Source organism: Neofelis nebulosa, chromosome 8, assembly GCF_028018385.1.
Source record: "Neofelis nebulosa isolate mNeoNeb1 chromosome 8, mNeoNeb1.pri, whole genome shotgun sequence".
Classification (NCBI taxonomy): domain Eukaryota; kingdom Metazoa; phylum Chordata; class Mammalia; order Carnivora; family Felidae; genus Neofelis; species Neofelis nebulosa.
In genome coordinates, this window is record NC_080789.1 from 88,610,875 (window position 1) to 89,187,590 (window position 576,716).

General features: G+C 36.9%; 2 protein-coding genes and 3 long non-coding RNA genes across 12 annotated transcripts; 2 read left to right on the forward strand and 3 right to left on the reverse strand.

The window, feature by feature from the left end:
* Positions 1–487: 487 nt before the first annotated feature.
* On the reverse strand, positions 488–75,294 carry SLCO1C1 (solute carrier organic anion transporter family member 1C1). 6 transcript variants are annotated; one of them, XM_058743492.1, is made up of 17 exons: positions 71,198–75,294; positions 70,960–71,109; positions 70,532–70,667; positions 65,907–66,076; positions 64,328–64,469; positions 52,863–52,995; positions 35,194–35,315; positions 31,701–31,847; positions 29,915–30,013; positions 27,679–27,924; positions 26,468–26,632; positions 18,330–18,525; positions 14,156–14,321; positions 11,125–11,309; positions 9,289–9,353; positions 5,724–5,841; positions 488–4,207 (listed from the first exon to the last, which is right to left on the reverse strand). In XM_058743492.1, the coding sequence occupies exons 4-17, from the start codon at positions 66,033–66,035 to the stop codon at positions 3,985–3,987; spliced, it is 2,136 nt and encodes a 711-aa protein (XP_058599475.1). In that variant the 5' UTR covers positions 66,036–66,076; positions 70,532–70,667; positions 70,960–71,109; positions 71,198–75,294; the 3' UTR covers positions 488–3,984. The 6 variants fall into 6 exon arrangements, with proteins under 6 accessions (XP_058599475.1, XP_058599476.1, XP_058599477.1 ...); XM_058743493.1 differs by lacking the exon at positions 70,960–71,109; XM_058743494.1 differs by lacking the exons at positions 70,960–71,109; positions 71,198–75,294 and adding an exon at positions 70,727–70,936 and having other exon boundaries at positions 70,532–70,603.
* On the forward strand, positions 16,074–79,554 carry LOC131519914 (uncharacterized). Its single transcript, XR_009265872.1, has 3 exons — positions 16,074–16,326; positions 64,735–64,810; positions 79,310–79,554. It is a non-coding gene; the product is annotated as an uncharacterized LOC131519914 (long non-coding RNA).
* A 42-nt stretch (positions 79,555–79,596) lies between these two features.
* PDE3A (phosphodiesterase 3A) lies at positions 79,597–405,124 on the reverse strand. 3 transcript variants are annotated; one of them, XM_058743489.1, is made up of 16 exons: positions 404,161–405,124; positions 212,060–212,110; positions 149,155–149,412; positions 147,551–147,705; positions 141,333–141,457; positions 125,542–125,761; positions 121,739–121,824; positions 118,539–118,693; positions 117,016–117,153; positions 109,685–109,796; positions 103,095–103,208; positions 102,763–102,962; positions 100,869–101,072; positions 99,505–99,660; positions 97,061–97,319; positions 79,597–86,963 (listed from the first exon to the last, which is right to left on the reverse strand). In XM_058743489.1, the coding sequence occupies exons 1-16, from the start codon at positions 405,118–405,120 to the stop codon at positions 86,722–86,724; spliced, it is 3,435 nt and encodes a 1,144-aa protein (XP_058599472.1). In that variant the 5' UTR covers positions 405,121–405,124; the 3' UTR covers positions 79,597–86,721. The 3 variants fall into 3 exon arrangements, with proteins under 3 accessions (XP_058599472.1, XP_058599474.1, XP_058599473.1); XM_058743491.1 differs by lacking the exon at positions 404,161–405,124 and adding an exon at positions 319,210–319,231; XM_058743490.1 differs by lacking the exon at positions 212,060–212,110.
* Positions 405,125–414,761: 9,637 nt separating this feature from the next.
* Positions 414,762–419,921, reverse strand: LOC131484040 (uncharacterized). The gene is made up of 3 exons (XR_009247985.1): positions 419,833–419,921; positions 418,423–418,500; positions 414,762–416,018 (listed from the first exon to the last, which is right to left on the reverse strand). It is a non-coding gene; the product is annotated as an uncharacterized LOC131484040 (long non-coding RNA).
* Positions 419,922–447,795: 27,874 nt separating this feature from the next.
* LOC131484041 (uncharacterized) lies at positions 447,796–461,666 on the forward strand. Its single transcript, XR_009247986.1, has 2 exons — positions 447,796–447,881; positions 461,412–461,666. It is a non-coding gene; the product is annotated as an uncharacterized LOC131484041 (long non-coding RNA).
* Positions 461,667–576,716: the final 115,050 nt, after the last annotated feature.

The window sequence follows — 576,716 nt, forward strand, 5'->3', positions numbered from 1 at the left end:
TTTCAAATGTAAAAGAAACAGATATTTCCTATGTTATAAAACCTGTTCCAGAACCTTAAAAACTAAATAGTTTACCACTTAACTTTACAAAACTGCATAAGCCTGATACCAGAAGCCGACATATAAGATAGCAAAAAAAAAAAAATAAATAAATAAATAAAAATAAATAAATAAAAGGAGGAGGATAAAATTGTATTTTTAATACATTGCATTGAAGAAAACTAGTTAGGCCCAAGACTTGTTAACAAAAAGTCGATTTAATACCAAATGAGTTTGAGTTACACATCCTCTTGAAGAGATCAGCAATGTACATCATCACATCTTAAAGGTTCTGCACTTGTGTGAGAATTATCATTAACAGCAAATTCTAAAATTTTTCAAACATATAACATTTTTTTACATCGTCATTATTAACACTTAAATATGTTAATGTACCTCTAATGCTTGATCATAGTTGGTCCTCAATAAATATGTTATTCTTTTTCTCTCTTTTTTCCTAATTGTGAGATTTTGTGTCTTCAACAGTAGATGGCATTGAGCTTAATCATAACCATTCAGGCTTTTCCTGATGGAATGGTTACAGAGCTGATTAAACATGTTGTCAAGTTAAAATAAAAATACAGGGAACAGAAAGGAGATAAAGAGAGTTTGGAGACATTGAGGGAAGGGAGGAAGCTCCAAGGTCTTCATTGCACAAAGTGGGGAAACATGATATGATTTATGTTTACTGAACAAGAAATGGAGGTATTGATGTGACATTCAAGGAACTCAGAATAGTGACCTCACTAGTACTAATTACAAGGAATGAGAGACATAACTCGTAATCTATCAGACAGTCAATAGACATTGCCCAAAGTTGGTAAGTCAAGAAAGTGGTACAAACATATTATTTAAAGATGTGGAAGTGACTATTTTGAAAAACCAACAACCCAAACTAATTAGAAGTAATTGCCTTTGAGGAACAAAAGTGAAGTTGGGGTGGAGGACTGTTACTCTTCATTTTAAATCCTTCTGTATTATTTGATTTTTTTTAAATGATGTGCCTGTTTTGGTATGTTAAAACTCTTCTAATGTAAATGTGTAGATGTACAAATTTTTTTTTAAAAGAGTTAGTGGAAGATGACAATTTAGGATATAGATTAATACAGGCATAATGTGACTGTTCAAAACTGCTATAACTCAATTTCAATCTTGGCTCAACCAACTACTAGGACTTGATGATTTTAAATAAGTCACTAAAACTCACTAAACCTCAGTTTTTTCCTCTAAAAATATCAGTAATTATAACTACCACATAATGTTATTTTGATATTTGAAATTGAGATAATGTGTCTAAAGCACTCAGCACACATATGGAGAGTGCTTAATATTATTATACTTAATAGTTATAAAGTAACTTAATAGTTGTTTTTAAAATTATTCTCGATTATATGCTGTAGTCAATGTATTTTTTCAATCTCCCTTTAAGTATGAGCATATAAATATGTAATATGTAAGTGGAGATTTCTTAAATGCTAATTGTCACAAAAATTCTTCTAGTTTTTAAGAATTTCAGAACATTTTTATTACCTGCTTTAGAGGCATCATGATGTATTGGAGGAACCCGGGATTAATTTGTCCCCCTCCACCTTGGGTAAGTCATTTAATCCAATTTAAGTCACTCCATTTATAAAATGGCATAGCTGGAGATTGACCTGTCTGAAAATTATAGAGAATCAGATGTTCATTTGAGGTGCTGGCCACTTCTAAAGGCTGGAGAATAAGAGAATAAAGTGACCCATTGAATATGGAGCAACTGTGAGATTCCCACATGTCAGTCAAGGCTTGACCTCCAAATGTCTGGCCCTAGGACTGAGGGAATTTATTTGACCTCTGAAATGAAGTTTGGTTTGTTAGAAAAAAAAAATAATCATGTGCTTTTTGAGGCATAAAAAGCCTGCTTATTTCTGTCAGATGAATTTACTCATCTAAAATAATCAGGGTTTCTCTTTGCAAATTCAATTCCCACTAAATCATACTAAATCATATGCCATATTTTTGAGTTTCATATACAGAATTCCACTTGTTGAATTAATGGCTATGTATAAAAATATGGTTCCTTTTCACTGACAGTACATTAACAAAAAAAGATCACTCAATCAACTTTCATGCCAACATTCATTTTTCAAGTTATCAAGAGTAAATTGGATAAGATTCTGTTTACAGATTTACTTGCAAAAAAATTATTTTTCATGATATTGCTACAAATGTTTAAAAAATAAAGAGGATGTGGGAGACAGGATGAAGAGCTTGAACTTTAATTATATCTCTACCGAGCAAATTCTTGACAAGTATACTCCCTCACCAACTTGGTAAATATTTATTGTGGGTAAGATTGATACTGAGATGACAAAAAAGAATTCCTGCTCTCACATTAGCACATCAGCAGCAGGTCTGATGTAGGCATGCTTGAAACAAAAAACCGTCTATTTTCATTTTCAAAAACAGTAAAATATGAGAAAATCTTGCATCACTAATTCAAATAAAATGACAAAATGAATATACACTTAAAGGAAATTTTCTCTTCTCTCCATCCTAAACTTTCCATCTCTTTTTTTTTCTATTCATACTTACAGGATTGGTATGTAATGGAAAAATGAAAAGACAGCAAACTATTTTGTTTGTACTATATTATCCTTCCATTGTTGAAGACTATTACCTTTTTGAGCTAGACCTTCTTGTTGGACACAGGCTCCAAGAAACTCCTCAAAAAACTTATTTTTGGGAGTTTCCTGATTGCACATTCTGTTTGTTGTATAGGCTGCTAATAATTGCAGTACAATTTCGAGATTCCACTGGGGCGGTCTCTACCTTAATTCTGCTTTTCTTGTGAGGCCCAAGCCCCTCTTATGCAGCTGTTGTGGAGACAGAAAAATATAGTACATAATAGAGCTGACGATTAAAGATGGTGGACCACTGAGCCTACTATATCTTCTCAGAGGAGCACCAGGAAGCCCGCAAAGAGGAAAGGGCTGCCCTGACTTATTCAGTTGTCCAGAAACAGAGAGCTATCTGGCAGGCCACAGCAGTGTCAGCAACCTGCCCAGAAACCATTAGGCCCTGTGATGAGTGCCAGTTAGAGCACCCAAGAACCACACCATCACTCAACCCCTCAGTCTGCATTCCTGTTATAACACCTACGGCTACTGTACTTTCAGAAATTCAACTTTCAAATATGTTTTAGGATAACGTCACGTGCATACGTGTGGAACAGCTTACATTCAAATTGGGACAGTATTGTGTTACCAATATTTTTAATCCACTAAATTTATAGAAGGACAATAAAGCATGTTAATATTAATTTTATTACTTTACCACCATGGTCACTTTAAGCATCACACACAATGCACATATAATGAATGGTAGAATAGGTAATAATCCAAAATTCTAATCCCCCAAGATTATTTGCCACTACACATTTCTGTATCAATTACTGTATTCCAAAAAAAAAAAAAAAAAAAAAAAGGAAGAGCTTAAAAATATCTTTCTCTACATGTTCTGACTCTATCCTAACATCTGCATTAAGGTCATATTTAAAGGAGGCCAAGATATAATTTAATTTTTTAACAGTATTCTCTCCCCCTTGACAAGTATCTCAGTTTAGAAATTACACACAGCCATTAGACTATTAGGACACTTGTTCTACTAGGAATACGGCTACTATATCAATGGGCACAAGGCAAAATTTAGCAGGACGAGTAAATAATATAAGTAATTTATATAAATAATATAATGAATTAAAAGGTTTAGATGAACTTTATTATCTACATTGTCTGTTATATGTTTCATTATATTTGTTATCAGATACGTCACCTAATACCTAGGGTCAAAATCCAAGACATCTTTTGAAAGGAGAAAAAAAATTACACTTTAAAACCCTTTAGATTGAAATCTATTTGCAGAATTTCCAGAAATTAGAAAACATGGCTTCAAGTCATAAGCTTTCTAAAGCTGTGTTTCCTTGCCTGGCCAGTAGTTGGGTTGTAGCAAATGATCACCTGTAGTACAGTTTTCCTTCCTGATTGTTGTAGACACCATTGTTCCTTCTCTCTTGGTTCTGAAGCTTCTATGTTTTGAAACACAATTTTTCTTTAAAGTGAAAAGTACTGCAATACTTAGGAAAATAGACACTGTGCCCAGCATCACAGTTAGTCCCAGATATATGTGTCTAAAAGAAGAGAGACGCTCAATCACAATTATTGCAACTATCCAACTTCAAAGTGTGAAAGGAAGGCAACGTTAATCAATAAATATCATGTCAATAAAACCGATCTACCAATGAAACCATCATGAGGATGATTTTCTTTAAGAATGCAGATTCAGTGGCTATAAAAGAGCTTTCTGTGAACATTGGGCAGACTACTGAAGACAGTGTACTAATATAAAGCCATCTCTTAGTGATGCCATAATTTTGGTTACTACTAATTACATAATCAGTTCCATCCTCTCTGTAAATTATTCCCTTAAACCAGGTGACCATATGCCTATTTGTCCAGAACAGTCCTAGCTTATGCTGGTGTTATCCCAGTGTACTTTTTAATAGTGCCCCTTTCACTCTCAAAAGTGTCCAGGTTGAATAATAAATTATGTGGTTACCCTACCCTTGAAACTTGCCCAGATGCACTTCTACAAAAAAAAAAAAAAAAAAAAAAAGAGCAATGTTAAGGGAGAATCAGAGCTCTTAGTAGAGCAGAATGAAGTTTGATTCACTTTCTTCAATAAGAAGACTTTAGTTCTTCATTCTATCATAAAACAGGACAGGTTAAATGATTTATTCTGGTCACCTTGTACACATACTCAGTCTCTGACTGAAATACATTGTCTTTACATTAAAGTGAATGCAGCCTTAGCAAATGTGAGCAAAGCACAAATTCTACTCACAGATCAAGTCCCTTTCAAACCAAAATAAATTTCTCACATAACATCAAAGCCTATTAAATCAAACAAACTTATTTAAGATGGTTGGCTCAATTCATATCCAGCTTCCAACTTACACAGTTCAGTACCAAGTTTATTTCTCCAGAAAATGCTCAGATTGTAAATCTAAAAAAAAAAAAAATCCTTCCTGCTTTTAAGCCATTGAAGCATTGCTTTAAGCAATAAGGGGACTAAGTGTTGGATGAACCGAACTGAATGATACCATAGTGAAAAAGCCATGCCCCTCAGCTCCATACACACTCATACACACAGAAAAAACCTTTTACTTTTATGCATCTCAAGTACTGGAATAATTGAACATCAGTTTGGCAATAAAAGCTAGATGGATTTAGAGCCAAATCCAACTCTTGCCCAGGGGGATTATATTTGACGTAAATGGGACAGTTTGGCTCAGTTTAAAAAAGAATAGAATTGAACCCAAAATGTGACCTAAATTTAAATGCTTCTGAGCTCCAGAGAATTACCCACTTGTGTGCATAAAGTTGCCAAATTCTATTGTATTCTGGAATCTTTTGTGCATTTTTAAAAAAATGATTACCCATTTAAGATGGGAGTCGAGATTAGGAATGGGGACAAACACAGGTCTAGCCAAGTGAATAATAAAATTATTCTATAAAATAGAACACACCTCTTAGTTACATTATCATTCTGCAGTGAAACTACATAAGGAATGTTTACTGCCAATTTCATTGGGCAAACCTGGGATGCTGTAGCAGTGAGATGCAGGAATGAGGATGATACGGTACCTGAAAGCATTTGAATCATATAATCTGCAGGATCCTCTACTTCCACATCTTTTAAATCCCCATTTGAGGCATGAAGTGTCAATCAAAATTCCAAAATACACGGGAGCTGGGATTCCTGCTGTGTGGAAAACAAATAATTGCTTCTAAAAATATACACACATCTTTGTAATGAATGAGTCTCTGGAACCAATTACTTTCAAACTAAAAATAATACTGCTTTGGAGGTAATAGGGTACCTATAGCAGACCGGGATATGCCACATCATCATCTTCCTCTGGCATAAAGGTTATTTTGAGAAACAGAAGGCACAGAAGAAGCCCTGAAGATAGAACGTGTTTCCTTTTGTAAGGGAAATTTACATTTATAAGAGAAATCTCCATTTGTAAGAGGGTCCCCCTCTCTGTACCAAGGAGAGAAGGATGATTCTTAATTCCAAGAGGCTTTTAGCAAAGGAGAAGGCGCACAGCTAAATCTCCATAACAAACCTAACCCCTGTGTACCTTACTTTTCCTGGTCATCTTCCCATTACTTAAGAATGGGTTGTACTATTTTATGCTTTTATCACCTTTCTATTGGGCTGAAAATACTGATTCTAATTATATTAACATCTCATTTGTTTTATCTAAAAATATGTAATAGTTCAACATAACAATACCAATGTTAATATTAAAGATAAGACTGCAAAATGTAGTGAGGCTATGTGGATTTGGTAATCATGTCCTTTTAAGTCTACATGTTTTTCTTTATGGTTATGCCCTCTTATATGATATACAGCTAGTTTCAGTTTGTTTGAAAAATGTCTGAGTTTCTTTCCATTGTTTTTTAATTATAGAAGACCTTTGCATAATTTCAAATTAAAACATAAATAAGAGTTACATTTACAAACTCTACTTTCCATCCTGTCCTCTCTTTTTCCCTTTCTTCCCTTACAGTCACCACCACCACCATCATCATCATGTTTTTAGTTTATACTTCCTTTGTTTCTTTTTTTAAATATTAGCAAATACATTTGCATATGCATATAATATTTCCACTTTTCCACACTTCTTACACCAAATGCATCATACAACGAACATTGTTCTACATTTTACTTCATTTCACTTAAGAGTCTATCCTGGGTATCCTTTGGTATATAGACTATTATGTCCCTCCAAAATTCAGATGTTGAAGCCCTAACATTAATATGACTGCACTTGGGGATAGAGTTATTAGGCAGATAATTAAGGTTAAATGAAGCCATAAGAGTAGGGACTTAATTCAGCAGGACTGGTGTTCTAATCAGAAGAGGAAAAGATACCAAAGCTCTCCCCCTCTTTCCATGTGTACACAGACTAAGATGCTTGTGAGGACACCGTGAGAAGGCAGCTGTCTATAAACCAGGAAAAGAGGTCTCAGAGATCTCACCAAAGACCAGGCCTGTGGGCACCTTCATTTTGGACTTCCCAGCCTTCAGAACCATAGGAAAATAAATTTCTGTTGTTTAAGTCCTTCGGTCTGTGGTATTCTGTCATGGCAGTTAGAACTGACTAATCTACTTGTTAACATTAGACAGATTTTTTCCCCATTCTTCCTCACAGCTCCATAGGATTCCATCATATGGGTTCACTATACTTTATTTAAATATCTCATATTGATGGACAATTAGACTGCAGTTTTGCTATTATACATAATGCCACAATGAGACATTCATAACCTTTGACTTATTTCATAGTTTTGCTAGCACATTTTTGGCATCAATGCCTACAAGTGGGATTGCTAGGTCAAAAGATAAATCTATATGTAATTTTGTTAGTTATTGCCACATAACCCTCCATTGAGTGTTGAGACCATTGAGAAATGGTACCATGTGCTCAAAAGTAATGTTTAAGTGTACCTATTTTCCCATACATTGCAAACAACATTTGGTAATTTGCAAGTCTGATAAGCAAAAAATATTATATCAGTGCAATTTCAATTTGTACTCTCCTTATTATGGGAGAGTTTGACATTTTTTTATATATGAGGCATTTACATTTTTTTCTATGAAATGGCTATTCATATCTTCTACCCATTTTTCAACTTGTGTGTTGGTCCTTTTGTTCTTAACACCTAGAGGCTCTCTTTATCACAGAGATTTTATAAATTTTTTGTTACATAAATTGCAAAAAAAATTGTTCCCAGTTTATCATTTGCCTTTTGACTTTGCTTATGATATTTTTGCCATTTTCAAGTACAGTAAAAACTTGGATTGAGAGCAACTTGTTCTGCGAGTGTTCTGCAAGATGAACAAACATTTGTAATAAATTTTAACTTGATAAATGAGCAATGTCTTGCAATCTGAGTAGTATGTGATGCCAAACATCACATGATCACAACTGAGCCAATGGTTCTTGAAATTCGCTTTGATATACAAATGCTTTGGATTACAAGCATGTTTCTGGAACGAATTATGCTCTCAAACCAAGGTTTTACTGGATATATTTTTATGAAGTCAATTTTATGAATCATTTCTTTTTTTATGCTTTATTTTTATTTATTTATTTTTTAAGTAGACTCCATGCCCAACATGGCGTTTGAACTCATGACCCTGAGATCAAGAGCCACATGCTCTACTGAGCCAGCCAATAGAAATCTTTTGCACAGTGTAGGTTACATTACATTTCCAAAGGGAGGTAGATATAGAAACCAATTCCAGCTAGGGACATACTTCAGGCTCGATAATCTGACATTTTCCAAGATAATCTTTGTTTTTATATCACAGAATTAAAGCCAGCCATGATGGCATCTTCATATTGCAGCCATACTGCATCTTCATATATACCCATTTCATATCAAATCTATTTATTTTCAGATTTTTTAAAGATCTGAGTTTATTTTTCTCTCTAGTATTTCTTTTCTGTTAAATTACAGAGGAATATTTATGATTGTTTCACTTTCTTCTTTAGAATATAAACTTTGTACAGATAGAAAATTTATCTGACTCATTAACTCTATTTTCTATGGACTTTAACTTAAATGCATATTGAAAAATCTTCTAGCTAGTAAAAAACATTCCAATTACATTTAGAAAATTGTCAACTCAAAGCCATACTGTTTTGATTGCATGAATGAACTGATATTTCTAACAAATGATACATCCTAGCATTGAGAGTAGCTCAAAAGAATTCCTTCAATTTTAATAACTGAAAAAAAATTATATTAAAGCTTCAGCCTTTCTTACTGATTCATATCTTCCTTTATTCTCAGAGGGCTTTTTTATAATGAGAATAAACTTTTTGACAATAGACCAATGCTGGAGGAGACAAGATTATTAAACAAAAATGTCACTAATTTCACAAAATCCCTTTATTATACCATGGGCAGAGCATTGGCTCTCAAGAAATATTTACAGAACAAAGGATGGGAGAGAATAAAGGAAGGAAGGAAGGAAGGAAGGAAGGAAGGAAGGAAGGAAGGAAGGAAAAACGATATGCATCTAACCACCTATATTATGTAGTTATGCATGATAATCCTATAAAAATACACAGAAAGGTATTCAAAATACATTTATCATGGCTATCATAATTAAAACATAAATTATACTTACCAAGAACTCTTATTGCCAAGGTGTAGATTCCCAGGGCAAAAGACTTAAGTTGTGGCTTAATGCACCTAAAAACAACAAAAGCACTATAAAAAAAATATAGTGAAGAACAATTCTGGTCTGAGAATTCTGGGGCAATGCTTTCTAAATCACGCTCCCATTTGAAAACACAATTATTCAGGTTCTCCTTAAGCCCTTTTGTGAAGAACATATTTGTGGATGTCAGGTTCTATTTTTTTATCTTTCCTAATCAATTTCCATAATATACCGTGGGAAATTAAAGATGTATATAATACTTTTGATTCATTTAATTTTAGAATAATATAATATTCATCCTTTAATATTATGACTTAGTTTAAAAATCACCTAATCCATCTCATAAGATTGGTTTCCAATAAATTTGATGTTTTATGTTTAATTTTATCAATATTTGTAATATTTTTAGGTTATTTTGATTAATTGTATAATAGTAATATTTGCAAGGCTAATTTCATAATAAAAAATTTATCACTGACAATACTAGTTATGAAACTAATATTTTAAAGTTTGAATTTATACACTTTTTTAACAGAGCTCTATGATAGGAGAATCAATAAAAAATATTCAAAAATAAATTATATTACAACAGATGAGAAGCCTATAGGGAAGTTGAATGAAGATATAAGCACAAGGAGAAGAAATATGTAAGATATTTACTGTAAAAGATTTTTTGTATAATTTAAAGTTAGATGATATTAGTTATCTAATCTTTTTTCTAGATTCTCACTGATTACATTTAAAAGAGTGATCTACATTGAAATCATCATATTTTTGGGGGTGCATGGGTGACTCAGTTGGTTAAGTGTCTAACTTCTGATTTGGGCAGAGGTCATGATCTATCGTTCATGAGATGGAGACCCTTATTGGGCTCTGTGCTGACAGCGTGAAGCCTGCTTGGGATTCTCTCCCTCTCTCTCTGACCCTCCCTCACTAGTGTTCTCTCTCAAAATAAGTATACTTTAAGATAAAATAAATAAAATAAAATCATTATATTTGTAAATGTAAATATTTATAATATACTGGAAATCAATGCTTAATTACTATTAAACTTATGATAAATTTTTAGATGTCCACTTAATGTGCAAAAGTGGTGCACAGTTTTAAAAATTATTTTAGTGTTTTATAAGCAAAAACCCTTGGGGTCATTAACATATACTCATGAATTAGAGAAAATTGATTAAAAAATCATGAACACCTCCCCCCCACACACACACAGATAATTCCAGTCAGAACAAGAAAAATAACCTTACAGATTAAAATAATAAATGTGAAACACTGTGGTATTAAATGAATCTTTAAAGTATTTTAAAATTTTATCACCAATAATTCAGTGAAACCATGTTTAATCTAAAACAGGTTTAGTTTAGGGGCACCTGGTTGGCTTCGTTGGTAAAGCATGCAACTCTTGATCTCAGGGTTGTAAGTTCGAGCCCCACAATTGGGTAAAGAGATTACTTAAAAATAAAATCTTAAACACACACACACACACTTAGTCTACACTGGTTAATATTACTGCCACCATTAGAAATAGCATACTGTTTTTAAGTGGCTACAGTGATGTAGGCACTGATATCACTGTGATCTGAAAAATTGATCTGAAAATTTTTAACTAGAAAAACTTCAACCATATATTTACATAAAAGCCCAAAGTGGGAAAAGGATAAAACTAGAACAAGGATGTGGGACAAGTTCCCTAAAAGAGCTATAAAGAATCATAATTCCATAGATCAGAATTTGAAATCAATCCTCTAGATGATTATAGTATTATATTAAAATTGGGGCAGGGAAATCAGTGTTCACCTTAGAAGCAATATGTATCCAGGTATGCCACCTAGGGATAAAGTATAGGATGTGATGACTGAAATTACAAGGAAATACAGAAACATTTTGGGACATCCATTATCTTTTTGACATCTGCCCATCACGCCTGAGGAATTTCCTGACTTTGAGGCTGCAATTCCCACACAGGTGCAGTTATAAAACATCTGTAACACAACAGAAAAGAGTCCCAATTATTGAGTTAACATTTGAATAAAGTTGAAGATAAGTATTCATTTTAAAAGACCTCACAGTATAATATATATATATTATATAAACAATAAGGTAAATATTCTTTTACTTCTTGGTGTTAGCGTGTATCAAGCAAAGTAAAATCTATATAGATAACTTTTTTTTTTTTATCCAAACAGAAGATGGTTGGTCTTCAAACTAGTGACATCACAGAACAATCTCTCAGTAAGTCCTAGTAAATCCAATCATGCCTTATCTCTTTCTCTGCCACTTCCAAGTCTAGGCCACCATTATTTCTTGTCTTGGTTATTGCAATGATCTCTTTACACTCAACTTACATCCACTCTTATCCAGCTATCATCTGTTACCCACATAGTAACCAAAGTGAGCCTTTAAAAATGGCAGTCACTATTTTCAGCTTTCCAATAGCTTCTTATCACACTTGTTGTATAAAATCCAATATCATAGTGGCTTACACACTATCATGGATTCTGCTCTAACCTCACTCTTCAATGATCTTCCCCCTCTTCCTCTGTTTCAGCCACACAAATGGGCTTCCACTGTGTCCTTGCAAACCCTCAACCATGGCAAGTTTACCCACGTCTCATAGCCTTGCTGTTTTCTCTGCTGGGAAGCTCTGCCAGATAGCTATAAGGTTGGCACACACACCTCAAGTCTCTGCTCATTAGAGAGGGCTTCCATGACTACCCATTCAAAAGACTATCCCCATCTCTCCATCCTTTATCCTATCTTTTCTTTATAGTGCTTATCACTACCCATTAGAATATTATATAATCATTTATTTTTAAATCATATACACCCACTAGAATGAAACCTCTGGCAGAAACTGTCTGCTTTCTCATCATGGTACATGTACACTGTACATGAGGACCTAAAACGGGTCCTCAGGCACTCAATAAAACTTTGTTAAATAAATGGGCACAATTTGAAGACAGGACTTTATAATGGTTACCAGGGGGAAAAAAACCTGAAAAAATAAACCTTAACTAAATCTTGGACATAGAGGCAATTTTTATAATCCCTATTAGTTTATTTTTGTAAATTTCATGTATAAATGTGTATATATTATGAGTTGTCACTTTTATCACAAAAGAGTTTGTGATGGGGAGCCTGGGTGGCTCAGTCGGTTGAGCGTCCAACTTCAGCTCAGGTCATGATCTCATAGTTCGTGGGTTCGAGCCCCATGATGGGCTCTGTGCTGACAGCTCAGAGCCTGGAGCCTGCTTCGGATTCTGTGTCTCCCTCTCTCTCTGCCCCTCCCCTGATCATTCTCTCTCTCTCTCCCTCTCTCTCTCTCAAAAAATAAACATTAAAAATTAAAAAACAAAAAACAAAAGAGTTTGTGAATTTTTAGATAAACAATGAAATAAAGTTGGCTTTTCCTTTTCAAGGAAGGGTAGCAACATTTAATTTTTTTTTTTTTTAATGCCAGGTAAAAGGACTCTGAACTTTGACTCTGCTTCATACAAGATATGTGAGTTTAGGCATCTCAGTGCCTCAGTTCTCACATATGGAAAAAAAAGTAAAGTAATACCCAATTACTTGAAGACCATGATATTTAAATCCATTTTTTAAAGCACCCCCCTTAGTTTCTGGCATGAATGCCTTCAATAAGTGGAAGTTCTAGTCAAGGAAAACTTCCAAGCAGTTTGGACAAAAAAGTAGTAGCTGAAAGACAAGAAGGAGGAGGAGGATGGAAAAGAGAGAAAGAGAAGAAAGAAAGAATGAAAGAAAGGAAGAAAAGGGAGAAAGGGGGAGGGAGGGAGAGAGAAAAAGAGAGAGAGAGGAAGGGAGGGAGGGAGAAAGGAGAGAGGAAAGGGAAGAGGAAGTAAAAAACCGCTCAGATTTCAGATGGATAAGTAGTCCTATTTACTGTTGCTAGAGGCCAATCCTTCATGTTCTGAATAAAATGTCAAAACAACAATAACAGAGAAAATCAACATGTTACTCTGTGTCTACAGATGTCTTTGCCTAAGCATTCTTATCTAGTTGATAAGCATATGCAAATAGACATGTGGGTTAATTTTCAGCCCTCCAGGACTGTCAAATACAGGCAGATTTCATCAGCACAAGTAGACAGCAGTCTGACCCCTAGCCATATATACAGAGAGTACATGTTTGTACTAAGGAAGAGTCTATGTTTGGGGCAGGAACATAAAGGTGTGATTGGAGAAAGAGTCTTAATGCTTTAAGTACTTAATATCCTTCACAACTGATTTCTTATATTTATTTCCAACCTCAACTCCCTCATCCATCTTATAGAACCCCTTCATTCAAGCCCCCTACTCTCTTCATTATTACACACATCAGCTTGATTTCTCAGGCAGAGTGTTTGGAATCATCAATCTCCTCAATTTGTGATCCCTGGATTTAGACCTCTTGGACTAGACTTTCTAACACTGACCTCTATTTGTCCTCTCCCTAAAACCTCCAAGGACCACTGGTTTTGAGGTCAGGAAACATGGATCCCAATGCAGACCTTATCATATGATCTTATGACTGAGACTTTCTCATTTGAGGCTAAGATTCCTCATAAGCAAAATGAGAGAACTAGCCTACATCATTGCAAGGCTCTTCCAACATGTCTCATGATTCTAATTCTTACCCTAATTCTTTCAACAACTCTAGTCCACCACCAATGGTGATGTTTCCTGTCTCCATACAAAAGAACAAGGGTAGAGTAAGAGCCAGGTCTGTTATAAGTGCAGTCTGCTGCTGGGTTTGTCCCTGAGCCCCTGCAGAGCTGTGTGGTTATGTATTGTCGCAGGCATCACAAGCACACACATTAGGGCTTTCTTACCATAGTTTGTCCATTCCTGGTGGAGGTCTGACAGCCAGCGAGACATGCCGATGCATATGTGATTCCATTGTCGCCACACACAGGTTCCCATTTTGTCTCTGAACATTTGCATCTTGAGTTGCAATCTGAAAAGAGAGCTCGTTCATGATAAGAGACAGGTTTGGTTCTGAAAAGAAATGTAACAGTATAAAATATTACCTCTTAAGCAGGCAGCACCCTAATATTTTCAAAAATCAATGTTCTTGAGTGATATAAATGGCACTGCCAACAGAGTTTGCCTTTTGGAAACACAACTGTCATCGGAAATGCCAGCTTCTGATGATTAGATGTGAGTCTACTTTTAAGCAGCTTTCTCTTGAAAGTTATCTTTAGAAGTTTACAACTTCACATAATATCCAGTTCTGGGTTTATGGTTTTTACTAAAATTGACAGCGTCTAGGACCTTCTAATATATTCCTATGCAAAGAGGTAGGAAGATGGCTAACAAGGCAGAAAAGAAATAAACTTTTAGAGTGATTTATGAGATTACTGAAATGCACTGCAAGTAGTGTATGCATGTACATGCGTGCATGTGTGTAAATTTCCTTCAGAATTGTTGTCTAGGCATCAGTAGAATGGACATTGCTGATGGTGTGGTGAAAGAAAAAAAAACAATCAAGCAGTCAACATTATTTCAACAGACCTTGGTTTGGAGAGCTACATATCCTATTTGCCTGTCTAATAAATGTATTGCCAGCTCATCTAACTTTTCTCTCTTTCTCTCTCTCATAATCTCCCACACTACGTAGCTTGTCCATATCTTAAGGCATTCTTTCTAACTCTCTTGCACATGCTTTTTCAATGACTTACCCATTCATTTGTTCATGTGTTCAAAAATTTTGTGGAAGCCTTCTAAGTGCTAGCTTGGGGAAGAGAGAAGAGAGTTACAAATATGAATGAGAATATATGCCCTTAAGGAGCTGGCTTTTTGTTTTAATCGCTCCCTTTACATAATTTTGATTGTCTTCTCTCTTTTCTCTCCCTGTCATTCTGTCTTACATTCCCCTTTTAACTCTCCCAGTATTCCTTCTCTTTCATATCTATTTCTTCCTCTCACCTGAATTACCTAACCCTTCTACTCTTATTCTCCTTGCTCTTTTCATATTCCTTTATTCTTCTGAGGGGGTACTTATGCAATGGTATTTCTCTTCTACCTGTACCTTATTCTTGGCACTCCATCATTCTTTGCTTTTTCTCTCTTGTTTTGAATTTATTTATTTGCTTATTCTCCTCTCATTTTTTCCCTGAAGTATTTGAGAGACTTGAAACCAAAACAACAACAACAAAAACCCCACATACACTATCATGTATACTGAGTGGGGGCAGGAACTGTTTGTTTCTATTAACTCCTGTATCTCTAGCACTAAGAACAATTTGGGATATCTTCTGTTAAGAAACCAGATTTCTGGTAAGTCGAAGTAAAATTCTATTCTATTTTGGAGGGGAAAAATCAGTCATTTTGGCCCCTCCTTCTAAGAGGTATTTCATATAATGATTGCAATTATAATTTCATAACTGATGGAATATTCCATCTGGTAGAACTCCTATGCATGTGGTTACCTCAAACATAAAAACGAAAGCCTCTGAGATGTCTTCGGACAGAATAAAAGGGTATAAGCAGGCTTCCTGAGAAATCTTGTAGGAATATTTCAACTATTCTCTTCCATAAGGCGCTAATCGTTAAATTAATTGAGACTGTTGGTAGTATCTAACAGTATAAATAAATGCCTTGAAAGCTTAGAATCAGGCCACTATGGATATTGTAGGACTAAGGTCTCAGAAGTCTGGTGCTGAAAGAGTTTTGGGGGAGATCTAGGTCAACTTCTCATTTGGTAGATCAGGAAAGTCAGGTCCAAAGTGGGCAAATTATTGGCTCAATTTCACAATGTTTATTAGTGACAAACTTCAAAATGAGAACTCTTCCAAGCCTCTGGATTCCAAATTCTGGTATAACATCAAACTTACTCTCAATATTACAGAAGAAAAGTTTCTTCCATTACCACATCTAAAGCTGTCTACAAGGTTCCTGTTGAGTGTCCAGAATTAAAACAGCCTTGTGGAACAAAGCAACTGAGGATAATCCCTGGGGAGCATGTTGTATCTTATAAGGCCAATCATGTTATCTACTAAACGTAAGTTACATTTATCATCTAGGACAATTTTGTAGTGGAAATTAGTTGCATATTTTACAAAGGATGTGCTTACAGTGTTGTTATTTAAAATTTTAAGATAAGTTTAATCAAATAAGTCAGAATGCTTATACTCGAATGAGATTTTTCTTTCAAAGTAGTCATGCTGGATGGAAGAGCTTTTTCATGGTATGCTGCCATTGCTTTTGGCAGCTTCCAATAGCAAAGCTACTTGTAAGGTTAAATCTTTGCCATTACTGAGAATATTCTGAAATATATGGAAAGCAATTGCAAAAGAGGAGTTTTATAATGTTTTAACAATGATAGCATTATTGCAATGTAGTTATTGTCTTTCAAGGTGACTGCTTTCAAGGGCTAGTACTCATGCAATGAATATATTATCTTTTCTTTGTTTAAAAATATTTAATCATTTATTTTGTGGGTATACTTTTAATTTGAACTTCAAAAGTTAGTGACTGTCTGTTTATGTGTTTGCTTCTGGCTTCAAGACAGCATGATGTGGTAGACAGAATATTATATGTTGATGAGATAATTGACCTTTCTAAACACACTTTCCTTTAAACGAGGATAACAAAACTTACCTCATAAAGATGCTCTGAGGATACAAGTGAGATAATGAAAGTTATGCTGTTTTGTAAATTGCTAAATACAAAGTACTTTACCACTGTCCATCTACCATTAGGATTATAGGGACAGTTAAAGATAACACAGAGCTTCTACTCTCTTTAGAATCTTCTTGCAATTCCTATTGACAATTAATGTCCTTAATCTACATTGCTGACTATTACTAAGTCAATGCTACACTCAGTTAAGTCTAACATTACTGCGGTAACTCCCAGGAGCAATGTTATATAAACTTGGCAGTCACTAATTTTCCTGGACATTTTAGATGGTGAAAAGTGTAGTTGATGTTCACTTAACAGCAGGAGAAACCAGGTTAATGAAGGTGCTGGAGACTGGAATATGGAAACAAGACAGATAGGTGAGCTTGGAAGGAGGTATAGGAAGAAAGCTAGAGAGCAAGCAGTAAATAAGAGGCACCTGAACTAGCAGAAGACAGAACATTAGATCAGCAGAGTTTTAGGCAGTCAGACAGTGCAGTCACAGTGACTTGGCACATAGTAGCGGCTTAATAACTTTTTTTAAAATAGAAAATGCATAGTTAGGTGGAAGAATGAAGAGAGCTACCTCTGGGAACTCTTGTTCAGAGGTAGAGTGATATCAAGGACTCTTGAAAGGAAAAGACAGAGTAGTTTCTTCAAGATCGAGCTTTGTATTAGGAGTGATAGACCCTGGAAACTAAGAAAATTAATCATCTACCTTACATAAGATGGCATAGGTTTGAGAGCATAATAAATATTCCCTTGACCAACTGCAAAGAGCTAAAGAGAGCTGTTGTGTGGGTTACCGGGCTGAGGAATAGCATTCTTTCCTGAAACTTCACATGATTTGAGTATAACAGAGAGAACAAAAAGTGTCACAGAGACCTTTCCAGTTATCCAAGTGTTCAAAGAAAAAAAAATTGTTTACAAATGGCGCATTGATTTTGTGCCAGGCAAGTACTAATCACTTCCGTGTATATTATCTTGCTTAAGGCTTACAAAATTTTATAAGGTAGCTATAATTCTTATTTAAAAATTTGAGACTTGATTAGATTAAATGATCTATACAATGTCACTTCACTAATAATGGGCAGAGGCAAAACTCAAGGACTGTATTTTCCACTATTAGGTTGCTTCTCTAAAGTAAGATGTAGATCTAGTATTTTTAATAATTTCTCTTAGACAACCAAATTCAAAGGAGATGACAGATTTTGGTGACAATAACAGTTTCCATGTCAAAGTACAGTCAGCTATTTCACAATAAAACAATAATTTCCTTCTCATAGTTAGGATGCTTAAAATCAAATTATCTTATTTTGAAATTCTATCAATAATTTGATTAAACAAGCCAATGTCCTCAGATAACTTAATGAGTGAACATACCCTTGGTAGGAAATAGTTAGTCCTGCCACATCAGAATTTTCACAGCCCAGTGCAAACAGGGAAAGGAATAGGAGGTACCCAAGAACAGATGATCCCAAGTAGAGTTTTGCAGCGCCATACAGACTGATTCTGAATTTTTTCATAACTATTCCCCCAGAGAATATTCCAAGGGCCACTGCAGGTATATTGATGAGCCCTGAGGAATAAAAAATATATATGTCATTTTGTGAATCTCTAAAAGAAATCTGAGTACACTGACATAAACTTTCTAAGGGATTATACAAAATTATAATACTTCCTGACAAATTATTAGACTAGTTGGTCAGTTTAAGTTATAGAAATATTCATTCACTATTGTCTATTGACATATCAAGAGATTTTGATGAATGTCTAGGTTATAGATTAAGGATAGCCCAACAGAGTCTCAGAGGTCTGCCTAAAACAGTGTCTAGCACAGAGTCCAAAATCAATAAACAATGAGTTAGTCAATGAGTCAATGTCTTTCTGGTCTAATCCCAGGATTGACATGTTCAATCAAGGGGCAACTGGGTGAAGTTAATGTTCTTTAAGGTTATGTGTAAAAGACTAATAGGCACGTGGAATTTAGGGAACAAAGAAACAGTGTTCGTTCTTTTTTCTGGCCCAAACAAAATTTATTTTTATTTATACTCTTGTCCACTTAGTTTGGTATCCTTAACAACCACCACAAAAAAACAACAATAACAATGTATTAATAGACTACTTTTATATTTATTATTTGCTTATGACGTACCAGCCACTCAGGTAAGCATCTGATATATCTCTCACATTTACCCTTTACCACAACTCTAGGTAGCTATATTGTTAATTTCACTTCAGACAGCAATTTACTTATGGTCATGGTTAGTAAGTGTTAAAACCAGATTTGACAAGATAGAATCTAATGTTAAATCCCCTGCTTTTAATCACTACGTTATACTGTCTCTCCTTCTAAGCATTTGGGAGACAGGATTCTTGATAAACAAATGTGCAGCCTCACTAGTAATCAAATAAATGTAATTTTAAAACAATACCAGGAAGAAGTCTAACAAAGTGGTTGAGAGCTTGGACTATGAAGACCTAACTGCCTGGGTTTAGATCTCAGCCACACATCTTAATAGTTGTGCAACTGCAGGTGATACTCTGAATTTCTATAAATCTGTCTCCTTACCTATAATATGGAGCAAATAGTGCTGAGGTGACTGAATAACATCGAAACTTCCTAGCACAATATATGGCACAAAAATATCATTCAATTAAGTTATTATTAGCATTTCAAGCTATCAGATTCACAAAGATGAAAATAATGGGATGGGTGGGTAGATTGGAACATGTCTGTATTAGAAAAGGTGGGGAAAGAGGCTCTTTGATGACTTGGTTGGATTTTTAAATTGGAACGGTAACATTAATATGGTCACATTAGAAATCAACACACCTCGAAGGGGGCATAATCACAAAATTAGTGAAATAAAAAAAAGAGGAGGTGATAGTTTTTGCTTTCTCAACTAAACTGAGGTTTGTGGCTATGAAAAGTGGCAGAGATGAATGTATATGAGGCCCCTAAAGAGCCAAACATCAACTAAGAGGAACCTGATTATTATTTATTTTAAAAAGAGAGAAGATAATGGGAGATAATATAACAAACTTGAGTTCTCATGACTCAAATTAAATGCTAATATTTTCTCCCAATTTTTCTGATTTTTAAATATGAAGATATATAAAACACATTCTTTCTCTGTTCCAGATTCCATCTTCCTTCTTAAGAACTAAGCACTGCCATGGATTTGATGTGTATCATTTAAGTCCCTATTTTTACACACACATATTCATAGTTCTTGACTTTGAATCACCCTCTCATAGATCCAAGACTTACAGAAAAAGGGCAGAGTCCACTCTCTCTTTCAATTCTATCCCTCCAAAAGTAGTTTATAAAAAAAAATATGTATCTTCTGCAGACGCCTGGGTAGCTCAGTCCGGTAACCATCCGACTTGATTTTGGCTCAGGTCATGATCTCACAGTGAGATTGAGCCCATGTTGGACTTCCCCTGCCAGTGCAGAGCCTACTTGGGATTCTCTCTCCTCTCTCTGCCTCTACCCCACCACTTGCATGTGCTCTGTCTCTCTAAAAGTAAATAAATAAACATTTTTTAAAAATATCATCTGAAAAATAGACTCTAAATTGAGACCTTCAGAGAACGTGCTTAGAATTTCATTTGTTTTGTAAGGTACCAATCAAACCTGGGACATAAGGCATCACAGCACAAAGGACACCCTTTGTTTTGTAGCTTCATGCTCTGTTGGTTTCCACTGACTTTTCCCCACCCTGATCTGGCGTAGAAGAGCCTGAGAACCAAAATGGGATTATGCTAATTGCATTGTTTCCACAGTACAGAATGTTAAATATCAGGGATATCCTCTCTTGACTGACCTCCTTTAAGAGGCTTGTGTTCTCTTAAAACTTCCAGAAAGTTTTATGTGTTCTCTTGCCTCCAGGCCTTTCTTAAAGAGATATCTGCTTCATCTGATACAATGTTCTTTCAAAACTCCACCCCAGTTCCCATATTTTTGTCTTTTAACACCTCCTTATCCTTTTGCTCTTGATTTAGGTATTGGCACCTTGTGCTAGAGAATTTTTTTCTAACTCCAAGATTAGGTTTGTTTTCCCAGAGTACTCTGGGCTTCTCCTCATTAGAGATTTATCACAGCATCCGCCAGCCATATGGTGCCTTTAGGGACGTATCTAGCATCAGGGTACTCAAGTTGATCATCAGAATCTCCTTTCCTCCCTCTGCCTGTGGCCCTTCTACTGAGTCTCACAGGCAGCAGTCTTGATCCTTATCACAATTACCTGTTAGCTTGCCTGGTTTGCACCCCTTCCCCTCCAATCTCACCTTCAAGGCAAGAACTGTGCTCACCATCATATACTGTGCTCCTTGTAATTTTCCTTAAAAAGGTGCTAAATGACAAACTTTAGTTAAGTTTATTCAAGTATAACATCTCTCCTGGAGTGTTTACTCTATTTTAAGATAATGGAATTTTAACATCATTCTGTTAAACAGTAGTAGTACATTTCAAACATACTGTCAGCTTGATTCTCCCTTTCAAATTCCGTAGGATCTGTAAGCTATCTATGCTGGGCCAAGTTGAGTGTACAGCAAATTTCCTGAACATTAAATGAAATGTGCTACTTGCCTCCCAAAGTTTCTTTACTTTGATTTCAGGCACTTTAAAGTCATTTAATGAGGTAGAAATTTCACTCTGATTTCTTCATTACACACTTTCTTCGCTATTCACACCATAAAATGTGTTGATCTTAAAACGTTTACCATCTAAATATTCCAAGTGGAAATATTAGTTGTAATTTACACTAACATCCACAATTTGTTTCAATTTTTTATGCATTTATCTTGAATTTCATATATTTACTCAAATAACAGGAAAGCTAGGAGAAATTTAAGAGCAAATTTGTTACTATTTCACTACACTCATTCACGTTGAAGACCTTGTTCTTTGTTACTGTCCCAAACAAGAGTTATTAGAGTTGTGTAAAATGCTTTAAGATGGTCAGCTACAGTTATAATATAAATTGGAAACTCTGATTCTCATACAAATATATGATAGGCTTAGCCATTAAGATGAATAGTAATGGGCTATAACAATAATAGTACTTTGGAATGTTTTAGAGCTTCTCTTCTGGTGAAGTAAAATTCTGTAATATGTAATGGACCTCATTATATTACTCTAATGTTAGAAGATATAAATATTAAGATTTCAATTTTACAGGGGGAAATACAAGGAAAAATTTACGGGACTTTTCACACACATATAGACAATTTAGTATAGATAAAGAAGCAAAATTAGCCATCTTTCTTGAGTATAATAAAAGTATTTTTTCCTCACAAAGTAAGATTATTTTCCATTATCTCACAGATTTTTAAAATAACTTGACCTACATATAGAACACATCTTAACACATATTTAATTTGCTATGCTAGCTTAGCCACATAAATTAATATTTTCTAGTATAAGCAACGTTCCCCAAATAATTATCATAAATTTTTCATATTTGTCTGTGTAACATCTCCAAGAACTGAGAATGATAATCACTGTTATCAATGATAGTCAATGTCGGGGCGCCTAGGTGGCTCAGTTGGTTAAGCGTCGGACTTCGGCTCAGGTCACGATCTCGAGGTTCGAGAGTTCGAGCCTCGCGTGGGGCTCTGGGCTGATGGCTCAGAGCCTGGAGCCTGCTTCCGATTCTGTGTCTCCCTCTCTCTCTGCCCCTCCCCCGTTCATGCTCTGTCTCTCCCTGTCTCAAAAATAAATAAAACGTTAAAAAAAAATTTAAAAAAAATGATAGTCAATGTCAATGCATCACGTCCACTAGAAACTGTCTGATTTAATTAAAAACTTTAAGAAATTAAGAAAAATGACTAATTGCAATCTGTGTAATAAGAAGGAAAACAAAACATAAGATCATTTTAATATAACTCAACAGTGATAGGAGAAGCTTAAAAAAATAAAAGGAGAAAAATTACACTATCTAAACTTTTTCCAGTGGAGACAGCAATGGGAAAAAAAAGTTACACATTTGAAAAAGCAACATTATTCTGTCATATACTTCCTAGTCTCTGAATTTGAAACATTTTTGTTGCCTATTTTTCTTTGATTTTCTTTGCAAAATTAAAGTAGTTAACCTGAGAAAATATTATTTCTAAATTTTAGAAATATGGCCAATATGTAAAAACATGTATAGCAAAAATAAATCGTCATTGTTACAACTGGCCTTTGAACACATAGGAAAATTTCTGCTTATTATTTCCTCCATGTCATGTCAAATGCCTACTCTGAGAGGAGAGGGGAAATGTGCTTTTTTTGTGCTTCTCCCTTACTTTATCACACAAAGGATCATTCCTTGTAGCCTCCCCACCCCCTCAAAAAATGAAAGAGAGAGAGAAATAGAAGAAGAGAAAGTGAAAAAACAATATTTACTGAATGACAGCTATGTACATTTACAATGTATTCTATATGTCTTATTTCATTGCTATTTTAAACTAATGATGCTTTTATTTTTACCATTCTACAGATAATCAAAGTAGGTGTTAAGGATGTCCACTAACTTACACACTGACCCTTAACTAATGTGAAACCAAAATGCACTCAGGAAAGAATCCTAGCTACAATGATTGAAATCATTAGACACTATTACTTATCTCTCACAAAAGTACTTGAATTAGCTGAAGACATGATGTGCTAGAAACTATGAGGAATCAGAATTTTAGGCAAACTTTGATTGATGAATCAAAACATTCTGATGATGAGTTTGGATCTCAGAGACCATCTGAGGGTACAGAGAAGGGTTATGGTTAAAAGAAATAAGTCACCCAGAATTTAAAATAGAATTATTAGATTTTTTTTGTCAGTTTTCCAAAAATAATTATGCCCAGAGAGGAAATATAACTCAGAAACTCAGGGGAAATAATTCTATTCCTGGCTGCATCATAATGTATGTATGCAGTTAGGCAGGACATTGAATCTCTCAAAATTTCAAGTTCTTTCATCTGTGCTAGTTTTTCACAAAAATAATTTTATAAGCAAAAAGTATTTATTACCTACCCAGTAGATTATGTGTAATTTTGTTTTCTATTATAAACACATTTCTCCAAAAAATGCTCTTAATTTTCCCTTATGAAATGTTTTTAAGTTGAAATAAACATGTATTTATGATTCTACTGACAGCAAAATCAAATACCCTCAAACTCTGCTATGCACATGCTGAATAATAATAAACAAACATACACTTAAAGATGTCACTTCATTACAAGTCATGGGGGAAAGATAGATTTTCCATTTGATATATCAACCTTGACCTTCTTTTTCACATTATACAAAAAAAAACAAAAAAAAAAACAAAACAAAACAAAAAAAAACAGACTACTGGTAGAAATATTAGCAAGGCATTTTCATGAAAACATATAGCACTAATGAGAAAGAAAAAGACTGGAAAGTAGACTTAACTAAAATTAAGAAGCTCACCATTAGGAGAGTGAAAAGAAGAACTGAAGTCTGTGAGAAAATATTTATAATACATATATTCAATAACTTGTATCACAATTTGTGAACCTATATCAGAAAAAAAGCACCCACCCCTACAAGTCTATAAGAAAAAACTGACAGCTCAAGAAAAATAGACAATTTGAACATACTTAACAAAAGAGAATGTTGAAATGACCAACAAGCCTGCAGAAAAAGTGCTCAACATCATTAGTTATTGGTGAAATGCAAATAAACTACAATAAGATATCACCACACCATATAAGAATGATCACAATGACAAAGACTGACAATACTAAGTGTGATACGGATGTGGAGCGACTGGAACACTCTTACACTACTAGCATGACGATAAATCTGCACAACCCTACTGAAACATTTTGGTTATATTTACTGGATCTAAACATGACCCAACAATTCTGCTCCAAGATACAACCAAGAAAAACGTATGTATACACCCACCAAAATATATATAGGATAGTCATGCAGTGTTATTTTTAATTGTCAACAGCAAAAAAAAAAAAAAAAAAAAAAAGACCCAAATGCCCACCAACCATCAAATGAATAAACTGTGGTATATTCATGTGATAGGATATGACACAGCAATGAAAAAGATCAAACTGCTATACACAACATGAATCTCATAGATTTCATTTCAGTCGAAATAAGCTAGATACAAAAGAGTGCGTAACATACTATTACATTTAAATAAAGTTCAAAAACAGGTAAGACTGATCTAGGATGGCAGAGTTCAGAATACTTACAAGCTTTAGGAAAGAGTACTCAGTAAAAGGAGGTTTGAGGGAGCCTCTGGGGTTCTGAAATGGGCTACATGTTCTAGTTTATGGTTACCATATAGATTTACATATAAACATTTATCCAGCTACACTACCCATTTAGGGCTACAGTGTTAAATGTTGCTTGTATGTTATATCTCAACAAACATAAAGGAAATTTTAAAAATCAAATAAAAAGAATGTCTCTTAAACTTTCATTTCTCTTCTTTTTAAAGTCAGTATAAAGCACTGATTGGCATGGAGGGGGGCAAAAAAACCTAAAGTGTTTCCTCAGATCAACAATTAAATAATACGATTAACTTAATTCAAACCAATTCATGTTGAAAGCAAAAGTTCACTGGCATAGCTTTAATATTTATAATTTAACAGAATAGTCTAAACAGAGTCAATTAAATTAGCATCTGGATTAAATTATCCAGGATGGTTACAGGACAATTACATATTCTGAAATGAGCTCAGAGCTCTCTTTCAGAGATAGATACATAGAACAATTCCTGAAATATTTATGAAGAAGAAATGTTTTTAAATTTTTAGAGTCTCCTACCATAAAGGAATATATCCAATGGAATAAAATATATTTATGCCTTGAAACAGTAGCATTAAGTAACATCTTCATAGGCTAAAGGAGCTAATCTAGGTTTTAAAAGTATCCACAATTACTTGGGGCAGGACCTTCTTGTATTTGTAGATTCTGTTTCTTCTTCATTCATTTCTTCATGCTTTTCTTTGCGCCTGAATAGCTTTCTTACTCTTGACTGACCTGCTGTACTAAAAACATGGCCCTTTTAAATAAGCTGAATGCTAGGACTCAGAAAAGTCCTTTAACTCTGAGCAAATACAAACTTTGTTTTGCAATGAGTACCTTTTAAACTGTCTGAATACTCACTTTTTAAAGTCCTAGAAACTGTTCAGGTAAAGTGGCCACTGTTATGAAGTTTTGGCTATACTTGAAAGACACATACCCAGTATCACAACCTCCTAATAAAATGCATGTTTGGTTTATATAATATTCTCAAGGTCACTCATCTACAGTTGTGAATAATTCTTGCTGAAAGGTTATACCACAGACTATCTAAATATTTTTTCCCCACTGGATCTTTTTCCATTCTGCTAAATTTTTATTCACTCACCTTTTTAACTTTGTATCTACAATGCCATAAATCACTTTCAGTCTAAATATGAGAATAGTGTTCTCTAAAATTGCTAACAGTTAACAAAGATGCAGCTGACAGTACCTACTGGCAAGCACGAAGGACAAGTGAGCATACCAATAACGAAGTTGGCCTTGGAGGCTGACTGCCCATACTGTTGCTCAATGTACTTGGGTTTATAGGTTACCATTCCAAATAAAGAGTTGAACTGAACAGTGCTTGCACACAAATATAACAAGTACAGTGGATTTCCAAAAATATTCTTTAGTGATGGAAGAAAATCTGTAAGACAAAAGTAACATGGAGAAATTAAAGTCAGTGTAACACCTGGCAGAAGACACAGCCTTGGCAACAGGGCATAGACGGCCGAGCCCCACTGTCACAGCGATCAGGAACACGTACAGTGTGGGGCACACACACACACTATGGGTTTTAAACACTGGCTCAAGTCAAGACTGAGATCTGTCAGGTTCACATCGAGACATAGGCACTCGCTTCTACAGGAATATAGTTTAGATTACAGTTAGAGGTATAAGTCAGATAGGAATAGATTCCTCTAACTGATATGGGTAAAAGGAAAGAGGGACGAGAATACTCCCTCACTCCAGAGCTGAAAGTCATTGGAAGGACATTAAGAACTTCAGTTTTCTGGTCCCTATTCTTCAAACTTGGGTCATAGTCACAGAGAAAGAAATATGCAAGTTACCTCCACTTAATTCAATGAACTTTAGTGTAAGAAATGAGCTTTGGCATTCCCCCTTCTTCCTATTACGCAGCCACATAGTTTGAAATGTGAAGATTTTCTGTAAATGTAAATATTGCTTGCTGGGCCCAATTGAGAAGAACCGATCTTCCTCATGGCCAGCCACACTTTTCCATGTGGAAGGAATTCATTCTAACATGTCTAGCCTTTTGCCCCACACCACACTCATTCCCTTGATCACTGCGGGGAAACGTGCACTGACACATGTTTGTCAAATGGCTGAATCTCATCTGTTAAAAAGCCACAAGCTCTGAAGATTCACTCTCTTCTGTCCACCCGGACTGATGTGAAGCAGCAAACCCAGATGGGGGCAACTGCAAGGTTTAACCTGAAGCAGTATAAGGGTGGGAATGTCAACAAGAAATATTACCAAAACTTTGGGTCATGTTCTTTAATCCACTCTCCAGTAATAAAGCTGACTTTGTAATCTTCAATTCTGCTTCCTGGACAGTTTCTCAATTTTTCTGAACAAATGATGGGGAGAGAGGGATATTATATATAGATCCCGTATAGAGTGTCAACGGAAAACTGAAAGGGCTTCAAAATCAAGCAGAATCTGGCTCACCTCTTGCCATTTCCATTATTTTTGACTTTTCTCCATGGGGTGTTTGGTAGTCTGTGCGATCATCCATAATAAACTTGGATTTCTCAGAGGAAGAATTGGAATCCTCTCTACTTCGGGGTCTAGGTAGACTCTTTGGTAAACACCAGAAAGGCACAGCTGCAAGAAGACTTACAATTCCTGCTATTAGATAACCCAGCCACCAGGCACCTACCCACTGAGGATCCTTGGGAGTAATGGTTATGTGATCTGAAAGAGAGAGGGGATAGCTAAATAGCATGTACAGCAAAGCTGGTGTGTTGAAATCAGCCTCTTTTTTAAAAAACAAAATCCTAGTGTTAGCTCTATCACATCATAAAATACCTAATAGTTCATGCAGGATAACTTTCTCGTCTGAACATTATCAGCATCTTGCTTTTTGAAGGGAACAAGGTGTTTCTGGGACATGATGCTTTTCTTCTTTTGTTCCTTAGATTTGAAATATAGATTCTAAATACTGCAAGAGTGGTCTCTACTCTGCCCTGAGTTTCTGCATAAGAACGCTTGGGCCCATGGCAGGAGGAAAGAAACATGTGAGGGAGAATTCTGAGGGCTCAAAATCTGCCAGCCACCCCACATCAGCACTACTTTCACCTGGCTCACAAATTGAATGTCTAAGATCTTACTAAAAAAAAGAGCTAAATCCTACACCTTCTGGTCAAAATCTGGTCTAAACCACTCAGAATGTTATTTATTAAATGATGGTTAATAATACTTCAGAGCTATTCAAGGTCCGAAGCAAGAATTGTATATGTAAATAAAATGTCAATATCTTAATCATTATAAAAACTTTATTTTTGACACCATTTTTTATTTGACTAGAAGCTAAGTATTGATGAATGAAATCAAGTGTTTTTTCTTTTCTATATAAAGAAACCATAAAGCATATAACTGGTCTACCTCCACTGTGCCCTATGAGAACAACAAAATAAACACATGTCCTTTGACAACTAGGCTCAATTGACACTACACCATACTTGGTAAAACATTCACACTAGTTCTCTGCATCTTCATTGCTTCCCCTGAACAATTTCCCTCTGTACCACTCATCACACCTATGCTTTCTTATCTGTACCAATTTCCATGACAGGATTTTAACGAACTCAAGGAATTCATCTACTATTTTGTTCAATATTTTGTGGTAGAACAGCACCTAAGATAGATATAAAACTAATAAGGTTAATGAATAAATGAATGAATAAATAAAAATTGTGGAATTTATCTTGAAGTTTATTTGATAAAAAAAGGAAAATTAGTGCAAGAGTTTTGCATTTAATTTTAAGACACAATGATTTCAAAAAGCAATTTCAGAATTTTTGAAAATGCAACTTACTTTCTTGCTTTTAACTGATTTCTTGAACTTCTTTAAAAAGAAAGAAAAATAAGGGTGCCTGGGTGGCTCAATCAGGTAAGCATCTGACTTTGGCTCAGGTCATGATCTTGCAGTCCGTGGGTTCAAGCCCTATGTCAGGCTCTGTGCTGACAAGTCAGAGCCTGGAGCCTGCTTCAGATTCTGTGTCTCCCTCTCTCTCTGCCCCTCCCCCACTTATACTCTGTCTCAATCTCTCTCTCACAAGTAAATGAACATTAAAAAAGTTTAAAAAAAATAAAGAAAAGTAATGCCCATTTCTAGGAGGTACATCTCATAAGGAAAGAAACAAATTAATACTTATTGAAAGATGAGTTCTGACATTTATTCCCTCCATAACTACTCTCCCAGGGGGTAAGGGAGTCCCACTCTATTATGCTTCCACCTGAAAATGATTTGTAAAGAATGAATTTTGGTTGCTGAAAGACTTTCAATTCTTGGTCTTCCTGGCAAGTCTACAAAATACATGATCAATCGATGTGACTGTCATGTTTATACACCTGAACCAACAAGAGCCAACGAGAAGCCACAGTTTTTAGTCTTAACTATGCTGGAATGTGTTTGAACTGGCAAACCAGGAGTGAAAAAGGATACATCTGAATAACAAACCATAGGTCGTCCAGTTCTAATCACTGCCTATTTTTCATATTTCATTTATTAATGTATGTGGTGATTATATCAACAACAAATTTTCAGTGGATTATTTTCATTCTAGGAAAGATTATAATCCTGTCATTTTATAAAAAGGGACTCTGATATTTTTTACACCACCTGCATTTAAAAAGTTGCAGTAACTAAGATAAATAAATAAACAAAAATAAACTTCCTTACCTAGGTTTACGAAGCCAATGTCAACATACAGTTTGGCACATAATGAGCCTAGCAGGAAGCCAAAGATTGGTCCTATAATTGCAACCGTCTGCACACACCCTGCACCAAAAAAAGGGGGGGGGCATTTCTCTGCTTTTGCAAATTAATACATTTTTAAACAAGAAATATGAGTGAAATCCAGTGAGTAGCTAAAAATATTTCATCAACTCTTCACTTAAGAGTGCTTAATTTGTCAATTTTTCAACCTTATTGAATCAGGAAGTAAGTCCTTCTCAGCTTTGGAAGAAGAACGAACACTTGGAAGGCATTAATTACTTCTTAGTAAAGAAGTGACACCAAGACTCTGAAGAAGTTAACTTCCCCCAAATGGAGCAAACTTTATTCGTTAGGATTAGATTTTCCCCGCTGATAAAAAATCAGAATTATACTATTTTGACAGTCTTTCAAAACTTTTTTGTGGCTGGTTAAGCATAAGACTCATTTTGACATTAAACTTGATTTCTTCCACCTTAGTGAAGAAGTGCATGTGTTCAGAGAGTCTGTGTGAGAGTAGTAACTATGCATATCCCAGGATGCAGCCAGCAAGTGGAGCTAGACCTGGGAGGGCAGGAAGGTGCTCTTTGGAGCAACCATGACCAGCCTAGGCAGCTGTAACAGGAAAGTGGAGCAGACTGTATAAATGACATCATTTCTGGTTACCAGAAACATAACTCTTCCTTGCAAAGTATCTACTATATGCCTTTCATTTTACCACAAAGCTTGATACACGCATATCCCTGACAATTAATTTAAATTGATAGGAGGAGTAAATGGCAGTTACAGATCCTTTTCAGAAGAGAAGACAAGGTGAACAGAGTGAGCAGGAAGGGGACACCTTGATACATGCCTGCATCTCTTGGCTTGCAATCTTTCCTCTAGTCTCCAGAGTCATTGCCTAGCAACTTCTACTCTAGTTTCTGATTTATGCTGGAGTTTTCCATTAGAGCAGGTAACCTGTTTTTAATTACAGCCTGCCAGACTGTAATCAGAGCCCTCTGGAGTTCTGTGTGCATAGCCAGCAAAGAACTATACTGTGGAGCTAGCCACAGCCCCTCCCAATGAATTTCAGTCTTGTCCTTCTGTCCCTTGAAGGCCAGGCCCTCAAAGATCAGAACCCAAAAAAAAACAAGACTGGTGTTTGAAATAGAGAAAAAATTAGTTTCTAAGACATAAGACGCACTCAGTCAATACTGCTTAGATGTATCTGGACTTGGAGTTTGCTTTTGCTATATTTTGTTTTGTGTGTGTGTGATTTTAGCTGTTGGTCTATCCAATGGGGCCTGTTCCAGACATGGGTTCGTGTCAGGCCTTGTTCTCATACTTTCTGTGTTTTTCTTTATCCATTCATACCTGCTACTGATATATATATACACACGTATAGATACACACACACACACACACACACACACACATATATATGCTTCAGTGGCACAGTTAACCCAATAAAAAGAACCTATGAAATCTGAAGTCCATGAAGATACTTGTACAAAGTCGTACATGATTGCAGTTGATCTTATAGTTATTTTCTTTTAATCTGACGTTCTTTCCCTAATGTGACAGGTCCTTCTAATGCAAGTTTCTTTATCATCCAAATCCTCAGTGTGGACCTCAGATATGTGTGAACCTCAATATAGGAACTGGATATGAAGTATCAAACTCTATTGCACACTCTATTCCACTCAGTTTGGAATAGAGTTGAAAAACCAGATATGCTGCTTCCCAAGAAGATGAATGGGGTAGGCATTACCAATATAGAAAGCAGAATTGTCTTCACTGGCAAAATCATCAAGGTAGGCAATGCCTAGAGGCTGAATAGGAGTTTCCCCAATTCCACGAAGAAGGTTCCCCAGGAAAACATAAATCCACATGGAAGAGCTGGCATCAATTTCACATTCTTGAAAGGAAAGCAAACAAGAGAAGTGAAATTAGATCAGTATCAAAGTTAAATACTTATTTTGCATTTCTACAAGCTGTCCTAAAATTGGATTAGGATGTAAAAATGAAATTTTCAACAGACTTAATTTGATAGGAGTCTAAGCAAGACTGGAAAATATTTTCTCCTCAATATTTTAGGCAATATAAATCCCCCAGAGGTTTTGATAAAAGGACTCTTTTGTTTCTTGTTTCTGATGCCTTGTTTCTCATTTTCTCTTCTCTTTTTATTTTATATTTATACTGCGTACTTTGAATTCCTATGCTCCAATAACATTCACTATCCTGTCTGGGAAAAAACACAAAATTTTGAACAAAGGCATTTCTCGCCTTAATCTTTAAACTTTTCTATTTTTCAACAGAAATCCCTTGTAATTTTATTGCTGACCAAGTTTTATCTGAAATTTAAATTTTTATATGGATGATACTTCAACTTTGGACAGCATTACAATCGTTTGTTAGTGAATAACCATTTTTAGGGATCAGGTTTAGGAAACAAAGTCACATAAAAATTTAAAACTCTATATACTTTAGTAGTATAACTATTCCAACAAAAAGAACCTTTTGGCAGTATTCTTAGACATTCAAAGCTAACTATTTTAAAATGCTTTTATAGAAGTCATGTCTTGATATAATCATGTAAAGCTGGAGAATTACCCCCACATCACAAGTGAAATATATTTTGAAGAGTTTGATCACTTTAATAAAAGTGATAATGTTATCTATCTCTGACAATCACCACTTGTGAGTGCTCCCTTTCTGCCAGGCACTGGGCTAAGTGGTTTGCAGGCATTTTTAAATTATTTCCTCCTAATAATCATATGAGGTAGGAGTTATTTATACTTATTAGTAGCCCTTAAGTAAAATTTGAAGGTAAAATATAGGTTGTTTGGAACTGGAATGAATCCTTTTGGGTAGATGAATCAGACTGCGTAACAGACAAGACTATTGTGTAGTCATGTTCCTTCTAATTCTGCCTCTTTTAGAAATGTAGCCAAGTGACCATGAATTTTTCACTTATATTTTCTAGATTTCCATTTCACTCCCCAAAATATAACAGGAATTCCTTTTCCAAAAAAATTGATTCTAATGTCAATTCTACCCCTGACATTTGTGTGATCCCAAGATCACACAAGGGTAGGGAAATCTTGTAGACAGGTGAAGATAGCTTAGATCTGTGTTTTCCAATATGGTAACTACACAACACATGTGGCTACTGAATAGTAAATTAATTAAAGTTACATAAAAGTAAAAATTCAGTCCTCAGTCACACTAGCTATATTACAGAAGTCAACAGCCACATACAGCTAGTGGCTGCTGTATTAGGCAGCATAGATATAGAACATTTCCACTGTTGCAGAGTTTTTTTGGACATCTCAGCTCTCCAGTGTAGTGGGAATGGGGGTTGTAGGTGGAGCATTTTTGACAAGAGTCCTATTATCACCCTACTATAATTTTTAGGATAAACTTTGTGTCCACTATATCTGACGTTTATACAGATCTATGACTTTAAGGGAGCAGGACCTCATTTAAAGCAAAGAAAAAGATTGTGGGCCTTATGCTGTATACCTGTCTAAAACCTGTCTCTACATTAAAAACATTTTTAAAGTTTATTTATTTATTTATTGATTGATTGATTGATTGAGAGAGAGAGAGAGAGAGGATGGAGAGGGAGGATCCCAAGCAGGCTCCGTGCTATCACTGCAAAGCCTAACCTGGGGCTTGATCCCATGACCATGAGATCATGACCTGAACGGAGATCAAGAGTTGGATGCTTAACTGACTGAGGTACCCAGGCGCCCCACATTAAAAAATTTTTAATTCCCACCTCTAGATGCTATGTTTCTCTTCTTAACACTAAAGGTTTAAATATTTCATGATTAGCTGTATTGCCATCTACATCCTATCTTTCCTGTCAAAAACAAAATATCCTCAATAACTGTACATTATGTGGAAGTGAAAGTCCAAACCTTCCTTTCACACTCTTCTCTTCTTCCAGGAGGCTTTTCTTCTTCTTTTCGTACAGCAGGATGGGGTACACTTGTTACATGTTCACATCTTCCCTACCTCCCTGCCTCATATTTCTATTAATCCTCTGGCCCTTCCCTTCATCCAGACCTCTGGAGTTCATTGCTCAGGAAAACAGACATCTCAGAAGAAAGCACTGATGACGATATTAGGGAAAAGAAAAGGTTTTATGGTAGAGATAAAAGATTTGCATGACTAGCAGGTATAGAAAAGAGGAGCTTCCACACTGCCTATACAGCAATCTGTAGGCTAGGAGCAGGGAGTGGGGTGGGAGTGGTGAGGAGGAAGCGTCGAGCATGTCAATGCTCAAGGGCAGTGGAGAGAGGGGATTTGAGCTCATCCCGGAGACATAGCAAACACCTGAGGGGAGATTTGTGTATTCCCTAGCAAGAAGAACCTGGGCCACCATGGTAGAGCCAGGGAGGTAGCAAAACCCAAAAGACAAGATGGCTACATATGTAGAACAGTGGGCTAAGCGTCCTGCTTTTGGCTCCTCAAAAGCTTTCTAAGAGATGATTTCCATGTTCCCAAGGGTGCTCACACAAAGCATTGCTATGCAATGTGCATCAGCCATATGGAATTCTAGACATCCTGACAAAATTCCTTGCATCCTGTGTTGTGTGGAAAACAATTATTCCCAAGTTTCCAAGATTGTCACATCTGCATCAGGAAGAGCTTCTGTGCTAAAAAAGGACATAAAGGTAGACATGGGATGGCCCTAAAGTGACATGTATGACCAAATATTGTGGCCAGAGGGATTTTAAATACCTAAGTTGACAAGGGACCAATAACACCAAGAGGCCCCTCCCACAACTTCCCCCTTTGCTATTATGTAAGCTCCCTAGAATATAAGCAACCCCTGGGGAAAAAGGTAAGGTTAGGGACAAATTGAATGAGATTCAATTTTTCCCATTCTGATGGAAAGGGGCTGAACACAGAAGTTAAATTGAGATCTGGGGAAGAATATATTTCTTTCATATCTGAACACTGGACTGAGATTAATATGTGCTAAACTAGTTTTATCCTAATTCATGGCCCACCTTGTTTGGAACCATGGGAAGATTTTCCCAGTTGCCAGCAATTAATGCTCTTTCCATATTTTCTTCAGATCTCATCATATACTGCTTTATATTCTAGGAATTTTTTATGGCACTATAGTATCTCAATTTAAGTAGTAAAGCTTTTAAGAGAAAAACATCACATAAATTTTTTGTCCATACTAAAGCAATATAAAGTCTTTATAAAAAGCTATCTTAGTCAAGTAAACAAAATCATCTTACCATCACTTCTTTTGGATTGTGATTTTTCCATAATTGAGATAGGTAGTTGATTGTCTGACTCCAGGAGACATGGAGAGATGCTCAGAGTGGAATTAGAGAAAGAATACTTTTCATATCTGTACCTGTAAAAAAGAATGTTTTCTTCACTATAGACTCATTTAACATCATACTAAAAATATTAAATGTACACTACATGACTTATTATGGAACCTGTTTGAGTTTGCAACTACCCTTGAGTCTGAATCCCCAAACCAAACCAGCATTTAACAGCAGATGTCCTGAAGAGATAACCAGAAAGTCTCATTTACAGGTATTACACCATATCTCAACCAGTTAGTGTAGTAAAAGAAAATAAAAGAATTATTCATAAGGGTTCATTTTAATGTAAAAATAATGACTATAAATCACCTATTCCCATGGTGAAAAAATATCTAATGTTTGATAAAATCATGACTATCTCCAAGTCAGAGGAAAAGCAATAATTTAAAAACTATGGTATTGCATGCTATATTTAGAGTTGTAAATTTAGTAGAACAACTGCATTGCTGATTCTAGAGAATCGATGATGATGTGTGGGGTTTTTTTTTAACTTTTTAAATTCCAGGGGTGTCTGGGTGGCTCAGTCGGTTGAGCGTCCAACTTTGGCTCAGGTCATGATCTCGTGGTTCATGAGTTCAAGCCCTGCGTCGGGCTCTGTGCTCACAGCTCAGAGCCTGGAGCGTGCTTCAGATTCTGTGTCCCCCTCTCTATCTGCCCCACCCCTGCTTGTGCTCTCTCTTTCAAAAATGAATAAACATAAAAAAATTTAAAAAAGCTTTTAAAATTCAAGTTAGTTAACATCTAGTGTAATATTAGTTATAGGTATACAATATAGTGACTCAACACTTCCATACAATACCTGATGCTTATCATGACAAGTGCACTCCCTAATCCCAATCACCTATTTAACTCATTCCCCTACCCACCTCCTTTCTTGTATCTATCAGTTTGTTCTTAATAGTTAAGAGTCTGTTTCTTGGCCTCTCTCTCTCTCTCTCCTCTTTTGCTCATCTGTTTTGCTTTTTAAATTCCATGTGAATGAAAGCATGTGGTATTTCTTTCTCTGAGTTATTTCACTTAGCATAATACTCTCTAGCTCCATCCATGTCATTGTAAATGGCAAGATTTCATTCTTTTTTTATGACTGAAAAATATTCCACCAAAAATATATGTCATATATATTATATAATATTATATAATAATAACATATGGCACTTATTCCTTATCCATCTGTCAACAGACACTTGGGCTGTTTCCTTAATTTGGCTATTATGGATAATGTTGTTATGAACATCAGGGTGCATGTATCCTTTTACATAAGTATTTTTGTATTCTTTGGGTAAATACCTAGTGGTGCAACTGCTGGATCATAAGGTAGTTCTCTTTTTAACTTTTTGAGGAAACTTCATACAGTTTTCCACAGTGGCTGCACTACTTTGCACTGCCACCAACAGTGCAAGAGGGTTCCCCTTTCTTCACATCCTTGCCAACACCTGTTGTTTCTTGGGTTGTTGATTTTAGCCATTGTGACAGGTGTGAGGTGATATCTCACTGTAGTTTTGATTTGCATTTCCCTGATAATAAGTGGTATTAAGCATCTTTTCATAAGACTATTGGTCATCCGGATGTCTTCTTTGGGAAAATGTCTCTTCATGTCTTTTTTATTGGATTTTTAAATTTTTAATTGGATTATTCATTTTGGAGTGTTGAGTTTTATAGGTTCTTTAGAGATTTTAGATACTAACCCTTTATCAGATATGCCATTTGCAAATATCTTTTTCCATCCTATAGGCTGCCTTTTAATTTTGTTGATTGGTTCCTTCACTGTGCAGAAGCTTTTTATTTTGCTGAAATATCAATAGTTTATTTTCGCTTTTGTTTCCCTTGCTTCAAGAGACATATCTTGAAACAAGTTGATACTTTTTAAAAAATGTCTATTTATTTTTGAGAGAGAGAGAGAGAGAGAGAGCAGGGGAGGGGCAGAGAGAGAAGGAGTCACAGAATCTGAAGCAGGCTACAGGCTTTGAGCTGTCAGCGCAGACCCCGATTCAGGGCTTGAACTCAGGAGAGGTGAGACAATGACCTGAGCCAAAGTCGGATGCTTACCTGACTGAGCCACCCAGGTGTCCCAGAACTTGGTACTTCTGATGCCAAATTGTTTACTGCTTGGGTTCTCCTCTAGGATTTTTCTGGTTTAAGGTCTCACATTTAGGTTTTTAATCCATTTTGACTTTTGGGTATGGTGTGAGAAAGTGGTCTGGTTTCTTTCTTTTGCATATTGCTGTACAGTTTTCCCAACACCATTTATTGAAGAGACTTTTTTTCCCATTGGATATTCTTTCCTTCTTTGTCAAAGATTGGTTGACCATATAGTTGTGGGTTCATTTATGGGTTTTCTATTCTGCTTCATTGACCTATGTGTCTGTTTTTGTGCTAGTTCCATACTGTCATAATTGCTACAGCTTTGTAATATAACATGAAGCCCAGAACTGTGATTCCTCCAGCTTTGCTTTGCTTTTTCAAGATGGTTTTCGATATTTGGAGTCTTTTGTGGTTCCACACAAATTTTAGGATTCTTTGTTCTAGATCTGTGAAAACTGCTGTTGGTATTTTGATAAAGATTGCATTAAATCTGCAGATTGTTTTGGGTAATATAGACATTCCAATCGATGAGCATGGAATGTCTATTTCTTTGTGTCATCTTCAATTTCTTTCCTGAGTTTTATAGTTTTTAGAGTACAGATCTCTTTGTTTAGGTTTATTCCTAGGTATCTTATTGGGTTTGATGTAGTTGTAAATGGGACTGATTCCTTAATTTCTCTTTCCGTTGCTTCTTCATTGGTGTATAGAAATGCAAAATATTTCTGTACATTGATTTTGTCTCCTGTGACTTTGGTGAATTTATCAGTTCTCACAGGTTTTTTTTTTGGTGGAGTCTTTCAGATTTTCTATATAGAGTATCATGTCACCAGCAGATAGTGAAAATTTGACTTCTTCCCTGCTGATTTGGATACCTTTTCTTTTTGTTGTCTGATTGCTGTGGCTAGGAGTTCCAGTATCATATTGAATAAAACTGGTGACAGAGGACATTCCTGTTTTGTTCCTGACCATAGAGGAAAAGCTCTTAGTTTTTTTCCCATTGAGGATATTAGCTGTGGGTTTTTCACATATGGCCTTTATTATGTTGAGGTTTGTTCCCTCCAAATCTACTTTGTTGAAAAAAAATTTTTATGAATAGATTTGTACTTTTTCAAATGCTTTTTTTGCATCTATTGTAATAATCATATGGCTCTTATCCTTCCTTTTATTAATGTGGTATATCACATTTATTGATTTATGAATATTGATTTATGAATATTGAACCACCTTTGACCCTACTTCATCGTGGTGAATGATTTTTTTAATGTATTGTTGGATTTGGTTTGCTAGTATTTTCTTGAGAACTTTTGTATCTATGTACATGAGGTATTGGCCTATAGTTCTCTTTATTAGTGGAGTCTTTATCTGGTTTTGGTATCAGGGTAATGTTGGTCTCATAGAGTGAATTTGGAAGTTTCCCTTCCTTTTCTGTTTTTTTGGAATAGTTTGAGAAGAATAGATATTAGCTCTTCTTTAAATGTTTGGTAGAACTCCCCTGTGAAGGCATCTGGACTTTTGTTTTGGGGGAGGTTTTTGATTACTGATTCAATATCTTTGCTGATTATAGGTCTATTCAAGTTTTCTATTTCTTCCGGTTTCAGTTTTGGTAGTTTATATGTTTCTAGGAATTTATCCATTTCTTCTAGGTTGTCCAATTTGTTGGCATATAGTTTTTCTAATATTCTCTTGTAATTGTTTATATTTCTATGGTGTTATTTGTTACTTATCCTCTCGCATTTGTGATTATTTATTTGGGATCTTTCTCTTTTCTTTTTGATAAGTCTGGCTAGAGGTTTATCAATTTTATTAATATTTTCAAAGAAACAGTTCCTGTTTTAATTGATCTGGTTCTATTGTTTGTTGTTTTGTTTTGTTTTTGTTTTTGTTTTTCTTTAGTTTCTGTATCATTTATTTCTGCTCTAATATTTATTTCCCTCCTTCTGATGGCTTTAGATTTCATTTGTTGTTCTTTTTTCTAGCTTTAGGTATAAGGTTAGGTTGTCGAGATTTTTCTTGCTTCTTGAAGTAGGTCTGTATCGCTATATACTTCCCTGTTAGAATAGCTTTTGCTGTGGGGTGCCTGGGTGGCTTAGTCGGTTAAGCATCTGACTTTGGCTCATGGCATGATTTCACATGTCATGATCTCACAGTTCATGAGTTTGAGTCCAGCTTCGGGTTCTGTGCAGACAGCTCAGAGCCTAGAGCCTGCTTCAGATTCTGTGTCTCCCTCACTCTCTGCTCCTTCCCCACTTGCACTCTGTTTCTCTCTCAAATATAAACAAACATTAAAAAAATAAAAAAAAAATGTTTTGCTGCATCCAAACGTTTTGGACCATCATGTTTTCATTTTCATTTTTTTCCATGTATTTTTAGTTCTTTTTTAGTTTCCTGGTTGACTCATTCATTGTTTACTAGCATGTCGTTTAACCTTCATCTATTTGTGGACTTTTCAAATTTTCTCTAGTGGTTGGCTTTTACTTTCATAGTGTTATGGTCAGAAAAGGTGCATGGTATGATTTTAATCCTTTGTACTTGTTGAGATCTGACTTGTGACCTAATATGAGATCTATTCTGGAGAATGTCCCAAGTGCACTTGAAAATAATGTGTATTCTGCTCTTTTAGGATGAGATGTTCTGAATATATCTAAGTCCATTTGGTTCAGCGTGTCATTCAAAGCCATTTTTTCCTTGTTGATTTTCTGCTTAGATGATCTGCCCATTGATGTAATTGGGGTGTTAAAGTTCCTTACTCTTATTGTATTATTATCCTTTAGTTCCTTTATTTTTGTTATTATTTATTTTATATATTTGAGTGTTCCAATGTTGGTTGCATAAATACTTAACAATTGTTAGATCTTGTTGGATTGTCACCTTTATTATGAGACAGTGCCCTTCTTTGTGTCTTGTTACAGTCTTTGTTTTAAAGTCCAGTTTGTCGGATATAAGTATTGCTACTCTGGCTTTTGACTTGTATGTCAAATCCATTTTCATGTTAAATGTTTCTCCATCCCCTCACTTTCAATCTGCAGCTGTCTTTAGGTCTAAAATGAGTCTCTTGTAGGCAGCACACAGATAGGTCTTGTGTTTTGCTTTTTTTTAATACATTCTGACACCCTATGTCTTTTATTGGTTAGTCCATTTATATTCAGAGTAATTATTGATAGATATGTATTTACTGCCATTTTATTATTTGTTTTGTCATTGTTTCTGCAGATTTTTCTGATCTTGTCTTTGTCACATTTGGTCTCTCCTTTGCATTCAAGGAGTCCCCTTTAATATTTCTTGCAGGGCTGGTTTAGTGGTCACAAACTCCTTTAGTTTTCGTTTGTCTGGGAAACTCTTTATCTCTCCTTCTATTCTGAATGATAACCTTGCTGAACAGAGTATTCTTGGTTGCAGTCTTCCCCATTCCAGCACTTTGAATATATCATGCTGCTCCCTTCTAGCTTGCCAAGTTTCTGTTGAGAAATTTGCAACTAGCCTTACGGGGTCTTCCTGTATAAGTTAAGGACTTATTTTGACTTTCTGCTTTTAGTTTCTTTATCACTGTATTTTGCAAATTTAATTACAATATGTCTGATTGTTGGCCTGCTTTTGTTGATTTTGTTGGGAGTTCTCTGTGCCTCCTAGATCTGGATGTCTGTTTCTTTCCCTAGATTTCAGCTATTATTTTCCTCAAATTTTCTGCACCCTTTTCTCTCTCTTCTTCTAGGACTCCTACAATATGAATGTTTTTACATTTGATGGAGCTACTGAGTTCCCTATATCTATTCTCATGTTCCATAATTCTTTCTCTCTTTTGTTTAGTCTCATTATTTTCCATTATTTTGCTTTCTAGGTCACTAATTCATTCTTCGGCTTCTTCCAGAATGCTGATTATTTCATCAAGCCTGTTTCCAATCTTGTTTATCGCACTCTTCATTTTGATTCTTTTTCAACTCTGTTATCTCTATAGTAAGGGTCTCACTGATTTCTTCTATTGTCATTCTCTATCAGGTGTGTTACTTAAAACTGTTTCACCTAGATCTCTGGCTATGGCCTTATCTTGTGCTCTCATTTGGGATAAATTCCTCCATCTTTGCATTTTGCCTAAGTCTCTGCCTTCTTCTCTGTGTTAGAAAAGCCAACTATGTCTCCTATGCCTGAAAGTAATGACTTTATGAAGAGGTCATGAAGTGTCCAGGGCCTGGTGCTTCAGGGGGTGTCTCAGGTATGTGCTGCATGCGCTTTGCTGTTTTGTTTTAGCTGATCTATCCTTCAGGACGGTTGTCCTCAGAGGCTTTTGTTGTCTGCTGCGGGCAGTGTTTGCTCCCTGGCCTGAATGTGGTGAGTTTTAATTAGATGTGCTTGGTTTGGTCATGAAATGAGACATGATACCACTTCCACCAGAGCCAAGGCCCTGGAGAACTCTGGTTGGGAGACATGGTATGGGCAGAGGTTTATGCTCATCTTCAGAGGATGGAGCCTGCTGCACTGGAACTGATGGAAGCTTGACAGAGAAGAGCAGTCCTGCCAGAGCACAGGGGTGTGGGGCTTGGTATAAGCAAGTTAGGAAGTTAGTGTTGGTAATGTGCTGCTTCCAGCAGATGGCTCTGTGCTTATGCTGAGGAACAGTGGGGAAGGGGAATGGTACCAGCTCCTTTGTTCCAAGAGGCATCTCTGTGAATGCAGTCTGTCTGGAATATGCTTCAAGATGACCCAGAAGAGCAAATAATCTCACCCCTGTGTGCTTCAGGTACTCTTCAGATTGCTGTATCCATGCTGTATGCCCCTGGCTTGTTTGTCTGCCTAATCTCCAGGAGCAGCACAGTGCCCTCTGGGCTCTATCCGCCAGGTCTGCTGATCTTTAAACTCTAAACTTTATGCCCCGCTGGTTGCAAGAACACATGAAGTTCAACCTCTCTTGTTTTCCAAGTCAGTAACTTTAGAGAAACTTTCTCCTTGTGCATTCCCCTGTGTGCTCTTCTCTCTCGTGCCCTTCTCTGTGACCACAGCACCCTCCCTTCTGCAGCACCTGTGACCTATTTCTCCCCTATACCAAATCTGCATTTCCTACCTTCTTCGATGTGGCCTCTTCTCTCCCGTTAGCTGTGGAGTTTGTTCTGTCAGTCTTCAAGTTGGTTTCTGGGGTATTTAGGAGGATCTGATAGTAGCTGTGTTCATGGGATGAGGTGAGCCTAGGGTCTGCCTATTTTGCTGCCATATTCCTCTCCCCTGATATAAGGGGATTTTGAACTGTTTATCTGGATGGTATCACTTTTCTCTAGAGTTTATTGTTAGGGCTCGAAGTTATTTCTAATGCCATTCTTTCCTCTGATGTATGGTTACAATGGCAGCTGGACTGAAGAGCGAAGGCTGAATGGAAACACTGTGATAATTCTATCTTCAGTTCCCCAGCCATGCTCCCTCTCAAATTATCCTTCATGAGACAATTTCTCTGTCCACTGCACTCCCCAAAAAGAGGTACCTGATAAAAGGACATCACAATATTATCTTTTTCTCAGTGTCATCATGGTTCTCTTTTTGTTCAGGTACCATATGACTAAAGACTAGGAATCAGAGTAATGTATTTATAATATTAGTAATAACAACCTACTCAGCCATGTAAGTAAAACATGTATTGAGGTATTAAAATATATAGACTGATAGATGGGTCACCTTTTATCAGTTTTGCATAATCTATACCTCTCTAGGTCCATGAACCTTACAGAAAAAGTAACAACATTTTTGTATGTATGTTAGTATTTAAGGAAAGAAGTTCAGAGTTGTTGTTACTTTTATCATATGGTTCTCTGGCCAAAATAGTTTAAAAACCACTTAATGAGGATAACTATTTGTCGATTCTCAGCTACCCAAGAGAACATTCAGCATTAAAATCATGATAAATATAATTTTCTTTCTTTAATAATTCCAGAGGTACTACGGGCTGTTATAGTGCCTTAGAGCTCTTAAAATTAATGTCAATCATGATTATGTAGAATTTTTAAAATTTTAAATTAGAGAGAGAGGGAAGATGGTGGCGTAGGAGGACACTGGGCTCACCGCGCGTCCTGCTGATCACTTAGATTCCACCTACACCTGCCTAAATAACCCAGAAAACCGCCAGAGGATTAGCAGAACGGAGTCTCCGGAGCCAAGCGCAGACTAGAGGCCCACGGAAGAGGGTAGGAAGGGCGGCCAGGCGGTGCGCGCTCCACGGACTGGCGGGAGGGAGCCGGGGGGCGGAGGGGCCGCTCGCCAGCCAAGCAGAGCCCCCGAGTCTGGCTGGCAAAAGCGGAGGGGCCTGACGGACTGTGTTCCAACAGCAAGTGCGACTTAGGGTCTGGTGGGTCATAAGTAAACAGCTCTGCTCAGAAAGTGGCAAGGCTGGAGGACAAAGGGGGGGAGAGCTGCTGAGCCCCGGGACCACAGAGCTCAGTTCGGTGGGGAACAAAGGCGGTCGCCAGCGCCATCTCCCCCGCCCATCCCCCAGCCAAAATCCCAAAGGGAACTAGTTCCTGCCAGGGAACTTGCTCGCTCCGCACAAACACCCAACTCTGTGCTTCTGCGGAGCCAAACCTCCGGCAGCAGATCTGACTCCCTCCCGCTGCCACAGGGCCCCTCCTGAAGTGGATCACCTAAGGAGAAGTGAGCTAAGCCTGCCCCTCCTGCCCCCATGCACCTTGCCTACCCACCCCTGCTAACATGCCAGATCCCCAGCACCACAAGCCTGGCAGTGTGCAAGTAGCCCAGATGGGCCACGCCACCCCACAGTGAATCCCGCCCCTAGGAGAGGGGAAGAGAAGGCACACACCAGTCTGACTATGGCCCCAGCGGTGGGCTGGGAGCAGACATCAGGTCAGACTGCGGCCCCGCCCACCAACTCCAGTTATACACCACAGCACTGGGGAAGTGCCCTGCAGGTCCTCACCACTCCAGGGACTATCCAAAATGACCAAACGGAAGAATTCCCCTCAGAAGAATCTCCAGGAAATAACAACAGCTAATGAACTGATCAAAGAGGATTTAAATAATCTAACAGAAAGTGAATTTAGAATAATAGTCATAAAATTAATCACTGGGCTTGAAAACAGTATAGAGGACAGCAGAGAATCTCTTGCTACAGAGATCAAGGGACTAAGAAACAGTCACGAGGAGCTGAAAAGCGCTTTAAACGAAATGCAAAACAAAATGGAAACGACGACAGCTCGGATTGAAGAGGCAGAGGAGAGAATAGGTGAACTAGAAGATAAAGTTATGGAAAAAGAGGAAGCTGAGAGAAAGAGAGATAAAAAAAATCCAGGAGTATGAGGGGAAAATTAGAGAACTAAGTGATACAGTAAAAAGAAATAATATACGCATAATTGGTATCCCAGAGGAGGAAGAGAGAGGGAAAGGTGCTGAAGGGGTACTTGAAGAAATAATAGCTGAGAACTTCCCTGAACTGGGGAAGGAAAAAAGCAGTGAAATCCAAGAGGCACAGAGAACTCCCTTCAGACGTAACTTGAATCGATCTTCTGCACGACATATCATAGTGAAACTGGCAAAATACAAGGATAAAGAGAAAATTCTGAAAGCAGCAAGGGATAAACGTGCCCTCACATATAAAGGGAGACCTATAAGACTCGTGACTGATCTCTCTTTTGAAACTTGGCAGGCCAGAAAGGATTGGCACGATATCTTCAGTGTGCTAAACAGAAAAAATATGCAGCCGAGAATCCTTTATCCAGCAAGTCTGTCATTTAGAATAGAAGGAGAGATAAAGGTCTTCCCAAACAAACAAAAACTGAAGGAATTTGTCACCACGAAACCAGCCCTACAAGAGATCCTAAGGGGGATCCTGTGAGACAAAGTACCAGAGACATCACTACAAGCATAAAACATACAGACATCACAATGACTCTAAACCCGTATCTTTCTATAATAACACTGAATGTAAATGGATTAAATGCACCAACCAAAAGACATAGGGTATCAGAATGGATAAAAAAACAAGACCCATCTATTTGCTGTCTACAAGAGACTCATTCTAGATCTGAGGACACCTTTAGATTGAGAGTGAGGGGATGGAGAACTATTTATCATGCTACTGGAAGCCAAAAGAAAGCTGGAGTAGCCATACTTATATCAGACAAACTAGACTTTAAATTAAAGGCTGTAACAAGAGATGAAGAAGGGCATTATATAATAATTACAAGGTCTATCCATCAGGAAGAGCTAACAATTATAAATGTCTATGCGCCAAATACCGGAGCCCCCAAATATATAAAACAATTACTCATAAACATAAGCGACCTTACTGATAAGAATGTGGTAATTGCAGGGGACTTTAACACCCCACTTACAGAAATGGATAGATCATCTAGACACATGGTCAATAAAGAAACAAAGGCCCTGAATGATACATTGGATCAGATGGACTTGACAGATATATTTAGAACTCTGCATCCCAAAGCAACAGAATATACTTTCTTCTCGAGTGCACATGGAACATTCTCCAAGATAGATCATATACTGGGTCACAAAACAGCCCTTCATAAGTTTACAAGAATTGAAATTATACCATGCATACTTTCAGACCACAATGCTATGAAGCTTGAAATCAACCACAGGAAAAAGTCTGGAAAACCTCCAAAAGCATGGAGGCAAAGAACATCCTACTAACGAATGAGTGGGTCAACCAGGCAATTAGAGAAGAAATTAAAAAATATATGGAAACAAACGAAAATGAAAATACAACAATCCAAATGCTTTGGGACGCAGCGAAGGCAGTCCTGAGAGGAAAATACATTGCAATCCAGGCCTATCTCAAGAAACAAGAAAAATCCCAAATACAAAATCTAACAGCACACCTAAAGGAAATAGAAGCAGAACAGCAAAGGCAGCCTAAACCCAGCAGAAGAAGAGAAATAATAAAGATCAGAGCAGAAATAAACAATATAGAATCTAAAAAAACGGTAGAGGAGATCAACGAAACCAAGAGTTGTTTTTTTGAAAAAATAAACAAAATTGACAAACCTCTAGCCAGGCTTCTCAAAAAGAAAAGGGAGATGACCCAAACAGATAAAATCATGAATGAAAATGGAATTATTACAACCAATCCCTCAGAGATACAAACAATTATCAGGGAATACTATGAAAAATTATATGCCAACAAATTGGACAAACTGGAAGAAATGGACAAATTCCTAAACACCCACACTCTTCCAAAACTCAATCAGGAGGAAATAGAAAGCTTGAACAGACCCATAACCAGCGAAGAAATTGAATCAGTTATCAAAACTCTCCCAACAAATAAGAGTCCAGGACCAGATGGCTTCCCAGGGGAGTTCTACCAGACGTTTAAAGCAGAGATAATACCTATCCTTCTCAAGCTATTCCAAGAAATAGAAAGGGAAGGAAAACTTCCAGACTCATTCTATGAAGCCAGTATTACTTTGATTCCTAAACCAGACAGAGACCCAGTAAAAAAAAGAGAACTACAAGCCAATATCCCTGATGAATATTGGATGCAAAAATTCTCAATAAGATACGAGCAAATGGAATTCAACGGCATATAAAAAGAATTATTCACCATGATCAAATGGGATTCATTCCTGGGATGCAGGGCTGGTTCAACATTCGCAAATCAATCAACGTGATACATCACATTAACAACAAAAAAGAGAAGAACCATATGATCCTGTCAATCGATGCAGAAAAGGCCTTTGACAAAATCTAGCACCCTTTCTTAATAAAAACCCTTGAGAAAGTCGGGATAGAAGGAACATACTTAAAGATCATAAAAGCCATTTATGAAAAGCCCACAGCTAACATCATCCTCAATGGGGAAAAACTGAGAGCTTTTTCCCTGAGATCAGAAACACGACAGGGATGCCCACTCTCACCGCTGTTGTTTAACATAGTGCTGGAAGTTCTAGCATCAGCAATCAGACAACAAAAGGAAATCAAAGGCATCAAAATTGGCAAAGATGAAGTCAAGCTTTCGCTTTTTGCAGATGACATGATATTATACATGGAAAATCTGACAGACTCCACCAAAAGTCTGCTAGAACTGATACATGAATTCAGCAAAGTTGCAGGATACAAAATCAATGTACAGAAATCCGTTGCATTCTTATACACTAACAATGAAGCAACAGAAAGACAAAGAAACTGATCCCATTCACAATTGCACCAAGAAGCATAAAATACCTAGGAATAAATCTAACCAAAGATGTAAAAGATCTGTATGCTGAAAACTATAGAAAGCTTATGAAGGTAATTGAAGAAGATATAAAGAAATGGAAAGACATTCCCTGCTCATGGATTGGAAGAATAAATATTGTCAAAATGTCAATACTACCCAAAGCTATCTACACATTCAACGCAATCCCAATCAAAATTGCACCAGCATTCTTCTCGAAACTAGAACAAACAATCCTAAAATTCATATGGAACCACAAAAGGCCCCGAATAGCCAAAGTAATTTTGAAGAAGAAGACCAAAGCAGGAGGCATCACAATCCCAGACTTTAGCCTCTACTACAAAGCTGTCATCATCAAGACAGCATGGTATTGGCACAAAAACAGACACATAGACCAATGGAATAGAATAGAAACCCCAGAACTAGACCCACAAACGTATGGCCAACTCATCTTTGACAAAGCAGGAAAGAACATCCAATGGAAAAAAGACAGTCTCTTTCACAAATGGTGCTGGGAGAACTGGACAGCAACATGCAGAAGGTTGAAACTAGACCACTTTCTCACACCATTCACAAAAATAAACTCAAAATGGATAAAGGACCTGAATGTGAGACAGGAAACCATCAAAACCCTAGAGGAGAAAGCAGGAAAAGACCTCTCTGACCTCAGCCGCAGCAATCTCTTACTCGGCACATCCCCAAAGGCAAGGGAATTAAAAGCAAAAATGAACTACTGGGACCTTATGAAGATAAAAAGCTTTTGCACAGCAAAGGAAACAACCAACAAAACTGAAAGGCAACCAACGGAATGGGAAAAGATATTTGCAAATGACATATCGGACAAAGGGCTAGTATCCAAAATCTATAAAGAGCTCACCAAACTCCACACCCAAAAAACAAATAACCCAGTGAAGAAATGGGCAGAAAACATGAATAGACACTTCTCTAAAGAAGACATCCGGATGGCCAACAGGCACATGAAAAGATGCTCAACGTCGCTCCTCATCAGGGAACTACAAATCAAAACCACACTCAGATATCACCTCATGCCAGTCCGAGTGGCCAAAATGAACAAATCAGGAGACTAGAGATGCTGGCGAGGATGTGGAGAAACGGGAACCCTCTTGCACTGTTGGTGGGAATGCAAATTGGTGCAGCCGCTCTGGAAAGCAGTGTGGAGGTTCCTCAGAAAATTAAAAATAGACCTACCCTATGACCCAGCAATAGCACTGCTAGGAATTTATCCAAGGGATACAGGAGTACTGATGCACAGGGGCACTTGTACCCCAATGTTTATAGCAGCACTCTCAACAATAGCCAAATTATGGCAAGAGCCTAAATGTCCATCAACTGATGAATGGATAAAGAAATTGTGGTTTATATACACAATAGAATACTACGTGGCAATGAGAAAGAATGAAATATGGCCTTTTGTAGCAACGTGGACGGAACTGGAGATTGTGATGCTAAGTGAAATAAGCCATACAGAGAAAGACAGATACCATATGGTTTCACTCTTATGTGGATCCTGAGAAACTTAACAGAAACCCATGGGGGAGAGGAAGAAAAAAAAAAAAAGAGGTTAGAGTGGGAGAGAGCCAAAGCATAAGAGACTTAAAAACTGAGAACAAACTGAGGGTTGATGGGGGGTGGGAGGGAGGGGAGGGTAGGTGATGGGTATTAAGGAGGGCACCTTTTGGGATGAGCACTGGGTGTTGTATGGAAACCAATTTGACAATAAATTTCATATATTAAAAAAAATAAAAAAAATTAAATTATTTGAGCTTTCCTAATTCATTCTGTCAAAATGAAACTGTTTAGCATAACAATTATTTAGATTTTGAATAAATGTAATTTATGCAAGTGTCTCCTTTGCCACTAATTACTAGATATGACACTCTAGAAAAATCAATTAACCTTTTCAAATTTCAATATTTTTGGTGGTAAAGTAGGGGTATCCATGTAGTCTGTACAATTTAGGTTCTGTTGGATAAGGAGACAGAGAAGTAATTTCACAGGGGACCAGTGGTTTAAATGCTTTTAAACCAGGGATATTAGTTCCTGACCTGGATTCAGACTCTGAAACAATCTTGATTCAGAGACATGAAGTTCTACAGTAGCCATCTAAATAGTCTTCCTACTCCCACATTTCCCTCACCAGAGTTATTTTTCCAAGCAGCAGTCTGCATGGCCCTTAAAAAATGTAAGTGAGATCATGCCATTCTGCTCAAAGCTCTCCACCAGCTTCCCATCTCATCCCAAGAAGCTGAAGTTGCAATTGTGTGCAACCTTACTATTCAAGGTGAAGTCTGCAGACCAACAGCATCAGCTGAATCTCAAACCCTATTGAAGAACTACTAAATCAGAATCTTTATTCTACCACGAGCTTCAGGTGACACAAATGTCCACCAAAGTTTGAGTAACAACCCTGACAGTCTCTGCTATTCCCCCTTACATTTTCCCCTTGCTTGTCCTACTTCAGCCACACAGGCCTCCCTGCTGTTTACCCACATGCCAGATTCCCTCCTGCTGCAGGAACTTTATATTCATTATTCAATCAGCACAGAATCTTTCTTCCCCAGGTGTCTGCATGGCTCTCTTCTTCATCTCTTTCAGTCTTTCCCAAGGGTCATCATATGGGTGAGCCATCCCCTCATAACCCTACTTTAAACTGCAACCCTTCCTCCCCACAACATACTCCTTATGTGTCTTCAGCAGGTTATTTTCCTATATAGCACTTAACATTATCTGGAATACTGTATCATTATTTATTTCTTTATTATCTGTCTCCTCCTCATAAGATCCAAGAGAACAGAGATTTTTTTGTCTCTACTCTATCTGCATTACCTAGAAAAACCACCAATATATATTTTTTAAATTCATGATTCAGGTGAGCTCACACACATAAAGCTAAACACAGTCTGTTCATGGTAGCCCCTCAATAATTGATATCCATTATCAGTGTTATGTTTTGCTGGAAATCAAAAGTATTTCTGCTAGGCAGAAGAGTACAGTGGTCTCTTGGAGATCAAAAATGACATTTGGACAATTGTCCAAATAATACTGTGAAAAGTTAAAAAGAAGTTATTATAATAACCCTTAGTAGATAGTAAACTTCATGGGTAAAAATTGTGCACATATATTTTTGTTTAATTTCATTTTGTTTTTTTCTCACTGAAGTAGCCCCATTACATGGCACAGTACCAGGCCAATGCAGACACTAAATAATAAATAAACAAATGTAACTTCAAACATACAAAAAAGTAGTGTCTAATGATTTGTCTTTGACCCTTTGGCAACCTTTGATAACCCTAGCCTGGCTGCCTGGCTGGTCTTTTTCTGATTTTCTTTTACTAGAAAAAAGAAAAATCTTTTACTAGAAAATTTTACTTCTTTAACTGGAAAACTTCAAATACTAGTAAAGTCAACATTCACTTGGCATCTAAAATTTGCAATTATGTAAGAACCTAGACAGTCATGTGTGAACTCCCTCTTTTGCTTGACTGCTAAACGATTGTACTCAAATTACTAAGATCCCTGTGGAAATGCTTTGTTGCTATTTACCACTTTTGTGATCTTGAGGTTTTGGCTTTTGATTAAGGGGAAACAGAATGTTTTATATTTGTCACTAACTTGAAGTGACAAAATTATTAATCTGAAGACAACCCATTACTTGTCTCTGGTTAAAACCAGGTGGCTTAATGATCTAAGAAGGTCTCATAACAATGCATAACAATAATGACACAGTTACTAGATATATGAGGAAACTTAGCAAGCATTTTACCTGTGTCATCTCATTTAATATTTGCAATATTATAAGCTAGTTATTATTTTTAATACTTATAATACCTATTTTTAATATGCATAAACTGAGGCCTGGAAAGCTTAAGTAACATGTCCAAGGTCATACAGAAAAGACCCACTGCAGAATGAGTTATGTCAAGAGTCATAGATTTATTTATCCTCTGCAACTACTTTCTAATTTTATGTTTTTAAGTAATGGAATTCTTACCCCCACCCCCACCACCTGGCAAACTGTTGCATGGGGGTTCAGTGACTAGAACAGATAGTAGTGTCACAGCTATTGATCAAGCAGGGATTAGGCAGAGTGAAGATCCATTTCCTCAGCCTTTTCCTTTGCTTACTGTTTTTCCATTGACTCCAAACGGCACCTTTGTAGAACCTCAGTGATCCAAGGAAAACTTCTGCCTCATGAAAAGGAGGCTGGATAGGTGTTCAAAGAGTTGGCAGAAGTTCTGAAAACACCGATCTCTCTCCAAGTAAAAATGAAGGGGCCAGGGAAACTATCCAAATAAGTACAAGAGATCCCACTCAGAGGATTCTGTGCACTATCTTTATAGATTGACCACAGAGGTAAAAATCTGACTATATTTATATAGTAACTTGGGAATCCAAGAAAACGTTTGTACTATATCATACCTAAGTCTGTATAGCTCTAAAATGTCATGATACAATGATCTAGAGTGAACAGTATCAAAGTATTATTTGATATATAATCTTAAAAAACTATTATCTTGCTTCAAAACCTCTAGGTAGTCACTTCTCTCAGTTGGCAATAGGTAACCATGGATAAGGAAGGCAACATAGATATGCATGAAGTCAGAATACTTGTTTTAGGATTCCAGTTCTATAATTACAGGACACCTAACCTTGAAAAAGTTGACTAAGTCATGATCATTAGTCCTAAACTAAAAAGACAAACTATGCTCTTCTACTTCACAGGTAAAAGTGAAATGATATAAAGATGGTGGAAAATCTTTGGAACTACTAAAGTTGTATGCAAGTACTAACAAACTTAGTAGCAAAAGTACCAAAAGCAGCCTTCAGGGTTAAAGGATACCGACAACCTATACCTACTGAAAAAGTTCTATGAGATAGTATTTGGACACTGAATAGCTATTTGAATTGATAAAATACCCTTAGTCAATGATCTGCCAGTCAAGTGACCCAGCATATTGTCAGAAGCATTCATTCATTACCCATTTGACATCTACCACAATACACTAATTTTTTACTTATTTTGTCTCCCCAGATAAATTTTTTGAATGAAGACATATAGTGAAATTTCCCTTTAGTTTTTGCTGACATCGATACATAGCTGTATATCAATTTTTTTACAGATTATTAAATTTTAAGCAAACTTGTAAGTATTCTGAATTTTTTCCCAGAGGCTATAACAAAAATAAAGTATAAATCATCATGCTTTAAGCCATGTGTGATTTTCTTAAATTTAAACAATTGTAATTATAAAAAGTGAGCAATACAGTTGGTTAAATCAAGAAAAAGATAATTGCTTTAGACTTACTGCTGCATGAAGAACTGAGGCATTGCAATGAGCAGTGTTCCAACTCCCATGATTAGGCACCCTGTTCCGATTATTTTTGGCCTGTGAAGTTTGGCTCCAAAGTAGCTAACAAATGTTATAACTAAGAGATTCCCTTCAGATAAAGAATAAAATGTGCATCAGTTAGATAAATTAGAAAAAGTCATCAGCATATTAAATGCATGAATGTCTATAGCCGTTCTGGCAATTCTTTGTTTTGACTAAACTGTCTCCCCACCATCCTTCCCATCCTTTTTCTCTTCTCTTTAATCTGAGATGACTGTTGAAATTGTCTCCATGCTCATTACTTCAATTATTTCATCCATTTATCAAAATACTTTAATTATCAACAAAACTACCTCATTGTCATCTACCCTGATTATTTGCCCTTTTAAAAGTGTTTTAACAGTAAATCAAATTGTAGAAGAGTTCCTTTAGGTGTTCTCTTAAGTTTTCCTCAATGATTTTGAAGTGAACCTTATTACTGTTTTTTCATTCATTAATATTTTTTATTAAAACTTGTCAGTTTCCCATTTGCTCTTAAAACATACATTACAAATTCTTGCTTCAGCAGATATTCCTTCTAAAAAAAGTATGATAAACACAACTGTACCTCACTTTATGAAATCAAATTATGAAATTCATATTAGTACAAAAAAGAATTTTTCTGCAAGTATAATTCATGCTTTTTGAAAATGTCTCTAGAGAAGCATATGATAAATTACTTTTAGTTGATGATGGTGATGAGTGATTAAATATGCTTTAGGGAAAACATCCTCATATTTTGCTGTACACAAAAACGCTGAAAGGTGGTGGTGACAGTAACAGAAACCTTAAAAATGTAGTATCTTGGAAGCTCCCAACAGATTCTGATTCTATGGATCTAGGGGTAGGTCAAGAAATATGCATTTTTAAAACTAGCTCATATGTGCTGATGGAGATGGTTCCTGAAATACGGTTTGATAAACATTGTTTAGAATCTTAGATTTCAAAAGGCTTAAAGTTTCAGTTCTTTGCATTTGGAATAGTCTTTAAAATCTTCACTGCTAGATAGAGTAAGAACTTAGCAATTCCCCAGCAATTGATTGTGATGGCTGATGGATAGTGCTGCTTTGAAGCTTTCTTCGATGTTTCCAATTTTCGAGCAAGACTGTGTTTGCTTACATCTGTAAGCAATCATCTAATTTACTACTGTTTGTTCACATTGCCAGCTTTAGTCAAGTGCAAAAAGAGTAGCAATTTTTATAGACTTGAGGACAATAATGACAGTGAGAAAATTAGCTTGCACAGTGGCTCTAGGTTTTATGGCTTCAGAAAGAATTAAACTTGTTTTAATTTTCACAGGGGAAAAAATATTGAGTATGAGATTTCTCATTCCGTATTTAAGCATTTAGTAGAAGAAACTTTGTATCATATTACATTGATAATTATGTCTATACTTTTGTTAATGTGTTACAGTGAATAAGACAAAGTAAAAGCTGACCTTCAGTTATAGGTAATGTATCCCTGCAACCAACATTACCTATTCTCCCCAACTCCCACACCACCAACACTTCACAATAAAGAACTCAGGTTTACAGACTGTTTCTGTGTTACATTAGTGAGTATGCCAAAGACTACATAATACCATTTTAGCATCTATAATATCTATAGTGTTTTTGCTTTCTTTACTTTGTATCCCTCTGAGTTCTCAGAAGATACACATAGAAAATAAATGGCAATAAGTAATCTCTAAAAAACTAAATTGGATATCAAAATTCTTTCACATTTACTATCACTAGCTTCTGAAAAAGACAACAGATCCAGAGTGTTTTAAAATGGTTTTACCAAGCTTTTAAGGAACAGATTCTCCCCACCTTCTCTTTCTTCATTTCTCTCAACACACACACACACACACACACACACACACACACACACACACACACACACACACAGTACTTAGATAACAGAAAAGAAAGCCATCCAACTCATAAGACTTATATACCCTTGAAACCAAAACTAGACAAGGACAATGAAAGAAAAGACCAAATGCAATTTGTTCCAGAAGTGCAAGGGTACCACCAAATAAGATATATATATATATATATATATATTTAGTCATTGTATTAAATTAAAGAAGGAGAAAAATTCCATGGTTATCCTAACAGATGTAGTAAATGCATCCAATATAATTAACCACTCATTTATGATAAGAAAAATATTTGAGCATATTAACTTTTAAAGTATATCTACCAGGCACACCTGGGTAGCTAAGTCGCTTAAGTGTTCACCTCTTGATTTTAGCTCAGGTCATGATCTCATGGTTTGCAAGATCAAGCCCCACGTAGGCCTCTGCACTGACAGTGTGGAGTCTGCTTGGAATTCTCTCTCTCTCTTTGTCCCTCCTTCACTCATGCTAATTGATTAAAGATTTAAAAAAAAAAATAAAGTGTATCTACCATATTACACTGCACACATATTATTTAATGAATTTATAAAAGCATTTTCATTAAGGTCACATATGAGAAAAGAATGCCCATTGTCACTACTTCTATTTAAGATAGTACTGAAGCCAAGGCAATAAGGCAAAAACAAACAACAGATCTAAGAATTGGAAAGAATAATATAAAACTGACTTCTGTCTCAGACAATATGATTGTCCATTCAGAAAACTCTACTATAGACATCTATAGACAATTAAAATGACACATATTTATACTATAAAGAATCCTGGGGCACCTGGGTGGTTTAGTTGGTTAAGTGTCTGACTCTTGGTTTCAGCTCAGGTTATGATCTCATAGTTGGTGAGTTGGTGCTGCTAAGCATATAACCTGCTTGGGATTCTCTCTCTCCCTCTCTCTCTCTACCCTTTCACTGGTTGCTCTCTTTCAAAATAAATAAATAAACTTAAAAAAAGGGAAAAAAAGAAAATCCTAAAGACTGCATAAAACAACTACTAGAAATAATAAATAAATGCAGTAAAGTAATAGGAAACAAAATAAATAACCAGAAATTGGTAGCATTTCTATACCATAATGACAAAAGAGAAGAAAAGAGAAATTTTAAAAACAACACCATTTACAACTGGACTAAAAAGAATAAAATATGTAAGAAAAAACTTAACCAAAGAGGCGAAAGAAGTATACTTCAAAAACCATAAAACACTGATGAAAGAAACTGAAGATGACAAGGATACCTGGGTGGCTCAATAGATTAAGTATCTGACCTTAGTTTTGGCTCAGGTCATGATCTGATGGTTCATGAGTTCAAGCCCCAAGCCGGGCTCTGTGCTGACAATTGCAGAGCCTGCTTGGGATTGTTTGTCTCCCTCTCTCTCTGTCTCTCCCCCACTCGTGGGCACGCTCTCTCTCAAAATAAACAAACATTTAAAACTGCTTTAAAAAAAACAAATTGAAGATGACAAAAACAAATGGAAAGATATTCCATGCTCATAGATGGAAAGAATGAATATCATTAAAATATTCATATTACCCAAAGCAATCTACAGACTCAATGCAATCCTTGTCAAAATACCAACACCATTTTTCACAAAACAAGAGAAAATAATACTAAAATTTGTATGGAGTCACAGAAGACTAGTGATCTTGAGAAAGAAGTACAAAACTGAATGTATCACAAAGTAGATTTCAAGATAACTACAAAACTGTAGCAATCAAAACAGCATGGTATTGGCACAAAAATAGACACAGAGATCAAAAGAACAGAGTAGACACCCCAGAAATAAACACAATTAAATGGTCAATTAATTCATAACAAAGGTAGCAGAAATATATAATGGGGAAGACAGTCTCTTCTATAAATGGTGTTGGAAAAACTGGACAGCCATATGTAAAAGAATGGAACTGAACCACTTTTTAATACCATACATCCAAATAAACTCAAAATGGATTAAAGACCTAAATTTGAGATCTGAAACAATAAAAGTCCTAGAAGAGAACACAGGTAGTAATTTCTCTGACATTGGCTGTAGCAAGAGTTTTCTAGATCTGTCTCCTCATGTAAAGGAAACAAAAACTAAAATAAACTATTGGAACTATATAAAAATAAAAAGTATTTACACAGGAAAGGGAACCATCAACAAAACAAAAGATAACCTGCTGAAGGGGAGAAAATATTTGCAAATGATATATCTGACAAGGGTTAATATCCAAAATACATAAAGAATTTATATAACTCAACACCAAAAAACAATCTGATTAAAATATGGGCAGAGGAGCTGAATAGACATTTTTCCAAAGAAGACACACAGATGGCCAACAGACACATGAAAAGATACTCAACATGAGTAATCATCAGGGAAATGTAAATCAAAACCACAATGAGATATCCCCTTACACCAGTTAGAATGGCAACTATCAAAATGACAAAAAATAACAAGTGTTGGCAAGGATGTGGAGAAAAAGAAAACCTTATGCACTGTTGGTGGGAAGGAAAATTGGTACAGCCATGGTGGAAAATAGTATGGGGGTTCCTCAAAAAATTAAAAACAAAAATACCACAAGAACAAATAATTTTACTGTTGTGTATTTACCCAAAGAAAATGAAAACCCTGATTAAAAAAGATGTATGCACCCTTACGTTTATTGTAGCAGTATTTACAATATCCAAGATATGGAAGCAACCCAGATGTCCATTCATAAATGAATGGATAAAGGAGGTGTGTACGTACACACACACACACACACACACATACACACACAGGAATATTATGCAGCCATATAAAGGACAAGACTGTGCCATTTAGGACAATATGGATGGACCTAGTAGGTATAATGGTAAGTGAAATAAGTCAGACTGAGAAAGAAAAATACCATATGATTCTACTCATAAGTGAAATCTTAAAAAATGAACAAAAAGCAGAATCAGACCTTTAAATACAAACTGATGGTTGCCAGAGGAGAAGGATGGTTGGGCAACATGGATGAAGGGAAGAGGGAGACACAGTCTTCTTGTTATGCAATGAGTAAGTCATGGGAATAAAAGGCACAGCCCAAGGAATACAGTCAATAATACTGCAGTAGTGATATAATGGAAGAGATGGTAGCCACACTTGTGGTGAACACAACATAAAGTATAAACATGCCAAATCACTAAGTTGTACACCTGAAACTAAGGTACTATTGTGTGTCAACTATAAATTTTTTAAAAAAAAATTAACATAAATTCAACAAGGTTTCTGCATAAATATTATATTAGATATTAACATTATTCTAATATTCCAGGAATTGCTAAATAGAAAATGTAACAGAAGACTGTTGTTGTAAAAGCAATGATTAGAGGGAACTTTAGAGCATTGAATGCATATATTAGAAAAGAAGAAAAATTTAAGGGCGCCTGGGTGGCTCAGTCGGTTAAGCGGCCGACTTTGGCTCAGGTCATGATCTCGCGGCCCGTGAGTTCGAGCCCCGCGTCGGGCTCTGTGCTGACCGCTCAGAGCCTGGAGCCTGTTTCACATTCTGTGTCTCCCTCTCTCTGACCCTCCCCCATTCATGCTCTGTCTCTCTCTGTCCCAAAAATAAATAAATGTTAAAAAAAATTTTTTTGAAAAGAAGAAAAATTTAAAACCAGTAATCTAAGTTTCCATCTAGAAAATTAGAAAAAGAAGAGCCAATTAAATCCAAATGAGGCAAAAGAAAAGACATAATAAAAATTACAGCAGAAATAAATGAAATTGAGCACAGAAACTCAGAAGAGAAAATCAACAAAACCAAAAGATGATTCTTTGAAAAGATCAACGAAATCAATAAGCCTCATGGGGCTCCTGGGTGGCTCAGTTGTTTGGGTGTCCAACTTCAGTTTGGGCCATGATCTTGCAGTTTGTGAGTTTGAACCCCACGTTGGGCTCTGTGCTGACAGCTCAGAGCCTGCTTGGGATTTTGTGTCTCCCTCTCTATCTCTGCCCCTCCCCACTTGTGCTCACTCATGCACTCTCTCTCTCTCTCTCAAAAAAAAAAAATAAACATTAAAAAATTGTTAATAAAATGTATTTTTTAAATAAAAATATAAACCTATAGTCATGCTCACCAAGAAGAAAAGAGAGAAGATTCTAATTACTAATACCAGAAATGAAAAGGGAGACACTACTACAAACTTCATGGACATTAAATAATAAAGGAGGGGCGCCTGGGTGGCTCAGTGGGTTAGCTTCCGACTTCAGCTCAGGTCATGATCTCAGGTTTTTGAGTTTGAGGCCCACAAAGGGGTCTGTGGTGACAGTTCGGAGCCTGAAACCTGCTTTGGATTCTGTGTCTCCCTCTCTCTCTGTCCCTCTACTGTTCACACTCTGTCTCTTTCAAAAAATAATGAACTTAAAAAAAATTTTTAAAGATAGTAAAGGAGTATTATGAACATTTCTATGCCTACAAATTTGATAACCTAAATAAAATAGACCTATTTCTTGAAGGACACAATCTGCCAAATTTCCCTAAGAAGAAATAGATAATATAAACAGGCCCGTATCTATTAAAGAAATTGAACCAATAATTAATGACCCTCTAAAACAGAAAGCACAGACTCCAAAAGATTCACTAGTGGATTTTACCCAGCACGTAATGAAGAAAGTATACCAATTTTCTATAATCTCTTTCAAAAGATATAAGTAGAGGGGAAATTTCCTAAGTCATTTCCATGAGGCCAACATTGCCCTAATACTAATATTTCTCATGAACACAGGTAGAAAATTCCTCAACAAAATATTAGCAAATATTAGCAAATCACATCCAACAATATACAGAATTATATACCATGACCAAGTGGGATTTTTCGCAGGTATGTAAGGCTAGTTAAACATTAGAAATTATATTAATATAATCTATCACATCAACAGGCTAAAGAAGAAAAATCACATGCTCGTATCAGTAGATGCAGAAAAGCACTTGACCAAAATCCAACAACGATTCGTGATAAAAATTCAATAAACATGGAAGAGACACAAACTTCCTCAATTTGACAAAGAATATCTACAAAAATATATAGCTAACATCATACTTAATGATGAAAAACTCAAAGCTTCCCACTAAGATCAGGTACAAAGCAAGAATGTCCCATCTCACTATTACTTTTCATTACTGTATTGGAGTCCTACTTAATACAACAGGACAAGGAAAAGAAGCAAGGGTACACAGACTTGGAAGGAAAAAATAAAAGTGTTTTCATTCCCAGAAGATATGATCATCTATGTAGAAAATCCAAAAGAACTGACAAAGGAACTTCTGAAACCAACAAATGATTATAGCAGGATTGCAAGCTACAAGGTTAATACACAAAAGTCAACTGCTTTTCTACATGCCAGCAATGAACTTGAAAAACCATTTACCTTATCATCCCCAAAATGAAATGCTTAGGTATAAATCTTAAACATGTATGAGATATATGTGAGAAAAACTAAAAAACTCTGATGAAAGAAATCAAAGAACTAAGAAAACAGAGAGGCATTCCATGTTCATGGATAGGAAGACTTGGTATTATCAAGATGCCAGTTCTACTCAACTTGATCTATTGATTCAATCTCAGTCAAAATCCCAGGAAATTATTTTGTGGATACTGACAAACTGACTTCTAAACTGACAACCTGGAGAGGCAAAAGACCCAGAATAGCCAACACAATATTGAAAAAGAACAAAGTTAAAGGATCAACACTACCAAACTTCAATATATACTATAGAGCCACATTAAACAAGACAGTGTAACAGTGGTGAACGGATAGACAAATAGATGGTGGAACAGAATACATAGACCAGAAACAGACCTACATAAATGTAGTTAACTGATCCTTAACAAAGGAGCAAATGTAGTATGAGAGAGCAAGAATAATCCTTCCAACAAATGGTGCTGGAACAACTGGACATCCACATGCAATAAAATGAATTTAGACACAAATCTCACACTCTTCATAAAAATAAAGTCTAAATATATGACAGACCTAAATGTAAAATGCAAAACTATAAAACTTCTAGAAGATAACTTAGGAGAAAAGCTAGATGACCTTAGGTTTAGTGATGACTTTTTAGATACAACATCAAAAGCATAATCTGTGACAAAAAAAAATGGATAAACTGGCCTTCATCAAAATTAAAAGTTTGCTCTGTGACAGATAATGAAAAGAGGATAAAAGGACAAGCCACAGACTGACAGAAGACATTTGCAAAAATCATATCAGATAAAGGACTGTTACCAAAAATATTCAAAGAACACTCAAAACTCAATAAAGCACAAACAGTGAGATTAAAAAATGGACCAAATAACAGACAGGTCACCAAAAAAGATTTACAGATAGCAAATAAACACATGAAAAGATGTTGAACGTCATATAAGAGAAATGCAAATTGAGGTGCCAATGATATAACACTATGCACTTATTAGAATGGCCAAAATCCAAAGTATAAAACGCTGGTGAGGGCATGGAGCAAAAGGAGCTCTTGTTCATTGCTGGTGAGAATGCAAAATGGCACAGAAGCTTTGGAAAACAATTGACAGTTTCTTACAACACTAAACATATTTTTCCCCATATGATCCAGCAATTATGCTCTTTGGTATTTACCCAAAGAAGGTGAAAACATGTGCACACAAAAACCTGCCCAGGGATGTTTATAGCAGCGTTATTCATAGTTGCCAATGCTTTGAAACAATCAAGATGTCCTTCAGTGGATGAATGGATAAATAAACCAAAGCCTGTCCAGAAAATGGATTATTATTCAGCACTAAAAAGAAATGAGCTATCCAGCTATGAAAATACTTGGTGGAACCCCAAATGCATATTACTAAGTGAAAGAAGCGAATTTGAAAAGGCTACATACTATATGACTCCAACTATATGACAATCTGGAAAAGGCAAAACTATGGAGACAGTAAAAAGATCAGTGGTTGCCAGAGGGTAGGGGAACATGATGAAAGAACAGGTAGAGCACAGGGATCTTTAGGGCAGGGAAAGTAGTTTGCATGGATATCTAGCATTTTATATCTATATATCTATATCTATCTATCTATATATCTATCTATCTATATAGATATAGATATAGATAGATATATAGATAGATATAGATATATATATACATAGATATATAGATAGATATAGATATATATATATATAGACAGATATAGAGATAGAGATATATAATGCTATATCTAGCATTATATATATATATATATATATATATATATATATATATTTTTTTTTTTTTTTTTTCAATCCCTTAGAATATACAACACAAAGAGTGAACCTTAATATGAACTATGGTCTCTGAATGATAATGTTATGGTAGGTCCATCAGTTGTAACAAATATACCACTCTGGTGGGGGATGTTTTCATGGAGGAGGCTTTGTATAGGTAGGCGTAGGGTATATATGAGGAATCTCTGTACCTGCCACTTAATTTTGCTGTGAATCCAAAACTACTCTAAAAAACAAAGTTTTTATAATGTCTACATGAAGTTGATTAAATACTAAAATATGGAAAGCAAAACTTTTAAATATTTATAAGAATATATGGGAAAACTTTTGAAAGAAAGAGTATCTGGAAATATTAGGAAGTGATAATATAGAAAACATTTTATTTTCTTGGCAACTCTGCTGTTGCTGGAGAAAGACTTTGGTTTGAAAAAATACTTTACTTGGGAAAAAAACTGAGTGCCTGGTGTGTGGACATTAGATAATAATGCCAACTGATGTCAAAGGATAAATGAGATTGTTCTGCAAAAAAGAAGAAATGGGAGCTAGAGACAAAGGTGATAGTGCATCCAGAATCCTGGAAGGAAGGAATGTGGAGAGAGGCAAGAGGAATAAATTAGGATTATGGTCAGGAAACCCACTTTTCTGAAAAACTGTGGATTGCAAACAACTGGAGAAAACCTAGTGATGTTTTGGAATAAAGGTTTGCAATGGAAGTGAGAGGATTTCAAAGCATTTTACTGTATCTAATTCAATAAACAGCTTCTATCCTTAGAATAGTCTGAAAGAATTAATATCAATTTATTCTCAGGGTCCTTTGTCACTTCCTGTGAAACGTTAGTACTCTGTATCAAATATAGGCTCTCTCAAGTTGCATTAGGACCTGGGGACTTAAGAAAAAGTTTGGACCATATTCTAAGTCTCTTCAGCTCTAAAATGTTTTTATACTATAATCAGGAGTGAGCAAGAAGTACCACTTGATATGTAATTTTCTATCTGTTCATTCCTTCTTCTTTTTGTGTGATTTGTTCTTTCAATTAGAACTAGTTGCCTCTTTATACTCATTTCTTCCTGTGATTATGTGTGTCATCCTTATCTTGACTCTCCATGGCCCTTCATTCAGTTTAGGGCTATAGACAGGACAGGCATCAAGTACTACATCAACTATCTAGGTCTATCTACAGAATTTACTCAAGGGAGTGATGTGATCAGATGTTTCAAACACTTGCTACAGAAAGTATGGCCCATTGAATAACAGCTTCATGTGATATGGGAGCCTGTTAGAAAGGCAGAGTCTTATTCCAATTTCTACAGACTCAGCATCAGCATTTTCACCAGGTTGCCCAGTTATTCGGATGTACATTAACATTTGATTAGTACTGACCTAAGCATTCCCATTTTTTTGGTAGGATGATGAAAGAAGGATTTGGGAAGAAAACCCTGAAGGTAAAAGGTTACCTTTTCATTCTTTTAATTAGTTTTGTGATATTCAGAGTAAGAACAGAAATATACAGGATGAACTAAAAAGGTCATTGTTGAAGAGTTGAAAAATACTTCCTCACATTTCTGTAAGTTCACATGAGCTGAAACTGGAGCCATTAGAGCTTTTACTACATAAAGTAAATATCTGAGTCCCAAGGTAGTAAGGACCCCAATTCTCTATTTTAACAAAGAATTACAGCCTTGTACCTTATCAATTCAGGAAGCTCTAGGTGGAATTATACTCTTTAAAGTACTTCCAACACAGTGACTAAAATCATTTGGTCTTTTCAAGTGCCAAGAGGAAGTCGATAGTCAAATGCTACCCAAAGACACATGAGAGTAGAAGTTTTCTTGCCTGCTTTGCTCTACTGTTCTCGTTAATAGGATTTTTTTCTAGGTCACTGGGCAGAAAACTTCTTTTATGGTTTCACTTCTTAAATCATTACAATAAAGATTTGTACAACCCATGTGAATTCTTCCAAATTTTGAATCACAGGGCTTTCAGGATATAGAACTCTTCTGTAAAGACAGTTCCTGAATATTTTTAACTCAAAATCCCAATAGCATCTCACCCTCTCCTCTAGGAAAGTCTCTCACTCTGATTGGAAACTCTGAATTGTGTGTCATATAATAGTGAACACCTGGCCTCCACTGTAACAGGTCCTAGTAAATTCTGTCTAAACATGAATTTACAGAGAGAGTCTGATCCTAGCAACAACAGAATGCAGTGAGGATGTCATTTAGTAACGCCTAGAAGACCTTGTACTTAAAAGTAAAGCCATGTATCTGCAATACCTACCAATTTCAAAACTACCATCAATAACTCCCACCAGTGAAGAGGGGATATCAAACCTTCTCTCTATCTGAGTGATGGTGCTCTTCAGATAGCCTTCTGCCAATGCTTTGGCAAAGTAAACGAAAGACAAGGCACCCAAAAATACCTGGAAAATATGACAAGTCACACTTAGTCTGACTCCAGCTTGACATACATGTGGAAACTTACTAAACAAACAGACAAACAAGAATGCAAACCAAGAACAATCTAACAAGCTTGTTATCACTGAAGATTTCTCTCAAGGATGGGTACAGGCTATCTTCAGCCTCAAGCTCATGCAGATTCCTAAAAATACAAATTCTGAAATATATTTCATTCAGAATGTATATTGAATTCTGCTTTTTCCCTTCTTTCCACCCCTTCCCCTCAAGGATACTTGAAGGAGTCTTGGCTTTGAAAAAAGATCCACTGTATGGTGAAGCAAAGAGTGGAAGGAACCATACATAGGTAAGAAAATAAAACAAGGATATAAAACAAACACTTAACATCTTATCAAGTCTAGTACTCATGACTGTTTCACAGTCATAGCAGGAACATAGCAGACCAAAAAAAGTACAGCTACTATCCTTGTGCTTGAGTTCATATTCAAGTTAAATTCATTCTCAAATGAATGTTTTTTTTAATAGCTGGCTTATGTATTTTGCCAGACCTGAGTCTGTGATGGAATATCCATAGAATAGATGAGCATTTGTATGAAAACACACACATATATTTGCTAAGCGAATGTTTGGTACAAAGAAAGAACAGGAACTTGGGAGTCACACTGAGCACCATTCAAAAAGCAACGCTATGGGCGCCTGGGTGGCTCAGTCGGTTAAGCGGCTGACTTCAGCTCAGGTCATGATCTCTCAGTCCGTGAGTTCAAGCCCCACGTCGGGCTCTGTGCTGACAGCTCAGAGCCTGGAGCCTGTTTCAGATTCTGTGTCTCCCTCTCTCTGACCCTCCCCTGTTCATGCTCTGTCTCTCCCTGTCTCAAAAATAAATAAAACGTTAAAAAAAATTTAAAAAATAAAAATAAAAAAAAATAAAAAGCAATGCTACCCTTTACTGTGCAGCAAGGAAAGTTTAAAATTTTCATTTACAAAATGGGAATAGATGGACATTTCATAGATTAAATGCTATCACTATACTTAGCATAATATCTGGTACATGGTAGAAATTGAATAAACATTAGTTTCTCCTCTCTCATTTCAGTTTAGGAGGGGCATTGAAATGGGGCCCGAAAGTAATATGCAGTAACAACCTACATGGTAGAGAGAGACTACTGCTTTCACTGCCTGATAAAGTGTGGTTTCAATAAGTTGCATCTAAGATCGCTTTTTAAAAAGGAAAAAAAAATTCTTGCTTCTAACTCATATGGAAAATATGTAACTGCATAGAAACATGAATTATAAAATTGTGTAGCAAACATCTGGATGGAGAGTCAAAAAATGGACTCCACCAAATAATTCTCCCCAACAACCCCCCCCCCCCCCTAATTCTTTGTTACTCTTTAGTTCACTACATAGGGTTATTTGTTGTTTACTGTTGAACTGCTTGTTACCTTCAGTTCACCACAGCACTGTTGTTTCTCCTTTGAGGAAGAATATTCTGTTGTTAAGGAAGGTTGCCCGACAGGTTGCATTGAACTTTTGCAGAATAACTGGATATTTTCTTTGGATGAAGTGTCCATTATGAAAATATTCCTTGACTCTGATCCTGTCAAGGTTGCTTCTGACAGTAAAAAAACAAAACAAAACAAAAATTCAAATCCACTGTTTATTAAATAATGTTTTTATTTCACAGATCACAATTCTGGAGACATAGTTTGATATAAGCTACCTTATTTTACCACAGTAAGTTGGCAAAATTTTTCAATTAAAATTGACCAGTATATTTGATTAACTAATCCAGCTATCAGGACTCTGTAGCCAACATTCTTTCTCAATCCCTCCAGCTTAAGCTTCATTATTGCAAAGAATAAATTTAAATGTTGTCTTTGGAATAAATAATGAGGCAGAATTTTGCAAACTTTGTGGTCTTGCCAGCTTAAACTAGAAGCAAGCAGGAAAGGAAGAGGAATTCAACCATTTGAATATTGATTCATTAAAATTAAGTCATTAAAGCCTTTTAATCTATTTTAACAGAATGGGTAGAAAAGACTGATGCCCCTTATAGGTCCCTGTAGCACACTGTTATTCCTATAGGTCTGCAGCATCCAAAGTAAGGTTTAAAATATGGCAAAAAAGAGAAGAGGACCAATTTATGTATCATTTTAGTTTGACACACAAGGAAGCAGCATGATTTGTGCCTCAGGCTTACATTTAATTCAGGCAAAAGTTACTTTAGTGCCTTAAAAAAAGATGGCCTCCCTTCCTATGTTTAATTTTCCATCCTCCTGTCCTTACCAAGCCCTGGACAGTTTCACATGCTCTGAACCTATTTTCTCCTATTCATATCCGTATTTACTTTTTTAGGATTCTGCATGGCTTAATAACTGCCTGAAAAAATAAATTAAGTGAAGAGATTGAAAAAACAAAATAACTTCTGGAGCACCCTAATGATGCATTTGTATGTTAATAGAAATCTTGCATGTTCTCATAAAACTAATTAAAGGAATAACATTAGGAGTAAAATTTAATGTACTTAGAAATTTAGGCTTATTCTGCCTACGAATATATTACCTTGACTTTATGTAATACTTATTCTGTGTTTCCTAAACCTCATCCTTCACAGTTTGAATTCATAGATAATTTCTCAAAACTGAAAAATCAAGAATTTATTTTGAAATATGGAATTAAATATCAAAAGTAAGACCTGAACAATTAAAACTGGAGGGGATTCCTCTAGGGAGTGAGATATGAGTTGAGAAGGTTAAAGCAAGGGCCTGTTTCTTTCTTTCTTTTTTTTTTAGTATTAGATTTTTAGATTATTTGATTTTTAGATTATTTGATATATAAATTTAACTTTTAAGAAATGGGCAAGGAAAATTGAGTGAAACAGAAAAAAAGTTAAAAACCAAAGAACTAAACAAAGAGCAGATAATACTAAGCAAGATCAAAAGACAAAGACCCATTGGGGTGCCTGGGTGGCTCAGTGGTTAAGCTAAGCATCCCACTTCAGCTCAGGTCATGATATGGCAGTTCTTGAATTCGAGCCCCATGTTGGGCTCTGTGTTGACAGCTCAGAGCCTGGAGCCTGCTTCAGATTCTGTGTCTCCCTGTCTCTCTGCCCCTCCCCTGCTCATGCTCTCTCTCTCAAAAATAAATAAAGATTAAAAAAAAAAGACAAAGACCCAAGAATACAGTATCAGTGAGCTCTAAACATAGATGTTTATAAGTATAAAACATAGAAATTATGCTCAATATATAGAAATAACTTCAAAGTCTTGACCAAATAGATAACTTTCTGGCAAATATTAATTACCTGTACTGATACAGCCGAGAAAAGAAAAATAGCCAAGGGAACCATTAACAAAAATACCCTGAAACTATCCTCTAAGCAAAAATACTAAGGACAGATCCCTTACACAAAAATATTAAGGAGTACTTTAGTAAGGGATACCCTTCAAAGAGAAAATATTAGGTAATTAAAACAGATGATAAAAATCTCATTCATTTAAAAATGTCAGAGTTATATTGAGCAAAATCTCATTTAGATAGCACAAGGGAAAAAAAAACACTTCAGGTGAAACTTAGAGATGCTAAAATTTTAAATAAAATACTAGTAAATCCAAATTAATTTATATTCTGTAATTAGGATCTAGTTTACAAATGTAACAATTCATATTAGGAATTTTATTTACCAAATCATTACATTAATGAATGTATACATTTATAATGTTACATGTTATAATGAATATCAAAACATCACATTGTACATCACAAATTTAGACAATTTTTGTCAGTCACATCTCAAGAAAGCTGAAAAAAATAAAAATAAAAAAATAAAAAAGTTTCAGTAGATGCCAAACACCAGGTGATAAAATTTAACATCCATTTCTGATTAAAAAAAAAAAAAACAACAACACAACTTCTAAGAAACTAAGGACATAGAGATTCTTCTTTACCATGTTCTGATACCCAAGGCCAACTTCTTATGTCCACTGAGTCACTGAAACTAGTTTTCCAGAACAATGTTGTGTCAGAACAATGAAAAAGGAGTCTGAGAAACATTGGGTTATGCAATGTTGCATAGGTTTCTCTGCTAAAAGACTACTGAGTACCTGTACCTTCATTAAATTGCTGGAGACACACTGCCAATAATAATAATAATAATAATAATAATAATAATAATAATAAAAGTCAAAACATCTAAATGACCTAAATGTCTAACAAATTATGGTCTATTTATGCAAGGTCTATTTATGCAATCTTTTGAAGCCTTTAGAAATTAGTGTAAAGAAGAAAATACAGCTATATAGAATATTTTTATTATAGAGCTGATTTTAAAACTTCATGGTATAAAACAATATACATAATACGCTATTTTACAACAGAAGCATACATTTTCACATGTGTATATGCATAGAAACGAAGTTTCAGAAAGTCTAGATATAAAGAAAAAGTTAACACATTATTTCTGGTTGGTGACACTGTAGGCAATGTTTTAAAAATGTTTTGTGTTTCATATTTCCTAATGTTTCTATAATGAACATACAAAAATATTTTAAACATTAAAGATGTAAAAATATCACCAAGCAAGAAATATATACCAGAAAAAATTTAAATTTAATTCAAATTGGCCCACTGTTTCAGAGCTTCAATATATTATTTCTGGCCAGTTATAATAAAGCCAATGGACCAGAACACATTCTTTAATAATTAAATATACTATCACTTGTAATAAATCTATCTTTAAAAGATTCAAAGGTTACATCTAGAATGCTAATGTTAAAGAGAAAAACAATCATGTTGCAAACAATATTAAAATCTTGAGACACCAAAACACACTGTCTTCTTATATTTGGGAGTGTTGACACAAAAATCACTCTAATCTAGAAGTAATGACAAAAATAAGAAAACTATAGTCATCTTAGCTGATGTTGTGTTAGGGCAAAATAGGATTCAGCTTAAAACACTGGCACTGGAAATTTTCACTGAAAATGTCATTTCATCTTGATGGCTAATTTGCATATCACCTCAAGAATAGTCTGTTTCAAAGATACCATGTTTATGAGTATTGAGCTCTTCATTCCCGTGTGAGAAGAAGAAGGAAAGCTCAAGGACATGAATGGAAAGATCCTCCAGATTTTCTCCCTCTCTCTATTCATTTGCAGTTGCAGCAGTAGAGCAAAGGCACACAACTATTTAGAAGGATTTGCATTTGGCAAATCCTTAATTGCTCTTCCACCACTTGAACAGATTCCTTCAGGAAAAGAGTTATGGCAAAGTTTTCATCCAACATCCTGGGTTGGAGTAGATCTTACTCTGGAGGCCAAAGAAAAAGAAGCCAATCGCTTTTCATTTTTTTCACTTAAAAAAAAAAAAAACACGACAGAATTCTCTGTTCATATGAGTTTGAAAATGAATCTTCTGGTCTTGAAAGAGCATAGATGGCCTGAAAGGGTGTAATTGGATCACACAGAAGCCCTGAAGCTCTGTGCCCTAATCCTGTGACACAGATTCCATCCATAGTCAAACTCCAAAGACTGCCAGAGAGAAAGTCAGAGAGCAACCCCCAACACCCTCTTTTAGTCTCATGAGGAAACCCTCTGGACTAGCTTGTCTTCTGGACACCAAATAATCTCATGGTACTTGCTAATACGAACTGTGAGTTAAGAAAGCTAAGCCCCCTAATGCAAGTAATTGTTTGTGTCAGATTCAGATTTAACAAGTACTATTTATGTGCCAGGTGAATTATATACTTTTGGCTGATCCTTAAAACAACTCAGCAGGGTTAGCATTAGAATTCCCATTTTATAGAAAATTATACAACTCAGAGCTGTTAAGTGACTTGTCAAGAACTACCCAACCAATAAGCATCAGAGTCAAAATTTGAACCCAGATCTGAGTTGATCTGACTTTAACCTGTGTCCTTTCCTATTTCTATTAACCTGACAAGGGCCCAATTTAATGGTGTGTATGGATAAGATACTTGTAGTGCAGAACTGAAGGGTTTATTAGCTGCTCTCCTATGAGAATCTGGTGTGATAGTCACAAAATACAAAAGCAGAGAACTAAATCTTACCTGGAGGTGGAGATCAAAGACAGCCAATTCCTCTCAACTTGCTCAGCAAGAGGCTGGACCCCACTCCACAGACTGAAAGAGGAAACTGGGGTGAATTCTACAGCAGCTCTGAGCAGTTCTGCCAGGTGGGGAGAGCCTGGATGGACACAGACAGAGCAAATTAGGGGAAAGAAAAGATGAAGGGCATGGTCTCACCCCTGGGCAATTTCGACTGTTTCCTCTTTCCTCCTGGCCTCTTTTCTCTGGCAGTCTGCAGAGAACAGGCCACGCTGGCAAAGCCACTGACGTGCATCTCAGCTCCCAGGGCACAGAGAGAGCTGAAGCTTTTGAGCCATTTCTTTGCAATTTGCTGCAAGTTTAAGGCCACACGTGATAAAGCTTTCTGTATGGGAGAGAGTGAAAAGAGAAAAGACCACTTGTGATCTTACTTGCTGATTCCCAGAAACAAAACTCTGCAGGGGGCAGAGGGGAAGGGAACAGAAGCAGGAGGAGGGGCGGAAGTCTGTAACAAAGATCCCTCCTTCTCCTTCCAAGAAGTTTTTAAGCCAGCTGCTCCTTGAGACATCATTGGGATACTTCTGTTTAAAAAAAAAAAAAGGCTCATAGGCTAAATCTCTGTGTGGTTTCTTTTCCCACTGGGATTCTAGAATCTTAGGGAACACATACCAGGTCAGGATCAAGGCTCTGCAGAGTTCTTTCTAGAAAGAGTTAATTCTCAGGCACAGGATCAGTTGCTCACATCCACAATTTATAAGGACCCAATAGAAAAAGAAAAAAACAAAACAACATTGGATTTTTCAGCATCCACTTGTTTATGCTATCTAAATTCTAAGGAGAGAGAACTCCTTGCACTGAAAAATTCTAAAATTACAATAAATTCTTTTTCCAAGAGTACCATTTTAGGAGGATTCTGAGCCATATTAGCTTGCATTTGGTTATGGTAATAAATGAATTTGCTACCGGTATTATCCAAGATCCATCATATTCTTAAATGGCTGTGACTCTGACCTGGTCACTAAACTTTACTCAATTTCAGCTTCTTCCTCTGTGAAGCAGAATTTTTATTCAAAATAAAATAGATTCATGGGGATCTCTTAAAGATTAAACTATATGAGCTATTCAGAAGTATATTCCAAGTAACAAAATGTTATAAATGACTGGAAAGTATCATCATTACATACACAATTTCAGTTCACACAATGGTAAGGATCATTAACCAAAAATCAAAGGTTATAAGCACATTTCACTACAAATGAAAAAAAAAAAAAGGATACAAATAAAGTGATAAATCTTACAATGAGGCAATGGTACATTCAGATTCTGAAAGACCAAATATTTTATTTTAGCAATCAAACTAGCTTTTGCTAGTGAGCAAGCATTGCAATAGGTCTTGTATTTTCAATGTGTTTAACAGTGTGGCCATTAGTGCATTCAAAGGGAAGCAGTGTTTACTATCCCAAAGTGCAAAGAGCCTACGTTTCCTCACCAACAAATGGAATTTTCCCGAGAGTGTAATTTGGTGTATCTTCAGCTTACTCAAGTTCACTCTCTAACATGATTCCTTTTCTGACCTCTTCAGTCCACAGTTAAAGTTACAGTTTTGAATGTACATACTACTTACTTTACACAATATTCAGCACTTCTCATATGTAGTCTTTCATTGGACTATATCCTACTTCCGTATTTTAGATCAGCAAACTTTTCCTGCAAAGGGTCAAATAGTAAATGTTTTAGGTTTTGCAGGCCATATAAACTTTACCATAACCACTCACCTCTGCTGCTGTGGTGTGAAATTAACCATAAATGAATGAGTTTTCTAGGGCTGCATTAACAAAGCCCCCACAAACTGGGGAGCTTAAAACTGCAGAACTTTATTATCTCAGTTTTGGAAGCTAAATGTCCAAAACTAAGGTGTCAGCAGAGCCATACTCCCACTGAAACCTAAAGAAGGGATTCTTCCTTCTCTTCTACCGTCAATGTTTGTTGACAATTGTTGGAATCGTAGATTCATTACTTTAATCTCTGCCTCTATTGTCTCATGACCGTTGTCTCTTATGTGTCTCTGTCTTCTCCTATTCTGAAAAGGACAGTCATAGTGAATGAGGACCCATTCCAGTGACCATCTTAACTTGATCACATCTGCAAAGACCCTATTTCCAAATAAGGTCACATTCACTGATACAGGGCATTAGGATTTCAACATATGTTTTTAGGGGGGAGGACACAACTTAACCCATATCATTCATATTGTCATTTCCCTCCTTACCTGAGTTGTTTCACATAACTGTTTTAATCACTCACTTGCACAGCGCATCACTTCCTTTGTCCATTGGTCAATTTGTTCTTCCTTGACAAACCACAGTTGGGTTAAATTCAAATTTCTCTCTACTCTGTATTTACACCCACACTGTTTTAAATAGTTGAAGAAAAACTCATTAACATGACATAAGGGCTTATCTTAAATTTATGACCACTGACCTCACTGGGTCTTAGAGGCATTGTTAAGCATAACTTTTAATAACCTAATCCCTTTCCCTTTCTTCCAAATGACTTCTCTCAAACCCTCAACATTTCTTTCCCAACTTTCATTATCAGCTGATGACCTTGCTTAGGGAACTCACTGATGAAATCAGGAGAGAAATATTGTACTCTTCCCCCACCACCTTTACTCTCCATCTGCATTTGTATTCATCTGATTTGTTTCCTCTTCTATTCCTATGGTTGTATGGTCCATGTTTCTAAGACCAAGCTTTCGTCTGTACTCCTTACCTAAAATTCCTCTTCTCCAATTCTTGTCCCACCAGCTCTGTTTTTCTTTTTTTTTTTTTTTTTTTTGCCTCCACAACTCTACCACAACTACTTTCATAAATAACATCAAAGGCCTTCAAATTAATAAATTCAGCAGTTTCTGGGCTTCATCTTCATTGAGCTATTAGCAGAATTGCATACCATTGATTGTGTCCTTCTCTTTAATCCATTCTCTTCACCCGGTTTTTATAACCCCACACTCTCTTTGTTTTCCTCCTGGCTAAGTGGTCATTTCCTGTTAATATTCATTGCCACAGCACTCCACAGTTCAGTCCTTAGAATATCTTCTTTGCCCTATCTACATATACTTCCAAATCACCTCATCCAGGCTCATGGCTTAAAATGTCATTTATAATTTAAGATGAACCAGGTTAAGAAAAACTTGGTAGTCCTATATTTGAACCAGGAGTTTTCAGTCTGAGTGATATATATCTTAGCTCTCTGCACTGAAAAGGTCTAAAACCAATGATCAACCAGTAGCAATAAGTGCAACCAGCACTGAATTGGGTCTATAAATGCTATAAAAAAGGAATCATGGCTTCTCAATATGTGATTACTACCAGGTCTGAGAATATAAGATGAGCCCAGAATATTTGTCATACAAAAAAGCAGGGAGGCCTTGAAGACTAGATTGTGCCCCAGTAACTCATGGGCGAATTTGAACAAGCTCCCACTAACCAACTGTAGGAAATTTTCATCATTAAGAAAAGTAACTGTAATGGTTGAAATATATAGAATGTTTAAATTCATGAATTCATAGCACTCCAAAAAAAGAACATGTTAAACTCTGGATGCTTCTAAGGAACCACTTCAATACATTTAAAACTGGTACTTAGGAGAAAAATTACATTTATCCTGTCTTTCCTAGTCATTAGAATCATTAAAATGTGAAGACATTTTTTTTCTCTATAGAAATATTCCAAATAATGAACAAAAAAAGGATGAAAGAACTAGAATACCATAATTTTCAAACCCCTAATGAATTAATGCATCTAGGTAATGGTCACCAACGATCAATAACAATACAAAAAAGAAGGAGCTATTTTAAATATCTCAATGGACTCTAGAAACTTGAAATATCAACTCTGAAATAGCACTCTTCCCTAGTCCAAAAAAATCTTACCAAACCTCAGTTTAGATCTAAATATCAGTTAAGAAATGCAGGGAAGAGAGGAGTGAATGCCTGGGTGGCTCAGTTGGTTAAGCCTCCGACTTTGGCTCAAGTCATGATCTCATGGTTCATGAGTTTGGGCCGTGCATCCGGCTTTCTGCTGTCAGCATACAGCCCACTTCAGATCTTCTGTCCCACACTCTCTCTACCCCTCCCCTGCTTGCGCTCTCTCAAAAATCAATAAATGTGTGGGGAAAAAAAGAAGAAATGCAAGGAAGAGAAGAACATGCTAAATGAAACTATAAAGGTGCAATCAGCAAAACCCAAAATGGAGACTCTCATTAAGACAAACAACTATTTTTTTTCCCAACCAAAAGTGCAAGAAAGAAAGGAAATGGGTCCAATTAATAAATGGACCATAGACCTTAAAAGACACCTCATCAAAGAGGATATAAAGATGGTAAATTAGTATATGAAAAGATGTTCCACATCATTAGTCCTCAGGGAAATGCAAGTTAAAGTGGCAGTAGGACACCAATACATGCCTATTAGAATGGTCAGATTCCAGAACACTGACAACACCAAATGCTGGTAAGGACTTAAAGCAACAGGGACTCTCACTCATTGCTGGTGGGAATATAAAATGGTACACACACTTTGGAAAACAGTTTAGTGGAATCTTACAAAACTAAACATATTCTTCCCATAAGATCCAGCAACCACACTTCTTGGTATTTACTCAAAGAGTTGAAAACTTACATCCACTCAAAAACCTGCAACACAGATATTTTTAACAGCTTTATTCATAAAGGCTAAAACTTGCAAGTAATCATTTTGTCCTTCAGCAGGTAAGTAAATAAATAAACTGTGGTCCATCCAGACAGTGGAATAGAATTCAGTACTAAAAAGAAATGAGCGGGGCGCCTGGGTGGCGCAGTCGGTTAAGCGTCCGACTTCAGCCAGGTCACGATCTCGCGGTCCGTGAGTTCGAGCCCCGCGTCAGGCTCTGGGCTGATGGCTCGGAGCCTGGAGCCTGTTTCTGATTCTGTGTCTCCCTCTCTCTGCCCCTCCCCGTTCATGCTCTGTCTCTCTCTGTCCCAAAAATAAATAAAAAACGTTGAAAAAAAAATTAAAAAAAAAAAATAAAATAAAAAGAAATGAGCTATCCAGCCATGAAAAGACATGGAGGAACTTTAAATGCTTATTTCTTTTTTTTTTTTTAAATTTTTTTTTTTCCAACGTTTTTTATTTATTTTTGGGACAGAGAGAGACAGAGCATGAACGGGGGAGGGGCAGAGAGAGAGGGAGACACAGAATCGGAAACAGGCTCCAGGCTCCGAGCCATCAGCCCAGAGCCCGACGCGGGGCTCGAACTCACGGACCGTGAGATCGTGACCTGGCTGAAGTCGGACGCTTAACCGACTGCGCCACCCAGGCGCCCCTAAATGCTTATTTCTAAGTGAGAGAAACCAACCTGAAAAGGCTACATACTGTATGATTCCAACTATATAACATTCTGGAAAAGATAAAAGTATGAAGATAGTGAAAGACCAGTGATGGGCAGAGGTTAGGGCTGGCGGTGATGAACAGGCAGAACACAGAGGATTTTTAAGGCAGTGAAAATACTCTGTATGATACCATAAGGACAGATACATGTAATTATACATTTGTCCAAGCCCTTATAATGTACAACACCAAGCGAATCCTAAGGTAAATAATGGACTTTGGGTGATTTATGATGTGTTCATAAATGGTCCATAAATGGTAAGTTCATTAATGGTAACAACTGTGCCACTCTGATAGTGAGACTGGTAATGGGGAAGGCTGAGTGTACAGGGGGCAGGGGTATATGGGAAATCTCTGTACCTTCCCCGAAGTTTCACTGTGGGCATGAGCTTCCATCATGTGGAATAACCATGTGGTTCATATGCCTTCTTTATTTTCACTGTGTTTCTCATCCTATTCATGATTTGTAGAAGACATAATTATAGCCCCCAAAGAAGTCCACCCCATCATCCCCAGAAAATTATAAATATGCTAAGTTACATGGCAAGAGATTTTTCAAATGTAATTAAAGATCTTAAAGCAGGGAGATCATCTTGGGTTATCTGGGCCCAATATCATAACATGAGCCCTTAAAAGGAGAGAACTTTCCTAGCTGGAGACAGAAGGATGCAGCAGAAGTCAGAAAGTCTCAAAGTGTAAGAAGGAATCAGGTGACATCACCAGTTTGAAGATGACAAGCGGTGAGAGAAGCAATGCCTACAGGAAGGAAGTTGCCTGAAGACCCTGAGAAAGGCTTTCAGACATCAGCTGGCAAGGAATGGGTGACCTCAGTCCTATACCACAAGGAACTGCATTCTGCCAACCACCTAAATGAGTTTAGAAGTGGATTCTAGAGACTTCAGAGAGGAGTCCGGGCTGGCAAACACTTTGGCAAACACTTGATTTCAGTCTTGTGAGAGACCAGAAAGAGAGTCCTGCCAAGTCCCTTTAGACTTCTGACTGGCCAAGCTCTGACCCAATAAGTCACCATTGTTGTGGTAATTGATTGTTGGTTTGAAGTCACCAAGTTTGTGGCAATTGATTATAGCACAAATAGAAAATGATTACATAATCATTAACTACTTTGTACTCTCTGAAGACCAGGACTTCTCTGAATTCACCTTTGGCATCTTATAGGGAAAAGACAGTCAAATTGACAGTAGAGTAAGCACAAAGTATGAACCAATATGTTCTCCCCATGCCCATCCAGCTCCAACTGGCCCCAATAGCCCAAAAGATCTCAGCCAGCATGGGCAGCCTGATAATTCTTCAAATCTGACAAATTTCACCAGAAGTGGACCTTGGGCTCCTTTATAAAGCCAGCAATGATGTCAGAAAGAATGATCAGGACCTGAAGTAGCTTCAGGATTAAATAAGCTTAAATCGATCCTAATAAGCAGAAGAGTTTCTAATTATTTAAGAACTGATTTTATTTCATTTTTCTTTTCATTGGTTGGGGTGTACCCATATCCCCTACCCGAGCTCCACCTCACATGGCTCAGCAGGCATAGGGGTGATCTGTAGAGCTGACCCAGGACACACTAAACTGATCTCCAAGGCAGTGGCTGTGGTCATCCCTTTGCCCTGGGCTGAATCTCAGGAGCCATTACAAGATACCTATCATCACTTCTCTTACCCAACCATGTAAATGAACATTTGCTTACCTACGAACAGTTTTGATAGCACCTAGTTGCAGGAAGGAGATGAAGGTTGGGACTGGAATTTCCAGATATTGCTTCCTTCCCACTGAGGACATCACTGTAAAAGGAAAGCCTTGGGAGAGGGATAAAGTTTACAACTCAAGAAGATACTGTCAATCTTCTGCCCTTTGTGCTGTCTGTGATTGGAAGTATGTATGTGTATACAAAAGAAAGAAAATATACGTATACAGTGTGTGTAAATACTCCACTGATAGTAACTTGCCTAAGACACAGAAATACAAATGATAGATGGTTAGTTCCTTTGGTGAGGGATAGTTTGGGGCCAAAGTGAAGAAAGCTACAAATATACCAAGTTTAGGAGCAGGGATTTTGCCTAACAGGGAATGAGGGAAATCTGTATGTGTAGCTTAAAGAATTAATTCCTTGAAAACTGTGGATAAAAATCACATTTGCTTTTTTTTTTGTCTGAAGTCTGTATGTTTGAGTTAGTTAAAACACTCTGAATGTTTTGAATCATTCAGTTTTCTTAAAAGCTTTCAAAGATGCAGAACAAAAATTATTCTGAGTCTGTACAACCAAATATCCCATGTATTAGGCATCAACAGACAATCCGTATAGGACAAATTGTAGTATTTATAGGATCAATGGCAGAGCTATTTTATAGAACTCTGCAGCTGAATGCCAGAAATCTAGGTATGTTGATTATGGTGTTAACTATTTGATTAGACAAAGAACACAGCTTAATTACAGAGAGATGAAACTAAGAATTCATCAGCAATAGGCAAGGAAATGTGATCATGGGGGAAAAAGCCCCCAGGAGTCCTTAGGAATTGTAGGAGTCCAGCAGATGTCTCACTATAGCATGTATAGCTGGGCACAAACCACTGCATTTGGATATGAGAGGGAAGGATGTCTTCAAAACTGGATGGAGGGCTTGGATTGTACAAATAACTACATCAAACATAATACCACAGAATTATATTTATATTATTATACATTATTTTCACATTGTAACATCCACATTGATCATCTGTGACACAATTCTAATAATTTTGAGTATATGTTTACTGTAATATATATATATATATATATATATATATAATCAAGAGGCACTTCCAATAATTCTGGCAAAAAAGGAGCATCAATATAGTGTCTATGCTAAAAAACAATAAAAATAAATACAAATTAATATTTTTTTCTGTACAATTTTATGTTTTACAAAATATTTATCAGCCATTAACTAAATCACTTAACAAATAATTTTGATAGGAAGATACGAAGTATTGCTACATGTATTAAGTGTGAGATACAGGTGTAAGGACAAGATTTACTTCAATTGCAAAATGATCCCTTAAGTCCAATGCTTCACTCTTGGGTTTCTAAAAGTTGATAAATTTGGAGAGTTGTTAATAAACACGTTCAGTTGAGAGTGGTAAGAACTACCTTGTTAAAAATTGCCATGTGCAAAAGACATTCCCTATACTGTTACTTTGGTTGCTACTTATTTGAAAATATTGCTTTTCAGGAATACTAAATTAAGTTAATGTAATACTCTGGTTTGCAAATACCCTACAAGGTCAAATATTTGGGACTTACTAATATAAACTTTCTAATGGCAGTTTTTTGTTTGTTTTTTTGTTTTTTTCTCCTGAGGAAAAGGAAGAAATAATGACTGATCAGAACAACTATTCCATCGGGAATCAGAAATCCATTTCAATACCAAAAACCAAATCAAATTAACCAAATCAGCCCGAACCAAAAATATTCTACATTCAAATTAAAGTTCTTTCAGTTGCATTATACAAATATCATGATAGAAAGCCAGGAAGAATTCTTACTCATTATTTTGCACTGAAAGTTTTGAATATTTTTAAAAGCACCGATTTTTCATTTTGTGATTTGCATGACCAAAATCTTTAGGAAGAAGTATCAAGGGGTGGGTGGGTTCAGTGATATTTATTTCCAGGGCTCATCAACTAACAAACTGTCCTTGTTGGAGCAAAAAATGGTATGCATACTTCTGTGAGAATATTTCAAGAAATGAATTGACACTCAAATGGAAAACAAAAACAAAAGCAAACCACCAGTTAAGCAAACACAGTATGGTAAAAATCCCATGCAGATATTTGACAGAATATTAAAAAATAGTGATTATATAAAAAAACTAATGAATAAATATACACTAAATGTCAAGCCAATAAACCCCACTAACAGGTAATATATAGGTAATTAGGATTATTATTTAAAGATAGCAACACTATCGTACTGGTTTATGCTTATAACTAGCTAAAACATAATATGTGATAGGAGTTTTTGAGCCATAAAAATAACCGTTAATTTTCGAAAGAAAGTTGACGGAAAATTCTAACCAACAAGTTATATACACAAAACATCTTTAAACAACTACTTTTAATTTTACATTAAATCATCTAAATATTTTGCTATTATATAGGGAGTAAAATTACTAGAATTAAAAGAAAAAAAAAGTCCTTCCCATCAAAAGGTACTCAAGCAGCAGTTTCTAAGTTCTAAGGGCTAATTCACATTCCAAAGCATGTGTACGTGCTGACTGTATAACGGAAGTCAGGGCTGAAATATGGATCCATTAAGTGTCTTTACTCAAGAGTAACTGATAACTAAATTGGTTTATCACAAAGATGGAGGGGTGTGCTGGCATGATCCTTCACATTTTATGTTGTGTTCACTCCTGATCCATAGTTTTTGTTTTTTGTTTTTTGTTTTTTTTTTCTGCTTTCTGGTACCATGGACTGCACAATGAAACTGGGTGTGGAGAGTTGTAACTTAGGTGAAGGGCATTCTTATTCCTTATTATGGCAGAGAATTTCTGATCACTTTTCCTTGACTATTTTGAGTTAGAGAAGTAAAACTGAAGAGAAGTCACACTTTTCTCCTATGAATTTGACTTTCTTTTTTTTTTTTTAAAGAGGAAAGGAAGAATTCCCTGCTAAAATTTGTTTCATTTGAAATAGGTATTTTACTGACACTGAAATTTTAGTTAAAGCAGTAAAGCTTTAACATGATTTTTAAAAATTTATGTTTCTGTTAATGAATTTCAAATTCAGACCTACCATTTGATCAGTCTTGGTAGATGAAGTAGTGGGTGTAGTTTATTGCCTGGTCAGTGCTTCATCTGTGAAAGTCAAGATTAATAAGATTTAATTATTTTTAGTAATGAAGATAACATATCTGGCTTTTTAACAGTGTTACAATTTACTAAAATATAATCTACATTAACAGACCATTTACTTTAAAACAATCTAATCCATGAAAAATTGCTGGATAATACATTCTTTTTTTTTTTCTGGACAAGTCTGAAAAACTCAGGCTATAATTTGTGCGTTTCATCTAATTAAATTATTGGTACTAAGTTTATTTTTATCTATTTCATGTATTTCTTGAACCTGCTATGAAACAATTTCCTCCCTGAGGCATGAGAGATATTAGAAAAATAATTAAATATTCTTTCCAGTTTTTTATGACACAATAGTAGTTGTAATTCTATCAATATATTTAGCGTCTCTCTACCATGAAAGGTCATTTTGTGAGTTTCGTTGTAATTGAATAACACACAAAAAAAAATTTAAACAGCTTTGTTTCAAAAACTATATCAAATTTAAATATTTTTGATAGTACTTACATACGATGACAATATTACTCTCTGAAGCATTTTTTTAATGGATTATTTGCATGCTTAAAGAACCTCTTCTTGATGTGAAGCAATGAGGAAACTTTTCTGAACAGGTACATGTTCACTACCTATCAAAAGAAGGGTTGACTTCTCTTCTGTTGAGGGAAGCAGAAATCCATGAATACCAATGCCTTTCAAGTAATCAACATTAGGAGAATATGGAGAAGAACCTGCTACCTTTAGATAGGAAATTTGGGCTCATTTTGCAACCTGAAGCACAGAGCAAAAGCTAATTTTGTTTTCCATCTCTATACAATTCCATATAATTTATAGTCTTACTGTACTAAAATAATTTACGGTGGATCAGTATTTTTGAATCTGCTCTGCAGATTCTCCATGTTAACATGGGGTTCCACCAAATAATAAAGCTTTAAGGTTTAGTCTTGGGTCTTTAAACATATTTAGCAGGACAATGCCTAATTATTTTTTGTCACCATTGCTAACCTGTTTGAATGATATGATAGTATGAACGTAAAGGTCACTCAGGTAAGGTAAAAGCACCATTAGGTAAGGTAAAGTTGCAGCATGGTAATAAATGAAATGTGTGAGGTGATACGCAAATTGCCATGGTATGCAATATAGACTGAAAAATCTGTTCTTCTCTGATCATGGATTATTAGTGCTAAACATTATAAATACCATGTAAACCTCAATTTAAGTTGCTGAATGCATTGTTTATAGTTTAAGTCAGTGCTTATATGCACTGAATATGCAATCAATCAAATATGCAATAAGAATTTGAGTATTTACTAGAGGAACAAACTGATATGAATACAGGTGGACCTAAAACTTGCATATTTTGCCCTGATTAGAGGTTCTAAGAGTAATTTAATTTTGGAATGCTCCTCGCTTAAAACGGCTAATTGGTCTCCTAATCTTATGGTGGAATTTTGTTGAACAGATTAGAAAAACAGACGAACAGTATCAGCAAATTCAGTTTCCGTTCATGGAAAAATCACAAGAGAAATGAATGACCTAGAACAATGATCATAAATTATTTTGCTGCTTGTTAGGAGTGAAGGTGAATGAAAAAAACTCAGTTTGGTTTCGAAGTATACAGATATTTTAGATCTCAATGGTCTGGAGGTAACCTATGAGCATTTGAAATTTTACTGATATTTTTCTTTCCACACACAGGAGCTGAGAATCCCTAGAATAAGGAGAATCTTGATTTACCCCAGGCTATGAAAGCTTACAAAAGTTGGTTTTACTGGAGGCTTCTGCCAGTTTGAAAAGACAGTTTATTTCCAAAGTGGCATATAAACCAGGAAAGGCATTAAGTGGGACTCAGGGTTAGGATGGAAGAAAGGACAGTAAGATCCTTACTGTGGTTTTCATTATTATTTTAGAAATATTTTAAAAGGTGAGGACAATGGAGATCCCCATACTGACAGCGAAGCACCAAAAATACCTCCCAAAGTAGGGTAGAAATGATTTTTTGATCAGCCACTTCTCATTGGTCAGGAATTGTTCATCACACAAATATCACTTATATAAAGCAGTCATTTCAAACTTTAGACTTTATTTACAATGATAATTTGCATATCTTTATTACTTAGAAAATAATTTATATTTTTCCACCATTTAAACAAAGAATAGGCCTGAGTCTCATGCCTGTTGCACAGCTTTTACCTTCAAAGAAAGTTCTCTGGGCACGTGACAGGGGACGTCGGGAAATCGCAAATCAAGAGAGGCAGGGGACATGAGGAAATCACAATACATACATGTAATATGAACAGTCTGCACATCGTACAATCCCTTTTCTTTAGTTTTACTGGGATTGCAATAATTAGGGGTTTGTTCTGGAAGTCGATCAAAACGGAACATATAGAATTGGTATTCTGTTTTTAGAAAATGAGTATTTTCTTAAACATGAGGACATTCCTTCACTTGCCAGATGAAGACTAGTATAGATCTATCCCTGTACAGTGCTACTATCTTCATCTACTGAGAGAAAACCAAATCTTATAGAAATGACAAATAAAATTTTATAGTTTAGAAAAAAGCTAAAGTGGTGTTCTCACCAAGGAAACGATATCCTAAAGGTTGGCTTAGTCGGATACCTGGAAAGGACATTATAATAGCATGCTGGAAACAACAGTGATGACACTCATAGTAATACCTGGTCTTTTCCTTAACAGAGAGCAACCCCTAGCATCAAGGTCACCAGCTCCGAGTTTTCCTCCCATTGGGTTTATGGCTGTCTGTACAATGATCCTTTTTCCTAAATGGGCTACAGATTCCTTCATTTGAAAGACCTGAGTTTACCTAAATGGCACCTATAAATAGGCTCATATAAAAACGTAGCAAATTGCAACAAACACACTGGCACCACAGGGAATAAGCTCTGGAGTTGGAAGTGAACACAGTAATACTGCTGTCACCGAGGAGGGGGAGAACATAGCCAGCAGAAAAAGTCTTTTTATGCCCCTAGTCATCTTTTGGGATGTACTGAATGTGTATGAAAGGGTCATCCTTGATCTCTATTTCTTTATTTCAATGGACTTTTAGCTGTAATATCCTGGCAATTGATTTTTGAAGAAAAAAAGGTGATCAATCTGCCTGGACTGATTAACACAATTTGGGAATGAAGAGGTTCTAAGTGCTTTGGCCACCATTATTTCAGGTACTCTAAAACAGAATAAACGCAACCGAGTCATTTGCTAAGACCTCTACTCTGGCAGCCAGACTGGCCAGCTTTGACGCAGCACCTGCCAATACACAGTTATAAACTCGTGACTGTTTTGCTGTCACATTACTTGCTCCACAACCTGTATTTGTGCTCACTTTCACCTGTGTTTTAGACACTTGTCATACGACATTTGTTGAATGGGGAAAGATTTGTTTTGTTAAGTAATTAGGTACAAGAGATAAACGAGCACATTTTTTCCCCCTCTTCTCTTATTTGCAAGGGAAGGAAAACAGTTAATGTCACTGGGAAAATGCATTTGACTCACAGTAATTTTTGCAAACACGAGACACAAAAGCATTACTAAGAAAATGGAAAACAACTCAGTAAATCCTGAATAGTGAAGACCTAGTGTTAACACAAAAATATGAAATTATTCTCATTTTTGAAGCAGAGTCTGCATCTACTTGATCCTTTTTCCTATTTTCCTACTTAATGGGAAATCTGCCCTGAAATTGTGTTTACTTTAGATTATGTTATGTTTGCCTTATTTGAAAAATGCCATAGGTTAATGTAAAATCACTGCTTTGGAAAGGAAGAATATTCATTTATGAGAAACAAAAGCATTTTTAATGTAAACACTCTTTGCTATGACTTCAGAGGAAAGAAAAATTAGAAATCACCATCAAGGTTAACTTAGAAGCTAAGATCGTTTCATTGATGAACAAGTTCTTCCGTACATAGTACTGAAGGAGGAATTATAACCAAAAAACATTCGCAAGAAATGGATACCAATTATAAAAATTCGGTATTTGTTATGCAAGTCTTTCTCTTTGGGAGACATGAACCCCAAAGTGACCTAAAAGTTCAAAGTTCCTAGGAAAAAACATTCTTTGTGGCATCTTCCTTTAATTGGCATAAAATAACTATCTGATTATCATTTAAATTAGAATAGGTAGATATGTGGCTGTCCTTAGACCTCCGTGCAAATGATTCATCACTCTTACTGGGCTTGGAGATAGATACAATGTATAAAAATGGTGATTAAAATATAACTTTATAAAAATGTTTCCCTTTTCCTTTTTTTAAAAAAAAGAGTTTACTATCTACAGAAACAAAAAAATCTTTATATTTACATCAAGATAACTATTCATGACAAATATAATAATATGAAATAAAATATTGAAAGTGAGTATCAACTTTTTAAATAAGGTTTGGCTCACAGCATAAACAAGTGTAGATGAACAAATAAAAAAAAAAGACTTTCAATAATAGGCCCAGTACCCAAAATTCCCTCTATAATTTTCCCTGCCAAAAGAAACATGACAATGGGCCAGATTGCAGACAGAAGCTACCTTACCCCACGGCACGTGGAACACCACAACAAGGTTGTTGTCAGTGGGACCTTCACCACCCAAAGCCAATCTTCAACAGTTGCCCAGAATCAGGCTTTCACTAAGTCAACAAACACCAAACCCTAGGTTGCAATTTTCCCCCTTCATCTCTCGCTATATGTCCCATAGTGGGTTTCTGTTTGCCCTTTTTTCTTCTTTTCTATCACACATTTTGCAGCATATTTAAGACATGGAAGGTCACCGTGAAGAGCAATTCCCCCAAGTCTCCTCTGGCAACTTTTCAGAATTCTAACCTAATTAAAAGATCGGACTTCAGCCCCTTCTTAGGTGTTTATGTATAAAGAATGCCATCCCCTTAAAAATAGTTGATTTGATCTTACATGAGTGACAGACATACTCACAGACAAACAGCTCCTATACATTCATTAGGCAAGCAGATTGGAAAATGCCTGTCTTCCAGGTTTAAGGCTGGCGATAGAGCGCCTCCAAGTGGTGCATTAGCATAGTACCAATCCCGTGGCCCTCTCACCAGCCTGTGAATACCCTCCCTCTTCAGAGGGCCCTGGACTGAAGCTAAATGGAGGAAGGCATTTGGAATGGCTGCCTCTCAGACACTCCAGAGTGAACTGCCTTCCGTTTGTTCAGATGTGCTGAGTCATCTGCTGCAGCTATTCTATGAATGACTAAAACCATAAAAATCTCTGTTGACATAAGCACATACATACACACAAGCATGCTCTCTCTCTCTCTCCTCTCTCTCTGTCACACACACACACACACACACACACACACACACACACACACACACACGATATTGGCAGGATGTAGAAGAATTCAAATAATGCTCTGGAACTTTCATCCGTCAGTACTAAGAGCAAAAGCTCCTTAGTTGGTAACTTACATTCACTGCACTATTTCCCTGCTAAGCCGCCCCATTTCCTCTGTGAATTGTTTTCCTTCTTTTTCCTTTATAACTTACTATATCACAGTGACCACTATATATCTTAATATGAATGTTACTAAAGTGTGGAGCCAGTAACCCTGGCTTTCAGTGTGCATGTGCGTGTATGTGTGTGAATATGTTTTACATGTATCTACGTGCGAGCTTATATACACACACACATATATACTTCTTCCTTAAAAAAATTCTTGGAAGCTGGTGTTGCAAATGTGAAAGCTTCTCCGAGCAAGAGTTTTTAACAATGTACCTCACTGTAAAAATAAACACATAAAATGCAAAGAATTCCCAAATGCAATAGCTGTTTGCCCATCTTCTTGTATTTCTACAGTGTTGTGTCTAAGTGTTGTGCTGGCTTGAAAAGAGTCTGTGACAAGTCACTCTGTTGGGAAACACAGCTCATTATATCCATCGTCACTGGTTTTGCTTCAGGGTTGGGATCTCCTCTCCTCTTGGCTTCCCTTTCTCTTCCTCTTCTTCCCTGATGGCCTGGATCTGTTCTGAGGAATGCTGTTGGGGTGACTGGTCCAGGGATTGACTCTCTATGCCCGCCAACCGCTGTTCCTCTTCAATGACTTTCTTCCACATCTTGTGGTTCTGCAGGAGGTGTTGAGTTATTTGGCAGTAGATTTTCCTCCTTTTGAAAGTTTTCTTTCCTGAGAAAACACCAAATTACTTATTTGTGTGCTGAGTACATGGTGGTTATTTTTTTCCACATCATTAATAGGAGCTAAAGTACCAAACAGATACATATACCACTTGATTTGCGTATCATCATAATGTTGCTTTCAAGAGTGGGGAAATAAGAGGGAGATGGCAACCATCATTAATATATCATGGTTACATCGAGACATACTGTGAACTGGATTTAATATCCAGTAATGCCCTATAAAAAGTTCTACTTAAGTTTTGGTATTATTCTCAATACAGTCAGATCCTCCAGATTTTTCACCTGGACTACTGGAAGAACTTCTTGTTAGGTCTTCCTTTACTTTGTCAGCTAATTCAACCCACAAAAGTCTATAAGATTGATTTCTTTTAGGATGGTTTGAATGTTATTGTTCTGCTTCACACGGACTAAAATATTAATTTCAAAGTCCTGTCAAAGTTCTCCCACAAGCTGGCACAAGCATGCTTTTGCAGTCTTCCATCTTCCGCAGCCTGGCTTCTGTCTCTACTTCCATATATACACTGAACTCTTCTACTGTCCAGCAGGTACTGGCCCTCCTTCTCAAATGCTCTTCTCAGTCCTCAAAAGTTCATGCCCATTTATTATTTTGAGACTCAGATTTTACTGAATTGCTCCTATAAGAAATACTCTCTCCCCCTGTCTCCCCTCACTCTTCTAAACTCTCATTTCCCTCCATTCATGCTTCCAAGAGTACACATTGTTTTCATTTTTTTCCTTTCTCATTATCTTGGTATCTTTTTCTGATAACTGCATATCCAAAATCAGAAACTCTCATCCCTTCTTTCAATTATATAGTTCTAGAAAAGGTTGTCAAACTCTACTTCCCCACCCACCGTCCCACAATATAGCCCTGTTGCAGCAGCTAGTCAATGGGTGTGACCCAAATCAGGTCAATCAGCATCTTCCCCTGGGAATTTTCCCAACAGCATGGAATCAGTCAGGGAATGGGGGCTGGGGATCTTTTCTCCTCTGCCTGTTTATGTGAAATGAAGTGAATATAGAGCTGGCTAGATTTCCAGTCTCACATAGAAAGAAACGTTGAAAGATCAAGCTGTCAGGCAGGTGACTCAGAGACAAGAGCAGGTGCAAGTAAGCGTGAATACTGGACAACATCCCAATTACCTGAACCAGTAATTTTCCCTTTTGTATATACTCACTTTATTGGAGTCTTGTCACTTGTAACAAAAACAATGTCCTCAATGACGTGCATTCTTTTATTTTTATTTTATTTAATTTTTTAAAGTTTATTATTTTGAGAAAGACAGAGACTGCACGAGTAGGAGAGGGGCAGAGAGAGAATCCCAAGCAGGCTCTGCAGCACTGTCAGCACAGAGCCCAACACGGGGCTCAAACTCACAAAAGTGTGAGATCCTGACCTGAGCCAAAACCAAAATTCAGACGCTTAACCCACTGAGCCACCCAGGTGCCCCAATAACATGCATTCTTTAGGGCACTTATCTTGCTCTCATATATTACAGGCCTTAGCCCCTCTACTAGACTACAGCTTCTTTTAGGGAGCCTTGTAAAGACAAGTATGTATCTTATACAGAATGAGGGTCAGCAAATATGCATTTGATAAGTAAATAAATTACATTGTCTTGGTGACCAAAACATTTCATGTGTTCAACATGGAAATAGTAAGGACAATTTTCACAGAATTGCATCTCTTAAGGAACTATAATATCATCAACTTTGACAGATGAAACATAAGACATTTTAAAGACCTTTGAATTGATACCATAATTCACTATTTAGTCTTCCAATTCTTTATCTACTTATTAAGAACCTAATATGCACCAAGTATGGTAGGTTCTGGTCATTCACTGATAGACATAATGCCTGCCAGCATGGAGTTTTACTCTAGTGGGCAAGAGTGAAAAGGTAGGTACAATCACACTGAGTCTTACAAAATCTTTTAAAGGTGCCAGAAAGAGACAAAAATTACTCAGCCAAGAGAATATGGCATGATGACCATGGCTTGGGCTAGGAAGAAAGTAATGAAAATGAGGACAAGTAGATAAATGTGAGACATATTTGTGAGGTTTAATCAACAGGACTTTGGCAACTGATTAGATGTAAGGAAAAAAAGAAGAAAGAGGAATCAAAGACAACCCTGAGCTGTCTGGCCTGAGCCATTGAGTAGGTGGTCATAAGATGTACTGAGAAGGCAATGTTAGGTGAGGAGATTTGAGGGAGATGCTGAACATGAAATGTCTGGGACACCTTCAAGTGCAGAGGTAAAGTAAGAACTAGACTTGAGTTTAGAAGAGGGTCTGCTTGCGGCCAGAATATAACTTTTAGTACCTTCATCCGAGTGGCCATCTTAGACTTAGACCAAGAATTTAGAAATTAGGCTAAGATCCCCTATTGGACTATGAACTTTCCAATGCACAGAAGCCAGGTCCCTCCTTTTGTGTGTATATTGTGTACAAAGCTCCAGACTTTAGTAAGAGTTTACTAGATGAATCACGTTCTTTCTAGTTTCTGTTCCACAGGTCCAAGTAAATGATGAAGTGGTGATAAGTGATAAAAATGACAATGATATGAAAAAGCAGTCCACAGGAAATTATGATCTAATGGGGACTACATTAAAGAGTTAACAGTACAAGTTACCAGGAATATCAGCAGGGATATTTGGGTTTACCTAATGAAGTAGTAATGATTTACAATGTACAATCTGAGAGGAAAAAAGAAGAAAAAAAATAGTAAGAATAGGAAAAAAATACATTAGCTATGAGATATGCCAAAGGAAGTAGATCTTTTGGAGGCCATCCACCAAAATTTTTATGGAAGTACTAGTGATTCTGTCAACAGTTTTATTATAATATACCACAAAAATTCTTTTATTTTACAGGGTAAGATCAATTTCAAAATACAGTTAAAAAAAAAAAGGATGCTGATAACCAGTAAGGAAACTGAATTAGTAATCAAAAATCTGCCAAAAAACAAGAGTCCAGGGCCAGATGGCTTTCCAGGGAAATTCTACCAAACATTTAAGGAAGAGTTAACACCTATTCTCTTGAAACTATTCCAAAAAATAGAAATGGAAGGAAAACTTCCAAACTCTTTCTATGAAGTCAGCATTACCTTGATTCCAAAACCAGACAGAGACCCCACTAAAAAGGAGAACTACAGACCAATTTCCCTGATGAACATGGATACAAAAATCCTCAACAAGATATTAGCCAACCGGCTCCAACAATACGTTAAAAAAATTATTCACCACGACCAAGCGGGATTTATACCTGGGATGCAGGGTTGGTTCAATATCTGCAAAACAATTAGCATGATTCATCACATCAATAAAAGAAAGGACAAGAACCATATGATCCTCTCAATAGATGCAGAGAAAGCATTGGACAAAATACAGCATCCTTTCTTGATAAAAACCCTCAAGAAAGTAGGGATAGAAGGAGCATACCCCCAGATCATAAAAGCCATATATGAAAGACCCAATGCTAATATCATTCTCAAAAAGGAAAAACTGACAAAAAGAAATAAAAGGCATCCAAATCGGCCAGGAGGAGGTCAAACTTTCACTCTTCTCAGATGACGTGATAATCTGTATGGAAAACCCAAAAGACTCCACCAAAAAACTGCTAGAACTGATTCATGAATTCAGCGAAGTTGCAGTATATACAATCAACACACAGAAATCGGTTGCATTTCTATTCACCAACAATGAAGCAACAGAAAGAGAAATCAAAGAATCGATCCCATTTACAGTTGCACTAAAAACCATAAAATACCCAGGAATAAATCTAAACAAAGAGGTGAAAAATCTATACACTGAAAGGTATAGAAAGCTTATGAAAGAAATGGAAGAAGACACACAAAAATGGAAAAAGATTCCATGCTCCTGGATAGGAAGAACAAATATTGTTAAAATGTCAATACTACCGAAAGCAATCTACATATTCAATGCAATCCCTATCAAAGTTACACCAGCATTTTTACAGAGCTAGAACAAATAATCCTAAAATTTGTATGGAACCAGAAAAGACCCCGAATAGCCAAAGCGATCTTGAAAAAGAAAACCAAAGCAGGAGGCATCACAATCCTAGACTTCACGCTATACTACAAAGCTGTAATCATCAGAATAGTACGGTACTGGCACAAGAACACTCAGATCAATGGAACAGAATAGAGAACCCAGAAATGGACCCACAAACATATGGCCAACTGATCTTTGACAAAGCAGGAAAGAATATCCAATGGAATAAAGACAGTCTCTTCAGCAAGAGGTGCTGGGAAAACTGGACAGCGACATGCAGAAAAATGAACCTGGACCACTTTCTTACACCATACACAAAAATAAACTCAAAATGGATGAAAGACCTAAATGTAAGACAGGAAGCCATCAAAATCCTTGAGGAGAAAACAGGCAAAAACCTCTTTGATCTTACGTGCAGCAAGTTCTTACTCAACACGTCTCCAGAGGCAAGGGAAACAAAAGCAAAAATGAACTACTGGGACCTCATCAAAGTAAAAACCTTCTGCACAGCGAAGGAAACAATCAGTAAAACTAAAAGGCAACTGACAGAAAGGGAGAAGATATTTGCAAATGACATATGAGATAAAGGGTTAGTATCCAAAATCTATAAAGAACTTCTCAAACTCAACACCCAAAAAACAAATAACCCAGTGAAGAAATGGGCAAAAGACATGAATAGACACTTCTCCAAGGAAGATATACAGATGGCTAATCAACACATGAAAAAATGCTCCACATCACTCATCATCAGGGAAATACAAATCAAAACCACAATGAGATACCACCTGACAACTGTCAGAATGGGTAACATGAACAACTCAGTCAACAACAGATGTTGGCGAGTATGCAGAGAAAGAGGATCTGTTTTGTATTGTTGGTGGGAATGCAAGCTGGTGCAGCCACTCTGGAAAATAGTATGGAGGTTCCTCAAAAAGCTAAAAATAGAACTTCCCTATGACCCACCAATTGCACTACTAGGCATTTATCTATGGGATACAGGTGTGCTGTTTTGAAGGGACACATGTACCCCCACGTTTATAGCAGCACTATCAACAACAGCCAAAGTATGGAAAGAGCCCAAATGTCCATCGATGGATGAATGGATAAAGAAGAGGTGGTATATTGGGGCGCCTGGGTGGCTCAGTCGGTTAAGCGGCCGACTTCGGCTCAGGTCATGATCTCGCGGTCCGTGAGTTCAAGCCCCGCGTCGGACTCTGTGCTGACAGCTCAGAGCCCGGAGCCTACTTCAGATTCTGTGTCTCCCCCTCTCTGACCCTCCCCCGTTCATGCTCTGTCTCTCTCTGTCTCAAAAATAAATAAAACGTTTAAAAAAAAAAAAAAAAAAGAAGAGGTGGTATATATACATATACACAATGGAGTATTACTCGGCAATCAAAAAGAATGACATCTTACCATTTGCAACTATGTGGATGGAACTGGAGGGTATTATGCTAAGTGAAATTAGAGAAAGACAAAAATTATATGACTTCACTCATATGAGGACTTTAAGAGACGAAACAGATGAACATAAGGGAAGGGAAACAAAAATAATATAAAAACAGGGAGTGGGACAAAACAGAAGAGACTCATAAATATGGAGAACTGAGGGTTGCTGGAGGGGTTGTAGGAGGGGGGATGGGGTAAATGGGTAAGAGACACTAAGGAATCTACTCCTGAAATCATTGTTGCAGTATATGCTGACTAATTTGGATGTAAATTAAAAAAAAGGAATAAAAAGAAAAGAAACAGATGCCAAAAAAAAAAGGGACATGCTATCTTGAATTGATTTTGAACCATACAGACACATAACAAAATTATTAAATTGAATAAATGCCAGGGTGAATGGATATAGGCTGAGTCATAAGCAAGAATTTAAAAAACGATTTACTGTTTTCATTATTTTATTTATGAGATGAACCCATCAATCAAATTTATATTGACCACCTACTAATTGACAAGAAATTTCTGGATGCTACATACACAAAGACCAATTAGTCCAAGAGCTTGCCTTAAAGGAGTTTACTGTTTATAGGAGAAAGAGCAAAGAAGACAAGAAAATAAAATACACATGCTATGTTTTATGACAGACGTATGCATGTGACTAAGATGGTCTTGATGCTCCTGTTAGCTGGACTAAATTCTAGACCAGTTTCTTCCAGATTGTATGTCTCTGGCCTGCCTTTTATTATAGCATTTACTTTATAAAACTTGAAAGTGCAGATACTTTCTCTGCTTTTTTGTAATACAGATAAAACTTCTCCCAGTTTCTAGCCAGTTTTACAACCCAGGAACTCCTTCCTCAAGTACATGGGCATTAATTCTTTTGAAATGAAATCATCAAGAAAAACAGGGGCCCTAACTTTCAGTCTTCATAGGAGGGAAGGTGCCTAACTTCAATACGTACCAATTAGCAAACACAAATGGCTCAATCACATGGGCCAACTTCCCTCTAAGGTCCTATAGTAATTTTTCATAGCTCATGCTATTGCTTAAAAATTCTCCTGCCTTAGTTTCAATGGAGTTGAGTTTAATTTCTCTCCCTTATTGCAACAATGTTGAATAAAGCGTTCCTTGACATTTTTAACAAAGTGTATATTGCAATCTCTCTCTGGTACATTAAAACCATGGCAACACAAGAGACTCAGCCTGTGAGGGGATAGGTAAGTTTTTTTTTTTTTTTTCAAAGAACAGGACACCTGAGGTGAGACGTAAATTTTGAGAATTAAATACTCTAGGTGAAGGTGTTGGCAGCATTCCAGGCAGAGTGAGGGGCATGCATACAGGCAGGGTTACGGGTCTGTGGAGCATGACATCAATTTCTTCAACTGAATGTTTCTTAACAAAGACTCTATGTGTATATGTGTATGCATGTGTGTGTGTGTGTGTATACATATACACAAAATTTAAAGGAATCTGAATTATTTCTATAAAAATCAATAAAATATATTACTACCACATTAGAGTTTTAAAAGCAAATTTATAAAATTATTCTTCTACCAAAGTCATCTACTTGTCTGTGTCTACTTTGTTTTTATTATAGTTAAGTCAAATCGGCTTCTGTTAAGGAATTTTTCAATGTCAATATACTTTTGAACCTAATCCTTTGAATCAAGAGAGTTACCAATGAGCATTGGCCGAAGGACAGATTTGAATCACGGTTATAGGAAAACACTACTGCCCAAGGTGATTATTCCATCTGAAAGTTATACACATTCATGGCAGTGTATTCAAAGGGATGAAGGTAACAAAAGCTTGATTTTTCTCCTTTTCCTTTCAGGACAGCTCCCATGAGAACAGCTGTTCTCTTATTAATGCTGTTAAATGTTAGCAATAAACCTCTCTGGATTTGAACTGAATAAGGTGACGTAGAAGAAAGTTTGTACCAAATAAATTTGCGTAGATTAGAGTCTGCAGGTGGTCTAAAACATGCCTGTATTGGGAGCCAAATTGTTCAGCACTGGAACCTTTTGAAATGAGAACAAAGAGCCTTTCATTGCTCAAATTCTAAATGCAGCTTAGTACTTCATTAGAAACCTCTTAGTTCGCTGTAGGAATCTTTCAGATTTAATTATGAGGTTGGGAAAAAGCCTTCTTTCCCTAGGATACCATATTGAAACATTTAATTCTGTGTTTCCTGGGAGATCTCCAAGTTTTGCAAATTGCTGAAATTATCAGTGCATATTTAATCTAAATTTTTTCTGAAACCTAACTTTCAGGCTCAATCAAGTTAACCGTCCCAGTCAATCTGATTATGAAACTAAAATTACTTGGATTCTACAGCAGTCGAGTTAGAAATGAGGAAATCTGGGCTTGGAGAGTAACACATCAGAATCTGGAAGTCAGTATGGCAACTTAACCCTACAGAACGAAAAGTAATTGAATATCTGGTTGTCTCATTTGCTGCTAAAGCCAATGCTGACAAGTTGAGCCTGTTTAATCTCCTGTCCTGTGTTCTTCAATTCTTGATGCCGGTATTATGTGTGTGTGTTTTCAATGTGTTTGAGTTCAAATAGCAATCAGTAAGAGCCCACGGGAACAAAGCTTTTCCAAGAGGCTAAGCCGACAACACTTTCCAATGTCACTCAGTGGGAAAAGAAAAACAAAAACAAAAAACAAACAAAAAAAACTGTCCTGTCCTTCAACAGCAAACTACCTCCTGGCTCTTTGAAGTTAAACAAAACAAAACAAAACAACCACTACATGTTTATTAAATGAACAAATGAAAACATAAGCCATGAATCCCAAGTCTTGTCTCCAACCTCTGAATCTCAAGGTTAGCACAAAATTGCTAATGGAAATCTTTTTATAAGCACCAGAGAAATAAAATATAATTTCTTTGATAATAGAATACTGACGGAAAACAACTTTTGATTTTCAACTTATTCTGTACAAAGTTAAAATATAAGACAGAACTGAAGCAAAAATTTAACCTAGAGCAAATTTGTGAAACCCTGCCTCATTAGTTTATAGTTCATGAAGATCTCTGTATCTCTATTTTGCAAGCCTACAACAGAGTACTTATAGAGGGCAAAATGGGTCAAACCCATGTCAGACTGAATTTACTAGATGGCTGAGATGAACTGAGTCATGAATTTTCCTGACAGTGCTAAAAGATGGGAATAAATGATCAGAATGTCTTTCTTTGGTAATATTTTGGGTAAGGGCTTCGAAAAATATTACCACTATATTTTTTTATGAAGGCAGAGGTAAACCACATACTGTGTTTTCATGAAAATAATAACACTATTTGTGCAATGTTACTGTAAGGGTTATGGGTTTTCCTAATTATGATGTTTGGGCCTCCTCCCTATGACAGGAGAAGTAGCGGAGAATATTTCAAGACATGAATAAAACTAATGCCTTTTTGTCATCAGGTGAGTTAAAATGGATTAGGTTGGCTACATGATGTATTCCAAATCAATGACCAGATGCGAATACTTTTCATTGTTCCTAATGTCACTACTTTGCCTGGTTCAAAGCCACAGTCATTTCTCACTTGGATAACTTCAACAGCCTCTTATTACCCTTATTCCCACCTCAGACTCAAGATTGTTCTCAATACAGCAGCTGAAGCAACCCATTTAAAATGTAAGCTGAATCAGCTAACTCTTCTGCACCACATCTCTCAGGGCTTCCCAACTTACTCAGAGTAAAAGCCAAACTCCATACTGTGACCTACAGCGCCCCACCTTCAAACCCTACATCATTTGGCTCCCCACTGCCTCTCTCCTGCTACCCCCTCAGCCCCTTTCCTGTCTTAGCCACCCCAGCTCTCCTGATGCTCCTTGAACACCCAGCCAACGCCGACCTCAGGACGTTTACATGGTTTGCTTCTTCTCTTCTTGGAACACTTTTTCCACCTGAACTGCCATGGATCTTCCTTCACTTCTTTCAGTCTTTTTTTTCTTTTTTATGTCTTTCTTCTTTAGACCATCTGTGGGTACCTTATCTAAAATTTTAACTTTTCTCTGCAGTATTTCATATCCCCCCCCTTTTTTTTAAATCGAGCATTTATCAGTACCTGACTTATTAAAGACTTACTGACTTGTCCTGCTTAGTGTCTACCAACTCCACTGGAAAGAAAAGTCTAAATGGGCAAGGATTTATATTTTGTCTGATTTGTTCATGGCTCTATCTTCAGTACGTGGAAGAATGCCTGGCACAGTGTTGATGCTTAATAACTACCTCTTACCACTTCACATGGCTTTCCTTGAACTAGGCCAACAAAAGTCTATTGTTGCTCTATACAGTATGTGAAATTCCTTTCATCTCTAAATCATTAAGATACTACGAAGAACAGGCTTCAACCACTTGATTTCTTTTTGCTTCATAACAGAATGTATCCTTGTATGAACATGGTATTATAATAGATTCCACAGTCTATAATTACTATTATTATGATATTAGGGAAGGGAAGTTATCCACAATCCAATGCAGATGATATGTGGACACAAACTATGTAGTTCATGAGAAGCATAAATTCATCCAAACCTATGTAAAAACAAAAAACAAAAAACAAAACAACAATCCTAGGAAAAACACACTAGAAATAGATTTTATAAACTTACTTGGAGCTTCATTATTTTCACAGGTTTCCTCTTCATTTGGTGCTTCCTCCTCCTCCTCCTCTTCTTCTGGGTCATCAGTATCTCCTGACTCATCACTGTCTTCCACCCATTTCCCTGGCATTAGTCCTGCTGAATCATAGGAGTTGCACAGAGGACCCACAATGTGAGAGATGAAGGATTCCTGAAGATTGGCCAACTGAGGAGCAGAACGGTCCATGAAGGGGCTTATTGGTAACCCAAGGCTGGCCTCTTCATCACCCTGGAAATAGGAATTTAGCATGAATAGTCAACCAGAAAGATAAATGACATGGAAAATTTAAAATACTAGTAAAGTCAACATTCACTTGGCATCTAAAATTTGCAATTATGTAAGAACCCAGACATTCATGTGTGAACTCCCTCTTTTGCTTGACTGCTAAAAGATTCTACTCAAATTACTAAGATCCCTGTAGAAATGTTTTGTTGCTATTTATCACTTTTGTGATCTTGAGATTTTGGCTTTTGATTAAGGGGAAATAGAAGAAATGGTCTAATGTCTCAGTAGATGGTACTTCTTATTACACATGATTCCTCTTTAAATGAGAATATAAATGCACTTTAAAATGCAATGCTGGGAATAATTATCCAACAAATACATGATCTATCATGTTTTCTTTTTTTTTTTCTTTTGCCTTAGCTGCCAGAAATCTTAGTATAGTTTATTGCTCAATTAAAGGTGCTATCTTTTCCCAGCTTTTGGTTGAATTATATCTTCTGTGATTATATGGTTTCTGAAAGTCTTATTTGGCAATATGTTTATCAGTACTATTGTGTGTTTTTATTTTGAACTGCTTCAAATCTTTCTGGAAAAAAAAAACATTGTAAACTAGTAGTCATCTAGCAAAATTAATGAAGGAAATATACTTAAATACCAACAATGGTTATACCTATGTAGAATGATGATAAATTATCCTTTTTATTTTTCTTTATTTCAATATTTGGGGATTGATTATGAATTAATCTCATTTCTAGAAAAGTATCTAGAAAGTATAAACCTTTTATTCTATATATGAATCCTGTCTACAAAACCTTATAAACCTATAAAATTCCTTCTAATCCCTCTTTAAATATGTCCAGTGATAGCAGGCAATTTATTACTTATTTCTGGATTTCTTCATAATACAAATTTTTTTCTCTCATTGTCTTGAAATCAATCTCACTATACCTTCTATAGACTGGTTATATCCACACCATTTTTAGGGAAGGAAAAAGAAATCTCATGTTTCTTAAAAATCACATCTTGGGGTACCTGGGTGGCTCAGTAGGTTGAGTGTCCAACTTTGGCTCAGGTCATGATCTCACAGCTCGTGAGTTTGAGCCCCACGTCAGGCTCTGGTGCTGATGGCACAGAGCCTGGAGCCTGCTTCAGATTCTGTGTCTCCCTCTCTCTCTGCCCCTAACCCACTCACATTCTGTCTCTGTCTCTCTCAAAAATAAATAGACATTAAAAAAAATCAGGTCTGTGTTAAGCAGTAATTTATCTTCTTTAATCTCCACAATGTATGATCACTTAACACTAAATTTGTATGTCAGCCTTTTAAGTATCTGAAGACAGTTATTACATCACCTCCATTTTCTCCCGTGGTAATGATCTTCACTTTTTTCATGTCTTTTTATGTCACTGATCCCTGTCCTTTACCCATGATCTACTGCCTCCACATTCCTCTTAAGAGAGTAAATCACAGTACTCAAAACACAGTTTCAGATATAATTAAATCAGCATAGGATAATATGGGGAAGATCACCTCATGTTTATGTGTTTGGTAGGTTTTTTGTTAGTGTGTTTATTTTCACATTATCATGTCAAATAAAATGCCTATTTTTAAAGCTTTTTTGTATGCTGCTGTTATTGACCACTAAAAGTAAATGAACTTGGGAGTGCCTGGGTGGCTCAGTTGGTTAAGTGTCTGACTCTTGATTCCAGTCAGGTCATAATCTCATGGTTCATGAGACCGAGCCCTGTGTCAGGCTCTGTGCTGACATCGCAGAGCCTGCTTGGGGTTCTCTCTCTCCTTGTTTTTCTCTGCCTCTCCCCACCCTCTCTCTCTGCCCCCCAACTCCTGCTCTTTCTCTCTCAAAATAAACATTAAAAAGTAAATGAACTTAACCTGATATACATTCACCCATATAAACTACCTTATAATCAGTTTATAAAAAAAAAAAACAACAATATGTCAATGGTGTTCCTAATGTCTCACTAAGTCATTTCATTATCTCAGTATCTTCTCCTTCCCCTCCCACACTCCCACAATCCTTGCAAATTGTGTATGTTTAGAGTTTTTAGTCAGCGCATTTTCTGACGTATGAATATGAAAGAGATTGATCACATTTTACAGCTTTTGGAAGCTTTTCTGAATTTATGAGCAGCCTAAGTAGGAATTAAGATAAACAGTTAAGTTAGTTACCTGTTCATAAAATTCGTTGACAATACCCTCTGTCCACTGGAGATGGAGCTCTTTACATTTAGCTGGCCCATTGATATCAGCCAACTTTATACACATTTGACAAACCAGTAGACGATCATTTTCATTGGTCCAATCTATTCCAACATCATCATTAACCTGTTTGAGGGGCAAAGTTAAAATGTGTTTTGCCTCAATGAAAGCAAAAGTTGAACAGATAAACAATATTTATTATCTTCCCAACATGTAGAGATCAGAATACCAAGAAATGAAGAACTTCGTAGTTATTTAAAATAACATTATTGGCTTGCATAACAGTAAAATAGCTTATCGGAAAACTAAAATAAGAAATGATGGACAAAATAATTATTAATTATTGAAGTGAAAATAATGCTACTTAAAATTAGCATAGGGGCGTCTGGGTGGCTTAGTCGGTTAAGCGTCCAACTTCGGCTCAGGTCATGATCTTGCAGTCTGTGAGTTCGAGCCCCACATAGGGCTCTGTGCTGACCACTCAGAGCCTGGAGCCTGTTTCAGATTCTGTGTCTCTCTCTCTCTCTCTCTGACCCTCCCCCATTCATGCTCTGTCTCTCTCTGTCTCTGTCTCAAAAAAAAAATAAATAAATAAACGTTAAAAAAATAATTTAAAAATTTAGCATATATATGTAAAGAGGCTGTAAATTAAAGTGGATAAATAAATAAATAAAAAGAGACGCCTGAGTGGCTCAGTCGGTTGAGCATCTGAATCTTGATTTTGGCTCAAGTCATGATCCCAGGGTTGTGGGATTGAGCCCTGTGTTGGGCTCCATGTTGAGCGTGGAGCTGCTGAAGATTGTCTTTATTTCCCCCTTTGCCTCTCTCCCCTGCTCATGCTCTCTAAATAAACAAATAAATAAAATTAGCATATATTACCAATTACCAGTAAATAAATATAGCTACAAACGGTAAGAAATTTTCTTAAGTTAAATTTTGGTGTTTATGTTTGAAGTATGAAATTTTGTTTTGAGGTTTTGACCTTTTCTACAGTCAGATAATTTATGTTAATATGCTACAGAGGTGAGAGTAAATTAAATCAAACAAAAACCCAATGACACTGAGATTTTTATTTCTCTGCAGCACAAAATGTATGTATGTGTACACACACACACACACACACACACACACACACATAGAAACAGCACCTCAACTTCTCAGATTTCTAGATTAGGACCAATGTCTATATATCTGCTTCTGGTTAATCATTTTATTGCATTTTATTTTCACATTTGACATATAAAAGGTGAAAGCAATGAATTTTGTTCCACACTTTGATTCCATGACATCTTTCAATATGGTCATAAAATGAAGACTGGTACAAATCTACTTACCTTGGCATTAAATTTGGCTACGAAATCAAAGTGTTTCTTCAGGTCAGTGGCCAAAATTGCTTCAATGACGAGGAAACGAAAATGCTTAAATTCCACATGGTCAAGATTAACTAAGAAGTTGTACTCTGGACGGGACATGAAAAGATTCCATGCAGCAGCTGCATGATGGTTCTCCAAAACTGAACGATCATTATAGAGCACCGCCTAAGCAAATAAGTAAGAGACTGAAGAGTTCAACTTTTAAATTAAAAAAAAATAATAATAATACATGAGTATGCAAAGCTTTCGGAATTCTCTTTTTTCACAGAACACAGAAATTTAATCTTGTGACTGTTGGTTATTAAGAATTATATATTGTAATTACATTGATTGATGGTTACTTTTCTTGGTTAAATTTCCTTTTTTATAAGATGAAGTTCATTTCCTTGAACTTTATTCTAAACTCTTGCAAATGAGGGGCTTAGAGTTAGCTTTTATCAGATTTCTTTGCACAAGAATTTAACTATTTAAAACAATCCAAATACACTAAAATCCCTAGGAGGTAACTCAGTTACTTTCTGCATCTAGAGTAAGAATTACCTTTTCTTAAACACATATAACTAATACATAGGAATGGAATCCCTGAAAAGCTCATAATTTAAAACATTCTCACCTCACAAGCAGCCATGGAAAACATCATCCTTAAAGTAGTAATTGAAGGTATATAATAAATATCTGCTTGGAATTCTCTAATAATGCTCAACGACATTGCAAGAGAAGGAAGTTGCCTAAAAACTGCTTGAAGGTTAGTGTGGCAGATAGATGACAATACAGGTTTAAAAGGCATAAGGATAAAAAGGAGAGCCTGAGCACATGAAAATTTACATTGAACTAAGTAAAAATGCATACATGTGTAGGAAAATATGCATGACAAATGGTGCTGGCAAAATGATTTGCCCATCTTTAGGGAAAATAATTCTGGGGTAAGAAGGACATGCTGGAATAAGTTTAAAATAAGTAGGGAAAAAATATCAGGATACTTTTTTAACATATAGATTAGAGGAAAATCTAGTCTAGTCTATATGACAGGTGGAAATGGATAGGGGTTGGGTAAAGGACAAAAGTCAAACAAGAAAAAAACAAAAAATGTATGAGACCAGATTGTCTTCTAGACCCTCTAGAAAGAAAAACAGGATCTCGGAATACTTAGTAACATGGATCCAGCTAATTAAATGAAGGAGAAACTTACTGAGTTTAATTGTATAAAGGGAGATGCTGAGATACTCAGTGATTAATTTTTGACTTAACTTCAAATATATATGAAAATGAACTTCTTTAAAGTTATTGTTTTTGGAATACTATGTTCAGATAAAAAAAATTCCTTCAAATGAATGAAATAAGTTGATGTTTAAATCCTAATCAATAGAAATGTCATAAGAATCATGGTTGTTATAATGAATATATCTCAAATGAATAGGATTTATATACAAATAAGCCCCATATTCTTTTTTTTTTTAAGCCCCATATTCTTAAAAGTCCAAGAAAGGCTGGGTTCTCTAATCTTTCCAAAAAAGAGACTCTAGTATAGGTTTGATTTTCTTTGTTGAGAAGGTTCATTAATATGAATTCAACTAGCTTTTCTTCTTAAGAAAACTGAGAAGGGAGTCCCATGGGTAATAAAGTTGCATGCCTGCCATTAATATCTTGGAACAAACATGATATATTTTCAAAATTAGCTTGGTCTGTAAGATTTTTTTCAAAATTAGTTTGGTCTGTAAGATTTTTTTCCTAGGGCTAAATATAGCTTGGCTCATATTCATTTGGTCCCTATTATAAGTCAAATTTATAAAATAAATTTCCTTTGGAAAAATCTCTAAATTGAATTATCTCTTGTAATCAAAATTGAAAGATTTACCTGAGGAGCACTAGTTGCAACCAGGAAAGCATTAGTCCTTCCTGGGTGATCATAATCATGCATGGCTGCAGCTACATACAGGGCCATTAACTCTAAGGCAGGGATATTTCCAGACAGACATCCGTATTTATCATCAGGCACATTATACATTTTTGAGAATACGTATCCCATATGTCCATGTGTAAACCCACTGTCAGAATCTGAGAAGAGAAAATGAAAGTAACAGAAAGTTTTAAAAGGTATTAAAGTGATACCATTTGTCTTGACTTCCTTTTTTAAAGAAATACTTTTCCCCCCAGTTACAAAGAAACACAGATATACTTAACACGTACCTGAATCACTTGCTGATCCGTGATCATTAATCACAGTTGAGTGGCCTGGAATAGGTTGTGTAGTAAGATACCAAACAGCATGTAAGACGTCAGTGGCATGGATTCTGTTATGATCTTTAACCAATGCAAAGGGAACAGTCATTAATTTGTGAACTTGGGGTCCAAGGACTAAGAGTGCCATCTACTGGATAAACATTTTAGTCTTAACATTTTAATACCCCAGCAAAAACATTCAAGGACAAATACTCTTTGATTACTCTTCCATTACTCCAAAATATCCATAGTGACAAGAAAAAAAAAAAAAAGCACACACAACATTCATTATTCATGCAGATGTCTGAAGTGGAAAAATCTGTGTGCAGAGTCTACCAGAAACCTAACATATAAAGAAAACTCACTATGTGAAACCCCTGTAATGTTTACCTTTATATGTATTTCCATGCTCCTATAAGATTATGCAGAGGACCAAAATAAAAGAAAGACCCGTGACATACTGCAAATAGGTCAGATCAATGGCCTATATCACCCAATATCTCATCTCTGATAAATAGCATGCAAATATATTCTGTGAATAAAACATAGTACTATTCTTTTGTATCAAACTTAAAACACTGGTTAAAAATTACTACTATATCTTTTATATGTAGATTAAATCCACAAAGCAAAAATCAAGAACAAGAATCAATGATGTTCATTTTGGGAATACAGCTCTAGGACATACCTACAGAGAAAAATAAAAGCCTCTTTGTACATTAATGTAGGGAGTTGAGTCATTGACCATAGAGCAAAATCTATGGGAAAACCACATCCTCTAGTTAACAATGTCATTATCACAGGAAGGGGGTCTATTCTATGTGTGCACCTCAGCTTCTACTGAACCGTGACAAAAGGCCCGGTGTGCTCTTGGCTCACCTTCTTTTTCTGGTGCAATTCTTCCAAATTTTTCTCTTGTCTACTGGCCCTTCATGGTATTTCATTGAGTGCTATGCCTTACCCTAAGTCTACTAACTTTACATACTTTATTTCCAATGGCCAACGATCATACAGTCTCCTCCAATATAGATTATATCTCTGAATAATACTCAACAGATGAAGAGAAAAGAGAGAAAAATAAGAATAATAACGGGACTTGGAGAGAAACATCTGGTCCCTGTTCAGGGAAGAAAGAAAAAACTGACACTGTGTTGGTGGGCACACGGAGGGAATGTGTGGAGATAGTGCCTATTCTCCTACATTTCTGGTGACTCTTAAGAGTCAGTCTTTATGTGAGGACATGTAGCTAGATCTTACGTAAACACCCCAGCAATTCAGTCTTGTAAGGACTTGAGAAGACGTGTTCAGAAGAGCTTTGAGAAACAGATAACCCAGGCTCCAAAGGAGGAAAAGAGGAAAACCTGTGCCCTTTGCCATTGCCAGATATTATCTAGTGCCCTAAAGAACAACTGTATTGAAACTGGAGTCTGTATCTCTGCATATGGACTATCTCAAGTCATCCAAGGCCATTATATTTTACATCCACACCTGTGCCATGTACAAAATTGATCACACTAAACGTTTCTGGATTTAGGTGAGATCTGATTTTGTCTCTTTTCTGATAGTATTACATGGGTTACCTTAAGTGAGTTAAAATTCTCAGTATCATTTCCTAATCTTAAAAGTATAGACATATTAAATAATGGTGCCTTATTATAGCACAATGGTACAATTGTGAGAATTACAGAAGACATATTTTTAAACTCCTGACACATAGTAAGCTTGCAGTTAATATAAATATAAGTCACATAAAATAAATTATTGCTGTTGGGACAAGATGGTACAGATAACCAATTTTCTTCCAAAATCCATCCTGGATTTGTTAAACACTGAAGACCTAAAAATAACAGCTATGCTAAATCCTTGGGGGACAGAGAAGGCAGGGATGTTCCGGTAGAGGAAGAAACTGCCCAGGCTGCCACTGTTAGGGGATATATCAGGAGAGAGCTTCTAAGTTCTTTTCTCCCCCTTTGTGGCAAGCTGGGAAAATGACCGTGTGCAAGTAGTTCCCAGTCCTCTTCCAAGTCACAGAAACCTGTGTATGCACCCAGCATCATGAAGGGAGGATGGGGGCAATATCAGGCAGATATCAGGGGGCAGTATCTGGTGTTGGCAGAGTCTGTTTGGGGTGACAGACAACATCAAGTACAGATAAACCTGTGGAGTTACTGCTTCCTGCCCTATTCCCCACCCCAAGGCCCAGGGCCAGAAGGCTTCACAGGTAATTTCTGTGAATTTTCAATGAATAATCTTATCTAAATAATCTGGTACTGAAAATATAAAAAAGGAGGGAAGCTGCCTGACTCATTTTATGAGGCTAGAATAATCTTGATTTAAAAATTAGGTAAAGAGGGATGCCTGGGTGGCTCAGTCGGTTAAGCGGCCGACTTTGGCTCAGGTCATGATCTCGCGGTCCGTGAGTTCGAGCCCCGCGTTGGTCTCTGTGCTGACCGCTCAGAGCCTGGAGCCCGTTTCAGATTCTGTGTGTCTCTCTCTCTGACCCTCCCCTGTTCATACTCTGTCTCTCTCTGTCTCAAAAAAATAAATAAATGTTAAAAAAAATTTTAAAAAAATTAGGTAAAGACAGTATATGGAAATAAATACCCGCTTTGCTTTTGAATATAGGTTCAGAAATACTTAAAACAACAGCTAACCAAACCTAACTCCTTAAAAATATCTCCAGTTATGCATGTGTAGATCCAGAAGAATAACACTGTCACTGTCACCATATGCAGGATGGAAAATCACCTGCCTTCTAAGCAGTGAATAACACGTTTATTAAATAAACATTTAATTAGCATGTATTATGTGCAAGTATTGTGTCAAGTGCTAATATTGCTGCTGTTCTCGCCATCAGCTTTCTGATGACCAACTCAGGAGCAAAGGCACCCAGGAAATAAGCCAGCTAGGTCCACATAGGGGATTTTGTAGGACACACAAACATGCTTAAATATTCCTCTTCTTGTAGGCAACTGAGAGGGATAAGTAACAGTATCAGAGCTATCATTACTATCATCCTTCTTCCTTCATCTCTGCATTTTGGACAAACCTCCAACCCCCTCGCTGGTTCCCCCTCCCATCTGGTAAGCCCCTCTGCCTCTCTGACAACACATAAACGCACATGCACACACACTAACACATAATAGGCCCTACCTCATACCCAAAGCCTGTCCATTTCCCTCTTCTGTCTTGATACACTTGTTTTCTCAACTTTCTCCTGATCCCTCAAGCACAGAGTTGAAGCAAACTGGCGTGGAGGGTTGGAGTTATACGTAAAATTCATACATTTTTAGACCTATAGATTTTCAATTTAAAATTCTGTCTATGTGCCGATGGAAAAGTGTTAAAAGAAGGAAAGTAACAATGTAAATATTTTCCCCTTTGGAATATAGTAAATACTGTAATATTTCTGCCTTTCCAGCTTATGCTGCATCACCTCAGGATCTACTTTTGAATTGGTGGGCACATGACATACAGCTCAGCTGAACTGAACTGAACACAGATTGAGCAATATTATTCTCTTACTGCCATTAAATAGTACCTGATCACAGGTATTTCTGAGACATCGTACCCATTTCTCCAACTTCAGTAACAAGAATGAGAGGTGTTAGGTAACATATATTTTAGAGATGAAATTCTCCGAAAAGAGAAAAAGCACTCTCAAAAGTAACTTTGAATTTACTAATGAATATCACCTGATGATTTATCTGCTTTACCTGCCAGTATGCCCAATTGAAAAGGACTGTGAACAATATTAAACATTATCTCTCTGTGCAATTGAATATAAACTATACCTTAATCTATCCAAATCTTTACTGAGCAAGTATATATTTGGTATCATATTTCTGTCAGTGAGTTGCGTACACCTATACCTTGTCATATCTACCTAGCTACCCATGTCTATTTTTTTTTTTTTAAAGTTTAGTGTGTGTGTGTATGTAAGAGAGAAAGAGAGAGAAAGAGAGAGAGAGAGAAACAGAGAGAGAGAACTGGGGGGGGGGTCCAGCAGGGGAGGGGCAGAGAGAGAGGGAGACAGAGGATCCAAAGCAGGCTCCACGCTGACAATGGAGAGCCCGACGCAGGGCTCGAACCCACAAACTGTGAGATCGTGACCTGAGCCGAAGTCAGGATACTTAACCGACTGAGCCACCAGTCGCCCCTATTTTTAAATCTAGATTCTTCAAATTTTAATAAGGGTTCTGGGTACAAATTTAAAATATTTTGGGGTACCTGGGTGGCTTAGTCAGTTGAGCATCCAACTCTTGATTTAGGGTCATGATCCAAGGATTGGGGGATCAAGCCCTGTGTGGGGCTCTCCGTTGTCAGTGTGGGAGCCTGCTTGAGATTCTGTCTGCTCCTCTCCCCTCTCATGCTCTCAATCAGTCAATCAATCAATAAATGCTTTCACATTTTCCCGCTTCTTTTAAAAATTATTAAGGGTGTACTTAGAAGTCTAATTACAATTTAGTTTCTATTATTTTAGGTGACTGTCATATTAAAGTTAATCTAACCCATTTTAGTTACTCTTGAGTTTTTTCATTTAGGTATGGGTTTATTTAGATAGAGCTATTAGAAACATAGTTCTCCAGGAATATGTATTAAAGTTAAGGACACATAAAACAAATTTTTATGTAGCATAATTATAATTAATGGTAAACAAAGCTTTTAATAAATATCTATATTAGTTGAAATTTACAACACAACCACATGCAAAGAATTACTATTGAAAAGTGATCACCAATCAAGCTAAAACTTTCCTGTGAGAAGATATCAGTGAATTCCCTTTATGGAAAGTGTCTGGGACTCCTAATAGAATAGGCAGGTTTATAATAAACAAATTCTTTTCATATGGAATGAAGAACCCACTCTTTCAGGGAAAAAAATCCATTCACTTGTAAAATAAAAAACTATAAGCATGAATAATAAAATTTAGACTCTGGAAACTTCTTTATACACTTAAATACTAGTCAACTCTCCCTATGATTTAATGACACACTGCCCAGAGAAACGTTAGTAGTTATTATATCAATTTGTACTGCATGGACTTGGCTATCACTGATTATGTTACTAAAATATATTTGGAAATACAGCAATTTGTAAACTTAGTCTGGTGACTAGCTGTTGAAAAATCAGTAACACTTATGTCAATCACTGGCATCCAACCAGGGGGAGCCCTGGGAAAATGGTATTAAGAAAGCAAGGCTTATCTTGAGATCCTTTCAACTACCGCTTTTTCATATTTTTCTCTCAATTTCCATGGCCCTATTGGCCAGACCTTCCCAAGGGGACCAGTGTTCTTAAGTTCCTCTTTCCTCTATACCCATTGTCCTGTTTTGCCTGCATTTGGGTCCCATATTCTCCAACAAATCTCATTGTGGATCCAACTCTCCATTCTCTTTTCCTATTACATGCCCTTAGCTGTGCATTTTTGTTCCAATCAGATGGCATTTTGAAAAACAATATGTTAATAATGGATCACTAGTTTAATGTACTAGTTTAATGTCTGGAAATACCTGTACTTTATCTGTCTGCATAGAATTTTTATTTAACTTCAGCTCTTTGCAACTAGAAAAAGACATGGGATTCTAAAGTCTAAGGTGTATAAAAGAAAATTTAAAACTTAAAACTTAGAACATGATTTGAACAACACGTTTCTAAGACATGCCTCAACCAATATATGATGTCTATTTCTCTTGTTGTATGCCATTTATTTTCTAAAAGTACCACGTGATTTCTGCACATTTTCACAATTTCTATGACTGGATTTTTGGACATTTTCTTCCATACCATATATTTTGTAGTATTTAGGATGATGTTCAGATGAAACCTGCAATGCTCCATATTGGAAATTTAACATCTTCCCTCTGTTCTATTTTGCATTATTATAAATCACAAACTATCCTCATAATATTTAAAGTTCACAAACATGAACACTTGGTTCACAAAATCTTCCTTTGGTCTTCACATTTGTCTGATTTTAAAGGCTTCTAATAATTTCTTTGCAACCACTTAGGAGTGCCTCTTGTGTATTTTATTAATTATACCATCACCCACCTGTCCCTCAACACCCAGGCAGGTTTTTGTTATATTCAAGAACATCAGGAGTTAATGTTTTAACTCTGCAGATGCCAGAACAAAAGTTGAACTCACCCAATAAAAGGAGTACGTAATAAAATGAGCAATAAATTTAACATTTAATTATTTGTGGGGCACACACTTAATTGTCTTACTAGGTGAAGGCACTATTATAACTCCTTTAGAATTATTACCTCATTTTACCCTCATAACAATCCTACAAAGCAGATATTATGATCCCCATTTTACAGATTGAGAAATGAGGCATGCAGAGGTTAAGTAAGACCCATGGTCTTCCACAGCTGATAAATGTAGGGGCTGGGATTCTGAAACAGGATATTATCTCCTAATCACTATAGCATGCGGCCACACACTGTGTTTACCATGGGGAATTCTCTGTTAGCTGCTAACAATTCAATATCCCACTACCCACAGCAAATTTGACAGATTTTAAAGTATTATTTCACAAATAACATACTTACAAGGAATTTCCCTGTATCCGATCTCCAAAGCATGAAAATAATTCATAAATTCCCTAACTGGAATTTTGAAAGCTTCAAAGAGGCCCATGTCTTCAAAAAGTCTGTATGATACCTATAAACAGAAGCACAAGCTTTATAAAACATCAAATAATTCATAGCTAGTAGAGACACCTATTGGGAATAAGTCAGGTAACTATTGAGGAACTCTGTGTGTCTAGCCTTTGCAGTCCCTGACCACAGGGGTATTTAATCTGTTTTTAAAGGTGGGGATATGCAACCAAGAAAACAACCAACTCAAACAACAGTATATGCACTGCAGAAACATATCAAGGCAATCAATTGTGTGTGATATCAACTACTAGGCAACGCTACTTCCTAAATTGCTGACTGCAAAGTGCATAACATAAACACTAACAAATGAGAAAAGGCTTTGACTAATTTTTATTGAAAAAGAAATTCCAGAGGATAAAGGATTCATAGCTGTACCTTAGAGAAGGGGAAAGAATTATGAGAGAGAAAAAGGGTTACCTTGACTAAATGTATAGAGAAACCAATTTATTCTACTGTAGTATAAATACCATCTAAATTATTTTTTCCTCACATGTCTTCTCTTTCTCCTCCAAATATCTATTCTCCTTTCAGTTGCATTCACATCTCTGGCGACTCAAAGTCAGTGAATACCTTTGCATGTAATTGGCATATTTGACAGGCAAATGATGGAGAAAAAAATGATAAAGGCACAGGAGGTAATGGGGAGAGAAATGGTTATTCACATGGCAGAATGGAGGACAGCACCATTTCAAGTGGCCTTACTTCGTATCAAAAGGTACAGAGTTGGTTATAACTCAGGAGACTTTATGAAAGAATTATTCCTCTTTTTTATTATCTGCATCTCTTCTTAAAATTGTCTTGAAATATTTCTTCCAAAGCTTTGATATATTGTTTCATAAATTTCTATCTTTTGTCATTTGACTTTAAATTTATTTAAACTTATTTAAAGTCAATGACATTCCATTTTGAAGCTTATTTAATTTGAGAGAGAGAGAGAGAGAGAGAGAGAGAGAGAGAAAGACAGACAGACAGTGGGCGAGAGAGGGAGGAGCAGAGAGAGAGGGAGACAGAGAATCCCAAGCAGGCTCCATGCTGTCAGCGCAGAGCCTGATGAGGGGCTTGAACCCACTTACCATGAGATCTTGACCCGAGCTGCAATCAAGAGTCGGATGCTAAGCCAACTGAGCCACCCAGGTGCCCCTCAATGATATTCCTTTAATTATGAACTCAGTGTTTAACATATGTGTGTGTATATATATATATATATCTCTAAAGGAATTTCTATCTAAAATGAAACAGAAGGATATAAAACAAAAAAATCTCATGCATGTGCTGTCAGAAAAATACAATTTAAAGACAGACTGATTTCCCATAAATGACTGATTTACAAAAAAAGTGGTAACACTGGGATTTTCTTAAGTGATAGGTAGTTGATCAAGAGTTGCCTCGTATCAACCTTGGGAAGTTGTACTTATGGTTTCCAGAGATGTGAACAAGGAATGGTCAGGGTCGGGCTGGTCTCACAAAGTAAACTGACTTGAGCTTTGCTTGTATGACTGCACTGGTTTCGTCTGCTTGAGGAATTTTCAAACCTGGTCCCATTTGTTTTTTATTTTAACAGTCTCTAATTGAACTATCCCCTTTTTACATTTCCTGCCCATAGATAACAGCCCACCCCAAACCCTCAAGGGACTCATGATAGTTTGCTATAGTTTGCATATCCTAAATCGCAGTACGTCTGTTATTCCTGAATAAACTCATCTTTTTGACAATTTTGAGTTTGCCTCAGTTTACTTCTTTAGGCTGGCATAACTAAAAAGGAGAGTTATTCGTTCAGCATATATCTATTGAGCCCTTACCACGTTCCAGACAATTTTCTGCATATGAGGCATATATACAGGTAAACAAAACAAAGATCTCTTCCTTCAGGGAGCTTACGGTCTACCAGGGAAGGGAAGTAAACAGCAGATATAATAAGGTATACACTATGACAAAAAGTAGTAAGTAATATGTAAAAAAAAAAAAGGGGGGGGAGCAGGGGTGGAGGACTGAGAATACCAGAGAAGCTATGGAATTTGCTTTTTTAAGTATGGTGGTTAGAGCAGACATATCCAAGGTGACATTTGAGTAAACAATTGAAGGATATATAGACTGAAGTACACGGATATCTGCGAAAAGAGTTTTTCATACAGAGAAAAAGGCCTGTGCAAAGGCCCTGAGGTATGCTTGCTGTGCTCAAGAAAGAGCAAGAAGGCCAGCATGGCTAAAACAGAATGAATGAAGACAGGAGTAGAATTTATGTTAGTAACAGCAGAGTGGGATTGGGCAGGATGCAATGTTGGGGGTTTGACAGCTAGACTGACCATTATAAGATTTTTACTCTAAGTGAGGTAGGGAAACCCTGGAAGAGATTAGAGCAGGGAAGTAACCTTATTTGACTTATTTTTTTTTTAATTTTTCTTTTTTTTTTTTTAACGTTTATTTATTTATTTTTTTTTTTTAATTTTTTTTTTCAACATTTTTTATTTATTTTTGGGACAGAGAGAGACAGAGCATGAACGGGGGAGGGGCAGAGAGAGAGGGAGACACAGAATCGGAAACAGGCTCCAGGCTCCGAGCCATCAGCCCAGAGCCTGACGCGGGGCTCGAACTCACGGACCGCGAGATCGTGACCTGGCTGAAGTCGGACGCTTAACCGACTGCGCCACCCAGGCGCCCCAACGTTTATTTATTTTTTGAGACAGAGAGAGACAGAGCATGAATGGGGAGGGTCAGAGAGAGGGAGACACAGAATTGAAACAGGCTCCGGGCTCTGAGCTGTCAGCACAGGGGCCCGATGCGGGGCTCGAACTCACGGACCGCGAGATCGTGACCTGAGCCGAAGTCGGCGCTCAACCGACTGAGCCACCCAGGCGCCCCTTGACTTATGTTTTAAAAGCATCACCGTAGCTGCTGTTGGAAACAGATTATACCCTAGGTACATCAACTTCTATATGCTTTTCTCCACTCTGAATGGCAAGTATATTGAAGTTTTACCCTTTTTGTTTGGAACATAACATCCACACCTCCTCTCTTTAAAAATGCAACAGAAAGTGAAGTTAAGGTTTCTGTAATATTTCAAGCTGTTTTTTTTTTTTTTTAAGTTAGCTCTTCTTTACTACTGCTTTAGTCTGTATATGAGTTCTTGCTTATAAATACCTAAAGGACTTAACTATGCATGTTACTTCAGGGACCTGTCCGAGATCACACAGCTGACATTTTCAGAACCAAAATTCAAGCCAAGCCTTTTTTGGCTCCAAATTTTGTGCTCTAAACTGTGTTAGATCCTACCACTGGTATGTGAAAAGCAATGTTTGTAAGATTGCAAATAACTAAAGTTTCCCGTTACTCTCTTAAACATTTGAAAGATGAATTGAAAAAATTAAGACAACAGGATATCTTAGAGTATGGTTTTAAAATAGGAGAATTTTCACTAAGATGCCATTACAAATCAACCACTAATAATTTAAACTACAAATAAAGATTCCATTAACCAGGTAAATACTGGTAACTGGAAAAAGCAAGCACTCTTCTGAAATCTGAACCATGCCCTTTTAAATTTGTTAAAGTAAATATGATAGTCATCAAAAAGGCAGTCAGTATATTGAGACTGAAAAGTCATTTCCATTGCACATATGTCTCTTTAAAAATCTTTTGAAGTGAGATTTTTTCTGTGTAGTTTCAGCCAAAAGGTGATTTCTCGGAATGTTCAAGTTAATTCATTTCAGCTGTCCCAAAAGTCTTACTAGGGTAAAAAAAAAAAATATGCCTTTCACACAGTGAAAATTTCATGATTTTGTGCTTATAAACTCCAATCAAAGAAAAAAAATCCCATAAAGTTCTACTCAGCAAGACAAATAAAACTGCATTTTCTCAAAGTTCAATGTTTTGTAAACTGGAAAGAAAAAATAGTGATGTACTAAGGATCATGTAGTTATGTATTTATTTTTGAAAGATGACTGGAAAAAAAAACATTAGTGAATTTTACTGCAATCTAATTGTTCATTACATCTAATTTTTCCATTGTGTACTCCTATCCAGGACTCTTACAAAACATTTTGTGGCAAAGCTGGTCAAGGGTCCTATTCCCACCCCTTGTTCCCAGAAATTAAAGGGGAGCTAGGTACTTGGAACAGTATTTGCTATACTGTCACTGTAGCTAAGAAACCAACTGCTACAATAACCATTTTCCCACTGGCTCAAGCTCTCTGTTCCCAGTTTGAAGACAGAATAAGTGAATGTTTTATGAGGGGCTGAGAAACAGCTGAAAGTAAACAAAAGTCAATAGTATGGATTTCCTGGGGCACCTGAGTGGCTCAGTCATTTGAGCGTCTGACTTTTGATTTCAGAGCAGGTCAGGTCATGATCTGATCTCATGGTTCCTGAGTTCGAGCCCCGGGCTCTGTACCAACAGTGCGGAACCTGCTTGGGATTCTCTCTCTCTCTCTCTCTCTCTCTCTCTCTCTCTCTCTCTCTCTCTTTGCCCCTCCCCTGCTCACGCTCTCACTCTCTCTCTCTGAAAATGAATAAAAACTTAAAAAAATAAGTATGGATTTCAAATCACAGGTCCGATATTTACTATATAACTAGATGAATGGGATATGCTGTTTTAAGCCTTGGTTTCCTCTTCTGAGAAACAAATTAAACAGAATACCTGCATCAACGTTACTGAGAGGATTAAATTGCAGAGCTTGGGGGAGTCTGTGACATACGTATCAAATACCAAACAATGTGAAAATGTTCTCTTCACAGGAAACACACTGCAGTGAAAGGGAAAGCAGAGTTCGGGGCCCACTGCCATCGCCTCTTGCTGTACCATTCCAGGGGTATTTCCAGGTAAGATCCTTCCCTCAGAGGTGCAGTCTGCAAGGGGGTTCAGAAAGTGGGATACAAAATCTCCCAGGAGGAATCCCGAGGTGTGAGGTGAAGGTGGACTGGATAAAAACAGCTGCCCTTAAAGCTGTCTTCACGATCACCTAGCATAAAAGAGGTTGCTTAGCACTGAGGAGAAGGAAAGAGAGGGGAAAATGGGCCCACTAACTCCTAGGAAAGGTGCAAGGGCTGTCACCCTAGGCCTCACAGTGTTCATGGTTAGAAGACAGTTTAGCAGAGGCAACTACATGGTACACAGACCATATAATTATTTTGACCTTCATAAGCCATCAATCATTTTAGCACACTTTTCTGCGTAGGAAGTTGAACTGCCATTATTTTGACACATATCTAACTTCCCTACTAGTCCCTTTAAGGCACAGACCTACTTTTCCTTCTTGAAGACTAGCCTAGTACTTTGTATTTGTGGATCTGAAAAACAGACGAAAGGCCTCTCTATCATCTTCCTTCAAACCTTCAGGGATCAGGAATCCTCACCCTGAAACTCCACACTTAAGATACTTGTTGAGAAGTCTGAAGAAAGCCTGTCTCTGATGCATGGGGTAGAAAATCAGTATGACACGTGATTTCTCTTCTAGTGTTTTCCAGGGAAATGTTGGTGGCTCCAAAAATCTGGGTCTTGAATTCTACGTCTCATATTAATTTGGTGGTCCTTAGCATCTCTGCTGTGCTATTTAGTCAATCTATGAGAACACACTTGAAGCATTTTACATAAGCTGATAAATATTATTGTATTAGCCCCTTTCATTGAGGGTGTGTTCTGAGAGGTGTTTGATAACAGAACAATTCCAGTGTTGTGTTTTGTTTTTTTCATTTATTGAGATCATACTCAAATTCTTAATTTCTGTGTTTTCTTTCTCCTTCAAGGACACAAATTTATATATTTTTTAATGTGTAAAGTCTTGAAAGTCGTCTAGCTTAAGGAAAATATACAAAAAGTCTTGTTAAGTAGCAATAGTTCATAGTCTATTTCTTGTGATACTTAATGGTGTCTTCTATATTAGAACAGAGAACTCTGATATGTTTCTCATGGCAATGGAAGGAAATGTGTTTCTGCACAATTTTAGGTCTTTTGGTAAGACCTAAACACTGAAATATTAAAAAAAAACAAAACTAGTCATTGGAAAAAATTATAGACAATAAATTAGTATTTCTCACAGCAATGGAAGGAGATGTGTTTCTGCACAATATCTTACTTTTTGGTAAGACCTAAACACTGAAATATTAAAAAAAAAATTAAAAACTAGTCATTGGAAAAAATTATAGACAATAAATTAGTATTTCTCACAGCAATGGAAGGAGATGTGTTTCTGCACAATATCTTACTTTTTGGTAAGACCTAAACACTGAAATATTAAAAAAAAAATTAAAAACTAGTCATTGGAAAAAATTATAGACAATAAATTAGTATTTCTCACAGCAATGGAAGGAGATGTGTTTCTGCACAATATCTTACTTTTTGGTAAGACCTAAACACTGAAATATTAAAAAAAAAATTAAAAACTAGTCATTGGAAAAAATTATAGACAATAAATTACTATTTATTATTAGGTAGCTTTCTTATCTTGAGGGCTTGTATCAAGTAGCAATAGTTCATAGTCTATTTCTTGTGATACTTAATGGTGTCTTCTATATTAGAACAGAGAACTCTGATATGTTTCTCACAGCAATGGAAGGAAACGTGTTTCTGCATAATATCTTACTTTTTGGTAAGACCTAAACACTGAAATATTAAAAAAAATTAAAAACTAGTCATTGGAAAAAAATTATAGACAATAAATTACTATTTATTATTAGGTAGCTTTCTTATCTTGAGGGCTTGTATCGCCTTTTATTTCTTTTGTACCTGTTCCTCTCCCCTCTGTCTTAAAAACTACGTATTTTATTTTATTTTTTTTTTTTTTTTTTTTTTTTTTTTTTTTTTTTAATTTATTTTTGGGACAGAGAGAGACAGAGCATGAACGCGGGAGGGGCAGAGAGAGAGGGAGACACAGAATCGGAAACAGGCTCCAGGCTCCGAGCCATCAGCCCAGAGCCTGACGCGGGGCTCGAACTCACGGACCGCGAGATCGTGACCTGGCTGAAGTCGGACGCTTAACCGACTGCGCCACCCAGGCGCCCCAAAAACTACGTATTTTAATTGTACATTATGGTATTCACTCACTTGAAATTCCAACTTCTTTTGTTGGCCCACTACCAAGGAATCTACAGAATGTGAGGTACTAAAACTTCCTTTCTCCACCTGAAGTCTACCACCAGTGTCAAGCATGTACAGAGCTTTAACCAACCATGGAGTTTTTTTTTTTTTTTCCTACATTTAAAGTCACACGTATGAATGCATTCCTCACCTGGCTAAGAATACGGCCACATTTTCTTCCTATTTTTTCCACCAAATCAAAAATCGGAAAATTCCAAGTATTTAGCTGCTCCATAATTGAGTCCAAGTTATCCATGACAAGAGGTTCAGGAGCAAGAACTGGTTTGTCCTATAATGAAGAAGAAAAGATTTTAAGAACATGTAATTTTTTTCCACGAAGCAATTTGCACTTTGTTCAACAACTGACTTTACAAAAATAAATGACTTAAAACTTCAGGTGAATGAATGATCTTAAAAAAAAAAAAAAAAAAAAAAAAAAAAAAAAGCAAGGTGAATAAGACATTGGTCCCAAAGTAAGGAGAGAAGGTCCTAACGCTGTTTCATACCATGAATTTTGCATATTAGGTGCCTGCCTATTGCTGGTTCATATATGCCACAGAAAAAAATGGATGTTTCTTTCCTAATAGAACTGCTTTTCACCTACTATGGGATTCTTCAATAAAGACTAAAGGACTTCAGGATGCTCTGAAATTGTATATAAATTTATCTCTTTAGAAGTATATGTAAATTTTTCTGGGAGGGTTCCTGGTTTATATTGCACTTTCAAGAGAAACCCATGATGGGGGAGGAGTCAATCACCCCCTACTCGGCCAAATTTATATTATTGTTTCAAAATCAGCATTAATCCTATGATAACTGCCACATTTTTCACTATTTTTATTTAATTCATGTGATGTATGGTTTATAAAGAAACCCGCACTAAAGAAATGTAAAGACATTTTACAATATGTTCTAAATGAGGATATTCTTAAGAGCACATTTACCAAAAGGTAAAAATAAAAAATGATAGTGAGGATTAGGAAACATGCAAATTACATTATCTGACAATCTCTTTAAATTAAAAGTATAAATGGTAACTCAGGTAAAATAAAAATGATAATAGCAACAATGGATAATTACATGACAGTGAACTATTTTCTACTATTTGCTGCCTCCCCAAGATTAATCAGACTCAAATGTATGCTTTTATCTTCTTTAAAGGGATCTCTATAAACACCCCAAATCAGTCATCATTAAAGGATATTTTAACGGGTAGCAAGTGTCAGTATAAATCTAGCTTAATACAATAAGGAAAATAAATATTGGCATGCTTTCTAAATAAAGGAAGTGCTACGAAAAAGTAGCAGAAGCCCTAAGACAACTAACATATTTCACTTTTACTGATGTTTATAAAATATTTTTTATTGGATGAAATAATTTTTTTTCTATGCACTTTTACATTTACATTTTTAGATTCTAGGATTAAACACCTGTAGTCACTTGTGGACATGAATATTTATGGTTTTAATCACTAAATAATAGAATCATTAAGAGATTGATATACTTGCATAAGGAAAACATATACTGACACACATAGGTATGGCTATAACACATGTGTGCTCCAAAAGAGATACATCTGTAAATCTAACGACTCAGGGGTCTGTTTCTAAGTCAATTTCTGTAACAGAAGGCAATCTCTCAAGTAAATGAATGAGCGCAGTGATGTGGGGCTACCAGGAATATCATGGTCTCAGACGTGTAGGTGCCACAAGCCGAAGCTTTCCTTAGAGGCTCTCTCGGGCACTCGGTCTCATCTTCATTCTGTACAATATCACTGCTATCGCTGTTGTTATTGGTTTCATAATCAGAGGTAACTTGAGTAGTGTCATCTGCAATTACAAGAGAACAGATTAGGATGAAACCTGCAAATGGAAAAAGGGGTCCTATGTGAGTGCATATTCCTAAGCGAGTAGGGAAATAACTGCTTTCATGAGCTGACACACCAAGAAGGTGAGATCATGAAGTGGAGAAAAGTACATATTTTTTAACCCAAGAAAATAGACAGAATTATGACCTGTGGTTTATATTATGCTCAGTTATTCCTCATTAATAATATGTAGATCAGCAGTTTATACTTTTTACAAATCTTATAACATTATGTTCCTTTTTCCTTTATGCATCCGCCAACACATTAAACCAGCAAGTAGCTGACAAAACACTAACTCCAGAATGGGCACATGGTAGAAGTTAGCTGATAGCTGAGAACAAGGTGGTGTCTGTGGGACATGGCACAGTAGCATGTGCTGAAGGACTGGGGACATCTTGTGTGTCCAATCTCCATAGGAAGCTGTGGCTTTCCTCCTTAGATGCCTCCTTCCACTGTCTCCCATTTCAATCAGCACTAAACTATGCTAACCAGAGGCCCAATCAGGTAAGGTGTAGAGTCTGTAGAACATGCTTCTGGGGCAAAGACCTCGAAAGAACGTTCTCATGGCTGAACAAGTGCCTGAATGAAGTTTACTGTGTGAGTGGCCATGTTCTGGACAGCACCGAAAGCACCTTATTTGTACTAACGCCTTTAAACCTACACAATCCTGAGGCGGGTTTTACAGCACATCACTGCATTACTCATATCCTTACTTTGCAGAAAGGAAATGGAGGCACAGAAGGGATAAGTAAATGGCTTAAGGCACACAGCTGGTAAATTTTGCCGCATGACTTTGAACCCATGAAATCTGACCCAACGTCCTCTATTCTTTACTTTTGATAAAGCCTAGCTTTTTTTTTTTTCTTTTATGGTTATTGCTAAGATCCCTATGGAATCTTTGCTTTCTCCTAAGTCACAAATATATCTTCCTCTGTTTTCTTTCAGAACCTTTATTGTTTTAGCTTTTACATTTAGGTCTATGCTCCACCTCAGGACCATGTTTCATATGGTGTGCAGTAGGGGGTGAAATTCATTTTTTTCCAACCCTCTTGGAATGCTCTGGCATCTCTGTTGAAAATTCAGTGATGGTGTAGACACGGGTCTAATTTGGGGCTTTCTGATCTATTCCATTTGACCTATTTGCTGATCCTTATTCCTGCACCACACTATCTTGATTACTATAGTTTAAGTCTTGAAGTCAGGTAAAGTATTTCCTCTTTGTTCTCCCTTCTCAGATGTGGATATTCTAGTATTGTTGTATGCCGTCATACCTTTATTATCTAATTTTTCTGAAGTTGTTAGCGAATAATGGCTTTTGTTAGGTAGACTATTGCAATCAGGGGTATCTTATAAGACTTTTCCAAGGACCTGTCTTTCTTCCATCTTTCTCATGAAGTTTGTTCTATGTTAGAATGAGACGCAGCATGAAAATACAATCGACAAGTTTCAATCTCAGAATTTGTAGAAAAAATGAAGAACTCTCAAAGGCCATAGCTCTACATGAGGCCACAAAGGAGATAAGAAACTACTACCCATATTCTATCAGACTCAGTAGAGTCAAAGAATATCAGGGACATAAGGAGGGGATATTCTGAGTCTTCAGAATGCTACAATATCACAGAGAATTCTCCTTTTGAATTTTTCTTGCCTGTGTCCCTTGACATATCTGCTGAAGCAGATAATCACGAACCATTCTTGCATACCTTTATCACCCTAAACTCTGTAGTTCAGAGAAGCCATTTTTTTCCTACCATGTAGATCTTCAGCGCTAACAAAAGCAAGTCCCTAGATCTGCATCAATAAAAATAAAGTAATAATTACTGTAGTGATGGCAGCAAACGGTGGGTCACTGTTTACATTACTTACAGTGACCTAGATACTATTAAGTATTTTACTTGATTTTTTAAATTGAAGTATAGTTGACATAAAATATTGTATTAGTGTCAGGTATAAAAAATAGTGATTCAATAATTATATACATTATGCAGTGCTTACCATAAGTGTAGTTACTGTACAGTTATGATATTAGTGACAATATTCCCTTTGCTCTACCTTTCATGCTCATGACTTATTTATTTTATAACTGGAAGTGTGCACCTCGTAATTCCCTTCACCTATTTTGTCCATCCCCTTACTCTATTCCATTCTGGCAATAACATTTTTTCCCTGTAGTTATGAGTTTGTTTCTGTTTGTTTGGTTTTCAGTTTCCACATATAAATGAAATCATGTGTTATTTGTCTTTCTCTGACTTATTTCACTTAGCATAATAGCCTCTAGGTCTACCCATGTTGTCACAAATGGCAAGATTTCATTATGTTTTTATGGCTGAGTAATATTCTGTCATGTGTTAGGTTGCTTCCATACCTTGGCTGTTGTAAATAATGCTGCAGTAAACATAGGAGTGCATATATCTTTTCAAATTAGTGTTTCCATTACATGTTTTAAGTAATTTAATTCTCACAACAATCCTGTCTGGTATGTACTGTTATCATCCACATCCACAGATGAAGGAATTGAGTCACAGAGATTACAATATAAACTAGTAGACAGTCAAATAAAGGTAAAACCAGCCTTGAATGCCTGTGTTCTTTTAACCTCTCCATGACATTGCCTCAAGAAAAAGCCATTTTTACAAGCTTATAGTGATTCTCAGCCTGTAATGGAGATCTCCAGAGAGTTCCCTAAAAGGGATGACCCTTCAGTGTCCAAGATAATATGACATTTCTATATAGTTCTACACATTATATAAAATGACTTCTAGTTTTAAAAATACATACATTTGTGTATAGATATTGAAAACCATTTTGGATAGCTTTGCATCAAAATTTTATCCACGATTAGCTCTTAGGTAGTAGGACTATGGATGATTTTGTCATGTTTGGATGACTTCACTATCTTTTTAAATTGTTATCTAAAAAATCAGAAATATGTTACCTTTTTGATCAGAGGAAAAAAAAAAGTTAAGTGATTTCCATTTTAAGCAAAAGAATCCAAACAAAGAATTACCCGTTCTGCTTGGTGTCCGAATGGTGGCACTGCTTCTCTCCAGGGGCACAGCAGCAGGGGTCCCTTGGGGATATGGCCTGCCACAGCTGAGAAATATTGGAACAGCTGTAAGTATATTCTTTCTTTTCAAAAAGTCACAGGCATACACCGTCTATGTACACATGAAGGGCAATAATAATCAAATCTTTCTACCTTCCACTTATTTGATAGAAAACCTCATTTTGCTTTATATACAGATGCTGATATGCTGATATACTGTTTTCTTTTTTGTGAGAATGTCAGCAATACAAATGATCAGAAACTCCACTCAACGCTCATCTTCCTCTATAGTCTAGACCATAGTTGAGGTGAAACTACTGGCAAAATTGTTACGTTATTTAGAGAATCCTGGGATTGTCTGCTACCTATTTATAATAATGATTTTGGAGGTGCTGATGCACATTTAGTTAAAAAATATGTTTCCCAGTGGAATCCCTTTGTATCTGCTTAAAAGCCTCATTATTAGATTTATTTCTGTGGATTAAGAGACATTTTATGCCCAAGGAGCCCTTTAAGAAAAGACTGCATATGTGAAAATAGAATGCTAGTATGTTAACTTTTTGTCACAAAATAAAAATTAATTTTTTTTAATACTGATCGGTCACTGTTAAGGCCCTAAGGAAATGAAGAAAGTAGAGATACATTTTGATGAAGAGTGAATGTAAAACTGACTAGCACAGAACACTAGTTGAGAAAAACAGGCCAAAGGGGTATGTTGTGAGTAACCTAGAAAAATGAAAATACTTGAGAGACTGGGCTCTTTAACAGAGGACTTTGGAGAATGTAGGGCACTTATTTTGTCAACACTTTTGACTGTTTCATAAATTAAAAAGCAACCCCACAAATGGTTGGGCAAGTTTCTTCTCTCACTTATCTTGTTTAGAAACTCCATGGTTAGATTTTAATTCTGCCTTTTGCTTATGGGTTCTTTTCTTCTGCCTAATACTACAAATGGTCTCGGACGGTTTTGTTTGTTATTTAACCACAGATTATTCACTCTAAAAGGAAAAGAAATGAAATGGTTCATAATTTAATATATTAAATGTCTCATCACTTTTCTTTTCCCTGAATTGTGCTTAGATATGTGTTATAGAGATAAGCATTTTTCTAGGTAGAGAATATTTTCATCCTAAGTAAATTTATTTTCAAGCCTTAAACGTAAGTGGAAAAGCATCACATGTGAAATATTTCTAATTATGAAATCCTATCACTTTGATTTAGGGAATCAAAAGAAAATGACTGGACCAAAGTGGGGGAAAAAACAGACACAAATGATGGGCTTACATTCTTGGGTGACACTTGGTAGATGCTGGGTTTATTAGTTTTAAGAATTTTCATTGTAAGATAATACTTAAAAGGAACACTTAAATTAGTAGTCCAAATATACTACCTCTTATGCCAAAAAAATGGCTTGTTGCGTAGACATTACAGCAGCCAAAAGACGGATTCAATGCCAAACCCTTCGAGTTCAGCAGGGGAAACCACAATAATTAGTCGTGTGTTTCTGGAGCTCTCTGTGCCTACATGGGTGGTTGCCTTGAAGGCAATAATAGAACATGGTTTGAATTACAGATTTATAAAGCCCAAACAAATAAAAGACACACTACTGGATTTATAAACATTACTGAAAAAGCAGGCAGTGAAATTGTCTTGTTTTTCTCCAAAACCTCTTTTATAAAAATCCCATTAACATTCTTCCTGCTAAATTCACAAAAAAATAGACTGTGATGAGAAGAGCTGTGTGAGTGGTAGATCAGAACATCTCTGCTTTCTTTAGGCAACTTATTTCCCACAAGTCTGAAGCCCGCAGTGGGAGAGTCTCCCTAGAAATGCTGGAAGCAGATGTCCTTGATGGTGATTACTCCACTGAGCTTTGTCTTGGCTTAGGATGCATACCACAAAAACATGTTTCTTAAGGATGTTCCATCAAACACTAGCTCCATGGGAAATTACTGTGTGTTCACCTAAAGAAACTGGTTATGTGGTCAGATATATTTAGGAAATGCTAGATGAGACAAAAATCAAGAGGTTTCTTTTTGCAGGACTTCTCAGAGCTTTTAATAAAGTGATGTGTGTTGTGAATCACTGAGGGAAATATACATGATAGTCTGTTTTACCACAGATCATGCTTTGTGTGTGGGGAGGTGGGGGGAAAGATGGGATTAATATTCCACATAAATTATTTCATTAAAAAAGCTGTCATAGAGAGGGTAACAGAGTAACTTTTGTTTTTTTTTTTTTTAATTTTTTTTTTAAACGTTTTTTTTTTTTTTTTTTTTTTTTTAATTTATTTTTGGGACAGAGAGAGACAGAGCATGAACGGGGGAGGGGCAGAGAGAGAGGGAGACACAGAATCGGAAACAGGCTCCAGGCTCCGAGCCATCAGCCCAGAGCCTGACGCGGGGCTCGAACTCACGGACCGCGAGATCGTGACCTGGCTGAAGTCGGACGTTTAACCGACTGCGCCACCCAGGCGCCCCCAGAGTAACTTTTGGATGGTAAAATAACTTTTTACTCTGACCCTGGACCAGGAAACTAACAAAAATGATTTCCCTTTAAAAATATTTGTAAAGAGAAAAGAATATAGTTTTTGAATAAATGATCAGAAAATGAAACGTGTGAAGCTTAAATCTGGGTCTGTGAACCACCAGGTGATAGTAAACTATCAATATGTGAGTCATTTATGCAAATGGTTATCCTCAGTAACCTTAGAAAAGAAATAACACTCTCATGATTATACTTAGTTTAAAAACACTCAACTCTTGTAGTTAAAAGAATACTGTAATGCTTTAAAACCAGTTCTTCAAGTTGAAGCTATTCTAGAGAACAATAATATTACCATATCAGTAAGAGGAGGTATTTCCTTCTCAGGACAATGTTGGCAAAATAACTACTCTCACCATGCTAGGCCTTTTTTTTTTTTTTTTTTTTTTTTTTTTTTTTTATCCTCTGTGACAAGACATGACTTCTTATTTCTAGTTCTATTTAAAAATGATAGAGCAATACAAACCGATTGCTTAATTGCATTCAGAGACCCATTTGGTCCAACTGTAACGTGTCATGTGTTATTTGCATATTTTCAAAGTGGGAATTGCATGCTTAAGATAAAATACCCTTAAAATCAATATAAAATCCTCCCTGGACATAAAACTATTCCAACACATGGGGCGTCTGGATGCCTCGGATGGGCGTCCGACTTCAGCTCAGGTCGTGATCTCACGGTTCATGGGTTCGAGCCCTGTGTTGGGTTCTGTGCTGGCAGCTCGGAGCCTGGAGCCTGCTTCAGATTCTGTGTCTCCCTCTCTCTACCCCTCCCCCACTCACACACACACACACACACACACACACACACACACACTCTCTCTCTCTCTCTCTCTCTCTCAAAAATCAATAAACATTAAAAAAATTAAAAAAAATTCCAACACAACATCCTATTATACTAAATGACTTGATACAATTTTTTACTTACAGGTTTTATTCATTCTTCATCAGTAAGCAGAGGAAATATACAACTAATTATTTTATATCATCTCCAAAGTTTAGCTGTATGGACTGTATGGACTCTAAGCTTTGTATTAACAGACAACCACAAAAAAAAATTAAGTTTCTATTCAACATAAAATACATTATCTTCTACTTTTCCTGTCCATTGCTTTGTCAAACCTCCACATAGCTATGTGGACTGCAGGTAAGTGTTCCTAAGAAGAAAACTAGTATTCGTTTTCTGATGAGTTAAAGTCTAGTTAACAGGATAAAATCCTTACCTGCTACATATAACAGGTGGAGGGAGGATCTGAGGAGATAGGTCAGGGGCACTCTGAGTATAAGTTAATGCCCTGTGAGAACTTAGGCCCTGTTTGGCAGCTGTGTTGGCAGATTCTGGAAACTGCACTGCAGAAATTTTGCTGACTGGGCTGCTGGCGGGGGTCCCTTGGGGAGGTGAGGAACAGGGCGACGAAAGAGGTGAAATTTTAGCTAGGGCACCTAGAAAGACAAAGATTTATTAAACCACTAAATAAATTTTTTGGAAATTAGAAACCGCAGCTCTTACGCTTCACCTTAGACCCCCTCTCACTCCATCAGGACTACATGAGCACTCAGGCCATGGGGCTTGCCCTCTCTGCACACCACCATCTGGAGACAAGGTGTACAGTGGGGTGTCTCCATGGCACGAAATGGGAAGAATGGATCATCATGAAAAGATCAGTGGCACTGTTGGCAAGTTGAGCTAAAGCCTTGGTGTCCTGGAGTAACTTCAGAACAGAAGGATATTATTTTCTCCTCCCATCTTTGTTTCTTCTTGTCATTCTGACATAATAATTAAAATTTCCTCGTGTGTTTGCCTTCTCTAAGGTTGAGAAATTTTTAGCAGTAACAGGATCTGCTATTGTTTTAAACATTAACTTATCTGGAGCAGAGTTTGGCAGGTATCCGATGCTTAAAATTCGTAAATAAAGAAGATATATTTTTGAGAGGCAATTAACTTTATTAACCATCAACATTTTTAGTGAACCTACGTTATTGGTGTGAGACAGAACTCTGATCAGAATAGTATCTGAAGAAAACATTTAAAAATGTAATATGATCCATTTCAGATGAAACAAAAGGGCTAAAGCCTAAATTGTAAGTGTTGATATCTGTGCCAAAGTGCGTTTACTCTTGATTGTGAAAACTGTACAGAAAACTGGCTTAGATTTCAAAGTGCTGACACTTGAGTACAGGGACGAGATCTTTTGAAGTTCCATTCTTCCAAACACAGAGAAGGCAGCCTGCACTGAAAACTGAAGAGAGAACTATCTTCTGAACAGCCATCTGCTTACTGTTTTCCAGCATTTTATGGCTGAACAACCTACTGTAAGGCAAATGAAATGAAATCTTGAGTTGTTTTCTATTTCTCACCACTCAAGGGAAACACACAACAGGCAGCTCTCACATCATTGACTAATATGTGTGGGGAACTCGCGGCTGGCTTAGTTTGCTTCCAACGTCCAGTTCTCTCAAAAGTTTGATATATTACACCCGAGGATTTTTGGGTCCATTGAAAGTAATATTAAGCTTGCTGAAAGGCTTTTGTAATTTTCACATCTCTTGTTGGCATCATTATTTCTTTTGTTTTGTTATACCAGAGGAGAAATTGTGCTCTTCCTTTGATAAATGTGGAATCTGGGAGCCCCTCCTATCCTCCTACTCCTTTCAAATATTTCTGTTGTTGCTTTTTTTTTAAGTTCATTTATTTATTTTCGAGAGAAAGAGAGAGCACAAATGGGGGAGAAGCCAAGAGAGAGGGAGACGGTGAGAATCCCAAGCAGGTACCATGCTGTCAGTGCAGAGCTGGACTCGGGGCAAGATCCCACAAACCGTGAGATCATGACCTGAGCCAAAATCAAGAGTGACATGCTTAACCCCTTAACCGACTGAGCGACCCAGGCACCTCTCTATTGTTGATACTTAATCACTTGCCTTCATAGGTAAAGAAATCATTCAGACTCAGGTTAAATAACCTTCCCATGGTCACAGTACTAATGAACAGGAGAATATGGAGTGAGTGCAGCTGTTCTTAGTAAAATGTGGTTTTAGCCCATACTTCTATCAGAGGCTGTCTGAGGAGGAAGAAGAATCCATGATCTGCTAGACAGCATCTGTACTGCACTTAACAACAACACGCCTAAGGGTTTTTATACTGACATCTATGTCTTTGGAAAAGATTTAGCTATTTTACCAAAGACACTGACAAACCTACACAACATATAATCTCCTAAACAAACAAAACAAAAACTTCACTTAAGTCTTAGAGTTTCCAAACAAATCTATCATTGTGTGCAACAAGTGGGTTATAGGTGTCCTGTGAAGTACTAGGGCTGTAAATTTTTTTAAATAAGATTTTTTTTTGTAGCTTTCAGAATAAATTTAATTTTTAATATTATTTCTAATATTTTCTAATGATATTGTATTATATTTTTATAAAACAAAGGAAATAAAATTTTCACCAAGCTCTAAATCCTTTCCCCTTTCTCCACTGCTGTCTGTGGAACACTACTGTATTCACATGTTGTATCACATATAACACATCATATATACAGATCATACATCATATGCTCTGATGTAAAAAGGTTGGAAACAGCTAGTTTAATTTAGACTATCTGTTAGAATATGGCCACCTTCAGATAATCTTAGAAAAGCAGGGTAAACATAAGGAGCAGGATGGAGGTATGACGTTGTATAAAGAAAGTGTCTACACAGAGAAATTGTGTGTCCTGTTCCAGAGACTAAGGATGCAGTAGCCAACAACAACAACAACAAAATCCCAGCTCTTGTGGAGCTTCCACTCTCTTGGAAGAGACAGAACCTTAAAAAAAAAAAAAAAAAGAAAAGAGGTGGAAGAGGTGGGGAAAGGAAGAGAAAAGAAAAAGAAGAAGGAGAGGAGGAGGAGGGATTAAAAGAAAAGAAACTCCAGGAGTTTTAAGTGATATAGAGAAAAATTATGCAGAGAACATAGAACAAAGAACAGAAATTCAGAAATGTTCTAGGGGTAAAATTTGAACAGAGGCCTGGTGCAGTAAGGAAGACATTTAGACAGTACTGGGGGAAGCATGTTTCAGAAAGAGGGCCCTACCTGGGAGAAGTCAAAAGGTCAGTTGGGAGGTCAGTGTGGAAAGAAAGCACCTTAGCAAAGGGGAAGGAGGAGCAGGGGACAGGGAACATGTTCAGAGAATCTGCCAGGCAAGGCTGTAGAGGGCTGATAGGCCAAGGCAAGATTTTAACTGCTATATTTTGGGAAAAAAAAAAAAAAGACTTCTGACAGGCACTGCTTTAGGCAATTCTTTAATTATTTTGATAGTTAATTGCGAGTTTTTGAGTTTTCCACCACTTTTTTTTTAATCAAGTCAATGGGAGTAGTGCCATATGTGTCTTAATACAACATATTTTCTAAGGGAAATTTATGAGAAGAGTGATCTTTTTCATTGCAAATTCTTTATAGCTGCCAGCTGAGATTCTCAGAGAAATGCAATTCCCTCTTAAATACAAATTTAACAATCCACTCAATGATTAGAGTTCTTGGAACTCAAGGATTGACTAAATTTAAACAAACAGCAGACCTTAAGACTCCAAACTTACTGCCTGGGATGAAATTTAAAATAAACCTTGTAAGAGAGGAAAAGCACGTTGCTTCTGTAGTACTGTTAGTCTACGTATTTTGAACACTTCTGACAGTACAAGCCCTGGCAACAACCATGAAAAGAGGGATATTTGCCTTCAGTCACAAAGATGGCAACATAGGATGCTCCCAACTTAGCTCTCCCTCGCAAGAACAACCAACAACTACTCAACAAAAAACACCACTGAGAGAGTCCTAGAACGTGGGGGTGAGGCTGAAGCACTCCCTCTGCACCACAGAGATCAAGACAGACTGCATTAGAAGGGTAAGAAAAGAAGCTACAGGATGACCACCACGCTGCTCTAACCCCAGCAAGCACAATAATGCACAAAGTCTCCCCTGAGATTCTGGTTCCTCCTGCAGGAAAAGACAACCCAAGTGGATAACGAGCACCCTTCCCAGAATTGTAGGTTGCTCTGTGGGAGTCCCTATTCTGATCTGTACCATGGTGACTGCAGGGGAATCTGTGAGGCTCAACCACTGGGAATCGGACTGTGATATATAAGGGGGGTAGGGGTTTGCAACAACTAGGACGTGGATCTTGGCAGATCAAGTTCATACAAGCAATGCCCAAATAGTAATCTTGACCAGCAGCTTTGCTCAGCTGCAGAACCAAGCTGGGGGCACACACAGATCAGTGAACTTGGTGGGTGCAGATGTGCCTGATTCAGATTCTTAAGCAAGGAGTTTTGTCAGCTCTAAAGCCCAGTATGTCCATAGTCTCCCCCACTGTGGGGAGTGTCTTCCAGCCCCATCTGATCAAAAGGATTGGTGACAATTCCCAGAGGCAGTGAGGTCCGGTGGCACTTGAGCCAAGAGGTGCAAGGGCAGTGTGGAATACCCCGAGAGCAAAGCCAGTGCTGGGTGTGGAGTGTTCCCATGCTATGCACAGGCAGGGAGATTCATTTATAGCTAAGCCTGAGGGTGACTCCTAGCCACTCTCAACCTGAGAGCCTGTTTGGGAAACTGAAAATAGCTGGAATGACACCTCCCCCTCCTGCCCTGAGACAGCCCTACTCACTGTAGAGAGTGTCTTATCCCCAGCTGACCAACTCTTGGAAGTTGTGTGGTCCAGCATCACTGGAGCTGACACATGGGCAGGGAGAACAGACAGCTTTCAGAACAAAGCCAGTGGCCCTGCTTGGTCAGGGAACATGAGATGTGGTACAGCTTGAGTTAAGACAACAAAGAGCTTTGTAGGCTTTAGAGCTGCTTCTCCTGCTGTGCCCAAGCAGAGAGTCTAAGTTTTTACTCCTACTCGTTGCTAAATACAACCTATAGCCTGTCTGACCAGGGGTCTAAATAGAGCACAAGGGAAGCTGCATAACCCATCAGTAGCCTTACATACAGTGGCACTTGAACAGAGAGCACAGCCTGTGGGTTCCCCCATCTGCAGAGCAAAACTGATGACCTTACCTAACCAGAGCATTCAATGTACACTCTGGCCTGATTCATGTCCCCAAACAACAAGCTGCATAGGTCCTGGGTCCCTGCTAGGGTCCCTGTCATAGTCTCACTATTACTGTATATAATAGCAGTCCTGACCATCTACTAAGCCTGACCAGAGAATCAATGCATTGTGGAGCCCATACTACAGCCTTATTTAGGTAGGGGACCAAGCCAACAGTCCTATCCAATTATTATCAGCCAGTGGCACACTCCCTCATTCCCAACCTCAGAGCTTGAACAGTTGTTTCACTCCAAAATAGACCACAATAGCAGGTCCTACCTGCCCAAAGACATTACCAGGAGACAACCCAGAAACAAACTGAGCTGACTGGTGAAAAGTGTCTCTGTAGAACAAACCTGCAAAGTCTGGAAAAGAAGCTCAGTTACCCAAATGCATAGATACCAACCTAAGAAATCAAGGATCACAAAAATGTCAGATAAATATGACACCACTAACATAAACTAATAAAGCTCCAATAACTAATCCTAAAGAAATGAAGATCTATGAACTGTTTGACAAAGAATTCAGACTACCCCTCTTAAAGAAGTATAGTAAATTACAAGAAAACAGACAACTAGACAAAATTAGGAAAGCAATGCAAACAAAAAGAGAAGTCTGACAAGGAAATAGCAACCATCAAAACAAACCCAAAACCAAATGACAAAAACCAAACAGAAATCCAAATTTGAAAGATAGAATAACTGAACTGAAGAACTTAATAGAGAGTTTCAAAAGTACATTTGACCATGAAGAAGAAAGAATCAATGATCAGGAGAGTAGAACATTGCAAATTACAGTCAGAGGACCAAAAGGAAAAGAGAATGAAAAAGAGTGAAAAATGCCTATGGGGATTATGGGGATACAATGAAAGGAAATGATATTTGTGTTACGGGAATTCTAGAATAAGAAAGGAAACAGAAGGGACAGAAAGTATATTTAAAGCACCAATGGCTGGAAACTTCCCAAATCTGGGGAAAGAGATGGTCATCCAGATCCATGAGGTCCCGAAGACCCCTAAAAAGTTCAACCAAAATAGGGCTACACCAAGACAAATTACAATCAAAGTATCAAAAGTCAAAGACAAAGAATTTTAAGAACAGCAAGAGAAAAGAGAGTTTGTATATATAAGAGAACTCCCATAAGATGATGGGCAGATTTTTCAACAGCACTTTTCAGGACAGGATAAAATGGGATGATATATTTGGAATACTGAAAGAAAATAACTGTCAACCAAGAATTCTATACCTGATGAAGTTCTCCTTCAGAAACAAAGGAGGGATTAAAGACTCCCAAACAGACAAAAGCTGGGGGACTTCATTACCATCAGACCTGCTTTGTAAGAAATGCTAAGTACATCTTGACTGGAAGTAAAAGAATGGTAATTAACTTCATAAAAAGGTAGTGTAAATCTCACTGATAATGACAAATATAAACTCATAGATTCTGCAATATGGTGACAGTAGAGCATAATTCACTTACAGCTCTTCTTTAAAAGTTAAAAAAATGTAAAAATAATAACTACAATAATCTGTTATTAGTTATGCAACATAAATTACGTGTAAATTATAATAGCAATATAATAATCTTAGATATGAGAGGGAGAAGAACTCGAAGTGTAAAGTTTATGGATTATATTGAAGCTAAATTGTTATCAGTTTAAAATACCACATTTTAGGGGGAACCTTGGGTGCCTCAGTCAGTTAAGTGTCCGACTCTAGGCTTCAGCTCAGGTCATGATCTCACCCTGCGTGGGGCTCTGTGCTGATGGCACAGAGCCTGCTTGGGATTCTCTCTCTCCTTCTCTCTCTGTCCCCTGCCTCAAAATAAATAAATAAACTTAAAAAATAATAAAATAAAAATAAAACATGGCATTTTAAGTTTAAGATACTGTATGTGTCATGGTAACCACAAGGGAAAAGCCTTTAATAATTACACAAAAAAATATGCTGAAGAAATGAAAGCATACAGATATCAAAAGACATTAAAATATAAACAGCAGGCAAGGAAAAAATAAACAGACCTACAGAATAGCCAGAAAACAATTAACAAAATGACAATAGTAAGTCCCTACCTATCAGTAAATACTTTAAATGGAAACAGATTAAGTTTTCCAATTAAAAGATACAGAATGGCCAACTGGTGAAAAAAACATGATTCAACAACACATTGCTTTAAAGATACTCACTTTAACCTTAAAGGCACAGTAGACTGAGAGGGAAGGAAAAAGACATTTCAAGAAAATGGGTAACCCAGAAAAAACAGAGTAGCAATACTTTTTTCAGACAAAATAGACTTTGAACTAAAAATGGTAAAAACAAAGAACATTATTTATAATGTTACAGCATTATTTATAATGTTACAGCATATGTCTTTACAGCAAGAAGACATAACAATTATAAAACATTTATGCAACCAACATTGGAGCACCTAAATACATAAAGCAAAAACTAACAGAGCTACAAGAAGAAATATAGTAATAGCTTGGAACTTTAATACCTGACTGTCCACAATACATGGATCAGCCAGAGAGAGAATCAATTAGGAAACAGCAAATTTGCACAATACTGTAGACCAAATGGGCCCAAAAGACTAATAATAGAATAATCTACCCAACAGCAGAATACACATTTATCTCAAGCATACATAGAACATTTTCTAGGATAGGCCATATGTTAGGCCACAAAACAAGTCTTAGCAAATTCAAGAAGACTGAAATCAGGGGCACTTGGATGGCTCAATCAGTTAAGCATCTGACTTCAACTTAGTTCATGATCTCGTGGTTTGAGTTCCAGCCTAGATTAGGCTCTGTGCTCACAGTTTTGAGCCTAGAGCCTGCTTCAGATTCTGTGTCTCCCTCTCTCTCTGCTCCTCCCTGCTCACTTTCTCTCTCTCTCAAAAACAAATAAACATTAAAAAAATTTAAAAAAAGAAAGAATATTGAAATCATACCAACCAAGTACCTTCGCTAACTACAATGGCACAAATCTAGAAATCAGTAACAAGACAAAAACTGTAAAAATTCACAAACCCATGGAAATCAAACAATACCTTCCTGAACAACCAATGGATCAAAGAAATTAAAAGGAATTTAAAAAGTGTCTTAAGACAAATGGAAAGACAACACATCAGAAACTGTGGGATGCAGCAAAAGCAGTTCTGGTAGGAAAGTTCATAGCACAAATGCCTACATTAAGAAGAAAGATCCCAAATAAACAAGTTAAAATCTACATCTTAAGAACTAGATAAAGAAGAACAAATTGAACTCAGAGTTGGCAGAGTAAAAGGAATAATAAAGAATAGAGCAGAAATAAATGAAATAGAAAAAGAAAAACCACAGAGTAGATTAACCAAACTAAGAATTGGTTCTCTGCAAAGATAAACAACACTGACAAACGCTTAGCTAAAAGAAACAAGGGAAAAAGAGAAAGGACCCAAATCAACAAAATATAAATGAAAAAGGAGACAATACAATGAATACCGCAGAAATTCAAAGGATCAAAAGAGGCTACTACAAATAACTATATACCAACAAGCTGGACAACCTAGAAGAAATGGAAAAATTCTTGGAAACCTATAATTTACCAAGACCAAAGCAGGAAGAAACAAAATCTGAACACATTAATTACTAGTAAGAAGGCTGAATCAGTAATCAAAAACCTCCCAATGAAGAAAGGCCAGATGGTCTCTCTCGTAAATTTTACCAAATATTTAAAGATTAGCACCAATTCTTTTCAAACTCTTCCAAAAAATATTGAAAACAAGTAAAAACTCTCAAATTCACTTCATGAAAATGAAAACATTCACTCAAAAAAAAAACTGTGTCCCATGTTCATAGCAGCATTATTTATAATAGACAAGAGATGAAAACAACCTAAGTAACTATTAATGGATGAATGGATAAATTATATACACACACACACACACACATATCACACACACGCGTGTGGTGTGTGTGTGTGTGTGTATAATGAAATATTGTTTAGCCATTTAAAAAAAAAAAAACAAGGAAATCCTACTAAAGGCAACAACATGGATAGACCTTGAAGACATATGCTAAGTGAAATAAGACAGAGAAAGACAAACATTGTATGATCTTACTTATATGTGGAAGCTTTAAATAAACAAAACTAAAAGCACCAAACTGAGAAAAAGAGGTCAGACTGTGGTTACCAGAAGCAGGAGGTGGGTGGAGGAGAAATTAGAGGAAAGTGGTCAAAAGGTACAAGCTTTCAGTTAGGAGGTAAATAATGTAGGGATGTAACGTACAACATAAGGACTATAAGCTAACACAGCTGTATGATATACAGAAAAGTTGTTAAGAGTGTAAATTATATGTGTTCCAAGCACAAGGAGAACATTTTTTCTCCTTTTTCTTGTTTGTCTTTCTTTTCATTATATCTATAATGAGAAAGATGGATGTTGTCTGAGCCTATCGTGGTAATAACTTCACAATATATGTAAATCAAACCATCATGCTGCGCGCCTTAAACTTACACAGTGATGTGTGTCAATTATTTTTCAATAAAACTGGCGGGAAAGCAGGAATATTATTATATTGTAGGTGAGAAGATAAAGGTATAAAGATATAAATTCCCTTTTTCCCAAATCAAAGTATTTCATACAGTGCACAGTAAAGTTTTAATAACAAAAAGAATTAGGAATGCTATAGAAAATGGGTACATATTTACATTTTTAGTCTTTGGGTAGAAAGAAAGAGATATATCCGTGCTAAGAATAACCAAATACTCTTTATTTCTAGAAAGGGTAGATTACAAGTAAAATTATCAGATGCAAGGAAGAGGATTCCAAGGAAACAAGAGAAATGCCCTTCTTACAAATCTTCAAGAACAAATTATATTCTAGGTTTGTTTGTTTTTTAATTTGATCATGTACTAAGAAGACAACTTTATGAGCTTTGGAGTATCATCCAATTTCATGTTGCACATTTACACATGTACATGCATGGGGTGGGGAAGGGATTCAGTTAAACATATTCTTTATTTTTATTTATTTATTTTTTTAACATTTATTTATTGCTGAGAGAGAGACAGAGCATAAGCAGGCGAGGGGCAGAGAGGGAGGGAGACACGGAATCCAAGCTCTGATCTGAGCTGTCAGGACAGAGCCTGACACAGGGCTTGAACCCATGAACTGTGAGATCATAACCTGAGCCTAAGTTGGATGTGTAACCAACTGACCCACCCTGGCACCCCTAAACATGCATTCTTAATTTTATTTATCATTTTGTATTTGAGACTCCAGGAAAAAGATACAGCTTATGAAATATAAATCTTTGAATGATTCAAACCATCCTGATGTGAAATACTTAAAACTGACACATTTAAAAAAAATTAAAAATGTAACTTTAAAATTTTAAAATCCCAACTCCTTTGAGTGATTCAGTTTTTAATTCCTTGCTTCTAAGAGCACAAGAAAATGTGTCAAGACACTAGGAATTCTGGACAATTAAAGGGAGATGATAAACAATACTGGAGGAAAATTACTTAAGTGAATCCATCTGTTTTATGCTGTAAAACTCTCATTTTAATTTTAATTGAACAAGAAAGGAGTGAGCATGTCTAATAAATACATGTCTCTTTTCTATGCCCTCAGTAAAATGGACAGCCCTAATATTTTTCCAAAACAGAAAATGTATCTACCGTATAGAGAATGTAAAAAGAAACAACCCCCTCCCCCGCAATCACCGAGCACCATAATTAAAGTTCTCTCTCACCTCAAATTTTCTGTAGGGAAAACTCCGTCTACCTTGTAGGTGTAGAGAGATTTGTAATCACTGTAAAAGGATTATAAGAATCTTATAAAAATGAAAATAATCTTGAAAGGTTCTACTGCAAATGCAGTAAGTATGACCTGGAGGAATTTTAAAAGCAGAATGACAATGGCAGCTCTATATTGCCAGTGACTCATAATATAAAAGCAAGATTGAAAATGTAAATTATATTTAAATATCCTGTTCCTGCGCTTTAATCAAAGGACTTCTATGTGATTTTATCCATTTATATTAGCAATTGTATAATAATTGGTTTGTTTCAACTATTTATATTAACACTGATTGAGCTAGAGAATACACTGTTTTACTTGATTCGTGGAAAGAATAGATTTCATTAGTTCCCTCTGGAAACATTTACCTTTCAGTGTTTATATTCTATGCTTGCATCCCCCTATCCTCTCTTGCTTATTATTTCTTACTTTCCTCCTCCTATTCACACTTCATTTGGTTCCATTTCCTTATACTCTTTGCCACATAAAGGGGTTTTTCCTAGCCCCTTTCCACATAGGCATCTCAGTCAATAACATCAAACAGATCACACCCACTTAGCTCAATCAACACCAATACATCATCAATGCAGAAAAACAAAGGTTTCAAAACAGAAAAGCCCATCTGATCAGGAAGAACTGTAATTGAATTTCAGCTCTCTGATTCTTGATGGACTTTCTTCCCTCTTGGCAGACTTTCAGGGATTTGTTTAGTTGAATTCAGCATGCATAGGATGTAGGTTATTTTATAAACATTTAGTTCTGCTGTGACAGCAATCTAAGTATGTCACAATGCGAAATCCCCTCCAAAGTAATCATGATGGAGATACCTTATGTACTTTATGGCAAGAATGGAGAGAGGCTCTCACCATGCCTGGGTTCTAATTTCTACCATCTGCCTTTGGGGTATGTAACATGGAAATTTTTTTCTTTTTGTACTCTGTTCTTTCTTCTTGACTACAGTTGTATAAACTGAGGAGTAGGACACAGGAAGATGAGGCTGTTCCTCATGTCTGTGCCATCATTTGCTCTGTTATCTCCAGTGAATGCACTAACTATAGTTTTCAGCTTTTTTTTTTTTAATTGACATATAATTGACATGGAACATCACTTTCAGGTGTACAATGATTCAGCATTTGTACACCAATTTTGGTATATGTGCTGTCAAAATGAGCACATTGGTTATTTTGATAATTTTAATTTTCTAACCTAAATGAAGAAACTGAGAGATACAAAATCAAATCCTTCCATTGTCATGTACTTGGCCAGACAGGAACAAAAAAAAAAAAAAAAAAAAAAGAAAATCCTAATTTTAAATTACCTCCATTTGTTGTCATCAATTTTCTTCTAGTATAAAGTCATTGGGACAAAATAAAAGATTCAGGAATAACTGTGTGAACTTGGGCAAGTTACTTAACATCTTTGTGCCTCAGGCTCCTCATCTGAGTCCTTTTCCTGAGCTACACAAGAAAGTAGAACATTTACATTTATATTTCATCCCTTATGGTACATATTATTATTGTCTGATATTTTAATACTGTCCTTAAAAATTAAAAAAAATACTTACAAATCTAAAAATACTATTATTTATGCACATAATATTTGATAAATTGATGGTTTTTAAATTTAGTAACCATTTTTATTAGATCTCAGACTTCTTCTATTACTTTGCTTTCTAGAATACATCCATCCTAAATTCCTTTAGTTAAGATTTGGCAGGTGGCAAGGTTTTGACTTTCTGAAAATATCTTAGGAATCTGAAAATTCCTCTACTGTTGTGAGATAGATGTGCCAGCTACACAATTTCAGGCTATTATATTCTCTCAGAAAGACTATACTTTCAGGGATCATTGCTAGAATTCGTTATATTCTCTCACAACTTGGAAGAAAAATGTTCTGTGTTCTGATGCTCTTTATTTTAGATCGTTCCGCTCGCTCTCAGACTGACTTGCTTTCCCTGAAATTTCCTTTTTCTCTGGCTGACTTTAAGATTTTTTTGTTTGTTTGTTTTCAGTGTTGTGTAATTTCACTATTTTGTCTTTGTGTAATTTTTTTTTTTTTTGCCTTTACTCTGCTCTTCCTCAGCATTTATGTCCCCTATCCTGTACTAAAACTATGATGTTATACTAGCCTTTTCTTATATTCGTACATTTCTTAAAATCTCATACTCCCCATTTTTCATCTCTACCACATTCTAGGTAATTTCTTCATATTCTCCACTCACCAGTTTACTATTTCTCCCTTTAATAGTGTATTATTCCATTTAATCTATCCTTTTTCCTTGATTACATTTCTGAAAGTTATATTTAGCTGCTCTGCAATTATGTCTTCTCTCATTTCTGTTACTTTTTATGACCTCATATTTTACTTAAAATATTTACATACTTTAAAGTTATAACATAAATATGTAAATATTTTAGCATTTAAATATTTCAACCCTTTTAGAAATCTGTAAAGTTGTTTTTGTTTGTTGTTTGTTTCTAACTCATGGCTAGAAACCCTGTGTGTGTCTTTTATGTGTGTTTAGTGCTCTTGCTTATAAGCTCCAATTTGAACTTGATAGGTTAGCCCTTAACTGGTGATGCTTTCCTCCAAAATTATTTGCACATATTTTTGTAGAGAACCAAGGGTCCCACTGACCTAGGATGACTTTAGTGCCCCCTTAAAATCTCTCTCTGGCTTAATGTGGAATACTCAAATTCAGTTCCTCTGTCTTGATGGAGCCCAAGATGAGGATCCATATTACTCAGGTCCATATTTCTCAGGTCATTAATAACTTCTAAATTACATGACTTAATGAACATTACCAAAGAGCAGAGAGGACGAGATTAATTTTTGGAAACCTGCATTGCTTTTAGTGGTTTCTGTCAATGATGCAATTCTAACAAAATCATACTTTCCAGTTTTTCCCTGGAGCCTTTTCTGGAGCAAGTGTCTTCCTACACTAAACAGAGACTTAAGCAAAGTTGTTGCTTACGTGATTCCAAGAAATAGTCACCAATAGAGAGTGGATGATCAAAGGGGGAAGAGAGTACTAAAATTTCCAGACATAAGAAACAATAGAGGAGATGCACTTCTTTTAAAATCAAAAGTTTCTACTTCAAGGTGGTGTCTTGAAATATTAGTGGAATGAACGTGAGCACTGTTTCTCTGACCCACATAGACACTGCCATTTTGAGGACTTCTGGTTACGGCTTTGATGCCATAGTTTGTAATAAACCCATGCTTCTTTGAGAACAAATAGAAGAGTTTAAAAATAAAAAGCTTTTAAGACAAGATGATCAATTCAGAGGGACTAGGTTCTCAGAGAGAGCAAAGAGAAGATACCATAGAAGGGTAAGCAAAAGTCTTATGAACTGTTCTTCCTTTCAGAACATTATTTACTGACCATTTGCATGGAGCAAAAGTCTAAGAATCTAAGCAGAAGGGTGCAGCTATTAAGGAAGCAAGTCAGCAGAACTTTTAGCAACGTCACGACGCTAATGACAGGAAAATTGGAGTCTGGGACTGCCGCCATGGCAGCTAGAATGTGAATGTCTAACGGCCAAGTGAGAAGGGGGCAGTTTTTCCCTGGAGCCTTTTGGTTCTTAAGCCAGGTTCTTAAGCTGCTATAAAGGCAGAAGATTAAGAACATACGCCGGAAGCTACTGAAAATTTCATTAGAGTTTTCCGCAGTGCTGAGAGGTAAAAACTTCTAGTCAGAACATTCTAAGAAGAGGTCATCGTATATACCCCAGACTCTCAAGTGACATTCTAGGAGGGGGGCAATCTAGCAAAAGAATCTGACAAAAACCATATTCCAGTCTTGAATCAGCACAAATTCTAATTAAATGAAGTAATTTTACCCAAAACATTCACTTTCCTACCTGAAACATACTTAACTGTCCTTAATTTTGATATCTATACTCTTTTCCATAGATCTCCAGGTCCTATCTGCATGTCTGTTTCCATCCCCCTTGTGCTTGCCAATCTTGCTACTCATCTAAACTCAAGTTCCTTAAGCTTTCTCTCAATGTGTTGGATCTTATCTCTTTTCATCTTTCATTATTTGAAAGTCTTCCCTCTCTTCCTCATCATAGCCTTTAACACACTAAATAGTAGAGGCTATCGATCTGTTTGTATTCCCCACCAGAATGTAATTCTAGTGACAGGAGGAAGTGGGTCTGGCTTAATCACTGCCATATTCCCCAAACTAGTTCAGGGTCTGAGACTGTGATTGCTTCACAAATATTTGTTGAATAAAGGAAGCTCAAGGGAAGGGAGAAGCTGATGCTTAGAAGTATAGAGGGTACATTGAGTCCAACGTGGAAAACCCCATGCAAGAGTTATATTCGAGATACCAGATGGGAGAAATCACATCAAATTTCATTTTGTACCAGTCTTGAAAGGTAAGGAAAAGTTCCTGCCCATTGTGCTATTGGGTTTTTTCGTTGCTAACTTGTGGGCTTTTCCAAAGGGCTCTCAAAGGTTCTGAACTGTATTTTCTCCAAATTTAATTACCTCTTCCTTTCATAAACCCCTTTATATATGAGGGGATGAGTGACATAAAGAATTTCTTTGAGGGGCGCCTGGGTGGCTCAGTTAAGCATCTGGTTTTGGCTCAGGTCATGATCTCACAATTTGTGGGTTTGAGCCCCGTGTTGGGCTCTGTGCTGACAGCTCAGGGCCTGGAGCTTACTTTGGATTCTGTGTCTCCCTCTCTGCCCTCCCCTGCTCATTCTCTCTCTCTCTAAAACAAACATTAAAAAAAATTAAAAAACAAAAGAATTTCTTTGAAAGAATTATAATATGTATAGCAAATGAAGCATTTCTTAACTCCTATAACTACCATACTCCTGAAACCTAATTGTAACACTAAAAATAAAATTGAAATTGGCATGTACATCATTAGCTTTTACATTACAAGATGATGCTTCCACAGATTATCCTCAATGATGATACTTATTTCCTATTCATCAAATAAGTTCAAGATAGGATACCTAGCAGAAACAGAAAGCATCTGTGGAAATTTAAGAAATTAATTGGTTATTGAGGCTTTTTCTTTTTAGAATAGTCAAACCAAACATATCCTAGTATGAATTCTCAGAATCTTATTTCAACACTTAAGGCTTAGTTTACCCCATGACTACACACTCACTAAGGAGGAACTCTTCTCCTAAAAAGCTACTAACCTGGTCGATTTGGCTTTTTTGAGTTTACATGGTTAGCTGCAGAAACAGCATAGGACGAAGTGAAGGATCTGCTTTTGGTGAGGGTCATCATCACTGGGTTATTCCAAGAATCAGGACAAACAGCACTATAAAGACAGAGCATAAAGAAAAATGAAGAAATTATTAATCAGTTATTGGGATAGATCTTGCCAGAACGCAATCACCATTTCCATATTCAGCTTGCCAATCTGAGTCATGGTCCAGCTTCAGCAACATGACTACATTACTTCCAAATAAAAAAAAATAATAAGTTATCTGAGCTCAATTTCTGCTTCAGGGATACAGCAGTTACTCATCAAACATACTGGGTTAATAAAAGAGGAAAGATAATTTTCCTATTTATCCAGTTAGTAGGAACCAGACACCTTCTTAGTGTACTACTATAATCATGTTCCTCACAGATTTTCTAAAAACTTGACAAAGTTGTTTTTTTAATGTTTATTTTTGAGAGAGAGAAAGAGCAAGAGAGCATGTGTGAGCTGGGGATGCGCAGAGAGAGAGGGAGATAGAGGATCTGAAGTGGGCTCTCCAATGAGAGCAGAGAGACCAATGCAGAACTCGAACTCAGAAACCGCAAGATCATGACCTGAGCCAAAGTTGGATGCTTAACACACTGAGCCAAAAAAAAAAAAAAAAAAAAAAAAAAAAACACACTGAGCCACTCAGGTGCCCAAATTTGACAAAGCTTTTAACAAAGTTCATAACTTACATTAGTTATGAATGGCAGGTGCCTCATCTATTCTTGGTATATCTGAATTCGAAAATTAAGTGATTATAAAATTATTCAAAGATAGTATTCTTTGCACAAGCATTTTTTTGTGAAGAAAAGGTTAGCAACAAGCATTTAGTCTACAATTTCTTTTATTGGTGACGCCCTGGAAAGAAAGGGATGCTGAGCCAAATCCCCTTGTAAACATGTTAATGATGGATATTTTGATAAACACAGTGATGCTGTTTACTAGGAGAAAGGTAATGGACAGTGAGTCTTCATCTAGGGATGCTTTTATCAAGCTATCCTTGGTTTGCCTAGATTATAACTATAAATAAATCTGGAATTAATGGATCTATGGAAGGTTGGGGAGGAGAATATTACACACCCATGTAATTAATGGGATATGAATTTTGGAGGTATTCTAAAGCAAAATTTATTTGAATGCAGTGCTCAAAACCTTAAGTTAAATCTGAAACAGAATATATTGTAATTTGAGAGAGAAAAAAAATTTAGGAAGCTATGTTGGCAACCTCGGAATGCTCCATGGGAAAAACACCTGGTCATGTTTTGCTAATACCTTTGCGCTTTTAAACATTTGTAAATTTGGTGCTAGGTCAGATCTATAATTTGCATGAGTATAATTGGACAATTTGACATTCTGCCAATCTTGGACTGGCAGCTTCCTTTCTGGCAGTGTAAGCAAGATGTACCTGGTCTGTGTGGCATATTGTAAATAAACCTGAAATTTATGGAGGTATGGAGTCATGAATGGTGGAGATTGGTCGTGTAAGATGTATAATTAATAACGCATAATTTAGAGGTGTCCCATAACCAAAATGGCTTCCTCTGTGCAAGCAACATTATGCATGAATTACTTAGAATTCTGCATGTTAAATACAAAATAGACCCATGTGCTAATGTGGAACAAAAGGACTTTTTTTAGGGGGCTGCACTAATAGTTTCATACTTCTTGAAGGGAAGAATGCTAAGCATGTGCTTTACTACTGCCTATATTCTCTGATTATTAGTAACATTAGCAATGAAAATCCATAACTTACAGGGCGCCTGGGTGGCTCAGTCGGCTGGGCATCTGACTTTGGCTCAGGTCATGATCTCATGGTTTGTGAGTTCGAGCTCCATCTCGGGCTCTGTGCTAACAGCTCGTAGCCTGGAGCCTGCTTTGGATTCTGTGTCTCCCTCTCTCTGCCCCTCCCCACTCATGCTCTCTCTCTTCTTCAGATATAAATAAACATTAAAAACAATTTAAAAAAATCTATATATTGAATTCCATTTAACACTCTGACACTTATGTTACTTCATTTCTTGTTTTCCTTTTCACATTTTTCTTCACTTATTGACTTAGGTATTTAAAAACTTCATATTTTCTAATTCCAACAGCAGTTTACAAAATAAATTATAACAAAGACATGTTATAGAGTGAGTGAACTATAGAATGAACTCCAGTGATTATCAATTAAGAAAAGCACACAAAATAATATTTGTTTCATATTCTTCTTGAAATCTCATTCTAGGCATTTCAGAGTGCCTAAAATTCTGAAACAATGAAATCAAAGAAAACTTAGAATCTGAGATAGATAACTACACTATTTCTTTACAGCGCTGTTCTTTAACTTCTTTTGCTGGATTGAATGACCAATAAGATTACTATGAAGAATTTTTATGCTATGTATATTGGCCTAGGAGTTTTAATTTCTTAGTACATAACATAATGAATGGTTATTACTTTTCTATGTAGACTTTTTTAAAAAAAGACCTTAACATTAACTGCATTTTATTATATTTGTATATTTGTTATTATCACAAAAAGTTTTCTATTATGAAAGCTAGCTCAAAAGCTGTCTACTTTTTTTTTAATGAAAACATGGAAAATATGTTAATTTTGCAAAGTTTTATAAAGTATAATAGAGTACCTTTAATAATTAAGTTAATAAATGAACTTGAAGATAAATTAAAATTCTAGCTATACAGTCCTTAATATAGCATTTATTAAAACAGATATCAATAAAACAATAAAGCTATATGTTTATGTATATGTAGATATACGTATATGTGTATGTATATATGTGCCTTATAATTTACTGGCACTTTCAAATATATTGCCTTCTGTGAGCCTCACAATAGCTTCCAGCTTTGGACTGACCCTCACACCTTCATGATTGCTGTTTCAATCACATAAATATGTACATAATAATTTGGGTTTGGAAGAGGAAAGTAGCTTGGGGAAACCTTCACTTGGTCACCTCAAGCTGACAACAGGAAAAGTTTGTACATGTCTGCTGTGGAAGATCTCAACCCCCTTCCACAAAAGTAAATTTTATAATCTTAGTTCTACCCATAACAATGCCATCCAAGGTTCAAAAAGTCTTACCAGATCCTAAGTTTTTGTTGTTGTTGTTTGTTTTTAAACCAAGTTTCCTTTCTGCCTAATATACTGAAGGAGGGGTCAGTTCAGTCAGTCACTAGGGTGTGATTTATTTCAGACTTCTGTGACTTATCTCAAGCCTTTTTTTTTTTTTTGAAGCATCTGGTATTCTTCTACCTAATTTATCTCACAATTGCGCCACAGTTCCCCCTTCTCTGAAGGATTCTTTGCAGAGGATGCTGAGGCTCAGACAAGGACTGTTCTTCAGGACACGCATCTCTGAGTGGTAGGGCCAAGGTCTTTCTGATCCTCAGTCCAGCGTCCTTTCTACCCAGCTGTAGGTAAAACTACCCAGGAGTGAATCACCTAGCTAAATACTGAAGGGGACGTAAGGTAAGCTGAGGGTTGCTCCTAATTTCCACTTCTCACCTCTGTTCTTCTGATCACTACAGTCCTCAGAGTCTTCAATAGGCACATAGGAAAGGAAGAAACAAAAAGGCTGAAAGGGAAGAAACCACAAAGGCTAACACTCAAATCAGTTTTGAAATCGATCTGTAGTTTCATCAATAGGTCTTCTAAGTGAATTTTTAATTTTGGTTTATATTCAGGGCTGAAGATGAACTCTGGGTATCTTTTCACTGTTTTCACCCATGACAAAGGAGTCCACCAAAACTAGTTGTAGTTAATGGTGGTACTATTGCCACTAATATATGGTTATTCCCTTAAATTCTCTTCAGAATGAATTTCATTTATTCATTGTGGTGAAAATTTGTACTGTTTTCAGATTTTATATCAGGATTTTCAATAGTATAGTGAAATTAAGGAATAGTAAAATTAGGGGGGAAAGTATATTCTGGCAAGTCAGCTTTAAGTATTTTTTTTTCTTGGACAAAGAAAATGAATGAGATTTTACACTCTTCCTAAATTATGTTGAAAATATTTGATTATGAGTATTTATTTCATTAAGCAGGATGACAGGATCCCTGGGAGTTTAGCTCATAAAAGTTCTTGAAACCCTCTTCATGATAATTTCAGTTACAGTCCTTAATCTCACTTAACTAAGAAGAAAAGAAATAAAAGAAATGAAATGTGACAAGAAGTAACAAACAATTACAGAAATAAAGGAATCATTCAAAAATGCACAAATGGATTTCTGGCAAAGTCACTGTATGGAAAGAAAATCATGGGGCATTAGCTATTCTATGACAGAAATCCTGGCAAAATTGGTCGGTAAAATAGCTTCCCTAAAGATATACACTGAAAACAAAATTCATTTTCTTTCTTTACAAATTTTTTTTTAATGTTTATTCATGTTTGATAGAGAGAGATAGAGCACAAACAGGGGTGGGGCCGAGAGAGGGAGACACACAATCCAAAGCAGGTTCCAAGCTCTGAGCTGTCAGCATACAGCCCAACATGGGGCTTGAGCTCAAAAACTGTGAGATTATGACCCAAGCCAAAGTCAGACGCTTAACCAACTGAGCCACCCAGGCACGCCCAAAATTCATTTTCTTAAGGAACAAATATTTAACTATGATCCAGTATCACTTATCAATATTTGCTGTTGGAGACACTGACAATAGTCAATATTTTCAGAGGAATATATCACCAAAGGCCTGTAATTTAAAACTTTAGGAAATGTTCATGAATCAGATTGGGTAATCTTCTCCTGTGGTGGCATTTAAAGTTTTACAGAAGTCCAGGTAATAAAATGGAGAATTACACTGATACGTGAAAGAATCATTTGAGTTTGCTTTGGATTCTATAGGTTCATTAGACTGTCCATGTTAATATGGGAGAAACCAATTAAACATATTTTTAAATGACAAAGAAAGAAAAGTTAGCCATTAAACTTCTAATTCGAAAGGTTTCCATTTCTCTGCCAATCTCAAAATAGTGCTTTATTGATATTCAAGGCCCAGATCAGGAGAAAATTACTTCTAATATTACCTTCATGGAGTTCAACAAAGATGTGGTTATTTTTTAGTCATTTCATCATTAATAAAACTGATGCAAATGTTTCGAAAACCTGAAATCGTATGGGAAATGTTCTCAAAATGACTGAATTCATACAAAGTATGCTATTTTTATTCTAACTAGAAAAGGACAAACACAATAGCTCCCTCTAAAAGCACCTCTTTCACGATGAAGTTTTCTTCAAAATTCTTTCTAGATCTTACCACTATCTTTCTTTAGCTTTGGTAATTCTGGCTTTTAAATCACTTTGTAAAATTTTAACTAACATACTACATAAAGTCTATTCTGTTTCTCAAATGAGATATTGTCAACATATTAGTTTCAGGTGTATAATGATTTGATATTTGTATATATTGTGAAATAATCACCATAATAAGTCTTGTTAGCATCCATCACCACACAGTTAAAAATTTTTTTTTTTCTTGAGAGGAGGATTTTTAAGATTTACTCTTTTAGCTACTTTCAAATGTGTGATATGGTATTACTAACTATAGTCACCATGCTGTATATTATATCCCTATCACAATTATTTAAAACTCAAAGTTTGTACCTTTTGACCCCCTTTCCCTATTTGGCCCGCGTCACCCCCCATGTCCTGTCTCTGCTAGCCACCAATTTGTCCTTTGTCTAAATAAACCTGAAATCACCAAATGTTTGAACATATCCAGATACCCTCAGGATGACGATCTACTTTTGCCTTTCATATCATACTAGGATAACCGGTCTGGTGGGCTGGGGGAAATCTAACAACAATTTGCAAATATCAGGTTGTATGCCTTTGATTTAAGAATCTCAATATCTCAGTCTCTGTAAAATCTAGCCTGCCTTTGCTCTGGGTTCAACTCTTCCCTTCCTGTCATACTGGCAGGCATTAACTCAACTCCCTGTTCCCATTTACATTTAAGGTCACACAACACAACTCAAGCCTAACTATCTAATATTAATCCCTATAGTACTGCTCTGCATTTAAACCATATACCGTCTTCATTTTTGACACTGGCCTCCAGGCAACTGTAATTAGTTGGGCCACCTTTCCTCTGCAATTTGTCATTCCTTTTGGCAAATAACTTCTCTAGAGACATGAAACCAACAGGAGCATTGCCTAACCTTGATGAAGATGCTTCATGCAGTTTGATGCTGGCACTACGGTCCCTCCGGACTGGGGCAGGCTCCAAAGTGGGTAGGCCTGTGGCTGAAGTGGTGGTTGTCCAAGTTGATGAAACACGTCTCAACAAACCAGGAGGCAAACTCCTTCTCAGACGCTAGGAAGAAGGAGTGTTGATTTTATTATCAAGCATATTTTTGATCACTGACTTCTATGTAATATAATGGGAGGAAATGGGTTTTAAATTGGAAGCAAATTTATTAAAATCTATTGGCTGAATATTACCTATCTGGAATCTAGGTGGTCAGGAATTCAATAAAAGAATGAATATTACAAAATTAACATTTTGGGGTCTTCATCTAAACGATGACAGGGGCTCCTGGGTGGCTCAGTCAAGTTGAGCATCCAACTTCGGCTCAGGTCATGATCTTGCAGTTTGTGAGTTCAAGCCCTGCATCGGGCTCTGTGCTGACAGCTCAGAGCCTGGAGCCTCCCTCAGATGCTGTGTTCTCCCCCTGTCTCTCTGCCTCTCCCCCACTTGCACTGTCCCTCTCTCAAAAATAAACATTAAAAAAAAGAATAACTCTGATACTAGCTTTCTATATTTCCTAAAGTTCTGAATATTCATCTTAGAAGGTAATTCAATAGTAAGAGAAGAGGTCAAGCATTTTACATATCAGGATTGATGCCTAACTTCATGTCTCTTTTGAGACTGAAAGGAATCAGTTAATCTCTCTTCATTCCTTTACTGTCTTATCATGCTTAGCCATACTTTTTGCAGAGAAGTAGATGTTCAAAAAATTATGTAAATACCTAATTGAGAAAGCTGTGTGAAAAACACATTCCTGAGTCAAGAGACTCAAAATAGCTAAAGCAAGGGTGTTACTGACTGACCACTAGCTAAAGAGGACAGACGCCTGTTTACCAAACAGACAACTGCAGGATGTGCCAGAGATGACTTAAAACTTTTTTTTTTTTTAGTCTTTAATATGACCCATTCTCATGCAAGGTCTAAACTGGCTATAGGATCCGATTTCCTACAGCTTATGTTTATAAAACTCCGATCTTACATGTAAAAGGAAAGAATTCTACAAATAACTAAGGCCATCTTTTACCTTAAATAATCCAGAATCAATCAAAACTGTTCTGAGTTCAAAACTTCTTGGGTTTGGGAAAACCAGGAGCGTACTCTGAAGGGTATCACACAAAGAAATCATGTGCAGAGCATCCTTGGGTTTCAGAAGACACCAGATTTTAAACACTAGGAGCAGGGACTTTTTCCTGCCCCCACCCCTCACTGCTACATCTTTAGCCCACAGAACAGAGCCTAGCATAGAGGAGTAAAATCTTCTTCAAAGTCAAAATAATAATAATAAAAAAAAGGTAACATAACAAAGTAAAGCTTTCACTTGTAGAAAGCTATTAGGTTTAAGGACACAAGTCTTTATGTTTAAATTTTTATTAACTTTGATCATCATGATCAACACGTCTTCACTGAGTCACTGACATAAATCTTCCATATGGGTGTGGGGTGACAACAAACAGACCCAGAAAACGAAACAAAAAAAAAATTTAACCTTTCCAGGAACGTGTCCTTAATACTTACCTTGGGAATAGCCAGCTTGTCTTTTTCAGAGCTTTCTTCAGAATCAGAACAGGTGTAGTTTTCACTGAAGGAAATAACAGGATTCACGCGGGGCTTGTGAATAGCCTGGAAGGTGAGCTGGGTGCTGAGCAGGTTGCTCACGGCCCTCAAGGATGTGCACACGTTGGGGGGCAGAGAAGGGTCTGCCAGGAGGTCGGTAATGAGACCATGAGCTTCACCCATCACGGCAATATCCACAGTAATACTGGTTCCTGAAGACTGAGACACCAAAGGAACAGTCAAGTGAGAGGAGAGCTGAGGCTGAAGGCACAAAATTGGGCTTTTTTCTCAGAAATGGGCTGATTGACTCTTTCAGGTTGCAGTAAAGTACATTCAAGTCACATTTCTGTTTCAAATTTACCCAAATGTGCCATGTCTTTTGCCATTTTTGTGTTCATGCATGTTTTTTAATGTTAGAACTTGGGGAGGGGTGAGACATATTTGAAGAAATACAAAAGATAACTAGTTTTTCAAAGGCAAGAAGTTTCAGAGAACTGGGGGAAAAAAACAAACAAACAAACAAACAAAAACTTCCTATCAGCCACTCCTTATGAAGACCTCAACATTTAACTGCACTTTATTTAGAAATTTCATTCTGAAAGTAACATTAATATACTGTAAACTTTTTTCTCTTCCTCCTTTTTTTAAAGTAGGTTTCATGCCAGCTCAGAGCCCAACACAGGGCTTGACCTCATAATCCCAAGATCAAGACCTGAGCTGAGATCAAGACTCCGATGCTTAATCAACTGAGCCACCCAGGTGCCCCAATGTACTGTAACTTTTAATTCAGTAATATCTTAATGTGATAGTTTAGCCTGGTATGTGGTAGTTATTTAATTAAATGTTAAAGACAAGCACAAAAAGCAACTCCATTTGTGGTCAAATTCACACATTGTCCCTCTTCTTGTGGTTGGTAAGAATAGTCATTTTAGTTCTGGTATTCTGCTGCACATCTGTCATATTTTGCAAAGTGCCTCTAACACTGAGAGTCATTACTCTGTATTTGCTGAAGAAAGGAAGAGCACAAAAAACGGAGGACAGGAATGGTCCCGGACCTGCTGGCCAGGCCCAAATGCAGGCAGGAAGGCATGAGAGTAAAGGAGAGGATGGGCAAAGTCAAGGCCAAGAGAGTAGGTGAAGCTTAAAGGCAATGCATCAAAGACCGTTAATATTGGAACAGTGCCACAATATGAGGCACAGGAAACCCACATAACTGCATAACAGATTCTGGAACTAGGCTACTTACATCCAAATCGTGACTCGTAACCTTACCACTATCTAGCTGCATGATCTCTGTTAAGTCACTAAGATTCCATCCTGTGATTTCTACATCCGTAAAGTGGATACAGTAATAGCACCAACTTCAGAAGGTAATTGTAAGAATTAAATGGGGCAATACATGTAAAGCACTCAATATTGTGCTGGCAATTCTAAGTGCTCAATACGGATAATGGTAAAAATAATAATGATAATTCTAGAGTTTTTCAATAAGAGGATGTTACAAGTTTGGCTATATATTTGGAAGAAAAGTTTAATCATCTACAACAGACTCAAAAATAAACTCCAGAGAGATGAAAAATTTAAGCATATAAAATTACAAGCAATTTATTAAAAGCAAATACTGGGGAGTAAGTTATAATCTTGGAATGTTAGAAAAAATTATACAACTTCATAACCTGTCAATGAAATATATGACAGGTAGGAATAAAGACACAAGCTTCTATGTAAGAAAATACACCATAAGCAAAGGTAAAGAAGACTGAGAAAATATTTGCCCCACAGAGAAGAAAAAACGTATCCAAATGAAGAGCTTCTAAAAAAAATCAATAGGGGCACCTGGGTGGCGCAGTCGGTTAAGCGTCCGACTTCAGCCAGGTCACGATCTCGCGGTCCGTGAGTTCGAGCCCCGCGTCGGGCTCTGGGCTGATGGCTCAGAGCCTGGAGCCTGTTTCCGATTCTGTGTCTCCCTCTCTCTCTGCCCCTCCCCCGTTCATGCTCTGTCTCTCTCTGTCTCAAAAAAAATAAATAAAAAACGTTGAAAAAAAAATTTAAAAAAAATAAAAAATAAAAAAAATAAAAAAAATCAATAAAAGACAAATTTGGATAAAGGGACTGAATAGACAATTCAAACAAAATGTAAACAATCAAATACATAAAAAGCTCCTTGTGTCCCTCATATTTAAAATGCAAATTGGGGTGCCTGGGTGGCGCAGTCGGTTAAGCGTCCGACTTCAGCCAGGTCACGATCTCGCGGTCCGTGAGTTCGAGCCCCGCGTCAGGCTCTGGGCTGATGGCTCGGAGCCTGGAGCCTGTTTCCGATTCTGTGTCTCCCTCTCTCTCTGCCCCTCCCCCGTTCATGCTCTGTCTCTCTCTGTCCCAAAAATAAATAAAAAACGTTGAAAAAAAAATTTAAAATGCAAATTAATGTAATGAAAACTTTTACTCATCAACGTGGCAAAATAATAAAGGATTGATAGCACCAAGTATTAGTAATAGTTTGGGGAAATAAGCAGTGAGTCAAAATAACCCAGTATTTGTGGAAGGGCATTTTGCTGAGTCTATCAATGTGTCATTTAAGTGCATATATCCTATTATCCAGTAAAACAATGTTGACAGACATATAAAGAAAAACTGCAAATACGTAAAAACATGAGGACAAAGACACAAAAAGTACAATAGTACTCTTATAACAACCAGAGAATGCAGTCATAAATGGGTATCTACAGGGAAAATGATACAAAGTTGTATTCTGACTATATTATACACTGGTATATAGTTTTTTTTTTTTTTAAGATTTGGGTAGATCTATAAATGATTACTTGAAAAAACACTCATATTGTTCACTGGTGGAGAAAGGTAGGTTCTCAAAAAAGTGAATATGCATTATTTTTTATGATCAGAAAAATATAAAAATGATGAAAACACCCATCATACAGGAAGACATGTAGCCTTGTAACAACTGTAAGTAAAGGCTAAATTTTTCTGTAAAGATACAGCATAGAATAGTTATGTCTTTTACCTTGGAATAATAGTAACCATAATGATCATAGTGGCAGCTGATACTTATTCAGCACAAGTCTACAAAGTAGTTACTTCATTTATTAACTCCATTTTTATTAAGATAACTTGCCAAAATCATAGTCAGATAGCTGAAACATGGAAACATCAGGCTGCAAATAAAGGTACTCTGATTCTACAGCTTAAGTGCTAACCCAGTTCACCAGAATACATGTTGATTTTTTTTACCTTATGTTCCTAAATATATCTGTAATTATCTAATGCTTTATTTAATCACTGTGTCATGCTTTTCTCTGTTTGGAAGACTAAATATCTGTTATGAACCAATGTACAAATTTAAGTTTAATGTTAATATCTTTAGGATACATAATTATGCATACTTCACATATGTACCTACATTGCCAACTTTAAAACTGTTCATGAGAAATGCCACTGAACTAAGTTAACATTTTCCTTTGGAAACACATTTTTTTCAAGTGCATCTCTAATTATGATGCTTCTAAAAAACTCACGCAGTGTGACCTTCTGAAAAACTAATATTAATTCCTATCCATGTTTCTCTAATAAACTTAAAATAACAAGTCACTGTATTGTTCCCCTTAAAAAGTGAAAATTTAAGTCAAATTGTTTTTAGGACATAAAATTTTCAGACTTTCTGACAATGAAATTAACAGTTTATGTGCTAATAATTAATAATTAAAGAGGTTTTCTCAAAATGCTCTCACCATACAAAATTTACAAACCTGAAGAAAAAGTAGAGCATGTTCATTGATAATTAGAACTATAATTTTTAATGAATTACTGGTGACAGAACAAGCCTTTTTTTATAATTCTCTAATTTTATGATTATAACATATTTTCTTTTTAATGCATTTATGTACTCAGAAAAAAACAAATCTTAAACATTTTTAAAGTAATTTTAAAATAGAAACAGTACTGAAAACTCATTCTCCTGTCATTGTTAGTGTTACGTAAGAATTTAGAAAATAAGCACAATATGTATTTCAATGCTATTTATGGCATAGCTTTTGTAAAAGCAAAGGTCTTCAAGCAAAAACAAAGCAATATTCATGCCAGTAAGTAGTAAATTATCCATACTGGAATTAGCTATGAAAGCAAAGTGAACATTTTTACTGTGGAAAAAAGTATACTTTAATGAAATATACTTAATACTGGAATGAAACCAGGTCTTTGCTCTACTGGTTTTCTGATTCAAGAATAGAATTGTATAAAAGTCAAAAGTTGCATCACACACAGACGTTATCACCACTTTTTGGCTCAAATAGCTAAAGGCTTCAATGAGGCATAAAATCTAAAACCAACAATCAGATTTGTTTGCCACAAAATCTCCAAGACTACCACATGTGACTCACTGAAAGGCAGACAGGTCGCTATTTCAATAAGCAGCAGGCAAATTATAAAGACACAGGCGAGTCCAAGGAGTAAGTAACAAGGAATTTTAGGAGAGAGAAGCTTTGGTCAATGGTAGAGTTTTTTCATCAGAAGATACAAAATATGAAACAAGAGTGAGTCACAAAGAGGATACTGCCACACCCTATCCAACTTTAAAAATAACGTAACTAAATTTCTAGGCATACTCAGAAATATTCCATTTCACTGGTGAAACCTTAGTGATAATAAATACTAAAGGTTAAGTTTATATAAAAGCTACTTTAAAGGAAAGTCTTAAGCTAACAGCATGAAATCATCTTTCAGTGCAGTAATGAACTATATACACTAGAGCATAAAACCACGGTTGAGTTGTTTTATGGTGGAGATAATCAAACAAATCTTTTCCTTAAAAAAAAAAAACAGGATCAAACAATATAAAACATTCTACTTAGCAAGCTCTCCTTATAACAGAAATATTTACACTTAACATTTAAGAAGGTGCAAGTACAATTCCCTACACACCGTTTAAATGACAACCAAATTTGGATTATTACCTTTAAATAGAAACTTGGGAATTTAAGTCTGATAAACAGTAAAGTGTGGTTTTATATATTTTAAATATATATGTTAAAATAAAATGCTAACATATAACATAACAAATATATATGTTAAATATATATATTTATATGTTAAAGCAAAAATAGCTGATTCAAGTGTCCAGTTTTTAAAATATCATCCTGGGGCGCCTGGGTGGCGCAGTCGGTTAAGCGTCCGACTTCAGCCAGGTCACGATCTCGCGGTCCGTGAGTTCGAGCCCCGCGTCAGGCCCTGGGCTGATGGCTCGGAGCCTGGAGCCTGTTTCCGATTCTGTGTCTCCCTCTCTCTCTGCCCCTCCCCCGTTCATGCTATGTCTCTCTCTGTCCCAAAAATAAATAAAAAAACGTTGAAAAAAAAATTAAAAAAAATAATAATAAAATAAAATATCATCCTTTCCCTCCTTATCTCCATCCAGTCTATCTCACCATCTCCAGGCTGTGAATATACAAATGGTCTTGCTATACAATATAATCTAGTTGCTTCCAAGTTACTTTACTTATTGAACACCAAAGGCGGGGGAAAATCTGGAGTTATAGAAAAGTTAAAGAAACAATAACAAATATACTTATAAACACCATTAAACATAACTCCTAGACTAAGCAGGTATCAATCAATTCAATTATAGGAAATTTGTTTTCACTCTTACTATTGCTGTGCTGAAACTTTGAAATTACACTATTAGTACGAGAAAAGGGAAAGCTTTCAATATGTGTAGGGATCAGAAAAAAAAAAACGACCACTTTAGGAAGGGCACTCAAGTTTCTAAATTACCCTAAGTTGCAAATTTTTAAAAATTCTAGATAAATCCACGTGATCAAATTACTAATAGCATGTAAAATAAAATTATATATCTTTAAGTAACATGTCAGATTATTTACTGTGGCACTGTGTTTGGGGTTCTGTCAACATATTATTTAGAAATGGGGAATTCCTAAAAGAAATAATTGCTAAGAAGTTTTAGAAAATAGCTACAGGAACAAGGTAAATTTAAAAAAAAAGCCAACAAACACTATTTCACTTAAAGAATGAGAAGATGCCCAAGATAAAAATCAGAAAAGGACTGGGAAACTTCAGGTCAACAGCAAACTACTTGTTCAAAATGATCAGGGAGGTTATCTGATTTCAAAAGTCGGGTGACGGTAACTCATCTAATACTTGATGAATTCTTTTGGAGGCAGCACCAATATAGCTAAGTTATAGCTTTTCTTCCTACACATTTTGAAGCAAACATTAAACTGATAATTTAATCAAATAGGTTGCATACATCCCTACTTCAAGGTGGAAGATGTAATAACTCTCAAGTCTTCTGACTCAGTGAATTAGTGAATCATCTGATGAGTCATTTGCTTTGGAGATTAATTTATTCTAACTGAAAAAAAAAACAGAATTAGGAGCAGCATAAATGCCTCTCTTCATAACTCTACATGAAACTCAAAGACAGGTTACATATGCTAAAGAACCAGAATTGAAGACAGTTATCTAAGTAACCTTGTTGAGATGCTATATGCCTCAAATTAGATGCTCTTTTTTGTTTAATAGTTTAATTTATGATGGTTTCCAAAACCAACCACACAGGCTGTCTCTAGGCAATACTGTATCCATTGGGGGCCAGACAGGCTCCCCCCTTGTGAAATCAGAGAACTGGGTTGGATTTTCCCAAGGTCCCTTCCAATTCTATATATCTAAAGATTTCACATATACACATAAACATACATCAAAGAAGAAAGAAGGAAATTATTTTAAAACTTATTTCTTGGCATCGGAAAGCATTTAAAAAAATTTTAAAACAATTTAAAAGATATTACGTAGACAGACAATTCTTTGTTTCACTGATTGCTAAACTTACCTAAGCTCTACCTTATAACTTATTATTGAGTCACTGGTGCTGTTTCCTTTCTGTGTTAAAATCCCCAGTGTCCACTGAGTGCTCACAAGCAAATAGGCTATTCTCTGGAATTTCCACATGCTTCTCCCAAGAATGGAGTTGTACATTTGCCAAATGTCGGTTTCCTTTGGTCCCACATCTGTTGAGGCCAGTTGTATTCGGTCACTGTAAATTACCTATGCTAATAAAATATCCATAAACCAGTGATACATGAGTCAAAACTGGAAGAGTTCCTTTGAAAACTAAGTTGAACAACTTTAAAGACTTCATAAATACATTTCATGAAAGTGAGGCCCTAATATTGATTTCTGTTAAATTAAGTAGGGGAGGTACAACTGTAAGGGTTCAAAAAGAAAGTGACAACATACCTGGAAAATTTTGAACTCAGAATGCTTTGATAAGCACCTAAGTCATTTCCACTGTGAAATAAACAGAAACTGGCAGTGTATACAAGTGTGGTACATGTAAGAAAGACAACTTGCAACTCTAATCGATACAGTGGACACATGCTTACAGCAAATAGTCTTGGCTCCTCATCAAAAGATGTGTAAAAGCCTGCATATTTAGATGTATTAAGTTAAAATATATCACTAGAGGTATCGAAAATGTAGGTCAAATTTTTATAATTCTCTGCTTTAAAGTTTTTAAAATGAACAGACCAACTACGATCCTGATTATACCTGTTAAGAGTCCCACATTTTAAATACAACACCTTTCACTTGAAAGCCTTCCAGTGAAAGGAACTATTATTAATAGTTATGTCATGGCTAGTTCATTACCACTCCTGAAACAAGGGGTAGAAAGTAAAGTTTGGTTTATGAATTAGCACATGGGGGTGGCAAAAAGGAACAGGTGCCTATTTTCATCATGTATGTGATTTGGAAGTTTGCATATGTGAGAAGTTGGAAAGCAAAATGATAAAGTACTGAGATAAAAGAGGAAGTTTTACTCATTCATCTATATCAAATTAAAAAAAAATAACATTTATTCATTTTTTGAAAGGCAGAGAGAGACAGAGTGTGAATGGGGGAGGGGCAGAGAGAGAGGGAGACACAGAAACAGAAGCAGGCTCCAGGCTCCAAGCTGTCAGCACAGAGCCTGACACAGGGCTCGAACTCACGGACCGCGAGATCATGTCCTGAGCCAAAGTTGGCCACTTAACGGACTGAGGCACCCAGGCGCCCCAAATTTTTATTTTAGGAATCGGTACATGGGCCTTTATGAATTGGTACAGAGGATCTACAGCTAGACTGCCTGTATCCAAAACAGGGGATAATAATAATAATATTATTATATGATACTATATAGTATTGTTGATGATTAAATGAAATCATGCTCATAAAGACCTCAGCAGAGTTGCTTGGCCCACTGTACATGTTTGATAAATATTATAATATCCCCACCATTATTGCACTAAAACATTGTGGTAAAGTACTACATGTATGTTTGTCTTCAACACATACTGGGCCAGCAGTTTCTTCATAAATGAAGGCAACATAGATATATTTCTTTATCAACAAAAACAAAATAACAAAAATGAAAACCTGAATACTTTCACTTCTTGTTCTAGGTAAATCTAAAGATCGTATTCCCTATTCCTATATACTGAAAATCGTTCTGAGATTTTAGGCTCTCAGAAAGTAATTGTACAAAAGTCCTGGTTTCAGTTAATATGGCTGATTGCACTGGTATAATTTATAACACAGTATGTGAAAGGAATTCTCAGAGCAGGCCTCTTAACTCCATTGTTGGAAAGTTTTTTTTTTCTTCCTTTCTATTTAGTCATCCTGGGAGGCACCCTGGGAGGCAAACATAGCATGGGAAGAATATTCTCAGGGTGAAGAGCAAGCTGGGATAAGAGAGGAATAAACAGTGTAAGAGATGACACATAAAAGGAAAGAGTCACTGGGACTTTTCTTACCCAACTTTGGTCCTCAATGCTGGGAAAAGATGCCTGATGGGTTTTTGGGAGCAGTCCCCTGCATCTTTAAAGCACAGTTTGCCACCCCCAAGCCTCCAAATCTTTCTCTGGAAGGCTGTCTGTGGTACCAGGGAGTAGTATCTTGGTCTTTAAGGCCCTAAATTCACTTAGAAGGTGAGCTGGATTGATAAATGGTCTTTGGTGTATTACTGGTTCTGACCTCAAAGCCAGTAAAATTGCATATGTGTTTATACTTTCATAGGACCCATTTATAATTTTAGACTTGAAGTTGGTTGGGAAATTTTTTAAAAATGAAATCATGTGAAAATTTTGCAGTAACTCATTGTAGGCTGAACTTTGGCTACATGCCATCCTAAGGAAGCAGATGTTTGCTTATTTTAATTTTCTGGCAGGGACTAGAAGTTTACATTTGGATTTTCTCCTTAAGATAATATGTATGTACAGTAGGAGGAAAACATATAGGGCCCTTTATCACACTGTTCCAACATCTCTGTGGGCCGGCCGCATGTGAGAGGTGAGATGCAGCAAAATGCAGCAATTATCAGAGTTCTTAACTTCCTTCTCTTTAGATGTTCAAGGAACATTCCGTGACCCCAAATGAGATGTAGTACACCATCTTGTGTCCTTACATACCTCCCTATAATCTATCTGCAGATAAGCCGAAAGTTGTTCATGCGGTCCCTGTTTTCTGTCTTCCAGACACTAGCAAAGTCACTAAACAGCCTCCAAAACAACAATTAACACAGAACACTGTTTTATCATTTAGGAAATAAACCATATTTATTAAGCACCCATATCGGGCTGCTTCTCTCAGTTTCTTCTAATTAGAAAAGATGAGGCGGCTGGTGGCTCTATGATGAACTCAGGTACAGAACCAGTCATGTGACTGCTCCCACAAATGAAGGTGGGTAAGTACCCTGTGAAGTGCCAACTGTTATACAAATAAAAAGCATTATTATTTCTGTTGGTGAAAGAAACTGGGTTTTCTGATTGCGCATGAGTTTATAAATATAGAAAATTTAAGACTCTCTCAAGTATGAACTCATAAAAGCTGATGAATTTTGATGGTCTTTTATTTGTTAAATTTTAAGAACTGCTATTAAACTTGAACTCTTGAGGTTTCTGTTTGCTTAGCCTAGAAACAATTTCAGTGAACAACAGATGGCAGTATTCTGCCTTTTTAAAGAACTCTGATTGAAGATCTTTTTGAATGAGAGCTGCTCCCTCAGTAACCAGCATAGTTCAGTTTCTTTTTTCACAAGAAAAAAACAAACACTAAAAGAAGAATAACTTACATAAGATTATTGGTAGAAAGTAATACAAAATTTTAAATTGTGTTATATGTTTCAGGATCATTGTCAAAGAGAAACTGTAATTACATCGTTACTAATTCTTTTACACTATAAACACTTCAGTTCTGTCGCCTATTCCCATTTTCATAAGGTAAACACTTTAAAGATGACCCATTTGCATATACAATTAAACATTTTCCCCCATGTAATTTTCCATTGTGATTCAAATATCCATAAAAACTAAAACCAAAACAAACCAAAACAAAACCATCCAAGTATGCATTCTGACACGACTGGTTGTGTCAGTCTTCATTGGCATCTGTTTTATCTGCCCTGTGTTATCTATCAGTAGACTCTTTCCAACCTCATGGGCAACGGGCACTTATCTATGCTGCTGATTTGCTCCAGCTGCTGTCCAACCAGGAGATCTTACCTTGGACTGGTACAGTAGCACCCAAAGGGCTCACCACATGAGTGCCTGGACCTCATGCTGGGAGCATCAAAAACAAAACAAACAAATGAAAAGCCTTGGAAGCTGTAACTTCAGAGAAACCTTGCATCTCTGACCAATTCTCACATGTGTTTTTAGGACATCTCTGTCATAAACACTTGTGACAGTTTCCAATTCGACTTTTGATGTGTGATCTTGATAAAGGTTTGTCTTCCTCTTTCAGGCTGCCAGTGTTAGCACAAAGGCAGTGCTAGTTTTCCTTTGCCAGTTTAACCCCAGACCCTAGTTTAGGATCTTACACTTTTTAGACATTCGATGATTTTAAAAATGAGTGAAGTTGTAAGTAGCATATTCCAAACCTCCAGAGAATTAAATTTCCTCTCTCCAGTTCTGTGTCTTAAAGAATACAAAGACAGACAAATTACAGCGTCCAAGGTATTTCCTCAAGACAGATAACTGAATTTTCTGGAAGCCATCCTAAAACATTTAACCTTCTAGCACAATTTCATATTCTCATTTTAATTTAAATAAAAATATTGAGAATTGTTAGACTGAAATACTGGAGACATAAGTAAAAATTGTATTTCACAAACTGATTCTGGAATAACTAATAAGCAGAAAATCGTGAAATTGCCAAGGAGAATGAATAGTAGTGATCAAAGAAAGTGATCTTGGGGGCACCTGGGTTGGCTAAGTCGGTTGAGTGTCCGACTTCAGCTCAGGTCATGATCTCACGGTCCATGAGTCTGAGCACCGTGTCAGGTTCTGTGCTGACAGCTGGGAGCCTGGAGCCTGCTTCTGATTCTGTGTCTCCCTCTCTCTCTGCCCCTCTCCCATTCATGCTCTGTCTCTCTCAAAAATAAACATTAAAAAATTTAAAAAAAAAGTGATTCTACATATTTTTCCATAATCTGGTACATGTATGAAATGAACAAGCAGAGGATTCAGGTAAATGTATGAGTATTTTTTAGAGGGGGGAAAGGAGTTAAAAGGACTGGAGGAAGAGAAAGAATGACCTTTCAGTGATAACACTCAGGTGAAGTAAGAATGCTTCAGGTTGAAAAGAATTTGTCTGTGTACAGCATAGTGACTACGGTTAATAATACTGTAATATATATTTAAGAGTTGCTAAGAGAGTAGATCTTGAAAGTTTTCATCACAAGAAAAAAAATCTGTAATGATGCATAGTGATGGATGTTAACTCGACTTATCGTGGTGATCATTTTGTAATATACATGTATATCGAATCACTATGTTGGACACCTGCAACTAATATAATGTTACATGTCAATTATACTTAAATTTAAAACCAGAAGAAGAAGAAAAGGATGTGTCTGGAGAGGTTTGAGGGAATACATCATGACAGGAACATGAGCCAAATGTAAGAGCTTTGATTAACTACTAAGAGTAATGAGAAGCCCCTGCAGGGTAGTGACATCATCAGTACGTGTGGAAGAAAGAGTCAGGCTCACTTTCAGGCTTCTGACTTGTACACATGGGTAGCTAAGAACCTTCCCTTAAATTAGGAATCACAAGAGAAGGAATGGGTTTTGATGTGGATGCTAAGATACTCATCCTTCAGTAAATATGTGATATTCACATGATGATTCAAGTTGCACATCAAGAGAGATATCTGAACTGAAAATATGCACCTGGGTATCAATGACACAGACATGGTCATTTCAGTAACACCCTACATGGCAGTGTATAAGGAGAAAGAAAGGTAGACTTAAGGCAGGGCCATGATCAATACCAGTTTGAAAAGGTCAGGGAGAAGAGAAACTGGCAAAGGAAAATGAGAAAGGACAACTGAAAATTAAGAGCGTGGGGCCAAATGGATAAAATAAATGCTTTTGTCAAGAGGAGAGGTATGGCCAGTGAATGTGAAAGATTAATAAATTCTAAAAAAATATCCATTAGTTTAGTATTTGGAAGGTCACTGGTAACTCTGGAGAGAACAATTTTAGTGACATGCTGAGGTTGTAAGTCACACCGCAATAAATGAAGCAAAGAAAAGATATGAAAATGGAAATAATGTAGAAAACTCTTTCCTGAAAACTACTGTAAAATGGAAGATAGAGATATGTCCATATCCAGAGGGAAAACAGGCTCTAAAGAGCTGGCTAGCATAAATATTGAACCAGGGGAATCTCACTAGTGTGAGGGGTTTAAACTGCAGTAAAAACACAGAGATGATAAAGAGATCAAGGTCCAAGAGAAGGAAGTAGAGGGTGACTAACATTTTCTACGGTAACAGTGAGAAAAAAAGGCTAGATTTGCAGCCGAGAGGTTGGAGTTCCTATACTTTGGCTTTTATTTAACTCTGAAGATTAGTCATGAGTCCCTCGTAGAGAGAGCGATGTAGGCAATGTGGAGGTTAGAAGTATAGAGGAGAATAAAGAATGTTTGGAAAAGGAGTAGGAAATAGCTGGCTAGATTCTCAGGCAATCCTGAAGGTCCAGCTGAGGTTAGAGACCTCAGCTCCAATATGTTGTTTGTGTACTTTTCAGTGTTACTCAGCATGAAATTTTACACGAAAAGGCAACAAAGTGAAAACGGGAGGGGTCTGCCAGATGGAAAAGAAAGACGACTGAGCAACTAGACCGAAGATTCTGGCGAAGTGGAAGAGCAGGCACAGAGCAGGTGAGAAACAGAGCAGTAAAGCTTGAAGAATCATGGAGTCAACATACAGGGTCGGGTGTTTGTATGAGAAAAACAAATACAGGATGCCATTTGTAGGCTAGTCTCTCAGGCATGGAAGGTTTCTGCTTTTTATTAGCAGAAAATAAGGTTGAAAAGGAAATATGAAGCCTGATTTCAGATGACCAAGAATGAAGGACAAAGTTTTCTAATTCTATCAGTTGGTAATTGACTGATGAAAGATGTCTGAGAAGAAAAATGATGTAATCGAACAGCGCACAGTGCTTAAGGAAGATTAAGGTGTGGAGAGAAGACAGACTTGACCAAGGCTGCCACAGCAATGATTTTGTCCAACTAGATACTTACAGTATGAATGGCCAGGGAGGGAAGAGTGAAAGTAACATTAAGGAGAATCAGTTGCACCTGTAAATTCGTCCAAGACTGAGACATGAAAAAAATATAATTTATTTACTCCTGTAGTAGTCTTCTTTTACTCTGTCCACAATATTCTCTCAGTTCCTTCTTTCGAGAATCTCTTCAAGTACTCTTGCCCTCATAAAATAAAAGGTGGAGAGTCCACTTGCAGGGTATAAAATCCACATTGGGTCTAAGCAACTAAGAAATTGTTCTTTTTTTTTTTTTTTGATATATCCTGGTAGTAGCCCTCCAAATTTAAACATAGGGGTGAGTGGATACTCTTAACAGGCCTAAGCTGTTTTAATACAACATCCAATACTTCATAAATGTACTGTTAAAACACAGTAAATTCTATTTTCTACAACTAGTCAAAGATACCATAAATTATGTAACAAGTTTTCCAAACTTGTAAATAGATCAAATTTCAAAATGCTTTTAAAACCATTTTTTTTGGAACATAGAATTTTTCTAGAGAAATAACACTATCAACAGTGATGAAATTCCTAGGCAAGCTCACACAAACTTATACAACCACTTAATAATAGGTATGATAGCATTTTTTTTTTGTTCTACAGTGCAAATGTACCCTATTTCAACTATATTTCAATATTTTAAGACAAAACACATTTTATCAATGGTGTGATTCAAAAAGGAAATACAGAGGCACTGGGAAACATCCATCTCTGCCTCATTTATTCAACAGTTATTAACTGAACATGTACTGGGTACTTTGTACTGTCTACATCCTAGGGCTATGGAGATAGACAAATTTGGCAGCTGCCATCAAGAAGCCTGCAGTCTAGTGGAAGATGTTCAGGGGACTAAAAGCGATTGGAGGACTAAAGAGGAAACTGAAGGAATCCTGTGATGAATCACACTACCTCTGGTTACCAGAAGGGAAGTAAGTTGTTTCTTAAAATGCAGGTCTCAAAACACCTACCTCTGGCCAACTCTGAAAATGGCTACCCTGAGCTGAGTCACCATTATCACCCATACCTCTCCTCAACATAGGATTAAAATAAAAATCAACTCTCCAGAGAAGAGAAGCATGAGAAGGGAGAGGGACTGGTTGCAAAGATACTTATCACTCAAACATAGAAAGGTTCAGTTTCTTGACACTTCCCTCAAAATCTTTAGCCCTTAGAACTCCCATAGCTCCACCACCCAAGTTTCCACTTTGAAACTTGGATTGCAAGGCTCCCCAGCTTCCCATTCCCCCAGTAAAGTGTAGGGAACTGGAAGCTCCCTTGTCTCTCAGAGTACTTGAGGGTCTGCTTCTTGCTAACTGATTTTAAGAGAAGAGGTAAGCTTACCTGTGAACCATTTGGCATGCAGAGAATATTTAAAATGTTAAAATCTTAAAAATATCACATTATTGAGTAATATCACTTCTGGATTTCCCAGAAGGCAACTCAGAGCTCTACAAATTATAAAGGGAATGACTTTCAAAGTTTGAAACTAGCGCACAAGTAACTTGTCCAACATTACACAGATAGTAAGTGACAGAAGAGGAAGGAATTTCAACCCAGGCAGTCTGGACCTACACTACTAATCACAGCACAAAAGTGCCTACCAGTATCTGGGGGTAACTATTCCTATGTATGGTCACTTACCTTTGATGATATAAAATATCTTCGTCAATTTGTTACATACTACTAGTTCCATAAACTCTTCCTGCAATTAATCTTCATCAATTTAGGCTCTCCTTATCAAGAACTTATTAACATCATCACTATACCCTAAGAATTCATATTATTTTTTTTAAATTAACATTTATTTATTATTGAGGGACACAGAGAGATACAGCATGAACATGGGAGGCGCAGAGAGAGGGGGAGACACAGAATCCGAAGCAGGCTCCAGGCTCTGAGCTACCAGCACAGAGCCCAACGCGGGGCTGGAACTCACAAACTGTGAGATCATGACCTGAGTTGAAGTCAGACGCTTAACCGACTGAGCCACCCAGGCAACCCAAGAATTCATATTATTATATGCCCTTCCTTTAAGTTTTTTTGTTTTGTTTTGTTTTTGAAAATCAAATTAGACTCTTCCCAGAATGAATTTTTAGGGATGATCCCACGGTTTCTCCATCAAGAAAAATGCCATTTATTCTTTGTCCTTATTTCTCATACTTGAGCCAGATCTCATGTAATATTTGCTCCTGGAAGGAAAAACTGGTGGTTCTTGTCGAGACTTCTGTTGCTAATAGGAAAGCATCTGTCTTCATTTTCCTTTTAGGTGGTAATGAAAATAAAATTTTATAATGCATCTGTCTACAAGTCTGGGTTAATTACTTCAGTTTATGAAACTGGTTTCGGTTATAATCTTATTATATTCATAACGTTATGAGACACTCAGATAATAAATATGATTATCTTTGGGTCAATAGACCCCAGTAACTCACCAAGATATTTAATAGGCAGATGTTGAGCCAGATTATAGAGGTTCTGTATGAGAAGCATTTCAAAATGATACCCTACTCCTCATGTTTAGCAACAATGTGTTGCTGAGTGAAGAGGAAATCAGGCAAGAAAAGAAGTCATTTGGTCATAATGATGCGTCAGTCAACATTTATGTCATAGATTTTTCTTCCTTGTGGACATAATTGTTAGTTTGGTCAATGCTTCCATATGCTGTTAGTATAGTAATAATAGCATATTGAAGGAATACAAATGGCCAACAATTTGTTGAGATTCAGCACAGATTCATTAAGACAAAGGTCTATGCAAAGAAGATAAACTGACTTCAGAAATTATCTTCTAAGATTATGATCTTATGATCTTACAAGATTAATAAAAGTGTTGATTAAAAAGTGGTTATTTTTTTTCCCCTGGGGATCAAGAGGAAGGATCTAGGGAGAAGCTGGCAGTGAATTCCTCTTTAGCCATCATTTCAGTCTCTTTTAGTTTTATTTCATCTTAAAAGAAGATGTCAGTGGAAATATAATTCAAGAACTTAATTAAAATATCCCATAGGAAAAAAAAATAAGCAAAGCATGATTAAAACAAACACAGAAGCAATGAATGTTTTCACATGCTGATTCTGATGGCAAACTAAAGACTGAAATTAATATAGAGTGAGATCTAACTATATATAGCCTCAAATTATCTTCCTGCTGGTTTCAATATTTCTAACAGTAATTTAAACTTACTGTTGTATCTCTGTCATTAACCACACTCTACATGTGCCCAAAAGATTAAACAGGTTTTCAGATGCCCATCAAGCAGGTCTTGTGACTGTTGATCAGTCAGCAGACTTGATTGTTGCCCTTGGGACTACTGTAACAGTTTGATATCAAGGCCTATGTCCAATGACATGCCCCAGTTCTTAACTCTCTTCAAACTATACACAATGGATGTTGTCATTGACTCTCTACACTAATCATGGTGATTCCATCTCTAAGGCCAGGAATTTGGTCAAAGATGGGTAGGTAGGTCCTAAGCACTGTGATTCAATGAGACTCGAGGGGAACTTTGCTCAGTGCTTCTAGGAAAAAAAAATCTTCACCCTCTAGAAGGAAGCAATGTTGCTGCCAACAGCCATCTTTGGATAACAAGTGGAATCAGCTTTAGGATGAAGCCAATAGTGTAGACAGTAGCAAAGTGGAAAGAATAAAAAAAAAAACAAAAAACGAGGTCTGTTACAATGTTCTTGAGTTATGAATTCATTAGCCCTGAAGCGTTCTTTTCTCTGGCCTTATTATAAGAGATAACATAACAAGCATTTCAAATTATGGGCTACCAGTAATCTGAATAAAATTTTCTTTTTCTTATGGTTGGAAGTAACTAATAACAGCATAAAACTCTAACAAATGTATAAGGAATTAGTAGATAAGTAGGTGGTAATGAATATAAAATTTTATAATGTGTCTGCAAGTCTGAGTTAATCACTTTATTTTTTTTAAGTTTTCATTTAAATTCCAGTTAACATACAGTATTAGTTTTAAGTGTACAATACAGTGATTCAACACTTTCATACAACAGCCAGTGTTCATCACAACAAGTGCACTCTTTAATCCCCATTCACCTATTTTATCCATCCCCCTCCATCTCCCCTCTGGTAACCATCAGTTTGTTCTCTGTAGTTAAGAGTCTGTTTTTTGGTTTGCCTTTTTTTACCCTTAGCCTGTTTGTTTTGTTTCTTAAATTCTACATATAAGTGAAATCATATGGTATTGGTCTTTCTCTGACTTATTTCACTTAGCATTATACTCTTTAGCTCCATCTATGTCATTGCAAATGGCAAGATTTCATTATTTTTTATAGCTGAGTAATATTCCTTCTCATCCTTATCCATTAATCAGTTGATGGACCCTTGGGTTGTTTCCATAATTTGGCTATTATAGATAGCCTGTGTTTATAGCAGCATTATCTACAGGGTTCATCATGTTAATTTAAAAAATTGGTTTCAGTGATTTTATTATATTCAGGATATCAGGAGGCAATAAAATATGATTATCATAGGTTCAGCAAACCCTGGTGGCTCACTGGGAGATATGAGAGCAGAGCGAGGACTAGTTTCACTCTAGCTAAGTGACTCACGTCTAACATCAGTACACTATCCCTAACTGTGCCTTAATTGCAAACTACCAGATGCCATGGACTTTCAATATGACTTGTAATAATCAAAATGCCATTCATAAAATCTTCCTGTGCAAATGTACTCTACTCTCACGTGTGGATTTTGTGAGCTTCTTGGCAATGAGAATCAATTTTATATCTATTTTTCTACTCCCACAGCAAATTTAACCATGCTCAGCAAAAAGATGCCTAATTACTTACTCTTTCTTCAAACACAAACAGCATACTTCTATTCATTCATGTTTTTCTTATTCACTCTTTTTTCTCCCCCTTTCCCTCCTCTTAACCTAAGAACATTATTAGCATTTCCCTTCCTGACAAAATTGTTCTTTGACCCCATCTAAGATGCTATTTATTCCTTTGAAATTCGAATCTGTTAAACCCTTGGAAAGAGAGCTCTACTCTCTCTTAACATCCTTTTTAAAGATACTTAATCTTCTACTGATGTATCTGATACAATAAAATCCTCAGGGGGCCTGGGTGGCTCAGTTGGTTAAGAGTCTGACTCTTGATGTCGGCTCAGGTCACGATCTCATGGTTCATGAGATCGAATCTCGAGTGGGGCTCTGCACTGACAGCACGGAGTCTGCCTGGGATTCTCTCTCCCCCTCTTTCTCTACCCCTCCCCTGCTTGAGCTTGCATGAGCATGCTCTCTTGCTCTCAAATAAATAAACGAAATAAAGCAAAATCCTCTATCAAGTCCATTCAATATCCTCATGAAAATATCTAATGATAACATTCCTGGTTTTGTCTTCTTAGCCCAGTTTCACAGCCTCTTTCTCCTGCCCTGGCTTTCTCCAGTCCCTCTGAGAAGGAACTCCATGCCTCCTTTGCTGGGTCTTCTTCCCTCCTTAACTACTGACCCTTTGTACTGTTTTTTTTCTTCTTCTATCTATGCCCTTCCCTTCCAGCTCTCACCTTGCATTACAGTGAGAACCTGCTAATTTGGAGCTCCAACACTGACCAATTCTCTGGACTCAGCCTGTGTATTTATTTATCTGTTCTCTGGATAGCTTCACTCAGATACCCCACAATCATTACCTTCCCAAAGAAAATAATTCACCTCCATCTTCTAGACTCTTCTTCCCCTCCTTTATTTTTTATTTTGGCTAATGACAAAATTACTTACCTGAACTGGACACCTTGGCTTAATGACAAAATTACTTACCTGAACTGGACACCTTGGCTTTTTCTAATGGATTTTTTACTTTCTCACCTCCTACATCAAACTAATCACTGCAACTGAAAATTTCTACTGAGGAGTCCCTCAACTACTTCTTCCTTTAGAATTCCTTAATCCCTGCCTTAGTCCATCTCATTATTTCACAGGAGAATGGCTGTAGGGTTTTTTCCCCCAGTTTTTTCCTACCACAAACTTGTTTCTTCCCCAATACAGAGATACTAATATGCTGCTCTGTTATTTTCTTTGATGGTTTTCTGAAGTCATAGAACAAGATTCAACTTCTTGGGATGGCTTTAGGTATCTTAAAACTTAATCCTTAACTCCTTTTCCCCCAGTTACATTTCCACACATCTCACTAATGTGCTTCCTCCTCAACTGTGCTAGATTACCTCCTCCATATGCTACCACAACCCCATGCCTTTGCTTATGGTATTACTTCTGCCTACCACTTCATTTCTCTGATACACTGTTTTTAATGATCAAGATCCAACATCCAAACATAAAACATTTTAGCCTCATTCCCAAACTGACACCAAATTAATCACTTCAGCCTCAAAGCCTCTGTAGCACTCTTTCCCAACATCTATTATCATATTGCACTACTGCTAATTGTTTGTGAATAAATTCCTTTCCAGATTGTGAATTTGAGGGCAAGGATGATTTTTATTAATTTTTATAATCTTAGCACTCAGCATGCTGTAAGAACTCCAAAAACATAATTATTAAATGAATTCTGCCTTCTAACACAATATGTTAGTCTAACAAATGGTTCTCAAAAGTTTGTAGGCTCTCAGTCATACTAATCAGTCCAAAAAGTGTGCCTTTGCCTGGTCCTTATAGTCAAACAACATCCCCTTCATGTTCTTATAACCTCCTACTGAGTACCATGTTTCTTAAGGCGATGGCCTAAGTGCTCAAGTGACTGGCAAACATAGATTCCCAGGAGCCAGGAACAAAAAGAGAGTGCTGAAGAAAGGAGAGGCTGCATGTTTGAACTTCCTTTGGATGCCCTCACTGATTTTCCTTAGTCCCTGATGATGGGACACACTGTTTATTTCCAGGGCTCCTGTTTGTGGTTAGCACTCAAGCATACGTGCACACTTGGCAGAAAGTGGCTTTGTTTGTGGTAATTTACAATACAGTCACATTATCAGAAAATTCTAGAACACAGAAGGGAAACAGAAGACTGAAAAAATTCGGACACATTGCTAAAAGAGTTTTATATACTATTCCTATATACTGTCTATGGCCATATACAATGTTTAAATTTATTGAGTGCAGGCTGATCATCAGTTCTTCTGAAGAGATAATTCTGGAGACCTACAGTTAATCTATCTGCTTTCTCAAAATGAATATACTAACTTTTGAGCTTTCCACTGTCATCAGCACATATCACCCCATATGCTCTTTGAGACAACATTCTTTCTTTCTTCAGATTTACAAAATTTTAAAAAGCCTCTTAAATCAAATCTTTAAATAGATAAGATTTACCACCTTTCCACAATATGACCTACCCAAGATGCTGAATGATTGCCTTTCTGCTCGGGAGACATACTGGTATCCATTCTGAGATTTTAGCCATAAACTGTAAATACTATGTTGAAAATTATGTTTGTCATGAAGAATTTATTGTGGTAAGAATTTCTTGCTGACGAGTTATGATAGGGAATATTAGAAAGGAGCAGCTGGGAAGAAAGAGCTTGTTTGTTGCAACTCAAATATTCCTAACTTGCCAACTCGTTCTCAAAAGAAGCTGGCAGAAAAAGCCCTGACATTGAGAAGGACACGTTAAGCTGACGGCAAGATGACAGTAACCATTAAGATCATTTGTCTCTTTACTCTGAAAGTATATGTTGTAAGCGAACTTTTGATACTAAGAGTCTTCTCAGCCTATATAAACCCCACCTTTTTGGAAACACCCCAGTCTCTCCCTTGCTAGAATACCTCTTTAATCCCATATTCTTCCCCCAATCTCCACACCCCTGTTAACTACCAACCAATTTTTCTACCAACCTTTTTGAAAGAACAGTTAGTATTCACAGTCTTCATTTTCTAATTTTCCATTTAGATCCCATCCCACTGAGCTGGTCTTCTAGAATCAAGACTGTAATTGCTCTTGCCATCCCAGTGGGTTTTAATTGCCAAATCCAAAGTATACTTTTCAGATCCTGCATTACTGGACTTCTCCATTTACAGTATTGGTGGCATGCATTTTCTGGAAACCTCATTTCCTTCAACTCCCATGATATCATGTCCTTCTAGTTCTTTTCCTATCTCTCTGAACAGTTCACTTCTCTCCTGGATTTTTTGTCCTCCTCCTTCCCGATCCTTCAACATTTTAAAACCCATTTCCATAGGTTTCCTCTCTTAGCCCACTGCTCTTCTCTATTCTACAGACACTCCCTAAATTTGTTCACAAGCTCTCATGGAATCTGTATAATCTTTTCTAGTTAATAACACCTAAACCATCTCTGCCCAAAACTTCTCTGTTCAGTGCCTCTACTGTCACTGGACCCCCTGGAGACTCCATGGCTCCTCAGAGCCTAGCACCCACACCTCACCTACCAACTTTCCTAATCTGCTTATTTGACTCTAGGATCTCAGTCGCTGCTTCAATTCCCCCTGCCCCAAATCATTAACCCTTATCTCCAAAGCCTTAAGTCCCCTTCCTCAACTTCATCTCATTCATCACTGAGTCTTGGCATTTTTACCTGCTATATGGCTTACTACTCTATTTCACTCTTAAAAAGAGTATTCACTGTATTTTACTGCTCCAAAAGTACTTAATTACTTATGTTTTCCACATGCTAGTTTTTAATCATACATCTTGGTAAAGGTATTTACTTCCTCAATACCCCCTGCCCTCCATCTCTCACCACCACTTTCCTTTGGTTTATTCCTTAAAAAGATTTTTTTAATGTTTATGTATTTTTGACAGAGAGAGAGAGAGAGAGAGAGAGAGAGAGTGAGAGAGAGAGGGAGAGAGATAGTGAGCACATAAGTGGGGGAGGGGCAGAGAGAGAGAGGGAGACACAGAATCTGGAGCAGGCTCCAGACAGGGCTCGAACTCATGGACCACAAGATCATGACCTGAGCCGAAGTCAGACACTCAAATGACTGAGCCACCCAGGTGCCCCTGGTTTATTCCTACTATTCCATTACTACTTCATTCTTCCAAAAACACTTTTTCTGACTCCCCACTTTACACCAAACTGGGGTAGATACCCATCACCTGTACTCCTATATCACCCTAATTATGTATCAATCACTGCCCTGAAATTGAAATGCTTTGTTTGCATACCTGTCTTCACCACTTGACTTTATTTAACTTTTTTATTTCCAGTGCTTATTCCAGGGTGTGCAACTCATTAGGTGCATACAAAATGCTTAGCAAGTTATTAGTTGCATTTATTTATTCACTGATTTATTTGCCCAGGTAGACTTTCTATATTTTTAAGATTTATTTATTTATTCATTTATTTATTGAGACAGAAAGAGAGAGATATCAAGCAAGTGTATGTGTGTGAGCAGTGGAGCAGCAGAGAGAGAGAATCCCAAACAGGCTCCATGCTCAGCACAGAACTAAACCCAGTGCTAAATCTCACAACTGTGAGATCATGACCTGAGCCAAAATCAACAGTTGGATGCTTAATGGACTGAGCCACCCAGGCGCCCCTGCCTAGGTGGACTTTTCTAGTTCAAAAGCAAAAACAGAATAGCCAGCGTGTTATAATGTTTGGCAATGATATTTCTCAAGAAAAGTGAGTACACTAGCATTATGGTTTATCAGCCTCTCATGAGAGAAGTTAAAATTCATAAGTTCTTTGAAACCTCGATTATCTGGGTGAGTTTAGTAGAAAAATAACATCTCTACCAGCCCCTTGGCAAGACTCATGACACTCAGCCTAGCACAGCCTGTCATCATCACTGCCTCTGATTCCTTAACAAAGAACAGGTCTTGGCCATTTGCCTCAAGCATGGGAAGGTTATACCTGTGTGTCACAATGAAGCTGTTCCTGTAGCTACTCCTTTGTGAAATGGAATTGCGTTTTGGATTATGGCACCAGCAAGGAGATACCAGACCCTACAAACTCTACACTAACTGCTTCTGACTGAGAAATGGTGTTATTAAAATAAGAGTAGATGGTGGTTTGACTCTAATGTAAATTGACAATTGGCTATTCAATTCTTTGCTATGACACTCCATTCAAAACAGTGAAATCTACATATGGTTTTATATTGTCTTGAACTGTAGCACTGTCCAATATATGCAATATACCATATTACTGCCCAATCAGAAACCTACTTCATGAAAAAAGGAGGTAAGTTTACAGAACATTATGTCTCTATAGTTGAGAAATAAATGAATCATAGGCTTGCTGTTTTAGGACTTTATGGGGACAAGCACAATCTGGCAAAAATGACTATCACCTGAAGTTATATTTGGGAACATATTGTTTTAATTCTGGTAACGCTCAGGCAAAACTCTAGCATTTTAGATAGGTGGCAATGAATAATGGCCATTGTAGTATCAACAGTAGCAATACTTATGCCTCGTACAAGTGCTCTGTACTTTCTGAGTGGACAGTTAGGACACACAAAGTAGGACACTGCTATTAACACGACAGCTGTCCTAGAGTTTATTCTCAGGGAAACAGGAACACGGTGTGTAACAGATCTACCGTTGCCTGCATGCTCTTGAGACTTACATCCAAGTACACTCTGTGTGAAATATGTATTTGTGAGTACGTTTCTCATCTTGATTCCACCTGTAAAACACCTTGGTGCTGCCTGGGGTTGGGAGTGGGTGATTTATATTTATATCCCATCTCTTTTTAATTCCCATCATCCTGCCCATTTTGGTCGTGTTTCCTGATACCATCTTTCTCCTAAGAGGTATTCTTTGATGTTGGTGTTATGTTCCTTGCTCCTGACCTCAAGCCACCTCTCAGATCTGGATCTATTCAGGAATATAAGACACTGGTCATGCCACTACATGGGCCCCTGCCCCTAAGGATGAGAGGGAAAAAGGAATCAGAGGAAACTGCAAGGTTTTGTATGAAACCTTCATAATCTTCATCACCATCTCCTACATCTCCCTAGATCCTAAATCAGAACCAGAAAGTGAAATTAAAATAAGATGAACACACTCCCCACAATTCCACTCTCATAGTTAATATTTGGAAAATATTTCATGGCTGACCCTGTATATGTATTTGGAGCATGGAACGGTAGCAGTGACTGGACTGGTTTCATTGGCAGCATAACAGGGCACATAGAAACTGCTCTAGGTCTGTCCATCACTGAGCCAGTAGTCTTGACATCTGCATCATGTGTTGCCACTGAAAAAAGGGCGAAAGATTTTTGACCAAATTGAGGTGATCAGTCCCATTGTAAGTACTCTGTTATCACTGCCAATGTGGGCCTAAGACTGAAACTAGGTAATACAAATAGCTAATTTTTTAAGCCTTCCTTGTCCCTTGCCTCCATTTCCCTTGGTATATAAGCTTCTTTTCCTTTCAGCACAACACACAGACCTATTGCCATCAAAACAGCACATCATATCATTCACCTGAGGTAAGAAGGAGGAAGTGACCGGGGTAACACAGCTCCGTCTTCAAATATCAACTCATTTTGGTATTTGTGGTAACAAGTAATATGAGTGATAGCAAACAAAGATAAAAACTTTTCTGGTATAAGTACCTTATCTCTTCTGTCATTCTCAAATTAGCTGTGGAAATCAACACATCCAATTACCTGTCCCAGAAATAGGTACGTCATTTTAAAATGTAGTTGACAATCCAGTGAATTAAAATTTTCAGAAATTCTAGGCATGAAAATTAAGTAAAACATGAAATTTTCTGGCAGTGGGAGGAATGGAGTATGAAGGGAACAGGTCAGCCTGGCTCAAGAGAGTGGTCTGGAGTCAGTTTCTGAGCACAGTCCCTGGTATTTCAAAGCCTCTTGCTTCTATGCATGGACCCACAGATTTTCTAAAAGTTCATTTTTCCTTTCTTGTCCCTCCAAATGGTGTGGGGATAACAGGCAGCACAGGGCAAGATGGTGATGCTAAAGCTGTTTGTACATATGCACAGGTCTATTTCCATTAGGTATTTTTTAGTCCTGGGATAAATTCACAAAACCTGGGTTTTTTCCTAGAGCTCATTATTGCCATTTTTAACCCTTCAGGTGCTGCTGAGTGTGCTTCCAAAGCTGTCAGGATCCACAAAAGACCTTCTGCAGAGAATATTTCTGAATGATCACATTATAGTCCTAATTGAAGCTGTGTAATTCATAGCCCTCTGAAGCTGACAGTGAAATATGCCATTCTCTGAGCATGTGTCCCTTATCAGAGCCACTTAAGGTAACAACATCCTACAAAAGGCTCTCTGGGTCTCCGAAGGTACAGAGCCCTCATTACTCCTACAGTTAGGGAAAGCTTTGGACCACTTCTGGGAATGCAAATGAATGAAACCCCATGTGACAGCTGTAATAAAAGGCTCCTGTCTTTTTGCAAAACATTCAAATGCCATCTGGCAATTTCGTTGACGTCAGCAGGCACAGAAAAACAACTGCCCCCATTGCCTTCTTCATCATTCCCTTCCACCCCCAACTTTGCTCTCCCCTCCTCTCTGGCAAAAAGCTCTGACTTTCAGTTGTGGAGGACAGGAGCAGAGTAGCCATTTTAAAAGATTTTTCTCTATTTCTTCTCTGCTCCGTTTTAAGAACTGGCTTTAGCATCAGAGCAACAGTGCCATTTGGCCCCAGCTCTCCAAATTCCAGTCAAAGGTTGTATAGATCATTACATTAAAAAGAAAATTTAAAGTCTTTTCTATTTGTGTTTTAGGACTTGAAGTACATTTATTCCAAGACTAGAGGTGTTAAAGAAAACTATTAATGTGACTTGTGATTCCACACATGCTCTCTTTGATCCCTGTAAATAAACACCCAGTGTTACAGAGAATAAGTCTGCAGCCTTAGGCTGAATGCAATGGCTTGAGAGCTTACATATCTGCACACATCTTTTAATAGTTCACTAGAAACTTGGATGGACAGATTTTTTTTCAATGTTGAAATCATATGATATAGTTATCAAGCTATTTTGCCTTAGATATAACTCAATGAAACACATATTTTTCTAAATTATTGAAAAAAAGCAAATAAGTCAACTGAATGTTTGCACCTCATCAAAGAGACAGAATCATAAAAGAGACACCCATCCAATACAAATCCTTTCCAGAAGTCCTAATTAGAACAAAACAAAAAACCAACTCTAATATTTACACATAGTGTAAAGGAGAATACACATTTTAAATTATTATTGCCTATTATGATTTTTTTACTTAAAAGGGAGAAGTTGAATACTCACAATACCCAGTCTGTTCCTGGAAATGGGCAAGTACTATCAACCATAAAGAGTAAACTGGTCTCATTAAAAGCCAATTAATCAGCTCCTTTTTTAGGCTCCCAACACATTATTTCTCAAGGTAAAAGCATACACATTTGACTCAGATAATTTTATCCAAATCCTGGTACATTTCACTTACCTAGGCAGACCTTTATCAAAGGTAAACAATTTTGAAAAAATAATTTTATATATTAAGGATAAGTCTATTAATTAAGATTAACCAATCTTGGTATTGCTTAGAGACATTGCTATGGACCTCGTTCTTCACCTTTCCTAAAAGTTTTGCTTTTTTACTTTTTAAAAAAATTTAAACATCTAATATTGAAAAGAACTTTTAATATCCTTATTTTCCAGTTATAACTTCTGATGAAAATACATTCATCCTCTAAGTTAGGTGAGTGATTATGAAGTACAGATAGGACTATGTGTGCTCTGGGCTGACTTGTTTTTCAAGAGTTCCCTCTTATGTATTAAACTTTCTACCCTGTTTCAACTCACTGGAGGAATAGGATACAGTTCCAATAGTAGAAAGAGCAAAGTTAGTGATGTACGCATGGTGGTCGGGGTGCAGGGAGAAGAAATAATGGGAGGGATGTAGAATTTGAAAGTCTTCACCCACTAACTCTAAAAGGGAACATGGCATATCCAAAATGAGGCCTTGTGTGACTGAGCTCTTACTCTCCCTCTCATTTTCAACTCGACTCTTGCCACTCTTTTTCTTTCTATAAAATATTTCTGGTTTGTTCTTCTGAGCAGGTTGTTGCAGGCTTCTGGATTATGTTGTTTCTTCTACACAGAAGACGTATCTTCTCAAGTCTTTCTGCTCATCTTTTAAGCTTTAGTTTAGCAATCCCTGTCGTCCAGAAGGCCTCTGCTGACCCTTTTCCAGAAGTTTTTTTTGCAAATGACCTGTGCACACATCCTCAAGTGAATTTCAACACTTGATGGTGCATGTCCATTTTTGCATGACACTGTGAACTCTTTCCACTGTAGGGAGAGTATTATTCATCTTTGCATCTTCAGTGCCTAGCATGGTATTAAGTGTTCAAGGGATGGCTATGGAAGTAATGAAAGAAAGGAAAGAAGGCAGAACAAGTGCAGCAAAGAAAAAAAAAAAGAATTCAAAAGACAACTTTTTTATAGCTAGAGAAAACCAGCTAGGACTTACTGCAGATTTATTATGTGCCTAGTAACATGCTAGGTATTTTCACACATTATCCATTTTAATAACAAAACAAAAACCTGATGAGTGGGAATTATTACCATTTACACAAGAAGAATCTGATTCAGAGAGATTCTGTAAACTACCAAAAGGCCCATCAACTGGCAAAAAGTGGTGGCAGGATGGAAGGCAGGTATGCTGATCCTGTAGCTTTACAAGATATTTAATACCTTGTGTTGTGTTACTTTAAGGCAGAAGGCGGAATGGGAAAGAGAAGGCAAGGGAATGAATACCCTGTTATTGAAGTTGAGGTGAATCTTGCAAAGTCTAAGAATAAATCCATTAGGGCCTAAGATAAAACTCAACAAGGTACATTTGGAAAATACCAACTTGGGGCGAAGCCTAAACTATGCTTCAGCTCCAGGACTCCATCTGGATTTCTCACAGCTTCCTGGAACAAAAGGTCATTAGCAACTGCTGATTTAGAGGCAACATCTTCACTCAACGTATAAACTAAGCAAGTTTTTAAAAAACACCAGTCACTTGATAACTACTGTTTTTTATGAGCTCTGTGTATTGGGTTAAGAATGGATAATAAAAAACTCAGAAGGCCCTGGCAGAATCAGGCAACGGAAAATATCAGTTTGGTAAATGAAGAGAGAATAAGAACAAGGAATTATTAGATTTGTACCTTAAAACGTTTAATAATCAGCAAAAATATCTAACATCCCTTCTAGAAAGTATTAAATAAAGCAGAGAAGCAAAGAATGTGCTGAGTGCCTTACCTAATCATAACTGTCTTTAAGTGGAAACTATTTTTCTTCTAATAAAATAGAGAAATCAAGAGAACAGACTCTAAAACTGTCCAGAAAACAGTTAACACGTTTTCAGAGGAAGAGAAGCAAGGACACAAAAGATAAAAATCACCAGAAAAAAGAAGATACTCAAAATTTTAATGGCACACTTGAGACAGATCTATTAGACAGAACAAGCTTTGTCTTGTCTAAGACCTAGCCTGAGTTTGAGTCAACGTAAGACATAAAACATCTCATATTCATAATAGTGCTTTGGGGAGTTACTCCTAGGACTGTAATGTAAAAAAGGACAAGAAAACTTATACAACAATCTTATAATCAGTTTCTAAAAAAAAAAAAAAAAGGATATTTTAATCAAGTGCCTGGCATTACTATGTCAAGTCAGGATTACTGGTTGCTACCATGGAACAATCAGTATGTGTAAAGCCTGTCAAGGTGAAGTAGAAGGTCCTGATATTGGGCAATGATGCTGTTAAACCTTAGCTAGATGGAAACATTCTAGAGAGATAAGAAACTTAAGGGCATCACATTCAAATGGCAATAATTTTTTAATGTTTGTTAATTTTGAGAGAGAGTGTGAGTAGGGGAGGGGCATAGAGAGAGGGAGAGAGAATCCCAAGCAGGCCCTGCACTGTGAGTGTAGAGCCCAATGTGGGGCTCGAACCCATGAAAGGTGAGATCATGACCTGAGCCAAAACCAAAAGTCAGACACTTAACCGACGGAAACACCCAGGTGCTCCTTATGGCAGTAATTTTATGGTCCACTCCCTTTGATCAACAATTTGGGATTGCAAGTCATGTAATATACTACTTAATACAGTTTCCTGGGCAACTGACCAATGTCTATAATTCACCAATCACACTAACATTTGATTTTTGAGTTGATAACATATCATCCCACTCAAATGTCAATCTCTAATGACCTAGTATTTCCGAGTTTGATTTTGTAGGTTACCTCACAAAAAAATTGAGAGCATCGAGGGTCATACTTTTGACAACGGACACTGCATCTGTGTGACTGCTAAACAAGAGCACCCAGTCTTTCTTGGGATTCTTTTTGTTGAAAGTAACGAGGACTTCACCACTTCACAAAGCAGTCTTTCTAAACTGGAAGGCTGTAGTCATTAGAAGATGTTTCTGAATCTGGGCTGAAACTGGCCTTTGCCAATCAGCTCTTGTTCTGTCCTCATCAAACCTCTTCTGGGGGTGCCTGGGTAGCACAGCTGGTTAAGCATGTGACTTTGGCTCAGGTCATGATCTCGCCATTCATGAGTTCGGGCCCCACATCAGGCTCTGTGCTGACAGCTCAGAGCCTGGAGCCTGCTTCAGATTCTGTGTCTCCCTCTCTCTCTGTTCCCCCATCACTCATGCTCTGTGTCTCTCAAAAATAAATAAACATTAAAAAAATTTAATGAAAAAAAAAACCTCTTCTGTACCCAAAGCTCTCCACAGAAACTAAGTGGCACTCCTGTTCTATATTATACTAGAATTAATACGTATCTCACTCCATCTGTGTTTTCTCCTATTTGTAGACTATAAAAATGAAAGCTGTTTTTTTTTTGTAGGAACATTAGTAGTTTCTTAATTTCATTGATCAAGAAAAAAAAGTGAGTATCATAGTGGGAAACTGAATAAAAATTACCACTTACTAAGGGCTTATTTTATGCTTGCGACTAATTTAACACTTGATATAACTTTGCCATTTAGTCCTCATATCACCCTGGCAAGAAGGTACTAACATTATACATATTTTACAGAGGAGTTGGTAGAGTTAAAGTAACCTGCTCAAGGGCATACATGTAATAAGTAAGGGGCAGGGGTTGATTCCAGGCAGTCTCTGACTCCACGAAATTGGAGAAGAGTCTTTGCTCTCTTCACCATTATCCTCTATACTGTTCCCCTTAGTGAAATCCAACTAAAAGAGATTCTTAACCAATCTCTCATTCTAGATGAAATGACTTGTAGGAATTATAGTAAGGCAAATAAAGCAACTCCTTGAGGGCAATCTAGAAATCAGTGGAAAGATTATCTATCTATACTTAGTGCTTCCCTAAATCACAACTATTTATTTACGGAAAGCACAGAAAATATAGGAGATTAAAAAATATTTTCTAGGGGCGCCTGGGTGGCTTGGTCGGTTAAGCGTCCGACTTCGACTCAGGTCATGATCTCACGGTCCGTTGAGTTCGAGCCATGTCAGCTGTGCTGACAGCTCAGAGCCTGGAGTCTGTTTCAGATTCTGTGTCTGCCTCTCTTTCTGCTCCTCCCCTGTTCATGCTCTGTCTCTCTCTGTCTCAAAAATAAATAAACGTTAAAAAAAATAAAAAAAAAATATTTTCTATATTCAAGAATTTATACCATGCATGAGGCAAGGTGGGGGTAAGGAGAATATTTCAGAATCTGAGTTCTTTTGGAGTGGGCAGGTAATTCCAGCATTCTGGTGGAGGCTTGACTTGGTACAATTTGGATATTTACAAACAAAAAAACAGTTTTCAGACAATGAGTGGGGGAGGGAGAAAAAAGGGAAGGAACAGGGAATAGGTCTGCAATTATAAAACTGTTCTGCAGAATTTAAGAGCTCCATAGGCAGTAGTTTCCTAAGAATAGTTCTAGTAATTACTAAAATTGTCCTTTTTTCCCCCTCTGCATATTAGGACTGTGGGAGAATATTATTTCTAAATGTACTTCCTTTTATTCTTTCACTTCTATATTTCACCATGACTTCACTCTACAACACGGCACTTGTTTTCAAGTGCAAACAAGAATCACATCAAAGTAAATATTTCTACTTACAGACAAGAGCAAACACAAAAATGCAAAAAAAAGTCTACAGTCCCCAACATATTGCTATAAACATCAATATGTGCATTTGTAATGACTATTGTTTCAGATTCTAACTTGTACCATGGATCAATGGTGACAAATCATTCTGTTTAATAATTTACAGTATAATGTATATAGCTTTTCACTATAATATTCCAACTTCAGTATTCTGAACCATTTTAAATATAAATTAACAACAATATTGCTATTATTTACAAAATGACTTGAATTCTTTCCATCAAAATAATTTCATTTATATCCAGTTTTAAAGCAACAAAACAGAAGAAGGCTATTTCCACTAGGTCTTAATTTGGAGGGCAATGTCTTTTTTTTTTTTTTTTTGTAAAAATGTGTCTTTAGAAGTTTCTGAATCAGTGAACAGAGACTTGTGAAGAGTATGAAAAATAAAAAGCCACCAAACTAAATAATACAAAGAAAAACCACATTTTTACAATGTAAATGAAGTCTTTAAAAGGTGTTTCTCTTCTTAATCCTATTAGTCAATGAAGTTTTATCCAATTTTAAAATTCCGGTATTTCACGATTTCTCTATAGATTTCACATTTAGAAACAAGTATGTATGAATATACTAAATGCTCGATTCCAAAGAAAGATATTGCAAGCTCTAACATGTTGCTGTTTGCAATGTCAATGCATGTGTGTATTTAACTAGTGTAGCAGCGAAGTCTAACACGAGGGGGAAGGTATCAGGTGAAGGAGTGGGAGACACATTTGGCTCCAAGCTACGAAGCATGTTCTCCATTCCTTGTATCTTTCTCATACGGTGACCTCTATCGATATTAGTCACCTGTTGCTTAATGATTCTTTAGTAAAACAAAACAAAAACTAGAATTTTACCTCGAAGTCCTAAAAGTATAGGCATTCCGTCTGGCATTAAATGTGTACCTACTATTCAAATTGAATTGAATATGTTTGCCATGGTGATAAACTACTGCTAGTTTGCCTTTATTCCGCCAGTGATAAAGCTCAGTATTCAGCAAGCCTTTCACAGTTTTAAAAGGAAATTTAAACAGAACTGTCCTCTATTTTCCCCCCCAAGCCTAAATTAGTTCACTGTAAAGGAAGGTTGTTTGAAAATCTCAGTAATAAACAAACTGAGAGGTTATAATTTTCTTGATAGTGGAACCTTCCATCTGCTTCTGAAAGCGGGAGGAGGGGATGCCATTCTTCTTCCCATTTACTATTCATATTTCACGCGCTACAGTACTTTTGAAAATGACAGAACCAGATTCAGGAGGTTAATTTATACCATTAGCTGTCACTTTTAGGAAATGCTTGCACATTTTCATGCGTGTCAGGAAAGCAATGTGAGTATGCGGAGCACGATTTTAATACTAGCCTGTGCATTTATTCCTCTGACTTAGCACACACTACTGCGCTCAGTGTCACAAAAAATAAAGAGCAAAAAATAATTTGCAGTCATTTTCCCAGCTCCACGATCAATAGAAATAGAAACAGAAAAGAATCAAAAGGCCCTTGCCCGTCAAAAGGTACACTGGTTCATTGACTGCTAGGATCACAGCACTAAATTGACTAAATGCTTTTGGACCTTAGAATATTTTTATTACCAGTATGGTTACAAGGGTTGAATTTTGAAATGACCTTTTCTTCATTTCCACCCCATCATCTTTTATTCATTCTTTAAAGCCAACAGCTTCTGTGAAATTATCCCTGAAGACTTCAGTCCACACTGATTTTTCTCTTTGACTTCCACCCACTATAGTCAATATTAGACCATTAAAATGTTATGTTCTGTTTTCTTAACTTTTATGTGTTCTCATGGTTCTAATTCAAATTTTAAATTCTGAACAAGGGAGTCATGTTTTTGAACCCCAAGAATTAGTCAAAAACTCTCTGCTCCCTCCCCAGAATCCCCCACCTCCAAGTCATGAGCTCATTAAAAGTGGTGCAGGAGGCCTCCCCCCACAACAGTTTATTACATGATAAATATAATGTGGGCACAGTGAATTTAATTTGATTGGACACCTCTGTAATGCTCACTACACAATTTTAACTGGCTATATTTTGTTTTTATATTAAATTTTGATCTAATATGCCTGGTCTCATTTCTCCATCCCAAATAGTGTTTCTTAAAGCTTTTAGAATATTTTTATGAACGAATTAACTCTAAGCCAACCTTGTAAGCATGCGTTTTTCTTCCTGTCAAGGATGCCTTCACTCACTCTAATTGTACTTGGCTCTTCAACTGCTTTCTCTACACCTATAGGTTGAGTCTAAGATCTTTGCTTTGATTTTAACAAAACATTACCTAAGGTAATAAAAAGCCATTCAGAAACTGGCAAACAAAAATGGAGTGTTGCTGTAAAAAAAAATCACTAATATATGAGGCAATGGGTTAGGGATCTGGTGGCAGGTGGTGAGAAACCTACCCTCAGAATCTGGAAAGAGACAGTCTATGGGATGCAGAGAAGGAATGTTTGGTAACACTGTCGCTCTCAGTATCTTTGAAGGTAGATGATGGATCTAATGAACTTGTAGCTCTAGCAGAAAGAATGAAAAACAGGATATGAGTAGCACGTGTTGGTTACTGTGAGCTGTATTTGATAAGGCAGGACAAGAAACAGATAAGCTCAGAAAAAAAGTGTTATCATTTGTAAGAAAGAAAAGAGGCAACTGCTTCCCATTCTCACATGGCAAAAGAGCAAGCTGAGGAGACTGAACTAAAAATGCTTGTAACTACTCAGTCTTGATAAGGATTAATAAGAATATGGGCATCACTCCCATTGCTGAAACCTCTGAATGAACCAGGTTGGTCCATTTAACTGGACCAGTTAAAACAAAACTAAATTAAGGCCACAGTACTCAATATATCTTTTCAGTAGGATAAAAATAACTCAGAAAAAAAGAGACTAAAGAAAGATACTTTTCTTATCAAAATCTGGTAGGGTTTTCCAACAAAGTCTAATAGTCTCATATTATCAGAATCTAAAGTGGGAGTAAGAAGCATACATCTAAGACATATATGCAGAAACAAACTGTAGATGTAATTAGATGTAACAAAGCTGAATGCAATCGGCTTAAAAAGGAGCTATATTTTTGAAAGGGTTATACCAGGAAACGAATGAGTTTTCAGTACTTAACACAACCCTTTGGATCCCAACACTCTGTAGGTATTGATCAAATAAAGGTGCTCAGTTCCACAGAAGGGCATGCTTCCCAATGCCCAGTTTATAAGTGGTCCTGGAGGATAACCAGGGAGAACTTCTGAGGTCAGAGCCAGGGACCTAGGGAACAATGGACAGGGGCATTCTTCCAGGGAGCAGAACCAAGATCTAAGAAAAAATGTATACTATCCCAGGATAAGGGTTTCCCAATAAGGCTTTGGAACTGTTTCACATTAGTGATGCTGTGTGACTTCCTTTCTTCCCTTTCCAAGTGACAGTGTTTGCTGTGCTGATTCTGTCCATTTTCCACCCGTGCATACTGTGTGAGTGTGTCTGGATGTGTGTGTACTAGTTGGGGGAGAGTGAGAAGGCTGGTAAGCTGTCGTTTACATTTAGAGGTCTCAGGATCAACAGGAGCCACATCCACATCTGATACAGAAATTACTGCCCATTACTCCTTGTTATGGGTTAAACTGTGTTCCCCCAAATTCATAAGTTGAGATGTGAACCTCCCATACGCTGGAGTGTGGCATTATTTGGAGATGAGGTCTTTAGAGTGACCCTAATGCAATGGGACTGCTGTCCTTATAAAAAGGGAGAATTTGGAGACGTACACATACACAAGGTCAATGCTATGTATAGATAAAAGCAAAGATTGGAGTGATGCTTATTCAAGTCGAGGAACAACAAAGATGCCCAGAAAACCACCAAAAGCTATGCAGAGACATGGAATAAGTTCTCTCTCACAGCGCTCAGAAGGAACTAACCCCATGAACATCTTGATCTTAGATTTCTAGCCTCCAGAACTGTGAAATGATAAATTTCTTTTGTTTAAGCCACTCACGTTAAGCCACTTTGTCACACCAGCCTTAGCAAACTAATACACTCCCTAATGAGGAAAGAACAGATCACATGGACACTGGATGAAAGTTTTTGGTTGTCTCCCCTGAGAAGGAGAGAAGTGTATTTGTTTTTAACTCTGGGGAGAATAATTTTCTCATCCAGCAATAATTCGAAGGGTGAACCAAGGTGGTGTTTGTAAAATATTCCCAACTTTCCTCTCTTCTGGACACATTGGAGGGATTACAACTGCCTGCTTCCTCCATGGTTAGGTTGAGCCATGCCACTGGCTGTGGCCAATGAGTTATAGGGAGGAGTGATGTGTGTTTTCAGAGTGTGGTACTTAACTGCTCAAGAAATAACCTCCCTACGCCAATGATTGGCAATGCCTCAGATGGCAGCTGCCCCACCACCTTGTCTTAAAGGAAGGGCAATATGGACACAGCTCCAAGCCAAAGCATGATGGACAACACATGATGGAGCATGAAATAAACCTTATGGTCTTGAGAGTCGAGGTCTCTTTAATGCTTCAGTACTTCTCCATCCTGATTGATACTATCCTTAAATTAAAAATAAAAACATCATAAGAAATACCGCTTATTTATGAAGGCTGCCTTGGCCTTGTACTCCTTCGGAATAGTGTGAAACTCTTATAGAGGAAGTGAAACCTAATTCACAAATAATCTTTACCAACTTCTTCTGACTCCATTAAAGTTTCTCCCTGGAACAAGTAGTGAAATGGGTGCAATTCTCATAGAACAGCTCCTCCCCCACTCTGATGAATTTTTCGAACCTAAATTTATTACTCGTTTCTAATTGCACATCTCCACTTTTGTCCCATCTCCTGAAAACTATTACTTCAGTAGTCTTTACATTTTTCACTAGCTTTCCCATAATTATAAAAAGAACCAAAGAATTTTTTCCCCTTATTTCTGGCAAATAAAATGGGCATTTTTAGGATACATCAAATCCCATTTCCAAAGCACATACCACAACCACAAAATTGTAAAGCAATGGGTGACATTACAGATAACCCAGCCAAATTCATGATTTTTTTTTTAATTAAGAAGGCTGGAACATAAAGAAATTATTTAAGGTCTAAAATCATGGTACTAGTTAGGGGCTAACTAAGCCAGTTAGAATCCAAATTCACACTCTGATTCCCAGACTCATGGAAGTTATGCAAAAATACACATGAATGTGAACATGCACCAATCCAAAAAATACAGAATTCAATGACATGGTGGGAGGAGGGGTGGGACTTAATGTAGCAGACCTTCCTTCCTTAAAATCCTTCAGTGATTATTACGTACTGGTTTCATTCCGAACTCCTTAGTAGGGTAAACAAAGTGTGTCACAGTGGTTCTTACCTAACCCATCTTATCCACCACACGTGACCCACAGGGATCACATGTGCTAGAGTGCTACTCCACCATGCTGACCTATTCAAAGCACTGTGCTTTTATGCCTCCTCCTGTAACTTTGCTCCAGCTGACTCTTCAGAATTGAAAACCATTCCTATGATTCTTTGTTTGGGTAATCTTTGGGTAGTGTGGGTAGTCCTTATGCTGGTTTCTGCTTGATATCCTGGGAAGATTTAATACTTTCCTCTTCTCATGCTGTTAATAATGCTACTGCATTTCCTGAGGCTGTGTTGTGTCGCAGGGTGCCATCTCCTTATTCTTTCACATTCTGTTTGGGCAACCGCAGCTGGCTTAGTTCATAAATTTCCAAATCTTCAAAAACTTCCAAATCTACATCTCTAGTCTGGCCCCTTCTCATGAACTTCACAATCATATGTGCAACTGCCTCTTAGAAGGTGATCACGTTAAAGTGAAACTATCTGTATGGGCTCAAAACTTAATCTGTATTCTCCTTCCCCCCAAATTTGCTTCTCCTCCTCCATTTCCTATCTCAATGATTACACCACATTACCTACTTACCTCAATTAAAAAAATAAAAGATATCCTTTGCTTGGTCTTCCCACATATTTATTTTTTATTAATGTAATATAAAATATAATATATAATATAATATATAAATGTAAAAATATAATATTTGTCAAGTAGCTACTATGTGCCAAATATTTTGCTCAGGCACTGGGAACACAAATGTGAAGAAAGCATGCCTGGGTTCACCCCATTTACAGCTATACTCATAAGTACGATAAATAAGTAAATAAAAATATTACAAATTATAATAAATAGTATAAAGGAAACATAAGGCTGTGGTAGTAAATAATAGAGATGTATGGTGAGGGGACTAGCTAGTTTAGAGGAGGTCGTAAAAGAAGGCCTGAGGACAAGACACAACACATGACATGACAGGACATAACCTTCCTTTGAATCTCTACAATCACACTTGTCCAGCTTGTTTTTATCTTTTTTATCCTCATAGTGTCCTAACTTGTCTCCTGCCTCACATCTCTTGCTTTCAGCTCATCTATTATCCAAGTGCTACAGAATGACTTTGAAAAATGTTAAGCAATCCATCTCCTATCTATGTTGCTAACAGAATAATCTTCCTCAATTATAGATCTAATCATATTAGTTCCCAATTCAGGGTCCTTCAAAAGCCTTAGCAAAGTATCATCTAAAAATACAATATTGTTAAAATGTCCATACTACTCCAAGCAGTCTAAAGATTGAATGCAATCTCTATCAAAACGCCAACAACATTTTTCACAGAACTAGACAAACAATCCTAAAATTTGTTTGGAACCACAAAAGACTGAATAGCCAAAGCAAGCTTGAAAAGGAATAAAACTGGGGCTATCACAATCCCAGATTTTAAGATACACTAAAAACTACAATGTTCAAAACAGTATGATAGTGGCACAAAAACAGATACATAGATCAATGGAACAGAATAGAGAGACCAGAAGTAAGTCTATATTTATATGGTCAATTAATCCATAACAAAGGAGGCAAGAATATACAATGGGAAAAAAAGTCTCTTCAACAAATGGTGCTAAGAACACTGTACATGCAAAAGAATGAAACTGGACCTCTTTCTTACACTACACACAAACTAGATCAAACACCTAAATATGAGACCTGAAACCATAGCATCCCTAGAAGAAAACATAGGTGGTAGTCTCTCTGACATTAGCCGAAGAAGCATTTTTTATCTTTTCTGGCAAGGGAACAAAAGAAAAATTAAACATTGGGACTACACCAAAATAAAAAGCTTTTGTACAATGAGGGGAATCATCAACTAAACAAGAAGGAAATCTGAATGGGAAAAGATATTTGCAAATGATGTATTAATAAGGGATTAGAATCCAAAACACATATAGAACTTAATACCAAAAACCACAAATAATCTAATTAAAAATGGATAGAGAACTTGAATAGACATTTTTCTAAAGAAGACAAAGAGATGGCTGGCAGTCATATAAAAAGATGCCCAACATCAGTCATCATCAGGGAAATGTAAACTAAAATCAAAATCAGATATCACTTTATACCTGGAAGACTGGGTAAAAATAAAAAAAAAAAAAACACATGCACCCCCATATTTATTGCAGCATCATTTATAATAGCCAAATTATGGAAATAGTTCAGATGCCCATCAGTAGATGAATGAAAGTTGTGTGTGTGTGTGTGTGTGTGTGTGTGTGTGTGTGTGTGTAATGGAATATTATTCAGCCATGAAAAAGAATGAAATCCTATGATTTGCAACAACAGGGATAGATCTAGAGTATAATGCTAGGTGAGGTCAGTCAGAGAAAGACAAATACCATATGATTTCACTCATATGAGGAATTTAAGAAGCAAAACAAGGGCACCTGGATGGCTCAGTCAGTTAAGCATCTCTTGGTTTTGGCTCAGGTCATGATCTCGGCAGTTCACGAGCTCAAGCCCCTCACTGGGCTCTTCATTGGCAGTGCAAACCCTGCTTATGGTTCTCGTGTTCTCTCTCTCTCTCTCTCTCTCTCTCTCTCTCTCTCTGCCCCTCCTCTGCTCTCTCTCTCTCCCCCTGCCAAAATAAATAAATAAATAAATAAGCTTTAAAAAAAAAAAAGAGACAAACTAAAAAGAAAACAAAAAACAAACAAAGTAGACTCTAAACTGTGGAGAAGAAACAGATGGTTACCAGAGGAGTAGGAGGGGGATGGATGAAATAGGTAAAGGAGATTGAGTACATTTATCATGATGAGTAGTGAATGATATATGGAATTGCTGAATTACTATATTCTACACCTGAAACTAACACAACATTGTATGTTAATTACACTTGAATGAAAAAAAAGTACAAGGACCAGCAAGATGTGACCTCTGTCAGTCTCAACCTGCTTCCCAACCAGCACTCTTCGCTCTGTTTTACGGAATTAAAATTCTGTTAAACTTTTATACAACTTGCCTTTGCATGGGAAGTCCTCCATAACCCTTCCCTTGTCTAATTTTGAATCAACTCTCAAGAGTCTCAAATGCCCCTCATTTCTATCAGGCATGACCTGAATATCGAATGTATTTACATTTTTCTTATAGTCTCTATCATTCTCAAAGCACGCTGCCAACACAGTACCAAACACACTTTCATCCATTCTAAGAACATGGCGATTTCATTTTTGTGTTCCTATTTCTAATGCCTAATGCAGTGTCTGCCCACACAGAAGAGTCATAATGTTCAATGAATTATTTAATGAATTGATGAATGATGTGTAGCTGTTTTTTTTTTTTCAGGTATGCAAGAATCATGCTTATTCTTGCATTTATAGCACTTAACACAAAATAGATACTCAAAGAATATTTTCTGAATGAACACTTACGGCAACATGGTACAGTTGTGTGTCATAATGAAAATGCAAAAGATAAGCCTAACAAAGATTACAAATAACTAACTGTAAACTTACCAGTGGCTCTGAAACGTAAAGATCTAAAAGTAGAAACTGGAAAGCATACATTCATTCAACATTTATCAATTTACCCTTTTCTTTTATTCCTTTGTGTAATTCCATGTTACTCTTTCTGGGTCACTGAATCTTGTATTCTCACAAGTGGACATACTCCATTTGAAAAATAAGAAAGTCCACCTGTGCCTATAATAGCACGTAACTAAGAAAAAATATATAATATTTTCATTATCAAGGAAGGTCTTTAGGTGACTGACAAGAAAATTGTTCTCTACAAGACAAATTTTATTTTTGTAAATTTCCATAAATTGAATATATTTAAAATAAAGACTGTCTAATCTTATTCCCACTGGCAATGGACTGCTTAATGCTCAAAGAGTTGTTCTTCAGTTCTTTCTCCTGCTAGTAGAGGATTTAGTCCTTTCATGGTATGTAAGACCAAGGCAATCCTTGTTTCCTGTTTTTAGGATACCTTAATGCTTCTGCCGAGCTACTCATCGCTCTGTTTTTAATTAGTTTGCATATAGTACTCTCTCTATTTCAAATATGTTCACATCTTTATTTTTGTCAATTTTGCCACTTCCTGCTACTCTAACATTTAGTGGACAACATAAAAATTATAACACATGAAATACTGCTCACAATTCAATCTATATTTGAGGCAAATTTTGTTCTCAAATTCCTGCTTCAGAATAAGGTAATATTTTATTCCCAAACCACATTTAGGAAACATAAAGACCAGTAATGTAAAATTTAAGCAATCCTTTCAGTAACATTCACTTATGAGATAGTTTAGTATTGTAAAAAGTTCAAATTAAGATGTGGCAATAGTTTCTAGGTATAAATTCTTTGATTTGTGAATATGCAAATGTTGACCTAATTTCTATTAGTTCTATGCATCTGAGGTTAGCTGTACTTTTGGAAAAGATCTTTTCAATCATACTGTGTTTAAGAAACTAAATGAAACTGTCAGATTACAATTTGAAATTAAATCTTTTCTGTCACGTCCAATCAAGTATTTGGGGGTTAAAAAAAGGAGGGTGAAAGAAACAGCCTCTTTAGTGAAAATTGCATCAACTGCTAATTTTAACAGAATCATGTAACACGATATAACTCAGAATGAAGCAGAGAAAGAATTCTTTCTACATGGATGGAAGCCTACAGATGATCCCAATCGTAGAGATTAACATGTTATACCTTAAATTACTTAATTTTATATAGATAAAATTCCCAAACACCAAAAAATTACCAGTGAACAGCATCAGGTGATTTTTAAAGTTACTTAATTAGGTGAAACCCAAAGTACACATTAAAATCGACTCACAGGCTATCAAAAATTCTTTCTATGGTTAAAAAAAAAATTCTTTCTATGGCTAGATTAAACTCTATTTTTTTGTCATTGTTGATTTCATCAGAGCTCTATTTTCTTCTCCTGCTTTGAATCATTTTTCTACAGCTTAATTTTGTAGCTTAATCTTAAATAATATATTAGCTCTAACAAAATGGTTAGGTAACTATTAAGGAAGCTGAAATTTACTTTTTGTAAATTTACGTTTTGCTTCACATTCCAAGTAAACAAAAATATTAATTTAAAAAGTTAAAATCCAAGTTTATGAGGACAACTTAACTTGTTTTGCAAAATAGAGAACATAAAAATTAATATCCTCATTGAAAATGATTATGGATGATGTTACAATTCATCTTCATAAATTACTCGAGAAGTGGGCATTCCCAATGAGACAGGTAATTTATCTTACCTATGTAATCAGAGGTAACTCAATAAATAATATGTTAAATGACATTTACAGACACTTGGAAGGAAGATATCTCCACTTTGGAGCTCAGTTACAATACCATTTCTCGTAGAACAAAGAAATCTGTGTAATGATGAGCTCAAGCTAATCGTCTTTCAGTGGAGTAGTTCACAAGGTAGAATAATCTCTCTTTGAGAGATCTTGCTGTCTTTGGGAAAGAAACACAAGAAAATGCTTAATTGACGTATGCAGGACATTTCGACAAATGTGCCCGTGTAAGGTGGTTCTCTGTGGCACTGGGGTAAATGAGTAGTATATGTTCTGGGGGAACATACACATAGTTCTTGAACAGAAACAGATAAAGGACGGTTGGTGATGGTCGTGGTGGCAGAGGATGGATGCTGAGGTGTTTCAAGCTACCGTTTAAATGAGCATGTCTACTCTATTCTAGACACTCTTTTTGATTTAATGCTTTACAATGTACCGTATCCACAGAACAACCCTACAAAGTAGATATTATCTCATTTTCCAGATGAGAAAATTATGACTTCCAGCAGTTAAGTGTCATATTAAGATGATATATGTGCTCCATGGTGGAGTTGGGATCTTTATTACTTCAAAGAGCATTCTCCTAACCACCACACGGAACTACTTTTCATTTCAGTTAGTGTGGAATTCGGCAGGACTCTACCCAAAAATTTGTAGTTCCATAAAATTCCAAGGAAATTTAATTACAACCTTTTGCTTTGACAGATGTGCAGCTTTAAGACGATGAAGTACAGTAAATTTTACCTCAGTGGGAAAATGAAAGGTTGCAGCACTTTCAGAGGTCTTCCAAAGTTCATATTTAGAGGTAATTTCTACTCCATCATAAATAAACTAACCTCTTTAACAGTCCTGCTGCATACGTGGTCAAGTGGGAGGGTGTGAGAGCTGCACAGGTTTGGAGGAGAACTTCCTCATGCACTGTACATAATAAATCTAATTTATGGAAGGCAGGCTTGGCAGCAGAAAATGCAGTGGTATATGTGTATTGCCTGAAACCACCTTTTTTTTGTCAGAAAAGTAATTCCGAAATGTTTATTTCCTGCACATTTATAAGGCTGTTCGGAAAACCTGGTGTTCAGAGATTAACCCTGCAGTTATTTAAATTTCTGAGACTCTAAATTTATAACCTCTATCGCGAGATGGGGCTTTGTTTCTAATTAAAATTAAGGTTTCATTCAATAACAGTGAGTTTATTTTAACAGATGGTAATTAGCAGTGGTATAAAAAATTGAATTTTTACCTTATCTGGTAAAGTGTTTTGATGGTCTCATAAATCAGATACCAAATATATCTTGGTGAAAGGTAATATAGCGCAGTGGAGTCAGAAACAGCACTCTAGGGGGCGTCTGGGTGGCTCAGTCGGTTGAGCGTCAGGCTTCAGCTTAGGTCATGATCACGCGGTCCGTGAGTTCCAGCCCCGCATCGGGCTCTGTGCTGACAGCTCACAGCCTGGAGCCTGCTTCAGATTCTGTGTCTCCCTCTTTCTCTGCCCCTCCCCGACTCACACTCTGTCTCTCAAAAATGAATGCTAATTTTTTTTTTTTTTTTTTTTTTTTTTAAAGAAGCGGCACTCTAGAGCCAGACGTGGATTTAAACACAACCTTACCCCTTTCTAGCTCTGTGATGTTTGGCTAGTCCTATAGACTGTTTAAGTCTTTCTCTTCATTTGTGAATGTGTAATGTTATCCAGAACTCTTGAATATGAACTTCTTAAGGGGCAAAATTTGTCTGCCCTGTTTCCATGAAACTGCCTCATTACTAGCACTAAAACCATACACAGGGGATGCTCAAAAAAACCTCAGCTGAAAAAGTAATTTAATTTTGGCCTTCCAGAATTATTTATTGATTAAAATAAATTATGTGAATGAAGTGCCTCACACAGTATCTGGCAAAACAAAACAAAAACCTATCCACTGAATGTTAGTTTCTTTTTCCTGAAGTTAACTCAAGATATGTTTTTAATATTTTACTTCAAATCATTTATCTTTTGTTACAGGAAGCAATGAGAAATTACTATAAGGAAAAAAAAAAAGTACCATCAAAGTCAATGAAAAGGCATGCAGAATCTCTACTTTAGCATGTTAGTCCAAGATAAACCAAAACCCAAGTTTGGAAAGTTTAATAAGGTCAGAAACGCAGGATCACCATTTTGGCTAGTAATGACTGATAGGTACCAACCAATATGGGGGAGGGGGGAGGACATTATATATTGACATTTCTGATTTTGTATTTCATACATCTTACAAAGATAACTTCTAAGTATGAAATATATGCTTGAACTACATCAGAGTTTAGCAGCCACAGAAACACTAAATCACTAGCATATCTTATATATAAATGCCTTGTCTGCTCAAATAGTGATTCTTTCAACAGATGTTTATTACTTCCTGCTATGGTGACAGGGTATTATGTATTTTTACGTTCTTCCATGAATTTTAAATTAGACCTTTAAAAATTCTAAGTATGCAATTAATTCACAAAGAAAATAGGAAAACAAGCAGAAGAAAATATATTATCAAGCTTTAAGTGTAGATTTGGTACTGGATAAAGATTATCAAGTGTCACAACACTTTAATCTTTTACTTTTGGGTAGAGAGATTGGGGTTCTATTTGGGATGTTACTGAAGAATTGTAAGCTAATAAAAATTCTGTTTAACATTCTAAGGTAGTTTTGTAGCAGTTTAAACATTCTAGAACTTTGGCTGTGAAGTTTTTTTTGGTTCCAGGTTATATATTTGTTAAAAAATTAACACTAAAATTAACCTAATAGATTACTTAAGAAATAAGCTGAACAAGTTTATTATAGATGTGATTTCTCTTACTTTCTGGATTCCTTGTTTTTAAAAGTTTTTCAATTCGTCTTCTCTAATTGATCCAACTATTGAAAATCCTTACAGGATAAAATTTTATTCAGACTTTCCACAAGTAGGAGCTCTACAATTTGGTAAATATTGTCACCGTGCATGATCAGTAATAAGGTATTTTTTAATGTTCAGAAACTGTTAAAACAATACTCAGTTCTTTAAAATTTGCTTTTCCTGAATATTGATTGAAACTCCAGGTATGCTTCAAATCAAAGCAGGGCCACACCAGAACCAACTCATGAAGTATAATTAAATGAAAATTCTGTATGCTCAGATTTTCACACTTTTCACCCCAAATGTCAAATCCATGATGGATAAAAATGTGTTATGGGAGAATGGTTAATGCTTAAATGAAGCATTGGTACTCAATGTTTCACTGCACTGAAGAAGGATTTAAGAAGACAATAAAAGGTGGGGGAGCATTTATTACAGGCAGAGAAAAGACATTTACAAAGCATGGAGGGTGAAATAACACAATGCCATCCAAGGAACAGGAAATCTGATCTATTCTGGGGAGTGAAGATGTTAGTAGAAAGCTAGGAGTCAATAACGGGCCTTATGTCCTTTTCCACAGAGTTAACTGGTGGGACACAGTCATGTTTAGGTTTTAGAACAAACATTTTGTTGTGTGTGTAGAAAGAGGTTTAAAGGGCATTAAGGGCCCTTTAAACATGTGCAGTTGTTCATGTTGTACACTGCACAACTCGGGGGAGGGGGATGTGCATCAATCATGTAGATTACACATGGAGTTGTTGGAGTTGTTCAATTTCTTGTCCTGGCACCTTAAGTTGGGGGAAGAGAAACCAGTATCAGTTGTCAGCATTGTTTCCCTGACTTTCAACTCCAGTATTGAGTACCTTTGTTTCTTTGCCCTTCTATGCTCCCTCATCAAACATTCTCATTATGCTTCATTCATACTAATGAATAAATGACTGATATCAATACAAAATGTAAGCTTTCACAATTTACAAATCAACACCAATGAGTAGTAAAGAAATATAGCTCTAACTTCAGAATTTCAGACAGGAGTGAGAAAAAGATTAGCTTAGGCACTGAAATCCATTCAGCATCCAATACAACTCCTTTAAGTCAATGGTAGAATGTATGGGTACTCTTCACATCACCTGGGAAACTTCTTAAAAGGAAAGTTGCTTAGCTCCATCTAAAACCTTGTCAATCAGTCTCTGATAAACTCCTTAGGTGATACTGAATGGATATATATTGCTAATCCATGTAAACGATGGCTTTAAAGCCACTCCCCAAGGGAAACTGACAATTATACTCTATAAAGAATATGGTCTATATGTGAGTTTAAAACTTATGGTTTCCCCAGATTTGGAAATTTCCATCAAATGAAAAGCATAATAACAGGACTCTTCTCTGAGTCACACTAACTTAGGAGGTTGGGATTTTAGTATCTTGACTATTAATCACTGTTCAGAAACAATCAGGAGACACACTCTTATTAGGTTAGATCATCTGCTCTAATAGAAACCATTCTACATAACAATCATTTAAACAACTTCATAGTCAGGGACACTATTATTTTATTTCTAGGTCAATTTGAATAGCCAGAAATGTCCTCCTCATATCCAATCAAAATTTGACTGCTCTTGGGTTCTATCCATTTGTTCAAATAGCATCTTATAGGACTTCAAAGAGACAAAAAGAATTTGCACTCCCCTTCAACACCCTACTACTTCTGACGACTCAAGAAAGCACTCTTTCTCCCATACTGTCTACACATGGTGATCTTCTGTGTAAATGGATCAGCTTTTCAACACCCTTCGTGAAATCTGGGAATGTGAATTGAATGCAACACTGCAGGTTTCATGTCGCCAGTGCAGATTTTATTAGATGACTCCTTCTCTGCATGCCATTGCTAACCACTGCTAACAGAGCCCAAGGTTGCACATGCTGTTAGAAAAAGCCATGATTTGGGCTTGAAGTTAACCCGGACCTTTAAGCCTTTTTTCTATTTCTTTACTTGTTTATAAAAATATGCAGGCACCTTCATACTAGAAATTTATTGAAAACTTAAGTGCAAAATTTTGTCTCCTCCTCTTCAATTTAATCTTTTTTGGTTTAGTATTTTAGCTGGAGTTTAATGAAAATATACTGTTATTCACATATAAGCTTCATATCCTATGTTTAACAAAAAATATAAGTGTGCATTTTTTGTCCAAACTAGTCATCAATAAAAATGTTAAATAGGGTGGTATCTTAAGGATTTTTACAATTCTTATTTTATTTTTTGAATCTGCTCTGCAAAAACTATTCACTGTGTATGCAAATGTGACAACCCTTGTAAGGTTTTGAAGAGATGAATACACTATTGGTAACTCTAACTCCTACATAAATAATTACACTTTTAAAATAAAAATATATCAAACATCTTTGTCTTTTAAGCTGTTAAAATAACCATTAAATATTTATGTGCAATGTATAGCAAGTAACACTTTTAGAAAACATTACAGGGATAGATAGTAACATCCATTTCCAATTTTACATACAGTTGATTGTAAGAAGTTGATCTGATGACCCATACAGGGATGATTTTCTAAAATATGATTTAAAAGAAATTTAGGTCTAGTTAACAAAGCTAATTGTTATTAGCTTTAGAAAATTAGAAGAGAATATTTAATGTTATAAGAGAATATTTAATGTTAATAAAATTTCTTATATTCTTTTCTTAATATCTCCAAAGAGATTATTTTAATACAGGGCATGCTTATGACTATCTCACACATTTATGTTAATCCTGTTTCTGGATATGTATTTATTTAAATGTTGGTCATACACCACCAGCTTATTCCAAATGGTGTTAAGATAGATATTACTTATATACATATTTATTAATGTACTGCTTACATACAAAAAAACCCCTGCATCTTGCTTATCTCCTTGAAAAACTCATTTTTTCCACATTCCTTTCCATATTCTTTAATTCTTTTCCATACTAATTTTTTCCACATTCTATGCATTCCCATTGTCAAGTATAGTGAAATAAATTTAACTAAATATATATCTCTTAATGAGAAAAGTGTACATGTTATAAAAAAGTTTAATAAGTATTTCTAAGCAATCATCAATTAATTAAAAAATTCAAATGTAGCATAATGTTAATATTTATTAAGTCTAAGTAGTAAGCATATGGTTTTGTACATTGTTCACTGTACTTTGCTGCATGTTTGAAATATAATATAAAAAAAGGGAGAAAGTCTTCAACTATTTGATATTCAGTGTAACATAGCATCTCCTATATGCTATGTATGCACTTAATATGGATAATATGCTGTTCAGCCCGGGAAAATTGTTTATTTCCCCTACTGCATCTCCCAATTCAAATTTTCATGACCATCAGTGCATAAAATGATGAAAACAGAACCTCTTTGAAACATTTGTAAGTCAGACATTACTTATATTCCCATTTTTCTTTATTATTTGGTATAAATTTACTTCAGATAAAAATAGTTAATATTTCCAAGTAGCTACGTCCATAAAACACTTACAAGTAAGTTTAACAATAAAGTGTGAGTTATCATTTTTACCAAAGGTAAATCATTTTTATCAAAAGTAAATCTCTCCCCCTCTCTCTCTGCCCCTCCCCTGCTTGCAGGTGGGCACAAGCATGCACTCTCCCTCCTCTCTCTCTTAAAAAAAAAAGAGTAATCAAAATGCTTTTCCATAAATTCTGTAAGGATTTATGAAGAGGAAATAACATCCATAATAAAATGGAAGGTTTCCCTTTCATGCACAGGCACAGAAACTAGTTGAATTCTAATGGAATACATTAATATAATCTTAGTGATGCATTTGAACCTATAATGTTAAACAAAATATTAATATTATTTCTCAAGCTTGCACTGACTTAGTGGCAGTGTGCATTGCAATAATGATAATTAAAAAAAATAACAAATGCTTTTTAAGGGAATTTTAGTTTGGTATGATTATTTATCATGTGAAGTTAAAATAATGCACTTTCCTCTCCTATCTTTTTCCATAAACAAAAGCCGCAGTGCCAAGACGAAAACATAAGAAATAGTAAAATTATATATTTTTCTTCTTTTTGAACAGAAATAGCAATGCCAAGTTCAGTTTGTTCCACTGGTTTTAAGCCAAATAAATAGGAAAAAATAATGAAAAGCCTGGTCATATCATGTGTCACAAGTTTCTATTCAAGTCCTTATGTAAATTTTAGATCTCTGCGCTGCATGAGACAGGACCACTCCTGCACTCAAAAAGTCCATGTCATGAGAACAAAGCAGGGAGGAGGAATGGAGGGAGAAGCCACAGGGGTCTGGAGAATGAGAGGAACACATGTTCCAATATGGAAAAGTATATATTTAAATTCTATCTTCTCCTACATTAATATCAATACAACTTTTCCTCGGATCATAATGGCAGTTTACAGTTCAAGTAATCAAATACCATCCTACAATATGGCATCAAAGATATTAAAAGGAGGGAATCTCAACTTACCTGTAAGCTTTGAAAGAGAGAAATTGGAAGGCAAAGGAATAGCATAAATAAAACAAAGGCTTTTTGGCCTTATTTTACGCTTTAGAAATTATTTCAATAAATCCTAGGGAGACGCTATATTTTATGGTGGATTAATAGAAATTTCTTCAGAACACACTGGTTCAACAAAACTTACTAAATTAAACTGTAAGTTATTAAATTTCAACATGCTTCCATTTATTTTGGAAATATTCATTAAAAATCTACTGTTTGGGGTATGGAGTTACCATAATCAGCATAAAATAAAACTGACTGCTGGGATGATACTACAGTATTTGCCAAAACTTATGTAAAGTTATGCTGTATTTCTACATCAAAATGGAAACAAAATTACACTGGGATTAGTTTTCACAAATTGACTTGGTGCATTGGAATATTTTTGAAAAAACTGTAAGAGGCCTAAAAACACAAGTATGTATCACACTGACACATTCTTGAAGTACCAGAGAAATGTCAACAAGTTATGGCAGTGAGTCACAGTAATCCTGACTAGTAAAAATGGGTTTAAGGCATGCAAACCCCACCCCCCACCGCTGCCTCAAATCATGATACCCAGGATCAAAGGGCTTTTATGCAATGTTTTATGCATGTTAACCTTCTCAACATGGCTGCAATGGTCATGTCCTTATTTCGCTTCATGAAATAATATTTCCTCTTTTGACTAATCCTTTTTCCCTTGGGTCTCTTTTGTATCATTTTTGATAGACAACTTCTTTCCATTCCTTTGCTTTCAATCCTTGGAGAACTAGAGCTTTTACATCTGTTTGCACTTCTTTATCTTCCTGAATGATCACGTTGGTTTAACTTTTGAAATTTGCATTCCATCTGTTGGTCTCACCCATAATCTCCTTCTGAGAGTTTTTCTCCTAAACTTTTTTTTAATTGCTCATGTAAGTGCGTATCACCGATGGTGTGTAAACAACTTTCTGTACACTTGGGGTTAAAACGATTTGAAAAGAAAACAACATGGTTACAAAATTCTAAAATGGAAATAGTTGTAGAGATCCAAGTGCGTACTGTCACCCAGAAGTATTCATACAGCCAGATAATTCAGCAACCAAACTATTTTGATTCAAGTTTGATAACCTGCACATTGCCAGTGAGAACAAGCTTTAACTAGTAAAACTAAGAGTTTGCTGGGAATGGGTCATTGCATAAGGCATCACCACAAAAACAAAACAAAAACAAATAAACAAAAACCCTCCCTATGATCTGGAAAATCAAACTTGACAAGAAGCTTGAGTTTTGTGAATTTTGAGAAATTTCAGTTCGCTAATATCTCTAATGTTGCGCCAGGATTTTACTTTGTAATTATTAGCCCCCGTTCCTTAGATGTACTTAATTTTACACAATGGCTTTATTCTACGCAAAATGGGACAATCACTTAAATTGAGAACACAACTGCCAAGCAACCTCCTTCTCCAATGTAAAATGTTATAAAAAAAAATCAGTAGCTTTGATGACAATATAAAATCATGTGGGGAAATCTCTTAAATAAGTTTTTAATTCATCCCCTACAAAAGAAGCAAAGAAAAATTCCATAAGATTCTTATGTATTAGAAATGTATATCTTTGCATATAACCTAGATTTGCATTAAGAAATTAAATAATAACATTCACTGTCTCCAAATGTCTACCAAGTATACAAAGAAGATGCTTAAAAACCTGCATCTTGGTTTGTTTTGTTAGTTTTGTTTTTGTCTTGTTTTGTTTTTGTTAGTATACCAAAACAGATGTCCATGTTCACTTTAAAAGATCAGTTATTTTTCTTTCTTGCAGTCACTTCTTATTTCTGTTGCCTTTATTCACCCCTTAGAGTTAACTGGCTTTCTAATTCTCATATGACCTTCACTTCACCTCCCTTCACCTATTGCTCTACAGGACGGTTTGTTCAAGTCAATATATCCTAGCCTTGGATTTTTGTCTCCCATGAAAATCTAACGATGTTCAACTCCATCTTTTTTTATCAGCTTTATCTATGAGTAAAAATTTAAAAAGTCAACCCCCAAAGCTTTCCTTGTAGAGCACGTTCCATAATGAATGAAGAACGAGATCTTACTCTATGCCAGAGATTGCATAAAATCATCCAGCCTGCAGTAAAAATTACTTCCCTCTGTCAGGCATTTCAATTCCAAGACAAAACTAACAGTTCTCCAGAGAGTCTATCTTTCTTCTGTTATTCTAACAAATGAAAAGAATTATCATTGTTTTTATTTTCTTCAAAGTATACTTTTATACACTTATTACATTTGACTATTGCTTAAGTTATTTATAGCTCCTGCAGATAAACGTGTGTCATCTCCAGCTGCTTATTTCATTTCTTTGTTGTGTTTCATATAATGGACCACAAGCCTCTGATTGGGCAAAAACAGGCATAAGGCAGTATACATGCCACGTGAATGTTGTCCACAGTCCCCAAACAAGAGGGTCATTCAATAATTACTGAACAACATTTCTACTAATCTATAAACATGGAGGGAGGAGAGCATAAATGCCAGTGGCAATTTCCCCTTTTATTTCTGTGGACTTGTTTAATTCCTGTTCATCGATCAATGCCTTTTTAGAGACCAGGGACCTTGATGAAGAGTGATTCACTCAAGGCCATCCATCAATTCATCAGAAACACATTCTGTGCAACCACTGCACAGACACAGCCATGTTCTCTTTAAGGTTGTTCTTCTGAATCACTTGGATGCTTACGCGTGGAAACAGTGCATTTTCTCCTCCTAGTTTTCTAGGAATGATTCTACTGTGAGTAACTACCTCATAACAAAATGAATATGCTCTTTAAAATTGCTTAGTAGACTTAAAGATGGAACCTGAAGGCTCAAAAGCTACACCTAAAAAGTATTTTCCCATATTCCTATATGAAATATCAGCATTCATTAGTAAATATTTATTTATTATCTTTTATATGTATAGCAAAGAGATTATGCTGTAATCTCAGTGGTTCTCAACCTGAGGCAATTTTGCCTCCCAGGGGGCACTTGACCATGTCTGGACACATTTTTCATTATCATATGAACTGTGGGTGGCCTCTACTAGGGAGTTTGCTACTGGCCTCTACTGGGGAGAGACCAGAGATGCTGGAAAAGTAATAAACCACTGGGTTCAGTTGTTAAAGAGAAACACCATTTCCCTTTCTCTGAACTAAGATAAAAAGAAATGTCTATGTGTCCTCTTTGGATGTTAGCATCAGGACAAATTTTTAAGACTGTACCTTATAAAGTGTGTCAACGTAAATTAAAGACATAACAGTAAAATAACACCAGATAAAAGCAATTTCACAGAATATGGGGGAGAGATTATCCAAAAATTTAGATCTGACTAATGGGTAAAATTTAAAACACTCAGAGGAGGATTTAATGGGCAGTTTTGATTTTTAGATGTACCAAAAAGTTCTGATTTAACAAAAACAAATATAAGGTACATGTCATGTAAATGATGTCTACAGCCTCCAAGATAAGAGGGTCATTCAATAAGTATTAAACAATCAGGTCCTTTCCTGCCTCTATTGTATGAGACAAGGCCATTCCTAAAACATGTAGGGCCCAGGCAAATACTTGGCATTTTGGCCCATATAAACAAAATTCAAACAAATTTTATAACACAACAACAATAAAAATATTCCCTTGGAGAGATGCCAAAAAATGATAATAATTATTAGATTAATACATGGTAAAGTAAAAAATGAGAAGGAAGTACAAGCTAAAAACACTGTGTTTGCAGAAAAAGTTAACACTGGCAGCTAGCTTCATCTAGGATATGAATTATTCCTTGGTAACACATCAGGAGTTTGGGCAATGTAATCATGGATTCCCAATCTGCTCACATTAATCCCTTGGAATAAATTCCTGAAAAATCTGGATGGTTGTCTTTCTAAATGTATTAAATGAATTAACTTTAATACATTTATGTGGCATTATTCCAGGTAAACCTGGACAGCATTTAAATTACTCTCATAACAAAAGCAAATTACTTAATATAGAAAAGAATTGCTTTGCCCTGAATTAGATCCTTAGGATGCAAATGCTTAGGTTTATCAATTTGAGTAGCTGTCAAGTATCATTCTCTTGAACACCTGAGTGGACAGGATACTCAAGTATGATAACTTGCCATCAAAATCCATCCTTAAGACTTAAAATATTACTGCAAAAGCTAATTTATCTACATATATGCTTCTTATTCTAGAAGTTTCATAGTTTGGAGTTTCTTGTATGTGATAGACACTTAAAGCCATGCTACTAAATAAGACACAGATAATTTATTTACTTACTTTTAATATTTTTAAAATTTTTATTCAGTTTGTTTAAACCAAAAACACTTCACCCATTTGTATCTCCTACTCCCTACCTCTTGCAACCAACAGCCCATTCTCTGTGTGTAATAATTTTTTTTTCGGACTCCACATTGAAGAGACACCATATAGCATTATCTTTCTCTGACTTATTTCACTTAGATAATGTCATGGAGGTCCATCCACATTGTCTCAAATCCCAAGATTCCGTTCTTCTCTCTGGCTTAATAATATTCCACTGATGTGTGGGGGTATGTGTATATAGTACATATAAAAATTTATTTATCCATTCACTTATCAATGGACACTTAGGTTGTTTCCATGTCTTGTCTATTGTAAACAGCATTACAATGAAGGTGGCATGCAGGTACTTTTCAAATTGGTGTTTCAGTTTCTTTGGAAAAATACCCAGAGGTGGAACTGCTGAATTATATGGTAGTTTTATTTTTAATTTTTAGAGGAAGCCTGTTCTCCACAGTGGTGCATCAATTTACATTCCTATCGACAATGGACAAGAGTTCTCCTTACTCCACATGCTCACCAACACTGTTATTTCTTATCTTTTTGGTAATAATCATTTTGACAGGCGTGAGGTGATAAATCATGTGGTTTTGATTTGTATTTCCCTTATGATTAATGATGTTGAGCATCTTTTCACATCCCTGTTGGCCATCTGTATACTTCTCTGGAAACATGTCTAGTCAGATACTCTACCTATTTTTTAATCAAATTATGTTTTCCCTATTGAGTTGTAGGAGTTCTATGTATGTTTTGGATATTAGCCCTTTGTCAGACATAAGACCTAACGATGATTTTCTCTTAGTCGGTGGTTTGCCTTTTCATTTTGTTGGTGCTTAGAAGCTTTTCAGTTTGATGTTAATTTTTCCTTTTGTTGCTTTTGCTTTGGGTGTCAGATTAAAAAAATATATATTGCCAATACCAATGTCAAGGTGCGTACTACCTATGTTTTTGCCTAGGAGTTTTATGGTTTCAGGTCTCATATTCATATCTTCAAACCATTTAAAGTTGTCTTTTGTGTATGGTGTAAGATAGTAACCCAGCATCATTCTTTTGCATATGGCTGTCCAATTTTCCAAATACCATTTATTAAAGAGAGGCTTTAATAATTTAATAATACTTTACCCACTGTATATTGTTGGCTCTTTTGTCATAAATTGACCATATGTGTGTAGGTTTATTTTTGGGCTCTCCATTCTGCTTCACTGACCCATGTGTCTGTTTTTATGCCAAAATCATATTGTTTTAATTGTAATAGCTTTGTAATACAGTTTGAAATCAGGGAGTATGATGCCTCAAACTTTGTCCTTTCTCAAGATTGCTTTGGCTGTTTAGTTGGTGTGTGTGTGTGTGTGTGTGTGTGTGTGTGTGTGTGTTGTTCCATGAAAATTTTAGGATTATTCTATTTCTGTGAAAATGCCATTGGAATCCTGATATGGATTACACTGAATCTTAGATTGCTTTGGGAAGTATGAAAATTTTAACAATATTAATTCTTTGAATTCATGAGCACAGAATATCGTTCCATTTACTTATGTCTTTAATTTCTTTCATTAATGCCCTATAGCTTTCAATAGACTGGTCTTTTGCTTCCTTCATTAAATTGATTCTTAGGTATTTTGTCCTTTTTGATGCAATTATAAATGGGATTGTTTTCTTAATTTCTATTTCTGATAGTTCATTATTAGTGTAATGAAACTTAACAGATTTTTGGGTGTTGATTTCATATCCTGCAACTTTATTGAAGCCACTTATTAGTTCTAACAGTTTTTTAATGGAGTCTTCAAGGTTTTCTATATATAATATCAAGACATCTGCAAATAGAGACAATTCTAGTTCTTCTTTTCAATTTAGATGACTTCGGTAGTTTTTTGTTGTTGTTTTTTTTTTTTTTTTTCTTTTATTTTGCCTCATCACTCTGGCTAAGATTTCCAATACTATATTGAATAAAAGTGGTAAGAGTGAATATCTATTCCTGATCCTACAAGAAATATCTTCAGCTTTTCACTGTTGAATATGATATTAGCTATGGGCTTTTCATATATGGCCTTTAATACGTTAAGATACATTCCTTCCATGGGAAGGAAGTTGGGAGTTTTTAATCATAAATGGATGCTGAATTCTGTCACTTTATCTACATATACCAAGATTACTATATCATTTTCATCCTTCACCTTGTTAATGTGGTATATATCACATTGACTGATTTGTGAATGTTGGACCATCTTTGCATCCCTGAAACAAATCCCACTTAATTACAGTGTACGATCCTTTTAATGTATTGTTGATTTTGATTTTCTAATATTGCGTTAAGAATTTTCACATCTATGTTCATTAGATATATTGCCCTGTAGTTTTCTTTTTGTGAGTCATCCTTGTCTGATTTTGATATCAGATTAAGTATGTTTGAAAGAGTTTCTCCTCTTTTATTTTTTAAAAGAGTGTGAGAAGGAATGTTATTAATTCTTCTTTGAATATTTGGTAGAATTCACCAGTGAAACCATCCGGTCCCAGACTTTTGATTGTTGGAACTTTTTGATTACTGATTCAATCTCCCTGCTAGTCATTGGTTTGTTCAGATTTTTTATTTCATCATGATTCAGCCTTGGTAGTTTGTATGTTTACAGAAATTTATCCATTACATTTAGGTTGTCAAATTTACTGGAATACAATTGTTCACATTAGTCTTATAAGAGACTGATCCTCTTATGATCCTTTGTATTTCTGTGGTATCAGTTATAACATCTCCTCTTCCATCTCTGATTTTGAGTCTTCTCTTTTTTCTTGGTGAGTCCAATGAAAGGTTAATCAATTTTTATCTTTTCAAAGAACAGCTTTTAATTTAACTTTCTTTTTAGTCTCTACATCATCTATTTCTTCTCTAATCTCTATAATTTCCTTCTTTCTACTATCCTTGGCCTTCATTTCTTCTTTCTTAGTTCCTTGAGGTAGAAAGTTAGATTGTTTGAGACTTCTCTTATTTCTTGAGGTAGACTCTATGAACTTTCCTCTTAAAACTGCTTTTGCTGCATCCCATAAATATTGATACGTTACATATCCATCTTTGTTTCATTTTTAAGCATACCAATAGCTTAGTGTATCTGATAACTTATTTTTCCCCATCAGAATACTTAGCTGTGCTCTTCTATTATATACACATTACTTCACTTATTTAGGGACATACAAACCAGAATTTCATTGTCTACAGAATTACATAAATCACACAAAAAGCTGTTTCTTCAATAAGTGGTCTTAGGTCTATTTGATGAATCCTGACTGGTACTCTGTCAGTCATCACTAATTTACTAAACAACTAAAGAACCTGCTAGTCTCTAACTATTGGTAAAGAAGAGCCTGCTGGTTCCTAGTATATTAAAATCTTAGCAAGCTCACAAATTGAAGTAATCTTTTCCCACAAGACTCCTTGGAATCCACTCCTCACATTTTTAACCTTTTCAAAGGAGAGTGATTTTCTATTGCCCTTCTTCACTTCCCACTGGAAAACTTTTCTTCAAGAATTTAAAGAAAAATAAAAAAACTAATTGCCTTCTGAGAATTTCATCCCTGACTTCATTTGGTATTACTGGGAATGCTGCCAGAGGAAAGAGTTCTGCATGCTGTTGGAAGTTAATCTTTTAGCATATTCCCTAATTTGGATGATCTACTATTTGGGAATATATACTTTAAAAACATGGTGGAGAAGGAAAAGGAGGAGGGGAAGAAGGAAGAAGATGGGGGGCGGGGTGGGGAAGAGGAGAAGCGAGAAGACAGAAGAAAGGGAGGATGGGGAGAAAAAAGAGGGAGAAGAGGAAGGGGAAGAAGAGTAAGGGGATGGAGAGGAAGAAAAGGGAGAGGGGGAAGGGGAGGAAGAGGAAGAGGAAGAAGAGACAGAAAGCTGTGAGTGAGTTCATAAATTATGTCAAAATTATTGCAATAAATCAATTTGAATTAAATTATTATTGAGTCTGAAAAGTCATATGCAATTAAGTGGTGCAGTTTACTTGAAACAAAATATACATTTTTCCATATGATAAATATTTGAAGGGTACCCGTTATTATCTGTAATAGTGCACACATGATACAATTTTGGAGAATTACATCAAATTTGAGAAAATCTTTTACTTAGTAATAAACACATGGGGGGAAATCCAAGATAAGCTTAACTCTATCTTGATAATGACTAATCCTCTCAACTCTTGCTGAGGGGCACCTGGGTGGCTCATTGGTTAAGCATCTGTCTTCTACTCAGGTCAGGATCTTAGGGTTCACGAGTTTCAGCCCACATTGGGCTCTACGCTGACAGCTCTGAGCCTGGAGCCTGCTTCAGATTCTGTGTCTCCCTCTCTCTTTGCCCCTCCCTTGCACACTTGTGCTATCGCTCCCTTTCTCCCTCCCTCCCTCCCCCTCCCTCTCTCTCTCTCTCAAAAATAAATAAAAATATTAGAAGAAACCACTAGCTGATTATTTTTTATCCTCTAGCTAAGGCTGACTTTAGGTAAAACTGTGTGCTTCTTGAAGACCAAAGTTGTTCAGTTCAGTTTTGACCCCTTAAAGGCTAAAGAAAGTGCCTGACATATATTGGTGGTGTTGTAAATCAACACAAAAGGGGTGAAAATTTGTTTTACAGGCTACCCACTCACAGAAAATGCCTCTGCTTTTACTAGGCACTTCTTGATACTCAAACATCAAGCCAGTACCCTTTTCTTAGATACCCAAAACAAATATATTCCATCTATTTTTCTACCATTCAAGATGTTCCACTATTAATCATCAACTTCTTGCACCCTTTGTCTACCAAGAAAACTGAAATCATTAGGCTCACAGTATTTCTTTTACTTGTACTATCTGTCTCTTTTTCTTATACCTTGCTCTGGTATAGATGCCTCTACTTTCTTTCCAAAACTTCTTCATGTGTGCTTTTTGGTGAATCTACCCAATAGTTCCTTTGAGAACATGGTCAGTTTTCTGACTAAAGGGTGAATGGTGGGGTTTGGTGAGGGGACTGATGGCAGCACATCAACAGGTGCCAAAAGGGCCACTTTGGAAGAACGTACATTCCTTTCCCTGAACCACACCATTTTTCTAGTCCTTAAACAGGCCAGTGTCAAGAATTTTCACTATTTTCCTCTCTACACAGATTCTTTTTCCTTTGCCATTAATAACTGTTGAGACACACATCTCACTGTGTCATAAAAAGAAATTTCACTCACTTCTGCTGCCATCTCTCTTCTAAAACAAAACTCCAAGAGAACATTCTATCTTATACTAGTCATTTAATTTCTGTATTCTGCTTTCCATCCCTTCTCGATCAAAATGGCATTCTCAAAGCTCATTAATGTCCTGCTAATCACTATATTGAAAGGTATTTCCTATGTTTTTGTTTTGTTTCCGTGAACCTTTGTTTGTTGTCTCAACTTTCTTCCTAGTGTAACTTCATAGTATGCTGCTTTCGATTCTGCATCATTTCTCCTTCAAATGGTCTCCTAGTGGGAACATAGGCATGCTTTAATTTTCTCCCCAGGCTCATCCCAGCCCTTCCAACTAGCCTTCCCCAAGAATCAGTCTTTCTTTCATTTTTCCCTTTTAATATTCTTCCTCTAGGATCTATGTCTGATGTAGTTCAATTATCACATGTAGGATTAGCATTCTCAATTGATTACAGAGCTCTAATCTGGCTACAGAGCACCAGAATGGTATCTCAAGTAGTTGTCTGATATTTCCTCGTGGAAATGTTCTCACGTAACATCACAAACACCAAACTCATCGTCTTCTCTGTAAACTGGGCTATGTGAATGGTGCTAGTTCCTCAAGTACTGGATTTCAACATCTTGACCCTCCTTACTTCCTCCTCACGTTTAATCAATAATGCGTGACATTCTCTGAATCATTCCTTTGCTGTAGTTCCTGCAACAGCCCTTAACCAATAAATGTTTACAAAGAAGTTATAAAGAAAATTCACATATATCCAAACATGTCCTATACTCTGCCAGTTCAGACTCTTACTCAAGCTTTTCCTTCTCCTCCCTTTGTACTTCTAAGATCTTATCCAGCATTGAAGGCTCACCTCCAATATCAGCTCCAAGAAGTAGTTTTACTAGGGATAAATACTCTGTCCCACTTCAACTCCTATCATGTTTTGTTTATATATTTAATTTTACACTTACCAGACTGCCTTATATGAAAATTATATATTCAAATATTGTTCTGCTTCCAAATATAACTTGTGAGCTCTTGGAACACAGTAACCTTGTCAACTCAGTTTTTCCTCAGACTTAGATCTGCCACAGTGTGTATACATTATAAATACTTAAAAACTTACTAAGTGTCTCCAATTAAACTAAACTGAGATGGGATTTGAGTATTAGTAAATTATTAAGAAATCTTTATTCAGATGAAGACTGTCTGAAATTCCTTTGAAATGGTTAAAAGGCTTTTGACATATCACCCCAGAAAATAATAGCAAGATAAGGGATCAGTGATATAAAACATAAATACAGTATCTTTTTCCCCCCAGTGGGCAATCAAAATTAGGTAAGAAATTATTACCTAATACTTGTTATCTGAAATTTCCAAAGAATAATGTTTTTTGTTGTAGTTACTGTTTTCAGTTTTGGATGTGTATTTTTCTTTCTACCTTAGCAAGTTTTAGCTGTGTTGAAGAATCAAAGGGAGACAAAGGAACACTTGTTTAGAATACTTATTTAGCTAGTTGAAAGGTCTAAGACTGCCTTGATGCTGATAATGGTAGTTCATGCAAGAATGTTCCAATGCCTTTGCTTTTGAGAACCATCTCGGGCTTTCAAATATGATCAAACTTTATTTATAAAAATATTTGTGTATATGGAATTTTGAAGTTTTCTAGCTACATGCAGCATCTAGAATTTAAAAGTTTTTCACTCTGAGTTCTTTACGTTTATATTTAACACAAGCAATATTGTGCCTTTATGACATTTTTTTTCTAATTTATAACAGAGTGACCAATTCAAACTTGAAGATATATTCTATCCAAATAGGTTATATGGGTTCCAAATAGCAAGGTTTCATTCTTTTTATGGTTGAGTAATATTCCATTGTGTGTGTGTGTGTGTGTGTGTGTGTGTCACATTTTCTTTATCCATTTATCAGTCAATGAATGATATGGATGGAACTAGAGAGTATTATGCTAAATGAAATAAGTCAGAGAAAGACAAACACTGTATGATTTCATTCATATGTGGAATTTAAGAAACAAGCAAAAGGAAAAAAAATAGAGAGAGGCAAAAAAAGAGACTCTTAACTATACAGAACAAACTGATGGTTACCAGTGGGGAGGTGGGTAGGGGGATGGGCTAAATAGGTAATGTGGATTAAGGAGTGCCCTTGTTGTGAAGAGAACCAGGTGTTCTATGGAAGTGCTGAATCACTATATAGTACACCTGAAACTAATATTATACTGTAGGTTAATTAACTGGAATTTAAATAAAACCTTAAAAAACCCAAATTGGTCATATGAGGAGTAAATAACACAAATTTTAAACAAACATATATAACACTACATCCCTTTGAAGGGGCATGTCAGCATGAAGTTACTTGGCATGTTTTGAATATCAAAATGTTTTTGGTGGCAATTATCAGAATTGTTGAATTTCTTACTTGTGCTCATCTTTACTTTTTAACTGGTTTGGACTCACAAAGCATTTACCACACAGTCGTCATTTCATTACCAATCTTGCAGCAAATTCTGATTTAAAACATTACAGATGTATACAGATGGAGAGCTGACAGAGAATGGAGAAGAGGAAATAAGAGTGAAGGAAAGCAGGGCATAAATTCTGTGGGATAACCGACTTAATTGGCCTGGCTTATATTATTTACTAATCAAGTTGATAATGGACAACAATAGAACCACAGCTATTAAAATCTCAACGAAAAACAACTGATTGACTGGGTTTTATTTTCCCATGACCTAAATTAGATAGCTACCATGCCAACTTGATGACCGTGCCGGTCTGCATCAGCTTCATAAAACACTCCGGAGAATCTCACAGTTCACAACAGACTTTCATATGCAGTGCTACATATTCAACTTTCTTTCAGCCATATTTTTTTAGTAACAAATATAAAGTGTGAGCAGGAAAGGTAAAAATGTTCCATCCACTTAATTTTTATTTGGCATATCTACAGACAGGTAAACACACAGGCTACTAGGAGATAAATGATTTTCATATTTCTTCACAAACACCCTAGGAGGAGGGAGAATTTTCTTAGTATAAAACTCAGTCCTTATTCTGTCAGGCAAAGTAATTATGGAACCAAAACAAATCCACATTGTCTAATTAGGTCATTAAAAAGCATAAATGCGTCATGGAAGCTTTTTCCCTTGCCTAAGACATAAAGTAAGACAATGAAAACAATCTGGTAATATAGAAAGGTTCAGAATTTGTTTCTTTTCAAAAATAATAGGTCCTTTCATCTTTCTATTTCCCTAAGATGAAGACAGTTAATTTAGAGACAAAATCTGTAATTAGTTCAGGGTTTACTTTGATTATGTTTCAAAATATTTAACCAAAAACAGGAAGATAGAGAAAGAAAGAAAATACACTGAAAAATTATCAAAGGAAGTGAATAAAAGCAAGAGAGTGGGTTGCTGATCAAAATGTATTGTGCAGAGTCAAGATGAATATAAAATCTACATTCATGTAAACACAACCAATCTGGGATACCAGAAAGCTCTCAGGAAGAATACGCAGGCATCTGCCTTTGGGATTTCAAACCAGACTTTAATCACAACTAACTTAAATAAAAACAAATGGCATGATTATTTGCCTCTTCCTCTTTCTACTTGTTATTTCTTGAGTTTTAGAAGACTCATGGCTCAAAACGTTAAGAAACAAAATGCAAAAAAAAAAAAAAAAAGGAAAGGAAAACAAACTTACCTGTGATCCTCTTGGCCCTCGCTTGTGGTCCCATTCTGAATGCCCCATGAGCTGTAATATAATATAATAATTACCATAAATTCAATGATGCTTATTTTATGTGGCAAAAAACGTGTACTCCTTCTTCTAAAGATCAAGTTTTTGAAATCTAAGTTTTAATAGTAATGTATTAAATGGCTATCATGAATAAATATACCTAGTAATAATAATTTCTTTGATAGCTAAGATTCCAAATGGTAGTTGTTTTGAAGATATTTTAATATTACTGTCTGATAGAAAGAGTCTGCTAATACATAGCTTTATGGTTCTTTTGTCAGAATGTCCTAGAGAGATGTTAACCCAGGTTAAGCTTTTTAAGTTTGTAAGCCATTAGGTTTCTAGTTTATTAAGAAAATACGCTAAATAAATCATTAGCATAGCTTAATTTACTGTCATGAATGACAAAAATGAGAAGGCAAAAATATTTCAATCATTCTTAATTCTGTTTTGATATCACAAAACATGGGAATTCTAAAGAGTGAAATGATTTAATGTGAAATATGCCCCCAAGGTCACAAAATGTAGATTTACATCAAAAGAGACACTATAAGACATTATCAAGTTTGTCCCATAGTTGTAATGGCCCTGAACTACTCTACTTGCAAAGCATTGTATTTATTTATTGAAAATAACATTCAACTAGAAGAATACTAAGAAAATAGAAGACGTTGACTGAAAGGAATAAAACCCCATTCATCTGTCCAGTACACTTTCTATTCGTGTGCCCCAATGGAAGAATTCCCCATCACTAATAAACTAGCACACCAACAGGACAGACCCTTCAACACATGCATATACATTATTAGATTTTCTATACAACAGCAATGATTTCTTAGTGGATTTAAAGAAATCTGTTCAAAAACTGAGAACAAACTGAGGGTTGATGGGGGGTGGGAGGGAGGGGAGGGTGTGTGATGGGTATTGAGGAGGGCACCTTTTGGGATGAGCACTGGGTGTTGTATGGAAACCAATTTGACAATAAACTTCATATATTGAAAAAAATAAAGAAATCTGTTCACAACACAATAGCAACAAAAAAGTATTATAGTTTTGAACATTAGCAAGACATGTGTGATAACCATAAACAGAAAACGGTAAAACTTTTCTGATGGTCATACAGTGCTCCTGATTAAAAAGACTGAATTGTATAAAATTATTAAGTGTTCAGTTCTACCCACACAAATTTACAGGTTTAACCTAATTTCAGTGAAAAGTGATCCATATTTGTTTAGGAAACATAAAAAAAAAACAACTAGGTAAATTTTATCTGAATAAACATTGGTAAGAATGAGAAAATATTAGAAGAGATAGTAATACCCTAGGGGATATTAAAATATATTCTAAAATTTAACCCTAATTATGAGCTAGTGATTTAAGACTCAAAATATAAATGAATGAGATGTAGTGGACACTTGTGACATGAACTCAAGTACATATGGCAACAAAATATGAAAAAGAAAACAAATATCAATGAGTATTTGATGAATTAGTCAACAAATGAAAAAAAGAGAAATAGATTCTTTGGAAAAAAATTAGAGCTGAACCTTATACACAAATATTAATTCTAGATAGATAAAAAGACAAATTTAAAAAGATTAAAAGCATAAAATAAAATAAAGTCCAGGCAAATATTTAAACTACCTTGAAATGTGAAAAGATTTTCCAAACTAAACAAAACACACACATACACAGAGAATCAAAACACACACACACACACACAAGCACATACACACAGGATTACGATTCAACTACATAAAATCCTCAAATATCCATGTACAAATGTCACACTGGCAAAATATTTGCTTTAAATGGCAGGTAAAAAAAAAAAAAGTATCTTCAGTACACTAATTTTCTACAAATTTGAAAGTAATGCAACTAAACAAAATAATTACAGGAAAAGATAGTTCACAAAACAATTATCAATAATCAACACTGGAAATAACTTTATTTGCAGTGAAAAAATTTCAATATAAACAAAAGCAAGAAATGACACTTGCTTATTAAATTAGCAAACTGATAATATTCTGGGAGCTTAGTATGCCTATATATTGCTAGTATGTAGTGCACAGATACACACATATGTATATATTTACATACTTGTAAATACAGACATGTATACACTATATATATCAATTTTAATAGATATTGCATACTCTTAAAAATTCATACCCTTTGAATTAGAAAATAAAAATGTAAAAATCCAGTAATTATAATGTGTCAATCACTGTGTCATACAACCACAGGGGAACTATCCACTAAATTAGAGTATACAAAAGAATACAATATTGCATTTACAATGTGGCCTTCAGGGCCCTTTTAAAAATTACATGCAAAATGCTCAAGTTTTAATGTGAAAAATATAACAAAGTAATTTTAAATTACTTATTTTTAATAAGAAGGTCAGTTATTGTATGCCTTGGAATTAGTGAAATGATTTAATTATAATTTGGCTAGCACACAGTTTGGGGTAAATTAGCCCAGGTAATCATCATATAACTTGAATGTTTACGCTTAGCAGACATTTCTTTAATGCTTTATTTTTTTTTAATTTCTGGATTTAATGGCATTACATCTGCTAGTAAATATTAATACTTATATAAAGTTTATTATAAAAAAAGTTAAATACTAATCAACTAGTGAAATAAATAGTCTGATTTAGAAACATATAAATCAACATTTAATTAGTTGTTCACCAGAACTATCAAAACCCATTCCTGACACATTTTATCACCTGCCTTATTGACCTATTATTATTAAACTATTATTATTGACTTTTGTCAATAATAGGAAGAAAAAAAATAATAGAAAGAGGAGATACTTGCTTTGGCAACTTTAAAGAGATGATAACTTGAGTACTACCTAAATTTTCTGAAAAGAGTATTTTATAAAAACTGTTATGCCATTATTCTCTTGCTAATGACTTTAACGGGATAATTTAATAAATTCTATCATGAGTGTCACAATAAAAGGAGGTAAGTAAACCACAAACACAAGTTATAATACATAATACATTGAACAAAAACTTTCAAAATACAGAGTCACTTGGGTCATCCCTTAGCACAGAACAAGAAGATAAACTTGATAATAATAAGCCAGAGTTTATAAACCTCCAAAAGTTCACTCTCTAAATCTGACCTTTTGATTTAGGGTAAAGGCATTCTATTTTATTCTACTATTACATATTTATTTTATATATTATTATATTTAAAAGTCTGAGTGGACCAGCCATTTGGTAGTATTTCAAAATGTATTTTTAAATGATACTATCACTACTTTTTTCAAAATAATGAAAAGTTAAAGAAATCTACATGCTATGCAATAAAATGGAAAAAGCAATAAACTCTGAAATGATAAAGATACTGTAATATTCTCTATTTGACGGAAAGAGAGTCAAAGAAACTTCAACAAGATTTTTTCTTCCCCTTTGGACTTGAAGAAATCATACAACGACTTTGTTTTTAATTAAAATAATCTGAGTCAAAATGTAACAATTGTTTCAGTGTCAAATGTATGGGTTTTGTTATAATATTCTCTGTAATTTGTTTTTTAAAGGCAGAGAAACAAGTAGTGGGGGTGCTGTACAGGGTGTCAGGGCTCTGCTCTCCCTGTGATTACATCATACCTGGCACAGGTAGGGGTGAGGTAGGGAGTGAGGATAAGCACATGATAGCACATGCATTTTCAGCTTATTTGCACAAAGAATTTATTTTACTATCGTAACAGCACTGCCCTTAGACAGGACAAAAGACTAAAATAACCACAATGTTTTCACTACCCCTTTTCAAAAACCATCCATAGTGTGATAAACGGCCTGACTTATTTATTATTACAGATTATTTACATTAAAATGAAGCATCTGCCCACAGGTAAGTATTCCTGTTAATGCTGTACCATAGGACTAAATGCTTTAAGAAGTATATAGACATCTCATTAGCTTCCCTCTCATGACTAAATTAGGACAAACCAAAAATCTTGGTTATAATAAACAGTGAAAAGGAGATCTTGAACAGGGAAGTCAGTGAATTTCAGAATTAAGTGCAAACCAATACTGATGAGAAAGTCAAAACATCCTTCGAATCAAACAGGTAGAATTAGTATTAAGTTGCAGATGACAAGAGTAGTCATTTGACATTTTCATGGGCTTAGATGAAAGACAGAAATCAGTCATGGACCATAAGGAACAGAAGTAGAAACTGTGGAATTACCTTTTTCTTTTTGCACTTTAATTCATCTGGACTAAACTTTCAAGAAAAATGAAGAGCAGCATGATACCTAGATAACTCTGGGGAAAGAGACACTTCATTAACATGATATGATACTCTTTCTGGAGAAAGAATGCTTAGGATTTTATGATTAGTTATGTACAGTTTCTAGAAATGTAAGAGAGAACGAGAGACACATACTGAGACTGACTAGAAAAATGAAAAAAAAAAAAAGGTTTTCAAATGTATTCTAGCTGGTCAAGAATGCTTGGCTGCTTAATTCAGGAAGAAAAAAGAATGTTTGCCTCTCACCTTTAAAAAATACCTTCTTAACTACTGAAATATGATTACCCCTCTGGGTAAAGGCATTTTAATAAGAAGGTTTGGGGATATATAGGTCACCAAAGTTATACCCACAAATGCTAAACAAAAATCTATCTGATGAAGGAATTCTCAAAAAAAAAACAAGAGTTATCTCTCTTCTTTTCCAGGTCCCAGTAATCAAGATAGGAAAATGCAGATCCTTATATTTATTTCTAGGAAACAAAGTATACTTCCTTTAAAAGAAACACAATCTATTATTTAAAGCATTTCAAAAATCCTAACTTCCTTGACACTGAGTCATTTTCATCCTTATGGAATAAATTCTTTTCTCTCTCTTTTATTTTTAATAATACATTTCTACATCACAGCCTTCAGCTAACAGTATGTTACACAGTACTTAGTTCCAAGGAAAACAAAACTGCTGCCAAACACCGAATTTAAAAAGTTCACAGGAGAAAGCAAAAGAGAAGTCAGCATGGAAACAAAATGGTTCTATCCAAGCAGAGGTATTTTTAATAATAGCATGAGAAATGCAGACAGTTGAAAGTATGCTTCTGTAGGTAAAATATTTTCCTTTCTTGTTTCTAGATTTTTCCCTGAGCTATACTGCATTATTTTTTGTTTGTTAATATAAAAAAGAATACCTTTTTAGGGGCTCCATGGGAGGAAAAAGTTCACCATGGCTATTACTTGGAAGAGATGAAAGCTGCATGAGGCCCACTAGGTGTGAAAAAAATAATTCTCTGCACATACCTAAGGAGGTAAGAGGCTTTACATAAGAAAAAAAAAAAAAAAAGGTAACAGAGAGACAATCCCATTGTTATCCTGGCCTTCCTCTCTAGAAACCATTCCTCTACTTCACTTGTCAAAAATTACTAAAGCATATTTTTAAAAACACATAAAATAACATATATATATTATATATATATATTTATATTATATAATTATTATATTATATAATATATAATTATATATTATAATTATATTAATTATATTATATATAATTTATATTATATTTATATTATATTATATTATAATATATAATTATTATAATTATATATTATATATAATATATAATTATAATTATTATAATTATATATTATATATAATATATATATTATAAAGTATAATAATATATATTATTATATATTATAAGTATACACTATGTATACTTATATCTACCATAGATGGTGCATAGGAGGATGCCAAAGTTGCTATATAAACCTCCTTTTCATTGCATCATTTATTCATTAAATTTTTAATGCATATTTATTATATGCCTATTGTGTTCAAGGAACTGTTCTAGGCACAACCTAGATGTGAACAAACCAAGATGTATCTCTACTCACCTGGCTCTTACAATTCTAGTGAAAGGAGACAGAACATAAATGAATAAACAGAAGATAGCAGGAGATGATAAAGCTACACAGAAGCTTGGAATAAAGGAAGGAGAATCAGCGGCTCAAGGCAGAGAGGGCCTGGGAACAGAGCTAATTTCATATAAGTAGATCAGGGAAATCCTTTATGAAAAAGTGACTTTTTAGGAGAGAACTGTATCAAGTGAGAGCTGTACACACAGATATCTGGGGGGTGGGCGTGCCAGACACAGGAAATAGGAGATGCAAGGATCGCGATCTCGAGATGGGAGAAGTGGTTCATTTGGGAAATAGCAGATTATCCTTAAGCTAAAATTTTAAAAAGAGCTGATCTTTTTTAACCATAGGTATATATTTGGTATTTACTCCCTTCCTCTGGTATGAAATTGCCCAAAAGTTAATCTTTCGATCCACTAATTAAAAATTGCCAAGTACATTCTCTTCAGCAATAACAGACCAGGGATTCCCCCTCTTCCCCAATCTCTTCCTCAATTTTATGCAATAGATCCCACACTCCACAAAGGCACCCTTAGATTAGCCATAGCACATAGCACAAATCTGGTGTCCCTTTACACATTTTTTTCAAGAGTCATAAAAGATACAGCAGGCTGCCTTTTAACTCTACTTACTGTGAGAGGCATGAAACTTTCCATTTGATAAACAAATTAAAGCTTCTCTTTACACTTAGCACTTCCCTTTGGATTCTTCCCCTTTGCATACTCTTTTTATAATCTCTTTACTACTTAAGTTTTCTCTCTTCAGGATTCCATGTGGGAAGGTAGACCTGGACCGCTCACTCCCCTGACCACAGGGTCTACTAGACGGCAGTGCCTTGGCTTGGCCTGGGAAGCTCTTTGACAGACAGCCTAGCCAAGCTCAGTTCCTGTCTAGTCCTTTGAGGGGAACTGCTCTTAATCCTTTGTTTCTTTCCTTCACCTCTTGCTATCAATGGAGTAAGAAGTTCAAGAGGACACTGTGCTCTGCAGAAGAGGGACACTGAAATCTATATTTGATTTGGGCCTTAGGACAAAGATGTTGACAGAATCCCTGAGGCTCCCACACACTGTCACCCAGCCCTGCAGGGTTCTTCCCTGGGGTTTGGGGCATAGAAAGGCCTAATGCAGGTGACCCTGACAAGATTTACCCTCCTTTATAATTGAATTTACAAACCGGGAGACTCCATCAGACACCTTTGGGTAAACCAGATAGGTTTGATCAGTGGCCTTGGTTCTTACCCATAGCCTACCTTCACCACCACCACTTTATCACATCACCCATACCCCAAGTCCATCTCACTCTGCAAAGGCATTATCAAGTGATGGAGATACTATCAAAGATTTTAGGGGGAAACAGGACATGGTTACATTACATTGAATACTGCAAAAAGCCACAAAAATATTCATCAGATACTCCAAAGGCATCGTAAAGCATTTGGGGGTGGGGTGGGAGGAGGGCAGCTGTCACACCTCTTGCCCTTTACTTTTGAGGCAGGACAAGGGAAGTGAGTCTTTTTCAACTTACAGGTCCTAGCCTTTCATGCCTCAAGGATCTTTCTCAGGCTCTAAATATGTTGGGGTTTTTTTTCCAGAATAATTTAGCTTCTTCCTATTCTCCCCATCTTGAATCTTTAGACAAATTAGTAGGGGGAACAAAGATTCTTTAGAACTAACTCTCCTTAGCACTGAGACCCTGGAAATAGTAAAGAACTGAATGACTGAAATTAAAGGAATATCTTTGTTTTCACAGTTACTGATAACTACCTAAATTCCATCCACTCTACACAGAATACATCCCTGATCCTGACTCTTAACATGCCAACCAAGTATAAATTTCATAAACATGAGAAATGAAAAGACTTCAAGTAGAAAGAAATTCAAAAATTCTGGAGTTTGAAATCCCATCCTCTCTACTGTAAATCATAGATCTATTTCTGACAATTATGATGATATTCACACACTCTGATTTAGAGTGTTTCCATAATTCTATTTCTGTCTCTGTTATCCCAATGACAATCATTACTCTAAACCTATATGTGGTCACTGATGAAACTAACGCTTCCATTATTTTTACATATTTACATATGACATCTGTACTATCTTGATTACATAAATTGTTGACACTTTTACTGCTAATTTGCATTTTTGGTACTACTATGAATAATGCAATCACATCCGTCTTGTGCTTAAACAGTGCAACATTTCACAAAGAAATAGCAGTAAAGTTAAATAAGCTTGTGAAATTCTGCAAAATATAATTCTACTTAGTCGCAATATATATTAGCATTGTTAAAGTTTGAGGAAGTCTTAAAGAAACACAATTCAACTAAACATTTCCAGTAGAATTTGATCACAGAATACTTTTCTTTCAAAAGGGAGTAATAATTTTATTTGGAATACATTCTGAGAAACTATTTTTTACAGTTTTCTAAATGCTTTTCATATACAATATTTTCATACAATTTATAGAATCATGTATGATCACATAATTCTTTTCTACTGTATTACTTTTAACAATAAGGAATTACTGAGCCAAACCAAATATCCCATCCTGGGCAATGAAGTATATTGGTAAGAAAAAAGAAAAAGATGTGGGAGTTGATTTGTCTTCATGGAATTAATAATGATGATAGTTAATGTGATAGATTTATTTCTCTAAAATCCATTTTCCACTCTCTAGTCTCCACCTCCTTTAAAAACTGTGGAATAAGAGAAAACATTAATGTCTCAGAAAATCCTATGTAAATCCTACAAGTTAATTATATTTTTAAATGTGGGCTATAGAATTACCTCAAAATGTATATAGTAAATTACATGTCAGAAGTTAGGTTATACTAAATTCTACTAATGTGTCTCTTTAATACACATTATTCATTGCTACATTCACATATTTATTCATACAAATATTTACTGGGTGCCCACAATATATCTAGCCCCATGCTCTATGTAAACATAACAAATACTGATATTGCCAACCCAGAGTCACCACAGAATCTTGAAGTACCTTCTGAACTGTTAATCAAGTATAGCACATTGGTTAAGCACATGGGTTCTGGGAGGCTGATTAGTTTAAATCACAATCTGACATGATACTTACAAGACACATGATCTTGGAAAATTTAATGAATGTTTCTGTGCCTCAGTTTCTGTACCATTAGAATTCAGATAATAATAGCATTTAACTCATGTGGGTTAGGGGATTGTTAAATGAGTCATTACATAAAGAAGGCTTAGTACAGTACCGGGTGTGTAATAAGTATCACTCATCAATCCTTAGCTGTTACTTCTGTCACCATTAGTAATTATATAATATTATTTAGGTGTTACTGTATTCTGATTCTTTTTAAAAAGTATAAATCTGATGATATATACGGTTACTTTCTATTAAACTAGAATGGGAGAAACCCATTCCTTGACCCATGCCACCACACAGTTTATAAAATTTGATCAAGTTCATAAGTAAAATAAAACTCAAGCATCATTACTCACAGTAACATAAGAGATGTACATGACAATGGAGTCTACTGAGTGTACTGCATCAGGTCAGATTTACTTTCTGTGCATCAATTGGAAAACCCAACCTCTAACATTACTAGGACCCCTTGGTGACGCATGCAGTAATGACAACTCGGATGGCTTACTCTTCCTGACACATAAAGAGTAGCAAAAAGCTGAGAATCACAAAGAACAAACACTTGAAAAGATCAGTTAGGTAAAGGCTATGCTATGTTTCTTCAATATCAAAAAGACTTGCACCTTCAGCTGTATGATCTACTAGTTGGAAATACAACCAAATTTCCCATGCAAGTGACAGTTAATTAGCCCTAAAACAACAAGCGAAAACAAAACAAAACAAAATCCATGTAAAACAATCACAGTAAAAAAGCTTTTAAGTTCTAAGCAACAAAAGAAATACATTTTTCTTGTGAAATAGTAAAGAGGCATTACGGCTTAAAGTCATTTAACTCTATCAAGTTTACTTCAAGTGAAACCCAAATCTGTGAGCAGCCTTGAATGTGATTATAAATCTGTATTTCACAGTTTGTTAAACTACCTCTTATGTGATTTCTGCCAATTTCTATAACTGAGTAGAAATCTTTAAAAATGGGGGTCTCATTTATTATTTCCAGCTTTTCACCTGTTATTTTTAGACTAGATCATGCCAATATTTCTCAGTTTCCCTATCTACATTCATATTGCATTTATACAATGTCTCCTGAAAGGGCTCCTTCAAGAGTATTTTCCCCAGAAAAATTATTAAAACCCAGTCAAACCCAAGAGGGCAAATTCCTGAAACTAATCTATAAAACTGATCTTTACTTACAAGAAAAATTTGGAAATCCCAGGGAGAATAATAAAATCAGAAATAGCTTCAGTCGTGACAAAAGCTTTAACTCAAGATTCAAGAGGTCTTGCATTTGGATAGTTTTAAGGATTTTTTTTCCTTTTTCTAAATCAAACATTCTTATGCATTGTATGTGGTATAAACAAAAATAGTTTCTTTAATGTAAAAGCATTAAAATTAACACTGTGTGCTGAGAAGTAGGAAAATTACTTTTATCCCCAAATAGTTTAACACTTGTGAACCCACAAAAATGCAGATATATTACTACTCTGTTTTTAAGCTGTTATGTATCAACAAAACTAACTAAATCAGAGAAAAATTCTCCACTTTAACCATCTTTCTCAGAAAGGGTCTTAAAAGTCCATAGCATGACTTTTTCAAATAAATCTCAGTAATTCATGTGACTTAAAAAAACTGAACTCATTTTAAGTCTCATAAAATGACATAAAATACTGAATTAATTTTTTAAAATTTCCTCTCAACACTGGCCCAAAAATGCTTTTTGTAAATTTTTAAAAGCCTTATTCAGTTGTAAGCTATGTTTCTCATTAGCGCCAAAGAAACTTCAGCAAAATGACATAATTCCCAACATTTTCCAGACTACTTCCTTCTTGTCAAACAGCTTCATTTTGGGGTCGGTGAGAAAAGGGCAGATTCACTTACATGGGAGAACAATATATGCCAACTCCATTACACGTCCCTTGGGTTTCTTCTTTTTCCTCTGAACTTGGTATTGCCAAAATTACTTTACTTCTACTTTCTACAATTAGTAAGTTTTAACAAAACGTGAATTTTGTCCTCAGATTCTTAAACGTTATTGGAAATAATTTATTATAAGGCCAGAAGATATTCTCTTAGCTCAAGTTTAAGGCAGAATATATAACCACCTCCCCAAATTTGACCTAGCCCCTCCATTCTTCTTCATGGCTCCAAGAGCCATTTGATATGTTGAGAGTAATTTCATGTGTTTGTTTATATTGCAACCAGTGTTCTTTTCATTAAGCAAACAAAAAAAAAAACTTTTCTTGGAAATGTATTCCCTTTGGGGATGTATTATTTGGGTCACTAGGGACCAAGGAAAATAAATTAGAATATAAGATATCGTGGCAAGAAAAAGGGAAGGAGGAGGAAAAAAGTAGTATAGTAAGATCTAAAGTTCTTTGTATTTCATGAACTCTCTGAATTTCAAAATTTATGAACTTTGAATTAGGAACTTAATAAATTCTTTGTATTTGATGAGGTCGGTAGAATTACAAGTGCAAAAAGAATTATCATGTTCTTCTCTAACTCTGTTCTTACTGCTAGAGCAGAGAGACTTCTTGCCTTTTTATTTCTTTCTTTCTTTTTAAGCATTACTATACACTAGAGCCTGTATTAAAGGTCAAATATAAAAAAGAGGAACAACTAAAAAAGTTAATTTGAAGCGCAGAAACACAAGGAAATAGATACATAGCTAACTAATGATGGCTATTCTGGGTTGTAGAAGGCGAGTCCTGATTGATATATCAATTTATTACTGACCTTGTCAATGTGAATTAATAATGTACAAAGAATGGGATTCCTGCTTCGTAGATTATTTATATACATTGAAATTTTTCTGGATATTTTTGGGAGGAGAAAGGACCATCTTAAATAAAGTATACAATATATATATTTTTTATTAAACACATTTTCTTTGCTTCCAACTATAACTGGGAGTACTGAATATTTTACCAAGAAACATGTTTCAATTGAAATTATGATATAGAAATAGGGAGAGGGATGGAATTTGACAAAATATTTGTTCATCAATGCCACGTCACGGCCAAACCTCTTTAATGAAACTGCCATAGAAAACTTTTTGGTTTCTCACCCTTTGTTAAGAAATTTAAGAATTAGAATTGTGGGATTCCAAATGATCAGAAAATTATATCTGAAAATGGAAAATTATGGTCATTTATGGGAATATTAGGGCAATTTTCCTGTTAGCCCACATTTCTTCATTTCTGGAAGCGGTCATGAGGGAATGACTCCTCTCATGCTGTTTCTGGCTGCAGGGTGTGTGTGATGTGCCCAAGACAGAATCCTTGGAAGGGTAGACTCCCGAGTCAAATTTCCTGAAAACAAATCCCTATTTCACTCTTCCTAGTCTCATCAATCTGGGTAAGTTATTTTATCATTGCTGTGTTTAGTTTCCTCATTTGTAAAATAGAGATAAGAATATTACCAACTTCACGTAAGTTTTATAGATGAGAGAACCCATATAAAAACCATGCAACTGGCTTTTCACTTACTTTAGAATTAAATTTGAACTCCCTGCTACCAACTCAAGGTTTGAATATTATTGATCAGGCCTGGAATGAATTTTCCCATTTCATCTATCCATCCCTTCCTCCAGCCAGCCAGCCAGCCAGCCAGCCAGCCATCCATCCATCCATCCATCCATCCAACATCAACCAATACAGATTGAGCACCTACTCTTGGCCAGGCTTGATACAAGACACTGGGGTTAGGGAGTAAAGAAAAGAGGCCAGCCTTGCCCTCACCTTCCCCCATTACTCTTCAACATCACTGTTTGTTTCCTATACTTATTGCAATATGAAATTAACTTGTCTATTTATTTCATTACTTGTGTATTGTTGGTCTCCCATTCTGGAAAGTGAGTTTGAAGTTAGCACAAACTTTTGGTCCTATTTTCTATGTACACTGTGCCTGGTACCAGTTATGGTACTCAATAAATATTGTTTAAAGAATGACTGATTGGTGTGTCCCAAAGAAAATTTAATAAGAGAAGTTAACTAGACAGAAATTTAAATAATGAGAAGTTGAATCAAAACTTCTATAGCTGTGAATCCTTTGTCTTCAATTTCATTGTCCCTAGAGTTCTCTTGCTACAAAAACACATCTTGTGAAATACATAAGTTTTCAAATGTTAAAGAATAAAATGCCTATTATTTTAACTTTAAGATTCTGTAGCACTTCTTGATGGAAATGTAGGCATACCAAGTTTCTATAAGCTCAGAGGTACAGACAGAAGTACGTAAGTACCCCTGAAACTACTGTAACATTGTGTGCCAACTGTACCCAAATAAAAATAGAATAAAAAATAAAAACAATCAACCAAGAGGAAAAAAGAACACCTAATAGTAAAGATGATTTGTCTCTTCATTCCAACTCAGAATCTTCTCTTTTGTTGCTTGTCTTATGTGACCAAAGACCTCTAGTTGCTCATATCATAAACTTTCTATTCTTTTTCCTTCTTCACAGGACCCCTATTTTCATAAAGATGGCAACATGTCCAGCTTAAAAACTACATTTCCTGACCTCCCCGCCCTTACAAATCAGGCAGGCATGGGACAGTCTGGGCCACTAAGATATAAGAAGAAGTCACTGTGTGAAGCTTCCAGGAAAATTCTTTAAAAGAGGAAACGTGGCTGGCATGTCTCTTTTGCCCTTCTGCCTTCCCACCTTCCTGCCTGGAAGGGATATAGCATTCTGGAAATGAAACAATTGTCATCTGATACAAATGACCATGAGAGAAAGATAATTGCTTCTGCCCCAACATCCTGAAGCCATGAAAATGTCATTATTGAGTTCTATTTGAGCAAACATGTACAAATGCAATCTCTCTCCCTCTCTCTCATGGAAGAGTAGCAACAATGAAAGGTAATCAATACATACCAGGAAAGGCCTTGGAAATGGAAGAGAAACAGATACACACGCATTAACTGACCTTGGATTTACTCCAAAGCAAAATCATCATAACATGCTAACTATAAGATTAGTAGTTTGATTATGTATCTGACACATGTATCAAGCTATGACACATATATGCAACTTCATGAATTAAACACAGATGTAACCTGTGAACATCTCAGTTCTCTTTGTTGCCAGACACTTGGATCTTGAAAATGACTATCACCACGTAAAAAAAAAAAAATCAAAAAAACAAAAAAGACAAATGGTAGGGAGGTGGCAGGGATAGAAGCAGAAGTGGCAAAGTGACTATCGATGGATATAGGATTTCTTTGGGGGGATGATAGAAATATTCCAGAATTAGACAGTGGTGATGGTTGCACAACTCCATGAATATATAAAAACCAATGAATTATATACTTTAAATAGGTAACTTTTATGGTATGTGAATTATATATCAATTAAAACTTTTTTTTCTAATAAGCATGTACATTCCACACTACAGAAGTGCTTAAGGAAAAATTATGAGCATTAATCATTCCTATTTAAATTTGATGTATGCTGCTAAAAATATTGTGGAACAGAGAATTATAATTAACTTCCTTATGTGCAAGATATTTTAGCTGTATTAAAAAGTAAATATAAGCATGGCTTATTCCTATTAGAAAATGATAAGTATATGCATGGTGACTGCTATTCCTATTACTAGGTACTCTGAAAATATTTAGGAAACTTTCCACTTATACCGGCTCTACCTGCAGAGTTTGAACCAAATGGAGATTTTATACGCACTTACGTTGTTTTTATTTCTAAATTGGCTCCAGGAGTAATTCTGCACTGGAGATACAATATCTGACAGTTTTGGGTTTGTTATTTTAAACTGTGGTTCACACAGTAGCTTTCATTTTCCTTTTCTCTGTGAACAAAACCCTTCTCAAAATATTTGAGTGCCTACTACAATATTAATATGGGTAATTTAAAGCATTGTAATGATCTGATGATTCTTCTCCAAATAATTAATGTTTTGACCACTATGTGACCTTCCATATATATTAATATCAATAACCATATAAGCCAATATTCTATACCAAGGGCTGTTGGATACTTTGTGTACAACAAAGACAGATGGGATTCTGGCCATCTCATTTTAATAAAGGAGAAAGAAACATAAGCGATTAAAATAAAATGTAAGCACACATTTGTTTTTTCCACTGGTGTGGTTGAGTCCTTATTGTGTGCCAGGCATACATTAAGTATTTTCTATGCATTATTTCAAAAATCCTCCAAATAATCCCTCTAGAGTAATATCAGTTCCCCTCTCTTATAAATGATATAACTGGGACATACAGAGAGCTCTTTATTATGTGGAATCTGTCAAAGGTCCCACAGCCAGAATGCATACACAGCAAGGTCTGCCTTTGAAACACCAGCTCTTATCCTCAACGTTGTACTCCTCACATATCATGAATTAATATGGAAGCAATGAATTCTTCCCTGAGAGGTAGGAGGTAACAATGAGGGCTGAACAAAAGATAGGATGTGATGTTTAAATTGGTTTTTAAAGAGTGCATAGGAGATTGCCCAGGATGAGGGAGAATTCTAAGTAAGTTGGGGTCAAGATACAAAGATCCTTGTACATTAAGTTAAAGGTTTCATAATATATTTTAGAAGCAAAAGGAGGAGGGCCTGGGTGATTCAGTCAGTTAAGTGTCCGACTTCGGCTCAGGTCATGATTTCACAGTTTGTGAGTTTGAGCCCCGCATTGGGCTCTGTGCTGACAGCTCAGAGCCTGGAGCCTGCTTCCGATTCTGTGTCTCCCTCTCTCGGACCCTCCCCCATTCATGCTCTGTCTCTCTCTGTCTCAAAAATAAAGAAACATTAAAAAAAAAATTAAAAAAAAATAAACGTTAAAAAATGTTTAAAAATGTTTAAAAAAACGTTAAATAAATGTTTAAAGCAAAGGAAACATTAAACACTTTCAAGTAAAAATTATATGAACATATTTGCGCTTTAGAAAGACAAGTCTATAAACATAGTTATACTTGTTTGAACGATAGGGCAACTTTTGGGAAGGAGAATGATGGCAAGATCCCTTAAAATAAGACCCCTACTAAACATGGAATGGATACAACATTTTGAAACTAAAGTTCATACTCATTCCCTTATTCTCATAAGGAAATGTCTAATCAATTCAAGATACATTTGAATTGAAACATGAGCATCTTCTCCTCTCACATTCAAAGATTAAGGCCATAAAATATTCATGCTCTCATAATGTTTTCATCTGAGGTTGTTAACTGTATCAACAGGTTTAATTAACCAAAGAAAATTAAAAGCTAATAAATTAGAACCCAACAAAAAGAGATAGAGAATTGACAACTCAGAAGAAAGGTGGGGGAGAATCTTATACTCTTTTTTCCCTTTAAATAGGTAATTTAAATCAACTGTAGCTTGAGCAGTTTTAAAGGATCCATGAGCCCCAAAATGTATCTAAATGTCTAGAGTGGCTTGACACTCTAAATGTAAATGTAATAAAGTATTACAATCTGTGTATCTCTCATACTGTACCACAGACCTCTAGCTTAAAAAATGCAAATTCCTTAATGTCAGGCACATTTGCCAACTGCTGAGCCTAACACTGTGTCTTCACTAGAAGATGTTCCAGAACTAATAGTTAATTACTTAAGTGCTGCAATATTAACATAACAATAGAACATGGACAAAGGGCAATGATCCAGAGAAAACAACAGTATAGCTTGAGTTCTGATATCTAGTTAATACCTTAGTTGTGTTATGTTTCTCTCATGTCAATACAGCATGAGACCCTTAATACATTCTTACAGATTGATTTGAATAAGCCTTCACAAGAAACTGTCACATGGGAACCTGATACCTCAACCCAAATGTTTGTGTGATGTCAGTATCACGAATGTTCACGTTAAATGCTAGTCATCTGCCTGTTATATCTAACCATATCAATGTTGTCAATCTTAATTTGTAAACTCAAGATTAGAGACTCTGGCTTAGTTCATTTTATACCCAAACAACACTGTTAGTTCTTAATAAATGCTGCTGATTATGGCTATTGAAAATAATTTCCAAAATAAATTTTCAAATATTCAAATTTTCAAATATCTATACAGTGTACCAACTAACTGCTCTGTGTTAAATAAATGTGTGACAAATGCCAAGCATCCAGATCTTCATATTCCTTATTACAGATTTTACCAAAGTTTACCCTTTTTTGTCCCATGCATCTATCATGACTTTTATTTATAGCTTTTATCATTACTTTTATATAGCTTTGTTCAATATGACTCCAGATGTATAATTAAATTGTGTTCAGAGCATATGCTAGCAAATAAGCATGAACTAATTAAAAACAAAATTCCTTGAGGCTTCCAATGTATTTGCTTCCTATCTTGCTGTTACTTGTACTCTGCGGGAAGACACTGAAACTTTAAGGGAATGACTGTCCATTTAGCAAGCAGAGGACACAGATATATCAGACTTGAGCACAGGACCCAAGACAATTTTTTTCTTAACCTCTTATTTCACAGATGCTAACACTGTTCCAATTTTAGTATATGTGCTGCGGAAGCGAGCACTACAGATGCTAACACTGAATAAAAAATAGAAGCCAAAGACACAGAGGGGCACCTGGGTGGCTTAGTCAGTTAAGTGTCAGACTTCGGCTCAGGTCATGATCTCGTGGTTTGTGAGTTCAAGTCCTGCATCAGGTTCTGTGCTGACAGCTCAGAGCCTGGACCATGCTTCAGATTCTGCCTCTCCCTCTCTCTCTGCCCCTCCTCCATATGCACCCTGTCTCTGTGTCTCAAAAATGAATAAATGTTAAAAAAAAAAAAAAGTAAAAAAAAAAAAAAGCCTAAGACATAGAAGAAACAATTTAACGATCACTCAGAATTTTCTGAGTAAAACAAATCTTATAATAGTCGGAGTATTCAATTAATTCCTTAGGTATTTTAGAAAGTACTACTCTTATCAAAAACAGTGTTATCATTTATTTAATAATAATCCAATATCTTAACTGAAAAAAAATTCCCTTATAAGGGTACACTATTCACTGTTCGTATACATTGTTATAGAGTAATTTTTTTCCACAACAGAGCAAATGTCACATTATGGTTTAACCTCTACTATGTAAGCAAACTTGAGAAATATATTTGACCTCTTGAAGCTTCAGTTTCTAAGTCAGTGGAGACACTACTTGTCTTAACCATCTCACAGGGATTTTACAAGGGAGCAAATGACAGAACAGACAAAAAAGTGCTTTCTGAAGGCCTTTATCCTTTGCCCTCGTCTCTTATGTGATGTAATGATTGTGAGTAGGACAAATCTATTTAAATTTGTGAAGTTATTCCTAAAACTATTGACTATGCATTTTATAAATGTAACATGTGGTCAAGCATCAGAAATACAGAATTATCTTAGAGATTACTCTTCACATCAAATGAACACTATTTTGCCTTACAATGAAAGAATAAAAAAAAATAATTGTTTATAATGTGTTGTAAAGTATCCTGCAAGAATATGGGAAATGTGTTCATATAGATAAGGTTTTTGGGTTTTTTGTTTTTTAACATAAGGAGCACTGCTTTTGCAGAGGTTGGTAGAATAATGGAACGATTTTGTTTTGGAATGTCAAAATAAATAGAAACCGGTCTAACAGGATAAAGCTAAGAGGAGAGTTGCATGGGGATCAGAAATATGTCCTGATAAGGAAAACCCCATTAGCCTCTGGGAACTTCAGTCTGGGGTGACATTTCAAAGGATTAAACCTCTAGATTATCATGAGAGTGCTTTTCCTGGCTGAACTCTGAACCAGACAACAATAAATCCTTTTTCATGCTCAGGATCCCAATTCTGATTTACTATAATGTTTTAATTAAACCCAGTCAGAATTTACATTAAGTGAGGTATTTAAAAACACACTCACTTTCTACAGAATGAACAAAGCATTATTCCAATTAATGTACACAGATGACAAGGCCCAGGGGAGGAAGGATTTGTTGGATCCATGTACCATTTTTTAATTTGTTGAGCTTGGTAAGGCATTCACACTTCTAATTTACTAATTAATTTTAATTTGAAAAGAAAGGGTGGGGTTTTCAATGTGATTTTGCCATGAGGCTAATTCTTAACAAAATGTATTTTACAGTCATTAATACTGATTTGTGAACTCATATTCAAGCCTTGAAAAATTATATTTGAATCTATTACTTGGTGCTCACATTGGATTTATCTTATGAAATACATACTCTGAGTCTTATTTCTACTTTCTAGAGAAGGGTGTGCCCATTAGATATAGTAGGGTCGACTTTAGCTGACCCTAATTCCTTGACTACTATGGAATCGGACACATTTTATTAACTATGGTTTCAGTGTTCACACGAAGTAAAGGAAAAGGAAGAGTAATTACGGTTTTCTCCAGATTTCACTGATCAACTGTGAGACGTGAAAGAAACGGCTGAAGAAATTTTACCTCCTCAAATTCAATTCTTCAATTTTAATAAATGAAATCTGAACCTGAAAATATATATTAGATTTCAGGAACTTCTAAATCAAGTAATTCATGGACACAGATAACTTCAAATGGTTAACAGTAAAGTGACAGTCCCTTATAACAATTTGTTAATTTGTAATTCCTTTACAGGAATGAAATGAAATCATTTATTTCTAGAGGCAGGCACTGAGCACTCAGAACTCAGACAGACTGGGCTGCAGACTTGATCACCTTACTAATTAATTCCCTATGAGACTATGACCAGTAATACCCATGATGCATTGGTTTGCTAGGGCCACCGCAACAAGGTACCAAAAACTGACTGGCTCAGAACAACAGAAATGTGTTATCTCAGAGTTCTGATGGCCAGAAGTCTGAAATCAAGGTGTCAGCAGAGCTACCCTTCCTCTGAAACCAATAGGGGGAAAAATCCTTCCTTGCCTCTTCCTAGTTCTGTTGGTTTCCTAGCAACTTTTCATGTTCCTTGGCTTATAGATGCATTGTTCCAATCCTCTGTCTTTACAGCTATCTTTCCTCTGTGTGTGCCTGTCTGTGTCCAAATTCCCAATTTTCCACTAAAGACATCAGCCATACTGGATTAGAGCTCACCTAAAGACCTTATTTTAACTTGATTACCCCTGTAAAAGACCCTATTTCCAAGTGAGGGTACATTCTGTGGTGCTGGGGGTTAGGATGTTAACACCTTTTTTGGGAGACACAATTCAACCCATAACATATGGGTCTTAGTTTTCACACATAGAAAATTACTAAGGGAGACTACCTAATGGGGCTCTCAACCATTGAAGGAATAAAGCAATTTTCATTTTCTCGAAATAAAAATGTATACTTCATGAGTGCTGATAGCACCTGCTGAATGCAAGATCCTGGCAAAAGCTGTGCTTTCTGCACTTTCTAGAAAAACCTGAGTTTTTCTAGAGTAGGATCAGTTATGTTTATAATGACTGACCATAGGGTTCATCTGGCAGATTTGATTTAGAGATTGAGGACTCCTGGATTAGATGATCTCCAAGACCTTTACAGATAGGACTTTTCCAAATCTAGGGCAGTTTTTAGGCCTGCATTCTTACTATGTAGATGAAATCAACAAAGTAAGACAAGATGTCTTGCCAAAGAATTTTTAACATGAAAACCTAAAAATAAGGGAAAAAATCATCCTTACAGCTCAGAGCATTTCTAACATTATTCTTATTAACACCTTTCCTAGTGTTCTTCAATCTTCCCAGACTAGAGTCCATTCTCTGCATACACCATGTTGCTTCTGTAAATATATACTTCTTAACATATGCTCAGTAAGTCAGAAGCACCAACAAGCACCTACTTGCTCAGTGTTAGACTCCCAGCTCATTCTGCCTCTGTTATGATGTGTGCTCTGGGAAGCTCATGGGGGTGGCTCCCTGCCTCAGTTTTCTCAGCTATCACATGGGGATAATTAGAAAATACTCTCAAGGATATATAGTGAGCATGCCTTGCTTAGCTTATCACTAAATTATCACAGGTGCAATAAGGGGAAGGAAACTAATGACCACATCTAAGATTTTGAGCATTTTAAATATCATCAAGGTTACAAAGAATCAGTAATAAAAGGAGATCAATAATCTTAGTAGAAGCAGAAGCTTTCATTCATTTACCTTGGCTAGCCACTAGATGTAACCTGTCTGTTCCTGTAACTGTAATTCAAAGTGTCATCATCCCTCCTGAAGCAACAGCACATCTGCCACCATCAGGAAATTTCTCACTATATTATTCAATGCCAGTGTGCTAGTGCAGATCACAAAACATGACCACATTCTTTGCAATTCTAGCAGCTGGCATCAGAGAAATGGCAGTTAGGGCAGCAAGGAAAAGACTGAGAAATCGCAAGTCAAGTGAAAACCAGTGTGACAACTTCCTAGGTTACAAATCGTTCCCCACCTAATTTTTTAGCAACTGAAAATAACTACTGTCAACAACAGTGACCAGAAGAAACGGTGGATGTTGTCAGGCATTCAAAGCCTATGCACCCTTTGATAGTTGTTTTGTCGTTATTATTATTATTTTTAAGTAATCTCTACACCCAACGCGGAGTTCTAACTCACAACCCTGAGATCAAGAGTCACATCCTCTACCAACTAAGCCAGCCAGGTGACCCTTTGATGGTCGTTTTTAATCCCAGTCAGAAAACTTGGGTCTTCTCGGCAGAGGAGAAACTCCCTCACTTTCCATCACAGGCTGGGCCTCAGAGAAAGGAGCACTCCCAGCTGGGCAGGAAGAGCCTGAGAAAGTTCTGTGGTTTTTTGTTTTTTTTTTTCTTTTAAAGTTATACAGACACACATAAAACGTCTGCTTCTACATTTTAGCCACCTCGACATATGAAACCACGAGGTTTAAACAGTAAAATAACAATGTAATGGGGGGGGGGGCGGTGTGGAGTCTTGCCCCTGGCATCAGGTATTGTAAACATCCAGAAGTGCCAGTGTAAACCTTTATTCAAGAGACTGGGTTCTTTGTCAAGCAATGCCTTTCTTCCAAAACATTCTTGCTGCCATATGTCTGCACCCAGCCAGCTGCAGATCTAATAAGAAAGTTCTTATTCATGTTGTATAATGTTTTACAGGTTTGCCACGGGGGTCACTCGCTGTGAGTTCTTTACGTCAGAGTCGGAGTTCTAACAAACAGAGAGTGGAAAGATGCCAAGAAATGTAGGTTGGGAGGCGAGGAGGATCAAGGAAAAAGAAAGGAAACAGCGCATCAAGCTCATGGCCTTTCTATTTATTTTGTACTCATTTAATGCCAGAAGCAGTGCTGTTATTATTAGGGAAGCAAAAGAGAGGAAAGGGAGCAACTATTAGGTTGTATAAACATTATCATCAAATGTAAGATTAGAAATGTTTAACTAACTCTCTCTTGACTATCTCATTTAGAAAGGGGAAATGTATTTATCTTTTCAGATGTTTGGTAGCTATTTTATTATGCTTCTGCTGCTGTATTCCTCATGCTAAAAAATACAAAGAAAAAAATATTTCCTGATGGACACATGAAAATCTTCCTAGGTTCATAATTTATTTCACCGAGGGACATTGGTACGTCATCAATTACAAATATGATCAATATAAACTCATGTTGCTATAAAGTGAGATTCCACAAGTAAAAAAAAATAAGTTTAAGACTGCCATTAAATGTTTTCAGAAGCAAATGAATGACAGCTTTTCCTATATCTCCACTACTCCAAGTACCACATGCTTGGTTATGAACTCATTAAGCAGATCTGTAGATCATTCATGAAACACAGATCTCTGCTGCCAGATGCATAGAGATACAGAAGACATGTTATGTATGCTTGCCGTATTTTCTTTTCCTATGTTGACATGGTTTCATTGCAACATTTTTTTTCTTTTGCAAATCTGATAGGAAAGCGAATTTCTAAGTGAATCTTTAGATCCCAGATACATTTTTAAAATGTAAACACATGTAAATGAGTTTCTAAACAAAGATACAATGCAATCTCAATAAAAAGGAAATATTGCTAGCCTATTGCATTACAGAATCTAAAAACCAAGAGACAAGTGCCTACAGAGTTGCTGACTAGAAGTCAACTTGAGAATTATATCACCAAGGAAAAAAGTAATTTTACTGGGGGAAAAGAACACCAACTGAATAGAGGATAAGAAATTTTATGAAGTGCCTAAACCAATGTGTAAAGGCAATAAAGGGATGTCATCAAATATGACGTTCATGGTAAAACAAAGAGCTCAGACAATAATCTTTGCATGAATTGAGAAGAAAAGGAACAGTGACGTCAAGAGTTTCCAAATACCTTACTGGTGAATTTTATACTGTCAACTTCAAAACAAAGTCCTAGAGCAGAAGGGTATTTTCTTTTACTTGGAAAATGTACTGTTGATTTTCAACCGTATTTATAAATACTAAGAGAAAAAGCAAAAACCTCCAAGTGGGAAATTTTTCTTTGGCTCTCCATACTGATAAGATAGCAATTTTTAGAAACTCATCTTCTTGTTTTACAGTCTTATTTTGCCAATTATCCCCTTGTCACTCTTTTAAACATTTATTCTCTCATACTTTTAGAGGTACTCTTTAGTAAACTCAGCAGAGGGACCAAACCCAAAAAGACCCAAAACAGTGTTCTGTAAAGTCTGTCAATTTTTAAGATCACCCTTCACTGTATCTTAATGCAACCAGCACTGTTACACAACAGAATAGCAAGAACCTGTTAAAACTAAATCTTTTTTTAAATTAATTAATTTGGTTTTGAAAGAGAGAGAGAGCATGCACAAATGGGGGAAGAGGCAGAGACAGAGAATTCCAAGCAGGCTCTGCGCTGTCAGCATAAAGACTGATGTGGGGTTGATCCCACAAACCATGAGATCATGGCCTGAGTTGGATGCTTTAACCGACTGAGCCACCCAGGTACCCCCTGTTAAAACAAAATTGTTTGGCCAGCAACTGGTATTATCTTTTCAAATAATGATTCTAACATAAAAGAGTCTTTGCTTAAATAAACTTTCATGATGTTTCAATGGAAGCTTCTTAGGACAGTATTTTGAAAATACACACTTATAAAGTGGAATAGATGAAATCTAAAAGGCCCAAGAGAAATCAGGATGTTTCCACTCTGAAAGATTTGAAAAGGGAATAATAAAATTATCCCTCTTAAAACTAGCTTGTAGACCTTTATATTCCATCTGGTTGACAGCATGAAAAGTCTCTCAGATATAAAATTCAACATGATGATAACCAAACAGTAAACAAATAATGTGTGCAACACAATATACTTTTCTAAGTGTGCTACATAGCTGAACTTATTTAGCCCTCCCAACAACCCTGTGAAGTATATTATTATTCCCTTTAGACAGTAAGATGAGAAAACTAAGCCACAGAGAGGTTAGTATCTTGCCAAGAGGTGTAGAGCAGCTACATAGCTTCACACTCCTAGCCACTAGACTGCACTGCACAGAGATTATTCTGAGGACAAGGAAGGGGAGGAGCTAGATCAGGAATCCATAGGGACCCTTCAAGATTCTGGAAGGTTTATTTCTTATACTCAGCGACTGGTACCTGTGTGTCTGTTTTATATTTCATTAACTCTTATTTTATATTTTTTTTAACGTTTACTATTTATTTTGAGACAGAGAGAGAGAGAGAGAGCGAGCGAGCGCAGGGGAGGGGCAGAAAGAGAGAGGGAGTGAGAGAATCCCAAGCAGGCTCCACGCCTTCAGCACAGAGCCCCGTACGGGGCTGGATCTCACGGTTCATGAGATCATGACTTGAGCCGAAACCAAGAGTTGGACACTTAACTGACTGAGCCACACGGGTGCCCCGTTTTTCTTATTATTTTAACTATATATGTATTTATAGTTTTGGATATATAGTTAAAACAATATAGATTTAAAATAACAAAATACATTAAAATATATGGTACATATGCTCTTTTTAATGATGTATTTCACAATTTAAAAATTTAAAGAAAGCAGCTATTCTAAAAACTTTAGAAGTTGGCCCAAGCGGCATCCTGACTGGGTTTGAAATTTAGACAGAGAAGTTTATCATCTTTTAGTGAACACATGTCATGATTTGGGTAATTTTCAGTCACATTCTGAAAGGTACTTGAAGATCTCCCATTCTTCTAAGAAATAAGCTTTGGCAAGTAATAACCACTCAAGGCCATGGTTTCCTCACTTAAAAACAAGAAAATTAGAACATCATTAAAATACCTTAGAGCTTTAGAAATTTACAGCTGTACAGATTTGAGTGAAGCCACAATTGCCAAGAAAACTTGTTACTCAAATCTAAACACTGCAAGTAGTACAAGAATGTGTTAAATCAGGAGTGCTGGGGTGCCTGGGTGGCTCAGTCAATTACACGTCCAACCGCAGCTCAGGTCATGATCTTGTGGTTCATGAGTTCGAGCTCTGCATTGGGCTCTGTGCTGACAGCTCAGAGTCTGGAACCTGCTTCAGATTCTGTGTCTCCCTCTCTTTCTGCCCCTCCCCTGCTTGTGCTCTCTCTCTCTCAAAAACAAACAAACATTAAAAAAAACTGAGAATGAATGAATGAATGAATGAATAAATAAACCTGTGCTGATCAAGACTCATTCTACTGAGTATATTTCCTATAGATCCCCCTCCACCCTTTCTAAGGTACTCCCCCAAAGCTGTGGTGCGCAATTCCACAAGTGAGCCGGCCCCTAGAAGACCCAGATTCAAGACTTGATTCTCCACTAAAGAGGTCTGAAACCTTAGATAAGGTCAAAGAACTTTCCTATGAAGCGAATCATTTATCGATTATTTTCTTTCGTAATTCAGATTTTAAAGATACTTTTCATTTTAAGTAATACGCTCCTCCACTGTAGAGGTATTCTTTTCTGAAGGAAACCCCAAGAATCATAGGCCCAGTTGGAAATTATAAAATTCCATTGTTGCTTCGATCAATAACTCAGTGCATTTAAATGATCATATCAGAAAACATCAAGTTCTAGAATGCAAAAAATCAACAATGTAATTCAATGTTAAGAAAAACCTCTGTCAGAGTGGTAGAGTACCCAATTTCTAAAATGATCTAGGTACTATTAACTTAGGAAAAAAAAACAAACCAAAACTAATTTTTCTTAGCTGTCTGGACCAAAGAAGTTACCTGGTGAATATCCAGGAAATGGAAAAAGGGAGAAAAAAGATTGAAGATGGCAACTGAGACAAAGGAAAGAGGACATTCTCTTCTCCTAAACAGTTTTGTATGCTGTATGCATAGTTCCCAAGTTTCAAGGGGAGCCTGCAACAAACACTTGAGGGAACCAGGAGTCTGATCCCATAAGATACACACCACCTGTCCTTAAGACACTAAGCTTTGGGGCACCTGGGTGGCTCAGGCAGCTAAGCGTCCGACTTGGGTTCAGCTCATGATCTCACAGTTCATGAGTTTGAGATCTGAGTCCAACTCTGTGCTGACAGCTCAGAGCCTGGAGCCTGCTTCGGATTCTGTGTCTCCCTCTCTCTTTGTCCCTCCCTTGCTCATGCTTTGTCTCTCTCTCTCTCTCAAAAATAAACAAATGTTTAAAAAAAAACTTATTTGTTTAATGTTTATTTATTTATTTATTTATTTTGAGAGAGGGTGAGAGCAGGAAAGGAGCAGAGAGAGAGGGGGGAGAGCAAATTCCAAGCAGGCTCCACACTGTCAGTGAAGAGCCAGATACAGGACTCAAACTCACAAACTGCAAGATCATGACCTGAGCCAAAATCGAGTCGGATGATTAACCAACTGAGCCACCCATGAGTCCCTTAAGAAACTTATTAATTCATGGGGCACCTGAGTGGCTCAGTCGATTAAGTGTCTGACTTCAGCTCAGGTCATGATCTCAGGGTTTGAGAGTTCAAGCCCCGCGTCGGGCTCTGTCCTGACACCTCAGAGCCTGGAGCCTGCTTCACATTCTGTGTCTCCCTCTCTATGTGCCCCTCCTCCACTTGTGTTCTCACTCTCTCTCTCTCAAAAATAAACATTAAAAAATTATTAAAAAACATATTAATTCACAAGTTTTATATAGCTTACTAAAACAAGGCAAAAGCAATGAAAACAAGACACTTTCAAAGCCTGAGCCCTTTCAGCCTTCCAAATATAAGAGCTCTGAAAACTGTATATTCATGTTGGAAGAACAAGTTAAAAGAATATAAAATTATGAATGGAGCCACAAAACATCATGAAAGAGATCACCACCGTATCCCCAGCACATGGGAGAGCACCTGGCCTATCACACATGGATGATGCTCAATGAACTGCGGTGAATAAATGAATGATTCATTTTGGAATAAACTTGATTTAATGTAAGAGACATGTCCATGGGCTTCAGATCCTAAATAATTTATACCAAAACATTCTTAAAACAAAGTGTAGTATAAATACATGTGTATATCATTTTTAAATGGGCTACTCATCAAATTGGAAATCTGGGTATTACCAATCATTATTAAATGCACTGACAGTCAAGACAGTGATACGTTTTCAATGTTCACAACTGAATACTTAATCTATTTAAACTTATTTCTCAAAATGCTTAACTAAAATATCTGATTGCATTCCTATCATCTCTGGGTTTTTTTTTAAATTTCCCTATTACATATATATTTTTTAATTTCCCTATTACATCATCACTCCTCTTTACTAATTTAAATTCTTATCCCAAAGCAGCTAGACTGTACAGCAGTTCCTGGCTCCAAAAGCTGTGTACAGATTTAAAAACTAGGTCTGCCTGTTTCCTTCCTGTCCAGCCAGCCTGTTTCTAGACACCTGCAGGTTAATCTGATGTTTATAAGCCAAAGAAAAAAGGGAAGGTCCTAGAGAGACAGCCAGGAGTTGGGCAAGGAATGTATTTGAAGCAGAAGGAGAAGGAGTATAACAGAAAGGAAAGGAAAAACATATCCCTACACTAAGAACAAAGTGTGTTTTCATCTGCATGAGGAACAGGGGCAATGCTTTAGTCTAAGCTGTGGGTCAACATGAAGAATGCTCCATCAGACAGGTGGGGAAAGGGCCATGCCATGATTCAAGGTCTCCTGTCTGGTTTCTCTCTCTCAATCTCAGATCATCAGCCCCCTTTTTTAGCTTGAGTCTCATGTGGGTTGCCAAGTACAAAGCAGAGAACTCCTCACTGCACAAAACATATGCTCAAACTTCCCACAGCAACTCCTGGCTCTGGTTTCTGCTTGCCTGACTCTGACCCTATTCCTCATTTTTGCCACAGGGCTGAGAGCTGATGGCGGGTGCTTCTGAGCATAGGAAGCCAGGAAACAGCAGAGGGATGATCAAACCCTGGGCCAAAGCCTAGAAATGATTTGGCAACTCCGTCAGATATCTGTTGTCCTGTTACTTTATGTTTTTGAAAACACACATTAAAACAAACCAACAATCAAAAAACACAATAGAGCAAAAGCTTTCCATTCCATTGGCAGACATGTGAAAAGCAATTATAATTATTTCTTAAATATCCACATGTGTCTCTTGGCCGACTGTTCACGGTGAATTTTTACTTCTCTGTTGGCTGAGAGCCAACACGCCAGAGTAGAACTCAACCACTTCCCAGCAACTGTGCATTCAGGAAATAATAAAGCCAGTTCAAAAAAAAAAGAACTTCAAGTCAAACAATTAGCCAAGTCTGCTGTTGATTTTAGCTCCTGAATTTCCTTAGGAACCATGATGTCATTGCCTAATCTAAAACTAACACAGCCAAGACTCCAAATAACTTACAGAAAAAAATTCCAACGTACTTACCAAAGCACTAGTGGTTTTTCCTGCCTCTTCAGTTACTCCTCTTTGTATCCTGTGTTTCAGTGATCCCATACTACTCAGTTGCTCCAAACATGCTGGGTTGGTCATTGCTGACACTCATGATTTCTGGTACAATGAATGGGCTCTGGTGTTGGACAGACCTAGGTTCAAAGCCTGGCGCCCTCCCTGAATAACGAGGTTACCTTGGACAAGTTTCTTAAACTCTGAGTCTTAGCTGCATTGTCACTAAAATAAGGATAAGGACACTTACCTCGGAGGAGCACTGAGAGAACTGAAGTGAGATACCATTTCTCAAGTTCTTAGCAAAGTGCCTGGACCACAGCAGTCCTTATCTTCCTTACTCATCCCTACGGTTGCCCCCGCTATTCTTTCAAAGCCTGCCCCAAAAGTCATTTCTTCTGTGCAGACTTCTCTGCCCTCATCCCCTCCATTTTGCTCTCAGCCAGACGAAAATCACTTTTTCCTTGGCTATTCAAAACTACGCCACACATACACAATAACTATTAGTTTCGATTTTATGATGCAGCACATTTAATTCCCATCTTCACTAATCAGTAGTGGATTCATAAAGGCACATACTGTATCTAAATTATCTTTGAATTCCAGGGGTGCCTGGGTCACTGAATCAATTAAGCGTCTGACTCTTGATGTCAGCCTAGGTCATGATCTCATGGTTCATGGGATCGAGCCCCATGTTGGGCTCTGCACGGACAGTACGGAGCCTGTTTCAGATTCTCTGTCTCCCTCTCTCTCTGCCTCCCCCCACTCACTATCTGAAAATAAACAAAAATCTTTTTAAAAATTATCTTCAAACTCCAAAATACTTAAAGTAATACTTGCTACAAAGTAAGTACTCTAAACATGTAGGACAAATCAATAAATGTAGATCTGAAGGGAAAATTCATACAATGGGTTCTATTAGCACAGTTAAAGATGATTTTTACATAGTAAAATCAGTATGCTTCATCATGGTGGATATTTAAAATTGGGATATACATTGCTATTTTACCTGACAAAGATTTATCATGAACTGACTGCATGCTAAACACATTAGATATAAAAAGGAGTAAGAATCCCCTTGAGCAGTGGTGCAGCTTTATAGGGTGGCCAGGATGCTGCGAGCATCATCCCAAGGAAAGCCATTCATGACATGGTCCCTCCAGGCGCTGTGTAACGATCTCCTGACTCACTCTAGAACATCTATTTGCTTTAAGGAAGGACTTTCAAAATAGAGCAGGGAAGAGTGCCCAGGTGGCTCAGTAGGTTGGACATCCAACTTCAGCTCAGGTTGTGATCTCACAGTTCATGAGTTTGAGCCCGGCATTTGGCTCTTCGCTAACAGCTCAGAGCCTGGAGCCTGCTTCAGATTCTGTGTCTCCCTCTCTCTCTCTCTCTCTGTCCCTCCCTTGCTTATGCTCACTCTCTCTCTCTTAAAAATAAACATTACAAAAAAAAAAAAAACGAAACAAACAAAATAAAAGCAAGGAGAGAGATAATAACCACACCCATAAGTCTGAGAGTCAAAGGACTGCTCCATTAAAAGCCACCTTAATAGGCTACAATGCTTTCTAGCTTCATAAAGAACTCATCTACTACTACTACAGTTACGAAAAACTGTACATTATACTTTCTTCTAGAGTGACACAGTGCAATACAGTAGCTACTTCCTACATGTGGCAATTTACATTAATTGAAGTTAAATTAAAAATTCAGTTCCTCAGTTGCACTAGCTCCATTTTTAATGTGTTTGGTAGCCACATGTAGTTAGTGGCTTCCAGACTAAACAACAGACACATAAAACATCTTAATCACCACAGAAAGTTCCACTGAACTGTGCTGCATCTAGAGAATGACCATGAAAATGTGTTTGTTTGTTTGTTTGTTTGTTTGTTTGTTTGTTTTTTAATCTGGCTATGCCCTTCTGTTCATGTAATCTATTGTTAAGTGGGTTATTGGCTGTCTGTTACCAAAAAGAATTGGTCACCATGGTCCTCTACATGCAAAAGGGAAGGAGGAAGATGGAGAAAAGACTCTTCAGGTCTGAAACATCTATTAAATTTAGTTTACAAATATGGAAATAGTCCAATCCAATAATAGATTTTTCTTGATGAAAAAATAGGTGCTTAAATTTTAAAAAGCAGTCTCTATCCATGCTCTCTACTTCTTCTTTTTTTTTTTTTTAAGTCAGTTATTCTCATAGGAATAAGCAAAGAGCTAACGGTGGTAATACTTCAAGATCATCTCCCAAAAGGATTGCTTTTTTTCCAGTGGTAAACACCCTTGCAAATTTTAAGTCTGAACTCTCTAAAAGTTCATGCTCATAACAAGGATTCGAAAGCTTTCAAAAAGTGTCCTATATAAATGAACTGATTCTTAGTGTTTATTCATAAAAATGTGTGTGCCCTTAGTACATTTGAATATTGAGAAGATTGCTCTTTTATAAGCCGTTTAATGAATGAACAGCCAGTCCTTTATGAGATCTGAAAACTGATGAATTCTGCCTGCAATTTACCCTCTTATGGAGCAAACTTACTTCCATCTACCAATTCTTAGGAAGACAAATATTTACATGCTCAAATAGTGTATAGGCATTGTCCATGCCAAGGAGGGAGAGAGAAACTCCTGCCTGTCTTCAGAAAAGAACATCACAGAGTCAGAGCTCAAAATATGGTCTTGGACCATCCACATTAGAAGCTCTTCTATCAGGAAAGTGTTGCTAAATACAGATGCCTGTGGGCCACTTCCTAGGATCCAGGTTTATTAAGTAATAATCCTAAGGTTGGGGCCTGGAACTCCACATCTGACAAGTGAGCAAGAGATTGGTATGCACATTCCAGTTTGACAACCATTGTCACAGTGGCAGGGACAAAGGTAAAGGACCCTGCACTATATATCCTGACAGTATTACTGGGCTGGAAGAGAGCAGGGCCTGATAGTTCAGATAATGGCAATATAATTAATTATATAATTAAATATAATAATTTATATTATTAATTTATTTTAATTTAATTTATTTATTAAATAAATTTATAAATTAAATTAAATTTAATATAAATTTATTATATATATGTTATATATAATAAATATATATAAATAATAAATATATAATATTTATATAAATATATATCATATATAATATACATAAATAATAAATTATATATATTTATATAAGTATTATATAATATAATCATATATAATTATATATTATATATAAGATATATTATATATAATTATAAACATATTATATATTATATTATTGTATTATATTATATATTATATATTAAATACATATTAAATATTTATATAATAAATATATAATATTCATATAAATATTTATAAATTAAATAATTTAATTATTTAATTAATTTAATAATTTATAAATAAATATTGATTACATTAATAATATAGTAATGTGATATATAAATGCTATGTATAATTATAACATAATTATATTTGATATCAATCACATATATAACATATATTGATTATATATAATTATACTACACATAAGATACTATGCTATATTTATAAATATAACATACATATACACATATATATGTATACACACATACACAGAAAACATATTTTCCCCAAGGATATCAGTACAATTAGGGCATAACCAATACACAATTTGCTGCATGAGGGAGCTATAAAAACACAGTAGAAAATCAGTAAAAAAGCTTATTTATGTCACTGTGGTACCTATTATACAACTGAGAAAAGCATTCCACGTATAAGCTCTTGTAGTCACACAATATTTGTAAAACCAAGCCATCTAAAAATACTCTGAAAGTTCACCCTTCCCTGCCTACTGTTCAAAGAGCCACTGTAAAACCCAGCCTTCAACTCCTTCCTCTGTCAATTGGCCAAGAAGTGGGGCCATGTCTTGTTTTGGTCATCCTGTTTTATTCTTGGATTACTTTAGTAAATTAAACCTTTTGAATGGATGGATGGATACATCAACGAAAACAAGAACAGTAAATAACACCTGATGCTCTGAAAGACACTGAACAACTTTCAAAATTACCTCTCATTTCTTAGTGCTGCATTAGAAAGTATGAAAAAGAAAAAGGAACTCCTGTCACTGCTGTAGTTAAGCTCACACCTTTGCCATTTACTAAGTGCCTCTGAGACACTGAGCAGATCATGTGCTCTCTCTGGGGCTCTGTTTCCCATCTTTAAAGAGAGGAGCGAGACAAGATGATCTTCCTGCTTTGAAATTCAGTAATTTGAATTAGGAGAAAAGAGTTCCTCATCCTAGCTATAGCTTTTAGCTTTGCATAATAAAACACATTCTCCTTTTAGCTAATTTTTTTTTTAATTTTTTTTTTAACGTTTATTTATTTTTGAGACAGAGAGAGACAGAGCATGAACGGGGGAGGGTCAGAGAGAGGGAGGCACAGAATCTGAAACAGGCTCCAGGCTCTGAGCGGTCAGCACAGAGCCTGACGCGGGGCTCGAACTCACGGACCGCGAGATCATGACCTGAGCAGAAGTCGGACGCTTAACCGACTGAGCTACCCAGGCGCCTCTTAGATAAATTTTTTTGAATAAAATTTATCTTGATGTAATTTGCCTTGGTGATTTTTTTAATTAGTTAAGCTTAATTGCATGAAGCAAAAGTGACAACATTGAGAATAAAAAATTTGATTTCATAAACATCTTCACTATTAAATTAATCACAGTGAAGACAATTCAAAAAGTTTAAAGAAACCTCATTAAAAATAACGTGAGAGGGGCGCCCGGGTGGCGCAGTCGGTTAAGCGGCCGACTTCAGCCAGGTCACGATCTCGCGGTCTGTGAGTTCGAGCCCCGCGTCAGGCTCTGGGCTGATGGCTCGGAGCCTGGAGCCTGTTTCCGATTCTGTGTCTCCCTCTCTCTCTGCCCCTCCCCCGTTCATGCTCTGTCTCTCTCTGTCCCAAAAATAAATAAAAAACGTTGAAAAAAAATTTTTTTTAAAAAAATAACGTGAGAATCTCATATGCTGGAATAACTGATTTGTTATCAACCGAAGACATTTGAGGTTTAATTTTTCATATATGTAAAAATAGTAACACTTGGGTTCATAAAAATTGGACAGAAATTCTGAGGCCATGCATTCTGAAGCACATTTAATATGTGAGTGGTATAGGTATATTATAATTATGGTCAACCATCATTTCCTGGGTATTTACAATGCATCAGACAGTGTTATTAGGCCCTTAATACAAAAAAGATTACTGAGTGTCTTTTCAATGGAATGTTAGGGATTTCTAATGATTCTTCTAGGGATTAAAAATAAGAATGCATTTTTATGCTTTCTCTGATTGCTTTTGGCTAGACTATTTTACAATTTTAGGGATAATCCTTAAGTCAGAGAACACTGGTAGCAATGCAAACATTTTCTGTTTGCAGCAATTCAAATGACTCCTCCTCATGAAAATGCAAACTAATTTTGTCTCATAGAGAGGGGTTTAACATCTTAGTGGTTCCCTCATTAATTAAATATTTGAATTATGTTCATTTTGTGTTTCTATGAACCATGATTCTACCTGTGTAAAAATTACATTTTAACATATAAAAAATGGTCTCTAGAGTCCATAATTATGTTTTAATGGGAATAAATAACAAAAGTGTACACATCGTGACTATTTGATATTTTATTTTAGCTATACAATTACTAGACAAAAAAGTCAAGCATTATTTCAGATTTTCTTTCTAAGTTTCAAGTTGATAGAAATTAAACTACAAAAATCAACTCTTTGAATATTTTTACCAACTCAGTCAGTGGACCAGAGCAAGTGACCTCACACAAAGAAGGGCTAAAGAAAATCTCCAAAACTCTTCTAAGAAAGTTGATGTTATCTTCAACATTTCTAATAATTATTTTCTAAAGCCAGAAGATCCCCATCCACCATTCTGAGCTTCAGATTTGTTGTTGGATGTCTCTATCCAAATGTGCCTTATAACCTGAAGCTAAAGTTCAAAGTAAATGCACCCTATCCTCAATCCCCCTAATCATTCCTGTCGAACTTTCCCAAATGTACTGCTTCTTGCACATCCCTCAACCATCTAATCTCTAGGTCTACAAGTTGGGTCTTTTCTGAAGCTCCAACACCAGTCACCTCATTTGGACTCAGTAACTCTATTTCCACCCTACTCTAGCAGTAGTCCACTCACACCATCAGTCCCATGGGTTTGTCAATTAAGTTCCAACAGCTTTACCTGTCTCCAAACTTTTCACCCCAAAGTTATGGTCCTCACTGGGGAGTGAGCCAGAATGATCCATTATATTAGAAATACAACCTTGACTTTGGCATAATCTGGTTCTCTGTGATGGGATAAAAGATCCTGAACATGATGATGAAGACCCTCTACAATCTGGCCTTGTTTTCTTCTGCAGTCTCACTTCCTGTCATAGGAGACCCACAACTGATGCCTCAGCAACCAAGCACAGAATGCAGTTTCCCTGCACCGTCATTATTTCTTGCTTCTTGCTCTTTCTGCCCTATCTTCTTGTTCCTCCCCTCTTCCCTTTCTAGCTCCCTTTTTAAAAACACAGTTCAGTTCAAAGCATTACCAATTTCACTTCCTTAAACAGTTTTCTAGGCCCTCCTCTATTCCGAGGCCACAACTGTTCAAATACCATGTATTCACTTTTATTATTGTCCTAAAAAAAAAATCTACCATTACTTTCTTGGGTATGGTGCCTCTTACAGAGCTGCAAGTTCCTTGAGGTCACAATTCAAAACATCCTCCAGAACATAAAATAGTGTCCCCCTTAAGATCTACAGTATGGTTCTCATTTTGTCTCCATTTAATTCAACAGTCTGGCTCTTCCACTAACCAGAAGGATCCTGAAGATGACAGCAAACTACAAGCAAAGCCCCAATTGTCCATGAACTAGCAGTGCCCACACCAAATGTTATATCTCTGATTCCTATGACCTAAGATACATGACATAGGGCTTTGGTTTAACATATGAGTTTTCGTATACCTATCAGAGAAGAGAATCAGAAACAATTTGCATTCACCTGTAATGTATAAATGTATACATTTACAGTTTTGCCCTTGGGGCATGTTAACTGTCTGTCCCTCTGTCATAACATAATCTGCAATGTCCTGAATGGTCTGGATATCCTGTAGAATGTCACACTGATCTACTGTATCATGCTAATCAAACAAATGTGCATGAAGTGGCCAGCAGGCTGGAAGTCTTGTTTAGATATATGGGCTCTAGATGGTGGGATATAAACCTTACTAAAAAAGAAAAAAGCCTATTACAAATTTTCAACATCTGGTACACATGTTCGAGTTCAGCTCAACTAAATATTTAAGCACGAAAATACATTTAAACAAGGCAAAGATCGTATGGTTATATCTCTTTTAGACTACTGCCTAGAAATTTTGCATCAAAAATCAGACAGAAAAATTACAGGGGTCCTGGATGGCTCAATTGGTTAAGCGTCCAACTTCGGCTCAGGACATGATCTCAAGGTTCATAATTTCAAGGCTCTGTGCCAACAGCCTAGAGTCTGAAGCCTGCTTTGGATTCTGTGTCTCCCTCTCGCTGCACCTGCCCCACTCACACTCTCTATTTCAAAAATAAATAAACATTAAAAAAATTTTTAAAAAGAAAAAAATTATTATAAGTACCTATCACTTAATATGTAAAATGTTGTCAGCGTAAAGTCTCTTCTGTTGCCATTACCAAATAACTCCTGGAAACAACTAGTAAATTGGCACAAGGAACAAGAAATGGCATCCTAGAATCTTTCCCAATAACATTCACAGTAGTATAGTGAGATACAAAGAATTTCATAAATATTACTCAGATTTTCTCTCAATCCTCACAATTTACACTTTCTTTTGCCAATCCTTTCTGATCACATAATTGACTGTAATTCTTATTCATGTTGGTTGGTAGACATTAAATATTTCACCAAATCACCTATTTTTTGCCATCTCACCTCCTTCAAATATTTCTAACATACTGGGTTAACATAGTTTGCTGCTAAAATTGTATCAATTTATGCTTTAAATATAAATGAAAATATATTTACAATGGATGACTATAAACACAGTTTGATTTTATGACAGTGGGACATAGGTTTTTTTTTTAATACATTAGGTGGTATGATGCAAAACACGAAAGATCAAGAATCACTGTCCAAGAGCATCTATCATTTTACAGGAGAAATTAATAGGGGAGAGAGGAACAGGCCTTCAACAACATCCTTTGGTGAGGTGGAAATCACTCTACGTAATTAATGCTGCAAAAAGAACAAAACATATTTATTCAAAAGAAGCCCGAAGGGCAAAGAATGAATAAGAAGAATCTGGTGCCTCCTACTATGAATAATGCTATATTAATAAATGAATGTATTTGTATCATGACAGATGCTCCCAAAATGAGGATAAATAATATGCTTTGCACCAAGTCAACTGTTTCCTTGGAACCTGGCACTTTCAAATCTGTCATCAGTCTCAGGGTGTCAGGTCACTGCTTACTGTGCTGGAGTTGAAATTTACCAAGCAATATTCTGGTAAATGTAGGCTTAACCCACGCAGAAGTTCTCGGATGGTCATTTTGTTTAGCTTAAAATGTGCTACACTCTTCGGCAGAATGCATTCTGTAATTACAAATAAACTCATTGAACCTTTCTGGAAGATGAAATTCCCTAAACCCCAAAGTGACTGTTGTCAAGTATGGACTATTTCATCTGTTTCCTCTGCTGAAAGATAAGAAAGAAACACTAGACTACACTCTTATCAGCACACTGCGGTGTTTACAAAGGGATTACTCAATAAATCAAGTTAGCACTAATAGGATTTGTCTTTAGCTTTTGATATAAGAATAGCTTCATAATTACCGAAGAGTATATGGTTTGTAGTGTGGCTTTAAAAAAAAAAAAAGGTTAATAAAATTCTTATTTTGGAATAGTTTTGGATATACAGAAAAGTTGTAAAGATGGCACAGAGTCAGATGCGACCCCCACCTCTCCCACAAACACACTTTGCCATTATTAACACTTCATGTAGTATGGTATATTCACTAAATTAATGAACCAATATTGATATATTACTAATAACTACAGCCAATATATTATTCAGATATACTTACTTGTTTTTTAATGTCTTTTTTTCTACTCCAGAATCCAATCCAGGAAATCACTGTACATTTAGTTATTATACCTCCTTAGACTCTTTTCAGCTATGGCAGTTTTTCTGACTTTGTTTTTGATGACTGTGACAATTTGGGAACTAGGAATGTATTTGTGGAATATCTCTCAATTGCCTGATGTTTACCTCATGATTACACTGGAGTTAAAGGTTTTGAGGAAGAAGATCACATAGGTAAATGTGTTCTCACCACATCATATTATGGGTATATACTATCAACCTGACATTGCTTTTGAGGTTAAATTAACCTTGATCATCTGACTAAGGCAGTTCCATAAGGTGTAAAGTTAATCTGTTCTCCACTTCCCATGCTACACTCTTTGGAAGGAATCACTTATTGCAGCCCACACTTAAGGAGTGGGGAGTTATATTCTACATCCTTGCAAGAGAAGTATTTACATAAATTATTTGGACTCCTTTCGCACTGGGAGATTTGTCTATTCAGCCTATTTAGTCAATCATTTAGATCAGTATGGACTCATGAATATTTACCTTAAACGTTAGGTTGTAATCCAACACTATGTTACGTGTTTTGTTTCTCAGACTGTTCCAGCTTTGGCCATCAGCGTTCTTTCACTTGACTCCTAGGTCCAACTGACATACCCTACCTATCACTGTGTATATGTGTGTAGGGATGACTGTATATGCAAGCACTTCTTAACTTACTGGCACTAAAAGGTACTCCAGGCTTGTATTGTATATTCTTTACCTCAGTCCTCAAATAAACCACTTCTCCAAAGAACCCCCATGCCTTTATTGGGGATGGTATCAGAAACCAGTCTCAGCTGGAGATGCTCAGTGCTAACGGGGTGTTGTGCTTCTAGGCCCTCTCAGCAGACACAGCAAGGAAGTATTTGTGTGTATACTAACCCTAAATTATATACATGATAATAAATATTTCCATATTTATCTTTGCATCTATATTAAGCCTTTTTTATTTTTATGTCATTAACCAAACTGAAAATACACCTCTCCCCAAACTGAACACACCCCTTTAAGGAGACTTCATTTTGGAACAGACGGTACTCTGGATGTTGTAGTGAAGAAGTCATACAGTCCTCTTCCCTGTGTGACTTTCTGGTCGACTCATGACTGGAGTGATTTGATAGACTTCACTGTACACTTCATTTCTGTCACCTTTCGTGGTCTTCACACAGGACTTGACATATGGCAACATTCAGCATTTGCTGAATAGATGTCTGAAGAAATCCAGACATAAATGACATCTATTACCTTCCTCTTCACTTCACTTACAGAGCATACTTTCCTTCTTGTTTTGCAGATGTCAAGAAACCTGGCTCAACCTCAGGCTCTCCTTCCTACAAAGATACATGCACCATACACATCTGTATGGTCTACTTCCCACTCAGCAGAAAACAGTCTGCCTTCAGCTGGTGTTAACGGACCCACGTAAGAGTTAGCTTCCCTCTCCCTGCCTCTCCAGGTACCTAATCCCACCACTAATTTGCCTGAATCGTCTGCATCTACAACCCTCTCCATTTCCACTTTCTTTCTCCTCAGCAAACACTCAAGGCCCTCCCTTCTTCTTACAAATGTAGATTTTTATCTCTAAAACACTTTCTAGCTATTTTTCTCTTTTTCTATTTCTCTTCATGCCCCAGCACCTTGGAAATGTAATCTAAATAAAATTTTCCATGTCCTCAACTCCCATCTACCTCTCTACCCACTGTTACCTGGCTTCTACCACGAATGAAATATAACTTCTACCTAATTAGCTAGTTCCAGTGAATTCTCCTCTACCATTTGAGTGATCTAACATATGATAAACCAACAGAAAAATCACATACATTATTCAACTAAACTTGCTGACAAATTTATGTAGCAACTTAGAAAATACACACAATTTGCTTATTTACATGTAAACTACCATTCATATAAATGAATTTCAAAGAATTCAAGTGCTATACTTCAAATCACTTAAACCAAAAAGTTTAGAAGAAAATGCTGATTAAATCTGTTGCTGTCTGAATGCAGAAGTTTTATTTTGTTTAATTTTTTTTAATGTTTGTTTATTTTTGAGGCAGAGAGACAGAGTGCAAGCAGGGGAGAGGCAGAGAGAGAGGGAGACACAGAATCTGAAGCAGACTCCAGGCTCTGAGTGGTCAGCACAGGGCCCACGGTCTCGAACTCACAAACCATGAGATGATGACGTAAGCCGAAGTTGGAAAAGCTTAACCGACTGAGCCACCCAGGTGTCTCCTTTTTTTTTTTTTTTTTTTAACTTTGTGAGTGTAGAAAATTTTTAAATAGAAAGATAATGTCTAAATACAAAATGATTTTAAAAATGCATTTGAAATATAAATAAATGTATAAGGCAAGCAACACACTTGAAATGTCTTATCACACAAAATAATTATTATTAAAATGTTAATGAGAAGATAATTCATGAGAGAAAAAATACAAATGGCTAACAAAATGTTCAGCTTCCTAAGTAAAAACCAAAAAAAAAAAAATGAATTAAATAGATGAACTATTCTTTTTTCACCTATTCAATTACTAATCCAAATATGTCTCCCAATTCTAGTAAATGTGAATTAACACTAGCATTATAGCAATGGTTTCTAGAAAAGAGTAAAAGTGTGTATGATTTTTTTTCTATTTATTTCTGGATTTTCAAAGCCGCACTAAAAAGAACAAAAGACATTTAACAATACAAGGAAAACGTTAAATACCATCTATTAATAAAATAATCAGGAGACAAAATCATCAGTTCAGGATAAGACATTATAAAGTAATGAAGCAGGCTGAAATACCTGCTGGGACTATTATAGTGCCAAAAAAAGCCCTCTCAAAATACTTTTCCTACCAACTTTTTCACACCCATTTTTTTAATGAAAAAAAAAAAGACTATTTAGTTGAAAATTAAGCTATAAAAGCAAACACTTCCAGAATAAATAGTTCACACTAAGACATAAATGATAGACTACTTCTGGAAAAGAAGTATTAATGAGAGAAACAGAAGGTAATGCAAAAAGATAAAGTGTACACTCTGTAAATGGGGAAATGGATGGTAAAGTAGAGACCCCAAACCCTGAAGACGGGCTTTCCCTGATAGCGAAGAGTATGCTTTGTGTACAGACTCTTCAAAAGGCCCTTGTCCAGAATATTATGCTACAGCTCTGGCCTAAAAGAAAGCAGCTGTGGACACAGATGTGGTCTTGCTCTGTTATTCAAGCCCCAACTGGATAAAAGCAGGTTAATATAGTTTTAATGGTGGCAGATTAGATATTTGGCCTGTTTGTTAGATGTAATTGAATCTGTGTTTTTGAGAACAGCTCTTGATGACGCACAATGTCACAAATCCAACATAAGAAGGGCAGTTTAAGATCTGGTGACTGAATGCATGTGTACTAACATGAAATGAGTGGAAAATGCTGGGTATTATTAGAAGATGTAGCTAGATAAATGACGATGAGATTTTGTTTGATTTGGAGATACAATTCTTTATTTCAAAAGGATGGACTCATCAAAAAATAAAACAAATGTCATCATTTACAGATTTGGATGCTTAAGAAAAACTAGTGCTGGGGTAAAAAACTGAAACAAATGCAAGATTTTTCTTCTTTATTTTTGTTACCAACTCGATGGCTATTTTAAAGTATTCATGTTGATGAAATAATCAGAAAGTTGATGATCCCAATGAGCTTTTTATGTGGCAAAGACAGGAGTCAATCCCAGGTAGCCCAAATCCAAAGTCATTACCATATCTTAACTGCTTAATCTGTGTTTGCTTCCCAGTTGTTTCCAAACTGCAAATTTGCTGTTCTGTTATTCTAAATGGGTTCCTTTTAAATAAATAGTAAAGGATGAAATGTAAAAAACAAAACAAAACAAAAAAACTCTAGGGATGCATTTTTCTAATGGTTTACCTAATTCATTCTGTCAATATTTATTGAGCCCCTATCATGTACCAAACACTGTTTTAGATGCTTTGGCAGTATCAATAAACAAAACAACAGCCACAAAAGTTGCTCCATCACTATGGAGCTTAAATTCTAGAGAAGGAGACAGAGTAAATAATGAAAGTAACAAATTCTACCTTGTATTAGATGACAAGTGCTCTTGAAGGAAGAGTAAGATAATAAGTAAGGACTGGTACTACAGGGGGCGGGGCTTCATCTTGAAGTGGGGGAGGGGGAGTTGTCTGGCTAAACCACAATGGGAAGCCAGTATCAGATTTAAGACTAGAAGACACAGGCACAGAGGAAATGAGCTAGGAGGATATTCAAGAAGAATGTGTTCCAGGCTGAGAGAATAGCCAATGCAAATACTATCACTGAGTACACTGGCATGCACAAAGAATAGTACAGGTAAGTGTAGCTGAAGCAGGGTAAGTGAAGAGAAAGGTAATAAGACATAAGATAATGGCAAAGATAAAGGAGCTCAATTACAGAGGTCCCTGTAGGGGTTATAAATCCTTGACTTTTACTCTGACAAGGTGAGTCATGGATGGTTTCAAGCAGAGGAGTAACATTAACCAACCTCTATTCTCAAGTCACCCAGGTTGCTCTGCTGGGAACTGACAGTTAAGTAAGGAAGCAGAGAGAACTGCTGAGAGGTTTTGGTAGCACTCAGGCTAAGCAAGATATAAGCTCTACGGCAGCTGTAAAAGCGAGATGGAGAGAAGTACTCAGATTCTGGACTATTCAGAAGGTAGAACTAACTAGACATGCTGGTAGATTGGGTGTGATGGATAAGAGAATGACAGAAATCCAGGTTGCCCCCAAGATCTCCGACGAAACACCTAGAAGGCTGCAGTTGCCAACAGCTGAGATTAGGAAGACTACATCTGGATTGGGTTTGAAGGCAACGTTTGGAGGTTCCCTTTGGGACACATGGAGTTTGAGATGTGTGTTAGATATCTGAGTCAAGAGGTCATTTATTGCAGCTGCATATGGGAGTCTGGATTTCAAAAGAGGGGTCCAAGCAGGAGATATAAATTTAGAAGCTGTCGGTCTGAAAATTAATTTCTAGCTAAAAGAGCAAGAGAAGCAAAGCACTCATTGGTCACTTAACATACGTCATGCCCTACACCGTAAACTCTCACATGCCTTATGTCATTTAATTCTTGTAACTCCCCTGTTTTTCAGACTAGACCATTTTACAGCCTAGTAAATTAAATTGAGAAAGTCTAAGTAATTCCCTGAGGCTAACCAGCTTTCCTTATGGCAATGAATTTTGGAAGAGGCAGACCTTGGACTCCTATGTAGACTTTTCCATTAGCTATATAACCTCTCAAGGGCCCAATACAAATAGAAATGTAGCTTATATTCTGGCTGTGATAAATGAAAAAAGGAATCCAAAAAGCGGATGCAGAACTATAGACCTAATATAATAAATGCCCTTAATGATGTGAATTAAATTTAAAGTTGAGTTTAATAAGCCTTTTGCAATGAATGAAAATTTACAAAGTCTTTTAGGATTGAATAAAAATGTTTAAAACATTTTGGTTTTCTTAAGTAAATTGTCTTCTTGAAAAATCACCTGTTTCTCACAAGTCACTTACTTTATTTTGATGTTACCAACATGAGCCAAATTGTGCACACATATGTAGAACATTAAGTAACCTATTTCTCTAAAACAGAACATAAAAATGATGGCTTATTCATTTGATACCATATTTTTCAAAGAATTATAGTACAATTCTCTCTTTTCCTAATCATTTGGCTTTAAAGGTTTCATATCTATTACTTGTCTTGTACTTTTTTAAGTATTTAAGAGTTAACTTATTTAAGAATATTCGGATGCAGAAGATACACATCTTTTCAATAGGTAAGAGTATCACATACCATTTCTGACAATGTTTATGAGCCAAATTATAAATTCTACTGTAAAATTATAGACATACCTATAAAAAAATAAAAAGTTTGAGAAAAAAATAGAACTTCAAGATTTCTTACTACAAACTAAATATGCTAGTCTGACCAAAAACAGTTTCCAAATTTCCTCTGATAAGATTAACAAAAATATTTCATGTACTCATATATACATTAAATATTGAGGACCCAGGGCTATATCATTATAACATCTGTTTTCTCTGGTCATGATGGACAGATGCAGAAAATAAATTTTCCAAATTACACAGAAGTTATTTTTTTAATTATATATACACACACATAGTATGTATATTATGATATAAATGATATATATAAATACATGGTCTATGAATTTATAACTTTCAAGGAAATAATTTTAAATGTAAATATTCACATGGGTTATGGTTTTATAGGAGGTTAACTCAGAGAACAAACATTGACTTAGCATTAGCATTTACAAAATAAACTTGTGGAGAACTCATTTATTTAACCTGTTCTACACACACACACACACACACACACACACACACACACGCCCACACATTTACTGTTCCCATAGCTTCTTGACCTATATTATCTTATATACTTTAGAGCCTACAAAATACATTACAAATATGTAACCACTGTTCACTGAGGCCCACTGGTCCCCTAGCAGTCACTGGAAGTTGTATTCATGGGGGCCTTAACCAACCAGAGCAGCTCCGCATACATTTGTTTTGTATATGGCAGCTCCATTTAATATTCTGTAGCAAAAGGGCTTCTGTAGCTTACAAAATTACTTGGAAAACCACTTTCCTCGATATTTCTTAATTAAAAATAAAATTACTGAGGCATCAAGGTTTCACATTTATGTAACAGAACTACAGAAAGAAATGTGTAACCATCAACAGACACTTGGATTAACATTACTTTTCCCAAAGAAACCAGGCAAAAAAAATCTGTTTTGTATCATTTACTGGAAAGCTTAACATGTGAAGCAGTACTAAGCAGTGGTTTTACAAAATGTTGAGTTATTTTCAGTAATGTGCTAAGATTCACCACGGTGTACGTTTACATCAAAGTAAATAAAACATTTCAGTACAAAAGAGTCCTTTAATAAAACCTAGAGAAATACTATATATAGGAAAGAGAACTCTGTACTTCATAGGACATTTTTCATTGAGATCTTAGTGGTTCTGGAAAATGAGTAAGAGACTTAGTTATATGCCGTTTCTACATAAGCAAATGAAGTGCAGTGGCAAAAAATGATTCACACAGGGCTGCAAAGTTAGCAGAGAGAAGAATTCTCCTAAGTCCAGTTCAAGGGAAATTGCCACGGACCACATAGACCTCTGTCACTGTGTGATGAACTAGTGTGTTTTGAATTTACTGTGAATTTACTGGAACTTAAGTGATAGGCCATAAATACAGGGCTATATAAACTAATTGCTGACTACACACTTGAAATGAAATATAAACCTAAAGAATGGATCTTTTTGAGCTAAAACCTCAGACAGGGTTGGCTAAAGCACTTACACTTGCTAACCAACAAGCATCTTCCCCATATACTTAACAAGGAAACGACCTCTGGGGCTTCAGCTGCTGGCATAAGCTCAATGTACTGGGCAGAATAACAGACCCTGGGCTGTTCACATGGTGATCTCCAGCAGCTGTCAAGACATGGCAACAGCAACCCTGCAGATGTGATTACAGACCCTGAGATCAGGAAATTATGCTGGACTATCATCGCTGTAACCACAGGATCCTTATAAAAGGGAGGCAGAAGAGTCAGTTGTAGGACACGTGAAGAAGGGAGAGGTCAGAGCAATGTGATTTATGACGGACTTGGCCTTTGTTAGCTTTGAAAGTGGAGGGAAAGGGCCACGAGCCAAGGAAACTGGACAGCTTCTATAAGCCAGGAAAGGCACAAAAATGGATCTTACCCAGACCCTAAAGACAGACATGCAGAACCACCTCCCCTTGATTCTAGCCCAGTGTGAACGTCAGATATTTGATCTATAGAACTATAAAAAATAAATGTGGGTTAGTGCCATTAAGTGTGTGATAACTGGCTACAGCAGGAACAGAAAATTTGTAAACTTAGCTTATAAAAGCATGTTTTCTTTATAAATGAAAAAAGATCTTAACATTCATTTAAGAAACATCTACTGAAAGTCTAAGGTGTGCTAGACTCAAGGACATGGGATTAAAAGAAGACTAAGATGCACTCACTTTTTATGGTCAGGGGTGAGTTGTTTTTCCACATACAGGAACTGGCTTATGTGCACATGGGTCTGTGTACATAAAAGTTTATCTGTACATAAAAGGTTAACAGAGTAGCTGAGAAGAAGGAAGGACTTTAGAATCTTGAACAAAAGTTCTCAACTCAAGGAACTGCTCTATAATTTGTAATGGTAATAAATTATTACACATTCCATTACATTTGAAAAACGGAAATCTAAAGACAGTGGACCCCAGGATGGTCTATAAATTCTAATGAACATCAAACATGATGTCAATTTTATTTATTTATTTTTAATTTTTTTAATGGGTATTCATTTTTGACAGAGAGAGACAGAGCAGGAATGGCGGAGGGGCAGAGAGAGAGAGGGAGACACAGAATCCGAAGCAGGCTCCAGGCTCTGAGCTATCAGCACAGACCCCGACCCAGGGCTCGAACCCACAGACCATGAGATCATGACCTGAGCCAAAGTCGGATGCTCAACCGACTGAGCTACTCAGGCGCCCCCGTGATGTCAATTTTAAAGTTAGAATCCAAAAGAAGCAAAGCTACCACACAGAAATTTACTGACAGAATCATGATGCCATAAAAATATGCATCTAAAAATTAGTTTCTTAATAGTAATAATTATTCTACATGATTCTAATTTCAAAAAACAAATACTCAAATTAGATGACACATTAAGCAAAAGAATGATCAATATGTATCTATACAACTTACTTCTTTCTGGAATACTCTCTATGCCTTCTCTTGATTGGTTACTGAATGACAGAAATTTTTCTATTTTGGATAGGAAATTGATAAGAAGAAAATCAAAGATAATTTTTTTCACCGAGTTTCAACCTCTGTAGCTAGATTTACATCCCGCTGCTTATTTCTAAAGTCTATTGCCAATAAGAGAATAATCTTTATGTGGAATACTGGGTAAAGCCTCAGGGGTCAGAAGCACTAGATTGATATTTAATATTAATTAGTGTTGTAAACTAGTATAGAAAACACACTTCATATTAATATCACTTAGTATTCTGAACCTAGTATATCAACCTAGTAAACTCCATAATCACTTCAGGTGATGATGAACAAGCTTTATATATATTAAGTCAGAGAAAAATACAACTGTAGTAATATTATAGGAAGTAACGGACTAAATACCCATATGATTTATAGATAATGACTAAATGATGAGGATAGCCATAGTAGCTTGCTCTATGACAAGTTCTGTGATACACTGTCTCATTTATTCTTCACAATAATCCAAAGCGATATACACGTCATATCCACTTACAGTTGAAGAAAAGGACATGGCAGGATTAAGTATCTTTCACAAAGTCACACAGCTAGTAAGCGATAAAATCAGGATTTGGTCTGGCTCCCAAACATGAGTCCTTCCCCTTTCCTACACTGCCTCTCATGGACAGAAGTGAAGGTCGCAAAATGAAGTACTGAATTGGAATTCTGGGATGTCCTCAATTCTTACCTATGGAATATTGAGGAAATCAATGCACTGATCTTGGACTTAGCTCCCATTATATAAATTAAAAGATCAGAGGAGATCAAAAGGACTTTAGTTCTATAATTCATTCATGTTTTTACTCATTTATTCCATAGATACACATCAAATGCTTTTTGCCAGACCCCTTCTAGGTACTGAGCATACCACAGTGAACTCAGCAGAAAAAGATCCTGACTTATCTCACTTCCTCTGGTAAAATGAATACTTTTTGGGCATGTGACCTCAGGGAAGGTATTTCTGGTAAGGGATATTTGACTTGTGACCTGAACAAAATAAGAATTTAAGCCATGGATATATCCTCGGAAAAAGGTTTTCTAGGCAGGAAGACTCATTCCATTGGTCCATTCAAACTCTACCTGTGTTAAGCATCCTTTGACTAAATATCCTTCCTCATACGGTTGCTGGATTAACGCTTAAAGGAATAAATTTTAAAAGATTTTTTTAAAAACCGGAAGTGGTTAGAAGCATCCAGCTTTTCCTTACTGTTCCTATATCCTTTCAGCTACAAACTGAAAATCTATTATTTGGGAATGAAGGAAGTCATGTGACTCAGTAGAAAGCACCCAACTGGTAATAATAATTCCCACCAAAAATATAGGGAGTATTTGCTTCATGTACATCCTTCCAGGATATAAGCAAGGATAGGGTTTTTTTAGGTTAATATTATTTTATGAAGTATTATTTACAAATGGATGAACAATCATTTGTATTCCCTTTTAAATGTTCAGTGCATACAGGTTGGTAAGTTTAACAAGTACAGAGTTTATGGAAGTCAGAATCGAGGGTATAATCAATTCTATAACAGGATGAGGTGCACACACAGGTGAGTTATTTAGCACAAGACTGGGACGACAGCTTAATGTGGTAAATTTGACATGTCAAAAGCAATAATGCAGTCATTTCTACTACCATTAACGTCTCAAGATTTAGCATCTTTTTTCAATTTTATTACCAAGGCATCAGACTAACTTGAAACATGTAAAATAGTCTGGAATTATCACTTACAATATTAAATGCACCAGAAAATAGCTTCATTTTTATAAGTGCTCATTAGAGAAACAGAATGCAACTCTCTCAGTATAATTTTCTAGGAAAATACGAATAATAAAATTTAACTACTTCAATTCTATGAACAATTTCAAATCACTTCTACTGAACTAAACAGAAATTCTTATTCCATTTAAACAATTGAAAAAGTTGATACAAACAGGTTGTGGGAATAATTTTATATCTATTTAGAGTAGTAATATTGTTCATAGCTGGTTAAAATGTTGAAATATTTATTCCTTCATTAATTTAATTGTACAGTATTTACTTAGCACTTTCCAGGCAATAAACAAACTCTGACTTGGTGCTGAGGATATACTGACACTAACATAGACACCAATCTTTGAACTCAACGAATATTTTCTCATTTCTGATTTAATCATTTTGGCTTATTGCTTCACAATGTACCTAAATCCAAAGGCAGAAAAAAAAAGTAGTGTAAATTCTTGATCAAAGAATAGTCAGAACATAATATTAAAGAGGGAATTCCTATGCTTGTACTACAATTCCATGCCAATATTTTCTCTTTTACCTGTAACACTTGTAAATTCTCTACAGTAAAATAATTAAAGCCCTTTCCCCTTTAATCAGTCATTTTTCTTAATTTTTTTTAAATGTTTATTTTTGAGAGGGGGGACAGTGGCAGAGAGAGAGGGAGACACAGAATCCAAAGCAGGCTCCAGGTTCTGAGCTGTCAGCACAGAGCCCAACGTGGGGCTCAAACTCTTGAACTGCAAGATCATGACCTGAGCTGAAGTTATACACTTAACTGAGCCACCCAGATGCCCCTAATCAGTCATTTTTCCAAAATTAGGGGAGGAAAACCCTCTAAGATACAATATACATATTTTTAAATATAAAGAAATTCATTTAAACAAATAACTTCATTATATTTTTCTGCTGAGCAAACCAGTTGTAGAACAGTCCAAATAATAAGAAACAAATTCCTGAAAAATGAAAAAAAATAATTTTAATCATACCAAAGAGAAAAAATAATTCAGAATCTAAATAAAAAATTGTCAAGGGACCAAGTTAAGATTATGGGCCATTTTTCAGTTAATATAGGGAAACACACTCTCTTCAAAGTATAAAGATTAATCATTTTCTTCTTTTAAAACAATGTGTAAAAAAATTGCTTCTTGCAATGGGAACTTCTCATTAGTCAAAAATGACAGACCTACATATTCTATATTAAAATGCATTAAATTCTAATTAAAATATTTTGCTGTTTTTCACTATATACACACATACACATATATACGTACACACACACATATATTTACGTGTGTGTGTGTATATATATATATATATATATATATATATATATAACCATATATATAATATGGTTTCTGTTTTCAAGAGGTCCCTTAATTTACAGAAAAACTCTTTAATTTCTCTTTATATATATTGGCTCCCATTTTGATTTAAATAAGTTCACAAAACACACTGCCCAACATCTAGGAGAATTAGAATTTTATATTATTTAATATTAGGATAAATTTTCCTTTGATAGAATATATATATATATATATATATATATATATATATATATATATATATTATTTATTTCAACAGAGATAAGTTATACTTCTAGGACTGATAGGTTTAAAGTACTCCAGCAATTATATCAGAATCACATTATTTTTTTTTTTTTAATCTTATGAGGATGTTTCCTAAATAAGTGCAGTCTCTTTAGGGAACCACTACTGACAGTTTTCACTATAGTAACCTGAGAGGTCTCTTGAGAAGAAGTATCTAATAACAGAGTTTCTATTACAGAAAAAGTACCCATCTTAATACCCAACATAAACCACCATGGTAATATTGAAACTTTCAAATATGGCCAGCAGAATGCAAGCACAGTGCTTCTTCATGGAATTTCTCACATATGCTGGGCCCATCCCCTTGTATGTAGCAAGGCTAGTACAGAGGATATAGCCAGCAACATGAACGATCCTCTTCTGGAACCCTTCTAACCTGTCACTTTCATATATGTGTGTACTACATTTTTAAAAATCTAGCAGTTATGAAGACCTTTCTCCTTAAGTATAAAGCCCAACTCAGTGAGTGACAGAAGTTTAGAACCAATACCTCTTTAGTTCAATATAGCAAAGCAAATCAAAATCTCTAAAAAAGTATCTTTTTCAATACGAAAGTCAGGCACTTAATTTTGGATGAATTCCAACACCCAAAAGTAGAGTTCTGATTGAGAAGAACCAAAATAAATTCTTTGTATGGCTCTAAAAGCACTTGGGTCCATGAGATGGTACAGAGATAATCTGCACCTAAGGCTCTCTGAGAATTAGTTTTGTTTGTTTGCTTGGGGTGGGGGGAGTGGTTCCTTTCAGTGACCAGGAAGTCCAAGAGGTTTTAACAAGGATAATTCTAACTAGCCAAACGTGTGAAGAGGGTTACCCAGCTATATCAAAAAGGATGACTTCAGGTTTTTAATGTCAGCAGGTTTGTGTGTTTACCACTTCATTACTTCACTTACTAATCCTTTGATGTATCCAGACCTATCCAGCCATTAAATATATCACGTACTTGGTGTTGGGCATTCAGCTCTTCAGTCCCTTCCCCCTGACAGGGTCAGTCACAATGGGCCAGCCCAGCACACGGTCTTCAGTAACTAATTCAGAATCAACCCCCACTTCTCACCACCGATCCAGCCCAATGAAGAGGGGTCAGAATCTTGGCACAGTATTCTTTAACCTCTGCTGGTTTGCTTTATTTATTAACATTTATTTTTGAGAGACAGAGGGAAACAGAGTGCAAGTAGGGGAGGGGCTGACAGAGAGGGAGACACAGAATCTGAAGCAGACTTTAGACTTCGAGCTGTCAGCACAGAGTCCGACTTGGGGTTCAAACTTGTGAACAGTGAGATCATGACCTGAGCCAAAGTCAGACGCTTAACCAAGTGCCCAACGTCTGCTTATTTACACTGACATTGAGAGTGCCAACAAGGGGGAAATAAAAACCAAATTCAAGTATGATTGTTGTCTGATGGATGACCTAATGAGGATAAAAACGATATAATAATTTAACACGCTGAATTCCTTTAGCACACAGCAGAAATCCAACAGACCAGAATTTCCATCTTGACAGCAAAATGCCTGTACAGTTGTATTCTCATCTTTGTTTTAATCACCAGCTCAATGTTGCCCATTTGGCTTCTTATCAAAGAAATACAAGTGAAAACTTACCAGGCACTTTTCTACATTGCTGGTGGAAGTGCAAATTGGTACAACCTCCTTGGAAAGCAATTTGGCAATATGTACGGGAAGTTCTCAAGTATTCATACCATTTGGCCCACTAATTCCCCTTCTAGGAATACTTCATAAAGAGATCTGCAACTTGAGATATTTTTATACAAAGTTTTTATCTCATTATTTGTAACAAGGACTATTAGGAAACAAAAATGTCTAACAAGAGAGTAAGTTATGTCATAGCCATAGAGAAAATTGGCACATGACCACTAAAAATGTTTTGAGCACTTAGTACAAAACAAAATGCTTGTAAAATAGACATGTTTAAAAGGAACATTCAAGATTAAATACAGCGCACCATGTAAAATGTTTAACTGAAGATACAGAAAACATGAGCTGCTGATCTCAGATTAGCATGTTAACACTGTATTTTTTTTCCCTTTTCTTCTTTGTATTATCCTAACTTTCTAAACACTGAACTTGTGGTTACAAATCTAAGAAATCCAAAATCTGATATTCTGAAAGCAATTCAAATTTGGTTGGATGATTTGCTAGGTGCCAGGAATAAAGGTTTAAGACTGAGACTAGAGGCACAGATCACCAGAGCATGTGCTGAAGACGACAAGACAACTGGCAAAACAGGCAAGAGATCCAGGGAGAGAAGGGAAGAATTACCAGGAGGCACTGAGGGAGCACTTAGCAGATGGAGAGTTAGGACAAAGATACTACACAGAAAGTCATGAAATGTCCTCTTTTCTGCTGCCCTTATGGAAGAATTCTCAAAAGGAATTCTTTTAGAGAGGAAATATGTTAAAATAAGTAATATTATAGAATTTGTTTCTACAACAATCTCATTCATGCTAAATCCTCAAATGATGTAACTGAGAAGTACTATATTTAGGACAGATTGTCACCAATGCCACCAAAACATAGTTTTATTACAGTACTGTTAAAAATGTTATTTGTTCCAATTCTCTTCAATGTAACCTTAATGAACGGTTGGTGGAAACTTTCCTTTACTCAGTCTAGATTCTCCACTACAGCAATTTTCTTAACTATTTCAAAGCAGAATGAAATATATTGTTGTCCACCATAATTCTGACCAGAAGTAAAAATAAACAAATGTTACTTTTTTCATATTTCACTTACTGAATTTTATAAAATTTACACAATAAAGGGCAAATTTAGTTCATTAGTTGTTACAAAAGGAGAAAAAAGTTCTAGGCCAACAATATATATAAATAAAAAATAATCATGATATATATTATTGCATCTAAAAACTTTACAAACACTAGGGCACCTGGGTGGTCCAGTAGGTTAAGCATCCAACTCTTGATCTCGGCTCAGGTCATGAGCTTGAAGTTCATGAGTTCGAGGCCTGCATCAGACTGTGCACTGATAGTACAGAGCTTGCTTGGGATTCTGTCTCTCCTCTCTGCCCCTCCCTTGCTGTGCTCTCTCTCCCTCTAAATAAATAAGTAAACTTAAAAAAATTTTTACAAACACACCATGGGATTCCAATAACTCATAATTGTGCTTCTCTAACCTCATTACACTGAGATCAACCAGTTCAAAAATTTGCCCCTGAATTTTACATAATTATTAATATTTTGATAAACTACCTAAAACCTACGTGCACAGAATATTATAGTATCAAGAAAAAATATTCAAAAAGCTGTTCTTCAATCAAGTTAAAAGCCATAGAAAGAAGTCTATAAACCTTTTCTTTATAAAATTGATGGGGTTAGGACCTAGAGAAATAAAAGGCTTTAGTCACTTCCTGAACAGCTGAACTAATGTCAGTCATGTACATTCCTTCTTATTAGAGAGTGGCCTGAAGATGATTTAATCTACATGACTCAAAATACAAAAAACTTACTCGCTTCTCTCAAATCCAAAATTAGGGATTACAAGGTGAAATGTTACTACTGCATTGTATATAATAGTGCAATATTAAAATAGTCCCAATCCCCATCTAAACAGAAAAGTTTAAATATATCATGGTATATGCACACAGCGGAATACTCTAAAGCCAATAAAGAGTAAGTGAGTGAGTGAGTGTGTGTGTGTGTGTGTGTGTGTGTGTGTGTGTGTGTGTGTGCAGAGAGAGAGAGAGAGAAACGGGTATGCATTTGTGTATGTTTGTGTATGTTTATTAGTATATGTGTGTGTGTATATACAGAGATAGAAGATGATCAAGATATATTGCTAGAGTAAAAAAATCACACACATGCTTTTCTCAAAGTATTCAGTGGCTCCTATGATTGGGTCATCTATTTCTTCCCAGGACCCTGAGTCCTACAGTACCAAAGATAGGACTCAAACCTAGGCCGTCTTGTTCTAGAGGCTATGCTCTCGCGCGCGCGCCTGCGCTCGCTCTCTCTCTCTCTCTCTGCCCGCCATAGAATACTGCCTCATTGCTATGTTGGTATACATGTCTTTTTTGTATTGAAAGATCATGCACTAAGTTATTGATAGGAATTTTATCTGGGAAGTAGAATTATAGGAAGAAGTGTAAACTTCTATATTTTATAGTTCTATAACATTTAAATTTTTATGTTTTTCTGGGGCACCTGGGTGGCTCAGTCAGTTAAGCATCCGACTTCAGCTCAGGTCCTGATCTCATGGTTCATGAGTTCGAGCCCCACGTCAGGCTCTGTGCTGACAGCTCAGAGCCTAGAGCCTGCTTCCGATTCTGTGTCTCCCTCCCTCTCTCAAAAATAAAATAAACATTATTTTTTTTAATTTTTATGTTTTTCTTTTTTTTTTTTTTTTTTTTTTTTTATTTATTTTTGGGACAGAGAGAGACAGAGCATGAACGGGGGAGGGGCAGAGAGAGAGGGAGACACAGAATCGGAAACAGGCTCCAGGCTCCGAGCCATCGGCCCAGAGACTGACGCGGGGCTCGAACTCACGGACCGCGAGATCGTGACCTGGCTGAAGTCGGATGCTTAACCGACTGCGCCACCCAGGCGCCCCAATTTTTATGTTTTTCTAATAAAAATGCAATGAAGCATTATACATTCAATAGTGAGATGGCAACAATGGGAAATGACAGCACTTACTATTACTCCTTTAAAAAATTTGGTCTAATCTCTTAGGACAGATAACCCATTTTGTAGTTAAATTTTTATTTAAAAAATTTGACTGCAGGGCTTTCTTACAAATTATGGATAATCATTCTGTAACGTAGAGGTCTAGACAATATGCTGCGTATTGACACTCCTGGATTGGAAAAAAAAATCCTTGAATATGAAAAGAGTAAAGGATTACTAAATTATTATTCCTATTGTTGACAATGTGCCAAAGAGATATTGGATTAACTAGTTCTTCCAATGGGATGAGAACCAAAAGAAAAACATTTAATATTCTACTTTTAACAATATACTCCAGAGTTTAATAAAGATAGAATTTTATAGTTTCCCTTGGGACAATATTGATGTACAGAAGAGTAAGTATGCTTCAAATTTCATTTCATCAAATCTGGATGATCAAACTATCTGAACTATGTCTTATAGGGAAGTGGAGTCTAAGTTCCACCCCAGCCTCACTATGCATCCACTGCCCTGCTTAGTCACAACATAGACAAGCCTAACATTTCCCTTTTCCATATTGCAAACACAACATTCCCACACTACTCCAGTGTTCACAGTTTCCCACATTATAATGGACTCTGGGAAGTAAACAGAATCAATATTAGCAATTTTGCCTCATAGCTAGACACTTTGGAATGCACCCTTTCCAAATATTTAAGGGTAACTGTCATTTTTCTGATAGGTAAAAATAAAAATTTTAATGTTCACTTTTAAGTAGCAATTGATAACACATATATATCCTTGATATCCACATAGTTCAGGCAGTGTTTTATATTAGCATCTAACATCAAATTAACCAATTCCATTCAGTGAAAGAAATCATAAAAGATCTTCCTCCTTCCATTCTTTCAATCTTTCAGCCCCTCTCTCTGTGAAATGCTAAACTCATCAGTTGCACATGTGGTTATTTCCTAAAAGCTGAATCTAGCTTACTGGGGGGAACAAAAACAAAACAAAAACCCCACAAACCCAGAATTCCCCCACCTCTAGGTATAGAAAGCCTCCAGATGTCACTCATATCCAACTTCCCTACCAAGGATTTACTAATGAATGGCTGCCAACATTGAATATACCCACGGCTACAAATCCTTCAGCCTCTGTGACGTCAAGACCTCAAACATGTGGGAAAAATTCAGGTCATTCATTATTGGAGCGTAAATGTTAACAATCATTGTCTCCAAGCCACAGACATTAGCCCGACCTAAAACCCATCTGTCATCAACATCTGAATCAGTGAACATTATTTTCAGACTTGTTTTACTAGAATAAAGCTACTTACTCTATAGGTAAGGGAAGAACTGGAATTAACTACAAATGTTAAATAAATGTTGTATTTTATGACCACATACAATTTTATATAGAAGAGTTGAATTAAACATTAGTGTGTTTAGGCACAAATGATTTCCTTCATGTACAGGGATTGGTAGAGAACTGCACATTGACTTTTCATTCTTCTATATAACTACATGGAGTATACATAGGACAAAATAAATGACTGTCTTATTTTCATGTCTACAGTATTTTACTTATACCCAAACATTTTTTTTTGGATCAAAATGGTAATAAGTCTCTGCACAAGGATGGCCATCATTTTTCGTGACCACCTGGAGGCTTGCTCACATTGTGAGGGGCTGACTGCCAAGCTAGGTAGCTGTATCACTCTGACTCTAAGTTACAGCCAGATGAAATTTTTAGTACAAGTTTTCTGTATTAATTTCTAGAAAAGACAAAAATGAATGCATCTTTCTCTTCTCTTGCCTGTTCATTCAAGTGAGAATGAATTACAAAACTCCTTAATAAAGGAATGAAAAGGGCGCCTGGGTTGAGCATCGGACTCTTGATTTTTGGCTCAGATCATGATCTCATAGTTATGAGATCGAACTCCGCGTCGGGCTTTGAGCTGGGCCTGGAGCCTGCTTAAGATACTCTCTCTCCCTCTCCCTCTCCCCCTCCCTCACTTACATCTCACTTATTTTCTCTCTGTTTCTCTCAAAAAAAAAAAAAAAAGGAAAGAAATCGTTATTAGTAAAAATCTGTTCTTAGAGCAAACAGAAAATGAATTTTTTAGAACTTTAGTTTCTATTTCTTGGAAAAAGAACTTCTTTGATGATTCCCAAAGAATTGACTAGTTCTTGAAGAATTATTAGTTAAAAGTATTTACTAAAATATAAACTATCACCTTGACCACAGATACTTTGGACAAAATAATGGTGATTAAGCACTGGGAATAACACTTTGCATGCACTTCTCAGATAGTGTGATGGGTATCACCAACTGAAGCAAGAAAAACTCCAGGCTCCAGAATCAGGACTGGACTGACCAGGTTATGTGTGTGTGTTGGGGGTAGCAGGGGTGAGGAGTGGAGTCATGAAAGGGGGAAAGGGTGACTGGGACAGGGTGAGTGAAAAGGGAAGTGAAAGAGTGGTATACTGGCCCCTCCCAGAGTAAAAAGATGAAAGGTAGGAATGGTTTTGTCTTACTTTGCTTCCTTGTTTTTAAGTGTGAGTTTATGCACTTCATGTGCATGTGGATAGCAATGATGTCAATTATATTTGTTTGGGGTGGAAAAAATGTAAACATATAATTCCAATTGGTAAAGATAAAATAAATGTTAACATATGCCACATGGAAAATTTGTGAAAGACTTTGAAATGGGCAAAAGATAAAACATACATCCTAAATCGTGGGTGTCCTTACCAGCTCACACTTCCTAGTTATCTCCTCCTTCCAAAGTCTTTGAGCCATTTTACAACTCCCTAAGTAATAGAAATTTGAGAGCAATGCAAATTACTGTCAGAAAACTGTCATAAATATAAGCCATGTCCATTGGAATGCAACTGATTCTTGTTCTGTGGACACTCATGAGTTTTTCATCTTTTTTTTTAAGTAGGCTCCACACCCAGCTCAGAGCCCAATACAGGACTTGAGCTCATGACCCTGAGATCAAGACCTGAGCTGAGATCAAGAGTCAGACACTTAACTGACTGAGCCACCCAGGAGTACCCAGTTTTACATCTTTTTAAAATTCATTTTATCATTCGCTATGTTGACTATAAATGTGATACATTGACTTCTCCTTTGAATCAGCTGTAACATCAGTTCCCTCAATCAGTTAAGTAAATACACTCATTTCATATGAGTCATGACTTACACTTTTCTAAAAAAAATTATCCTTAGGCTCTGCACACAGCCGTGCACATATACACATACCCTCAGAAACGGACACAGAAACCAATAAGATTTAAAATTATGTTGAGTTGGACTCCAAGTACTTTTTCCCATTTATTTTTCTGTATTGTCTGAAATTTGTTTAATAATCATGAATTACTTCATTGATTAGAAAGAATATTGTTTTTTTAAAAAAGGCTACAGTAATCCTCTGAGAGTTTCTACACATAGATATCTAATTCCCAAATATATTTTTTAAATGCTGTCATCAGGTGACCCATTCAAAAGGAGCCAGTTTCTAAAACACCATATCAATTACATTTTCATTTCTCTCTTTTTTAAAGTTTATTTATTTTGACAAAGAAAGAGAGCAATCATGAGTAGGGGAGGGGTAGAGAGAGAGGGAGACTGAGAATCCCGATGCAGGGCTCAAACTCACTAACTATGAGATCATGACCTGAACTGAAATCAAGAGTCAGACGCTTAACCCACTGAGCCACCCAGGAACCCCCAAAAATAACTATTCCTTGGACTTTATTTGGAGAAACAATGAAGTATCAATAAAATCATAGACATTAGTGTCTAAGCATTAATGAGATAAAGTCTTCAATCTCGTTAATTCAAGCCACAATCTCTTCAGCCATTCCAAAGTATTCATCTTAATTTTTTAAAAGTGTTTTATTGGAGTGCCTGGGTGACTCAGTCTGTTGAGTGTCCAACTTTGGCTCAGGTCATGATCTCACAGTCCGTGAGTTCGAGCCCTACATCAGGCTCTGTGCTGACAACTTGGAGCCTGGAGCCTGCTTTGGATTTTGTGCCTCCCTCTCTCTCTGCCCCTCCCCTGCTCATGCTCTGTCTCCCTGTGTCTCAAAAATAAATAAAAACATTTAAAACAATAAGAAATAAATAAAAGTGTTTTACTGATAAAAATTAATAAATCTTTGCACTCTGTAGCCTGCCATATCATAACAGGGCACCCATACTGAAATTACTATAGTAATAAGTAATAGTATTTAAAAACAAAGCAAATATTTGCACACAGAGAAGTTAAATATCACAGGTTCTAAAAACATGAATTCCATTGCAAATGTAGACAGGTGAATCCTTACAATTTATTAATTTTCATATAATACCCACATCAGCACAGAGATGACAGAAAATAGGTAACTCTATTATGTATCATTACAAAATACCTGCCCATTTTCCTACTGAACAAATCAATATATGTGAATTAACTTTTTACCTTATTCTGAACATTCAGAATAAAAATATAATGTACCCTGAAGACATATTAAAAATCAATCATGAAGGAACTAGCCAATGTTTCAAGAACTGTTATGGGTTGAATTGTGTGCCCCCTTCCCCAAAAGATTCGAAGTCCTAACCCCCTCACCCCCCAACCCCCCACCAGTGCCTGTGAATGTGACCTTATTTGGAAAAAGGCTTTTGCAGATGACCGATTTAAGATTAGGTTATTTGTGGGGGCCCTAATTCAGTACGATTACTTCTTTATTAAAAAGGCAAATTTGGACACAGAGACAGACATGTACAGAGCAAACATGATGTGAAGACACAGGGAGAATGCCATCTACAAGCCAAGGAATGCCTGACACCACCAAAAGCGAGGAGAGCGGTACAGAACAGATCCTTCCCGGAAAACTGTCAGAAAAGACCAACATTCCAGCACACAGATCTCAGACTTCTATCCTCCAGAACTCTGAGAGAATACACTTCCGTTGTTTAAGCCTTTCTGTCTGTGGTACTGTTACAGTAGCCCCTGAAAACTAGCCCAAGAATTGACATTTCATTGTCTAACTTCACATGCTACTTATGATCTCAATATACTATTAATGCACATTAATGACTAACCGAATTATTTTGACTCTTTCCCTTCAACTTACCCTCTATCAACACACACACACAGAGCAGGAAAAAGAGCGAAACTTAAAGAACTCTTTGAAAGGAACATGGTAATTTTTTAAATACAAACTACAATGGACTGTTCTGGTCACTGTACATCAATTATCATTATTAATGACATTCCTTTAATGCTAATTGTTTCACCTTTTACTGTCATACCTTTATTAAAAATACTTCAAGATTTATGTTTCATCTTAGATATCCAAAAAAAATTAAAATGAGACAATGGAATAAGGACCAAAAATGTTAAAGACAAGGCAAAGAGTTAAAACAAAATTAAATCAAAAGCTTTCTGAAATATATATTAAACTTAATGGAGCTCATGATCCATTAATAATAATATCAAAGTGAGAAAGGATAATAAGCACACTGAATTATACAGAGAAACCCCTTTCCTGCAGAGATCAGAAGTAAGCTAAGAAGTTTCCCTTAACCCAAAAGACTGAAAACTATAAAGAAAAGTTTCCTTGATTTGGGGGAACATACAAAGCTATATCTACTTCAGTTTATCATGACTGGGTTACTGCTTAATAAAGAACACTTAAAATGTTAAAGAAAATGTTATATAAAAATCAGAAGAGACTTTGCTACTGAGTTATATAGTATGTCACTCCCATTAAGCACAGGATAGTTCTAAGAGCTACAAAGCCTCAAGGTAATCACAGTAACTAGTGGGTTATCTACTTAATTCTGGATAATAACTAGGTAACTAAGAGTGTGGGATCGGGGCATACAAATCCACATGTATCACTGAATTCTGGCTGCACAGCTTACTATATAAAGCAATTAAGAAGTGCCTAGGCAACACTGAACAAGAGCCTAACACATACAAAGAGATCTTTGGAAACATTCCATGAAGAAAGTATAAGTTAAACAGCCTCATAGCTACTCCATGAGTCAAGTGGGTATGTGAAGAAGGAAGAAACAGATAACCGAGGCGGTTTTATTCAGCAGACCTATACATTCAGAGCTCTCTAGATAAGATTTGCATGAGAGATTGAGTGGCACACATTTTGGAAATCGAGTTTTTCATTATCTATCCAATACTCTGTACTCACAGTCCTGTTTGGAGGATGAAAGCCTGAAAAGTAAAAGATGGTGAAACCGGATGAAAAGTAGGTACTGTAACATTAATCCCTTTCCTCCGAAATTTGTTCTAGGTTTAAAAGAGATTGAATTGGGGCACCTGATGGCTCAGTCATTTGAGCATCCAACTCTTGATTCAGCTCAGGTCATGATCTCAGGGTTATGGGATCGAGCCCCAACTCAGGCTCGGCACCGAGCATGGAGCCTGCTTAAGATTCTCTCTCTCTGTCCCCCGACTCTTACTCTCTCTCTAAAATAAATAAAATGAAAAAAAATAAAAAGAAAAAAGAAACTGCATTGGAAGGCTTGCAAAGGATGAATTTTCCATAGCAACTGAGCCAGAACGATTTTCAATATCACAGTAGAAACAAAAAACGTAATAAATAGTAGAGGAGAACATGTGCTTCCTATTTTAACTCCATCAAACACATCAAGATGCAAGTTTCTGTATGTATTGAAGAGTCACATTTCTAATTCAAGCAACAAATATCTGATACTGGGTTATTCTCAAAGCAGTTAACATTTAAAACCAATGGGTGTCATTTTCTCCCTCATGTTCAGGTCATCTGCCAGAATCTGTTCTAGCTTACAGTGTTTGGGGAATTTTGAGATGGACTGATGACCGGGCACGAAATCTCTGTCAATGCGATCTGAAAAGGATGTCTACGAAACGTAGGGATATAAAGATAATAAAAAGCACTTTCACATTAAACAAATAAACAAAAAACTCAAGCAGAAACTTTTATTTGCCTAATTCCTACTTCATACTGTACTTTGCACTTTCTAGGAAAAATAAATCAAGTCTTTCCCTTCCACAGAACATGAAACATTGCTTTTGAAAGACTGGAAGTAACGGACTAAAAATTAAGCAATTGTTGCCAATTAAATCTGTAGTACAGCTGCACCCATTTAAAAAGAGCAGCTGTTGAAGAAATAAAAGTACATTCTCTGCATCAAACTACAAAACATTAAAAAACATAGTGACATTTGATTAAATGGATATTTATTAGCAACAGCTCCATATGGCTTTTACACAGATTCTTTTACATAAACACCCGCTTCTCCTTTTCCACTCTAAGTTGAGAAGCGCTTATCTCTGAAACAGTCAGACACTCTTAGCTCCAATTTTGTTCTTTGAGAAACAACTTTTATTTTATTTTCATGTGTGTTTTATCCAAACCAGCTTGAATACGTACTACTGGGCTCTAATGATTTGCATTTGTCAACTTCGTGTGCCAGAATTTGCTTCACTTTTTCTAGAACTCCGTTTTCTCATCCTCAAGTTGTCCTTGTTTTTTGTTTGTTTATTATTTCCCATATGCTCCTGAGTATCTGGCTCATTTAAAAAAAAAAATACAAAAAAAAAAAAAAATAAATAAAAAATAAAAAAAAAATACATACCTATACAAACAGAATTTCTCGGGGCACCTGGGTGGCTCAGTCGGTTGAATGGCCGACTTCAGCTCAGGTCACGATTTCATGGTCCGTGGGTTCGAGCCCCGCGTAGGGCTCTGTGCTGACCGCTCGGAGCCTGGAGCCTGTTTCAGATTCTGTGTCTCTCTCTCTCTCTCTGACCCTCCCCCGTTCATGCTCTGTCTCTCTCTGTCTCAAAAATAAATAAACGTTAAAAAAAAATTAAAAAAAAATTAAAAATTAAAAAAAATTAAAAAAATAGAAACAGAATTTCTCTATGCCATGGCTTCCAGTCAAGTATTTTGGAACAAAAATATTCGTTTCTGTATAGATTAGAAATATTTTCTGTATCAGGGTATTTTTTTTCTTTAGAGCACAGAAAAAAGAACAGAGCTGTGCAATGCATACGTTTTGTCATGAAATTAACAAAATATTTTTCATCTTCCAGTTAAATGATTATGTCATCATAAGAATCAAAAAAGAAAAAGAAATGAAGTTGTGCTTTTCATACTTGCCAGAGAAAAGCCATTTTGGGAGCCTGTTAAAAATATATATTTACCAGGTCACTTCCCTGGAGATGCTGAGTGAACTGTATAAGCCAAGAAGCTGGGCAGAGTTTGGGGGATTTGAGAAGAGATTCTGTGAGCAATAAGTGGGATTTATTTTAAGGTCTTAAAAAGATACAAGTAATGATTAAAATGTTTCTTGTATTTATTTTAATTTTTTTGGCTGCTTCATTGTGTTTCTTTATGTGCAACTCACAGACTAGGTCCCAGGACATCCCAGATTTGGTGACACTTAGATTTACTAGGCAACCAGGACTCGTAGTTGGTTAACAAAACTCAGTTCACACGGTTGAGTCATGTAAAGCAGAGAAGCATTTCAACAAATTAAATTTGCTTAGAATAAATATTTGATTTTAACTTGAAATATTCATCATCCACACATTCATTCACCATTCTTTCTATGAAGGACAAGACCCTACAAGGTATGGGTCTCCAACATGGTATTACACGTCACCTTTAAAGAGAATATGACCTAAACATCTCCAATATAGCAAGGTTATTTGATCTTAACAGTTCTCCAAATATTTCACAATTATATCACCTACAGTTAATGTAACATATATGTTAAATATACTTGGCCTTCATCAAGCTTCCAAAGAAAACATTTAACCAAATACCCATAAAACAGACACAATGGTTTTGTTTATATTTAAGTAGCAAATATTTAAATTAAATGTATCTACATCAAATAATTTTAATGAAATTATGTATAAGTGAGAACAAACACAGTTGATGGAGCAGTATGTAGAAGTTTGGGAACAAACACTATCAACATACATCAGTTGGTATTTTCAACAGAGACTGGGCAGCACGGGTCAGTTAGGTGAGCTGATTAAGAGGAAGTCAGTGGACACTGGCTGTAGAGACTTTTCTAGATAGGTCTCCTCTGGCAAGGGAAACAAAACCAAAAATAAACTATTGGAACTACACCCAGATAAAAAGCTTTTGTACAACAAAGAAAATCATTGACAAAACAAAAAGGCAACCTACCAAATGGGAGATGATATTTGCAAATGATAACTCTAATAAGGGGTTCATATCGAAAATAAAGAACTTCTACAATTCAACACCAAAAAAACCCACAAATGATCCAATTTTAAAATGGGCAGACCACTTGAGAAGACATTTTTTCAAAGAAGACATACACATGACTAACAGACACATGGAAAGATGCTCAAGATCACTCATCATCAGGGAAATGCAAATCAAATCCACAATGAGGTAACACCTCATACCTGTCAGGATGGCTAAAATCAAAAATACAAGAAATAACAAGTGTGGGTGAGGATATAGGAAAAAAGGAACACTCGTGCACTGTTGGTAGGAATGCAAATCGGTGCAGCCACTGTGAAAAACAGGATGGAGGGTCTTCAAAAAGTTAAAAATAGAAGTGCCATATGATACAGGAATTCCACTACTTGGTATTTACCCAAAGAAAATGGAAACGCTAATTCAAACACTCCTATGTATATTGTACATCATTTACAACAGCCAAGATACAGAACCAATCCAAGTGTTCATCCATACATGAAGAAGCTGTTGTGTGTGCACGCATGTGTATAAATGAAATATGAGCCATAAAAAAATGAGATCTTGCCATTTGAAACAACATGTACAGACCCAGAGGGTATAATGTTAAGTGTAATAAGTCAGACAGAGAAAGACAAATACCATATGACTTCACTCACATGTGGACTTTAAGAAACAAAATAAAAGAAATGAGACAAGCAAAAAATTGGCACATGAGTACAGGGAACAAACTGAGGGAACTGGATAGGGAGATGGGTGAAACAGATAACAGGGATTAAGAGTACACTCATCATGATGAGCACTGAGTAATGTACAGAATTGTGGAATAATTATATTGTACACTAAAACTGATATAACTTCATGTTATACTTTAATAAAAAAAAAATGGAAAAAAAAGGGGGTGGGTGGGCACCTGGGTGGCTCAGTCGCTTGTGTCCAACTCTTGATTTTGGCTCAGGTCATGATCCCAGGGTCATGGGATTGAGTCCCACATCCAGTTTCATGACGAGTGTGGAGCCTGCTGAACATATTCATTCATATTCATTCATTCTCTCTCTCTCTCTCTCTCTCTCTCTCCTTCCCCCCACACACACTCCTCTCCCTCACTTGCACAGTCTCTATCCCTCTCTAAAATAAAATTAAAAAAAATAATTAAAAAAAAAGAGGAAGTCAGTGAAGAGAATTTCTCCTACGGCTTCATTTCAGAGCTTTAATGGTGTTCTGCCTTCATTGCCAGTGCTAGTTTTGTTTGGTTAGTTTTGTTTGTTTAGCTTCTCCCTTTTTAACTTATCTTTATGAGAACATGGTGGAACTGTTATTCACATATATTCTTCTCTCTACTGTCCTCCTATGGTTTCAAGCTAAATAAAATAGCTTCTGGGCAAATGATTGCTTTAAAGAAAAGGAGGTTATATAATCCAAAGCAAATATTAAAGGAAAACTTCTTTCTGTGAGATGAAAATGACCTATGGACCAAGTTAAGGAAATTTATTCCTGATAGACTTGCAATTAATCAGGGCATTTCTTTAATAAAATTCTCTATTAAATTTGCAAATCCTCTTATTTGGGAAATAATACTTTTAGAAGACGTAATTGATCATGTTAAATTATACAATGGCTAGTACATGTAGTGGCTTATCCATAATCAGAATAATTTATCAATCCTGGATACTATACTAGGTGACTGATAAAGAAGAAAATGATCATAAACACCATGAAGATAGAGGGCCTCTGTTATATAGCTAACATCAAATAAGCAAGAAGGTATTTTACTGCTTTGACTTGGCATTTTACCCTGTAATTTTCTACAATTAACTGTGTCATTTTGTAGCAGTGAGACTAATTGCCAAATCCCTCCTACTGCTTGGCTTATTAGCACATCCCCAAGAAGGCCCAAACTTTGCACATTCTCTTCAGAGATAGTGGGGAACATGCCTCACGTTGCTATAAAATGAGGCTAGAAGGCAAGAGCAAGAACTTCATGGACAAATGAACTCCTCTTCACTGCCACCCCTACAGCCAAAAGAAAAATTTTCCTCAGATACTTGCTTTTGTCAACAATGATCAGAAGGACTCCAAAAACGATGAAGGAAATCTTGACAGATGAAGCCTTTTGATCATTTATGAACTTCAGGTTTAGACAGTCTACCTTTGGGGTTTTGATCTCTTGCGCACCTGCCAATCTCTTTGTTGCAACTTAAAGTCCACCGAAGATTTAATTATACAATGCTCAACTAATAACATGTAAGAAGATTTCAAATAATGGTGAGAAACTTCTAAGCAATTCCAGCTGCAGAAGTCTCTGATCCAAATGTCCTCCGTGTAATTTGAATCACTTTCCAACCACAGTTGTTGCCATGCTGGCCCCAGGAAAGCATTTCATAAATGTGCTCATGTTTGATCATAAGCTCAAAGGACCAAGATTTGGACAATATTATGAACAACTATTTCTGCAGTGAGACTCTTTTTCCTTCACTTCCTTTTAACTCAGAACCCGGGCTAATTTTTAAATTCTGGCCCTCAGCAACAAGGATGCAAGATGTGTCCTGGTATATATATCACAGGAGAATAAACTGAAAGGAATTTATGTAGACAGACATATGAACTTTGGCACTGATCAATAAGGAAGTGTGGTGAAAAGGTCTCCTGGCGACAGTATGATCACATTATTGCCATAAAAAGAGAGGAATCCATCAGCACACATTTGATATATTTCATATAAAGGACAAGTGATTTATTCACTGGTTTTCAACTTCTGTAAACTATGTTAGTTATCTTTTAAGAGACTAAAACATTTTAAGAGGAAAGAGTATTTACAAGCAACAGATACCATAGGTAAGCTGTTACTCCTGAGAAGTATCTCAGCACTACCTGAAAAATCCTAGGTCAATCCCAACTAAGCATCATTTTTCTTAGCAAAGGTGTAGATAAAAAATCTGGCCGTGAGATATTGTTTTAATAAATGCTGAAGATGCCACAGTAATTACTTGTTTTCAAATTAGTGTAATTACTTCAGTTATTTTATTAAGATGGAGAAGAAAATGCACGAGAAGATTCAGGGGGCTGGAAGACTTTTCAGCTATCCAAGAATCTAGGCAAAAATGCATGTGCTGAAATTGTGACCTGAAAATGATCTGAGATTTATAGCAAAAGAGGAACTTTTTACATTAGTAGTAGTAACATTGTAATATATTCCATAAAATACTGGTGTTTATGAGGATTTTGAAGTATATAGTTATCCTATTAAAATTTGTTCCTATTACAAAGAAGGAGAAATGTCATTTAAATTCTATTTCAAAGTAGGTAATATATTTGGGTGAAAAGTGTTACTTCCTGGAAATTTTTCAGTTACAATAAATATTTACATAGCTGCATTTACAGGCAATTCTTAATTTTGTGATTACATTCAACATTTATTGAGCTCTTACTGAGTGTCAAGCACTGTGCTAGGTACTGAAGATATAAAAAAAAAATAATAACAAGTCATCAGGGGCTCACTGAAGGCAATATGCATAGTGGCAAGAGTTGGGGGCTCTAGATCCAGTACATATTAATTATGCATAACTTAAGTGTTTGCAGAAGCTTCATCTGATGAAGGTGTATAACATACAAATAGCTCCCTAGGGTGTTTATGTCTGATTATAGCTACCACTATATTTATTTTCAAAGTATCCTCTTCGGAATCCTTGCTCCTTCTAATATAGCAGGCTGCCTCTGAACATGGTTCCCCTGTTGATTCCACACAGACCAGGCTGTCAATGGGAATAAACCATCCTTATTCCTAAGAGCACTTTAAAATAAAAATTTACATGAAGAATAATTCCTAAAGTTAAACATCCCTTTCTCACAACTGTTATTATGAACATTACAATTGTGAACAGACTATTTTGGAAGAATATGAGTCACGTGCGGAACCTTAAAGCCTTACACATTTTATTTATTTGTTTTTAATTACTTATTTGAGAAACAAGTAGTTCTGAGATTTCAAGAAGCCAAATTTGTGGCTTCTGGCAGAAGATTATATCTGGAGAGAACTGCTTACTCTGGTGACAAAGGAGAAAGGCAAGCTGTTGGAGATGAATCATGAAGAGACTTTTCAAGCTCCATCTTTGGTTTTTATAAAGGAAGGAGGGACACTAACATGTTTTCCAAAAAGGATTCAGTTGCTATTTAAGGGTCTCACTCCCCAGGCTAACATACTTAATGACAGAGAAAAAGAAATCTTACCAGTTTCCTCCTTTTGTACAGAATGGTGTTTCTTTAAATCAAAAATATTTTAATTACTTTAAAATATACAAATCTTTTACTCTCTTTAAAACTCTAGCATATGGCTTATTTCACTTAGCATCACGTTAAAAACTGAGAACAAACTGAGGGTTGATGGGGGGTGGGAGGGAGGGCAGGGTGGGTGATGGGTATTGAGGAGGGCACCTTTTGGGATGAGCACTGGGTGTTGTATGGAAACCAATTTGACAGTAAATTTCATATATTAAAAAATAAATAAATAAATAAATAAATAAATAAATAAATTAAAAAAAAAAAAAAACAAAAACTCTAGCATACTGAGTTACATATGGAAGGATACATGATTCTATACAGGACTGAAAATCATGATGTGTACATAGGCTTTAAGGTAGAACAGGCTTGAGAATAAAGCAATATGCATTCCCCACAAATGCAACAAAAATACTGTACACGTGTTTATTCTTGGCAAAATATTTTTAAAAGTTTTTAATGTTTATTTATCTTTGAGAGAGGAAAGAGAGCATGAGCAGGGGCAGAGAGAGAGGGAGACACAGAATCCAAAGCAGGCTCCAGGCTCTGAGTTGTCGGCACAGAGCCTGATGTGGGGCTCGAACTCATGAACCACGAGATCATAACCTGAGCCAAAGTCGGACACTTAACTGACTGAGCCACCGAGGTGCACCTTGGCAAAATATTTTTAAATGAAGCTTTTGGTTTACTCAACAGTGAATGGCATCTCTTCAGGTAGGATTTAGTTGCTATTACTCTCTTTGGCATCTTAATGCATAACAAGCTCAAGAAACATTAGTTCAACAATCGTAATTATATATTCATGTATTAAGAACTAGACACACACACAAGAGAGAGAGAGAGAGAGAGAGAGAGAGAGAAGCTTCAGTTTCAGAAGCCTCTGCTAGAATTCAGTGAAACAAAGCTTACACGCTTATGTATGAAATGATTCCCTCAGTGGAAATTACATTGTGCTCCTCTGCTTGAACCTCAGTGTCAAATAAAGAAAATGCCGGCAACGAAATTTAACGATCTAAAAAAGAGGCATATTTTTTCCAGTTTTATAGGCAGTGTTTCCCTTAGGAGTATTGATGGCTAAAAAAGGGATATTAACTTAATAGCTATAATAATTTAACTCATCAATCCTAACTTCGAATTTGGAATTTTTTTTTTAACGTTTATTTATTTTTGAGACAGAGAGAGACAGAGCATGAACAGGGGAGGGGCAGAGAGAGAGGGAGACACAGAATCTGAAACAGGCTCCAGGCTCTGAGCTGTCAGCACAGAGCCCGACGTGGGGCTCGAACTCACGGACTGTGAGATCATGACCTGAGCCGAAGTCGGATGTTTAACCAACCGAGCCACCCAGGCGCCCCAGAATAGTTTTTAAAAACAGATGTAACTAATATCTTTACTCACTCCTACATATATCAAATCAAGAGGGAACATTAAAATATTACAAATGAGTGTAATTCTGAACAATAAATTTTATACTGGAAACAACCCAAGAGATAATCATCAAGCTTTAACATTAACACAAGTTAACTTTTACTATCAAATACTTTAACATCAGTCTATAAATACAAGAAAGAAATGGATGCACAAGTTGAGCACACTGCTATTTCTATCTACATTTTTAAAAAAACCTGCAAGTCAAGGTCCAACACATGTAGATATATGCATTTCAGCCTTGCTGTATACCTGGAGCAAATGATTTAACCTCTACAAAACTCCATTTGCTTATGAGGAATGTGAAGGGAACAAAACAAATTTATAGGGTTGTTGTATCAAATGAAATAGTACATTTAAAGAGCTTAGCATGGCAAGAATAACTGAAAACTCTGATTAATCCAAGATAAAAACTGCTCCTTTCTGGCTAAATCTCAACTGCCTCTATTTTTTGGCAGCTTTTTCTCCCCCTAAGTACTCTTTTTCAGTCAGACAGCTTTGGAGTAGTTAGGTTTAAGACATAACTAGCTAAATAAACACTGCATAACCAGTAAATAAACACTGCATTCTGCTTAACGATATGCATGCTGATGGATTTCAGAGAAGTGTACCCCTTTCTGCAACATACTTTGAAATGTATCAAAAAACTTAGATGCATTGGTACATTGATGAAGTTTTAGAGAAATGGATATGTGATTAAGAAAATATTATAAAATGTTAATGGTAGAATCTAGCTGGTATGTGCACGGGTGTTCATTGTAAATTTCTTTCAACTTTTCAGTACAGTTGACATTCTGTATACAAAGTTTGGGAGGTGGGGAAATACCCATATTGTGCCTCACTGAAACCTCTGAGTCTAGAAATTTCAAAGTTCAATTCCAGATAAGGGGAATGGTAGGGAGATATTTAACTGCCTTCTTCAAGTCAAAAATAATGCTTGGAAGGTGTTAAGATATTTAGAATTTTAACCGAAACACAGCAGCCTGAGTTGTCCGGCTAATGTATGAGTCACACCCATGAAATCAACAATTTTCCTTTTCCTCATTATGTAAACTATTATGTCAGTCATGAGATTTCCTCTATCTTAAACTCAACGCTGTTTAAGAGCATACCTATTACTGATGACCCTGGAGAGACTCTGTTACAAAGTGAGTCTTTGTATGTTATGTTTTAACACCTAAGAACCAGATATGTGTCTCTAATTCTCAAAATATGCCTCTACTGCCCTCTGTCCTACTTCTCTACCTCCACACCCAAGTCAGCTGGTAGACACCCTTACTTGTTTTATGTTTGGGAAGATTTTAGCTGAAACCCAGAGTCTTGTCTTTTCACATCTCATTTATCTAGCTAGATACTGAATTATTTCTTTTGACTTGTGGCCTTTATTTTGTCTACCAGCTAGAAGTGCTGTTCCTTATGACCCGGTTTTTTTTTTTTTAAGTTATTTAACAAAGGATCATAAGTGCATTACTTCTGATCAGAAATTAGAAGACTCGAATCACTTACTTGCAAACTGCATGATAACAAGGGGTATAAATTTGCTGGCACATAGTTTTGTTGTTTTTTTTTCTTTTGATATGGTACTTTTGAAATGGGGAGAAGAGGCATTTATGCTGGAATATTTAACTCATACTTTTCTTGCAGTAGCTCCAGATTTCACAGGCAATCTCTCATCAAATGTATAGTACTTCTTTGCTCCAAAAGATTTCCAAAGGACTTTGAAATTCTTGAAAACGTCAAGAATATGTCTTTGCTTTTTTAAACCCTACTGGTGATTTAATACTTGCTAAGTGTTCACTGGAGAGAAGAACATCCTCAAAATGTAGCTTAGCAGTAAGTATACAGATGAAATGATGGGCTGACTCACCAGCACTAAATTCTCAGGTAGTATTAGTTGGAAACAAGGAAACTTTTCTGTGTTTTGTCTTTTTACTCATAACTGTGACCCTGCTACACCAAAAAGAAAAAAAAAAAAATTCAGCTGTCACTTCATTGCTAATGGCAGAAAGGAATATGGGACATTCAGCAATTACAGTCTTGATAATTTTCAGTGTGCAGTTTAATAAGGACTGACGTTTTCAGCCCACAGATTCGAAACAATTTGATGGAATTTGCCAAGGGTTATAATCTTGTTGACATATCTTTCTGCTCTTCAGGGAAGGACTTTTCATCTAAACCCCAAGGCGTTGGTTTGAATCCCCACAGACCCAACCATATGTTCAAGAGACTCACAGTCTATCCTTCTTGGATAATTTAGATAATCACATGGAATGAATTATCCTTCAATGCCAACTATATTCTCCCGCAGTAGATTCACATGATATATGTCACAAGATGGAACCGTGCAGGCAATGATCAAGACAGACTAGTGCCAGGAAATTTGCTTTAAGTTCTCATCATTAGGCAGAGATATCATTGAATGACTCACTATACTCAATCAAGTTTCTTTGAATGCTTTTGAAAGTTTTATATGATTATAGGTTTTTTTTGTTTTTATTTTACCCAGGGTCCTACAAACATAGAATCAAAAGTAGTTTCTCCTAACTAATCAATATCCTTTCATTAATAAATATTATCAATCAATCATCCACTGGGTCTTGTTTTTTACAGTAGCTACCAGAAAGTTTAGAGTAAATTAGGCTACCCACAGAAAATTAAAAGACACTGATAATATTTGTTAATATTCATGTTATTGTTACAAGTCTCACTTCTGGCCCCATTTTTATGTGTCATGTTTTACTTTAAAACGGTTTTAATTTATATATTGCCTTATTATATATATTTTAAGCATTTATACAAGCAGTAATATGGTTGCAAATGTTTTAACAATGGACTCTCCAGAGGGAAAGTGTGTGCTTAGTATAATACGGATATAAGGATGTACATAGCACACTATGTGTAAGTAAAAATATTACTGGTATATATAAATATACCAACTTTGTATTTTAGATTTCATATAGTCTGTTGAGTCTTGAAGATTATTTTTATTGATTTTTCCCTAACTTTTGTATCCATAGCCAACATATGATTTGCTTTTCTCTTTCTTTTCTTTTTCTATTAGCACACATCTTCCTTACCCCAACACTGTAAGATTCAGCCTCCTTCATTGTCCATCAGTACTGTATGGTGCTTAGCTCACTGTTGGGAACCTCCTAGATAGATCTTCAAAACTTACAACGAATAAAATAAGTAAATTCAAGCTTTATATAGACACACACATATATGATGGGTCAAAAAAATATAGTTACATTGCATTTTTTTCTTCAATTTTTATTTCTCCCACCTCCCACCCCTTGCCTCTGGCAAACACCAATTTGTTCTCTGAGGGTTTTTTTTGTTTTTTGTTTGTTTGTTTTTTCTTTGGATTCCACATATGAGATCATATGGTATTTATCTTTTTCCGTCTGATTTAATTCACTTAGCAAAACACCCTCTGGATCCATCCATGTTGTCAAAAATGCCAAGATTTCATTCTTTTTTATGGATGAATAATATTCCACTGTACAGATACACCACAACTTCTTTATTCATTCACTGATAGACACTAGTGTTGTTTCCATATCATGGCTATTGAAAATAATGCTGCGGTGAACACAGGGGGTAGAGATATATTTTTGAGTTAATGTTTTTGTTTTCTTCAGATAAACACCCAGAAGTGGAACTGCTAAATCACGTGGTAGTTCTAAAATTTTTAATTTTTTGAGGAACCCCCACATTGTTCTGATGTAAGATAGTGGTCAAGTTCATTTTTTTGCATGTGGCTATTCCCAACACCATTTATCAGAGACCATCCTTTCTCCATTGTATGATCTTTCTTCCTCTTTCTGTACCACTGATCTACACATCTGTTTTTATGCCAATACCATACTGTTTTATTTTTTTTAATTTTTTTTATTATTTATTTATTTATTTATTTATTAATACCATACTGTTTTAATTACTACAGCTTTACAATATAGTTTGAAATCAGGGTGCATGATGTCTTTTGTTCCTCTTTCTCAAGATTGCTTTGACTAATTTGGTTTTGGTGGTTCCATACAAATTATAGGATTATTTGTTCTATATCTTTGAAAAATTCCACTGGAATTTTTATACTTATTGGAATTTTACTGAATCTATAGATTGCTTTGGGTGTTTGGGTATTTTAACAACACGAATTCTCCTAAAACATAAGCACAGGACATCTATTTATGTCTTCAATTTCTTTCATTAACCTCTGGTAGTTTTCAATACACAGATCTTTACCTCCTTCATTAAATTTATTCCTAGGTATTTTATTCTTTTTGATGCAATTGTAAATGCATTTCATGACAGTTCATTAATAGTATAAAGATATGCAACAGATTTTTGTTTACTGATTTTGTATCATGCAACTTTACTGAATTTATTAGTTCTAACAGGTTTTTAATGGCCCCTTTAGGGTTTTCTATATATGGTATCATTCTACTTGAAAGTAGTGTCAGCTTTAGTTCTGCCTTTCTAATTTGGATGCCTTCTATTTTTTTCTTACCTAATTGCTCTAGCTAGAACTTCCAATACTATGCTGAATAAAAGTGGCAAGAGTGGGCATCCTTGGCTTATTCATGATCTTAGAGGAAAGCTTTCAGCTTTTCACCAGTGAGTTTGATGTTAGCTGTGGCCTTGTTCCATATGACCTTTATTATGTTGAGGTAGGTTTCTTCTATTCCCACTTTATTAAGAGCTTTTATCACAAGCAGATGTTGAGTTCTGTCAAATGCTTATTCTGCTCTGCATCTGATTTTATGATTTTTATTCTTCATTTTGTTAATGTGGTGTGTCAAATAGATGGTCTGCAGATGTTGAGCTATCCTTGAATCCTTTTTCTATTCCAATCACAGAAGAGTCGGCAATCTTTACCTAATAGGATTGCAGTATCAAATCCATCTCACAAAACTCAAATATCATAAAATCAAATATTATGTAACACAAAATACATATAGATTCTTGTCTCCCCTTTACCACATGGCATAGATATTATGAAGGTATTGATTTTTCCCAGTCTAAGGACATTATAGGTTGATAAGTTTGTGACATTAGTACTTTGTCAATAATAGCAACGCTGTGCTAGTATTTTTCTAAAGATTGTCACAACTTCCAAATATTAAAACTCAGAAGAACAAAATCATTATTTTAATCTCAAAGGAAAGAATAATAAATTAAATAAAATGCAAGTGATTAAAGCAAAGAGATTTAGGTTAAGAAAGGCACCCAATTTTAAACTCCATAACTTCTGGCATGAACTAAAATACAAACTGAAGCATTTTAATAATTCTTGTGCCTATCGTTTCTTGGCCCTGCCTCACTTCCACTCCTGTTTCTATTTCCATGCTTATCTAGCACCAGCCTCTTGTATCCCCATGAATAGTTCCAAGAACATCTGCTTTTCTGTTTCTTCCTTTATTAGGAGTTGAGCCTGTGTGGCCTGTGTCTTCAGTCCATTGAAATCCCCATTTCCAGATACACAAAACCGAAGAGATTTCTTTCGTTCATTATATACCAAGCATGCATGAAGTTAACAAATCATGTAACTAGGCACAGAGGTTGCAAAAGCTCTCTGCATCATTTTTCTCACTCTTCAGATTTTACCATAGAACAGACCTCACATGGAAAAGTATATGTGATCTCACTGAGGACACTGAGCCCAAGCATGTGGACATTTTACTGAATTCAATATAGGAGAAAGAAGAGGGGCCCAGGAATTTAAAAAGATATACAAGCATATCTCGTTTTACTGTGCTTTGCTTTCCTGTGCTACATAGATATTGCATTTTTTTTTTTTAACAAAGTGGAGGCTTGTCATAGCCTTGCATCAAGCATATCTATCGGTACCACTTTTCCAACATCCTTGTCTCACTTTGAGTCTCTGTGTCACATCTTTCTAATTCTCACCGTATTTCAGACTTCTTTACTATTATTATATTTGTTATGGTGATCTGTGATCAGTGATTATAACTCACTGAAAGCTCAGATGATAGCATCTTTTAGAAATATTTTTTTAATTAAGGTATGTAGATTAAGACAAAAAGCTATTGCACACTTTAATAGACTACAGTATAGTGTAAACATAACATTTATATGCGTTAGAAAAGCAAAATAAATCATTTGCTTGCTTTATTGTGATATTTGCCTTATTGCAATGGTCTGGAACTGAACCCACAATACCTCTGAAGTATACCTGTGTAGTCTATATAAATATACATGTTTTTTCCCACATTTAGCATAAAAGGTAGATGATAATTAAAGGACATCATTAAAGGACAGACTATTTTGTCATTCATTCTTGACCAAAGGGAACTAAAGAGATTGAATTAAAAAATCATTCAGTTAATCTAGCCTGTGAAGATTCAACAGTCATAGCACCCTCCCATCTACATGGCAAAGGAAAAGGAAAAGGAAAAGGAAAAGGGAAGGGAAGGGAAGAGAAAGAGGAAAAAAAAAACCCCAGAAGTTTATCTTCTGTGAATAATGGCCCAACGATATCACATCCTACTCCCTAGAACCTATGAATGTTACCCAAAAGGCAAAAGAGACTTTGCAGATGTGTTTAAGAAGGTGAGATTATCTGGATGGCCTCAATGTCATCACAAAGATCCTTATAGGAAGGAGTCAGGGAAAAATCTAAAAACAACAGAGGCAGAAGGCAATATGAGGACTAAAACAAGACACTAAGCTGCTGGCTTTGAAAAGGGAGGAAGAGGCCAAGAGCCAAGGAACGCAAAGAATGCAACCCCAGAAGCTGGAAAGGGAAAAAAAAAGGAATTTTCCCCTGGAATCTCTGGAGGGAACAAGGCCTGCTGAAACCTCAACTTTGCACCAGTGAAACTGATTTCATATTTCTCACCTCCAGGATTATAAGAATAAATGTGTGTTGTTTTAAGCCACTGAGTTTGTGGTAATTTGTTTTAGAAACCATAGGAAACTAATACACCCACATTAAACTATAAAAAGTCTTGTCACCAAAATCATTCAAGAAAATAGGAAGAAAAAAGACACACAATTGACAAAAGATAGGTATACAAAATATATAAAGAATTCTTATGAAATAACAAGAGGATAAACCATTAATAATAAACTAGGCAAAAAATACAAAAGGGCATTTCATGGATGACTCCTAAATATATGAAAAGAGATTCTACTGCACTAGCAATCATTGACATGGCAATTAAAAAAAAAAACAAAAACAAAAACAGTAGAGTTCATTTCAACACCCATCAGATTCATCAGTATGGGGAACAACTAGAATACATACAGACAAGCTGCCAGGGAGGACTTTCTACTGTTACACCCACTATGGAGGGTGGTTTGGTTTTAGCAAGCCAAGCTGAACAAGCTCATACCAGATGACCTAGCAATTCACTCCAAGGTGCACACCTTGAAGAAATTCTTGTATTCTGTGCTAGAAGCCATACAATTATATTCATGTTGTTAGTAGTATTCTAAGAACACTGAGAACAATCCAAAAGCCCATCAACACAAAGAGGGACAAATATGTTGTGGCATGTACCTTCACACAATGAATGAACATAGAGTGGGAAATGAGTGAACTACAGGTAAAGAGATCAACATTGATGAATCAAAGAGATGGGTGAAAAAAAGCAGATCAGAAAAAAAAAACAACAGTGTTATTCTAATATTATAACATTCAAAAATAGACAAAACATTTTTAAAAGATTCATACTATAGAGAAAAGACAATTATTTTTATAAAACTGAGGATATGGATTAACTGTACAGTATAAGGAAAAGAGGAGTATGGGGTCAGGGTAGGGCCTCCAGTGAACTATAAAGCAATATTCTGATGGAATATGAATGTTCTGTATTCTTCAAACTGTACATACATCACATAGACTCATTTCATATGCATAATCTTCACAATTATAAGTTTTTATTTACAGGGGCACCTGGGTAGTTCAGTCTGAGAGACTAAGAGAAAAATTACCAGGTGTACTCAAAACTGCAAAGAAAAGACCTCCCCCCCCCCCCCCCCATTCCCGGAACCAGCCAGGGAGTGCCCGGTTGTGGTCTGACCTAAAGGCGGGAACCAATCAAGTTGTGCTGAGTGGTTTGAAAAAAAGGCAGGAACCAATCAAGTTCTGCTGAGTGTTCAAATTTGAATGTCAACCAATAACAGCTCTGTAACCGCAAAAAGTCCCTAACTTGTTTGTGCCTGTCTATAAAAGAAGCTGTAAGATCCTCGCTCGGGACCTCTTAGCGTCACTGGTAACGAGCGCGCGGAGGTCCGGGTTCGAACCTGCAATAAACGACCCTTGCCGCTTGGCTTTGACTCTGGACTCTGGTGGTTTGTTCTTGGGGGTCTTTCGAATTTGGGCATATCATTTGGGGGCTCATCCGGGATCCCCCCAAGTCCAGCAGACCCCAAGTCAACGGGTCGTCCCTGAGACCGATTGGTAAGTGAGCCGGCTCTGTCCGTTTCTGTTTGTCTGTTCGTTTCTGGCTCTCCTGCGCGGGATCTGTATCGGTGACTGACACAGCCCTGGTGGACGCACTATAGGGCAGTCGGTCGGGTACAGTAGGAGATGTCCACTGGCACCCGTCTGGGGCACCTTTTTGGGCCCATCGGAATTCTTCTGTTCGGGTGGCGGACACCCGAAACGCGCTAACGATCTAAGTGTTGTGTTCTCTATTCTATAATCTTTAAGTGTTAAACTCCTTCTCTTTCACAGGTGACCTGGCCTGGCCCAGCCAGAAATCCTCATAACTTTACTGTTTCTCCTTTTAATCCTTTCCTCCACCTCCAGGATACAGATGGGCCAATCTCAAAGCACTCCTCTTTCTCTCCTTGTTGCTAACTTCAGGGATGTTAGAACCAGAGGACAGAATTTGAGTTTAGACATCTGGTGGGGAAAATTAATAACCCTCTGCCGCTCTGAATGGCCAACCTTCGGCGTTGGATGGCCAACTGAAGGAACTTTCTGCCTCCCTTTAATTGCTAAGGTGAAATCAAAGATTTTTCTACCGGGTTGCAAGGGACACCCGGATCAGATTCCCTACCTTCTTGTATGGCGGAATTTAGTGGGAAATCCACCCCCTTGGTTGGCCCCCTTCCTATCCTCGGGAACGTGTAAGGTCCTTGCCATGCGGCCTGCAGATCCCCAAAATCAAGGACACCAGCAGCGCCCTTGTATCCCATATTGCCCGATAGTCAGGACCTACTATCCTTAGGCCCTCCACCCTATCATCCCCCTCCCCTCATACCCCAGGCCCTGCCCGAAGCAGCCGCCCCACCAGTCGCCCCACTAGTTGCCCCCCTAGGGGAACCAGGAGGACGGGAAGTGGCAGCTGCGCCGGAATCAGGAGGACGGGAGGCAGCAGCTGCGCCGGGCCCCATTGAAAACGAAACCAACCTCGAGGGGCCAGCTGGCCAAACCCTCGGGCGCACCCAGCGTGAGCCAAACCCTCACCTCCCCAACTCCACTGTGGCCCTACCCCTGCGGGAAATAGGAGCCCCCGATGAAACAGGCAACCCCCGACTCCAGTATTGGCCCTTTTCCACCAGTGACCTTTAAAACTGGAAAACACAGAATGCTCGATTCTCTGATAACCCTAAAGACCTAATAGCTCCTTTAGACAGTGTCATGTTCACCCACCAGCCCACCTGGGACGACTGTCAGCAGCTCCTCCGCATCCTGTTCACTACAGAGGAGCGAGAGAGGATCCAATTAGAAGCAAGAAAGCTGGTGCCTGGAGACGACGGTCAGCCGACATCTAACCCTGACCTCATTAATGCTGCTTTCCCCCTAACCAGACCTCCACAGGACGAATGGGACTACAACACGGCAGAAAGTAGAGGAAGGCTACTCATTTATCGCCAGACTCTGATGGCAGGTCTCCAGGCTGCAGCTCGCAAGCCCACCAATTTGGCTAAGGTACATTCGGTCGTACAGGGAAAGGCAGAGAGTCCAGCTGCTTACTTAGAGAGATTAATGGAAGCCTTTAGGCAGTTTACCCCCATGGATCCAGAAGTCCCTGAGAACCAGGCTGCTGTCGTTATGTCCTTTGTAAATCAAGCAGCTCCTGACATTAAGAAAAAATTCCAAAGGCTAGAGGATTTAGAAGGTAAACAGATCCAGGATCTGCTCCGTATAGCACAATGGGTCTACAACAACAGGGACGCCCCAGAAGAGAGACAGATCAAGGCCACAGAGAAAATGACTAAAGTCCTGGCCGCTATAGTCCAGAAAGAACAGCCACCCCCAGAAGGCACTCAAACAACACACCATCCCAGGCGGCACTTAGATAAAGATCAATGCGCCTATTGTAAAGAAAAAGGCCATTGGATACGAGAATGCCCCAAGAAGAAACAACCCCGCCCCAGCCAAGGACAATGGCAGCCTAAAATAGCCCCCATACTGTTTACCCAAGATACAGAATAGGGAGGACGGGGTTCGGATCCCCTCCCTGAACCTAGGGTAACATTGCAAGTGGAGGGGACCCTGGTCCAGTTCCTAGTTGATACCGGGGCACAGCACTCAGTTCTGGTCAAGCCCCATGGAAAAGTATCTGAAAAATCATCCTGGGTACAAGGGGCCACCGGAATAAAGAAGTACCCCTGGACAACTCAGAGGACTGTGGACTTAGGAACTGGGAAAGTAACCCACTCCTTCCTGGTCATTCCCGACAGCCCCTGCCCCCTGTTGGGGAGGGATTTGCTTACCAAAATGGGGGCCCAAATTCATTTCCAACCAGGGGGACCCACAGTGACTGACTTCCACAACCAACCCATATCTGTACTCACTGTGAAACTAGAAGATGAATATAGGCTCCATCAGGAACCCACTCCTCTGGATCAGGGCATCGAGCCCTGGCTTCAACGCTTCCCAGACGCATGGGCAGAAACAGGTGGTATGGGGTGAGCAAAACATCGCCCAGCCCTATTTATAGAGGTCAAGCCCGGGACGGACCCCGTCCGCGTGCGCCAATACCCCATGCCCGTGGAAGCCAAAAATGGTATCACACCGCATATCCGCCGCCTCCTTGACTTCGGGGTCCTACGCACCTGCCACTCAGCATGGAATACCCCCCTGCAGCCCGTGCGCAAACCCAACAGCGGGGAATACAGACCAGTGCAGGACCTGAGAGAAGTCAATAAGCAGGTGATGGACATACATCCAACCATTCCTAACCCCTATACTCTCTTGAGCGCCCTCAGCCCAGAAAAACAATGGTATACTGTTCTGGATCTAAAAGATGCTTTTTTCAGCCTACCATTAGCACCTAAAAGTCAAGAGCTATTTGCATTCGAGTGGACAGATCCAGACAGGGGCATAAATGGCCAGTTCACTTGGACCAGACTGGCACAAGGATTCAAAAACTCTCTGACCCTGTTCGACGAGGCTCTACACGAAGATTTAAGTGAGTACAGACAACAACACCCTAATATAACTCTCCTACAGTATGTTGATGATCTCTTAATAGCTGCCGAGACGCCCGAAGCCTGCATCCAGGGAACCGAAGGTCTCCTGCGAACTCTGGGAACCTTAGGCTACCGCGCCTCAGCAAAGAAGGCTCAGATCTGCAAGTCAGAGGTAACTTACCTGGGTTACTTACTGAGAGGGGGCAATGCTGGCTAATGGATGCCCAGAAGGAGACTGTCCTTCATATTCCCAGACCGAAGGCACCACGACAGGTGAAGGAATTCCTAGGGTCAGCTGGGTTCTGCAGACTATGGATACCAGGGTTTGCTGAATTAGCAAAACCTTTATACCAGGCAACAAAAGACCAATAGCCCTTTAGTTGGACGGAAGAAGCCAAACAGGCCTTCCAACAAATTAAAACTGCTCTGCTATCAGCACCTGCCCTGGGACTCTCTGATGTCTCCAAACCCTTCCACCTATATGTAGATGAAAACCGAGGCATAGCTAAGGTGGTGCTAACCCAGCATTTGGGCCCTTGGTGCAGGCCAGTAGCCTGTCTAAAAAGCTAGATCCAGTGGCCACCAGATGGCCACCCTGTCTCCGGATGATTGCAGCCACTGCCCTAATGGTAAAGGACGCTGATAAGCTGACCATGGGCCAAGAGCTACAAGTCACCACCCTGCATGCCGTCGAGGGCATCCTCAAGCAGCCGCCTGACCAATGGCTGAGCAATGCCCGACTCACTCATTACCAGGGACTGCTGTTGAACCCCCTCAGGGTCATCTTCACCCCCCCAACGGCCCTGAACCCAGCATCACTGCTGCCAGACCCAGACATGGGAACCCCACTTCATGACTGCGCCGACATACTGGCTCAAGATTATGGGGTCCGGGAGGACTTGCAGGACCAACCATTATCGGATGCGGACGCCATCTGGTTCACCGACGGAAGCAGCTTCATTCACCAGGGACAAAGGTATGCGGGGGCGGCCGTAACTTCAGAAACCGAGGTGGTTTGGGCAGAAGCCCTACCCCCTGGAACCTTGGCCCAGAAGGCTGAACTAATAGCCTTAACCCAGACCCTAAAATTAAGAAGAGACCACAAGCTAACCGTGTACACTGATAGCCGATATGCCTTCGCCACCGCTCATGTACATGGGGCGATATACAGAGAACAGGGGCTCCTCACAGCTGAAGGGAAAGACATCAGAAATAAAGAAGAGATTCTAGCCCTGCTAGCAGCCTTATGGGAACCCAAAAAGCTAGCAATCGTACATTGCCCAGGACACCAGAAGACAACCGACCCAATTTCCCGGGGCAACAATCTGGCCGAGCAGACTGCAAAAAACATAGCTCGGCCCCCAGCGCAATTACTGACCCTACAGCTGCCAGACCCCGGACCCCGGGAATTTCCCCCCAGCCCTGAGTATTCAGAAAGTGACATTCAATGGATGAGTAAACTTCCTATGACCCGAATCAAAGATGGCTGGTGGAGAGACTCTAAAAGCAGCATTATACTCCCAGATAAACTAGGATGGCAAGTTCTAGAGTGGATCCATCGCAGCACCCACTTAGGTTCCCGGCAAATGTTGGACTTACTGAGGCAGACTGGACTAAAAATCAGAAATGTGTCTGATAAGGTCGATCAAGTAGTCACTAAATGTACAGTGTGCCAACTCAACAATGCGAGTAGCAATCCTCAGACAACAGGGGTAAGACAAAGAGGGAGCAGACCAGGGACCTATTGGGAAGTAGATTTCACTGAGGTAAAACGAGGAAAATATGGATATAAGTATTTGCTAGTTTTTGTAGATACCTTTTCAGGATGGACTGAAGCCTTTCCAACCAAGAATGAAACGGCGCAGATTGTAGCCAAAAAGATCCTAGAAGAAATCCTGCCCAGGTATGGTTTTCCAGTAATGATAGGGTCAGACAATGGACCTGCATTCGTCTCTAAGGTAAGTCAGGGACTGGCTTCCATACTTGGGGCTGATTGGAAATTACATTGTGCATACCGACCCCAAAGCTCAGGACAGGTAGAAAGAATGAACAGAACATTAAAAGAGACCCTAACCAAATTGACCATGGAGACTGGCACTAATTGGGTGGTCCTTCTCCCCTACGCTCTGTTCAGGGTGCGTAATTCCCCATACAAACTGGGACTCACACCCTATGAAATTATACATGGTAGACCACCCCCCATCATCCCTAACTGAAAAGATAACCTTGTCAAATCTGAGAACGATAATAGTCTTGAATTCTTGTTCTCCCTACAAGCCTTGCAGAGGGTCCATGAAGATGTATGGCCCAAATTAAAGGAACTCTATGAGATTGGACCTCCGCCTATTCCACATCAATTCTGGCCAGGGGATTGGGTCCTCGTCAAACGTCATCAGCAGGGAACTCTGTAGCCCAGGTGGAAAGGACCCTTCCAGGTCATCCTGACAATGCTTACTGCCATCAAAGTAGACGGAATCGCCACCTGGATCCATTTCGCCCACGCCAAACCAGTGGACCCGTTCTCAGACCTCATCGGACCTTCAAAGACAACCTGGACTGTTGATCGGACTAAGGACAATCCTTTAAAATTGACCCTACGCCGCCAACGGACTGAGCCGTAACTATGGTACTTGCCCTCCTCTTGATTGTTCTGCAAATTCTGTCTGTAAATCCAAGCCCCCACACCCCCTATAATTTGACATGGGAAATTACTAACTTAGAGACTCATGAAATCTACAACAAAACCCTAGGAACTGCCCCATTAAATACCTGGTGGCCAGATTTATATTTTAATTTAGAAAAAGTTAGTCCATTAGAAGAAATGGAAGGAGGTAAATGGAGGGAACTGCAAAGGAGGGTATCAATAAGTAGAAATGGATTTTATGCATGTCCAGGATTTAGGATGGGGGCAATGAGGCGCACATGTGGAGGGTTTGAAACCCTCTATTGCGCAGCCTGGAGTTGCGTCACCTCCAATGATGGGGAATGGAAGTGGGAAGTAAAACCCCAATTTATTGAAATGTCCTATGTCTGACCATGTGCCGCACCAGGTATGATGAAAACTGTAACCTTATTCGTGTAAGATTTACAGAGGAAGGAAAAAAAGACAGGCGATGGGTCTCAGGACTCACTTGGGGACTCTATTTATATCAATATCCCCTCTTTGGGACTGCCATTCAAATAAAATTAAAAGTCTCCCCTCTTGTACAACCAGTGGGGCCAAATCAGGTACTGAAAAAAAAAAAAACAGATAAGCTTATCCCCGGGCAGATCTCCACTACTCCCTCCAGCAGGACCCCCATCCTTACCCCAGGAGTAAAAGCACAAGCTGTCCAAGAAAATCAGAACCCAAAAGGCATAGACTCCCTATGGAAATTGCTAACAGCAGCGTATGAGGCCTTAAACCGATCGGACCCTGAGGCAACAAGGGCCTGCTGGCTATGTTATGATATAAAACCCCCCTTCGGGGCGCCTGGGTGGCGCAGTCGGTTAAGCGTCCGACTTCAGCCAGGTTACGATCTCGCGGTCCGTGAGTTTGAGCCCCGCGTCAGGCTCTGGGCTGATGGCTCGGAGCCTGGAGCCTGTTTCCGATTCTGTGTCTCCCTCTCTCTGCACCTCCCCTGTTCATGCTCTGTCTCTCTCTGTCCCAAAAATAAATAATAAAAAAAAAAGTTGAAAAAAAAATTTAAAAAAATAAAAAAATAAAAAAAATAAAATAAAACCCCCCTTCTACGAAGCCATAGGTCTAGCTGCCCCTTTTTCACAATCAGGAAAAGAGTCGCCAGCAGCTTGCAAGTGGAATCGAAAGGGCCCTGGCCTCACACTGCAAGTGGTCACTGGCAATGGGACTTGTATAGAAAAGGTCCCCTTTAGCCATATCCAGCTCTGTGCCCCGACTAATTACTCTATAGATGAATCTAAATGGATAATTCCAGCTCCTGACAGTTGGTGGATTTGTTCTAAGACAGGGCTCACCCCATGTGTTACCAGAAATGTTTTTAATTCGTCAACCGAATATTGTATCATGGTATTAGTATTTCCAAAGGTTATTTACCACCGAGAAAATGTTGTATATGATCTGTGGACAGAAGGGACGGAAGCAAGAGAGTCAATAAGAAAAAAAACAGGAACCCTTTACGGCCATAACCTTGGCCACCTTATTTGGCCTCGGTACCATAGGGGCAGGAACAGGGATCTCATCACTAGCCATCCAGCACCGGGGGTTCAATAGCCTAAGGGCAGCCATTGATGAGGATATAGCCAGACTTGAGGACTCAATCTTGCACCTCAAAAAATCTCTGACCTCCCTTTCTGAAGTGGTCCTACAGAACCGAAGAGGGCTAGATCTAGTCTTCCTCCAACAGGGAGGTTTATGTGCAGCCTTAAGAGAAGAATGTTGTTTTTATGCTGACCACACCGGAGTAGTCCAAGAGTCCATGGCTAAAGTTAGAGAAGGCCTGGCCAAACGGAAGTGTGAACGAGAACAACAACAAGGCTGGTTTGAGTCTTGGTTCAATCAGTCCCCATGGCTAGCCACCCTGCTTTCTGCTCTAGCTGGGCCCCTTATACTCCTCCTTCTCCTCCTCATCTTCGGGCCTTATATTATTAATAAACTAGTTGCCTTTATCAAAGACAGAGTTAACACAATCCAACTGATGGTCCTTAGGACCCAATACCAACCTATCATTACTGAAACATTTGAGTCAGACACATAAGATCCAAGATTGGCTCTTAAGGCACCAAAGAAAGGGGGGGATGAGAGACTAAGAGAAAAATTACCAGGTGTACTCACAACTGCAAAGAAAAGGCCTCCCCTCCCCCACCCCCCCCCCCATTCCCGGAACCAGCCAGGGAGTGCCCGGTTGTGGTCTGACCTAAAGGCGGGAACCAATCAAGTTGTGCTGAGTGGTTTGAAAAAAAGGCAGGAACCAATCAAGTTCTGCTGAGTGTTCAAATTTAAATGTCAACCAATAACAGCTCTGTAACTGCGAAAAATCCCTAACTTGTTTGTGCCTGTCTATAAAAGAAGCTGTAAGATCCTCGCTCGGGACCTCTTAGCATCACCAGTAAGAGTGCGCAGAGGTCCAGGTTTGAACCTGCAATAAACGACCCTTGCCACTTGGCTTTGACTCTGGACTCTGGTGGTTTGTTCTTGGGGGTCTTTCGAATTTGGGCATATCAAGTCAATTAAGCATCAGGCTTTTGATTTAGGCTCATGTCATGATCTTGCAGTTCGGGAAATTGAGTCCTGAATCAGGCACTGTGCTGACAGCAGGGAACCTGCTTGGGAGTCTCTCTCTGGCCCTCCCTGGCTCATGTTCTCCCACTCTCTCTCAAAATCAATAAACTTAAAAAAATAGGAAATAAAAGCATTTACCTACAAAAGTTCAACAATACAACTTACCAGAAATGTTACAATAGCAAATTACATATTTCTAAGATCCACCTTTCTATTTGAATCGTTCATTATTAATTGTTGAAAAGTTATATATATGGGAAACCTGAGTGGCTCAGTCAGTTAAGCATCTGATTCCTGATTTTGGCTCAGGTCATGATTTTATGATTCATGAGATCAAGCCCCAAGTCCACTATCAGCACAGAGCCCATTTGGGATTCTCTCTTTCTTCTCTGTCCCTCCCCCCTCTCTAAATATATAAAAACATTTAAAGAAAAAAAATTATAGCTTAGACCTTAACTACATGTAAGCTCACACACAACCAGCTTGTTTTGAGTGCCACTTAAATTATGTCAACAGAAACATATTTAAAAGATCATGTGAGTCAGTCTGAGAAGGACAGATATCATATGTTTTCACTCATATGTGGATCTTGAGAAACTTAACAGAAGTCCATGGGGGAAGAGAAGGCAAAAAAAAAAAAAGTTACAGAGAGGGAGGCAAACCACAAAAGCTGTTAAGTACAGAGTAATGAGGATGGATGGAGAGGGTGGGGGAGGGGAACATGGGCGATGGGCATTGAGGAGGCACTCCTTGGGATGAGCATTGGGTGTTGTATGTAAACCAATTTGACAATAAATTATATTTTTAAGAAATAAAAAATAATAGATCTACCATGTTAGTAAATAATCATTTTAATTTATTTAAAATGTGCATCTGAAAATATATATTCTAGTGTCTTTAGATAGTAAGCTGCTTATGTGCCTAAAAACTTGGCCCTTTAATCTGAGCCAAATTTTAAAATTCCCCAAACAAGATTAAAAGCTACACATTCCAACCTCTAAAAAATTTCAGAGGAAACCCTGATAAGATTTAGACTTTAAACTGTTCTTTATTTTTCTCAGGATGAAAAAAGTCACTAGCTATTTACTGGGTTTTTTTGTTTTGTTTTGTTTTTTTCCGAGACAAACTCCTTAAGATGAGTTACAGCTGTTTGATTAATCAAATCCCAGAGGGATGACTAGATTGATAGATTTAACAACTGAAGAGTGTAGGATTTTATATCTAATTAGATAGTTGTACCTTGAGGAGAAAGAAAAAAAAAAGTGGTCACTCTCTCTGTCTTCCAGTTTCCAGAATTTCCTGCTGACTGGGGTTGCAGTGGGCCTGAAGGGAGGAACTGAAGTTGGAATGTATAGAAACTAACCCCCCATAAAACTGACCCCAAAGATGCCAACTATCAGGCAGCAGAGATTTTCTACTAAAGACCCTGAAAAAAAAAAAAACAGAAGAAAAAAAACATGGTGTGGGCTAGAGTTTTTCAGACACTAAATTGTTTTATGCGACCACTGAGGAATCCCTTCCTGGTGGTCTTTTTTCATCCATTCTCCCAAGAAATATGTTAAAAATGCAGATTCCTGACAACTCAGGATCAACAGATGTTGGTGAGGATGCAGAGAAAAAGGATCTCTCTTGCACTGCTGGTGGGAATGCAAACTGGTGCAGCCACTACAGAAAACAGTATGGAGGTTCCTAAAAAATTAAAAATAGAACTACCCTATGACCCAGCAATTGCACTACTAGCTATTTATCCAAGGGATACAGGTATGGTATTTCAAAGGGGCACATGCACCCCAATGTTTATAGCAGCACTATTAACAATAGCAAAAGTATGGAAAAAGCCCAAATGTCCATCAATGGATGAATGCATAAAGATGTGGCATACACACACACACACACACACACACACACACACACACACACACACACACAATGGAGTATTACTCAGCAATTAAAAAGAATGAAATCTTGCCATTTGCAACTACATGGATAGAACTAGAGGATATTATGCTAAACAAACTTAGAGGAAGACGAATATCATATGACTTCAGTCATATAAGGAATTTAAGACACAAAACAGATTAACATAAGGGAAGGAAACAAAAATAATATAAAAACAGGGAGGGGGACAGAACAAGAGACTCTTAAATATAGAGAACAGAGGGTTGCTGGAGGGGTTGTGAAAGGGGTGATGAGCTAAGTGGGTAAGGGGCACAAAGAGGGCTACTCCTGAAATCATTGTTGCACTATATGCTAACTTTGGTGTAAATTAAAAAATAAATAAATTGGGGCGCCTGGGTGGCGCAGTCGGTTGAGCGTCCGACTTCAGCCAGGTCACGATCTCGCGGTCCGTGAGTTCGAGCCCCGCGTCGGGCTCTGGGCTGATGGCTCGGAGCCTGGAGCCTGTTTCCGATTCTGTGTCTCCCTCTCTCTCTGCCCCTCCCCCGTTCATGCTCTGTCTCTCTCTGTCCCAAAAATAAATAAAAAACGTTGAAAAAAAAAATTTTTTTAAAATAAATAAATTTTTTAAATGCAGATTCCTAAACTCCAGTTCTGATCTACTGCATCAGAATCTGAGGTGGTACCCAAGAATCACCTAAGTTATACTGACACACATTCAAGTGTAACTCTATAAAAAAAACAACAGCTCTCTTAAGGTGGGAGAGATGGATCTTTTCTTTCAGTGTTTGTTACATTTGGGGCCAATATTCCCCAGTATGAACATAAGGGCTGTTTATGGTTCACGTCCTTTCTGACTACTCATGTCAGTGCTACACTCCACTGTTACCTTCTCCCTTATATCTCAAGTGCCAAATACAGAAGCTAAAAGACAGGTAAAAGATATTTCATAAATATTTTTTAAATGAGAACACCAGAAAAAGGATGTGAAAGGAACATCATTCAAATGTTATTTTGGTATAAAGTCTAAAATTCATTAAAATGTGCAGTTTTGGATAAGTAATACCAATTTACCCAGAATCCATAAACCTAGAAAATACACGTTTTTTACTTGTTCAATCTTGATTCTGGGATTTTTTAGTAGTAAAGAACTTGAGGCAAGAGAAAAAACATGAATTCTGAAACTGTAGACTTGCCACTTAGAAAAGAATATGAACGTTGCTCTGAATGTGGAAATGGGGAGCCCAGTAAGAAAAGACAGTGTGGGGTGGTAACTCAGTAGTTAAACATCCAACTTTGGCTCAAGTCATGATCTCGCAGTTTGTGAGTTCAAGCCCCACATCAGGCTCTGGGCTGACAGCTCAGAGCCTCAGAGCCTGACAGCTCAGAGCCTGGAACCTGATTTGGATTCTGTGTCTCCCTCTATCTCTGCCCCTCTCCTGCTCATTCTCTGTCTCTATCTCTCAAAAATAAATAAATGTTAAAAAAAATTTAATTAAAAAAAGAATTGGACATCTCTCAGAATCGTCATGGAGTATAAATGTTCGCAATCAATGTCAAATGGGCCAAATCTAGCCTGCCACCTGTTTTTGCCCTGCCAGAGACCAATGTATGGCTATTACATACTTCCATTATAAATCAGTTATCCTTCCTGTAAGAACAGTTGCTTGAGATCTGAGAACAGCATCAATAATGAACTAAAGAACAAGGTAAATCATTTCCAGTGTTTTTGTATGAATCAACAGATGTTACTAATAATTCCTGGTTATTTATATAATAATTCTTGGTCAATAAAGAGTTTGAAGTGACTGAAAAAAAAAAAAAAGAAAAGAAAAGACAGTGTGATCAGACTCCAATGCCAGAAACTAGGATTTACAGAGCCGAAGCACAGAGGAAAGGGACTGATTTAGGCCTGTGGTTCTCTCGTTTAGCTGCATGTTTGTGCAGGCTGCCATAATAAAATATTACAGACTGGGTGGCCTAAACAATAGAAATCCATAGACTCCATAGTTCTGTGGACTAGAAATCCAAGATCAGAGTATCAGCATGGTGGGTTTCTGCTGAGAGGTTTTTCGTTGGGTTGCAGATGGCTGCCTTCTCATTGTGTCCTGACATTATGTGTGTGTGTGTGGGGGGGGGGGGCGTGAGGGTAGTGGGAGGGGGTGGTAAGAGGGGAGTACCCCCACTCTACTCTCTAAATTCTACTTTCTGAAGGCCTCATTCGAGAGGTTAGGGCTTCAACATATGAATTTGGGGGGACACAATTCAGTCCACAGAACTACATTTCAAAAGTTTCCCAATTACGGTGATGATAACCTAAGGCTCACACTTACAAATTCAGAAATCAGAGATTATTGTTTGACTAAAAAAAAAGGAAAAGAATATCCTTTCTACCTCTTCCAACCCACATGGCTACACTGTCCCCAACTCCCATCTCAAAATACTTCAAGTGTAAAAATACTATCAATTAGGAGCGCCTGGGTGGCTCAGTCAGTTAAGCTCAGTCTGACTCTTGGTTTCAGCTCAGGTAAAGATCTCACAACTTGGTGCGTTCAAGCCCCACATTGGGCTCTAAGCTGACAGCGTGGAACCTGCTTCAGATTGTCTCTCCCCCGCTCTCTGCCCCTCCCCCACTCATGCTGTCTTTCTCCCCAAGTAAACTTTAAAATATATATATTATAAATTATACTATTCTTTCCTGTCTACTTATATACCATTATAAGAGCCAATACAGATTAGCTATTTAATAATTTGAGCTTTGTAATCAGATGACCCTAGGGTTCAAATCCCTAATAACAGTGGTCATACTTGAAATCAGAGAAGGCCTGTAGGACATCACTCTCTCCCTACACATGTGGCAGGTGAGACTTCATTAATTCTTACCTGTTTTCCACTGAGCTGAGATATAGCCTCAGAGACCTTCTTAACACAGCATTCAACTCAAGTAGAAACAACACTCAAAATAAAATCCCTGCTTTAAAAACTTCTATTTTATGCCATAAGGTCCATCAACAAATTTATTTATTTCATTAAACAAAGCTTTAGTATACTTAGCTGTAGTATGTTTGTTTTTTTTTTAAGCTACCCTTGGGGCACCTGGGTGGTTCAGTCGGTTAAGCATCCAACGTTGGCTCAGGTCATGATCTCAAGGCTTGCAAGTTTGAGTCCCGCATCGAGCTCTGTGTTGACAGAGCCTGCTTCGGATTCTCTCTCTCAAAAATAAGTGTTAAAGAAAATTTTATTTTATTTTATTTTATTTATTTTTTTTTTAATTTTTTTTTTTTAACGTTTATTTATTTTTGAGACAGAGAGAGACAGAGCATGAGCAGGGGAGGAGCAGAGAGAGAGGGAGACACAGAATCTGAAACAGGCTCCAGGCTCCGAGCTGTTAGCACAGAGCCCGACGCGGGGCTCGAACCCACGGACCGTGAGATCATGACCTGAGCCGAAGTCGGATGCTTAACCGACCAAGCCACCCAGGCGCCCCTTAAAAAAAATTTTAAAAAGCTACCCTCAAAGTTAAGAAAAATGGATGATATTGAATGATTACTACTATACAAGCCAGAAAAAGCAATCTAAGTTTTCTTAACATATAAAGCAGAAGTAGAAAAAAATAGGAAAAACATTTTTTCCAGTGTTAATATATAATTGATATATAATATTGTGTGAGTTTAAGATTACAGGTTGATGTAATACACATATATTGTGAAATGATAAACATAGTTAACACCCCCATTACCTCAAGTATTAATATTTCTTTTTTTGTGTTGAGAACATTTAAAATCTACCCTCTCAGCAACTTTCAAGTATAATACAGTGGTGTTAATTATAACCACCATGCTGGGCATTAGACCCCCAGAATGTACTCATCTTACAATAGGAAATTTGTACCATTTGACTGACATCTCCCATGTCCCCCATTCCCCAGGCCGTGGCAACCACTACTCTATTCTCTATTTCTAGGAGTCTTTTTTAAATTCCTGAGATATATAAGTGATAACGTACAGCATCTGTCTTTCTCTGGATGATTTATTTCACTTGGCATAGTGTCCTCAAATCCATCCATGTTCTCACAAATATCAGGATGTCCTTCTTTCTCATGGCTGAATACTATTCCACCGTATGTATGTGCACGCGTGCACACACACACACCCCACATCTTTATCCATTCATCTATAGATAAACACTTAGGCTGTTTCCATATCCTGGATATTGGGAATAATGCTGCGATTGCAATAAACACAGAAGTACAGATCTCTCTTCAAGATCCTGATTTCATTTCCTTTGGATATACACAGAAATGCAATTGGTGAATGAGAAGGTAATTCTATTTTTAGTTATCTGAAAAACTTCCATACCATTTCCCATAGTGGCTGTATCAATTAGATTTCTAACAGTGAAGTATTCCCTTTTCTCCACATTTTTGACAACACTTAATCTCTTTTCCTTCTGATGACAGCCATTCTAATAGTTGTGGAGGTGATATTCCATTGTGGTTCTAATCTGCATTTCCCTGATGATTAGTAATATTGAGTATCTTTTCAGGATTTTCACCATTTACCGGTCTCCTTTGGAAAAATGTCTACTTAGTCCCTCTGCCACTTGTTTAATTGTATTGTTTGGTTGGAGAGGGTTTGTTATTTTTTTTGCTATAGGGGCTCCTTATATATTTTAGATATAACCCCTTATCAGATACAGGATTTGCAAACATTTTCAATTCCATACATTTCCTTTTCATTTTCTTTTGCTGGACAGAGGCTTTTTTATTTAATGTCACCCCACTTTTTAAAAATTTTTGCTTTTGTTGCTTGTGCTTTGGTGTCATATCTAAAAATTCATTGCCAAGAAAAAGAGATTAAACTCAAGATATGATTTCCAAGAGGTGAAAACGGAAACAAATTTAGAAAAGAAGACAACACAATTTTCCAGTCATTTCTGGCAGAGAATGTCATTTACAGTTCCCTGAAAGCCCAAAATTCCCTGCCATGTGAATTTCTATTTTGTCTGTCTTCATTCTCCACAATCAACTTTAACTTCAGAATTTAGGTGTTATTTACAGTTACAATACTGTTAATCTGTGTTAAATAAATTAGTCTGCCTTTACTTCATAAATAATATTGAAGTCATAGTAGGTAATAATACCTATACTCCTCTCATATTTCTTTTCAGAGGTCATCAAAAATAAATGTTGTGTCTAAAAATATTTACCCCTCTCTAGATATTATTCAATAGGTAACATCTCTTAAACACATATAGAAGCACCTGTGTTTGCTGGAAGGTAACTGTAGGAGTTTTTAAACTAAAATAGTTCCTAATAAACATCATCAACAACATAGCGCTTGAAGTAATTTATCAAATTCAGAAAGAGTCCATCGGTTTCTGTGTTGAGTGAAATCACTGCAGATGTATGTTTCAGGGAAGTGACCATGAAGGTGATGTGGAAAACAGACTTTGGGGGTGAGAGGCTGGAAACAGAAGATCGTGACAGACAGCTGGGTGGGAGATGATGAAGATAGGCCAAGGTCACACAGGAACGGAGAAACGTTGGCACTTAACAAAGCTGACAGGATGTTACAACATACTGAAAGTAAGAAATGAAGTTTAGAAGGCAGGCAAAAAACAAAACAAAACAAAACAAAAAAAAAACATGTTTCTTGGATGTCACACCCAGGCAATTAGGAGGATTCTGATTGCTGAGGTAGCTAGGAAAATCTGAAAATTTCAGTCACTCTGAGGCTGAAGGAATGGCTTGGAAGTCTTTCACGGTTAAACATGAACAAATAGGTTTCAAAATTTGCCAAAAAAAGAAAAAATAACAATGAGAATGGTATGCAGTGATCTCTGCCTTCTCCGACTTCATGATTAATCATTTTCAAGGTTGCCACCATTGGGTTCTGAAAGGCAGAGAAGCACCATGAGCTCCAAGGCTTTGAACTCTAATTCCCAGTTCAGAAAGGAACTGAAAGGGATCAAATAATCAGACCATGTTAATGATACACTTAGTGACAAAGTGGCAGCCTCACCATGTGCAAAATAAGCTTAGGTAACCTCTTCCCTAAGGTCATCTAACAAAATAACTTCTGCCAGAAAAGACATTTGAAACTCTGAAATGGTGCTTAGTGGTTTGTCCATCCTTTGTGTAAAGAAGTCCTAAAAAATCTAATTACAGTGCTTGCCAGTCCACCACTAACATGCAGTGAATTAACACTCCTTAAAGTACTGGTGTCTAATTCCTCTCAACAGTAGTTAGGTTAAGAGTTGTAACAACAACAGTGAAATAATTCTCTTAAATTTGGCATACCTGACGTTGCATAATGGTGGAGAGAGAAACACGGCGAGATTATCAGTATAATCTGAAACATCAAGCAGACCTGTTGTAGGTATAATCTGACTTGCCTCTTGCTTCTTGACTACTATGACTAGATGACAAAACTAGATCCAAAAAAATTAAATAACTTGCTCCAGATCAGAGGCGAATACGGAATTTAAGCATCCATCTTTTTAATTTCAAGACAAAATACTATTACTACTAAGCAACCGATATAAATGCAAAATACATAATATGCAAAATGGTGCCAAAATAAAAACAAGATTCTGCAACAGCTCCGAGTATGAAAGGGAATACTGAGAAACCACTTGCAAATGGAAAAATAAATCCCATAATGGATGTATGAACAGAGTTCAATCCTAGTAGAAGAATGTTGTTGTTTTAAAATCTGAACAATAAAATTTACTCTGCTTGAGCTTAAAGGACAAAATTACAAAGCTGGCTACAAAAGGTAGTCTTTCTACTAATTTGAGTGTTTCAAGAAAAGTTCGTACCCACTGACCAACCACTTCATCGTTTAATTAGCTCAAAAATTCAAATTAAAGTAGGTGTTCTTTTCAAATTTTTTAATGTTTATTTATTTTTGAGAGAGAGAGTGCAAGAAGAAGGGGAGAAAGAGAGGGAGACACAGAATCTGAAGCAGGCTCCAGGCTGTCGGCACAAAGCCGGACGTGGGGCTCGAACTCATAAACTGTGAGATCATGCCCTGAGCCGAAGTTGGGCACTTAACCAACTGAGCCGCCCAGGTGTCCCGTGGATGTTCTAATAATGGATAAGGAATAAAGTCCAAACCCTAGAAAAAGATGCCAGAAAATGTATTTTCAATGTTTTTAAGAGCATATCACATAGAGAGAAAGGTAATTTTAAAGAGATTTTTAAAATCTTTCTTTTATATAATCAAGAGTAATAATTCATTTTTTATAAAACATTTAATACTAATACTTCTAGGGCTATAGGGCAATGGAAACACTACCAGGCAGGAACACAGGAAATCATATGCAAAGCTTTAGGGGCCCAGATGTCATCACTGATTTAAAAAGGGGCTGGGTTAACTCATTTTTATAATGAGTGTGTAATCTAAAACATTTAAAAGGGGCTGGGTTAACTCACTTTTATAACTTATTTTAAAATTAAAGATTCCTACAAACACAAGAGTGTCATTGCACTGATCTCCTTTCTTTTATTCTTCTTCCTTAAAAAGTCTCTTCCACGTATTTCACATATTTATAATCTATTGTTTTAATCAAGTCTATCTGCTATTTCTCAAATGAATTTTTCTAGAAGATAAAAACAACCAATAACTTAGAATTTATGATTAACAGCTGTCTTCTTTTACTCCTAATTAGATAAAAATTGAGTGTACTTATTAAAATAATACACAGATCAAGTAATTCTACAACAAAGAAAAAACCTTGAAAGGCATATTTAACAAAGGCTGCCCACCTAACAATGAGAAAAGCAAAAAAGTCTCCCAAAAGCTAATAAAATCTGTGCTATTTCTGCACATTTTGAGCTCAATTCTAGAGTTCAAATGACAATTTATTTTTTGTCCTCATAACCGTAAGATGGGAAGCACATGTATAAGATCTCATTTTACCATTCAAACTAAAAATTGGTGGTAGGGAAAGACAGGTCCCTTTAGGAAAGGGAACAGGTAGCAGTGGTTAAAGAAGAGAAAGAGGAAGAAATGCTCTATCTTAAAATTCAAACTTCCTCTGTCATACAAGCAGCCACAGTCAGGCAACTGTTAATAGAGTAAGTGGTTTCTACATTTATTCTGGAATGAATGTCAATCCAATGTCAATTTCTGGACATTGGATTTGTCCAGAACATGAACTACACACAAAGTTAAAAACACAAACGGAGTAAATGTGTTACTAGGAGACATTTAAAAATAATGTATGGCCAAAATTTAGTCTTAAAATAATTTCTTTAAAGCTACCCAAAAATTTTTAAAAAGCATTCAAAGTATTACCCATGACCACTCATTATATCACATTATAGTCACCTGAATACAACTCAGTGCACCCTAGATGATCATCAGTTGGCACCTGTTCACCTCCTCCACTCCTGCTTCATGTGTCTAATACACATGAGAACTGTTGCTTCCCACTCGTCAAGAATTCTTAGTTACTAGACCTTTGGTGGGTGGGAAGGGGGGAAAGAGTTGCTATACTTTATAAAATTTTTAAAAAGAAATAAAACATTATTTTTTATCTAATAAAAAGTAGTTTCATTCATAGATCCTAGCTGTCAGTGAAAAAAGTGTGCTTCACAGAAGCATCCTGTTTCTTTGCTTGACTTCTAAGAGTTTGGCCATCAGGAATTGGAATGGGAACAATTTCCACGTTGCATAACACAGTTCAGTGTACTGGACAAAGGGTGGGGCCTCAGGACTCCCAGTGACTATTTGGATAGATCTCCAGGGAACATGCTTTTCAAGAGGCAGAAAAGAGAAAAATAAATGGGCCAGAGGGTCAGGTTTTAACCTGCTGACTTAGTTCATTGGCTCTTCACACTCAGCAATAGCCTCTACACTTGACTTCCATCAAAACACGATTTCCTAACGATTTAAAATCTCCAAAAGAGAGATGTAAGATGAGCAATATTTTTTGGCACATATTTATATTATTTATAACACTTTCTTCTTCTGGAACATTCCTTTAGATATAGCCCCTCAAATTCTAAGAAGTAGGAACCGTTTGTCCTATCTGCTTTTCCCATTTTATCCATCTCCAGGATTTACAACTGTTTTTTATTTTATGCAGGACATGTTGCCACTTTAAAAATTGTAAATAAAAGTACTTGAAATATTTAACATTCTAGAATGCATAAGTTAGTTTGCTTGGAAAGCTGTTCTATCAGAGAATCAGCAAGGGAATCATATGAGAGTTGTAGGCATGTGTAATGCTACAACTTAATGACCTAGTATAAGAGCTACTCTGTTCTTGGAATACATGCACTGCAGAAATGGAAAATGGCATACCAACAGAGAGAAGAAACTGTGTAGAGCCATCTCCAATTTCAATGACTTTTTTTCACAGAAAGGAAGGTTTGATGAACCGAGAAAAACACCCAGAATTTTTACAAGGTATATGTAACATCTAAATTCTAAAAATAAAAATAGAGTACCATGAACCTAAAAACACAAAAGTTACAGTTACGTACAACAAGCCTATATGTAATGGCTAAGCTCCTGTTTTATACTTCTCATGTTATTGACTGCTTCTTAATTCATAAAAATGAAATCTGCTTAATGGTATACAGTATGTTATTTAATACATTCATAATGTGGTAAGAATGTTTCCCCTGATATTTTATTTCCTCACTGTAAGATAAGGTGTAATAGCAATTAGTTAGGCATGTCTGGAAATCTTTGGACAATCCTTTGTTTTCAAAGACTAGAACTTATTCACACATGAGAAACTGATGTCTGTGCCCATACATCTCATTTCATTCAACTGATAAGTCATTTCTAGCCCTGCTGTCAGTGTTCAAGAAGAAAGAAAATTTGCATCATACCCTATCCTGCCATGGTCTTAGGACCTGTACAAAAACAGAGAAGCTTTGAAAATAATTATGATTCAACTCATGGTAAAACATCTTACCATCATAAACACTCAAAATAAAATCTTACACATATATACAGTATATCTCATGGCCCAGAATTACAATATCACTATGAACATTGCCACAGAAGGGAAAATTATAATAAAAATTAGCTGATTAATGGACAAAAAGATGATATACTCAAAATTATAGCTACAGATTTAAAAATCAATACTTGAAAAAACATTTTACATAACGGTTTATCAATTGGCAGTGGACCTTGTCCAGTGAATATATTAATTTCTAAATACACATAATCCTGATTTGAAAGGTGTATATTAAAGTTGTGGATCTGCCAAAATACCATTTAAAATATCACAAGCCTTACTTCAACAAATTATTATACAATTATATTTATGTATTTTTAACATAATACCAATAAGGCCAATACAAATTTTCATCATTTACACATAATTAATGCAGGGTACACTTTTAGGAAATAGTCACTCCAAGAACAGAGCCATCTAGTGGCAAGTGCAGAATAATGACTAAGACATCAAATCCCCAAAGAACAAAATAGCAGCAGTAAATATAATTAATAACTAGACAGAAACAAATTTAAAATAGTTCTTTTCAGAAAAAAGAAGAGAAACTCATACACTCTTACATAGCATGGTCTGCATTTTATAAAATCAAAAAAGCCTCAAAATATACAATTTTCACACATACACAACAGACACACACACAACACACAGGATGGAAGTAATGATGACAGAATATTAACAGTGTCCAGACCTGGGGAGTGGAATTAAGCCTGATGCTCCGTCACCTTCATGATGTTTTTCTGCATCTTTCCTCAATGAAGACATACTACTTTCGTAATTACAAATTACAACATTTTCAAATACTCTGGGTGGGTACTGAAACAAATGTAAATGTGAAAACAAGACTAAAACCAGAAATCTTTCAGGAGAGGTGATGCTTCCTGTTCCCTAATTGTATATGTTTGTAGATACAGAGACTTTCTTTGGCTGATTCTTCATCTAGGAACAAACTATAGGATGCTTAGATATAGCATTAAGAAAAGATTTGATGCAGCAAGAGACATATTTATGTGGAGTTTTAAAAATACACATAAGGGGCATCTGGGTGGCTCAGTCAGTTAAGCATCCGACTTCAGCTCAGGTCATGATCTCATGGTTTGTGAGTTTGAGCCCCATGTTGGACTCTGGGCTGACAGCTCAGAGCCTGGAGCCTGCTTTGGATTCTGTGTGTGTGTCTCTCTCTGCTCCTCCCCAACTCATGCTCTGTCTGTCTGTCTCTCTCTCTCAAAAATAAACATCAAAAAAATTTTAAGAAAATACATATAAATTAGTCATCAATGTACTTAATAGCATACCAACATAAAAAAGGAAAATATAATTATTTTCATTACACAGATGAAGAAATGGACATGTAGAGAGATCAGGTATTTATCTCCAGCTCTGCCACAGATAAGCTAAAAGTCTTCTGACTCCTGGTCTATTGTTCATCGTACTGAAACAATTTAATGCCTGCAACTTAGATGACCAGCAAAATATTTTCATATTTATTCTCAAAAGGTCTGACTGAAGGGAAGAGAAGTCTTGCTCGTATTTTCAGATGGACACAGGCAATGTACAATCGCTCAGAAAGTGACCTTGGGCATAAGCGCAGTATAGATTACATCCTCTTAAAGTGTGTTGGTATCTTACCAGAGGTTTTTAACTAAATAATAACTAATTGCAAGCTTGAAGTAAATGTTTTACTAATGTAAATTGAAAATAAAAGGAAATTTAGAATACTGAACTTTTTGATTTGTAAAAATCCAAACCAATCAAGCTAAATTGAATAATGAACCAAACCAATCAGAGTGTTGTCTAGGGCAACTGGGGAGCCAAAGTACAAATCTGATAAGAGATCTAATCCTAACCTCAATCTTCATAAACTACACTGTAATTTAAATTTTAATCTTCTTTATATTCAAAATTGATTTGAAAATTCCGAGGTTAAGTACTTGTCAAAGATAGTAACACTTCTAGCATATCTTTTTTTAACCTAGAATTAGAAGTGACAGGTGAGATCCAGGACTGGTGGTAAGCCTTGTTTGATGGTGACACAGACTGTATCTACATATAGGTAGTACCCACAGCAGAGAAATGCAGCAGGGAAGGGGCAAAAGAAGTACGTCCTCTCTTTTCTTCACTCTAACATTCCTTTTATTACTATTCTCATTGCTATTTTTAAAATCCTCTGAAATGGTCTATAGCTTGATATACTGTAGATGGAGAAATCATTTTTGGAATAGAACAGGATGTTATACACTTGTCAATTGACATTTTGACACAATACCTGTCTTTATTTGCTGAATCGACCAATCAAAATTTGTTAAAATCAGCTACAAATTTATTTTATTAGGAATTGTGGTTTTAAAACCTCAGTAATCAATAATCATCATTGTCCCTTTTAATTGCTGTGTTAAACCCAAAGTTTAATATAGATTACTCAGGGAAGAAAGTAGATAAAAATGATCATTTTAATATCATTTTTGAAGATGAGTGTATCGTTTTACACTTAATATCATTATGGCAAAAGTAACTAGAAAGAAGGATAAGATGGAAGTAAATGTACTACGTATCACTGTTTCCCAAATTTCAATTATTCACATAGCTATCATCTTCATGATTTTACCATACTGTGGAGTAACCACACATATAATATAATACACTCAAACTGGAATTTTCTTCAACTGAATTTTTAAAAAATTTTTAAACACTTTTTATTTTATTTTTTCAGAGAGATTGAGAGAGAGAGACAGAGTGCGAGCAGGGGAGGGACAGAGAGAAAGGGAGACCCAGAATCGGAAGCAGGCTCCAGGCTCTGAGCTGTCAGCACAGAGCCCAACGAGGGGCTCAAACCCGCAAATGAAAGATCATGACCTGAGCCGAAGTCGAACACTCAACCAACTGGGCCACCCAGGCACCCTGAATTTACTTTTTATTTAATTTTATACTACTACTTAAATAAAAACTCAGTAACGCTTTAAGTGGAAAGTTGCCATAAAATTAAATTCAATGAGAAACAATGCCATGACATTACATACTTCCCAACAAACACAGAGACCAAGGTTTACTCTCAGTAACAAATGGAGACCAGTTAAGTGTTGGAGGGATGCTAATGGTGTACTACCGCCATGCTGAGATCTGCTCCTTGCTCTTTAATCAGAAAAATTAGAGCAGAACTGAAAAGCAAATAACTTACATGCATATGAAGCACATATGATCTACAAAGCATTTCTGGTTGCATATGAAACAGTGTTTCCTTCTACCACTAATATGGACTCCACATTTCAAGAAATACTATAGTGTATACTAGGCACACATTACTTAAATGAAAAGCTGAAGTTCTCTTTTATCAAGAATGATGGTGGTCAAACTAAAACCCAAATGGCATTCATCTATGACCCAGGGAGGGTAATGGGAGCAGTGAGCCAAAAGAAGGGGTAGAAACTAAAGAGCACTTCTGAGATCAACTCCCATGTCCCTACTTCAACTGATGACCAACACAGCCTTTAAAATAATTGGGCCAAGTCATCTTTTCAAGAAGTGAATGTTTTTAAAAAGTACTGATAATAATCCTAAAATAACTACTAAAATTATATACATGTTGATAAAGTAGCATTCTTTGTTCTAACAAATCGGTTACGTGAATTCTACCACAACATTAACATAAACAATTTTCTTGTTACTCCAAAAGCTTAATGATCTCTCATTTACCATAATTTAGATTTTTTGTATCACATTCTTCTTACAAACAGTGTGTTAGGCGCTTTGGAGAAGTACATGAATCTTTCTTGCTAGTATCCTATGCCCCCAACCATTCATTTCCTGGCCACGTTATGCTTTAATAAATTATTCTGCCCAGTGGAGGCACCAGTTAGAAATTTGCCCATGGAAGAAAGAAAAAATTTTTTTATTATTTTCTGTTTCTAATAGAAGCAGCAGCAGCAGGTGCCTGAGAACCACTGCAGGTGACTGACATCCAGCCTCGCAATTTCAGAAATATTAGCAATGCTGGCTCCTGGGAGCCAGCTACTCAGCAGCTGGTTCACCACTGGTAGCAGAAGCAGCAGCCTGTCTGTCCCACCAGCAACTCAGCGTCAAATGCACTTTCCTGGCCTCCAGCCTTGGGTGGTAACAGCTTCTGATTTGGGGGCAGCAATCCTTTCTCACTTCGGTGCCTCCAGTCCTTCTGTTACCTTTGTCATTCTCTTCATTCAAACTTCTGCTGCTTCAATGAGTTCTACCTTTCTGAATGGCTACTGCCACAGAGTAAAACCAATATAACTCAAAAACATGTTCTCTTTTCGTCATTACCGGCATTACATTGCAAAATTCTGATATATAGATCTCAGGTTGAGGCTACAAAATATTTGAGTATATATATAAATATACATGAATATACATACACACACACACTCAAAACAGATAAGAACAAGATCGTTTCAAATGTTAAACAATATCTTGATGGTCAAATCATTCTTGGTTTTCTCTTTACATATTACTTTACTAATAAGAAATCATGTTGAAAGTCACACAAGTTTTAAAAGATAGAAATTATGCCTATTTCAAAAATTTTTAAACTTTTTACTCTGTAAATATGTGTTTTTATTTTCTACCTTTGAAGCTTTCTTTCTATCAGGATGATTTTGTTTGTAACAAGGTGTAAGGTCAAGAGCACAGTATTTGGGGTCAGACAGATTGCACTAGGACCTTAGTTTGACTATTTCTTTTCTTTTTTTTTTTAACCACTTGTTAATTACATAATGTCGATAAAAGTCTAAGTCACAAGACTATTGAGAATTTTATAGGAAATTGCATATACTAAAAGTGGGGCACCCTTATCCTTTCCACCTATTTATTGTCTTTTGTTTAAATATCAACTTGATACATAAAATCACAAATAACAGATGCTTACTATAAAAGTTGAGAAGTAAAAAGAAACATTAAGTAGGGAAAAAAGTTCCCCCTAATTCCTCCACCTGGCAAAGAAGCACTGTTCACATCTGACACATTCCCTTCACTTTTATAACTATGCACTTTTATTTACTTATTTACATATTTTTTATTCCCTTACATACTCATTTTGAAAATCCACCCTTCTTCCCTTCTCAAGATTCCACCATACGCATTTTTCAAACATTCTATGAAACACTGTAAACACCATGCGATTAACTATATAATATAGTAGGAGACATATTGATGGCCTCCAAAGACCGTATCCACGTAAAAACATGGACAGCATCCTAAATTATGCCTTTCTACCATGTGAATCTTAGGAAGGACCCCTTGTCTTCCTATTTAAGTGCAGTGAAGCCAGGGGTCTGACCTCTGATTCTCTCTTCCTTATAATTAGCAAAAACGCTTCCCAGGTTCAGGTAGCAGATTAAATATCAACCCCAGTGTCCTGCATACATCTCTTCCCGTGTTTCTAAGGGCACATCAACAGGAAAATGCAAGAGATACTGACTACACACCACTTCTAAAACCCAGTCCACTCCTGTACCAATACAAAGCATAACATAACATGTTCATTCCAAAATAGGTGTTTGAGTAATTACTTATACAAATTGATGAAATTCAGAATAAATATAAGGACTATTAATGGAAAAAAACACAAAAACATTGGCTCAATACTCAAAAACAAACTCAATACTACGCTGAAAAGAAATGGAGATGGTAAGTGTTCTCTCCACATAAGAGGTAACCAAATAGAAAGGTGGTCAGAAAACATATTAACAACCTTGACACAAAGCTAGAGTCGCTGGGCACTGCTCTTCCTACTTTTGTGATGGCACAGCTAACTGGTTTATAAATAATAAATCCATCCCTGGGAAGGTAAGCACATACAGATGAAAATTCATTAGCAGACTAACATATCCAAGTTCCTGAAATCCAGAAGAAAAAAAAATATCTGGAAATATTTTTGAAGAAAAAGATATCAAAGATCATATCTGCTAGTTAGGAAAGTTAATATCTCATGGAATGACCATAATAACCATAACAACTAATGAAAGAACACTGTGAAAACTGATACAGAAGACAGGCTCAGGATGTAGCAATTTTAGGGAAATGAGAATAACTTTACTAAATGGCAACTTATCTGACATGTTTATTAATTTACTCAGGACATAGTTTACAAGTTCTTTTTTTAAATTTTACAGCATTGCCATAAATGAGCTATGACAAATTTAATTATATTGCAAGTTATTTTTTAACAGATATAACCACTCAGATAAGAAATACCCTAACTTCTAAGTGGCCAAAAGTGGATTAACCTCTATAATACCTTTGAATAGAGACATATCCTTTTCTAACAGTTAAGTTCAGAGTTTATGAAATCAGCAGTCTATTCTGGATCTACCACTTACTATAGAGGACAATATTATATAATAATTTATATGTAAAACATGTATATCAAAATAAATTATTCATATATGGATAAATAAAATACACATGAATTAAGTTGTGTGTGTTGACATATGTTGTGAATGTATACACACACACACACACACACACCAATTCATACATATATACATATGTACCTTAATTCATGCATGCCTTATTTTAACCATAAGTAAAATACTATAAACATAATATGATTGAGACTCCTATATAAACTGAGTATAGCTATAAACATCTAAGGTCTAAGTACAGATTTGTTATTAAAAACAGAAGAAAAGGAATAAATTAAAATATTCCCTGCCTAGAATTAAAAACTAGAATCCTTTCTTTTTAGGGCTCTCCACATTAGGAGGGGCATTCCTTCTCCACTCAGGTCCTTTCTCAGAATTTCCTCAAAATTTAAATTTATGTGAATTTCCAGATTTGTTTCTTGTTTTATGTGGGGTTTTGTTTGTTTTTTGTTGGCATTAGATGCAACATTGGAAACGAAGTGATTGGCTAGCCTTGAATAAAAGGGAATTAAAAGGATGTCCTGGGAAGGAAGCTCTGGCATAACCTAAGCAAAGGGAGAACAAAGCAAAAATCAAGGTAAATTGACAGAAGCATCTCTATGCTTAGAGTGAAAGTAGTTCTTCTCAGAAAGGTCCTCAGCTGGAAAATTTATCCAAAAGCATAATCCCTCTGCCTGAATCTGGTGGGCAAAGTCACAGCCTTAATTCTTTTTACCAGTGACTAAGTGCTACTCCATAAAGAAACAAGGGAACTATAAAAAGATTATTAAAACTTTATATTAATCAACTGAAATAACCAAATCACTAGTTATTCAACTACCATGCAATGCTTGGCAATTGTACCATAAACACACATAGGTTCAGTGGGATTTCCAGCAAATTATTTGGTAAGGATTCTTTATTATCAATATATCAAGAGTACTGTCCTGAGTTGGTCATATTTTACTGTAACCTGTTATTTATAAATTTGGTTAGCTTCACAGCTATCAATTTAGGTTATGCAGGGTTTGGTTCACCCTACAGCACAGAGAGATGCATATTTTCAACAACCCTTTTGGAAATGTAATTTTCTAAGAAGTCAACTGAAAGGTATAAATGTTATGGTTCAAAGGTGAAATATTTATATTTGTTTTATTAAACCTGCTCCCAGACTTATACACTATCTCTTCTTTGGTGTTGTATTATCTGAGCAAACACACTGCCAGAGAACACACTACAAAATTCAGTGTTTTAAAATTCTACCTGCTTCTGGACTTTAGTAAACTTGAGTTACATCACTCTCCAACACTTAGTAAATTTTTATGGGGCAGAACACAATACATGCCTCCAATTCTCCCTGTTCTGGAATGTGGACTCTCCTTCTCTCCACTGGAGTGCTGCAAGACAGGATAATGATCCCTTCACATGGGAACCAACAAGTTTGTCAAGATGTCCTGGACATAACTGTTTAAACAGGCAGTTAATTTTTAACCCATAATTTTTAGTATTTTCCTTCATGTATTTTTCAGCCCAGGAAAAAAACACCGTATTTTGTGGTCAAGTGCCAATTTCTTTACCAGTGAAAATGTTACACTGATAGAAATGTTACAGGGATCTATGATGTTTTGATCTAGAAAAGCTTTAGATAATACATCAAACAATAATTGTCCCTAAAATGGGCTCAGGCAGATTCAAGAGGTATTATCTAAATAGATTATTCTACTTCCTATTGCTTTGACCTTTGCCCAACATTGTCACCATTTTTAAATACCCGTCTGCCCCATATGCCACAAAAGAGAGAACTTGGAGAGCAACAATTCATAAAATGTTTACCTCTATGTTTTTAATTAGAAAGCTTACTGATTTTACCATAAACATACAGAGATGACAGAGATTTACTGAGAAGCCACTTATCATTTCTTGGTAAATGTTGACTGCCACAACACATAAAGCTTGTTCGTGTATTCTTTCATTTATTTAGCAAGCATCTATCATATGCCTACCTTGTGTCATGATCTTTGCTACAAGCATTGTTCTAAGCAGTGAACAAGATAAAGTCCTTGAGCTTGCATTCTAGCTGGAACAGAAGAACAATAAGGAAGCAACACATGCCATGTGGGAATACAGACAATGCAGAAAGATACAGGCAGGTAAAGCTAGAGTGATGAGTGTTAGTGTATGGACTGCTTTAATGATGATAATCTTAATTACATCACTGATGAGGAAAACTGGAGCAGAGACTGTAAGGAAATGAGAGAAGCAACCATGTGGATACGGAAAGGAAGTACATTCCAACACAGGAAGCAGTAGTGCAAAATCCCTGAGGCGAGCACATGCTCAGCAAGTTAAAACAAGAGCAATGAGCTGCTGTGACCAAAGGAGTAATGGGGAAAGTGTTAGGAGAGGAGGTCAAAGAGAGAACAGGTAGGCAGGTCATAGCTGAGCTCACTGGTTGCATTAAGAATTTTAAATTTTATTCTGAAAGAGAGCTGAAACAATCACAAGGTTGCAGAGAACGACGTCATCTGACTCACCCTTCAAAGGATTTGTTCTAGTGCTGTGTGATGAACAGGCCACATGGAGGCAAGGGCAGAAGCAGCAATCTTTCAGAAGGCTAGTGTAATCACACAGGCAACAGATGATGGTGACTGACAGCGGGACAGTAACTGTATAGGTGGTAAATGGTGAGGCGCTGGATAGATTCTGAAGTTGGGTGGAACAGGATTACAGATAGATCAGATGTGGGAGGTGAAAGCAATAGAACTAGAAGCATAACCCCAAGTACGTGCTGTGAGCAACTGCAGAAGTGGAACAGACCAACCAATGCATCAACAACATTATTTCCTGAATATAATCTCTATTCAAAACCAAAACAAGGGAAAAAAGTATTTAACATTTCACAGCCTTTCCTCTCTGGCCTCTTTAACCAAACACTTGAACTTTCTAATTTATTTTGCCTAGTTCTTGGATACTCTGATAAATCATGATTCTCTCTTTCCATAGTTTTGCTGCCTATACACCTTTACCATTTCACACCTACCCCAAATCTGGAAAACAAAAGCCCGTAAGCCTGCCACCAGACTTCCATGAGGTTGGCTATTAAATTTCCTGAACCTACTAATCCAAACCATGTGGGCAGGCATTAACAGTCTATCGTATTTTTGCTTCAGATTCTGTGTCTCCCTCTCTCTCTCTCTCTCAAAAAATGAATATACATTAAGAAAGATTAAAAAAAATAAAGAGTCTATCGTATTTTTTCTGAAGGTCTGAAGATGGAGGCTATCAACTCTTTAAAATCTTAGCAAGGCAGCATCAAGGAAAGCAGGCGATCGGCCGCACAGCAAGAAGACATAGTAGCATCTCTGGCAGGTGAATAAGGTGTGCGCTTCCCCATGCAGAGCCCCATCACCTCATTAAAGTAAACTGGTCCCACCTGCCAAAGGGGTGTAAGGGTCAAAGGTCATTCAGGGGCAAGGGTCCGGCATGCCTCCTTTCCATGTGTTTGCTGTCTATGGCTTATGTCTGTCATTAGGTTAAAACCAAATGATCGTCAGCCCATAAGGAGAGCACAGCTAGTCTCCAGTCTCTGCCAGAACTTCCCCAGGTGAGTTCTACAGATCATTAACCACAGCAGCCCCTCTGAGACAAAAAAGATTCTTTGATCAAATAAAGGTAGGGAATGATCTATCCTATATTTCGTCTGTGGATACTTACAATGCTCCTTCTCTAAAGTTTTTGTCAAGTCCTGTGGTAATCAAACCTCTGTTTAACTAGCATTTCCCAAACTTATTTTACCCACAGGCAAAGGAAACAAGGACCTTAATTAGGACGATGAGAAGATCACTACCCCTTGAAGACACCCTGTAAAGCAAAAGTGTCAAAACTTGGTGAATGACGAATGGGTGACAGAGAGGTAGATACAAAAAAAAGACTTCAGTTCCAATAACGATGACCAGAAACAGGAAAACTTATATATTAAAACAATGGACTTCCAAAGTTAAAAAAAATTTTGATTCAATTATATGTAACCAAAATTATATATTGAATTTTGATTCAATAAGAGGCATTTACTGACTACTGTGTTCCATGCACTAAAGCAAACACCAAGAACAAGAATAACAAACATCAGAGAGACCATTCTTGCCTTTGCACAACTTAGTCTAGGTGAGTCACTACAACTCAGTATGAGATATGAGAACAAGGCTGATGTGCACAGAGGACAGCCATGATTCAGGAGCACAAATACTCGAGGTTAGGAATGTGGGAAGCATTCCAAGAGGAAGTAACATCTGAGCTGAGACTTAAAGGAGCAGTGCATGTAAACCAGGTGAGGAGAAAAGACCATTCAAACACTCAGCAACAAGGCAGACTTAGCAGGTAAAGGGCTAGGTGAGTCAGGTCAGAGCAATGTAACAAAAAGAAATTTAATAGGTGCGATGGGGCAGTGCCTGGGTGGCTCAGGTGGTTCATGAGATCAAGCCCTGCATCGGGCTCTGTGCTGACAATGTGGAGCCTGCTTGGGATTCTCTCTCTCCCCCTTTCTCTGCCCCTCCCCCACTAGTGCTTTCTCTCTCTCTCTCTCACCCCCTCCCACTCTCTCAAAATAAATAAACTAAAAAAAAAAAAAAAATTAATAGGTTTGAGTGTAGCATACAAGATGAGGGGATGAAACACAAACCAGTTAAACAACTGTGCACTATGTTCAACTGCTAATGCATTTTAGGCACAAATATTCCTAAATGATTTTAAAATCTTGCTCCTTCCAAAAGAAGTCCAGCATTCCAGTCTCATACATGAGAAAGTTATTCTAGACACCAGGGTGCCATGTAATGTGGTAGAATTAAAGATGGTGAAATAAATCCCCTTTTGTTTTGGAACCTGTGGTCATTCAAAAAGGTCATTGGTCCTTTATTCCAGAAAAAACATTAAAAGCTACATGTGAATTAGAGACCACTGACTAGTGTCAGGAGAGCTATTAATATACTCAGGCCTGAGACTTTCCTGGACTCAGTTGAAACATATCTTTAAATACCTGATATTTTACAATTACCTCTGACCTCTACAGCCTTCAAGTGATCCAGGCATATTTCAAATACTAGAATTTTTGCAAACATATTTGAAGGGATTAAAAAGTAAATACTAGATTTAAACAGCAAGTTTCATAAAAGTGAAACACCTTTCCGCAGGTCATTGGACTTTTTACCTGTTCGTCTTTCGTACTCTGGCTCAATTAAAGCCTGTTTACTACCATGAACATGTTCTCAAATATACATTTCTTGCCCCCAAGCAAGACCTACTCAGCTCAAAATTTTGACATGTATCTTCCTTTGAAATAAAAGTACATTTGATGTATTCATCAAAATAGGAGCATATGCCCACTCTCTATTCCACGTTATTCTTCTGCAGAGTAGACCCGATTGTGCCGCTCTTGTGAAATGTCACGTCTTGGCCACAAAAGCCTCAGCATGGCCTAGAAGGGCCTCCTAGGTGTGTCCCACTGCTCCATGACCCCTGGTCACACCACTCTTGCCGTTGTCCCTCTACTGTGCCCTCCCCTGTGAGATTTACACTTGCTCATTTCTCTGCCTGGAACGCTTTTGCTACCGACAATGCATGTGGCTTGTTCCCCTGAAAGAAGCAGATGCCCCTTTATCAGTTCCATCCTCCCTGACCAACCTGCATGAAATACAACACATTGCTCTCTTCCTCCCTACTGACAGCACTCAACCTGCTTGAGTTCTTTTGACAGCACTTACTCCACATGAGATATTATCAACTGGAATGAAATTTAAAGAGAACAGATTTTTCTAATTGTTAACTGGTATTCTGAATGCTTAGAATAGTTTGGCACCTAGTAGGCATTCAAATATTTACTCTAAGAGAGAATTAATGGTGCCTCAAAAGTATTGACAGACCAAGAAGAGAACAATGTGATGAGTAAGTCGGAGTCTGGGACACAAATTCAGGGACTACAAAGGCATTGCCTTGGTTATTCACCAACCTTGTTCTACTAGCCTTACTCAAATAGGAGATGATCGCTGGCCAATTAACCCTCTGTGGAAGAACTGGATTAGAGATCACTGATTACCAGCAAAGTGAAGAAGCTGGAGGAAAGCAGAGAATCATGTTCCTCCCTCACACCATCTCAAAACACTCAATCCACTGTTCCTTGTTCGGTAGGCACTCAATAATTAATGACTGGTCTGGAAGCAAGACCATTTTTATTTGACTAGAGAGGAAAGAGGGAAAAGGGAGAGGACATTTTCTCATGATTTGAGCGTACATGACTGCACCAAGGGAGAAGGCAGATATTTGTTGTGGAAGGGAGAGGCAGGCTCTCCAAATTCTCACAAAATACAAATTCCTTGTTATGCCTTGGATGGGAAGGGCTTCATTTCAGGCATGTAGGGGAGAAAGGGTGGAGGGGAAAATGCTCAGACTGTGCTATTTTTAAACTATTTGGTAAGAATGGCTATTTTTCCCTCTGATATTCTTGTACCATCCAAATGTCATGTTTCCATGCACTGCTGTCTGGATGCTATCAAAAGCACTGTTTCGAGGTGAGAGAAGGGGTCATATGCTCATCTTCTCACATGCTGCTACCGCTGCTGATTTTTCTAAAAGCTTTGTGACCTAGAAAGGAGATGTACGGTATGAATGATGCACAGACTGCAGAGAGCATAGGGCGTCATCGGTCTATTTATACCTCCAGGAAGGAAAAAATGAGTACAGGGCAATGACTCTATACTCCATGGACTGAGTATGCAAAGATCATCTGGAAGAAACAATAAACAACACGGCAGGGGAGTCATTTATGTTGTTAGTGAGAAATAAAAGGTGAGGCCATATTCCCATTTCCCTTTGTCTTTCTAAAATTCTGATTGCTTTTAAAGAATTTCAAGGTGATCCCTCATGCTTCCTACTACTGTGTAAAGAAAGCATCCTGAATCTGAGTTAAAGACACTGCCACCCACATTTTAAAAACTGGCTTTACTCCACATGCACATACATACTCACATTTGGCTATAATCTGCAGCCATTTGGACATGCTGAAAATCTGGGGGAAAAGTTTTTCAGGCTTAACAAAGTATTTGGAAAAGCCTTACAGATATTTGTGTGACTTAACTCTGAAAAAGGGGAAGAAATGAGAAGATTTACACGGATTTGCACAATATGGTAGAGAAACATTTTTCCAAAGGTATGTAGTCAATTTCTCTTAAATGGTGATAGATTTCCAGGACAAAGCAGGGGAAAGCACCCAGGCACAGCTGTTAACACTTACTCCTGCATCACTGAAGAATGTAATACCAGGCTTTACATTAACATACATACAACTAGACTTCTAGTTGTTTCTAACGTAAGCAGTATAGTGTGGGGGGCAACGGAAATGATGTTGTCACACTTACCCATTTTACTCTTCTGTCACCCATTTATTTGTGCAATTTCTCCCAGCTTGATTTGTTTTTGGAGTTATTTTGCTAGCAGTGGGCATGGTGTTGGCGACAACCGGTCCAAGTATGAGGTGCTTTCTAAGGCTCGGGATCAAGTGTTTCCTAGTGTAAAATTTACTGATCCACATGGGCTCCAACCTGGAGCCTGGGATTCCTTCATAGGTCACAAACTGCCTTACTTTGAATAAAGTAATATAGGTTCATAATGTAAATAGTTCCTGTCTCTATCGCCACCCAAGTCTTCCCATCATTTCCGAGGCAGCTAATTTAAGGAACGCTTCACTCCTTCCCATCATTTGCTAAAATCACATTTGATTTTAATTCCCCAAGCATGCATAGTCATGCTTCATCACATTCCCTTGTTCCACAACCTGACCTATAAAGTGGGTGAGGTGCATCTTGAATCGTTCACATCAAAGAGAATTAATGCATTAATTCTTTAATGTTGAAAACTCACAAGGCAACATTTAAGCTTGTAACTGTCAACAATTCATTGTCAAGTCAATAATATCCTTGAACCCACTGCTACATACATGAAACAGTGATGGAGGGACAAAGTCCATGAATTTAAACAGAATATACTTGATCTCATTGACTAGATTCCTCAGAATGAAATGGAGGGATAAAAATCAATACAACCAACTGGTTTTGTTGGTTTTGTTTTTTGTGTAAGCTTCTAAGTTTAAGGGGTATTGCTATCTGTTGTTCATGTGTATTCAGTGCCAGAGGGGACAAGTGGGTAGTGTGAAGGCCTATCAGAGAACTTAATGCACATGAAAACCCAATATCCAGGACAAAGAGGTTGGGAAGGAGGGGACAGAAAAAGCAGGACAGAAATGAAAACTCAGCCACAAATACCTTAAACTAATAAATACTTAGTCAACTTGTGCTGGTCAATTATACAATAGAAAGGAAAGGAATTATAGGATGTATCATCTTTAAAACTTTGTCAACATGCACCACACCACACTGCTGAGAACAGAACTCAGTGTTCGTGTGCTCCATAATTATAAAGCTTTCTTGTCCTTTAACTTTCCGCTGCATAAACCAATACTTAAGATTCTCCCTCCTCCTTTTTCTTCTCTCACATTAACACAAAGAAGTTAACTGCAGGATCCAGCCTTTAAACGGAAGTAAACCTGGCATATGCAAATCAGCTGTTCTTTTGACAGGTTACTGAAACACAAACTCTGGGTGGTGTGGAGGGGAGTTCTGAGGGATTGGGCAAATTTTCTGAGAGGCAGAAGAATACAGTTCCATAAGCAAATCTGCTAAATAAAAAAAAAAAAAAAAGACAAGCAATACTTATTTCTCTTTAAAAAAATTATTTTCATGGAATAGTTTATTTTATGGTTTCCATATTTAATCTTTAATTTATGCTAATACATCTCCAGATAATTTTTAGCACACTATGAGGCAAAAGAAAGCTAAAATATATACTCAGACACGTTTAACTTACATATAAGAAATGGAAGGAGATGTTCTCATTGTGCAATAAAAGCAAAACACAGGAAAAAGCAATTAATGGGCAAATTTTTTGGATCAAACAGATACTGCTTTTAGACTTCCTCTTTCTGTGTCTGTATACTCAGTCATATTGACAGTCATTCATTCCAAAAAATGAGGTATTTCCTAAGAAGCTTTTATAAAAGGCAAGTAATTCTAGTATAACTATTTTCTTATTTTCTCCTCTCCCCAGTATCCTCATTCATGTAGGTAGTCAGGATCCTATATCCAAGTTAGGGGTGAGGACCAGAGTGATACGATTTAGCAATATCCATACAAAGGACAGAGTAAGATTTCTCTCCAATGCTACATTTATATTTAATGTCCCTGAAATCAATTTCTGTAGAACCTCTTCTCACAAAAGGAAACAAAACCCAGCAATTAGTGTTGACAAGTGCTGGCTGTTAATTGGTAATGACAAATGAAAATAAACCAAAAAAATAAATATTAAGAAAAATATTATGTTTTTATAAAATTCAAAACACTTATAGAGAAGTATTTCAATGCGGAATTTTGATTCTTTGAAACTCTGCTCATTGTCTTTGAAGAATTCTGAATGACGATCATGGCCTCTGTCCCTGAAAAAAGCATCCTTCAAGCATGATTTATATCCAAGGATAACTCAACCTGTTTGCTGTGACACTGCCTTTTTTTCCACACTATTAGTGAACAAGATGATTTTAACATATGTTTTTGTGCTCAGCCATTCAGTGCTTACATTTACAGAGTTAAATTTAAGCATCTACTGCAAATTCAATGTATTAAATTGAGTTAATATCAAAAGACACATAATCATACCTTAAGCATTTTTAGTTTTAATTTCCAAACTGCTAGACTGGACTACATTTTTACACACTGCTAATAAGCATAAATTTCAAAAGAACTGGCCTACAATTTCTAATCTCTCACACTCTCCAGTGCTGTTGACTAAATATTTCTACTTGTCCCCCACTTTCCACCATATGGTAGGATTGCAGTTTTCTGTCTCCTAGACATTCAGTGAGGCCATGTGAAATCAGTGTATTCTCAAGTGCTGTGCATCATTACCAGGCAGAAGTGCTAAGAGCCACTATGTAATTTACTGTGTTCTCTGCCCCTGCTCAGGTGATTGGGAAGCATGTGTCAAGCGGAGCTTCCTTTGGAAGTGTAATAAGTACACTCTTCCTGCCAAAACACATGTAAATAAGAGGGAAACAGTTTTTGTTATAAGTCATTAAGATTCTGGTGGTTGTTAACACTGCAACATAACTTAGCCTATTCTGACGACTACCTGGTTTTGACTATATGAAACATGCTGGAAGTTGGGCGGTTGGGGGAGCGGGGAACCTACATTAACTTTAGGGTCCTTTTTTTTCTTTACAGAGAGAGAGCACATGTGCAAGCAGGGGAGAAGGGCAGAGGAAGAGAAGGAGAGAGGGAGGGAGAGGGAAAGAGAGAGAGAGGGAGGGAGAGGGGGAGGGAGAGGGGGGAAAGGGAGAAGGGGGGAGAGGGAGAAGGGGGGAGAGGGAGAAGGGGGGAGAGGGAGAGGGAGAAGGGGGGAGAGGGAGAAGGGGGGAGAGGGAGAAGGGGGGAGAGGGAGAAGGGGGGAGAGGGAGAAGGGGGGAGAGGGAGAAGGGGGGAGAGGGAGAAGGGGGGAGAGGGAGAGGGAGAAGGGGGGAGAGGGAGAGGGAGAAGGGGGGAGAGGGAGAGGGAGAAGGGGGGAGAGGGAGAGGGGGAGGGGAGAGAGGGAGAGGGAGAAGTGGGGAGAGGGGAGAGGGGGAGGGGGGAGAGGGAGAGGGAGAAGTGGGGAGAGAGGGGGAGGGGAAGGGGAGGGGGAGGGGAAGGGGAGGGGGAGGGGAAGGGGAGGGGGAGGGGAAGGGGAGGGGGAGGGGAAGGGGAGGGGGAGGGGGGAGGGGGAGAGGAAGAAGGGGGAGGGGGAGAGAGGGAGAGGAAGAAGGGGGAGGGGGGAGAGACAGGGAGGGGGAGGGGGAGGGAGAGGGAGGGAATCTTAAGCAGGCTCCACACTCAGTGCAGAGCTCAATCCCAAGACCCTGGGATCATGATCTGAGCTGAAATCAAGAGTCATACGCTCGACTGGCTGAGCCACCCAGGCACCCCAAGGCCATTTTAATATGAAACGTGTAGGGTCAACGGTTAAATTTAATTTTGATGTAGAAATGCACGTTTGGAAATAAATTTTCAAAATTTATATGTAAGGTTAAGTGGCTCAATGTTTAACAATAAATGAGAGCAGTCAGAGGGGTGAGGGAATCCAGAGATCCCTCATCTGAGATAAGATCTGAGAAAGGGTCTTCCACCTGGAGGTACTAACCCAGGAAAAGTAGATGAAAGAGAAGACAAAGAAATTTCAGAGAATGAAAAATAATTCCAAGTGTAGTTACAAGGGATTGGCAGGGCACTGTATACCATGGGAAGGATCAGGAAAGATATGCTCCAGACCTGGGAACGCAGTAAGATCAGACCTATTAATTTTGAAAGTTTTTGTTCTGTAGTTTGAAGGCAGGGATGAAGAGAGGATGTGGGAATAGGAGGGCAAGATGAGGCAAAGAGAAGAATGTAGAGGAACACATCACTCAACTAGCTCAAAAATATCCCATGAATGACCATAGCTTACAGAATGAAATGTACAACTTCTGCCACATAATAGTTATATGATGTCCTGGTTTCTTGATCCATAAATTTACACTTCTGGGGCTTACCATAAAGATTTAAATAAAATAAAATATGTAAAATGCTTATTTTAGCAATATGTAAATATGTAAAATGCTTATTTAGCCAGTGCCTGGCTCTGAGTAAGGGTTAACTAATCTAATGCATTTTATTACCCATAACACAAGTAGGCCATTATCCTCAATACCATATCTTTTCATTCTTCCTTTACTAATGATGTTGCCTTGGGGGCGCCTGGGTGGCGCAGTCGGTTGGGCGTCCGACTTCAGCCAGGTCACGATCTCGCGGTCCGTGAGTTCGAGCCCCGCGTCAGGCTCTGGGCTGATGGCTCAGAGCCTGGAGCCTGTTTCCGATTCTGTGTCTCCCTCTCTCTCTGCCCCTCCCCCGTTCATGCTCTGTCTCTGTCCCAAAAATAAATAAACGTTGAAAAAAAAAAATTAAAAAAAAATAATAATAAATTAAAAAAAAAAAAAAAATGATGTTGCCTTGGACTATATCTTTTCTCAGTCTTCACCTGCCCCAATGCCACTCACCCTTCAGGATCCAGCTTAAATACCATTTGCTCCATGAAGACCGTTCTGAATGCTCCCCACCACCAGGAAATAATCTCTTCCAAGTCTGAACTATAATATATTTTTGAACTGCTTCATGGCACTTCATTATAAACAATCTGCTGGATCAAAGATAAATAAAATACAGTGTCGCCCCCCGCCCAACTATATTATATTTTCCTTCGGCCAGTATTACTTCTTATCTCTCCATGTATATTTCCAACAGTACTTAGTTGTAATGCCTTAAATGTACTGACTTGGCTGTTGAAAAACTTAAGAAATTAGATCTAATTCTTACACATAACTGGATTAAATTTCTTAGTATAATATACACAATCTTTATTCATAAAGTTCAGAAACAACACCGATTTTACAAAACTGGTAATATTTTCCTTCCTTTTATCTATAAATAATCAAAGATTAGATAGCTTAAGTAACTATTCTAAAACTGCATGGCCTGTCGATGACAAGTCCTAAAAGAAAATTTACAATCTCTGATAATAAACCCCTGGCTCTTATATTCCAGGAACAGGAAGGGAAGAAAGCTAATCTTCCACAACTGGTCAGAAAGCATTCTTCCCTCCCATGGCCATAAAGATGTCACCAGACATACAGGGATCCTTGTAAACAACTGGCTGTTGAAAAACAGTTTTTCTGCCAGATTCCACCAAAAAGTAAACCTAATGTTCCTTGATACCCTCGTTGACTCCTCTGTAATAAACAAGCACTCAAGAAGTGTGTTAGTGGGACTTACTGAGGAATAGATGTGCACTTGAAAAGCAACCAGCCCAGTAGGCTCGTTAGGACAACCTGAAAAACTTGGGGGCCTGACCCAGGCCTTGTTGGTTAAGTGATCACATAAAATTCAAAGGAACTTAGGAACAGTTCTTCCTTCCCACCCTGATTACAACTTTCTTGAAACAGACTCTGACTTTTAAGTCTCTACCCCATGAATTATTTTAGGGCCAGCCCTGAGCCACCAGTAGGATAATGGAACTATCCCACCAATTGCTTTCCCATTATAAACTACTTTGGAATTTATGTCTTTGGGTGGCAAGCTTAAAAATTAAATCCCAATGAGTCCTTGTGTACATAAAAGCCAGGCAATATCACGACTTTAGCTTTTCACACCTCACCACAAATGTTAACTCTTCCAAATATTCCTTGAACAGGTTTTCTCTTAGACCCAAAGCTTAATTAGATTTCTTTGGGTCTTACCCTATACTGTGATGGTTAAGATTTTTCTTATTTTTATTGAAGTGTCCAAACAAAGACAATCAGAAACAACATAAGCAAAAAATTGATTTTGAAAGCTGTTCCAAACACGCAGGAAAATTATAACTTATGTATGGTTCATTTAACAAAAATATGTTGTCACAAAGCAAAGCCCTATGAGATAGTGCTGTCTGTCCCTACTTCTTCCAGACAGACTTATGCAATATCCTGATGTTTAAAACTATTCTGTCATGGAAAATCTGTCTCTAGGGTGGGGGGCAGGAAAAGAGTCCCATTTTCTTTTTGAAGTTATAATTCAAAACAGATAGTTAAACAATACAATAAACTTCTTGTACTTTGCAAACACTTTGAATTATGTATTGCAAGTCTACAAGGTAAAGACAGAAATATGCATTTGAAAGGAAAAACTTAGCACACTCCTCGTTTTTCCACAGCATTCACAATGTTGTAAAGTCAAAATATTTTGCTTTGCAAGCAGTCAACAATACTCAGTGATCCGAACATTTTCAAGTGCAATACTTCCTATATCAAATAGTTTTTGATTTTCTTCCAATGTCACTATAAAAATTTAATTATTATTAAGGGGTGATGAAAATAATTTTCCCTTTCATAAACGTAAAGAATCAATACTGTGGGTATCACAAAATTTCATCGATGTCTCTTTTTCGATGGACTAGAAGACAAATTGATATAAACAGATAGAATTCATATCGGATGTCTCCCATGTATGTTGACACAAAAATTAATTCAGCGTATTTTTCAACTTGGTCTTGGTCTCTCCAATGATTAAATCTTACTGCCCTCAACTCCTTCCTTCCAAAAGAATCTGAGATAGATGAGGCTTTTTATTTTTTTTTTTTTTTTTTTTTTTTTAATTTTTTTTTCAACGTTTTTTATTTATTTTTGGGACAGACAGAGACAGAGCATGAACGGGGGAGGGGCAGAGAGAGAGGGAGACACAGAATCGGAAACAGGCTCCAGGCTCCGAGCCATCAGCCCAGAGCCTGACGCGGGGCTCGAACTCACGGACCGCGAGATCGTGACCTGGCTGAAGTCGGAAGCTTAACCGACTGCGCCACCCAGGCGCCCCTAGATGAGGCTTTTTAAGTCCTACTGTCATTTTACGACAATTATAGAAAAAACATATTTTGAAACTAAGTGAAGATTTCAAAATTTTTTTTTTTTTAACTTTTGAAGTTGACTTAAAGACAGAACATATTAAGTGACAAGAGAATCCAAGACTCAGGGGTCTGGCTCAGTGATTAAAAGCAGTTACTTGACTGGAAGCAAGGCACACCATCTCTGGACAGCAGTCCAGGAAACATGCTAATTCAGGACATAGCAGAGTTCATATCCTCTGTTTTGAAGATATTGTGACAGAAAGCTAAATTACTCCAACATTTCTACATTATAGCATATGCCTGCATGTAGAGCATATTTATCTGCACCATATTTTGCATTGCTTTTTAGATGACTGACTTTTGAACCATATTTTCTTACATTACTAAAGCACTAAGTACAATGTCAACATCTGAAAATAATTATTTCTGTGTATTCACATAACCTTGGAATGCTGAGAAATGTATTTGGCTTAAGACACAGGATAACAGCCATGACAACTCCGCCTTAACATTATATACACAGCAGACTTCTTTAAGGCAGGAATTACTATGTGGTTAAAGTCTTATAGTAAACACTCAAAAGCTGGATGTGCTGAAGATAAATTGAAATTTTAGGAGGCTGAACACCTGTGGATAGTTAGGCGCTTCCTTCAAAGAGAAATAGGAGTAACTTGGTGAACACTGGAGAAAATGGAAGTAATTCTTTCTAGCAAAATTCCCAAATCCAAGAATAGGAAGCCTTCTTTACTAGATGGAATCAGCCACAGCAGAAGTCAAGAAAAGTGTTAATGTCAGCAATACCCCAGCACGGGTCTGCTTTCAAGACAGTTATAACGAAATAATTATAGGCTTTGACTGGTAGACCTATTGTGAAAAGCAATTTCTTTTCTTCCATAAAAAGTTTAGCTAAAACTGAAAAATAAAATAAAAGGCTTTAAGATGAGCAACAAGCTAACTTACAATTCAGTTCATTTCAAACTTTGGAACTATGGGCTCTGAAGGATATCCACCACGACGAACTATAAACTGTGTGAGTGAGAACAAGTCTTTACTTTCTACTCCAGGCCTACCATCTATAATATTACTAGAAACAAGTCAGGATTGCTGAATAAATAAAGGAAGGCTGAGTCGGGTACAACACGGTGCCCAAATGCTCGCCATGACAAAATTTCACTAATTTGTAGCAAAAATGGAAAACTAAGGCCTGAAATTTTGTCTTGAGCCATCTACAATCTCTAGTAGTAAAGCTGATTTACTTCACATCACCCAACGCTCTGAATTTTTATTTACACATTCCAGATGTGGAGTCCATACTCAAAGGAATCACATAGCATGCAGCTCAGAAGATGTCTTAAATTTTACCAGCACCCCAGGCAGGAGGGAAAGAGAAGGGACAAGAAGTAAAGTTACAACTATTATAATTACACAGGAGGAAAGATTTAAAAATGATTTTATCTAGAGGCGCCTGCATGGCTCAGTCGGTTAAGCACCTGACTCTAGGTTTCAGCTCAGGTCAAGATCTCGTGTTCCGTGGGTTTGAGCCCACATCAGGCTCTGCACTACTAGTGGGATTCTCTCTCCTCTCTCTCTCCCTCTCCCCCACTCACGCTGTCTGTGTCTCTCTCAAAAATAAAAACTTAAAAAAAATTATTTTATGTATCCTGCAAAAGAAAAGCGCTGCTCTAAGGGGGATATTAGTTCAATTTTATTTAATCCTACCTAAACCTTGCTAAAACTGGAAGTGAGGGCTAATTTGCATTTATACAGAAAAGGTTTCGCTATTAGACATGGACTGTGAAGAAGTAGTTCCTATTTTCAAACATGCATGTGGTCTTTATTGAGAATTTAAGCCTCTCCAGGTTTAAACTGACTTCATTCTTTCCCTCTATAACAGAGTAAGATATTTTTTTACAAAAAGCCCTAAGCTCTTGAGAATGTGTGCCTTGTGGAACTTAGGCAGAGTAGAGCAATATTTACTCACTATCCTCACAGAACAAAGGTGACTAGAAATCAGAATCCTAGAGATACAATCATACATATCTCCTGATAAATTCCAAGTTCCTCTGACTAAATATTTCCCTCCTTAATCCCAGACACTATAACTGTCAGTCATTTTTTGGTCTGTTATTCCAATATGAAAAGTCTGACTTAAGCACCATAAAAGTCTTGGGAAAAAAACATTTTTGAACACTGGTGGGCTCAGGGGACGGATAATGGAATATGAACCTTTCACCCCTAAAATGGTTTCTTGGGAACAGAAAGCAGTACATATTTTAGTATAACCCTCCTGAGCCCCCCATTCTCCCAGGTGGTGCCAAAACATCCAGCAGCTGCTGGCTATCAGGGTATCTGAAACCTTCAGAAGAGTCTTCTGAAGGACCAGGATGGATTTAGAAATCTGTTAACCCCAGTGTTTAAGAAAATTTGCATATAATTACTAGGGGGTTTAGTAAAATGCAGATTTCAATTCAGTAATCTAAGGTGGGGCTTCAGAGTCCATATTTCTAGCAGCTCCCGGGCAAAATCTGACGCTGCAGACCAATGAACCTTTCTTTAAGGAGTAAGGATCTACTCCAACTTTCCCTATGTCATTTAATCTGAGGGGTATGACAAAAATTCCTCTGCACCAAAAATCTCAGCTTGCCCAATAGCAGACAACACACATACACATGCGCGTGCATAGGAGAAAATTGCCAGTTTTCTTTATTGACCTTGTTTGTACAGACCCAACACTGTATTGTATCAAGAGTGGTTAGACCACAATTGTAGTCTGAAATCTGACCATTTCTACCTTTGTACCTTCACTACAGTATGAAAGCATCCATGCACTTCTGATGTAATCCGTAACAATAACTGTGAGCTGAGCAGAGGAGACATAATTACTATTTCAGAAAAGGAGAAAACAGATTGATCAAGTTAAGCAATTTATCCATGGCATCTCATAACTCACGGGAATCAGATTCAGGAATGAGGCTCAAATTTTGACATGCCCTCCCCTCCTCCCCCCACTTCCAAGTCTAGAATCTACCCACTAAAACAGTGCCTTCCACATCACCCATCTTCTACTTTCAGACATGTTTTCTTTGGTATTTATTACACTATTTTTCCCACAGTTGTATTAAAAAAAAATAAAAAAGGAATAGCAATGTCCTATGTTGTTTGGTATTCACTATTTCAGAATATGCTGCATTCTAACTGAATTTTTTAACCTGGAAGAAAATCCTAAATTCTGCTGAATGACTTACAGCTGGATAGAAGAAAAGAATTAGAATCCTCAACACTTGATTTAACAGTGGAGAGACACTGTTGATCAACCTGAATACAAATGCTAATCACAGATCATCAATATTAGTAACTGAGTGAAAATGTGCCACAGTCAAGAATCTCACAGTGACACCATATAACAAAGACTGCAACCGGGACTCCCCATGGCAAAGTGAGAAATGAGAGGTATCGCCTGCCTGTCCAAGTTATTCTCAGAAAGAAGCTCTTTCTGGAGTATAACTTCAAGAATCCCAGGCCATTTCTGCTTTGTTTGCTGCTATATCCCAGCACCCAGAAAAACGCCTGGTTTATAAGACGCGCTCCCTAAATATTCTTTTTAAAACAAATGAAGAATTAAAGTTTTATTATAACACAATGTAATAAATGTCAAAACCTGTTTTAAAATGACACCCTCATTTCTTTTGTTAAAAAGAATCAGCATGCCCAAAATGGAGTCACTTCCGTTAAGCCCCAGGAAGACTTAATATCTAACCTAACTGCAGTTCCAGCCTCTCCCTGGAGAGGAATTCTAAACCAGTCAGTCTGGAATCTCCTGATCAGCAGGAGAGAGGCAATCTTCAGGATAAGACCCCCTGCCCTTACCCCTAAGGGAAGGTGACCTTGCCTTTTTTTTTTTCTTTTGCTGGTAACTTCCTTGTCCTTTCCATATCTGCCTATAAAAGCTTTGCATTTTGTACAACTCCCAAGAGCACCTTCTGTGTGTCAGATGGGATGCTGCCTGGTTTGTGAATCACTGAATAAAAGCAACTAAATCTTCAAATTTACTTGGCTGAATTTTTGTTCTTTGACAGATTTGGTGGCAGCAGCAGGACCAAAGGAGACTTCTGGCAGCTTCTGGGACAACGAGAAATACAGATGTGGTGCCTTTAAACCCTTTGAGTTCTCTTTCTCACTATTTCCAAAGACTGAGGGTAAGTTCCTCCCAGTTCTGGGCTTTGCTCTTTTTCTGTTGAGCTCCAGATCTGATTAGCTTTCACACAGTTCCCTTATGGGATTGGAGACCCAGCCCTTAGCTCTATCCCCAGATTCCACCAGATGAGAGCTGCTGGGGGCGGCTACAGTTCCCCATTTGTTTGGAATCTGTCTGCAGTCCCCATTTTGGGGGTGGGGGGAGTCTGCTGGTTCAATCATCTCTAATGCCTCGATTCCATGTAAGGAACTGTTGATGGTCACCTGCCAGAGCTAGATTGGATCCAACTTAAAGCCAGACTAGGTCTGGGATCAGACTGGGTCTGATCTGAGCGTGACAGAGTCCAGTGGGAGGACAGAGTCCAGTGGGTGGTCTTCTTGAAAGTAAAAAGGCAAGTTGCTAATGGAAATCTTTAAAGTCAAAAAAGCCCCAAACATTGGTGGGTAGGGGTCAGACATTTAAAAAGGCTGTTGAGTGCTCGCCATCTCAAGAAGACTACTGAGATAGGAGCTCATAGGTATGAATTTTGCTGTGGTAAACCCAAAGATGTAGCAAAAAGAAATGGGATGTTTTACATGCAAAGGGTGAGTAGGGCCACCTTCTGGCACACTTGGCTTGTAACTATAGTCCCAGAAGCTGCAGATACCTAGCAATGCTAAATGGCAAAATTTTACTAAATATAACCTACAATTACAATGGCCATTAAGGGGAATGTTCCAATTAGAGAAGATGGTTCATTTAAGAAATGCACTTGAAAGCAAGGGATCCCAAGTTGAACAAACAGAATAGGATGCCGACTTTAATTAGTATGCAGAAGCTTCCAAAAGGCTTCAAGATTGCAAAACAGCTTCATTAAAAGCATTGTTACAAAAGGCAAATGAAAAAAATTCAAGACACAAGAAGTACCTAAACAGAAAAATGACAGGATTGACAGAACTCCTACTGCTCCCTTCTATCCTTCTTTACTTGAGTACCCATGCTTTACTCATTCCAGGGCTGAACTGCCTTTCCACTCTGAAGAGACTATTAGACAGTTACCTTTCAAAATAAAACTACCCAGTGTTGCAATGAACCTCCCCAGGTATCCTTCACCCCTTGGTCAAAGACTAAACTCAGGTCCACAGTTAAAAGAATTTCCTGAAACTAAAAGCATTTCCTAAATCTAGGGAAGAACCAAAAAGTGTTTTTGAAGAATTTAGTCATGATTGGGGCCTAGATTTGGCTGCCAGATCTTTGTCAGCGCATTGGTAGGACCTGCTAGAGCCCAAAAAGGGATACAAGAAGATGGCAAAACCCTGAAGATGGTATTTGAGCTCCTTGGTTTTCAACCTCTCAGGGACCAGAGAAAAAGAAAGCTTGCCAAATAGCTAAACTTTTACAAACCATTCCTAGAGTATTTCCTGCTTGTACTGACTGGTCTATTAAACAGACTTGCAAACAAACAGAAAATGAATCTGTGGCAGAATTTAAAGCTCTTTTGGAAGCCCATTTTCTATGGTATTCAGGGTTCCATACAATAAATAAGGTCACCCAGCCTGCTCCAGCTGCCTGCTCTGTAAATGGATTATCTCCTGAGATTAGTGAATTGATAGAAAAGGCATGAAATAGGCTGGGAGGTCACCAGCTTGGGGACTCATGACTACAGCTGAGCATTTTGAAAGGACACTGGAACAAGACTGCAAACAAAAACTTGCCAAGCTATTAGCTTTACGGCTACAAGGCCAGAGACCCAAAACAACACCTGGGCCTTACGTACTGCACCCCTCTAGGGGTCCATCATCAAAATGGCCATCCAAAGATGGAGGTCTTAGCTGTAATCAACTGGGACACAGAAAAAGAGATCTTCCTCAAAAGTCCTATGCGAATACTTCTCAAATGTCCTCACACTTATTTCCAAAGGAGGGAACCCCACTGGGCCCCTCCCACAGCTGACAGGGCTCTCAGAGTTCTTCAGTAAAAAGTTACCAACAATTTCCTTAAACAGTCAAGGGGAAACTAAAATTAAAATTAATGGGAGCCTTGCTAAATTTTATTGGAGCTATGCTTTCTACCTTAAGCCTTACCCCCCTAGGACAACAAATTGCTTGGAGCAAAAAGGAAGTTTCCATAGTGGGGGTATCTAATAAAGCTCAGAGAGAATTTTTACCTCAACCAGTACAAATAATTCTGCAACCTTTTACTAAAACACATTCATTTTTGCTATGTCATACAGCCCAACCAATCAGTTAGGTAAGGTCTGCCTTTCTAAATTAAAAGGGCTAATACATTTTGCTCCAATGGAGACCTCTCCTTAGAGTTTCCTGACCAACCCAAACCTGCTCTTATATGTTCCTTAGTCTGTCCTTGACCTAGAAGAGGAAAAACTTCAACAAAAGTGCCTGAATTTAATCAAGGTACCCGAAAATCTGTGGCTATTTCCAAAACTGACATTGGAAGAATGAGAAGTACAGAATATGTAGAGATTCAGATACTAAACTTATATTACCTCAAGATCCATTCAAGCCTGAGGCCATGCAAAGCAAATTATTCCCTGCACTTGTCCCTGTAACAAACTGATCTTGCCAGTCCAGAAACCTAATGGATGGGATGGTGATCTGCCCAGGATTTGAGAACTATTAAGAAGATAGTTATACTCCATTTCCCAGTCTTTCCAAACCTGAACACGCTTCCGTCACAGGTTCCACCAGACTCAAATGGTTCACTGTTGCAGACCTTGGTTTGGCCTTTTTCAACATCCCTGTAGATCCCAACAGTCCATATCTAATTACCTTTACTTTGAACAACTGATGCTATACCTGGACAGTCATGCCTCAACAGTTCACTGGGGCCCCTTCTTATTTCTCTTCAGTACTCCACCGAGATTTAAGCACCCTCCAACTCCCTAGAAAAATGATGCTTGTACAATATGTAGATAATCTTTTGCTGTGCTCAGTTACCAAAGGGGCATTCATAAAAGATTCCATTTATTTGCTACAACAGTTAGCTGAAAAAGGACACAACGTCTCTAAGGAAAAATTATAATTATCTCTAGACACTGTTAATTACCTAGGTCATGATCTAAGTGCTGAAAAAATTCAGCTGTTTCCAAAAAGAATTAAGCTAATCAAGAATTCCCTAGACCCACAACTAAGCAACAGCTTCATGGCTTGATTGGTTATTACAAACTATGGGTTCCTAACTTTTCTCTATTAGCTTCCCCACCCTATAGACTTACTAAAATTTCAGTCTCTGAACCCCTTCTTTGGAAGACAAGCATACACACACGTTTATAAGACTCAAACACTGCATGAACTGTCTGCCCTAGGGCTACCTAACTATTCAAAGCCTTTCACTTTATTTGTACACCAAAGAGATAATCAAGCCCTGCGATCAAGCTCACGCAAGACCATGGTAATAAACATAGGTCTATTGACTATTACAGCATACAACTTGACTTAGTTGTGTGTGTCTTTCCCACCTGTCTCAAGATTATAACTTCAGCTGCAAAATTACTGGATGCCTCACCAGATCTGACGCTAGGAAATATTTGCAGACTGCACACACTGTCCAAAGTCTCCTTAACACTGAACTGACTCAACGTTTCTCTGTAAGTAGACTAACTTCCTATGAGATCTTCTGCTTTCACCACATAATCTTAATGTCACAACATCCTTAATCTTAAATGTCGCTATGTCCTTAATTCTGCTAATTTACTAACCCTGCCTGACAAAGGAAAGCGTGACAGCGAGGTAATAATGTTCCATTCTGTGACACCATGTCCTGATTTACAAGACACTCCTTTAACTAATTCTGATCTAATCTTTTTGCTGATGGGTCATACTGTAGAAATGAAAAAGGAAATGTTCAAGCTGATAATATTATTACCACCCAATATGAACTACTCAAAAGAAGAGACCTTGTACAAAGTTAACCTGCCCAACAAGCAGAGCTCCATGACCTTACTGGAGCATGCCAGTTTATCAGAAAGACAATTATTAATTTGATAAAAGCATGCAATTATCAGACAAATGGATAAAGTTTATACTGATATCCAGCATACCTTTGGGGTCACCTCTGATTCTGGGATGTTATGGGAACAAAAGGGATTTTCTGACATCCTCTGGGATGCCTTTGAGCAACAAGTAAACAATCTTCTAGCTGCTATTCTCTTACCTTCTGAAATTGCTGTCATCAAAAGTGAGGCTCACACTAAAAAGATGGAACCAGAGTATCAGGGAAATGTACCAGCTGACTTTGCTGCAAAGGTAGCAGCAACAGACATCTATAAAGATTGTGGAACACATGTATGAAGTCCATTCTGCATCTGCAAAACGTGACCCCTCATTGCCAGCTTTTTGCCATCCTGATGTCCCTGTAGTACTAACAGTCTGCTCCTGAACTGGAGAAATGAAGATGGGTAAATAATGACTGTAAATTAAACAAATATTTGGAGTTACGGAAAACCCAAGAAAGCCACTCAGTTCTTCCAGGCTCCCTAGCAAACCCCATTTTGTCATTTTTTACATTCCTTCACTAACCACAGTGCATTTAAAATCACTTTTAAATGAGGGATTGAAGCTGTCCCCTGCTGCAAGACTGATGTCCTTAGAGTAGTATACTTGGAGTATAATTTCCAGTGATCAAGGCACCTACTTCACTGGGAAAATCATATAAACCTTAATGAAAATCTCGAAAATTTCTTATAATTATCACTGTCCCTACCACCCTCAGTCATCACATAAGATCAAGAGAACTAATCAGATCCACAAACTTAGAATCTCAAAACTTGCTGAAACCACTGAACTCTCTGGCCTAAGGTATTGCCTTTGGTCTTGCTGTTTGCAGTACCCACTTTGGGAAACATAAACTCACTCCACATGAAATAGTCTCCAGCTGACCAGTGTCTATTGGTATACAACCTTCTGTTGATGCCTTCTTGTCTCATGCTGGCATAACCAGTTACTGTTAGGTCTTTAAGGTCTTACACTCGAGCTTATCATTAACATATTAAATAAAGAAGCTTTCCCAGATCCCAATTCAAGGATCCTGTTGGTCACAATCTAGAGCCTGGCGACTGGGTATTCTAGAAGCCTCATCAGAGGAAGACCACTCTACCCTCCCACTGGAAGACACCTTACCAAGTGTTTCTGACTATGGACGCTGCTGCAAAACTAGAAGGTCTTGGGCCTTGAGTACACATCTCACAGCTAAATAAGTCTACCTGACAGCTGGTTTTTTATAGACACTGAAGACCTCTATATCACATTGATGAGGAAGTGTCTGAAATGAAGTACACTGCTTCTACCCAAGACGCTGAATCAAGACTTCCTTCTTTAACCCACCATGATACCCTTTCTCTCCTCCTTTTTCATTTCTTTACTCTGGCAGTGAAGTGGAAAGACAATGCCCTCATCTGTATTTGCCAGGACATTTGCTAAGGGGGGGGGTGGGGGTGGTTAACCTTTCAGATCGTTATATTGGTCATCATGTGAGAGATCCCCTGGTCCTCCCTGTGACCAATTTCACTTCTTTTCCCATTATCACTGCAAATTATAATCACTTCTCCTTAAAAGTACATACCCAATTAGATACATTTACCTTTGTGAATCTTAGTACATTTGCACCCCCACATTCTCAGGACTATCTAGACCAGATCTGCTCCCTGTCACTATGGGAGATCTCAGCAGCAGCACCCATCTTTGTAAACCATTTTGGATGACTTTTTATTTCAGTCTAGCAGATTCTCCTTCCACAAGCACTAAAAACCTGACTGACCCCTGGTTTAGGAATAAATACAAATGACAACGTGATTGGAAACTTCTCCTTAACTTGGAGTCATTACAGATTCCATTAATCAGATGCTAGCTTCTCAGCAAAGATCCTCAGACTTTCTGGATTTTTTACAGTGACATAGAAAAAGGGAAGAAGAGAAAAATAACTGAACCTCTTCCTTTTTGTTTTCTTTAAGAAGTTTCCAAGCATCGGGGCGCCTGGGTGGCTCAGTCGGTTAAGCATCTGACTTCGGCTCAGGTCATGATCTCACAACTCTTGGGTTTGAGCTCCGAGTCGGGCTCTGTGCTGACAGCTCAGGGCCTGGAACCTGCTTCAGATTCTGTGCCATTCTCTCTCTGTCCCTCCACCACTCGTGCTGTGTCTCTCTGTCTCTCTCTCAAAAATAAACATTAAAAAATTTGTTTAAAAAATTCCAAGAATCACATATAATCCCGGAAACAGTGAAAATTCGATAGATGTTCGGAGAAGTTTGCTTTTTGGAAAGAGTACCTACATATTTGGTGAACTGAGAAATTAGAACCAGGTCCATGTGACTTTGGGCAAATCATTTAACCACCTGAGGTCTTATCATGTTCACCTATAAGTAAAAGCATCTTTTCTAATTCAAATGTTTCATCAACATCACCATATTATCATAGCTTTTTGTAAAAGATTTGTGAAGAAAAAAGAAACCATGCTTTTAACTGTGCATTTTAAAAGTGCACACAGGTTAATACCTGAAGTCAGATAACCAGGCCAGTCAATCTAGAACCTTAATTTAACTCTTAGCTAACAGAAACTTAGGAACTTTACCACAGTTGTATGATGTATCATTAACCTACTGTATGAAACAAACACATTTTCTTTCAAAAGGTCATAAACAACTGAAAAGATAAGGCACATAGATTATCTTTGACTTCATGATTTCTATCAGTCTATTTTATGCTCTCCCAGTGGATTTCAAAGAACTGAAGTGTAATCTGATACCATGGAAAATCTAGACATATTATAGCTGCATGTACATTTAATAGCAGTGGCATTTTGTTTTTCCCCTTGCCAGTCGCTATCTGACAGGCACAGTGTGCTAACACTTAACCCATCTGATTTAAAGTAATCCTCACAGCCATTCAAATGTCCTGGTCTTAAGCATAAAGAAATAGTTTCATAAAAGGCAGGTAAATTGGGGCACGTGGGTGGCTGAGCGTCAAACTCTTGATTTTGGCTCAGATCATGATCTCACAGTTCCGTGGGATCAAGCCTGCCTCAGACTCTGAGCTGACAGCCTGGAGCCTACTTGGGATTCTCTCTCCACCCCCTCCCACACCCTCTGCCCCTCTTCAGTCCTCATGCATGTGTGCGCTCTCTCTCTCTCAAAAGATAAACTCAAAAAAAAAAAAAAAAAAAAAAAAAAAAGGTAAGTAAGTTACTTTAAGGTCATGGACCCAATAAAATCTTCTCCTATCCCTCTCATATTATATACAGCATCCTCCTCTCCTCCTCTCAAATGATGAGAAACTTTTCTTCCTCCCCATGAACCAACGTGGCAGAACAGTACTTGCAGTGAGTAACAACAAGTCATGTTATCAACCTTTATGAAGAAACCGTTTCCAGAAATTCTAACATTTGAGGCTCATTCATTATGCTTATGTGAACATGGTGCTTATGTGTAAAGAGCCAGACTTAGCTATGCATAGAATCTCCTTACACAGCTTCATCCCATTCTGCGTCTTTTACTTTCAAAACATAAAATCAACCTGTTTAGACAGAATTACAGAATGACAAACAAATATGCAAACTTTGTATTAGGCTGGTAATGTCCCACCAGTGAGACAATCTGAGGGAGATAGGATGACTGAAAACTAAAAGGATACAATAGAAAAAAAAAAATAAAATAAAAAGGACAGAATAGAGATATTTAAAAAAAGAATCTTCCAATGAGTCCAGAATATTTAAATATTATGGCAGTAACTGCGGCATAGAAAGAATGCCTTGCTTGGAGCCAAGGGGTGGGTCAGCTGTAGTCCTGGACAAGAACATGGATTTAAGGTAATTTTCCCATGAAACGTCTCCCTCTCCACAGAATAACAGAAAGCCCATAAATATTACCTTCACTAAAACACAATTCTTTTAAGTTCAGTGAAGTTGTGGTTATACATATTAAAGTAGGGAATGGAAGTGCCCAGGGATCCAGAGAGCAGCCAATGCTTACATATACGACAGGGACCTATTTATGTCAAAGTACCGTACTTTAGAATAAAACGCTAAATTTCTATGCAGTCACCCATTTCAACTTTGCTCACTTGCAGAGTTTTACAGATCTTTCTTTCAGTATAGTGCTTTGTTTTTGGTCTCCTGTAGCAAAGTAAAGTAATGCAACCAGACCCCAGAACAAAGAATTAAAAAACTGGGTAATTTATCCCTAAAACAAAGTGGACAACTTTCCTTCAGACAAAAGAAAAACATGTTAAAATACAGAAGCTCAATAAAGCCATGGTATTTCTCAAGAACTAGGGGATTGTATCAAATTATTAATATTAGCAAAAACTTCCTTGATTAAAAAAATATATTTTCCTACAGGATATAGGTTGTGAATTTGCTACATCAAGAATCATGAGTGCTTCTCCTTCCTCCCTGGAAGGGGTACCTCCATGACATAAAAGAGAACAAGGTGAAGCATTCATTTGTTGCATTCAAAGTTTTATTGAAGACAGACGTCTTTCTAGGGGGTCTCTGTGTATGTGTGCCTAAGCTCAGATGTATTAAGGGAGGTGGCAAAAAACACAAAACCTAAGAGAATCTTCTCACTATAAAAAATTTTAATCATAAGAGTTTTCAATTGTGTTCTCTTTATTCACTAATAGTTGGTATAAACACCATTTTCTAAGCTTTCAGCAAGAGGGTCCTCTTCTTCATATCTTTTAAAGTAGTTTTCCAGAATTTTTGCCCAAGGTAATAGATTAACCAAATTATATCAGTGTAGGGTTTACTTTCAGCTTATTTTCAAGAGCATCAAGACAGTGAAGGATCCCAAAACCCACTCATATTTTTACAGTAACTTAAACTAAAATACATGTATGTTTTCTTCTCCTTCTCAGATAATTTGCTCTTTTCTTAAAGAAGAAATAGAAGCAGGTATGAAGAATGGCTTACTAGTTAAGCACCCTTCCAATTAACAGACCTGGTTTCCCTAAGACAGTCTGCAATGTTTGTGAGGCCCATTAGAGGGAGCTACAGGGAACACTCGTTTCATGTCAAACAGCATTTTGATGAGCCATTGACAGAAAATGCAAGTAAGCCAAGAATATTAATGTCCGCTATGGGATGCCTCTAGCTACCAGGGTCTTGAGCCCAAAGCACCTTCAGATCAGCATAACCCTGCCTGGCCAAGAGCTACTGGTGCTTAGACACACAGAGACTACTGGGACATCCGTTTTTACGAAAGCAGGGCTGGAAAGCGCTCACTAGGATTCAGAACACCTGGATGTTCAGTAACAGTATTCTAGCAGCTTTTGATGCTTTTCAAACTATGCAGGATGATCCTGCCAAGTGCATGAGATAACTTATACAAGGGTGCACGGAAGAAATCCGGAGTGATGCCAGAATGAGCAGCATTCATAACTGAAATTTTGACATACAGGAATTACTAGTTTTCTCCTATATTGTTAAGTGGTTCATCCTGTGCAATGTTTGAGGATCTGGAAAATAAATTTCCTAAACTAGTAGCTTTTCAAAAGATTTCCTTATTTGAAACGATTTAACCAGGTTCTACTTTCCAAGCCTCAAAATCAGACCTGTGTTCAAGATTAAATGTTCACATCATCTTCCAAAGCAATCAGTAACTGCCCTTTACTGAAGACACTGAACTGGTGTTTAAGCAAAATACCATCTTTCTAAACAGTACATCAACGTTTTCATGTAGGAAAAAAATCCCAGATTCTTGGTAGTAGCTAAGGAATTATATTAAGAATTTCAAAATGAATGACACTATCACTTCTCCAGATGTTCTAGTAATCTCTGCTGTTTCTCTGATTTTCTTGAAGGTGAAAACTCCCGTACTTAAAAATACTTGGCTGAAGGACTAATAATTATCTATGGCGTTCTGATCATCATATATGCCTCTGCTAAAATTGCCTCACAATTTCAGAACTTTAACAAATAACTTTAAATATTGAGAAGGGTTAAATAATCACTTCCTTTTACCTTTTCAGGAGTTGTTGGTGTGTGTGTGTGTGTGTGTGTGTGTGTGTGTGTGTGTGTGCGCGTGCGCGCATACACACAGCTCCATGAACTGTGCTAGGTGGTTTATGTGTAGCATCTCTAACTTATCAAAACATTGCAATAAGGCCATGACATCCATTTCATATTCTGTAGATGAAGAAACCAGGGCTTCAGTAGTTTAAGTGGCTTATCCAAGGCCACAATCCTAGTAACTTGCAGAGCCAAGATTGAGTCCAGTTCTGTCTCAAGCCAAAACCCACAAGAAAACCCACACTAGCCACACTACCATTTTGCTACTTATCATGTAAGCACAAACACAAACAGTCCCCTTGAGTATTTGAGTCACTAAATTGGAATCACAGATACTACTACTACTGATATTTCCTTCCCCACGTCTTGAAATTTTTGTTTTGTGGAGTTTTTTATGGATGAAAAGATCAGAGTCTGCAAATTTATTTGATTATGGCACATTGGGTATGATCCCCTGATTTCCTGGGAAAAGCAATGCACCCCAGTACTAGAATAGCTGGGCTATGATCATGACCCGACCACTGATTATCCACGTGATTTGGGGCAAGTCTCCAAATTATTCTGTGATGAACATCTCTGATTTACAAATGGCATCAATAATCACGCTCTAGATGTTTGCAGCTGTGTTTATGATTCAGCTAGCATGCCTAACACTTCCCACAATTGCACTCTGAGAAGCCACAATTAGAATAGTGAATATGTATTCCAATATTAGTATTGTTATTACAGGGCTAACAGAATTGAAAAAGGCTAGAGGTCCTTTCTTTGTGATAACGTGGTTGAGGTAAAAGACAGAAGAATTCAGTGAATAATATTCGAAATTAAAAAGGCACTAAGGGTACAATTTATGGAAAGCAATTTATACTCTATTAGGTCAGAGAATTCCTATTCCTAGATTTATGTTTGATTATATTTTCAAATCATATGCAATAGATGGGTTTTTGGTGGGGTTTGTTTGTTTTTGGTGTTTTTTTTGTATTTTTTTTTAATTCAACGTTGATAGTGGTTGGCCACAATGTCAATGGATTTGATTCTCTTCTGTTAGGAACAATTATCTCAGGATGAAATGTAAGAAAGATTATTCTGGCTTTAAAAAGTTTTAATGCTGATTCTTTCCCAGAGATCAGATATGACGAACTTTGGAAGATAATGAAATAGTGTGTGAAGCCACATATATTTTAATTTTTAAACCCAAGTCTAAGCAATAGAGTCACCTTAGAGACCCTTTTATTAAGTGTACTGTTCTCTTAAAATACTTTTGTACAAATATGTTTACTTGAGAAAGCGACACTAGCAAACAGTTAAATACCATATGCTACAAGTCATGGAAAAAAGAGTTTAACTACAGCTCACATAAAACTGAGACCTCCAAGGAAGGTTATTTTGAAAATGTACACAAATAGGGGCGCCTGGGTGGCGCAGTCGGTTAAGCGTCCGACTTCAGCCAGGTCACGATCTCGCGGTCCGTGAGTTCGAGCCCCGCGTCAGGCTCTGGGCTGATGGCTCGGAGCCTGGAGCCTGTTTCCGATTCTGTGTCTCCCTCTCTCTCTGCCCCTCCCCCGTTCATGCTCTGTCTCTCTCTGTCCCAAAAATAAATAAAAAACGTTGAAAAAAAATTAAAAAAAAAAAAGAAAATGTACACAAATAAATTTTTAAAACATTTGGGGGCATTCTGGAGTTCAAGTCTAAAACCATAGGGCAAAATGCAGCAAATGTTGGCATTTGGGTGCTTGGTGGATGCTGGGAAAACATAGACAACCAGTGTCTAGGATATATGAAACATGGATTTGATGCTTCGGTATTTGAAACAAAATGAGAAACTGAAATGATGGGAGATAAAAGAAAAAAAAAAACATCAACACTAACTATAAAAAGTATATATACTCTAACGACCAAATCTAAACACATCAACATTCTCTTTTACAATCCCTGTCTCCCAAAGAGTTTTGGCTGTAGCAGGTGCTCAGTAAAGTGTTCATTTGCTTCATTGAAGGTGAGCCCATTACATTACTTAGGATAGTCTTCTGGTTAGCTGACTGAAAATTGCTCGACTTAGGAAAAAGCTTCATAAACACAGACGTGGCTAATACAGTGTTTACAACCCAACACTCTTGCATCCAAAATGTTCCTCACCTCCAAAGGCCCATAGACGTATTTTCTCATATCTTTAACGATTAAAAAAAAAAAAAAAAGGGCTGTCCATTGCAGCACTGTACCAGGGAACAATTTGAGACAAGAATTAAAAGTAAGATAAAACAGCCAAAAAGTAACCATTTGAAGAAAAAAAAGAAAGAAATCAGAAGTCAAACCTATGTACGCTATTTTTCTGGTCTCTGTTCATTAAAGGCAATATTAAGCAACAGAACTTAACTACACCCAAAACCATTACTTAGTGAAATGCTTATTTATACTATCAATAGAAGTCATTTTCCTCAGAGGTCCTAATTGAGAATTTGCATGGTAGAATTATAAGAAAAGGATAGACAAGATCAAGATTCATAACATCAATGTTATTTACAGTAGACATATTCCACAAATCTCCGTTACAGATGATATTTCACTTTACAGATGACAATATGTTAATATAAGGGTGTTTTTTAAGAAAATATTCCAGTAATTAAACCTCTTTTGATGGCGTTCATTTGACTACTTTTGAAGTAGATGAACAAAGGAAATAATTTGCAACCCAAACACTTGAATGCACAATCATCTCCCTACTTTTGCACATACCCAGTCCCATGCTTTGGAATTTAAAAAAAAAACCTCCAAAACTTATAGATTACAATCAATAAACATTACAATTATATCTACCTTTCATGTTCTTATCTATGTTTTTTAAATGTATCAAAAATTGAAATAAACATTCATACCAGGGTGGTTTGATTTGTAATGTGTCTTCACAACAGGATTACAACAGGAAGAAAAATTCTATATGGAGGACAGGGACTAACTAACTGCATAGTCCCTCACCAAGTCCTAGTAATTCAGAGTTTAGCATAGATGTGACCAGAACCAGAAACATAGAAACAATTTCTCAGCTGTACCCACTCCTGTTTCAAAGAAGACTAAGAAATTCTTTATTAATTTGGATAGTCTGGGAGGAGGACAGTATATTCTGGATCATAGCAAACTCCTATTATCTAGTACTGCAAAAAATATGTGAATGTGCCTTTTAATTCTTTATTTAGATCACCTTTACTTTTTATTCCATCCTATGTGGAAATGCGTACATTATAAGGTTAAATTTATTAAATAAAATTTTAAAATATCTGTCTTCTGGGGTGCTTAGGTGCCTCAGTTGGTTAAGCATCCAACTTCAGCTCAGGTCATGATCTCATGGTTCGTGGGTTTGAGCCCCACATCAGGCTCCATGCTGACAGCTCAGAGCCTGGATCCTGCTTCAGATTCTGTGTCTCCCTCTCTCTCTGCCCCTCCCTCCCTCCCTCACACCCTGTTGGTTAAAATTATCTGTCTTCTATGAGAAAACTATAAAATTACTAAGTCTACTTTATTGCTTTTTCAAAGAAATTATAACAAATCACTGAAACTAGGCACTATTAATACAATAAAGGCAAATATTTTGATGAGATGAGTTTTAAAGGAATGCTAAGATCTAGCACATACCTAACCCAAAGAGCATATATTTGAAGACGCAAGAACAAAATACCAAAAGAGAAACATTCCTATTAGACATGAAGTCAGTTCTCAAGGATATACCATAGATGTTTCCTATTATATTTTCCAGTAGTGTACTTTCATACTCACCCTTAAACAGAATGCTTAATGTACCAGCATGAATCTCAAATACTGTTCACATATAAAACTCAAAAGTACACATTATTTCCACTCTTCTTAACCTTTCTAACTAACTAGAGATCAGGGACAAGATCTCTGGTCAGATCCCAACATCATACAATATTCCATTAGTCCTTTATCAGACTATTTTTGTTGACATACATATAACAAATTCTTAACAACGTACTAAATCTAAGTCAGAAGAATTCGTGAAATTTAAGAAAACAATGTATCATCAGTGCTCCTTGATGCAGCCTTACTTGGGTTCAAAACCAACCTGCATACAAGTGAACCAATTACATGTTTTACTCTTTTCATTATGGGAAATATAGCCAATAGTGCCAGCAAGTTTAATCTTTACCATCCATGCAATCATATAACAGCCTTAAAATCTTAATGAATTTTCCAGAGGTCTTCACTAGCCAATCCCAATGAGGATATGAACACATCAATTTGATTTGGGTACATGTGAGTGATCAAATCTAATCTTGGATCATATACAGGAATTCTTACAGCACTCCTGCAAGACTCAGTATCAGTACCCATTATTAAAGGACAACAGCAAACTACTCCCGTTACTGGACTGATGGTTATAAAATTTCCCCCTTGAGTTAAAATGTGCATGTTACTTTCATTGTATTGATTCTACTTTTGCTTTCCAGAGCAAGACAAAAGTGTGTCCTTTTTTTTTTTTTTTAAATGGCCACCTTGTCAATAATTGGAGATAAATGTTTTAGTTCTCCTTGGTCTTTTCTAGGCTACCCATCCCTGCTTCCCCGGTTTTCTACATGATTTCCAGACCCCTGGCACTCCAGTTTGTCAATGTCTTACCTAAAATTACAGTGTCTTAGAACACAGTATTCCAACTGTGATCTAGCTAGTGTTAGGTACATCAAAGATCTTACTTCCCATGATGTGGACACTCTATTTCTATTTATACAGACTAGGAAAGCCTTAATGGTTTTTTCTTTCCCCGTCCCTTTAAGCAGCTGCATCTTACAGTTGGCTCATACTAAGTTTGTAGTCAAGTAAAACCTCCAGATTTTTTCACAAACTGAAACTTTTCATATTCAGTTCACATTTGGAGCCAGCAACCACTTACTCCAGTTAACAGAGAAGCCAGTGACACGTGTAGCTGCCTAAGGCAGAGATAAAAATCTGGGAGAACCCACTACATTTTGTTACAAAATCTCTTCTGGTTGCCGTTCTTATTTCTTAAAATTTCAACAGACTTAAGTATTTTTCCTTTGGGGAACTCTTGAAAATTCAAATAACACATTTATGTATACCATTACTTATACTTAATATGTGTTGGTCACTGTTCTGAGTGCTTTTAAGAATATTAACTCATTTTACGTGGATAAAAATTATGAAGTAGGTGCTTCTATTATATACATCTAACAAATGAAGAAACTAAAGTGCAGACAATTTAAGTAGCCTGCCTTAAACCACACAGCCAGTAAGAAGCAGAGTCAGGATTCAAAATCAGGTAGTCCAGGACCAGACTGGGGCTCATAATCATGATGTTATGCTGTCTCTTGATCCTAACTAAATACAGTAAAACCTTGGTTTGTGAGCATAATTCATTCCGGAAACATGTTTATAATTTCAAAGTTCTCATATTTCAAAGTGAATTTCAAGAATCACTGGCTCAGCTGTGATCGTATGACATTCGGCATCGTGTACTACTCCTATTGCAAAACATCGCTTGTTTATCAAGTTAAAATTTATTAGAAATGTTTGCTCATCTTGTGGAATGCTGGCTGAACAAGTTACTCACAATCCAAGGATTTACATACTTAGAAAAGTAAGTACTGTGCCAGACACCTGGAAAACAAACAAAATACAACATCTTCATTATATTTCTATATGCTAGTCTTAGTTCCATCAAATAGATAATAAATAAACAGAATCATGATACACAACACAGAAATTGGTCATAGACATTCTGAGCATAACTTTATATTGAATCCAAAATACAAAGGTCACTTTTAGGGCTGTTGAAGGGATTGTATAAATTAGTATCCGTAAAGTGCTTAGAATAATGTCTGGCCCAACCTAGGTGCTAGCTCTATTTAAATATCAATATTATAAATTTATTTATTCATACAAACATGCATATATGTAAACTCATAAATAACACCATTCCTTAGGGCAAAAAAAAAATAAACTTTTAAGTAAATTGCAATGAGGCTTTATTTTAAAAAGTGAAATATTCTCTTAAATATAGAAGAGAAGCACAGTGAGAATTGCAGAAGTGGATAGGACAATCAGAAACATTGTATGAAGAAAAAAAAAAAAATCACTCAACTTCATTAGCACCCAACTTCTAATGGAAAGAAGTCCACTAACTTTATATATGTCCCCAACATATTCAGGGGTTACAAATAAAAAAAATACTCTCAGAAACATGCATTGCCACCACCCATTATTGGTCACCAAACCAATCCAGGAACTGACCTGGATTTTAAGTATTCAATATTTTTGGCAACCCATGTGTGTTCCCGCTAACGTAAGGTTAATTAAAATATGTTCTTTTGTTAGTTGTTTAAGATGAATGACACAGGGATTTCACAGAGCACCATTTTTTACCTAAAACTAAGAGCTATATAACCAGTAAAACTAGCAGCATGCCATCAGAATTTCCTGAGCACACTGAGCCCTCACTTGCCTTTGAAGTGTGTGGCTATGCCATTCAAGTAGACAGAGCGGAACGTGCAGGCCACAATTGATGGAATTCTGTCATTACATAGTATTCCACTGTCTTGAGATGGCTGTTCTATTGTTGATATTCTGCTTCTTTACTTTTTAATTATAAGCATTACTAATATTTATCAAACTTTGTCATTAGCTGTCTGATTCAATCTACAGTGTGAATGATGGAAACTTGCTTATTTGTTCTACGATTTTCCAATAGAGATTTTGACATGTATGCATAGCAGTTTTAACATAAATCATCCATAAGGTAGCTGTAAACATTATTCCATACTACCTCCAAAACAATTTCTGTTTTGCATGGGTAGAAGCACTTCATTGTTGATTCATGGGTGAATTCATGTTAATAATTTGCAATAATAGGATTTTTAGTAAACTCATATGCCTATGTCCAAATTTTTTGCTTAGAAAGTCAATTCACACATGCTTCTCTTCATCTAGTTGTAGTCATTGAATTATTTTCCTACTAAAATAAAAACCTGTGATTCAGAAGAAGTACTAAAGGAAACGAGAGAGAAAATGAGACAGAAAAAGAGGCCTACTGATAAAGAGTCCTCCACCCCACTCAGATATGAGACAAAATGCCATGTTTCAGCTCATGTCCCCATGAATCACTATCTTTTCCTTTCTCATCTCCACATTTTCCCTTCCTAACAACCAAGAATTGACCTCCTTATTGTACAGCCATTCTATAATACAGCAAGTAAGAACCAATATGATTACTATAAAAGTACTAAGAATTTCAAGCAAAAAATAATTTATCCTTTGAGAATTTTACTCTGGTAATACTTATTTTCTCCTAATTTTGAATTTATGGTTACGTTTTAAGGAAAGGACAAAAATCCAATGCTTTCTCCCACTAGTCTGCATCATCTCTTACCAACTTTCATCTCTTCAACCTCACTGAAAGACACTGCTACCTCTTCAACATCACACTAAAACAGAGTGACTCCACTCCAATCAGCAGTGAACCCACTACTGATTTCCCACCTGGTTATTGCTATTTGTACTCTTGTGTACTCTCTGTTCTTTCTACATCTTTAGGACTCAAATGAATTAACAAACCCACCCTTCCCCCAACCCGTACCAATCACTCACCTTACCTCAGGATGTGTTTCAGCCCAAGTGTTCATCTCAGTGAGTGGGCCCCCGCATCCCACCAGGAGGCTAGAAGAGGCTGGAAGGCTGTCTTTGCCCCCCTTGCTGCAAAGGGAATTCAACTTTGAAGAGGAGACACAGTAATGTAGATGGCATGGGGAAGATGTAAACAAGGGAGAGGCAAACCACAGATGGGCCACTAACCAGCTCTAAAGCCTTCCGCATGAGAGTCCACTTAACCTTTATAATTACTTCTAAACCAGAATTAATGATTCTGAAAGTCTGTTTTTGAAGGAACACCTTTGTTTGTCCAGGTGCATGGGAGGTTGTTTCCCTCTGCCACAGGAAAACACGTTCAAGGCATTATGAAAAGTGTGCTCTTAAAAAGAACACTTTAATCTTAGCTGTATGTGTGCTATGAAACATTTCAGGATTAAAGTCTCAAGAAGGAAGTCAACCAAGGCAGATACAGGCTTATGAGTGCATATATGTAAGCGTGTACATTGTGTCTAAGGGAGGGAGGAATCTTTTGGGGGGAAAAACCGAGCTCCTAACAGACATGTAACATCTAATTGCCATTATATTTTGTAATTTTCTTATCTAGGATGATACAAATATTTATAGAGCTCTATTTTAAAATGTATGTAGATTTCCTCTGTATATTTTATAAATACGTATAAATGTGATAAATGTGTATAAATACATTTTCATAAATGAAAGGCCACATTGTTTTTTCAGAGACCTGAGTATAGAGTGGCATTAAAATTTGCTACTGTACAAAACCAAACATAACCAAAATCAACCCAAGCTATGCATTCTAGTGATTTCTAGTATTCCAAGTCTAATTATCAAGCAACTGAAATTTTAAACTATTACTGTTACATACTTATAACAGATTAGATAAAGGTATCAGTATTATAAAATTACCTTCTCCAAAAATTATACATGTGTTATATTTTGACAGTCACAACTATAAATGTAAGTTTTTAAAAGGTAAACAATAGAATATCAAATCAGGGGCGCCTGGGTGGCTCAGTCGGTTGAGCGTCCGACTTCGGCTCAGGTCATGATCTCACAGTTCGTGAGTTCGAGCCCCGCGTCGGGCTCTGGGCTGATGGCTCGGAGCCTGGAGCCTGCTTCCGATCCTGTGTCTCCCTCTCTTCTCTGCCCCTCCCCCATTCATGCTCTGTCTCTCTCTGTCTCAAAAATGAATAAACATTAAAAAAATATATCAAATCAGATTTCAAAAGTCTATAGTAATTGGAACTAAATAATCTTCATAGTTTTAAGAACAGTCTCCAAGGCAAGAGATAAATATGCTAATAACTCAGATTGCCTTTTAAAATTAATATATTCCTGGTGGCTCAGTCAGTTAAGTGTCCGACTTCAGCTCAGGTCATGATCTCATGGTCCGTGAGTTTGAGCCTCGCATTGGGCTCTGTGCTGACAGCTTGGAGCCTGGAGCCTGCTTCGGATTCTGTGTCTCTGTCTCTCTCTGCTCCTCTCCTGCTTGCTTGCTTGCTCTCTTGCTCTCTCTCTCTCTCAAAATTAAATAAACTTAAAAATTTTTTAATAAAATTAACGTATTCCTAAATATATAAAAGCACACACATGTATGTCCTCCCTTTGGGACCATTTAGCAAAATTTGCCCATTTTTATTTTCTTAAAGGAAGAGACAGTAGAGCATTGGTAAATGGGATATTCTCCAGTATTCACCTAAGCTTAGATGGAGCTACTGTCATGTCCATCCTCTAAAACAAAACAAAACAAAACAAAACAAAACAAAAATTACATTTTTAGGGGCACCAGGGTGGCTCAGTTGGTTAAGCATCCAACTCTTGATTTCGGCTCAGGTCATGATCGCAGTTTGTGAGCTCGAGCCCCGCGTCCGGCTCTGTGCTGACTCTGCAGAGCCTGCTTGGGTTTCTGTCTCTCTCCCTGCCCCTCCCCGGCTAGCGTTCTGTCTCTGTCAAAATAAATAAACTTTAAAAATTATTTAAAAAATTAAAAAACTAAAAATAGAAATATTTTTAGAACAGGACCTTGGTGGAAATAAGTAATAAATTATGTGAGCTTTTTTCTGGCAGAGAATATTTTCTAAAACAGGACACTGCATACATTATAATAAAAGGTTAATAACTTTCATTCAAAGGTATGTAGTATATAACCAAAAATTTACTTTAGAATTCCTTTTTCTGATTCCACTTCTACCTGAAAAACTAGGCACTTCAAGGGCTGGATTTTCCTTTAATACTCTAGACAGCAAGTTAGTGCTATCCTACAATTTAAAAATAAATACAGCAATCGCTCTACCTGAAAATAGAAGTGAAGTTGAGACTTCTCAATTATTCTTATTTGGGAAATTTATACCATTATATTAGAAAAATTTCATAACGTAGGTGGGAAAGGAAACTGCAGTTGTAACACAGTCTAAGCCAAATTATTCTAGACTGGCTATTCTCAGAGCTTGGATTTTCCAAATATTTGCCCACTCCTGACTTTATGTTGCTCATTACCAATCTATGTTTTTAGGACTTCAAAGGCCAGCTATTCCAAGGACCAAGAAGCTAGACAGACATGAAACCTAAATGCCACTCTTAGGAACACAGAGTGCTCTGGCCCAGCCACAAAACCAGGCCTCATTTCACCTCTCCCACTTCCTGTTAATAGCAAAGGTTAGAAACAGATTCTGTTCCCAAGCACAAAAGTCAGCATGCCTTTTTTTTTTTTTTTTTTTTTTTTTTTTTTTTTTTTTTTACCAATAAAACTCAGAAGCACACACAGGTACAAGTGTTTTATGCTATTTGCTTATTCTATACTAGTGTTATAAACCCTTAAGATAGATGGCAGTATAATTGCTAAATTCTACAGATTAACTCAGCTGCAATTAAAGCAAAAAACCTCATAGCCAATAGAATATTCTCACAGTCTTGAGTTGTCACTTGGTGTGAACACAGAATTAAGTCTGATAAAGACATATATAAAAACGTTAACTAATCTGATCATCAAAATTAAACCTACCACTAGTTTGTTTCCTGAACAGCAAAACATTAAAATGATACTTACAGAAAGGCAAAATAAATAGCAGAAAAGGCAACTTCTGAAAGAAAAAAAAAACCTAGAAAAATATACAAATATATGTGCCTAAAAATCAATGCCAAGATATTTTAAGATGGGTAATCCATCACTTTGATGATTTGTGTACTAGGAGTATGTACAAATTTATGTAATATAAGTATCCTATTTCATGTATCATCATAATTACGACTTTACCATTTCAACAGCTTCTATTTTATCTCCACCAAACTGTATTTCCATTCACACACCTCTTGTGATTAGAAAAAAAAAATTTTTTGCCCTCGTTCTACTACATGGCACAATATTGAGGTCTATCACTCATACCTGCCCTTCCCCTATTCCTATTGAAGTACAGTCCAAACATTTGTCAGATCCAGGACATATGAATAAAGGGCAAGACATTCATCACTTTATTGCCTGATAACTTACCTGGAATCTGATAGCAAAGTGGAATGACCAAACCCTAACCCTATGTATCCAGAAGTTTGTATTTCTAGTGATAGACCTGATGCATATCCAGCGTGGGGACTTTACTTGGCACTGTGTAGCCAATCCTTCAGGGATTCTGTTCCATACAACATGAAAAGTCGGGCTTATCCTACCATCTCTGCAATGCTCTTGAAAACTCCTATAGCCAAGCCTTCAACCTGAGGCCTCCATGACCCGTGGGTACAAGTAAAATCTCATGCCCCCGAATTGCACAGTTGGTGAAGGTTCCTATTCCAACCTTTCCTCTTCGTCAAATTCCTGCCCCAAGGAGTCATCACCGAGTTTTCACTCTCTTTCAAGAGTTTTCACTCTTCTTTCAGGGTTGCCTCAATCCACATGTCAACCTCAGCACGAAGCTGAGCCCATTCTCACATGTTAAGAATGATGTAAAACTTGCAAGCAAGCATTCGTGAATTGATGAGATTTCTGAGTTCAGAGGATGGAGATGGGGGATTTACAAGGAAGAGGCACATTGCAGTCTATTGCTCACCTGGTTCCCTGGACTTTCTCCTTCCCACACTCTTATAAAGCTGCCAAGAAGATTCCAAAACATTCTATCTGTGCCACAGATATTTTCTTTCCTCTCTGAAGTCTGGCTCCATCTGACACCCAAACCCTTTATGGAAATGGGTAGAGTGAAAAGGGTGTAATGTTCTCTCTATACTTGAAACAATAGCTAAATATTTTTCCATACTTTCTTCTAAGAATTTTGGTAATAGTTGTAAAGTCAGTAAAATATTCTTCACTGACTTAAAAAAAAGTTCCTAAAACTACCTTCCTCCAACTACCTTTCTTCACTAATATTAAATTTAATCAGAAGATTGTAATTTAATTTTAAACTATTTATTAAATATGGTATCTTGGGGCATCTGGGTGGCTCAGTTGCTTAAGTGTCCAACTTTAGCTCAGGTCATGATCTCACAGTTCATGAGTTTGAGCCCTGTGTCGGACTCCGTGCTGACAGCTCAGAGCCTGGAGCCTGTTTCAGATTTGGTGTCTCCCTCTCTCTCTGTCCCTCCCCTGTTCTCTCTCTCTCTCTCTCTCTCAAAAATAAACATTAAAAAAATAAACATGGTATCTAGAATATGAGTGCTCAAAATAGATATATTATAAAATGAAGCAAGAACACGTAACTTAATTTTTTTGTCAAGCCTGATATTTTGAAAAGCATCCTTGTTATTAAATAACAAATTTCACTTGCTGTCAGAAAGAAAGGGACATGAAAAAGGTTACCATCAGTGTAAAGCTCTTGCCGTCTCAATAGTAACCCCAAAGAGGTCACAGAGCACTTTAAAAACCACTGCTGCATTTTTAAAAGAAATTTTCTCCCAATTTTAGTTATTAGATTGTAAACCATTAAAGTACAAAATGCTTGGTTCCTTTTTTTTCCCCCAGAATGCTTAGTTACTTAATCCATAATCACATACATAGAAATGTATCTGGAAGTAATCATCAGAAATCAAACAAAGGCTTATTCAAATATTTACTTCAGTATTATTTATACTGATCAAACCTGGAGATAATCAACAAGTCTAACAACGAGAAATGCTTAAATAAAAAAGGACACACTCATACACAGACTCTTAAGAAGTATACAATAAAAATGATGTACAGCGAGAAAGCATACAAGTGATAAAAGTGTTCATACTTTTAATGCTGTAGGAAATGGTTTGAAAATACTGTTAATTAAAAATACAGAAAACAAATCAATATGTAACCTATGATCCTAATTATATAAACTGTAAAAGCATTGAAAAAAATGGGAGAAATTGCTAAAATATTAATGTTGATTATTGTCATTTATTTTGTTGCTTATCACAGAATTTAAGCTAACAAATCTTTTTAAAACATAACTACATTATAAAAAAAAAAAAAAAACGAAATGGATGGGGCAAGTGGATTCCAGAAAATAAGAGGAGTGCCAAGGTACAATAAGAAGTAAGATAAGTTCCCGAAGTATAGCATCAAGTTTGGGACATAGGATTCAGTTAGGCCACAGGTGAGCACTCACAGCCAATACAGTTATATAATACACAGTCCTCAATGCAACAGTAACAGTTAAACTTTACTGAGTGCTTGTTATATGCCGAGCTTTGTGCTCAGCAATTTACATGCAGTATCTCATTTCCTCCTTCCAATAAATCTAGGGTTGGTATTGTCATCATCCCCATTTTACAGAAGAAATTGAGAAAGTGTAGGTAGTAGGTAGTTTGGTGTAAATTCAGTGACCACTGAAAGGCAGCCTGATAGTCTGTAAGTCGTCACAAGCCAACTTCTATTCCCAAGGTCTATTGTGTTTGTTGTTGATTTTTTTTTTTTTTTTGAACAGGAACAGACATTTCTCCAAAGTAGACATACAGATGGCCAACAGACACATGAAAAGATGCTCAACATCACTCATCATCAGGAAATACAAATCAAAACTACAATGAGATATTACCTCACACCTGTTAGAATGGCTAAAACCAAAAACTCAAGAATCGACAAGGGTTGGCAAGGATATGAGGGAAAGGAACTCCCATGCACTGGTTGGTGGGAATGCGAACTGGCAGTCACTGTGGAAAACTGTATGAAGGGTCCTCAAAATATTAAAAATAGAAATACCATATGATTCGATAATTCCACTATGGGGCATTTACCCAAAGAATATCAAAATACTAATTCAAAAGGATACATGCACCCTTGTGTTTACTGTAGCATTATTTACAATAATCAAATTCTAGAAGGAACCTGTGTCCACTGAAAGATGAATAAAGATGTTGTACATACACACACACACACACACACAAAGAATATTATTCAGCCATAAAAAAAGAATAAAATCTTGCCATTTGCAACATGGATGGAGCTAGAAAGTATAATGCTAAGCAAAGTAAGTCAGAGAAAGACATATACCATGTGATTTCACTCGTGGAATTTAATAAACAAAACTTACGAACAAAAGAAAAAAATGACAAACCATGAAACAGACCCTTAACTATAAAGAACAAACTAATGGTTACCAGAGGGAAGAAAGGAAGGGGGAAGGGTGAAATAGGTGATGGGGATTAAGAGTACACTTATCACGATGAGCACTAAGTAATGTATAGAATTATTGAATCACCATATTTACATCTGAAACTAATATAACACTGTATGTGAACTATATTGGAAGTAAAATTTAGAATTGTCCAATTAAATAAAAATAAAAACCATAAAAAAGGTTGTTTTGAAGGATCACTAACAGGGAGGCCCTGGTGACCTGTTTGGACCATCCTGATTCTTTACATGTGAAAATTAGAAAAGCTCAGTGAAAAGCAGAATGGACATAGAGGTCAGGCAGGAATTCAAATTCAAACAGATTTCAAATTAAGGCTCTCCCACCTATTACTTTTTTATAATTAATAATTGATATTATTATAAATAGATAACACATATGCAAGGCATGTGTATGTATTTTCTATTAATTTACTTAATCTTTATGACAAAAATATGAGGTGATATAAATTGCCTAGGATATATAACAAGCATTCTACAATTCTACAATTGTGAGGTAAATGCATACAAACATTCTACAATTGTGAGGTAAATGCATACTTCTAGACCTTTAGTAGGACAATTACAATGTTTTAATTGCCTAAATGAGCCATGTGACAATTTGAAAGCCATTCTGGCTGAAACTGGGTGGATGAACTCAGAACCTTCTGGATGTCTCTTCAAGTTTAAAGAAACTTTGCAAAACAAATGTCCATACTCTTAGCACTTATACCAGAATCTTCATTTATGAATTGCTGCCACAGGAAATTAAAAATATGGGCAACTTTGACTTCTCAAGCCTAATTATACCATAACTTTGGCAATATTCTTAAATATGTCAGTATCCAAGATATAATTTTTGGTTTATTAAGAAGTTGCCAGGAGCACATGGGTGACTCAGTCAGTTAAGCGTCTGACTTCAGCTCAGGTCATGATCTCACGGTTTCTGAGTTCAAGCCCTTTGTCAGGCTCTGTGCAGACAGCACAGAGCCTGGAGCCTGCTTCAGATTCTGTGTCTCCCTCTCTCTCTGGCCCTCCCTCACTCACGCTCTCTCTCTCAAAAAAAAAAAAAAAAAAACTTTAAATTTTTTTTAAGTTTCTAAATAAATCAATTTTAAAAATTTAATGTAAAACAAAAAATAAATTATTCTAATATCAGACTTAAAATGTCCTTTTTATATAATAGTAATTTTGTGCACTGCCAGTTTATTTTTTGAACAAGTAAACTGTTTCTAAAAGCTAAGGACTGCCACATAAATGTCACATAAATAACTCTTTTAGCCAACAACAAATCAAGTACAGAGGAAAGGTTAAATTAAATGTATTTACACCTAGGGGCACTTGGGAGGCTCAGTCAGTTAAGCATCTTTATTTCTGCTCAAGTCATGATCTAGCAGTTCAAGAGTTTGAGTACCGTGTGGAGCTTTGCATTGACAGCACAGAGCCTGCTTGGGATTCTCTCCCCGCTCCCTCTCAAAATAAATAAATAAACTCTTTTTTACAAAATATATTTATGCCTTAAGTATCAGTGTCCATATTCTAGCATGAATTCTAGTTGCAGAAACGAAGTTTCTTATCTTATATACATATTAAGCATACTTTGGTTAAGGCTTCCACTATCATTTGTAAAATGTGTATTTGTTTTAAAAAAAAAATAATCAGGGGCACCTGGGTGACTGAGTCAGTTAAGCATCTGACTCTTGATTTCAGCTCAGGTCATGATCTCACAGTTTGTGAATTTGAGCCCTGCAGGGGGCTCTGTGCTGACAGCAATGACAGTGTGGAACCTGCTTGGGATTCTCACCCTAAAAAAATCAGTAAACTTAAAAAAAAAAATTTTAATAAAAATAACCATACTCCCTTAATAAGGTACATATATAAGGGGAAAAGATCACAACAGATTACCTTATATACTTTGAGTATAAAATTAAGAGAGTATAGATATGAATTTAAGCCATTTTACAGCTATAAAAAGTATTCCTAAAGGAGGGCTCTTTCTAAATTAACAGTAACTAAGAATAGCCCATACTTGTGTATTCATAACCATATATGTATGAGAACCTGAGGAAAGAAGAATTTTCACATGATCCTGTCTGAAAATTTAAATCTAAAAATCAAAGGTCTCTTCTAATTCTTTCATAATTTCTTGAGGGCTTTGGGAAGTAATGAAGGCATTCATAGGAAGACTAATAAAGATGTGATTGAAATACACACCAATAAAAAATTAAGTTGTTTTATACAGTGTGTGCAAGAGGAGTCCTAAATTTGGATGAAAATATTCCTACTATTCCTGGTACACAGTAGCTGCTTAATTAGTGTTCTTCTGACTGTTTAATTTTGGCCTGATTTTAAACTGTAACCATTTAGTCACACACACATATGCATATAGGCACCCACACACGCAAAGGTAGGTTGTTTGTATTTATGGCTGAAATTTATGAATGTAATGAACATCTTTAAATCATTTATTGTTTATTTATTGACCCACTACTTATTCTTCCTTTAACACTTAAAATGTATTAAATAGCGCTTGGGAACAAGGACAATAAAGATAGCTCCTAAGAATGCAACTAATGTAGTTACCAATTACTCTGTATAGCTAAACGAACTTGAAGGTAGTTTTGTTTTGTTTCTAATATAAGTTAGACCACTGATTACCAGATCCTTTAATGCCAGTGTGCTAATGTTCACAAGTGAGAACTGTAATCTGTTTTAAGTCATTTATTCCTTCCTTGTCCGCCACGATTTCACATACACCCATACGTCAACCTGGGAAGTGTCCCTGCAACTTAAGTTCAAATTGTGCTATGGATATCATAGAGCCATGGATGCATACCTTAGAAGTAGCAGCCTTGATTTCATACCTTTGAATGAAACAGTGATAGGGCCCATCATGTGTTAGCTTCCAATCTTCCACAATGATACCATTTGGATCAGTGTTGCCAAAAGCACATAATTTTATACATAAGGAGGTTCAAGCCCATAGAAATTAACTATCACACGTGCAGGCTTACAAGCTAACATATGTCAGAGTTTGAACTAAACCCCACTTCTGGTCTAACACGGAGGCCCTTCTTTGTGTTCCCAACACTGATATCCTATGAGCTTGGCTCACACTGAACTACAAAACCTAAGAGCAAAGTATCAGCATGTTACCAAGGAATGAGAGATTAAATGAGGAGCTTGAAGACTTATTCAAAGTGAACTGAATACTTTCATTGTAAAATAATCACCTGGTTTGGGAGTAAAAATAAGCATAATCACCCTTATGGGAAACCTGATGGATGGTAGTGTGTTCATAACTACAATTCAGACACATGTTTAATCTGTCACACTAAGGATCAATGCCAAGTGACAGCCCAAAAAGGACCGTGGGAAAGCCTGTGGGCTGGGGTAAGGGTTAGGGAAACAGCTGCTGTGGGCATGATACAAAAAGGAAAAAAATAGCCAGAGAGAAATTAGCAATAAATAGAACCTAACTATCTCTACACTCTGTGGTTTAAAAAGAAGGTCTTTAAATAAAAGATATTTTGGAGGCTTAAAAATATATATGCTATGAACCTTATGAGCAATCCTGTACAATTCAATCTTTAGATCCAAAGGTAATGAGTATTTTACAATTATGAATTTTATTGTTTGACATACTTTTATGTCTAATAATGGTTCATATTTCTTGTGAGACTCAATTTTTTTAAAAATCCACCTTTTACTCTTAATGCTATCACTTACTGCCCTCAATTCAAACCATAAGAAAAGATATCTCCTAGAAAGAAAGAACCATAAGTCAACATAATTGTGTTTTCATTATGTGCAAATATTTGTACTTGTCCAGAAGAAAACAGTGAGTTTCTATCTTTAAAGAATTTATAGTCTCAGATATCTGCATGTTTCATTCATTTAGCAAATACCATTCCTATTTTTGCCAGGCACTATGTTTCTCTGGATTCAAACCATAGTTAGAAAACAGAAACTGCCCACAGGTAGCCTAGAGTCTAGTAAGAGAAATGAATAAAGGCTGTAAGAAAAAGTACATGATATTCTAAGCACACAGACGTAACAGGCTGAGCAACCAAGGAAAACAACCTACAGTCAAATGTCCAAGAATTATCTTATTTGATAATTGTTTTATAAGCAGGGACAAGGCAGACATTTAGATTTGATTACATGAGAGATATCTTAAGTTTTTCTACCACCAAAGGGTGTTAAAGACAAATATAGGGGAAAAAATCCTTGCACCCTCACCATTTGTAATTCAATGCAGATAAAATACCACTAAAAGGCTAAGTTAGATTAATATAAAACCTACAGTAGAAAGGTAAATGTTGGGAGACATTCTGTGCCATGTCGTATTGAAAAATACTGAGTCTAACAGGACCTTATCTGACTCATCTTTATTCTGACTAAATCAGATTAGATGATGTACAAGATATTTCCACTTACATAATTTTATATCTGGGGTTGTCAGTCCTAAATGCACCTCTAATCTCTTGCTAAATATTGGTTCTCAAGAGTGTTTCTTTTCTACAAACTCCCAAGGAATTGTGTCTACTCCCATGGCCTTACACCATCTGTAGAGAGAGGATTCCATCATGGGTGCCTGATTCCATCAGGTCTTATCTACAGCCTATACCCCAGTTACTTCCTGAACCCTTCCTTAGAGGTCTGATTGGCACACATGGTAAATAATGCATATACATTAAAGAACACTTTATCAAAGGCTTTCACTGACCCCATCGACAAAATAAAATTTCCTTGCTATTCTCTCCCACAGCAATCAATATTCCACATCCCTTCAATCATACTTATATATTTATAATTACTTAATATAGTCCTACTACAGTATAATCCACAATGGCAGAATGATGTTACCTTGTTCATCATTTTATTCCTAGTAGAGAATGCTAATGGTGTTTCAATGTATTGCTACTGAACTAAATTGTATAATATCTGCTTTTTCCACATATGTGATATAAGCTAATATATCTACGACTTTAAACGTATACTCCCCATACTGATGCATAGGGGCACTTGTACCCCAATGTTTATAGCAGCACTCTCAACAATAGCCAAATTATGGACAGAGCCTAAATGTCCATCAACTGATGAATGGATAAAGAAATTGTGATTTATATACACAATGGAGTACTACGTGGCAATGAGAAAGAATGAAATATGGCCCTTTGTAGCAACGTGGATGGAACTGGAGAGTGTGATGCTAAGTGAAATAAGCCATACAGGGAAAGACAGATACTATATGTTTTCACTCTTATGTGGATCCTGAGAAACTTAACAGAGACCCATGGGGCAGGGGAAGGAAAAAAAAAAAAAAAAGGAGGTTAGAGTGGGAGAGAGCCAAAGCATAAGAGACTCTTAAAAACTGAGAACAAACTGAGGGTTGATGGGGGGTGGGAGGGAGGGGAGGGTGGGTGATGGGTATTGAGGAGGACACCTTTTGGGATGAGCACTGGGTGTTGTATGGAAACCAATTTGACAATAAATTTCATATATTGAAAAACAAAAACAAAAACAAAAAAAAAAAAAATATGCTCCCCCACACTCTAATTACAACATTTTATTTTTATAGCTAGTATGGTGTTTTTCAGGGTTACCGGAAAGAAGAGAAATCAGGGCCAACAATAAGTCCATCCACCTGAGTTGGAGGAAAAAGATGGACAAGAAACATCCTTCACACTCATCAATAACCTTGAGCTTAAGTTTCAGAATAGGGCTAGGAGAATAAAAAAAAAAAAAAAAAAAAAGAGTGGTTCAAAAGGAGCAAAAAGCAAAAGGACTAAACAATATTCTTTACACAACACCCACGTTCCACCCATGCAGGAAGGCTAGCATTTCAAATGCTGTAATAGCCATCTATGTCCTATTGCCAGCATTATGGATTCAAGTGGAGATTTTTTTTTCCTCCTTTCATGGATATGTATCTAATGATAGTAACCTATAGATATGTCAAATACTTCTCATTTTGGAATGATGCTAGATTAAATCATAAGATGCCCATGTGCTTCACAGAAGGAAAAAGACTATCACCAATAATTTTCTTAAATATTTTCAAACTTAAAAACACTTGCAAGTAGATTAAGGGTGGGTGGTTTAGAAAGAACGGTGAAATAGAAAATGACAGTCGTGTCATGAAAGATTTTAAAGCACATCCATATTCTTTTTTTGCACTAACAGAAACATGTCACTAACACAAGTATTTATTGCCCACTGAATACATATTCACACAACGCTTGCTAATATGAAGGTATAAAAAAAAAAACATAAGTTTTCAAGAAACTGTAATCGGGTTAGGAAACTACTAACCAGCAGTACACAATTAACAGTTAAAGGGCTTAAGAGTAAGACTACAACGAAGTGACCTGTATATGTGGGGCTTTCACAGCTGTGAAATTTTCATGAAGAAGGTCAACTACACCCAGTATGTGGTATTCAGAAAGATCATGAGAAGTTGAAATTTTCATGAGAGGAATTAAAGGCAAAAAAGAGGAAGAAAGAAGTATAAACAATGGATTTGGTAGAGAAAGCTAAATGACTATCTGACTGAAATGAAAGTGTTTGACTAATAGTAGAGGTATACAACAAATAAAAGCACATGGTGAGGAGATAGTTAAAAGAAAATCTAACTAAATTATGAAGGCCTCAAAAATTAAGGAGACAGGGGCTATCAGGTGGGAAAGTGTATTGTTTTTAGCAAGAAGTGGCTATTCAGGGCCTCCATGTTGCACCAACCACCCACGGAGCTCCATTCATAGCCGTCCTGTGGTTATAACTAGATGAAATCCGTGTTTCTAAAGATGACTCATGCATTATAGATTATGACTGTAAGCAGAGAGAGAATCTTCAGAGACTAAGACATAACTTCAGTAACTTAGGTACAGTGATAAAGGCTTAGAATCTTGACTGTCAAAAGAGGGGAGAAAGAAAAAAGTCACAGAATGATAACATAAAGAATGCCAAAAATTCTGACACATGCTACAACTTGGAATAACTTGAGGACATTACACTAAATGACATAAGCCAGTCACAAAACGACACGGTGTACGATTCTACTTATCTGACGCACCTAGAGTAGTCAAATTCATGGATACAGAAAGTAGAATGGTGGTTACCAGGGTCCAGGGAAAGCTGGGAATGAGGAGTTCTTGTTTAACAGGTGCAATGTATCAGTTTTGGAGGAGGATAGAGCTCTGGAGAGGAGACAGTGCTCAATATCATATTATACCACAATTTAAAGTAATAATTCTTTTTAAATGTCAAAACTTCATGTCAAATGGAATTAGGTAAGAATGAGAAAAGAATTCTCAACTCCTCTGGACCACTAGCTTAGAAGAGGAAGGAACACTGAAATAAAGGGGATCCAGCCTGACAGAGAAGAGGGTCAATTGTCAAATATGTTTGATAGGAACATCTAAATGGAAATGTTTCTCAGGCAGCTGGAAGCAACAGATAAGGGCTCTGTGGACAGAACAGGAAATATGCTGGTTTTTACTTTGGTGTCCCCATTTGGGGGGGAGGGATGGGGGAGTCCATCATCATGATCAATTCTGAGCCCTAGATTTTAACAGAGATGTTTCTAAAATTTATTATGTTAACATATTTTCCCCCACATTTTGATATCTCTGAATTGTTTTGGTCAAAAGAGGAATAGCATCTTTTGATGACAAAACAGTAGTTGAAAAAAACAGAAACTAACTTGATACAGCTTAGGGAAGGGTTATTCATAGAATGAGGGACAGGAGCACAGCGCAGCCTTAGGGGAGAAGCAGAAGCAAAGTAAGGAAAGCCCTGAGTCAATTAAGATCCCTCTCCCTTTGTCCCACTCCCCATAACTGCTTCATTCTTTCTGCAAATTGACTTTCTATGCTCCTTAGCCCCACAGGGATTCAGAAAGGTGCTTTTCCATTATGGAAAAGACTGACTTAACTCTCAGTCCCAATACCAAATTCTGGATCAGAATTTCATTGCTCCTGAGTCCAATCTAGTGCAGTCAGATAACAGGGTCAAGCCACACAAGTGTGGCTTTGATGGCTACACCAAGTATAGCCCAATACCCAAGTGGGAATTGACCACAACCACACACCAGGGAAGAGGAAAGTTGTTGAGATATGAAAATCAAGTCCCACAAAGGACAACTAAATGAAAGAGTCATCTTTAGCCATGGGGGTGGGGGGAGGGAGACGTAAGAGTTCTAAGAGGCAAATGAGAATGGTCACCATCTAAATTTATTACATAAAATAGAAAATAAATATTAAGAAAAGAGGTCAAAGTTATAAAAGGGCACTTTTTGACTCAACACAACAACCATCCTATAGCAATGTTTTATTAAATATCCCACATATGAGATAATCTATTCATATTATCACTCAACAAACCTGCAGCATTGGGATTTAACTTTTCATTAATAAATACAAAACCAAAGCTACGAAATTCACATATTTGCCCAGCACCAAACAGCTAATATGTAGCAAAGCACAATTTGCACCAATGTTCATTTGGATCCAAAGCTCTTTTTTTTCTTCCCCAGCTTTATTGCAAGTATGAGTGACAAAAAGTTATATATATTTAATGCATGCAACATGATGTTTTGGTATAATTAACATATCATCTCACAGTTGTTACCATTCATTTCCTTCCCTTCTCTAACACACCACTGCTTTGTATTGGTTTGAATGTGCTGTGCTAGCTTTCACTTAAGGTATTGAAGGGGTGGCTAAATAAACATTTGTCACAGAAATACTATAGGAATAATTACTGTTTGAGGTGGGAAACTTACCTCACTTCTCTGATGATGTCCAGCTGTAATATTTCATAATTTTATTTTGGAATCAGTGACTTCATTTTGAAAGAATTCATCACAAGCAAAGATGAATATTTTTCCCATCTATTAAAGGTTTTGCAATCCTGATAACTTCTAAAAAGAAAATTGTTCTCCATCTAGTGCGTTAAAATTGTTGGGACTTCTTTGGTTTTAAGGAACAGAGATCTGGTTCATCTTTAAATAAGAAAGCCAATAATAGCAAATATATTAAAATCTAAGAAACCGTGTTTTCTAGGAAGAGTTGTAGAAGTGACCACAGTTAGTGAAACAGCTTAAATAGTTTTTAAAAGTACAAACTATTCAAAGTAGAATGTCGCCTGTGGCTTCAAACTGGGTCACTGACTTACAAAACATAACAACCATTAGCACCTCAAATGCTGTAGTAAATATCACTTTCAAGCTCCAGATTTCTGGCACACTAGCCCAAGAACCTAGGGGAGGGGACAAGAGGGGAGAGGCAGGGAGGGGGAATTCAGGTGGAATGATGGGAAAAGGCTGGTGCTCTGGGTCCACAAGCCCCCACTGCCTTCAAGGGCTTGGATCAGGTTGGTTTGTTTTAATCTATCCATTCATTAGATTTGCATACGATTTCAGAAGAAACAAACGTTCCATTCTAGAAGAAGTAGAGAGGAACGGGGGAAGGGAGAAGGAAGAAAAATCTCTCTTTTAGAGCCTTCCAGACCCTTCACTGTCAATGGATTCATCATTGCACTCTGAGAAACTATGCAGCAGAAATAATATACATACACACGTAAGTAATGTCATATACATTTAAATTTTTCACTGCACTTAGAAAAGCCTTTTGAAAGACTTGAGAAATATGTTTAATAAAATGAAAATTATAAGAGAAAGAATGGCAATAAATTACACAATAATTATTGCATTTTCTTCTTGAAATCTCATTTGTATAGCTTACAGAACACAAACATGGAATATTTGAGAAGAAAAATGTGAGTAGGGAAAAATAAGAACAGATGCTACATTAAAATATTTATAAAGTCATTTAATCTTTGAAATAAGAATGAAGAATGACCCTTATGAAAAGAAACTCTTTAATGAAAGCTATCTGCAAATTAATGTCATCTTGAGCTAATTTTCCACAAAGAAAATGGGTGCCCTTAGTAATGAGTGTTTTCTCACATCTATAGAGCTGAATAGCAGACCAGAATAACACAAGACATCATTAAGAATATAAATTTGTTAACCATAATACCAGTTTTCATTTAAGGCAAATAGGTCCTCCTCCAATTATTTACGAAGGAAGACAAATTCATATGTTTAATTTTTTTTTAACTTCATCCATACTCTATTATAGATTTCTAAAACATTAGGCAACATATGTGACATTTATAATAAAGTTTTACTTGTAAGAAGATGTGTCTTACCATACTTCAGTACAAGGAGTCTAAAATATAATCCAATTCCACAAAAAACAAATATTTATTATGTATACTACTTGCTTTTCAGGTACCTATTTTAAGAATACAAATACAATGCTGAACACATGGAAGGCAGATGAAAGTAATTTTTAAACAATGATAAGTTTACAAAAACTAACTTGAAACTCTAAACTTTAGGACTCCAAAATCCATTAAAATTTTAATTCCAAGCAACAGAATCTCTCAATTGTACAAAACTGGGGAGTACTGCTGTATCTTTCTCCACCAACTCCTTTCCTTATCTAGGAACCTTGGTAACAGCTACACTATATAACAACAGACCTCATTTTGCTACATTTAGAGCTACTACCTTCATTGACAAAGAATAACTATGTGAAAACACGCCAAACTAATTCTATCTCCTGCCTTCCTAAAGCCTTTCTAAAAATTCAGCCATTCAAGTGGAGTATAGCTACTTAGTTGCAAAAAAAAAAAAAAAGCTTTTAGTAAATACCTATTCTAAACCCAACCATGTATGTATGATGAAAAGGATCTATTAAGTGTCTGCTATGTGCCTGACACTGGTGGATGCTGTGAACAAATTATCTTAAAATTAAGTAATAACTTTATGAAGTAGAAATTGTTATCCCCATTAAGCAGATGAAGAAAAAGCCTCAGAGATGCTAAGTAACTTCCCCTAAGTCACACAGCTGGCAGTGAATATCTGCCTTGATCCCAAACTGTGTGTTGGACCACTATGACTCCTGACTAAATAATGCTGAGAAGCACCTTCAGATAGGATGTCTCTGACGTGCTCATGGAAATAAGACCACACAAAAGGTAAGGAAATGCCAAGCCGTGCAGTGCTATGTAGGAGGAGTTCAGGTAAATGAGAATGAGCTGCACAGGTTCTGAAGGGTTTGTGAAAGAATGTTCTGGATCAGTGCGTGAAAGAGGACCAGAATTCTAGTAAATCACCAAAGAGAAATTAGGTCATCCCAGGGACTGGAAGAGAATGAGGGTGGGAAGAAACCTGGAGGTCTCGCAGGAAGTGGGGAGTATCCATCAGAGTATACAAGCGGTACGCACAAAGAAACCATGAGAAGCCTGGATGGTCCCAGAAGTAAACCCTCACATAATAAAGTGGTTTTATTTGGGGGGGGGGGGGGTGCGGAGGGAGGGAGAGGGGCAGAGAGGGAGAGAGAAGAGAATCCCAAGCAGGCTCCTTACCATCAGAGCCACGCATAGGGCTAGATCTCACAAACTCTTGAGAGTATGATCTGAGCTGAAATCAACATTCGGACCCTTAACTTACTGAGCCACCCAGACACCCCAGACCCTCACATAATAGAATGGACAAAATACATTAACACAGATGAAGAGAAAATTGAAGGGAACAGGGATGGATTAATAAGTAGCAATTTAAGTAGCACGGATCACACCTCACACTTCCCATTTCTCTTCCGTTACCTCTGTCACTTCTTCCTTCACACCAAATTCAAAGCTTTATACAGAAAAGCTGATTCATTCTCTGAATAAGTCTGTCAGAATAAAAACTGGGGAGGAGATGAAGCCAGCAGAAAACTCTGTATTGAATCAGCAAGCAGTGGGGAACCATTAGCGCTTCTTAGCTAAGGCCAGTAGACAAATGCATATTTTAAAAAAAAGGATTTGTGCTAGTTCCTATCGCCCCCACCAAACTTATAAACTACACGAATGCAAATGAGCATGAAGTTTAGCAAGTAGCCAACAGCTCAAGAAAGATGAATAATGGCTCATAAGGAAAATAATCTGAATAGACAGAAACAAGGTGATCTGAGGTTAACAGTTCAAAAAGAGTTAAACCATTAAGGAACAGTGATTTCCAGGAGACAAATGCTAGCTAAAGTCTTTGAGAATGGCTATTTTCATAATAGAAATATGTATTAGAGAAAGCCAAATTATAATAGCAATGCTGGAAAAAACTTCTAGGACTATTTCCATAAGAAAAACACTAGATAAAGCCAAATTGAGTTAGAATGGCTAGTACTATTCCAGGCAGTTATTTGGTAACCAATAAATCAATTAAAAATTTTTTAATGAGTGTCTATCATGTACATAGCATTTTTTTAAGTTCAATTCAGGATAACGAAAAAATTACGAGATGTGGTTCCTACCTCAAGCCACTTACAGTATTATATTTTTAACTTCGAAACTACCAAAGCTATCTTGTTCCTTTTCCACACCAACAATTGTATGGCTTTCTATAGCAGTGTGGTTTTATTAAGTCCAGACCCAATTACTTTCTTGCAGGATGCACTCCAAAATTATAACTAAGTCACTTTTGCCAAAACTTAACCCAGTAAAAAAAAAAGGAAAAGTAGTATTTCCCACCTGAAATAAAGTTATAAACCTCATGAACTTATTAAAACAAAAAAACCTCATGAAATATTGATGAAGTTTAAGAAATTAACACATTCCTATTAATACAACATATGATTTCTCTATTTTAGCTTCTCCCTGAATTTTAACATTAGAACTTTCAAAAGCCAACCTACATTCTTCTGTCTTTTAAATTATTCTTTTTCAGGAATCTGGCCAAATGATGTCACTTTAGATATGCAAACTTACCTGCCAAAAAGAGAAATTCCAGGAAAAGCCTTTGAAAGGATATAATTCATTAGGAAGTTCAAGTAGAAAGCTCAAGACTGAACTTTGACCAAATTGTTAAATTTCAGAGTAGAAAGTTAGAATAAACATTAGAATGTCTACCATGTATACGGTCTCCCTTGAAATAGTTATACCTAGATTTCTAGATAGATCTACATATACATATATGTATATACAATCGAAATTAAATTTGATTGCCCTGAAATAGTAATATTGATAGTTCTCACAGTTTTTTTTTATTTAAAGCTCAGATTTGAAATAGGTTTGAAATAAAAACGACAAGCAATACCATTCTTTGCCTTATAAAAAAAAAGGACAAATTTTTGGTTGTCAAACTTCTAAATCTCCTTCTGCATAAGAGATTGCCATTTTGAACATTCTGATGTTAAGTGTCTTTACTTCCTTTAAGAAGCAATTCCGACAAAACCTTTCCATTCATAACACAGTTGTAAATCTAGACCCTAAATATTAGATACAATTGTGGTCACATATCCTAAACACTGTCCTGCATAAGAAAGATGTATTGTCACCCTCATGCCTCGACCTACAGCTCACGGAGTTATTAACTAAGGAAGTGTGGTTGGCTGTTCTTGTTGCAGGCTGACAATTATTCCTTGCAGCAGAATCAAAAAGATATCTGCCAGGCACTTTGGACAGCTAACTATAAAGGAGGGGGGAGGAAAGTTTAAAGAAGCACACGTTATAATACAGAAGCATGGAAGGATGAGCCATTCAGCATCAGGAGAATATCTCTAAATATTTTAATGGTCTCTGAGGATGTTACTGTACTGCTGCATTTTAAAATAATTCAAGTTGAAAATCAAGACCTTGAGCTAGAAAGAAAAAATGTAATTAAAGTCAGTGTGCACTATGAACACACCCACACAGTAAAAAAAAAAAAAAAAAAAAGAAAAGAAAGAAAAAGAAAGAAATTCAGTTACCAACTGAACAGCAACAATAAAAATCCAAGCCATGACATCGCTTTAAGCGAGAGAAAAAAACAGACATTGCCATGCAAATAAGAGTTACACATTTCTTTATTCCTATATAACTTTCTTTCAACAAATAATTTTCATTAAGAAACAAGACTTCTTTGTTTATGGTTTTTTTGTTTTTTTTTAGTTTTAAATATAACCTTTACTGGTACCCAAGTTTCATCTCCCAGAAATCTAGGTAGACTCCCAGTAACATATTATAGAATATTTCAACTCTGACAGCCTAGTTAGGACCACATCAACATAAATCTATGCCTCATACAACTAGAATATGGACCTATTATTCAAACCAGCATCAGAAAGTAATTTTGACAGTACTGTACAAATAAGGGAAAAAAAGTTTCCCTTTATAAAAAGAAAAAAGTCTGTGAACAATTGGCTCAAAAAATTTTAATGTGTTTATAATAGAAATCATAAATCTCTATTAATAAATTTCTTCCATAAATTTGGAACAATTAAATATTTTTCAAAATCACTACACTGGGATGCCTGGGTGGCTCAGTCGGTTGAGCGTCTGACTTCGGCTGAGGTCATGATCTCACAGTTCGTAATTCCAAGCCCTACGATGGACTCTGTGCTGACAGCTCAGAGCCTGAAGCCTGTTTAAGATTCTGTGTCTCCCTCTCTCTCTGCCCCTTCCCTGCTCGCACTCTGTCTCTCTCTCTCTCTCTCAAAAATAAATAAAACATTTAAAAAATATTTTTAAAAATCACTACACTTAAAAATACCAATGTCTGGGTCTGAGTAGGGGAAGGAGGGCTTGGTAAATGATTTTGTATTTAATTTCCTGAAGGTTGAGTCCAAGGCACTAACAGGGTTCAAAACCCTTAATTCAATTGCCCTAAAAGTCCTTAAAGCTCTATACTGCTTAACTTGGAGTCCCATCTTGCCATTCTCCCAGGAGAATTGCCTATAAAACTCCATTGACATTTCCTGACCCTATCTCTATAAACTTCCAAATGCTATCCATAAAATGGAGATAACCACCCAATTCTACACTATTGTTGCCCAATTTAATGAGAAAATGTACACTTAAGATATTTTCTGAATTTCCAAGCACTATCTACATGTAAGTTATAAAATCTCATTTACTCAAAAACATTTGTTGACCATCTACGTGGCAGGAAAACAATGTGGCACATGAGAAAGGCAGGCCAATTATACGTGGACCCTTCCCCCCACAAGACCTCACTCTTATTTCTAAAAATATTCACAATCCAAGGTGAAAAATATAAGTGCTATAAGAGAATAACACAGAGTGCTCTGGAGATTCAAAGGAGAAAGAACTGCCAGTTGGGATGATCAGAAAATGCATCGTGAGGCAGGTAGAAGATGGGTGAATTTTTTTCATTTACATTAGTTGGCTATCAGGATTCAGAGATGGGCATTAGAGGCAGGGGGCAATAAATGCAACAGAAATAGGAAACAAGGTTTCTACAGAGACCTACCTACTACCTAATGGGGTGGTGCATGGAGAGGCAGAGAGAGCAGAGAACACAAACCAGCACCAGCAAGAGAGCACGCACCCTATAAGCAATTCAAACAAGCTAGAAAATTAATGTGACAAAGAAGTGGCAGTGTGCAGTGACTGAAGGGGAGGGCGGGCAAATGAGAGAGGGTCCAGAATCCCAAATTAAGAGGTATTTGTTTGTTTGAAATGCAACTAAGAACTATGAACTACTGTTTATCAAGGGATTGACAAGAGCTTACATGAGCATTCAACAAAACTACTGTCATGATTACACTTGACCAGGAAGGTGTAAGGCAGAAGTTCAGGGGATGAGTTAATATTTAGAAAGCATGAAGGCAGGAAGATCAGTTGGGAAGCCACCACACAAGACAGGCACACCTTGCTGTAGAGCGTTTCACGTTATTATGCTTCACACATACTGGGTTTCGATTTAGTTATTTATTTTCATTTACAGACTGAAGGTCCATGGCAATCTTGTGTCCAGCAAATCTGTGGGCACCATTTTTCTAACAGCATTTGCTTACTTCCTATCTCTGTGTCACATTTTGATAATCCTAACAATATTTCAAATTTTTTCATTATTATTATATTTGTTATGGTAACCTGTGATCAGTGATTTTTGGTGTTTCTATTGTAATTGTTTTGGGGCACCAGGAACCTTTCCTATGCAAGACAGTGAGCTTAATGGGTAAGTGTTGTGTGTGTCCTGACTGCTCCACCAACCAGATATCTGTCTGTCTCTCACACACACACACACACACACACACCTAGGGCCTCCCTATTCCCTGAGATACAACAATATCGAAATTAGGCCAATTAATAATCCTACAATGGCCTCTAAATATTCAAGTGAAAGGAACAGTCACATCTCTCTCACTTTAACCCAAAAGCTAGAAACAATTAAACTAGTAAGGAAGGCATGTCAAAGCTAAGACAGGCCAAAAGCTAGGCCTTTATGTTCCAACCAGCCAAGCTGTGAATGCAGAGCAAAAGTTCTTGAAGGAAATTAAAAGATCAAGGAGTAATTTCAACTTTCAAATCTTATTATTTAAAAAATACATTTCATAAGACTATGGCTCCCATAGGTAAGTATTCCTCTGATGGATCTGTGCAAAATAAACTGAAAACTGGGAAAGATCTGCCATTCTGATGCCATTAAAAATACTCGTGACACAGGGCACCTGGGTGGTTCAGTCGGTTAAATGTCCAACTCTTGATTTCGGCTCAGGTCATGATCTCATGGGTCATGAGTATGAGCCTGGCATCGGGCTCTGCACTAACAGCATGGAGCCTGCTTGGGATTCTCTCTCCCTCTCTTGCACGTGCTCGCACTCTAAAATATTTTAAATGATAATTGTGATCCATGGGAAAAGATCAAAATAACATGAACAGGAATTTGGAAGAAGTTGATTCCAACTCTCATGGAGGATTTTGAAGGGTCAAGACTTCAGTGGAAGAAATAACACTACAGATGTGGAAATAGCAACAGACCTAGAAGTGGAGCCTCAAGATGAGATTGAATGGCTGCCATCTCATGTTAGAATTTTAACGAATGACAAGTTGCTCCTTATGGACAAGCAAAGAAAATGGCTTGAGATGGAATCTATTCCTGGTGAAGATGCTGTGAAGACTGTTGAAAGGATTTAGAATATTACATCAGCTTAGTTGACAAAGGAGCAGCAGAGTTTGAGAGAATTCCAATTTTGAAAGAAGTTCTGCTGTGGGTAAAATACTATCAAGCAGCATTGCATGCTACAGAGAAATCATTCATGAGAGGAGTCAAATGATATGGCCAATTTCACCACTGTCTTATTCTAAGTAATTGCCACAGATGACCTTCAACAACTGCAATTAGAGGCAAGACTCTCCACCAGCAAAAAGATTATAATATGCTGAAAGCTCATATAATGCCTAGCAATTAAGTAATTTTTAATTAAGGTATGTACATTGTATTTTTAGACATAATGCAATGGCACACTTAATAGACTATAGTATAAACATAACTTTTACATGCATTTAGGAAACCAAAAAAACTTGACTCATTTTATTGCAATGTTTGCTTTATTGCATGATCTGGAACCAAACCTGGAATATCTCTGACATATGCCTGCAGTCCATTCAAGTATGATGTGACCAGGCCATAAAGTAGGACAGCAAGAGCAGAAAAGGAAGGGAACAGCTTGACATAATGATTATCACTTTGAAGAAAGTTATATCCTGTGAATTCCGGCAATGCTTCTGCTGTCTAGTGCAATGGAAACAGGAAGCCTTCAGAGCAAGACAGACCTGGACTCAAATCCAGGCTCTGCATCTGATAAACAATGAAATCTTGGGTAAGTTACTTTACGTCTTCAAGCTTCAGACACAATAATAGATCTCTCTAAGGTTGTTAGGAGATTTAGCTATCATGGAAAAATGCTGGAAAATGCTTAGCATACTGGGGAAAAATTAGTAATTAGGAAAAGGATGAACTAGCAAGAGAAACAAAAGTATTAACAATGTGACAGAGTTGGGCGCCAGGGTGGCTCAGTCGGATAAAGTGTCTGGCTTCCACTCAGGTCATGATCTCATAGTTTGTGAGTTCGAGCCCCACATCGGGCTCTGCGCTGACATCTCAGAGCCTGAAGCCTGCTTCTGTTTCTGTTCCTCCCTCTCTCTCTCTCTTTCCCTGACTTGTGCTCTATCAAAAGTAAATAAATTTTTTTAATTAAAAAAATATGAGGGAGTCAAAATGGGCTTTTATAATGAAGATTTCAGCTATCACACCCACATTCATCGGCATCTGGCTGTGTTGCTCCCTCAGAGAGCAGAGGTCTCAAGGCTGTTCATTCTCCAGTAGCTCCCTAGCTTCAGGTAGCAACTCCTTATTTTTAAAACAGAGCTCAGTCTGACATTCGGCAGAACACAGAAACAGAACTCCAGAAGGTAAAATGACCTGAAGCCTTGGCTCCTGATCTCACACATGCTTGGGAAAACTATCTACTAATGGATGTCTCAGAGCAGAGGTGGACATGATAGGACTGAGGGGGAACTGTGCACACACCACAAGCAGAGAACCTGACAATGCTCCTAAATTAGAAAAATTAATGTGCTCTTCCCTCTGTCCAATCATTCTTAACAAAATTGTTTCAATTGGAATGACTAGATAGAAGTTAATACGAATTTACAACCAAATACTTAAAACGATATTTAAAAAAAAATTTGTAGATTTGCTGAATATGGTTAAACCATCCCTACAACAATTAGGAACTCAGAATATTGGGATACTAGTTGTATAGGTGAAAAAATAATTTATTTATGCCTTGCTAAAACAAATACTGAAAATCAAAGCATCGAATGCTGTTAAATTTATTTCTGTCCACAGTGTTGAAATTTGTTGAGAGAGGTTTCTTTGCTTCTCCAGTAGAAAATAACTGAAATTATAATAATACCTTTCAGCTTTTCTAATCAATTCTTTAATAATCTGAATCCTAAAAGTAATGACCAGCCAAGTAATTAAATGTCCATTTTAACCCAAAATTTACAACAGGTCCTAATTAATGTTCTAAAACTGTTTCACATATGCCTTTTAATCTCTTCCTATTAGCTTTTATCTTTCCATGAGGATGTGATTGATTAGAATCAGTTTGGGAAAAGTGTGCTAGTTAAATAAATGCAGTCAAGTCACCCACATTTGCAGCAGCTCCTTCGTGGACTTCACAGTTTTATATAAAAAGTTATATTAATGCCGTTTTAAGTAATATAAAAATCTTATTTGTGTACATGTATTCATAGTAGCATTATTCATAACAGCCAAAAAGTGAAATCAACCCAAGTATTCATCAAGGGATAAACAGAATGTGATGCATACAATATTATTCGGCCTTAAAGAAGAAATTCTGACACATGCTACAACATGGATGAGGGGTGCTTGGGTGGCTCAGTCAGTTAAGTGTCAGACTTCTGCTCAGGTCATGATCTCGTGATTCATGGGTTCAAGCCCTGCATCAGGCTCTGTGCTGACAGCTCAGAGTCTGGAGCCTGCTTCGGATTCTGTGTATCCCTGTCTCTCTCTGCCTCTCCCCCAATTGCATTCTGTCTCTGTCTCAAAAATCAACAAACATTAAAAAAATGTTTTAAATTAAAAAATGAATGAACCTTGAAGACCATATGCAAAGTGAAATAAGGTCACAAAAGTATGTAAAATACATGATATTGTCAGGACACATATGTCATAATGCTTAGCATTGTATATGTGTAAAATATGAAACTGTGATTTACTAGAATATATAGTGACATTAATTTTACTGTGTCTCAGTTTCCACAGCTTTAAAATGGGAATAATGCTACCAACCTCCCAGAGTACTGATGAGCATTAAGAATGTATGACATGAAACCACAGAGCTCCTAGAAGAAAGCATAGGTCTTGGTGATTTTTTTATGTGACACCAAGAGTAAAAGCAACAAAGGCAAAACTAAACAAGTAGGACTACATCAAACTAAAAGACTTCTGCACAGCAAGGAAACCGTTAACAAACTGAAAAGGAAACTTACTGAATGAAGAAAAAAATATTTGCAAATACATATCTGATAGGGATTAATATCTAAAATATAGAAAGAACTCATACAACTCAGTAGCAAAAAAAAAAAAACAAAAAACCTTAATAGTCAGAATATCTGAATAGACATTTTTCCCAAGAAGATACACAAACAGCCAACAGGTACAGGAAAAGATGCTCAAGATCATTAATTATCTAGGAAATGTATATCAAAACCACAGTGAGGTATCACCTCATACCTGTTAGAATGAGTATTATCAAAAAGACAAAAAATTGCAAGCATTGGTAAGGATGTTGAGAAAAGGGAACCCTTGGGAACTACTGATGGAAATGTCCATTGGTACAGCCATGATGGAAAACAGCATGGAAGTTCCTCAAAAATTTAAAAATGGAACTATATATTGCACTTCTAGGTATTTACTTGAAGAAAGCAAAAACAAGAAAAGATATATGCAACCATGTCCAATGCAGCACTACTTATAATAGCCAACTTATGGAAACAACCTAAGTGTTCATCAGTGGATGAATGAGTAAAGAAAATGTGGCATGTATTTATACACACACACACACACACACAGAATGTTATTCAACTATAAAAAAGAATGAAATCTTGCTATTTGCCACAACATGGATGCACCTGGAGGGAATTATGGTAAAAGAAATAAGTCTGAGAAAGGCAACTACCATATGATATCACTTATATGTGGAATCAGAAGACAGAGAGAGAGAGAGAGAGAGAGAGAGAGAGAGAAGGAGGGAGGGAGGGAGAGAAGGAGGGAGGGAGGGAGAGAAGGAGGGAGGGAGGGAGAGAAGGAGGGAGGGAGGGAGAGAAGGAGGGAGGGAGGGAGAGAAGGAGGGAGGGAGGGAGGGAGGAAGGGAGGAAGGAAGGGGAAAAGTTCACAGATACAGAGAACAGATAGGTGGTTCTTAGAGGCAGGAAAAGGATGGGGGGGGGGAAGGAGGTGCAAAACATAAAAAAAAGGCATTCATAAATGTGAAGTTCTTATAAACTCTTAGCATTTAGCCAGGCTTAGAATAAGCAATACATTAGTTTAATAATAGTTATTATTAGCATCATCATCAATCTCAGCCCGTAAAACATCTCTATGTGGTACTTAAAATTTTTTTACATAAAACCTAATATATTTTATATGACAAAACCTAAACTTTAATTTCTAAAGCTTAAGCACATTATAATTTATTTAAAGCCACACAGTTACTACATGACAAAGCAGGGATATGACTAATTCTAGGCTTTCTGACCATTTTCTAGTGGTCAGTATTCCCTTCAAAATACTGGCAAACAGAACTGGTCACAAAGCTACAAACCCAGGGGAATTCTGGATATTATGCCGCCAAAACCAAGTCTAATAAGGCAACAAATAGGAGTCAACTCATTGAACTTGCACCATTCAACACTTAATCTTTATTCTTTACTTAAACAGGAATTAGATAAGTGTCCAAATTCTCTCGTTGTGAAATGATACAATCATTTCAAAAACTAAATTTACAGAATTTCCATTTTCTCCTATTAAATTTCATGCCTTTAGTCTCTGCCCACTGTTAAAATCTATGCACACTGTGAAATCTATATCTAATCATTCAATTACCTATGCCTTCCAATTTTTGACAAGTAGACATTTAATAAATATGCTTCCTCTGTTTTTATTCAAGTACTTAATAAACGGCTAAAGAGAACCTGAGCAAGCGAAGTGTCCTGGCTTTGGAGATTCAGTTACAAATTCTCCTGTGCTCTTCTCTACTTCCCACCCAGACCAAATTTTAGTGGTTTCAGGGAGAGCACCAGATGCCAACTGGAAGATAAAGGTATCAATACAATGAGCTTTATCATGCCAGTAAAATTGTAATGGGTCCCACAGTTTAACCACGTTCAGAAAGGGAACTAAAGAGGGAAACCAACTAATGGAGAAAAACTAGCAAAAGGGTAACTACAAATTAGGAGAGGAATGGTTTTATAAGTATCATATTTTTCAAGACTTCTAAGAAACTATGAGGGTTTGTTGTCATGTTTGCTTTCTCAATTACAAAAGGAATGGATTCTTTAAACAAACATTTAAACATAGAAGAATGTAAAATTAGAAAAAAAAGACACTCATTTTCTTTTTAACAAACCCCAGCGCTTCTTTAAGAATATACTGGATCCTTCAATTACAGAGAAACCGTTATGATTCATTCAAGAAATTCATCTCTACTGAGAACATTTCTGCCATCTCACTCCTTATATAACCATATAAATCCTACACTACCAATCCCAAATTACATCCTAAACATAATAACAGTGGCTACCACTTATTGAATGTATAATATTTTCTAGTTTGCAAACATCATTTAACTTAACAAGCTTATAAGGTAAAATTTACTATCTACATTGCATAAATGGATATATTCAGGGTTAGAGGGATCATTTTACCCAAGGCCAGATGGCTAACAAGCGATGGGAGTAAAGATCAGAACCCAAATCTGATAACAAATGTTACTTCTTAATTACTGCACTAGACTTGAATTCCTCCACTCCATCAATAGATCCTGCTACCACTATTTCACATTTACAATAAGAATTCAATTTGTTTATTTCATCCTCTTGTTCATGCACAGTGATAATAAAAATAAGTGCACAATACTCTAAAATCTTTCCCAATCTTAGCACGATTAACCTTTTGTGGCAGATAATTCTTTATTTGGGGGAATGCCCTATGCATTATAGGATGTTTAACAGCATTCCTGGCTTCCACCTAGTACATGCATGTTGCTAGCACCCCTTGGATCCTAACCACTAACGATATCTTCAGATTTTGCCAAATGTTCCCTAGGGGCAAAATCAGTCCCAGCTAGCAATACAATACTCTCAAACTTTGGAAACACAGAATCAGAATGACTAATTCAAGTTCTGATAATTTATATTTCAAAGTCCTATTTTCTTCTGTGAAGATTACAATTATAGAATTTGGCACTTCTAGAAGAAAACGTGGAGTTCTACATAATTACAATGCTTTTCTGATAGCTAATGTGTTCTACAAATATTTAACTAAATTAGATTAAAAAAAAAACATTTCAGGTACAATTCTTTAGCAGTTGGTGTCATTCCAATGTTAAATAAAGTACACCTTCCTTTATTGCCCAAAGTGCTACAGAGGTTTGTATTTATCCCAACTCCTGAAAAAGTAATTTATACCATCTTTAAGGCAGAAATACCCTTTTAGAACTTCCGGTGCTCAAGCTACTCTCTGCCTCATTTTTTATGATTTCCCTGTAAGTTATAAGCATGAACTCATAAGCTATAGAAAATAAATAATGAAGCATAACTTTATGGGGAAAAATATGAAATCGTCTGTCATCCAAGGTTAGAAAACCAGTAATCAAAAGTAAAATCTATATGACCTGTAAAAATGGAGGTAAATATTGCCTCTTGCAAGAATATTTCATTCATGTCAAATGAAACTCCTGAAAAGGCCCTTCCTCTAAGCTATATTTATTTAAATACCTCCTTACAGGAACTTTGAACAGGAAAGTAAATGTTCACTTGATCCCTAAATTAGGTTCATGCCCTTCTTGGATTAAATTTATAGAGATGTGATTTGCAAGTTTCTTTTTTTTTTTCTCTCACTTCAACATACCTGATGACACACACACACACATCAGTAACTATGGCTCACAAAAGCATTGATTCAGGAGGTGGGGAGGTCTCCCTCAACAGAACATATCAGAATCAAAGGCAGGTTAGCGTCTGAAAAGCCTACTATGTTATCATCACCTTTGTAGGAAACAAAGAGGCAATGTTCCTGCCAACTCAAAGATCTCACCTAGGATAAAAAGCTCATTTCACCATTGAAATGAACCATCTTATGTTGATAGTATTCCAAGGGCACCCATAATTTGGGACATCAAAGCTCATGACTTCCCTTTTCAGCTACATTTCAGATCTATATGGAGTGCTAATACAAATATTAAAACAATTTTTTCAAATTTAAGTATTATGTACAAAATCATGGACAAAATGTCACATTTCTGTACTGGTTCTGTACCAATGAGAACTTAAGACATTATTAAACTTGCTACAGATTTCTATTGTGTTAAAGGTCTACTCTGAATGAAGAGAAAGCAGATAAATGGAACTATTTTAAATCCCTAAAACTTGAACAAATTTCACATATATAGTGTTGCTTCCTCTCACTTTTCACTATTCTAACCATACATAAATCACTGGAAGATACTTAACACAGCAGAAACCTTGACTATCTCTTCCTCTTTTCATGTGAATCAAACAAAAGCAGAAAGTCGAAAGTACCAAACACACAATACAGACTGAGCTTAGTGAAGGTCTTCAAAGTTTTGACTAAAAATTAAATATATATCTATAGATTATTTTGCTAACAAAAAAAAGCAAATGCAGTCTTAGTATATATTAAGGATCTTACTATCTAGATTAGTGGTTTGTAAGCAAGTATATTACAGAATCACACATCCTACCTACCTGTTCACCTGTATTTTAATATAGTTTAGGTCTAGGATTGGTACTTAGGCAAGTATATGTTAAACAAAGGTCTAAATTATTTGGTAAGAAAAAGGAGACAATCACACACTGCTTTGTCCCAATTATACCACATTTAAACTACTGTACCAGGTTCCAGACTTCTCAATTTCAAAAGACCATGACTTCCAACAGGAGGTAGAGGGGAAGAGGAAGGGGAGAGTAGAAATACTATGGAAGGGAACTTAGTTCCCATCATGGTAGCAATGAAGCAAAAGCTTATAGAGGGCCACTTGTTAGGAATTTTATAAATTTGGCTCTACCTTTAATTTCCCTCCAACTCTAGAATGTAACAGCAGTGATGCTTTCTAGGGAAAGGAACACATACATAAACAAGAAAAAAAAAATCTCCAAAATTCCACAATGATATATAAAAACAAGTTCAGAAGAATACGGAGAGCAATGAAGGGTTTTACCAGGTGGGAAACTTTACAAGTGGGCAAAGAATAGAAGTTGCATTGCACTTAAGGAAACTTGACCTAGAATGCATAGCCTAATATATTTTATACATATGTAATATATGTTTATAAAAACAAACCATTTATTTATATAAACACAAATCGTGTTAAACATTTAGAATAACCCAAGAAATCTACCAAAGCAGAATTCAACCAGATGATTTTACAAGGTTAACGGCTCTAGACTGCCTAGATTAACTCAACTGACAAAATAATTTGTAACTAGTTCTATGATCCAGCATTCATTTGTTCGATGATGAGAAGCTTGACCATGTACTTTTAAAATGCAGTCTTGGGGGGGCTCAGTCAGTTGAGCATGCAACTCTTGATTTCAGTTCAGGTCATGATCGCATGGTTGGTGCAGCTGGAGCCCCTCAATGAGCTCTGTGCTGACAGTGCAGAGCCTGCTTGGGATTCTCTCTCTCTCTCTCTCTCTCTCTCTCTCTCTCTCTCTCTCTCTCTCTGCCCCCCCCTTTCTTTCTAATAAGTAAACTTTTTTAAAAACTTAGAATGCAATCTGGGGCTATGACATAAATCACCCAAGAATCTCAGAGGATTACAGAGACTGCAGTGTCTGTTGACTCTAGATGGTCTATTTCAGTGGTAAGATCAACACCAAAAATACTAAGTTGTCTGTCCTGTAAGATTTAAGACTAATTTACAATCTAATCTTAAATAGGGTGATCATCTTTGAACTTATTAAAATGGCCAAAGCCTACAACCTTTCCGTCCTTGTGGTTATAGACAGGGCACAAGAGGCTTCTGGTTCTTTTTTAAAAGTATGTACATACTGAGCAAGGGAACATGGTGAGCAAATGTAACTCTGACACTGAAATATTTTGTGTGAACAAATGAAATTGGGCACCTTCAAGCAAACAAGGTCACATGAGGCTGCAAAAGTAACCTTCATGGGATATGTCCAAATCTAACACATACACACATCACCTTCCCTTCCTCACTCTGAACCTGAAAACAAATGCACGCTGATATTCTGATGCTTTCTCTCTCCAAGAAGGGCATTACAATACTTCCAGCTTCCCAGATTCACAGACTAAAGGACTGTCCCGGACACTTTGTTAACACCTTCCACCACCGATCACTGACTAATCTTGCCAATTGCAGCTCTTTGTTTTTTCTTGAATCATCTATGCTTTCCAACCTCAACTTTTCTAATAAATCCCATGGTTTCTAACCAGGACTTTTACAATAGTCCCTTACACATCTCCCAAAAATGTCAGTTTGTCCAGTATTTGATCCACTGCTATCAAAACTATGTTTCATCTGTTGGCATCACTCTCTGGTTAAAAAACTTAGTAACTGTCAGGGGCCCCTGGGTGGCTCAGTTGGTTAAGCCTCTGAGGGGTCAGCTCAGGTCATGATCTCATGGGTTCCTGAGTTCCAGCCCCACGTTGGCCTCTGTGCTGACAGTGCAAAGCCTGAAGCCCACTTAAGGCTCTGTGTCTCCCTCTCTCTCTGCCCCTCCCCTGTTCATGCTCTGTCTCTGTCTCTCTCTCTCTCTAAGATAAACATTAAAAAAAAATTTAAAAACTAAGTAACTTTCGGCACAGACAAAATAATGTTCATATTCCTCACCCTAATCTTAGAATACTCCATTATTCGTTCCTCTATCCCCACCCTTCTCTATCTTAACTCTTAAACATTTCCCACCATCCCACCCCTCCCACATCCACAAAGGCTAGCCTCTCCATTCTACATGTCATTTCCAGAATACACCGTCGCTCCATACATGACATCCAGTCCCACAACATGTTTTGTCCTTTCTCTGTCCTTCCCTCTGAACCTCATGTGCACAGGGGAAACACAAACATTCCTATAAGGATACATTGAGATTTTTCTTCTTTTTAAGTTTATTTATTTTTGAGAGAGAGTGAAAGAGAATGAGAGAGAGAGAGAACATGACCAGGGGAGGGACAGAGAGAGGGAGGGAGAGAGGATCCCAAGCAGGCTCTGTAATGTCAGGGCAGAGCCAGCGGGTGGGGCTTGATCCCACCAACCTTGAGATCAAGACCTGAGCCAAGATGAAGCATCAGACGTTTAACCCTTAACTGACTGAGTCACGCACGCATCCCCTTTTCTTCTTTGTTAGATACATTCTTTATATTGTACCATATATACACAAGAAAAGGTGGGAAACAAATACAAAAGAGAAGTCAGAAAGGAAGGGGAGACAGAATTTTACCACAAATCCATGCTAAGAAGGTGATAGTATTTGAGGGGCACCTGGGTGTCTCAGTCTGTTAAGAATCAGACTGGGACTCAGGTCAGAATCTCACAGTCCATGAGTTCAAGCCCTGCATTGGGCTCTCTGTGCTCTCTGCTGTCAGCACAGAACGCACTTTGGATCCCCGGTCCCCCTCACTCTCTGCCCCTCCCCACTCATTCTAAACAAACAAACAAACAAACAAACAAACAAACTTAAAAAAAAAGATGACAGTATTTAAGCATTGAATTTAGCTCTGATCTTTCAGGAGTGCCAAGTTCTCATAACTTTCCATATTTCAAAGTATTTATCACTTTGCACTGCAATCATTTGTTAATGTTGTATCTTTACTATCTACTCAGGGAGGGGGTGCAACAGAGGTCCACTCTGAACCCTTCACCAACAATCCCACCTCTCTGGTATGTTCTGAGAACTCCTCAAAGGTTCTAAAATTTAAAAAACATGAACACAGTAAGTTTTCCAAGGAAAATTCCCACAGGCTAGGGATCCCTATTTTCAATCTAGGAGCTAACCATGCTAAAGGTGACTTTCCCACTACGAACGAGAAACTTACTTACTTTACCAGTAAGTACTGGTATTCTGATCTTCCTCACAATTAAATTCCCTCATATAAATTAATAACCTGACATTCTGATTCATGACTTAGAATTTTATTAGTGTACTTTAGCAATGAATAACCTCTGGTTCTATAGAAAAAGCGCATCTCTGACCTGCAAGGCTGAGATCTGGATTCTAGCCAAATGCTAACTTCAGTGCCAAAACCAACACCCCTTTCCCCACCCCTAACACACACACATACACTTGACAGAGAAATGCCTACCAGTCTCTGTCACCTTAACTCAACCATATTAAACATAACCAGCAATCAGCTAAGGCTAATCTACTTATGCTCTTTGGATAGAATAGTAAAAAGATGAAATGCTTGAGTAAAAATTTTTTGTTTTGTTTATACACCATCTCTGATTCTATCATATTTATTTCTGCAAAGGTTTTTTTTAAGTGGGCCCACACCCAGTGTGGAGCCCAATGCCGGGCCCAAACTCAGGACCCTGAGATCAAGACCTGAGCCGAAAACAAGAGTAGGATGTTTAATCATATGAGCCACCCAAGCGCCCCTGCAAAGATTTTTCTTTAATAGGTAGACACATTGTCTTTATGTTTTTAGGTAGTTACAGAAATTGTTTTAATATTTTAAAATTTAGTTTTACATAACTTTACAGTTCTTAAAGCATGGTAATAATCCAAGGTGTGGAAATAATTTTTAAAATGTTACACACACACTGCTTTTCCCCCCATTCATCGATTTAAACAAACCATAGCAAATGAAAACATATGAAGTTCCTTAGCCTCATATGGGAAATGCAAAGAATAATCAACAAAATCCTGACAAGTAAAACTGAAATTAATCATTATACACAGTATAACTCAGATGCAGAAAAAGCAAGGCATAAAAATAACATGTTTCTGCATATAAATGATGGATAAAAATTTCTTAAATATTATAAAATAAAAAGGCTTATATTTCTAGACTATGCATAAACCATTAGAAAAATTATATTATGTATTTAATAAATACTTTGGTACTTAAAAGGACTTCAGGCAAAGATATTTTTTTTAACGTCCATTACTTTGAAAATCATTATGAACCTGACTTTTTTGCAACTTTACTGGCCTGAGAATCAGTGAAGTAGGCTCAGTACTCTCTTATGCACGTTTTAAAAAGAATTGTCTCTCCTTAGTAGAACATCATTTGTTTTCATATTCATCTCAACATATCACAGGAATGCAGTTACAGTTTTACTACCACCTTTTAACCTAAACAGGTCCAAGAGCCTTTGTAAAAATTGAAATACATTTCCAAATATGTATACATATTTCAATGCATATGTATATTTCTTTCATGAAACTATATTTCCAGGTCACATCACAAAAATTGTGTATATGTCAATCTAGAGTTTCAGGAACCCATTTCAGAGGGTCACATACCAGTTAAACATTGATCTTCTAAGAAATTTAAGCTTATCCAACCATCTGGGTCAAGAGACAGGAATGTAAAATTTTACTTCAAAATTTTATTAATTTTGCCCATAGGTCCAACAACTATGGAGCAGGTGGTCCTAAAAATGCTTTCTGAACATGTCAAGCAGAACAATGTCAAATGACTACATTTCTTTACAATGTTTTAATTGTTTTTCTGATTATAAAATGTGTGTTCAGGTTTAAAAACTTTAAAAGTACCGAAAATAGAAAAGTAAAAATCACCCATGATGCACTCATACAAACAACAAACATTTTGACAACTATCCTCTCTGTTATGCATTTTGTTGTTACAGGTGATAGCTTGCCATATCCTTGATTCTGTTTCCTAGTTTTCCTCTCTACTCATCAACACATTTTCCTATGTGATTAAACACTCTTCATTTAACACTTTTTAAAATTCCTATCTTGTGTTGCTCTCAAGCAATACATAAAATGTTTCAGAATCAGATATTAACCACAGTGTGGAGTTAGCAAACTCTGAGAAATTGCAGGGCAATCAGGCTATCAGAATTTAAATATTTATATAGCACCTATCATTGAAGTGCTCTGTAGGTTGACAAATGGTCTGACTTAATATGAAAACAAAATAGAAGTTTTTCCTCTATAGGAAGGTGTGGGATGGACTGGCCACATGCCTTTAGATAAGATGGGATTTGTCAGACTATTTGAAGACAAATAAGAGAAAGACTTGAATTTTCCTTGAACAGTCTAATGTTTTTGCTGTATTAGAGGCTGAAATGTTAAAGCATCTACAAATACATCTGTTTAAGAGGGAGAGCATGAGGACACTTAAATGTATTAAAAATTTGTTTTAAAATAATAAGACACATATGTAAGAATAAAATTCCAAAACCAACTTTTATCAAATGTTATAATACCCTAACAAACTAATGACATTTGAAGAGTATAAGACATCTGATTAGAATTTGTTTCAACGTGGGCACCTAGGTGGCTTAGTTGGTTGAGTGTCTGACTTCAGCTTAGGTCATGATCTCATGGTTCATGAGTTCAAGTCCCACATCGGGGTCTGTGCTGACTGCTCATAGCCTGGAGCCTGCTTCGGATTCTGTGTCTCCCTCTCTCTCTGCCCCCTCCCCTGCTCACGCTCTATCTCTCTCTCCTTCAAAAATAAACATTAAAAAAAATTTTTTTTAAGTAATTTGTTTCAATGTAAGGAGATCTGATGGTTTTCCTGAAAGTGGGGTTTACAATTTGTACATCCTCTGAAAAGCAAAGACAAAAGATAAACTTGGAAAGCAATAAAGTCGAACCAATCAGATTTTTTAAAGGAAATGAAGATATAGATATTCCCTTAATATTTGGCCTCTGAATAAAAGAGAAAACTTAAAGAAACTCTTCTCCCTTCAAAGAGAAGTTCAGTCAGTCAATACCAATCTTGGTGGACTGCCTTCAAGATCTATTTCTCACTAACACTACCTCTTGGTCTAATTCCCAATTGTTCCAATAGCCTTTTCTCTTCGTCCATCTTAACACTTATTCTCACTCAACACAAAAAGCCTCAGAGATCCTGTTCAACATAGGCCTGATTACATTCTTTCTCTACCAAAAATCCTTCAATGGCTTCCCATTCTGCTTGGAGCAATGGCCTGGCAATGACTCCCATGGCTTACTTATCTACTGCCCTTTCCTGTCACCTGTCTGACATCTCCTTCTACATGACAGAAGCAAAAACCAGAGAATGTTCAATGACCAAGTTGGGGGGAAAGAAGACTACCACAGGAAGAATTTCTAAATTGAAGCCAATGGTGGTACAGTGAAGTGATGCAGGACTCTTGCTCCCCTGAGGTCAAACCAAAATAACCACCTCAGACTAGACTGAAAGATCATTCAATAAGTGGGAAAATCTGGAAGAAAAGTGGTCTGAGTACTGAAGTCCTGTGAGAATTAGAAAAAAGAGGGAACATCTAGAGAAATATTTTTATGTGGTGAAATAAACCATTACCCCCTTCCACTGAGGTCATTTCTGAGCCTATGCTGTATTGCTATTTTTCAGAGATTATAAGCAGGAAGTCCCTTGTTTGAGAATAATGGTAAATAATGAAAGAAAAAAAAAAGGAAGGATAAGACTGGAATTTTACCATGAAAAATGAAATAAAAAATCCTGAGAAAACTTTCAAAACAAAATATGGGTTATAATGGCAGCTATAGCACAAAACACGTTTCTGATGGGGTTCTATGACACATGATTGCAAAGCTCACTCTCAACAGCATCATCAGCCATTTTTCAAATATGTTCAAAGACTCCATCAATTTTCCTCAACATCTCCCTTCATCCTTTTTCACTCGCATCATTTTCCTCAGAAGCACCTCTCACCATCTTTGTCAGATTTTTCTCTTTCCACTGTTAATCTGTCTGACTCCCCAGCCTCTTCATTGGTCAGCTTTGATTGTACATAAGCAACTATAATCTTATATCATTTTAATTAACTTCCAGAAAACTTAAATCTTTTATAAGACTTAAAAGCTTGTTTTTTTTTTTTTAATCAAATGTAAGTTGATACTTTCTGATATTAAGCCCACAACCTTCAATGACTTGGCCTTAATGGGTAGGAATAGATACTATTCTTATTCAGCTAGAAGTGATGTTTGACAAAAACCTATGCCCATTATTTCCACTAACTTCATCTTCACACCTAAGAAAACAGACTGTATTATTTCTATGTTATGATATGGATTATTAAAGTTCAGAAAGTTGAAGAAACCTGTACACATTACAAAGTGCATATACTCTACTTAACATTTGTACAGCAATTTATTTGTATTTAAGTTTTATAACAGCCATATGAAATAGGTATAAAAATTGTTATTCCTATCTTACAGAAGAAGAAATTGATATGCAGAATGGTAAAATAATTTTTTGGAGATATCCTCAATGGGGAAATCAAAGTGAAAATTTTATGAATGTCATACGTTCATAAACCATAATCTGTACACATGTATAAATAAAGAAGTTTTCCCCACAACACTGAACCATTTTTTAACTATTTGTTTAATCAGATTGCAGAAGTCAGAACTTTCTGTCTAGTTTTAGTAGACAGAAGTTTGTAGTCCCCATGTTTCTCCACTGAGCTACCTACAGTGCACCTTAAATCTTCAGACTTCTGGGGGTACCTGGGTGGCTCTGTCAGTTGAGTGTCCAACTCTTGATTTCAGCTCATGATCCCAGGGTCATGATATCAAGCCCTGTGTCGGGCTCCACGCTTAGCATGGAGCCTCCTTGAGATTCAGTCTCTCTCTCCCTCCCTCTGCCCCTCTCCCGGTCATGTACTCTTTCTCTAAAATTAAATTTTAAAAATCTCATATTTCTAGACCCCACTCTACACATAACTAAATCAGGATATCTCACCATAGGACCTAGAAATTTTCATTTTAATATGCTTCCCATCTAATTTTTATTCACACTAAAACTTGAGAACTACTGCTACACCCAACATGGGGTTCGAACTCATGACTCCGAGATCGAGTCACATGCTCTTTTGATTGAGCCAGCCAGGAGCCCCTAGTTGCTGACATTTTTAATCAATCTGGGCCCATAAGAGGTATAAAAAAATTAAAAAAAAAGGTCACACAAGATTGCCATAAGAGTACATTTATAAGTCAAAGTGGTAAATGCACTAAAGAAGTAAAGAGTATGAATCAATGTCTTGGAAAGTAATAATGTCAGGAAAGTTCACAAGTAGCATCACGACTTCTGAAAAATAATCTAAGTGCTTTTGGTCTGAAGACAGATCCTGACCCAATACATGGATGGGCTTCCTGCCCAGTGTCCAGAAGTGACTCTCTCAGGTCTTCCCCTTTTTCCAAATCACAAAAAGTTCTAGATTTTAAGTGCACCAATGTTATAACCCCAAAAGACTATACAGTAAATATATGTTTTTAAGCTGAGGAATTATTCCTTTGATTTTGATCTAGCCTTCTTTCTGCACAAGCAAATACCAGCCTTAATTTGTTCCACTCATTTACTGCAGGCAGTTTCCATTTCCCAACGCCACTTTTTTAGATAACTTAATCAGTGTCCATTTCTATCTGTACCCAACATTCCTACCAAATTCTCACACTTTTCATTTAGGACTACTTAATTCCTTACAGAAGTTCCACCAGACATTTAAAAGTTCTAGTGTCATTCTTTAAAAGGGTTAAGAAGAGCCGATTCAATTATTATTCAAGCAAAAAGAAATAAAAAGAAGCCGACAATATGAGGCTACTGCCTTAAAAACTGGGCTATAATTTAGGTGCTGCTTATCTAGCAAAAACAATTCCAATCAGAGCAAAAACAGATCATTAAGAGTAAAAACAGACACCATTCAAGATGGTACAGACACATAGCTAGCTTCCTGTCCCAAAATGTAGTTAAAAGATTTTGCTTCTAAATTTTGTATTAAAATGTCAAATTGGAAATGGCTTATTTTCAAAAATATATTTTGCTTATTTCAAAATACGAATTTAGGACTAAATTCTTAGTTTGTAATTTATTTTTTTCAAATAGAAACATTCAGGTTTTTAAAAAATAATATATTTAAAGAAATCTCAAACTCTTGATAGTTTTCAGTAATGGCAACCTTTCAAAAAAAAAAAAAAATCTACCTATGAGACCATTTGACATCCACAAAGCAAAAGAAACTTGTCACTATATAATATAGTTGAACGTAACCTTTTTTCCACTACACTTGTACTCCCAGTTTATCTAAGGGCATGATAATCTGACTACCATGCTGAAAAGAGATATTTCTGATTTCAGTGAAAGGCTATGACAATATCTCTATTAAGTATTAAAACTTCAGCAACAAAATATTGTTGGTCTTAAAGCTTTCTATCTTAACAAGTTCTATTAAAAACTAGATATATCAAAATAATTGGATAAACTAAAACTTGCCATCTCAAGAAAATGGTGCCCATTTCTGGTTTTTCAGCTCATCTGGACTCTACAATTATGCCACCAAGTTTCTAGATTATTTAGCACAATTGACAAGTCATCTCTGGAAACAACGGACCCAAATCAGATTTCGTAATTGAGCACAATTAAAAGAAAAAAAGAGAGATTTACTTTACATTAGACGTTTCCAGATATACAGCTATTCAGTAAGAACCTCTAACAAAAATAGAGTACAACACAGTATACAAGGGCGGCAGTTCAGATCACCTGCCAACTCTTTGCAAAAAGTGATGGGAACAAATAAAGTCAATGCTTATTCTTTGTCAATTAATTTATCAGTTGAACATGGAGAAGGCTTAGAAGACTTCAATTTTTATTTTTCTAAAAAAAATGTACCTAATTTCAAAACTTGTTTTAACATTTACACTGTGAGGATCTTGGTGGTAGCTTTGGTTATTTTCAGTTCGGAATGAGCTAAAAATAAATATCTAGGACTCATGCTGAAAGTGGGATTTCCTCCCAGTAAGAGCACAGCAAATTCAGCCCCTTATCTGACACATGCAAGAGAATAGTTTTTTAAGTAATAAAAATACAAATACGTTAAAAATCTAAGTTTGTGGGCTAGCTGATAGGCTATTTCTACTTTCCATAGAAATTCACTTAAATCCGTTTAATCACTAGGTCAATCAGTAGATTAGGGAGACAAATATTTCAGATTAAAAGTCATTTATTTCTTTTCCATCCATTACACCTGCCAGCCGGCACCCACAATGAGCAAGGCGCTGGGCTGGAGCAGGCTATGAAGTTTGATTCTTTTACAATGAAACAGTTATGACCAGAGTCTGACGTTAGTTCGTTAGCCTAGAAAGCAAAGTTTGAAGGTAGCCTAGGCAACTCAACAGGTCCTCTGCTTTTCAAACTTTGAGAGTCTGTTGAGGGGTCAGGACCCCAAAATACAAACTACCAAACAAGGGGATGCTTTGTATCACCATGCCTCATGAGGAGCATTGCCTAAGTGGACCTGTGAATTGAATCATATGCAACGCTTAGTTTAAAAGTAAGAACTATTTCCTTCATTTTTAAACTAGCGTTTAGGTAAGAGTGCCGACTCCACGTGGGTTGCCACAAAATAAAGCATTCCCAAAAGAACATTTTTAATGACTTCAAACTTTATTTAAGTGGATTATACCTGGACAGAGGCAAACACTTGCCATAGACATAGCATAAATATTCAGTTATTTAAACTTCCTTCAGAAGATGGAATATTTTTATTAAAATCCTATTAAATCAAAACCACAAGCTTCTTGCATAAAATTATTTCCATAATCTGACAGGGTACTGTGGGGTGTGGGGATAGAAAGGTATTCCTCAAATTTTAAATATACTCTGAGGGAGAAGAATCTCCTAGGTTAAAAACACACGAATTAAAAGCATTTCTTTGAAATACACACACACACACACTTTATCAGAAAAGATGACTGGCAAAAAAAGTTTTACACGACCAACTTCTGCATTTTTTAAAGCAATTTCAAAAATTAGCCAGGGTGAATGACTAGTTACATTCAAATACAAACTCTTTCAAGTAACAGTTATGATTATTATGATACTTTATTCTCCAGCTAGCTACTTCAAGAAGTCTAAATTTAGCCAACTTCACCAGGAGTGAGCCTGAGTTCACATTATTTCATTTTAGCTAAATGTGCTTCTTTGCATATCATGATTCTACTGCCTTTTGTTCATTTTAGATTTCCCAAGTGATACGTGAAAAATCTATGTATCTCACTATTTTTATTCTGGAATGCAAAGATAAATAATGGGCCTGGCTCAAAGAAAAGGAATTTATAAATCAAAGGTCACCACAAGCATCACACACAGATATAAACCATTATACACAAAATAAACATACTTAAAAAAAATCATTGTATGTATCTGTGTATATAAAGCAACATGCCTTATACAAAAAGTAATTTTCCCTGCATTCTCAATGTAATATTGGAACATTGCCTAGAGTTAATGACTTTGTGGAGTTTGGGGAGAGGAGATGGAAGGGGACATTCAAAAATCACTACCTTTTTCAAAACCTGTACCTTTTTCTGAGTTCACCCTGCAGTTTGAAATCACACAGAGCTCCAAAGCCAACTCATCTCAATCCCTAGTCTTGAAATTCCATACTACCTGAATCTCTAATCCTTTCTATACACAAAATAGAACTATTTCCATTTCGTTTTGTATAGTGTTTGCATAAACAATGGTGAGAAGTCATCAGACCTTTACAGACACTGTTATACTTTTCGTCCATTAAAATTACCAGCAGGTTTGTCACTTTAGTTTCCTAAGTTACCAAGATAACGACCTGCACTATAAACATAAACACTTTCATTTCTAAAGAGACATTAGATAACCCAATTATACACTAATCACCATGAACGTGACTAATCACATGGTCACACTGTCCACACAAGCAATCCCTGTTAAAAATCAAACTCTGAAAGGCAGAATCATAAATAACTGGCAATTTTAATACTGTTACAAATCATGTAAACATAAAGTCTCCTTATTCAAGAAGTCTGTGAAACTCCCCTCCAATTAAAATAATATTTTTAAATATGTGCAATAATGTGAAATGAAGAAAAGACGAAAAACAGACTTTCCACCTATTAGTGTAGCAGTTAGTGGTACAAGAAAGAGTTACTAAGGTCACTTATAAATTTGATTGTATATCAAGTGCCATTATTAAATCTACATAGACTTGCCATTCATTATAACTGAACAGGTCACATGCATATTCAAATATATCATTTGTTTAAAAGGTAGGGGCACCTGGATGGCTCAGTCGGTTAAGCATCTGACTCAGTTTGGGCTCAGGTCATGATCTCACTGTTTTGTGAATTTAAGCCCTGTGTCAGGCTCTGCACTAACAGTGTAGAGCCTAGTGCAGAGCCTGCTTGAGATTCTCTCTGTCCGTCTCTCTCTCTCTCCTCCCCTCCTGCTCACACACTCTCAAAATAAATAAACATTTAAAAAAATTGTTTTAAGTACAGCTGCACTGTCCAAAAAGGTAGCCATTAGTTACATATATCATTTGAGTACTTGAAATGTGGCCACACCAAACTGAGATATGTTGTAAGTGTAAAACATACACCAGGTATTTAAATTTACAACAACAACAAAAAATGCAAAATATCCTGATATTTTTATATTGATTTTATGTTGATATGACATAATGGATTACTTTAAATATGACTATCGTGGATTTCACTGTTTCTTTTTACTTTTCTATGTGGCTGCTCGAAAATATAAAATTAAATACGTGGCTCATGTTAGATTTTTATTGGACAGCGCTTATCTATGATGTTTACAAGACTGTTTTCATCAAAGCCACTGGGTGACACTGTTTCTCCACTAAATTGGTACAATCAAAGCAATTTCCTGGCAGAGGAAAAAAATCACACACATAGGCATGCACACATGTACCCATGTGGACATATACACCAAGAGACATAATATGCTCTTTATATCTATATTCATAGGATGAAACTTTCTTAGGATGAGAGAAAAAAGTACACTATAGTAATTTTATTACTATCTCAGGATGACAACATGAACACATTTAAGTAATTTTATTACCATTTTAGCAGGACTAGCTATATTTAAAAGTCTTTAATGATCATTCAGATTCCTCGATAACAAATGACAGCTCTAATCAAATCAAACAGGCTGAACTTGTTTAGTTGCTGATTTTTCCCAACTAGCTTTCCACCTTATAAATGGCAATGTTCTTCACAGCCTCCTCTAATATTACATCCTATTTACTTACATTTTAATGGATTCCTGAGGAAACCATGCAAAATAACTTAGGTGAACAAAAACCACCAGCTGTTTTTGCTAACAAAGAAATGCTTTACTGATGTGCAGATTACTTTTTGCCTTGGATTTTGAAATCCTGAACATTTTTAAATAGATATAAAAAACTAAAATAAAAACAAAAACCAATAGTCAAGCCACCAGAGCATGCTCTTCTTTGATGAGATAAAGACTCCACAAAGTTAGACTTTGCAATGCAATTAATATTCAATCATGGGACAAAGTCCTGAATGATACATTACGGAGGCTACCTGGTACTTTGATAACCAGAAAATTCATTGTAAGGGCTCAAGTTTTCTGTTATTTGTCCATTCAATGGGTTTTATTCAAATTCTGAATGAGAATTTAGAATTCTTTCCATGTGCAACTCACAAATGATACTTAAATTTACCAGCCTGACTCCTTTCCTACTCTTCCCCAAGCAGCATATTCAGGCCCAAGAGAAAAATGGATAAAAACCAACATTTTGCCTCAGTCTGACTACATACATTTAGCTGACTTTCCCTGTTTCTTCTAAAATCAGACTGATTTTAGTCTCTTAACTACAAACTGTACAGAATTGAGCATTTTGAGATCTCCTTGCTACAGATTACTTAAGGCCATAAACTACCTCAGGATATGAAAACAATCATTGTACTATATTGAAGTGTAACTTCCTAAATCCTGTAATAGCTTTATTTCAGAAGTACTATAAAGGTATACTAATGTAACTTCCATTTCAAATAAATTCTGTCTTCAAAATGCAAAATTACTGGAATTCTAAAAACATTTATGTTTAACCAGTAATGAGGAAGTTATGAAAATCTATGAAACTATAGACTTTTATCCCAGAAAAATGAACAGATGAAGTTTTGCATAAAATTTCAGAGAAGAGATGAATGGTTCTGGATCTAGATGTAAAACATACGCTCAGCCATTATATGCATTCTTTCAACTATTATCTAAGAGGTCATTTAGCTATTTTACTGATTTCCCCTTTTCTTATGTTGATCTCTCATTACCCTAACTGGCTTTAAGCTCTGGAGAGACAAGTACTATATTATATCTGTGTATAATTTGTATGGCTTTTCGCACAAGGCCTAATATATAAAATGTGCTGATATGACATTCGAGAGGTTCACTGACCAAAGACCTTTACTGATAACATTCGCTAAATGTAGCATCTTCTTTTAAAACCGTAGTATACATTTATGGTGAACACATATAGCCGACTAATATTTTTGAAAATTTTTATCCAACAGATCTTTCTCTGAACTACAATTTATTCAACATCTTCAAGATATTTTTCTTCCAGACAGTAAGCTGTGTATTTTATGTTGACAATAGCATTATATTCTTAGATCCAAGTTAAGACAATTCCCTAAAATCCTTATTGGGGAGGTAGGAGATCCTTCTAAAAAATACTACCAATTTTTTGGTAGGAGGATTTAAATTCCCATACAAAAAAATAATATTCATTTGAATATTAACTGAGCAAATTTAAATATAAGAATATGAAGATACCTGAACCTTCTGAGGTTCATTATGAATTATTTAATAGAGCTTCATTAAAAACATGAATGTAGAAAGCAAACACAAATTAAGTTTTCAATCTCATATCTTGAGGGTTTTTTCAAAGATACAATTATAAATATCACAAGAGAAGAGGAGGAGGAGGAAGACTTGATGGGATAGGAGACAGAAGACCAACTAAATAAACAATTCACCACAAACATGTAGGGTCACACATAATTTCACAAAGCCAAAGAAACTTGCCCTATGCAAAGGCACTGTGTCTGCATGTCAAAATCTCTTTAGGATACCACATGCTACAACAGTTGCATTGATTGCCTTCCTACATCCATGAGATTACATCTCACAACAATAATGTTTCCTGAAAAATACAACTCCTATCCTAAATCCAAAATAAACTCATTCATTCGATAGACATCATTGAAAACTTGTGTTAATCCACATAGACTCTATTGGGATGTTACTGGCACCAACCATATTAACTGAAATCTTAAAACATATAGAAATCTTTCTAATTTTGAGGTTCATAAACATTCCATTTCAATTCAATTTAAAGGAGAAGTGAAATTAAATTTAGTAAAGCCTTTATTCAACTAGTCGTGCAAAGATTAGTCTCAGAATTTTATTTCCTAATAGAATACAACAAATTCACACAAATGTCACTACAAATACAATGAATGCTTTTTCATGCCAGTGTCACTCACCCCTGCCTGCTGCACCCCTGCCCAGGCTTTTCAAAATGTATTTCATACACAGAGTCACTGTTCTGGTTGTTTATTTAATTAACATGACAGCCCAGCATACACAGCATTTCTTTCAGTTCTACAGTTTTAACTTTTTACACTTTAGAGTCAATACAGAAAGAGTAAAATTACTGTTTGACTCCTTCCAACCTCTGTAAATTTATATAGATTCACTGACTATTTCTGTCAGTTAAAACCGTTTTTTCAGTATGCTTTAAATTTATCTGTATATACAAAGTAAAAATCACAATTTTGTCCCCACAAACACACAAAATTATTTTCCTTTACCTTTCCCAAGGGATAAGAAAGTCTTTTGTTTTTCTTTTTTAATGTTTTCAGAAGTTGAGATTAATTAATTTTAATTCTGTCAGCAGGTCATAAATAATCAGTATTGTTCTTTGTATCACCATAAGCTGAGTTATCCTACTGAAATGTTATAAAATTAAAAACCTATGATTGTTTCTGAAATTTATTCAGTTTGAGGAATATAGTGTATTATACTTAAATGTATTAGGAACTCAAAGGACAATATAGTCTATTTTCAAAAGAAATAATTCTGTATTTTTATAGCCACACTATAAACAGAAGTTATACTTTTCCATATAAAAGGTGTATCAAGGCCTATCTGTGTCTACCAGCAAAAAGCATACCTATTTCTCATATTTTTGTTTTATTGTTGCTACTTACTTTTTCATTTCAAAATGTCTTTTTCTTACGTCAATGATGAAAAACTTGATTCCACTTTTGACAACCAACCACCAGGCTCCACTACATTCCTACAAAAACCTGTTGTTGCTAAAGATGTTTAAGAGTTTTTAGGGAAATGAACATTTTGAATTTTAATTATACAATATAAAGTATATAGCCGTACATTTCTGACGGATACGGTATCCATCCTAAAGAATTTTGTCAATGAGTGGTCCAAATAACACGAACAGAGAGAGACACATACCTGGGGTGTATTTTGTGTGAAGCCATAGGCAAAAATACTAAATTCTTGACATGTAACCAAAATAAAATAGCATTGGTTAGGAATCTTTCAAAATTGAAAGTGCAAGGTGGTCACAGTAATTAGAGAGGAATAACCAGCCAATGGTGTTCTTTGACATATAAAGAGAATAGAGACACCACTTCAAACACAATTTCCAAATGGTAAAAATTTCATAATTAAAATTTTATATTGAAAAATAGCATTAACCACACAAAATATCTAGTAATTCAAGAAATTCTAAGTATCTCTGTATAGTCCAGTGTTTAGACAGTGCAGTGACAACTTGAGAGAGACATATCTGCTCTAGAATGTGAACGAACACCCACTTAGAAAAGATACATATACCATAATGGACACACATGTGCCAACCAAAAAAGTGCAGTTTGACACACTGATCTACAAAATCAGCCTGAGTCTTGAGGATACTGGACTAGTATACTACTGAACTAAAAGCCACACAAATATTACAAACTTTTCTTTACGAAGAGTCAAGATACCTCCACTTGCATTCACAGACAGACCCAGTATCAGATTAATTCTGTGACTGAGGACTAGCCCTATTTCTCCTTCCTTTGCTTAAAGCCATCTTCATCATCCACACTGCAAAACTAATCCCATGTGCAGTATCCAATCTGTAGACTTAGCCATGGTTCAGGAAGGAAGGGGGAAAAGGGAGGAAAATATCTGTCAGTTGGTTTGTCTTCCGAGAATTTTTATCATCCATTCTCCTTGACCTTTTAGAATCGAGTCATTGAAAAGAGGTAGTTCGCAAGCAAGCGGCCACTACCATTCATACAGAGAAGAAAAGGCTGAAATTCTCTCACCTTTAAACCTCGCAATGAGCAAGGTCCAAGTAATTTCTCAAGAGGCCTCTGCCAGCCTTTCTGGGCTTTATGTCCTTACACCTCCATTTAAAATTCACTTGTTGCTTATCATCTTGAGTTGAGAACAGACATTCTTTCATAAAGGTAGCATTCAGGGCAGGGTCATATATGTGCTTTACAAGTATTTTGATTCTTGACTTCATAAAATATGCAGATGACAGTGTACACTTTGCACTCTTAACCAGAAGTTTGTTTCCTTATGATAAAACAGATAAGCCTTTTATTATATAGCTCCTGAACTTTTCACACAGTTAGGCTAACGTATGAGATATTGCCCTACCTTGTAAGAGACTATTCCATGTTAGTTCCCACCCACCCACCCCCAATTCTACTCAGCAACAACTTTAATGAGCCGTATATGAAAACTAGTCTTAAGTAATACGCACACACTAACCAGTACCCTCATTAAAACTTCAAGGGTCTAAATTTCTACTAAATGTAACCTTGTTTTTCCATCAACCATAAGAGATCTAGTCTCTCTCACTTGAGAACATTCTTCATAAACAGTCTTAAAAAAAAATAGGAACCAGAGAAAATGGCCAAAGTAGATTATAAATGTGCATTTTCAACAGCATTAATCAGCAAAACATTTAAAAATGCAATGCTAAGTTGTTTTCTTATAAGTCTGCACATTATTTGAATTTTCCATTTATCAATTCAAATCAGAGAAAACCAAGAAAAATCTGTAGGATAATTAACACTGCTAGTTAACTCACCTAAACACCTTTACATTAAATCCACTTGGAGCTCCTTAACTTCTAAATGTTGTATGGAATTTCAGAAATGTAAGAGGTTAAGTAATATTAATTTGTGGTCAAGCTATTTATGATTAAATCACAGATTTGCCTTACAAAGTATGGTTCAATCTTGCAATGATCATATCACATTCCCCTTCAAGTCAAAGAAAAGTGTTCAAACTGTAATTAAACTAGCGGTGTTTTCATTTAAAAAACATTCTCTCCTGACACTTTGAAAAGAAACTGAACTGTGTTTTCCCCCTAATTGGTTTACCTTTAAATAGATGGCTTATTTTATTCTGGTGATTTCCAAATTTCTACCAAAACTAAGTATCAGTCAGTGGCCTGTTTTTAACTTCACTCTTAGAGTAAGCTTATACCCAAGAAATATTTGCTTTATCTAAACAAAAAGCTAAATAAGTACATTTGTTTTAAAATAAACACAGAGACTATGATGCTGTCATCCATTCTGCCAAATACTGTCAAACAACTGCATTCTGTGTAATCAACTCCATTTCAAAAACAAACTAGCCACCACACCATATGGTGACTGCTAGGTCTTAGAATCTACATGATTCTACACAGAATAACCTAAAAAGAAAAGCTTACTATATATTAGGACATTCTCCCACTCACTAAAGTTGTCCTAAAAAGACCATAGGTAGGCATAAATTTAAATGGGAAAAGTGTAAATTTCCACTTGCTGTGTACATAATAAGCTCTCTACAACCCCCACCCCCTTAAGTGTCATTATCTGTTTGGAATAGAGAAGCAAACACTTATGTATACCTTTTCAGAAACAATTTGTATTTAAAATTGGGATTTGTTCTTTTATGCCTTTATAGCAACTATATTCCATGGTCTCAAATCCCTTAATGATAAGGAGATTCATCTCCAAAATTCACTAACCTTTCCCCCCCCCCCACCCCAGGACACCTTCATTCATAATTCTCTTCTTTCTTTTTGAGAGATTTATACCACCAGCAATCTTAGAATTATTCTCCTGAATTAATATTTCCTGCATAATCTGAATAAATTCATTTGAATTTCTAAACATCCACTTAAGCGCGCACTCAAGAGAAATGTTTCCTTTTAGTTGACACTAAGAGCTCAGTTCAAGACTTTGACAAATTCCGCAGTTCAGACATATTGTTCCCCAAATAGAAGTTTATCATTAGGATACAAAACACATTAGCACATAAATAACTATGTCCCCAAGTTACATTTAAAAACAAACTGGGCACCACCAGATGCAGCCTCTTCAAGGAAAACTTACCGCAAAGCCAAAAAGCGTGTATCAACACCTCACCTTCAAGCATTCTTTGCTTTTACTGACTTCCATAAACATTTGTCACTTTGGATGAAACTTTATCAAAAGTATTTTAAAAATCTAGTAAGATCCACGTGTTGAAAAATCACCCAGTGCTAAAAAGCTGCATTGGAAGATTTCTGCTACATTAGTAAAGCTACGAGAGTACTTAAGTGGAGGGAAGTCAAACGCCAGGTGTAGCACATCTAAAAAGTTGACCCAGCTGTGGAAGACCCTGCAAACGCCACCTAGTTTTGTTACTTATTATTGTTTCTGTTGTTCAGGTTGTAAAATACTGTGGGAGACGAGGAGAATACCTGTCTAGTTTCCTACTAGGTCTGAAGTTAGAGCTCTTTTCTAGGCTATCTTTGCTTTAGTACCCAGTTCTGGGATTCCCTCCACTTTGGGGCGAATCCCAAGCGTTTCGAGTCTTCCCGAGAGGCGAGAGGCGAGCGAGAAGAGCTTGCCAGCGCTTACCTGTTCCCTCGGTATGCAGGGCAGGGAGGTCCTCCGATGAGACTTGCTGCTGCAGCCGGACATCTCGGCGGACACCACGGAACTGGACCGCCTCCTCCTCTTAAATACTGGGTTATCTTCCCTGGTCCCAGCAATCAGCTGGGACCCGAAATGCTCCCTCGGAGCCGCCCCCGCGGGCTGCGGCAAGATTTGCTCCACGTACCTGGCCAGGAGGAGCCCCAGCACGCCGGCCAAGTACGCCAGGTAAGGTCTCCAGGCGACCTTGAACCTCTCTAAGGAAATGAGGGACACGGTCCTGACCGCGCTAGTCAAGGCGATCATGAGTACGCCCAGCCTCAGCCTCAGCACCAGCCATGTCGCGGCGGCCAAGCAGCTGAGCACCACCCCCGCGGCCGGGAGCGAGAGTAAATGATCCTCCCCGACGCCCAGCCCAATCTGGACGAGCGCTTCCCCCCCGCAGCAGGCTGCCAGCAGTGAGACGGCCAGAGGCAGGCGCACCCCGGCGCGCAGGAGGTACAAGCCCATCCAGAAGAAGGCACACAGGAGACTGAAGAGCAGCGCCGAGGGCTGCAGCCAGGGGCTGAGCGGCGCGCCGCCCCCGGGAGCACCTCCCCGAAGCCCGGGGAAGACGCCCCCTTCTGCTCCCAGGGCCGCTTCCTCCGCCGCCGCAGCCGCCACCTCCTTACTCTGCTCCGGGTCCCGGCCGATCTCCCCGCGCACCAGCCTCACCAGCAGGGCCAGCAGAAAGGACAGGGAGCCGGCGCACAGCGCTGAGGAAAGTTTCCGGGAGCGCCGGAGCGGCTGCAGCACCAGGTCTCTCCAGCAGCCGCGGCTGCCGGAGTCCCGCGGCGGTGCGGCGCCGGGGCGAGCGGGGTAGTCCCGGCCCGCGGCGGGGGCTGGATGCACCCCACCGTGGCCTGGCTTGTCTCGGACTCGGGCGGCCTCGCGGGGCACTGCCATTGTGTGCCCTCCTCACGAAATCCCCAAGGTCCCCCCGACGCCCCCACCCCGACACACACACATGCACGCACGCACCCTCTCCCTAATCCCACCCTCGGAATCCTTCCTTCTCCCCGGGCCCCCGAGCCCCACTACAAGTTTCAGCTTCCCAGTAAACTCCTGGGGAATCCTGGATGCTCCAAAGAGACGCCTTCAAGTTAAAAGCTAGCACAGACACAAACGATCAGACTTCCTCCTTTTCTCTCTTTGGAAAACTCTTAAAAATTGTGCTCCACCCCCACCCCCGATTTCTATCCTCCGGGGTCTCTTCCTACTTCAGGATTTTAAAAATTGCCCCACGCGCCCCGCGCACGGGGGCTGCAGCCGCTGGAGGAGCCGGAGGCGCGGGGCGAGCTCGGGGCCATCTCGTGCGGCGCTCGGCGTTGCGCGGCAGCGCGCCGGGCCCGCGGCGTCTGGAGGTGCCCCTTTTCTTCCTTCCTGCAGCTCTTTCTCTATCACTCTTTCTTTCTCCTCGGCCGATCCTCCCCGGCACGGCCCCAGGAAGCGAACCGCCATTCCCCGGGACAGAAAGCAAAGCCTCCCCTGCGTCTGTCGGTCCAGTCCATGGCAAAGGGTGGCAAAAAAAATGGAAAGGGGGCTGAGAAATAACCAAGAAGTTGCTAAGTCCCGTCGGAAAGAGACACAGTCCGAGAGGCTAGCGGCAGCGGCAAGAAGGGAGGGAGGGAGAGCGAGCGAGCTGGAGAGGAAGGGAGGGTGAGAGGAAGGGAGGGTGAGAAGGGAGAACGAGATTTACTTCTTTTTTTTTCTCCCCTTCTTTTTGGTGCGATGTAGGTGGTGATTTGCAGTTTTGCAAAAGAGAAACGAGTTTAGACGACTGGTTAAAACTGTATTAAAAAAGCGGGCAACTGGAGTGATCAGCGACTCAGCTTGCTTGCTGCTTTCTTTAAGGCAACTCCCTAGGAAAGCTTTCCCAGCCGAGTTCCCGCCTCCTCCCCCGGAGGAGGCGCTGCTTTCAGCGCTTTGCGGCATTCTCCTGAGCGGGTCCCGCACGCACTTGAGCACGTTGGAGAAAGGGTTGCTGAGGCTGGTCTACCACCGCCCAGCTTACTGAAGCCAGGGGTTGCGGGTTTCTGCGGCTGGCCCTCAGGCCGAGCTTCCTAGGACGTTAGGAAAAAAGGATTGTCCTTGCCTACTTGTCAGGCAGTGGAAACTAACATGCTACCTCCTGATGACAAGCCACATCTACTGTCAGTGATTCAAAGATGCTTAGTTCTCAAGTCAGTTACAACAGCAAACCAATTTCAGGTGGCATTGTAATGCTCTGGCTGCTCCTGCTGGAAGGTCTGTTTTAAACAGAACCCAAGCCTTTCCTATTATTCCAAATGATGGAAAATCTCAAAAAGTTACCAAGACAGTACCAGCATTATTATTTTTCAATTTTTTCTGATGTTTATTTATTCTTGAGAGAGAGAGAGAGAGAGAGACAGAACGTGGGCAGGGGAGAGACATAGAGACAGGGAGACAGAATCTGAAGCAGGCTCCAGGCTCTGAGCTGTCAGCACAGAGCCCAATGTGGGGCTTGAACCCATGAACCATGAGAGCATGACCTGAGCCAAAGTCGGAGGCTTAACCCATTGAGCCACCCAGGCACCCCATAACAGCATTAAATTGGGAAATAAGAGTTGGGGGCGGGGTTTTTTGTTAGTTTGTTTTTTCCAAATTGTTGTTTGAAAAATCCAGGGTAGGAGTATTAGGCAACAGCTGTTGATGGTGGGTGGTAAATACATGGAGATTAAGTGACCCCAGCCTCAAGAAGGTTTACCAAATTAAGAAGCCTAAAAGGAATTAAAAGAAATCTCAAGGGAGAAGTGAGGCCAGGTAGGTTAACAGCAGGAGAGCTCTGAGAAGACTCACTATGGTTGTGAAATAGTATGTCTACCATAAAGAATGCTTGTGAGAAAAAATCAGGACCCTCGTTATGAATGTTTACAGGATGCATGCTTCATATACTGTAGGAATTTAGTCTTTGAGAAACTAAAGAAAAAATTTAAAACTAACTTTTTAGGCAGATTATGAAAAATCATTCAATATCCACCCAGTGGGCCTTTAAAATCCATCAGTTTTGGGAGCTAGTTCCTTTTTACATTTAGAACATAAGAATATGATCGTCCACTCTTGTTCATGTTGAATATGGCTACCTTAGATGTCATTTGCCTTCACTAATATTAATAATCCAATTTTGTCTTAATTATCTTGACATTCCAGGTTAAAGTGTGTTAGCCTGGAGTATTTGGATAATTGGTTCAATATGCCACTGTATTTTGTGTGTAGAGATGAAGTAATATAAAGAAAAGCCAAAGGAGATACTTGAGGTAAAATTAATTCATAGAGGTAGGGGGGAGAAGATGGCTGAAGTCTTAAACTTAGCTTTACGGGAAACAGCCTGCTCTCCTTAGAGGCAGGTATTAATATTAATTTATGATATAAATGGATACGAGGAGCTATGATGATACAACTCTCCATCAGATGTCCAGAACTATACTATCACGTGGAGAACAAGTTGGGCAGCTAGTCAATGGCAGTGGGCACCATCTGTTTGATAATTAAGGAAACAGAAGCAGCAATGTCTTTGCCAAAGACAAATGAGCCCCCTAGCATGCACACATACTTTTCTGAGTTTCCTTTTTAGATATATGATTCATATGCCAGAGCCTACCTGGAACACTTCAGAGTAAAAAACCTTGAATGGAAAATCATGCTAATATCCAATGGTGATCAAAAACAGCATATTAAAATGAAAAATACGGCATGTATCAAGGTTAGAAAGAAAGGCATAGTGAGGGGAATTTTAGAATATTTCACTTTTCTCTCTTTCCCACCCCCACAATTATCTCAGTTCTTTAGAAAATAATCATCATCATAAAAATTGAATTTATGAGAGATGGAAAGTCGACATTTTAAGAAACTGTAATAGAAAAAATAAGAATGACATTTGTTAATGCACCAACACAAAAATACTAGATCTAAATGTTAAACTGACATCCTTGAGGTATTCCATGGTATTACAGAGGCAATGTCCTGGCATCTGGGCTTCTCCCCATTCTCAACGAAAATCACACCCAGAAAGTTATTTGTCCCATCCAGGGGAAATAAGGTGGATTCCCTCACCCCTTTACCTTCATTATCATCCCAAACCTGGAAGCAGATGAATGAAAATAACAAATACTCTTACTAGAGAGATGCAGAAAGCTACAACACTATACTGAAAAAGTGACAAACTTTGGGCAGAATATATTAAGTGAAGTGAGACCCAGTACATAAAGTGGACACTGAATAATCACCCAGATATAAAACTGCCTATTTTCTACAGATAGCGATGAATCCCAATTCAGAACGTGACCACACAGCCAAAGGATAAGAAAAAGGCACCCACGGGAAAGTAGAGTGTGGAAAATGGAAAGGAAAAATCCATTTGGTAAAGCTCTCCACTTAGCTAAATCTAGCAACCGTGTTTTCATTAGTGCTTTGTGAAGAGGATCTAGAAATCAGCCCTGTTGCATATCATTTGCCAAATATAGTTATGCTTAAGGGAATTCTGTTAAATTTTAAAAGTTTATACTCTATAGCAGGGGTTTATTCATTCCCTACTACCTCCCTGACCTCTATGCATATATATCAAATGGGTATCTAAAATACAATGCATCCAAAACAAAATTCCTGACTTCCAACTCCCTCCCTGCCATCCTCCACCAATCCCCACCACCCCAAACTATTTCTCCCCAGTCCTCCTACCATAGGAAAAAGCTTAAGCACCTGAGCGAAAAGGCTTGAGCCTAACTGCTCAGGTCCCAAAAGAGGGCACTGCCCTCAATTCCTTCTTTTATTTACCTTATTTTTCTTCCAATCTATTAGCAAGTCCTTTTGATTCCACCTCTAAATTAGATCCTGAGTCCATCAACTTTTCACCCTCCCTCTTACAATAACCAACCAAAAACCCATCATCATCCCTGGCCAGGACATTGCAATAACTTTCTCACTGGTCTTGCTCTCCTACCATTTTCCACACAGTAGTCAGAATGAGAGTTTTAAAATGCAAGTCAGATGATGTCACTCCCTGCCTAAAACCATCCAGAGGCTTTCCACTGAACTTGCAGTTCTCATGGCCACCTACAGGGACCTTCATGATCTTTGCAAACCACTCTCTGTGACCTGCCCTATTCCAATTCTCCTACTTCACCGGTGCCACACTGTCCATCGGAACATTCTTCAATGATGCAGATATACTCTGCACTGTCAAGTATGGTGGCAACTAGTCACATATGGCTGTTGAGAACTTGAAACATAGTGCCACCGAGGAACTGAGTTTTTATATTTTATTTTAATTAATTTAAAATTCAATAGTCTCGGGGAACCTGGGTGGCTCACTCAGTTAAGCATCTAACTTCACCTCAGGTCATGATCTCACAGTTCGTGAGTTCGAGCCCCATGTCAGGCTCTGTGCTGACAGCTCAGGGCCTGGAGCCTGCTTTCGATTCTGTGTCTGCCTCTCTCTCTGCTCCTCCCCCACTCATGCTCTGTCTCTCTCAAAAATAAATAAACATTAAAAGAAATTATATTTAAAACATGTAATAGCCTCACCTGAATAGTGGTTTCTGATGGGTTCGTCTCCTGCTCCTCAAGCCGTCTTTCCATTCTTTAGCAGGTCAAATTGAAAATCTTGCTCATGACCTTAGTATTTACAGAACTTCACACAGCTGCCTCCTTCTGCTCCATCAGTTCTCGTCTGAAATGTTACCTTTTTAAATTTTTTTTAATGTTTATTTATTTCTGAGACAGAGACAGAGCACGAGTGGGGGAGGGGCAGAGAGAGAGGGACACAGAATCCGAAGCAGGCTCCAGGATCTGAGTTGTCAGCACAGAGCCCTAGGCGGGGTTTGAACTCACAGACCGCGAGAGATCATGACCTGAGCCGAAGTCAGAAGCTCAACCGACTGAGCCACCCAGGCGCCCCTGAAATGTTACCTTTTTAGAAAAGCTTTTTCCCAAACATGAAAAAGTCTTGGGTCTCCTTGTGCACACACACATTTTTTCATCTATTGCCACACTACCCTGTTGCAGTCTATTTATAGCACTTAGCTATAGTCTTGTTCATTTATTTGTTGTCTTGTTTATCCTACATCTCCTTTCACTAGGGTATAAGTGCCCTGTGAACAAAGGCCATGGACATCTTTGGCTTGTTTGCTGGGTAGTACCGATGACCCTAATAGTGCTCGGAACATGGTAGTAGTTCTGTGCATACTTGCTGAATAAATACTTGAATGAAGAAAGCCAACGAATAATAGATACACAAATAAAAGAAACAGGTATCTCTGTCAAAGTCTAAGTTAAAGACAATCTTCATATGTTTATACAACTAATTGCTCAAGTGGACAGATCCCTCAAAATCTTGCCTGGAAGACTCTGCTGCCCAGAATGGACTGATAAGCAGAATCGTGGAGCATCACTTTTTTAATAGAAAGTTGCTTTTAAAAAATCACTGTTTTGAAAGCTCCATATGGATTCTCAGATGAAATGTCCATAATCCACAGCCGTTTTCTTGTGGGCCCAGCAGAAAAAAAATCAGTTTAACCATATGCATCTGGGTAGCAAGTCAGCTGAGAAGGGAGGATTAGGAGATGTCTAAATAAAAATTACTAAAGAGTCATAACTCTCACATCGTGATCTGTGACATAGTTTCCAGCTATTCCAATTAACAACACTACTTTAGGAGTTGAATTTAAATTTAAACCATTAAATCGATGGGCGCCTGGGCGGCTCAGTCCGTTAAGGGTCTGACTTCAGCTCAGGTGATGATCTCACAGTTTGTGGGTTCAAGCCCCACGTCGGGCTCTGTGCTGACGGCTAAGAGCCTGGAGCCTGTTTCGGATTCTGTGTTTCCCTCTCTCCCGCTGCCCCTCCCCCACTCATGCTCTGTCTCTCAAAAATAAATGAATGTTAAAAATTTTTTTTTAATTTAAAATATTAAACATTTTGCCAAGATAGACCATACTAACACTCATTGCTCCACATCTAGTCAGAGGAAAACACATAGAAAACTTGTATTTTTAAGTGCAAACATCCCACTCTTTCTGTAGAGTGCTGCCCCCGTTTAATTTCCAAAGAATTTAAGTAACAGCTTTCGAAATACAATTGTGAACTTGCATAGAAACACTAAAGGAAAAAGCAAGGTGTGAGGACTGATGGTGACCCATGCAAAAGTTTTTAACAAAGCGTCAGACTGTCTGCAGCACAAACCACCAGGACAGTTGCTTTACCCTCCGTGCCCTCTGTATCCACGTTGTCTGACACACAGCCGGCATTCCTACAACACGTTTGGATGTTGTTAACTGCTGGCTCCACCTTTTCTAAACAAACTGTCAAGGAAATCAGAGTGCTTTAGGTACAGGGGTTCCCAACCTTGTTCACTTTGTGGCACATGCAGAAAATGATAATATTTATTGTCACATCGGATTTAAAGGACAAAGCCCTTTGCAGACAAAGGTTTCAGGCACAGGGCCTGAGGAGATCATAATCTCAGGCACACCTCTAACTGGTGGCACTTTATCTGGGAATTTTTGAAACAGTTAATATTTGATTCACTAATAAAATATAAAGCCGCCTTCTGAAGGCTGTTAAAATAAACATGGGGTGAATCCCAAGGTCTCAGTAGCTTGCAGACTACCATGTTCGCATTTCTTAGCCCTTCCTTCCAGCCACTTCCCCATAAATTCCCTCAGTTGGTCTCCAACTCAAATGCATGATTTTTATCTAGTTTTCAAATTTGGAAATGAGACATACTCGGTATGATTTGTAGGATGGACATGATCATGGCCAGGCCTAGAATCCAAATCTTCCCTACCATACGTTGATGTGTTCTCTATCACATCAGTTATTCTCATTGATCATATTAGTAACTCATTAGTAACACCAGTAATTTCAGTAACTCCTCTACAACTGCAACTCTTCAAAGTGAATCATTATGTAATGATACCAGTGTGTGTGTGTGTTTGTGTGTGTGTGTGTAGTCTCCTAAATAATGATAAATGATAAAAATGTGTGTAGTCCACATGCTTTTCACTTAAGAGTCTCATATATGTACATATCTAAAGGTGATGTTCTGTATAGAAGTGAAGACTTAAGGCTTTCCTCGACACCCTTAATGTCTCAACCTCAGAGGACAAGACTATTAAGAAGGAAGGAAATCACAGGCCATGATAGCAGAGCACATAGTACCTGAGTCAAATAAAAGAGCTGTGAATGCATTTATTGTACATCTTTTTTCATACAAATAGCAAAATACTATAAATAGTATGAGTAGTGAGAGCTTTAAAAATGCTCATATTACTGTTTTAAAGAGGCTTTATGTTTTTTTGTGAGTTTGCTTTTGTTTTAAGCAGAGTCCATGTCAGCATGGAGCCCAGTTCAGGGTCTGAACTCATGATCCCACGATCAAGACCTGAGCTGAAATCAAGAGTCAGATGCTTAATCGACTGAGTCACCCAAGCACCCCCTAAAGAGTTTTTTTTTTTTTAAATAAACTGTTCCACTTCTCTGCTTTAGTGCGATCAGCATGACAGGTTTAATTGAATCTTTCTGTGATGATTCAAACTTGTCTAGTGTCTCAGACTCATCATTATGAATAGTAATTTTCAATTGTGTCTGCAGAAGTAAATGGTAGTAAGAGGACGGGGGTTGGACTGAATGTGAACTAATCTCTGAGCAGTAATAATTACTTTAAAAATAACCCTCATCTCAAAATATATGCACTATGTTAACAACAGCCTGGGAGTAATAAAGATTCACTTTTATGCCTTGTTTTTTGAGACCATTCACTTTAATTTTCAAATCCAAACAACAGATCTCTTCCACTGGACTCTGGATAGAGCCATACAATAATAAATCACAGAAACTAAATATTTTGATGTTGAGGCAAAGGTGAACAGAGAACACGTAATAGGGGAAGAGTTACCCTGATTTTCTGTAACACCATCTTCATGAATGAATGACATTCCATATTTATGTAGGTGCAGTAAAGGGCCTCTCTATCCAAAGAAGACATCAAGTACTTTTATAAAGAGTAACACATTTTACTAAAATTTAAAAGGAATATGTAATAACATGAAAAAAAGTCTACTTTGGGGGGAGAAGTAGAAGAAAAAAAATACAGTGTCCACCAAATAAATTACTGATAGATTGTCCAGGACTGAGCTCTTACTGACTCCCTGAGCAAATACCTCAGTTCTACAGCTGATACTGATATGCAGACCACTTTAAAATGTTCAAATTTGGGGCGCCTGGGTGGCTCAGTCGGTTGAGTGGCCGACTTCGGCTCAGGTCATGATCTCGCGGTCTGTGGGTTCGAGCCCCGCGTCAGGCTCTGTGCTTTTGGCTCAGAGCCCGGAGCCTGTTTCGGATTCTGTGTCTCCCTCTCTCTGACCCTCCCCCATTCATGCTCTGTCTCTCTCTGTCTCAAGAATAAATAAACGTTAAAAAAAAATTTTTTTAAAAATAAATAAAATGTTCAAATTTAAGGATCATTTGTGTTTTCAATTAGAGCATATTTATAGAGAAAAATTTGATGGTTACTTGATAGAAAAAATATGTAAGTATAGCCTACTTATTTTGATACTCCAATACCACTGAATTTTAAAGTTAGTTTTTACTTTACCCTCAGAAGTTATAATAGCACCCAAACTATTACTTTTTGTGCATGTCATAAAAAGATGCCAGGAAAAAAAAATATGCATAGCTCAGAAACATCTTTGGTCTATAAATGTAATCCTCTTTTATAAATGAAATCCACCAGTGTTCCTAAAGGCTAATAAAATGTTTTGAGCCTCCTTATCATTTTGGAGGAAATCATAATTAGCCAAATGTCTATACATATTATATCTCAGTAAAACAAAGGCAGGGAGAAGCCTTCTCTAACACTGAAATAAAATTTGCCTCTTCTCAAATATATTTCCCAATTCTGCTTTTGGGGAAATACAAAATAAGACTTTGTTAGTTTCCATACATAGCAGCCAGCATTCAAAATATTTGAAATCTTATGAAGCTTTATTTTCCCCAATAGATAGAGTGCCTGGGTGGCTCAGTTGTTTAAGCATCCAACTCCTGATTTCGGCTCAGGTCATGATCTCATGGTTCATGAGTTGGAGACCTGTGTCAGGCTCTGTGCTGACACATGGAGCCTACTTGGGATTCTCTCTCCCTCTCTCTCTGCTCCTACCCCACTTGCACTCTCACTCTCTCTCTCTCAAAAATAGATAAATAAACATTAGAGAGAGAGAGAGAGAGAGAGAGAGAGAGATTCCCAGTTTGTAGAACAGTTTATTGAGCAACATGGATTTTGGCCCTTCAGTGTCTTTTGTACCTTTATACCTGCTTATCAGCAGCATTCTGGAATGCTCTAGGTCTGGTTTTGCGCTACAGAAGAGAACAAAACTGTTGTATTACTTCCCATGATCATGGATGCGTGTTTATATTAATGTAATTTAAAAATATGTTAACTGTGTTTTCCAGATACATTCATGTTGTTTTTGCTCATAGTTCATTTAAACTACCAGAATTTTAAAAGTAGACTGTAGCAAGAAATAGCCCTCTCATTATGTGTTATTATTCTTTCATTGTGCACTTTACTCAAAAACAAGGATCCCCCAGGTAAAGCAGCACTCCTAGTAAGGTGTGTTTAGAACTTAACAAATGTATTTTTCAGAATACCAATCACTCAGTAATTAAAAGCAACAAACTACTGATCCACACAAAAACTTAGATAAATTTCCAGACACTTGAGCTGAATGAAAAAAGCCAACCCCCAATGTTGTATATTGTATGACCCTGTTTACATAACATCCTTGAAATTTAAACAAGTATAGAAATGGAGAACAGATTAATGGTTGGCAGAGGTTGGGAGTCAGGTGCAGGGACTGAGTGGTTAGGAAATATATGTGGCTACAAAAGGTCACCTGGAGGGATCCTGGTGTTGCTGAATCTGTTTTGTATCTTGACTATATCAATGCCAATGTCCTGCTTGTGATATTGTAGTATTGTTTTTCAAGATGTTATCACTGAGGGAAACTGAGTAAAGGGTATGTGAATTTGTTAATTATTTCTCACAACTACATGTAAATCTATAATATAAAAAGAAAACAAATTATATTTTGCATTATCTGTGATACTGCTAAAAAGAAAATTGCTATTACTTCTGCCTATGCTTAGGCAGATCATTTTTTAAAAATGTACTGGTTTTCTCTGTACTAGTCACACATTGAAATTCTTTTGATATTTGGTTAATTCTGTTATAAAATAATTGCTGGATGTCATGTAAAGCAAAATAATAACTAAAGAATATTAAAAATATAAAAATTTAGTCTTTGGCTCTCATAGAGCAGTTTATCCTGAAAAGAAATACTTACAAGTACAGGCTTCCCCTGCAATCTGAAAGTAGAGTGTATCTATGTAAAGTTTTGTAAGCCCAAGTGGAGTCAAGCAAAGAAGCAATTACCATTAATCCATTGGGAAAACTTTGAGCATTCCCAGACCCCCAAAATAACCTCTCTGAGGCTTTGCTGATACTTTAAGACACATCTTGCTAACGGGTGCACAAATAAATTGAGATAAAGCACAAATGCCTACAGACACAGGTCAAAGTCATGGTGGCTTAATGCTGAGATGCTCAGCGTAGTTCTCAGGAAGAAGCTTGTTGGTACCACTCGCTGTTCAGAGTGTGCACGGCTTCTGTAACAGCTCGGCTCGCTGTCAAACACATGCTGAATGTTATTTGCACTTTTTGCCTCTTTTCATAAACGTCAATCCTCTTCGATTTCTTTCAGTTAGCAAAAACAGGTACCAGTGTAGGTCTTTTGTAAAAGAAAAGTGGTATAGCATGAACTTTGGGGGAACTTCATTTAAATATAGTTTTAGTCTTTGCTTTTAAAGATGATTTATTAACATTGTTCACATGAAATGGGAGGAGAGAATGATAGCATGCTAACTGCTATAAACGAGGATAATTCATAATAAATATAAACAGAGACACAGATATTTCAGGTCCCTCGGCTAAGGTACCCCACAATTCAGTCTGGATTCCTGATCTGTTGATACCATGATCCAGCAATTGTATATTTTGTACCTTTAAGTAAATGTAGCTAAAGAATACTGGCACTTGACCAGTTATCCTTACATTTACATGTTATTTTTATTTGTAGCTGCATTGGATCCTACAGAATCTAGGGCTATTTATTATACTGTTATACTGTCTCTTATATTCTTGCCTCCCTCAAAGCATTAGCCCCCAAAGGGCAATCTCACTTATGACTATGGCATGTCTGGTTGGCTTGAACACAATAAGTATGTTAAAAGCATAGCAAAAGTGTCAAAATACAACATTTAAAAATAACTACCTGTAGAGACTGTAGAAAAGAAGTAATCAGTGTGCATAGGTAACTATTATGTACTCATAAAGACTTAAATACAGAAAGCAATATGCTAGTCTACTATTTCTTCCATTAATATGGAGTTCAGAAAAGAAGACATCAGGGCTTCTCAATATAATCAATATCTCACATTCAGAGGCAGAGAGGGAAGTGCCATATTAGTTAATCTGAGCTGATGTCTGCCTGAAGCTGTGAGGCATTTTTTTCATTCTACAGGAACCACAGCGCTATGGTAACTTTCCACAGAAATCGCAAATTACATAGGGAGCTTAGGCTCAATGATTTTCTTTAACAAAAATCTAGAAATGGGGCATTTTGAGCTCAGTAAGAATAGTAAGTGATGCATGGGAGAAAGCAAAGTGGTTCTTCTCACATCCCAAAAAAGGGGTGACTCTGAATAAATCTCAGAATGCACAAGTTTTCTCTGATAATCACTCTCCTCTCCTTGACCTAATCTTTATACTAATTTTTCTTTCTTTTTTTTTACCCTAGTCCATTTCTTATTAAGAATAAATTTTACATTCTTGCTCTGATTTTTGTAATCACAGTGTATTACATGTAAAGTTATAGGTGACATAGAACTAAGAGTTCAGGAAGTTACGGATGACACAGAGCTAAACGGGGTGAAGAAAAGCTTTCAGATTATTCTAAATCAACACAATTATCATTCACTATGTATCTTTTTCAATTTACTATCCCAAAGATGAGTTATTCAAAGGACTGAACCAAAGCCCAGAAAATACCTCAAATTACATTTCATCACCGTATATAAATACTGGAGTGGTTCCTTAAATTAACCCCTATTATATAAACTTACCAAGAAAGGGGATCTATCTCTCATCTACAAATACATTTACACTCCAATAAGAAACTTACTCAAACAGGTGTTTTGTTTTGCTACTCTGTAAAATAAGATTTGGGGATAAAATTTTGAATTAATCTATCTGAATGTTCTCCTATAGGAATGCTAACCATCTTCCTGAAATTTCCATGCATTTTCTTTTCTCTAGACTTTACCAAGAAGCCAATATTGCTACCCAACTGGAACCAGATTGTAGAACACAAGGATACATCCTTAACCTTATAAAAATGCCCCAGAATTTTTAATGAGCAGAGGTGGTCAGAAACTCAGTCTTACATCTCATCCAATGGATGGTTCTCCTGCAGCACAGTGCTCCATAACCCAGGGCTGGGAGCTGGCTCCGGACCACCTTGGGATGGAAGAGGGCCACCTACTGAATCACCGTTACCACATCCTGCATCTTCGTCCATCCAAGTCTTCCCTGGGCCCACCCCTGCTGAACTCCAGAGGTCTGAAGAGATCACAGCTTTAGAGCATTTCATTACAAATTTTAAATTTCCAGTCTCTGGTTTTCATATTGCATTTCAAGATCAACATCCTTATTAGTAGTAGTATATTTGTTACTTTAAAATTTTATAACACCTTTTCCACTGACAAATTCAAAGCAGGCTACTGAACCTCATTACCACACAGGCAGAAATCCTCACAGCACCTCTCTGAAAGAGGTGTTAAATGAAAGGGGGGGGGGGGGGAGAGAGGGAGAGGGAGAGAGAGAGGTCACCATCACCTCCTCTTACAAAAGCCCAATCCTTAATAATTAATGAATGAAAAGACATCTTGAATCTAGTGGTCACTGGGAGTAATTGCCATATATTTTCTCAGCTGCCTCCAAATTAAAATGGTAATAATTTAACCAATATATTTGGGCCAATGGCTAAAATAAGTTCCCTCTTGCACCCAAGCAGTAGAGCTAAGTGGGATCTGAACAGACTACTCTCTGTTACCACTTGATTGCGGAAAACTCACACGTTGTACTCAGTAACTGAGCTCTTCAAGTCCTGCTCACTTTTACAGCTGTATTTCTCTGTCCTTATTGAAGAGGTCCTGAAAATTGGGAGGACACTGGTTATGTCTGCTCTGCTTTATTTCCTTTTCTCTGTCCCCAGGACTTCCTTATGTAAAGATTTTTGATGTCCAAATGATAACATGAAGGATAAAATAAAATAAAGGATACCTTGAGTGATAAAAGATTTAGAGTCCAGCTATCAAATGCAATTAGGCACATAAATGTATAGTTCATAGTATAGCCAGTGGTTCTTTACCTCATATCTATTATCACACTCCAGTGTGACTTTTTTCTCCCATACTACCAAGCGAGCAGTTCTCAGACAACAGTGAGGCATCTACAATTCACTTCAGTTCTGACACTATCTACCCAGAGATAGTATCAGATCCCACAGGTTAAGGGGTCAGTCCTATAAGACTCCCCCATTCCCTTCCCCCCACCAATCTTCTGACTTTGAAGCCCTGTTTGTCACATCTATAGCTGTAATCTATAGCTGTAATCTATAGCTAATCTATAGCTGATTGATCCAATGACCTCCTCCTTGGGTTCTATTAATTTGCTGGAGCAGCTCACAGAACTCAGGGACACGCTTTACCTACAAGATTACGAGTCCATTAATTCGGGGCGCATGGGTGGCTCAGTGGGTGAAGCGTCAGACTTCCGCTCAGGTCATGATCTCGCAGTTTGTAGGTTCGTGCCCTGTGTTGGGCTCTGTGCAGACAGCTCAGAGCCTGGAGGCTGCATTGGATTCTGTCTCCTCCTCTCTCTTTGCACCTCCCCCAACCATGCTCTGTCTCCATCTCTCTCTCAAAAAATGAATAAACATTTAAATAAATAAATAATAAAAGGATGTAACTCAGGAACAGCCAGATAGAAGAGATGCATAGGGCAAAGTGTGGGGAAATGGTGCAGAGCTCCCATGTTCTCTGAGTATGCCACTGTCCCTGAACTTCACACGCTCGCTAACCTGGAAGCTCTCCAGTCTTTCTCCTTTTGCGTTTTTGTGGTGTCTTTATTCCATAGGCATGATTATAATCATTGGCCATTGGTGATTAATTCAACCTCCAGCCCCTCTCCACTCCCTAGAGGTTGGGGATGGGGCTGAGTTCCAACCCTCAAAGCACCTGGTTGATTCTGCACCTATCCTTAGGTGCTTTCCGAGAGCTGTCTCATTAACATAACAAAAGAGACCTTTATCACTCTCATCACTTAGGAAATTCCAAGAGCTTTAGGAGCTCTGTGCCATAAGAACAAATATGTCTTTCTTATTATAAACCACAAGATCATAGCCCCCCTTTATAACAAATACTTTGTAGCATAAGTGTAACAGATGCTGTCACTTCTCTCCCATATCCCTTGGTTGTACACACCAGTGACTTCTGATTGCTGATCTCTGCCAGGGGACGTTTTCTGGTTGCAGCGAGCGCTAGTCTCACACACTGTGGCAGGCCAGAACATGCTAGCAGGATAGAATGGAGAATGACCTCATAAGGGCACAGACAACGGGGGAGGGAAGGGTGGCGGGGCAGAGCCTTCACTGCACCTAGAACTTTGGCTGCTATCCAGGCATATTGGGCATCCCATGCCAATAGAAGAGCAGGCAAAGAAAAGAGTTACTATAATGATTGGCATGAGCTGGTAGGGTTGTGCTGCATACTGGGAGCAGAGAGGAACATGGCTAGAACTCATGGAATTCACTGTGGAGCCTCCTGGTGTGTTCCATCTCAGGGGATAATCTGACATCTTCAAGACAATGCATCGAGGACCTAGGTCTGTGTTGCCCAACCAGGTGGGAGACATAAGCCAGGACAAGTGCTGGCTGAAAGTGAGAAGACTCTAAAACAGGTGGTGGAGAAGCACCTGGGTGGCTCAGTTGGTTAAGCGTCTGACTCTTGGTTTCAGCTCAGGTCATGCTCTCACTCACAGTTGGTGAGTTCGAGCCCCCACATTGGGCTCTGTGCTGACAGTGCGGAGCCTGCTTGGGAGTCTCTCTCCCTCTCTCTCTGCCCTTCACCTACTCTCTCTCTCTCCCTCTCTCTCTCTCTCTCAAATAAATAAATTTTAAAAGATAAAAATAAAATGGGTAGTAAATGAGGTAGTTTTGTTTCGGAAATTATGTGTGTGTGTGTGTGTGTGTGTGTGTGTGTGTATGCGTGTGAGAGAGAGAGAGAGACTTGCCGGAACTTTGTGGAATCAGTTACAAAACAGATAACTTCAGGGAGGGCCTGAGTGGATGTGGTGGTACAAGGGGTGGACTGGAGCAGACATTGGTCGTGTCCCTCTTATCAGCACTTGCCCTAAAATTGCCTACAAACTTCTTTGTGTTAACACTTGTGCCCCTGTGCCTGAGGTCTTTCTGTAGCCACAGGTCCATGCTTGATCCATACATGAAACAGGCCAAAAGTGCTGGGGAGCCAGAGTCCCTGGGAGTTGCCCCCAGTCAATGACAAATGGCAATGGATAACTTACACTCTAGCTTCCTAACATCTCAGGTGTGATGGTTGAGAGATGGTGGTGTTCTGCACACTCTCTCAGAAGCTTCCAAAGAGATGGTGCTTCAGGGGCTCATGGAAGCTAACTTGCTTTTTAATGCACCTGCTCTCCTGTCCCTTCCTCTCTTGTTTCACTCCACACCCCCCTGCCAGTGCATCCTGGGGATTACTTCCCAAAAACACTCCTTGCATTCAAATCCTTTCTCAGGGCCTGCTTATTGGGGATCCTAATCTAAAACAGTCACCTTTACCAAAATAAAATTCATTACTAACATAACCTACACACCTAGATAGTTTGTAGTTCCCAGTCTTCATATAAAGGAGGTACCTAAAACCTGTTATGATACCTACTATCAAGAAGACGAGAAATAACAAATTCTGGCAAGACTGTGGAGAAAAGGGAACCATTGTGCCCTGTTATTGGTGGTATAAGATGACACAGACACTACAGAAAATGGCATAAAGCTTCCTCAAGAAATTAAAAATGGAACTACCCTATTATCCAGCAATACCACTCCTGGCCCTACAGCCAAAGGAAATGAAACTATTATCTTAAAGAGATCTGTATTTCCATGTTTTTTGCAACGTTTATTTTTTGGAAAAAAAAATTGCAGGTTATATCTGGCTTTTATTCACAATAGTCAAGGATGGAAACAACCTAAATGTTTATTGGCAAGATGACTAAATAAATAAAATAGGACACACACACACACACACACACACACATACACACGAGGAGAATTTTTCCGTCCTAAAAAAAGAGAAGAAAATCCCATCATGTACAACAACATGGATGGATTTGGAGGGCATTATGCTAATGAAAAAAGTCAGACAGAGAAAGACAAACACTGCATGGTATCACTTGTATGTGGAATCTTAAACAAAGAAAAGCTGAATGCAGAAACAGAACAGTGCTTGCCAAAGGGCTAGGGTATGTGGGAAATAGGAGTAGATTGGTTAGAGGGTATAAACTTTCAGTTATAAGATGAATAAGGTTTGAAGATTTAATGTATAACATGATAACTGTAGCTGATATAATACTATATTGTATAATTAAAATTTTCCAAGAGAGTAGAGCATAAATGTTCTCACCAAAATTAATTAATTAAAATAAAATAAAATAGGGGCACCTGGGTGGCTCAGTCGGTTGAGCATCCAACTTCAGCTCAGGTCATGATCTCACGGTTTGTGGGTTAGAGCCCTGCGTCGGGCTCTGTGCCGATGGCTCGGGGCCTAGAGCCTGCTTCGGATTCTGTGTCTCCCTCTGTCTCTGCTCCTTCCCTGCTCACACTCTGTTTCTCTCTCAAAAAGGAATAAAGATTAAAAATTTAACAAAAAAAATAATAATAATATAAAATAAAATAAAATAAAATAAAATAAAATAAAAAAGGGTAAATATGTGAGGTGATGGAGGTGTTGATTAACTTGATGGGGGGGAATCCTTTCACAATGCATATATACATCAAATCATCACATTGTGCACTTTAAATATATTACAAACACACTTGTCAGTTTGGAAAAACTATAAAGGAGAAAATTTTATGATAAATTAATGTATACTTCAATATGTCAATTATTGGATTTCACTATATAAGGAGAAATCATGGAATTTTGCCTGTAACACCAGTGGACACAAATCTCAAGAGAGATAAATGCAGATTGAGTCAGAGGAAGTCATTGAGAGTATGTGACAGCAGGTTGGCCTGAGAGCTGGGCAGTCAGAGGCTCCAGCCCCTCCCCTGTCCTTGGAATGTATGTTCTGCCCACTGTTCCCACACTAGGAGCCACTTTGGGAATGCAACCTTGAGAGAGTAATGTGTTAAGGAGACCATCTGGACTGGATGCGTGACTGAACCTGGTTAAGTCCTCTGTATAAACTCAAGACTCTGAGGGGGTGGGTGTAAAGATCCAAGAAGATCTTGCGGTCACTCAAGACAAGCCTTGAGTGTAACTTCCCTTGCTTACTGAAGCTGTCACCTACCAATCTGGAGTGTTCTGACCTTTCTTTCATCTCCCCCTGCTCTCTGTTTACAAGGGCCACTTTCAAATTCTACCCAGGAATTCCCAAGGTCATGAACCAACAGACTCACAAAGGTGTGATTTGTTGGCTGCTCAAATACCATGAAAGTTTCCTGAAACAATGGAAAATTTGATAAATACATGAAACAAAACATAATCCTCCCTGAATATGCACTGTAGTTGCAGCTCAACTGGAATAAAAAGGGAGAAAAAGAATATTGTTAGTCTATCAATTTAGGAAAGCTAAAAGATTCAGATCACAGATAATTGTACAGCAAATCCTCTGCTTAGTGTGTGATCACTAGACCTTAAGCAGGTATGCTGGGGTGGGCTGGTACTGGCTTCCAAGACCTAGTTATATGCATCATTCCATAACTCATTTAGAGACATCATGTTGGTAGCTAGAAATTGGCTGTGTAGGAGCACTTACCCCATGAAATTCTGCAAACCCTACAAATTAGTTTTCTTCCCACAAAGTGCCAGTTGTTAAACATTTGTCAGCACATTGCTGGCTATTAGGCTTGCAAACCTGGACAGATATTAGGTAGAGAAAAGCATCACATTTCAGGGATTGTGGAAGAAAGGAGACAGAGTAGAGAAAAAGGGTTAGACACTCTTCTCAATTACTGGCTGAGCTTTAAAAGGAGTGACAGGGTGCCTGGGTGGCTCAGTCAGTTAGGCATCCGACTTCAGCTCAGGTCATGATCTCACATTTCGTGGCTTCAAACCCCATGTTGGACTCTGTGATGACAGCTCAGAGCCTGGAGCCTGCTTCAGATTCTGTGTCTCCCTCTCTCTCCATCCCTCTCCCTCTCAATCTCTGTTTCTGTCTCTCAAAAATGAATAAACAGTAAAAAAAAAATTTAAGGAGTGACAATGATTGTGAATGTTAGAAATAGGGATAGTTTCCCCCCGTTTAGCAATGGGGAGCTTCAGGTCCCATAGAAGGTGACAGGGTTTAGCTTAGCACCATAACAAACATTGCTAAGAAAAGATACCTCAGAGGCATTTGTGGATATTGGATATCTACCAAGTTGTAGCCATGTTCCTGGTTTCCCTTGGCCTATATTTTGTGTTTAGGGACCCCAATGGTTCCCACATGCCCCAGTAAGGGGCCGCAGATGTGCTGGCAGCACCAGTAGATGAACAGAGACATTAAATTAAAGAGGTTATCATGGGTGGGCTCTTTCACAATGGGGGTAAAATTGCCAAGCTCATGGGCTGCAGTGTTGAGTACTTTCATATTTGCCTGTAATAGTATATGGGACCATTCATCCCTCAAAATTTTCAATACCAAGAGGCAGACTATATTGCACTTTCACATCAGAGACTAGATAATCTGGAGGATACCATATGAATATGAGGAACCTTCTTCCCTGATGACAGGGAAATACAGTAAGCTGTCCTCATCTACTTCGATACCATCTTGGGGGAACAAAGAAACAGGAGCAAAACCTGAAAGACTGGGCAATTACCTAAGGAAATTCAGTCATCAAAAATGTATTGTTGAAACCAGCCTGCAAGGAAGGTGCAATTTAGAAATAATGAATATTCTGCTTTGAATCAAAAGAGAGAGAAATATCATCCATTTGTAAGTCTGCAGTGTCCACATTTTCTGGAATGTCTGTGTGTGTAGTAGGCAGGTATTACAGACATCAGTGCAGCCATTGATAAGGTAAAGAAAGCACATTTTACTTGCACAATCATATTGTAGAGTACATGCTTTTGTGATCAGAAGGGAGACATTTCTAACAATTAAAGCCATTTGAAAATGAAAAGATCAACAACTTTGAGAGTTAGTGATGCTTCTTCACTATTGGTGTTTTAGCTCAGGGTAGACAATCAGTTAGTAAGATTTACCAGACTGTAAATCATGAAGTGTAGGTAAGGTGGAAAGTGAGGGTGAAGATTACACATAAATGCAAAACAGAGAGAAGCAACCAGTATATGAAAGAAAGGTTAAAATAAAGGAAGGAATGATTGATTCAGTGTTGATCAAAGTTGAATTGAATGGATAGAGCAGCTTACACCCAAAGTCAAGTCTAAGGAAGCTCCCAATCTCTAAATAATGCAAAGGATAGTAAAAGACTATATTAATAGGTCTGGAATAGCTTTTACTTTAAATTCCTCATCTTGTGCATAAGAAGACCGCTGTCATAGACAATGCTTGTGTGCTTATGGATCTCTGTGCTTCTGGACCTCTCTTGGACCCATTGGAGTCTTTAATGTCTCCTGATTCTATTCTTCAATGAATGTTTCATTCTAAGCTCCTTCCCTGCTGCCATACTTCATTCAATAAAATATTTTACCTACTGTCTTGGATCATGATCTTATTTTTTGCCCTTTGGTCATTTTGCTCCTCCCTGGCACCGTATTTTTGGGTACTGTCTTAGCTTGGGTTTTGATAACAAATATATCATAGACTAGATGGCTTACACAACAAACATTTATTTCTCACAGTTCTGGAGGCTAGAAGTCCAAGATCAAAACATTAGCCAATTGGGTATCCAGTGAGAACCACTTCCTGGTTGCAGATGGCTGACTTCTCCCTGTGTCCTCACATGCAAAGGAGTGGAGAGAGCTCCCCACAGTCTCTCTGTGGTCCCATTTGTTATTATTTTTTTAGGCTTATTTATTTTGAGAAAGAGAGAGAACAAATGAGCAGGGGGAGGGGAGGAGAGAGAAGAGAGAGAGAGAATCCTAAGTAGGCTCCACATTGTCAGTCCAGAGCCCAATTCGGGGCTTTCTCATGAACTGTGAGATCATGACCTGAGCAGAAATCAAAGTCAGATGCTTAACTGACTGAGCCAACCAGAAGCCCCTCTGTGATCCCATTTATGAGTGTTCTACCCTTATGATCTAATTCATTTCCAGAGGTCTCACCTCCTAATGCTATGACATTGGGAGTCAGGATTTCAACATATGAATTGTGGGGAAACACAAACATTTAGTCCATAATAGGCACCAATAATCAAGTAAGAGATGACCATGACAAAGCCTTGTGATTCTTTTACTCCCAAGCTAACTCAACACCCCCTACTCTGGGCCCTATAATGACTATTGAAATTATATAAATGATATTTTCTTTTTTTAAAATGTATTTTAGAGGTGACTGGGTGGCTCCATCAGTTAAGTGTCCGACTCTTGATTTCAGCTCAGATCATGATCTCACAGTTCATGGGATAGAGCCCTGCATTGGGGTCTGTGCTGATAGTGCGGAGCCTGCTTGGGATTCTCTCTCCCTCTCTCTCTGTCCCTACCCCACTTATATTCTCTCTCTCTCTCAAAATAAGTAAATAAACAAACATTTAAAAAATAGCAAATGTTTTATTTTATTTTATTATTTTATTTTATTTTATTAAGTAGGCTCCTTGCCCAGCATGGAGCCCAACACAGGGCCTAAACTTAGGACCCCATTCCTAAATTGTTTTTTAAAAGCATTTAGGCAAAAATGGTGCACTCTTTACTTCTCAGGGACTGTACACATTTGAAAAAAAAAAGCAAAAAAAAAAAGCTCATGCCTGGTAGGACTGTTTTTGAATCTGAGTTGGAACACACTGGGAACAAGAGGGGAAGAAAGAAGCAAAATAATGTGTCACACAAATTGTCTCCTGGAACAGCCCTCGGGAAACCTGTGCCAGACTCTTTGGGGAAGGAGGCTGTAAGAGACTAGATCAGTAAATCAAATAGGGGGAAAGAGTGCTACTGTGGGAAAAGAAGGAACACATCTGTAGAGTTTAATCGTGAGAAGGTACTTGTCTTTACTTCACCGTAAGTGCTATTGAAACTGAAATGAAGGCAAGGCTGTGTTGTAATGTGAATGATGTCACAAAGGGAGTGTCAACACCAGCGATGTGATGGATGGCACACAGAAAGACACACAGGGATGCCAGGAGGTGCTATAGCACCGATGGCAGTTGCTAGAAATACATTTTTTATTGTTATTATTTTTCCCTGTATTCTTTCATTGTAGCACCCTATTCATGTCAGCTTCCAGACCGATATGTCCTGGGAAAATCAGATTATTAATATGATCTTGAAAAGGTATTCTTTACCCTTTTTTTTCATTTTCATGTTAACTATCAATATATTACCATATCTTTATGTCCTCCCCCTAGTACCTTCTTCTAAAGGAAAGAAATTGTGCAAAATACTACAATGACTAAGTAAAAATATCAGGCAAGCATCTAAATGCATGAACTGTAAACACTTCCAAGTAGAAAGCATAAATCTTAGCATAAAATTTTCAATTATAGAAGTCATCCTTCTATTTAAAAAAATAACATAGTTTTCTAAAATAGACAAAAGTTTTTTTAAAGAAATCTACAAAAGTACCCAAAGTATATTCAGAAACATTAACCAGAATGACAATGGGAGGTTCAGTCAGTAATATATCTGTGCTAACATAAGTAAGGAACTATACTTTGCTAAAAAGGAATTATCCCAAAATGATCTGAAGATTTCAAACAGGCTAGGAACCCAGCACTATCTAATTATCCAATCCCAAATATTAAACTCACCAATTTCCACTAAAACTTTATTTTTAATCCTATTTCTCTGATCTTAAATCAAGCCTTCTTAGGAAAGATCTTTTAAATATTCCAGAAGAAATGAACAATTCTTCACCTGAGTGTTTATTTCCCTTTTCTTGGATCATGGCCTGAATTTGGTTTGGGAAAGAGGCACAGTTCAGATTTTTCCACAGGCCTCCTTGACCTACACAAGTCGGCTTGCTATAAACCAAACCCCTGCAGCTTTCCTATCCTGGCAAAGCTGGGAAAGCCATAAATATTTTTGGCAAAGCAGACCCTAAAATAAGACAAGGTTTTTTATTTCAAGATCACATAACACTGGTCAAAGTGGCATAGTGAGGCAAATAGCTAAAACATATTTTTAAAGCAAATATGCGGTGATAAAGAAATATTTCTCACACTAATCCATGTCAACGATCTAGTTGAAGTTTTAGAACACTAGGCTATATAGGCTACGTTGTTTCAGGTGAAGATGAAGATTGTAAACAGCACTAGATTCTATTAGACGGAAGCAAAGGTGCTGATGTGCCATTAGCACTCAAGACCCAAGCTATCACCTATTCAGGTTTGAAGTCCCAGAGGCTTAAGAATACTCCCTGACCAGTGGTTTCCAAACTTTAGTGAATTTCAGAAATAGTTGGAGGGCTTGGCAGGATCTCAACCCCAGGACTTCCAATTCACTGGGTAGAAAGATGGGCCCCCAATTTTGTATTTCTAACAAATTCCTAAATACTGCTGACTCTGTGGCCTCCTGGACCACACTTCGAGAGCTGTTGCATTACATTGACTTGGATGTCACAGCAGCCCTTCAGGGGAAAGACAGCCTCATGTCCACACCAATACTGCAATTTCATATCATGTTTATATGTGCTAAATCCGCTTATATCTTGCAGCAATCACTTACTTGGTGAATATTTGATATTCAGTTTGTTGAGGGATCATCATTTGTGCCACCCAAGTTCAGATTTTGAAAGGTAACCAGGAGAAGTCAGAGTAAAGATCAAGTCACAAATCCAGGGCTCATACTTATTTTATTCTTCTCCACAGGTTTCATTACCACCGCAACATCTACTTGACATTCTTTTTTCTCAGAGCAGTCCCATATTCTCAGCCTCTCTACTGAGTTTACTGTAAATGGGGCTATACAATGTTCTAATAGATTTTTAAGTGTCTTACTAATTCATATTAAAAATAAGGCAACATAGGGGCACCTGGGTGGCTCAGTGGGTTAGGCATCAGACTTTGGCTCAGGTCATGATCTCACGGTCCGTGAGTTCAAGCCCTGCATCAGGCTCTGTGCTGACAGCTCAGAGCCTGGAGCCTGTTTCCGATTCTGTGTCTCCCTGTCTCTCTGCCCCTCCCTGCTTGTGTGCAGTCTCTCTCTCTCTCTCTCTCTCTCTCTCAAAAATAAATAAACATTAATTTTTTTAAAATTTAAAAATAAAGCAACATAAGGTAATATAAGGCAATATAATTTAAGTTTTTAATGTACTTGGGCAGTGAGTCATCCTTTCTTGTGAGAGAATTATGTATTTCAGCTCTTTGTCATAGGCTTTCCCTTCTGAGCCTGGTTCACCTCCTACCACAATACTTCCTTAGTCACGTGACTTGCTTTGGTCAATGGAACATGAGCAGAAGTGATCTATACAGGGCATGGGCTCCACCAGTTACTGTCCCTTTGCCATCAAACTGACATTTCCTGGGTACAGACTTCTCCTTCAGCCTTGTTTTTCAATGAGGATGATAAGGAGCAGAGTCCCAGCTGACACGTACCATGTGTAAGAAATAAACCTCTCTTTTTCCAAGCCACTAAGATTTGGAATTTAATATTAACGTGCTAACTTAGCAAAAGGATAACATGAATATACACAACATGTAAAATAAAGGAGACAATTTAATGACCTCTTTTAGTGACAAAGTGTCATAAAGAATATGGAAAGGATGGATGGAATTTCATCTCATTTGCAATTGATAAAGCTGGGATCCAGAGAGATTAAATGATTTGCCTAAGGTTACATACTTAATGAAGAGACATTATTTTCAAGAAAATGAAAGAAAAATAATAATAAATCAGTATCATGCTCTAGGCAATGTGCCAGTCTGTAGAATCCACCAAAGTCTAACAGACTGACATTAGAGTTTTGTATTAGAGTTCTAAAATGAATCTCTGCTGGGAACTGGCTGCCTCAAATTTAAAACGGAGTTTGTTTAACCAGCTAGAGTTCCATACAACAGGTGTGGGAGCTGGTACATGGGACTGCAGGAAGGCCCCAGCAACTAATGCTTAGAGCACTTAAGAACATACAATCAACATGAAGAGGAATAGGACAGGTTGTCGTCACAAAATATTTGAATCACATAACTAACTTCCTTCAATCAAATTCTTTGTCTACTAAAAAAAAATGCTGATAATTTGTATCCACATTTTTAGCTTGCTTAGGGAAAAAGAATGTGCTTCTCAGGCTGAGGTCAACAGCTAGTTCAGTTGTATTTTTTTTTTTTAACGTTTGTTTATTTTTGAGACAGAGAGAGACAGAGCATGAACGGGAGAGGGTCAGAGAGAGGGAGACACAGAATCTGAAACAGGCTCCAGGCTCTGAGCTGTCAGCACAGAGCCCGAAGTGGGGCTTGAACTCATGGACCGCGAGATCATGACCTGAGCCGAAGTCGGCCGCTTAACCGACTGAGCCACCCAGTCGCCCCAGTTGTATTTTTTATTGTATAATGAAATGACATTTCCCCCAGCCCCCAGCATCCTTCTTACTTTCTAATAATGCATAGCTTTCCCTTCGAGGAATAACAAACACTCCCTCTCTGCTACACAATCAGGTGGGACCTCACCTTCAGCTTCAGGACTGGCTAACATAACTTTGCACATCCCATCCCTTTGGTCTGGTGATTGGTACACAGGTGTATGACCTTGTGGGAATCACCACAACAAAATCCTGGATTATTGGGAGAGAGATGCTCGCCCTTCCACGTCTGATGTAAAGTCTGAAGCTGCAGTAATAAATTTTTACTCAAGAGGAGAGATCATGTCTGCAAATGAATCCAACATGTGGAGGGAAATCAACTCAAGCTAGGGAAACCAGATAATTTTGATGTTGTTTGAATCTCACCATCAAGCTAACTAAACCTCCAAACTACTTGTGTTATTTAAATCAATACGTTTCCTTTTGTGTTTAAGCGAGCTTGACATTGGGGTTTTTGTCACTTGTGACCAAGAGTTCTAAGTTATAACATAGTAAATTAACAAAGTTGGCCTCTTATGAGTTTAGAAAATGCAAGTTAGCCATCCTGACATTCACAATCTCTGGGTTACTGACAACATTATTTTGGCTGGGATTTCAAACTCTGAGCCTAGGTAAACAGACCAAAGTAAATGTCACCTCTAAGGCTCATGAAGATCCAGCTCATTTTCTCTTTTAATTCCAAGGTTATTAAGCACCCAACATCACCCTGTCTTTTTCTTTTCTCTTTTAATGTTTATTTATTTTTGAGAGAGAGCGCGAGCAGGGGAGGGTCAGAGAGAGCTGAGCTGTCAGCACAGAGCCTAATGTGGGGTTTGAACCCACGGACCACAAGATCATGACCAGAGCTGAAGTCGGATGCTTAACCTACTGAGCCACCCAGGCACCCCTGCCTTTTTCTTTTAAATGTGTATAGATTAGGTAGTTTTATCCTGTGTTAGAACTGAGCTCAAAAGAAGAAATTCCTATATTCTCAATTTTTGGGGTTGTTAAACAAATCCACAAGAATTTAGTGAACAGACATGTTTGCCCAGCCAGCTGTTAGTGTATTGAAACCTGATGAGAGTAAGTTTTCTCACAGAGATCCTCTATAAAGAATGCTGCCCTGGTATATCCAATACAGGGACCAGAATCATGTCTGCAAGTGACTAGGTTCAGATTTCTATCATTAATGATACCTAGAGGGTTTCTTTATCTCAAGGCTCTAGGAAGAAAAGTATTAAATAAGAATTGCATTAGAGTTTACTTCCATTTAAGGATACGTATACATAACAAACTAGAAATAATACTGAGCAGAGTTTGAAATTCTTTTTCTAATTCTGTATTATTAACTCAGTGAGACTAGTGAAATGTCTCTACTCAGGTACAGCACAAATGAATTTTCTTTATGTGTTGTCAATTTGTCATCCATATTGTTTTCTTTATACCCCTAACTCTTCTGTACTGGGATTAGCATGTCATTTTATCAAATTCCTACCGCTGGTAGAAAATTCTCAGTTTCCATTTTGCTTGCTTTTCAGATTTCAATATAGAGTCTTTGTAAACTGTACGTAGTTCAATATGAAAGCTGTTTCGCTCCTTGCTGTCAGCTAACTGGCCACTGCTAGTATTTATTATACAAGGACTGGCTTCTGTCTCTATTTGAGCAGCCTGGCAACTCTCTGTCTTCTCTGAGTGTTCTTTGCTGCTTCTGTGTTCTGCTGAGCAGTTGCAAGGATGAGGTGTATATTCTACTGCTTTTGGTTCAGAGAATAAATTCCAGCTTAGGTCCAAGATGAAAATGAATCCCCCACTAGGCAAAAACGTGGATTCTAGTATACTTCCTGTGTACCCCATTAAAAACCCCTTTGGCTGCAGCCTGGAGTTTTACAGTGGAACCATTTCATGCTTAATAACTTTAGGCACCATGGGAAATAAAAAGGCACGAGGCCATGCTTCCCACATGGAGAAGTGCAAACTCCTGCATGGGGGACAAGACTCATATGTGCATAGAAACACACACATGCGCATACACACACATACACGCACCTTGAAACTAATACAGCACAGTACATATGCGAGTGAAACATTTATGATACTGACTTTTGTATTGGTGAGAAGACATCAAGGTAATTTTAATTAGTTGTAAAGGCCTCATGGAGAAAGCTGAACTTGAATGTTGTTTTGGAGGCCAGGGTGGACTTGAGAAGTCTGGGCTGGCCAAAGGAAAGAGTCGGAGTTGAGTAGTGATATCAATTTAGTTAAAAACCCTGGTCCAACAATTGCCTGTCATAATGTAGTCCACATGTATATACACTAAATTCTTCCCCTTGTAATTGTTTACTTTGGCCCTGTAAAGCTCTATATCTAGAGCTCTATAGCCTATATGTTTTCCGCTTTCATTTGGTAATATACAATTAAACACGTTTCTAAGGTTACATTTGTTGAAATCTAACAGAACAGTGGCATTCATTTTAAACTTGATTGTCCTTGTGTAAAAAACCACTAACACTTTTTAAAAGCTTCAAAAAATATTTCATGTTTAAGAATCATCAACTAAGCAATTTTATCAATTTTCTAAGTGAATCCATAAGGGTGTAGTTTTCTTGGTTTATTAACATATCTGTTTGTGAGAGGCATTTATTATAAATCCAGTAATTCTGCAAATATTTCTCTAATGCATTTAAAATAAATAGAACCCAAACTTTGCCTTTAAGCACCAATAAAATCAGGAATGCATCAAAGGCAAGAAATTCAAAGTGCAGCTCGATGTGACCATGAGAGAGCTGCACTCAAAGGCAGTGTTCACAGACACTGGAAGATGATGCTGGAAAGGTATAATATTTACTTGTCAAGTCTATATTACCACAGCTTTAGATATTTGTAAAAACTTTTCCAGCAAGTTGTCATTGATTTTTTGGAATATGCGTATTCACTTTTATTTGTTCCTTGGACTTATTTATAAATATTTTCTGCACCATACTAGGTCACTTTTAAAAGTGACACTGTCTCAAGGGTCTGTTTTAGAGTAGTACAAATAAACACAATCTATACAGTTTACTTAAATAGAAGTATTCTACTTGTAAAGTCTAAAAGCAGTATGATTGTAGCACAACAGCTTGATCTTACTTGGCCAAATGCCTGTATTAAAAAACTGCACAGTGAGGGGTGCCTGGGTATTCAGTCAGTTAAGCAACAGACTCTTGATTTCAGCTCAGGTCATGATCTAACATTTCGTGGAATGGAACCCCGTGTTGGGCTCTGCACTGACAGTGTGGGGTCTGCTTGGGATTCTCTTTCTCCCTTTCTCTCTGCCTTTCCCCTACTTGCACATGCCCCCCCCTCCACCTCTCTCTCTCAAAATAAATAAATAAAAAACAGCACCAGTGAGAGGGGTTAAAGGTGAAATTGCTACTCACTGAATCTAGAAATGACTAATTATTCATCATGCTGAAGGAAATCCCCCACACATCTATAATATAGATTTATTTTACGCATTTAATACTGATTTCAGCATTAGCCTCTTCCTCCTTTCTCATGGATGCAAAACTGTGAGTCATGGTAAGATGCTTCCTATGAGAATTATTTTTTCTCAGTAAGGATGATGGCCAAGTATAGCCTTATGCTTTCCTTCTGAAGTTCACGAAGCTTTTAAGTAAGCTATTCTTACTGAATAAGTTACTGTTCATTGATGCTAATTTAAGACGTTTGTTTTCTTAAAACAAACTTTCCAGAAAACATCTGGTGTATTACTTCCTGCATCTAACAACAGAATATAAAGTTTTAGAAACAAAGTAAAGCAAATTTAGCTATCTTTCTTTTCCTTTCATAGTTACAGTTTCACTCTTTTGTGTAAAGAGCATTTATAGTAATATTACCTATTTAGAGATTATTTTTAGCAAACTAAAATGCCAATTTGGGGTACTGTTTAGCATACAAACACAAAAACTTTTCTATATTTTATCATTGAAGTTCATTATAATCTGTGATATTTTGAAACAAATGGAGCAAAGTGTTTGTGCAAAACTCAAGTTCAGAATGCCTGGCCTGTCATAATTGCGAAGTATAATCAATTGTGTGACAGATCTAGATATCTTTCAGGGATACATAAAGATATACCAGTCAAGTCAATTGATAGACCCATTCTTTTAATTTTTTTTTTCTATTGAGATATAATTGACATATAACATCATGTTAGTTTCAGGTATACAACATAATTATTTCATATTTATATATACCAAAAATTATTATCACATAAGTCTAGTTGACATCCATTACCACACATCATTACAATTTATTTTTCTTGTGATGAAAACTTTTCAGGTCCACGCTTTTAGCAACTTTCAAACATACAATACAGTATTATTAACTATAGTTGCCATGCTGTACATTACATACTACATTCCTATGACTTAGGAGTTTGTACCTTTTGACCACCTTCAACCATTTTGCCCACCCCCACCCTGCCTCTGGCAACCACCAATCTATTGTATTTATGAGTTTAGATTTTGGTTCTTGTTTTCAGGTTTTGCAGATAAGTGAAACATTTGGTATTTGTCCTTTATTGTCTTATTTCACTTAGCATAATGCCTTCAAGGTCCATCCATGTTGTGGCAAATGGCAAGATTTACTTGTTTCTTTATGGCCGAATAATATCCCAGTGTGTGTGTGTGTGTGTGCGCGCGCGTATGTGTGTACATTTCCTTTATCCATTCATCCATGGATTGTTGATTTAAAATTCTGTTTTAATTCTGTTGATTTAAAATTAGGTTGTTTTAAAATTCTGTTTAAGATGAGTACTTATATTTGCTTTATAAAGTATAAAGCATACTAGTTACCTGATTTATGCCAGGGCACTCTAAATTAGATACTACAGACAGTTCTTGACTTACATAGCTTCAACTTACAATTTTTCTACTTATTGATTGTGTGAAAATAATACGCATTTGGTAAAAACTGTACCTTGAATTTTGAATTTGATCTTTTCCTGAGCTAGTGATCTGTAATATAATACTCTCTATTGATGCTGGGCAGTGGCAGTGAAGCACTGCTCTCAGTCAGCCGTATAATCACAAGGGTTAACAACTGATGCACTTACAGCCATTGTGTTCCCATACAGGCATTCTGTTTTTCACATTCAATACAGGATGCCATAAATTACATGAGCTATTCAATACTTTCATGATAAAATAGGCTTTATTTTGGATGATTTCACTCAACTGTAGGATAAAACTCTTCATCATCCTGAAGTGGATAAAATAAATTTGTATTATAGACTTGTGGGAGATTTCCTTCACAATGATGAAATGTTCTGAGTAGGTACAAGGTAGGCTAGACTAAGCAATGATGTTCAGTAGGTTAGGAATATTAAATGCATTTTTGATTTAATGATACATATATTTTTAAGTTCATTTACTTATTTTGAGAGAATGCAAGTGGGGGAGGGGCAGAGAAAGAGAGAGAGAGAGAAAGGGAAAGAATCCCAAGCAGGCTCCACACTGTCAGCACAGAACCCAATGTGGGGTTAAAACTCACAAACCTTGAGACCATGACCTGAACTGAAATCAAGAGTCTGATGCTTAACCAACTAAGCCCCCCAGGTGCCCTGATTTAATGATATTTTTGATAATGGGCTTACTGGGAAGTAACCTCATTGTAAGAGAAAGATCTGTACCTAATAATAAAGTTGAAGGCAAACAGCAGTGTTCATGTAATAATTACCAAATCAAGTGCAATTACAAATTTTGTGATAATGATTGAATATTGGCTACTGATCCACAAAGCTGTAAATTATAAGATGGAGTACAAGTTGACAGCTTCATGAATGATTCATTCATGTTCTCAGGAACACTTAACTCAGGGCCAGTTAAAATCAATGCTTCTACTTCTCTGGACCCTTGGTCAGTAAACCCATCTACTCGTGGCTTTCCTTCATTTTTGGGAAAGCTCAAGGAAATCCTTCTTGTGTTACTATTACTAAATATACATACTCACTATTACCCTTTAACCAAAAAAAAATCACTTATAAAGTTGTTGAAACTGAGACATCTTTCCATATCTTCTATAAGGTATTAGCCTAAAATTTCACTTAAAACAATAATGTCTTTTCCACTCAACTATGTTCCTTCCTTTCTAGGAAACTTTTCAATTATTTGAAGACCAAGCTTCTTATGACCTTACCTAAGATTGTTATTTCTGTGTACTGATGAACACTATAGTAACTTACATATAACAAATATTGTTAAAGGATCAATTTTTTAAAGTCAAATCATACACAGAAATACAAAATGAACACAAGTTAAATATTTTATTTAATCCATTATTTAATGAGGGGACTAGAAAGATGTTCCAAGTAATTCAAAGGTGAGTTTAAAGAACCATACATATATATGCAACAGGGAATGCTAAAACGAATTTATAAACAGATGCAAAAGTAGTCTATCCATGGGGCAACAATCCCTTGCATTGTAGCATGCACATTTCACTTGTATTTCCATGGGTAAGTATCACTTGCATTGTTATTAGTGTGCTAGAACTTAGAGAATTGTATCACAGTTTGAAAACCATTATAGGTGGTGATAACCAGGAAGGGTGATTGAAATAGAACATCCACTGTAATAGGCAGAATTCTAAGATAGCTATCATGATTTCCACCCCCTGGGGTTATTCCTATGATCATGTTATGTTACCTGGCAACAGGGTTTTTGCAGATGTTATTAAGGTTACTAATAAGTTGATTTTAAGATAGGAAGATTATCCAGATTGGTCTAACCTAATTACATGAAGCCTTTTAAGTGTGGAAGTTTTTCTCCAGCTGGTAGCAGAAGGGGAAGTCCAGAGACTTGAAGTTATAAGAAGGATCTGACATGCCATTACTGACTTAAAGATGGATAGGGCTGGGCGCCTGGGTGGCTCAGTCAGTTAAGTGTCAAACTTCAGCTCAGATCATGATTTCATGGTCCATGAGTTTGAGCCCTGCATCTGGCTCTGTGCTGATAGCTCAGAGCCTGGAGCCTACTTTGGATTCTGTGTCTCCCTCTCTGTCTCTCCCTCTCACACGCACGTGCTCTCTCTCTTTCTCAAAAATAAATAAACATTTTAAAAAATTGAAAAAAAAAATTGATGGGGCCATGTGAAAAAGATTTGAACATGTCCTCTGGTTGCTGAAAGTCATCTCCAGCCAATAGCCAGAAACAAAATGGGAACCTCAGTCATGTGCCACAAGGAACTGGATCCTGCCAGCAACCCAAATGAGCTTGGAAGAGAATTTTTTTCTATGGCTTTCAGATGAGTACTCAGGGCAACTGACACACTGATGTTAGCTTTGTGATGCCTTCAGCAGAGAATTCAGTCACATGGTGCTGGACTTCCAATCTACAAACTGTGAGATTATAAATGAATACTATATGGAGCCATCAAGTATGTGATAATTTATTATGTAGCAACAAAAAGCTAATACACACATAAGATCTTCTTTGCCCATTTTACACTTACCATAATATTTATAAGGATTGTTAAGTGTATAAAAAGAAAACAACTACCCATGACTTGTAGATTTCCCCCTTGAAGCTGGTATTAAGTTATTAAGTTTTCCTATCAGAAAGCTTTAAACACTTGGGGACAGAAGATCATAAGTGAAAGAGAAGTTGAAAGTGGAAGAACCTCTAATTTTATGAGACGTACTATGTATGGAATCCACAAAGGGAGCCATCCCCAGAGTCCTCTTTACTCTCTGACTGTGGTTTACAACTTAATAAGCACTGCTTTTAAGAGTAGCTGACCAACAGTTTTTCTAAACACTGCCCTGCATTGATGAGTAGTTTTCTTTCTAAAAGAAAAGCACGTGTGAACATATTGCCGGCAGCCCTCTCCTGGAGAGAAGGCAGCTTACTTTCTATCACCTGCAGAGGCACTGGAATGAAAGCATCATCGTTTGTATGGAGACTCTCAATCACACGTGCCAGGGCTGAGGGTTTTCACCCTGGATTGGCTGGCCTTTGGGAGCAGGAAAACAGAAAGAGGAAATGTCCATGTTTGAGCTGGCGTGCGCCAGGCAGTCTCTCTCCAGCCCTGACAAGTCCCTGCTGTGGGAAACATGGAGCAGTTGTGCAGTTTGGGGCATTACCATAGGCCCTGTGCATTGGAAATACTAAAGAACTAGAGAAAGATGAAAAATTTAGAAATACACATATACACATTCTCAAGAATCAGTGTACCTCATTCAGATTACTCCTAAAGCTAGAGTACATGTTTTAAAAAATCAGGGGGATGTATAAGTTCATCTTTAGATTTTTGTTATTCTACTGTAGTATGTTGGGGGCATTATGCAGCATCTTTTAGAGAGGATGGCCTGTTTTCTTTTAAACAAACAATTAAAGGCAAAATTCATTTTACTAATAGACTCAAGCTTCTCTCTCTCCTTTTCTCTCTCTTTCCTTTTCTTTCTTTCTTTCTTTCTTTCTGTCTGTCTTTGTCTGGAAACATCACTTTCAATTTATCCCATGAGTATGAAGAAAGGTACATGAGACAGAAGGAAGTATGAGTAACCATTTGATACCTCAACACAGTAAGTTTTAGCCTTCTTTTTTCTTTTTATTTTAGAGAGAGTGGGACAGAGGGGCAGAGGGAGAGAGAAAGAGAAAGAGAGAGAATCTCAAGCAGGTCCCATGCTCAGTGCAGAGCCTGACGCAGGGCTCAATCCCATGACTCTGAGATCATAACCTGAGCTCAAACCAAGAGTCAGATACTCAACTGACTGAGCCACCCAGGTGCCCCTAGCCTCCTGAAATAAAATAAACCCAGAAAAGTGTTCTACTTTTTAAATGGCATGTTTTTAAGTGCATACACCATGGTAGATATATGGAAACATTCCCAGTTACAGACACTAGATACACACAGATACTCTTCCTTTGTACAACACCTGTGCTCAAGAACAGCTGTGTGTATAAATCACACATCTATAAAGCTGAAACATTTAGAAATGCACTAAGGGAGGTTCTATTTCAAGAAACCCTGTACTGTTTATTTTATAACACAAATATTCATCCTCAGAAATTATTTCTTTTGAAAGACTGTACCTTGAATATAATAAGCATTAAATCAGAAGAGAGAGGCACAATCAAATTTAAAAAACAGGACTTTAAAAACTGAGAGAAGTTTTAGCTATTTTCTTTTTTTTTTCCCCAATATAAAAAATTTATTGTCAAATTGGTTTCCATACAACACCCAGTGCTCATCCCAAAAGGTGCCCTCCTCAATACCCATCCCCCACCCTCCCCTCTTTCCCACCCCCCATCAACCCTCAGTTTGTTCTCAGTTTTTAACAGTCTCTTATGCTTTGGCTCTCGCCCACTCTAACCTCTTTTTTTTTTTTTTCCTTCCCCTCCCCCATGGGTTTCTGTTAAGTTTCTCAGGATCCACATAAGAGTGAAACCATATGGTATCTGTCTTTCTCTGTATGGCTTATTTCACTTAGCATCACACTCTCCAGTTCCACCCACGTTGCTACAAAATGGCCATATTTCATTCTTTCTCATTGCCACGTAGTATTCCATTGTATATATAAACCACAATTTCTTTATCCATTCATCAGTTGATGGACATTTAGGCTCTTTCCATAATTTGGCTATTGTTGAGAGTGCTGCTATAAACATTGGGGTACAAGTGCCCCTATGCATCAGTACTCCTGTATCCCTTGGGTAAATTCCTAGCAGTGCTACTGCTGGGTCATTAGGGTAGGTCTATTTTTAATTTTCTGAGGAACCTCCACACTGCTTTCCAGAGTGGCTGCACCAATTTGCATTCCCACCAACAGTGCAAGAGGGTTCCCGTTTCTCCACATCCTCGCCAGCATCTATAGTCTCCTGATTTGTTCATTTTGGCCACTCGGACTGGCGTGAGGTGATATCTGAGTGTGGTTTTGATTTGTGTTTCCCTGATAAGGAGCAACGTTGAGCATCTTTTCATGTGCCTGTTGGCCATCTGGATGTCTTCTTTAGAGAAGTGTCTATTCATATTTTCTGCCCATTTCTTCACTGGGTTATTTGTTTTTCGGGTGTGGAGTTTGGTGAGCTCTTTATAGATTTTGGATACTAGCCCTTTGTCTGATATGTCATTTGCAAATATCTTTTCCCATTCCGTTAGTTGCCTTTTAGTTTTGTTGGTTGTTTCCTTTGCTGTGCAGAAGCTTTTTATCTTCATAAGGTCCCAGTAATTCATTTTTGCTTTTAATTCCCTTGCCTTTGGGGATGTGTCGAGTAAGAGATTGCTACGGCTGAGGTCAGAGAGGTCTTTTCCTGCTTTCTCCTCTAGGGTTTTGATGGTTTCCTGTCTCACATTCAGGTCCTTTATCCATTTTGAGTTTATTTTTGTGAATGGTGTGAGAAAGTGGTCTAGTTTCAACCTTCTGCATGTTGCTGTCCAGTTCTCCCAGCACCATTTGTGAAAGAGACTGTCTTTTTTCCATTGGATGTTCTTTCCTGCTTTGTCAAAGATGAGTTGGTCATACGTTTGTGGGTCTAGTTCTGGGGTTTCTATTCTATTCCATTGGTCTATGTGTCTGTTTTTGTGCCAATACCATGCTGTCTTGATGATTACAGCTTTGTAGTAGAGGCTAAAGTCTGGGATTGTGATGCCTCCTGTTCTTCTTCAAAATTACTTTGGCTATTCAGGGCCTTTTGTGGTTCCATATGAATTTTAGGATTGCTTGTTCTAGTTTCGAGAAGAATGCTGGTGCAATTTTGATTGGGATTGCATTGAATGTGTAGATAGCTTTGGGTAGTATTGACATTTTGACAATATTTATTCTTCCAATCCATGAGCAGGGAATGTCTTTCCATTTCTTTATATCTTCTTCAATTACCTTCATAAGCTTTCTATAGTTTTCAGCATACAGATCTTTTACATCTTTGGTTAGATTTATTCCTAGGTATTTTATGCTTCTTGGTGCAATTGTGAATGGGATCAGTTTCTTCGTCTTTCTGTTGCTTCATTGTTAGTGTATAAGAATGCAACTGATTTCTGTACATTGATTTTGTATCCTGCAACTTTGCTGAATTCATGTATCAGTTCTAGCAGACTTTTGGTGGAGTCTATCGGATTTTCCATGTATAATATCATGTCATCTGCAAAAAGCGAAAGCTTGATTTCATCTTTGCCAATTTGGATGCCTTTGATTTCCTTTTGTTGTCTGATTGCTGATGCTAGAACTTCCAGCACTATATTAAACAACAGCGGTGAGAGTGGGCATCCCTGTCATGTTCCTGATCTCAGGGAAAAAGCTCTCAGTTTTTCCCCATTGAGGATGATGTTAGCTGTGGGCTTTTCATAAATGGCTTTTATGATCTTTAAGTATGTTCCTTCTATCCCGACTTTCTCAAGGGTTTTTATTAAGAAAGTGTGCTGGATTTTGTCAAAGGCCTTTTCTGCATCGATTGACAGGATCATATGGTTCTTCTCTTTTTTTTTTTTATTAATGTGATGTATCACGTTGATTGATTTGCGAATGTTGAACCAGCCCTGCATCCCAGGAATGAATCCCACTTGATCATGGTGAATAATTCTTTTTATATGCTGTTGAATTCGATTTGCTAGTATCTTATTGAGAATTTTTGCATCCATATTCATCAGGGATATTGGCCTGTAGTTCTCTTTTTTTACTGGGTCTCTGTCTGGTTTAGGAACCAAAGTAATACTGGCTTCATAGAATGAGTCTGGAAGTTTTCCTTCTCTTTCTATTTCTTGGAATAGCTTGAGAAGGATAGGTATTATCTCTGCTTTAAACGTCTGGTAGAACTCCCCTGGGAAGCCATCTGGTCCTGGACTCTTATTTGTTGGGAGATTTTTGATAACCAATTCAATTTCTTCGCTGGTTATGGGTCTGTTCAAGCTTTCTATTTCCTCCTGATTGAGTTTTGGAAGAGTGTGGGTGTTTAGGAATTTGTCCATTTCTTCCAGGTTGTCCAATTTGTTGGCATATAAGTTTTCATAGTATTCCCTGATAATTGTTTGTATCTCTGAGGGATTGGTTGTAATAATTCCATTTTCATTCATGATTTTATCTATTTGGGTCATCTCCCTTTTCTTTTTGAGAAGCCTGGCTAGAGGTTTGTCAATTTTGTTTATTTTTTCAAAAAACCAACTCTTGGTTTCGTTGATCTGCTCTACAGTTTTTTTAGATTCTATATTGTTTATTTCTGCTCTGATCTTTATTACTTCTCTTCTTCTGCTGGGTTTAGGCTGCCTTTGCTGTTCTGCTTCTATTTCCTTTAGGTGTGCTGTTAGATTTTGTATTTGGGATTTTTCTTGTTTCTTGAGATAGGCCTGAATTGCAATGTATTTTCCTCTCAGGACTGCCTTCGCTGCATCCCAATGCATTTGGATTGTTGTATTTTCATTTTCGTTCGTTTCCATATATTTTTTAATTTCTTCTCTAATTGCCTGGTTGACCCACTCATTCGTTACTAGGGTGTTCTTTAACCTCCACGCTTTTGGAGTTTTTCCAGACTTTTTCCTGTGGTTGATTTCAAGCTTCATAGCATTGTGGTCTGAAAGTATGCATGGTATTATTTCAATTCTTGTAAACTTATGAAGGGCTGTTTTGTGACCCAGTATATGATCTATCTTGGAGAATGTTCCATGTGCACTCGAGAAGAAAGTATATTCTGTTGCTTTGGGATGCAAAGTTCTAAATATATCTGTCAAGTCCATCTGATCCAATGTATCATTCAGGGCCCTTGTTTCTTTATTGACCATGTGTCTAGATGATCTATCCATTTCTGTAAGTGGAGTGTTAAAGTCCCCTGCAATGACCACATTCTTATCAATAAGGTTGCTTATGTTTATGAGTAATTGTTTTATATATTTGGGGGCTCCAGTATTCGGCGCATAGACATTTATAATTGTTAGCTCTTCCTGATGGATAGACCCTGTAATTATTATATAATGCCCTTCTTCATCTCTTGTTACAGCCTTTAACTTAAAGTCTAGTTTGTCTGATATAAGTATGGCTACTCCAGCTTTCTTTTGGCTTCCAGTAGCATGATAAATAGTTCTCCATTCCCTCATTCTCAATCTAAAGGTGTCCTCAGGTCTAAAATGAGTCTCTTGTAGACAGCAAATAGATGGGTCTTGTTTTTTATCCATTCTGATAGCCTATGTCTTTTGGTTGGCACATTTGATCCATTTACATTCAGTGTTATTATAGAAAGATACGGGTTTAGAGTCATTGTGATGTCTGTATGTTTTATGCTTGTAGTGATGTTTCTGGTACTTTGTCTCACAGGATCCCCCTTAGGATCTCTTGTAGGGCTGGTTTAGTGGTGATGAATTCCTTCAGTTTTTGTTTGTTTGGGAAGACCTTTATCTCTCCTTCTATTCTAAATGACAGACTTGCTGGATAAAGGATTCTCGGCTGCATATTTTTTCTGTTTAGCACACTGAAGATATCATGCCAGTCCTTTCTGGCCTGCCAAGTTTCAAAAGAGAGATCAGTCACGAGTCTTATAGGTCTCCCTTTATATGTGAGGGCACGTTTTTCCCTTGCTGCTTTCAGAATTTTCTCTTTATCCTTGTATTTTGCCAGTTTCACTATGATATGTCGTGCAGAAGATCGATTCAAGTTACGTCTGAAGGGAGTTCTCTGTGCCTCTTGGATTTCAATGCCTTTTTCCTTCCCCAGTTCAGGGAAGTTCTCAGCTATTATTTCTTCAAGTACCCCTTCAGCACCTTTCCCTCTCTCTTCCTCCTCTGGGATACCAATTATGCGTATATTATTTCTTTTTAGTGTATCACTTAGTTCTCCAATTTTCCCCTCATACTCCTGGATTTTTTTATCTCTCTTTTTCTCAGCTTCCTCTTTCTCCATAACTTTATCTTCTAGTTCACCTATTCTCTCCTCTGCCTCTTCAATCCGAGCTGTCGTGGTTTCCATTTTGTTTTGCATTTCGTTTAAAGCATTTTTCAGCTCCTCGTGACTGTTCCTTAGTCCCTTGATCTCTGTAGCAAGAGATTCTCTGCTGTCCTCTATACTGTTTTCAAGCCCAGCGATTAATTTTATGACTATTATTCTAAATTCACTTTCTGTTATATTATTTAAATCCTTTTAGATCAGTTCATTAGCTGTTGTTATTTCCTGGAGATTCTTCTGAGGGGGATTCCTCCGTTTGGTCATTTTGGATAGCCCCTGGAGTGGTGAGGACCTGCAGGGCACTTCCCCTGTGCTGTGGTGTATAACTGGAGTTGGTGGGCGGGGCCGCAGTCCGACCCCAGCCCACCGCTGGGGCCACAGTCAGACTGGTGTGTGCCTTCTCTTCCCCTCTCCTAGGGGCGGGATTCGCTGTGGGGTGGCGTGGCCCATCTGGGCTACTTGCACACTGCCAGGCTTGTGGTGCTGGGGATCTGGCGTATTAGCGGGGGTGGGTAGGCAAGGTGCACGGGAGTAGGAGGGGCAGGCTTAGCTCACTTCTCCTTCGGTGATCCACTTCAGGAGGGGCCCTGCAGCAGCGGGAGGGAGTCAGACCCGCTGCCGGAGGGGTGGCTCCACAGAAGCACAGAGTTGGGTGTTTGCGTGGAGCGAGCAAGTTCCCTGGCAGGAACTGGTTCCCTTTGGGATTTTGGCTGGGGGATGGGCGGGGGAGATGGTGCTAGCGAGCGCCTTTGTTTCCCACCAAACTGAGCTCTGTCGTCCGGGGGGTTTCAGCAACTCTCCCTCCCTTTGTCCTCCAGGCTTCCCGCTTTCTGAGCAGAGCTGTTAACACTTGACCTCCCAGACGCTAAGTCGCACTTGCTCTCGGAACACAGTCCGTCAGGCCCCTCCGCTTTTGCCAGCCAGACTCGGGGGCTCTGCTTGGCCGGCGAGCCGCCCCTCCGCCCCGGCTCCCTCCCGCCAGTCCGTGGAGCGCGCACCGCCTCGCCGCCCTTCCTACCCTCTTCCGTGGGCCTCTCGTCTGCGCTTGGCTCCAGAGACTCCGTTCTGCTAATCCTCTGGCGGTTTTCTGGGTTCTTTAGGCAGGTGTAGGTGGAATCTAAGTGATCAGCAGGACGCACGGTGAGCCCAGCGTCCTCCTACGCCGCCATCTTCCTCAGCAATATTTAGCTATTTTCTTAAAGAAGTGTTGAGGAAAATTTACACTTAATATTATCACAGTAATTATTATATATTATATATTAATATGTAATAAATAATATATTAATAATCATTAATAATATAATAATATGATATATATCATATAATATATATAATATATAGCACAGTATTATATATATATATATATTTGTAATTTGTAATCCTTAACAACTACTAGTCCCTGCCAGCTAAATAATATATAATATATTAATAACTAATTATTTATTAGTTAATAATGTATAATAATATATATTATATATTTATTATATGTATAATATATTATATATTATGTATAATATATACATATAGCACAGTATTTTATATATACATATTTTTTTTTAATTTGTAATCCTTAACAACTACTAGTACCTGCCAGCTAAATAACACCAAGTTAAAAGATAAGCAAGGAAGAGGGCATAACGTGTTTATCTAGGTCTAACCTCAGAGTTAAGGCAGAAAAATTTCTCAATTGTTCACGTGATGAAAACCAACAATAACTGTGTTTTCTTTGAAAAGTATATGCAATACATATTTATATGTTGAAATATAGCTTTCCGTTTTTAAATTTAGAAATTTGCTTTGCCTGAAAAAGAAAAAAGAAACAATTTAGGCCAATCTATGTGTGGTTGTTCCCTATCACTGCTATAATAAATTACCACAAATTATTTGGCATAAAACAACACAAATTAATTATCTTACAGTTCTGGATGTCAGAAGTCCAAAATTGTTCCCACTGAGCTAAAGTCAAGGTGTCAATAGGGCTGGTTCTTTCTGAAATCTCTAGGAGAGAATGAATCCCTTTCCTTGTCTTTTCCAGCTTCTAGAGGCTGTCTGCATTCCTTGGTTCGTGGCCTCCTTCAAGCCCTCACATCTCTCCAACCTCTGTTTCTTCCCTCATCACATATCCTTCTCTTCACTCTGACCCTCCTGCCTCCATCTTATAAAAACACGTGAGATTACATTGGACCCCCTGTGTAATCCAGAGTAATTTTCCTATCTCAAGATTCTTAATCACATCTGCAAAGCCCTCTTTGCAGTGTAAGATAATATATTCACAGCTACAGGGATTAGGACCTGGACATCTTTGGAGGTTGCGGGGACATTATTCTGTCAATCACACTGTGTTAGAAGGTCATTAAGATCCTACTACCAAATTTGTTACTCTGTCTCCTCCTCAATGCATAACTGAACGATTTAATTTTCACCTTTGGAATCAAAATTAGTCTCTAAGAATGTTTACCTAGCATTTACTGAACACCTTCTACCTAGCAGGTACTATGCCAAAGTACTTTGTGTATTACCTACGTATTTAATCCTTACAACAAACCTATATTATTCATTTTATCTCACTGTACACATGAAGAGATTGTAACACAGAGTGTTAAATTAGTTGTTCAAGATTCTAAATCCAGCAAAGAACTGTGCCATGTGACTCCAGAGCTTATCCTCATGACCCTTTTCATTTTTTTGCCTTCCCAAGAAATTAGCAAACAATTCTCATATGCAAATTAAAAGTATGCTTACAGTACACGAAACTCCCCCAACCATGGTGTGGCCACAGGACAGAAGCACTAGAAGTAAGGCAATGCTCCTCCTTAGGAAACTGGTGGTATCTATTTACAACTGACAGAATATATATCAGGAATTCTCATTAAATCAACTCTGCAGTTTAAATAGAGCATTAATATATGACAAGTGAAAATTCTTGAAGCCACTTTGCTTTTATTCACATGTGTGCATGCTGGGGGCACATTGCTAGGACTTTACTACCTAAATATTATTTAGTCTAATCATATTGCCTTCCCTCCATGCCACCCCCCCTCCAACGAACACTACAAATTGAGTAGTGTTTTGGGGAAAGTAAAGATGAGAGTTCCCTTTACCACCATGCACCTGAGGGTAGCCACACTCTTAGAGAATAGACCATAAACTACCTCTCATCCAAATGCTGCCCCATGCTTTAAATCTCTAAGAACCTCATTAGCACAAAAACAGTTTTCTCTTTTGTTCTTTTTATCAGTATTATAATGAAATAATTTAAATAAATACATACATACATACATACATACTTACATACTTTTTACTTCCTATTTGTCCCTTGGTAGATTCTTAGAGCTCCATGGGAATCAGAACTGTTATCTGTCTTATTTACCACTCTAGGATAGCAATGAATAGAATGCATGGTAGACTGTATGTAGACTGTATTTACTGACAGATGGAAACAAAGAAGGAAGAAAGGGAGAAAAGAAGAGAGGGAAAAAAAGAAAATCCAGTCACTAATTTAGGTCTAGAGAAGAAATAGTGATGCACAGGTGTGCATGAAAACTAAAAATGAGACAAAAGTACTCAGAATGCCTCCCGAGTTTAGAGCCATGAGCCATCTACAGAGCAGGTAAAGTTCAGAAGGGAAACATCCATTGATTTCACTTCCCTTTGCAGAATCTGGCCCATCCTGTTCAAAGTGGGGGCGAACTTCATAAAGAACATCAAAATATTATGCTGGCCTTGAAGGAAGAGAGAAAAGTAAGTTTTTGAAATGGAGACTCCAAGTAAAGAAGGCAGTGTGGGGAAGTTGGGCAGGGCAGGAAAAGAGCACTCAATAAGCACTAAAATTTTTTTCTAAATGTTTATTCATGTTTGAGAGAGAGAGAGGGTGGGGCCTGGGCAGAGAGAGAGGGAGACACAGAATCTGAAGCAGGCTCCAGGCTCTGAGCTGTCAGCACAGAGCCCAACGCAGGGCTCAAACTCCAACTACACACCGTGAGATCATGACCTGAGCCAAATTTGGATGCCTACTCAGTCACCCAAGCCCCCCTGAATCAGCATTTTAAAAGCCAACTTTTTGATATGTCAGTTGTGGCAATTGTTTAGTTTTCTCCCACTTGGATTGTTATGCAAATTAAGAGCTTGGATTGTGTCTTTTATCTTTGAAATTCAGCCATTAATAAATAACAAACAAGGGGCACTTGGGTGGCTCAGGTCATGATCTCATGGTTTGTGAGTTCAAGCCCCACATTGGGCTCTGTGCTGTTCTGACAGCTCAGAGCCTGGAGTCTTCTTCAGATTCTGTGTCTCCCTCTCTGCCCCTGCCCTGCTTATGCTCTGTCTCTCTCTCTCTCTCTGTCTTAAAAATAGACATTAAAAAATAAATAAATAAAAATAAATAAATATATATTAAACAAGTGAATCATGGTGAAAACGAACAAAGGCCACGGTGGAAATAACCCAGCAATATGGGTCCAGGCCTCAGAGGAGTAGCTGCCTAGAGAAGATCATCAGAGTAAGCATTACCGAGAATGGATGCCTGGCCCAAGTCTTGAAAAATCAAAACAGGATTTCCAGACCTAGAAGGAGGAAGGAGTATTCTTTTCAGATGAAGTAGGCTGTGCAAAGGAGGAAAAAACAGAACATAGGGTGTTCTGAGAACTACATGTAACCGAGGATGGAGGGAATGAATTACAGAAGGATATGGTTGGGCTGGTGAGAAGTGACAAGAAAGAGGTAGGGGTGAGAGTTCTTGAGTCTTATGCTAAAACCAGGAGAATATTTAAGGTTATGTAGGCAGCCAACATGACTAGATCGCTTCCCCCAGCTGTGTAGCAATTGAATTGTAAGGGTTCAGGGATGGGGATTCTTTTAGGTTAAGAGAAAGGCAATAGCAAGAGTTTGGGCAAAATATCATGAGCACCCAAGCCAATGCACTGCCATCGAGAATTTCGAGCAGAAGATGGTGGTTAGGTTGAAAGGTAAGACACAGCCACTGACGTCTTCCAGGTTGCAGGCTAGAGTGAGTAGGTTATGCCATTCACCAGGTCAGGTGAGAAAAAGCAGAAAGAGATTGGAGAAGTGAGGGAATGAGTGAGGAGTATAGTTCAGATGTATTGAACTGGAGGCACTGCTGGATAATAACAAGTAGCATTATTCACTGCTAGCTCTGTGCCAGGCACTCTTCTCAATGTTTCACACGTGATTTTGAACTTCAAATGACATGCTGTATATAAACACTTTTTGGGGAAAGCATGAAGTGCAACATTATTGTGTGCATTATATTTATGTCTTCTTTTCTATTTTTGCCATGTTTAGGAGAGTAAGTCACTAGCGCTTTTTGGTTTTTTTCTTTTTTCCAAGCCAAGAAAATCACATTGTAAAAAACCCGAGAAGATGATAAACCAATAAAAATGTCATTTATTACTCTTTTTACAAAATGACTTAATGGGACTATATTTGTAAATGCTTCTAAAATAATGCCTTCCTATGTAGCCAGTCTCATGAATCGAATATATATTTAAAAACACGTCATTAATTCCATAGGCACAATATTTGAATACAGTTTTAAATTACTGCCTCTTACTTTTGCTCAGTTTTCCTAAGTGTGAAGGTCTCTCTCTGGCACGCAGGTGACTAAGAGCAGCCTGACCCCATTAGCTGCTCCAGATGTTGCCCCACTATGGAAATCAGTGTCTTTGTGCAGCATGAATATTCATCATTTCTCCAGCTCACATTTGCTCTTCTTTATGGCTTTCAGTCCGTACCAGAGGACAAGTAGCTTTCCATGCTTCAGTAGAACATATTGTTCTAGAACTACCATGTTTCACGTTATCCTGATATCCTTACTGGAGTTAAACAGGTCTATTGGGTAAACTGTTTACCATTGAAGAGAAGCTCTATGGTAGCAAAAAACAAAACAAAACCCTGTTGAATTTGTTGAATTATAAATGAGATACTGAATATGAAAAATAATGAATTCTACATTTTTCTCATCTGAGGGCAAAGGCCATGAAAGTCCACTAATGCTGCAAATGAAATTATCTTGTGCAATCTGGTCCTCAGGAATGAAAACAAATGGAAGAAAAGGCCAGTTTGAGTATCTAAGAACAAAAAAATTAAGACACTGCAGATTCTAGCCAATTAAATATATTATCATTCAAGTAGTTTAGAGTAGTAGAGAGAATTCTGAATTTAGAATCAAGGACATAGGGTTGAGTGCTGCTCTATTGCTGGTATGAATTCGGACATCTCTGTAATCCTCAATTTCCTAATCAATGCTCAATGGCATTTATGTATTTTGCAGACATTAAGCATGCATTTTAAAGTTATTGTGTACACTGAAAATTCGTATGATATATATTTAAAAAATACTCATCATAGGATGAACTCTAGTTTAATGATTTTATTGGAAATGACAAAAAAATAACAGCCTGTTTTCCAAATGTATCCATGAACCATCAAAAACACACTTGCCACTACTCTAATTTTTATTAAAATAATAGCAATGACATACCAAATGCAAACCCTTACTTCATAACAATTCAGTTTAAGGAAATATGATGATAATGGCATTGACACTATGCATTTGTAAAGTTCTGTTTATCATACGAGTTAACTTGGGGAAAGAAAACCGATCTTGTCAGACAAGACTTCCTTGGCCATCTTAAATATAATAGGATCTGAACATTCTCTCCTCCAAATTATTTTCATTCTAACCAATTTTCACCACCTTAAACGTTATGCTTAATTACTTAATTGTATATTTCCTGCCCTTCTTCACTAGAGTACAAACCCCAGGAGAGCAGGGATCATAATTCAATATTAATAAATGTTTGTCCCTAGTATCTAGACCCATGACTGGCACAAAGGAAATCCTCAGTAAATATTTGTTGGATTAATGAATTTCTTTCTGCTAGATATTATATTATTTTATATTTTAATGTGTGTTTTCTTATTTAATTCTTGTATTTACCCTTTGAACTAGGTAATGACAGTAGAAAAATACTTAAGTAATACTTTATAGATGCCAGGCAATATTCTCAGGACTTTACTCAAATAGAGTAATTTCATTCTCAGAGAACCTATAAAGTATCCTCGCTTCACAGATAAGGCAATGGAGGCCCAGATAAGTAAAATGACTTGCCCAAGTTCATTTACCCAGAGTGGTTGAACCCAGATTTTCACCTAGCCAGTGTGACTCTAGTGACCATGCTGCCAACTACTTCCTTACAGGCCTTTCCATTTGTATCTTACATGTAAGGGCCTGAGGCTGAGAACGTTGGATGGAAACTGTACCATTTCCTAATGTGTGTTTTATAATCATGCTGTATTTGTCTATCATTACAAAGTTTCACAATCAATGACTGCTATGATGTAATAAAAATGAGTACAGGAAAATACTTCAGAATCATGTCTAACACTAGTCATATTTAGAGTTCTTTAAATGTAGAGAATTAGAGCAGAAGAAGGCCTTGAATGTCACTCAGTTTCACATTTGTCATTTTACAGATGAGAAACTGAGACTCAGTCAGGGACATTGACAGTCTTTGGTCACTTGGGATGTTAGTTGGCATTCCAGTTGGAGGATCTTTCTCTTGGGCAGACTGCTTTCAAATGAGTATTTCAGGGCATAATTTTTCAACTCCAGTCTTTCCTGATTGCCTTTTACTAATGAGACATAGATGCTATGGTGTTAAGCACTAGACAAATAATAAATGGAACAGAAAATAAAGCATACAGAAGGAGGAGGACAATGGTCTCTTCACCTCATTGTGCTTAACGATTAAGCTGTGCATCCTCACGGAAGCATTTCAGAAATGATGACAGAATGTATTTCTCCAGCATCTGTCAATATATGTTTTCAGATTTTAAGATTACTGAACTTGTTGTATTAGCTGTACCGTTTATTAGCTCTGCTATTTATTTGAATAAAGGAACTCTACCTGCAGCAATAATTTTCTTTTTTACTTTTTGTTGTTGTTTTTTTTTAGATGAACTAGATGACAAAAGTAGACCTAGCACAAATATTTAGTGTCCACATGTCAGAATAAAACAATTTTTTTTATTTGAGAGAGACCATGAGCGGGAGAGTGGGGCAGATGGAGAGAGAGACAGAACCTTAAGCTCCATGTTAAGCGTGGAGCCTGATGCAAGGCTTGATCTCACAACCATGAAATCATGACTGTGAGATCATGACCTGAGCTGAAATCAAGAGTAAGACACTTAACCAATTGAGCCAGATCGTTTTTTAATGTTTATTTATTTTGAGGGAGAGACAGAGAGTGAGTGGGGGAGGAGCAGAGAGAGAGGGAGACACAGAAACTGAAGCAGGCTCCAGGCTTTGAGCTGTCAGCACAGAGACCGATGCAGGGCTCGAACTCCTGTACCATGAGATCATGACCTGAACCAAAAATCTCATATGTCAAAAGAACCAAGACTATCCCCTGGAGTTCATTGTAATGGGAAACGGCAGACAGAGGAAAACCTTCACCTTTGGAACACCTCAGCTTAGCATTTATCATACTACGTTAAATTGGCTAATTAGAGTCCCAAATCAAGAGGTTCTGTGGCACAATGCTTATGACCTATTGCTCTTGGGGTGTCAAGGTGGCTCAGTCAAGAATCTGACTCTTGATTTCAGGTAATGATCTCACGGTTCATGGGCTCGAGCCCCACGTAAGGCTCTGTGCTGACTGCATGGAGCCTGCTTGTAATTCTCTCTCTCCTTCTCTCTCAGCCTCTCCCCTGCTCGTGTGCATGCTCTCCCTCAAAAATAAATGAATAAACATTAAGAAAATAATAATAAAAGAGCTAGGGCTCTGGAATAGGAAATATGGGTTTAAATCCTAGCTTTGTAACCACAGCCAAATTATCTAACTCCTCTGTACTTGGACCATCATATGTCAGATAAAGGGGTATCCACCCCAGATTTTGTTTAAGTAGGCTTGTGTCCACCAGTGCAGAGCCCAATGCAGGGCTTGAGCTCACAACCCTGAGACCAAGACATGAGCTTAAAGAATCAGATGCTGGGGCACCTGGATGGCTCAGTCAGTTAAATGTCTGACTTTGGATCAAGTCATGATCTTGCAGTTTGTGAGTTTGAGCCCAGCGTCGGGCTCTGTGCTGACAGCTCAGAGCCTGGAACCTGCTTCAGATTCTGTGTCTCCCTCTCTCTCTGCCCCTCCCCTGCTCATGCTCTGTCTCTCAATAATAAAAATAAATGTTAAAAAAACTTTTCTTTAATTAAAAAAAAAGAATCAGATGCCTAATTGACTGAGCCACACAGGCACCCCTCCACATGTCAGATTTTATAATGGGCACAACTGTTTCATTCGTTCACTCACCAGGTATTCATCCTGCTAGGTATTGTTCCATGTGCTGGATACAGAGCGATGAATAAGTTAGACAAATATATATATATACACACATACACACACACACACACACATATACACATATATGTATATATGTATATACATATATGTGTGTGTATATATATATATATATATATGGCATACTATCAGAAAAGAAGAGCTATCAGAAAAATAAAACAGGATTGAGGGAATAGAGAAACTACTTAAAATTTTTTTTAAATTGAGAATATTTGGCGCACAATGTTATAATAGTGCCAGATGTGTAACAGTGATTCAACATCTCTCTATACGCTGTGCTCTGCTCACCACAGCTGACTTACCGTCTGTCCCCATACAACACTATTACAATATCATAGACTATATTCCCTATGCTGTATCTTTTATCCCTGTGATTTATTCATCCTATAACTGGAAGCCCATCTCTCCTACTTCCTTTCACCCATTTTGTCCATCCCTCCACCCTCTTCCTGACAACCATCAGTATTTTTATCAGTTATTTTTATAATTACATTCTCTCTATTTGTAGGTCTGATTCTGCCTTTTGTTTGTTTATTCACTAATTCTGGTTTTTTTTTAGGTTCTATGTATGATTGAAATCATATGATATTTGTCTTTCTCAATCTGACACAATCTCTCTTCTTTCACTTCACATAATACCATCTAGGTCCATTTATGTTGTTACAAATGGAAAGAGCTTATCTTTTTTATGGCTGCATAATATTCCACCACACACACACATACACACACACACACACACACACACACACACACCAACACCTCTTAAAAAACTATTTTTAACAGGGTGGTCTGAGCTGGTCCCATTTGAAGAAGTGACAGACAACAGATTAAGGGACTTGTCTATAAGAACATCTGGGGAAAGAGTACAGACTATATTGGAGATGTGAACAAGCTTGCCAACTTCGAGAAATGGCAGGAAAGTCAGTGTGACAGAAGGGAGTCAGGTAAAAGGAGAATGAAGGGAGACAGTTGCTGAAGTATCTGGGAGTCAGACTGCAGAGATGCTTGTAGTCACCGATGTCATTATAAGAACTTAGGAGTTTAAAAAAAAAAGACCTTAGGAGTTTGTTTTAAATGTTTATTTATTTTGAGAGAAAGAGGAAGAGCAGGGGAGGGGCAGAGAGAGAGAGGGAGACAGAGAATCCCAAGCAGGCTCCATACTGTCAGCACAGAGCCCAATGTGGGGCTCAAACTCACAAACCATGAAATCATGACCTCAGCTGAAATCAAGACTCAGATGCTTAACCGACTGAGAAGTTTGTTTTAAAATAGGAGTAGTCCATTTTGGTCCAATAGCAGACAGAGTTGGATTAACCTGGCTTCAGATTTTGCAGGTGAGTATAATGTACAAGAAAGGCTCCATCAGCAGATCAAAAATAATGAGGAATTCCTGCAGGCAGAAAACAAAGAGCTGCTGATAAAGAAACCTGAAAAAGCAAAACTGTTGAGATATCCCAGATGAAGATATCAGAAAAGAGAAGAGAAGAAAAACAAAGAAAAGAAAAACAAAGAAAAAAGAAAAAGAAAAAGAAAAAGAAAGAAAAGAAAAGAAAAGAAAAGAAAAGAAAAGAAAAGAAAAGAAAAGAAAAGAAAAGAAAAAAAAGAAAAACAAAGAAAGGAGTTCAAACATTTGGGGCAACAGCAACCAGTTATATGGGAGCCCTGAAGGAGCTCCCATCTCAAAATCAACAGATGTAGAGTGGATCTTAGAAATTAATTAACTGCCTTTAGGTCATCTGGGGGGAATTGCGTCCCCTACTCCCTTCACCTGCTTCTGTATGCAGTGTGGTGGGCACTGATTACTTTTCACTTAGGTGAAAACTTCAAGAACATCTTCTAAATAAAATGGTATTACAACTCCTAGACTCTGGATCTGAGAGAGATGCACAGGAGAACTTAAGGCATGTCAGAGCTGCCACAAGAGACACAAGGAAAAGGGGAAGAAAAATACACCAAGAAACCTACGTATAAAATAGTTTACACCCACCTCTGCCCACATAAAGCCTTCCTTTACAGACATTAAAAGGGTAATTAGCCAACCTGCCTCCTCCCTGCCCGTATACCTATAAGGGTGTCTTGATTTTTGACATACATCATCTATTTACACAAAGTTCTTGGTCAGTTTTCCATCCACAATTCTGAAAGGATGGACAGGGGTGGAGGATGGAACTAAAATATTTCAGAGAAAAAAAAACAATAAGGAATGAGAATTAACATCAGACTTCTCATCAGCAATCCTTTTGTCTTCCAGACTGTGATGGAAAATTTATTGAGTCTACTTTCACATTCCCAACCAAATTTAACATATATATTAAATATATACATTTAATATATATAAATATAAATATAAATACATTTATATGAATATATTTATTCATTATATAAAGATATATTATATCATATTTATACAATAAATAATTATATGTATAATATATAATTATATATAGTATATAACATTAATTATATATAAATACATATTATATACGTGTATGTGTGTGTATATACATATATATAAATATATATGTATGTGTGTATATATATATATATATATATGAACTAATCAAACAGTACCAAGGGATTTTAAGAAAGGAAATGATATGGTTACAAGGAGACTGATGTGTGTATATGCCCAGAAAACTCTAAGATGACAGGAAAAAAAAGGAAATCTGACTTTGATGATATTCTTTTTCAAGTGTTCCAGGTTTAAAGATATGGGGTTCTATTTCCTTTTCTCTGAGTCTAATCATAGCAACAAATTCTCCTATGAACTTATCATGACACTATAATGATATTTATTGACAGTATTCAGAATCAATTTACAGGAAAAGCTAGGAAGATCATTATAATTACTAAACTGAATTACTACTCTAAGTTTTTCTATTTTTTTAAAGTTTATTTATTTATTTTTGAGAGAGACTGAGACAGCCCAAGTGGGGAGAGAATCCCAAGCAGTCTCCACACTGTCCATGCAGAGCCCGATGTGGGGTTCAAACCCACAAAGCCATGAGATTGTGACCTGAGCCAAAACCAAAGACTCGGACACATAACTGACTGAGCCACACAGGCACCCTAAGTTAATAAAGTTTTATCATAAAATAATAATTGAATAGACATCATCAGGTGAAAGAAATGTCACACAGGAGAATTTTTTATCATTCATTGTAGGGATTCAAATAAAATATCAAAGTTAATGGGTCAAAAATGAAATGTTATAAAAATAGACTAATCCTAATCTCTGACAAGGTAAATTGCAAGTAGGGTAGGACGGTGAATAACACTTTTAAGTGTCATATTTTACCCTTCAGTAGTATTTGTCTGTATGTAGTGATGTGAATTCACTACTTATGTAAAATATAAAAGCTATTTTTAAAGTTTGGCTATTTGTATTATTTATTACTAGTCCTCTGGTAACAAATCTCAAAGGAAAAAAAAAACTGCTTAATCGACTCTTCACCTTCTCAAGAAGAATCAAATAGTTCTTCTGTACTTCTTAGTACAAGAAATGTGGGTAAAGGCTAAGTATACGACAACATTCTGTCTTGTAATAAATACTCTAAACTAGAAACCAAAGAGTGGCAACCCAGGGAAGTTTTGATCTGCAGAAATGTTTTATTTAGCCATCATAGATTTTTCTTACTTTCTCATTTTAACTAAAATGTCACTTAACATTTAAAAATTCACATAAAATTCTGTATTTCTGGCATACTTTGAAAACTCAGGAAGCTTTACAAAGTGGTCTCCCAGGGTTCTCCTAGCAGCAAGTGCCTGGAACCCCTGGAGTCAAAACTGCTGGTTGGGGACCAGTACCAATATTTCACCGAAGCATTCATCAGAAACACCTGGAGGGTCTGTGCTGACAGATTGCTGGGCCCCACTCTCAGAGTTTCTGATTCAGTAGGTTTGGGACGGGGCTGATGAATGAATGTATTTCTAACAAGGTCTCAGGTGATGCTGATGCTGCGGGTGAGGGGATCACACCTTGAGAACCACTGGATTAGACCACATTTCCTAGTTACTGCTGCCCTTAACCTTTCTGAATCACTCATGTTACCTAGCTCACCACTATTTAGGTTTGGGTTCCCTGCTTTAAATCTTACTTGAAATAACTTTTTAAATTAATAGGCAGTATTTCTCATTTGGAAAAAGCCCATCTTTCACAAGTAAGGGGAACCACCAAATATTTGGTCATATTGGAGCATACAATGTAAAAGTAACCTTTGTGTTGTTTTGGAAACATTTGCATTAACAAAGAGGTTATTAAAAAGGATAAAATTGTTGTACTGACTTTCTCTCATACATCCTGGCTAATTTTCATTTACTTAAAACTATACATGCCAATCACTAGTTGCAGATGAACCTGGATTCATGGCCTCCTTCCTCTCACCAACCACTGTGCCTTGGGTAACAAACTACATTTGTCTATGCCTCAGGTTCCTTACCCACAAAAATGAGGATGAAATACTAATGGCACTTTTGTCTTAATGATGTTGGTGAGGATTAACTGAACTGGTACTCACAGAGCTCCTAATCTAATGCTCAGGACCTGTCATGGTAACTATGAAATTGATGATTCTGATAAAAGTCAGGTTGTCCAATCTCAAGTCTTGTGGCTTCAAACATGCTAGCAAATGTGAATTGTTTTTATAATTATATAACAGAGTTATCGAGCATCATTGAATTTGTTTTATACAAAAGAATTTCTGAGTTTCTTGGTTTGCCAGAGGCAGATTTAACACTTAAGTGGATAATTCCAATAATGGTGGGGAACTCTAGTATTGTGTACTAGAGTACAAGTTTATAAAGAACCAGGAAAAAAAGGGAAATAGCAGAAATAGCAAATGGAGGTTGGAATCAAGTGATGAAAACAGGGTTGGTAACTGCTATATTGTATAACTGAGACCAAACTTTATGAACAGCCAAATTCTTCTCCATTTTAGCATTGCTGGCAGAAAGGTGGTTGAGAGAACAAACTTGCCAGTAAACTTCATGGATATTTAGTACATGGCTAAGATATTTCAATAACATGATAACAGACATTGGAATAATTAGTAATATCTGGATGTTTGAATTGCTTTCCAACACAGATATGTTGTGTGAAAAAAAAATGGAAAAAACAGTGGAAGTGGGCAGGAACACAGAGAAGATGAAGTATCTAAATTATCCAAGTCTATTGGATATACATAAATACTAGTTCTATTCTGACATGAGGGCATGACCTTTCAGTTTTACTTTATCCTTGTTTTTGTTGAAAATAATGATTTATAAGAGGCCAGGAGGACTCTAAGTAGTGACATGATTAGAGGACCCTTCTTATGGACCTTTAAAAGTATTTTCAGTTTCATGAGGCATGTCTTTGACTAGAGATGCTACATTTGGCTTCCAAATAACATTTTACAAAACAAAAGTAATAATCAGAGTCACGGTAGTATTTGCTCATTTTCTACACTGTAGTGTTAAGAAAACATATTTCAAGCTTCTTCAGCAAGACGTTAACATTAGTGTTAAAACAATATAATTATCTGGGTTGTACGGAATGATGAAAGAACAGCCCACTCTGGGGCTAGTCCCCTCTTTCTGGATCTGAATGGTACTTGAGCTAGGCATAAAGATCACTAGAATCACTTTGTGACTGATTTACTCACCCCTTAGAAACATTTTGATGAACCTGTTATTTTCACTCAGTGCTCAACATGGATTATAAATGAGAAGCTTCCCCTTTAGACACAGTGAAACAAACAAAGAACATTTAAGAATACTAGCTGAGATATCAGAAGACCTGAATTGTAGTTTTGGCTCTAGTATTCAATACTGTGTGACAATAATAAGTCGATTACTTCTACAGACTTTAGTTTTCTCATCAGTGACATGACAGTTTTTTATTTTTATTTTTTAAGTTTCTATTTAAATTCAGTTAGCATACAGTGTAATATTAGTTTCATGTGTACAATATAGTGATTCCACAATACCCAGTGTTTGCCACAAGTGCACTCCTTAATCCCCAACACCTATTTAACCCATCCCCCCACCCACATCCCCTCCAGTAACCATCAATTTGTTCTTTATAGCTGAGAGTCTGTTTTTGGTTTGCCTCTCTATTTTTTCCCTTTGCTTATGTGTTTTGTTTCTTAAATTCCACATAGGAGTGAAATCATATGGTATTTCACTGATTTATTTCACTTAGTATAATATTATCTAGCTCCATCCACATCATTGCAAATAACAAGATTTCATTATTTTTATGGCTAATATACCATTACACACACACACACAAACACACAAACACATACGTACATTATATACATACATACATACATACATACCACCTTTTCTTTATCCATTCATCAGTGGATGGACAGTTAGGCTGTTTCCATAATTTGGTTATTGTAGATAATGCTGCTATAAACATTGGGATGCATGTATCACTTTGAACTAGGATTTTTGTATTCTTTGGGTAAATACCTAGTAGTGTAATTGCTGGCTCTTAGGGTCATTCTATTTTTAAATTTCTGAGGAGCCTCCATACTGTTTTCCATAGTAACTGCACCAGTTTGCATTCCTACCAACAGTGCAATAAGGTTCCCCTTTTGCCACATCCTTGCCAACACCTGTTGTTTCCTGTGTTATTGATTTTAGCCATTCTGACAGGTGAAGTGGTATCCCATTATAGTTTTGATTTGTATTTCCCTATTGATCACTGAGGTTGAGCATCTTTATGTGTCTGTTGGTCATGGATGTCTCTTTTGGAAAAATGTCTATTCATGTCTTCTGCCCTTTTTTAATTGGATTATTTCTCTTTTGAGTGTTGAGTTTTACAAGTTCTTTATATATTTTGGATATTAACTCTTTATTAGGTCATTTGCAAATATATTCTCCCATTCTGAAGTTTGCCTGTTAGTTTTAATGATTGTTTCCTTCACTGTGCAGAAGCTTTTTTATTTTGATGAAGTCTCCAAGTTTATTTTTACTCTTGTTTCCCTTACCTCAGGAGACATATCTAGGAGGAAGTTGCTATGGCTGAAGTCAAAGAAGTTACTGCCTGTGTTCTCCTCTAGGATTTGATGGTTTCCTTTCTTACAGGTCTTTCATACATTTTGATTTTGTTTTTGTGTATGGTGTAAGAAAGTGGTCCGGTTTCATTCTTCTGTGTGTTGTTGTCCAGTTTTCCCAACACCACTGAAGTGACACTCTTTTTTCTGATGGATATTCTTTCTTGCTTTATTGAAGATTAATTGACCATATTGTGGGTTCAACATGACAGTTTTTTTAAAAGTTATTTTTGAGAACACTTCTAATGATAAAATTTTTATTTTATTTTAAGAAAACAAAAATTACATTCAACATGGTATTGTAAATACGTAATGGTATTTATTAAAGAATATAAGCTGGGGCACCTGTGTGGCTCAGTTAAGTGTCCAACTTCAGCTCAGGTCATGATCTCACACTTTGTGAGTTCAAGCCGCACATTGAGCTCTGTGCTGGCAGCTCAGAGCCTGGAACCTGCTTCAGATTCTGTGTCTCCCTCTCTGTCTGCCCCTCCCTCACTCACACTGTGTCTCTGTCTCTCTCAAAAATAAATAAACATCAAAAAAATTCTTTAAAAAAAGAATATAAGGTGACAAACCTAAAACTAGGTTACTTACTTGAAAAAGACATTATTCTTGTTTATAATTCTAACTTGGAAGGACAGAGTTACTTTGAGATGACAGCAAATGATGACAGTTTTCATCAAGGTATAGAACCTTCACCATTTAAAATAGTGATTGGGGCAGAGAATACAGTTGAAAGAACTACAAAATCCTTACCCACTTTAGAAATTCACCAACTGTGTTTGTTTATTGACATAGCAGAGTAGAATTATTACTCCCAGCTCAGTTTTTTTCTTCTTCATCAACAGGTCATAAAGAACTCCCTGGGAGTCCCAGGTGCAGACTGAATGAGACCCTGGCAGTGAGGATCACGTAGACCCACTGAGGATGTACAGTTTGCTTGTGCCTTCAAGATGAGGTCTGAGAGATACCATAAGAGATAAATTGCATGCCCCCACCTTTAGCGGGTTGTGAATTAAATGTAATGGGTTGCAGCCAGAACTTGAAGATTAACTAGGATCAAATAGAATAAAAACATCACAGTGCACTGTATATAGTAAAAGTATTTTTGTGTTGGAAAACTTTTTTTTCAAATATGTGTGTATGAGTGTATTTATGATGACAATATTTCTCACTGTGGATCTTAGACCAAATAGTTTGAAAAATACTCTTCTAAATGATCAAATGGCATGGAGCACATCTGAGTGTGTGACTAAACAAACACAAGATCTGGTAGGATCTAATGTATGATGGTCAGTTTGAGCCCCACATTCCCCTGATTCACTCTTCCGGTTAACACCTGAATCCAGGAGCAAGCTAGAAACTCCTTCTCACAAATACAGTAACTTGCCATAAAGAGGTTGGCTTTGTTGGGAACTGAATGGAACACTGATTCCCTTATGGGGCTTACCATGGATTATGAAGCATCCTGATCATCTGAGACTCACGAGTCATTGTACTTGCTGTTTCATAAGGACCCAGTTATCATTTGTATTGCCGGCTGCCTAACGGAGAGTCTTCTCTTGCTCCGAGTGCCACTGAAAGCTGGCAGCTCTTCAGGCCACCTGGTAAAAGGGTCAAAGCGGGACACCAAATGTGGTCAAAACCTCTAGACTCTGAAGGTCCTCACCAATGAAGTTGTCTTCTTCCAGTTTTTTAGTGTCCTTGTGTTTTAAGTTTGTCTCTTATAAACAGTATATGAATGGAATTTTAATAATCCATTCTAATAACTGCTTGCTTCCAAAAGGCAAATTTTTATGTTTATATACATGTGCATATTTCAATTAGTTTTACCATCTTATTTTATGTTTTTTTATTCATTTCTTGAATTTTATTTTCATTTGTCAATCAATATTGAATGAAGTCTTAGTCCACCCAGGAAACTATCAGATTCAGGGTTTTCTAGAAATTGCTTCATTATTGGCAAATTTCACCTGATCTGAGGTTATGTTTTTTTCTGCTTAGCTGAGGACCCTAAAATTTCATTTCCATATATATTCTTGAGATCATTTCTAATATATATAAGGGAGTTCTATAGCTCTTTTGTGTGGGCATTTCTTCTCCAGGGTGTAAACTTTTTTTTTTTTTTTAATGTTTATCTATTTATTTTGAGAGAGAGAGGGAGGGGCCACGAGAGAGGGAGAGAGAGAGAATCCTAAGCAGATGCATGGCTGAACTCACAAACCATGAGATCATCACCTGAGCTGAAATCAGGAGTTGGAAACTAAACCGACAGAGCCACCAGGCACCCCAATCCAGGGTATAAACTTAGAGTTGACTCCTGAGGGCATTTGAAATATCAATGTATTCGGTTTTGATAAAATGGGAGGTAAGAACTGGCTTCCTTTGGGAAGCTAATCATCTCAGGTAAGAGAATGATAGTGTCTTGACACTAGAACAGGAGTTGGTTAATAAAGGAAAGGGGAGAGAGCAAGAGAAGTTGCCCCTTTCCAAGATGGGGGAGACTCAGAGGGCAATAAACTTCAGAGTTCTCCAATTAGTCTTCTTCTCTTCTTCTACACACTTGTTTCAATTCTCAGGGCCTTACTCATTCCAGATCGATTTCCTGTTATGTAGAAAATATCTCCCAGTAAACTCTGAGCTTGATTTTGAGCTTTTTTAGCTCTTTAGTCATAAGAGTTACGAAACTATTTCACTGTAACAATAAAAGTCTCCAAGAAGTCTATCTTTTTTTTCTGGTACTGTAGTGGTTTAGCTATCTGAAGTAACACTTCCAGTACGGAACAGCAAAAATTCTGGATCAATTTTATGCATGTGCACTCATGTGCATGCACACACACACAAACACACACAACCATCTTTCGATAGGCAAGCATTAGCTACGTGGCAAATAGGGTGAATTTTTTGATGCATAGTATATAGGCATTTGCCTCGGGCATCTTCACATTCTTGATGAAATAGAGCTTGAATTTCAAATGTCCTATGTGACAGGGAAAGAGACAAAACTAGGGGCACTCCCAATGTCTAAATCAGAACAGAGGCACCATTGTGTAAATCAAGGCCCCCAAAACAATCCCTTCAATGGGTTGACTAAAAACATTCTTGCTGAAATTTTTTTTTTTGCCTGCTTCAGCCTTCACTCTGGATGGTGGTGGGTGAAGGATGGTAGGGAGGTGATGAGTGGTTCCTGGTCAGAAGCCAGGCATCACATGGGTTTAGGGCAGAATATTTGATGAATTCAAAAAGGCTGAAGCTGAATACTTAAGGTTATATTGCTAGTGCCCTCAACTGCCTACAAACAAAAACACACAACAACAAAAATGAGTGCTTTAGTTAACTTCAACCTCAGACCTCAAAGAATTCCAATAAATAAAGGTCCAAGAAACAGAAGCCTATGGCTAATAAGTCACAAAATAATCAAAGAAGCAAGCTACCTAGAGGAAATCATTTGAAATAAAAATTTTCTGAATCTAAAACATGCAAGAAATTTATAGAACTATCATATAGAAATAGAACTATGTTTAAAATGTTTAAAAAGCATATCAAACTGTCATATACACAAAAACACCCAAACTAAAAAATGACAAAAAACACTGAATAACTGCATAGAATCTCTAGAAAATAGGAAATATTATAACTCATATTAAGAATTCAGGGGATGCCTGGGTGGCTCAGTTGGCTAAGCGTCTTACTTCAGCTTAGGTCATGATCTCATAGTTCAGGAGTTTGAGGCCTGAGCCAGGCTGTGTGCTGACAGCTCAGAGCCTGGAGCCTGCTTTGGATTCTGTGTCTTCCTCTCTCTCTCTCTGCCCCCACTCCCTTGCTCACACTCTGTCTTTCTCTCTCTCTCTCGAAAATAAATAAGCATTAAAAATAAATAAATAAATAAATAAATAAATATTTTAAAAATTTAAAAAAAGAATTCAGAATGTGCTAAATTCAATAAATTGTTCATGAATTCAATAAATGTATTAAATAGCATATTAGATATAAGTAAAGATGGAATTGATAAACAGGGAGATAGAACTAAAGATTATACAGAATGTACTGCAAAGAATCAACAAGATAAAAAATATGAAGGCAAGATTAATATTTTTAAAGCTTTTGTTTTAATTTCAGTTAGTTAACACAGTGTTATATTAGTTTCAGGTATACAATATAGTGATTCAGCACTTCCATACATCACCCTGTGCTCATCATAACAAGTGCACTCCTTAATCCCCATCACCTATTTCATCCATCCCCCCATCTCCCCTCCCCTCTGGTGACCATCAGTTTGTTCTCTATAGTTAAGAGTCTGTTTCTTGGTTTCTCTTTCTCTCTCCCTCTATTTTTCTTTTTGCTCATTTGTTTTGTTTCTTAAATTCCAAATATGAGTGACATCATAGTATTTATCTTTCTCTGACTGACTTATTTCATTTAGCATTATACTCTCTAGCTCCATCCATGAAGGTGAGATTGACATTTATGGGAATAATATAAATGGGTCTGATATATATCTTATTGGGGTTTCAGAATGAGAGATTGGAAAGAATGGTAGAAAGGCAAATATTCAAAGATGCTAAGGCTGAGAATTTTCAAATATTGATGACAGACAACAGAATTCAGTCTTAGGAAACCCAGTGAATCCCAAGGAGACTAAACAAAAAATTGTTTTCATTGCCTTATAAAATTTCAGAATACCAAGAACAAAAAGATCTTAAAAGCATCCAGAAAAATAATTAGATTGTCTATAAAATAAAAAGTATTAGAACTAACCACTAACTTCTACACAGCAACAAATAAGACAGAAGATAAAGAAATAATGTCTTCAAATGCTAAGAGAAAGTAACTACCATTCTAGAATTATAGTCCCAGTGAAACACTTTTCCAAGTTTGAGAATGATATAAAGACAATTTTATACAAATAAAAACTGAAAATTTTAATACTAACATACATTGCTAAGGAAATCTCTAAAGGACAAACATGAGACCTGCAGAAAATGATTTAAGAAAAAGATATGAGTTGCAAGAACTGGTGAACAAAGAAAATGGAAACCTATGCATAACCCTGACCAAACACTGACTATAGGGAACAGTAATAATATCTAACTTGTGGGATAAATAAACAGATAAAATAGAATTTAAAAAATACTGTGGCGAGGAAAATATAGGATAAATGGGCCTAATATGAACTACAAATTAACTATCTTGAAGTGGAAATAGACTAAAATTTCCAGAAAAAAGCAAAGATGAGCAGGATGGATTTAAATATCAGGCTATTTTGTGTAACTTAATCCAATATGCCACTGAATTAAGGAGATTATTATTTTACAGCCTACTGAGAAAGAAAAATGAAACGCTACCTATTAACTTGTGACACTGTATTTTAATGTTAATCGTGTGTGATGAAAGTTCTTTATACTTCATGAATTAGTCAGACCAGCTGTTTCTCTTTGAAATATTTTTCATTTATTCTGAAAGATTTGGAATTGTTTCCACCTTGAGTTGCATTTACCAATGGGAAATACAATACTTTTGCATGTATCTAAGAAACAAAATACAACAGGTTTATCTACTTGTAAGTTATATGTCTGAAATCACTTCCTACTGATAAAAGATTTAATGTCTCAGTAAGATACACTTCTAAATTGACATTTGTCTAGTCATACATTTTCAAAGTCCACAAAAGAAGAAAATAATAAATTTATCAACATACTATAAAATTAGGCAACTACCTCAATAAATGATAGATAAATCAGAAAAGAAATTAATAAGTATTGAAATGATATTAAAATATAATTATAAATCAATTATAACATTTGCTCAAATGTATACATATAATTAATTGCACCCCAAAACTGCAAAATGTATGTTCTTTCAAAGATACATGGAATATTTACAAAAATTGATTAAATGATATAGAATAAAGAGCACGTTAACAAGTTTCAAAGAGTAATATCTTAGAGAGCATGTTGTTTTTAAAAATGCACTTAATAAGGGGTGGCTGGGGGGGCTCAGTCAGTTAAGCAGCTGACTTTGGCTCAGGTCATGATCTCATACTTTGTGAGTTCGAGCCCCACTTAGAGCTCTGTGCTGACAGCTCTGAGCCTGGAGCCTGCTTTGGATTCTGTGTCTCCCTCTCTCTCTGTCCCTCTCCCACTTGCATTCTCTCCCTCAAAAAAATAAATAAACATTAAAAAAAATTTAAATGCACTTAATAACAAGATAATTTTTAAAGTCATTCACAGGCAAATTAAAAATATACCAGTTTATAACTCTGGGGTAAAAAAATAAAAATGAAATCTAGAAAATATTAAATATCAAAGGAGAAGGATTCTTACCTATCCTTACCATGTATGTGTCTAACGACAGAGCATGAAACTATGTAAGGTAAAAGCTGATAGAATTATAATTATATTCTATCATAGTTGGAGAATTCAACATTCCTCTTTTAGAAACGGAGTTTCAGCAGGCAGAAAATCAGTAAGGTCATAGTTGAACTCAAAATGCCATAAATCAACTGGATATAATTGACATGTATGGATTACTTCATCCAGTGACAGCAGGATACACATTGTTTTCAAGCTCACATGAAATATTTACCAAAATAGATCATATTTTGGACCATTAAATACATCTTAACAACTTTAAAAGAACAGAAATCACATAATGTCTGCTCTTAGGCCACAGAAATAACAGAACGATAACTGGAAAATCTCAAAATACCTGAAGATTGAAAAACATACTTCTAAATAGCACATGGGTCAAGGAAGAAATATCTAGAGAAATTTTTAAATATTTTGAACTGAATGAAAATGAAAATGCAACTTATCTAAGTTCATGGGACACGTTAAAGCATGGCTTAATGGGAAATTTATAGCAGCAAATGCATATATTCAAAAAAGAAGATCAAAAATCAATAATCTAAGCTTCTAGGATACTACAAAAAGAAGATACAATTAATTCCAAAATAATCATAAGAAAAGAAATAACAAGAATTAGAGCAGAAACCAGTGAAACTGTAAACAGAAAATCAATAGAGAAAATCAACAAAGCTGGAAGCTGGTTCTTTGAAAAGATTATAAAACTGATAAGCCTCTAGCCAGGATAACTAAGGAAAACAGAGAAAAGACACAAATTACTAACATCAGAAATAAAAAAGGAGGCATCATCAGAGATTCCATAGATATTAAAAGGATAATAAAGAAATATTATGAAGAGCTCTATGTCCATAAATTTGATAACCTAGATGACATGGACCAATTACTTAGAAGACACAATCTGTCAAAACTCAAACTGGAATAAACAGACATCAGAAAAAGTCCATACCTATTAAAGAAATTCAATCAATAATTAATAACCTTCCAAAACAGAAAGTGCCAGGCACAGGTGGGCTCACTGGTGAACTACACCAAAATTTAATGAATGAATTATACCAATTCTCTATAATCTCTTCCAGAAGATAGAAGCAGAGAGACTACTTCCTAACTCACGTTATGAGGCCAGAAATACTTTTATACCAAAACCAGACCAAAGAAATACAAGAAAAGAAAATTGCAGACCATGATCATAGAGGCATAGAACATTTTTAGTGCAGTAAAAATACTCTGCATAATAATATTATGATAGACATATGCCATTTTACATTTGTCCAAACCTTCAGAAAGTATAAAACCAAGAGTGAACCCTAATGTAAACTATGGAGTTTGGGTGATTATGATGTTTCAAGGTTGGATCATCAATTGTAACAAACATACCATTGATGTGGAGGATAATGATAATGGGGAAAGTTATATATGTGTAGGAGCAAGGGAGTGTATGGGCAATCTCTGTACTTTCCCTTCATTTTGCTGTGAGCCTTAAAATGATCAAAAAAATTAAGATATTATTAAAAAAACCCCTATAAAGCTTGAGGGATAGAACTAAAGTAGCATTACAGGGAAATATATATCCTTAAATATTTACATTAGGGGAGAAGAAATATAATTCATTAATTATCTAATTAAAGATTTAAAAAAAAACTATAATTCCATAGAAATCAGAAGTATAAACATAAAAGCAGAAGTTAAGAAGACAGGGGTGCCTGGGTGGCTCGGTTGGTTAAGCGTCCCACTTTGGCTCAGGTCATGATCTCACAGTTCATGAGTCTGGGCCCCACATCAAGTCCTGTGCTGACAGCTCAGAGCCTGAAGCCTGCTTCAGATTCTGTGCCTGCCTCTCTGTCTGCTCCTCCCCTGCTCTCTCTTTCTGTCTCTCTCTCAAAAATAAATAAACATTAAAAAAATTATTTAAGAAAAGGAAGTTAAGAAGACAGAAAAGAAATATAGGTAGAAAAGATCAGCAAAGCTCAAAGATAATTCTTGGAAGAAATTATTTCATATAAGCCAAAAAAGATTGATCAATGAAAAAAAAATAAATACTAATAGGAATGCAAAAAAGAATTTAATACAGATTAACCAGATATCAAAATGATTAAAAAAGAATATAATGGATATTTTTGCTAATAAAGTTGAAAATATGGTTGAAATGAAATAATTTTAGAAAGATAAGAACCTGTAAAAACATTAATTTTCCAATAACAAAAATTGTTCCCATGAATAAAATATCAGTCTGATTTTATAGGTTAATTCTGTCAAGCATTCAAAAAACAAATGATGTACTTTAAAACAAAGTCTTTAACAGAAGAGACCACTCCCCAACTCAACTGACAAGACAGTATAATGTTGGCATAAAAGTCAAATAAAGAATATAAAAATAGGGAATATTAAAGACCAACTTAGGGGCGCCCAGGTGGCTCGGTTAAGTGGCCGACTTCGGCTCAGGTCATGATCTCACAGTTTGTGAGATGGGGTTTAAGCCCCCACCGGGCTTTGTGCTGACAGCTTTGGGCCTGGATGGATCCTGGATGGAGCCTGGAGCCTGCTTCGGATTCTGTGTGTCTCTCTCTTTCTGCCCCTCCCCTGCTCACACGCTGTCTCTCTTTCTCAAAAATAAATGTTAAAAAAAAAAAAAAAGACCAATTTATGCTATGCTATCTTTGGAAGCATAAATGCAAAAATCCTAAATATTAGCAAGCCAACTCTTGAAAATCAGGAAGAATTCATTGATACACCTTTTAATCATTTCTATTCTATTCTATTGGAGCTCTTAGCTAGTGTAATGTAATTAGAAGAATAAAGTATAAGAATTGGAAAAGAAGAAAGAAGGCTTTTATTATTTGTAGATTATATAATTGTCTCTATAGATAAATTCAATTTTCTGAAGATTATTAGAATAAGAGTATGATAAGATTGACAAATATAAGGATAGTATACTAAAGTCAACTGAATTTCTGTATACATGGAAATAATAAAACATTTGACAAGTATACTATTTACAATAAAAAAAATAGTAGCCAGAAATAAATATAAATAGGAGTAAAATAATATTATGGTGAAAGAAATTAAGTAAGGTCTGTATAAATGGAAATATGTACCATATTCATGGATAGACTAAAAAAAAAAGTGTCATTCTCCCTAAATAGATGAATAGATTGAATAAAATTCCCATCAAAATCTCAAAAGAATTTGAGCTTGGACAAGCTTGGAATTTGATAAAGCTATTTCTAAAATTTATATGCAAGAACCAAGGATTGAGAATAGCTAAATTATTCATGAGGGAAAAGATAGAGGGGGAAGAGATGGAGGAATAAGAAAGTGCCTTATTAAAAATAAAATTCATCAGTCACAAAATTTAACTAAGACAATGTGCTACTGGTACAGAAGAACAGACCAGTGGAAACAAGTATAGGGCAGGCCAAGAAATAGACCTGTCAATATATGGCTATCTGACATGACAGAGACAGAATTCCTGGTCATTTGGGAAAGAATGAACTATCCACAAATAGTGCCGGGGAAATTTTGTATCCATATTAAATAAATAAAATTTGAACTCTGCTTTTCACCAATACAAAAAACTTATTTCTACAACATAGACTCAAACTTACTTGTGGAAGGTAGAACTTTAAAAAGATAAAGAAAACTTGAATGAAAGCATAGGAAAACACATCAGAGTAGGGAAGGATTTCTTTTTTTTTTTTTTTTTTTTTTTAATTTTTTTTTTCAACATTTTTTATTTATTTTTGGGACAGAGAGAGACAGAGCATGAACGGGGGAGGGGCAGAGAGAGAGGGAGACACAGAATCAGAAACAGGCTCCAGGCTCCGAGCCATCAGCCCAGAGCCTGACGCGGGGCTCGAACTCACAGACCGCGAGATCGTGACCTGGCTGAAGTCGGACGCTTAACCGACTGCGCCACCCAGGCGCCCCGGGAAGGATTTCTTAAATAAGGCATAGAAAGGATTCTAAGGAAAGGATCAATATTCAAATACATTAAAACAAAGAACTTATCATCAAAATACAACATGAAAAGACAAACAACAAACTAGGTCAGGAGAAGATATGTCCCAAGAACATGAGCAAGAAAACTTTATATACAGAATATATAGGGAATTCCCACAAAGCAATATATAAAAACAAAAAATACATTATAAAAATGGGAAAAAATAAGAAGCATTTGACACAGGAAGAAAGCTGAGTAGCCAAATTTATTAAGTTAAGAAAATACAAAATAAAAATAAAAGGAGATATTTTCTGATATTGATAAAAACTTAAAAGATTGATAATTGAAATGCTGGAAAGCATATGGTAGAACAGAAACTTTATAAAGTACTGGTGAGGGTGCATGTTGGTATAATCAGTGTAAAACTATTAGGCATTACCTCTTAAAGTAGAAGTTATACCTTCACTAGACCCAACAATTCTATTCCAACGAACATACCATAGAGAACTCTCTATATGCACGTTGGAAATATATTTTAACATGTCGATAGAGTCAGAGTTTGGAATAATCCAAATGTACATTGATGGGAGACTACATAGGTAAATCACCTTAAATTCATGTAGTTATGTATCACACAATTTTGAAAATGAATGAACCATGGTATCAACATGGAAGCAACTAAAAATATAATCTTCAGGGTGGGAAAAATCATTGGAGTACACATAACTGTATGATTTATTACCAGCATATAAAAGTAAAGAACAGGGGCACCTGGGTGGCTCAGTTGGTTGAGCGATCAACTTCAGCTCAGGTCATGATTTCACAGTTCTTGGGTTTGAGCCCCGAGTCTGGCTCTGTACTGATAGCTCAGAGCCTGGAGTCTGCTTCGAATTCTGTGTCTCCCTGTCTGTCTACTCCTTCCCCTGCTCATGCTCTGTCTCTCTCTCAAAAATAAATAAACAGTTTAAGAATTTCAAAAAAGTAAAGAAGAGACAAAGCTACACAGTATATTTTTTAGGACATACGTATGTGGTAAAGCCATACAAAAATATTAAGGGAATGTTTAGTAAAAGTTTTAGAGTATTGATGACAGAAAAGGGCACGAGGAATGGAAATGTACTTGAGCTGCAAGTAATTTTCAACTTTTTAAAAGAGGTGGTTTGTATATGCCTATTTGTCATTGTGCTTTTAAAAATTGTACATGTAGTACATATAGGCCATATATGTACAATTTTATGTGTATTTTAATAAATCATTAAATATTTAAATATCCTAATTTTTAAAATTTATTTCTGAGTCAAGAATATAAGAATTTGAGCTTGATATTATATATCCGATGTAGTCCAACATTCCCCTACAGTCATCACTAAACAAACTATTTGCTTTAACCTAGTTCATCACTATTTAGCAGTGATAGCCTGTGTTCTCCAGTCTGTCACTATTGGCATTTGCTTTAAGGTAATCACTGGGAATAATTTACTAACCTTTCACCATGGTATGTTAAAGGCTGAAATACCAGAACATTTACTGGGTTGTCACTGGCTTTCACTGCATCTTAGATTTAACCAACTCCAAGTCCTCACATTTCCTGAAGCTTTTAAAAAAAAAAACACTACTTTTTTTTTTAATGTTTATTTATTTTTGAGAGAGAGAGAGACAGCATGAGTGTAGGAGGGGCAGAGAGAAAGGGAGACAGAGAATCTGAAGCAGGCTCCAGGCTCTGAGCTGCAGCCCAGAGCCCCATGTGGGACTCGAACTCACAAACAGGGAGATCATGACCTGAGCTGAAGTTGGTCACTTAACCAACTGAGTCACCCAGGGGCGCACCCCCCAAAACCTACTCTTCATTATCAATCACTTCATACCAATCTCCATATCATTCAGGGTTCTAACTAACTTTACATAATTTTTCTTAAATATGTTGATGCTTGTCAACCATAGCAAGGTGCCCTAACAAAATAACTATATATTTTAAAAACATGTTACATATAGTTTCACAGCCCCCAAAGAAATCTTAGAAATGGTATCAACTTTAAATAGGCCCTGGTAGAAACAGGGAAATTAGAAGATCATAAACAACTATAAATAAACATCAGCCAAACTGAAAGACTATTAAACACGGTTGACAAATTTAATAGCCCTTATAGATATCTATCCTAATTGACTTGTGGTGACACCCTGAGTAGATTGTAATCCACAATCACTGAGGCAGCCATGTCCTTCTGGAGCTGTTTTAAAAACAAGCATAGCTAACTTTGGTTAGAAACTGGCCATTATTTTAAAAAGTAAAAGGAAAGACTAAGGATAGTTCATTCAGCTTAGATAAAGAATGGAACATCTCAGTGTTACTTGAAAAAAGATACAACTTCAATTGGCAACTGAACGGAATTTTTTTTCCTTAATATTGATCACAGGAAAGTTGACCTGGCAAGGAGACAGAATCTGTGGCATACTGTCTCTCTCTCTTAGAGGTAGAAAGAACTATCAGAAGTATCTTTCTAATTCCAATATCCTCTGTTTTCTGGTAGCTATTGGACACTGACTTTCTGAGACAGATCCTGATTACTGCCCTACAGCACTGGTTCCAAAGAACTGTTCCTTCCCTCAGGGCAGATGTAGATACAATTAGCCTGAATCAATTAAAGATAAGAGGAACAGCTTGTGGAAATGGCACAGAAGAAACAAGTAATCAGTGCAAATGAGTGAAGCCTGGTTGAAAGACTAAAGTAAAAATTTTCTCAGCCTGAAGTTTGTTAATATTTGCAATTTCAGATTAAGAATAGAGGGTCACATGAAACTTTAATTTTTAATATTGTAAATAAACAAAAATAACGTGTTACAAAAGTAGTTACTGTAATCATTTCCCAGCATTCCCTATTAAGAGCTGAAAATGTCTGATCAGTGAACCACTTGCTGGGGATATTTTCCTAGGAGGTACTCTTAGGGTATGAATATGTGTCTGTACCAGTGTCTGAGGGTGGTATTTAGTTGTCCTTTGAGTGGAATTGGCTCTTCTCCTGTATTTTGCATTAAAAAAAAAATTGAGTAATTCTTATTAAGCTATGAGCATCATTATATTAAGTCCTCAGCCTAGTATTTTATCTAATAGCAATGGACATGGGAAACTCTTGATACTGAAATAAGAAATTATTCTTCCCGAATGGGCAATGCCGCTTCAAGTTTCCAAGCCTTTTAATGTCTAAAGAGTGTATAACCTCTTCTCTTTTTCATCCTTCACCTAGCTGAGATTCAACTTAGTGCATGTCAGAAATCTGCTAAATGCTTTCTACCCATCACCGCAGTCAGTCACCAAGTAACACTCTGAAGTGAGTTCACTCTCCTCTTAATAGTTGAGTAAACTAAAGCTCAGAGGGGTTAACTTGTCACGTGGCTAATAAATGGCATTGCGCCACAGAGCTTCTGGGATTCGCCTGAACTACAGCTGTGACTGTGGAAATAATGAGCAAAAGGATGCAACTTCAAAGACGTTTCTCTGGTACGACTGACAGGATTCAGTAATCATTTGGATCTGGGACTGAGAAGAAGGGAGTCATCGAGGATAACTGGAAGCTTCGGAGACTGTTACACCAATAACTAAGCACAAATAGGAGCTCTTAAAGCCAATTTGATACCGAAGGTAGTTGACTTTGGACAAACTGAGATCTCAGTGTCTGTGGGACACTCATGCATATGAGAGTAATGAAAGTTTAGCCATATAAAATAAATATGCCCAGGTTTCTAATCAGAACACAAAAACAAGTTCACACTGTAACAAACAAAACTTCTTAAATTTCGTTAGTTTACTTAATGACTTGCTTTCATGTTTTGTAAAAATCCAATAGCCCAAATAAACAAAACTTAATTTGGAAAGCAAGTGCTATATTGATCTAAGACTGGAATGAAATACAATTTGTTTGGTTAGGAGAGGTTTCCATAATTTGGGTTTGTTCTGCCATCTAAAGTCATAACCAAGTCTCTATTGATTCAGAAATGTTGAGTGCTACAACCACTTTTTATAAGACGATATACAAGAGCCAAACAGGAATTCAAGAGCTGCTATCAGTTTCTGTTTCTCAGTCCTAAGTGCCTATCATTGAATTAATTTGTGGGTATTTCTTTTTTGGATGGTGTTTTTGTTGTTGTTTTTAGTAGGAGGGATAGCCATAAAAGATATGAGATTTTAGATAAAAGAAATGTTCCACTCTTTTTATTTCACACTAACTTGGAGAAAGAGGGAGGAAGATAGAAAAGGAAAACATGAAAGAATAAAATCTGACTTAATTTAAGCTCTAGCTAAACTTTCAAAACTATAAGTCATTAAATATGGTTATTAAATTAAGTAAAAATGTTAAAACTTCTTGACTTATGCCTCTATGCCATATGTGCTAATCTCTTTTAATTGTCCCCAGCTAGACATCGATTTTTTTTAAGGGTGTTTAAAAAAAAGAAGAATGGAAAATTCTTCACATGGCTAGGTAATAATCTGCTTGCAAATTGTTCATTTATGTCACCAAAGGGAAAGGGGAGCTCACATTAATACTGCATGCTAATGTGCTCCTTCTAACTTATCCCACATACTTTACCCCAAATTGCCTATATTGCTCCATAGAAATGTCACAGAATGTCTGTGTAAGCTAATTTTTATGGATTTGCATGAAAAGCTTGAGAAACACAGCCAGAAAATAGTCCCCCTATCATGCTCACTCGCTAGATTACTTTCAGAACTCTGGCTATAAAAGAAAACTTTATCATGAGGTTTTGAGAATCCAATTGCCAACTAAACTATGGCTGTTTGTTGACTGGAGTAAAAGGCATCAGGTGGTCTTGAGCCTCAATACATAAGTGATCTAAAAAAGCTTAGCTGTGGTCTGTTGTACACAGAGTCACTCAAATTTAAAACAAGTTTCTCCTAATGACTATTATATTCATATGAGACATATTCAAAACAACAACTGAAGCCCATAATCTGTCCATTAAATACATGAACCAGATTCTTAAATCTCACAAATTCTGGGGGTCGCTAGCACCTTGTGAGTTTGTTTCGCAAAGTGTGCCACAAGAGTATTTAAAGATCTAGTCCAACCACATTTCACACACAACAGAAACTGAGGCCAATGAAGAGGAGTAACTTACCATTGGTCCTGTAGCTGATAAGGTGATTACTCCACTGCCATAACCACCATCATGGGAGTCACTCTGGAAAGCTGCTCTTCTCCCTCTCTGTGTATACATTTGTCCCAGGCACAGATGGTTCTTGTCAGGACCCATTTCAATGGTAATGTGAACACCTGCATGAGTATCCGGCACAAATACAGTGTTAAGGAGTGTAAGTATATTCCTTTAAAATGATGTCTTGGGGCGCCTGGGTGGCGCCGTCGGTTAAGCGTCCGACTTCAGCCAGGTCACGATCTCGCGGTCCGTGAGTTCGAGCCCCGCGTCAGGCTCTGGGCTGACGGCTCAGAGCCTGGAGCCTGTTTCCGATTCTGTGTCTCCCTCTCTCTCTGCCCCTCCCCCGTTCATGCTCTGTCTCTCTCTGTCCCAAAAATAAATAAAAAACGTTGAAAAAAAAATTAAAAAAAAAAAATAAAATAAAATAAAATGATGTCTTTATCAGGATTAACATAGTTTACCTTTAGGAGTTTCCAAAAGGAAACTTTCAATAGTGCATTGTTGATTTATTGCCATTAGTGGATTTTATTTCTAGAGATGCTAGATTTGGGGATGATGGCAATGGGACCTGAATATGAGCTCCATTCAGTGGTAATTCTTTGAACATAAATTAATACCCCAGATAAAATGCATGGAGTTTTTTCTTTTCAGTAGATGAGTAGTTTTGAAGCCTTTTGAGCACAGAAATTAGTATTTAAATTATGATAAAAGATTTAAAATTATATTTCTTTTATTATAGGGATGTTCCCCTCCAAATGTAAATCAGTTACCTCTGATGAAAATACACTGTCAAAGTTAACTGCCAGAACTCATCATAATTATTTGTTATATAGAAACAAAAATACTTTTTAATGTTAAATTCTCCAATGCAGTGTTTAAATATCACTTTGGTAGCCTCTCTTTTGTTTCTGTGCAGTAAGCAATTACTTTTCTTATAAAGTTAAAAAAAAAGAAGATATCTAAAAATTGAATTTTTTTGGTTTGAAAGTTATTGAGGTGAGTGAGTGTTTTGTTGGGTTATTTTAACCTACAGCATAAAGCTTGAAGATTGACTAAGCAAGCAAACATTTTGTGGTCTTAATATTCTGCAGGATACTAAACTAAATTTTTAAATGCAATTAAAATATATTTCAAAGCTAACTAAGATTTTCTAAGCCTACTTTGGAAGAAGACTGTTGGAGTTGGTTAACATCATCATCCACAAGAGACTTTTCTGGATGACCACCCTGCACAGGACATTCTGTGAAGGGTTGCTCATAAAAAATTATGCAAAACATAGTTTGCTCAAGAAGCTTCTAACCCTGTTGGTAGTCAGTATATATGGGATTAAACTTAGTGCTCCACATCACTAATCATCCAGGAAATGTAATTCAAAACCACAATGAGATACCACTTTACATTTGTCAGAATGGCTAAAATGAAAAGCACAAAAAATAACAAGTGTTGGGGAGGCTGTAGAGAAAAAGGAACCCTTGTGCACTGTTAGGAATGCAAACTGGTGCCGTCACTGTGGAAAACAGTATGGAGGGACCTTAAAAAATTAAAAATAGAATTACCATATGAGCCAGCAATTCCACTACTGGATATTTACCCTCTAAAAGACCCAAAAACACTAATTTGAAAAGAAATATATAGAGTCTTATGTTTATTGCAGCATTATTTACTATAGCCAAGGTATGGAAGCACCTCAAGTGTCCATAGACAGTTGAAAGGATAAAGAAGATGTGGTATACATGCACACACACACACACACACACACACACCACACACATACACACACAGTGGAATATTATTCAGCCATTTGCAACAACATAGATGGATCTAGAGGGCATAACGCTAAATGAAATAAGTCAGTCAGAGAAAGACAAATACCATATAATTTCACTCCTATGTGGTTTCATTTCATAAGAAATAAGACAAATGAACAAAGAAAAAAATAGAAAAACAGACACTTACATACAGAGAACTGGTAGTTGCCAGAGAGGAGGTGGGTGGGAGGATGGGTGAAATAGGGGACAGGGATGAAGAATACACTTACTGTGATGAGCACTGAGTAATGTATAGAAATTTCAATTATTGTATTGTACACCTGTAACTAATAAACACTGCAAGTAAAAGTATAAAATTTATACTTGAATAAAAAGATAATCAAAAACTACCAAACTGATTAAAAAAGTTATACAAGACGTAGTTTGCTCAAGATGCTTCTAACCTTGTTGGTAGTCAGTATATATGGGGTTAACCTTAACCAACAATGCAAGCAACATAGTAATTCCAGTGAAAAGACCAGGTTTTGCATTAGAAGGATCCTGTTCTTCTGGTTTTAAGAACTTGGGCAGATTGCTCTGTCTCTCTTGAGCTCTATTTTCTCAACTGTAAAATGGGGTTATTGATACATCCACAGGATTTTTATGGATTCAAAAATGTGCTTTTGGATATGAAAGTATTTTGTAAATTGCCAGATTTGTACAAATGGCAAATTTTATTTAAAGATAACATATGCTAGTACCACAAATAAAGTTTACACAATAAATGATACAGCAGTTCCTAGGAGGAAGCAAACAGCTTGTCCTGGCAAAACATGTTTTCAATGAAGTATACTTAAGGTTCATTTAAACCTGAAATTAAGTTAGGCAAATTATGGAAAAGCACTGCTTTGATTATGCTTATGAACAAAGTCCCTTTCTCACCAAGTTAACAGTGTAGCTTTTTTTTTCTTCTTTACATTTGTGCTAACTGAAACCATGTCTAGATTTGAAAACATAGTTACAAATTCAGCTTCACTTAAAATGTATTTTCCTTGCTAGAGATATCTTTGCTAATTTCATCAGGAAGTGTGGTACAGCCACGTGACCAGCAACTGATGGGACCTGAGCCCAGGAACCACAATCAGATATTAACCACTTTGAGTCACCATCTTCAGTGCAAGGAATGCATCTAAATGGGTCATTTTATTTCCTGTGGCATCCAGTTTGCTTAGTCCCTTACAGGGAAAAACTATTCAACTTTTCTTCTGTTTTGTGAAGTTCTTTATTGAAGCATTTAAATCGGGACTGAAATGGTTAAACTGGTAGATCCAAAAGGGATTTTCCATTATAATCTCTCCCTGAAATCCAATCACCAATCTCATTTAGACTTTTATCATTTATATAATTTGATTTTCTTGTAAGCAATTTTTTTCTGTACAATTATCATCCTTTCCAAAATAGTAATGGTATTTTTTTTTCATGTTACAAAAGGCAAGGTTATACTTTTCCTTCATGGCATAGGTATACTCTTTGATGAAAAGGAAGAAAGAAAAAAGAAAGGAAGGAAGAAAAGATACACAGTAGCTTCCACAAATGCCTTACTTTTTCAAAGAGGAACTTTACAGAATATTTTAACATGATATTCAAAAGTGGATGTTGAGTCATACAAAGTAAAAGAATAAAGATGCCAGAAATTTAATCAGCATACATCAGATTTGCAGTGCATGTTTTACATGCAGTAGCTGCAGCCAATAACACATGTGACTAGCTTGGTTTTATTTTGGCAGAAGACACTTATATTTTCTCTCACATAGTCAAAAAAAAAAAAGTTTTGGCATCTGACAGACCTAGATTTGAATCCCACTACCACTACCATTTATGTATTCTTGAACAATTACTTAATCCCTGTAAACTTTATTTTCCTTACATAGAAAATGGAGATGCTCATGAATACCTCATAAAGATTAAAATGAAATAGTACATGGAAAGATCAAGGCCGGCCACCTAGGACATATTATGTACTCAATAGTGATGAGCTCTCTGACTCCTTTTTCAGAATAGATCTTTGCTATTAGAGGTCACTAAGATTGTAAGATTAGTTACTGAAGCATAACCCAGTTTATCCCAACTAATACAGGATTTTGTACTACAAATGGGATGTTATGTTCCAAGTAAACTATAATATATGGCACTGACTAAAGGGCTGATAGAAAATTGACATTTCAGGATAGATGGGTAGCAGTCCATGCTATGCACAACTGAAGTAGCTTAGAAAGTAGACAACGTGTCTGATGAGCTTGTAGCTTTGGGAGAAGCGGGAGAACTGAATGCCAGTGCCATTGTCAGTTGCTACATATGGCAAGATAGAAGAAAGACATGACTTTATAAACGAGCAGACCGATCTGTGAACAGGGATGAAAGGATATGGAGGCCACAACTTTACAGCCATATATAATAATGAAAGAGACAACCATTTCTCAAGCCCAAAGAATAAAAGAATAAAATTGAGAAATATTCTGAAGATAAAGACTGATAAAAACTTGGCTTTTGGTAAGAATCAAAACAAGGATATACTTGTTTCACCCACTGGAAAAAAAACCTTCTGAATAGATTAAGGTACTGCCCAAGAAATTCTTAAAATTGTACAAAATGACTCTGAGAACAGGCACTAAAGTTGTATTCTCCCATCAAAGTCTGTATTTATAAGGTACTGACAGTAAGTCAAGAGAGAGAAGCAAGAAAAAGAAGAAACAAAGTATATATGCATACGTATCTGCTTCTGGGATTCGTTTTATACACTAATATATGTGTAAAATTCTAAGAAGTATGTCCGGAAAAGAGCAAAGAACTATGATTTATTAGTCCATGGAGCTAACTGGAATTTAATAGATAAGAAACCCATCATTTTAAGAGAGTATATAGTTATAGATGCAAGGGGCTAAGAAAGTCTTCCTCAAAATCCAAAATTATCCTTCAGTCCCTATGTTTCTAACAGCAGATGGTAGGCTAAAAATGCCTCTACCTTCCAAAAAGGGCATATTTTCCAATGCTCACTTCACACGGAGCGGAGGAGGATCAGGAGAAAAACCAACCAACAAACAAAAACAAACATACAGAGAGAAGAAACAAAGGCCACCAGAACCCTTCTCAGGGAATAGAACTGGGAAAAATCAAGGAATATCCCCATCCTGGGGGCCTAGAGGGATTCAGAAACCAGCATATACAGGTATAAAAGAGTTTTCCAATAGGTTAATTTCTGATTCTAAACTGTCATAATAGGTTTGGGCAGCAGACATGACCATATCTTGCCTATAAACTGGCCTGCATTAGATGCAGAGTGCACTTGTAGAATCTTTAAAAAAAATGCTAGGGGCACCTGGGTGGCGCAGTCGGTTAAGCGTCCGACTTCAGCCAGGTCACGATCTCGCGGTCCGTGAGTTCGAGCCCCGCGTCAGGCTCTGGGCTGATGGCTCGGAGCCTGGAGCCTGTTTCCGATTCTGTGTCTCCCTCTCTCTCTGCCCCTCTCCCGTTCATGCTCTGTCTCTCTCTGTCCCAAAAAAATAAATAAAAAACGTTGAAAAAAAAATTTTTAAAAATGCTAATTTTGATTCCTCTGCAAATATTCACCACCACCATCCATACAACTATATAGTAACAAACTGGTGAACATGATGATGATAGATGATCCATAAAATAGTATCAGCTAGCCTTATTGCAATTCAGATAATATAGGTTTAATAAATGAATGTTTGCCACTCTGATTACCTATGCTTCATAAATGAACAGATGAAAGAGGCTCCAATTTAGACTTCTTATAACTTAAATTGGACTTGTTGAAACATCACTAGCTATACCATTACCTTTTCTGTTGATTTTCTTCAAGTTCAGCTTCAATCATGTGGCTTCCCTACTTATGATCTTTCCATGGCTCTGCATTAACTTCCAAATCATGGACAAACTCCCCACTCTGGCACTCTAGACCCTTCCTTATGAGGCCCTCTCTAATATTTCCAGCTTTATTTCTTACCACTAGCATAATTGCATGTGACTGCCACAAAGGTAGGGGAGTGGAGTAGGTGGTGTTTTCTGCCCCAGCATAGAGAACAATTTCATCCACCAGGAACTAGAACTGAAGGTTTGTATGCCACAAATACTCTTTGGGCTCTTAGAAATAACACCACCTCCTGCCTTATGGTGTCAAAACATTTTGACCCTCATGGATTCTCTTTTCTGCCTAATCGGTCCTTGTTTTCATCTTGTCCCTGATGGTGCTCACCCAGAGCTTTCAAACCCAGCTGGGCTACTGGATTTTTGCCTTTGGAAACTTGCCCTGCCCCTGTGTTGACACCATGGCATCCGTCCATTACTGGCTACTGGTCTTTGCTCTCAGATTTCCTTTTGGCAATTGTGTTGTTCCTTCGACTTCAGCCGATTCTGACATCAGTCCTCATGCGACTTTGCCCCATCTGTCATTCAGTCACCCTCTACGCCCTTCTTGGCTTCAGCTGCTATTGACCCAGGCTCATGCCTTCAGGTGGGGGTTGAAAACACCCTCCTCTTCGAGTTGGCAGCCAGTCCTCTACACCATATGCTGTAGCCAAACTAGCCTAGTCATCCAGTGTGGTGGCTGCCTAGAATTTCCTTCCTCCTGTTAAGGTTTTGAAGGATGGGAAGATACTATCTGTTCTTTGAGATCTGTCCTAAATGCCATCTTTTGTGTGAACCTTTCTTTATCTGACTCCACTGGACAAAATTAAGCAGTTCTCCTTCTGTATGCCCATAACACTCTTTGTTTCGTCTAATTTGTATTAATTTCATCACTTTATGATTGCTAACCAAGCAAATGCTTCATCTGTCTTTATGGCCCCACTCAAATGCCACTCTCTGTATCTCTCTTTGATGTTCTCCCTCTTCATGGCAGAAGAAAACAATTCCTTTTCCTGTTTCCTTGACATTCAGGACAAACCTAAGTTCCTTAATGGCAGGCATATATTTTATTCTTCTTTGTATTCTCTATGCCCAGCTCAGTGAGCTGTCAATAGGTTTCTGTAAAACCTCACTGTTGGCAAGGACTTTTCCCTAAGTTATTACATTTGATCCTCAAATGACAAATAAGAAAAAAAGAAGTTATTATCCTCATGAGAAGAGAAAACCAAGGCTCCAAGTTGTCAATCAATTTAGTCCAATCTCACGTAGGTATAACCAGAACCAGGTCTTAAATAGACTTTAAGTGCAATTTATTTACTACTATTCATTCATTCATTCAGTCATTCATTATTCATTCATTCATCATCTGTATGCTAGAATTTCAAAAGCAAATAAAATAGGATCTTACCCTAAAGAAACTTACCTAAGGTGACAATAAAAAATAAATAAATATGTAATACAGTTTGATACATGATTTGATAAAAGAAAGCCTAGAATTGTATCAGAACATATACATGGATGTATACTGAGATTAGATGACAGTGGAGAAGGGCCTGGAAACATTTTTATATGGGATAAATACTACACTGGATCTTAGAGAACAAGTAGCAGTTAATCAAATGAATAAATGCGGGCAGGAAATTTCTAGAGATGACGAAAGCGTGTGCAAAGCCATAGAACTGTGTGAGGATGTGGCCCTTCTGGAGAGCTGCAAGCACATTAGAATGGCAGCTTGCCGGGTATGAGGAATGGGCACTTGGACACACTTGGACGAGAGGATGTGACACACTTGGACGAGAGGGTGTACACATAACAAAGATAGTGTCGATGCAGAATTGCTCAACTCTATGTGGCTTCCCGGTTCTCCACGAAAGGGCAATCGCATTTTTTTTTAAAACAAAGCCACCTTAAAATCGTCAAGATTTAAAACTTAAGTGTCGACCTTCTGATTTCAGCTCAAGTCATGATCTCAAGGTTTGTGTGATAGAGCCCCGCTTCCGTCTCTGCGCTGACAGCATTGAGCCTGCTTGGTATTCTCTTTTCCTCTCTCTCTGCCCCTCCACATGCATACTCACTCTGTATGTATCAAAATGAATAAATAAACATTACAAATAAATAAAAAATAAAACTGAAAGTAAGTATGGTAGTAGTGGAGATCATACAGATTCGTTACGTCATGTGACTTAAATGCCTCAGATCCAGCCAGACTGCTCAGGTGATGAATGAACTCAAAGACAGTGTTTCCCAGAATGCTCCTCCCACCTCCAACCAGTACAGAAAATGGGGGGAGCCACCATCATGGTGTATTTTGAAAGGAATTACACGGCCTTCAGTGACATTCTTCTTAGAGCTTTCTTGTCAGAGACACAAATTAAATTTAAAAAGACTAATTTGTTAGTTTTAGGGATTATTTCTTAGGATCATGTGGTAGGCAGATTAATAGCCCCTCAAAGATGTCTGCATCCTAATCTCCAGAACCTGTGACTGTATTACTTTATACAGTGAAAGGGAGTTTGAAGATATGATCATATGAGATTTTAAAGCAGGGAGATGATCCTGACTTTCTGGGTAAGACCAATGTAATCATAGTGGTCCTCATAGGTGAAAGAAGGAGGCGGAACAGTCAGAGTTAGTGAAGGAGATGTGACAATGGAAGCAAGGAAGAGCAATGCATTTGCTGGCTCTGAAGATGGAAGAAGGCCATGAGCTAAGAAACACAGGCAGCCTTTAGAACCTGGATTCTTTCCTAGAGCTCCACAATGATACTGCATTGCCAACACCTTGATTTTTAGCTCAGCGAGACTTAGTTTAGACATTTAATCTCCAAAACTATCAGATAACAAGGATATGTTGTTTTAAGCAGCTAAGTTTGTGGTAATTTGTTACAAGAGTAATAGAAAACTAAAACACCAGCTCCCAGGTTTCAAAATGCCCTTCATTTTTCAATGACTCTCTTAATTATTGTTATGTTCCTAGTTTCTACCACAATACCAGGAACAAAATAAAAATATAATCAAAATATTTAGATTTAAATAATTGATTTAATTTTATTGATTGATTGATTTTAATTTATTTAATTAATTTATTTTTAGGAATTTATATTTCGCCTGTAGGACAGGAGATTGGATCTTTCTGAAGTATGACAAATATTTCTGGTAACATTCTCAACATTGTTGTATAAGTCTCCAATGTGAAATGTAATGTATTTTTAGGACAAAAAAGTAAATGGATATTTGAATGGATTTTTAAGCAAAACTTTCAATGAAATATAAAGTCATAAGGTGCACAAATCTTGAATGAATAACAATTAATTTGTAAAACTGAATATACCCACGTAACCACTCTCCAGATCAAGAAATAGAGCATTGCTACCATGAAGTGTCCCGCTTGTCCTATCCAATTACTGATTCCTTAAAAGTAACCAAGTAACAAATCAGGGCTTCTCATACCATAGATTAGTTTTGCCTGTTTTCCAAATGGATATAACTGAAACATACAACGTGCACTAGCTTATTTCAGTCAACAATATTTGCATGCCATTTTCTGACCTGTTTCTACTCTCACTTCTGAAACCAAATGTAGGTGTTTATTTTTCCCCACCTGAACCAATTTTCCCACATTCTGGACACCAATTGGGTGTTCTACAATTGAGTTCAGACACTACCTGGAATTAGTACAGACCCAGAGATTAAGGGCTCAGTCCCACAAGAATACCTCTACTTCAGAAGTCAATCACGATTCCCTGGCTTCCTGTACTTCCGACAGACTAGCTATACACTGAGAGATTCCCATGTTCCCTGTCAGGGTTTGATAATTTGCTTGAATAGCTCACAGAACTCAGGGAAATAGTTTACTTACTATCACGTTTATTGTAAAGGATACAACTGAGGAAAAACCAAATGGAAGAGATGTATAGGGCAAGGTCTAGGGGAAGTGATGCAGAGCTGCTATGGCCCCTCTGAACGTACTGCTCTCCCCACACCTTGATGTGTTCACCAACCTGGAAACTCTGAATTCCATTGGTTAGAGATTTTCATGGAGGTTTCATTATGCTGATGTGTTAGTTCAGGCTGCTAAACAGAACACCGCAGAATGGGTGGGTGGCTTATAAACAAAAGAAATTTATTTCTTCCATTTCTGGAGGCTAGAAAGTTTAAGATCAAGATGCTTGCAGATTTAGTGTCTGGTGAGAGTCTGCTTCCTGTTTTCTAGACAGCTAACTTGCTGTGTCCTCACATGACAGAAGGGCAAGGGAATTCTCTAGGTACTTTTACAAGGGCAGTAATGCCATTCTTGTGGACTCCACCCTTGTGATGTAATCACCTTATGATGTAAAGACCCTGCCACTTAATATACCAATACCAATGTAATCACATTGGGTATTTGGATTTCAACATATAAATTTTGTGGGGACATAAACATTCAGTACATTGCAGTAAGCATAATTGGTTAAGTCACTACCTATTGGTGATTAACTTAATCTTCAACTCTTCTCCCATCCTCACCAGAGGTCAGAGGGTAGTACTAAAAGTTCCAATTACCTATTCATTATTGTTCCTCTGGAAAAAAGCCCCCACCTGAAGCTATCTAGAGGCCCACCAAGGCTCACCTCACTAGCATAAACTTATGCTAGTCTTATTATGAATAACAAAGGGCCTTATTATGAATAACAAAGGACACCCCTTTTATGCCTATCAATTGGGAAATTCCAAAAGTTTTAGAAACCCTGTGCCAGGAACCTGGACAAAGTCCAAGTATATATTTCTTATGAGATCCAATGTCACACATTTACATTGTGGGTACAAGTCTACTAGTTTTCATTATTGTATTCTATTTTATGAATGTATTGTAAGGGTTGTGTCCAGTATACAGAATAATGCCTTATGAACACTCTTTACATGCATTTTTGGCAGTCCTGTATCCATTAGTAGATCATGGGGTATTCTTATGTTAAAATTGTGTAGCAACTACCAAACAGATTTTCAAAGGGTTTGTACCCATTTATAGTCTCAGTGGTGGTGAATGAGACTCCCAACTGATGCATATCTATACCAACACTTAATATTACTTTTTTTTTAATTTTAGCAGTCTGGTAGGTATATAGTGTAACTTACTATGCTATGGATTCTTATTATTCTGATATATAATTAGAGAGCCCTTTTCGTATGTTTCAGACCTCTTTTATATTTCTAGACCATTTTTCTACTAGATTGTCTTTTTCTTATTGATTTTCAATATGCTCATATATTATATATTTATACATTCTGGATATTATGGATATGAATTCTTTGTTGGATGTAAGTATTATAAATGCTGTCACTTTTCCTGCAGCTTGCCTTTCACTCTCTAATGGTGTCTTCTGATGAAAAAAATAACCTATTTTTTCTTTGTTTTTTAATAGGTCTTAATATTGGTTGTATAAGTACTTTGGCTTCATTCACTGTCCTCAAGATCATTTTGGAAATACTTGGCTTTCAAATTTACACGTAAGAGCTTGTCATGATATTCCTTATTTATCTCATGTTATTTGTTCTATTTGTCATCTTGTTCTTGTTGTCCTCTGTGTTTTAGCCAAATACATTTTACAGAGTTGTCCTAGTGAACTAAACCTCTATTCTGTTGTGTTAAATCTGATATTAGATTCATCCTTGAATTCTGAATACAATTTTTAAAAATCTACCATTCTCATTTGATTTTTTTTTTTTTTAAATGAATTCCAGGGGCACCTGGGTGGCTCAGTTGGTTAAATGTCTGACTTTGGCTCAGGTCATGATCTTACAGCTCATGAGTTCGAGCCCTATGTCGGGCTCTGTGCTGAGAGCCTGCAGCCTGCTTCGGATTTTGTGTCTCCCCCTCTGCTCATGTTCTGTCTCTGTCTCAAAAATAAACAAACATTAAAAAAAAATTAAAAAAATGAATTCCAACTTGTTTAGTAAAGTTCTCTATCTTATCAATTATTTCTTAAATGTGTTATTCACAATTACTTTACAGTCTATTTCTTGATAACGCCAATAACTCAGTCAACTATAGGTCTCCATTGTTTTTCTTTGTCCTGTTTCCATATGTGCTTCAGTAGTTTTTAAAAAAATTTTTAATGTTTATTTTTGAGAGAGAATGAAACACTGTGAGTGGGCGAAGGCAGAGAGAGGGAGACACAGAATAGAATGTACGTTTGCTACATTTTTCAATGATACAAAGCTTAGAAACCTAGTTAATACATTATGAGAAAATCAGGATTCTAAAACTTCTCTAAAGAATGCAAACTATAAGATTAAATATTTCCCAAGAATACAAATAAAAAATGTGAACCCACATTAAGAACATAATTGAGTGTGTATAAAATGAATATTTTTATAAGAATGAGCATGACATTTTTACTAGAGAAGTCCAAAACAGTTAGGAACACACTGGTGTAATTATAATGTAAAACCAGAACAATGAGAGTTAAATGTGATATTTGCCTGCCCTCACCTGCTCTGATGTAGATATCAGATTTTAATAGAAACACTAGCAAAGTGTGATACATCTAGAGAAGAATGACTGCAATGTTGGTCAGGAATCATTGAAAATTTGGGGACTTTTTTCACTCAGAGATGATTTGGAATTATAAATCCTATTCTCCTATGACAGTGCTTCTCATTGAGGAGAGCATATAGAACTGTAATGATAAAGGAAATAGACTTATAAAGAGCCAATTTTAATAGGAAAATGAGTTTACAGAATGCATATTTTAACTTGCTGTAAGGTACAGCTTGTTAATAATTATAGATATTGGAAAACTGAATGGGTCATCTTGTGATGGTGAGCATTTATTCATTCATTGTTAATTCATTTACAATTTGATAGCTACTGAATGCTTATTTTGTGTCAAGAATTGTGCAAATATTAGAGCAAAGAATAATTAGAAATACAATCTGCTCTTAAAGAGCTCATAACTTAGTAGGAATGAAGTGGGTATGGGAGATAAAATGACAGAAAAATAAATAATAATAATAGAATGTAAAAGATGTTATAGTAATTGTTTTCAACAAGCCGTAGGAGTGAATAGAATTACAAATTCTGTCCCAGGAATAAGGAAAGATCTAGGAAAGCTTCATTACAATAAAAAAGTATTAGCTAAGAATAATAAGCTTTTTTCTTTGTGAAGTTCTGTAACAAATGCTTTGCACACATTGCCTGATCCAATCTTCAAGACCACCCTGTATTATGTTACTTTTCTCATTTTATAGATTAGGAGACTGATGCATAGTCAGGCTGTGCAACTTTGCCAGAATTACCCAAATACTAAGTGGTAGAGCTGAATTATAAACCTTGAAAGTTTCATTCCAGGGATAATATTCTTTTTTTTTTCAACTATTTTAATGTCTATATATTTGATATGTAGAACTTTATAAGTCAAGTTGATTTATACAGGTTATTAAAGAATGTTCTGAGTATATATTACATTATATTACAGTTTGTCAACCCTTTAGTAGTGGCATGTGTATCAGTTTATCTCCCCGACTAAGTATAAATCTATTTGTTTGTTTTTTTTTTTGAGTTTTTAATTCCAGTTACTTAACATACAGTATTATATTAGTTTCAGGTGTACAATATAGTGATTCAGCACTTCCATACATCACCATGTGCTCATCATGACAAGTGCCCTCCTTAATCCCTATCACCTATTTCACCCACCTCCCCTCTGGTGACCATCAGTTTGTTCTCTATAGCTAAGAGTCTGTTTCTTGGTTTGTCTCTCTATTTTTTCTCTTTGCTTGTTTGTTTTGTTTCTTAAGTTCCACATATGAATGAAATAATATGGTATTTGTCTTTCTCTGACTTATTTCTCTGACCCTTATTTGTCTTTCTCTGACTTAGCTTTCTAAGTCATTATACTTTCTAGCTCCATTCTTGTTTTTGCAAATGGCAAGATTTCATTCTTTTTTATGGCTGAATAATATTCCAATGTGTGTGTGTGTGTGTGTGTGTGTGTGTGTGTGTACATACCACCTCTTCTTTCTCCATTCATCAGTTGATGGACACTTGGGCTGCTTTCATATCTTGACTATTGTAAATAATGTTGCTATAAACATAGTGGTGGATGTATCCTTTTGAATTCGTGTTCTTGTATTCTTTGGGTAAGTGCCCAGTAGCACAATTACCGCATCATCAGGTGGTTCTATTTTTAACATTTTGAGGAACCTCAGGGACAACATTCTTAACCAATGTTTCTAAACTCTTTGTTACAACCAATTTGTGAGCCATTAAATCAACTTACTGTCTGTATTGTCATTTTAAAGAATTAATAGAATAGAAAATATTTGAGCATATTATACATAGTTAAGATAAATCTTGTTTTAAGAAACTCTTGCTCTAGCTATATAAGTGTATGTACAGGTGTCTCTATGTGTGCACATGCATGCTAAGTCACAATATAAAATGTATTTCTTATACTTGTATATCAGCAAACTATTACAGTGTAACAAATGACTCCTAAATATAATGGATTCAAACAGCAATATTTATTATCTCCCAGTTTCTGTAAGTCAGAAATCCAGGCATGGCTTAGCTGGGTCCACTGATTCTGGGTCTCTCATGAGGCTGCAGTTATCTTAAGTCTTTGCTGGAAGTATTTGAGTCCCAGCTCACTCACCTGGTTGATGGTAAAATTCAGTTTCTTCTAGGCTATAGCTGAAGCCTTAGGTCCTTACACATTGTTGCTGGAGGCCTCCTTCAGCTTCTTGCCACATGGGCCTCTCCACAGAGCATCTTACAACATGGCATCTTGGTTCATAGAAAAAGCGAGAGAACAAGAGGGCAAGGGAGAGTTTCAGGACAACAGACAGCTTGCAAGATGGAAGTCATAGTCTTCTGAAAACGAATCACAGAAGTGACATCTTACTACTGTTGTCATATTCTATTTGCAAAAAGACAGTTACTAGGTCCAGTCCACACTCAGGGCAGAGGATTCCGTACAGGCATGAATTCCAGGAGGAGGGTATCATTAAACGTCTTGCCAGAAGCTGACCAACAAAGCAGGCTGTAGTGATTAAGTATTGTATATATTGCTTCCCTTAGACTTGCATAACCCAAGGAGCTGTGTGGAAGTCATTCTTTTGGAGGTCAAAGGTTAGCAAAGAGAAGTTTCACTATCCTCTTCTAAACTCTTAACACCTGGGTTCTTTCCCGACAGTTTTGGTAATGATCGTTGACACTTCTCACACGTAATAGTATATGACATGGCAGGCACTGTTCTAAATGTCCTACAAATATTTTAGCTCATTTGATCCTTAAAAGTTCTCTATGGCTTAGGTAGTATTATTATGACTTCATCTGCAAGATGACACAGAGAAGGCACAGGGTTACTGAGTAGTGAGCTGAGATTTAAACTTCATAAACAGCTTGATCCCAGAGAAAAGGCTCTTCATCACCATGTATGTTGCAATCTCCTAAAAGCTACATGTTTCACCTCTTCCCCATCTCCTTTTACCTTTCTGCAGTATTTGTTCTGCAGACAACCCAATATTTCTTGGCATTTACATTTGTCTTGGCTTTCAGAGCACTGCAGTATCATGGCTGTAGATCGGACCATTCCTTCCACTGATACCGAATTGTGCTTTGCGCGCAGTTTGTCTCCTCTATTAGGTGTTAAGCCATTTACAGGTTGACATCAGTTGAAATAATCAGTGGAGTTCGTAGAGTGAATGCACAATAATAATGGGTTGAACAACTTTAGAAACATTCCATTTATACTGAATGTAGGAATTATGATCTCACTGAATGTAGGAATTATGTGTGTATTCACTCAACAAATAGGATCAGCAGCAGCTACTCTGGGGCAGGCACTGTTCTAAGTGCTGGGTAAAGAGTAAAGAACAAACTAGACAAAACTTTTAGCTCTTGTGGAACCTATATTCTACTTGTATGAAGTTTAAGATAAGTAAATGCAGTTCAAGAAACAGATGCTGATTAGCTCGCCTAAATGCACATCCAAATGCTAGGAAGCCATAAATACATAAATCACCAAAGATATGGGGGCGCCTGGGTGGCTCAGTTAGTTAAGCATACCACTTTGGCTCAGGTCATGATCTCATGGTTCATGGGTTCCAGCCCAGCATCTGAGCTGTCAGCACAGAGCCTAGAGCCTGCTTCAGATTCCGTGTCTCCTCTCTGTGCCCCTCTGTCACTCATGCTCTGTCTCTCTCTCTGCCTTAAAAATAAATAAAACATTAAATTTTTTTTAAATCACCAAAGATGTGGTTGTCAGAGTAAATTGGAGCAGAATCTTGTCTTCTTTACATTTAAAATCATAAAATCCTTCCCCAGTAAAGTACTGTGCCTCTATGGAATGTTTAAAAAATGTCCTAGACATTGATATAACAGACACCAAAAGGAAATTGAAAGGGCCTCTCATTTTATCCTTGGCTAAAAGTACTTCTATTGCTGGCCTTTCCAAGGAATAAAAGATAGAGCTTAATGTAATAACTTCCTTTCCAGAAGAATTCAGAGCCTGTTTTCTTATTCACCCTCTCACTTTCTCAGCTTTCCTGACTTTCCCCAATGCTATTTTCATATGCAATAGTTAGCATCTGGACAACCCATGTTTTCCCCAGGCTCTCCCCCATCCTCCACCCCACCCCTTTTCTTTATTTTACTAATTCTTAAGGCCACCCTGTTGCCTCACTCAGCTACTCTCAGTTTCAACCACCACAGCACATTCTAGAATTATCTCATAATAGTCCAGAAATACGCAATAAATTAGAATTCTATTGTGGTCTAATAATCAGCTGCAACCGTGGAAAGAATTTCACACCAGATGAGGAAAAGCATTTTGATCCTGCCAGGGGGCCTACTTTCTTATTCATTTGCAAATTTCCCAGTTCTTTACTGAGAGGTGCTTTCTAATCCTACAAAGTCTAGTCTACACAACTAACTGGGGTCATCATAAGGGCTGCAGTGAACTTGAAGTGATTTGTTTCTTATCATAGTCCTTGCCAAGTAATATTTCTGAGACATCAGAAGTACCAAAGTTATCCAGTTTCTTTTTAAATTAGGAAAGAATCTATGTTGCCACCCAGCAACTATTTTGTGAGGTGGCTTTGAGGAAACCTACAAGTTTTTCAAATGAAATTTACTCCCAAAGATTAAGTCCTGTTTTGGATGACAATTGCTTTCTGAGGCTCTGGGGAGGTCAGATGGAGACAGTCACTGTTTTTTAGTATTTTCTTTTCCAGCCATTCAAACAATTGAATGTATTAACAGGGAGAGAGGAACATTTAAACGAGAGCTGTACTCACTATAAAGCAATGAACAAAATGCTTGCATTGTGTCTATGAGGGGAAAAAAAAGCACATTATGAGATTTGCTTTTAAAAATCCCTCCCCCCCCAAAAAAAGATCTGCAGCATTTCAAATATTAAAGAAGAAATGATATTATTTTTTTCTAGATACATCTGCTCTCTTTTTACGTTTACATTCAGTGACTTTGTCATAGGTGGATATTTCTCTATTAAGGCAGATTAATATTCAAGATTTTAGGATTGAATATTTTCTAATTTGAGGACTTGAAGTATTGAATTCACACTTTAATGTTTTTCAGTTGTCAAGTATTCTTTAGTTATCTCAAGGTCATTTGAATTCAGTTGATATTATAAAACTTACAAACTTACATCTGCATGGATATAAAACCAGTTGCTAATGTGTATATATTTTTATAAACTTTTTTGTTCCCGAGAATTAAAAAAAATATTTTACAAGCATAGATGAAGTTAATGAGAAGCCATGGTTTGGTCTGGTATATTTACTTTTCCTAACCCTTAAAATCTCTTCCCTTACAATTTAGACAACTCTATTGGAAAATAAGACCTGGAAATACTACATGACTTATCATGAGGCATTAAAAAAGGAAACACAAAGACTTTGATGGAGTATTATAAAAATAGTTTCCCACTTGCTTTTCTCAAAATACTATACCCTTTGAAAGATATATAATAAAAATGAATTTTATGAATTTGTATAAATATATACTCTTTGGCAGTCTATATTAGACCTTTATTTCAAAGATATATCAGAGCATATGCAAATAAATGTGGTCCATGGTTCTTTGATTATAGGTAGTAAATCTGACCTTTTCCTTTGGAGTTTCCATGTCATTAGTGTTCTTTGTTTTCACTGATGTTCCTTCAAGTTTCCTCCTTAGAAAATCTCCCACCTTTTTTCTTAACTAAACCAAAAGTAGGCAATATCTTCCAGAGGAGAGATTTATGGTCCAGAAGTTTCTCAACTCCTCTGATTATAAAAATTTTCCCATCTTTTTCTCAGGGCTCCATTGTTAGTGGTGTCCGTACAGCACAGTATTAAGAGAAACCAAGGAAAAGAAACAATGTTTCTGGACTGGCTTCAGAAAAATTTTCTTTGATTTCATTTTTCCTTTTACTTGCTGTGGTCTGGAAAACATGACTATTGGTTTTTTGTAAGTTTAAGATTCTAATTGTTGTTTCCTTAATATTTCTAAAAATCTTTTTATATATCAAGAAAACTGAAACAAGAGGCTAAGGAAACAAGAGGCTGAAAGAAGAGGCTAAGGAAGCTGTCACAGCTCAAAAATTCAAAATGGACTAGCCAGCTGCCTCAGGGGGTGCCTCACAATTAGACAGTACCTGATGGTGTCATCACTACACAAAATCTTGGCCAAAGCGTTAATAGTTACAGAGAATTGATCAGGAGTTGGAAGGACAGACTCATAATAACCAAATCCCAAATAGACTGACCTATAAACAAAAGACCAATTAACTAATTTAGTGTAGGAATATTGAAAGAGTTAATTATTTTCACTTTTTATCTTGTCAACATGAAGTTCTTATATTTCTCCTTAAAAGTCATATATGAACATTATTGTTATGGGCGGAATTGTGTCCCCCTCCTCCCAAATGTGTATATATATATAAGATATATCTTATATATATATGATATATATTATATAATATTATATAAATATATAATATTATATATTTATATTATATATATTATATTATATATTATATTATATCATATATTATATATTTATATTATATATTTGTATTATATATTATATTATATTATATTATATTATATTATATTATATAAATATATATATATTTCAAGGTCTCCCCCACTGGGGGCAAATTCGTATGTTAAAGTTCCAACCCTAGTACCTCAGAATGTGACTATACAGTATTTGGTGACTGTCTTTAAGAGGTAATTAAGTTAAAATGAGATAGTTTCAGAGAGCACTAATCCAATATGACTGGTATTCTTACAAGAAGAGAAAATTTGGACATAGACACACTCAGAGGGAAGACCATATAAAGACAATAGGGAGAAAACAACCGCCTATAAGCCAAGGAGAGAGGCCTTAAAATAAACCAACTGTATCTTGATCTCAGGCTTTTGACCTCCAGAACTGTGAGGAAATAAATTTCTGTTGTTTAAGCTAACTGGTACATGATATTTTGTTATAGCAGCCCTAGCAATTGAATTCAATTGTGGAGAAAAACCCCAGAAATTAAAAAAAAAAAAAAAAATATATATATATATGCAAAGACAATAAAAAATAAATATAATTACCAAAATAAGCTATGGTTACAATATTGAAAATATCCTTTTATGTATTTTTGGTGCATATATATGGCTGTTTTTAAAAATAAAAATATAATTTTACCAAATATAATTTAAAACCTGTTTTTCACTATCTCTGTGTCTATAGAATGCCTTTAATAGTGAGATAATATTTCATCATATGATTTTTATCTTTTATTATTTAGCCAAGCCTTTGGCATTGAACGGTTAGGTTGTTTTCAACATTTTCATTTTTATATAAACAGTGTTTGGTTAAAAGCCTAGTTCTACAATTTTATTGCTCTGTGGGTTTAGATAATTTAATTGGTGATAAATCTGAGGGGAAAGAAGTTAAATAAAAAGCTAGGACTATCATTTGACTCTAGCTTTTGGCTCAGGTCATGATCTCCTACTTCTTGGGTTCAAGCCCTGCGTTGGGCTCTGTGCTGACAGTGTGGAGCCTGCTTGGAATTCTTTCTCTCCCCCCCCCACCAAATCTGCTTCTCCCCCTGCTCAGGCTCTCTCTGAATATAATTTTTTTTAAAGTGTCATGACTATCAATCTGAAATATATGGACAAAAATCATGTAATTTCATTTAGTATTTTTCTCTTAGAAATATTTTCATTTTTGGCTGATTAAAATCTTCAGTACTGTATCATGCATCTGGGTCATGTGACCAAGGCCTGATGGCTTGCACATAATTTTAGGATTTATACCCCGCTTTGTATTTCAGAGTCCTTATCACTCAAACATTTAAAACAGGCAGCTGATAAATTATTAATTCCATTTTCCAGTTTAGGCTGAATCTAAACATTTTCCTTGGAGCCAGCATTCTAATATTATATGAACACTTACACAACTTCACGTTTACATTTAGGAAGGGATCATGGGCATCTACTTGACATAAATTAAATAACGTTCAAATTCTATTTCACATTAGCGCAAAGAAGAATGGCTAACAAAGAGGGAATAAGAAATGAGGAATAATTACTAGTGTCTGAAATACTCATTGGTGTGCTTGTATTTAAAATTGTCATTACCATTACATTCTTAAGTAGCTTTAGCTCAGCTATTATAAAATAGTTTTTTGTTTTTTTTTTTTTTTTTGCTTTTTACCTTATTTCACATTTGGAGATTACTTGAAAGTATATGACATTTTGTCTCACTCTCCTAGAGCAAAATTATATTTTAGTTCCCTTTTTAGTAACTTGAAAAAGAGGAAAAAAGAGCAATATATTTTTTGTGGTCTATACAAACGACATGAATAATTTATTTCTCTATTTTTTCATTTTTTTGAGAATAAGATTTTTCCAGTAAGTTTCCAGTGGATTTAACATAAGCGTTATATTAGTTTCAAGTGTATGATTATAGTGATTCAACAATTCTATACGTTTCTCAGTGCTCATAGTGATACGTGTACTCTTAACTCCTTCACCTACTTCACCCATCACCCACCCACCTCTCTTCTGGTAAGCATCAGTGTGTTCTCTATATAGAATATAATAAGTGTTAATTAAAATAATCAATAAAAATGTAAATGATAGTACTGTAAAACAAGGCTACTTGAATGTTCGTCACTCAGGACAAAGAAAATTAATGCAAATACTATTACTCCAGGGCCACCCTACTTACAAGGAAAGTGTTAAGAAGCATTTTTTATTTAAGGAATTAGACTGAAGTTTACAAATATAAGTGGTACTCTTATAACTTATACTCCTATTCCCCTAAGAAGGGTGAATACTTCCTTCCAGAAATTAAGTTTGAACGTTAGGTATTAAGTGCAAGGTGAAATGTGATAGATGCTTATAAACTCAGAGCCAAAGCTTTGACCCAGCTTGAAAAATCAGAGAAACAAGTGCATAGCACAGAATTCCCCCCAGTATATTTTGCACAAGATTAATTAATTAACAGAACGTGTTTTGATTGATTGCTAGTTTCTACATAACAAAACATGCGATGCAGGTCAGAGCCAGGTTCATATGGGATAATAATACAAAGGTTCAAGTCAATTACCCTGTCAAGTTAATCACCCTATTATAAAGAGCTTAACGCAGCTTTGCTCTTACCTGCAGAGTTGCACTAGGATTAAAAAAAAAAAAAAAAATTAATGTTTATTTCTGAGAGAGAGAGACAGAGAGACAGAGCATGAGTGGGGGAGGAGCAGAGAGAGAGGGAGACACAGAATCTGAAGCACGATCTAGGCTCTGAGCTGTCAGCACAGAGCCCAACATGGGGCTTGAAATCATTAACTGGGATATGATGATCTGAGCCGAAGTTGAATGCCCAACGAACTGAGCCACCCAGGCACCCCACACTAGGATTTTTATTTTGCTCTTTCTAGTCATGGTAGATGGTCATTGTTTAAAAAAAAAAAAAAGAGGCAAACTTCAAAAATGGGAAGAGAAAAGTGAAAATCATGAAAATCCCACCACCTAGAGGTAACCTCTATTCACACGCTGGGGAAAATCTATGCATAAATGTAAATACAGAAATAAGCACGTAATCTTATAGGAATGGGATATAGCATAGGGGTTAAAAATATGGGCTTTGCAGGAGTACCTACTACATAGGGTATAATAAGAAATCAATCAACTAATGTACAAAGCTAAGACACAGAAATGTTCCAAAATATTTGCTATTATCATATATAGACACTTAAGGGGCTGGGGTAGGGGGGTTAAAGGTCTCAGTGTCAGTCTCCCTCTCTTTCTCTCTACACACACATACACACACACAAAAATATAATTTAAATTGATTTGTTAACAAATATGACTATGGCTCAAGATACTATTTACTTGAGTCAAAGGAGAAAAGTTTGGTGAGAAGAATCATCTGGATACACATAAGTCAAGGTATTAACTTTAAATTAAATTAAATTAAGTTAAAAAAGAAAACACTGCTAGCATGCTGGCTTCAGGGTCTGTGTTTTAATCCACCACTTCCCTACCAATGGTAATTATGGTGGCAATCAATAAAACCATGACAGTGATTATCATTAACAGTGATCATCATTAAGCTACTTGATAGCTTACTCTGGACCAGGTACTGTTCAAGCACATTATGTTAAAAATGAGCAAACTCTAGCATGATAGCATGAAGAGCTTTGCAGAGTACTCCCCATCTAAAATTACATAAACTACAACAATTTGAAGCCTCCGGATATGGTTCTAAAGAATATAACAGGGGCGCCTGAGTGGCTCAGTCGGTTAAGCGTCCGACTTCAGCTCAGGTCACGATCTCACGGTCCGTGCCCAGCGTCCGGCTCTGGGCTGAGGGCTCAGAGCTTGGAGCCTGCTTCCGGTTCTGTGTCTCCCCCTCTCTCTGCCCCTACCCCATTCATGCTCTGTCTCTCTCTGTCTCAAAAATAAATTAACGTTAAAAAAAAAATTAAAAAAAAAAGAATATAACAAATGAATCAACATTTATTCAAGAAAATCTACAGAATAACCAAGACCACTCTTGCTCTCCTCCCTTCCAGCTCAGCAAGGCAAAGACTCCACTTGGTTGGTGCAGCTGAGAGCACAGGGATCCTTCTCCCTACAGCCTTCAGTTGGAGGGCTTTCTTCCTGGGAGGACCAGGATGTCAGCATTTCTCCCGCTGCACCCAGCTACTTGCCCCTGAGGTTAAGCTCCATGTGAGTGTTGTGATGCAGTGAGAATCTCCTTCTTTAGCCTAGCCCCTGCTTTTGGAACGGGGCTTCTACTTTGAGTTCAGTGTCACTGAGAATACTGTCACCTTTGCTTGGGGCCCATGAGGTGGTGGTTCGATGCCAGAGGTGGCAAGCTGAGATGTCCTCAGACTAGTGACTCCACCTATCACTCAGCAACTAAAGCACATCAGTGAGAGAGAACTGTGCCATTGTTCCCACCCCCAGATTCAGAGCCCTGGCTCAGAGATTTTGCCTGGGACAGAAGTAGGCCATCAAACAGATAGCTCCTAATCTCTTCCCAAAGGGACTTTCTTCATTTGCAACAATCTGAAAATCAAATTAAGAAAACAATTCCATTTATAGTAGCATCATAGGGAGTAAAATACTTAGATCGAATTAAACAGAAGAAACAGATGCAATTATACTCTGAAAATGAAAAAAAAAAGTTGAAAAATTAAAGAATATCTAAATAAGTGGGAAAAAATATCCCATATTCATGAGTTGGAAAGTTTAATATTATTAAAATTTGGCAAAAGATTCCTAGATATAATACCAAAAACGTGACCAGCAACAGAAAAAATAGATAATTCTTACTTCATCAAAATTTAAAACTTTTGTGCTTCAAAGGACACTATCAAGAAAGTGAAAACACAACCTGTGGAATGGCAGAAAGTATTTGCAAATCACATATTTCATAAGGGACTTGTATACAGAATATATAAAGAACTCTTATAATTCAATAGTGAGAAGGTAAATAACTCAACTGAAAAATGAACGAAGGATCTGAATAGGCACTTCTCCAAGAAAGATACACAAACAACCAATGAAAAGATGAAAAGATACTCAGCATCATTAGTCACCAGGGAAAGGCAAATCAAAACCACAAGACATACCACTTCACATCTACTAAAATGGCTAGAATCAAAGAATCATACCATAGCAAGTGTTAGCAAGGACATGGAGAAGCAAAGAGCTTTATACACCGCTCATGAGAATGTAAAATGGGGTAGCCACTCTGGGAAGTGGAGTTACCCTATGATGAGCAATTCTCTCAGATGTATGTTCAAAAGAAGTAAAAACATTCGAAAACTTGTTTATGGCAGCATTATTCATGACAGTCAAAAAATGCTAATAACCCAAATGTCCATCAAGGGAATCGATGCATAAACATGGTCTCTCAATGGAATATTATTCAGCTATAGGAGGAAATGAGGTAGTGGTACTGGCTACAACTTGGATGAATCTCGAAAACATGTTACATAAATAAATAAAAATGCAAATGAAAGAAGCCAGTCACAAAAGGCCAGACATTTTTATTTTATTCACATGAAATGCCCAGAAGAGTCAAATCCATAGAGACACAAAGTAGATTAGCAGTTGTTTGGGGCTGAGGAAAATGGGGGGGGTAGGTGAGTGTTATCTAAAGGGCATGAAGTTTTTTTCTGAGGGTGATGAAAATGCTATAAAATTGACTATAATGATGGTTGTACATATCTGTGACTATACTAAAAACTATTGAATTATACACAAATGGGTGAATTTTAGGATATAATGGTTAATCTTTTATTTATTTTTTTAATGTTTATTTATTTTTGAAACAGAGACAGAGCATGAACAGGGGAGGGGCAGAGAGAAAGGGAGACACAGAATCTCAAACAGGCTCCAGGCTCTGAGCTGTCAGCACAGAGCCTGATGCGGGCTCGAACCCACCAACTGTGAGATCATGACCTGAGCCAAAGTCAGATGCTTAATTGACTGAGCCACCCAGGTGCTCCTGTAATGGTTAATTTTATGTATCAACTTGGCTAGGCATGGTTCCCAGATATTTGGTCAACTATTATTCTAGATGTTTCTGTGAAGGTAATTTTCAGATGAAATTAACATTTAAATTAGTACCTTTTGAGTAAAGAAGGTTAACTTCATAGAGTGGGTGGGTCTCATACAATCAGTTGAACTCCTTAAAAAACAACGAACCTCCCCAATCAAGAAGGAATTTTGGCAGCAGACTGCCTTTGGGCTTACACTGCAACTCTTCCCTGGGTCTCCAGCTTGTTAGCCTACCCTGCAGATTTTGGATTTGCCAAACATCCACAATCACAGGAGCCAACTCCTTGAAACAAATCTCTCTCCCTCTTTCTATACACACACATATCCTACTGTTTCTCTTTTCCTGGAGAAACCTAACACATATGGCATGTGAATTATATTTCAATAAAGCTTTTTTTTAGAGAGAGAGAGAAAGAGAGAGCAGGGTAGAGGGGCAGAGGAAGAGAGAGAATCTTAAGCAGGCTCCATGCTTAGCGTAGAGCCCAACACAGGGCTGGATCCAACAATCCTGGGATCATGACCTGAGCTGAAATCGAGAGTCAGACTCTCAACCAACTGAGCCATTCAAGCGCCCCTCAATAAAGCTATTTTAATAAGTGAGGAATCTCAGGCCAAGTGAGGCTAATTAGCTATCCAGTTTCCACAGAACGAAAGCCTTTCTGTTTAGTGCAATGTGCCTCACAGGGTGTTATTTGTGCCCTTGTTACCTCTGGGCCAGGTGTGGAGAGCTGCTGGGAAGCTCTCCACAGGTACAGGAATGGGAGTCAGCTGCCAAAGAGACACTGAACAAGAGGAATCAGGCTCTGCAGAAGGGATGACTTTCAACATGTTCAGTGACTGGCATGACACAGATGTTAACCTATTAGAACAGGCTCTGGGATTAGAACAGAAGGTCACAGCATTTTAATCTTAGCCCTGACCTCTAAAAGGGTTATTAACAGGGGCATTCTCCATTGGGTGGCATCCTCTTTTCTCATCGTGTGGCAGCTTTATTACCTATTACTTCCCTCACTGAAGTGATTTCTACAACTGACCGCTGAAATATACACATATTCCTAGAGCAGTAAGAAAACATTACTCTAACAATGACAAACATTTGGTTACTTTATATTTTAACCATTTTTTATAAATTACAGACTTTCTGCTTTTTTGAACCAAGGGAACAGAATGTAATATTTTCGTGCAGCATCATTAAGATCAGAATGATGGTAGAGTTCTCCAGCAAGGCAGGGATGCTCTCCATAGGCCACTGAGACATGTTAGGCTTGTTGCTTATATATTAAATGGCCCTGATGCCTTTTGAATTATTATCCCTGATTTCAAATAAAATATTTTTTCAATATCTTACTCATTTTCAGATGGCTACACTTTCAGCTGTTATACTTTTGTTTTTACTATGTCCTTCTGCTGTTAGGCACTGAGAGATTAGAAACTTAACAGGTTATGATTTTGAGTAATGGTTTTTGTGTCAATCACACTGTCCACTCAGGTGCCTTTGCCTTCCTTTTCATGAATTCCTCTTGCATTGTTTTGCTAGGTGAGCCTTCCTGATAAAATGAACTTGCTTGTAGTTGTGAAGGATTGATCAGCTGATGTTTTCAGGTGGAGCCTCACAAGGTAGCAATCACTTGTCACAGGTGTTCCAGATCAGAGATGAGTTTTACACATACTTTAACTCTGTTTTTGGCCACTTAAAAGTATTTTTTTTAATTTTTTTTAATGTTTATTATTTTGAGAGAAAGAGAGCATGAGCAGGGGAGAGGAAGAGAGAGAGAGGGAGATGGCCATTTAGTCTTCGGCATTAACCAAATTTTTAAATGCCTGATAAAATTATTTTCTACATTTATTTAATACATTTTACAGAATACTGCAAGGGACAAGATGATATGGTGGTCATGGGAGATGCAATGTCCTCCTGAAATCCACAGAAAAGAGAAAAAGATATTGATTCCTGTATCTACTGAGTATCACTCTATAACAATTAGTACACTTACGTTTGCTTTACAGGGCTCCCAGGATCCTGGTAAGTGAAAACCAAATAATTGATCAAACAGTTTTCTGATGGTCATTGAATCAGGGAAACATGATCTCTCTAGTCTTCCGGGGGTCATTAGCAGACTAAATCTTATCCTAGTATCATTTCTTTTTAGAAACCATAAAACAATGGGATGCCCCATATTTTTTCTCCTTATTCATTCATTTGCTCATTAATGGACTCAACACAGGCTACCATATATTGATGTGCAATTTGTATAACAGCCAAAGCTGCTGGGACAAGGGATGGTTAGGGCCTGAAATTTGTCCTGTGCTCTGTTCTCCAAGCCTCTCCCAGTAGGACGGTCACCCCTGAGTGAGGCACCTTATTCTAATTCATCTATTCATAGAGAAGGCCTTTTTAAATCTGCCTACTCAGAGGTCAGTTTGTACAATCTGCAGTCCTGTGCTTGAGCTTAGATATAAATACGTTCTTACCCTTAAAGGAGCTAGAAACGTAACAACACTTGAGCTATCCTTTCTCTTCTTTACACAGTTTTGAATGAAGCCGGTTATATCTGTCCTCATGCATCTCCCTTTTGTTTCAATATTCCCTATCAATTATCAAAAGTTTCAGTCATTCCATGAGCTCATTAATTTTAATAGTTGCAGATAGATGACAACTTGTTTTATCTGAGTTCCATTCCACACTGATGTTTTAAGGTGATTTATACTCTTAGCTGAGCCTTCTGGGAGGTCATAATCAATGACATTTCTAAATAATTTAATACCAGGGGTCACTTCTCAGAAGGCATTAAGTATAAGGTCGACTTCAACTTCAGAAGAATGCAGTGAGCCTAAATTTTGGAGTCTCTTTGAGGCTGCTAACTTCCTATGCCCTGACAAATCATCATCCTTCACCCCAAAAGCCCCACAAGGGGGAAAACCATTGGTTTTTCTGAAACATGTCTGTTGAGTGACTGCTTAGCTGCTATACTAGTTCCTTTTGTGGAAAATTTCACTTTTAGAAGCAAACTGTTCCATCTTCTACACACTCTCTTACAGTTTTTTTCCCCTTTAAATATGCCATTACCTACTTATTTTGTCTAACTATATTTGGCCCTGGACCTACTTCATGGGATACACGCAGGGCAGGTCTAAGTGCAAATCAACTTGAAATGCCTTTAAGTAATTGAAGATTTTGAATATACCCTTCCATGTATTCTCTCCCCCAAACTTCTCTTCAATAGATATTAAAATTAATAGGTAATTTAAAAAATATTAGCTTTGGAGAATATTCCATTAAATCTTATGAATTAAATATACACATAGTTCCTAAGAATAGGCATTTCAATAATGTGAACTATTAGTAAAAAAATGTAAATGGAGAGTCAACATGTTTCTAAGGCATCGAAATTATGACAATTTAAATTATGAAATTAGTTATATAAATTAGCTCTACACACATACAAAAGATGTTATTCATTTGGTCACTACAAACAAAAAAATAAAAAGATAACACAAATTCTTATAACGCATACCTATGTAAAATACGAGGCTTAGATAGACAGTAAATAGTATGTTTGAAAATTAATTTATTCTCTGGTAATTAGCAATTAATGCACACTCCTCAGAGACAGAAAACTTCTTTCTTAAAATTCTCCACCATAAGTAGCTTTCCCAGTTTCTATCACTGGGAAATTTTGTTTCTTTTATCTATAGAACACTATACATCTGTGCTTCTTGTCTTGTGATAATGCCAAGAGAAATATGATCCAAATCATGTATTATCCTTCAAAATGATTGCACTAAAAGCAATGTTTGTGATTTGTGTCAAACTACATACTTTTACTTTCGTTGCCATAACACATTTAACACCTTGTCAATACTACTGGGAACGTATACGAACCATAGACTGGCATATAGGGTAAATCTGCATTAAGTCATTCAACTTCATTATCAACACATCACATAATCAGCCACTAACACAAGTCACACCAAATGAGATTTACACCAATTCTCATGCAGTCTCATTCCTTCTGTAGGTTAGCAGAACTTAGCAACACACTAGAGCTAGTAGGGAGTAAAATCATCTGCACGTGGCTCTATTAGACAAGGAGAAACACGCCGTAAGATGCAATTGTACTCTTTTCCTTTGTAAAACATTTCTTTTCATTACAAAGATTGATTATATATTGCAAAAGCAAGGAGGCAATCTATTTTGGTTCTAAATTCCAAAATGAAATATGAATTCTTTAGTTATTTGGTATCATTTGTTAAGATTGCTGTTGAATGAGTATATGCACAAAAAGATGTTGCAAATAAATTTGCCTGTGTAGTCATACTCTCAAGTGGAAAGTTACACTTTTATTTTTTTTACTAAAACTTTGGCTCAATGTGTATAAATATTTGGAAATGTTCTTTTAGTGCACCTCTCAAGCCAAGATTGCAATCACCACCATATTAAAATAATTAATCACCAAAGCCTTGTAAGGTGGCTAAAACCCTTTGGGATAGCCAAAAGCCCTTCCCTGGAATATATTTATCATTTAAATTTCAAAAGTCCTAGTTCCCACTTATAGTGCTCTGAGTATCATAAACCCAGTAAGTTAGTTTTCACGCACTATGTGGTCTTGTAGCAGGAGCACATAGATGGTGTCTTCATTAGTGTCACTGTATCTTTGGTCACTGAAAGCCTGTGGGAGATTGTTACCAGATGTGTGATGTTTTAGGGTCTAGTTCTTCTGTCATTGGAAGGAGGAATCAAATATTTCATGTTGGATGATGTGACATATTCTAACAGATGCTGTCCTTTTCCTTCGGCAGATGCTTCTGATTTAATTCGTGTATTAGGATAAGCCTATATTTGCTGCTTTAATGGTGGGGATGTCAGAAATTCTTTCTGAAGTTAGGAGATGAAAGCCTGAAAGAATGGTTTTAATCTCTAGGTTTGTTTACCAGAGGAGGATATTATGAGAAAATACATTCTGCTCATCATCTTCACACCCTATATATTCTTGGGAAGTGGAAGAAGAAAATACTCTCAGTCTTGCTAATACCCTAATTCTATTCTTAGATGTTAACAAGCAAGATGTGGAATATAAATGCCATGGCAGAACTGCTAACAAAACAGGGTCAAGGTCCTTAATAGCATATGAACGACTGGAACAAAGCTCCCTAAACCATGTTTATTCAACTTTGGAATCTTCCAATGTACAGACAGCACCTTCTTGCAGGGTCATCTGCAGCCCAGATGCTGGGGCAGTTAACATCTCAGAGCACATCTGCCCCTGGGATCGTAGCAAACTCTGATATATGTGAAGCGTGAGTGATATTGCTGTTCTCCACCTTAACAGATGGGGGTAAAGGGGAGTGCATCTTTGGTTGCAAAATTAGATTTTCTATGAGAACAGGGGGTGGAGATAGGACACGGGGAAAGGGGTCAGTCATGCGAGGGACAGGAAAGTGATTGATGGTTGCTCACCCATCTCTCTGTCCAGTTTACAGCAATGATATAAATGAGGAACTGAATTTAACGTGCACAAATAGCTGGAGATCATGTGGAATTAGGGCCTGGCTCTGCTACTTACTGTGCATGTCATCTTAGGAAAGTCACTCAACTCCACACAGCCTGAGGTTCCCCATTTCCATTCTTAAAACTTAGAAGTCAATATTTTAAAACCAATACATTCTAATTGAAAAAATATATATATGAGCACATAAATAAAATAAGAAAGTCCATCAGTGTTCATGGACATACATATATCTAACACATTTCTTTTAAAAAAATTTTAATGTTTATTTATTTTTGAGAGTGACAGAGTGTGAGTTGGGGAAGGGCACAGAGAGAGGGAGATACAGACTCTGAAGCAGGCTCCAGGCTCTGAGCTGTCAGTACAGAGCCCGATGTGTGGCTTAATCTCACAAACTGTGAGATCATGACCCAAGCTGAAGTGGGATGCTTAACCAACTGAGCCACCCAGGTGCCCCTAACACATTTCTAGGAGGTAGTTGCTGCTGAGATTGGTTATATCCTTTTGTCTCTTCATTTGTAAGTTGGAGATAAAAATAAATGTATCATAGAATGAGTGAGAATAAAAAGGAGATAAAATATGTAAAATGCTTAGAACATTGGAAAGTTTTATCTTTCTTTTCCTTCTCTCTGTTTCCTTCTTTCTCTGATGCTTGTTCACATTCAGACCAATTTTTAAGTCCATAGTATTGTACTAGTCAGATGATGCCAAAAACAGCCCAGTATTTCAGGATCCTATTACCACAAACATTTATTTCTAGCTTGTAGGTCTGTGGTTGATTTTTTTGTTCAGGGGTCTGCAGGTTGGCTGGGCTTGGCTTATTCAGACTATAGCTAGGTCAGGTCTCAGTCCTCTGCATGTCACTTATTGTGGACCGAGGCTAAGTAGTGACAGCTATGGCCACATGGACATTTCCTCTCATGGGGAACGGCAGAAGATTAAGGGGGGTGAGGGGAAGCAAGTGAAAACATGTGATGCCTAATTTTGAGAAAGGTAAAGATATATAATAAGATTTTTAAATAACTTTTGTTGCATAGTGAAAGAGCCCCTCTCTTCTCCCACGCTTCCCAGAAAATGTTATGTACTCTATCTCACTGCTGTATGATGTTATACTCCTGGATTTTCTTTAAGAGAGCAAATAAAAATGCTAAGATCTATCCTAAGACCGATGTCAGTGAAGAACTGAACTGCTTGGAAGGACAAGAAGCCACTAAGTTAAATATGAAAATGAGTAAGATGGTGTGAAGGGTAACAGGGAGGTTTCTAATATGGGAGGATTGCCACTAAACAAAATGAGAGATAGAGGGGGGAGTGGGTGTTTGGGGGAAAGAGGGATTTAAGACCAGTGGTAGGGATACTGTAGTCTCAATGCAGAAAAGAAGAGGGCACGGTGGTAAGGAGACATATGCTGATCAGGGAGTTGGAGGTAGCTTGGATTGCTCAAACTAGTCTTGGTTCTTTTGCTTTCCAAATTCTAAAAGAAAAAAATAGAAAGGACAGGAGAATAAATGACATTATGTGTGGATGATGAAAAGGAGATGATTAGATATTTTTAAAGACATGTATCGAACCAGGACTTCCCAATTTTAAGAACAGTTTAATCAGCTATATTATAGTATCCCATGGTTATTGAGAAATGAGAAAGGGGAAAGAACAGGGTCTTTTCCGCTAGCTTTTGTTGTTTCCTTACTCCATGTGCACCATTATTACAAAGGAAGTTTCTCGGGGCGCCTGGGTGGCTCAGTCAGTTAAGCAGTTAAGCGTTCGACTTTGGCTCATGTCATGATCTCACGGTTCCTGAATTCCAGCCCCACATCCAGGCTCTGTGCTGACAGCTCAGAGCCTGGAGCCTGCTTTGGATTCTGTGTCTCCCTCTTTCTCTGCCCCTCTCCTGCTTGCTCTCTCTCTCTCTCTCTCTCTCTCTCTCTCTCAAAAAAAAAAAAAACAAAAAACCAGCCATTAAAAAATTAAAAAAAAAAAAAAAAAAAGGAAGTTTCTCAGTTGTGTGACCAAGACAGTAACTGTGGCAATTTTTTTTTCAAATTTGTAAAAATAATGGTAAAAAAACATCTAAGTATCTCACTTAAAATATGACTTCACCCCTCTTTGACCACTTTGTAAATAGCCAGGAAAAGCCAGTTTCATCTTGGGATATTTTATGTAATAAATAGTCTATGAATAATGTTTCAAAAGAGCCTACTTTGAATTGTGTTGTTTTAATAAATTCCAGATCTATGTTAAACACACACACACACACACGCACACAGGCTATTCTTAAATTTGCAATTTCAATTTAAAAAGGTAAAAATAAATTAATATATTGAATAATAGACAGCTGTTCCCTTCCAGGATAACATTAGGTATACTTAAAAGAAATCTGAATCATACTTGGTATTACAATTGGGTTTATTCTAGCTCAGCTGTCAACCTTCCATTGTATTATGAAGGCATGCCTTATTCAAAATATTCCTTCTAGAATTATATACATTTACTAGAGTTTTCTCTAATTCTTTCCTCTGTATCTTTTCATCTCACTTTCTCACATTTAGTCAGGTAAACTTAATAATTATAGTCAGAAATATCTTAAAAAGAAAAAAAAGACCTCCTACCGAAAATGTAAAATAATGATTTGCTTTCCTGAAAATGTAAAATAATGATTTGCTTTCTCTTTGTTTTTTATATACATCTATGTATATGACCATAGTACTCATAAAAAGAAAAGAAAAGCATTTTTAAGTACATAGATTACAGTATAGGGAAGGTCAAGTGGCTCTTTCTAGGGTAGGAAAATTTAAATCTTATTTATTTGACTCATTAAAACAACTTTGTCAACCTAGTTGAAAGACAAATTTAAGATTCAGCATTATAAAAAATAATTTTCAAAGGACTTAAATCCCATTCTGCTTCTTTAGATGAAAGGAATATCACAGGAGGCTATATGAAGGGAGGAAAGTCATAAATATTTCTCAGATTTAATTATTTCAAACCCAATTTTGCATTCTTACTTACAGAGATCACCTTTAAAATAGACTTGTTCTGAATTTTCACCTAGAACACTTAAAATTGCAGTTTCTCACCAAATTAGAAGTTACTTTGAGGACTAATTTAGTATGTTTGGTAATCAATCAATCAACTTTAGGGCTTACTTATCAGTCATGAGTATTCAAAAGTTATTCAGAGAGATGGTGTCTGTTATTCCCAACAGCAGGAGGGGAAAATACAATCCATTAGCTCATCTTTAAATTGAGGTAAGCTGTTAGGCCAAATCTCTAAATAAGTGGGCCTTATGAGCATGACTGATGAAAACAAGAAAAAAAACATTCATCATTTTGATTAGAAAAAGAACAGCATTATTTCAGGAACAAGACTGAACTATATCTTTCCACTGCCATTAATCAAGATCATTTAGTAATTTTTCTCCAGAGTATTTACCATTATATACAGTGAGAATTATGCTCAACAAAAACATCCAACATTACAAAGTAAAGATAAAACACTTCCAGGTTTTTAGTGATATTGAAATATCAGAAATAGTAAATGCTTTATTTCCATAATCTGCTATGGCTTTTAAAAGGCCTCACATACATTATTTCACTTAACCCTTGAAAGGATCTCTTTCAGGTAAAATTATTATTAACCTCTGCTCAGAAAGGTAGTGGCAATGTTTATCCAGATAATAACTAGCAGATCTTATTTGATTCTAGGGCTCTGGATTTCAAAACCTGTGCTAGTTCTGATTTATCACTTTGCATTCCTGATTTTATGAACATACTTTCCCATCAACCACAATTGTAGTTTAAAAAGGTAGCCATAAAACATGATAATTTATACTCGGTCATTTTTCATATCCTTATTGCTCAGGGCTGCTTGGCAAGAGAGACTGGCATCTCACTGCCTGCTTGGACGTGAGTGTAGGTCAGACACTTACTGATTTTCCCACCTGTGCCTTCTTGAACACGAGGGAGAGAGAATTGGAGGAAGATGTTAAGGCCTTGGGGTTGGGGGGCACGGGAAGCATGAAACAGCCTTTGAGCTGCCCATTGGCATGATAAGAATGTGTGCTGCTTGTAGACAAATGAGAACTGTGGAAGATGGCTTGGGCCAGCTGTCCAGCCCGAGACCAACAGAACAAAATGGCGGGCAGGGGCACCTGAGCAGTGCGAGGTTGGTATTACCAACACCACCAAAAAGTGTGTAGAAGAGGCCCAGGTGGAGCTGGCTGCCCCACAGCTGGAAATTGTCAAATTAAATGACTCCCAGGAGGGTTGCTGATAGACTTAACCATTTGGATTTCAACAACAGGGCCCACACCCGCTCCCTCCCATGACCTGTCACTGCCAGGGAAGCAGCAATGATTAACATGAAACTATGGAAATGTCCATAAGGAAGAGACACGGGTTTATCTTTCCCCTACCTTCCCCAGGATACTGGGGAGGAGCTGGAGCCAGGAAACGGGAGAGAAAGGAAGTGTCTCAGAGGCATACCTATCACTTCCCCTTTCCATTTTAAGGTGAGAGAATGAGCAGTAAGAGTAAATCATCCTCCCTAAACCACGAAAGTGACCAGCCTTGTAGGAGGGAAGTAAAAGAGATGTAAGATACAGAAGCTGTGACTTCTACAGTGGAGAGATTTTAACAATCAAGAGTAGTAAGGAAGTGAGTAAATTTGTATTTTGTAATGTACTATCCAGTGGGTTGGGGAAGTTTGACATAGTGTGGTTGAGGAGGGTGACTGGAGAAAAGAAAATCTGGTTCGTGTGATGCCTCCACTAAACAGTGAACACTTAGCTGATTACAGCTAGATGTACTGAGAAGAGCGAGAGATGGGCCTAGAGAGGTGGGCAGGGGTTAGGACAATACAGGCTACAATGTGCTACACTAAAGAGAGCTTTGGATTGAATGCCATGGGGAGCCACTGAAAGATTCTAAATAGGAAGTCATATAATGAGTGTCACAAGTACCCTTTGCCAGCAAAGGAAACATTTTGCAGGAAAGCCAGACTCATCTAGTTTAGGTAGGTTTAAAAAAATACAGTAAATAAAACACCATTAAAAAATTCCAGTATAATTAACATGTAGTTATATTAGTTATATCAGTTATATTAGTTTCTGATGTACACTATAGTGATTCAGTAATTCCATACATCACCCAGCACTCATCAGGATAAATGCCCTCCTTCATCCTTATCACCTATTACATCCATCCCCCCCGACCTCCCTCCCCTCTGTAACCATCAGTTTATTCTCTATAGTTAAGTCTGTCTTTATGCTTTGTCTCACTTTTTCTGTTTATGAAACACCATTTTTGTTAACAAATGCCTGGTCACTCTTGGCAACTATGTCAACACATCACAATATTTTCTCCTCAATGTACAAAAATCAGCACAAACCTAATGACAAAGTAGTTTTCTATGCCTTTATGTACAGATTTCTTCAAAGCTATATGCTTTCAGCAGTCTTTACACTAAAGCAATTTAGAATGCTAAACTGTGCTCCTATCTCTAAATCCCATCTTTTACCCCTACCATTGACCTGAAATAGTAGAATGTAGTACTTTAGAAAGAAAATTCCCCAAAGGTGTTCCCAAACATTCATTAACAGTATGGTCATAGTTAAAATGTTCTTGAAAACTGAATGCCAAGTACAAAAACATTTCTAGGGGCGCCTGGGTGGCGCAGTCGGTTAAGCGTCCGACTTCAGCCAGGTCACGATCTCGCGGTCCGTGAGTTCGAGCCCCGCGTCAGGCTCTGGGCTGATGGCTCGGAGCCTGGAGCCTGTTTCCGATTCTGTGTCTCCCTCTCTCTCTGCCCCTCCCCCGTTCATGCTCTGTCTCTCTCTGTCCAAAAATAAATAAAAAACGTTGAAAAAAAAAATTTAAAAAAAAAAAAAAAAAAAAAAAAAAAAAAAAAAAAAAAAAAAAAAAAACATTTCTAATCACCATTGCTGAACATGAACATTTTTACCTCATTAGCTGGTCACTGGAAGCTAAAAACTGAACCTCGTTCCAATTTTTTACTTTAGGGAAAGTAGAATACATTGGTGAAAATTTGGGAAAAATGAGAGGAGATTTTTTAACCCTGTATACATTTAGGAAAACATATGACCAAGTGTGTTATATATAACATGTGTCATTTAAATTGCATTAAGTTAGGAGATAGGACAGGAAGAGGAAGTCTACTCATGGAGGCCAGCAACGGACTGTTTCACTTAAATTTTCCTGTCTTTACTTGAAGCATCTGTGGTACAAGAAGGTAAGAGAGTTTATCTTTCTTTTCAACTAATCTAACTGTGGAATATTATATCTTTTTTTTTCATTTCAACTTAGCAGGCAAAAAAAAAAAATCCTCAAAGAATAAATATCTAAAATTTAATCAGCAGAAATGTGTTTTAGTTATGGAGCACAGTAAAGAAATGAAGGTTTTTTTTTTTTTTTTATAAAGTTAAAATATAGTAAAGGGATTGCAAATTAAATCACTGTTAAAAAAAAAAAAAAGAAGTCAAAAGCCTTAAGAACTCAAAGTGTGGTCTTTGACCAACAGCATCACTGAAATTACCCAGAAGTTTGTTACAAATATAGAATCCCAGGCCTTACCCAAGACTTGCTGAATTAGAATTTACATTTTAACAAGACCTCTAAACAATTCTTATGCCCACTGAATTTTGAAAAGTTATAGAAGAGTCTGCTGAATGCCTTAGATAACTCTAATGAATGGTTTCTACCACATGACCTAGGAAGTTAATTTAGCCAAAACCTGTTATCAAATAGGGACATTTATTTTTCCCCTTTCAGATAGCTAAAACAAGCCTAAGTTTGCTTTGTACATATTTAATTCTTTCTCAAATTTCCAATATACCAATACCTTTAATTATGGGAACTAATTTTGTTTTACCAAAAAAAGGAGTCTAATCGGTTGATTTGAGGAAAAAGATTTCGAGAAATAAACACCATGCTTTAAAAAGTACCCTCATAGGGGCACCTGGGTGGCTCAGTTGGTTAAGCGTCTGACTTCAGTTAAGGTCATGATCTTGCAGTTTGTGGGTTCAAGCCCCACATCCGGCTCTGTGCTGACAGGCTGGAGGCTGCTTTGGATTCTGTGTGTGTGTGTCTCTCTCTCTGCCCCTCCCGCACTCACGCTCTGTCTCTGTCTCTGTCTCTCAGAAATAAACATTAAAAAAAAAATTAAAAAGCACCCTCATAAATTGAAAGTTCCTCTCTCATTATGGAGAGCTAGCCCTGGTGTGCTATAATGAAAGACGGTTTTTTTTCTGTCAACTGTGCTTTTTTTTTTTTCTTTTTTTCATTTGGGCTGAGTTTAAGCAAGAACCATTCACTTGCTTTTATTATTCTTTTTTTTTTTCAGGCTTATTATTTATTTTTGAGACAGAGAGAGAGAGAGAGAGAGAGAGAGGAGCGCTAGTGGTGGAGGGGCAGAAAGAGAGAGGGAGACACAGAATCTGAAGCAGGCTCCAGGCTCTCAGCTGCCAACACAGAGCCCAGTGTGGGACTTGAACTCACAAACTGCCAGATCATGACCTGAGCCAAAGTTGGACACTTAACCACTGAGCCACCCAGGTGCCCCACTTTCACTATTCCTTACTTTCTTTTTCCCTTCTAACATAGATATAGCACACCTTCTTCAGGCAACAACTCCCTGAGTAGAAAGCCTGGGAGGTGGGGATAGTCCATTTTCACCCTCTGATTTCAAAGACCTAAGACAAATGTTAAGAAAAATCACAGAGAATAGATGTGATCTTGAAGATAAAGAAGAAAGAATGGGACAAAAAATGTCACCGGGGAAATGTCAAAGATGGCATATTGTGAACAAACTCAACACAAAAGCTGCTTAAAAATAAAGCTTTCTGTTTTCCTAGGTGCTATGGGCTGTGTCCTCTTGTAAGTTTTACAGACAACTTTCATTCTGAATGGTAGTTTCGTGGTTATAAAACTACAAAGTAAAACTTGCATTGTTCTTTGTTTATTAAAAGAGTATAGCAACTTTAGCTTTTAAAACGCCCTGTGGTATCATTCACTATCGTTTATTCATTCATACATTCATTTCTTCAATAAATCTTCATTGAGGAAACTATGTTCCAGGGACCATCTAGATGCTCAGAATATACCAGTTAATCAAACAAAGATCACTGCCCTGGAGAAGTTTGTGTTCTGATAAGACAAAGAGGGCAATATGAATTACCCAGAAACGAAATACATAAATAGTTGCTAGAGGAGTCCATTATAAAGTAAATTGGTAATTCACTTCCTTTCTGTTCCACGTGTGTGGAGAATAAGTATATGTAAACAGTGACAGGAGGGAAGCATACCGTACTATGCAATGAAGAAACCAGGAGTTGTTCTTAAAGAACTTAGTAATTGAGCGAAGGGTATATAATAGGAACACAAGTAAACACTATACAAGGCAGATTATATAAAGTCGTAAAAAAAAAAAAAAGGCATTATAAAGGGTTTCAGGGGACTTAGGGGAAGGAATTTTTTATTTAAATAAATGAAATGACAAGAAACGAGGAAATGGAATATTCCATCAGAGAAAGGAAGTGCTAATTTTAAAAAGCTTAAATAATAGATGTGACAAGTTGTGCTTAAAGAAAATATTTCAACTGTGTAATAAAAAAAACATTTCCCAAGTTGAAAAATATATTTTAAAAATCTGGCTGATTTCAAACATCAAAGAATGGAAGCTCTGAGTTTTGACTAATCCAAAAGGAATATTTATATAAGGTTTTATAAACGGCCAATATCCTTGTTTTGAGACTATTTCCTTTCCGTTATGTACCTTCTACGTTTGCTGTTGGTATCACTCAGCAAGTGTGTTTTTGTGAAGTGTAAATTAAAATCTAAATCTAATTTTCTTAGTCAGCTTAGGAGTTGTTTCATTTGTTGGTGAAATCACTTTTGAAATATCGGGCACTGTTAGGTAAAGGTGGAAATTGCGGCAGTTTTCAATTGCCAATCAAATAGAAAACCAAGGTCTAAGAGGATAAATCATCAGTAAAACACCCAGCAATAAAGACCTCCGTTGTTAGGTTGGTGTTTTTGTAAGGGCTCCAAGACAAGATGAATTAACTCTGATTCTCTAAAGAATTGGGGCTGACCTGATTCTTTTTTTTCTGTTTTTCCCCCTAAGCTACAGATGGACAAACAAGGAAAGTCAGTGTAGAGACCGTGGAGAGAACCAAAGGTGCTCAGGAGGAATACAAAGAGACTCTCTGAACTCCAAGAGGCAACAAATGAAGCAATAAATATTAGGCCAATGTAAAAATGGTATTGAGTATTAACAGTTAACTTTTGTATCACGCTTCACAGTTTACAAATGTTTCTCACATACCACAAGTTATTTAAATCAACTCTCTTTTCATCAATCATTAATTATCTGTTAGTCACTATTATTCATAAAATAGGTTCAACTTAATTCCACTGTCGCCTGTGCCTAAGCCTTGAACTGTGGTTGTTTTGAGTTCATTATTGGGATGGATGGATGGAAAGAAACCTCTGAATTGCCTCAGCCATAAAATCGAATGCCATGCAATAATCTGGAGGAGCAGGGAAACACACAGATATGCAAAAGTTATTTCAATTTCAGAAAACCTAGCCCAAACTGATTTCAACCAACATGTTTCCTGCTGTCTGGCCTATTTAAAGCTATGTCCAGGATGGAGTTTAATTGCCTGGTTTCCCTGAGTTAGGACACGGTTCTCCCCAGAACCAATAGCTGTAGCCAGGGGCAAAAAAACAAAATGCCCTAATTGTCTAGGCTCAACCCAGGTCAAATACTCCATCCCTGGAGCTCTGATAGAAGGTAGAGGGTGGACTTAACATTCTGTTGCTGTAAGAATAGAGACTAACTGGCAAAAGCAACATATACCTAATACATGTATGGAGCAAAATGTTGCAAAGAAGGGTGTTTAATACCTTGATATTGCGTTCTTTCCATGGCTAGTATGTTCCCTCTCTAATCCAAAAGCTGCCAGTAATTTATGAAACAAATCTCATACTTCTTATCCTGATGTTTTAGGTCCTTCCTCATCTGGCCATACCAACTTACCAAACCATTCCCAGTCCGGCCAAACAGCACTGCTCTGGGTCTTTGTTTCTGCTGATTTCTTTATATAATGCTTTTTCTTTGCATTTCTGCTTGTCTCAAGTATACTGATCGTTTAATAATTGAAGCAAATGCCACGTACTTTGATAAAGCTGAAAGTCTGTCCTCCTTTTAACACCCAGAACTATAAACCTCACACAGTACCAACTCCATTCTACTTGAGTCGCAGTTATTTCTAGATCTGACTACCAGAGTCTCTGTTCCTCACTGAAGGTGGGGGTTAGATCTCAAACATCTTTGGGGCTCCTTGGTGGCTCAGTTAGTTAAGCATCCGACTTTGGCTCAGGTCAAGATTTCACGGTTCGTGGGTTTGAGCCCCGTGTCCGTCTCTGTGCTGACAGCTCAGAACCTGGAGCCTGCTTCAGATTCTGTGTCTCCATCTCTACCCCTCCTGCTCACGCACGCTCTGTCTCTGTCTCTCTCTCTCTCAAAAATCAATAAAGATTAAAAATAAAGATCTCAAGCATCTTTGCTACCAGTGAAACAACAAAGTAACTTCCATTCAATAATATGAATGTTTTAAAAATACCTAAACATGGAATATTCAGGAAAAAAAGTAACTCATTCTAGGTGTCTATTTAGGCAGTTTATTTGGGGGGGGGGGGGGGGGTGGAGGGCATTGGAAATGAAGTTTTAGCAAGTCAATAATTCATTTGTTCATTCAGCCTTTCATTTGTTCAATCTTTGACCACTCCAAACTTTGAGCCAGGTACTATGCAAGGTGAGAGAGATACAAAATTAAATGGCTTCATCCTCATCCTCAAGGAATTCATGGTTTACATGGAAAAGACACACAAGTAATTAAAGTACGATGGAATAAGATGGTGTAGGAACACAGAGGAGTAAAAGATGAATTATGTTACAAAAATTCTTAAAACTTCACAGAAAAGAAAACATCTGAATTGGAAAGAAAGGGGCAGGAGAATAGCAGGCATAAATAAAATCAAAGAAACACATTGTGTTTGGAAACTGGGAGTTTAATGTAACCAGCGTTGAGTCCATTTTGGGGTGTAGAGGAAAATGAGGTTGGGAAAATTTATCAGTCAGCTAATGAAAGGCTTTATATTGTATTCAAAGGAGTTTACATTTCGTCATGTTAGGTGACTGAGCATTGTCCAAAATTTGAGGCTCAGGATTAGTATCAGATTTACATTCTAGATGGTAGTGTACAGGATGAATGGGGGTTGGGAAAGAGACACTGCAAGATGGTTAGAAGGTGAGGATAACTTTAAAGATTCTAGCTTGGGAAACAATACATTTTAATGCCACTGTCATTAATGGAGTCAGGGACTGTTAAAAGTAACAGATTTGGAAGATAGGAAAAAAAAATAATCATGTTGAACTTGAGATTCATGGAACTTATAGATGGAGGTATCTACCAGATGAAATACACCATTAGAAATCATTACTACTTTACCTGTTTCACCACTGGTTATGGTGAATAAAAATGAATAATAATAATGAATAAATTTATATTTATTCAGAATAATGAATAATTATTATTATAATGAAAACCAAATAATAAAAATGAAAATGTTTTCAAAGTAAAACAGAAAGTATAAAGTCTTATGTACAGTAAAATATTGTACAATAAAAATTATTATACACTGTAAAGGTAGATAAAAATATATGTAGCTTACATTTTACAAATGGGAAAGGGGATTAATACACTAATGACTAAATGTGTAACTTTTTATGTCAGTTCTATCCAAGCTGTTCAGGATGGTGACTTCACCTTCCTGGACTGGACTCCCATTAGTGAAGTTTAGACGGCTGATACTTTGCAAAATATTTTCCATTCCTCTCTGTTGGGACTTTATTGTGTTTTTCTTTGCCTTTACTTTCTGGAATTTTATTCCAATTACTGTCATTTTCTGTGCACCACAAAAATCTGCTCATAGTTTGGTTGTTTAAAAGGGCTACAGGGGCGCCTGGGTGGCTCCGGTTGGTTAAGCACTAGACTTCAGCTCAGGTCATGATCTCCTGGTTTGTGGGTTTGAGCCCCACATCAGACTCTATGCTGACACCTCAGAGCCTGGAGCCTGCTTTGGTTTTTGTGTCTCCCTCTCTCTGTGCCCCTCCCCTGTTCACACTGTCTGTCTGTCTCTCTCTCCCTCTCTCTCAAAAATAAACAAACGTTAAAAAAAAATTAAAAGGGTTACATTAGGGGCACCTGGGTGGCTCAGTCAGTTAAATGTTCAACTCTTAGTTTCGGCTCAGGTCATGATTGCATGGTTCACGAGATTGAGCCCTGTGTGGAGCCCTGCACTGGTTCTGTGCTGCGGTGTGGAGCCTGCTTAGGATTCTCTCTCTCTCTTTCTCTCTCTCTGCCCACCCCCTTCCCCCATCTCGTGCTCTCTTTCTCTGTCTCTCTCTCTCTCACAATAAATAAAACTTTAAAAAAAGGATTATGTTAGTGTTAATATAGTTTTAGTTATTTTGTCAGAAACCATTGAAACCACAAAAAAAGATAAGCTGGAAGATTTCTTTTGGTTTCTCTGAAAAATTATAATAATCTTATAAACTATATGGTAAGAAAGTTTATACGCAGGTTAAATATTAGTTAGTCCCCTTTAAAGTTAGAATGATAAGCTCTCATTTGAATGCTTGCACACACTTGGGAAAATAATTTTCTTACATGTTAAAATTCACTCTTGAATACTTGAGCCATTGGCCAACATTGAAAACTGGGCTCTCAACTGTTCTATATTTCACTGAGAACATTGTGACAGCAGCCAGAGCTGAAGTATGATGTGGCTATTATTGGGTTTGCCAGCCAATTAAATTTAAACCAAGAAATCGCTAAGATAAAATCTCACCTTACAGGACATTATACTCAGTTGTAATATTTAACTAAATAAACTGAGAGAAATATTTGATATTAAATATTTGATATAAAGCAAAACACATATTTGATACAGACTTCTATGGACATATATAAAGAACTCTTATGACTCAATAATAAGAAAATAGCCCAATTAAAAAGTGGGCAAAAGATCCGAACAGACATTTCACCAAAGAAGACATACAGATGGCAATAAACATATGAAAGATGCTCAATATTATATGCCATTAGGGAATTGCAAATTAAAATGATGTGAGACCATCGCACGCATATTAGAATGGCTAAAATCCAAAACACTGACAACACCAAATGCTGGCAAGGATGTGGAGTAACAGGAACTCTTATTCACTGCTGGTGGGCATGCAAAATGATAGAGCCATTCTGGAAAACATGTTGGCAGCTTCTTAGTAAACCAAACATTCTCTCGCTACATAATCCAGCAATCACACTCCTAGGTATTTACCCACATGAGTGGAAAGCTTCTGTCTATCTAACAACCTGCACATGAGTATTTATAGTAACTTCATTAATAATTTCCCAAACTTGGAAGCAACCAAGATATCCTTCAATAGCTGAATGAATATTGGTGTGGCCATACAATAGGATATTATTTAGGGATAAAAAGAAATGAGCTGTTAAGATACAAAAAAAGGAATCTTAAATGCATTTTGCTAAGTGAAAGAAGTCAATCTCAAAAAGCTATATGATGTATGATTCCAACTATATAACATTTTGAAAAAGGCAAGAGTTAGTTAGCAGGAAAGAAAGTTACCAGGAAGATAGGGGAGAGGAATGGATAAATGGGTGGCACCGGGACTCTTTAGGGAAGTCGAACTCTCTCTATGATACTGTAACAGTAAATACATGATATTATGCATCTGGCAATACCCATAGAACTGTCCAACACAAAAAGTGAACTTAGTAGCAATAAAGTATCAATATTAGTACATTATTGTAATAAATGTATCCCACCAGTACAAGAGGTTAACAATAGGGGAAATACTTTCCTCCTGAGAGCAGCAGAGGTAAAGCATTAAGAAACCTTTGCATTTTCTCTTCAATTTTTCTATAAATCTAAAAATGCTGTAAAAAATAAAGCCCATTAGGGGCGCCTGGGTGGCTCAGTCGGTTGCGAGTCCAACTTCGGCTCAGGTCATGATCTCACAGCCTGTGGGTTCAAGCCCCTTGTTGGGCTCTTTGCTGACAGCTTGGAGCCTGGAGCCTGCTTCATATTCTGGGTCTCCCTCTCTCTCTGCCCTCTCCCACTCATGCCGTCTCTCTCTCTCAAAAATAAATAAACATTAAAAAAATTTTTTTAATAAAGCCCATTAAAAACAATGATAAAAATGACAACGCTATTTGTCCTCTAAGAAACATAAACAAATGGTATGACAATGTTGGTGAATTCCCCAAGAATTGTAACTGTCGTTATGATTTCATAGAGGTAGTGAGATGTAAGTATTGAATGACGAACTAAATTTAATGAAAACCATTGAAGCAAACAAGAAATATTTTATCAGGTAACACTGCATTAACAGAATTGTGTGTGGAATGGTAGTCATTTAGACTGTACTGTGTTGTGCTATATCAGGAGAAAAGGGTGGCGTAGCAGGAAATGACAATATTTAAGTGTTATCTTTCTTATATAACTTATTCCAATATAATCATATTTTTCCTTGTTTAAAAAGCTTGGAAAAAATAATCACCCTAGGACTGTTAGTGAAAGTTTATGTAGGTGTCAAAATCAACAAATTAGTCTCCCCATCTTGGAAATATTTTTCCCCTTGCCCATGCTGACATATTTGCTTACCATTATATGTTTCCCTTTCTTTCACTGTCAAAATTTTCTAATATCTGAGCTATATTCAATTCTTCAGCACCAAAACTTTACTATTTCCCACGTACCTACCTCTGTTTCTTTAAGACTCCGTCCCGAGAATTACTTCAATAGTCTCTTCTGTGTCAGACTCAAAGGTCTTTCCTCCATTTTCTCTCTCTCTCTCTCTCTCTCTCTCTCTCTCTCTCTCTCGACACTTTTTGAGCTCTTATCCCTATTGACCACCCCCATTTTTCTCGAAAGCTTCTCTATCCCCAGATTTCAAACATATGGGACTCCCCACTCACCCACTCCAATTCTAGTACTCTGACTATTCTGTTGATAATACCTGGATGGATACAATACCCTCCCCTAGCTACCAGATTGCTGTTCTTTGCCTATACAGGTATGGATACAATCTGGTGGAATGCAAGACCACCTTGCCAATGTGCTATGAGAAGAGGCATAAAGCACTATTTGGGAACAGATGCTGGCTTAATATACATGTGTGGATAGAGCATGGGATTGGGGAATAGTAAATGCAGAAACGTGGCAATAATAACCTAAAATACACACTGGATGAAAAGTTTAGCAAGTCTAGGGTTTAAAGCTAGATACAAAGTTGAAAATCAGGAAAGGTAGATACACAGCTGCAAATCAGTAGAGCTGAAAAATAGACTGAGGACTAAGTTGTAAAAGATCTTATTCACTATGCTATAACATAATGAACATAATCAGTGCTCAACTTAAGTACTGATTCAAAGAATCAATCTGTACAACTAGGATGTAATGAATATTTGAAGAGAAAAATAAAGAATGGTCTCTGATTATAAGAAATTTATTATATAATTATAGGAAGCAGTTTATAGAATGAGAACACATAAAATAATACGAAATTAGACAGAGCATCTAATAAGTATGGGAAAAATGAGTAGTAATCCATGTGTTGATAATTGATGTATATTGACTATCCCAAGTAAATGATTTAGACTTGAATTAGGCCTTGAAATTGAGTGGAATTTTGTTAGGGTCAGAACAGAAAAGAAGGTATTTTAGGTTAGTGGAAAAGCTCAAGCAAAAACATGGAGCTGTAAACTGACCACGTGTCAGTTTGCTAGGAGAACAATCCTAGCATTCAGCCATATGAACACTCAAGTGTGCTGGGAAATGAATGGTTGTGGTTCTGGCCCCACATAATTCCCTTCTCCTGACATTTATCAGCAAGCTGAAGAAAAAAGAAAAAGAAACAAAGAAAGAAAGAAAGAAAGAAAGAAAGAAAGAAAGAAAGAAAAGAAAAGAAAAGAAAAGAAAAGAAAAGAAAAGAAAAGAAAAGAAAAAAAAAAACCTGCAAAAATTTTTGTAAGAATCAAAATTGAAGGTAGTGAAGACTGGTGGAATAAGCATAGGAAGTATAGGATGCTGTCAGTAGAAGAGAAAGAAGTGAGGCGAAATTATAATGGTTCCAAATAAAACTCAAGTCACTTTATTATATAAGTCCCTATGCCTCATTCAGACCTTTTGTAATGTCCTGAGGGCAGACTAAGGGCACATAAAGGTCTTCCCTGTGTGTCTTGTTGACCTCCCTGAATAATTCTCTTATTACCTTGCCTTCTTTGTCACTGTGGCAAACTTTAATTTGGAGGGTTTCATTTCTTCCACCTGCCTATTCTGCTGTGTATGCCATCCTGCTCCAGGAATGCCCTGTCTCCTCCTCTGTCTGTTCAAGTCCCAACCATTTTTATGGTCCAGCTGAAGTCATGCTTCTATTCAACCTTAACCAACAACTTCTCAAAACTCCCAGTGCAAATTAGAGAAGTTACCTTCTGAGTCGGAAAAGTGCTCCTTTTGGCTATTAAACATTGTCAGAGGGAAAAACTTGCTCCCCAAAGCCATTTTACTAGGTGTTATGAAATTTGTTCCTCCAGCCCTAAACTAAAGGCCAAACAAAACAAACACAAAAACAAAGCAAAGCCCAAAGTGGAGATAGTCACATCTTTCTTAGGGACTTTTCTCAATTCCTTTTCTTTATTGCTTGCTCTATCTTGCCTTCTAGAAAGATTTCTATTGTTTATAGTCCTTTTACCAGTCCAAGGTTCAACGTCTTCTAGTACATACAGAGAAAAAAAGTCAGTTTATGTGTAATCCCTCTTGAGTTCCCAGGCTTGACCTGGAAGCTGCTCCAAAAGTGTGAGTTCCTCCCAGTCATTCACGGTCCAGTGCAACCTTCAGAAGGCAATGTTGCTTCATTCCTACAAACTGTAGCTGAAGTATGAGCAAGGGCTTGTCCATAATTTCCTGTGCTGTTTCTCTCTACCCTCTACCACAGCACAACATAAAGCTATCTATGTATATGGAACTTCTCAAAAGGTGAGATAATTTCATTACAATTGTGACAAATAAACCTAAAGATGTATGCTTTATGAATATATTTCAATGCAAAAGACTGAGGTATCACCGACTTCACAGGAAACGTCTTGATGAATACATCCTACTTCGTAGGATTTGTAAAACAACCTCTTGATTCAAATCTCCTAACGACAGATTATGTCACCAAGTGCAAACAACTGCATATAGAACTACACTGATACTACACCCACTAGCCTGTGTGGGTATTGAGCACTTTAAATGTTGCTAATCTCAGCTGGGAAATGCATTAAGTGAAAAATACCTACCAAATATATCAAAGACGCAGCGCGCGTGCACACACACACACACACACACACACACACACGTATTAATCATTTATACATTGATAGCATACTGAAACGATAACAGTAAAACCTTGGTTTTGCGAGCATAATTCATTCCAGAAACATGCTTGTAACCCAAAGCACTTGTATATCAAAGCGAATTTCCCCAAAAGAAATAATGGAAACTCAGATGATTCGTTCCACAACCCAAAAATATTCATGTAAAAATGATTACAATACTGTAATATAATACAAAATACTAAAATACAAAATATAAAGAAAAATAAAGACATTAGCCTGCACTTCCCTTTGAAAACCTTCGTGGCTGGTGTGAGAGAGATGAGAGAGAGGAGGGTTATTGTGTAGGATGACTTTCAGTACCACTAATGGAATCACTGCTATCTATTGGCTCAATGAATTCTTTTTCATTTCATGTAACTTTAATGAGGAAAGTGTCCAATGACACGCCTCCTTTTGAGGATTTTGCAGAAATGTGACATCGCATTGTCGTTAAACAGATTCATTGCTCACACTGCTACCGCCTTATTCTGGTGGTGCTTTTCTACAGAATTTTGCCATTTCCCACATTTGACACATCTCCCTAATCTCATTTGAAGTGAGGGATTCCTTCACCCTTTTCTTCTTCTCTGCAGACAAGATGCAGACATAGACTTCTTTTAAAATCGCAATTTCGGCCACTCACATACCTCATTCATACTTCTCAATGATTTCCTTCTTAACTTCCACCATAATCATCTCCTTCTTACCTCCTTTCTTTTCAACCTTTTTCTGCATGGGGGCCATTGTATATGCTCGCACAGATGTTGACTACAGTACAGTATTAATGAACTCTTGTATACTGTGTTTAATGTAACTGGCAATAAGGCAGCAGAGGAAAGGGTCTTTATCTGCAGGCAGCCTGACCTAGAAGGAAGCAAAGCATTCATAAACTAACTCTTGTATGGAAAAGCAAAGGACTGTCCATAGGCACTTTGAAGTGACAAAAAGTACACTAGTGCCAGTTGTGAGGCACCTTCCAAAGGTCTGAAAAATCAGTGTTTTCTGCCAAACACTGTGGCCTGAGACCAAGCATCCAAACATGGGAGATGATCACCCACAATCCCACAGAGAGACAGAGAGAGAGAACCATTGGCTCAGATCATGTGACATTTGGCATCATGTACTACTCATATTGTAAGACATCACTCACTTATCAAGTTAAAAATGATTAGAAATATTTGCTTATCTTGCAGGACACTCACAGAACAAGTTACTCACAATCCAAGGTTTTACTGTATTTTGGATACATTGGAATAAGTGATATCATTAAAATTAATTTTAGCTGTTTCTTTTTACTTATTTTAATGTGGTTATTAACAATATAAATGTGTCTTCATATAATGCTATGTATAATTCTATTGGACACCATCGGTCTTGAATACTGGAGAGGGCACTCGTGGGAGTTGGGGTTAGGGATAAGTTGTAGGGAGAGAAACAAAAGCCTTAGTGGGAGAGTTGTGGCGATTTTAAAGTTCTAATTCCAGCACAGAAGTCTGGTCTAGATTTTTTTCATGTCACAGTTAAGTTGAAGGAACGGACACTCCAAGGTTCATCGTCTTATGGGTGTACCTCACCTGTGTGGATCACAGAATTTTACCCACCTCCCCTCCCTGATTATGATTGAGTCATAACCACACACACGTGGAGCTCCAAAACACAAATCTTACTTCCCCCAGACAATGTTTGATAGAGCAGGGACTGTTAGCTCAAATGCTTGTAGGGGTTAGAGTGGTAACTTCAATGAGTCATGTGGACCAGGTGAGCTCCATGGAGAGCGTGAAGAGGGGCAGCTGGTGCTCGCTCCAGGCAGTTGTTACCACGTGGGAATGTTAGCCCTGTGTTGCCAGACCTTCTGATATTTTTAGAAAAACTAGAGAACCAGATTTTTATGTGACCTTTCTTTATGCAGTCTTTTAAATAAAATTGGGTACAGTATAGAACCCATATTGGAACCATTTATACTTTGGGTTAAAAATCTGTAATCTGTGGCCTAAATTTAGAGAGAAAGAGGAATTTTCAGAACAGTTCCATAATTTCACAATTTGCAACAAAGTTACGATGAAATCAGCATTTAACATAAGGGTACAGGCCATGTGACTTTTCTTCATCTTCCTCTTATCTCCTTTAGGACATTTTAAGGAGTCAAGCATCAACAAGGGGCACAGTCACATATTCCTTATTAATTTTTATATATGAACTATCTCAGACATTCAATGAAATTAGAAGAAACAATATAATGCATGATCATACTTATTACCCAGTATAAGATATAAAACTTGAGTAAACTAGTACAACCTCTGTGGGGACCATTTGTCAATATTTATGAGAATTAAAATGTATCTACCCTTTGTTACCACAATTTCACTCAGTATTGGTCTCCTTAATTATACTGAATTATGCCACATACTGCTTCTGCCCTAAATACTATCCTGAACTTCGTGTTTATAATTCTCAGACCATGTTCTCATACTTTTGATATGCATTCATAAATGATATAGTATTATTTATTAATGTTTTAATATTTCAATTTTAATATTTAATATAGTATCATATGATAACATTTCTTCTAAAACTCACTGTTTTTCCTGAATGCCCTGTGTCTTTTCTCCTGTATTTGTGTTGTAACGTGCCATTGCTGTATCCACTTTCTCACCATCACCAAACAATGGGCCCTATTGATTTTGGTCCCCACCAGTATGTTTCATGAGATTTATCCATTTGCTAGGCATGTCTAATTCATTTTAACAGCTATAGAAAATGCCACTATAGGAATAAAACAATGTATTTGGCCATTCTTTAGTAAAGAACCTTTAAGATGTTTCCAATTCTTAACCACAATGTTGAGACATTCTCTTACACACTTCCTTCTGCACTGTGGCAGGGGTTTTAGGGCAGTGATACTTAAAGCATGTTCCTAGAGCAGCAACACCAGCTTCACCCAGTTACTTCTGCGGAATGCAAATTCTTGGGTGCTACTGTAAAAGAACTAGAAATTCTAGGGATAGAGCCTAGCAGTCTGTTAGAAGAAGCCCTACACACAATTCTGTTGCACACTAACATTTAAGAACCACAGGTCTAAGGTATAAGGCTTGGAGTTGTATTGCTGGCTCATGCATTATGCACATCATTTATTTATTATATATTTATAAAGCTATTTCCAAGGTGGTTAAAGTAATTTATGGGCAGTTGACTTCCCCCCCCCCATTACAACCCAGGTTTTAAAGCATAATATAAATGCATATATATACATAAATATATATATTTTGCATAATATATGCAATATATGCATAATATAAAGCATAATATAAATATGTAAAAGCATAAATAAATGCTTTTACCATAAATAGCATCGTCCTTAATAACTGAGTATCTGGTCTTGGAATATTTTCTCCCTCCCCACTCCCAGGTATTTTTATTTCTAGAATCACTGAGGAATGTTTACAGGTTCCGGAATTATTCCAGTTATCACTGCTACCCAGCACTCTGTTCATTGTGGCAGACTGTCTCCTTTCTGCTCTGGATCTCCTCTCCCAGTCTGGAAACTTTCCCCTTAGGCAGTTGCTGCTGTCCGCTTTGGAACTTCATTCTGAGCCCAGAACAGTCCCCAACACCCCACAGAAATGATCAGCCAACATGATTTAACAAGATTCTACTAAAGGTTTGGGTAGAAAAAAAAGAGGAATGCCATGAAACACACACACACACACACATGCACACATGAAATTGAATTAAACATAAAGAATCTCTCAGAGTTCTTAGGCCAGGCTATGCCAGGGTTACTCTTAGTTCTCACCTGAGCGAGCTTCCGCTCAACTATCATTACAAGGACCACCACATTTCCCTCCCTGTATCTTCCTACCACGCAATCCAGACAACCATTCTCAGATGTTCCCAAAAAGGGATTTTGAGCAACTCTTCCCAGAATAAAAATAATCATTTATAATATTTATTTTTGGAAGTATAGGACTTTATTGTCTTCACCCCACCCAGATTCCAGAACAGGATATTGGTTTTACCTTTGCATACCTTAAAGCCCAGTTAATAGCAACAAAACTATCTCCCCCTGAAAAGAAAATACATCATTCATGTGTGAGAGAAACTACTTTCAGCTTTGAAATAATATTGATCAATTTGCACACACTCACACCCACACATACATTAAAGTCACTGACATGAGCATATAGGAATCTGGTATATTGTATATCTGGATCAACAATATACTTTCTGATCACATGGGACAAATTCACATTCTATAAAGATATATTTTGGGTATATATTTTCAAATATTATCAGAAGAACATGTCTATTCTTTTTTTAAAGCTAGGTTCTTTTTATTATTTTTTAATGTTTATTTATTTTTGAGAAATAGAGAGAGACCATAAGTGAGGGAGGGGTAGAGAGACAGGGAGACACAGAATCCAAAGCAGGCTCCAGGGTCTATGCTGTCAGCACGGAGTCCGACGTGGGGTTCAAACTCATGAACCATAAGATCATGACCTGAGCTGAAGTCAGATGCTTCACTGAGTGAGCCACCCAGGGGCCCCAAGTAGGTTTTTTTTTAAGTTTACTTATTTATTTTGAGAGAGAGTGGGGGGAGGGGTTTGGCAAAGAGAAAGGGAGAGAAAAGCCCAAGCAGGCTCAACACTGTCAGCACAGAGACTGATGTGGGGCTCAAACTTACGAATCTTGAGATCATGACCTGAGACAAAATCAAGAGTTGGACGCTCAACCAACTGAACCACGCAGGCACCCCAGAACATGTCTGTTCTTAACAAAATGGTACAATAAGAATTTCATGGGTATATGAGCTTCCTATTTTAAAAGAAGTCACAGTAACTTTTTTTTAAGTATTTGAAAACTTTGGGAGGAAATGTCAGGAACAAACAAGCTAGCAGCCAGAATATCCATCCGCTGTATCAGTACGGCCATACATTGGCTGTATATTTGAATCATCAGGAGAAGTCTTGATAAATATTGATATGAGGGCCCTATCCTCAGTGATTCTGATTTGTGTGGGGTGTATACTAAGCATCAGTCAATCAAGGCTCTCTAGGTGATTCTACCTGCAGCAAAGACTGAGATTCTGCACTGTAAGAATCCAGTGGGAGGAAGGAGGGCAGTGGGGAGCAGGATTATAGACTGTGGGCTGAAAGGAGTCCCTCTGAATGGTGTCAGTAACTCACAAGTAAGGGCAACAAAAGTACTCTCCGCATTTGATCAGGAAGACACACTTTTTTCTCCAGAATTTGAGCAAAAATGTATTTGTGTTGCTCTTCTTAGAAAATTAGACTATTTACTATGATTTTTTGAAATTCATGTCTAAATCTATAATTCATCTTATTCTCAGGAAAAAAAAACCCTTCTAAAATTTTCATTTAAAAAAATTCATTTAAAAACAAAATAATATGTCCCACTCTTGGTCTAGTGGAATTTAATATCTTGGCCAAAAAGTTCAACAACAAAAAATTATCTAAATTTTTATGAATGTAAATAGTGGTATTCATTGAACTGGAGACCCTTCAGTGTGGATTTAAATGTTGAATTTCCAACTCTTACAGACAGGGAGCATCTTACAATATAAATGAATACCATTGTAAAATTTAAAGTACCCAAGATTTTGGTACAGTAGGGAATTGGGGAGAGATGACATAGGAAAATCTAATTGATTGTACACCTTTGAGATATTTTCACATAATTTTTCAGAATCTAAGCTATAATGTAGAGAAGCTGTTCACTGTTGACATGCATAACAATCTCATGAAACTTTCAGAAATACCCAACCTAAAGTGTACATTGATAATAACACTTGAATATTAAAAAGGAATTGTCTTATGGGGCCGGCTGGGTGGCTCAGTCGGTTGAGCGTCCGACTTCTTCTCAGGTTGTGATCTCAAGGTTTGTGAGTTCGAGCCCTGCATCGGGCTCTGTGCTGACAGCTCAGAGCCTGGAGCTTGCTTCGGATTCTGTGTCTCCTTCTCTCTCTGCCCCTTCCCTACTCATGCTGTGTCTTTCTCTGTCTCAAAAATAAATAAAACATTAAAAAAATAATAATAATAAAAGGAATTGTCTTATAGTAGGCATTTTGCCCCTTCATGGACAGTTTGGGTCAAACTGAATAATAAATTAGTTTTCATATTAAAAGTTTATCTAATTACCTAGAAGTATCTATCTTGTTTTGTTTTGCTATTTGCTCTTAATTATGCTATTTTACAACTCTTTAAGATTGTAAACTAACTTGTAGAAATCTGATAACAATGCAAATAATTCTTGGCTAATAAAAATTAGCAATGAATTTGAAAATGAATTTCTCATGTTGAGAACCATTATTCCTCTCCATAGTGAATGTTACAACTCAAAAGTTTTAGCTTCCTGTTTATTTTTCACTTGTGTGCCATTAATCAGTTGTATTTGGGTTCTTCAGAGAAAGAACCAAGAGAATGGAGATACACACACACACACACACACACACACACACACACACACACACAGAGGCTGAAAAATATAAGATCTGCAGGCAGCAAGCTGGAGACCCAGGAGAGACAATGGTACAGTTTTAGTCAGTCAAAGAGCCTGAGACCTAACAGGGCTGTTGGTGTAAGTGCTAGTCTAAGCCTAAGTTCAGAGGCAGGAGAAGACCAATGTCCCAGCTCACAGACATAGGCAGAGAGACAGAATTGTTCCTTACTTAGCCTTTTATGCAGGTCTTCAACTGATTGTGTGAGACCCACTCACACTGGGGAGGAGCAATCACCTTTACCAAGTCAATTGATTTAAATGTTAGTCTCATCCAGAAACACCCTTAAAGACACACTCAAAAATAATGTTTAACCAGATATCTGGGCCCCCCAGGGGCCCAGTCAAGTTGACACTTAAAATCAACCATCTTGGCCTCCATACTCATGTCCCTGAATCACATTTAATCTTCAAATAAAGACAAGAAGGCCAGATTCCATCTAAGATCATACAACTACACTGTATACAACCAGAAATGCATTCATCTCTTCCCCAAAGGAGAAGGTTAAGTCTTTGAGTGATGTTTACTCTTGTCTTCATTATCCCACAACTTACATATTATGATATAAAATTAAGAATAAATACTATGATATAAAGTCAATACATCTTACATTATAGGATAAGAAAATAAGAGCAGGGAAAATAGAAAATATATATGGAAAATATCTCTGTACATATGCATGCATATACATGTATACACACATATAAAAATATATTTATAACAAAACCAGGAGGAATATTCATGACAATAACATTCCTAATTTCTTTAATTGGTCACATTGTCATAGCTGGTATTTATAACTTTCATTCCTGTAGGGTCTGGGCCACCAGCAATGCTGCCTGGATTGCGTTACTGTAGTTTTCCATTGACCTTAATTACAAGGCATGGCAATACTCAGAGATGCCCTAATAGAGCTCCTGTATTCCAGACATTCTTCCTTACATTCACTGTGGAATAGTAATCCAATTTACCTTTGGTACTCAGGATCAATCATTCCAGCTGTCACAGTACCTCTCTTCTTTGCTTGTTGATTCAGAGGTATGAGGAGTCTAAGGTGGCTGTGTGGTAGTCTTAATTTCCAGTTCAATGGAATCATTGTTATGCCTCTTGGTAGAAGTATTTCTACCTTTGGAATCAAGACTTCTAGGCCAGCAGAGCATAAGGTTGCAAGAACAGGAAGCAAATGTTTTATTAGTGGGTCACTAGGGTTAATAACGGTGCCACTCTCATTTCAACCCCTCGATTCTTGTCAATGGGAGAAACAGCACCATATACTGGGCGCTGATTTGGAGTATATATACTTCCCAGAGAACCTCATCTCAGCCCTGCAAGGTATTGCCACCTATCTGGCACTGCAGTGGAGTCTTCAACAGGCCAGTCCACTGTTCTATCAAGCCAGTGGCTTCAGGATAGTAGGGAATATGCTAAGACCAAGGACTTCCATGAGCATGAGCCCATTGCCACGCTTCCTGGGCTGTGAAGTGAATTTCTTGATCAGAAGCGATATTTTGTAGAACATCCAACTGTGCATAACACATACTGTAAGTACATGGATGGTAGTTTTGGCAGAAGCACTGCCCGCAGGGCAGTCAGATCCATATCCAGGGTAAGCGTCTCTTCTAGCAAGAATAAAACACTGCCCCTTCCACAATATGTGATGGTAGAGATCCATGGTGTGGACCCCATGATAACCTCCATTCCTGCCACCATGGCCACTTTGTTTATGAGCCCGTTGGACAATGGCAGGGTAGCTGAGGAAAGAGGCCGACAGGTATCCACAAAACAAGTCCTTCTATGCACTTGATCATTAAAATCTTCCTCTGCTGAGGTGCCAGCAGACACCTACACATACCCTCACAGATGCATGCAGGAGCAACGTTTAACCAAATATCTGGGTATCTCTTGGCCCAGTCAAGTTGATAAAATTAACCATTACACCAGTTTTGCATGTAATTTCAATATTTTATTCCATCATTCTTTCATTTAGTCATCATGAATACTCCTATATGTGTGATTGATGATATATATATATATATATATATATATATATATATATATGTGTGTGTGTATATATATACACACACACACATATACACACACATATATATATGATATATATATGTATACATATATACAGGCTATTTTACCATCTGTATATAATATATATATATATATATATATATATATATATATATATATAATATACTTATATATATTACTTATTACTTATATATTACTTATTACTACTTATATATATTAACCCAAGTTCTTCTCAAGTTTGGGCACTATTAATAAGTCTTTGATGTGTCCCTTGTATATGAGTCATAGTTTGAACTTCTAAAAAACCATGAGAGTTTTAGAGGTTTCACCAAGATGTCCAAATGGACCTATCTTCCCAAACCAATTAGACTGAGTTTCCAAAGAAATGCACCTCGTATTTGAAGCAAAGTACATATTTTCTTGCCTCTTAGAAAGAATATAAAGCAGCAATTAACTTTACTGACTCATTTCTTTACGATTTTAATTTCTTGTTATATGGTTTTATTTTCTATTTCTTAACTAAGTTAGGTTTTGCTTCTGGTTTGCATAGGACAGCAAAAAATGAAAATCTGTTTTCATGATCTCACCATTTAATGATCTGTAATGGGTAGAGACACAGATTTGTTCTCTGATAACAGATTATCTCAGTTACTGGTCTTTTTTGTTAATTTATTTGTGAGTTCAAATCAATTAAGAAAATATCTCATGCTCATTGAAAAAAAGAGCAGTATTTGGGATCTGAACCAGTGATCTGTGTGTGTTGTGTTGTATTTTGACCTGAGTTGTGAAGGAAAGCTGTGAAGTCTGTGTATCTGAATCTATAACTGAGAAAAGCCTTTACTTCTCATTGTGTGAGTGACATATTTTTTTATACTCCAGCGGGTATTAATATGTTAGAAAGTCTCTAAAAATAAATAAGGGCTGTTCTCATGTAGAAAACTAGTCATCATGGACATAATTCTAATATTCCCAGAATATAAAGACACAAAACTTCTGATTTTTTAAATGTGCTTTTTGAGAGGGGGGAAAGAAACTTTCTCACCAAAACTGTTAGCTTTGAGGCATTTTTTTCTATCAGTAATTAAATTAATGGAAATAAGGTGAATTTTGAACAAATCAGACCAATGTAGCAATTCTAGATTAAAAAAAAAAAATCCATAAGCTCCCTGACTCTATCAGTATACAGTAAAACTATAAAAACTACTTTTAGAATATTTGGATTTGTTTTCTCTTGAAGGGACTAGTTAATCTGAGCTTCCTAAGCATTGTACAGTGGTTTGCTAATTAGAAAAGCTAGATTAGTCCCCCCAAAATCTTTTAACATTTTTTTTTACTCAGAGGTCTACCCAAGCGATCCATTCCAAGATGATTTCTAAGTTAGGATACTGAAATATTGGTTACCAAATTTATTTTTGTGTGAATAACTTGCTTTAATATAAATATATTTTAGAGAATGTTCACCCTGAAGGAAGGTTCTAGAAATTTACAATGCCCTCACTGTGAAGAATATTTTCTCACATTTTTAGAAGACAAGTCACCAAGGATCTCTTTCATTTCTGTATGTCTTACAAGCATAAACCCTGGCTACCCTTGTTCTGGGTTATCTTTCTAAGGATATCTTAATAGCAAACAGGAGATAGTGTTTTTCTCCACAGCTGTTTGTTTAGAAGCCAGTATAATAAAGTTAGGGCTGCCCTCAGGGAAATTTCATTTCATTTCCTTGGAGCCTATTAAAAGAGATTTGGGTTTCCTAAATTCCATGTTCTTCAGGTGTGAGCACAGCATCTACCTGGTGCCTCTACAAAGTGGTAGGCAAGGTCAACTGATGTGAACATGATGATCATTCTGCTTGCTTTGCTGTGAGTAATAAATAGTCCCTTGTCTCTGACCCTAGTGTTGTGGGTTCTGCTGGCATCCATGAAACTATGGTAGGCTAACTTGTTAGCAAGTAACATCTTATACCTCATAAGTAATGTCACAATTCCTGAAAACTGTCAGGAAACCAATAAATCCCCTCCATACCAGTATTGAAGAGAAAGGGAGAAAACAAAATTTCCTAGTCAGTAACCATTTCAAATTTACATGCATGTAAAGGTAGCCTCAAAGTGTCTACAAGGTTGGATACAATTTCACAAATATTTATACACTTAAGTGGAAAAAGAACAAAACTTCTCAAATCTTCTTGGGAGATAAAAGAATACACCTGTGAGATCACCTCCTGATAATCTAACAGACAATACTGAGCTAATTCTGAAGGTGTTTGCAGTTCCAGTAATCAGAAGGACTAAGACTTTGCATTTGCCAGATTAAAAGGTTCAGCTTTTTATCAAGTCAATAATGTTTCAAGGAGACACCCTAAGGAGGGGAAGTGGAGAGGCAGGTGTCTCTCTCTCTCTCTATTAAAAAAGAAAGTTCGATCACCTTACACCTACTCAACCCTCAGGGGAAAAACTGATCAAATCCTCATGATATAGTTGTGCATGTATCTCAAAAGAGAATATTACCCTTCTTTAATAATTAATTACACACGTAGAACTGAATGAATGGCTGAAGGAATCTATTTGTGTGGTTATATGTGTTCTGTTTGGAATATTGATTTTTTTTAAGTTTATTTCTTTATTTTGAGAGAGAGAGACAAAGCATGCGACCAGGGGAGGGTTAAAGAGAAGAGAGACAGAATCCCAAGCAGGCTCTGCGCTGTAGGGCTCAAACTCATGAACCATGAGATCATGACCTGAGCTGAGACCAAGAGTGAGATGTTTAACTGACTGAGCCACTCAGGTGGACCTGGAATATTGATATTTTTGATGGGTAAATGAAAAATCCTCTTTGCCTTCTTCTAGTTCTAATGCTTAGGTTTTTTAGACTATGCTTTTACAGACTGAAATGAAATTTCCATTAAGACTGGTTCTCATACTTCAGAAACAAATATTTGATTAAATCTTTCATTTTAACGGCAACATAATTATTTTCATAGGTTCATAGGAATATATATATTTTTAATTAGGGTATCATTGTAGATATCACTTGTGCTGGCTTACTGGAGAATAAATCCAATGTAATTGGAACTAAAAGCCCACTACGGAACAAAGGTTATAATTTGGGTCTGAAATCAAAGTCCATTGCCTCCAGGACATAGGTCTTATACCTTCTGTGGAGTTCAAGACCACAGCCTCATAGACAGTGTAACAGATCAATTAATTCATCACTGGTCAGAACACTTTAGCAGATTTTGTGAACGTTGAGGAAATAGAATCCATACACATACAGAGGTACTGAAGGTGTAACCTAATGAAGATAATTTTTTTTTTCTTTTCTCCCACAGAATAGAACAACACGTAAGAGGTATTTAAAACTCAACCAAAGCAAACCAAAACTTGCGGAGCATGCTGTTAGGAAACTATGGATATTGTTTGCTAAATCTCTGTAACTGGCCAAAACATTGTGACCAACTTTTTGTGTTTTTAATCAACAATCTCTAGAGTTTATTTAGAATCAGGATCACAAGGAGAGATTGTCATACTGAAGCACTAACAGGTGCCCCCAAGGATTTTCTGATTTTGGAACTTTGGATTTGTTACCTACTATCATTAGGATATTTTCCTACACCATAAGGGTAAATGTTAATTTGTGCAATACTGGAAGCCATTTTAATGAATTTTGCCCTGAAGATATGTAAATTGGTCTGAAACCCAAGGTTACTTTTTTTTTCTTCACATAAGACATAATTCAGCTTTGTGTAGAATTTCATAGTCCTCTCTCACCATTCTTTTACTCATTATAATTACTTCTGTTTTTCTTTTCTTTTTTTAACTTTTTTTTTTTTTTTTGAGACAGAGAAAGACAGAGCATGAACAGGGGAGGGGCAGAGAGAGAGGGAGACAGAATCTGAAACAGGCTCCAGGCTCTGAGCTGTCAGCACAGAGCCCGACGCGGGGCTTGAACTCACGGACCGTGAGATCATGACCTGAGGCAAAGTCGGACGCTTAACCGACCAAGCCACCCAGGCGCCCCATTACTTCTGTTTTTCTAAACATTTTTTGGAAACAACATGACCCCTCTTGTTTGCTCATTTATGTATTAAATAAATTTTTGATGTACTCATTTTCATATGAAAGTCATGTATTTAACCTTTAAAAAATATATTTTGAAAAAACTGAAGGGTTGATACAATAATGCATAAATATGGCTTTTTATATATATTATATAAATATGTATTATATGTTTATATGTTAAATATAAATATGTATTTACATTTAAATATATTAATATATATTTAATATTATTTTGCATTTGACAAAATACTAGCAAAATGAATTCAATGATACATTAAAAAAGTCACTCACCAGGATCAAGTGGGATTTATTCCTGGGTTGCAAGGGTGGTTTCAATATTGCAGATCAATATGATACATCACATCATAAGAGAAAGGATAAGAATCATTCAATCGTTTCAATAGACACAGAAAGAGTATTTGACATCCATTCATGATAAAAACCCTCAGGAAAGTAGGTTTAGAGGAAACATAAAGGCCATATATGAAAAACCCACAGATAAATCATCTAATGGGGAAAAACTAGGAGTTTTTCCCTGAAGGTCAGGAACAAGACAGAATGTCCACTCTCACAACTTTTATTCAACACGGTATTAGAAGTCCTAGCCACAGCAATCAGACCACACACACACACACACACACACAATAATAAAAATAAAATAAAAATAAAATAAAATAAAAAGCATCCAAGTTGGTAAGTAAGAAGTAAAACTTTAATTATTTGCAGAACACATAATGTTCTATCTAGAAAACCTGAGGGGCACCTGGGTGGCTTAGTTGGTTGAGTATCTACCTCTTGATTTCTACTCAGGTCATGATTGAGCCCCGTGTGGATTTTCTCTCCCTCTCTCCTGTCTCTCTCTCTGTCTCCCTCTCCCCCCATCCCTCTCCCCTGCTCACACACACTCTCTCTCTCAAAAATAAAAAGGCAAGAGGGGCGCCTGGGTGGCGCAGTCGGTTAAGCGTCCGACTTCAGCCAGGTCACGATCTCACGGTCCGTGAGTTCGAGCCCCGCGTCAGGCTCTGGGCTGATGGCTGATGGCCGATTCTGTGTCTCCCTCTCTCTCTGTCCCTCCCCCGTTCATGCTCTGTCTCTCTCTGTCCCAAAAATAAATAAACGTTGAAAAAAAAAATAAATAAATAAATAAATAAATAAAAAGGCAAGAAAGAATGAAAAAACGAAAGGAAGAAAGACTCCACCAAAAAAACCCTGCTAGAATTGATAAACAAATTCAGTAGTCACAGGATACAAAATCAATGTACAGAAATCTGTTGCATGTCTATGCAACAATAATGAAGCAGCAGAAAGAGAAATTAAGAAAACAATCCCATTTAAAATTAAACCCAAAATAATAAGATACCTAGAAACAAACCTAACCAAAGAGATCAAAGAACATACTCTGCAAACTATAAAACACTGATGAAAGCAATGACACAAAGATGACACAAAGAAATGGAAAGACATTCCATGCTCATGGATTGGAAGAACAAATATTGTTAAAATGTCTATACTACTCAAAGCAATCTACACATTTAATGCAATCTCTGTCAAAACACCACCAGCATTTTTCACAGAACAAACAATCCTAAAATTTGTATGGAACCACAAAAGACTCCAAATAGCCAAAGCAACCTTGAAAAAGAAAAACAAAGCTGGAGACATCACAATTCTGGACTTCAAGTGATATTACAAAGTTATTATAATCAAAACAGTATGGTACCGGCACAAAAACAGACACACAGATCAATGGAACAGAACAGAAAACCCAGAAATTAACCCACAACTGTATGGTCAACTAGTCTTCAACAAAGCAGGAAAGAATATGCAATGGGAAAAAGGCAGTCTCATCAACAAATGGTGGTGGGAAAACTGGATGGCAACATGCAGAAGAATGAAACTGGACCACTTTCTTACACCATACACAAAAATAAAGTCAAAATGGATGTAAGACCTAAATGTGAGACAGGAAACCATCAAAACCCTAGCATAGAACACAGGCTATGACTTAGGCCATAGCAACTTCTTTCTAGACCCATCTCCTGAGGCAAGGAAACAAAAGCAAAAATAAACTATCAGGATTACATCAAAATAAAAAACTTCTGCACAGTAAAGGAAACAACAAAACTAAAAGGCAACCTGTGGAATGTGGGAAGATATTTGCAAATGACATAACTGATAGAGGGTTAGTATCCAAAATATATAAAGAACTTGTAAAAACTCAACACTCAAAAGAGAAATAATCCAATTAAAAATGGGCAGAAGACCTGAATAGACATTTTTCTAAAGAAGACACACAGATGGCCAACAGACACATGAAAACATGCTCAACATTATTCATCATCAGGGAAATGCAAGTCAAAACTACACTGAGATATCACCTCACACCTGTCAGAATGGCTAAAATCAACAGCACAAAAAACAACAGGTGTTGGCAAGGATGTGGAAAAGGGGGAACCCTCTTGCATTCTTGGTGAGAATGCAACCTGGTGCAGCCACTCTGGGAAAACAGTATGCAGGCTCCTCAGAAAGTTAAAAATAGAACTACCTTATGATCAAGCAACTGTACTACAAGGTATTTATCCAAAGAATACAAAAATCCTAGTTCAAAGGGATACATGCACCCCAATGTTTATAGCTGCATTGTCTACAATAGCCAAATTCTGCAATCAGCCCAAATGTCAATCAACTGATGAATGGACAAAGAAGAATATATATATATATATATATATATATATATATATATATATATGGGATATTATTAATATATTTATTATTAATATATTTATAATATAATATTTATATAATATATATAATATAATATATTATTTTATATATAATATTTATATATATAATTTAATATAATTATTAATATATATTATATATATATATATATATATATATATAAATGGGATATTATTCACCCACAAAGAATGAAATCTTGCCATTTGCAATGACATGGGTGGAGCTAGAGAGTATAATACTTAGCGAAGTAAATCAGAGAAAGACAAATATCATATGATTTCACTCACGTGGAATTTAAGAAACAAACAAGCAAAGGGGAAAAATAAGAGAGAGCGTGACAAATTAAGAAACAGGCTCTTAATTATAGAGAACAAACTGATGGTTACCCGAGGGAAGGGGTTGGGGGGATGGGTTAAATAGGGGATGATGATTAAGAAAAAATATATATGTTTTATGTTAAATATATATTATATATAGGTTATTTAATAAACAAATAATCTATATACAAGCCTATGTGAATTCTTGTGGAGTATTCTAATATATTAAATTTTAACCTATTCACAAACTATAAGTAAAGGAAATTATTTCACTTTGTCTCTAGGACTTTAGTTTGGTAATTGGCCTGGCTTCACATTTAATGGTTATAAACATGATTTATTTTGTAATGCTGAGATTCAAATGTTCTCTAGATACATAATTCCCTCAACTTATGTAGTTCACTAAAAAATGAGATTTTACCCCAAACTCTTTCAAAGATTGCTGTATTTTTGATGCCCTAAAGATAATTAGAAGAATTAATAGTCATAGATCTTATACAATTAATTGAATATAAGATCTGGATATCATCATTATAATCCCTGTTATAACCATTATTAGTTTTTAACAAATATAATTTATGAACATCACTTTAGATACATAAAATTATTTTTTAAAGATTTTTTTTAAATGTTTATTTATTTATTTATGAGAGAGAGACAGAGTAAGTGGGGAAGGGGCAAAGAGAAGAGAGAAGGAGAGATAGAATCCCAAGCAGCCTGTGCAGAGCCCAACACAGGACTTGATACCAGGAAATGTGAGATCATCACCTGAGCTGAAATCAAGTCAGATGTTTAACCAACTAAGCCACCCAGGCACCCCTATTTTTTAAACTTTAAATTGGCATTTAAATGGTTCAACTGTTATTTGATTACACTCTAATTTCATATACCTAAACTTAGTAAGACTTTTATCTTATACCTTTATAGCTATGATGATTAATCACTTTGAAAAATTTTTTAACTGTTTTAAAATTGTATTTTGGGGGCACCTGGGTGGCTCAGTCGGTTGAGGGTCCGACTTCGGCTCAGGTCATGATCTCGCAGTCTGTGAGTTCGACACTCGTGTTGGGCTCTGTGCTGACAGCTTGCAGCCTAGAGCCTCCTTCCGATTCTGTGTGTGTCTCTCTCTCTGTGCCCCTTCCCCACTCATGCTCTGTCTCTCCCTTCCAAAAATAAATAAACATTAAAAAAAAATTTGTTTTAATTGTATTTTGGATGCAGGGCTTGATCCCACGAACTGAGAGATCATGACCTGGGACAAGATAAAGAGCTGTATGCTTAACAGACTGAGCCATGCAGGTGCCCCAAAACCAATTATTTTTTTTCCCTCTAGAATTTATTATGCTTACTACATTGTCTGCATGTCTGCTATTTAATTTAGCTTAAAATTATGGGCCTAAGATAATAAAAAGTTTAAGAAACTTTTTGTAGTATATGCTTTTTGAGATAGTTAATAAATAAATTGTATATACTTAACTAATTTTTAGTAAAATGTTACCTTTTTATTTTTTTAAAAAAAATTTTTTTTCAACGCTTTTTTTATTTATTTTTGGGACAGAGAGAGACAGAGCATGAACGGGGGAGGGACAGAGAGAGAGGGAGACACAGAATCGGAAGCAGGCTCCAGGCTCTGAGCCATCAGCCCAGACCCTGACGCGGGGCTCGAACTCACGGACCGCGAGATCGTGACCTGGCTGAAGTCGGACGCTTAACTGACTGCGCCACCCAGGCGCCCCAAAATGTTACCTTTTTAAAATATTTCTTTTTAATGTTTAAATTTATTTTTGAAAGAAAGAGAGAGAGAGAGAGAGACAGAGATAGAGAACAAGAGGCAGAGGGGCAGAGAGAGGGAGGCGCAGAATCCAAAGCAGGCTCCAGGCTCTGAGTTGTTGGTAATAGAGCCCAACACGAGGTTCGAACTCATGAACTGTGAGATCATGATCTGAGCTGAAGTCAGTCTGAGCCATCCAGGTGCCCCTAAAATGTTATCTTTTAGGTTTAGTATTTTTCTTAATCTGCCTGTGGTGCCATCAAGATACCACAAACTGGGTAGTTTAAACAACAGACATTTATTTCTCACAGTTGTGGAGGCTGGAAAGTCCAAGATCAAGGTGCCAGCAAGGTAGGTTTTATTCTGAGGCCCTTCCTCTTGGCTTACAGGTGGCCACCATCTCACTGCGGGCTCACATGACCTCTTCCTTGTCCACTGGTGGAGAAAGAGAGAGCACTCTCTCTTATAAGAAAACCAATCCCACTGGACTAAGATTAAATGAGATCATTAAGAGTGAAGCCCTGGGGCACCTGGGTGGTTTAGTCGGTTAAGCCTCTGGGCTCTTGATTTTAGCTCAGGTCACCACTTGCATACATGTGTGCGAGCTCCTTCTGTCTGTCTATCTGTCTGTCTGTCTGTCTCTCTCAAAATAAATAAACTGAAAAAAAAAAAAAGAATGAAGACCTAATTACTTCCTTTAAAGGCTCCATCTCCTTATACAAACACACTGGGGGTTAGTGCTTCAATGTATAAATTTGGGGCAGACACAAACATTCAGTCCATAAAAGTATTTTTTTAAGGTATTTTGTATTCTAGTATTCATTCATTAAAAGAGAAATCTGTTTTGTTTGGAGACTATTGAATAGGTTATAAGGGAATGCTCTGCAGAAAAGTACTGTTTACACAAATCTGTGGAGAATTCTCATGTACACATGTAATAGCAGCAAAACTTTTTCCCTATAATCCAGAACTTCTGGATTCAAATTCAAGGTTTACACTGAAAAATGTTGATATGTCATAACTCCTAGTGTTACTAATCAGATACTAATAGCCACTAGTTATATTTACTTAATACCATATAATTTTAGAAATGATGTCAAAAGTTGTTGAACATGAGTCACTCAAATGACAGGAAAAGAATTCTTTGTAAAAACTGTTTCAACATCACGATGTAAAGATACAAAAATAAAGCTCTTCACTCTCTCCACCCTGTTCTTAAATTCACTGTTCCCTCCCCACTGTTCCATTCTGAATTTGCACAAAGTTCAGACTCAAGCATGAGATTTGCAGTGAAGGCAAGAGTATTAGTCAAGGTTCATCCAGAGATGCAAACCCGTGGGAGATTATATCTATAAGCAAATATATGCCTTTTTGTTTATGTAATTGTGGGTACTGGCTACGCAAGTGGGAGGCCTGTTGGGAAAGCCATCAGGAAAAGAATGTTGTGAGCCAGCTGGAACCCCAGGGGCAGGAGCAAAAGCCTATGATGACCACAGGTAGGAAGCTCTCCACTCAGAGAAGACTTGAGCATGTCTGAAAGGATTTCCAATGTATTGATTCAAGTCTATACAAGATAATCTCCCATGGGATCAACTTAACTGATTAGCAGCTTTAATCACATCTGCAAAATTCCTTCACAGAATTCTAGATTCTAGAAGGATCTAGATTAGTGCTTGATTGAATAACCAGGAGCTGCTATGTGTGTACATTACAAAATGGTTTTAACTCCTGACTCTTCCACTGATATTCATGTAACCTTAAGCTGGTATTAAACTCTGACTTTTAATTTCTACATCTGCGAAATGAGAACAAGATCTGTAGGACAGAATTGCTGTGAGGATTAAAAGCTCATTATAAGTGATAGCTATTGCTATTAGGAATTCATAGTTTTAAGAGAAATTTGACATATGTTAAGTAATTTCTCATTGTTATCCTGAAAATTATAATGCTTAATATATACTTTCCTATGGGAAATAGAAAGGATAGCAATTATATAGCAATAAAATATCAATCAATCAATAACAATAAAAATTGATAAATTGCCAAAAAAGATAAGCTTTAAAAAGCATATGCATGTAATACAGAACTCAAACAACTATTTAAGTATCTAAAACACATATTCACAGCAAATAATTTTTAACTCTGAAAACTGAGTTCAGATTTTCAGAAGTGCAATGTGATGTTAACTGTATAAATAGAATAGCTTGCTTTATAAATCATGCAGTCAAAAAGATTTCAAGTATACCCTATCTCTTTGATGCTTTTCTGATATATTTGCTAATATAATGCATGCCATTTTTCATCCAAGAAAAGGAGTAAGACAAACAATACATTTGATGTAATGAAAATCACAATTTCAATTAAAATGTTAGTTTACCCCAGGTTTTCCTAGGAAGACCGTAGCTAAGGAACCATTGGTCTCCAGAATCCTCCTGCCAGCTTCCTTCCCAACATACAAACATACATTTAGTTTTATTAATGTTTTAAAATACTACACTTGATGCCTTGCCTCAAACACAGAAATCTGAATGACCATATTTCAAAACTGCCAAAGGGTATCTTATTATAGGATAAAAAAAAAAGCGCAGTATAGCAGGGACATGAGACAATGGTGAGAAAAATGTTGTAGGGAATGCATTTTCTCTTTAGGAATAAAATGTTAATTTGTTTCTGTGTGGGTGGACTTGAGTGCTAAGAGGTAGAGTAGTGGGTCTCCCAGGGGCAAAGGGTATTTATTAATTCATAGTGTTTAAATATTCTGTAACTCATCTATGACTAAGTTGCTGCTATCAGACTAAGTTTGCCATCTAGAATAACTCAAAAAGCTTAATAAAATACAAACAAAAGCCAAATGGTAGCATCAGAGAGCAACCAAATCAGCCCAGACTGAAGGGACCCAGGTCCTAGAGAACAGAAAGGCATTAAGATGAGCCTGCAATGATTATAATACCAGAAAGGTCAGAGAGTGAGCCGAGGAGGAGCCCAGTAGGCTTGACCCACAGGGAACAGTGTAAATGATTAATGGAATCTGGGGTTCCCGTGAGAAAGAGAGGTGGGGGCCTGCCAAGATTCTGCTCAAAATCAATAATAAATAACAGCGGCAACAAAAGAGCAAGAATAGAGGGGTAAGAAGATGAGGGAAACTGCCCCAAGAAAATATCACAGTTCTTTGCTTGGTTATCAGAACTGAGCTAATTTTCCTGTTTGGAACCTAGGGAGCCCTAGGAGGAAGGACCCTGTAACACATGGAAGTGTACGCTGTGGTGTATACTTAGTCCTTAGTCCTTTCCCAAAGCGACCTATGGTTATTCACTCAGGTGACTGTATGTCCCAAACTGAGGGAATCACCAGACATTTTAAGAACTACTAGACATTGAACACCAGTCAGTTTTGCTGTCTTTAACCCACACAACCCCAGAATCTAGGAATTGTCCTGAGGAGAGAATCAGCCACATGATGGGTACACTCCAAATCTCAGCCTCCCAACTCAGTGCTCCTGGTGTCTATTTCCTCGACAGCCTGTGATGTCAAACAGATCATCATTTTACCTGGCTTTGCTAGTTGTTCTAAATAGCAGTCCTGGTCTCACACAAGTTACTCCATCCCATGTAAAATGAAGTCTCATTCAGCATTTTATCATCTTATGGAAACATGTATTCATTCTTATACTCTTTTTTTCAACAGATATTTGTTTAGTGACTATTACAACATAGTATAAGCTCAGAGTCCGGGAAAAGTCTAAAAATACACTACCCAGAAAGACAAGGAAATATTTGGCATTTACAGATATCATGTAACAAAGCACCCTGTGTTCCTCACACTTTGGACAATACTCCCATCTCCTTTTCCCTCATCTACAATATTCACAACTATATCTCTATAATTTGCTTTAAGACTATCAAATTTAATTTTATTAAATTTATATCTATTATCATTATTTTTATCAGTCACAATAAGCCCTTGTTTCCATCTCTGAGACTCCAAACCCATATCTCCTAACCTAACCTCATCTCCTCCTGCCATTCTCCAATTTGTAAAACCATTACACTAAGCCCTCTGGACTCAAGGGCCATTCAATACCCCATGTCTTCAAATATGTCACTGAAGGTTCCCTTTACCTTTTTTTTTGTTTTTCCTTTACCTTTTTTTTTTTTACTCCAACTGAAAAATGCTTCTTTCCTTATGGCACAGATTCCCACTCAGCCCCCAAGTATGATGGATAGTTTCTCTCCCACATCCTACTATCTCTAGGTATGAAGGCTGCTGAGTGCTCTTCATGTTGACATTTCCTATATTTCCTCCCTCTCTCTTTCCTAAACTCACTGAGAGTAGATTTTCATGCCATCAGAGTATGCAACCCAATCCTCTCTTATTCCAGTCATCTCTGCCCTTCACAATTCTCTGCACGTACTGAAATGTAAAACTGTATATTTATCTTTGCCTCAATTCCTCTCCTTCATTATCTATTTAATCCAATCCAATCCAATCCAATCCAGTCTTTTGGGACTCATCTCTCCATTGAAACAGCTCTTGCTGAGGTCATGAATACTCTCCCATTGTTAAAACTCTTAATGAGTTCTTTATTCTCATCTTCCATGATTTTCAAGCAAAATTTGGCACCATTGATGGATCCTCCTTAGAACACTTTTGTTACATGGCTCTCAGATATCAAATTCTCCTGCTTTTTCTCCTACATCACTGGGTGCTCTTTCCACATCCTTATCCCCCTCTTCTATTTCCCTTAGCTCCCACTCCCTGCTTTTCTACTCTGTTTTTATGACTTTGGGGGTTTTTGTTTGTTTTCATTTTAAGATTCTACATAAATGATAGTTTGCAGTATTTGTCTTTCTCTGAGAACCTATCCATGTTGTAAATGGCAGGACCTCCTTCTTGTGGCTGAATGATATTCTATCATGTGTATGATGTGATATATATATAACGTGATATATATGATACATACGACATATCTTCTTTATCCATTCATCCACTGATGGAGACTTAGATTGCTTCCATATCTTGGCTATTGTGAATAATGTTGCAATACACATGGGAGTGGAGGCTCAGTCTTTTATTTGTGCTCAATCATGAAATGACTTTTCTTATCGATCAATAGTATATCCTCAGATGAGCTCATTCAGTCTCAGGTCTTTAAATACCATCTATAAGTTGATGATTCTTTAATCTCTGTATCATGCCTGGACATCTCCTCTGAGCTCCAGCCTCACACACCCAACTACAAACTGAATTCCCCATCTCTGGAACTTCCTCACCCTACAGTCTTTCCTGTCTTAGTAAATGGCAACACCTTCCTGGTGCTAAGGACAAAAACCTCTGTGTTATCTTGAACAGATCTCTTTCTCTTCTACCCCATACCCAGTTCCTTGACAAACCTTAGCAATTCTGCCTTCAAATCCATATCCAGATTATGGCCACTTCTTACCACTTTGCTGTTAATATCTCAGCAAATCATCATCATCTCTCCCCTGGATCACTTCAATAGCTTCCATCCTTGCCCCTGGTCAATTCATAGTACAGTAAGTGGTCAGAGTAATCCTTGTACAGTATATATTAAATCATGTTGTTGTGCTCAAAGCCCACTAATGGTTTCCTGTGCAGAGAAGATTTTGAGCCTTCACAATCATCTCTAAGGCACTATGTAATACCCACTTTCCTCTCCGACTTTACTGACACCAGCCTTCTTCCTTCTAACAGTACAGGCACATTCCAGCCTTTGGGATTTTGTACTTACTAGCCCATTTTCAATAATGTCTTTCTCACCTTCCTAAGTATCTATACCTCTTTAACTCCTTCATATCTTTCATTAGATATCATCTTATGCGTGAGGTCTCCTATATCACTGTATTTTAAATTGCACAGGCTCTCTCTCTCTCTCTCTCTCTCTCTCTCTCTCTCTCTCTCTCTCTCACACACACACACACACACACACACACACACACACACACACACAACTAGCACTCCATATCCTGTTTTATTTCTATTCATTGCTGTTATCCTCATTTGACAGAGTATATATTTAAACTTTTTGTTTATTGTCTCTTCCTACACTAGAATATAAGATCTATGAGGAAGAATTTTTCTCCATTTTGTGTACTGCTATCCTCACTATTGAGGATCATGACACAGTAGGCACTCAACTTTTTTTTTAGTTATTGATCAAAAGAACTAACAAATTCTTGGGAGTATAAAGCCATTCTGAGTGCATCCAAAAAGAGATACCCCATTGGTAAGTTTAGTGGAATTTTCCATGTATAGATGAATTTGGTGTGATATATACACAGTCAAATTAATCAACATTCCCCAGACCACATTTTCCTAGTGAAGCCTTTTGAGAAGAAGTATACTTTTTTTTTTTTTTTTTTTGTCAGTGGGCCCTGCTGACAAGCTGAAAAGTTGCAGCTTTATAGTTCCACCTACACACTAATGCTGTCCATTCATTTTTTAATGTTTTTCTCACTAGCAAGTGCTCCCTCTTTCTCTTTTTCAAATGTTTATTTATTTTGACAGAGAGAGAGAGCTTGGGCACAAGTTGGGTGGGGGGGAGAGGGAGAGAGAGAGAGGGGGAGAGAAAGAACCCCAAACATGTCCCATGCTCAGCATAGAGCCCGACGAAGGGCACAATCTCACAACCATGAGATCATGACCTGAGCCGAAATCAAGAGTCAGATGCTTAACCGGCTGAACTACCCAGGCACCCAAACAAGCTCTCTCTTAATTTGTCAATGTTATTAAGTTATTCTCCATTCACTCAGCAACTATTTATTGAATATGCACTATTTGCCAGGAACTGTGCTGATTGTTGGGGATATACTGTTCTTGCTGTCAGGGAACTTATCATTCCATTTTTCTCCACACTGTGTGATGATAGCACCTCTTACCTACAGCCTGAGTAAAATCATGTAAAATTTTGTGGTTATTTGTGGAAATCCTGATACATATATCATTATCCTTAACTGCTTTGGGTCTATCCCAAAATAAATACCCCCAAATAGATGATGTGATCTAATGTAGCTGCCATAGCATTGCAACACAGAAGACCTTAATCCTATTTCCTATAATGTGATTAAGTTTTGTAGGAAGAAGGAGGGTCTCCCCTGGCCTCAGTTTCTTCTGAATTTGCCTCAGTTTCTTCATCTGTAAGAAAAAGTTAGTTATCCCTATTAAGTACAAAAGATTTTTGTGAGGATAGTTAGTAAAATGTACTACTCAGTGTAAATCATCACTGAAATATGCTATAAAAGTACTATTTCAATTGGGAAAGAGTACTGTGTGATGTGACAAAGACTGAGCTTTGGAAGAAGATGAACTTGGGGTCAAATTTTAGCCCTGGGACTTAGCAGTAAATAGAAACAAAATGCCATTTAATTTAGAAAGTTAATTTGAGGATTTGAACGGACATACTTTAGCACCTAGCACAGGATTGGGCACAATATAGATGCTGTTCTCAACTTTTTATTTACTGCAATATTTTGTTCCCTGACCACTGTAATTGCTACTTTCCTCCATTTTTAAAATATACCTCAGCTTCTCAATCATAGAATGGGGAAACATATCAGACTGGACTCTTTCACAAGGCCTCCTCAGAAGAATTGCATTAATAATGGACTGTGATGCCTAGGCAAAAGTCACTATAATCACACCCTTGAGGGCAGTGCTTTGACTGTCTTTATTTGATTTTTGCATGGTCAACTCTGAAGGGAGAGACAGAAAAATCACATTCGGGAAAAGCTCTTCAAGGCAGGACACCAGGAGAAAATAAGAATAATGAGGTAATACTAACTGTAAAGTAAACCAGGCAGAGCGCCAAGAATTTTCATGCAGAGGGGGACTGGAGACAATCAGCTCTCACATACCTACAGCTTCCAGTTCTTTTCAAATGGCAAGAGACAAAGAATAGTCTTCTCCGGCAATTTTTAAAAGTCAAAGCCAAACAAGCCCCCTCACCACTGCTGTTAGAGGACATCCCCTCAGAGGTCACCGAAGGCCTCAGATCACCTGCTCTACTGACATCATTCTAGTTACATGGTGAGAGGTTTACAGTTTGTGGAAATTTCAATTCTACATTAATCTAGGGTCAAGGATACTCTCCCAAGCAAATGAAACTGGAATAATGAAATGTTTAAGTCATTTTATCACAATTGGGCTGTACAGACTTAGTGCCTTCACTCAAAGTTCCCAGAACTGGGAGGGTTCTCTCTCCCCACTCATGTCAAGTACTTTTGGTCTTTTGAAATGAAAAAAAATAAGTAAATAAAAAGCAATAAATAAATAAATAAAACTTTATAATATACCAGCTAGAAATTAGCTGATGTTTTAGCACACTCTGAGGCTGTCTTCTAACAATATTGCCAATTGCCTCTACACCAGCAGTTCTGTATCCATTTTAGAAGGCCTGGAACCAACACTCTGTTCCGTGATCTATCGTTTAATGCTTTAGAAACAAAGTGCTCCACTTTATGAACCAATTGATCAATCAGTTGCATTAATCTACGGGAACATTTTATTGGTTTCATGGCACTTCACTTAAAAACCAATTTGTGGGGATTTAGGTCTCACTCGGATAATTCAGCCTATGAAAGCCTAACCTCTTTTTATTCTCTGGTCATATTTGAACATACAGAAGTATAACAATGAGTCATATTATTCCATGTCACAAGCTCAAAATGTGATTGTTATAAAACTGAAATTTTACTTCTGCCCTTCAAAGTTCTAGGATTACTATGACGTGGTACAACAAACAGGATTAGGAAAATAGCTGTCATTTATGTCTATAAATATTTATAGTTATTTTCAAAATTATTGCAGAAAGGTAATCCATCCCTGCTTAAGACATTAAATACTGAGCAGTTTGCTAGCACTCGAATCAGGAACTTTTGATCCCTGATACGTGGCAGTTGATATTTACCATATTGTTCAATAGGTACGTCTTTATGTAAATTCGGCTTTGTTCTTTGCCTGGTTGTTTGAGGCTTTGTCCATATGCTAGTCATTTGCTGCCAGCCTGATGCTTGCTTGCTTTTTGTTGATTGACTCAGAGTTAAACAAACAGTTTTCTTCTCTCTCATCCATCTCTTGCCCAGTCTGTCTTAAGCTCATTAATTGTGTGGCCCAGTGACCTTTGAGCAGATCAATCTTCCCTTCAGAGTCATCTAGTTACCATATTTAAAATCTGTATTACATACTTTGGGCGAAGATAAAGTTTTCTAAAAAGTGCTTATGAACTGTTTTCTCACTAGAATAGAAAAGGGCTGTGATTTTCTACACAGCACAGAGACAGGAAAAGCTAGGGATATTTTCCTCTGCTGGTTCCAGAAAAAAAACGGGCTGAAGACCTCAGGGTTTCCTTTGTCTCGCTATGATCACACACATATTGCTAATGGCCGGAGGCACTCATACATTTCAGGGAGCTCTCCAGCCTTCTCTTGAACTAATTCCTTCCAGAGCCTCTGTTCAAGTGTGACTCATCACTTTACAAAGCCACTGCCTCTCTGCACATCTCCTGCCAAATGTGGAGGGCATGTCTTTCCCATTGGATTTCTGCCACTTCTTTCATACATTTGACGTAATCTTCTTTCCCATTGTTTTTGTGCATCAGATTGTGAAAATTACAGACAAAAAAAAGTGGAGGAAACCTAAAAACTTGCAAAATGACTCTGTTGAGATGCCTTCAGTTATCCTGGATATTCTTTGGCTGTGGAAATCTCCACTAGTTTGAATGGGGGGTTTTAATTTAGTTTTGCTTCTGCGTTTTTTGTTTTGTTTGATGGGAAACTGGGGTATTATATGACTTCATATGGATTGGGGAAAATAGGAGGGGTTGGAGGAAACGTAAAAAATATAACTAGACATGTAGAAGTTAAAACAATTCTTTAAAAAAAAGTTAGAACTTTTAGTCAAATTGATCAACCATCTGAGCAGACACTAGACCTTATTAGAGATTTCATGGCAACAGAAATATTCATCACGTCCTGCCTCTGTCTGGACTTTCCTCCATTAATTATCCCCTCTCTTCTCAGTACTGTCAACCTTTTCCTTTTCACTGGCCTCATTCCTGCAGGCTAGAAACATGCTCAAGTCTCTCCCATCTTGGGAATAAATACTTCCTTAACTGTCTCCACTCTAGCTACTGTGCTTTCTCCTTTAAGATTTTTTTTTTTAGTTCAGCTTCTAGAACGAGCAGTCTACACCAACTGTCTCTCCCTCGTAATATTTAGTTCTTTCCTTTATTGATTACAAACGCTCTATCCCTACATTATTGCTGTGCCGAAGTGTGCATCTATATTACTAATTCCAACCTTATTAGTCAGTATTCTTGGATAAAAGTGACTGAAAACTTATTTTGATTCAGGCTAAACCAAAAGGGAAGTTACTTTTATTATTGTTGTTATTATTGTTATTTAGCTCCTTTACCAAAAAAGTACATAGGGAGAGCTAACTTTAGGTACAGCTGAACTAGGACTTACTGTCACTTTCCTGACTCTGCCTCCTTCTATTTTAGCATGATTTCTTGGCCAGTTAGTTCATGCTTCATGGTGGCAAACAGTGATCTCTAGATTCACCTTCTCAGTGCTCTAAATCTGCAGAAAAAGAAGGCTTGTTTGACCGGATCTCCATGTAATTTTTAGGGTTAACTTCGGCGGACTCAGAATGAGTCACATACCAACTGTTAAGTGAAGCAGTCCAAGGCTCTGCAAGATTCTGACTGGTTAAGGGCTGTGTCATGTGCATTCTTTGGAATTATGCAGAGCTTTGAATTTCAGCTCTAATAGTGTTTATTCGTACTAAGGATATGACTACACCTATCGTGTCATACACTTTGCAGCTAACATCGGTTCTTTGTAACAACCATGCAAGTTAGGCATAAAACATTATGAAGATGATAGATGTTTGAATAAATTAATTGACCCAACTCTAAAAATTAATAAAAAAAGATCTAGGATCTAAACTCCAATTTGTTCAGTTTCAAAACTGTGCTCTTCCCACTGCATCATGCTGAAATACTACCCCTGAAGCATTCATCACAGAGTTAAGTACCTGCTTAACTAATGTTAGTCCCTTCTCTTTTCTCTGCCCATGCAATTTGGACCATGTCATAATTCTTGAATATTTTATCTTGAACGTCCCTCTATATCCCAGTTCCTGCCTACTTTAAATGGTTTTATCTCTCACCATTTTTCCTGGGGTTATTCTAACCATTTATTCTTCAACATACCAGGTTCCCCTTATTTGTCTGAAATTTTGAATATAAAATATTCATTCTGTCTGACTCCCTTTCCCCATGGCAAATTATTCATTTTCCAAGTGTGACCTCAAGCATTTACTTTCTTCTGTGTTCCTCTGCAGTTCATACATGCCTCCACTGTGGAGATTAGGATAGTGTAGTGGTTACTATATACTCTCCCCATTGTGCTATGAAATCTCCAAGTCCAGGCCATGGATTGCGCCATTTTCTTTTCATATCCCCAGGGACACAGTGCAGTACTAAGTGTTTGTTGAGTGAATAAATGTACAAAGAAATCAATTTCTTTTTCCCAAAGTGGCCCAAACTCCCTTTCCCAGCATAAACTTTGTTAGATACAAACAGCAACAAGACCAAGTGACAGAGAGAGAGAGAGAGAGAGACAGAGAGAGAGACAGAGAAGAGAAGGGAAGGGAAGAGAAGAAAAGAAAAGAAAAGAAAAGAAATGCTGCCTAAAGACATTCTGCCATACACAGGAACTACAGAGAAACTCTTTTCTTATCTTTTACATAATTAAGTGATCAATGCTACACAACCAATTATTATAAGGACATAGAGCGCTTTGGCCACTTGCCTTCTAATCTTGGTGAAGATAGGAAAAACAATCCTTGGCAGCCCCTTGAATTACCTTCCTTTTGTGTGCTTTGCTCTATCTTTATTGCTGTTGTAACTGCTCTGCTCTCTAGATCTGCATCAGCCTGGATTGTGAAAACAGTCTCTCTCCTTCCCCACTTCCGTCTGCATGGGCCTCTGTACAAACCACCTTCCACATGGCTGCAACAATGATATTACTAAAGCAAAACAAAACAACAAGTTCTCCTACAGGTCTCTCTTTTCTGTAGTACAAACTCCAGACTTCTAAAATGACAGAGTTGTTCAACACTCTTAGTTCACCTTTTTGGTGCCTTTCTTTTTCTTATTCTCACATGCACATCTTCTATTCCAGCCATACCAAAACTATTCAAACCATTCTGCACGTACCTACCACTTCAAGTCTCTTTACTTTTCTTGTGTGCTGCTTTTATCTGAAATACTCTTCTCACTTTGTCCACTGGTGACTACAAGGTCGTAATCATCATCGCAACCATCATTTTATCCACGAAGCCTTGTCAGATCCCCCTACAAGTAACTAACTGCTTCTTTCCCTTTCCCTAGAAGTACATCCTTTTATCAAAAAGCCTACAATACTTTATTTCTTGTATTTATTTATTTTTATCTTTCCCACTAGATGATAAAGCCCTTATCAGCAGGGACTGTGTCTTATTTATCTCTTATTCCCTGGTACCTAGCCCAGTGCACAGAACATAAATCTTTGGTGGTTGGGATGAAAAGAAGGAAGAAAGAAAAGACAGAAACACAAAGAATTAAGTTGACTTTCACTTTTGTTTCAGGCCTTTGAGATTCAAATCCCTACAGAGAAAAATTTCTAATCGAATAAAGGAGAGAAGACTGGTCTATATCAAAATTGCTTTCGCCACCAAGAGTCTTTGTTGCAATATAGTAAAGTATATATACCCATGCATTAATTTGGTCTTGAGTCTTCACTTACAAGATTTTAATTCTCCCAGGAATTGCCTTTCCTTTAGCTAGCTTAAAAACCCATTGATAATGGCTGGGGAATAAAATCCCAAAAGTCTGCGTTTTTACTCTGTGTGCATAAATATACATACATACATACATACATACATACATACATACATAAGAATAAATGAGTTATTTTTGTTATTTTTGTTACCTATGCACCAATAAGTTGAGGTGGTTCTTAATGAGAAACAAATGGAAACATAAAAAATACCTCCTGTCTTAAAGTCGATACTATTTTACTATTTCTTCAATGTATATTTTGTTCCTGCATCTAGTAGACACTACTGAATTCTTTCTTTATTTTTTTCTAGAAAATCTTTTCTCTTTTGGCATGTGTGATGCTACTGTCTTGGTTGATGACTGCGCAAGATTGTTGAGGGATGCCTGGGAAGACTGAGTCTATTCTTCTGAACTGAAGAATTTAATTCGACCATTGATGCAAGGCTCAGAATCTCAGAGACCAGAGAGATGAAGGATAAGGTCAATTCTTTTGGATGGTTTCACAAGGAAGTAGAGCCCCCTACTGAGATACTGAACCCTACAACACCAGAAGGTCACCCAGATATTTGGGGAATGAAAACCAGAGCACTGTGCAAAATGCTTATTCCCTCTTTTATTCTTTTTTTTTTTTTGGATGAGAGATCATGAGGAAGCCATATAAGTTCACTGTTGTCTCACTTAAAAGTGAACCTAATACATATTCAATAAGTCGAATGATAGTTTGTTATATTATTTTTAACATTTATTTAAATTTTAAAACCATCATGCTCCTTAGAAGCAAATTTATGTTAGTTTTATATGTTTCTATATACCTTTAAAAGGAAACCCTCTGAGACAAAGCATATATATTACATATAAACACATATATAAATACATAAATTATTATTTATGGACCTATAGTATTCATCAAAACACATAGTTAAAACTTAAGTTTTCTGAATCAATTTTCAAAATGACCAAAATATATATATATGTTATATACTATATATGTGTGTGTATACATGCACACAAACAGCTATATATGCCCAAATGATTTTAGAATAGTTTTAAAATATAGCATCCACAATACATCAGATATTATAACTTAAAATATTGATTATGTATAAATGATTCAAAATAGAAAATTAGAAATACTTATCTTGGGAGCAGTTCTAATCACTTCCAGTTTGTCCCTGCCCCATTCAAATCAATGTTTGCTTAAACTCTTAAAACTTAAAAAAAAAAAAGACAAATACTTAGCTTTTTTTGGTTCAAATTGCTAATATATACTCAACTCAATTTTCTTAATTTCAAAAGTAATGTTTCTCATTCACTAGTTTTCTCGCCACTCAAACATTTGAGGAATATCATGAAATAATTCATTAAACAGACTATTTGGTATTCTGTAGACTGAAAGCGGAAGTGGATTTAAACACGTTGAAGCCTTATTCATGCCAAACTGATTTACCACTGAGACTTTACATGTTCTTATCTCTCAGATCTATCTCCTCCACCAGAACAAGTCCTTTGACTTAACACCAATGGTTGTACAACATAGCTGTGAGTTTTCTTTTAAAAGTGCTTCCAAACACAGTTAATCTTTTTTTTTTCATTTTTTTTAATGTTTATTTATTTTTGGGAGAGAAAGAGAGACAGAGCATGAGCGGGGGAGGGGCAGAGAGAGGGAGACAGAGAGTCTGAAGCAGGCTCCAGGCTCCAAGCTGTCAGCACAGAGCCTGACTTGGGACTGGAACCCATGAGCTGTGAGATCATGACCTGAGCCAAAGTCGGACACTCAACCGACTGAGCCACCCAGGTGCCCCCCAAACACAGTTAATCTTAAATTTACTTTTCATGCATTTTGCATCAAACACTAACACAAGAGGCTGCCTTCCACTGGAAGCTCCTGGCTTGAAACTCTACTTAGTAACTTTGAGTACAAATAAGTAATCGTGTGTTCAATTTTACATGCTCAAAGAAAAAGTAGAGACAGGAAGAATTATCTAAGTGAAATTGTAGCTAAATTTCACATTGAAACCTTGCTAGTTTCCTGTCAAAATCCACCTCTAAAACAAACGTAATGACAGCACATGAATCCACACATTAATGTGAAATATTCACAGAAATGAACATCCAGCAACAGGACACCTTCCCAATTTAGTTTTAAAGGAACCATGGGGAGTACTTTATGGGCTCACGAGTGAAGGCAATAGATAGGCCACTTTATGATCTCGGAACAGGTACCACATATTCTGAAATTGCAGTGTTTTCGTGATTTCAGCGAAGACAAAGTGTGCCCTATGTGTATCTCATGGTGACTTGGAGTAAAGCCAAAGTACACAGCACAAGAGTTCTGAGGGTTAAATCATCATATAATATCAACCTGAACAACATGGTGATTCAAGTCATTTGCCCTAAAAGCCACTTAGAAATAAACTCAGGTAAAGCTGGTTAGAACAAGTCTATCACTGTTTGTAGGGAGCTAAAAATGTGGGAATTTAGTTTCTCAGAGGCACTCTGAGTATACATGTAAACAAATGCAGTGTCTAATTATCAAAAACTAAGTCTCTTTAATAATAGGCCATCTAGGTTCCCCTGAGGTCAGTCTTCTGCCGTGTATTTAAAACACCCGTGTGTTTCTAAGTCGGTAAAAAGCAGCATAACAAGTCACCCGAGGTAGTCACTCCTGAACTCCAAAATAAGCCGAATGCTGAAAATATCATTCAGCATTTTTAAAATACTTTATAAATTTGAATTCATACTTAAATAGAAGTCAGTCTTGTTCAGAAAATCTGAGAAATCTCAGCTTAATAACTATTTTTTTATGTCCGTTAATGGGGAGCAACTGGAACTCCCTACAAGTGGCTGCTGGTAATCAAATAAATGCACCTGTTAAAAATCATGTACCCATAACTCTGAAAGATTTTTGTTATTCCTCAGTAAAAACCCTTTTCACGACTCCATTTGAATCCCCACAATCATCCATGCTCACCAACATCCAAACACAAAATGGACAAATATTTTCATCCTGTATTAAGCGATACCATAAAGGCCTGGGCATGATAATGAAGTGAGAAACATTTTACTGGCACATGGAGTGGTATAAAAATAGTAATAACCTTCAACCACAAAAAGCTGAGTCAACTCACAGTGACAGTCATTTTCTGCATTAAAAATGAAATCAACATCATTGGAAAGATCGGAAGACGTGGCAAGCTAAGATGGTATTTACCTTGAAATTTATCAAATAGAAGGCATTTCTGGTGAAAAGGAGTTAATCTTATCAAATGCCTCCTGACATCATGTTAGAAACTGGAGGCATGTTGAAATATTCAACTCTGCTTGATTGTTAAAAGTGTCCCTCTGAAAGAGCTATATGTTACAAATATTTGTTGAAATCAGTCAAAATGCATACTACTGAACTAATTTAAACTAATTAGCCATGAGTACCCATGTATATTATGTCTTTGGAAAAAACCAACGTTGTAATAAAGCTGGAGGGATGATTACACAGCTCATATCGATCTCTTCCACACCACCTACCAGTCAACAGGGCTGTAACCATGGGCTTTGCCCTTTGATAAGCAACATGGTAATTCTTACATGCTTTTTGTGTGATAACTTCTGAGAATCTGTGAGAAGACGGAGTTTTACTTTCTGCTGCTAGAACTGCAGAACAGATACAGAAATGCACTCCACTTGATATAGTGATGGAATGCAAATAGAGCCCCCTGGTTTAAGTGCTCCGGGGTTTGGACAACAAAGGCACGTATGTTTAGCCTCTGTGCCTTTTGAAAAATTATGCTTTAAATATTGATACAATAGATGAACATTTTGTTATATCTTCTAAAATAATCACGATTTGTACATAGAAAATTGTTTAAAGCCCTATTTCACAGTCCTTAAAACAAAGAAAAAAAAATCAAAGCTTTTTTACCAGAATATAATCAGGGGTCCTATAATTCAAAGATAGTTATCTGACTTCTACACGTCTTTGTTGACAACTAGCTATGAACCTGAAGTTGGTAAATCCTGTAACTACCAGATTCTTGAACAGCCAGATTCTTGAACTTCATCACTTAATTATGTGATGTAAAGATAAATTATAAATATAGATTAAGTGTGTTGAGATTCTCATAAGAAACTGTAAAATGCTGTGGAAATCAAGGATAAGAAAATATTTACTCTATTTGGACAAGGACATACTGACAAAACTACTTTTGAAACAATAGGAATATCTCCAAAAAGATGGAGTTTACATATTAAGCAAATAAAATATATTTTCAGAGAAATATGGAAGAAAGTTTAAGGTTTTGATATTGGTGTCATGACCTTATTTTCTTTAATGGTATATGGTACAGATAAAGAATACAGAGGAATGAGGGTGCCTTGGTGGCTCAGCCGGTTAGGCACCTGACTTCAGCTCAGGTCATGATCTTGCAGTTCATAAGTTGGAGCCACACATCAGACTCTGTGCTGACAGCAGCCTGGAGTCTGCTTCCGATTCTGTGTCTCCCTCTCTCTCTCTGCCCCTCCCCCATTCACACACTGTCTCTGTCTCAAAAGTAAAAAAAAAAAAAAAAATTAAAGTTTTTAAAAGAATATAGAGGAATAAATGCCTGAATTACGAAAATTTAAAAAAAAAATGCTGAGGGAAAGCAAAGAAGCCTTAAATAATTAGAAAGATATGCCTAGTTCATGGATCAGGACGCTTGACATGAAGCCTTGACAGGAAGCCTGTCACTTTTGCTCAAATTGATCTAGAATTCCACAAAATCCTATCAAAATCACAACAGGATTTTCCTTTTGTTTTTATTTTTGGCTAGGACTTGACATTTAAAATTCACGTGGATATACAAAGAACATAAATAGTCAAAAAGCTTCAAAAACAACAAAATTGGAGGGCTTATACGACCTGATTTCAAAACATGTTATAAAGCTATGGTAATGTAAGACAGTGTGGCATTGGCATCAAAATAGATAAATATATCAATGGAGCAGAATAAACTGTCCAAAAATAGGCCCACACGCACATAAACAAATGGTTTTTGACAAAGATGCAAAGGCAATTCAATGCAGAAAGAATAGGCTTTTCAACAAAAGGTGCTCAGACATTTGGAAATCTGCATGCAAGAAAATGAAGTTACATTCATATCTAGTACCATGTAAGAAAATTACTCAAAATATATCATAGACTTGAATGTAAAATCTAAAACTGTAAAGTTTCTAGGAAAAAACGTAAGAGAAGACCTTTGTGACCTTGGGTTGTCAAAGATTTCTTAGAACATCAAAAGCATGATCCATATAAGAAAAAAATGATACACTGGACTCAAAATTTGGAACTTCCGTTTTTCAAAAGATACTGTTAGGATAACAAACAGATAAGCCACACTGGAGAAAAATATATGCAAAGCATTCATAAAGGACCTATATAAAAGACTCTCAAAACTGAATTAGAGGTGCCTGGGTGGCTCAGTCAGTTAAGTGTGTGACTTCAGCTCAGGTCATGACCTTGCAGTTAGTGGCTTTGAGCCCCGCATGGGACTCTGTGCTGACAGCTCAGAAACTGGAGCCTGCTTTGGATTCTGTGTCTCCCTCTCTCTCTCTGTTCCTCCCTTGCTCACACTCTGTCTCTCCTTCTCTAAAACAACAACAACAACAACACCTGAATTAAAAGAGAAAAAAAAAAAAAAAAAAAAGAGGCCAAAGATTGAACATATACTTCACCAAAAAAGAAATAATGAATGATATGGCAGGTGAATCATGGCTTCCCAAAATTTATCCATGTGCTAATCTCTAGTTAAAAAAAAGAAAAAAAGACTTTGTAGATGTAAGTAAATTAAGGAAACTAAGGATTTTGAGATGAGATTGTCCTGGACTACCTGGGTGGACCCTAAATGCAATCACATTTTCTTTATAAGAGGAAGGCAGAGGAAGTTTTGACCATAGAAGAGAGGAAGGCCATGTGATGAAAGCAGAGGGAAGCAGAGTCAGAGAGAAGATGTTACACCACTGGCTTTGAAGATGGAAGAGAGGAAGGGGCCATGAGCCAAAGAATTCAAGGAGTACAGTTCTAGATGCTGCAAAGGGCAAGGAACAGGATTTTGGCTAATACCTTGGTTTTGTCTAAGTAAAACTGATTTCAGACATCTAGCCTCCATAACTGTGAGAGAATAACCTTCTGTTTCAAGCCAACAAGTTCATGATAATATATTACAGCAGCAATAGGAAACTAATATAGATGGCATAAAAGCACCTGAAAAGATGCCCAGCATCATTAATCATGAGGAAAATAATTAATAAACCAACCATAACAAGTGTTGGTGAGAATGTGAAGGAACTAGAGCTTACACACCAGTGGTGGGGATGTGAAATGGCACCACCACTTTGGAAAACAGTTTAGCAGTTTCTTAAAAAGTTCATAAACATGCACCATATGATCCAGTCATTCCAAACCTAGGTATTCAGTCAAGAGAAAAGAAAGTACACCTTCATACAATGGCTTGCATGTGAATGTTTATAGCAACTTAATTTGTAATAGGTAAAAACTGGCAGTGACCCAAATGGCCATAAAGAAGCAAATGGATAAACAAATGATGGCATACCCATACAATGAAATAAAACCCAGATATAAGAAAAAAGGGACAAATGATACATGGAAAGCAATGGTGAATCTCAAAATAATAATTCTGAGTGAAAGAGGCCAGACCAAATAAAAGAGTATGCATGCTGCAAGATACTATTTATATAAAACTGTGTAAAATGAAAACTAGCCAACGGTGACAGAAAGCAAGTAAGTGGCTGCCTGGGAAAAGGACATGGGACAGAAAGGAAGGATTATAAAGGGGCATGAGGAAACTTTAGAGGTGACAGATGGTTTCACAGATGTATACACATGTCAAAACTTACCAAATCGTACCCATATGCAGTTCATTGTATATCAGTGATACTTCAATCAAACTATTAAAGAGATAAATAAATACAGGTATGTTTTTGATGATCTATTTTCACTCTAGGAGCTGGACCTAAATTTCAAATTCATAGAGTGTTGATCTTGAGGACATTTGTTTTTGCAGAGTATATAAGACGGCTAAAGGCTTTTAGATGCCTAAGTTTGTTTACTCATTCGATTTGTAGTCAAGTTAGCAATATTATATATTTTGTCTTAGTGAACTCTTCTTACACTATGAAATAATTTCCTGTATATAACATCTATTAATTCATGAGCAATGTTTAGTGTTCCAATTCACTAAAACTACCTCAAGGAGAATCAAATGGCTTAGTTGAATAGAAAAAGAAAATATGAGTTATACTATCTACAAGATGCCTAGAATATGAGTAATGGGTAGAACTACAGAAAAGAAAACAGTTAAGGCCTAAGTAAAGTTAACATGAAGTTTAATTATGTACAATATTTGGGCATATAAAAATAAGTTACCTAGTTTCTATTCCACCCTAATTTCTGGTATTTCTACTCTCTCTTTATTTCATATTTATAAAACACACTTATGGAGTACCAACTTATATTTAAACACAGTACTTAGCTTCTAAGTACTTAAAGAGAAATAAGAAAGTCCATGCTCTAATGAAGCTGACAGGTTAGGCAGTGTGATCAATAATTTAAGAAAAAAGGATAAAATAAAATAGACCATAAGTTAAGGCTATGATGGCTACATAAAAGGACTTGCTGAAGGTAAAGGAATCATGGAATGGATAGTAAAAATGGAATCCTGATGAAAGCACACCTTTGACTTAATTTAAACAAAACTGGATTTTCTTGATTATATCACATGGTAATAATAATAAATGAAGTTATTAAAAGGACCACTTCTTTATTTCCTCCTTCTATCTTTCAGTTTTATGTGTAAGGAGTGTTTTGTCTACTACAGGTAGAATCTGGATGCCTGACTGATGTGGCCAAGCCATGGCTGCCCACAGTCATAAAAAGCTGCTGGGTTTTAAACCAAATCGACACAGTTCAGAAACATTCTTTTATAATGAATACTAAGCATGCATTTCAAACATTTAAATCATTCATGCGGATCCACTTTTCAAACAGCAAACTCAATAGCAATGTTCCCTATACCATTGAAACATGAGAAGACAAAAACATTCTCATTTTGCATTTCCTGTGTCAAAATAGTTCACCAAAAACAATTCTGACGATACCTTCAAAACAATTTATTTATAATTCGCAAACCTATTACTGCATTACAGAAATTATTACAAAATTTCCTGCCAAGAGTATAATAGTCAAGGCACTTTCCAGAATGAACCATGTAAAATGGTGGCTGCCTAACCCAAGCTGAGCTAATGTGTCTCTTGTCAGAAAATTCCACTAACCCAAAGCCAAAAATTGAGATTAGTTTCAATCTGGTGGCTGAGGCCCTAACACAAAAGTCCTGGGCTGCCAGCAGCTGTACTTCTCACCATGAGAATAACAATGGCGACAGAATCCTGATGTGTCAAGGGAGGCAGAGCCATAGTGGGAAGGAAAGGCATTTCTCTCTAGTTTCCCTTGTTAGAAGAGAACTGCCTTGCTCCCTTATTTTTGTTAAAGCAAAGCTGCCAAAACTTTCTTGGATTCTAAGAGTTTAAGCCTTCTGCTTAAGCTAGTTTGAGTTAAAATTTTTAAAAATTGAAAAACTTCTGCAAAATTAATAAAAAACAATATGAAAGACAAAAGTATATTAATAACCATTCTTCCTCTAAGGTATGAATTATCATATAGTTACAATAATTAAAGCAGTAGGATTCTAAGGATGTAATATAGACCCAGATTAATGTAAGAGTATTCAAAGCCAGAGTCATACCAACTATGTATCAATGAGAAAGGATAAATTCTTTAAAAAATGTTACTGGGTCAAACACTCCTCTAATTGGAAATAAGTATGTTCAGGTATCTTGACATCTGGCACTATAATAAATTTCAAATGTATTAAAAGTTTTACCTATGAAAAGTGAATATAAAAGTACTAGAAAGAAATTTATCTGGTTACTCATGTGAGCATGTGGCAAGCCATGAGGCTACAGGTGGAACTAAGAAAGGAAAATAAACTTGAATTTGAAAAATTCAAATTAAAAAAATTTTTAAACATTTATATTTTTGTACATGAAAAAAATTGCAAAAAAGAAAGGTAACACACATCAACTAGGACAAAGACTAGATATTGATATATAAAAATATATTTCTTAAAAAGGACCAAAATGCATATACAGAAATGGGTAAGAACATGAGAGGGCAATTTTACAAAAACAGAGAGAAAAGAAAGAAAGAAAGAAAGAAAGAAAGAAAGAAAGAAAGAAAGAAAGAAAGAAAGAAAGAAAGAAAGAAAGAAAGAAGAAAGAAAGAGAGAAAGAGAGAAGGAAAGAAAGAAGATAAAGGGGGTGGGGTGGGAGGGAAGAAGGGAGGAAGGGAAAAGAAAACAAATCTGTAATAAACACCTAGCAAAATAGTCAACTTCATTTTAAAAGGGAATATAATTTTCAACTGTGAGATTAACAGAGATAAATAAATGACTAAATACAATACTGGTGAGGGTATAGAATATCCTTATGTGTTTTTAACTTAGATGTAAATTTACATTGCTTTCCTGGAGAACAATTTAGTAACTTAAAATATAGATTCTCTGACTCACTACTCTACTTCTAGGAATTTAATATAAAGATATAATTGACTAAGTCTATAGGCATAAAAGGACCAGAAGCTTCACTAAAACCCTTTTTCTTAAAAAAAAAAAAAATATATATATATATAGAATAAAAATATATAATAAGTGCCCCAAAGCAGAGGATCTGTTAAATTATGACAAAAACATATAGTAAGTAGAATACAAGTAGTCATTAAAAGTGATAATTTAGGAGAGCCTGTGTAGCTCAGTCAGTAAAGCATTGGACTTCGGCTCAGGTCATGATCTCACGGTTCCTGGGTTCAGGCTCTGTGCTGACAGCTCAGAGCCTGGAACCTGCTTCAGATTCTTTGTCCCCCTCTCTCTCTGCTCCTCCCCCACTCATGCTCACTCGCTCTCTCTCTCTCTCTCTCGAAAATAAATAAAAAACGTTAATAAAAATTAGTGATAATTTAGACATATTTATTAATACAAGAATATATAAAATATATATTAACTAAAAATGGAAATTTATAAAACACTATACTATTTTCTGAGAAGCATAGGGGCACCTGGGTGGCTCAGTTGGTTAAGTGTCCAACTCTTGGTTTCAGCTCAGGTCATTATCTCATGGTTCGTGGGTTTAAGCCCCGTGTGGGGCTCTGTGCTGACAGCTCATAGCCTGGAGCCAGCTTCAGATTCTGTGTCCCCCTCTCTCTCTGCCCCTCCCTCACTCGCATTCTGTCTCTCTTTCATAAAAAAAGAAAAGAAAAGAAAAGGAAAAGAAAAGGAAAGGAAAGGAAAGAAAAGAAAAGAAAAGAAAAGAAAAGAAAAGAAAAGAAAAGAAAAGAAAAGAAAAGAAAAGAAAAGAAAAGAAAAAAAAGAAAAGAAGTATATACATATGTATGTATGATATTCGGTACCCTAAGAATCGAACGCAGCAAGGAAAACCCCTTTTCAAGCTATAAGCTTCATGGCAAATATCCCAGTGGTCTCAATTTTCTGCTTACAGTACATGGTAACAGTTTTATTAATTTAACTACAAAGAAGATTGCACCTGTTTATTCCTCTTAATTCTGATGAATTAGTTGCTGACCTAAAAGATGTTAAGCTCTGTGTTAAAATTAAGACTCTAGAGAACTGGCCTATCTTGTACGTGAGAATAGCAAACCTTTTTCTACATTATCCCATCAGCTCTGACAGGCTCTGTGAAGTCTCAGACTCAAATCTTTCCAAGTCAGCTAAGAGGATTAAAATATGGACACAGAAACATTAGCACCCAGCCCTGAGTTTAAATATCATGCAAGACCAGGAATCATTGGCTCATTCACAGCTGCTTACTGCTACCATTTACTTTTTACCTCCCTCCACAACCCCCCGCCCCGCCATCAGGAGGAACTAGAAGGTACTACTCCACAGACAACTACAAACCACTCTTTAACACCGCAACTAAAATCAGTAAGACCAGATGGCTTAGAGACGGGGTGGGGGGTTGACAATATTTCTTATTCCTATTTTCCTCATTACTTTCCAAACTGTAAATCTCTATCTATCTTCTCCTATGTTCTAATACCCATTGCCTTCTAGACTTCCTTTTTCCTGACCCAAATTTCCACTCCATTACTTTTCCTAGATTCTTAATTTTATCCTCTTCAATTAAATTTGTGGAAAAAAAATTCCTATCTTCACCAAACATTACCTTCTCTTCCTTTTCTCAACAGAAACGTTTCTCTGCCCAGCAACTGTGACAGAAACATGCATGCATCACTGGATCCCCCTCAAAAAAGAGCTTACTGATCAGCTGAAGGCAGTGTGGTGACCCACCATCTATAGCTGTCAGCTCCTTCCTGGCTGGCCAAAACTGAAGAGCATCCCCTTGTCTAAAGTCACACTTTTCTTGGAGGCAGGCTGCTAACTGAGCGAGGTAAGACTAAAAGGCCAGCCATTTTAGCCCAAATATGGTATACTCTGGTGGACTGTACTAAGTTTTCCCTGCAGAGTTGGTAAGATTGTGTGAACTCTCCCTTGCAATTTAACTTCTTTCCTTTGCCAGACTTGACTTCCTCCCCCTTCCCTTCACAGGTGTTAATTCCTAATAAACAACTTGCCTTTTGAACTCCACTCAGTTCTGCTTCCAGAAACCCAACCTGTAATCATTAGTATTAGCAATGGTCCAACAAGCAATCGATGAAATGGGACTTGGGAGCCGATTGTTCATCACCTGGCTGACAGTGAGGAGCCCTGATGGCAGATAAAACACACTTTGTAGAACTGTCCCCATGGGTAATAACCAAGAGGCATCTTTGGCTGAGGATATAACATCCCTAATCCATTTTAACAGCAGGCTCTAATCATGCCTCGGAGTCATTATTCTACCAACCCTGGCACAGTACTTTCCATATATTTCTCTAGTATTAGTATTTTCATTGTTCCAGAGCTTGAAATTGAAAACCTTACAGAAGTCAAAACTCAAGCAGATCTTGACTCCCACCTGTGTACCTGGCCAATCTGGGAAATCAGATCCCATTCCCAGCATTGATGTGCTTTATCTGAATTGGAAAGTGGTGTGAAGAGGCAGGGTCTCTTTGGGTCCAATTAGGTTAGACTCAGGTGCGAAAGCCACTATGGCTCTCCTACCTTGATAAGCATGATGGCAACTGTACCGGAATTCAACCTTCACCCAGAGAGGATGACACAGATGGCACCATTAGTAGATGAGCCAAATAGGAAAGTAGTTGGAGCTCTCTACAGAGCAAGTGACTAGAACCTGGGGACAATGTGTCAAAGCAAATCTGTGGAAATGCAAAAATGAAATCTAAAACATCCTCTTTTGTTTAACTCATCCATTCAGCCAAGTCTGATATAACCATACAACTTTGCTTAATGGTGTTATAAAAAGAAGTAGATGGCAGGGCCATTAAGAGAAGAGAAGAAGAGGCACCTGGGTGGCTCAGTCGGTTAAGTGTCCGACTTCACCTCAGATCATGTTCTCATGGTTTGTGAGTTTGAGCCCCGCATGGGGCTCTGTGCTGACAGTTCCGAGCCTGAAACCTGCTTCTGATTCTGTCTCCCTCTCTCTCTGCCCCTCCCCTACTCATGCTCTGTCTCTCTCTCTCTCAAAAATAAATAAATATTAATTTTTTTAAAAAAAGAGAAGATTACCCCACGATCACTCCTGTTGTGTAGATGACCTCATGAAGGTAGCAACATAGAAATAGCTGTAACTAGGGGCCCCATTACTTTAGGAAAAGATCAGGAATAAAATCAATAGTGGTCTGGTCCCACAAGAGTGGGAGTGAGGTGAATGGAACACATAATTCAGAATAGCAATTAAGGATAGATTTAGACAATCTCCCAATTCCTTCCCAAATGTTACATGGGGGTGTGGGGAGGATGGTGCTTGACTTACAGTTAAGATAGCACGAAGAACAATATAATACCATCTCAACTATACTCAGCTTCTAAGGGGATAATCAAAGCACCAATATTTTATCTATCCTCTGGACTTCACAGGGAACCTCTCACTCCTAGGTCTGCGTGATGCTTCTAGTCCTAACTTATTTTTTTCTCCCTGAACTCTTCTGCTTCTCTGCAGCTGAGAGAATCTTTTATGTGTGAAGAGAGAATGTAAAAAAAAGACCTGCTTGCCTGTTAATGTCATTTCAACATATCAGCTAAGTATATGAGACGGCGCTTTGTTCTCCCCAGTGGACTGTCGGTCTCTAAAGCAGTAGATGATCATCCATTTCTCTGCCAGATTGGGAGCACAAGCCCTGCCTCAGGTCAAGTAGGACCCAGCACATCTGTTAATATGCTGAACATGGCCACTATATAACATTTGATCCAGTCACCATCTTTCTTGACTATATCTTGTTATTTCTCCCCACTCCTGTTCTACAACTTCTACCTATGCAATTGAAATTTTAGGTAAATAAGAATTTCTTTTTGTTAATTTCAAAGCATCCCCATTTTTTGGATATTGTTTTAAATCATAATCATATTTACTAGATCACTCAGTCTTGTGTCATCTGCAAATCTCAACCTAGACACAGACATTTTCTTTTAAAGAGAGATTTACAAGAAGCCTGCCTAGAGGAAGTGAGATGCTCCAGATGACCTCTGAAAGTCCCTGCCAGGCTTATGTTTTGAATTTTCCATAACATTTCATTATGTAAAACAGACCCATTAGCTGTGTTTACTCAGGCCCAGGGAAGAAGATTGAGACAATTACCTAAAAATCTGCTGTGACTTTTCAGTAAATGTTATTAAAGAAAAAGTGGGAAATGGGGCTTGAGTTATCCAGGGTGTTTATTTCCATTGATCAAAGTCACAAAATAATTACCTCATTTCACTTTGCCTGATTACTTGTAAGTTCATGACAGATTTTATCTTACGACATGAAGAAAAGGAAATATGGTGAAACTACATAAAAACTGACATAGCAGAGAGCTGTCTGCTGAGCTTCCCTTATTTAAAGTGAAAGGACAGGGGTGTCTGGGTGGCTCAGTTGGTTGACCTTCTGATTCTTGATTTCAGCTCAGGTCATGATCCCAGGGTTGTGGGATCGAGCCCAGCGTTTAACCCCTATTGGGCTCCGTGTGGGACATGAAGCATGCTTAAAATTCTCTCTCCCATCCTCCCCCCCTCTGCTCCACTCGTTCTCTCTTTCTCTCTCTCTCAAAAAAAAAAAAAAAAAAAAAAAAAAAAAAAAAAATATATATATATATATATATATATATATATATATATATATATATGAAAGAACACTTCCATAAAGTCAGATTGTTTAAAGTGTAAGTTAGATTAATGGGGATAAGCAACCTAATACATATTCAGTGCATACTGAACAAGAAATGGTAGTCAAAACATAACATTTCCTACCAAAATCTTACTAACTTTACACCATAAAATTATGAAATGGCTTCTGTTAGTCCTTAGAATCATGTTCATAATGTAGAGCTTTACTGAAGATCATAAATAAAGGGTTAATAATACATGACATACTCTAGAGGGTACTACAAAGATCAGAAGAAAGAGGCATTTTAAAACTTTACTTAGAATGATTAAAAATTCACATGTGAAGTTAAAATTCACCTAGGGAAACACAAGCTGATTCTCATGATGCTAATTAAGAAAATAAAATAACTAGTAAAAAAAAATTGGACTGTTATGATCCAAGACACTGATTTAAAATGAAACCTAACTTTTCTTTTTCCAGGGTTGATGGAGAAGTATCAAGTCACAAACCATGCTCATCATAATTTTCTATATATGGTACTGGTGAGGCTATTTACTTTCGGGCAAAGATCAGGAAACATTCCATGGCAGTGAGATCTCTTAATCTGTGAAACATTATCTCAGGGGAAATGGTAGAATCCCCTTCACTGGTCACTCACTGTTTACTTAAAAAGTACAGTGGACAAAATATGATAAGACACATCATGGGAAACAAATCCTTTTTAAAGGGAGAGGTAAGAACAAGAGATAAAAAGGGAAGCAAGTTCTGCTCAGTGACCACTCTGTGAAAAAAGAGTTTCTACGCACTTATTTAATATCCACAGCCACTCTGGGAAAGCATGCTATGAACATTTTACAGATGAGAAAACTGAAGCTAAGGAAAGCTTGCTGAAGTCAAGAGTAGTGAGTGACAAAGCTTAGGTCTGTCTTACCCTGTGATGGTCAATTTGAAGCGTCAATTTGACTAGGGAACGGGATGGCCAGATAATCTGGTTAAACATTATTCTGGGTGTGTCTGTGACTGTGCTAGTGTTCTTGGATGAGATTAACATTGTATTTGGTAGACTCAGTCAGATTGCCCTTCTGAATGTGGGTGGGCTTCATCCAATTTGTTTGTAGAATAAAAGAGTAAAAAGTAATTTGTTCTGACTGTTTTTGAGGTAGGATATTGGTCTTCTGTACTTGAACTGGAATTTACACCATCAGCTGTCCTGGGTTTCTAGCTTGTAGAAGGCAGATCACAGAACTTGTCAGCCTCCAAAATCATGTGATCAATTTGCTCATAATAAACCATATATATATATATATATATATATATATATATATATATATATGTAAAATATATATATATATTATATAGTATATATCATATAGCTCATACTGGTTCTATTTCTCTGGAGAACCATAACATGTGCCCTTAGGCCCATGGTCTCCTATTCTGAGAAGAAGGCATGTTAAAATGACTATCACAAAAAAGTCAAGTGCAGCACTATTTAATTTTCTACCCTGCTAGGCACACAGTATTCTATCATTGCCATATGTGATTACACTCTATGTCCAGACATGAACCTGTAAGGATATGAAAAATAAGCATACAATAGCAAAACAAGATTATCTTCTTATCATTATATTTGCAAATTAGGAGATTAATGAAAACGATCAAGAGTCCAGTTTCAACAATGTTACAGGAATGAAACCCAGATTGCCGGAGACTTAATAATGCGTGACAGAAAACCAGGGCAACTATTATCAATAACTTATCCCATCTGCACATTGTTGTCAGAATTCTCTCTCTTTTAGGGGCATTAGGAAATTCAGATCATCTTTTCAAGACGAAGGGAAAACATAGTGTTAACAGAGGAAAGAAAGATTATGGAAAGAAATATTCTTTTCAGATGAAACACTTCCACAACATGTTTATAGGTCAATGAGAAGAATCAAGAGAAAAAAGAGAAAATTAAAATTACTGAGACATATTTGAAGGGATAGAAATCAGAGGAAGTAGAAGTGATTCATTCTGGAAAAAGATGGAAGAAGGTAACAATGTGAATAAACACAGAGCCATGCAAGGCATTATAGTAGTTATTTCTAGAAAATTAGGAAGATATCAGCTTGAATAAATGGGACATGAGTAGGGACTTGAATAAAGTAGAAAAGACTGGAATGTGCAATATGTGCATAGAAAAAAATCACATGAGAGAATCATGAGGAAAAAAAATAAAATCATGAGAAAAAGGATATTAGACAAACCCTAGGAGAGAGATGTTCTACAAAATACCTGACCAGCACTTTTCAAAACTCTCAAGGTCATCAAAAACAAGAAAAGTCTGAGAAACTGTCACAGCCGGGAGTTGCCTAAAAAGAAATAATGACGAAATGTAATGTGGTATCCTGGATAGAATTCCTAAACAGGAAAAGGACATTAAGTAAAAACTAAGGAAATCTAAAAACATATGTACTTAATAATAGTTTATTATTAGTTTATTATTTGTGACAAATGTACCAGATTACTGAATGATATTAATAAAACTAGATGTGTATATTGGAACTCTCTGTACTATCTTTATAATTTTTTCATAAATTTAAACCTATAATACACTATATATATGTGTGTATATATACAATGTGTAAAATTAAGTCTATTTTAAGTAAAAAGCTTATTAACAATGTAAAACGCATCACGTCCAACACTAAAATCTTATCTTTCACCAAAAACCTTTCCCTCATCATCAAGTGAGCCATCTATGTCAGAAACCTGTATTTTTGAATCTCTCTCCTTCCTTCATCCTGCTCATTTAAATAATCACTAAATTTGGTCAATTATTCTTCCTTAATAATTAATAAACTCATTTCTACTTCTTCATTCCCACTGCTTTAGTCTAATATTTTTCACCAGACTCCTTAATAGACTTCTAATGTCCCAGCTTCTGTTTTTTCCCCCACTTTAGTCCACTGTGTCATGTTGCAACCATTTTTTTTTAACTGTTTAAAATCCTTACTGACTCCCCTGTGCCTTCAGCATGGAGTCCAAATGGCTTAATCGCATCATAGTAGACCCCGTGGTAACTACTTTTGCCTACTTTTCCAGCATCATCTCTCTTTATGCCCAACCTCCTCTCCTCTCATATTGAATTACTTACAGTTATTTGAGCAGTTTGACACCCTCATATCATTCTATAATATTTTCCTTCTGTAGGTGAAATATTACCTTTTCTGAGAAACCTTCTTCACTTCTTCCAGGCTGTTAGATGCTCTTCTTTTTCCTAGCCTTCTGGATATACTTTAGTGAAAACACTTATTACACTGCATAGTAATTTCTTAGTCGTGTTTTACTCACATACCCTCACCTTGAGCTTTTTGAGGGAAGGGACAATATCTTCTCTTTCTGAATTCTAAAAATCAAGCATAGTGTCTGAATATAATATTCAGCAAATATCTGTGTAAAAAGTTCTACAAGTCAACTTCTGAAACCACAGCTGATCTAAAGGACCTATCTCTTTTCTTTTAGAGAAAGTATAGTATATATTTGGATGGAGGAAGAGGGAGCTGTCATTATTTGTTAAGCAAATATCATGTGCTAGGTATTGGGATGGGAGATATATATAGATGTATTTTAAATCCCCTTTACACTTGACAGAACAAAGGCTTGAGTGGAAGAAATTAGAGGGGGTAGAAGTTTTGAAGGCCAGACATATCAATCTTACCTTGCCCCTCAAATCCACATAAAGTCAGAAACAACTGAGAAATGTGAGTCCAACAGATCCAAACACTAGCTTTATTATAGGAAAGCTGGATTGGAGACCAGAGTTTGGATCTATGGTAATAGAACTAGATCTTTGAATTTCATACACAAATGAGAGTTACATTTGCAAAGCTGAGAGACCTACCAGAATCGTGGCTTCAAACATATCCCCACCATCACTAACACTGTTACTATCAATATTGGGGGCAGAGAAAGATAAACTTCCAGATTTGCTCTACATTCCTGGAGATGAGATCTTTCAACATCAGGTAGGAACTAAGTTTTCTGGGATATCCGACACTACTGAGCACCGACTGCTTGTTCCAAGAAGCATATGTAGTTTTATGCTTTTGTTGAGCTTGACTTAAGAAAAAGAAAGATCTGTATAACAGCACACAGTTTACCTGAAAATAAAGTGCATAGTTTCCTCTAAGTTCTTCATGAAAAACACTGCATGGGACATAGCAAATAGAGATTGCAAGTTTAAAAAGAAGAAATAAAAAACTGTAAAAGTTTTGGAGAGAAATGATAGAATAAGAAGATAAAAGTAAAGGAGTTCCAATATAGACATTCCCTGACTTATGATGGTTCCATTTAAGATTTTTTCACTTTACAATGGTGTGAAAGCAATGCGCATTCAATAGAAACTAAACTTTGAACCTTGAATTTGGATCTTCTCCCAGGTTAGCCTGTGGCCCCCTCCTCTCTTGTGATGTTGGGCAGTAGCATCTAGCCACAGCTCCTGGGCCACCACATGATTGCAAGGGTAAAGAATCCCAACACTTAACAGCCTTTCGGTACCTGATAATCATTTCCCTTTTCACGGTCAGCACTGTATTCAATATATTGTAGGAGATATTTAACACACTATTACTCAATAGGCTTTGTGTTGGATGATTTTGCCCAACTATCAGCTCATTAATACAAAGGTTGTGAGCACATTTAAGTTGGTTAAGTGTATTAAATGCATTTTCAACACCCCGATATTTTCAACCTACAATGGGGTTTTCAGGATATAACCCCTCCTAAGTGGAGGAAGATCTGTATACAACTGAGATTCAAGGACATACAAAGTAATGGACCAGGAAAAAAATTTAATTTATAATAAAAACTTCATTAAGTAAAGATGTTAATGTAGGTAATGGAAGAACACCCTGAGTACCAGGAAAAGTTGAACAGAATGATCAACACAAAGATATTCTTTCAAAGATACTAGACTTCAAAAATGAACAAAGGATCCTTATGGAAGCCAGACAAGGACACTATGTCACTTGTAAAGGGAAAAGCAGGCTGGCCTAACATTTCTCTTGCATAATATTTAACAGCAGAAGGCTACAGGGTAACAACTATCTTGAGTACAAGATGCACACACTCAAGAAAAGAAGGCTTACACAAAGGTTTTAATATATAGCCAAATTATCTTTCAAAAGATGCCTACAAAAACTTGGGAAACGTTTCTGTAAGCACTTCTTGAGAAATACTTCAGGCAGTCAGACAAATAGAGAAACTGTGGCTGAGAAATTGGCAATGATCACAAAGGCTAAGACAGGTGTAGGGACTGCAGTGACAAAACAAAAGGTAACTGTACTCTGAAAATGCAGAAATGATGGAACAAATAAAAATTTGCCAGGAAAGAGAGGGGAGGTTGAAGGTAAAGTAGGTTTGCTCATTACCTCATCTGTAATCTCTGGAGTCAAAGGATATCATTTAATGCTGGCAGATCAATTAATAGAGGTTTAAGCATACTTAACAGTACAAAAGTAAATATGAAGAAAGATAGCACTATTGATCAATGTCAGTTGATGGAGAAAGAGAGAGAAAAGTTAAAATATGTTAAATGTACCCTTGCTTACAGGAGACAACTAATAGAAACTGGCTAAACATTGAACCAGTTGTTCTCAGAGTGTCATCTGTGGACATCTAAGGACCCTGGTAACACTTTGAGAAGGCTCAGGTGATCAAATATACTTTCATAATACTACTAAAATATTATATGCTCATTTCACTGCGTAGACATTTACATTGGTGCTGCCAAATAATAATGGGCAAAATTGTTTCCATTTTAGAAATCAGTGCAGTAACACCTAACTGTAATAGCAGCCATTGCTTTCTTTTGTCAGACACTTGCAAAAACAGACAAATTTCCGGCTTTACTTAAGTATGTCCTTGTTGAAGTGGTAAAAAAAAAATCTTAATTTATTATACCTCAGCCCTAGATGATATGTTTAAAAAAACCTGACAAACACATGACAAAATAGAAGGTCAAAGAACACTCCTGTTCTACACCGAAGAGTGATGATTGTTTCGGTGAAAGCGCTTGTGAAATTGTTTCAGCTGTGAGTGGAACCAGCTGGTTTTTTTTTTTTTTCATGAAACCATTTTCACATGAAAAAATAATTGACAATCTATGTCTAATCTGATTTTGGTATTTAGCAGACATGTTTTTGAAAATGAACAAAGTAAGCATATTAGTTCAAGGAAAAACCACCGAAAAGCAAAAAATTAGAATCCTGGAAAAATTCTATCTGCTACTCTGAGCTTGACAGCTTTCTAATACTTAAAAGAGTTTTGGGGATGAGAACTGCAATGATGCTGAGAAAAGTGTCTCTTATACTATTTGATAAAATGGGTCAATATTTGGAAGGCCTGTATAAGTCCCTGAACCAGTATTTTCCAAATGACCAATGCATGATTTTACAAAAGTGATACAGATGAAAGATCCATTTGAAGAGCAAAATAGATTTTAATGCAACAGAATACCAAGACTCCATTGATATGGTTTAAGAATCCACATTGTGGCTACTATTTTAAAAACTAGGATGTGTTTGCTGAACTTTGATAAAATATCAAAGAAGGATATTGACAAGTTTCTCAAAAATCTATTAAAATACTCAGTGCTCTCCAACTATATATCTGTGTGAAACCAGATTTTCCACATGCACTTCAACCAAAACAATATACCCTAACAGATTGAATGCAGAAGCATGTGAGACTCCAGCTGTGTTCTATTAAGCCAGATGTTGAAATGATTTGCAAAACAATGCCAACCTTCTCATAAGCAAATTTTGTTTTGAAGATAATTATACTTTTAAATATATGATATTTATGTTAACACGTAATGGGGTTATTACCATTATTCTGAAATACAATAAATATTTTTAAAATATCTCAGCTCTAATTTCTCATATAGGAAATATTGATAGGTAGAGCTCACATAAACATACCTTTTGGGGTCCTCAATGAATTTTAAAACTGTAAACAGTTCCTAAGAAAAAGTTTGAGAACCACTGCATTAAAGTGTATTATATAGTTTTATAATTAAAAGTTTATCTTGGAAACAATCCTTTAAAATGCAAGATTAAATGGACTCACCTTAATATGATAAAATGTTTTTTTAATAAATGTTTATTTACTTTTGAGAGAGAGACAGAGACAGAGAGTAAGAGGGAGAGGCAGAGAGAGAGGGGGCCAAAGGATCTGAAGCAGATCTGTGCTGTCAGCAGAGAGCCCAGGGTAGGGCTTGAACTCACAAACTGTGAGATCATGAGCCAAGCTGAATTCAGAAGCTTAACTGACTGAGCCATCCAGGTGCCCTGATAAAATTTTTCTTAAATATATTAAATACTTTGCATTATATATTTGCTGGATATGGAATTCTGGGGAAAACATTGTGCCAACCCCTCCAGCTTTCATGGTTTCTGATAAGAAATTTACCCTCATTGAAATTATTTCCCCCCTATAGGTGAAGTATTATTTGCTATTTTCAAGACTTTTTTTTCTATACCTTTAGTTTCCACAAGTTTGATTTATGCATCTTGTTGTGGACTTCTTTGTGTTTATCCTATTTGGATTTCACATAGCTTTCTGATTCTGTAGGCTTACGTCTTTTGACAAATTTTGGACGTTTTCAGCTATTATTTCTAAAGTATTTTTCAGCCTTCCCTTTTTCCCCCCTCTCATTCCAGGACTCTGATAACATAAATGTTAGATCTCTTTTTACAATAGCCTCAGAGGTCCCCAGAGGCTCTGTTAATTTTTACCCCATCTATTATCTTTCTATTGTTCAGAGTAATTTCTGTTGTTCTATATTCAACTTTGCATATTCTTTCTTCCCCACTCCTTTTTGCTATTGAGCCTATCCACTGAGTTCTTACCTTTACATTTTTTTCAATTCTAAAATTTCCATTTAGCTTTTCTTTATAGCTCCTATTTCTTTGTTGTAATGTTCTATTTCTTTGCTGAGATTTTCTATTTTTTAATTTGTTTTAAGCATGTTCATAATTACTTGTTGAAACATTTTTATGATGGCTACTCTAAAATATTTGTCAGGTAATTCTAACATCTCTGTCATCTCAGTGTTGGCATCTACTGATGGTCTTTTTCATCTGAGTTGAGAATTTCCTAGTTTTTCATATGGCAAGTAACTTTCTATTGAAACCTGGACATTTAGGAGACTTATGTTACGAGACTCTAGATCTTATTTAAACCTTCCATTTTTAGTTAGCTTCCTCTGACAGAACTCTGGCAGGGGAAAAGGAGGAGTCACCTCAGCAGGTACAGGTAAAAACCAGG

Excerpts from the sequence above, each read along its gene's own strand:
- SLCO1C1 (XM_058743493.1), bottom strand. The coding sequence starts at position 66,035 with ATGGACACTTCATCCAAAGAAAATATCCAGTTATTCTGCAAAAGTTCA. Across the intron at positions 35,316-52,862 it reads CCTCAGTTCTTCATGCAGCA|GTACAGATATGAAAAGTATT; the intron begins GTAAGTCTAAAG and ends TCTTTTTTACAG. Across the intron at positions 4,208-5,723 it reads TATGATTCAAATGCTTTCAG|ACACATATATCTGGGACTAA; the intron begins GTACCGTATCAT and ends CTCTTCTTTTAG.
- PDE3A (XM_058743489.1), bottom strand. The coding sequence starts at position 405,120 with ATGGCAGTGCCCCGCGAGGCCGCCCGAGTCCGAGACAAGCCAGGCCAC. Across the intron at positions 212,111-404,160 it reads CCTGCATACCGAGGGAACAG|CTCATGGGGCATTCAGAATG; the intron begins GTAAGCGCTGGC and ends ATTATATTACAG. Across the intron at positions 121,825-125,541 it reads CCACCTGTTATATGTAGCAG|CTGTGGCAGGCCATATCCCC; the intron begins GTAAGGATTTTA and ends AATATTTCTCAG.